This window comes from Aythya marila, assembly GCF_965140915.1.
Source record: "Aythya marila genome assembly, chromosome: Z".
Lineage (NCBI taxonomy): Eukaryota > Metazoa > Chordata > Aves > Anseriformes > Anatidae > Aythya > Aythya marila.
The window spans coordinates 11,850,867-12,427,582 of NC_139080.1; the positions used below are offsets into that span (position 1 = coordinate 11,850,867).

The following is a 576,716-nucleotide window of genomic DNA, read 5'->3' on the forward strand; positions in this document are numbered from 1 at the left end:
TGTCTCCTCATTTCCAACCTGAACCTCCCCTGGTGCTACTTGAGGCCATTCCGTCTAATCCTATCGCTAGTTATCTGCAAGAAGAGACCGACCCAAAGCTCCCCACACCTTCCTTTCAGGCAGAATCACAGAATCATCTGGGTTGGAAGAGAACTCCAAGATCACCGAGTCCAACCTCTGACCTAACACTAACCAGTCCTCCACTAAACCATATCACTAAGCTCTACATCTAAATATCTTTTAAAGACCTCCAGGGATGGTGACTCAACCACTTCCCTGGGTAGCCTATTCCAATACCTCACAACCCTTTCAGTAAAGAAGTTCTTCCTAATACCCAAACTAAACCTCCCCTGGTGCAACTTTAGCCCATTCCCCCTTGTCCTGTCATGAGACACATGGGAGAACAGACCAACCCCCACCTCGCTACAGCCTCCTTTAATGTACCTGTAGAGAGCGATAAGGTCACCCCTGAGCCTCCTTTTCTGCAGGCTGAACAATCCCAGCTCCCTCAGCTGCTCCTTCTAAGATTTGTTCTCCAGGCCCCTCACCAGCTTTGCTGTCCTTCTTTGGACTTGCTCGAGTGCCTCCATGTCCTTCTTGTAGCAAGGGGCCCAAAACTGAACACAGTACTCGAGGTGCAGCCTCACCAGAGCTGAGTACAGATCACCTCCCTAGCCCTGCTGGTCACACTGTTTCTGATACAAGTCAGGATGCCGTTGGCCTTCTTGGCCACCTGAGCACACTGCTGGCTCATATTCAGCCAACTAACAACCAATACTCCCAGGTCCTTCTCTGCCAGGCAGCTTTCCAACCACTCATCTCCCAGCCTGTAGCTCTGCTTGGGGTTGTTGTGCCCCAGGTGCAGGACCCGGCACTTGGCCTTGTTGAACTTCATGCAGTTGACCTCAGCCCATCGGTGCAGCCTATCCAGATCCTCCTGCAGAGCCTTCCTACCCTCGAGCAGATCGACACACGCATGCACCTAACTTGGTGTCATCTACAAACTTACTGAGGGTGTATTCACAATCCCCTCATGCAGATCATCGATAAAGATACTAAAGAGAGGGTTCCTAAGTAGTCCCCTGCTTAAAACTGGCTGTTCCATGGGTTTCTGTGATCATTTTATGGCAATCCAGGTTTCATGATGGACATTCTTCTAGATTTTCCAAAGGGGAAGATTCTTGCCTTCACTGAGGAGAACTCTGAAACTCCAGAGAATGAAAATGCATGAAAGAGTTAAAAATCCAAAGATTTCTAGACGGGTTAGAAACGTGGCTTCTCCCAGTCTTGGGACATGATAGCTCCAGAAATAAACATATTTATAAAAGAGTAGTGATATTTGATTCATGAGTCATAATGTGCTCTCATCTAGCTAATGGAATGACACAAACTATGAAGAAGAGGGTGATTTTGTGTAATATTGATATCCAACAATACTTGCCAAAAGAAGATTTGTTCATTGCAATGTGTTTATTTTGATACAGCTGTCCATATATTTTGCATATGAGTAATGTTATCTTGCACTTTACAGTGACAAGTTTCCTGGTGTTCTTACTGTTAGGATTCTTTCAATAATCTAGTCACATATTGTGCGATAGACACTTCTGTGACACTGGAAGATGTAGTTTGTTTAGATCTTTATCAGTACATCCCTAACATTAATTTAAAGCCAAATGTGACCTGAAGTTGGTATAATGTCTTTAATACTTCAAGATTAAAATTTTAAATAAAATATTTTAAATACACTTGAGATTTAAATAAATTTGAGGTATCTATGGTAAGCAGAATAAAAAGGAAACCGTTAAAATGAACAGAACAGACTAGGAGCACTGGAAAGGAGGGATGAAAGTTCAAGGAATGGGCATATGTGTACAAACTGCTGGTTTGGAAAATTTCTTGAAATCAGAAAAACAGTCCTTCTGTGCGAGGCATGTAACTATTTATTTGATTCAGCTTCCCATCATCTTTTGGGTTCACTGTGTATGCAGTGAGAAAACTAGGATTTTATGTAGGATCCTATCTTGGCTTCCTTCTCAGCAGGAAAAGTTAATTCCCATTGCCCATAATTCTCTTGAAGCATGAGGTGTTTCTCCTTCTGCCTTTTTTCTGAAACTACAAAGTTTCTCACTCTAGACAAACTCTCTCAGCCTACTCTTTCCTCCTCTCTTCCCTGATACCTCTTTTCCAGACAGCATCACATGAGAGAAAGAAAAAAAAAAAAAAGAAAAAAAAAGAAAAAAAAAAAAAAACAAACAGGAAATGTTGAAGAAATGATGGCTTAAGGAACTCTAGAGAGATGGTGGAAATGTGGGTGTTTTGTTCTGTTTTGATTTTGTTGTTGTTGTTAATGACCAAAAATTGTAGATGTAAAAGCCATACAGAATGAAGAAAAAAACTGTGGGAATCTGAATCGAAATCACTATAATTCCCTGGGCTTTCTGCCAGCTTCCACACACACACACACACACACAAAATGGTTCACTGGGTGTAGTGTCAGAAAATATGCTGGGGTCAGTAGGATTCCTGCTTAAGAGCTGAAGTGGTGCTAGCCGACACAATTCCCTACACTTAAAATGTGAAGCAGTGGCACAACTAGAAAGCACTATTGTGCTCTGCAGACATACTGAGACCAGCTACTTAAATGCACAGACTTTATGGCACTCTGTCTTCCCAGTACAGGCCTGATTTAGGAGAGCATTTGTGGGCTATGAAAATAAAAAACCTATATTTTAAACCATGTAGTCATTCACAAGAAATAGTTAAAATCTAATGATAAGGGATTAATTAGTTGTCTCCTGTTCCAAAAGAGGCATAACCTGAGTTTTCGGAACCTTTTGTGAATGTAAGGGTTGTTTTTATTTTTATAATTCGACTTCAGTTACAAAAAGGAAAAGAATACACCACATCAGCACTGTTCTTGTGGCAGCAAAGGTATTGCAGTTCAGTAACTGCAGCTCAACACCGAAAAGCCTCTATGTTTATTGAATGGAGATTGGGGGAAAAAACAAAACAAAACAAAACAAAACAAAACAAAACAAACAAACAAACAAAAAGATTTGTGATTAAGAGATACTGCCAAACCACCCATATCTGAAACTTTTTAAATTTCCTTAAGTAGACCTGCAGACCAGAGGTAAAAGAAAAGCGTGTAATTTGTACACAATAATGTGTATACAAGTGTAATTTGTACACAAAAATGTGTATACAAGTACACAATAGTTTGTCTACTTGTATAAATATGTGCAGAGGGACAGAAATGCAGTTGTTATGATTGGTGAGGAACAACATAAATTACATGATTTGATATTAAAGAGTTGCAAAAAAATTAAGCCCACCTGAAGACAGTAAGGGAAATTCTGCTTCACTGGGAATGAAAGTCTCCTGCCCCAAATTTAAAGATCTAAAAGGCGTCTAATACGCTTGGTTGTCGCTCCTCCATCCAGTAGATAAGAGAAGATGCACCTGGATAAAGAGGAATCACTTTCTGCCACATGCAAGGTGAAGCACCATTTGGACCTGGCTGTCTGTTAACTGTGCAGGCAGTTTAACAATTTGCTTGGACAGGAAACATTAAGGAGATAAATCACATGTGATATGGTGGACCGTGTTAAAACTATGAAGTATTAGCAGAGAAAAAAACTGAAAGGGAATGACACTGAATCCCAAACTTTTTCTGGTGGAAAGTTTGCTGAGTAATTATTGTGCACCTGTTCCTTTTTTTTTTTTTTTCGGAGACATATTTAGAAGGAAGTTTGTGAGTATATTTAAAAAAAAATATTTTCCCGCTTCTTCATTTAGAGACACAGTCTCTTACACCCAGCTAACTTCTGGTAATTGAGACAAAACCAATGTTGGATCTCTCACTTTCCATTTCAGTTCTAGCCTTTAAAGATTTTTGGAATTCAGTAAGTTACTCATGCAAAAAATATCTGCTTACATTCCACTTATGGCATGTGTGTGGATAGGTTCCAACAACAGAGTGAAGCAAACTCTAAAGTACTATGTGGTTCCACTACATGAGATTTTTGGGATGCTTACGTTCAGAATCCTGATGAGTGTTCAGACTTGGGTTGTTATTTGTAATTGGTCAGATAATTCACAAAAATGATCCCTTTCATGTAAACTTTAAGCTCATTTGATCTTCCTATCCATATTAACAATTTTGAAGCAAGTTTGTGGAGCAACAGGTCACTTTGAAATTAAATTTCTATGAAAATCAGTGTCAGGAAATTATGTTCTCAGTGATGTACATAGAAAACAGATGACAAGAAGGTGTTAACATGATTTTGTTTTTTAATTAAAATTTCTGTCTAGATTTAAATAATGCTTTCCAGAGAACATGTCTGTATTCTGTGAAGTTTATTGATGATGTTTTCCTCTGGTCACGATGACTGTGTTATCTAACCAAGGTTTTGTAATGAAAATCTGCTTACATTTCCTTCTACACTTTTAAGAAAAGAATTACTGTGAAAGCCTTCCCATGCTGTATACGCACCAAATTGCACCAAATCTTCACTGTCAGGATGTAGAAAGTAGAGCTGTAAAACCCTTTTCAAACTGTAACAGTTCACTATCTGAATATAGTCAAAATCATGAGATCATATCCACAAGTTCATAAAAAGCCAATACGAGACCATATGAGCTCTGAAAATTAGCACTGAGAAAATAAATAAATATGAAGTGTCCTTTCATTTTTCCTATTTCCCTTTCTGCCTCCTGCTCAAAGAAAAAAAAAAAAAAAAAAAGTGTTTTAATGAGAAGAAAATGCCATAAAAAGAATTATTCATAAAACGGAATCCTATTGCAAGAAGGTAACATTTAAGAATAATGTCAAGCCCATCTAAATAACACATTAATAACTCTTTATAATGAAATCCATTCAAGACCTTTACCATTACCAGTCTTTTTTTTTTCAGTATGTCAAATAGAAAAAAAAAATCTTTGCCCTAAGAAATAGTCCCATTTGGAATGTTTCTTTGTTTGAAATAATCATACAATATTTCAAAATATTCAGTGTATTAAATAGATTGAACATTTCAAAATATTTCAGTATTTCAATATTTCAAAAATGTGCTTTAAGCTAAAAAATAAAAATAAAATAGAGGCCATCATACTGAAAACAAAACCCCATCTCCCTTGCTGAAAAAGTTTCAGAACAGCATACAGCTGCTTCAGTCACTGCTGTAATCATAATCAGTCCTTTGTTTTTGTAAGAGCTTTGTAAAGGAAGCAAAAAATGACATGGCATCCAGGGCAGGGTGAACTGTATGAAAATTGTCATTTTCAGCAAATGTGTATTTGGCAAGTTTATCTGAAACACTATTAATGCAATTCAGGAAATGCATGCAGGGGCACATTTATCGCTGATACAAGGGAGTGGTTGCTGTTGGGATGAGCTGGTGCAAGCTTTCCAAGTTTCCTCTGTAGATAGACGCTATCTAAGTCGAGCGAGCCAAGCTAGCACCATGGATTCTTTTAGCACAGTATTAAATAAACACCAAAATGCCTCTCCCAAAACTCTTAAGGATCCACCTGAGGTTTCATAAGCAAGCAAACCAGACCTTATTTCTGTTATCACCAGAACACTCCTTTAAAGCCTCTGCCCATCAAGTATTTTTAGGGTTGTCAAAAAGATTGAGCCAGTAACAGTAATTGCACTGACACTTTTATGAAGGGAAGTCTCCAGAAAGTTTCACATTAGCGACAAGTCTTTTGCAGCATTGCTGCACTGACATGGAACAAGCAGAAAATAATATTTCCCAGAATAATAATCATTAGGTAATGTATCCGATGAATTTTGCAATAGTTTTTCAAAAAATCTGGTGACTTTTTTAAACATTTTTCCAGCTATGGAAATGTACAAATAATATGATGAGTAAATTATTCAGTGAATATTTCTTTTATTATTCATCTAGCTTTAGTGAGTTCCTTTACCTACCTCTAAAACTTCTTCTCTGAGGTGAAGAATGACAAAAGAAAAAGACAAACCACTGGAGACTGGAAAAATCTGTCTGGTGGCTGTAGCAAAAAACATGGACAAGCATCTCATGCCTGCAGCCCTGATTTCAAAACCCACTGCCAGTATTCCCACCAGTTCCTCAGTTCACATTTGGTGGCTTTTTCTGGGTGGCTAATGAAAAGTAGTGTATGTGCAGGTACATTTCCCCCCTCTCCTCCTGATGCATCTTTATTACTGTGCAGCCTACAGCGTACCAACGGAATACACCGGGTGGGGGAAGATTCATATGGCAAAAAAATAAAAATAAAAATAAATAAATATTTTGTGCAATACTCAGTTTCTGCAGTTTTCCCAGTAAAATACTTCAAACTGGGTGTGCAGGCAGCAATGTGGTCAGAATGGGGCAGTAGTCAATCTGGAAACACCCATTTCTGCACTGTCTGTCCCATCACTGTGCTGGTGTCTATATGTTATGGTTGTTGCACTGCTGGTGCAGAAAGATCCTCGACCTTCTGTCCTGCCAGCACTATTATGGGCTGCTGTGCAGCACCGGTGGGGCTTTTGTGTTTCACTACAACCATGGCATAGTCAGGGGGAGAGAATGTCAGAAACTGATGCCATTCAACAGGCTAAGGGATGCAGGTTAATGCCCTAGTATTGAAAATACTACCCAAATGCAACCCTGGTCAGTAATTAAGAGGTATGCAAGACTAGAAAGAAATCCATAACTTGGAGGAAAGTGGGGAGGAACTGTCAGAGCTCTGTCTTGCAAGGCCCTCTGTGTCCAGCCTTTTGAAAGCACTTTATTTCAAAACTTTGTTTCATTCTGGTACCAATGTATTTAGCAGAGCAAATCATCTGAATGCTAAGCCTTCCCGGGGCATTACATTGCTGGCTTCAGGAAGTTATTCCTTTGTTATGTGCCATACAAATGATGCATAAAACTTCCTGATTACTCCCATTCCCCATTAGCGCTGCTGCTGGCTGGTACTTCCACAGGGTCACCGCATCTGGAAAGCAGAGGGACGAGTGGGGCACTGGCAACAAATGGCACAAAGCCGTGTCCGTGCAGGAACTTCCATCAAACAAATCATCTTGGAGGCTACGGAGAAACAAGCCACCTGTTAAACCTTCCCCTAATCCCCTCCCAGGATCCATTTCTCCCTCGAAACCTGCCCTCACTTCGGTCTATCTAAAGCCGGAGCGGAGGATAGGAAAGCCCCGGTTCCTCTCTCCACCTCCTGCCTCCTTTTCCTCGGGGGTCTCGCAGGGATCGCGGCTGGGGGGCGAGGCACGGGCGGCTCCCGGCGGCTGCCGGTGCTGCGGAGCCCCCTGCGGGCGGGCGGCGGCCGGAGCCGCTCCGGGACCCTTCGCTGCCCTCCCCGGGGCTGGGGGCAGCCGCACGGCCCCGTGCACCTGCAAGACGAGGACAGACACCCCCGGGGGTGGAAAGGGGATCGGCAGGACGCCCAGCTCCAGATATTTTGGGGCTCCGCGGTTTGCCCGTCGCCATCCCGCAGGCGGATCTTTTGGGGACGGAGGAGGGCGCCGCGGGACGTCTGCGAAAGAGAGGGGACCGGGGGGCTTCTTCACGACCTGAAACACCGTGCAGACTTTTTTTTTTTTTTGGGGGGGGGGGGGTGTAGGAGGGTGTTGGTGAGCATCCTCCCGTCTCGGGGGCGCGCATCCCTCTCCCATCCCGCCCGCTTTTCCCAGGCGAGGACTCCAAGCGGGACGCGTAAAGCCGGGGCGGGAGGAGACGGGGGACGAGGGGTTGGGTTTTTTGTGTTTGTTTTTTTTTTGGGGGGGGGGGGGAGGTGGGAGCCGCTCTCAGCACCCGGGAGAGCTCCGGCGCTGCCGCTGCGCATGCCCCGGCCCCGCGGGGCGGATATAACAGCGGCGGCCGCCCCCGGCCCGCCCTGCACAGCCCCTGCTGCCCGCTCGGTGCTGCTCCCGGGGACGAGGAGCGCTGCCGCGGAGCCGTCCCTCTGCCTTCTCTTCCCTCTTTTCTCCCCTCCGTCCCTCCCCTAGCATGGGATGGGAGAGCCCTGTGAGCGCGGCCCCTGCTCGGCAGCCGCCGGCATGAAGGAGGGAGCGGATGGGGAGCCCTGGGACGCGGCGCTGGGCTGGTTGGAGGGAGCCCCGATGGGCAACAGGAGCAACGCGTCGGCTTTCCTGCAGCTCCTCAAGAACATCAACCTGGAGAGAGCCGATGGGATGCAGGGGGACAGCTCCGACGTGCTGCGGATCGTCATCTCCCTGGTGTACTCGGTGGTGTGTGCCCTGGGGCTGGTGGGCAACCTGCTGGTGCTCTACCTGATGAAGAGCAAGCAAGGCTGGAGGAAGTCCTCCATCAACCTCTTCGTGACCAGCCTGGCGGTGACTGACTTCCAGTTTGTGCTGACCTTACCCTTCTGGGCCGTGGAGAACGCGCTGGACTTCAACTGGCTCTTCGGCAAGGCAATGTGTAAGATCGTCTCCTACGTGACGGCCATGAACATGTATGCCAGCGTCTTCTTCCTCACTGCCATGAGTGTGGCTCGGTACCGCTCCGTGGCTTCAGCCTTGAAGAACCAGCGGCGAGGTGACCCGCTGGGTGGCTGCTGCTCTGCCAAGTGGCTTTGCGCGCTCATTTGGTTGTCGGCCATCCTGGCTTCTCTGCCCCAAGCCATTTTTTCCACCACTGCCACTGTCTTCGATGATGTGCTCTGCCTTGTCAAGTTCCCCGAGGGTCGAGGCAGCAATGCCCAGTTCTGGCTGGGTCTGTACCAAATCCAGAAGGTGCTGCTGGGCTTTGTGCTGCCGCTGGCCATCATCAGCCTCTGCTACTTGCTCCTGGTGCGCTTCATCAGCGACAAGCACGTTGGCAGCACCTGCAGTGGCCCCAGCACCAAGCGCCGCTCCAAAGTGACTAAGTCGGTGTCCATCGTGGTGCTCTCTTTCTTCTTGTGCTGGCTCCCCAACCAAGCGCTGACAACGTGGGGCATCCTCATCAAGCTCAACGTGGTGCGCTTCAGCGCTGAGTACTTTCTCTCCCAGGTGTACCTCTTCCCCATCAGCGTGTGCCTGGCGCACTCCAACAGCTGCCTCAACCCCATCCTCTACTGCCTCATGCGCAGGGAGTTTCGCAAGGCACTCAAGAGCCTCCTCTGGAGGATCACCTCGCCTTCTCTCACCACCATGCGCCCTTTCACCGACACCACCAAGCCCGAGCAGGAGGAGCAGGCCCTGCACACCTTGGTGCCCGTACACCCCATCACAGCTTCCTCTGCGGCTGCAGCGGTGCAGCCGGAGCTGGCTTACTACCCGCCCGGGGTGGTGGTGTACAGCAGCCGCTGCGACGTGCTGCCTGCTGCCTCCACAGAGCAACGCTGCTGAGATGGCTGGGGAGGGGTCCGGGGGTGGGATGGGGCCTGGGGATCTGTGCAGGATGTGGCCCTGGGACAATGAATGCCTGGTAGGAACGAGGGGAGGAGGGATGGGTGGATAAACCCTTCTGGGGTTGTCTGCTCTTGGAGGCTTGTTGGTGGAAATGGTCTTGCCAAGTGTGTTCCACTCCTCCTCCCCCCCCCCCCAGCTTGGAGAACAGGAGTAGGAGAAGGTGCCTGTGGTGCACTGGGGATCAGAGTGTCTCTAGGAGATGCTTTTTAGTGCTTGCACCTGTCCTAGCTCCTGTTGGAGCCACAGCTGGGGGCACACACAGCAGGATACTGGGTGTGCAGGGCTGGCTGGGGTGAAGCAAGGCTGGGGAGCCCCGGCTGTGCTCCCACAGCCCAGCAGCGCAGCCAGCAAGGGGCCAGCATCTCTCCTGCCCCTCTGTGCTTCTGTGGCAGAGGGGTGGGGGAGTGGAGGTGCTTTCTTGCTGCTGTGTGGCATCACACATAATGCCAGCCTGGCACTGGTTGCCCCTCACCAGGCTCCGGTTAGGGCACAGGCATCAGGCAGCCATGTGGGTACAAGGCTTCTGCTTGTTCAGGCTTGGATCCTTTCCCTTCTCTTAAGCACCCAGGAAAGAAGGGACAAGGAGCATTGTGCTCCCCTACAGATCCTTGCAGCATCTGCTTTTTCAGCTCCCTCATCCCCTCTGCTACCACTGGGATACAGAGCAACCCGAACAGCCAAGGAGAAACCCCAGGGCAGGACTTGCAGCTTCATGGTGAGCTTTGCCTGGGTTCGGAGGGGAGGGAGTGACACCCCCATTCCCTCTGACATTGTGTTCTCCAGCCTCACAGCTGGGGGGAACCCACAGCCCCAAACTTTGTGGCAAGGCAGGTGTCCCTCCAGGGGCACAGAGGCTGCAGGCTCTGCCCTTGCACATCAGACTGTTTGGTAACTCGCTCCAGGAGACCAGCATGACTGTAAATAAAGAGGAAAAAACAGATTGTAGCTACTTCAAACTGTTTGCTCCAGGATCCTTCTTGGTTCAGCTAAAGCCAAGCACAAAGGTTTGTGTTCTGCTAAAGTGTTCATTAAGGGTCTGCATTGATGCTTGTCAGTGTTTTGATTAATTCAAGTTCAAATCCTCTGGTGTGAGGAGCCCTAGAGGCTGCAGTTTGGAGCTCTCACCCCGGAGAAGGGCAGGGAGAGTGCCTGTCCCATCCGGTGTTACAGAGAAACAGCCGGGAAATAATTCAAGATCGGTCTGAAGTGAACTTTTAAGGGCATGAAAAAGTGTAATTTCAAGCTGTGAAACTTTTTATGGTAAGGCTATAGGTTTCCTTTTCCTTTATAAAATATTTTTAATATGAGGAAAATGATTTTAAATGGGAAGGTCAAAGCATTTCCTTTAGAAGATGGAAAAATGCAACAGTTCTGGCTTTGTTGTCAAAACAAGCTTATTAATACCCAAAACTGCAACTGGGATGAATATATCGATACAATATTCAAAAGCCCTCTCTATTTCCACCTCCCTCCCCTGCAGCTTGACTCTGCTAAGGAAAAAGAAGCACTTCTGCAGAGGGTTGTTTGTCACCTCTAAGCACAGATACAGAACAAACTTGCTATTTCTGTCCAGAGAAAATTGCAGTGCCATTAGTGGCAATTATGCTTTGCAGACTCCTTTAGGTTTACTGTACATGCCAATAACTCCTGTTGTAAAATTCCAGTTTGATCTGGAAGCAGCTGGTTCTGCTACTTGTAACAAGAAGCTGTTCCTTTTTCCAAGTCAGCAGAGACTTCTACTACAGCCTTGGGTGCTTCCTAACTGGGAAGATACTGAGATCTGCAAGGTGCCTGGAGAAGAACAGCAGAAGTGAGCTGGCAGCTGATGGACTTCTTTGGAAAGATGCAAAGACTCTGGGGGAGGGGGGGAAAAATCAGATATATCCACAGAAGAAATTGAGCATTTAAGTACTGTACAACTGTCCCTCTAAGTTCCTAAATGCTGAGTTGGCTGCCAGTTGAAGTGTGTAGGTACTCAAAGTTTTTCAGTAAAATTTTTTGTGCCTAGAAGTCTGCTCCTGAGCATGCCTAAATCTGCTTATGTCTGTAGCACCTCTCTGCGTTTCATGGGGATCCTGCAGCCAGGACTGGCTGCTGTTTGTACCCTAAGGGGTACTCTGGCACAGGACACCCTGTGCCAGGCCACACCACGTTAGGAGGGGCTGCAAACTTGACTCACTCTCCCTGTCCCTCTGCGTCTATCTCTAAATATGCTTCTCCTGTCCTGCCTTCAAATGCATGTGCAGATTGTACTCTTTCCTCTTCCCTTTTGAAGTATTGCTTCAGTGGGCAGAACTCTTGCCCACAGTCTGGGAGATGCTCCTTTCCACCTTCCATATCCCTGGGGAATCTCTGGGCTTCTCTGTGGATGTGCTTGAATCCTCTGGCTTGAAACAGTTTCCAGATGCATCAGGTGCTCACTGTTGCGGGTTCAGAAAGTGAACTGAATGCTACTTTGCAGCATAACTGCAGCATAACAATTCAGGCATGAGCCCTAGAGAAGAATCAAGATTTCTTCTTTGTATGAATAAATACAGAAGAGAAATTGGATCCAGGTCTGGCTCCCAGGTTTTACCTCCCAGAGGAAAATGATTAACCTGGCTGTATAATCACAAGCTTATTCTTGCTCCCAGGTTCTGGTTCAATTAATGTTTCAGTATGCCATGCGTGATGAGATGGCTTTCACAGCCTGTGAGCTTTCTGTCTGTATAAATCTACCAGCCTAATGTGTCAAAGGATTTGTAAGAAATGCATTTGGGTGTTAACGTGTTCTGGGAGAAAGCCCTAATACCTGTGCTAGCAGGTGAAGAAAAACACGCTGTTGTGTGAGAAAAAGTGTGCCGTGAACATCTAACTCCAGGGCTCAGACAGACCTGAGCATATCACCATGGAACAGGAAAAAGCACCTAAATTAAGAAGAGAGGATGGATCTTGAAGCCAGATACTTTTCTTGTTTGCTATCGAGCAGCAGAGCTTCTTGTGTGGCTTGCTGTGATTGTAATTCCTATTCTCAAATGCTTTAATGCTCTCGTGCATTACGTAGAAAACTATCCAGGTATCTGAAACACAGCTTTGAATTTCAGTAGATAGTGAATTGTCTAAAAGACTTCCTCTGTGGTGCTCAGCATGACAAAACCCATGTGCTTTTGTGGATGTCGATGTACACATTATTTTGTGGCAGAAAAACAACCCATAGTTCAGAACAACTCAGATAGTCATGATGCCTCAGATATCTGATCACGAAAGACATAAAAACCTTATGTGTGGCAAATCGCCCGAATAAGAAAATATCCTAGTAGTGCAGGGAGGGACTGGACTCTCTCTTAAGCCACTGATCCACCAGGTCTAGGTCACAGATGTGGTGTTTGAAAGAGGTGCAACTCATCCACAATTGGTCAAAAGTTGGTTTATGTCTGACCTGCAGCTCAGGCTGTGTAGCCGGTCAGTGTGTGTCCAGTGTGGCCCAAGAGCACTGCTCTGGCTGTGCACAGAGAGAAATTTTACTTCATGTGTGCTGTGAGTCCCAACTACCCATGCATGAAATCTGGGCTCTGCGTTGCATGGGCAGCGGCACCAGCCTGGGCACTGGGAGCACTGGGAGCACTGGCTGTGCACACAGCATCAGGCATGGGGCCGGAGCAGAGGGTCTTTCCAGCTCCAGTTTTGAGATTATGTGTTCGCAGCAACAACAGGGTATGGTGGGTTTTCCTAAGTAACCTGTAAGTTACAACACTCTTCAGAAGCTCCTGTTTCCTCCAAATGTTGGTGTGTTCGTTTGTAACAATCACCTTTTCGTGGACTGAAATAAACACAGCTGAAGGATACAAAGCGATACTCACAGAGTTCTCTAAGAGATTGTATTTTTCTTTCTGGGTCTCGTCCTGCTGGAGATTGCTCTTCGGGTGCTGCTCGAAGTGCGCATTGCTGAGGAGCGATAGGAACCCGAAGGTGCAGACTGACATCTAGTGACAGTCTGAGAGAACCTGCGAAGCCCAGATACTCACGAGGCACCGACACTGTCTGCTCCCGGACTTTTAAATATCTACCCCTCTCAAGTAACTAACCAAGCTCTTGATATGTTAACAACCTCCTATCGCATTTCCAGGCTTCCCTTTGAAATGCCTCTTCGGTAGAAAAAAATACTCCACTTTCTGTGTGAATCATTCTGGCGCTCATTTCAGCAGTGAAGCAATGCAATCCTATTCATCCCTTTTCGGTACCATCCGCCTTACAAGCTGGATATTCAGTCGGGTGCCTGCACAGAAAGCTGATGTAACAGATATCTCTCAGCTGAGCAGGCATCGGCAGGGTGCAGCGCAACTCGAGGGCATTAGTGTGGGAGCCTGGCCTGTAGTTTTTAGTGAGGGTTATTTTTCTCTTGCTTCAAAAGAGAATTCTGATTAAGCCGTCCAGAGGGGGCTATTGGAAATACATTTTTGTCATGATTGCTCAGTTATAAGAGCTCCCTCCAGGTGCACTTTCAGCAGCAGTGATCGAAACAGAGTCTGCAAGAGAAGGCTGGGCAGTGAGTTAACAGACTTGTTCTCCAGTTGCAGGGAATAGTTTTCCTTAAAGTGCTTTCAAATCCATGTGGACTTGCACATATGGGCAGGTTTCTCAGCCTATGTTTGTCCGTAGCCTCAGAATCATTCCCTAAACCTTATGTGTAAGATACAGACTCACAGGATACCAGAATAAATAGGCGGAAAAACAAACAAGCAAACAAAAACCAACACCCCAAACCCAACAAAACAGCTGGAGACAGAAAACATTTATTTCATCAAGCAAGATTTTTGAAACCCTGACCTACCTCCTTATGGCATGCTAAAAGAAAGTTAAGGTGAGTCGCTTTAGACTAACCAGTTTGGGGAAAGAAAAAAAAAAAAAAAAAGTAAAGGTAGCTCGTTTTCTTGGGCTAGTGAGTTAATATTCCGTGCTGTTCCTTGCTTAGGCCACCTGAATGAGGGCAGTCATTGCAGAATGACCAAATTAAGTATTCAGCACTGACTTGTAGTGTCAATGTTCATTGAAACTTTCCACTTTGATTCAGAAGTCACATTTAGCCTCCTGCTGGATAAAACTGAAATCTTGTAGGAAAAAAAGAAAAAATATATATTCCTGCTGTTTTTGTGGAAAAGTCTCTGATCAGCTTAGATGAGAAATATGAAAATCAAATTCCTTTCTATTTTTCTTTTCAGGCCAAATCCTAAAGCTCAGATAATAAATTTGTTATCAATTTATAGCTACTAACAGTTAGTCCTGGGTCAAAATGATGGGGAAATCACATCTGACCAACTTGATAATCCCCTATGATGAAACAACTAGCTTGGTGGATAGGGGTGTTGTTTATCTCAACTTAAATAAGGGTTTTGATGCTTTCCCATGACATTCCCACAGACGAACTGTTAACGTTGGTCAGATAAGTGGAAGGTGAGCTGGACTGAAACTGGCTGAACTGCTGGTTTTAGGGGGTTGTGACCAGAAACACAAAGTCCACCTGGAGTCTGGTGACCAGCAGGGTACCTGATGTCAATACTGAAATCAATTCTGATAAATATCTTCACTAATGATCTGAACTGTGGGACAGAATGTTTCCTATCCTGTTTACAGATGATAAAAAGGTGTGGGTGTTTGTGGGGGTGGTTCCACCATTCAGAGGAACTTCAGCAGGCTGGAGAAGTGGACTGACAGGAACCTCAAGCAAGGGAAATGCAATGTCTTACACCTGGGGACAGATATATCTATGATATGGGACACCAGTACAGGCAGGGGGAAGACTGACTGAGAAGCAAGGACCTATGGATCCTGGTGGGTGGACAAATGGAGTATGAGCCAGCAAGTTGCTTTGGTAGCAAAAAAGACCAAGAGCATTCTAGGCTGCATGAGGCAGGGCACCAACAGCAGGTCAAGGGAGAAGATGTTTCCCCTTTGCTCAGCACTGGTGAGGCCACATCTGAAGTGCTGGGTCCAGGTCTGGGCTCCCAGTGCAAGAGATACAGGGACTCACTGGAGGGATGCCAGTGAAGGACCATCAAGGTGATGAAGGGCTTGGACCATCTGACATGCAAGGAGAGGCTAAGAGATCTGGGGTTGCCTGGAGAATTTTAATGTGTGCAAATTCCTGCCGGGGTGGAGGATTAGGTCAAAGAAGACAGAACTAGACATTTCTCAGTGGTCTCCATGGAACAGACAAGAGGAAACAGGCAAAAGCTGAAATTCAGTAAATTTCATTTAAACACAGAAAGAGCTTATTTTGTGGTGTGGCCAAGCACCAGGACAGGTGCCCAGAAGCTGTGGAGTCTCTGTCTTTGGACATGTTCAGAACTGGACCAGACACAGTCCTGACCAACCTGCTTTAGCTGACTCTGCACTCAGCAGTGTCATTGGACCAAGTGATCTCCAGAGGCAACCCCAACTATTCTGTGATTCTGTCTGATTCTACAATGGCAAATGAATTGCTGTGAATGCATCTTTGTTCTGATACAATGGAATCAATGTATGTCTGTATTGCTTGATGTTTATTCTGTAAAACCTCTAAAAAATTCAGTTAATGTCCTCAAATCACCTCCTGTTACATATTTAAAATCTTCACCTATTCTATATCTATGGTAATAAACACTTAAACTTCAAAGCTGTTTTTATTGTTCTTTTTATTTCTACTGAAAGAGCTCTGAGGGTTCAAAGGAAATACAACTTACATTTTGTTTCATTAAAAGGCATTTCCTACTGAGCTCCAGATCAAATCCATTGACGCAGCTATATGGGCAGAGAGCTACCTATGAGCTCCTGAACCAAAGATAGCAGGGATTCTGCAGCTCTCAGGACATACTAACAATATTAAATAATAGCTGAACCTGTACCATCAATCCTAAATAATGAAAAGATGAATCTACTCTGCATTTCAGATTTGGGGTTACATTTTCAGAGATGTGGACTGACGCCCTGGTTTCAGCTGAGATAGTTAATTTTCTTTATAGTGGCTAGTATGCTGCCATGATTTAGGTTTAGGATAAGACTAATGCTGATAACACACTGATGTTCTGGTTGTTGAAGAGTAGTGCTTTCACTAAGACAAGGATGTTTCAGACTCTGGTGTTACCCTGCCAGCAAGGAGGCTGGGGGTGCACCAGGAGCTGGGAGGGGACAGAGCCAGGACAGCTGGCCCCAGCTGGACAAAGGGATGTCCTGTACCAGGTGGCATCATGCTGAACAGTAAAATCTGGGGAGGTGGGGGGTGGCCAGGGGTGCATGGCTGTGAGAAACCCTCCATAGCCAATAACTTAGGCTCAGGCGAGGATCTCAGTGAAATAGTAATTTATTTGCGATTGCAATGGCGGGCGCCCCACAAGCAGGAGAGAGCGCATCTAGTAGTTCCAAAACACAGTTTATATACCTTTTGATGGCAGGACCCTCCCCTGTTTCCCCACTGAGTGGGTAATCCAGGTTCACAATCTATCTGATGCTTCACAAACAATGCATGGCCTTCAGTCGCCGGCCTGTTAAATTTCAAATTTCTTTTGACATTTTTACTGCTTGAAGTGGTAATGTTTCTTCACTTATCTGACTTGACTTGACACCATGATTTTCACCTAATTGTCCTAAGGAGTCTGATTGTCTGCATTTTACAAGGTTGCCTGCTAAACTTTCTTATCACTGTAAACATATCTCAGGACCACATTCCCTCCTTCTAAACAATGTAACTCTGCAAAAACAACATTTCTATTCCCACAATGGCCACCGCTTGGGGATAGGCTGGGCATCAGTCAGCAGGTGCTGAGCAGTTGTACATCACTTGTTTTGTTGGTTATGGTTATTATCCCTTCCTATTCTGTCCTTTAAACTGTCTTTATCTCAACCTACAAATTTCACCTTTTGTCCCAAATTTCTCCCCCATCCCACTGGGGGGCAGTGAGTGAACGGCTGTGCGGTGCTGTGCTGCCTGCCGGGTTAACAACAGCTCCTTTGGTGCCCAACGTGGGGCACGAAGGTCTGGGATAGTGACAGATCTGACCAGAGCATGTTAAAACAAATTGGTTGTAGGCATGATATTAGTTTAATAGCTTCTGGTCACAATGTTGATTTATTCATTCACCGTGTTACTTTATTTATCTCAGGGTTGTTAGTCTTAATTCCTTTTTTGCTGTTTATCAGCTCTGAGGTCTGGCTTAATGGCTTTGCCAGTCTGTACAGCACACATTTTTGTTACACCCACCGTGAACTTATGCTGGTATTTGTACTCCGTATTGCCATCATCCTTACACTGCAGGAACCTTCTCATGACAACTGTTAATAAGCACGCTGTTTATCTTTTCTCCTCCAAGCAAGTTACAATAGTTCATGAGATTTTTGAATGGGATGTTTAAACTAGCATGACCCTGCTGCTATGTCTCCTATGTGTGTTTCCAGATTTGTCTAAGCTCAAACTACTGCTTAAGAATTCCACCCAGAGACGTGCCCTGAAGCAGAGTGGTTATGGTGGCAGGGTGTATCTGAGGATGTGGGCAGGTATCTACTGTGGTTGTCACCTCTGATGGGTTTGGAGTTCATCCCTGAACTTAACCCTAAAACCTGATAGCATGTTTTAAAAAGGTATGCCCCTGTCCTAGCAATGCCAGAGACTTACAGCTCACTGCACTGTGTTGGGGTCTGCACCTATCAAAGTGCACTATTCAGTGGTACTCAGCACCCTCAAGAGGAAGAAAATGCCTCTGGATCTGATCCAGCTGGATCTGAACCTTAGTACCAACTTGTGCTGGTATCAACCACCCCTACAGTCAAAAAGAAACACTGGATGTGGAAAATTATCTTATCTAGTAAGGAAAAAAACTTCCTCCAAGAAGGGAAAGGAGAAAGAAGTGGGACTGGGAGGAAGAGGCAGAAGTGATGGACAAGGCAGAACCCACCTCATCCCTGTCACTGACTGACCTGTGACAAATATTTCAGTCATCATCCAGGTGGGCACGTTGTCACCTGGCTGTTCCCATGCTGGGATAATGGGGCCAGTATCCTGGAATTAGCTGGGGAGGAAGGCAAGTAGCTGGAATCCTTCTCTAGGAAGGGGGTATTGACAAAACGATGGGAAAAGGGGCAAGCCTTCAGCCTCTGGCGGTGACTTCTGTGAGATATAGAGGAAAGGTACCCCTTCAGGGAAGATGCTGCATGTCACCCAGGCAAGTGGACTACCATGGAGGGGGGTATCCAGTACCTGAGGAAATTAGCTGTGCTGGAGGTGATTTATGATGACCTGGACACGACCAGTTATCCAAAGATCCAGGTGAAGTCAAGTGCACATAACTTGTGGCGGAGCCGAGGACTCTCAGCCACAGCAGGTGCTGCCCTGCCAGCAAGGGGCTGGGGTTGCACCAGGAGCTGAGAAGGGACAGAGCCAGGACAGCTGGCCTAGGATGGCCAAAGGGGTGTCCCACACTGTGTGGTGCTGTGCTGAACAATAAAACTGGGGGGAGTGGGCTGGGGGCTGCTGCTGCTCAGGAACTGGCTGGGCATTTCTTGGTGAGCAGTTGTGCTGTACATCACTTGTTTTGTGTGTGTGTGTATATATATATATATATAATTATAAAAATTGTTCTTTTTATTTTCCATTCCTTTTCTGTTCTATTAAACCACGTTTATCTCAACCCATGAGTTTTCCCTTTTATTTCCAAATCTCTCTCCATCCCATGGTGGGAGAGGGGAGGAGTGAACAAATGTCTGTGTAGTGCTGAGCTGCCTGCTGGGTTTAACCACAACAACTGAAATATTGGATTTTGAGTACACTTGATATAGTGTAATTGCAAATTAAACACTACAAAAGGAATTTATAGGCATGCTATTCAGAAAAGAAAAACACTTTCTGATAAGATACCATCTCTCTCTCCCTCTCTCAGAGATAACCATAGTTTTAACAACTGTTTTGTTGCCAAATTTTACAGTGTTATGTCAATCTAACAATATTTGGGATATGTTTCTTAAAGGCTTGGCAAATGGGATGTTAGAATTTCAGCACTTAGTTAAGAAAAAATTACTTCAGCCCTTAAAGTCTCTGGAATCTGAGAACTTGAAAATTTATTGCAAAACTATTTTTTTCACTGTCGTGGTTCCGCTCGAGTGGGCAGCCGAGCTCCACCACAGCCGCTCTCTCACTCCCCCTCCTCAAAGAGGAATGGGGAGAAAATATGTGAAAAGGGGCTCAAGGGTTGAGATAAGGACGAGAAAATCACGCAATAATTATTGTAACGGGCAAAACAGACTCGGCATAAGGAGATAGTAAGATTTATTGCCTATTACTAACAAGCGAGAGAAGTGAGAAAACAAAAGAAAAAGCAAACCAAAAGCACCTTCCCCCCCATCCACCCTCTTCCACCTCCTCCCCCCGAGCGGTGCAGGGGAACGGGGGAATGGGGGTTATGGTCAGTCTACAGCACTTCTTCTCTGCTGCTCCTTCTTGGTCACTCTCGTCCCCTGTGCTGTGGGGTCCCACCCACGGGATGCAGTCCTTGATGAACTGATCCGGCGTGGGCTTCCCACAGGCAGCAGCTCTTCCAGAACTGCTCCAGATATGGGTCTGTACCACGGGGTCCATCCCTCAGGAGAAAACTGCTCCAACCTGGCTCCCCTACAGGCAGCAGCTCCTGCCAGGTCACCTGCTCCTGCGTGGGCTCCTCTCCACGGGCTACAGGTCCGGCCCGGAATCTGCTCCGGCAGGGGTCTTCCACAGGCGGCAGCCTCTGTCAGTGCAGGGCCACCTGCTCCACCGTGGTCTCCTCCACGGGCTGCAGCGTGGAACCCTGCTCCACCGTGGTACTCCATGGGCTGCAGGGGGACATCCTGCTTCACCATGGGCCTCACCACAGGCCGCAGGTGGCCTCCAATCACCAGGTGTCTGTATGGATGTGTCTTCATCAGTGTTATGCAGTGTTACAGCTCGTAGCAAGCAAACGTTCGTTTGTTCCAGACACATGAGGGAGAAATGAGCTGCAGCAGGGCATCTCTGTAAGGAAACTTCAGAGTAAGACAAAATTGAGAGGGGCAGGCTTTGGGTTAGAAAGCAATAGGGAAAGGCAGGTCCCATGCCCTAGGGAAGTGCTATAATGCCATTGAACACCGGGGGGCAAACAAGCACACTGCCTTTGGGAAGGAAAGAAGTGCTGGGCTCTTAGGAAGGCACCAGACCCATTCCCTTTTCCTTGGAGCATTCTTGATCTCCGGTAATTTTCTCCCAGCCTACTGCACCCTCCATAGTGGAGAGCACGAAATTTTGTTTTCCAGCTACTGCAAGTAGTTACTTAAAGCAACACGAGGCAGTATTCTCTGGTTTGATGGACCTGCATGATATGAAGCCGTTACTTTTAATACACAGGTAAAATAGTAATACAAGGAGAGGTAAGTTCATTTTCAAGCAGAAATACTTCAGGTGATACAACAAATTAATACAACATGAGTAAACCAAACAAGCATGTATGAAATCGAATACAGCATAGAAGGCAACAGAATTAAGAAACCTTTTTCAGAGTTTAGTTTTGCACAACTGGTCCCAAACATTTGCTGTTTAAATAAACAAAGTAGAGCAGCTAGGGAATGAGAAATGAATGCTGGAGACTTAAATGGAAAAGTTCTGTTTTGTAGGTAATTTTTGTACAGCTTTATCATGTCAAAAATAATGTGAAAACATTTTACTGCAGATACTTCCACCCTTTTCCTTCATGAAGCAACTCCGTTACAGTCCAAAAATATCAAATGTCAGCATCAACACGTCTCCTATTTACATCACTATCTCCCTGTATTTTGGCACATTGCAGGGACTGGTGATTTGCAGGCACCAATGCTAAAACTGAGTTGTACCAAGGCAAAGGCTTTTGTGATTCATCCTGAGATATCTAATTTATTTTGAAGAAAAGTGTCTCCCACAAACCACCTTGTTTGCTTGTTTGGAAGTCAAAGAAATCTTTTGAAATCGCTGAGAAAGAATGAAAATTGTGCGCGTGTGGGAGCATCTGTGACATTACTAATACTGCAAGTACTCTAAACAAGAGAATCAAAGCTTCTTAAAACATTTTACTTACATGACAGGCCAGTTTATTAAATGGAAGGAAATGACAGGCACTTGTCAGAGAAAGAAAAAGGAAAGCATCAGGAAGATAAGGCAGCAGGTTTGTTTCCTGCCTCCTTTCATTCTGCCATGATTAGCTCTGTTAAAGTGGGAGAGCTGGAAGGCTGGTTATTGCAAAATATCTGCGTCTTCATCTAGACATATCATTTGCCGAGACACAACATAGATATTTATTTGATTTTATGTATACGGAAGCAAAATTAGATGAGAAAGATCAGACCCAGGGTCCTTCTAACTTTCAAACTCACATAATTGCAATAGAAGCTGATATTAAATATAGAAACTGATCATACTGATAACTCAAATTAAGTCCTGAACTAATGTAGAAAGACAGAAAAGGTGGAACTTCTTAAATTAGTAGCACTAATGTGGTTCTTCAGTGCCTGTAACATAACTCAGTAACTGAAAAAAATACTTTTTTTTCTCTCTTGTCATGAATCAACATTTTTGACTGTTTCCGGAGACACCTGAAATATATATATTTTTTGCTTCAGAATAAGCACAACCATACTTCTGTTTTAAAGAGTTTTCCAAATTGTACTTATTTTTTTGCTTGCTTGTGACAAAGACACATTGAGTTGGACATTACTTTTAAGCATTAGAAGCAAATATAGGATGTTTTTATGGGAAGATTGTCAAAGAAAAGCTGAATCTATTCTGTTGTGTGCTCTGTAGCACACAACTCATCTGAAAAAAGGAAAGATAATGAGAAAGATGATGTGAGTGCCTGAAACATTTTTCTCTGAACAGACTTGTAAATTAAAGCTTTGATGTTTAAGATAGTCACATCTCCCTTCTCTTTTCAGGTTCACAATTCTTACGTTGCTACAGACCTACCGTCACTCCGTGGGCCTGAATCAATGCCAGCTTTCCCTTTGTGTGAGAGAGCAGAGATAGCACTGACTGTTCAAATTTTAATGTTCTGATGGTATTAAACCTCAGAGAAAATGTTACCAAAAAAAAAAAAAAAGAAGTAAATGTTGCAAATTTCCTTTCCCATCCTCACACTGGAATTAGAGCTTTACGTAGTTAACCCATTCTCAGCTCCTGAAGCACAGGTCTACATGGTGCTTTGAGTCTTCTCATCCTACAAAAGTAAATCACCTCCCCCTTTCCTTATTTTTATGGCTCCACAGAAGTCTTGCTCTTCCCTTAAAAATTCCTCCTCCTGCAAGATGCTGCATCAATGCAAGTTAATGATGGCAATAAGTGAACTGATCCTTCATTTTCTGGCCTTCTCCTCTTTGTCCTGGGTGAGGCCCTTGTGCTCCAGCCATCCCAGCACCTACAAAGTGTTTCAAGCACAGTCCAGGGTGTTAATTCTTACAAGCTCTTCTCTTTCTTGAGTATAACAGAAGGATTAATGAAGAGACACAAAATGGAAGAAACCATAACACTTGTATTTTTCACAAGGCAGGATGAAGGAGCTGTGGAGAAAGGTACAGTCTGCCAGGAACTGAGCCCCATTTGGGGCCTCCAGAGGTGACAGACACAAAAAGGCAGCTGAGGCTTTCACAGGCTTGGTATAATTAATGGGTTTATATAAGGTAAATTTTTATTTATTTTTTTTCCCATGAGAATAAATGACTTGCCACACTCTTAAAAACAAAGCTGAAGCTGGTGTACCTGTGCAGGGGCTTCTCATGCTCAAATCCAATGATTTGCATGCATTGGTGTCAGTTCACACTGTGTGGAGCTACTCCAAGAGATGATGAGCTCAACAGCTAGCTTGCTGAACAGTCAAGACTGCTCATGTGCAACATGTATATAAAAACATACTTGGCAGCAGTCTTTCTCTGTATCCCCATACATTAAAAATATTGCATTAGTGGATAGCTTCATGGTGCTTAGCACGTAACATAACAAATGACAATCTCCAGAATAGAGGAAGCACAGCATAAATACAGTATATCACTTTCACAAAGGGCCTTTGAAACTCTGGCAATATAATAAAAATAGGAATCAAACTCCATACTCAATTAAACACAAATAACTGGACTGTAGAGTTTAGAGTTACATATGTACAATAATTCATGACAACCTTTGCAGAACTGAATTGACTTAGAGCATTCTGTAAAGAACAAAAAACATTTCACGCAAGGCTAGACATATGCAGGTAAACAGAGAAAACAGATACTACATTAAGGTAAATACTGTTATTTCCAATGCCAAGGTTTGACTGGCTTACCACCATAAATACAATTCTTATTTTCACCAAGTTTATTTTTTTCAATTATAGTATCAAAGTCAAGACGACAGACTTTTAAGAATTAAGAAATTGCACTTTTCCTGTAGATCAATTGTTTAGGTGCCTAAAAATGGATTTGCAGAGCAGCCTTAGCCAAACTTTCAAAACTGGCAAAGCCAGCCAGTACTTTCATTTCATTTGTACACAAGCAGCAGGATCCAGTATAAAATAATTGCTTTAGTATTATGCTTTTAAACAATAAGCTTCAACGTTTTTTACATTCTAATCACCTTCCATACCCAAATCTCTTTTTATGATAGCCAGGAGGTTAATATACCATTTAATGATCCTGCTAATCATGGCATAATAGCACCATGGCTTATGACACCTGTTTGATGCTCCTGCAGCTTTTGACTGCCAAAGAAAATAGCCCCACACTTAAGATACTTTTAAAACAAGATAAATAACAACTTTCATCCCAACTCTGTCCATTTTTATCACTTCTTCAATTTATCATACACTTCATCTACTTCCACAAACTGACAGTAAGTTTCATGGCTTCTTAAACAGGGCATCAAGACACCACAGGCAGACATGTCTTCACATACAATACAGTGTGTTAATACACTGAGGTCAGCAGGAAGGAAGTAGTAAAGCACCCAAAAAAGAGAAACGTTCGATCTGAGGCTTGAGGCAACCAGTTTTACCAGGTCTTCACTTTGCAGATAAGTGATGCTCTGGAATTGCAACTGCTCCGAGCAGGTAAGAGAGGAGGGTGTACCAGTAGCATCAGCATGGCAAGAGCACCAGTGCTACTGACCCAAAAAGAAAACATTCCCCTAGGGGAATTTCTTCCAATTGCTTCACGCAGTCCTACCCCACATATCGAACACAAAAAGCAACAAAGCAGCAGCCGATCAGTGACACCATCGATGCAGAAATCACAGTGACCACACTGCCAGCTACACTAACCAAGAGCCCTAGGCCCACACCAAGAATGATCTGGGCCAGCTGGACCATGCAGGTGAGAGCAGCGCAGTCGATGCCCTTCCCTCGCCTGTGATCTGTGTCTTGTTCATCTTCTCGCAGACTCTGTACCTGCAAATAAGCAAAAAACAAGATTCAAGGAAGGGAACTTAAACACTGCTGGTAACTTGCACCTCTCAGCTGATGATGCACTGTCATGACATTCAAGTGCAGCAAAACAAGCCAATAGCTCTCTTTTTCCTTTCCATTTTCTCCTGCCTGTCCCACAGAGGTTACAAAGTTCAAACAGATTTTACAAGTGATAGTAAGTTTTCCAAATTGTCCCTTTTCTCCCACCTCCAACTTTTCCCTCTAACCCTTCTTTCAAGGAAGGAATCGAAGAATGATCAGCAAAACCAATCCTTTCCTTGAAGTTCAGGTCTACTTGAGCTCTGGCAAACTAATATAAGGAGAAAAATTCACTGTACAGGACACCCTGTCAAGGATATTTTCACTCCAGCTCTCACATGGCTGCATCATACAATCATCTAGCAATGACAGAATGGAAAAGGAATGGAAGAGACCTTCAAGATCATCAGGTCCAACTGTAAGGAGGGCCTCAGGGGGTATTGAGACATAGTATGTCCCACACACATACAGATCATAATTTGTTGTAATGGAGCTCTTGTGCTCTGAAGTTATGCCTCAAAGCACATAAAGGAGTTCACTATTAAAATCTAACTGTAATGCTTTTATTTCTGAAAAAAAAGTCTGAGAATGAATGTACAGACTAGGATTCTTCTACATTACAGAAGGCCATTATCAGCTATGACATTCAAATGACATACATAGCAGAGGAAAAGGTTTTATTCTATATGAGCATCTCATATACAAGCACCATGTGAGGTTGGCTTAACACTGGAACAGGCTGTCCAGAGAGGTTGTAGAGCTTCCACCCACGGAGACCTTCAAAACTGAACTGGACATGATCACAGGCAATGTGCCAACTGCTCTGTTTCATTGGAAAATTACATAAAAGTTTACGTATTTATTGTTCTTGCAGTTGAATGGAGACAGTTGCTTTGTAACACACAGAGGGTTTCTGTGCTGTGTGCTAGCTGAGCTGGTCTCTATCCATCCAATATCTCTATCTATTGTGATTAGGATGCTTTTTTTCAAGACCTGTTATATTGTTTTTGAGCTGTTACCACCCAAAGCTCAAAACTACTGGAGGCAGTGTCTTCCTAATCCCGTAGATGAAACTGAATTTGGATCCCAGGGAACAGCAGCATGGAACAGGAATTGAAAGGGCAGCATTTTAAAAACCAGCACATGATTTTGGTAGACTGCATACTGAGGGAAAAAGTCTGTTCTTTGTTTTGGAATAATGCAGACCTTTCCTCTGAAGTATTTTCAATTTTAGACACAATTTCTTTGGAATTACAACTGTTTTGCTGTGCTCTGCCCAGGGTTCCTATGTGCCAGTAGTTCTGACCACAATAATATGAATGTGTGAATGAACACGATCTTGCACTTGATGTTTCCTCTTTACTTATTTTTTTTTCCTATTATAGAGGGTTTGGGACAAACCTAATTCTGTTAATGTCAGATGTCAGATCTCATGTAGAATTATCATTTAACATCTGGCATAGCAAGTACCATACACCAAACAAGAAACAATCAGTTCTCTCACAAGTCACATTTGAAGCCTATTAAGTACAAGGTCCATTCACACTCAGCATATTCTATTTCACTTCTATCTTGAAACAAGTCTGAGTCAGAGATGGGCTATAATTTACTTATAACTACTTTACTCCCTTTCTCTGAGCTGGCTGGCCTAAGATTAGGGTTGTGATCCTACCCCAAACTGGATTCAGACCCTGTCTTTTGTTAAATCCCTCTGAAATTCTGCATTGTAATTGTTTTCTGTTGGAAGAAACAGGGAAATTAACTGAAAAAATTGTGAATCGGATCTATGAAATATTTATTCACCTTGAAACATCCTCCTAGGATTCAACAGAGTAATTTAGGGTTTTCTTGTACTCATCATTCAGGTGATGATGCTTAGAAGTCATATAGAACAGTAGGATATGTTCTCATGGACTTAATCTAGTCCTGTGCTGGTCTCAAGTATATATATATTTTTTTGCTTTTCAACTGTTCAACACTTTCTATATTAATTTCTTTGAATGTCACTGGACATAATGAGAACTTTTCCTAAGTCCTCCCAATTCTCCTTAATCCTTCTTGTTTCCAGCTCTCTTACTAATTTGAGAGAACTTTTCCATTAAAGAGCTAAACTCTTTACAAGACTTTAAGATCTTGCTGTGTCCAGTAACATGATAGAAGGAATGCAGGCTTTTCCAGATTTCCTTTGGAAACAGGATTTCATGCTGTGGAAGACCAAAAACAACCCCAGACATTTAGAGGGAGAACAAGAATGTGGAGTATAATTTATTACTGAGCTACATAAAGCTGTTCGTACTTGAATTGCACATCTTTATCAGCTAACAGTTTTTTGTAACACTTTGCAGTTAACTGAAACTTCTGACAGCTTTTACAGCCTGATTATTAACTTTAGGGCCTCAGAAGTCAGTTCCTCAGCTAATATGAACAGGCTATGATTCTCTGAAGTAATTTGAGTTTGGCAGCTGCTCAGCCTGAGCCCCTTGCATTTAGAAACAAGGGCACACACACACAGCTGAGAGATCAATGGTGCACAAAGCGGTGGTTTAGATTTGATTCTTAGGAAGGCAGTCCTTGAAAGCAACACAAATTGGAGCCCTGTTATCCTCTTCCTGCCTGAACATGTATTGTGACTGGCGTTGTTTCAGCTGGGATGATAAATAATTATTTGTCTCAATGCAGGACTCTGTTTGGAGAGCCTGGAGCTGGGACCTTAGCTGCGAGGTGTCATGTAGCTATATGACAACTAATAATATTAGTGTTGTTTAATAAAGTCTTGAACATCTTTATGTCAGAAACTTTCTGTTCATAACGTGTCACTGTAAATAGTTTGAAATTACAATTAAAACCTGTTTGCCAGTTCTATCCAATGTTCTGCCAAAACAGACTAAACAGACTTACCCTTCTTTAGACATTGAACTTACCTCTTCTTCTCTGTGATACTCTGCAATGAGTTGGAATGGCACTGTGTACAGTGTGCTGGACATGACACCAAAGAGGGAACACAGAGCCAGAGTGGAATAGACATTGGGAAACAAGCCAATTAATCCAGTACCCAATCCAAAAAGTAGGTATCCAATGAAATAAAGTCCCTTTAATCCTATGTATTGCAGAAGGATTTTCTGCAGGTCTGGGGAAAGAAAGAAAAAATGCTGCTGAGACTAGAACAGAATAAGTCACATTTCATTGGGGAATTCCTTTAAGGAGTTTTATTTCGTAAGATGAAATGAAGGAGAAAATTATTGATTTTTGAAGTTGCCTTAAATTACTGCGGTTATAAACTTGCTGCAGAATGCTTCTTTCTGCTAACTGTCTCTGGAGATACATTTATTCAGACATAACCAAGCTCTGAGAAGAAGTAGTTAACAGCCATTCTGGAAGAACTGCCCCATTGACAACCTCAGACATTTCCGCTGTTTGATTACAATGGGAACATTTGGCATCAGCCCTTGTCTGAGCTGAAAGAGGTGCTACATAAATGCCTATAGTTAAGCTCCAAATGAGAAAGCTTCTTTTAGGTGCTCACTTCAACTCCCAAAATGCTCCTCATTTGAGTTTTTGGAAAGCAAGAAATTTTTAAATCCTGGGTAAGAGCTATGGTGAGATTTATTTGAGAAGCTGTACTAGAGTATTTACACATAATTTTTGAGTGCAAGGTTCACTTTTTTGGCAAGAACTTCTACTGTACTGTGAAAAGGTCATTTTGTGAGAAATGCAGAGGGGGAGAGACCATCAGACCTTTGAAAACCTAATGCTACAGGTCTGCTAGGTGAAAGAGCATCTCAGAATGATAACCATGGCTTGATTTTACTCTGACATTTAACTTTAGGATAATACTCAGTGTTTAGGGTCAGTTCATATGCAGCACAATGCCTTACTCTTAAAGTGACCCCTCATCACATGGTCCAGACGGGAACTGCTCATGTCAAGATACAGATTTATAACGCTGCTGAGAATGTAATATTTCTTAAGGTTTTCGTGAATAAAAAAATATTTGGCATCACTTTATTTTTTTAAACAATGGCAAACTGAAAGCAGTATAAACACTGATTTAAAACAGTGCTGGAGTACATTCCTGGATACTTACAAGAATAGACTGAGGATGAAATTGCATTGATGCACAGCCCCCAGCATCCAACCTCTACACCTCTTCTGTAGGTAAGGTAAACCGTGGAGTTATGAGGTGCATAAGGACTACCTTGGTATACAACCTGAAAGAGACCATAGAGATCACAAAAGACAAGGATGCATTGCATGTATACAATACCTCCTGCTTACCAGAACATGGGACTCAAGACAGGGCCTCATCCCTGGCAGGGGTAATGATCAGCACCCAAGAAATCTTTCAAGCGGCGCCCCCATCAGCCATTTGCAGTTCTTCAGATTTCACACTCATTTCTCCCAGACTCTCACGTACCAGATTTGTCCTCATTTCTTACCCTCAATTTTTTTCTGGACTGTCCACTCATTTGCCTGTTTTCCTTTGAGTGTCCCATCTCCCACCCTCCTTCTCTCTCTGCTTCTGCTTTCCTGCTTTAGCATTTATTTTCTAATTTATCTATAACTACTTTTTTTTCTTTCATGCTGCACATACGTTTTTCCAATCAGTCATTCTCTTATTCAGTCCCCTATCCAGCCAAGTAAAATTTTTCTTTTAGGTGTTCATATACATTGCAGGAAACTAAAACTCCCTCTCACTTAAAGAGACCAAAAAAAGGCAAGGAAACATGGCATACTGGATGGGAGTCACTGACATTCCTTCAGATTTGTAACAATATATTGTTTCTTTTTGGTGGAGGAGGAGATGCTACAAGGGAAGAAAAGCAAGAGGATTTTACACCTTTACCTGTCCCATGAAATCCGTGAAGAAGAGCATGTTGGACAGGAAAGCCATCCATCCAAAGAGGTGGCTCACACACAGATAGCGATAGTGGGATGGCATGCTGAAAAGCGTCTTCAAGAGTGATTTAAGGGTCATCCGCCTTTGAGTCTAAAAGCAAGTATTTAACAATAATACTGTATTATTGCCCTGAAAGCTAATAAAATAGCTGATGGCAAATGGAGAAGGCCTCAGTATCTTTTCATTGCTAAACTTCCAAAGTGTTTTATTTGTTATTGCTAGGATGGGTTGCTTGAGTACTGAATGTCCTTCACTGTATATTTGACTTGTAAAGCCATTGCATAGTAAAGTCATCTGAAAGATCACAGAGACTTGAGGGGCTGGGGTGCACCAGCAGAGATGTAGCAACACCGCTTGTTGTTACAGGCAGTAGAATTATTGATTACCACTGGAACCAAGTGAAAATTTTCTGCCAAAACACATTCAGCAGGGGCTCAAAAAACAAAAGAAAATAAACATGAAAAGAATTATTTCCTGGAGACAATTAGCTTTCCATCACAGATTTAAAGCTGCCATGGAAAATAATGAAACCCAAAAATATGTCCTCAGAATTAAAGTATATCAGTTGCGGAGTATTGCAGTTCTGAGACTTTGTTCTCATTCCTCTTTCTATGTCCTATGTTCCCTAAGAAACTTAACCTCTTCTGGTGTATAATCACTATGGAATTTCCACTACATCTTCCCCCTCAAGAAGCAAGAAGAGGTGATATGACAGGAGATGCAGCACCACCCAAAACCCTATTGTCCAGATAATGTAAGCTCCAGCACCTGAACACCCCCACCTCATGGGTAAAACAACTGAATACAACATCAAAAACATTATAGGTATGGGTTAACAAATCTCACTGACATGGAAAAACAAATTGTCTTGCCACCTTCAATGCCCCACCTTATCTCCCTCTTCCTTGTCTGAACCCTGTGCCAAAAACTTTTTTTTTTTTGATTTTATTTTGTTTTGTTTTCAGTCACAGACATCAAATCAGATCACCTCTTTCGCTTGATTTCTTCAGTGCTTCAGGTGTGCTTGATGTCAGGCATTTGCAACATACACGTAGAGTCCTTACTACTTAAAAGCTCCTGCATGGTTCTTTACTTTCAGAGAAAGACAAATGTTATTTTTTAATACTATTCTGTGCATGATGGAACACTTCCAGTTTTCTCTAGCAATATTTGGTGGCAACAGTGGAGAGGTGGTGAGGAAAGCTGTATGGCCACTAAATGTGGACGAACTTTAATGTTATGTTCATTGCTGGAAAGCTGAATTGTGTCTTCAATTTCACAGAATCACAGAATTACAGAATTTTCTAGGTTGGAAGAGACCTCAAGGTCATCGAGTCCAACCTCCAACCTAACGCTAACAGCCCTCCACTAAACCATATCCCTAAGCTCTACATCTAAACGTCTTTTGAAGACTTCCAAGGATGGTGACTCCACCACTTCCCTGGGCAGCCTGTTCCAATGCCTCACAACCCTTTCAGTGAAGAAGTTCTTCCTAACATCCAGCCTAAAACTCCCCTGGCTCAACTTAAACCCATTCCCCCTCGTCCTGTCACCAGGCACGTGGGAGAACAGGCCAACCCCCACCTCGCTACAGCCTCCCTTGAGGTACCTAAAAAGAGCGATAAGGTCACCCCTGAGCCTCCTCTTCTCCAGGCTGAACAAGCCCAGCTCCCTCAGCCGCTCCTCGTAGGACTTGTTCTCCAGGCCCCTCACCAGCTTCGTCGCCCTTCTCTGCACCCGCTCAAGCACCTCGATGTCCTTCTTGTAGCGAGGGGCCCAAAACTGAACACAGTACTCGAGGTGCGGCCTCACCAGAGCTGAGTACAGGGGGACGATCACCTCCCTAGCCCTGCTGGTCATGCTGTTCCTAATACAAGCCAGGATGCCGTTGGCCTTCTTGGCCACCTGAGCACACTGCTGGCTCATATTCAGCCGACTGTCCACCATCACTCCCAGGTCCTTCTCTGCCTGGCAGCTCTCCAACCATTCCTCTCCCAGCCTGTAGCTCTGCTTGGGGTTATTGCGCCCCAGGTGCAGGACCCGGCACTTGGCCTTGTTAAACTTCATGCAGTTGACCTCAGCCCATCGGTGCAGCCTATCCAGATCCTCCTGCAGAGCTTTCCTACCCTCAAGCAGATCGACACACGCACCTAACTTGGTGTCATCTGCGAACTTACTGAGGGTGCACTCGATGAGTTCGCACTAATTTGCTGTTAGCTGATAACTTTTCTCCTTCCTTTAGTGCTCTAGCTACTTTTCACAATTCTGCTTTCCTTTGAGCTAGGTTATCCTGCAAGCTGATCTTTGAACAATCACCACATATAAAGTTGGAAAACACATTGCTCCAGTGTGAGGTTTTTAATCCTCATAGGAATGCCAGAATTCAAGTAACTGACTTTTACCTTGAACTGCATATTGTCTAAATCCCTTGGAATTTCTCTCAGTATCACTGTCTCTTTTAACTGTATTTTAAACAGAGTAATCATTCTATTCAACTACAATTATACAAACAAAACAAAACAAAACAAAACAAGACAGTTCCACATTAACTCATTAGCGTTATTTCAAGGATAATTGCTATTGTTTGACTTAGCTTATATAATTTGTTCAACTCTTCCACAAAGTTCTTCAAAATAGGCTTTCTAAGGTATTTTTAAGGTATTAGGATACGGTCAGGGAAATTAAAGGGGCAGTAATTCTAAATAATAATTTGACAGTTAGACAAGCTTTCTTTCTATTTAGATATTTTAAAGAGTAGAAATGGAAACAGAAATGTTTAATACATATGTTTAGTGCCCTCCAATGCACAATCATTTAAAATCTCACAATACCTAATCATTTTTTCTACAAAATCGGTACAACTCAAGGCTGATTCATAAGGATTCATATTACAGGATTTATGGCCATAGATCCGGAGTAATTTGGCATCAAAATAAAGAAAAAGAGTAGAATATTTTTGGATTTCTGTTAATACTGTAACAGGTCAAATCTCATTAATAACCATGGACGCTATTAGTATGTAAGAGCATAGCCCTTAATTTAGAAGAAATAGGGCCGTGATGCCTGCTGTGAAAAAAGAGGCACAGAAAAACAGGAAGCCAAATCATTTATTCAAGGAAGTAATTACAGTAATGAATGAACTCAGAAAACATGTGCCACAGGAGGCAGACCACTGCGGTAGTGAGAGTGTCCAGAATTTGCACAAGCCCAGGCACATCAAACAAACATGAGACAGATCAAAGCACAATGAGCATCTGATGGGCTGTCCAGCTAAAATCCTAGAAAGAAAGGCAACAGCAGAAGCTGGCCTGCAGTGCATGACAGAACTTTTCTTCGGGTGTCACATGCTACTGATTCACTGGTATTAGTTCTTGCCAAGCAACAGGCTAGCCCAGCCCCCTCTCTTCTTCATTGCCCTTCCTTTCTTTTGGAGCTTGCATTGCCCAGTCAATGACACAGAGTGTCTCTGACAATTTAGAGGATGCTCAGAGATAACTATGCTAGTGAAGGATGCTGTCTGCTCAGGTTGGCCTGTGGTAGGGAAACGGGGAAAACACTGCAGTGTTCTAGCCATATTCTCCTGACACACTGCTGCTTTGCTGCCAGTCCCTCACCATGTCTGGCATCCTCACCAGGCAGTGTACATCTTTTATTCTGGCTTTGTGTGGTGTCTGCTATAATAATATTCTTATCTGGGTTGTGAGTACCTGCTAGAATACAAGTGTTAAATAGTAAAAGATAATAAATCCATTATATTGGTACTTTAAACATGAATTTGGGTTTCTAACTTAAAATCATCTGTGTGTTCTCATTAATTTTTAGCTTATTTCCTAAGAATTGTGTCAGGGATATATACACATAAGGCCAAGAGATAAGAAGTGAAATGAATGAACAGCCAACTGTTTCATTACTTACTGCCATACTAGGAACCAAACATATATATTAACTTTTGCATACCGAGGATACCATGAAAGGGTGGTAAGGATTCCCACATTAAAAGTCATCAACAAAACAGTGAAAACCACTACCTGTTCCTAAGACTATTCTATAAATTTGTTCCCCAGATATTTTTCAGGTAGGTTCACCTTTTCTTTGCTGCCTTAGATTGAAGCTATCTCTCATAAGAATTCAGCAGGAACAAAATACCAGTGATTACTTGCAAATATAGGCTATTCTCTCTCACCTTGAATTCTGCCAAAGGCACAGCTACATCATCACTTCAGAATAAAACTAAAACCCTGGAAGTGACGTTGCTCTGTTGCTTAAGTAGCAATTTCAAACAAATCAACACCATCAATAAATCCTCAATGAAATACTGAGCAGTAGCATAACTGCTACTACTATAAGTTTATCAGACCAGGGAACTAACTCTTCATATGTACTAAATATGGAAGCATGTTGACATCAATGGGAGCTGCACATTTATATCAAAAATTAATGGTCTGTAGCTCCTGTCCACAATGTGTTGTGAATTCTGCCAGGACTGAAGGACAAATTATATCCTCTTGACAAATTTCAGATGAGGAGGATACAAGAAACTGACGAAGGGTGGAAACTTGAATCTGGTTCTCCCTCATCCCTGCCAACTGTTCAAAGCATCAGGACTAGTCTGTCTCTGTCTTGCTGGAAATACTTTACAAATAACAAAAGAAGAAAAGAAAGAAGACTTTCTACTGATATTGCATCCTGGTGGAGGATTCTTTTACTGAGCGTGTGTGTGAAAGGGGTACATTTTAAATTGTCAGCATTAGCTAATTAAAAGGCTGTTGGTCTCCAAGGATGGAATGATATGGGCTACAAAATCATCTCTGCACTTACCTCTGTACGTGATATAGCAGCATGTTTCTTTGGTTTTGCTGCAGCGTTTATTTCAGTACATGCTATGTATCCATTCCTGATTTCCTCTATGGAGCTATACTTCCTGGGGTCAGTCACTTCCAACAATAACTTTGTCTCTTCTTTGTTATATCTGAGCGGGACTTCAGGAATACTGCGCAGATGTACAGTAAGGCAGATTAGGAAAACCAAGGCTGACAAGAGGAAAATCACCTGGAATTCTGATGTTAAGGAATATCCTAGTATGGTTTGACCCCAATCCACAGCACCTGTCAGGTAACCCAGGGCTCCTCCTAAGCCTACACGGGGAAAAAAAAAAAAAAAAAAAGGGGGAAAAAATCTACTGGTATTCATAAAATAAACAAACAGCACACAATACCCTCAGCATATGATTCCCTCTAGTAATGATTGAATAAACACCCTTCAGATACCATTATATGTGGAAAGAATCACAAGGAAGTGGAACACTGAGCTGTTCCCACATATGAGCAGTTACCAAAATGTCTCTTGGAAAATATCCTTGGTTCTGGTGGATGAAGCTCTCAAAAAAAGACCCAAATATTTAGCAACATGGACTTACATCTCTTTGCCAGCCAATATTCTGTATGATTCAGAAACATTTCTTTGAAGCTGTCTTTTCTTTGAAACAGTGAGTAACACAAAATAAAACTTTTCTAAAAAAAAAAGGTTTTTTTCTAAAACTTTGTAGAACAAACAATTTTCCTATTACATCAAGACTATCTGTAGTTCAGACTTTGTAAAATGTACTTTATACAGCAGAATCTGAACAGAAATACTGCTTCCATGTTGTTTTTTGTTTGTTTGTTTGTGTTTTTTTTTTTTTTAGGAAAGGAATGAAATAAAAACCGTTGTTTTGTAATCACCAAAATCCAAGTACCTCTCCACTAGGAAAGGAAAACAAAAAGGAACGAATATAAATGAGAAATTCCTCTTATTGAGCTTCCCCATCTCAGAAAATTTAGCATGCTCATTTTACTGTTTACTCTATCTTGTGTCTCAAAGTTAATAAAAGAAGAATTCAGTCTATTGTTTTACAATTCCTTCTTTCTGATGAGAGTGCAAGCTGTTTCAGAAGCACAAGGTACAAGTGTACACTGTTACATCCAGCACGTAGCTTTGGCAGGGGAAGCAGCTTTGCACAGTCCTGCCACCTCGTTAACCAGGTGGTTCTGCAGGACGTGGAAGTGACCCAGCACAGAAGCATCTGAAGGACTTGGATGTATTTCTGCTCCTCTGCTTAGGAGAACTGGAGACAATGCACAGCAGAACCATTCTGTCCAACAAAAAGTAACAGAGGTAACAAGAACCACGTATGCTTTGCCTAAACACCACAACATTATCATTCCATTCTGGGCTTTCTGTACTTATTTCCCTCTTGGGTCTGATCACAGCCCTCCTTCCTTGTGCCCTACTGGATGGGGACTGTATCATTGCTTTTCTAATGAAAAACAATTAAGCTGTTAATATCTTTTGGAAGAAAACTTACACTAAATGTTTGCACAGCAGTTAATGCTTGATGCTCGAGGTCTTTTTTGCATACTGTTTTGACAAAAAGTAATCATGATATTGGAATGCACAGTCTGTGTGTTGTGTGTTGGGTATGTGCAGTCTTTCTTCTACTTGTCTCAGTTTTATATCTGTGAGCTATCCAGTTTCATGTTTGAACTTTAAAAATGGCAAAGACAAATTGGAGAGCAGTCTTGGGGATAGTTAATGTAAAAAGAAGGAACTGAATAGGGGAAAGATAATAATGCATAAAACAGAAGCAATTAAAAAGGGGAAGGAAGGATGCTTTCTGTATGTAATAGAGACAGAGAAAAGGAGTATTATATTTTAACTATAGGAAATGTATATTAAGATTAGATTTTAGGGAAAAACACTTAACAGTAAGGCCAGTGAAATGCTGGAGCAGGCTCCCTTGGGAGGGCTGCAGAATCTCCAGCTGGGCAACCACCCATCCAAATGGGTTTAGGTACAGACGATCTTGATACAGTGACAAGGTGTTGGACCAAATAATATGGAGAAATCTGTTCTGCTCGCATTTGATGTGATTTATCTTACATCCCTTTTCACCACGCAAATGAATCAGTTCAATAGCTCTGAATATAGAAATCAAAACTTTTCAGTAGGAAAAATAGTAAAGAGTTCTGCTGGAGGCAGGAGACTTAGAGACTCACTCCTCATTCTGTCCAAATGAGTGATTGATTAAAATGTTGTCTGTGGGTTTCTAATGGCTCATACTGACTTCATTCCCATGTGGCTTCAGGGTTCTCTTAGAATCTGTGCCCAGGTTCCAGGACGCAGCTATTTCGTATATCCAAAATCTGTCTGTTGCCAATAGCTACTACACCTCCCTCTCAAATGGGGTAACCACCACCGAATCCATGTGCTTCTGCTCTTGGTATGGTTCAGATGCCACAAAAATCTGCATCAATACAGACTGCATGACTTCTCATCTAGCCTGTTTTTTGTCTAGACCTTTCACAGTGACTGCTCTCAGACACAGCTGGAAGCTCCTCCAAAGTCACACTACAGGTGCACAGCCTTATGTGCATTGCCTGTGTGTTTCCTCAACACAGGGCAAAAGCCTTCTGGACTAAGTGAACTCTTTCCTTCTATAACTCAGCAACTTTTCAAATGTCTAAAGGCAATCACATGAAGCAAGTTTTTGGACTGAACCCCTTGGTCTTATTTTCTGGAAGATAGTGATTTTACATAAGCTTCTATTTCTAAAGTGGAGGGCAGCATATGTTGGGTTGGAGCACTGTCAAAGAACAGAAACCAGGTGTACTGCTGGTTACGTGCTCTGTCATGTGTAAGTGCTACAGCAAGGAAACAAGATCCTTCTCTTAATTTTTCCTTCACCAAAAACTTGAAGAAAATCAGAACAAAATGACTAAACGCTACTTCATAGTTTTTTTAAATAGTTAATTACCCTTAATTGAACCATGGCTGTACTACTGTAAATGTTTATGCCTGCAGCCTTCTGCAGCAGAATTCTTGTAGCAGCAATCACAAGTTGCTGTGCTCTGAAGTAGCGAAAACCCAGCAACAAAAGACCCGTGACTGAAGCACAGAATCAGATGATCGGTTCATTCAAGATTAGCACAGAGTGAATATAAAATCCATGCAACTGCCTTCCCCTCCATCAAAGTAGGAAGAAAAATAAAGGATCTGAGTACCTGTGAAGAGGGCATGGTAATGCAGACCCTTCTCTTTATCCTGATGAGAGCAGACATCAAATAAATATGCTTTGATAGGGCCATCAATAAAGTCAGCTGCAAAATCAAAAAGCACTACTCCCAGCATGGTAACAACTATCGCCCACGTCTGCTGCTTGTCTCTCCCATCGATGAAAGCTACAAAAAGAAGAAGAAGAAAAAAAAAGCCTCATTCTGACAGCAATAGTGTCATGTTTTGCAAAACCCCATTTTTCTTTCCAGAAACCTCCAAATCTAAGCAATGCTGTTACGCATGAGAGCTCAGTCATAACAGAATGACATCTAAGAAGCAGGATAACAATATTTTGAATTTGCGTAGCTCTGAGATGTGCTAGGTTGACTTTTATACATAAGCAGGAACTTGTCAGCTCAAGGCTCTGCAATCGAGAGCATCACTAGCCTTTCTCTACTCTATGCACTTCCATTGCATGTTCTGGTAGTCTAAAATACTTGCATTTTGGAGTATTTATTTGTTTTACTCCTTTTGTTCCACCCTTGCACTGTTATAGACAGTCAAGAGTTGGCTAACATCTCTTTCTGGGTAAATGAATACAGATACATACAACAGCAGCAATATCCAGAAACAGAGAATAAATCTGTGAAAACACGCTCCTTCCCACAGGAAGGAGACACAAGCCACGATGATAGTGACAACTTTCTAGCAAATCTTTGAGAAGTTAGATCTCAAGCTAAAATAAAACAGCATCTGGGGACATCACTCCTATCTGATTTTGCACACTCCAGGTGCAACAGGGTTTCCAAGGAGTTGTGATTTGTATTATTCACCAGCATAACACATTCCTGAGCCAAGCAAGTGCTGCAATAATTAAAGCTACATTAAAAGATGAATTACAGATAAATTTGAATGCTGACCCATCTAAAATATGGACTAATAGACATTCTCTTAAGATTTGTACTACATCATACAAACAACATAAACGATTTAACTTAATAAGGTAGATTTTAGTTCTTAAAAACTTCTCTAGGCCCAAGCAGAGTATGAACCGACCAGGCAAGCAGATCAACATACAAAATGCCATAATCACATGCACAAACTACAGAACAGTACATACAGGGCACATAACATGCAGCATTAGGACTGAACATAGATTGCAGTGCTCCTCAGCTGCTTCAGTGCTGCTGAGTAACGTGCTACCTAATGTTAACACCCAAGTTTTACAGGGAAATAAAGGAACCCCTCCTTTCTTTCCAATTCAAAACACCAGCATGAGTTTTGTCTGTCAGCACAGCGCATTCCCCTCACTCACCTGAGATCATCTCGTCCCCATTGAGGTACAAAGCCATGCCTACCAGCATTATGATGCCCAGACCCAGAATGAACGGTCGCCTCCTGCCCCAGCTACAGGTGCAGTGATCACTGGCTGAACCTACCACGGGCTGCAGCATGAAGCCCAGGATCGGGCTGATGAGCCACACCAGACTGTAGAGGCTCTTGGGCAGCCCTACACTGAGCAGCACCGGCGTGACAAAGGCAGCCTCCACAGCATAGCAGAACTCCCTGCCAAACATCGCCATGCTGTGCATGACCAGCCTTCCCGTCAGTCGCTTCTTCGGTACCACCATCCCAGTCCTGGTCACGGATTGCTGCATAGCCTTCTCTTTCCCTCTGGTGTGGTCCAGGTTGGTCATGGCCACCTCAGAAGGGGGTGGAAGGGCCCTGTGGAAGCTCTGTTTGGTTAAGGTCATGGCTCTGGTTACTCGCCCCGGCCCAGCAAGTCAATGCTGCCTGCTCTGGCTGACATGGAGCGCAGGTCATATGCCGGGTGGATTTGGTCTGCAGTGGGGGAGGGACTCACATACTTTTATGGCTCTGCGATCACAAGTTATGAAAGGAAGGGGGCGGGGATGAGCGCTAACATTAGCAGATCTGCCCTCCTGGATGTCTGCAAAGCTGCCAGCCATCCAGGACTAAAGCGTTACTGTTGAAGCGCGAAACATGCCTACAACAGGAGTATACATCACATGGGCACGGTGCAGGATCAGCCCGGCACAAAGCTGCCCCTCTTGCTGCTGCAAGACAGCAGTGACACTGGGAATAGAGAGCCCTCATCTCTCTGCTCAGCAAACAACCCGCGTGCCGGAGGGCTGAATTCCTGTAGGAGGGGGAAAAATACAAATAAAAATCTATAATCGCATGTCCAGAAAAGGATTTCGAGGCACTTGATGAAGATAAGCGAGCCTACCTATTGTTCTAGTGCTGGTGACAGACACACAGCTTGACAGAAGTCTGTCAAACAGCAACTGCTGAATATTTTTTTGCATCTGCTCTGTGCCACCCTCGATAAACTGATTATTTTCTTGGTTTCTAAAAAACAAAGGGGTATCAGGATCACTTAGTTTTTGTTTTGTTTTGAAACAGTCTCACCTGCCACATAAACTTTTGGCAAGAAAACAGAAGGTTTTAGAAGAAATCTATAGTGACACACCAAACCCCATTGTGTCCCCTATAGTGACCACCAAAACCACTGACCTTTTAGGTCAGCCACCTGACACAGGCAGCTGAGCCAACCTATGCTGAACTTAGCAGTAGTTTTTATATTGACCTCAGCAAATATTGGGTCAAAACCTGGGTGTGCTGTAAAGTAAGTTTGACAACGTTGGTTCTCCACCAACACAAGCAGATGCATTTGGGACTAAGCAAGCTGTCAGATCTTAGTGTGGAGCCGGGAGCTGGACTCGATAATCTTGGCGGGTCCCCTCCAACATAGGATATTCTCTGATATATGGCAAAGGTGCATAATACTCAGCAATTCATCAGAGTGATTATCTGCTGAAAACTTAAAATACTTTTGTTTAATTGTATATCTAACTTGTCAATACCTACTAAATAATTCCTCCTTCTATGCAGGTGTTTGTGTAGTAAGATATAAAAGGATTTTTGGTAGTAGCAATGCTGACATTTTGGCAAGACATCTCTAAAATAAGCTTTGGAAGTCTTTGCAAGCAATGAGCTAATCTTCAGCAATGTAAACACTGAAAATATCACTCTCCCACACCCCCTAAAACAAACAAACCCTAACCCCCCCTTAATTCCTGACACATTGTATTAATGATTGTATTGAGACCATATAGCTAATTACTTTTAAAAACATAATTATATTTGTGTTGAAAGAGCAAAGACTGCTTCAAATGACTAATTTGAAGGAAATGACAACCACCATAGAACAACCATTGTTTAAAACCAATGCAGCTAAGTTGCCTACCATTTTTCCAAAAAGAAAGAAAAGGATTAATACTTGGCAGATATTTTGTAATAACAAATTTATTTCTGAAATTACTTTTCAGGCAAACTAAAATGTTAACTCTAATATAATCAGGCAACTGCATAAAGAAAATGTAGACAGAATTTTAAATACAATTACTTTATCATTGTAACTCTACAGCAATACACAAGAAAACAGCGTTATTTGTATAATTGTTTTGGCATGGTAAAGCAAATGAATCAACACAGAAAAATAAAAATCCCCTTTAATCTATGAGTAAACAGTCATATGTTTAGGAAGTATATGACTATATTTTATGAAAAGGTAAGGCCTTCAGGTAATTACAACACAACAAAGCAATGGATCAACTATGAGTCAAAAGAACCAACCATTTCACAGGATATGGTATTTTTAAAATATTTTGAGGATTTACATCTGCTTGCTAAGGCAAATAGTGTAGAACTTGAGAACACAATTTCATTACCATCCTAGACTGCAAACCATCCCAGCACACAAATATATAACTCCCATTAAATCTAAAACTTCAATCATTTAAAAGTAGTAGCACACAAACTTTTATTTGTCATGTAATTAAATTTAATACATAAAATCTTACTACATCAGCCTGAAGTTTGTCTGATTTGCATAGTCAGAGATTATAAATTAGCTTTAGGTTTGTTGAATTCTATTACTTTGTCAGAATAAAGTTGAGCAATCTCGTTCTTAGTAAATCCATATTCCAGGAGTATCTCTTCTGTGTGCTCGCCTATAAAAGGATCTCTTTTAAGCGATGGAACAGCAGGGGTCCTTGAAAGTAGAGGAGCAGGTCTAGGACTTATCTCTTCCTGATCATTTTTGATAAAAGAACTTCTTTGTTTGTTATGCTGATGTGAGGCAGCATCATCAAAGGACAAAACAGGGGTCACACAGGCATCAGTTCCATCAAATATGCGGCACCATTCAGTTTGTGTCTTCTTTGCAAATATGGATGCAAACATTTTCTTCATTTCAGGCCAGTCAGAGAAACTCAACTGATCAGGAAGTTTGTCTGAATCGAGCCCGAGACCTGAAAGAAGAAGATCAAAGCTAAGCATGTCTCTCTGGAAGCTTTCGTTCTGCAGGCAGTCCAACACAGCAGAGCACAGTAACCAAAAAAACTTAATTGGGATATCTATGACTGGGGGAGTAGGGATCAGGAAAATAAAGTGTTATATTATTTGCATTACACTAAATTGTATCAGCTACCACCTCCTAACAACACCAAGGTGCTGGAGCGTGTCCAAAGAAGGGCAACAAAGCTGGTGAAGGGCATAGAGAACAAGTCTTACCAGGAGCAGCTGAGGGAGCTGGGGTTGTTTAGCTTGGAGAAAAGAAGGTTCAGGGGAGACCTTATTGTACTTCACAATTACTTTAAAGGAGGTTGTAGTGAGGTTGGGATCGGGCTCTTCTTCCAAGCACTAACTAGTAAGACGAAGGGAAATAGCCTCAAGCTGCGCCAGGGGAGGTTTAGGTTAGATACTTGGAGCAGTTTCTTCACTGAAAGGGTTATGCAGCATTGGAATAGGCTGCCCAGGTATGTGGTTGAGTCACCATCCCTGGAGGTTTTCAAGAAATGTGTAAACGTAGCATGGTTTAGTGGTGGCCTTGTCAGTACTAGGTTAAAGGTTGGACTAGATGATCTTAGAGGTCTTTTCCAACCTGAATGACTCTATGGTTCTGTGAACTAAGTTCACATAAATGCTCATTTCAGCAATTTATAATATCAGAGGAGCAGCAGCTGCCTCAAGATCACATTTTGTCCTGACAACAATTTCTATCGCAGAAGCTATGTCACAGAAGCTGCCTGGAGTCCAACATGACCAAGTATTTCCATGCTGGAGATGAGAAGACGGTGTGGATGGATAAGCTTGGGTTTGATGTGAACAAGGCAGCTTGGCAGCAGGTGCCTGCAGGCTGACATGCTTCTTGGACTGCCTCAGTCCAAACAGATTACAGCAACATCTACTGCCCTCGCCTCCTCGGCATGGTCCCCACGTTCAAACTCTCCTGCTGCTTCTCTTCTGGACGAGTGAAACCCGCAGCCCTCACACTCACGCTTAAGAACCCAGCTTCCCAGAAGGACACTCACATGGACCACCAGGTATGCAGTACACACACCCCTTCTGAGACACAACAGCATGAGATCGACATGCAGGCTTCTGCTCTTCAATATCTTCCTTTTTCCTTACTATCTCTACTATGTTACCTCGTTGGGTCTCAGTCTCTTCTGAATTATATAGGTATGTTAATACAAAATGAGTTTCACTGTTGCTGACAAGATTCTTAAATAGTAACTTTGAAAAGAAACACATGCTTTGAAATTTAATTTTGGTGTTGCAAAAAGTATGATGCAGAGAGACTGCTAATCTCCAGATCCAGAAATACTGCCTTGAAATAGTTCAAAATTAGAACAAATCAACACAGTCAAAGGCAGAATAAGAATCCTCACATCTTATCAGAGATTCCCCAAAGACATCAGGTTAAGTATCACTACAAGGCAAACATTTGTCAGCAAGTTACCATGTCACATGCACCTTAAATCTCTAAACTTGGAATCTACTATTTATAACCATTCATATCATCTTCAAAAATAGATCAACTAAAGATTACTCATAATGGTTAAGTATCCAGAATTAAATTGAACCTAATGATGCTTACAAAATCTTCAAAGTATAGTACTGAAGATGAACAGTGCTGGACAGCTTACCTAAGAACCAGGAAATGAGGGAAATTTATCTTCCACAACAGTTAAAGCTAAGCAACAGCATATATTTGAGACTCTGTCTTGGTGCATGAAATCTTGTCTATTGGAAACACTGTCTGATAAACACTGATTTGCTTATTAATTATATTTGGGTTCCACTAGTCAGCTCAGTATGAATAGAGCTCTACTATTATCCCATTACACAATTATATTTGAAGACCATGCCAGATGGAAAGTTGGCTGAATCTAGCCATACATGCTCTAGTAAAATAGAACAATATGTAGAACCTGGAATTTAGTATTACATGCTCATTTTCCACTGACCACTGAAGAGCTCAACTTTAAATAGTATGAACTGACAGCATTTAAGCACTAAAGCTTCTAATTTTCCAGCTTGTGCTAACCATTTGTGGTGCAGATGAACAGAATCACAGCAGGAGTGACTGAGTCAACAAGGAAACAATTACACAGCACAGAATTGTTTGGGATACCACAGAATGACATATTTCACCCAATATAATCAAAAACAAAATATCCTTTACAAGGAATATCTGGTAGAGCAATCAAAACTTGTTTCCAAGTCTTTCTTGCTCAGATTTCCATCTAGCGATTTTTGTTTAAAAAAGCCCAATAACCTACTCTAGTACAGCCTTGACGTAATGTTTTTGAAAAAGAAAATGTAAGTCTCCTTGTAATGCTATAGTTGTACGTCTCCCTTAAATCATAAAATCACAGAATGGTTTGGGTTTGAAGGAACCTTAAAGAAGGAACCTTAATGACCACCTAATTCCAACCCGCTGCCATGGGCAGGGACACCTCCCACCAGCCCAGGCTGCCCAAAGCCCCATCCAGCCTGGCCTTGAGCACTGCCAGGGATGGAGCAGCCACAGCTTTTCTGGGCAGCCTGTGCCAGGGCCTCACCACCCTCGGAGCGAAGAATTTCTTCCCTGTATCTAATCTAAATCTCCCCTCTTTTAGTTTAAAACCATTACTCCCTGCCCTGTCACTCCACTCCCTAACACAGAGTCCCTCCCCAGCTGTCCTGTAGCCCCCTTTAGGCACTGGCAGGCTGCTGTGAGGTCTCCCCGGAGCCTTCTCTTCTCCAGGCTGAACACCCCCAACTCCCTCAGCCTGTCTCCATAGGATAGGTGCTCCAGCCCTCTGAGCATCCTCGTGGCCTCCTCTGGACTTGCTCCAACAGGTCAATGTCCTTATGCTGGGAACCCTGAAAGCAGTACTCTAGAGTGTGACACACCTTTATTGAGAGATACATCTACAAATTATTTATTAAAGCAACTCTATTTCTGCAGAACTTCATGAACAAACTGTAATAAAATTAGGCACCTATTTTCTCTGCTTAAAGCTTCTGAAATAATATTTTTAGAAAGTGACAGTTTATATAGACTACCAGACTAACACCATAGTGCCACTAAAAGCACCCACAGCTGTTCTCCAGGTTTGCATGGATGATAGTAACAATTGTCAATGTTTTGGTGCAGCAAGAAACTGGCCCTGCTACATTCCTGTACAAAATGTAAGGCATATCGTGATAAACAAATTCAAGTAAAACTTAACATAATGTGTGACAAGAGTGTTTAAAACATAAGAAGGAAACTGTTTGTCCACCTTACACATCTTAATAATGACATTGTAACAAATTCAGTACATTAATGGATTTTTAATACAGTACACAATCACTAAATCACTGAATGGAAAGCTCCATGGAAATCCTTCATAATCACATAAACTGTATTTTTCAAGTGCTTTCTACATTTTTCCATCCTTTTAAATAGAAGACATACAATGTAGTGAAAAGATTATTAAATACTTGTTCAGAACTTCAGTGGCTATTTCTGCTTTTCACATAACTGTAAATTTACACCAAGTTCATCTGATATAGCAGAACTTATGCCACATGATAATGCAGAAGCAACCTTTGCTTTTACTTGATATATGAAATTTACTGTGTTGTGCATGCTTCCCCTAGACTGGCTACAACAATACTAAGCACGTACTGCTGAAAATTAAGAGAAACTTGCAGAAGCAATTTACAGGTCTGCTGGAAGACATTCTGTCTCTTTTTATCAAAATATTGAGACTTAACCTTAGTAGCACATGTTCCCTACATCTGACTTCTTGTAAGATGCAAAGGTATTTTCATTATTCATTGGCTGACTTTAGTAGTAATAAAATTAATATAAGCAAAAGGATTACAGCATGTTTGTGAACAGGAAACAGTCTGTAATGTAATCAGAATACAACTCCTGATACTGCAGCTATTACAGCAATTATTTACCGTATCTATTTTATATAGCTTCAGTTTCTCATATAACCAATTTTCTTTAACTTCATAAACCTGTGGTAAGAAGAAATTTAATTTTCTCTGCCGAGCACAATCCACAAAGCCAACAGTTATCTCAAACTAAGATACTGTATTTTCTTAAACTTAGTAAATTTCCCTCTGCAGATCCTTAAGAAGAAACTTTCCTCACTATTTCATTAACTGCACTCAGATCCACTGAGCTCCTCACTCTGCAGGAAAACAATGACGTAAACTCAAAGCAAAAGAAAGATAGTTTCACTTCTGCTCAATTAAATTCTGTGGGCACTGACAGCTGGTTCAGAAATCATGTTCCCTTCTCACTTATGCACTCTTTAAATCTCTGACCATTACTTCTCCAACACCTAAATCCTTGTGTTCTCATTATATAGGAGTGGGAAAAGTAACCTGTTCTCCCAGTATGGACAGAGAGACAAAGTGGCTTTTGAATTTATTTTATCTGGAACAGCATCAAATTGTTTACTAGAAAAATGACCAGAATTAAGGGAGGAGAGGGAGAACATGAAATAAAATTATGGAAACTGTAACTGGAACATACCATTTAAATCTACTTCAAAGCATGGAGTTAATGCCTTAAACAGACGACTCAAGTCTAAGCTCCTTGGGTTTGTGAAATAGCAATACAGATCTCACGAGCAGCTTTCTCTTCCCTATAACATTCACAGGCTTAAATTCTGAACTGAATTTCTGCAACAGATACCCCAGAAAGGGAAAAAAAAAAATCCCTAAGCCACAAGAACCAGCTGTTTGAATTTAATACACTGTTGCTTCAGAAAGGCTGCAAGAAGAGCTACTGAAGGGGGTAATTATTTTCAATATGGAAATCAGAACAAGTCACACAAATATAATGAAGACCCCTTATTTTAAGCTCGTTGTTGTGCAAACATCTGATACTTTAAACAACACACTTCTACAGAATAAACAAAGAAAATTAGTGAATGGAAATAAGCAAAAGTTGAAAACAAAAAAAAAAAAAAGGCAAAAAGCAGCACTTCCATGAAGACTGCAGTCTGTATGCTGAATTTTTGACAGAAGCACACTGAAACACAGGTGCATCTGTGAGTACACATCATCTACCTACTTACATCTAAGTACATGGGTTCTTTATTGGTGGAGTAACTGTTTTTGAAATTTCAGCCGTTAAAAAACAAGCCATTTATGTACATTTTAAGCAGACGGAAAACTTTTAGGCATGAAATTAATGTTGCTGAATGATTGAATGATGTCCCAATACAGGCAGATGAATTTATAGTTTCTGCTCTAAATTTCTGAAAAACCACATAGAGAAAAACAGAATTTCAGCATTTTCCTCAAGAAATAGTTATCTAGATAAGACAGAAACTGGTCAGTGGTCATGTTATATTGCCTTAACACTGGATTCATTCATTACAGGGATCTTCTCATATAACATGGCTGGCTGGCTAGCTGACAGAGAAAAGGCTTAGTCCTCACCCTGTGGCAACAATCAACACAGGATGCCAGAGTGTCCGGCAAAGGCTTTCTGAGGAATAGTAACAAACCAACATCTGACTTCATTGCAGAATTTGTTGTTTTAAGAACAAGGATAGACTCTTTCCCATTCCTGCAGCTTAGAAGTAAGTACTATTCAGAGAATAATAAAATACAGCAGCCATAAATGCTTCAGGCCAGTGTTTGATCACTTCAAGCCAAACATATGGGTGTTTGAGTAATCAGCTTTATTCTTTTTTTTTTTTTCCATTGTATTTAATATGGGCATTCTCCCTAAGGACATGTACTGGAATTCCAATTCCCTAACTTCCATAACAAGGGTTTCAATTTTACTTTGATACAGTTTTATATTTATTTTTGTTCTCCAACTACTTCTTGCAATCAAAAAGAAAATATATATCCAAAAATCCCAAGGGATTGGATGAGAATAACATTTCAAAGAGCTGCTAAGCGTGGAATAAGCAACCGTATTTTCTCTTTCAAGAAAAGGTAGCTTGTATCTGGAGCTCAAAAACAGAAAAATTATTCTCAAGGCAATGAGGAGAGGAATACCACCATCTTCAGCCAGGAAGATGGCTTACATTTCCAAACGTGGCATCTGATCTCGGTGCCACACGTAATGCTGGATATATCACTCTGTGAGTCTGCCTTATGAATTTCATATACCAATATGTAACAATTCTGATCCTCTCTGCAAATGAACAGCCCTTTTTAGCCACACAGAGGAACAGCCATTTACAGCCACTGATGTTCAAGAACTTTCTTTGGAAAGGCACATCCCATCTCACAACTCCATACCTTCATTTCATGCTGTCTTAACCATGCTCCTGAATTTCAAAAGCTCCTGGAAGTGCAGGTCCTGGCATTGGCTACGCTTGTTAGCACAATGAAGCTGATTGGGGCTGAGCTGACAGTAACTGCCCATGAGAAGGTATACCCCCTACAATTGAAGAAACAACCAGTGGGGACAAACTGAGCATCAATAAGGAGCTGCTCCACTGCCACCCTCACTCAGCAAAGATTTACCGTATTTAAGCAATTCATACTAAGAAGCAGTATACATAACGCCGTCTGGGAACATCCAATTCATGTATATTCTGTGTTGGTACTCCTACTCATTAAGCACAACTAAAATTAGACTGAGAACTTTAGATATATTTCACACTCAGAACACTGGAAACAGAAGATATATCCCAAATTATTTTGTGAATTTTCAAAATTTTTACAAATTCTGTATGAAAAGCATAATAACATACCAAAGGAGCACAGTAGAAGAAATCTTTTTGTAAATGAAACAACCAATAGGAAGCTAAAAGCACATCTGATCAAAAACACAAAGTACACAGAAAGTTCAAAGGTAAAGAGGCACTGGCGTGTGTCTGTTTTGACTACATGCATTAATGATTTTGCATAGAACATCCCAAGTTGCAAGTGACCCACAGGGATCATTGAGCCCATCTCCTGGCTCCACACAGGACAACTCAGGCTCTATGTCTGAGGGTGCTTGAAACACTTGAACTCTGGCAGCTCGGTGCTGTGCCCACTGCCCTGGGGAGCCTGTCCCAGTGCCCGAACACCCTCTGGGTGCAGACCCTTTCCCTAACCCCCAGCCTGACCCTCCCCTGTCCCAGCTCCATGCCATTCCCTCGGGTCCTGTCGCTGTCCCCAGAGAGCAGAGCTCAGCGCCTGCCCCTCCGCTCCCCTCGTGAGGGAGCTGCAGGCCGCCATGAGGCCTCCCCTCAGCCTGCTCTGCTCTGGCTGAACAAACCAAGGGGCCTCAGCCGCTCCTCATACGTCTTGTCCTCCAGACCCTTCACCTTCTCCATAGCCCTCCTTTGGACACTCTCTAATGGTTTTATATCCTTCTTACATATTAGAAGTACCATGACCAATTCTAATTTTTCAAACAGGTAAGTAATATTTTAAAAGTCTTTAGTCAAATATAAAAATCATATCCATAGCTGGACAGAAAAAACACTCAATTCTGTGATGGAAAATAATTTATAAAGCTTTGATATTATAAAAAGTTCTCATTTATTAGGAAATACTATAAAATATCCCAATTAGCATTCATTTCTAAAATAGTTTATTTAAAAATTTAATAGCAGAAATAAATGAAATTGCTTGCACTTTTATTTGCAGTAACAAAGGCATATTTACTTGCCTCTGAATAAAGTAGTATCAAAAAATAGTTGATTAGTTCTTAAGCCTGACCACAGACTACCACTGCTGTAATTTCAGAAGAAAATTTTTAATTTAAGTGTAGTGTCTGGGGATAAGGTCAAGAAGGGATGAAAAAAAAAGAAAATCAACTGCTAGAAGAAAATCTGTTAAACTGCTACCACACTACCCAATTGTTTTTGAAAAGTGTTTGGCTTTTACAAAGAAATCAACATAACTGATGTCATGAATCAAAACAAAGTATTAAAGCACTCATTCAATCATGCTTTGCTGATGTGAAACAACTACTCCAAGCTACTTACCTTTTAGTAACTGCTCATAGAATTGGGGCTCAAGAGCACCAACAGCCATGAATTTTCCATCAGAGGTCCTGTAGGTTTCATAAAATGGTGCACCACTGTCTAGTAAGTTCTCACCTCGAGGTCTGTTCCAGAATCCTAAACTTTGCGTTTTCCACAGAAAAGAACTTATGTATGCTATTCCTTCTACCTGAAAGATACACAAAACAAAACCAAAACCACAATAGCTTCAGTAAATTCGCTGGCACATTACCTTAATTCTACATAAAACAAGACAACAAAAACTTACGGTAAGGTCTGTCCTTTGTCAGGATTTATGTCAAAATTTCTGGTAAGCAGTTTAGTTTCTTATAATTTAGAAGTACTACTTGTATTGCATATGTAAAATTGTCTAGAGTTAAAGAATAAGGAGTATAAATGTAATAATGCAGCTTCAGATGCATCACACACTTTCAACACATTTTCCTAGTTTCTCGAACCACAGAATGGGTTGGGTTGGAAGGAAAGCTTAAACTGCATCCAGTTCCAACCCCCTGCCATGGGCAGGGACACCTCCCATCAGCCCAGGCTGCCCAAAGTCCCATCCATCTTGGTCTGGAGCACTGCCAGGGACGGGGCAGCCAAAGCCAGTGCCTCACTGCCCTCTGAGTAAAGCATTTCTTCCTGATGTCTAATCTGAATCTCCTCTCTTTTAGTTTAAAGCCATTCCCCCTCATCCTATCACTCCGGGCCCTGACAAAGAATCCCTCCCCAGCTTTCCTGCAGCTCCGTTTAGTCACTGGAAGGCCACTATAAGGTCTCCCCAAAGCCTTCTCTTCTCCAGGCTGTACAACCCCAGCTCACTCAGCATGTCTTAGTAGGAAAGGTACTCCAGCCCTCTGATCATCTTTGTGGCCTCCTCTGGAGTCATCCTAATTTTAACAGTCCATGTATGAAAATAAAAAGCTACTGATTTTTCATGTGGAAATATCTATTCATTTCTACCTTTCTAAGTGAGAATTTAAAATATGCAAATCTTTGAAGCACTATGGCTTCTTTGTTTAATACGTATTGCTTGGCCTCTTTCCCAAGTTCCTGCCACAAATGCTGGAACAATTTTGCCCTAAGTTTCTATAAGAAAACACTATGTACCTTCCTCTGCATGTTTGCAAAATAATTGCAGATGTGTCTGCTTTATTGATGATCTTATCCTTCACTGCTCCTAATAACAAAAAAATGCAAGTAAGGATATTAACAAACTAGAACAATATTAGAATAAGCTCTAAATAGAAATTAGATTTTAGTGCCAAAATTTGACAGAACCACCAACAATCTACCATGCTACCAACCCTGTAGACACTTTAAATAGAATAGCTCCTTAATTTTGGACTGGGATATGCACTTCAGAAATACCCCCAGCTGGGCAAATGGCAGCTAGATTCTGCCTGAGGGCTGCTGCATTTCAAAGATGAAAGGCGCCAAGCATCTGCCCCAAATCCCTAAAGGCATGTCTCCAAATGGCACCACACACACTGATGTGGTCTTTCTTTTAAACTTTCTTTTAAAACATGAAAAGTGTAACACTGGAAGGTTCCCCTTTAGCCAACTGCACAGCGATTACAGTTATAGTTAGACATTTCATTTAATGACTCCCTAAAAGCATAAGCTGCCTCTGAAGTAGGGACAAGAATCCAGAGGCACTGTCCCACTGGGTGACCTCTATTAGCTCTATGAGTCTTCTGGTACTTCTGTAGAGTGAAACATTTCAAACAAAGCGGAGAATAAATGCACACCAACCTAATCTATCCTCATGATTGAGGAACTCTTTTTAGGATGTGGGAGTTTTGGATTTGAATACCTCCAGGCTGAGAAAAACATGGAACCCCAGCCTTCTGTCAGACAGCGGACATCTCTCACCATGAGACTATTATGCAAGTGATGATCATCATGATCTTCCCGTGGCTGTCTTTTCACAAAGAGTGAGTCATTCTGGGTCAGATGCCTACCGTCAGCAGAAGATCGCGTCTAAATTCTGAGTGAACCTCAAGTGCTGCCCTGTCTCGCATCCCTCTGTTCCAGAAGAGTGTGAGAGTGCAGTTGCATCGTTGTGCCTACTGTATTGTATCGCAGCATCCGTCCCGTGTCCCATGCAGCGTGTGGGAACTACCAGGGTCACGGCACAGAAACCTATAACTCTTGCAGAGTCAATGAGAAGAGACAGCAAATAACACGAAGCAGTTCAGACCAGGTTCTGAGCTATGCAGCTGAAATGCAGGACCCAGTGTCTGCTTTTCTATGCAGCACAACAGTAACACAGGACACTGAACAAATTCTGCAAAAACATCCCTTGGCATGATCATTTATACTCTCCTTTCCTATCAGTTTACCTTCACTAACTAGAGGAGTTTATTTTATGTATATTACATTTCATTAGAGTGCTTCCAAGATAACTTTTTAGCTTTCAGCACATTGATTAGAAATAAAAGATATACAACAAATTCTTGCATCAGGAAAATTCTGTCAAACTAGCCTCAAAGACAAAAAAAAAAATGTAATTTTAGATGAGAATAATTTACAGTGCAATAAAAAGACAAAACTAACACAGTCAGTTTAACAATCCATGAAGTAAGATAAAAACTGAAGTAATTCTGAGGACACAAAGCTGCTAAAAATAATAACTTCATTTTCCCTCTTCTACCTTCGAAAATTCCACCATGTGTCAGACTCATTAACACATCCAGACTAACAAAACTGTACAGCAACTTAATATGCCTATTAAATAAAAAAGAATGTTAAAATGAAATGACAGCTCCAATAGCGCAGTATTGTGATTTTAAAAATCTCTGTTTCCAGGAAACAAAGTTAGAAATAAAAACAGATTCATCAAAACAGTTAAATAAACTGTCTGCTATTTATGATGCACATATATTTTTCATCAACTGTCTCATTGGAAGTCTGTTCAAATAAAAGTCAAGCCTTTCATAACAACTTTCCAGAAAAAAATACATCCAGCAACACTTCCATCCATTTTGCAGGACACCAGGAAAATCAGCAGGGAACTGTATATTCCACAGTTAACAATGAAACAAGAAAAAAATGAAGGAGAGAAGGTTTGCAGGCTTTAAAATCAAAGAAACAACTAAAAAAACAAACACACGACCAAAGATGTCCTAATGAGAACTCTGGAACGTGGGATATTACCAGACTCAGAGTGATTCTTCTTGCAGGAAATTCTTTTAATGACTAAAAGCGCCAATAGTGAAGATAAACTAATACTCCAAACAGTTGGACTAGATGATCTTTGAAGGTCCTGTCCAACTGAACTATTCTGTTCTACTCTAAAACAGAAGAAGCATCTTTTTAAGTATTTGAAACTCATCATTTCTTTTCATAAAGACACAAACCCTCTCAACCTTCCTTTCTAGGTCATGTTTTCAGACTTGCAATCATTTTTGTTGTGTTCCTTGGACCCCCACAAATTGGTGATTTTCTGGGGGGAAGGATGATGGCCAGTGCCAGAAACTGTACTTTCCTGTGGCCTTAAAATGCCAATGAGATGACAAGAATTAGTTAAGAAACCTTGCTGGTACTATTTCCTGTTTATGCACCCTAATACAGTATGTATGTGTTTCACAACAGCATTATATTGTTGACTCATGTTCAGCTTGTGACTATTACAAACCCCCAGGACCATACTTCAGCCAATTGTTCTCACACTATATTTGTGCGGCTAATTGTTTCTGCCTAAGAAAATTACAGAGCAGCAGAATTGATAAATTTCAGCCATGTTTTTCAGGTCATTTTATAATTTGTAAAGGTCATTTTCAATTCTAATCCTGTCATCCAACATGCTTGTAGTTTTTCCCACATCCACATTATCTGTGAATTTACTAAACACAATCCCTTACCCATCTTTCATCATACTGTAAAAAAAAACACACACAAAAAAAATAAACAAGATACCCATGGAGCTTCTCTTGGTAAGATTCTCATTTTGGCAATCAACTACTAATAACTACTGCCAGGGTAAAAACACTAAACCAGTTTTGCACAGATTTTCATCAGGACAATACTGCTATGGCCTACTTCTAAGGAATGTCACCTGAACCTGTCAAAAACTTAAGCAAAATAAGTCAAAGTAGCTAGCACCTCTTGCTATTCTTTTCCTTCAAGACCTCTTCAATGAAAGAATTTTTTTCCAATTTACATAATTCTTTTTTCAAATAATATTTACAATCTAAATGATAGCCTACACTGTATTACAACACCTCAAATGCAGGTCAAATTTTGTATTACAACATCTCAAAGGCAGGTCAAATTTTAATTGCACAGAGACAGAGAGAGAGAGAGAGAAAGGAGGGGGGCAGGGGAGAGAGCACATTTGAAGATAATATAGTTTTCAAAGATAAATGTACATACATACTTTTCCCCTATATGTAAGTGGGTGGCCTTGCACTGAAAAAATCTCTAGTATTAATTATTAAGCAAGCACAAAATTTAGCCTTTATTTTACAGCATATTACTTCGAAGTGTTTGAAATTGCTCTCCCTGGCAATTATCCATGGCCATTAATTTTTCTTGGGAACTGTGATTCTCATAAGCACATTCATTTATCTTCAATAAAGCTACCACAATTCTTTATTTTATTAGGATCAACATTTTGGCTGTTATATTATTATATTTCCATACCCCAAAGTTAGTTTTGAAATATATAGAGCTAACATTTTTTGAAGAAGATAGACTGGTAAAATGAAACACAGGGAACGGCACAGGGGAAGAGCTGCACTATGTCACCCATGTTGTAAGGATGTCATGGCAACAGTGACCTGTGAAAACTGCTTTCAATAAAGATATAGCCAGTTTATGTGATGACTTACTTTCCCATTCCAACCTCTCAGTTTTAAACCTTACCGTTAGCTCCAACCTCCTTCCTTTTACAGGCTTAGTGTTGGAAAACAAAAAACAAAAACAAAACAAAACAAAACAAATCCAGTCACCCCCCCCACACTTCCCCAAGAGAAAACTTACCATGCTTGCATCAATGATCTGTCCTTTGCCAGATTTGGTACGTTCATAAAGGGCGATGAGAATGCCCATTGCACAGAGCACACCTCCACCAGCAAAATCAGCCAGAAGATTGACTGGTGCATAAGGATTTTCAGATTTTCTACCTAACTTTGACAGCACACCTGGTAGTAGAGGAAACAAAGCAAACTTAAGTATAAAGTTAATTGTAGAAATGTAGAAAGCAATGTTTATGGTTAAATTTTTGTTCTTTTCAATCTATGTGAGTAAATAAAAGCTGAAGTAAACTTCTACCAACAGTTTCTCATTCAGCTCCATCTCTGTCTTACCAAATAGTTACTCCTTCATTCACAAAATTATTAATAGAGTATCTCAAATCATATTAGTGAATATGCATTTAATTAAATAAATTAATAAAATAGATAGTATCTTATAGATAATCCGTTGATCATTTGGCTCTATGAGGACAAAATTTCATACAAAAACTTGAATGAATGCAATAATTCTGTGTTAGTACTTTGTACATGCATAGAACCTACCATAAAGGAATTCAATAGGCAATATGAATGTGCTTCAAGCAACTTCAGTAAATTTTTAAATCAGATTTACAGTCTTCTGTGCACATAACCCATGAATTAACAATCATAACAAAAGATTTCATGCTGACAACTGCACTTCTGTCCTTTCTTCCCACTGTAGCTTTGAAAAACAGGTTGTATATCAGAAGTATGGATGAATATAACATACAAAGGTTGCCTCTGACTGCATGCAACATAGACACAGGGAAACTATGTTTATGCCAGAAATTATGCTGAAATGAAAGAGGATAGAGCAAAGGCAGTTTTGCCTCTGAATTTGTTGGCATTTCTCTGCCATTCTGAGGAGCTTCTTTACTGTCACTTCACTCTTTGTACTTCCCTCATAGGTAAGAAAGTCCTATTTGCCTCATAGGCAAATACGAAACTCCGCATATGGTCATGTCTCTTCTAAGTCTATAGCCTAAGGTCTGAGATTCACAACACACATGGTCAAAATTTCTCAAGAACTGCATGATGGTAAAGCATTGTTTAGTTAGCTACAGTCTAATGCACTTCCTAAGTGCAAACAACACTCACACAAACAAGTTCACAGTGTAAAGAAGTTTGTAGAGCATATAGGACAAGCATAAAGCCCTGTCACTGACTAAAATCTCTCTTTTAACAGTCTAAAGGTTGTCAAGGGCACCATCCAGTTAACACAGTAACTTGTATCTGGAGTTTCTAAGGCAAGCCAGTTTTATTTGAAAAAAGCCAACACTCATTAAGAAATTACGATGTTAGATCTCATTTTTCAGGACTGATACATCCCAAATACCTTGTCCTATTTCTTTAGAATTTCATACAGAATGACTTAAGTTTTAGTGACGTAAGATAGCGCCAACTAAAATACTGATTACATCAGCTCCAGAGACAGAAACATCACTTTTTGTAAACAGGAAGTACGACAGCCTAAGACAGCAATAGACAATAATGTTTGACTCTCTACCTATGTTAATAACAAATTATCATAATACTTTGAAATCATCTCAGCATGAAGTCACAACTGTACCAAGCCAGGTGTCTTTCACTCTTTTTGACTTCCTGACAATCTCACATAATGAGGGAAGACCGAGCCTATCCCAGACAAAACTTCACAACACTGTAGACCCTCACAGGTGGTGATTCCATATCACATCTGCAGCACCTCTGCTTTGGCCCTTTTCTGGGGCTAAAAGAAATGTACCCTGCAGTGGGAAGCTGAGAAGTTTTGGCCCACTTTCTCTCCTCCCTCGCGGGCAGTGACAGAAGCAGCATGAACAGCAGTAAACAGGACCATGCATGACAGCACTGATGACACAGTGATTGCTACCATCAGATTTGGGTAATTTTGTTATTGTTTCTTTTTGCATACCTGTGGAATCATGATACTTAATATCAGCATTCTGTAAACAGTAATTTAAGGAAACATAACGCTGCAGTCCAAACTGCTTCGTTTTAAACTTCCTTTCCCTTCAGTTGGTATCGTTAGAGATATTTATAGCAGAAAAGAAAAGAACATGAGAATGTTCAAATGGCTTAGGTTGCCTAGTTTTTCTTTACTTTAAAGGAGCTGCTCACAAAGGCACACAAAATAGTCTACAGCCCTTTAGGGACTGTAAAAAGATTTCCTAGGACAGAAGCCCAGTAGAAAGACAAAAACACATTAAAACTTCAGTCCTTTCAGTCCTTTCTTTAAAGAGGAAAAAAACCTTATTCAGATAAAATGGCACATAAAGGAAGGAAAATACTGTACAGTCTGAGATGTCATGCTGATCCAGCCTAACAGCTCACTGCTGCTGCCAAAAAGAACAGCCCGGTCCAGCCTGCATTTCTTCCTTTCTTGTACCAATATTTTGTGTTTGTTAGATCTCCTAATGAACTGCTTCCCCTCAATAACCTCGCAGAAAAACATACTCTTTTTTCCTACTTAGTTGTTGACTCATTAGGGAGCTGAGACAGCTCACACAGGGGTTAAGCAAGCTCCAGATTTGAGTGGAGAGAAACAAGCAGGGAGAAGCACAGTAAAGGAGAAGGAAACCTTCCTTTCACTGACAGGGACGTTTCAGATCTGCTCAGTTGTTTCATCAGACTAAACCAGTGGTAATAAAAGACGTTTAGATGTAGAGCTTAGGGATATGGTTTAGTGGGGACTGTTAGGGTTAGGTCAGAGGTTGGACTCGATGATCTTGAGGTCTCTTCCAACCTAGAAATTCTGTGATTCTGTAATTGTAACTATCTGCAAAGAATCTTTCAATAAATTCTTGAGTCTTGACATAAGGGGAAAAAAATTATTCAACAGAAAAATTTACAGCTTACCTGATAAAGCCACATAATTTATGTCATGTCCTGCAGACTTGGCATATTTTCCTGTCTGACCAAATCCAGTAAGTCTAGCATAAATGAGTCTGGGATTCTCATGCATAAGGACCTCTGGACCAAGACCGAGTTTTTCCATGACACCTTAACAAGACAAAGCACAAAATCCTCATTTGCATTTATTTTTAATAAGACACAAAATATAGATGGTTCCAAGTTTAATTATAAAACAACAGAAATGAATTGAAATTTCTGAAGTAATACATTCTAATTCAGTATTTATAGTAAAATAGTAACAGTCAGAATGTTACAAATTACCAACAAACTGTATACATTTTGTATGCAAGCCAATTAAGAGGAAATTAAAGTTTAGGGTCTTTTCTTATTTTTCAGCCTCTTTTCTGTTTTTACTTCCCCAAAAGCCTGCCGTTTAGCTTGCTATCCTCTATGTACCACTGAACGAGCAAGAAAGCTACCAAAGGCAGGCATTACTTTACAACAAACAAACAAAAAAAATAGCAGACTTTATGTTTTCCACATTAAAATGACCTGAAATTGCTTCCACCTTTCACTGGAATATACTTTCCTCATCACGTTAGCCTCTCAGTACACTGTGTGTTCCTGTATCTTTTACCTCACCGAGGCAAATGGGCCATGCCACCATATATTCCAAAGCCTATTTGCAGTGATTACATTAAAGAAAATGTTTTTTTTTTCTAATGCAGACACTAAGGAACTTTTAGAAATCAATGAAATATAGGTTTGGTCAGCTTGGGTCTACAGTAATCAAGCATAAAGTTTTGATCTTGCATGCCAAAGTAGTGGCTTTAAAAGAAGCAGATACAAGTTGCAAATAAATCACAGATTTTTGTTGGCTCAGTGTCTGTTGGTCAGACTGTATCTTATGATCCGTAACAGGACTGCAGAGAGACATGGTTTGGAGGGGAACAAATCTACTCTCCTGACATAACTTCAATGCCCATTCTGCCCCAGGACCAATTACTACAGACTGTAAAATCTTCAAATTCCTTAAGATCTCCTTCTGTTCTATTGCTTACTGGGCAGTGGCAAGTGATAATGCTAGGGAGAAAAGTGGTGAAATTTGTAACACATTTCTAACAATTAGAACCTATTTTGAGAAGCCAGATCCATCAAATTGCCAAGAGAAAATTGTAAAAATTAAATTAAAGGAAAAAACATTCTCCCTACAGGCAAGAGCAGAGTTTTTAGGATTCATAGTTTAAAATGGGAACTAGGGACATGAAGCTTCAAGCAGACTTCAGGACTGGCTTTTATAAAACTACAACAGCTTAGTGCAACAGTCTGAGTGCTTTATTATTTTAAACTTTCAATGAAAAAGAGTTATTTACAGAACCAAATACATTCAGTTCATAAATCTGCTTACATGACAGCAAAGACACAGAAAAAAAATATATACAAATTCAAAAGCTAGTTTCTGGTGACTGCCTCGTTAATGTGTGAGCAAAATTCCCAAAAGCACAAGTGAGAACTGAGTGTCCCATAACCACTGGTGCCACAAAATCACTGTTTAAAGGTCGATGGTATGTGTGTGTTTAAAAAAACCTCTCCTGCTGCTTGGGCCCTCATTGTCTCATTGCTTCCACCAGCTCCATGCTGGAGGATCACGGATTTGGCTAGTTTGGTCACAGACCTGTAAACTTTAATGTCTTGTTACAAAATTATCTGCATTACCAGATAATAAAAGCGAGTGTTTATAAAGCCAAAGAGCATGGAAATTTCCACTATATGCAAAAATTAAATAATAACAATAAAAATGTTAGAAAACAGGAGGCAATTTACAACAAAAAGCTGAATTTAATTTCTTACTTTCTCTGCGCTACTTCAGAGAGAAAAAAAACACCACCAACAACAACAAAATATACACATAAACCCGTTTTCTGAATGAAAAGCCCGTGTCGTTGAACTCCTAAACCACACAGAGGCACACCCTATGCATGAGCATCAGCTGAATGCCCGCACAGGGCTTATGAGGGCAGAGAGCTGCTGTGTGCAGAGAAATAGTAAGACTTGATGCCTGCTGCGTCTTCCCAAGGCACTAACCCTACAAATGGGACTTGAACTACACCAACAGGCCCGCACACAGCGCTGCCCAGGCTCACACACCCCCCCCTGCTCTGTGGCACACAACTATCTGCCACACAATCCTCGGCCAGCCTGACTTCACCTCGGTGCTGCTCACCACCCTTTCACCAATCCCAGCCGTTTTCCACCCAAACACGGGAAACCGACTCCCATCACGCCTACTCCCTCCCCGTGACACCCCAAAAGCCCACAAACTAACCCCAAACCCCCCCAGCCCTGTACCCTACGACCCTCTCGGTGCCCCCCCCCCCCCCCCCGCTGTGGTGTGGGGGGGCGCCCATCACCGGCCCCGCCTCACCGTGGCGGAAGGGCTCGATGAGGACGTCCGCCCCTCCGCACAGCCGCCGCAGAGTCGCCGCGCCCGGCGGCCGCTTGAGGTCGAGCGCCAAGGAGCGCTTGCCGCGGCCCTGCACGTCGACCGCCACGGCGGAGCGGGGCGCTCGGTCGACCCGCACCACGCAAGCCCCGAAGTCGGCCAGGATCATGCCGCAGAGCGGGGCCGGAGCCAGCCCGGCCAGCTCCAGCACCCGCAGCCCGCTCAGCGCCATGGCGGGGATGGCGGCTGCCGAGCGCCGAGACATCGATCCTCGGCGCCGCGCCCAGCGGCCACAACGGGTCGACGACTCCCGGGGCGGCGCCCTGAGGCGCTTCGGCGGGGCAGGGCGGGGAGCCGAGACCCCTGTACTTTGTCCCCGGCTTGTGGGGACGGGTCGTGCTCCTCTGCCCCTTTGCCTCTGCCTCTTCTTAGCGGCAGGTTTCCCCGCCTCGCCTTCAGGTTTCCACGCCTGCTGTAGGATTTCAGTCAGGTTAAGGCGTGCGGGGGTGCCATCCCTCGCGGCTCAAGAGTTGGGCGGATAGTAAGGAATGTGAAAATCAACACCCAGTTTACACACACACACAAAATAAATCCCTGTGGTTTACAGGGCAGCTAGCTCCACACCGGTTGTCTGTCCTGGCCTTGTGAAGTTGCTGCAGAGGGTCCCTGACAGCTCAAACCCACACTCCAGGACATTAGTGGATGAGATGATAAAAACTCTTGTTCATTTTCCTTTGTGTTTGTTTTTGTTTTTGTTTTCTTTTCTCCCTCCAGATCTGCCGTTCAGCTGGCCTGTCTGGTCCTGCTACAGCAGCTGTAACCTCTGCTAGAGGAGCAGTGCCCAAAGCTAGGATAGCAACATCTCAAACACTTCATAATAGCTGGTCAGGACCAGATTATCTGGTTGAGACAGGGCTGGCACAGCTGTTCGTGGCAAATTTGCTGCTGAGATTTTAAATACAGATCTTAACCAAGGTTTTACTGCTCACATCTTGCCCACGTGGAGCCATTATTAGCTCAGTGGTGCCGTAAAGGGAAGGTCATGCATGTGAGGGCCATCAGCCCAGCCTTTGCACATCAGGAGCACCGTGGAGCTTGAGCCAGAAATATCTCCTGTCTCATCATCGAATCACAGAAAGGTTTGAGTTGGAAGGGACCTTAAAGACCACCTAATTCCAACCCCCTGCCATGTGCAGGGACACCTCCCACCGGACCAGGTTGCTCAAAGCCCCGTGCAGCCTGGCCTTGAGCACTGCGGCATCCACAGCTTGTCTGGGCAGCCTGTGCCAGGGCCTCACTGCCCTCAGAGTAAAGAACTTCTTCCTAATGTCTAATCTAAATCTGCCATCCTTTAGTTTAAAGTCATTTCCCCTTGTCCTATCACTACACTCTAGAGTCCCTACCTAGATTTCTTGCAGGCCTCGTTTATATACTAGAAGGAAGTTTTCCTGAAGTTTTCACTGTTCGCCACACACAAAGCCACAAAGCACAGGTACTTCTGTTTGGTTAAATCACACCAGATTTAATACAGCCTGTATTCATGTACATTTGCTCTTTTAATTCTGCCTGTCTGAAAAGCAGACACATTTGACTAGAGGCAATGGTCTTTTTTTTTTTTTTTTTGTATAGGCTGCTGACAGAAATGGACATCCATTCAGGAAAAGTGATGGAACAGGCATCAGATTAACAGGGCTTTTCACAATTATGTCCTGCTCCCAGTATCTCAGGTTATGGGAGCAAAGAGGCCCTTACAATCAATTTCATGTTTGTTTCATTTATTTATTTAAATTAGTTGGACTACAAAAATGTGTAAAGGCTGCAAATACACATACAGAATTTGTTTTAACTGCTATGGTTAGCAAACAGAAGAGGTCTATTTCTAGAACACTCTTTATTTTTCAAGTAGACACCTGGTCCTACAATGCAGGCACTGATTGTATCCAATATATGCTGTCATCCACAAGAAATGGTGGAGAGAAAAAATAATAATATGCATTTTTATTCAAATGAAGCTAGCTTGTTTCATTTATTATCCATTTCCCTTAGAGACACTGTTCCCTACACAGGTTTGTTTCCACAGTTACCATGATATTACTGGGACACTGCATTTCTCTAAGTGATTTTCAGTTTCATTTGTCTCCTCTCAGCTTAGGGTCTTGGAGTGTGTGTTGAATAGGAACAGGCAATTTCACCTTTTTTCATTTCACCTGACATTGTTTAGGTTAGCACATCCAAATAACATGATAAGCACAACCTATGTAACCTCTGGATTTTGCTATGGTTTAAGTGAGCAATGCATTTATTCTGGCTGTATACCTGCATTTTTGCTGCCATCAATCATTCCAATAGATACTCTGTGGCAGAAACATTCAAGTCAGGACCTTATTAAATTACCTTAGTTTCAGGGAAGCAAGGGCACCACTTCAAGAGCATTAATTTCACTTTGAAAAATTGGCTTTTAACAAATTAAGAAAGACATGGTGTGGGAGAGAAAGAGAGATCCTAATTCACCAGGGGATGAGGCTGATGATCTGAATCCAACAATCTCCCCCAAAGCAGTAAGTTGCCCAGCAGAAACCATGTGCTGAACACAAAGAGCTATCTCTTGACACAGGCTTGCAGTAAGAACAGTGCAATGCTGATATATGCAATACCATTTAATATGTTTCATTAATAAGCAGCAGCAAGGGAGTGGCTATATAAATTCAGCACTGCAGAGGTGTGGGAAGAGAGGTTGTTACGAGGTTAAAACCCCTATCTGGGTGGCAGGGCAGGCAGTTCTGTTTCAGGTCTTGCCAGGCTGCTTTTTTGGGCTTGATTAAATTACTTCAGTAAGTCACTATCCATGTTATCCTTTGGAAAGTGTACACGTCCTATACTGAAGCTAGGGTATTCCACAGTCAGTGTTGAAAAAAATGAAATAATGTATTATATGTTACATCAACTTTCCTGACACAAGTACAGGCACTTGTGTGATGCAAGCTGGCTGCACTGCATGCCAGTTTTTTACAGTTCGTATCAGAGTTATTGTTTACAATTACCCTCATTTTTCAGTCCATTGGAAAACCACCAAGGCAGAAATGTGAATTACAGCTCTGCCCAAAACCTCTCCTGATTCTTTCTTTTTGCAACTGTATTATTTAAATTTCATCTACTCCACTGTATGGTTAAGAGACACTACTAACAGTTCGATTTGTACTGGTTTCACTAAAATGAAAAAGCAAGAAGTGCGAAAGAATTGCTCACTTCTGTTGCAATATTTCAAACCTTACGTGATAATTATCATTGCCTAAAAATTCACAACATAGAGTGACACTTCCTTCATACATTCAAACATATCTGCATTAATCTGAAGTTGAGAACTTTAAAGATTCACATGAAGTTTGTGGTGGTATTTTTGTGTCCCAGATTTATCAAAGCTTTTGAGTATGGGTGCTTTATCCCCAAACCTGTGTTTATCCTTTGCCTGAATAGCAGCTGTTCTCCATTCATAATACTTCTCAATATTTGCAGAGTAAATTTACTCCACACTTCTGACCTCATATCACATGTTGTTATGGCACACTCTCCCTCATACAGCATGCTTCTCAAATGCAGCAGCCTAATCTCTGCAATTTCAATAGGTTATTCATCTAGGAGACAGAGCATCTTTTTTGCCTGTCTGTGGTTGCTTCCCTGTGAGTGTGAACTGACACTTCCTTACTCTCTGTTTTAAGAGTGCATCCCAACACACACACAAGCCCAAAAGCGGATCTATCTTGAGGTCAGTACATCCCTCTAAAGTAGCTGTGAATTCATACTGCCTGAAATTCTGTCTCTGTCTGTCTGAGAATATGACTTACAGACTTATTTCATTCTCATCCACAGGAAGTAGTTGCATAAACTGCCTTGTGCTACTTCATTAAAATCAACATCTCCTAGAAAATTTACTGTTTGTGAGTTGTCTAGTCCAGGCAGTCACTGAGGTGCAGACCTGGCTTTGCCACAATAAACAAGCTTTGCCATTAACTTTCACAGTGTAAGAAATTTGCCTCCTGTTACTCTTTTGAAATAGGAGAACAAATTACTGATGTCTGTGACAATGACTCCTGTACTTTGGACATTTACCCTTGTACCTGGAATAAAGTATTCATCTTTGAGTTGTACCTTATGATATTGCTGTGCTTTCTTGATTTAGATGAAGAAACTGGCAAACAGCTTTATATAACTAACCTTTATATTGGCTAAGCTGTAGAAAATAAATATTTTCCTGCAAGTTTATTATTAACCACAGCTGAGGGGGCTAGAAACTAAACCAGGGTTATTCTCAGGTTTTGATTGCCTGGATACTGAGCTTCAGCTCTCTGCTGGGCACCACTGCTTGGCAATCTTACCCTCACTTCTTTCCAATGGGCCATTTCTGCTGAATAACATTGTCCACAACAATCATTACAGACATTTTTTCCAGCATTGCTAGTGTGATTGGGCTGATAAACCTTCATTTTTATGAACTGTTTCTAGCACAGAGCCACACTGTTGCCCATAAGCCACTAATTTGTGCCTTAGCTATGGCCATGATTTACTTACAACTTTTATTTATTTATAACTCTATAACTAAATCACATTCCTCTTCATTTTTTGTCCCTTTGATGGTTTGAGAAAGCTAATCTGGACTTTTCTGAGGAGCATGTACATGTATTCTCAGAGGGAAGAGAGCAGTGATCTGCATTGATGTACTACGTGAAAGATTTCATTTGAAACAATGGTACACTCTTTTGTAGTTTACAAGATGAAATGCAGACAAATTAACTCTCCTCTGGAGTCCAGGGCTTTTCACAAGACAGGATAACAAAAACTCAGAATTCCCATCTTCTGGCCTGAAGTTCCAGTCCTTAATGACATCCTTGACTCTCTTAGTACATTGAGGGAGCCTGGAGCATTTTTCTTTCAAATATTTGTTAAGATTGTTAAATGAAGACCTCAGAAATGAAAAAGAAAGAAAAAAAAAAGTTAAAGGTTGCTGCTGTGAATTAAATTACATTGTTCTTTCTAACGTATTAGTATGATCTGTATTGTATAATAACAGTGCTTCATTAAGTATACGTGGGATGGAATTACTGAATGAAGTTCTATATTCATCTTTGGCTATCACATTCTAGTATATAGCCCTCAGCTTATTTAGCAAGCACTATATAATTGCTGCTGGAGAAGGCCAAGAAGTAGCATATGGCTATGTGAAGGGAAGAATGCATTGTAAGGCACATTCAGAAGAAACAGGAGCTAAGACGTCAAATATGATTTTAATGTGGGTATTACTATTCTTGCTGTTGTAACAATAAACTTCACACTGTTTTTTGTTTGTTTGTTTGTTTGTTTGTTAATTATTGGTGGAATTTCTCAGGTCTGCTGGATTGTCTTCAGAAAAGCAGGATAAAACCCCATTTGTGCAATTTTTCAGCAGCTAATGCAAGAAATCTCTTTCCTGCACCACATGGGTTTTATTATTCTGTGAATGTGTTCATGGAGTATGCCCTGCCATGTTTCAAATGCAGCTGCACAATGTTGATCCTGTTCCACTGTCATCTTTACAGTTTTCATGCCAGTTTTCTGTCAACCCAGTGGTAGAGGAGAGCGACGAGGCCAGTTAAAATTTCCCCCCAGTTTCACAAATCCAGCGTAGTCTCTTCTCACCCTTTTTACCACTCCTTTGTCAGCCTGCAAAGTGCTTGAGGACCATGTACACACTAGTGATTCAATCAGCAACAAGAATTTCCAAATGTGGGAATGGGTGCATTGTAGTGCTGTGTTTACAAAACTGATGGGCTGTATAATTATGTTAGCAAGATATTCCCAAGAATGTCATTAGCCCCTGACAAGTCCTATCTTCCAAACTTTCATAAGTTCTACGTGGAAGTTAGTGCCACCAACTGCAAAACAGAAACATTTTGCTACTGATTCTCAAAGTTAAGATCTCTGTACATTTCACAATTAATTAGAGACTTATCTCCTTTGTGCCTCCCTGCATGTTTTGTTCTTGTGTAATTTTTTTTTGGCCCTGAGCAAAAACATCATTTTAATCAGGCCTGTTAGTTATGAGGGAAATGTTTTTTAACCAAAACAAAACAACAACAACAAACAAACAAACAAACAAACAAAAAAACAGTTAAAACATTTCTTCAGAAAGCAGTTGAGTTGCATTTAGAAATTTCATAGGGAAGATGGAAGATCTGAGTGTCACTGTAATTAAATACCTACTCACTTTGCTTAAACCCACAAATTTTTCAAGTATATTTTCACTACGGAATCAGCGGTAAATTTAACAGAGCTTTTTATGCAAAATAGGCGTTTTCAATTGAAGTGTATTCAATTGTTGGTCCTTTATCAAACACAAGTAAATATTCTGAGTGCTTTACTCTTTTGATGTCAATGTTTTCCAACTAATTCCTCTGGACATGCACTTCCTTTGCGCTGCCAGGCCATACCAGAGACCACAACAACAAGTTTTTTGCCTTTCTCTTGCACTCATCTACATTCTGCTCACTTGAAGTCTAAACTCCCCGTTGCTCCTGCCTTACGCTTTTCCCTGCAAACTGCTTCCTACCAAATTCTCTTTCTTGGCAAGTTCTGCTTTCTTAAAACACCAGTCGTGAAACTGGGACTCAGACCTAAGACATTTTCCTTCAGTTAGGTTTCTTCTCATGCCGCATCATCTCTCAAGTGACACGCAGCCCTTTGCAAAATGCAGCCTTAATGCTCCTAATACAGCTGGAGCTGAGAGGTGCCACATTGCAAGGCTGCTGCTGAGAGGCAGGGTAGTGTCACAGGGAAGGACAGTGGTCCTTGGTGGAAAGGAGAACCAGGAGTAGGGGCTGGCGATTCATACCGAGCAGGGCACAAACTGTGTATGGGGCAGTGTTTTTGAGTTTCCAAGAGTTTTTTTCACTTGTAACACAACTTACAAGAAATCAAAATCAGTTATTTTAAAACAAAGAAGAAAAGTCTTTGTTAACAAGACAATATATACATATATATATATATATATACATATATATATATATATTATTTTTTTTTTGGAGGGGGGAGGGTATCTCTTAAAGGCTTTCAATTATTGACAGCAATGGAAAGGTGACTAATTTTCATAAACATTTCTGAGACAAACACATATTCCACAAAACTTACTGAATAACTGAAATTATTATTATTAATAATTATTAATAATTATTATTATTGAAAACTTGATAATATTTTGAGGGATGGGAACACACACATAGATTTCTACATCAGCTGTTATATTTTGAAGAATCTTTGAAACTAATATGTAAGTTAGCAATTAAAATGTAAGTATCACAGCAATCAGTCAGCAGAGATTACATGCAGTAACTTTGCAGAGAAAAGTATGTAGAGATTTCTTATAAATGCCAGGAAGTTTCAATTTTGATTAAAAAAAAAAACAACTGTTAATATTGACATCGGAACTAAGACCATATTGCTGTCATCAGAAAGCTTTCATGGTTATTCTCACTTGCCTTTCACCCTGTTTTAGCAGTCCAAGTTGTACTAAACTCATGAAAATGACATAAAATGAGAATGGTACAACTTGGCTTTCTTTTATGTCATGGCCATTACAAGAAATAATGTAAAGAACCTTAAAATGAATGTATGTATCATCATTTGTAAGCAGTTTATTCTGACCAAAATGAATTAAAGTAGTCATGCCACAAAGGAAAATTAAGTCGTCAAAGGAAATCTTAGTTATTTAAATTCTTATGTATGCATATGTATATATAAATGAATGTATTTTTGATCTGTAGTACTGTCTTTCTCCAGTTTAGATTAATTAAATTAATGCTTGAGAAATACATATTATGAATGTATCTCTGTAACCTCCAAATGGTAGCTGTCTTTGGCTGATCTCAGAAATATTGTAGTAAATACAGATATGAAAAAAACATTACAGTTTTATGTCTATTAATCTTTATTGGGTAAATATATGTTTTACAAAGTAAGCAAACATTCAAAAAAAAAAAAAAAAAAAACAAGAAATATTTTTTTTCAAGATTTTTCTGACTGTGAACCTTAGTTCATGGTGCCATATATCTCATACACCTTGTGCACTTACTCCAGAAGAATAAAATTTTCTGATTACCTGGTGAGTGAGTTTTAAATTGAAGGCATGCCAGAATGTTACTAAAATACTAATTAAAATAACATGGTCTCAGGTTTTTAAAACCTACGTGGCGCAAACCCAACCCAAAATCATGTAAAAAAAAAATAAAAGTCATCAGAGGACAGTTCATTAAAGCTAATATTTTCAGTGGTTGATGCATAAAACTAAAAAATCACAAGTCATATTCATCAAGTATCAACATGCATTCTTCATCATAAGACATGGTTTCCATACACTAGGAAAGCACACAAGAACACAGACACTGATAGGGCAGATTTTGATTCACTTTCTCTATTGGAAAGATAATAGTATCTTTAGCCAATAGAAGAGAATTTCAGATAAATATTGCCCTAACCTCACCTGCTTGTTACACAATAATGACAGGTAGTGTCTGTGTGATCCCCTTTTAAAATGTAATTTGTATTTCATTAGCTTGTGTGTGGAGAGACAGAATGTGCAGAAAATATATACAAACTTCAATATTGTTTTAGTATATTCGGTGCTGATTCTGATGAAAAGAAAATAGCAAGACAGGATTTCAGGTAGCCACATTTTGAAAAACTGGTGGCAAATATTAGTGAAATATTAATGCTGAAGAATGACCTGATTTACTGTGGTCAGAACTACTGAGCCAGCCAGTGTTTGCTTTCACCAGTTAAATATGAACTGGATCTCTGCTGCTTTGCCAGGCTGCAATGTCTTTTCCTGAAGTACTGGCTCTTCGAAGGTTGGTAAGAAAACTGTATCAACAACTTCGCTGCTAAGTAAATATGCCATACTAAAATATACATCCTTCTAAAAGAGCTCCAAACTTCACAGTCTGTTTCTCTGTTTGTGCTGTTGACATATCCCAACTTCTCCAGCATATATACCTCTGCTTTGACAGCTTGCATTCAGTTACATCAGGTTTCAACAACTGAAAAGCTTGGAAGAAACATTATAGTTCCCCTGTCCAGTCTCCTGCACCCTGCAGACTAAATTACCTTAGCTTTGAGCTCCTACTAAGGCAACAATTATTACTTTATTTTTTTATTTTTTTTTTATTTTTTTGAGAGCAAGCATAAATATGTACTAAAAATCTAGAAATCTATCAAAAATTATCTTCAGAGGTTTGAGATGGGGATGCAATAAACCTGAATCCTTGACATCTTAATTTTCACATTTTTTTTTCCTTCTATTTGTAAAGTTCATTCTAGTCCAAGCTTCCTTTAAATCTGGTCTCAGCAGAGCCTACTTACAATTCATTCAGGCCTGTTTCCATGATGCAAATTTAATGAACATGTCATAAGAACTGAATAAAAGAACATGAATCAATTGTTCACTTCCTGGTGTGTATTTAACTAGAGTATATTTAAAGACAAAATTAGCTTTACTGTGCAAACTGCTCTCTAAATTATTAAAACTCCTTCCCCTTTGTTTTTCAGTCGCTTTGGAGAAGACAGCAATCACAACATTGAATAGCTGCAGCCTAGATGGCAATACATCCTCCATGCGTCTGTAATTGTGTCAACTACCTGGTGTATTCGGCTCATCTCTGATACAGAAATAGCAACACATTGCATCAAAACAAGCCTTCTTGATCTTTACATGTCATAATGCAATTCCACAGTCCAAGAAAAATGCCAGTTCCCAATAAGAAGCTTCCTCAGGTAAACATCTACTTGGTTGTTTCTCTCTTTACTTGGTTTCAAAGAGAAGAAACCCAGCAAAGGTGGAGAAGCGTTGATGGTCCCCATGGAGAGCTCCATTTCCCATTCGCAGCCAGACTTCATCTCCCTTGGCAAGTTTTAGCACCGCACTGTTTCCTGAAGTGTCTGCTTTCCCTTTCGATTCATAGCTAAAGATGAATATTTTAACAAATCAGTTTTTTCTTTTTCAGCAATGATCATGCAAACAACTTTAAAAAAGAACATGAGAAAGCATGTTGTTATCCTGAGCAAAACTTCCTGGAAAGGCTTGCCAACATTTTTTCAGCTTTATGTGGAAACTTTGGCATTTCTGTCCATTTGATCTGTTAGACAACCTCTGCACCTTATATAATTAATTGTATAATTCCTTCTGAAAATCTGGAATTCTAGAAGTTTAAATTATGTGTTTTTGTTTTTGTTTTCCCCATGACACAGGTATGAATTTATGCTTTAAAATAAACTTCTGCTCATTCTTCACAACACTCCAGGCTTCCTGTGATGCTCTCTCTTTCCCTGTAATTCATGCCAGTCAATTTTAAATGCCTCTAGGTCGGGATTCTCCTGTAGGCTGAGTCCCTGAGCTCCCTGCACGGGCAAAAGATGGAGACAGGCATCATCCTGATGGTCATCTGTTGGAACCTAGGCATGTATCATGTGGGCTAACCCTCCAATTTGTTTGAGTGTTAGTTCCCTTTTCTCCTCCATTTGTTGCCTTTTCTGACATTAATACATTAGGGGAAAAGATCTGGGTGCTTTTTGTTTTGAAGGAAAGATCTATTGGGAATGAAGCACCCTTCGGTGGTGCTTCTGTTACTGGCTGTTGAAGAAGCAGCTTCAACAAGGCAGCTTAAATGAAGCCACTGTTGTCTAAGCGTCTAAAATCCAGTGTGTTGAATCTAAGATTTCATATCTGTTTAGTCAGACTTTGGAGGAAAACTTGATTTTGGCACCAGACCCTATGTTGGTATCAAAAAAATAACTTTTTTCCAAACACTTTTTTCAGACGTCCACTTGGCTACAAGCTTCTCAGCGTGGTCTTTATAGGAGTAGCTAAGCTAGAAGTGGATCCTATTCTTGATGATTCTTCAAGTAACATTAACTTCATAAAAGTTCAGAAACTTTTTTATTCAAAGTGTGTTGAAGATAACAAAGCTAGCAAGTGGAACACCTTCACTTCTCACCCATCTTCACTATTGCAGTTTAAATGCTCTCCACCTTTAAAGAAAATAGTCTTTCACAAGACTATTATTAGCTGCTGAACACTTCATTACACCCTTTCTCTGGCAGCCAAAGTGAGGATGAAGATATGTATTAGCAGAATTACATCATGCTACCAGTGAATTCCAACCCTAATTCCATTCCCCTCAGCACTGAGGAACTTCTGATCAAGGCAGAATTTGTGGTCCAGCATCTGTGGCAGGTAGGATCCAAATTTGAAAGTTGAGGAGAGCAAAATATAGTACTTTTTCTTATTCTTTTTCACTCTACAGAATTTCTTAAAAGAAAGAACAACTTAATATTTTTTGAAACGTGAGCAACCAATCACACCTATGCAAACATGTCTTTTGCAGTAAAAATGGCCTGACCCTTTACTTACCTATATAAGCTGAATACTGTGTTACCATTATGCATCAGGTACACATACACTTCCTCCACATCTTCATGTTTCATCATATTGAAGGTGAAGAAATACACCCCTGAAAAGATTGCAAAATGTAGTATGTTTTGTTTGTCGAAGAAGGTAGTCACACTGCAGGCTTGTGCTTCTTGCTTAGAAAGCTAAACAACTGAGACCAAAAATCGCTTATAGTTATCAGTGAGTATTTTTCTTCTGCTTGTAGTGAGACCAAAATCTGTTTCACTTTTATTCTGCCTATGGCAGGGATTAAGCCACATCCTGTTCCAGACTTTACTTGAACATGACAGGACTGCCCATCCCTTCCATCACACCAAAAGAGAAATTTCCCAGAGGCTGAGTCCTGTGAGCTCTCTTTCACATTTTTTTTTTGTTTGTTTGTTTTTGTTTTTTTACCAGCATGCTGGTACTTGCTGCTGCTCTCCTGGCCATGCCACATCCCAAAAAATGCAGGCATAGCCACCACTTCTTCTGTTTGTACAACGCATCCCTTGCCATCGCCCTTTTTCCTTCTAGCTCTTTCACTGTCTGAAAGGTGCCAACAATGCTGTCTGTCCAACAGTGTCATGTATCATGAGATATACAAGACACCCACAGGAGAGAGGACAAGCTCCTGCTCTTTGAAGAGTAATTCTGTAGCACTGACCCTACAGTGGGAGCTTGGAGAATGCAGCAAAGTCACTGAATCATTGTGGGTCAAAATTTAACATACACATATATAGTAAGCTCCAAAGAGAGCAGCTGTGAGCTGTGATCGGTAGCTCTAGCCACCAGTAAGAAAAGTGCCATGGCAAGCTTGGAGGGCCTAGCTTCCATTTAATCTAACATCACTTCTCATAGCTCTGGGTAAATGAATGGAAAGGTGAGAAAGGCCAAGTGAAGGAAGATGGTCTTAGGCTTTGCTTACACGTGTGTTTGGTTATGGCCCTCTCTCCCCCATCTTATATCGTTCCTCCTGTGCCACAGCTGTGAGGGGGGATTGATGTAGCAGAAAAATAACTCAGGAAAAACTGTAATGCCTTGGTTCCAGCCACATCTGCTGTTGGCCATCTCACAGATGGACAGATTCAAGGGAAGACAAGGATGGAGTGAATGACTGGAGGCAGGAGGTGGATGAGAAGCTGCTGCAACATGTGGCCATGGTTATACCATCACACTGGCGGAAGGGCTAAAGGTCTCAAAGCAGACCATCTTGCTCCTTCCCCAGATCTGGTAAGGCCTCTTTCTTCTGTCTTTATTCTAGCACTAGTCACGCTGGCTAGCAAGCCTTCTCTTGGCTTGCTCAGCTTCCAGTATAATTTCCCTGAAAGCAAGTGGCAATCGTGATATTTCATCAGTTCCTTGTTATAACACAGCTCTGTTTTCTCACCATTACTTATCACGCTTCTCCCCAGAGCTCCAGAACTGCATTATTTTGTTTCACAAGCACTTACCATTCACTGGAGCACCAAATCTCCCAGTCATAACATCAAAGAAATTTCCAACATTGGTTTCGACACTACTGAAGATGATCCCACTGTTCTGGTTGCTGAAGTGAGTAGCCATGGAAGCCATGAAAGCAACCTGGAAAAATGCAGTTCTCAGTCAGTTGTCCATTACATGTACATGTATAGAGGAATCAGCTACAATTTTATTCCTGTATTTGCAGTCTGTTTATTTTCCTGACAGAGATGTTCTTCTAGGGCCTGATCCAAGGCCATTAAACACCAGTAACAACACTCCCATTGAAGGAAACTGGAAGAGTGCTAGCTTTCTTACATTCAATTGCCCTATTCATGACTGTAAAGGTAAGTGTATGGGCAAGAATTTGCAGAGCAGAACCTTAGTTTGGGATTTTATTTACCTTTGACTCTCTCTAGAATGATGCAATAGACAACTGTTATGGAAATGTATGGTGTTTTTGATATATGTGATGTAGTTAATTTTTATATGTTCCCCAATGCAGTTAGGCTGGACATTGCCTAACTGAATGTGTGAAAAGGTAATCTTGGTAAAATCCATACATATTGGCGTTTCTTGCTAACTACCTACAGAGATGCATCAAGCATTTTTATCAGAGGTCTTCTAAAAGTTCAGTGAGTGAGATTCAGCAATCAGCACTTTTTCTTTCTTGCCCTGTACCCCTGAGTCATGATAACAAAGGGTGGTGGAGATAAAAAGAGGAAACTAAGAAAGTGAGAACTGTGCTTGAACTTCTTGCAGTGGGACATACTGGCCATGGAAAAATTTTTCACAAGGAGCAGTGCAAAACCTCCCACACTAGACAATTTTGATTATTCCCAGTAGGATACCGGGGAATGACCTGTATAGAACTCTTTTGCATGGGTAGGGAAGATTATCTCTCCTTTAAGTCTGTGATACCCCCATCTGATTGTCAGTGGGTGGGGTAGAGGCAGAATTACAATGCCTGGATGTGAGAAAGTCACACAGTGATTTGACAGACACTTTATTATTGTCTCTTAATTTCTTAGAAGGAGAGTGTTCAATTACAGCTGTTAATGATCTCCACAAAAACAATACTTTTAATGAAATTCCAGCTACAATGGTATTAAAGAACAAACAAACAAACAAATAAAACCACCCCAAACTTCTTTTGATTTCAGATACAAATGAGAACAAAACTGAAAAAGGCAAAATCAGATGCCAGGTTAGATCCAACAATGGAAATCATTAGCCATCTGCTCAGAAATCTGAGGCACTCCAGATGTGAGCTGAGAGTTTGGGCTGATTTTCTTTATCCATGCTTGATACATTTTCTCTGACAGCAAACTGTTAACTTCTTGTTTCTCAGCCAGGATCACATCAAAATTCATCATGTGTTAAAGCAAAGCATCTGTAATGGCCACTTGATGGAATTTATAATATTTTTTTAGATTCCATTTCACATTTTTTGACCCCAAGCTATTTTCTTGGGCTGACCAAAAGAGCTGAAAAAGATGTCCTTTTTTCCTCTGTCTCGTTTATGGATTAGCAGATAAACATAGAAATGCAAGTCTTTCAAAATAATTGTGTGCTTAAACCAGGATTGTATTTAAAAGTTTTTTGCCACTCTATCCCCTCTCTAAAGTTCTTAAGCATGATGTGAATAAGAAATGATATGCTCTACAATACAGGGAATTTTTAAATGTAACTATTAAAAATAGTTCCTACCACTATGTGTAAGAAGAAATACTGATCACTCATTTTAAAACTGCAAAAATGCCTATGCCAAATGTAATTACAACCAATATGTTTTTCAAGATATTCAGCTATAATGTTAATTCTGGCTAATTCTTAAAGAGTGCTAATATAATTCTGCTATATCACAAAAGTCCATTAGTTTTGGAAGCTATTTTCATCGTGTTTTTTATTCTGTGCAACTATTGCATCTTTGTGTAACCTAAGGCTGAGAATTCAAGCATACACAATGTTGAGAAATCTACAGTCATTTCCCCACATTACACAGGTTGTCTCTACTGGTGATTTTGCTGTTAATTTGCATACTTTTATGAGGATATAAACCATGTAAATGAGTATTACTTGGAGTAATACCTTTCAGTTAAAAGATATAGATTTGTAAATAGATCAGAAATTCAGTTTTGCTTATAGTTGGAGGGTTTAGAAGTGGGATTCTTTTTCCTGCATGTTTACTACATCCCATTTTGTACCTTTGGTGGTAAACTGAGTTTAGGGATAGGAATCGGCTCAAGACTAAGATACTTCCATTTAAGGGTATACATGCGAGTGAGGATGTAAACTCCCTTATAGTTACTGGAGATCAAGACAGTATATTCCACAGAATGTGAAGACACATCTGCCCAAAAGCAGCAATGACTGTCATTTTAAGCTGAGTTGTTCTTCTAGATCCCAAATGAGTATAAACAGGAGTACATAATGAGTATATAATGTGTATGTAATGGGAGTTCAGATGCTTTCCTCGTAAGTAGGCTCCTTAACTATGTTAATTTGGAGCTAAATATGACTCCAATAAGGTGCCCACACAAATGTATCTAGCACTATCTGAAGTGCTTTAGGATTCCCCTATATGCGACTGGCTGATCGTACAATACCTACAGAAGCCCATTCCACAGTGGCAGCTGGATACCAGTGGGGATACATCCAAAGGCTTACCATGCATCTATATCTTGCTTTTAGCACCTATGCTGCACTGTATCATAGACATACCCAAGTCTGCTCCTGCTACTGCTGATGAACTGCTCACATATACTCACAATGCAGTGTATAGTGTGGGCAACTCTTAAATCCTGTTTTCAGCAGCAGTCAAATGTCCTAGTTATTCAAGTCCTATTTGCTTTTGGTTGCTTTAAGAACAAGACTACACCATGCCTCTGCCATACTGCAGGTTTATATATGTAAGATCTTCACCATCTGCTGAATTCCTGGGACATGAATAAATTCTAATCCAAAAGCTAGGGGATTAGGTCAACAAAATATTGGGCCCAAACAAACACATCCATTCCTCAGCAGAGCTTATCAGCTCAGGCTCAAACCCATATTTTTATGCTTTCCTGGCTTTCAGCTTGCTCATTCCTAGGCAGACCCTGCATGCTTCTCAACATATTTCAGATATTGAGACTTCTAAAACCACAGATCGCTAACTGAAGGGTATTTTTCAAAACCAGAGGGTTATGGTCTGCACTCAAAGGTTTTGACCCAATACTTTAAGTATTTGGTTACATGTACTTATGAGAATCTCACAAGGCCTGACTGACTTGAGAAACATGAGGCTGAGTAAATCCTTTACTCTATTCACATGCCCTAGGAAGCACAGAGTTATGTGTATAGTACAGCTTAATAGAAAAATTATAATCCCTATTATTCACCTTTAATGACCCAGGTACTGTCTTTCTGTCATAAAAAGGAGCCATTTGTTTCTTCCTCCCCATTTCTTAGCTGGAACCTTACTCTAAAAAAGGCTAAGCCCTGATGCCTTTCCTTTCCAGAAAGATCATGCAGAGCATATTTGTCAGTCATGACAAACACTATATAGATCTTTCACTGTATTCATTTACAGGTGGATTTGGTTAAGTATCCTGCATTAGTTACTGCTGGAGCTGACACAAGCAGTTTTGTACCTGTAGCTCTGGAGGAATCCCAGGGTAACCCTTCTCGCCTTTGGGTCCATGATGGCCACGCTCACCCCTTGGTCCCATATCTCCTTTGTCTCCCTTCTCACCTTTGGCTCCTTCCTGGCCAGTTGCTCCATTGTTTCCATTGTTTCCATGATTTCCTTGAAAGAAACAAAGTTTTCTGTTTAACTTCAATTATTTCAAATAATACATTTTAACAGCTACCTGTGACAGGGTCCTTTTCTACAAGTTTTCAGCACATGTACTTTTCATAATAAAACCCATATTGAGTTGTGATGGATAAGAAACAGTTTTGTGTTTAGGATGAAGGTAAGGGTTTTGATGAGCATGTTTCCAGAAGGACATACATTGGTACTTAAGAGTTAATCCTCATGCTATCTTGGTGCTGTATAAACAGCAGGTGTCTTGGGTCACTGTGCTACTGGGGAAGTATGCAAGGAAGAGACCTCAGTGGACATGACGCTTAGGGAAAGTGAAGGCCACTGCCAGCTGACACGTACCTGGTGACTACATATATAGTCTTGCTTTTTCTTTTGTGTAAAAACATATTTCCTGTTGATTCAAGTTAACTAGTATAAGATGAGATAATTTTGAAGAACAGTTTGCTGTCTTTAGAAATTGTCTACACAAATGGAGAGTGGATGTAATCTTAAACTAGTTAAATCACCCATCTGTGTGAAAAATTGGAGGAGCTACATTCTTAGGGTGCTGGTTAGCTCAAAGAGGTTGATTGATTTAAAGACAAAAGCCTTATAATGGAACTTTTCTGAGACGGCTTCTTATAAAAAGGGTCATTATAAAAATGTGTTTCTGCATCTGCAGTATTACTTACTTCCCAGTGTTTACTGAGGAAATTACTGAGCAAACATGTGTGACTATGCGACTGACAAAATATTAAAGTTGGCCAGAATAACTGAGTAGTTATTATGCCTGACTGAAGCAAGAGCCTGACCTTTCAATTAAGTACTCAGAGGATTAATTGGTGTCATCATTGTTCTAATTCAATGTGAATTTGAATTAGATTCTTTGTCACTCTGCTTGTTCTCTGATTAGTCACTTTAGTTATGAATTTATAAGAGTTATGTTGTCCATCATCAAATATGAATACGTGATTCTTCAAAGTTTTTGTACTAAGAAAAAATTGACTTCAAACTAACAAGCTAGATAATAGAAGAAATGAACCAATTTTTGTTTGTCTGAATGAAGAAATCAATAATTCCTAAAAATAACAAGAATGATCTTTCCTAAAAGAACAGCTCTACTTTTCTAACAGCTCAGAACGGAAATGTACAAGTGGTATTTGTTTCAATCAAAGGAAGAACAGTTGTTGTCATTCCCCTCAAGCGCACAATGATAGGAAATGCAGCAGTTGAATGAAACAGAGGTTCTAGGCTGTGTAAGGTTGCCACTTGCCACACATTTGTGGCATCCTTTGGTAACACAAGAGTGTGACAGAGTTACATCCTGGCATGAGGAAAGGGCAAAGCTGGGACTGGGCTGCGTCCCGCTTTATTGACCTGCAGCCTTAAAAGAGAGGGTGTAATAAAAATTTTGTGCAACTTCTAAGAAGTCGACTATGTATTAGTACACAATGCAGTTACTTCTGTACAAGAAGCCTCACCATTAGATCTATTTACATTATACATCTGCTTTAGGAATGATCATTTTCAAATCCCTGAAGGTAGCTGCTGTGGCAAACAGACAAACATACAACTAGCTTTTTCCGTTCTGTAGGCTCGTCTTTTTCTAGTTTTGTGTATCCTGTTCTTCCGTGTGCATTTTTAATTTAAAGAAAAACTACTTTTTATTGTGGAAGACAGCAAGAAAGAAGAAAAAGAAGAAGTTTCCATAAGAAAATAGTAGAATGTGTGTCTCTTTGTAAAAATTTGGCTAGCAGTGTGCCAGATGAAAAAAACTCCTGCATACAGTACACAATAGCATTGCTATCCAGCAATCCATTATTGCTTCACTATTCAGAGGTGAAAGCAATAATCAACTCCAGGAAACAAGTTCCTCCAAGTTTAATGGAAGCTTCATGCTGCTCTAAGAAGACAGAACAATTTGGCCTAGAAACATAAGGAGATTACTTTCAATATGAATTCTTGAAGCTGATTTTTATTAACAATTGGTTCTACACTGGGAAAGTCTTTAGAATCTAACTGAAAACCTCTGTCTTCCCAAGAAATGATAGAAAAAACTTGCTTCCGAATCTGTTCCCAGATTCTGATTTGGACCATTCTCTGATACTTCAAGAATAGCCTGTAATATGTAGTCTCTAATTAGACTGTTCAAAAATCGAGTACAGTGCATTCTTTACCTGGCATCCCAGGAGGGCCGGGAGGTCCTGGGGGTCCTTGGTATAGCCGAACTCCGAAGTCACCACGGCAGCAGGAACTACAGTCTGGATTCTGCGGTCCAGTTTGTGGGGGCTAAGTGCACAAAAATAAATTTTAAATAACTTGTTCATGGACTGCATTGATCATATACATGTCACTTACAGGGTCTTCATTGCATAGCCTCTGTTTATATATTTGCTAAGTTTTCAAAACATTTCTTATCTAGAATGAAATCTCCCATACTTGGGTTTTCCCTAAAGATGTAATTTCTGGAAGATTTAAGGCAAAAGCACTTCAAGTGTTCTAAGACCTATATGAGTATTAAATAAATATAAATATACAAAAGAAAAATGTTGTCAACAAATGTAGTGGGGGTTTTGAAAATAAAATAATACCAAATAATAAAGTTAGCTGAATATTTCAGTTAGGTTTCTATCTTGCTTTTCAGTGATCCCACATTTCAGCCGGCCTTTTGTTGGCAAGCAAGGCTAGGAGCAACGAATGGCAGGAAAAAAAGGGATTCCATTTGTCCATCAGCAATGAACAATTCTTCAATTAGCATTAAGAAAACTGGGTCAGACTGCCAGAAGGAGATACTCAAAAATGCAGCATAGTCCTGTTAAAGCTCTCAGATTTGCATATTTACAGGCTATTAAAGCAGGGAAAACCTAAAAAAGTGCCAAGGTGCAACACGAATAAATTAATACATTTACTACAAACAGCTCAGTTTCTGTAATAGTAGTTTGATAATAGCTTCATTTCAGTGCTTTTCTTTCCCAAATTATTGTATTTATACTAGTGGAGTCGTATCCAATCCTGGTTAGATTTTGTAACTAGGCACTGTGGTGATTCAGTGGTCACAAAACTTCTGATGGGTCAGCTGAGGAAGAAGTGCTAGGTTTGATTTTATTTCTCTACTTCTTCATTTTTTCTACTTTTTTTTTTTTTTTTTTTTTTTTTTTTTTTTTCCCCTCACAATTTTTTGCTATTATCCAGAGGCACAAATCTGCAGTTCTTATATTCTGCAGGGGGATAGTTCCAACTACATCTTCTATTTCAATTTTCTCATAGGTCTTCCTTTCCTTTATTTCCATCATCTTTATCATCCTTAAATTACTCACTTAATGCAGACCTGTTGGTTTAACAGCAGCAAATGATCCTCTGGTGAGATGGGAACTGCCAAATGAACGTGCAGATGTGCTGTATTCCTGCCCTCAAGGTCAACAGATGGATTTGAAACACTGGTTTTCTGCCCACATTTTGAACACTTCGAAGCATGTCCCTAGAATTCATACCCTCAGAATTCATTCATTTCAAAAGGCTTGGGAATTTATGTCATAAATACAGAAAACACCTTTCATGCCAACAAAACACTGCTACTCCTCCAATGCCACAGACATGTTCCTCTGCATCTGGAACCAATGACAGTGAGGCTACCATGGGAGGAAAGGTTGACCTGACAGCTCAACAAACCTGCTCCATATTCAAAGACTTGTGGAAATGTTAAGACTTGTCAGTGGGCAGAAGAGCTTTGGATTTATGGTATTTTGGTCAATGAGATGTTTTTCATCTTCCTTTTGGATAAGGTCTATGTTGAAAAAGAAAAATGAGTTCTACCTGTTGGACTATCTCTTCCTGGAGAACCTGTTTGTATCTTTCTTGCTGTTTTGTCTCTCCCTGTTTTTACAAAGAATTTATCTGATAATCACCAGACACACTGTTCAAGTGTTTCCTAGTATGACAAAAGAAGTAATCCTACTTTCAGCTCATTTTCAGTTCTTGAAGGGGAGCCAAACACAAGAGGACTGGAACTGTGCAAACATTTTGCATCATCAGAAATGCTAATGTCAAGTATGGGCTAAGAATAAAATCTTCAGCTTTTTCTTTGATAGAGCTTGATATTCATATTAAACAAGAGGGCCAACTATATACACTTCTGCCAAGAGCAAATAAGTACTATCAGCCTGGAAATACCTAAATACTTAGAACTCTGGGTAATTGGTAAAGGAAAGCATGAGTCCAGCAAAATGAACTGCAAGTGTCAGAAAACCTTACCTCAGGCATGTGAAAGTCTCTGCACAGGTAAGATTTATTTTCTTACAAAGTGCACTGAAATCCTGGCCAACATTATTAGATAAACAGTAGTTTTATTGCAAAACAGATACCAGTGCTGGTCATAGCCAAAAGCTATTTGACACAATCTCTCCAAAAACTCAACAGATTATGTGTGAAAGAGGGCAAGTCCTGCCAGCCTGGTTGTACTACAGCAGTTCCACTGACTTGAAAATAGCTACTTATGGAAGTCATAAAGTAGTATTGACTTATTATCTTTACTAATCCTTTGACGAGGAAAAAAAAATGTTCATAGCTGGCTGCCAAGAACAATGAATATTGAAGATTCTTTTTTAATCTCTGAAAACAGAGAACTTCATGAAAAGTACATTTAAAAGAAAAAGCTGTGGCTAATGTAAAATTACACCCAAATGGGACATAGAGATTAATTACAGCCTACTTGCCAAAGGTGTCCTATGCAGCCATTTGCACATAAATTTTATTGCACAATGAATCTTTGGCATTGCTTTTGGAACACGAGTATGATTTAGGGGCTTTTGAAATATATCTACCACACTGATATCCTAATAAAGTTAGAAAACTGGAAACAATGACATTGCGGATATTTGTTGAATTTCCTAGGATTTAGTATATAGGAGGCAGTTCTAGGCAGCAGATGGTCTATAAAATTCCCTTAATTTAAAGACTTGAAACTAATCATTATAAGCAATGCAATCCTTTTTCAATTCCTGAATAATTTTATAGGTTTCCATTGTGCTATCTAAGACAATGCAGGAGACAATTAATGTACAGCCACCATCCTTGGCTCCTGTTCTGGATGTAAAATAGCATTTCTTTGTGGACACTAATGTCCTCCATGCCCCTTTTCTAGCAATGAAATAAACAACCCACCAGATTTCAAGGCAAAACACCGGTAGTTTGACTAGTACCTGAAGGTTTTAAAGGAGCAAGCTATAAAGGACAAATGTGTCTGGCATGGCTCTCTCCATTTATTAAGAAACCATGTGCTTGAGAAATATGCATTATATTTTTCGTAAGTTACTGGGGGTGTGGAAACTGACCTCTTACCCAGTGCAGTAAAGACAAATGCTATAGTCTCAGTGCCACAACAGGGAATAGGATCTTTAAAACTCTTTAACTAGATGGTTATATTCTCCACTCACAGTTAGGATAAGCAGCAAAGTAGGATTTAGGGGTGAAACATTTCCATTCACAGACTGGTTGTCTTCAGCAGCTGCAAAACAGCTTTTAGATAGCTCAGGGGGAGGGGAGAAGTTTGACATAAATTAAAACAAGTCTTTACCATCTCTTTTCTTTCTCTGCCTGGAAATCCCTGGAGTTTGGAGATGGAAAATACCTATTGCGTCAGCCACTCTGTGATGGATTGGCCCTGTCACGCATCTGCTAGCGCTCCATTTCATTTCGGTAAGCCAAAACTTGCATCATTTCCCCAGAAAAAGATCGCTTCCCAGAGAGGGGACTGGCAGGTAAATGACTGCCATCAGCTGTACTCAGGCTTGCTGGGCTCATTTTTAATGTCACAGCCTCTTCTCCCAGCAGGCAACTCTGCACATGTACTAAACTCTCTGATGAGAGACACATGCACCCTAAAAACAGTGGCACTTTCTGTAATGGAGAGCTTTAACCTTAAAAAAATCATTATGCTGCGTTAAATACTGCATTATATGATATTTTGTTAGTAGTTGTCTTTAACTACCAATAACATATGGTCTATAGTATGCAGCTGTACAGTTTTCTATGCAGTAAAGAGGAACACACGTGGTAACTGACTCATTGGAATATATACATGTATATATGTTTGCTTACACTGTTTGTATACTGCAAGTGTAATTTAGCATACCTACAGTTAAACATCTATCTTGCTCAATGTACTATAGAAACATGTAATTCCTGCTCAAGAAATACGAAATGCAATGCACTACAAAAAATAAATGATATATTTACATTTATATATACATTTATATATACATTTATACATTTAGGGCATATAGTGGTGTATTAAATTCATTCCCTTACTCAGATGTGTTTCAGTTCTTTAAGCCTAAAACAGGATTAAAATCAAATCTCTCCTCTGCTTATCATGAAGTAAATTGTTATTCTACACTTGTCTATATGTCCATGATTTTTGGGGATTCAAAATGTCATGGTTCAAACTGAAAATTTGTTTTACATCACAAAGGATAAATTGTAGACTGCATAAGACTCAAACATTTCTATCAGAAATAAGAGCAAAACACTCATGTTCTTGTTTCTAAGAAATATCAATCAACAAAAATTTCATTTGAGCATCATTTTGTTGTGCTGGGAAAAGCTTTGTCTTCTGCCCTACAGTTTTCCTTTTAAATTTGGATTGCAATATTTTTTGTATAATCAAATTATGCGATTATTTCTTTGTTGTGAGCTAATGATTTTAACATATAAAATGCCATGTAAGAGGCATAAAAAGATCCTCTGTTTAAAAAGCAGATACTATAGATGATTTTTAGTTTCATTCCAAATCTTTTTTCCACTGACACTAAGCTGATATATATCATTATTAAATCTATTCAGATCTCGAACACTTCAATACTTTATTGTTTGTTTTTTTCAAGCTATCCCTTAGAATAATAATTTTGAATACTCAGTTCATTATGTTTGTCTCAAGCCCAAGAGAATATACTTTATATACATAGTTTTCAATGAAATTCATTCTCTTCTAACTGAATCTTTCCAAATATCTCTATAAATTCTCTAATTTTCCTTCACATCCAAATGAGTTAACTGAATCTAAAACTTAATATATTAATTAAGTAGTACCTTGAAATAGTTAAGAGACTGTATATCACAATATATGATTGCATTGTATCATAGTTTCAGCTAAAGAGGACTTCTGTCTATGTTGTTACCAGTGTCCCAAAAACACTGCTGGCTCTGCCAGCTCATTTAAAGATCCTATAAAGAAACCCAGCAGGATACAGACCAATATACAGCTATAATAAAATTAATTTCATAAACATATTGTTAATAATCTTAGAAGAAAAAAAAAAAATAAATATTCCCATTAGCTTTAAAGTTATCTTTAGAAGATTAATTCAGAGTACCTGGACTCTATCTGAGGTAGTCAGTTCTACATCATCTACCTCTGGTCTCAGGACATTTTGGTCTGTAGAAGAGCTATTAGCAACAGTCCACTCTATAAGTTGACTCCGCTGTTTCAAAATTTCCCTGCTTCTGGAACCTTTATGGCCAGTCTGGTGGTGACTTTGCAATACTTTGGCCACTGGTTTATAAGATCTTCTGCTCACCTCCATGTATTCATCTTGACACAGGCAAAATGGAAGAAAAAATAAAGCCAGCAGATGCCAACTGATGAAATCCTTCTCTGCCATGTTATTCAAAATAATTTCTTAGGAGTCCAGAGAATGCCTTGCAGAAGGAGAACCTCTTTGCTGCACCAGGAGTTATGTGGTCCTTTCAGCTTTTCCACTAGTAAGCCTGGCACTGAGACCAGTACCAAGTTTTATACGGTTGTGTGCAATAAATAAAACTAAAAATGCCAAAGTGACAGGATCCTTCATCCAAAATCAGTCATGCTCCTTTAAACAAACCAGGCATTATTCACCACTTCACCACCACAAGGAAAATTGATTTGTATGCTGGAAATGGCCACAGCATTTAACGGACTCCCGTGGTTCCTATTTGGGGGCATTAAGAATGTAGCACCTTTTCTTTGGCATGTTTCTGTTTAAGTGTGAAAAAATGTGATGGAAATGGAGAACATGTGGCTAATGGTTTACGTTCCCTGATTAGACATGGAAAAGCTGTGAATTCACACTCTAAAATGTCTTTTGGACACAGTCACCTTCCTTATTTGCCAGGAAATTCACACACACAACTGCGTCAGCCCAGTCCGAAAAATCCTTCCAAGAGCAATTAGGAAACAAAAGCACAAGAGGAGCTTTTGCATATGATTCTGACCCAATGGCTGTTTCTGACTATGCTTTTCATTCACTAAAAGAAAAATATTGAATTTCTGTCAGTTGGCCAATGGTGGAAGTAGACTGGGTAAGTAGCTCTGAAAAACTGGGTTGAATTCAGATTCACAGAGCCCCGTTCCCTAGTTTTAGTTCAACCTACTCAGCCAGGCAATATTTTTTCCCTTGAGTTCCCAGTGTTTTGCTAAACACAACTGCCAAACCAAGTTTCATGTCTTCTTTGCCAAGTAAATATAAATTTACTGGGGGCTTATTTCAGACTAAAGGAATCAAATTATATATCTATAATAATATCCTTACTATATTTTTAACCACCCACTAGTATCCTCTAGAATGCCACATCTGCAGAATGCAGTCCTGCAAATGCACACACACAGGGGCTTACACGTGTGTGCACTCCTGAGAGCAAGGAGCATTCTGGCCCATGAGAAACACTTCCCCAGTACATGACAATATCACTACTGATAGCATCGGTCCCAGGGAATGATCCCTGACCCTGCAACATGATGGACCACTCTGAAGTTGCTCAAAGTTGACTGCTCTGATTAACATTTGACTGGGACTCCAGGGCGCTCCAAGAGAGATTCTGTGAACAAACCAGGATGCGAACAACCAGAAGTCTAGGACCCACAAGTGAAATTTAAGTGCTAAATTATCTGTGAATGTAGAAAGCCTTAGGTGTTCTACAGCAGCAAAGCCTAACAACAGAGATTCTGCAAGACAAGGAAAATGAGTTAGAGTTGCTAAAATGCCCCAGCTTCACTGACTGCAGCTGTAAGGGGCAGCCATCACAGGTCTTCACTGCCTGACAGAGTGCTGAGATATATGGAGAATTTTAAGAAATAAAGCCTCATCTTCATCCCTGAGAAATCTTAGGAAACCCTCTTTTTTACCCCAAATAAGGAAAAGAAGTCTCAAGCAGCAAGGATTTTGAAAGGGGATGTAGCTGTCCTGTCTAAGTGGAAGACAAGCCCAGCAGGGAGATTGGTGATTTGAGGGTTGTTCAGCCCCTTTCAGGTGCTGGGAGTGTTGAGTAATTGATGGTTGCTGAATGATGGTGAGGAACTGTGATCTGTTTATATTCTTATCCCTTCTGTGTCACATTGTGGGAGGAGAAACTGTCTGGAAATGTGATGGAAAGGGGTGAGCAATGCTCTGTTGGGTTACATCTACTGCTGGTGCAACCACTGGGAAAGATGTCAGCATAGATGTGTACCTGGCCCCTCTCTTCCATGACCTGCAATTTTGCAGCCCACAGCGAGGAGTATGGGGCTGTGCTGGTACCCCAGAAAGGCAGTGCCAGACTCCACAGATGCCCAAAGTACAAGCTGAGCCAGTCCAGGGGCAGTGCTTGGGCCTGCCAGCAGCAGAAGTCACCAAGAGCAGCTCTTCCCCATTTTATCCTACTCCATTGGCCAGGTGTGGCATACGAGCAGAGACCTCAGCTTTCCCCACAAGGATAAACTTGACCACTGTCTGCAGCATCCTGGATATCTCAGCAACAACCTCAGGAAAAGGGGCAGCTTGTGGTTATTCCACCCCACAGGCTTGGAAGGTAGAATTGTGTCTCCCGGCCTTGTGTTTTTGTTGCCTTTATCTCCCTTATTTTGAAGCTCTAATCACAGGAATCTTAATTCAATTTCAGTGAAATCCTGGATTCTCAAGCCAGATGTTCAGGATCATTAAATATACTTCATAGACTAGCCCTTGAGCTTTGTTTCATTGTATAAATGTTAATCAACCAGATAGTTTCACAGAAAAGGCTCATTAGCCTATGCTTTATGACAACTGAAAACCCTGATTTGAAAAAAAAAAAAAAAATAAATGCAAATATTCCAGTTATTTCACTGGGCAAGGAGAAATGGAAAGGAATTTACTGGAGAACGAAGCAAGTCTTCTCTAAACACCATTCCAGATTTTGGAAGCTGCTGCCACCAAAATGGGATTTCTTTTTCAAGGAGAGAGGATTTTCTTGGTAGGAAAGGAGCTTGCAAACCCTGGACTCCGTAAAATTGGGAATGACTCAGAGACAAACATTAATTTATCTTGGCACTCAATAATTTGATTCAGCAAGTGCTGGGACAGCACTGATGTTTTCAACTGCTGTTAAGGCTTTCATGGCTTTCCAAACTCTGTTCCAGGAGCTTCCTGTGGCAAATGTTTCCAATATGAGTAATGAATATCCCCAGCACCCATGTCCCAAAGTGAGAAGGAATAAAACCAGAAAGATTTGGGCTTCAAAGGACCCATCTATCATTTCATGCAAAAGCTGAAACAAGCATGTTTCTTGGCAGCTATGAGAAAGAAGAAATGTTCCCTTCCTCGCTTTCTAATAGAGTCCACCTGGTTCCTGCCCATCATGTCCTGGTGGTTTGACGCTACACACATTTTTTGGTTCAAATTAATGATAGAGTTTAGCCTCTGCTCTTTTATTTTCAATCTTTTGATCAAATTCCTGTACGCAGAAGTCTTTGCTGCACATCATTCTCCTCTGTCCCTTCCACAAGGAATAGCTGGCCCACAAAGTCACTGTCTATAGGCATAAATTTTGGACTTGAAAGTAAAAAGCAGTGGAGGTACTGATTCTCCATTCTTGATCTCCAAATGGTGAAATACACTTGTCCAAAAGTGTGAAGTGAATCTAAAATAATACAGCATCAAAACAGCAATACTTTGAATTTGTTTTGTGCTGGAATAAAATACCAAGAATGCTTCACAAAGAGAAGCATAGATCCTACTGATCTGGAGACAAGAAGGGACCACAAGGTTGATTTCTGCTTCTAGTTGTGGGGCCAGTGAACAGTGCAAGAGAGATGAAAAAGAGAATAAAATCTGACACACTCACACACACACATACCGCCCCTTAGCTGCGTGCCCACCCAGCATCGTCCTTCCAGCCTTTGCTACATAAGCTCCAGCACACCATAATTGCCTTTCTTCTGTCGACAAGGTTCTCTAGCAGCAGGATACATCTCTGCCTCATTATCAACAGTTTAAGATGAAGGGAAGCACATGGGTATATTTATGTCAGATAATTAGATATCAGCTAAAATGCAATAACTATTAGGTAAAAACTGTTTCCCACCTTCTGTGCAAGCAAAAATGCTACTCTGTGAGAAAGGTGACTCTTATTACTATCATGTTAGTACTGACATTGGGAAAGCAGGTTATTAACGAGGTTGTTATATAAAACTGCAGGACATAATTTCAATAGGCAACAAAGCAAAATGATTATTTATAAATAAAAATGTTCTGGCTGAGGCAGAGTTTTATCTGTAATTAAACATTCGTAGTTCCTTCACTTGGAAAAAATTCTGTTTGCAGTGTTAACTGCTTCATACCAAACACAGAGGTAACCTGCACCTGCTCTTTCACAAGTCATCTCCACTGAGCCACACTGAGAGCGCCAGACCACAGCTGAATTACCAAAGGCCACACCCAGCACTATGCCACCACCATGCACCGACTGTCACCGAATTCCTGACCCCACTGTGACTCTCTGGGCTCCTTCATTCCCAGGCGTGCTACCAGCTCTGCTCCTGCTGGGCTACCAACTCCCCCCACGAGGCTGGCACTTAACGCTGCTCCTGCAGCAACGCGAGGATGAAGCCTCCCCTCTCCAGCAACAATGCAAAATGCCCAGCACTGTGCCATCCTCTGTCTAGCTTCTGCAACAGCCACGTGCTGCGGCTGGGCAGAGCCCTCAGACCTCAGCGTGGCTGCGGGGAGAACACAGACGGCCCTTTCAGGTGGGATTTGCAAGTGTTGTCCCCAAGGAGCCAGGAAGGAAGACGAAGAGCCAACGAGTTGTGCAGCTGCTTTTCATACGATGGCTTTGAAGCCTTTTCCCACCTCTGTGCTGACCACTGCAATCCCACAGGACCAAGCAAGGGAGGTATTTTTTCTGAAAGCTTCTGAGATCTGCTCTTTATTTCTTCAGCAGTTTTGGTCAGTAACTGGAATTCAGGCAAACTCCACCACCCTCCTCCCTGAGGGAGCCTCCACAGACATGGACTATCAAGGGGAAAGCAGATTCATGGGGATTTGCAAGCATTGTGCACCCAAGAATGGCCTTTGGGCTCCCATGGCAGGTGGGCCACATGCCCCAAGCACACCACAAATGCCTGGGAAATGCCTTGTGGAAAAAGTCACTCCTCACCATGCCGCCAGTATGGCCAGGTCTCTTCCTCTGGGGCCTGTCACTATCCCTGCAGTGGCCCATGAAGGGCTTGCTCCCCTGCTCAGTGCCAGTCAAAGCCTCTCTGAGAGGCTGCCAGTGGGGATCAGCAAAGGAAGGCTGGCTTTAAATGCCAGACAAGGCATCATTAAGCACCCTCTGCATGGTGCCACAGAGTTAGGTACCCAAAAGACTTCATGCACTCTTGGCCAGTGGCCTGAGGATGTGCTGCTGCCTCACTGCAGCCTGGCAATGCAGGGATGTGGCAGCTGCTGACAAGTTTGTCCAAACCACAAAGCATAGCAGAATTTGTAGGGCTCAGGTTGGCTTTAAGCTGGGATGAGGTGGGGAAATTTGGTGTGAACAGCAATGGGCAGAGACTTGGTCCTGAGCTCCTGGCTCTGAACAGAGCCTCAGTCTGGGTTATCCTCTAATAAGCAGCACAGCCTCCATCAGTTTGTCTGCACCAACCCTCTCTCCAAAATATGCACTGGTGAAACAGACCCCTTCCCTCTGTCAATGCCATTTTTAAGAGTCCGTGAAAAACTGCCTGGATCAGACTGTCGACAGTCCCAGACAGGATCGCCAGGTGGTTTATCCAAGTCTCTTTCAAGCTTGCAGAAATAGATTTCACAGTGGTGATAGGGCTCCAGTGGTGGAACAAATAATGCAGTGTGATAAGCTTTTTCCAGTCTGCAACGCATCAATTATCCATCTGTAATTGAAGAGCCAGAGCACAGTGACTTCCAAGAAACCAGGGTGGGGAGAGAACAAACACCGTGCCAAAAAATAGCCGTGGTCAACATTTTTGTCAGGGATGGATATCCTGGTTTGGATTAAACAAGATCTAACCTGAATCTTTGGCTTTCTCTTAATTCACCTTTTTCTCAAGTTTCAAAATGTTTAAATTTATTACTTGAAACGTGTTCCTCTGCAATTCTCTATTCTGGCCAGGACCAAGAGTGTAATGGATGAAATGCCACAGGAACAACTGCTCATTATTTTAACCACCCAACAAGAGATAAAGAACATCTTGTGAGAAATCCTCCTCTGAGTACATCCTGAACTCAAGTTTTGCATGTACAGGAGGTGTGGATAGTTCAGATAAGGTACGTTATTTTTAGATTGGAAGCTAAGACACAGTTTCAGGCACACTATTACCCAAGGCTAATCTTCTGGCCTGGAATGAAAAGCATAAAGACAAAATGCTCTCAGTGTGCCTCAGTATCCATGAGAGGTCAAAAATAAATTACACATTTGTCCAGGGTCTGTAAGCAGAATTGCTTTGGTGACCTGATCTCACATAAATTGTTTTTAAAGGTCCAGATTTATCAGAGTTTCTCAGATTCCCAAGACATATCAAAGATTTTAAGTCTTCAGAAAAGTGTGATATCAAGTGAAAAATGGGGCTTGTATAAGTAATCAAACTCCTCCAGAAGTGCCCTACTTGGGCACAGGGTGAACTGTGACTGACCTGTGATCTGTTCACCCAGTAAGATCACTGGACTCGTTCTTGACAATTCATATCAGATTATCAGTCTTTGCTTTATACTTGTATTATGACACTGTAATTCAAGAGCTGGGCTGTTAGGCAAAAGGAAGGCAGCACCAAAGCTCTGGATTATATCCTTCTGGTGAGCTCTTCTTCTGGAGAGAAGTCCAAATGTTTGCTTTGTGAACACACTATGTCCAGGCTCCAAAATGAGAAAACCTCTGCCACCACACTTGGGATCCAAAGATCACAAAACAGTTTAAATAAATCACGTTATGGAAAGGGAATGGTGTCCATCACCAAGTGATCTGATTTTGTTCCTACCTGCATTTCCTACCAACACTACACACTCTGAATGGGCTGGCTTTCAAGGAGTTAGAAGCCAGCCCTAGAAAGAGAGAAAAAGTTTGGGCTTATCAGAACAACCCAGGACAGATGCCAAGATAGCGTATAAACCCAGCAACTACAGTGTGCTGCAGGACTAGCTCTTTCCTTCTTTTCATCCCCTTGTAAATAGTTTCTGATAAATGCCCAATCCATGGACATCTCTTTACCCCAGAAGAGTCAGAAAATGGTGCTGCCATGAATCAAGAGGGACATCTGCCACAGCATGAGATAGAATTTGTTAATTTTCATTCATTGCCTGCCTGTTTGGGCTAAAAATATATTTAAAAATATATGCTATAATAATAACAACTGGGAAAGAGCCACATGGACTGGAGAGAAGAGTAACCTCTCTTACAGAACTGGCAGCCCTTGCTAGGTAAAAGCCCAGCCAAGCTGCACCATTCATAACAGAAAAGAATGAGTTTCCTACAGTAAAAAAAAAAAAAAAGCTGTGTTTGTCTTCCTAATTTGGTTTCTAGGTATTCGCTTTCATGGAGAGAAGAAAAGAAGATAGTTTGAAAAGGAAATTATATCACTGTGGTGGTTTTTTAACGGCATTTGTGGAAGATTATGGCCTTATACACTTGAGGAATTCCTTTTGCATCTATAGGAAAGGGTGGGGAGTAGCAGAGAAAGCTTCTATAATGTTCCAAACATTTACAGACCTTCTCTAGATCTCTAACCGACCATGTCCAGGTCTTTAGTCTCAAGACTGTCAGTAATGACTCCCTCTGGTTGAGGTGATGGCTTTTGCAAGACTTCTAGGAGTTTGTCCAGTTTTTAGAAGCAACAGCTGTTACCAAATATTCCTCCACTTATGACATCTTCTAGGCTGATTTGGAGTGACTGAAGTGGAAATAAAAGCCCAAAACTATGAAAGGCTGTCTGTATCTGTGGCAAGCTAGACCTAAATATTTTTTTGGCTAGACACCTCTGTTCTCTAGCAGTGCCATAGTTCTCCTCTGTCTCAGGTGTCCGTTTTAATTGAATTTTTCACTGTATTAAGGAGAGTAGTATGCTAGCTCCTGGGCTATTTGCTGTACTTTGCCTTCATGTCTGACTTGTCTGACATGTCTGACATGTCTGACACTTGAGTATCCACACATTGTCTTCTCTAAGTGCTCTTTACATAAAGGAGGAGTTTACATCTCATAGCAAATGCTACATATTGTCCAGGTGTTTGTAATTAGGGACCCAAATTACTGGGGCATCAAAATAAGGACCCGAACAGCTTATTTATGGCAATGTATCAAGGCTGTGATCTTGTAACCTGCCAAATACTTCAATATAGTCTCTTCAGAAGATATTGATGATAGGAATAGGTGCTGTACAGAGCTGAAGGTACTTCTGAGAGCTGTGATAACTTCTGAGTGTTATAAAATATTTTGGTGTTAGCCAGGTGATGTGGGGGGTGTCCTTCAACTCTGGGGTAGTCCCTTCTCCTGCTAGCATGGGGAGGTCAGGCACAGTATGTCCAGCCTGTGGTGTGCTGCTCTGGAGGGAACAGCAAGCATCATGTGAGCTGATTTCCATGAGCACAGCCGAGCACATTTACAAAATGAATAGTATGTTCTGTCACAGTATAAATCAAATACAGACTGCAAACAGTGTAAAAGTAATCTGAAAAGCAATGTTACCTAAGGTTTTTGCCCTTTATGCCTGCAAGTGCGGTATGATTTCCCCAGATTCTTTCTGCTGGCAGCACTGTTTTAGGTCCTACCACTTTCTTGGTAAGGCTGATGGGATATTCCATAAACAGTTTAGAACAGCCTTTTTGACAGTGGTCCGGGTGCTGACAGTGATGTTTCCATCTGAGATGGATGTAGGATTGTACAATCACAGCTAATTCCTTCACAGAGAAGTTCTGGTTCTCCCTGAGCTTTCTGAAGTGCAGCTTCAGAAAAGCTGTAAACTCCCTTCAGATGGGCAATTTCTTGTACGATTTCTTGTACAATTTCTTCTCTTCCCAATTTCTGTGTCTTATTCATTGCTTCTAACAAGGGTTAATTGTTTCTCAAGTCTACAGTGACGTGATCTGTGCAATGTCAGTTAATCCTCTAATTGCTCTGTACCTTGGTACTCAGGACAGCAGGGTCCTTACTTTGCTCTTACCATGTATGATGTACTGATCATGCAGGACTTTTGTCAACAATAGAATGGACAAAAAGGTTATTTTTCTGTAGCATAAAAATAAAAGTCATTCCAGTGACCGAGGACATTGTTTAAAACTATTCCTCTCCTCACATAAGGTGTAAACCACACATGAATAAGAGGCAGGTCAGTGAAAGACTGTCAAAGCTGTCCCAGTTGCCTCTTGCAGGTGATGCTGACCCTGCCAAAGGTACAGATTCAACTACACATCCCAAAGTTTTATTTTTAAAGCCCTACTCCAAAAAAAAACAAACAAATATAATATTAAAAAAATATTTGACTCATTTAAGAAGTGCATGAATTGAGCTGATATCTTCGCTATCATCTTGTGCCAGAATGTTCACTTCCAAAAACGCTTTCCCTATCAGTCTGTAATTAATTTGTTATGGCCACCCACAGTACTGCTATGTCTACTTACTTTGTTAGAATCATGTTATGGAAAGATATTGCTTTCCATTTTTAATATGCTTTCTGGAAAGAAAACATTTCTTTCTACAAGCCTTACTGTGGAAAACCAGACAGAGATAAAAATTGTTTCCTGAACCAATTACCCTTAAGGTATATAAATTAATCTGCTTTCTTGTTGACTCACTGCTGTTTCTATTTAGGAGAGAAAAATGTCTTTAATAAATATTTTTAGAGAAGTCAATTGTCTTGGCACCTTTTTCAATTTAAAGGTGACAAGTGCAGGAAGGATATAATAGAATCACAAAATGCTTTGAGTTTAAAAGAACCTTAAAGACCATCCAATTCCACCCCCCCTGCCATGGCCAGGGACACCTCCCACCAGGCCAGGTTGCCCAAAGCCCCACCCAGACCAGTCTTGAGTACTTCCATAGAAATGCTCCAGCCCTCTGAGCATCCCTGTAGTCTCTAGGTCTTCTCCAACAGCTCTGTGTCCTTCTTGTGCTGGGGGCCCTGGAGTTGGGTGCAGGGCTTCAGCTGGGGTCTCGTGAAAGCAGACCAGAGGGGGTCAATACCCTCCCTCTCCCAGCTGGCCACACTGCTTCTGATGCAACCCAGGACATGTTGGCTTTCTGGGCTGCAAGAGCACTTTGCTGGCTCATGCTGATCTCATCAATCATTACCCCTATCCCCTCCTCCTCAGGACTGCTCTCAATCAGTTCTCCTCCCAGCCTGTGTTTATGCTTGGGATAGCCCTGACCCAGATGCAGGGCCTTGCCCTTGGCATCCCTTCCCTTCCCTCCAGTGTGTCAGCTGCATGATGCAGCTTGGTGTCATTGTCAAAACTGCTGAGGGTGCACTCAGTCCCACTGTCCATGTCACCCAGAAAAATGTTAAACAGCTCTGGTCCCAGTGCTGACCCCTGAGGAACATCACTCATTGTTGATCTCCACTTGGACATTTTGCTGTCGACCATAGCTCTTTGAGTGCAATGATCCAGACAGTTGCTTACCAGTGATCCATCCATCAAATCCATGTCTCTCCAATTTAGGGACAAAGAGACCATAGGGAACAGTGTCAAATGCTTTGCACAAGTACAGGTAGAAGACATCAGTTGTTCTCCCCCTATCCACCAATACTGTAAACCCATTGTAGAAGGCCACCAGATGTGTCAGGCACAATCTGCCCTTAGTGAAGCCATATTAGCTGTCACTAATCATAAAATCATAGGATATCCTGAGTTGGAAGGGACCCATAAGCATCATAAAGTCCAACTCCTGGCACCGCACAGGTCTACCCAAAAGTTTAGACCATGTGACTAAGTGCACAGTCCAAGCGCTTCTTAAATGCACTGCTGTTATTGTGTTGGTTAACAAAAGTGACCAGGAATTCAGTCCCCGGATCTCCTTATTTTCCATGTGTCTTGGAATAGTTTCCAGGAGGATTTGCTCTATTACCTTGCCGGACACAGAGATGAGACTGACTGGCCTGTAGTCTTCCATTTTCCCTTTTTAAAAATGGGAGTTGTATTTCCCCTCATCCCATCAGTGGGAAGTTCACTGGCCTGCCATGCCTTCTCAGATGTGATGGATAGTGGCTTATCAGCTTCACCAACCAGTTCCCTCAGGACCCTCAGATACATCTCATCAGGTCCCATGGATCTGTGCACCTTCAAGTTCCTTAGCTGGTCTTGAACCTGATTTTCTCCAACAGTGGGAGGTTCTTCATTCTCCCAGTCCCTGCCTTTGCCTTCTGGAGCTTGAGCTATGGGGTAGGTGTAATTTTCTTTTTTGTATAGATTCATTTAGCCAACATGGGCCTTGGAGAGAAATAAGGAGACATTATTCCTGCAACACATCTTTAGAAATGCCTCAAAAACCTCAAGACACAGAAGCTGCTAAAGCAGACATTAAATTTACTGATCTGATTTTAATTTTCCTCATTGGTTCATAAGAAAAACAGATGGGATGCTGGATTATGGCCAAAAGATCTTCTGCAGTGGGACACTTTGGCTCAACAAGTCTCGCCCCATGTCTGTAACTTCTATTAACTTCATCAGTAATGTCGGATTCAGTTTCTGGCAGGAAAGAAACCTGAGTATTGTTAAGAAAGGCTCTGCCACGGGACTGCTAGCCAGCTTCTGAGCAAAGAAACTCCCAACACAGAAGGCAGCAAGCCCAGCCTCTACCTTTAGGCTAAGCTGCATGGATGGTATGTGGGAAAAGCAACACCATCATTGTGGTCAGTGCCTGTGGCCAGCTGTAGGCATGGGTAAAGTTAGCTGCCACCAAAAGCAGCCTGAAGGATGGAAATGGCATCCCAGAGATGTGCCAGAGAGAGAAACTGCAGCACTGAGCGGCCCCTGGGGACGAGGCAGAAGTTTGCCCTCCCTCGGGCGGCCATGTCAGGGAGGGGGGGCATGGAAGGAGGTAGGCCTCGGGGATGTGGGGACATGCTGGGCAACAACAGAGCTTGGGGCTGAGGCAGATGGAAGGACTCGACATGGCAGGAGGCTGGACAGGGCAGGGCCACCTCACACAGCCTAAGCAGTGCTCCTGGACTGGAAGGTCTTCATCTTCCCCCTTCTCCCCAGAGCAGCAGCTTTCACCTCCTCTTGGAGACTTTGTTTCCCCCATCTGCTGATAAAACGGCTACAGGACACTAGCCACAGGCACTCCTTTTAATATATTTATATATTTATATATTATTTTTTCTTTCCAGAGAAAACCTGTGCTTCTCAGGGTGACTTTGGAAAGCAAATTGTATCCTTTCAAGTAACTTCTGCAAATCCTCAGGTTGATATCTTTATCATGTGCTCCAGCTGATGGGATTTTCCGCCGTTAGTCCTCACCCCGATTTTCCCCTGAAATATACCACATTGCACAGATTAGCAGTGTCCTAGGCAACAGGTAAGCACATGTTTTCCTGAAAACCAAGAAAAACCAATCCCCACCAGCAGAAGTGTGCCAGGAGGTTAAGCCAACAAGGCAAGGATGAGCAGCAGAGACAGGAGATAAAGGTGTTCACCTAGCCTGGTGGGCAAGAAGCATTTCTGCAATTCAGAAGTGCAGATTTACCAGCACAGTGAAGTGTATGTGTCTGGAACTGGAGGGGATTCAAAGCAACCTGCTGAAGCTTTACATCTATCAGACAACAAACAGTTTGCTAGACTCAAACAGAGGTTGCATAATTGTCCCAGCACCCCCTAACACAGCAACCATCACTGAGAGAGACTTACCTGCCTCCTTTCAAGCAGTGAACCTAAGCAGAGGCTCGAGTCTGCACAATATCCATCAGAGGCTGCCCATCACATATCTGAATGTCCTTTATGAAATACTCTTCTGCATGCTGTGGTCTGGGGTCTTGCTATAGATTCATTTCTGCATCCAAACTGAGGTTCATGTTGTGCAGGAACCTGCAGTGAAACATGGGGTCCTGCTAACATGGGCAGCAGACAGAGTAAAAATTTGCTTTCAGGTGGGGTGAAAACCCTGAAAGGACAATAATTTTTAGTGGTCTGGGTTTACTTCACTCTGAAAGCTGACAGGACCCCAATGTGCTATGCATGCAATGAGCAGAGCAGCAGGAGCTGCCATGAGATCGGTGTTCCAGGGCGCTGTGCAGTGCAGACCCCCTAAAGTGCATTGGGGAATGAAGGATGAACCACAGGAAGAGAAATCCACATCAAAATTATTTGTATTTGGTGTAAACTCCATCAGCAGAGAGAGATAGGCCATGTTAGGAGACAGCTCATCACATCTCCACACCCAGAGCGCGTAGCGTGCCGGCAGCTTGCTGACAAAGGAGATGGATCCTGCCAAATGAGACCACACATCTCCTTTAACTGAGAGAAAACTGGAACTGGACCCAGCATCAGACATGGCAAACAAATCTATATGAGGACTGTGGCCAGGGAGTGGTCAGCCACATCCATCAGCGGGAGGATGTTGCTGGCAAGCACTGCAGACAGCTGTGGGGCAGCTGCTGTCCCTGTGCTGGTTCTGCTTGGAGTCGTAGGGGTGGGATAAGGGTGAGTTACCAAACACATTCTTCTGTGCTAACTGAAAAGAATGACCTGACCACAGCAAAAGGTACACGACCATAAGCTTCTTCTTGATAGTAGGAAGAGCAGGGGGAGAAAAAAATATTGAAGTAACTGAACCTAATTTTGATTGTATGGGAACAGAGTGTTGCTTCTTTACAAAACACATTATACTGTGGAAATACCTTCCAAACATCAGACTGCATGTGTTCAAAGGACTGAGTTCAGTGAAGGAATACACTTACCTACCAAATAACTCCCATTCCAACATGGAGGGCAGAAAACTGGCATTCAGATTCAGGGACATTAACTGAACCATACCACACCCATAGGATCTACTTACTTAGTAGCCTGTACATGTGGTAAGAGCAGTTCTTACGGTATATCCATTCATCCATCCACACACCTATCCACCCATGGCTTTAATAACCTTACTTCAGAAATCCTTGCTGAAAGCTGTAGGCAAGTTGTCTTGCTTGTGGCTCTCATGCACTTGGTTCAGGAATTTTGTCTCTTCTTCATGTATTTAACTGAAGAACAGAATTGTATTCAGAACAGTGTAGGTTTTATAGGACTCCCTCTATTGCTCTGTGCTACAGCTCACTGCCCTCTCTGTGGCAACTGAACAATCTTTGAACATTTACGTACCATTGCTGACATTTGCATGGGTCTGAGCCTTAGCGTGTAATAGGGCAGCAAAAATCACTGCAAGTCTGCAAGTCTTACTTGTATTTTAATTATTCATTTATTTACTGTTACAAGCCACAAGATCATAATTTAATGCAAGTTCACAGACCTGAACACTGAGTTTTTGTCAAAACTTGATTGACTTATACATGGTTTTGTGAAAAAACACATGCAAAGCTTAAGCAGACTAAAGTGCTTAGTCTCTCATACACACAGACCTCAGGGATTTTGGATAAGAACAATGTAAATGCCAAAAAACAAACAAACAAACAAACAAACAAACAAAAAAACACCTCACAGCAAAGTTAGCTTTCTTCAGCTTTTTTATTTTTATATATATATATATATATATATATATATATATATATTTTTTTTTTTTTTTTTTTTTTTTTTAAGATATATGCTTACAAAACATATCTGGCAAAAATATTAACTAAACTCTCTAATGTACTGTATGTCCCCACAACTCAGAGGTAGCACCAAAGTTTCTGGTCCCAATTAATGAAAGTCCTTAAACCTGTGTTTACATCTCCCTCAACTCAGCAAAGCCTTTGTGCTGCTCTCCTGGTCTGGCTAAGCATCAGCAGCACTGCAACTGACATTTGCTCCAGTGGTGACCTTTTTGACTTGACAAGCAGTCAAACAGTGTAAAGTGTATCCACATGACAGCCCTGAGGTAATGCCTTGTCCATCCCATGTCCTACAAGAGACTGCTTTGTAACTTACACTGTGATGTGGAAAGCTAGAAAGCAATTGATTCAGAGAGGGAAAGATAAAGTTTAGAAAATGCAGTAGTGTTGAATAGAAATTTCTAGTCTAGACACTCAAAAACATACAGAAGCCTGCATGAAAATAGCAGGAAAGATAAATGAGCAGCTTGAAATTCTCCTTTGCATGGAAAATTTCCTTAGCGTCAGGATTACTGGAGCTTTACTTGCCAGCCCTGCTGTGTTGTGACTGCACAGAAAAAAAAAATAAAAAATAAATAAGAAGGCCTTCTCTGAGAAATCCAAGGTACAAACTTACTGTGCACTTTTTATCTAAATTACCCAGACAAGGTATTCCCACTTATGCCAATACATTTCAAAGCAATATCCACAATTACTCTGGATATACACTCAAGCAACCAACTTACTCTGCTCTTGTTCTTGTGAAATTTGCAATGATTTTTAGCCTCCCATATGTCCTACATGGTACAACATAATGAGTAGTACCAGCCTTGAGCGATCACCTTGGAATTTTGCACCATGAATATATTGCTCTGCACCCCAGCACCCTTACTGATGCTTGTATGAGAAACATCCTGCATTTAAAATTGTGAGAAGTATTAGTAAAGATTGCAAGACTATAAATGTTTTTGTTTTTATTTTTAATTTAAAGTTCATGTTTATTTGAGTGCTTGATTTAAAATGCATTAACAGAGCTCATCACACACACACCAAAAAAAATGAGATAAAATGAAGAGGTAAATCTATAGTAGTCAGTCTGTAATGCCAGTGAATAGGCTTATTTCTCTAGCTCTCAACGGAACAGAAACAGCACCATCTGTTGCTCTCTATGCTGTCAATCACAGCAACTTTTTTGCTGCCCAGAAGATGATTACAAGAACTGAATCATATGCAACAGAAATTAAATGAGGAGGAAAATGTTTATTTTCAAGGTGTGCTTGGACAGGAATAATTTAACCTGACCTACTGCATGTGTATGGAAGAATCACAGTTGCTTTTTCTTTTTACAAAAACAATGAACAATCCATGAGATTTTTTTTTAAAAAAAAAAGGGTAAAAGCAGTTTCATGTTTCTCCAGAAGTCTTGCAATGTAGGAATGACCCTCATAAAATTATAACCACTAGGGATGGAAAATATTTTCTTGGTCTAGCCTGATCCCTAAATGTCAGCTTGAGTATATGTCTAGTGGAGCATCTTATCCAAATAGCACCATCCATTATTTGGCTGGTTGAGACAAGACATTTCTCCAGACTGCTTTCCTGACACTTTCTCCCAGAAGGGTTAGATGACACTGCTGAAAACCCTGCTGCCAGCTGGAAGCTGTTTTACAGAAGGGCTCTCATGTTGCTGGGGCTGAGCCCTGATAAAAATGGCGGAAAATTTCTCTCCATTCAGTGCAGCGTGAGCCAATATATTAAAAAGCATCTTGGATGAGCACAGACATGGGAAAACCATGGCAGAAATTTTAACAGGATGCTCTTGCACTGTTGCACTTGTGCCATTCACCATTTCACAGTTCCTTCTTGGAGGTAAAGATGCTTGCCCACAGTTTAGCAGACAAACACTGCTGTTTGTCTAGGTTTTGCATCTCTCTCAGGTGTGAGATCCTACTCTGGGAACTCAGACGGTGCAGCTGGTGTAGGAGTCCAGTGAGCTTGGCAATCTCTGCCCTGTCACATAACCAGATTTGGGGCAGAGGACCTTCTATTTCAGCTGATCTGCTGCAAAGAGGGTCTTATAGTCTAAGTTATTAAGAAAAACCTATGGCAGTTATAATCTTCAGTTTTGACTGTTATTAGGAAAGCAATGAAGGTGCTTTTTTTGTCCACATATCGCATGGCGTGTTTGCATGGGGCCTTCAGCGATGCCCAGGAGCTCACTCGGGGCAAAAGCGCTGTTCAGTCCTGTGCTCCCCAGTTACGCAACCTGAGCATCTTTTGACATAAAAAATCCACACAACCTCCAGAGCCCTCTCACAGACCAGAAGAGAGCATCCCACAACTGCAGCCCTCACCTATTCTCTTCCACAGACCTAGCGCCAATAATTTTCTTCCTATGAATTTTGGAAATGAAGTGAGAAAAACAAATTACTTTGTTCTGAGTGATCAAAGGAGAGTGCTGAAAGGCTCAGCAGAGACTGGCAGCTGCTGTTCTCCTTCACTTCAAAATTGAGTTTGGAATATTGGACATTGGAGTTATGGTCAAGATACCTTAAGGGTGCCTGGTAGAAAACGAGATTTCTTCCCCTCCTTTTTCCCCAGTCAGGTGTTTGGTTTCTTTACATAAAATGCCAAACTAAAACTGACATTTGTTTCACATCAAGCCCCAGTTTTGACTTCAAATTTTAACATGTGCAAAAAACAGCAACAACAACAACAATAATAATAATAAAGTGGTTTTCTTTTCACTTTTGTGGAATGGCTTCTCTTCTTACCCCATGGAAAAAAAGTGGGGAGATATTAAAAAAGGGGGGGGGGGGGAGAAATGGAGTTTGAAAAGGCAGAAACAGAGAAAACTAAAGAGTGCAGTGAAACTAAAAGTCACATTTTTTGCTCTTCAACTGTTTTGCAGAACAACACTAGGTTATTTAATCTTTTCATGCTGAGGTCTTTGTCATAAATCAAAGATACTTAAAAAAAAAATGTTTCAACGTTAATTACATTGCAGACTTTGATGGAAAATTATTTGGCCAAAATGTTTGAAGAGCCTTTCCTATGTATACAGAACATGTGGGGATGGCTGAAGTTGGCAATAATCATTTTAAATGTCATGTGATACTTGCTAATCACAAGTTGCCCAGGTTAGCACGAGAAGTTGGATGTGGATATATCTTTTAGCAACTTGCCTTAAACTTTATGATGGAAGTTGAGGAATTTATCAGTTCCTCCAACGATACACTCATTCCTTTATCTGACTTGTCAGCTCAAGATTAAATTTCTGCAGAAAAGCCAGATGCAGCTGGGGCTTCTCCTTCATTCACATTGACCACTGCAGCACACAGATCAGCACAAGGCACAACCATAGCAGAATATCACCCTCCTAACTTATCTGCATCCAGGTTAGGGAAGCAACTGTTGCTAGAAGAAGTAAGATAACACTGCACTTCAGTCAAAAGTGCGTAGTCTGGGTGCGCTGGTGTTTCCTCTATCAAATCTAGAAAACTGAAGAAATTAGATACATACATCAGTGCTTGGCTTTAGTCTATTCTGTTTATTGCTGTCAGATAAAACAAAAGGAATAGCTCAGAGAAAGCATTCTCCCCTGTACCCCCGTCATCCCCCCCCCCCAAAAAAAAATATGTACAGAGAAACATTTTTATCTCTAGTGGTGTGGCATCAGCTCCACAGTATGGGAAGAACATCTAAAGATGATCTACCATAGCAGGAAACAACAACAAAAAATAAAAAATTGAAAGCTGAAAAGGCAAACTGAAGTCAGACTGACCCACAGAAAGGGTCACCAGACCAGAGGCAGTGAAGAGCATAGCATGAAGCTCTGTGCAGCAGTCCTGGGTCCAACAGGGTAGAGTTGAAACCTGAATAATTTCTCGCCAGCAAACCAGCAAGGCTGAATCTTACATGCTGAATAAAGCAGAGATCCCATTGCTGCTGGGGAGAGCACTTCTGAGTGTGTATGCTTGCAAAGACATCCAGAAAATATGTGCCATAGCAGTGGAAAAAAAAAAAAAAGGCTGAGTGTAACACTGCTGTCACACAGTCATCTTTTGTCTTTGGGTCTCTGGGACTGCATGGTATTGTAAAACCATCCCCCTAAGAAAAGACCATTTAAACTAGCTGTGGTAACAGCTGAACCCATCCTTGTTTCTGCCTGAACACAAAAACTTCAAGAGAGGCCGCAGGATGGCATCAACAGTTTTGTCCTGCTTTGGCACAGCCAAGGCTTCCTGGCAGGCATGGCACACCTCAGGGGCCTGTCCCTGTTTACTCAGGGTCTTCTGAGCTAAGGGTGAGGAGTGGGAGAAAGAAAGGTTCAAAGGAAGCTTCCAACCCTGTCTCTTTGCCTTCTTTCTTTGGATACTTTTTGCAGTTTGGCTGGTGGTGTTCATATGAGCCTTTCCTCTCCCTTGCACTTTCCCCATCCCTGTGAAAAATGTTGATCAGTTCCCAAAGAAGACATATCTTTTTCAGTATAACATTCAAAGTGAAGAAACAGAGGTAGGTGGCACGTTTTTTGATTGCTTGTAGCTGTCAGGAATACCAGAATCGTCAAATGTTTCCAAGCCTTTTCCTCCATGTCATGAGCCAACACCTTTCCCTCTCCAGCTACTCGGTGCTGTTCACCTCCACTCAGGATTTCAGTATCACTGTGGGAAAAGAAAACTGCAACCTGGCTTGGAGCAGTCCCACAGAGATCAACCACATCTGGAGGTAGCCCTGAGCCAGCTTTGTTCTTTTTGTTGGCAAGGGCAGCTCCAATCGTCCATCTCAGGCTCCAGCACCATCCCAGACGTGGGATTTCTTAAAACATCCAGGATGGGTGCTTATAGAGAGACATCCACCACACTAGTCCAAGAACAATCCTTTCAGTACTTAAATTCTGATGCATTTTCTCATGTGTATCCAGGGCTAGCATGTTCTTTATGACCTGAAAAGAAATATAAAAGTAATCCCACAAAGCATTAGCAATGCAGACTTAAGAGGAAAAAATCTATTATTGATTTTCTGTTCAAGTGTTTTCTTGTACGCTGTTTTCTAAGGCAGTGGCTATTGAGTTTCTTACAAGTACATTCTGTGTCCTGGGGTGATGAGACCTACAGTTTGATACCAGTGTCAAAGACCTTCATGCAAACAAACAAACAAAAGCAATAGTGTTCAAACTGATGGCACCATGGTGCCTGAAGTAGGTTAGGAAGGAAATGGGAGCAAAATCTGTCTGAAAGGGGAGATCTCTGTAGTTTCACATCTGCTATATTTTTTTTTGTCCTTTGGCTTCATATCCTTTCTATACTGCAGCATTCTTTTATCCATGCTCCTGAGGGAAAGATTAATGGCTAAGAAGGGCTGTTCTTCCCCTTGGGTGTCCCCGTGTGGGTGATAAAAAGGAACCTCCCCTGCAGCTTTCACACATGGTCACACAGAAAATCGGTGTCTGAAGATTTTGTCAAAACAGTCCTGAGAAATTTGGATAGTGTTGAAAACCAGCTGGTTTTTCAAGTTAACTGGTATCAGTTGAGTGAATTAATAAGTATGATGTATAAAAGAAACCATCTCCCTACCTGCAGTAGTCTGGGCAGTGCAAAGCAGCACTGCGGGCACCTCCTTCCCACTAGTTCAAACTCACCTTCGTGCCCCTGCAAGATCTATTTCCACTATCAGCACTCAAACTCACAGCAGCTGCCCAGCTCCCCCTTTCCAGGCAGTGCACTGGGCTCTCATGCTGACATCAAAACTCCCAGCTCCTTCCTCCTGACATCTTGTGCACCCATTTGTGCTCTTGCCAGAAGAGGAGAGCTCAGAAGGAGGGGTCCAGCTCTGTGAGGGAGTATTCTAAACATCTTAGCGCCATGGTCAAGAAATTCACAGTACAGCACAGCAGACTTTGATGCTAACTTCAAAGTGCAATATAGACAGGGACTGGGATTCACATGGCAGGCTGTGAGCAGCACCAAGGTCTATACTGTACATCATGCACAAACTCTTTTTGTGTATACATACAGCCCAGCTTTTTAGATCAAGTGGTTACCTCTGGGCTCATCACTGGGCTTCCATGTTGAGTGCATAGCCCCTCACAGCTATCAAGAGAAGCTGGCATGCATGAACTCAGTATAAGCAAGACTTCTCAATAGAACTGAACTAGTATCTTCAGGACATGTCTACCATTAACATTACCACAGACGCACCCACCTGAACAGAGGAGCAGTGGGGTGGCAAGCTTGCCAGCTTTAAATGTCCTCATTTATTGTTACTAATTGCAAGCCTAATTGCAGCTCCCTCACAATTAGGAGTCCCAGTGCACCTGCTGATGTCCTGACAAACAGGGTCTAAGAAAGAACCACGGCTGCGAGGTTAATTTTTTCTTTTAGAAAATCACAATTGTTCATATCTTCACCTCTGCTACAAACCCTTCCACTCTCCCCCGTGTCTCTCATGATCCCACCGTACACCCTGCTCTGCCCAACCTCAGCACAGGCTGCTGCCTCCATGTGAGTAAACGCATTTGTGCTGTCTGCTCTGTGGTGGTTATCCATATGCTACCTCCCACCCAATTGGACAGGCAAAGTGGCTTAAAACAGGGAGAAATCCTGACAGCTGGAAGAAGTATTTGTCCCATCTTTGTAGTGGACAGAGGGGACTGTGCTGGTGTGTCTGCCTGTGTTGCGTAAGAGGTGTCTGCACCACTCCCCAGTCTGAGTGAAGCCATAGGGGAGCCCCAAGCTGCTGTAGCTGGGACTGAAAGCAGTGCTCAGCCTGGGTCCTTCCACTCTGGAGCTTGCTCCTACAGCATAAATGAAAACAGAGCAACTACTTCACATGGCTGAGCCATGCGTTGTGAAAGGCTTCTGCTGGCAGAGAGGACAACTGCGAGCACGCTCACGTGGGAAGAGCAAGCTCTGGGGGAGAAGGCCACAAGGCTGGCTTAGTCAGAGCTGTACATGGCTCAGATTAGTGAAACCTACTTCTGAAGTATCAGGTAAGTGAAGTAAGTAGTCTGGTGTATAAAGTGAAGTATAATTTATACAAGGATTATAGGTCTGTTATGAAAATGATTCTGATGGAAGACAAGGTTTATTCTTGCCTAAATTAAAGTGGCCACTTTGCAGGTTCAACGGGAAATGGATTGACCTCAGCAGTGCTTATTCATGTGCCTTAAAACTTCCAGAAAAAATATACATGATTTTCTTTTAAATGAAGGTATGTTCGTCAGGCACTGCACACACAGATGCGTGCAGCAAGGAGCAAGCGTCTCAGCAGACAGTGAGATGCACTGTTCCCAAAAAGCCATGTCAGAGCGCCGAGGCACAGGGCCAGAAATTCCAGCATGCGGTAGGATAGAGAAGGAAACACAAGAAGAGGCCGGGGGGGGGATCTGGGGAAGGAGCTGTGTCTCCAGGGAATATGTGGGAGTTCATGTAGCAGAGGAGTCTATTGTGTAGATAAGTATGCAGACAATTTCCAAATGCATGGTGTTTGCTTGATAAATTATAACAGATTCCTTGGAGTTACGCCAGGCTATGTGTAAATAATGTATATTTCTGATGAGATGAGAAATACAGGCAAGGACAGAGGAGTTTAGAGCTGCCACTTTGAAACGTGGTGACAGTTGGGAATTTGGAGCCATCCAATAAGAGGAATCTTCTGGATATTCCGGTTGGGTTTTGGAGCAGACTCATGTTACGAAAATATTGTAAAATAATGTGCTGTTCATACACAATAATGTTGAATAATACTCCATTGCTGTTTCTCCCTTGCTGTGGTAAGGACTGTGATATAATGACTCCCTAGATCAGAGATATGTAGATAGGACTTACAACTATTGCATTAATACAGTTACATTAGTTTAGAAACGTTTCGCTGTAGTCAATTAATGCATCACAAGATGCAGTGTTCAAGACAAGGGTCATTTCAATATGGTAAGAATGCAGCACAAGCTTAATTTAAAATGAAGGTTATAAAGGAGCTTTTGTACCCTGGAATTTTGATATTTCAAAGTTTGTTCACAGAGATCTACTAAATCTAATGACAGTGAAGCATAAGGCCTCCTTAATTAGAAGAGATGGAGCCAAGACTGGACATTTGCATCTGAGTTCAAAATAATAGAATCATATCCATGCAAACATGGAGCACGTAGTGTCCTTCATACAGGTTAACTGCTAGCAGAAGACATCATTCTACACACCACAGCTAAACTGTATACTCAGTGCACATATGCATCTTACCTTACAAGTTATTAACCTATGGATTAATCTGCTGGTTAATAGGATGGGCTCCAGAAAAGACATCTGGAGAAGCTCCTGGTCTGGAGCTTAGTGTAATCCAAAGAGAACCACCCACAGCTCTCACACGTAACTGCAAGCCATCCACCCAACCTCCCCATCCTCGAGCAAGGATTTGAAGCAGCTCAGCTGGTTATTGCTGAAGGCAGGCAGGTTCAGAAAGGAACACAATGACCTTCAGTTATGCTGCCCCCCACTTAGTTCCTCTCAAAGGCTGAGCAAACTTCACCCCCATGGGACGAAATTACTCTGTGACAGATGTGAACAGGCTGATGGCAGATTGTTATTGCAGGTGATGGGAGTGCACACACTGGTTAATGCTATCTGTAATGTATGTATCGATCCTGGAAATGTGGGACCAGATGAGTCCCATATCCTCCTGTTGCCATGGAGATTCCTTCTGGGAAATCGGCATTTATTTCTTCTTCTTGAATCAGTCACATTGCTGCCTGCAATTAAGATGATTAGTGATATGTGGGCCCTTGTTTCCGTTAAGAGGAAAAAGCTGACTACATGATCCAGCTATCTTTCTAGTGCACTACAGTTTATGAACATGTAACACCCTCAGTGCTGTGGCCTGGAAACAAGTGGAACAAGCAGAAAGAGAAAGAGTTTTGATTGTCTCAACCCTGTCCAAAGGCAGGGGTATTTAATGGCCCCCTTGTTTCAAGCTGAAGAGGTGCAGTGCCACAGCTCCCCCCACAGCAGAGAAGCGTTTGCCTGGGGTCAGTGACTCTTCCTGGCATCTGTTGGAGGATCCCAGCATGACTGCATACTCATACAGCTATTCCTTAAGGGTCTTAATTCAAGACATGCATGAGCAAAAATAAGAAAATGTCTGAATGCCCGACATGCCTGAAATTATGAATAGTATCTCCGTTTCAGAAATGTGCTGTATATTTGGCTGACAGATCCCTGGGTATGATCAACTTTGAATTTCATCCCCTTTTAATCCATGAACCAGACAGGATTTTGATGGCATGCAGTTTTGAAAGGCGAGGAGTTAAAGGTGGAGAAAGGCCTGAAGGCTATGTGACAGCCCTTGTGCAGAGAGCAGGGGGTAAAGGTAAATGCAGCAGGGCACTCTGTGAGAGGTGAGAAAGGGAGAACTGGAGTTGTAGGAAAACAAATCGAGGGCCATGAAGAGCCCCTAGCATGGTGCAGAGACAGGAATGGGGGCGCACACAGAGGAGACCAGTGTCACCATCAGGGCATAACAGGGTGCACCCACACTATCCCTGGCACGATGTGGGCAGTGAAGGGGTCACAGATGTCCAGAAAAGGCAAGAGAAGAACTCACAGTGGATGTGTAGGAAGGACAGAAAGGAGCTACAGGAACAGGTAACCTGCACATAGGAGCACACAAAGCTCACTGGTTTTTAGGGGTTTTGAGCTGTTGAGGTGGAGTTTGAATGTACAAGCTTCAGAGGGCCACATCTGTAAAATACAATACCGGTGTTACAAGGGGTGTTATCTGAGGACTTTTAACAGGAGAATTCCCACATGTCAGATTTTAAATGTTTTATGGTGTTCCAAATATCACGGTTCTGTCACAGGCAATCACAGAAGATGCAAGACCTGTAGCTCTGATCTGTAGCATGGATCCCATATTAACTAGACTATTTTTCTTGGGAGTTTTTTATCAGCAGTTGAAGAGTGCTTTTCAAAAGCCACTGGGACACGGTCCTGGGCAACCTGCTGTAGGTGTCCCTGCTTAAACAGGGGGTTGGACCAGATGATCTCCAGAAGTCCTGTAAACCTCATACATTCTGTGATTCTCAGAAAAATAAATGAAATGTGATGGTTGTGTAAATTTGCTCATCTTCATTTTCTTCTTTAAAAAAAGGCAGGGAATTGGAGCATTTTCTGAGGGTCTCACTGCACCACTAACATTCTGGAAATCCACACTGGAACAGATTGTATTCTCTATTCCCCTTCCTCCCTTTCTATTCTCCCCAAAGTTTACTCATGCTTCTTGATACCACAAACAAAGGCACAGTTTGCTACTACAGGTATGTGAAATATAACTCTAGTCAGCCTCTGCTTAGCTGTTTCTGTTGATGGAGCACAGCCACATCAAAGCATAGAGCTCACCCCTTGCTTTCCATTCCTTCAGACCAAGAAATAATGCTGGAGTTTTCTCCTTCCTTGCTCCCTACCTTCCTCCTTTCCTTCCCTTCTTTCTCTTTCCCTCTCTTTTCCTGGCTAGTATACCACCCTGGAGACTCCATAGATGAACATTTCTTTAAAGATATAATGAAGATGGTGATCAGGCTGGCTCAGGAAAGAGGAGATAGATACAAGATAGCATGCAGAGTAAAAGAAGTTAATGGGCAGAGAGCTCTGGGAGCCTGCGGTACCCTGTGCAGCGCTTGCACTCGGCAGGAAATGATGAAGGGCTCTGTTTAGCCAGGAAGGTTGCCCGGAGGTGGAAAAAGGCAGTCTTGTAGTGCCTTAGCATTTCTAATGGTCTCTGAGAAAGCTGAGAGGTGGTTTGTTGGGTCTCCAGGGAGGCAATGATTTCTGATGATGAAAAGCTTGGTTTGACAGCATGAAAGGCAGCTGCCAGCCTCACTGAGAGCTCACACAGCCAGGCAGGGCAGGCGGCCAAACCCCACTGAAGGGGGCATTTGTGAAAAGCTTTGTGGACCCAAAGGGTCAGAAGTGATACTCTGAGAGGAGAGCACAAGTCTCCTCTGGCCAGACCAAACAGCCCTGCAGCTCAAGGAAGGTTGCTCCTTCCCACTGCCGACAGGTCTAGAGCATCCCCGGTTGGTGTGGTCCTTGGAGCAGAGCCGGCTGTTTCCCAGACACCAGCATTCCTCCTCTTCATTCACCACAGCTGTGCTGCAGTAAGGGAGTTTTTATTTACTCAGGACTGTGATGACAATACGAGTAGGACAGCGTACTTTTGCCAACCTCCTTTATATGCACTTTGATAGATGATGCTATGCAGATTGTTTCTTTCTAATCTTAAACCTCTATTTATAAACATTCTTTCTGTCAATAGGTCTCATATCACTTTGTGAGCTATTGCAGTATGGCACTATAGTTGTTGTTATCTGACAAATGCATAAATCAAATAGAATAAAAAGAGATTTGTTTCACCACTGGTCAAAGCCAGTGCTATAATTCAGTCCCCAGTTCCCAAGTATCTCCCACTTCCACTTCTGTCACTGGCATTTCTTCCTTTCTCTAGAAAAAAAGTCTGAAGAAAACAGAAGATCTTCTCAAGAACAAAATTTGTAGTGATATTATACATATGATAGTGTTACACCAGCAGTGACATAAATCTAAAAGTATAATGTACCAGAGAAAAATAACTGCTGAGAGCAGCATGATAGCTGGATTTCATGCTGTTTGCTTTAATCTTCCCATATAATGTGGCATACATATTTCAGAATGCAAACACTGACTTGCTTCTCCTTAGGTTTTGAATTGGTAATATAATCCACATGACAAAGACTAGAAAACAAATGTTTGAGAGATGCATATTCATCCGTATCTGCAAGTCTGTCTTGAGGCAAGGCAGAAAAGGCGTAAATACAGGACATAGAATTAGCCTTTTCTAAAAACATTTATTTCTCCAACTAGGAAAAAATCCAGGGGCAAAATTTCTAATACTACAGTATTTATCTTGCAAGTGTCTTGTAAAATGTATTTCTAATACAACCAAAGCAAATTTACAAAGTTGTAGACAAAAATATCAGGCATATGCTATGGAGCTTATCCTGGGAACCCCTGGCAGTGAAACAATACAACAGCCATTGTGGTCCAACAGCTTAACCTTAGCTCCTATTGTGATGCAACAAAACTGAGTTTGTACCTAAGGGACAAACATACATGATCAGGGAGTTAATTTTGATCCTGTATGTAGTCTTGATGAGCTCAGCTCTGGAACCGTGCAAACTGTTCTGCTGGTAGTGTTTTTAAAGATTTCAAAAAAAATGAAGAAGGTAAGGAGAGCGTCATGAAATTATTCAAAGTGCCTTTAAAGACTATCTTCATCTCTTTATCAAAAATAAATTTGCGAGAACATTTGTATATAGTGTCTAAATAAATGGGAAGAAAACGCCAATGGAGTCATTGCAAGAACTTGTGACTAGACCCTAAAACCAGGTGAATTTAAATCAGAAATCAGAAAAACTGTTAAAGTAGTGCATTGTCCAGTCTTTGATATGTTTGGCAGGTATCCTGCTGGAAGATATGTTTGTTTTTGCTTGATGGAGGAGAAACAGGGTGTTTTGGTATGGGCTAAGACAGATACACCACGGATCAGATTAAAGGTTACACTCAGTCCAGCCAGCACAATCTAACAGCGAGGCAGCTCTTGCAGGTGAGGTGTCAAGGCTGTTCTGTTGTCAATAGGGAAGGTAAGCCAAGAGAATGAATCACACCATTTATCTCAAACACCGATCTCAGGAGGAGATGAATTGCCTTTTTGGGTTGTCTTTCTCTGTTATTTGGATTGGGAAATGACACAGCTTCATCTGTACTCTGGGACAAAGTTATGTGAGGTGAATCCCAGCTCTGCCCGATGGTCCCTTTGGATCTGGAGTGACCAAGCAGGCCAGCTGCAGATGTTACTCAGTCTTTGCTCAGCTCCCAGTCACTCACTGCTTTAACCCAAGTTTTGGGTTATCTTCTGTGCATGCAAAGAGCAGTCTCTTCTGGCTGTATTTTTGTGGGCATTTCTCAGTAAGAACAGATTTATTTCTTCAGAACATGCATTTTTCTGCAGCTTGGCCATTCTCAGCTACTCACATCCCCCAGCTGCCACTTACACTCCTGCTCAGTGGAACCAGCAGGCAACTTCATGCTGCTTTTACTTTACATCAGCCCAAACCCTCCACAGCTGGCTCTTCTTTCTTATATTCTCTTACATGTTTGCTATAAACCTTAATGTATGCACAGCTTCTTAGCTGCTTTACAGACAGGAGGTGTGCATGTTGGTGCCATCTGGCATCACAGGGCTTCGTGTCCCTGGTGTTTGCAGGGTCGCAGTAGGAAGGGCCCCATGAGTCCATCATACTCCACTGTGCAGCACTTCTGGGAATAACCTCAAACTGCAAGAAAAGGCATAGAGAATTGGGGCTTAAGGAGCTGCTTCTGGGCAGTGCCACAAGGCAGTGCTCCGTCTCCCTCTAGTGATGCCTGGGAGCAGGAAGGAGAGTGGCACAGCTCAGGTTTGACCATGGCTCGCATTCAAGTTTGGCTTGTGCCTTATGGCCTAGTCCTGTGAGGGCTGCTCATACCTCTACGTGGCTTCCCTTAGTGGCTTCTTACTCTCCTGTCCTCCCCTGAAGGGAAGATTTCATCCATCAAGTCTATGGGAAGGACAAGCCGGCCCAATTAATTGCACAAGTCAGACAAATAAAGCAGTTTCATCGTCAGGCCACAGGCATATCACACAAGGCCATGTGTGGTCACAGGTGAACCCAGTCCCTGCCCAGACAGGCTTCTCCCTCTCCTGGCACATGGTGGGAGGCCCAAGTCTCCATACCTGACTAGTGGTTCCCGTCTCTGTCTCCTGGACAGAGCTCTGGTTAAGGCTAAATACATCATCCAGGTGAGGGGCCTGGAGAACAAGTCCTATGAGGAGCGGCTGAGGGAGCTGGGCTTGTTCAGCCTGGAGAAGAGGAGGCTCAGGGGCGACCTTATCGCTCTCTATGGGTACCTCAAGGGAGGCTGTAGCGAGGTGGGGGTTGGTCTGTTCTCCCACGTGCCTGGTGACAGGACGAGGGGGAATGGGCTTAAGTTGAGCCAGGGGAGTTTTAGGTTAGATGTTAGGAAGAACTTCTTCACTGAAAGGGTTGTGAGGCATTGGAACAGGCTGCCCAGGGAAGTGGTGGAGTCACCATCCCTGGAAGTCTTCAAAAGATGTTTAGATGTAGAGCTTAGGGAAATGGTTTAGTGGGGACTGTTATCGTTAGGTCAGAGGTTGGACTCGATGATCTTGAGGTCTCTTCCAACCTAGAAATTCTGTGATTCTGTGATCCCGTACTGTGGGAAAACATTCTGTGGATGAACTGCAATCCCTTAGGCAGCCTAATCTAGCAGAGGCCATGTCAGAGCTCACGCCACCTTCTTATGCCAGAGAAGAGGGGCCTTGTATCGCTTGAGAAGACCGTCTCTGCAGGCAGTTTGCAAAGCAAGAAAGCAGAAGATGGAAAATGGTCTCATGCTCCAGGATATTATATCTGGCCTGCTTGGTGTTGCGCATTGTCACTGCTCAGAAAACACCATGGGTTACCTTCTTTGAGCAAGAGACCTCCCAAACTTGCTCTCTCTGGACAGAGTCATGTAGCTGGGTATCAATATGGTGTCTTGGGTCTTTTAGAGGACACCTTGGTCACTCATCTTTGCACAAGGGGTGAACATGTATCCTCCCGGTCTCCTCTGTACGTGCCTTGTCCCCTGCAATGGGGACTCAGCTGGGTATCAGCCACGGGGCTGGGCAGCGTGGGGTCAGCGAGAGCCCTGGCTGAAAATGCCTGTGGGACAGAGCAAGGGGGGACACACAGCACTGGAGAAGAGGCAGGCCAGGCCAATCTAACAGCCAGCCAAGGCAGAAGGCATGCAGGGCACAGCCGCTTCCAGCAGGCTGCTCCGGGAGGCAACTTTTCTCTCGAGTTTGCATGAAAAGTAGAGCCCACTAGATGGCAATCACAGGTCTAGGATGGCCAAGATCCCTGCAAAGCTCCCCAGGTTTAGTTCTCCGGAAGCGTAAAACAGACAGTACGTAGTGACTGTATCATGAGCACACTGGTATTCAGATTTCCTAATATTTCCTGAGAGCTGTTTAGGGGTAATTGTCCAATAAATCTGAGGTTTCTTTGCCATATGCTGAATTGGAAGTGCTGTGCTTTTTCAAACTGTCTCCTTCACGGATGCTTCAACAGGGTGCAGTTACGCAGATTGACTTGAGCTAATCGAGTAGGTTACCAAGGCCAGAAGGAAGGAGGAAGGCTCCTTCTCTGCCACGTCCCTCCCATCCCAAACACGGTGAACACCCTCGCTCTGCCAGGTCTGACTTTCCCTGGAACTGTGCCACTCCGACAGTGCTCTGCCAGGCTGGGGATCCAGGTGGATCTGTAAAAGGCCCAGCAAGTGCCAGAACAAACACAAGGAAAGGGCAAAACATGTCTGGGATCAGAGAAGTGAGCAAGAGGGGCAGGACTTACCATTCTTGGTGGTTGGGAGCTGTTAGATGTTACTTGTAACTTCAGCTTTAGAAACTTTTTCTTAACAAACCTGCTTTTCTTTGAGGAATACATAGGGTTTTCAGCCATGGATATAAAGAACTTAATTTTATTTTGGGAGGGACACCAAAGTAGAGGTCTCCCAGTCCAACACACACAGCTCAACACAGGTGAGATCAGGTTGCTCAGGTACTTTTCTGAGTGTTGAAGATCTCCAGGTACAGAAATTCCCTACATCTCTGGTCTCTGTTTGAAGATTTGTTCCCCTACACAGAGAAAAAGGTTTTATTTTCATCTAATGAAGATTTCTCATGCTCTAGCTCGTGTATCTATTACCTCTTGTCTTAGCACTGCACACCTTTTGTGAAGAGTTGACTGGATCAGCCTTACCTAGTTACTGCTTACCTAGTTACTACTAGTTACCTAGATAAATGTAGACAGTATTAAATCACCTTCACCTTCCAAGGAATATACTCCCAGAGAAGTTTTACACCAACAGAGTTTTGCTATCAAGTATCATCATTATTTCATTTAGTTTAAAATGACTTTTTCCATTTTCTGATCAAAACAAAAACAAAAAAGAAAAGAGCAATAACAACAACAACAAACACGTTGCAAAGCATTGGGCAGTTACGTACATAAACCTGTCTGATACAATGGTCCTGAAGCAAAGCTCTTTATGTTTCTTAAAAAAATAAAATGAAAAATCAGTGTATGTGGTTCCCCCTATGTGGTTCACTACACCCATTCAAGGAAGTCTGGTTTGCAACACTAGCAGCTGACACCCACACATAAAGCTTTAATGACTTCAGCTGGGGTGAGGGCTCTGACTCACTAAGAGGGGCTTATTACCAGTCTGGGAGAGCTGCCTTAACCACTAGATCCCCCTTTACCCCACCGTCTTTTGGAGGTTCCTACCCCAATTGCAGGCATAGCTAAAGGTCTCCTTAAGCGCCACTGCCATAAACTACAATCCAGCTGTGAAGGTAAACCTGCACCAATTTTGGTTTTCTTCTGTGCATGAGGGCTGTGATTTATAATTCATGAACTGCTTTGCTCAGAGATTATCTGGAAATTGATGGACTGATGGAATTGAAGCTTCATTTCCAGACTCAGGGAGCTCTGGTAATCAGAGCTGAATCATTTAGTCTGTATTGTGCTCATGATGTGAGCAACAAGGAAAAGGAGAGGTTATCTCTGCACTCACAGACAATGAATCAACAAAAAGACATCATTAAAGAACTAAAACTGAGGGAGGAGTACAACAGGAGTTCAAAGTCACATGAACTCACTGTTTATGTTCAAAACAAGTCACCTGGAAAGTGGGAACTTCTGGGTTACTTTGAATTAACCTTGACACTGTAATGTTCCTTCAAAAAACAGAGCACAAGATGAACGTTGTCATGCTAAAACCCAGTATTGTTGCCAAGTATTCCATTTAGTGAAAATGAAATTCTCGATTCTATACGCAAGTAGAGTGGATACTCCATATACTCAAGTCTCTGTCCTCGATACTCATTCAAGTCTTGATAGGCAAGGAGTAGAGTGGATCTGCAAAAGTGACAGTCTATCTTTCAGATCCTTTATTCATGATTAATGCAAAACTCCCACTGAAATGTAAGGGTTTGACTGACCATAACTAGTGATTAAATATTGCCACAGCCAGTTTGCAACATAAGTATTCTCCACAACAGGAAAGGGATATGAAAGTTTCCCTGAACTCCTATGATTTTCTGTAATTCATACAATGACATCATGATTCCAGGCACTAACTTTTGCACTCACTATCACATGCTGGATGAATGTTACACCGTCTCACTGCCCCTTCCGGGTCCCTTTGATCCAGGCAGACACACCAGCTGTGGCAGCTGCTGAGCTTTGTCTGGAGGAAGAAAATTGTCTTCTATGGAAGATTTAAAGATTTTTTTGGTTGATTCATTTGAAGCTGAAATAAACTTTCTGAATTTATCTCACAAAAACGAAGCACTACCTTTTCTCAAGCCTATGCAAATTTCATTTTCACAAAATAGAATTGTTTGTATTTTTTATTTCATTATATAATATATGACTTAAAGATGTTTATATACACAAAAACATTGAAGCAAATGCAGTTTAGCATACAAACTAGAAACATATGTTGAAACAGGACTTTTTTTTTTTTCTTCTGTCTTTTGAGTTGAAACCTCAGCAAATTCAATTCCACTTCTGAGAACATTTCAAATTCCACAGGCGGGCAGATCCCAGCAGCCTCTTCCACCGCAGCGTGTTTCACCCCTTCCACTGCTGGTGCCTTACTCTATTTTCTGAGCTGCTTTGCAGCAATACTGGAGTTACAGGAGTCCTATCACTCAACTCTTTTATACATGGGATCACATTTTTGGGAGAATTGTTTTTAACAAAGCTGTGCAAATCTGCTTGAAAGGACGACCTAGCACAGGTCTGCTCAGGACATGGGCCAGCTCTGCCGGGCATGCAGCGGAACACAAATGGAGGCTTTTCTCAGCTCCAATAATTGCAGCCAGACCTGGTGCTGCTTAATTTAACAGCAAGGCTCTGAGGCCAAGATTTTCTGTTAGCAGAATCACGTGGGAATTGTAAAATGCTCAGAATGTCTGAAAATCGGTTGGCTTATTCAGATGGCTGAACAGTGGACTTTGGAGACACAGCTTCAGGCAGACATTTTCAAATGTCTTGGCTCTATCTACTGTAGCAAGCAAGGTGATAGCACAGTTCCTTTATATTGCTTAGAGAAATGCAGGTATTCAGACAACTGAGTCACATTTCTAGCTTTAGAAATCTGGCCTCTAATTCAGTGATTGCCCCTCTTCCACTTGGGTGCTCATAATTTTATTATGCAAAAGTCAGTCTTTGTTAGGGAATGGAAAAGAGATCAAGCTTAGCCTTTTAATTGTCTTTTCTTTAAAAATGGGGAAAATGTTTTCACTGCTACTTTTTTTTTTTTTTTTTTTTTTTTTTGCTTAACAGAAACTAGAAATGATATCATGGGGATGTGCTGGCATGGCAAGCCAGGGGTAGGAGAGGTAAGGATGACTTCTCAGGGTAAATATAGGGAAGCAGATGCCAACATAAACAGCAAGAGTGCCCTCCTTTGCCCACATCAATGGGAAGTCCCAGAAAGATTTGTGCCCTGATCAGCTCTTCTACCATCTTTTTTTTAGGATCTGTCTGAACTGCTGCACCCATTCCTCAGTCCCCAAGATGTGCAACCATGTGGCCACAGGCACAAGACCCTCATCCTCCAGTCACCCATCGGGATGCTGATGTGACACTCAGTCCTGTGACCCAGACGGGATGTGATGGACACACATCCAGCTGGGGACACCCAACAGGGTCTGGTCATAGATGAGATGATAGTCCTTCTCTGGAGCACATCTGATAAGATGCTGGAGGAGAAGGCAGGGTGTGTTTCCCTCAAACACCTGCAGTGGATGTGTAGAGGTTGCTTGCTGTGTCCTCTGAATCCCACACTTTCATTTGATCCCCATTCTCTTCAGCAAGGAAACAATGGCATCCTGAGAGCTACAAGCACATAAATGTTAATATTCACAGCTATTCTCCCTCAAAAAGAGGGTGGACCCACCCCTGCCCTAGCAAAACCAGCCCCTGGTTCATGCTTCCCAGTAACCTTGGTGTTGTTTGGGATAGCGTGAGATGCGAGCTCATGATTAAGCAGCAGGGAAAGGCTGTGTGAACCCTTGCCCCTAACTCTAGCTGGCCCATGCAAATGTGACTTGGATTTAGTTCCCCTGCACAAAGCCCTCTCCTGACCCAAGGTGAGTCCCAAATTGGCCAGGGGCTGCATGTGATGCCCTCCATACCCTTTGCCAGTGTTGGAACGGATGCTCTAAGGTCACCACAAGCTGTTTTTATTGCAAGTTCCTTCTCCTTTCCTGCCAGGCACATTTTCCCTTGAACCATATCCAGGTCTCCACCTGAGCAATACTCACCCGCCACTTCACCACATGTCAAATGCCTGTTCAAGCACTAAACCAACAATGTCCCTGCAGAGTTTTCATTTATCTGATAGCAAGCAGATTGAAATTACTGGTTACATGCTTACCTCTGCTATGTAAAGCCAAGGAGCTTTAACTCTTTGCTCACGGCTGACAAAGACTGGCAGGAAGTTTGCCTCCAACACCTCTGCTCTCTCTTATTTCTGCCATATGAAATTACCATTTGGGAGCACGAAGTAGCTTTTCACTGGCAGAGAAGTTGAACCTAGAAATATCCTCCTTCAACTCCAGAAGCCGTCATTCCCACTACCCATGTTAGCCTGCTACATAAGGTTTTCAAAGCTCTGCTCTTGAAAGGGAAGGCTCCCTTGGTAATGTACACAGGCTAGCACTACACAATGCATTCTCATTTCATTCACTCTATTTTGGAGAATTAATATGTTATCTGGGAGCTCTGGCAGATTGCAACCTGCCATGTGCCAACAGTGCTATCCTGGTGCAAAAATAAAAGCTCTATACCAAGATGACAAACAAGACACAAAAAATAGTAATTCACCACAAATCAGCACTGGTAGAGCTGCACCTACAGAACCCGTCTGTTTTGGGAAAATGTTCTTCATAAAAGGGGTAGACCAAGTGGTGCAAGGATGCCAAGAAGAATGAACAGCTGTCTGGAAACTGTTTTCTTTCCAGAGAAATTGAAATAATGGAGCAGGTTACCTTGGGAGTCTGATGAGGTTTCTAAGAACAAATTAGAGAAATTCTTTTGGAAAAGGTTAAATTATATCTGATCCTATCTTCTAACAGGGGAAGTGACTAGCTGGCCCTTCAACATCCCTTCTAGAGCTATTTTTGTGTTTCCATGACAACTCTTTTTCAGATAAAATTTTTCATTGTATCACCGGGGTATTCTAAGGTGACTCATGGAAGGCAGTTTATGGGGGTTGATACTTAACACCCACATGTGAATAGCTAATAACGTTTTTGTTTTTGTTTTTTTTTTCCCCTAGACTGATCCTCTTATTAATTATTTGAGGACACTTTCATATAAATCTGTCGTTAAACCATTTTCATCATATTTCCATCCCCCCACTGAAATTCAGCCAAAGATCGGATGACAGCAACAAGATCACACCCACTTTCAGTAGGACAGAGAGGGAAGAATAACGTTTCCTGTAGTCGCTACCAAAGGAAGTTCATTTAAGCAAGATTTTCCAGCTGGAATTTGCCCAGGTATGCCAGGGTTCACATCATTGCTCTTTAAAAAATAACAAATGGCCAGAGAGAATTTGACTTCTTATTGCCTTGCAGAGCTCCAGCTGAGCAGCATCCTTTCCTCTCTGGGGAAGGGACCTGAGGTGGGACTAGACACTGTGCAGAACCAGTGCCGACGACGTTGCCAGCTTGGACATACTGGAAAAGAAGCTAAAGAAGAAGCTGCAATCCACAGGAACACACATCAGCCAGGACTGATAAAGAAATACTCAGTCAGCAAGTATTCTTGGCCAGAGAGTGAGCTCTTACAAGAGGTTTCCACAATAGCAGTAGCATAAAGGGTGAAAACAGCTATCGAGTGACTGAGAGCTGGTGGTACAAGCGTAGAGGGTGAGGTCAGATATTGCAGGTGAGATGGGAGAAATTCACTTTGTCTTTTAGGGACAAGCTGGAATTTTCCTCCTAATGGGTATTCTACACCCTCCTTATGTAACTGTAGGAAAATGCTGGTTAAACAGATGCTGGGCTGCTACCCTGAGCGATCTCTTAACTGGCCTGGCAGGCGGCTTGGCAATGGCCTAGGATCCAAAGGCCTGGATGGAAAACTCTGAAACAGAAGCTGCTCGCCACGTAGCACATTGGCATCCTGCGGAAAAGACCTTGGCCTGGGACCAGGTACTTCTGAGTAACAAAACCAGCCGCAGGACGAGCTAGCATGGACACTTTGTAACTGTAATTTACAGACAGCTTAAGCACTTTTCGTTGGTGACAAAAGTACAGGAGTAACGAGACTGTCCTAGCACCTACACAGATGTTAAGACAGAGATTACAGAGTGATGTTACACACCCGTTAAAAAAACAACCATTTGCCTCTCCCTCCAAATTGTTTTTCTTTATTTTTTTTCCTTTTGCTGCACACCACCTCACTTTAGTCTCACAGGAGCTTCCCACAGGGCCAAGCCAGGCGATGTGTCCACATGGTGCATCTGCTGGTCCCCCAGCACATTCCCAGTGATATTTTGCAGACCTCCTTGGGTGGAGGTGCGGCAGCTATGGTGAAAGCTGGGCCACCTGGGCCAGGCAAGGAGTTTTCCCCTGCAGCTGCTCTTGTTGAATCAGCATACAGCAGCAATTGCTTGAGGAGCTGGGCCTGATTCACATCTCGCTTGGACTAATATTTCAGTTGGGAATGTATCGGTGTGCAGCTGCTGTAAGCAAGGTCAAAGTGAGCTCTTACGCACAAAAGGAAATAGAGAACGGAGGCAGCTCTGGGTCAAAGTCATAGGAAAGGCACGGTGGTGCTTAATTGCACGTATAGTTACTCTATACATTATGTCATATGTTATGCTCTTCCTGCTCCTGCAGCCAGCCAGCAATCTGGAACTAAGCTGTGGAGGAAATTGACTTTAGTTCCTCCACCTGTCTGCTGTGTGGCTTGGGGAGACTCTCCATCACCTCATGCTTCTGGGAGCATGAGGACACAGGCTGGGACAGCTCCAGTGCTGTCTTCTTCTTTAACTAAAATAACACAGTCATCTTCTTTAACTGTTAAAATGCCACTGGCACCCAAGGAACACACAGAAAGTGAAAATGCTGTAGATTAAAAGGCACCGCTGTGTCCTTCATAGCAGCGTGTAGAAATGAGATGAAGATGCTGGATGAGACAATACGTAGGCAGCAGAAGGTGTTCTTGGGCTGTGCTTATCAGTATTACCAAGAGTGAGGGATTCTAGCTGTAATTCTAGCTCCTTCAGATTAGGTATCTCTGGTCTGAGGGATTTGTTTTGATTCCTCGTGTAGTGAACAGATAGAGAATGGCAGCTGCAAAGGGGGTGATTCAGCCCACCCTAAAATAGATGGAGTGAGTCATCCCCAGACAGGCTTATCGCCTGCCACCTATTATAGAGAGAGACCAGACAAATTGCTTAGGTGAGATGCCATGGCTTTTAGATGGCTAAAATTAAACGAGTGGTATTCCAGTCTGTAGTCACAAAGGTCTTTAGGTCTTCTGCCCAGTGATTCTGGTAAAAGATAGCAGCTTTTCCATCTTTCACTTGCAGTGAAATGACATCAAGTGTTCTTGCATATTTGGAAAAGCACGATCCAAGCAGGGTTTCAGCTCTCAGTGCAATTAGAAGAATTCCAGAGGAGGACAAATAGGGCCCCAGGCGGCTGAGCCCAAAGAAAATCCAGGATAAATTATCTGGGGTCCACAGACACTTAACAGAATGCTGAACATTTATTTTTAGAAAAAAGCATTTTCTTGGAACATTTTCCTTCAACCAACATGCAGGGTGAAAACATGAGAGGCAAGGATTGGAGTGAGGGAGATTTTCCTGGGGTCTGGGCCTCAGCAGCACATCCAACAGACCAGGAGATGGGCAGCAGCACCACAACACAGAGCTGGGTGCTACAGCGGTGGAGCCTTGGGTGTCATGGGCATGTCTGCTGCCCCTGCATATGCCCAGAGTCACCAGCACCACTTGCCATCATGGCTAAACAAATACACTATGAGGGAGTCTGCACTCTGACCCCTATTTTCGCCTTCTCCTCTCCTGATGGCTTTCTACGGCAGCTGTACAGAAACGGTGTGAGTTTCAAGCAGTCTCAGACCTCCTGACGGAGGAGCAAGGCTTGCCAGAGAAGAGTAGAAATGTAGCCGTGTCCCTTCCTAAAGCTTCAGCATGTTTTACAGAATTATAAATAATAGACCATTGCATAGCTCAGGGCAAAGCTGTTAAAAACAAGTCGGGTTGGTTCTGCTGGATAAGGTACAGAGCAGGAAGGTTACGCAGCAAAATGTCACAGCCCAGAAAATAAGCTGGCAGCAGGATGCAAGGAGCGAGCTGAGTTCCCATGCTGAGGCAGGGAGCAGAACGAAGCCTTCGCACCACCAAGCACATTTCCTGCAGCATCAATATGTGCTTTGGTTGCATTTTCCAAGCGACACACGCTAAGGCAGCAGAGTTGCAGAAGGACAAAGCCAAGGGTCAGTGGTATTTTCTCTGCGGAGCCTGTGGTGGAAGCTGAGAAGTCCCAGAGTAAGCAAAAGTTTTAGTGCTGCAAGGGACGCAGCGTGGGCACAGACTTAGCACCTACAGGATGAGGGTGAGCTGCTGCTTGGAAGTGTCTGGAGCACAAAACAAAAGCAAAAAAAAAAAAAAATCAGCACAGCTATGTTGAAACCAGGGTGGTTCATACAGCAAAAATCTCTGACAGCTTTCAGGGTAAAATCATTTCTGGAACAGCTGTGGTGGTTTAAAGTGTTAAATCCTGTGATGAGGGAGGTCTCCATCACTTCCGAGGACAGGAAGAATTAAAAAAAGCATCCCACAATCCCAGGACTCTCTGACTTGGGAGGCTCAGACCACCTGGTAGGTAGCTACACGAGGGAGCAATCCACTGAATAGTTGCACCAGCAAGGAGTTAAAATTGTTGCTTCCTCTTCATTTAGACAAACCAGTCTGCTTGTGGTTGCCTCGAAGAAAAAGCAGGCTGTGGTATGTGGGCTTCTGGGCCAGAATCAGGCCACGTTCGTGCTGTGGTGAGAGACCAGCGTGGCCAGGCTGCTGCGAGCATCCTCCCTGAGCTCTTTGCTTGAGGCTGGCGGCAGCCCTCCGGCCGCCTGCTCCTGTCACGGATGGACACGCTGGGATACGATGTCCCCAGCATCCCTCTGCACTGTGAGCCAGGCTTGTCCAACCAAGACTATTCTGCATTTGTTTTCCCATTCCTGGAGTCTGTGGCAAACAGAAAAAAAATATATATATGAAAGCAGTGAGTTAACAGCTCTTGGAGCAACCCTTCCAGCAGTGCTGGGTGTGCCTTCCTATTTATGCTTGACAAGTGTTTTTCTGGCACCAGAGGGAGGACAAGGGCAGTGGCACACTCTTTGCAGCAATGTGCAGAGGCAGTGAGGAGCCCGGTGGGCTCACAACCTGCACAGACCATGCTTCTGTGGAGAGGTCCCCATCTGAATGGCCTTCTCGGACCGAAACCCTGGGGCAAAGCAACAGGAAAAAATGCTCTGTGTAAACACTGCCCTGCAGAAAGTTGTTTCGGAAACTGTCATCCTTGCCAAGTGTAAAAACAGGCATTTTACCTACAGGAAATGAGTCCTGCCAGACAACGAGCTATCACAACCCTTCCAGACGGAGTCCGCGCTCTGAAGGAACTGCGTGGCAGGAGGAAGCAGGTTACAGAGCAGGCAGCACTGGCCTCAGAGGGAGCGGAAGGAGTCAGGCAGCTCCTGAGGATGAAAAGAGGCATAGGGAAGGCATGACAGGGCTCCTACATGTTTTGGTTTCTTCCCTGATGTAACAGGGGTAGTTAAATAAGCTACAGGCACTGGCGGGAGTCCCAGGTGCAAAAGTGTGCTGAGTAACAATGTGCAATGGGGCAGCGACTGCGGCTTCAAACGCAATGAAACACAGGAATAGTAAAACAAATATTAAAACTCCTTCTCCCCTCTGCTCCCTGGACTGACAACACTCATCCCTCTTCTCTGGCAAGATCTGGAGTGGAGCAGAGCTGTCTGCATGCTGTCTGAGCCTCAGAGTGAGTTTATGCCCCGTTTCCGAGAGGGACAGAGGTGAGTTGCACCATGGAGCAGTAGTGCCAGGGATGTGACTCGATTTCCCAGGTAAATCAGGTCACGAGGGAAGCAGGCAGCTTGTGACTGTCCAAGAGACACAGCTGCACAGTCAGTCCTGAGCCTCACTGCCCCTTTGTCCGAGACTGGTGGTGTCACACTACGAGGTGAATCATTACACTGTTTTTCCTTGGTTTTATGAAAGATGCAAGTGGTATTGCCCATGGCTGTTACATGATCTGCTTCCTCTTTAAAACATTCTTCCAAGAACAACATTCCTACCCTATTATCTTCTCTTTTCTCTCCTCTCCCCTTCTTCCTAATCCCTTCTCCACAGACCAGTCATTTGTCACTGTTTTCTCAGACTAAATTCCCCACCAAACCCTCCTCCACCACCGGGGGTGGAGGAAGGGGGCCTGCAAGCTTCCTGCATAGCTCTCCTCGAGGCTTCATGAAGCCTTGCACAGCCAGTGCTGCCCTCTCCAAAATGGCACCCTTCCTCTCTCAAAATGTATCTCAGGGTACTAGGAGGGCAGCAGAGTGACTTGCGGGTGCCAGGAAGGCTTAGCATGGGATGCTGCAGAAATAGAGGGTGAGTTTGTTCTGCTCCTCTCCGCCTGCAGCTTGCCCAGGCTTTCTGCACGCTGGGCAGCTGTGGCTTTTTAATCAAAACAACCACCCTGCAGCCTCTATTTGGTTTTGATTTGCAGGAGGGAAATTACCAGCAGCTAATAAGCTAATGTAACTTTTACTGGGAGGTCAGGTATGTAGCCTGCTAACCTTGACAGACTTAATCACGCACATTTAACTGGAGCACTTTGCTGCAGGATTTTGTACAGATGTTTCCAAAGGGCTGAAGGAAGAGGGGTCAGGGGACTCACATCCACACGAGATTCAGGTAGGTCTCAGGCTAGGGTTGCTTGTCAAGGAAAAGAGGGCAGGGAGAAGAGGTAAAACAGACTATACATAGTCTATCACTGCTGTGGTTTTGGTCTCTCAGGATTAATTAACTTCACTGGGAGCACGCAGAAAGCAGCTCTAACTTGCACTATAATTGCAAGCAGTGCAGCCACAGCATGAGGAACAAGGAGGTGCCACTACTCCTTGGAAGTCACAAGCCTGAAACCAGTTGCCATTGCTCACAGCTGAGGTCTAAGAGCATGCTTTCACTTGTGTCCCTCTCAACAACAACCGCCAGCAGCTAGGAAAAGTCCTTGGCCAGGGCATGGAGGGAAAAAGCCAAAGGCTCTTGTTTAAACCAGTTCTGTGCTTGTGTTGCTTCAGAGGAGCCACCCCAACCACCATGGACAAACCAGAGAAAATGTTAGACCCTCAGGACTTGATCCCATTTCCTGGGAAGCCAGTGACTAACCTGCCAGGAATGGCAGTGGTGGGAGATTGCTGCTGCTCAGTCCTGCTGCCCCATAGCCCGCCTCTGAGGAGCAATGGAGGAGCTCCCCAGTGAGCACACTTCTTTGCATTGCCCAATAACAGTGCAAATATCACTGATCTTTCCCATCTGTCCATCCCAGACTGAGCACCTTGCCTCTGGCTGCACGGATCAGCATTAATGAGATGCTGGGTGGAGACTGGACATGGAGAGGACATGGAAGGGATGGGGTGAACTCCCCTGGCAATGAAATTTGAAATTTCCCCTCCAGCAGAGCCCCAGCTCTCTCTGTGCAGAGAAAGAAGTGGCCAAGGAGCCGCACGCTTTCTTTAGTGGGGAGAGATGAAACCTTGAACTGACCTGCCTTCGTGTATGAAAAATGAGAGCAGAAACATGGGAAGAAAAAACTTGTTTCATACCAGCTTTCGAACCCTTCATACCGGAGGATCTCAGTTCATCTAAACGTGGGGATTTGAAGCTCACATTTCATCCCTGAGAGAGGCTAAAACACACACCCCTCCTTGCCTTCTTTCTGAGTCAGTGTCAGAAAGCAGAGTCTGCACACTGGAAAGCCCCCTGTGCTCCGGCAGTGACGGCAAATTTCCATTCCTGGAAATCCCCCGCCGGCTCCAGCAGCCCTGGCTGGGGAGGAGAGCCAGGGCTGACCACTGTCGCCTTCCCGGAAAGCCCAAGCAGGGGGCAGGGGTTGCAAGGAGCATTGCTGGCAGCGGGGCATAGCAGTGAACGCTGCAAAACAGCAGGACCAGGGGCTGCAGGGGAATTTTCCTTTTCCTTCCTCTCCCAGCCTCCTTTTTGGGACAGAAATTACCAGGGGTCAGCTGAGACGCAGCAGTTTGTTGAGGGGGACCAGCATCTGCTTCCTCCACCTTTTCACTTTGTTTATATATGTATATTTCTGTCTGGAAGAAATGTCTTGTACATTCCAGACAGCAATAACAAAATCTATTCAGTGTGGAGGGAACTGGGATGGTGGGTAAGGCAACACAGGCAGCCCAAGCTAAGCCTTTGGCTGTGCAAACATGACAGGATAGTGGTTCTGCACTGCTCCTTCCCTTCCCTTCCCTTCCCTTCCCTTCCCTTCCCTTCCCTTCCCTTCCCTTCCCTTCCCTTCCCTTCCCTTCCCTTCCCTTCCCTTCCCTTCCCTTCCCTTCCCTTCCCTTCCCTTCCCTTCCCTTCCCTTCCCTTCCCTTCCCTTCCCTTCCCTTCCCTTCCCTTCCCTTCCCTCCAATTCCCAAGGGAACTTAGGGAGACACAACTCATCAGTCTGGGACTTGCTCAGAATATTCAGAATCCCCTTCTCATTAGGGTTTTTCACATCAAATTGGTTTGATAAACGTTTTGACCTCTGCATACCACTGATAAACTCTGAAAGCTGTTCCCCTCCTCCCTCTACCCTTACTGTAAATATCTTGCAGATGCTCTGCTCATTTTTCTTCTACTATAGCCAGCTGGCAACTCTGTTGGCACGCCAAAGAATTCCAGTCATCATAGCAAAGCAACCTTTTAGTTTTCATCTCTGGATATTTTCTCACCAATATGCCAATCAGTTGATATTTTAAGATTTCTATTTAATTTTGCCATTAGACCAGTGGACAGAAAGTGTAATCTAGACTATGAATCTTCAGCATAAACATCTTCAGGAAACCCTGTCCATCAGAATGAGAATATTAAGCAGATGGAGTTGAAAAAGGTTATGGAAAAGTCCAAGAGAATTTCACAGAAGGTTAGTGCCTTTGAACAAAATATTTAAACCAATCTATAGCATTTTATAATAGGGATAGAATTTTCTATTAAATTCCTTGGATGGGGCTAAAAGTTCGCCTGGAAGGATCACATTCAGTATTGAATTTTCATTTGCTGGGTATATCCCAGAGGCTTCCAGCTTTGTTTCAATATATTACTATTATTTTCATCCCTAGTAAATGCTAAATGCTTTTCCATTTAAAAGAAAGAAAAAGAAAAAAAGAAGCAGCAAGCCAGAGCTGCTAGGTAGTACCACTGTTATGCACAGAGACTGTGTGAAGTCCGTGAGACTGACATCCAAGGAATGCACACAAAATCACAGGAAAAATGTGCTGGACAAGGCTGATGTGGAGCCCCTGTGGTGCTGTGCTCTGCGAGAGGAAGGGAGCTGGCAAGAGAGGAATTTGTCTCTGTCCATGTCAGTGGTGGGACGAGCACACGAGGCAGAGGGGAGGGTGGCATGAGGCTGATGCAGCACGCCTTGTCTTTAATGAAGCTTGTTAATTCGGACCCTGGGCTGCACGGTCCCTGTCGCACAGCTCTCAGGCAGCACAGAGAGTGGGCAAGGTTAGGCTCTTTCTGCTCACTGTGGTGCAGAAAACTGCCCAGAGCAATGCATTTGTCTGGAGGAAGCCAAGTGAAGCCTGTGGTTTTCGAGCACGCCCAGCACTCGTTTGTCTCCCAGCACTGCCCCCGTGTTATTCCCAAGGAGCTCAGAGGCAAATTGCAACAGGCAAAGCCTTTTTCTCCATATCCACATGAGTTTCTAGCACACAGGAGTTGACTGATCCGCTCCAACATGTAACACCACATGTGACACTATTAATGCTTGTTTTAGCATGAAGGAGAGGGAGGCGTGAGGATGACACAACCAGGAGTGTGGGTGGGAACTGGTTAGGCAGGTGTAGCTGTTGGGAAAAGCATCTACCAAGTTTGGCTCAGAAATGGAGAGGCTGAGCCACAGGTAAGTAGGGGAAAGAGAGAAGGGGTAATAACACAAAGACCAGCCTGATACACTGGAGAGAGCAATGATGAACCCACAGAGCGAGTGTGGAAAATCAGTGGGGTCTGAGGAGTGCCGGGAGAGGATGGAGCAGGGAAAACAAGGGAGAAAAATATTTTGAGGAGTGTCAGTGGAGCGAAAGGAACAGGAGCTAGATTGATGGTATGTCAGACAGGTCTGGAAGAGACAGATTTGAGATTAAGTTATGGATTCTCCTCCCGATTCTACTCTTGAGGTGGAAGAGATGATGGATTTATGCATCACTGTTACTTTTATACAGCCTACTGAATGAAAGGTTGTTTGCTGTCACAGCGTGATTCACACGTTTCCAAGGACCAGGCCTGGAAGACACACTGTGTCTGTACATTGAGCAGTTGTGCCTACTTTACTTCTCACTTGAATGGACATCCTGGTTAAAAATCTAACACTGGCTCAAAATCTTTAGGCATGTTCAAGAAAAAACTAACTGCTTACATCTCTCCTTCTCTGCTCCCTACATGCACTATTTCTACTTTCCCATTTCTCCAAATCCTCTTTTATTTATTTATTTTATTTTAACTTGAGGGGGTGGATAAAGAGGCAATCACAGCCAGCCAGGAGACCAAGAGATACAGGAAATCTGACTAGCCAGCTGGCTACTCACTCCTGGCAAACAGGAAGGTTAAACAAACGGGCTCATGGGCCACGTGTGCACAGCCAGCCCCAATCTGAAATATAGCTGTTAGTTGCTTCCCCTAGCTCAGCACCACCTCTGAACCACAGCCCAATTCGTCAACTCCTGACAACCGAAATACAATCTCTGAGCTCTCCTGAGATTAATGTGAGCCCTGCTGCATGGTCAGCATAGAGCTGCCCTGCCTGTCCCTGCTAGCTTCAGCCTGAACCCTTTGCGGTCCCTTGGGGTAAGTCCTATCCCAACCTAATCAGCTTCTGTTGACCAGACTTTTCCCCTTCCCTTCACAACTAGTGTCAAATCCAATCCAGATGTGAGCACTTGAATTTCCCAGCTCTGCCAATGAACTAATGACCATGGGTGGGTACCTGGGTGGGTATCTTTGTTCATTAGTCCATCTCGACCTTAATGCAGAGATGCCTTTCCCCTAGGTCTAATCATGCAGCTCCTACTTTGTTCTTTTCCTATTTTCTCCTTCCAAACCCAGTGCTAACTGGGCAATGAACCTGCATTTTGTACAGTGATCACTCCCAGAAAGCTGGAGCAGGGGCTGCCTTGTCAACACACCCATGTGAGATCTTTGGTGGCAAACTTCAACCACCTAACACGATAGAACTGTTTTACAGAGAGTACATAACAGCATGCAAACCTGGCAGAGCTGAAAAGGATTTTCCTATGTTTATTTTGCTGCTTGGAGAAGGAGAGGTTGGAGAAAAATGTAAGACGGTGGCCTTCCTAATCACAAAGGACAGGCAGGAAGGGAAGCACTCAAACAGTACTTGAATATGATAGCCCTTCCATGGGCATGAAAGGGCCAGTCGAGCTGGGGAGCTGTGACTGGGGGAGCAGAAGGGAAGCCTGACTCTCATGGGAACCCCTGGCTGCTGAGGCAGTGGGTGCCAGGCATGTGTGCCCCAGCCTATGCAGTACAGAGCAGGCTGGAGGAATTACAGGCAAAGGACAGCCGGGTGAAGAAAGAGATTTTATTTTTTGTTTACTCATTGTAGCCTTGTTTCCAGCCTTGTAATGCAAAGACAGATTGTGTTTCTTCCTGAGTAAACTCTTACTCTGTCTTTATCCTTACATTCCTTTGCAGCTGGAGGTGGTCCAAGTGGGACTCTCAGATTCAGTGACTTTTTTTTTTTTTCTTTTCCAATAACTAATGCAAATACAGTGCTGTGTACCATGCCTCTCCGGGGTGTTTGCACTGTGACATCTGTTCAGCTTCATAAAATACAAGGACCCTCCCTTGACTCCTTCAGTCTGAGCAAAATGGGAAGTAGACATCACGGCAAACCAGTTGGAGAAAACTGTGACTGGATATACACACACGTATTTTTACAGGCCTCATACATTGGGAACTGGTCCTCAGCAGTCTGCAGGCACACAACCAAGCAGTTTAGAAAGTTCCTAGGACATTGACACACAACCACACTACCCGCAAAAGTCATTTAGTGATTACATGACTGTGAAATTGCACCTGCAGTTATACTGAAACCTGACTAGTAAGCGTGATGGTCAGTGTGACACAGACCTACAGTACGTGTATAAAAAGGCCAACAACTTCCTAATTGCATGCATAGAGGTAAATCAGGCTCTCAGGCCATGTATTTGAGACTGTAACACATTTTACCACAGTCAGCTTTAACTTTTGTTGCTTTGTTTCTCTATGTTGGGCCCAACAGAGTTCTTTAATTCCCAAAAGAAGGACCACTGTGGGGAGTAAAAGTGATGTGAATCACTTTGGGAATTGAGGGCTTGCTTCTCTCCATTCTTCCTCTGTGTCCTACCCCATCAGGTCCCTAGAAAGCTACAGTGGTTTTAACTTGCATCAGCCAGCAACAATCCCATAAAGATGCTGAGATAGCTGTGGGCTGCTGCTGCATCTACCATCCAGATGTTCCAATTTCTCCCCAGTAAAGCAAAGTGTAGCATAAGTCCTGTAAAAGTTACTCTGCTCTGATTTAGACAACATTCTTCAGAAAGAAATCTGTATCTCTTCCATAACCCTATAACTTATGAGGCGAAAAAGGAAACATAAATCAAACATATTTAAATGACCTGGATATGGGCCTCACTGGAAAAATCTTAAATGCTTCTGTGGCCACAGGAATAATTTTCACTTCATGTTTTTGGACTCCATAACACACCACCAAAAGCACTCAACATTGGGAAAGTAAGATCTCTTAATGGAAATATTATAGACTTGTAATTTGCTTAGGCGGCAGTTTCTGTAAAAAGATTTCTTGCTATTCTAAGGAAATGAAAAACGTATGTTTTGTTTTCATACAAAAAGCACAGCCATTGACAGAGGAAGGGCAGTAAACAGTGAGTGTTACAGCAAAAGTCTTGGTGCAGTGCTATTTTAAGGAAGAAAGTATGAACTGCTCTGCTGAAAGGCAATCACAGACCTTTATGGACTTGAAGTTTAGCTTGAAGTGTAATGGACAACATAATAAATGTTAAATAAATAATAAAACTGGTTTAACTTTAGGATGGACTTCACTTTGGGCTTCACTTCTGTTGCCATTTTCACAAGGGTAAAATTTCAGTGGACATCTCTGATTGAACAATACAGATTGTATTGCTGGTAAAGCTGTAAAGCAGAAAGCATAGAGCTATACACATTGAATTAGATGTTAAAATACATTAGAATGTGTCAGATGAGTTAATATATATGGAATCAAACATTTTTCTGTTATTAAATCCTTTATTCTCTGTGAAACAATGAGTTGCAAGTAGGTCTGCCCACAATTAAAGAGTTCTGAGACTTTTAAACAGTAATAAATGATTTGAGGTGTAAATCTCTCTAAAACAACAGGATATTCAAAATGTTTCAAGCACCTGCATTCAAAAAATCACGATCTTTGATCCTTAATTTTATCTCATTTCCAACACCCCAAAATGGAGCCACACAAAGTGGTTATTTCGTACCAACAAACTTGGGTTTCAGTTCTTTGCAAGCTCTAACTGTGTTATTTAGATCTGAAACTAAATCCCTTTGCAAAGTTTCAGCAGGTCCAGATCAAGGGTTTGGGTTTGGTCTAGAGTATAGAAGGTGGCCCAGCTGAAAGGCTCGGAAAATAACTGAAACACGCCCGAGGTCAGAGTGCTGGTGAGGATCCAGGTCTTTGATTCTGGCTCCTCTCTAATTTAAGCCCTGTATTTGATGAATTTTCTCAGAATAACAAAGGCTGAAGGCATAATGGCCCTGTGGTCAAGCCTGGAAAGCAATATATATATATATTTTTAACCATGAAGAACTTATGTTCATCATATTAGGAATTTAGACTGACTTCTGTCATTTTTAAGTAGCTGCAGAGAATGCTGCTGTGTCAGGGAAATGGGCCAAGGAAAGATCTGCACTGTATCTCCAATAAAGTTTACCTGGCAGCTAAAAATCAGCTCAAGTGGGGATTACCTAACTGTAATATTCTCAGTTAACAGTGAGTACACTCATTTTAGACAGCTAATGGTTTTAAACACCACCTCGCTCATACGCCCGCACAGCCCTAAGCGGTGTTTTGGCACACTTGCTGGTGTGCCTGCCCTCCTGCCAGGGCTGCGCTGATGATGACTCTCTCAGTTCACACACGCATGGTGCCTGGCTGAAGACATGTGGGACGAGCTGAGCGGCCGTGTGAACTTTTCACGGTGGTTTCTGTGATGTCTGGACCCTCTGGAATGCAAAAGATTCCTATTTCACCAGTGTACCATGACTTGCATTTTGGGCAGAAAAACATGTAAATATAATTAGGGAGCTGGCAGCTAAAATTCCCTTTAAAAACACAGTCAAGCTCTGTGGCTTTCATTTCTATTTTATTTGGGACAGATTAATCTGATACTGCTCGAGACAAACTTGCCTATTGCCTTAAGAATTTGGGAGTTCTCCAGCAGACTGTCTATGGGTTGTGTGTGCCTGTCTGTCCAGAGTAAAGGTGAAGCAAGAACTGTATGATTTTCACTTGGTTGTGAGCAATTGCGAGAGGCTGTGTGTTCTTTATCTTTCTTCTCTTTTCCCTTCCAAGTATCAGGATACGCAGTTTTTAAATACCTACCACCAGCAGGGTCAAGGCTTTCATAACTCAAAAAATGTGTGTTTCTCCCTGCCGAGGTTATGGGCTGAGGAGAGTAGCCCTGCTCTGGCAGCCTCCTCCATCTCCATCGATGTTGCTGTTGTCTATGGCCGGGCTGCAGGGAAGCAATATAAGGCCAACAAGGTATTGACCACCTTTTGGGTAGGCATGACAAGATGCAGAGCCTCAAGAAGTCTTAAGGGAAGGAAAAGCGGACTGACAAAGAACCAGGTCTGTGGCTGAAAGACACTGATTCCCTCCTGTAATTAGACAGACATAGCTATCTAATTTTGCTAGAAACTACAGACAGGGAATTCCGTTTCCCCCATGGTCAGGCAGGAAATGCAAAGTCCTGGAGTCACTGACTTTTATGTAATACGAATACACTGGAACTTGTAAGGACCCTAAAAGCAGTTCTCCAAGGCCAGCTTCTGGAACCAAATAGGGATTTACTGCTCTGTCTGTGATGGGGGAGGAGTAACACAGACAGATTGATTTCAATGCGTGAGGAATTTCTGTTTATGGAGCCTGTGATTGCATTGAAAGGACAGAGAGGCTTTTCTAAATTGCTTTTCCAGAACATCAAGGAAAGGCTTTAATGTGCACAATGGGGGTATACTAATTTATCTTCAGTCTCTTGCAAAGCACTTCTCCCTGGGCTCTGGAAACCAGCCTGCAAGAACCTCTTTATGGCTGGTGCCAGCAATGTGCATTGACACCCCCAAAACACAGAAGAATGACATTTCCTTATTTCTTCTGCTTTGTTGCTTAATACTTTCCCTTTTTGTGGCACTATGTATAGAAATGCCATGCCTACTCTGTTTTATTTAATCTTTAAAATCCATTTTCCCTTTCCATTTGTAAATTCTGCACACGTCTTATGTCTGCATCCCTAGGTCTTAATGCTGACTGTAGGTGATGGATCAGCTCCCACTTGCTAGTTCATTTGGGAGTCTGTACAGCTACTGACTATGGCCAAGGTTAGTTTCTCAAGTAATTGGACCACAACCTTTTGTTCTGCTTCAGTGTTTGTGTGGCTTCAGCTAGCAAAGGTCTATGGCAGACCATGCTTACCCATACACAGGCATCGGCTCATAGCAGCAGCCCACAGGCTTTTTTTCAGGGCAACATGTGCCGTGATTACACAGTCACAGACAGGCTATGGGAAGAAAGCAAAAGATCTATAAAAATGGTAAACATGTATGGTTATGTGATCTATTTTTGTCTCTATAGTAGTAGAAACATTTTTAAAAGAATACCTCCAGCAACGGGTAATGAAAGAAATCAGAGGAGGAAAAGGAGGAAATTGGACAGAGTAGAAAAAATAAAGAGAAAGAAGAGACAAGGAGCAACAAAGAAAAGCCATGAATAGGTGGAAAAAGGAGAAGAAAATTTTTGAAAGGGCCCATTTGGAAAGCAGAACAACAACAACAAAAAGAATAAATAATAAATGCTGAAGCTGTGTTCAGTGCACACTTTTGAACTGAGATGTCATTTATATTTTGGTGAGTATTATTTGTTCCTTCACACCCAGAAAACAAACTCCCACACCCATTTCATAATATATTCTCAGTGTTAGCTGGATACAGCTATACTCACAAACAGGCAGCAATAAATTTCTGTTCATGCATGTACATAAAAGAAAAAAAAAATGTATGTTTTATGCTTTTGCTGAGATGCTTAAATGTAAATGAGGTTATAAATAAAAACACAAACATTTTCAACTTTCCCTCTCAAAATCTCATTTGAAGTTCAGGTTGAGTATGGTGTGTTCTTAAACCAAACATACACACAGCTCAAAAGCACATGAGCAGCCCAATTTTTAGGATAGAATTCTACATATTTCCTCTTTTTTTCTTGGTGGTATGGCCAGCATAAAGAGTTTCTATTGTGCACTCCACCCTAAGACTTGGGCTTATGGCTCACAATTTCCAAAGCTGAGCTGATACAATTGCTTGGGAGGTTATTCTGTACATATTTTTGTGGTATTTGTGGAAATTATATGGTAAAACTCTCCTTGGTTTTCAAAGACGGAATGTTCTTTCACTCCAACATGGAGGTTTTACAGGAGTATGACCTTTGTGTTTTTTTAACTGATCTAGATCAGGGTTATCATTAGCTTAAGGGTTTCAAAACACTCTCTCCCCACCTCTTCTCCTCCTCTCCAGCCACCAGCAGTCTGCAAAACCTTGCATCAGCCACAGAAGAATCTTTTATTTGAGGCTGTGCTGTTGCATTTACTCAACAGTAAAATTTTGTCATGCTGCCCTAGCCAATATTCCACCCATTCTGAATATCTTGCTGGGATTACAAATTTAGGAAATCCTGATCTAGACCTAAACTCCTGAGAAATGTCTTTTTGTTGACAGAAAAAGAAAACACATTTCAGTGAAGTTTAAAATGTAATAAGAGAGGTTTTCCAAGGTTATTTGGTTGTGCTCACACATTTTTATTATTGCTTAAAAAAACATTTACAGAGCATTCAGAGCATAATCGCAGTGTTATCATGTATTCCTGTCTCCCAGATTGTTAATCCTCAAAGACAGAGGAGGCTGTGGTGGAGAGATAGGGGCAGATTCCAGCCAAATGGGAAGGACACAGAGTAAAGTTAATCACAGTACCAGAATAGCAATGATTTCATCAATGACCTCGGTATGAGGTTTCCATTCAAAATCTGCTTCAGAAACATCAGAGTTTATAAATACAAAGTTAGCTATCATGTTCACATTGACAGCCCCTCACATGGCTTTTCCTTCTATTGAAAATTGATTCATGATTTTTTTACATTAATCCTGTTTAAGGGTAACAACATTACTGTATCTATTCACCTACTACTGCAAAAAATGCTGTACCTATTATTTGCAAGGAATAAAAAAGAGATAAATATCTTTAAAAAAAAGTAATGATGAATGGATGTTTACTGTTATAAGCATCTACCATGAGTATTCCATCTCATCATAGGTGTAGCCTGTGTCACAGAATTCCTTCAGTTAATCTTTCACTCAGCCCCACACCGCTCACCTGAAAGGCACCCATCTGCTCCTGGCAACTCCTTCCGAGCTGGTGCTGAATTCTGGGGGCCAGCAACCACTGTGCTCTAACAACCCACCACACTGGCCTGATATATGAATGTAATTTACAGCCACTCCAAGCTCCACTTTCATCACATAAAGAAGGCTTTATATAACTGAAACTGAGTTCCAAATGCATTAATAACTAAAATTGCACAGGTACATGAGGTCAGCTATAGCTACCTGGTGAGCTGGATGGGAAAGCTCAGCAGCAAACTGTTCTGTCCACCCCTGGATATCCTGCCCACTTTAGCCTGGTAGATAGTGGGAATTTATTACCAGCTTTGGGATTTTGCTCACATTTTTCTGACCTTCAGGGCATGCTCAAGAGTCTGCTTCTGCTTTCTTAGGTAATTAATGGAGGAAGTGATGAGGTCTGGGCTCCGGGAATGCAGTGTGTCTTGAGCAGTGATGGCTTGTATAAATAGATTAAGTGACAGACAGAAGCTTGCTTTTTTTCTGTTTGTCTACAATATAACAATTCTCATTTTGTTCATTTTGTAAATACACAGGCTTGTGTATTTATCTAGATATACTCATTAAAACATAGTCTTTAAAAAGACCAGTATATGATCAAAAACCTTAGAAAAACTGAATCACTTGGCTGTGGCAGTCCTTTCTGACACAGCACCTGGGAAGAAATCATGGGCTGGGAGAGAAAGAGTGAGGGAGAGAGGCAGAATGTTAAATCAACAGTGGGAGACACAGAAGCAAACAGAGAAAAGAAAACACAGGCCATGGAAGAGGGCACAGAGGTGAAGGGGAGCTGTAAAGGAAAAAAATCCAGACAAAGAGAGAGCAAATGAGATGGAGACTGTGAGACAAAAGGTGCGGGGGAGCAATATGGGAGAGAAGGAATGGGAGAAACCTATTCCATCAATTTTTGTCATTTACTAATGGAAATGTCTTAAAAAAACTGATGGATGCATGGTCCTCTCAAAAACGTACACGTGTTCCATGGGAAGATTTGAACGCAGGGCATTTCTTTGCATGCCTGGCTATGAAGCCCAAATTGTCCTCTGATCAGTGAAGGGAACCGTCAGCGTAAATGATGTTTAATGGCTGCTCTTGACATTAGAAAAGATTGCCCTCACTTCTGATTTATAGCCCCAAGGGGATAGTCTATGAAAGAATCTTACACACTGAATTTCCAGTTTAATAGACACTGCCCCAATATTCAGTAGAAATATTTCACGTTCTTCATGTATTCTTTCTTTTTATGGATTTCATCTCATCTCAGAGCAATAAAATCTTAGGATATGCTCCTACTGATTAAAATTTAGATTAGACAAAATTGATCTTATTGATTATCTGAACCTCAATGTGCCACTACTTAGAGATTTGATGAGAAACATTTGCTCCCTTTTGCACATCTTTAGATCACTTTAGTAGCAGAGAAAATAAAATCTTAGATTAGTACATGTGCATAAAGTAAAAAGATTGAGGAGTATGACTGTATTGTGATACTTCAAATTAGACATAATATGCATATACATGTAGCTACAGGTTTTAGCTACTTGTCTGATATTTATGCACTTCAGTCCATTCTCATATCTGTAATCCCTTTTGTTTTACTAGAGCTATTTGCGTGAGAATAAGCTATCTGAGTAAGTAAATGTTTCCAGGATTGGCCCCTAACTGCTTTTAGTATGGTTATCAACACTGGCCATCTGTGTTTTTTCATTTTAATTCCATAATTGAATGCTTGCCCTTTGAGAATTTCAAGGACCAGGAAGCAGCAATAAACCTCTTTTGCAGCTTCAAACCAAATACTCCAACAATTATAAGTTGATGGGAAATGCAGTAAAAAGATTTTTTTTTTTTGACAGAGCAATTTATAAATATAATTTAATTTTGCTAACAAGAATCATAACATTTCTGTGCAAAGATGTGGCTTGCTTGGCTGTGTGCTTGACTATTTTTGAGCTAGTCTTTTGAGATGCAACCTAGACAAACAGCAAGTACATAATCAGATAAGTAGGTCTGCATCAATGGTACATTCTGATTTAAGATTATTAGGGTTTTTACTCACTTTTATTTTGTTTTACAGACTGTAAATCCAAGCCTGTATTTTCTAGTTGGTAAGTAAGGAGAATTAAAAACCCGCAACCAATGAAAAGCAGCAGTCCAATCTTCCATCTATACTGGTATGGCTGGAATGTTGGTAAGGATACAGTCACCATCTTATGATTCAGCGCTTACTCAGCTTTTGTTAACTCTCCCATGATTAGTTTTAATAATGAGATAAAACCTAAGGATCCAATCACCATACTGGTTTTAAAGTGTGACTGGGAGCTGTAACCGTGCAAATGAAAGCAGATATGGCTACAAGACCAGATACCTACTTAACATTAGCTGAAGGAAAGAATAAAATATACGGATAGATTCTTACTTACAAGGCAAATAAAACAGTGAAAATGTAATTGGACCTGCTTTAAAGGAACTTTATACACAATAAACAGCATAAATCACCCTTATAAATGTAAACGAAAATACAATTATTATATTAGATCCAATTGGCACAAAATTAAGATTTGTAATTTTTCTCAGAGTTCTTGACTAATAATATTCCTCATGAAATAAAAAAGTTGAGGTTAATAAAAACAATTCCCATGCACAGCAAAGTAAATCTCTATGCTAATGTTTTTACCTTCAGACCAAGCACAAATTTATAATGTAGACTGTTCCCTAACTCTCCAGGAGAGGAAAAAGCCAAAAAGTATAAAGAATGATAAGTCGTATCTTTATTATATATTTATTTATTTATTTCAGGTATTAACTGCAACATAGTTATTAAAAATAAAAAAATAAACAAATTAATAAATTATTCAGTCATTACATTTATAAAGAACATCACAGTCTTTGCTAGCCTTCTGGTCCAGTGAAGCATGAAGCCATTCCTAGTAGACCAAAGCTTCTTTGAATACTGGCTGTTTAGAACAATATATGCTACTTTGCAGATTCAATTCTCCTAAATACTGATGGCAATCTCACTCCATCATGAACTGAGGTTTTAAAACCTGTTGGCATGGCAAGTATTCAATTTAGTTCGACACAGCTTTCATGCACGGATACATATCATGTAATCTCACCTCCTTGGAGGCAGAGAAGGAATTTGGACAGGCATTTTCTAGTAGGTAGACAGACAAAGGGGCTGTCCAGATTCCTAAATCAAGTTAAAGTAAACAAATTGAAAACACATCAGGAAGGTTTGTCTGTGCTTATGTTAACATTTTGTTTTGGTGTGGTTGGGAGTGAACCTCCCATCATGTTGGCTTGATTTGCATGCAGAGCAGCTCTGGTCCACATGAATTAGATGTAGAAGAATCTCCATTACAAATTCTCATTAAACATGCTCCACGTCCTTGTGGGATTACATGGGTCTAAGTCAACAATTTGTACTTTGGATGTCTTTGAAACACCTGTGTTGGGGATGCTTTGCTCAGGGGAACAGACTGAATGATATCTGAAGGAAAAACGCACAGCTGCATGCAGTGTAAATACAGGGGCCTTAGCTCCAGCTGCTCCCTCAAGCACCAAATGGTTCAGTGAAGTAGACACAGGTTGTTATCATCCTCATTTAGAAGATGTCTCTCACTGAGACCTTCAATTCACTTGTATAATATGCATTTTTTACAGAAGATGAAAAGGGATGGCTTGATATACTCTGAAGGACATCTGGGGAAGGTCAGGTTCCTGGAAGTCAGCAAAGTCTTGGGAGGGAATGATGATGAAAACAGAGGTTGAGGGAAGTTCAAAAGCTGCATGAAAGTCATGTCAGAAGCAAAAGTAAAAAAATAAAAATAAAATTAAGAGACAAGACTGCCTTTCGCAAGGGAATTGCTGATTCAATTATTTACATTAACAGAGATTTTCAAAGCAAAGAGACCTATTTGCTTTCTTCAATAAGTGCAGTGCTGCAAAAAAATCTCTCAAAGCACAGGACATGTTGAAGGATGAATTCAGTAGCAGAGGCTGTAGTCTTCCCCAGTAGGCATCTCATTGCAACCAGCTACCATTTCTCTGCAACCTTTGAAGAACCGATTTTCCAGATAAAGTCACTGTGTGGCCCCCAGCACAAGAAGGACATGGATGTATTAGAACGAGTCCAGAGGAGGCCACGAGGCCATGAGGATGCTCAGAGGTCTGGAGCATCTCTCCTATGAAGACAGGCTGAGGGAGCTGAGGGTGTTCAGCCCAGAGGAAAGAAGACTGGGTAGACCTTACAGCTGCCTGCCAGTGCCTAAAGGGGGTTACAGGACAGCTGGGGAGGGACTCTGTGACAGGGGGTGGGGTGATAGGACAAGGTGGTCTGAGCTGAAACTTAGAGTTTCAATGAGACAAAAAGAGTATATGAAACTTATTCCCAAAGTCAGAATAGCAGATGCTGAGACTTCCTGGCAGGAATAAAATTCTGGATAATGAACAGATGCAGTTCCAGCTAATGATAGAAAATAAAAATCTCCATCTAAAATATTTACAATGAATACATTTAATATATCACTTAACAATCAGGTTCAATTATGGGGCTACTCTAAGGGCAACTCTATAGAGAAAATTATGCTGTTGCAGAGTATGGAAGGCAGAAAGTAGTTCATGATAAAACTGGAAAGGGCACCTAGTTCTTTTTGATGCCACGACAGAAAATGATGGTTTACAAGACATTCTGTGAACTCTCATATGCATAAATGTTCTTAAAACCCTTCCTTTCTTTGAATTTTCAAAACAAAAGCCTCTTACTTTCATGAATGATTTCAGAAACAAATGCTGAGAAAATCCAGTCAGATTATTTTAAGGTACTTGGTATTTACTCAGTTCCAACAAGTACCAGCCTATCTAATGCTCATAGAAAAAGTGTTTGGTGTATCCATCTGTCTCCACTCTTCAGTATCCAATTGCAGACACACTTCTGTTATTCAACTACTAAAAAGGGAATTAACAACATCCTTACTGCTGATATCTACACATTTTTTTTGTTTTTGTTTTTGTTTTTTGTTTGTTTTTGTGTTTTTTTTTTAAATATATTTTGTTGCTTTAAAATTACAAAATATAATGGCAGGCAAGTACCCAAGTAAACAATTCTATCTTAATTATTGTCTGTGCTTTATTATTACATTTTATTGTAAATAGTTCCATTCCTTACAGTAAAAATTTCAACCCGAGGCTGCAGTTTCTTGGCTTTTATTTTTAAATGCACTTAAAAGTTAATTAATAAAGTGTATCCATATCTCTCAGTAGTTGCATTTTTCCTTCCAGGGCAGCAGAAGGAAATAACTAGCAACTGACTAGAAACAAATGTTGACTTTTTATATTTAATGATGTTTATTCAACCTGAAAGCTAGAGGAAATGGAAGCAGCACCAGATTGTCAGCTGGGCTCTCACAGTCATGGCCTGCAAGAATTGAACTCTATGCCCAGGGCAAAAGCTATCCGGATATGGTGTCAGGCTCTGTATTTTCTCAGAGTTTGGTGCCGCCAGACCAGATCCGACCTTCCTGCATAAACTGGAACACTTTCTAAGAAGGCATTCTATTCTCATTTCTTATACAGCAGTTCAGATCCAGGCAAAGTTTGAAACTGAAAGAGCTGGTATGGGTGAATCCAAATCCAGACCTCCTGTATATTGAAAGACATCAGTAAGACACTCCAAGATATTGCTGGACTTCTAGGATCTCTGTACACCATCCGCTATAACAACCCCTAGTGTCAATGTGATTGTTAGTGGATTTTTGAATGGTTTGTCACCTCTCAGCACAAATTCGATCTGCCTGAAATCTGAGCACATCTAACCTGGTGACAACAGCACAGCCGCCTCATGGTGTTAGCATGGTTGTTCACAAAGGAGTTCATTGCTGGGTATCCCTTGCATTCTGCTTTCCCCTTAACTACTAATGCACTCTGGAAGGGCTCCAAGCCTGTAGTGGACTGATGTCCCCCTCCCACAATCATGACCATTCATTTTGTTTAGTCTGTTTGCATTCTTTCAGCGCCTACGTTCTCAGCAACTTTAAAGAAAATGACTGCTCCTTGAGTGTCTTCATTCCCAGATGCCAGGTCTCTGAGCAAGAGAATAAAAGATATTCACACAGCAATTACTGGGAGATCAAGCTCCCCTCTCCTCCATACCACAGTCTGGTGAATGAGACATTGCGGTTGATACCAGACCTATCTGTCTGCCCCAGATCTCCACCTGGAAGGGAAGCACAGGCAGAGGAACAAGTCTCAATGGCTCTTAGGAAAGAAAGACTCATGTTATGATTGGTGTAATGGGAAAGCAGAAGATGGGTTTGTGGTGAGAGCATGCTGGGACTTCTGTTATCTGTTCCTCTGATTGGGAAAGGAGGGTGAGATTTGGCCTGGACTCAGTAGTGGACACATGAATCCACAATGGGTCATGAAAGATGGATGAGCAGGAAGAGGGGGATAGCCCAGCTGGTGACCACCATTACATTTTGATATTACCCTCGCACAGGATGTGATCCTGTGAGTTGTTCCAGGCCAGCAAAACTATTTCTTCACTCTAGGCTAAAGGAATCTGCTGAACAGACTGATTGAGTCTTCTCTGGTGGTAGGTAATGAAATGTCTGAGACTGAGCATTCAAGTGACAGAGCATGCACATAACGTAGAACTGTGAGAGTGTAGGACGTTTCAGCCTTAGCATTGTAGAGGTATGCAATATTGGTTCAGCTCTGCAGAACGTGGCTTTGGGTTTTGATGTGCCAAACCCATATCTCATCAGCTCATAGAACTGTGTCCTTGGATCCATATCCGTAATCTTTGATATAAAACTGCATTCCTCTGTGATGTTTTGGCTTGTCATGATCTCTAAAAACTGGTACAATATATCAAAGGCTTACTCTCACTCCTTTGTTTGCTACATATTTGGTGGTAATTAGCTGCTTCATTTGTAGAAGTCCTTTCACAAAGCCTCTCTGCTGGAGCAGGATTACATAAGATTTATATCTGTCCTTGTGCAAAGTGCAGAAATCTCCAAGGTCTGCACACTAAATCGCAGAGTCTTAACCTTGGATCCCATCCCAATTTCCAACCCTTTGATTTTTTTTCTTATGATCGAGGATGTACACTATAGCCATCTCTGAGAAATAAAATGGAAGGTCTGATGCTCATTTACTACAGCTCCAGCAGAGGCAGGGGACTTTCAGTACAAATGTGAATCAGTTCCAAACAAGCTGTTAGTTTCTTCTTTTGTTAAGAAGTTATGATTTATACATACAAAAGAAAGATCTTAATGCCTCAAAATAAATGAAGAATCATAGAACAACATTATGATATGAAAGTCTCTGTATCAAAGGAAGCATTTTTGAAAACAAAACAGATGACTGACATAGTGATTTTTTTTTTTTTTTTTTCTGGAGATGTAAGTGAAACTTCTGTTTCAAAAGCTTGAAGAGCAACAACAAAGATAGAATTTATATGGGATATTGCACCACTGCCACAAAATCAACAGCAGAAATTGTGTCACAGGAATACAGCATGGGACAGAGCTGAAGTTTTAGCTTAAAAAAAAAAAAAAAAAAAAAAAAAAAAAAAAAAAAAGGAGTAAAGCAGTTAGGAAATGCCATTTGCAAGGTGCTTGGTTTCTCTGTAATGCAAATAGTCATATAAAATATGCAGGAATGTGGATTTCTTCGTTTTGAATGGGAAGAGGAAATTGATTTACAAGTCCTGAATGGAAGAGAAACCTTACAGCAAGAGCAGAGACAAAGCAACTCCTGGCATGGCGTGGAGTATATATGACACATAACTGCCTCTGCCTGTGGGAACTGCTTTGACTTTTGTGCTATTACAACATAATCAAGGTGCTCTCCAGCGTAATTGAATACTAGGGTTTTACTCTTTAGTGATCTGCAGATTAGTATAATCTTCGTGGTTATTCTCGGGCAACTGGCCTTTCAGGACTTTCCGTGGTGGGCTTTCAAAGAGACCTTTATATTTGCAGAAGGGTTGGAGTCAGCTCTCTGCAGTGTGTGCTCTGCCTGGCCTCTGGCAGTCGGTTAGCTTCACGCAGACGTTGCCATCAGGATTTAGAGATGTCTCAAATCCTCAAGCTTGCAAGGAGGTCTCTGGGTTGTGCAGAGGCTGGGAAACAAGGGATTTCCTCACGGGTGATCTTGGTCCCCAGCTGTTCCTGGAGCATCTATTGGGCCAAGCAGTGAGAAAATCTTCCTTTTGCTTGTGAAAGAAAGGGGAAAATTTGAATGAGCCAAAACTCAGAATTTTCATAGCTCCATGCAGGAATAGCTGTGAAGGTGAGACACTATCTTAGAAAATAAAAATAAAATAAAATAAAATAAAATAAAATAAAATAAAATAAAATAAAATAAAATAAAATAAAATAAAATAAAATAAAATAAAATAAATAGCAGGGAATGCTCCAGAAAAATAGTTCATTTATGGTAATCTGAAATACACCCTTTTGATTCTGAGGTAGGTTTTTAACAAAGCTTTACTTTTTACCTATAAAAATCTTCTCGCCTATTTGGACTGTTGCCATTCTGCTTGCAGAGCTTTTCTATAAGAAGAAAATAAGCATTTTTTCCTTTTTAAATTATTCACATAGAAGCACTGACATTTTAGGCACAATTTGTTTTTGTGGGGAGCGTGTAATCTTCTTTTGTTGTTTCCATGGACTTGTGCTTTGAAAATAATTTTAAAATGAAATACGTTATGGGATAATTCCGCGAATGAGTCTCTGTGGGAAAGCTGCATTAGATCATCAAGCTCACTGCCTTACAGCTCCAAGCTGTGGTCCCCACAGCAAAGATGTATAAGATAGTGAACTTACACTGCACTGGATGTTAGTGAAAGGGCCAAGAAATTATTTTTCTCCTAGTTAAACCTACAGAAAGCACATTCATATCAAAGCAAGCACAGATTTCCATAATAATGTGAGAAAGTGAAAGGAAAAAAGAGGATTTTTACTCTTTGTAGTTAAGAAGGATTGCATTAATTCCTTTTGTATATCCCAGTGGCTAAAGCTAAACTGAAAAAAAAACATATCCAGAGGCAGATAATGTCCTTCGTCTCATAGGGACAGAAGAGTAAACTACATTTCTGGAGGGTTGTTCGCCCTCCTAACCAGACACATGCTCAAGCTCTGATCCTTTCAGTCGCACCCAGGTAAGGCTGCTCTTTAAGGGTGGCTCCCCAAGGTCCAGGTGATCTTCGCTGCAAAACTCCTGAAGCATGTAACTACAGTGACACAAACAGCTTATTTCTGCTCCTATGGGAGAGGAGGAATATAGAGATTTATGAGGCCCGGCTGATGGCAGCCCAGCCTCACAGTATTTGCCATGGCAAAGCAGGGCTCAGTGGTGCAGAAAGAAGCTGACAAAACAAGTGAATTGCCATGCAATTTTTCTAGAAATATTACCTGGGACCATAAAGAGGTCCCGTAAATGTCAAAGACTCTGTGGGACTGGGACTGGGACTGGGACTGGGACTCCATGCAGAAAGGTGTGAAGAGGATAATGTCATGTGAAAGCCATGAGGGAGAAGGAAGATTGATGGAGGCAAAGGAAATACCCATCTAACAAGTGAAAATTGAAATAATCTAGAAAATTCCCTGCAACTATTTCTGGACTTATCTTCTCTAGCCTTTAAAAGATCACTTCAGAGGAAAACAAGTCCCTAGACAGATTGTCCTCTCTCTCAAGGTGTCACCTCAGTTAAAAGCTTTGCCTGAGCATCTCCAGTTGTGACTTTTTTCAGTCTTCATTATTTTCCTCTGCTGTCCCTGTTTCTCTTACGTATCAGAAGGCCCATTGCTGGTGCTACACAAGTGGTACCGGAACAGGAAAGGAGAAAAAGTCCCCACTGGGTGAAACATGTCATGCTGTGAACTGAGACAGAAGAGAGGCATCAAGTAACTCTGTACTGTGATAACATTTTTTTTAAAAAAGAAAGTGCTCTGGCGGAAGCAGATACAAAACACACTTTTTAACTATCTCTCATTTGTTACCACAGAGATTCCTGCATTCTGGGGGGACATCTCTCAAAAAGTGTGAAAAAAATATTTTCCTGTAAGCGAAGAACTGTTCAGGGAAAAAAAAAAAGCCTCAAAATCTAAAAATAAACTTTATTTAAATTGTTCTTCAGTAAAAATATCAGCCAGGATTAGTGAAACAAACTATATTCAGGCTGGAAGCAATCAGACCAAAACAAGTTCAATGAGGGAAGACAATATGCGGAACTTGGGGCTCACAGAACAAGTTTACATGGCTTGCAAGATGGCAGGAAAGTGATGAACCTGTTCAGGAGCATGATTTCCTTTGCAAATGATTTCTAAGCGGAGATGTGACTGGCACTTTGTGTTCTACAGAAGGCAGTAGCCAGAAGCAGCAAAAAAAATTAACAATGCCAAGTAAGATAATTAGCAGATGCTATCAAGGCAGTAGAGTGATAAGGTGTGATTGAAGACATCTTTAAGCCACTTCCAGGCCTTTCCCTTCTGGAGAAGCAGCAAGGAAAGCACAGGTGGTTTCATTACACCCTCACTGTGGTGGGCAGCAGCGCCAAGTCACAACTGGCAGCAAGCACCCCAGCTTTTCCAGGAGAGGCTGAGCAGAAGACAATATTCTCTTCCTCTCCCACCCTCTTTGCATGCCTGTGGTACAAAGGGTTGGAGGGAGATGGGACAGGCATGTCACACAGCTGACATGCTAATACTTTCATTTTGACTTTGTTTTTGTGTGTTGGATATGCTCCACCTTCCGCCTCTTGCAGATTAGATTATCTCCATTTTACTAACAACTTTTGTTAGCTCACAGGTAGCATTTGTTAACTACAGGTTTCAAAGAATGGTTCTCACCCAGTAGATAGATAGTAGTGGCACAGGTGGCTACCCCAGAGCTTTATGCATGAGATCTCCTGACTCCCAGTCTTGCGCTCTGCCTGAAGAGGCACAAAATTACACAGGAGTGTTTTGAACCAGAGGCAGTGCCCTGCCCTTGGAGAGGAACCCAAAAGGGAGCTCAGAGAAGAAAAGATGAAAGCACAGTCTTCCATTAAAGGAGACTAACCTAGAGGGCAGTCAGGACCTGTAAGGCATCAGTCTGGTTTAACAAATTTAAGCTAGCTGCCACTACAAAGCCCAAAGCCTTTATCCTGGACCACAGTTTATGAGACGGTGAAAAACACTTCTCTGGGAACTAGTAAATACTGTATTTCCCAATCCTCAAGAAATGAATGTTTTATCACAACATAGCCAAAATATATTACCTGTTATTAAGGTGTTGTATGTGACCATCCTATGCAAACATACTGAAAAACCATCTTCATGATATTCTGGCATTATGAAAGCAGGTAAAACTTCATAATGGTCAAACTACTCAGAATGTAAGAGATTATACTTGCATATTACATCACTTTCATATTGGTCACACACAATTACATGTAATTTTGCTGGTGTTTGAAGAAGCAGGCAGGGTATTTTCTAACCATATTGTACACGTGTATTTTGCTTTTAAAAATAACCGGAATTAAAAACAATTGCACAATAATCACAGCAAGTTTTGTAGCTGCTGAGATGGTATTGTTGGAGAAGTTTAATTTTCCTATTTACTTTTTTTTTTCTGTGCAAATTAAATTTTCAGCATTAACTATATTAGATTAACATTGGTGTTTCTTTACAAGAAAAAGAAGAGGTAACCGGGCCGGCACGATTACGTCTGCTCTCAAAGGTAAAACACATGCAGAATAAATTGGCTGAGGTAAGGACTGCGTGTTAAGAGAGGAAAGTATGCTTCTGGCGATAACCGAGTGTATTTATTCAATAATACTTGCCACTATTACAATAATGACCTAAAGTTTTCAAGTGCTTACTTCCTCCCCTTTACTGTTTGCCACTTCATGTGTGGATATGGCTGGGAACAGAAAAGATTAAGAGATTATAGGGGGCCTTCTGAGGTGGGGAGCGTGGTTGTGGCGAGTGGGACCAGCTGACGTTCTCCAGTTCTCCAACCCCGTGAGGTGGGAAGTTGGCTAAGAGCGGTGGACTCCTGTGGTGGAGGCTCACCAATGTTAAGAGGTAAATTTGTTGACAAAGTGTCCAGACTTCACTCCACGGGGTCTGGAAGGCAACTGCGGCGTTTGCGGTGAGGTGCGGAGGTGGGACAGCGGCTTGCCATCGGACGAGGCGCAGCCGTGAGAGGAGGAAAGCTACTTTTTGGACCGCGTCCAGTGAATCACTACCTCGGCTCAGACTTGTCATTTTCTAAGCCCAGAGAAAGGTTAATTCGAGGGACGGGAGCAGAGGGGGCGGCGGTGGGCACGGCAGCGCGCCGCCCCCCGCTCCTCAGCCCCCTCCTCAGCGCTAACGGTCGCGGGGGCGCTGCCGCGCAACGGCCGGGCGGGCTCCGCGCGCCGCCGCCACGTGACGCGCGCGCGGGTGTCCCGGGGCGCGCGGCGGCGCCGCTCCGCCCTTCGCAGTGCCGGGAACCGGAGCGGGACCGGAGCGGAGCCGGAGCGGGACCGGGACCGGGACCGGAGCGGAGCGGGAGGCGGCTGCTGCTGCTGCGGCTCCATGCGGTGAGCTGAGGCTCGGAGGAGGAGGAGGGGGAGGTTGTGCACGCCCGCACGGCGTGAATCGGGGCTTTGTGTGCGGCTCCCACCTGCCCCCGCCGCCCCGGGCTGCTGCTGCTGGCGGAGGAGGAGGAGGAGGAGGAAGGACGCAGGGAAGGAGCTGCTCCGGAGCTGCTCCGGAGGGGAGAAGCCGCCAGCTCGGCGCAACAGGAGGAAACTTCTCCCTTCTCGCCCCCGGAGAGCCCCGTTTGCACGGTGCGGGGAGCGAGCAGCCCGTGAGTCGCCGCCGCGGGGCTGCTCCGTTTTTGTCTTTTTCTTTTCTTTTTTTTTTTTTTTTATATATATAGATAAAATACATCCTTTTGGGTATTTCTGCGTTTCCCCGGGGGCTGGCGGGGGTGACAGCTGCTTGCCAGCGCCGTCTGCGCGGGTCCCCTCGGTGGAACAAAGCGGTGGCCCCGGGGACGGGCTTGTGGCGGCTCCTGCGCCGGGTGGTTTCCCCCTGGGGCTTTAGTTTTATTTATTATTATTATTTTAATATTACTGGAGCCCCTTTGGTCCCCTGTTATCGCCTTGCTCCCCACCGGGATCCGCGCTCGGGTGGTGGCGTGGGGCTCAAGGAGGGCGGGGGGAGGGTCCCTGTGTCTGCTCCGAAACGACGGTAATTAAATTAAAATAAATGTAATTAAAACGCAGGCAGGCTGCGCGAGGGGTCGCGTCAAGTTTAAGCAAGAGCCCTGCGCTGCTAAGTCTCAGCAGCACAGGAGGGATCTGCTTTTCTCCTGCACGGCGCTTGGCAGCCAAAGCCTTCCACAGGCTGCCATGGCTCCTTGTGACAGCCTCAAGTTTCCCTGAGACCGTGAAAAGTGCGGCGACATCCCGCTGTATCAGCGCTGCGGGATCTCAGCAAAGTCCCCTGTTTGTTTCTGGAGGGAGCGTGAGCGCACTCCTTACAGATCCGGTGCGAAACGCAGCCGAGCTGGAGTGAGTGCTACTTCTGCAGAAGCTGATTTTTTTTTTTTTTTTGTTTCCGTGTATGCCAGCAAGTTTAAGATTAGCTTGTTTTATTTCAAGTTAAAAAAAAAAAAAAGGAATGCCAAAAAATATGCATATGTCATCTTTAGAAGGGCCGTCTGATGTCCCAGATTAACTAGGAGTACATGAAGCTAGTAAATATCTGTCAATGACCTGCTTGGCTCTTTTCGCGGGACACTCATGGAAAGCTGTCAATGAGATTTTATTTACTAATAGCAGAATTGCATAAGAGCCGTATGAACCGGAGTAAAAGAGCATTTGAGTAGAAAGAGGCTGGATATGAGATCAGGGTTCTCTTGAGTTCAGGCCAAGCTCAGTGCCAATAAGTCACTATGCAGTAGCAGATGTCCATCCCTCCAATCTCTAAAAATATTGGCTCTGTGCTATTCTCTTCCCCCTTCCAAGAGCACATCTGCTAGCGAAGCAGTAAAGCGCTATCTCCTCCCCTCTCCTTCCCTGAACCAAGAAATGGATCGCATCAAGTGGAGAAGAGACGAGGCAGGAGGCTGCCAGTCTCTCAGAGGGATGTAAGCATTTTGCAGGAGGGTTTACTCACTTGCCTCATCTTTATTTTTATTTTGTACTCTTCCCCATTACGTTGCTTTTCTTTCACTCCCTCTCTAATAGGGAGTTTATGCCTTTCTTAATGGAGAAGCAGTGCCAGGAGACCACAAAAGCTAACTTCTTGTGTGAGACGTTGGCAATTTGTAAATCCTACTGCAACAATACCCTAATCACATGCCTTTTGAGAGCTGCTTGTGGGCTGGTCCTTTTTGCGTAGGGATAATACTTGAAATAGCTATAGAGGAAAAACAAGCAAAATTAGAACAAATCAATTCAAGGCTCGGTGCCTTGCTTAGTGGCAGAAATAGTAGACTACTGAAAATCCCAGGCAGCTTCCATTAGCTGAGTGGTAGGTGGGAGCAGAGCAGTCCATTATATCTTTTGGGGTTGGGGATTTGCATACCTGTACTTCCCGCATATCTGGGAAGCCTAGTCCCTCTAACTTGTTCCTTGGGGCTGCTGTCTAAGTGCCTGTGAATGCATGGGTGCAGGTGATAGCTCTGCATGCAAGGTAGCTTGGGGATTGCTTTGGGAGTTGTTGGTCTTGCTGCTCCTTATGTCTTGAGGGTCACCTAGTAATGCAGTTTCAGGGTGTAGAAGAGAGAGTGTAAATAGCTGTGATTCAGGTAATATGTTATAGCAAAGCTTGACACTGTCGCACTGACAGATGTGAGGCTGGTAAGGCATGGAAGCAACTGAAGATCTCCACAGGTATTTAAGGAAAAAAGCTAGTCTAGGCACCTTCAGAGGACTGCTGAATCAGAAGACCATAGCAATGAGAGAAAGCATCTTTCCCTCATCTTGAGATCCAGACCAGGATTGTCAGTAATGCCTGGAGGTGATGGTGGCGGTCACAGAATCACAGAGTGGTTGAGGTTGGAGGGTGCCTCTGGGTCCATCTGGTCCAACCTCCTGCTCAAGCAGGGACACACCAGAATAGGATGCCCAGGACTGTGTCCAGGCAGCTTCTGAAGATCTCCAGGGAGAGATACCCCACAGCCTCTTTGGGCCACACATCCCAGTGCTCCATCACCTGCACTGCACAGAAGTGCTTCCTCGTGCTCAGAGGGAACCTCCTGTGCTCCAGTTTGTGCCCATTGCCTCTTGTCCTGACACTGGGCACCACTGAAAAGAGACTGGCTCTATCCCCTTTGCACCCTCATCTCAGGTATTTGTAGACATTGATGAGATCCCACCTGAGCGTCCTCTTCTCCAGGCTGAGCAACTCTCTCAGCCTCTCCTCAGAGGTGCTGCAGTCCCTTCGTCATCTTGGTGGCCTTGTGCTAGTTGGTGTGATCTCTTCTGGAGGGGAGAGCCAGCAGCCTGATGGTTAGTGCATTTGCCTGGGCAGTGTTAGATCTTCACTCACGTCTTTCCTCTGTAGAGCAGGTCTTGCATTTTAGGTGAATGCGCTCATAACTTGCCCAAACTTCCTAAAGCTGCCATAGTGTGTTTTTTTTTTTTTTTTTTTTTTTTTTTTTTTTTAAGCCTTTGTTCATATTCAAAATTCTGTAAAAGAAAATGTGTGGAGGGTTTTTGTGTTTATTTTCCACTTGAGTCTATAGGGAATTGGGTAAAGGGGAGAGCAAAGTTTATCCAGTCACTACAAAGAAAAAGAACTTCGATGTAGGTCAGTCTGTGACTCTGTAGGACTCTAGAAGGAGATGAGGCCTTCCCACTTCTTTCCTTATAACTGCTGAGTGTCAGCAAGTGGCTGTGGGCTATTGCAGATGGGCATGCAGAAACAATGGCCTACATCCGATTCCCAGCAGCACTGGGGCAGCCTGAAAAGTCTCTGGGCAGTTTGGTGCCTGAGTGATTTTTGAGAACCTTGTTTGCAAGGACTTGAGTTCCCACCAGGGTAACTCTGAGGACGTTCTAGAGATTCACAGATCTCTGAAACATGGGAGAGTATCACGAACACTGCATCTCCTCCACTATTTGTCTAGCAGTGTGGCTACTATTGAATGTAGGTTTTACCAGCCAAAATGAAATCAGATAAAACTCATTTGATTATCACTAAGATGCAGGCGCTGATCTTCTGCTTGTTTATAGCATTGGTACTCTTCCATAATAGAAAAAATCTGAATTCCTAATACATTTTGTGCGGTGTGGATGTACTTAATTTTTGATTTCTAAACACACCCAATTCTCTTTTTCAGGTAACGTTTAAAAATACTCTGCACTTTCATCAGCTAAAATATTTTTCCCACCCAAAAACTTGGAAGCAGAATAGGAGAGTTGTTATTAGCACCGTCTCTGAACATTTCTGCATTAGGGAAGTTTTCAGCAGGATACTCTTCCAAGGCCCTTCAAAAGTATAAGGGCAGAACTTATGGGGAGTGGGGCTTGGCAGGTGTTAAATTGATGTTCCAGTTCTTCTGTATCCTGCCCAGTAGGAGTCTGCTCTGCCTTGATGCTATTTCAGAATATTCATCTATACATTGATGAATCTGTCTCTTTTTAGATTTAAGGTTGCATCTGTGCAGATTCTCATTGTTTGCTGGTTCTGAGCAGCACTTAGTTGTTTATTGATGCAGAATGCTAGGAAGTGAGTAAGTACAAACAAGTACTAGCTGTTGTTATCCATGTGGGTTTCTCATTTAAATAACTGGCATTGAGCAAGTGGAACTCTGCATCATTTTTCTCTATTTCTGTTTGTAGCCATGTGTTTCGGTTCCAATCTAGCCTTGTTGGACTAAGCATTGAACATGGGAAAAGTTGTCAGGACTGCGATGTATCTTGTGTATGATGAACCCAGAGAATGTGGTCTTAAAATAGAGGGGCACACAAGGTAGAGGGGGACTTTTTGTTTTAGAGGTGGGGAAAATGAAAGCGGAGAAGGACAGCAGTATGTGCCAGCTCATGCAGCAAATCTTGTCTCTTACTGTGAGCTGCATGTGTGTTGACAGATACTTCAAGACAAAAGAATTGGAGTAAGTACAGAGTAAAGTTGTAGTGTAATGAGTGAATGACAAATTTGCTTGGACTTCTCTTGAGCTAGGATTTTGCCTGGAGTGCTGTCTTATATGCCAAGTAAACAAATCAGAGCAATGTCACATTTTGATGATTTTTCTCTAATCTTCTCCTGTGTAACTCACTGTGTCTAAGGCCTTATTGATTTGAACTTTCTCCTAGTCATCTAGAACTAGGAGAAAGCACTGTTTAACAAATTGCACACATCCCCACATTGACAGTTGTGCATTGGTTTTTATTCATGGAATCGTAGAATAGTTTGGGTTGGGAGGGTTCTCAAAGATCATTAATTCCAACCCTCCTGCCACGGGTAGGGACACCACCCACTAGCTCAGGTTGCTCAGGGCTTGATCCTGAGCACCTAGCCTGGTCTTGAACACCCCCAGGGGTGGGGCATTCACAACCTCTCTGGACAACCTGTTCCAGTGCCTCACCACCCTCTGAGTGAAGAATTTCCTCCTTGCCTCTAGTCTACATCTCCCCTCTTTTAGTTTAAAACCATTCCCCCTATTCCTGTCATTATCTGATTGAGCAAAGAGTCGCTCTCCATCTTTTTTGTAAGTCCCCTTCAAGTACTGAAGGGTAGCAATGGGATCACCCCGGAGCCTTGTCTTGGGTAGGCTGAATGTCCCCATCTCTCTCAGCCTCTCTTCGTAGAAGAGGTTCTCCAGCCCCATGATTATCTTTGTGACCCCCCTCTGGACACACTCTAACAATTGTATTTCTTGTACTACGTCCCCGAAGGCTGATATTGCTTTAGCTGAAAACATTAGAAATGAAGTAAAATATTTGCAAATTTTGAGTATCAGAAGGACATGTAAGAGTAGAAAGCTGATTCAAAGCATTCTGGAGGGAGGAGCAATAACTGCATTTGTTAGTGATGCAATATCTATGGAGCGATAACTTCTGGGCTCAAATGCTTAAATTTGTACAGTTCAGCACATCTTTGCCAGTGATTTGTGAACAGATAGAGGGATAGTACTAAGTTACTCAAGGCCCTTCCTATCTCTGATGTCTGATTCTGTTTGGAGTGGGATTAACTGTATATAAATCACTCCCAATCTTGTGTAGTACTTGGGCTTCTCAGTGCATTTTTCAGTGTGTTTTCATTGGTAAGTAATAATAGATTAACCAAGCCAAGAATTATTTGTCTTTATAGGTGACATTAAGTTCCATTTGACTTTTCTTATGATAGGAGGAGGAAGAGGAGGACGGATTACTCCAGATGGAAAAACTGAGTTGTGCTGATAAAGAGTGGGGAAATGTTCCCATTGCTTTTGGTCAGATTGTACATGCTTCCCTGCTTTGGCCTGAGAAGTGGAGAGAGAAATACTCTCAGCTGGATGGAAACGAGAAGGTGGTCCAAGATGAAGTGCTGGGTGGATATTTGTAGCACAATATGGACTTGCCTGTAGTCATGTGCAAACTGAAGAGGCTGGGTAGTGGCTAATGCCTCCAGGTTGTGCAGAGGGCTTTGCCAGTGCTAAGGAGAAGCTTGTTTTTGGGCACGTTCTTGGTATTGGTTTGTAGGTCAGGGTAGCTGAAGCATGTGAAGCACTTGATGGGTTGGGTACTGAAGGTGGGCAGCACAAGAAAAGCTAGTGCTGTGGATGCTTCTGGTGGCCATGCAGACCTGGCTGCTACCAAGGCTTGTTCTCCTGGGGCAGAGCAGGGCTTGTGTTTTGGAAAAATGATGGCCATCCAGAGAATAAATGAAGTTGAGGTGCTGGAGTACAAGGCAGAAGTGATTGCTGGGACCTCTTACTTTCTCCTGAGAGAGGAGGTGTATTCACACAAAGGAGATGTGAATGTGCGATAGCAATGGTACTCTCTGAGACCATTTTTTTCATATATATATTGGTTTCTCCTTATGTTACCAAACCTTGTATGGAGTCTCTAGTTCTTTTCTGTAGCCTAATAATGGTAGGGGAAAAATACATATTTTTGGGAGTGGAACGGGAAATTAGTTGACATTATAAACGATGCTTTGCTGCAGAAGAGCATTGCCAGACACGGAGGCTTGTCATTGTGTTCTGAAAGAGATGCAGGACTTTTGACACCTAAAATTAATTAAATTCAGCATGTTCTAATTATTAAAGGGTAGCAGTCATTGCCATGAACAGTAAGCATTGAATATCCTAAGGCTGTTTTACTGTTGCTTCAGTGGATCTTTGGCCATTCAAGGAGTTAATAGTAACATCACAGGAAGGGCCCTGCTCTGGTTTTGCTGTGAACTAGTGAAAGGGGGAAAAAAATGTCAGTATGGTTGTTTACTGTGGTTTGCCCAAATCTTACTGTGAATCAGTAGGGGAGATTATCTTAATCTGCTTCCTACATTTAAACCCGATGAGTCTATTGTCTTTTAAAACACAGTTTCAATGAAATTATTGAGGCTGAAGATCACTGCCACTTCAATGTCTCTTGTTTTTAACTAGATAGGTTTACCACCAACCTAAAGATGTTTTCTGTGGCTTGTCTTCCTGAAAGCTATTAATATTAAGCTAAAGGAAGATGAGATAGAGGACCAGATATTTAATTTTGGAGATAGTGTTTAAAAACATGTGATCAGCATTAGCTGTTGAGAATCTCTGGAGTTAAGCAATTCTCTACTGCAAAACTTTCTGCAGCTTCAAAATGACAGCCCTGAGGATTTATTACCACATTTGTTTTGAAAAGGGAGAAATGCCGCCATAGGTAGAACTTGCTTCTTGTTAATACCTGTGATTCATTGCAGAAATTGTTTTGAAATGTCTTGATTCTCCATAGTGAATTTCTAGTTGTCATTTCCTGTCTTGTAAAACAGGAGTTTATTAACGGTGCTTCCTTTATCCCCCCTCTGGCAAACGAGCAGTTGTCATAAAGCTCTGCTGAATCAGAATGTTGACCTCTTTTTGCATCAGTTCCAATAATTACACCCTTTGAGAGGTGACTTCCTCCTTTAAACTGCGCCAAGAAAAGACAGCCCTCACTGTTTCATGGGTTTTTATCTCTACAGCTGAGGGATTATGGGCATTATGATACATGAGCTGTAATCTTAATGTTTGTGTTTAACTATCTTTTATGGAAAAAATACAGATGTGACACACACTAAACTTAGGAATGCTGTTTTTGTGTGCTTGTGCATGCTTTTTTAATTATGCTGTGGATATAAGTTTCAAATTTAATGTATAAAATGCACTTACGCAAGAAGTGAAGTATCCTGTGGGAAAAAATAAGTTGGCTTCTAGCAGAAACACAGCTCACCTCCCTTCTTCCTTCCTGAAACTGGGAAAAGTAGCATACTGGGAGTGCTTGCAAAGCTTGTTAGACTGCTACAGGTTCCTCGCAGAAGAGAGTTCAGCTTTGCAGCTCTTCCATGTGTATACCTACAAGGATTTGCCATCTTTCCCATAGCCCTGTACTTTAGTACTTCATTTCCATGGGAGCTATAACAAATATTTCGTTCGTGGGAGCCAAAAATGCTGTCGGGGGTGGGAAGGGGAAAGATGACCTATAGCAGGCAATTCTTTGGCAATCTGTCTGTGAGGAAAGACTTCATGATTTTAATTCCCCATGCAAAAACTTTGTTTTTACCTTAATAAATAGGCTATTTAAACTGGATACCTTTTTGTTTACCTTCTAATTCTAAAAAGATGTGTTAAATTTGGATTATGTAGGATACTGTGTGATGTTTCTCAGCTTAAAGTTCTTTTAAATCTTTTTTCCCCAAAAAACTTTTGCTGGTGTGGTATATAAAGAAAGCTAGATAAATGTAATGGCATTTGTCTTGTCCATACTGTGGCATTTCTGGTCTTTGCAAGTCTCATTATCCTTGGTGTTGCTAGAGGATGAGTTAGGAGATTATTGGGCTCTTGCTGAGGTTCAGGCTCATTTCCACTGCAGGTTATGACAGCTGGTCTGCAGTTTCACACTTTCTTCAAAGTTTGAATAGGTGTAGCAGAAATACAGCGTTCTGCTTCTATCAGAGCAATCTAAAATAATTCTTTCTTTTTGCTTTTTCAGAGCTTCCAATTTTTTAGTTCATTCAGCCCAGGAGAAAGCAAAGAAATTGTCACTTAAGGCAGGGAGTGAAAAGCTTCTGCAGTTGTTTTCCCCCTTGCACGATAAGGATTTAAACACAATGCCACAATCTCATTCTCTGAGGTCCTGTACCTTGAGATGAACAGCAAGAACTTAGAGTAAAACCCAACGTTTGTATTACGTGGAAGCAGTCAGGAATCTGACATGACTTTAGGATGATTATTTAATTAGACTTAGAGTCATATAATTAGAGTTAATGATATTTTAACAGCCTACAGAATTATCCCATCCAAATTACCTGTTGGAGGTCTGTGGGAAATGTATTTGTGTATCTGCAGTGTATGGGATTTTGTTTGTTTTGTTTATTCTTTTTTTAAGAAATGTACTTGTGTGTGTCTTAAATGGCTGCCAATTAAATATGGGTTTGAACAAAGTGACATGTTTACTTAGTGCTAATTCCTCTTCCTGGATGGTGTTCTGCGTTCTGTTCTGTGGGAGCATTTTTATATACTCTATAAAGATCTTACTGCATAGTTACATTTTGAAACTCTCTCATAGTAGAGGAGTCATATAGAATGTAGCAACTTTCTTCATAATAAGGGACTTTCTCTTATGGAATAATTGAATCTCTCTTTGCCAATCAAACTGTAATCTGCTGTTTCTGAAGAGTAATGCAAAACATTAGTGACCCACCATGACCTGTTTGGATTTATGTTCCAGTCTTCTTTTCAGTTATTTATTTGGCTAGACTAGTAATATTTTTCTCCTTTTTTTCTTTTCCAGGGTGGAGGGAGGAAGTTTATACAGCTGAACACCCTTCACTTTAAACTTTTCTTTCAGCAGGAATTTGTAGAGCAGCTAAAATATGTAGATGAGTACTATTCCAGTGAGCATACTGTAGAACAAGAAAGCTGGAATATTTTTTGTACAGGTGGCTTTGTCCAGTCCACAAGTATGGTGCTGTTTCATTAAGCTTTTCTACTGTCATCTATGAATAAACACGTTGCCATGCTGCTGTATTATGTTTTCCCCATTTACATTTATCTTTGATTATTGTATATTGTAGCTTGCTGTAGGAAACTTTGCTATAGATGCTATTTCCCCATTTCCCTGTAAAAGCTCGCAGCTTGTCTGTAATGCTGGATGTAGATGTTGTGTTACTGCTGCTTTTCTTCATTTGAAAGAGAGGAAGGAGGAATATGACTGTTTGTAATCGATAGTGCATTGTCAAATTAAAATAGCTATGATTGCAAGAATAAACTTACAGTTTCTTTTGGGGAAAAGTATGAAACAGTTCTTCCAGTGATGACCCCTCTTGCTTAGATGGTTCTACCTGCTACATTGCATTGACCTAACTAATACGTGTCATGCATGGTTTTGGTGTACTTCTGAATTGGTTAGTGGTGAAATTTGTGCATGTACTGCCTTGGCAATATGCGTAGTACTTTGTACAATACAGATGCACAGTTGTAGGATAGTGAGGTTTTAATTGAATGGCTGTACATATAACTTTCTGCTTTTTCTTCTTTAAAAATGGCTGCTTTGACATTAATGTTAAAATTGGATGTGGGCAGAGAGAGATGCTACGTGTATGAATGTGTGAGTGATGTACTTATAGTGATAGGTAGGAAGTAATAATGTGATACACATTTGTGTTTTTGGCAAAGGCCTCCTATGTTCTTCTGTGATCAGACTTAGGCTTGCTTTTAAGTTTGGAAATACAGAACACTTCTCTTAGCTGGCTGTTAATCTTTTTTAGAGCTTGAGGGCTAAACCCTCAAAGGGTGATATACGTATGCAAATTCAATTCAGACTTGGCTGCCAATGAACTGAAAGGTATCAAGTTGGAATCTTATTTCTCTCTTTTTTGTTGTTGTTTGTTTAGATATTGAAGAAGGATAAAAAGCTTCTCAAAGATTTGGAAGGTTGAATGTGATCAGCATGAAGAGCTTAAAAGCAAAGTTCAGGAAGAGTGACGTAAGTATTTCTGCTCGGTTTGATTGCTGGTTTCCATGCTGGAAACAAGTTCTTCACTCCCACCTTGATAAGGTTGTAGGTTAATGAATTACAGAGAATAACAGCTTTTTTTCCAAGCACAAAGGCAACAGCTGAGTACAGCATGTAGTAGGCTGTTTCTATTTCGGAGTGCAAGTCTCTGTTATGCAAAGTAATGGTATTTCACTACCTTTCTCCCTTTTTGGAATAATTGAATCAAGCATGTACAGATAGGGTCTGCAGAACTTCTGTTAGATTGTGCTGATGCCTGGACTGAAACTTGGTTCCAGGTACAGGATTACGCCTAGTAAGGACTTTACTGCCCAATCATATTTCTGTCTAAACATATCATCATTCTTATCAGTGTGGTGTTTCAGCACTTAACAAAAGGTCTCCTCAGCCTGTGTCGGGGTTTCTTTGTCAGCAAGAATACGGGAACCAGCTGTACAATTAGGGCGAGATGTGGCTTATCAGTTCCAGTGTGACAGGAGAGGTCGATACAAGGCTTGATCAGTGAGGGCAGCAGGCATAAATACGGAGGTTCTACAGAACACTCTTCACAGCTGCATTTAGAGAGACATTATCCTGCATGTTACATATTGTCTCTTGCTAAGGGTAGTATCAGGTGGACCCAAGCTTGAAATTGTACAGCAAGTGTACTTCCCTTGGAGCAGTGGGAGTGCTGCAGTCTGGCCCTGTCCTTCGCTTTCTTTTATTGCTGCTACTCATTCTAGCTTCTTGCTATGCACTAATGTTGATGCTCACACGATAGTGCAGTGAGCAGTCAGTGATGTGGGTGACTTTGGATTTAATTGACTTTCCTGATATTGTGTGGAATTTAAAAAAACAACCAAATAAAAAAACCCACAACCAAACAACAACAACAAAAAAACACCTCCATGATCCACAAAGAATGTTATGTTTCATCCTTCTGCAACTTGCGTGCTGCTTTGAGAGAAATGATGTGGTGCTTGTTGTTGCCAGATTCCCACAGGATCTTAGAGCAGCCAAGTTTGATGAATATACATTAGATTTGAAAGTGTAGCTTCTTTAGAAGTTTTGATATTCATCACACACTGCACTTGGGAGCAGTACAAGCAGTACTTTGATGTAAAGATGGTCTTGTGGCACAGTGTTAGAGTGGTCTCTCTAGTCTAGTGGTCTCAGCTTGTAATGAGCTTCAGTAGCTGGGAAGAAGGAAGAAATGTTGTGCCATGATCTGTAGATGTGCTGATTACAGCTTACAAAGTCTCTGAGCTGCTGGTTAGCATCTAGTGCAGGCAGCTGCTGTGCTGGCACTGTAGCAACGGTTCTGGTGGTTGTTCTACTCCTTCATTTTAGCAAGAGGCCTTTATAAGAAAGCCAGCTCCTATAACCAAGCTAAATATGTCAACCAACCTTTGGGAGCAGAGTGAAACACTAAACTGTTTAAGAGATACTTGGCTTTTGCTGTTCACCAGGACATTTTGGCCAGTGGCACAGTTATCTAACCCCAGATGCCTCTTGGTCTTCAGTTGCTTACTTGGTGGTCAGAAGTTGCCACCACTGATGGAAAGAGTAGCAGCAGTTGCAGTTTGAGTTGACCTATGCCAGTAAAACTTCCTTTAGGCATCTGCTTGAGTAATGAGAGGAGTCCCTTGGCTAACGCATGAGCGCACTTGGTATTATGGAAGTTAGGTGTGCCTGTGTGTTAGGATGACTTCATTCACACTTTTATGCTTGTTGGCTGGGCTGCTGCTCTAGAGCAAAGGCTAAGTGACATGCATGATGCAACTAGATCTTGCTGAAGCTAGTCCACCCACTGTTATAAATTCCACTGGTTCACTTCTTACTCGCCTGGCCTTGACAGCTCACTCATACCTCTCCCCAAAACCAAGGGAGGTCTGAAAGTAATTGCTGTTTTGATACTACTGCTGTCTACTGGCTGGAAAAAAAACTTGCAAAGTTGACCACAAAGGATTTTTAAGATACCTAATGTTTAGATATGTAGCTCTACGAGCACAGCAGTCTAAACTCAAGACAGTCTTATTTCCTCAGTGTTGAAGCCAAACCTTAAGGGCATAATTCAAAACAGCCAACAGGAGCTGTTCTGTATTTCGTGCATGATAAGCAAGGAAAATTATCTTTCTCTTCTTTAGTTTCCAGAAGCTGCCCTTAGCTATAATATGGGAGGAGGGAGGAGGTGGTTTTAATTGGAATTAAGTCTTATTTGTATCTCAATTTATATAAAATGTGGTAACTGCTTTCAGGATGGGGATAAGAGGAAAGTCAGCAGGGATAGAGGGACTTTTTTTTTTTTTGTTAACCCCCCTCTTTGTTTGTTTGTTTTTTTTTTTTTTTTTCCTTTCATTCTGCCTCCCCTGTATGGCATTCTGGAGGAAATCTTTAATGTCTTATTCTGTAGAGCTGGAGGTGTCTTGGGGTAAGGAATGGTACCTCTTTTTTTAGCCTCATTGTTAACATAAAAAAACATAGGAAGAGGGGAGGAGTAGGAATAAGTCTTTAAGGTGTGCGTGGGAGACAGGAATTACTCAAACACTTCTCTAGCAGTAAGTCTGATAACAAAACTGTATGCTAAAGCAAAGACCGGGTAGGCAACTTCAATGGTATATTAAAGCTCTCTGGAATGGCTGAATTGAAAGTGGGCATAACTGCTGATACTTAGCCATAGGTATAAGTCTCTCTGCTGTGTGGCTTTGCTTTAGTGCCATGTCTGTACCACTCTTGCAGCTTCAAAAAAGATGGTCCTGTTCCCTCTTCTATCTCTGCCCTTCTGTTTTTAAGGATGTTTGACCCTTGTTGAGGGTAACAGTGAGTCAGTTCAGGAACCTAAAGTGATGGAAAATTACATTGTGGGGTTAGTTTTAGCTGGATTAGTTGGTTAACTCCCTGCTTTGTCTCTCTGTGTGGTCAGCCCCAAGAGGAATGGTGAAATGAGGAGGAGCAGCAGGACTTCCCTTTCTTTGCTTGTTTTAGCTGTGTTGTCAGATCATGCTTTCAGATTATTGGCCTAAAAAGCACTGGGCTGAGAATGACAGCAAAGGAGTTGCAGGAACACACAAGTAAAAGGCTGCTAATTCTGATATTTAGCAGAATTGATGTAGTCCACAGCTGAGAGACGAGAGCATTAGTCCTCTGGTGGCTTTGCATTTCTTGCTTTTGCTACTCAGCTCCCCTCTCCTTTGCCTGATTCACTGTCTGTGTGCACAGGCAGCTCCATTAACTGGAGAATCTTTTTTCCCTTGACACATTTAATTGCTGTGAAATCCTTCCTTAGGGTGACTGTTGCCATGTGAACGTGTGTATTTGGTGTGGAGGAGTGAGATTTATAGCCCTGTCACAAACAAGCATTGTCAAAGTGTGATGTACAGTTACAGCAGGATGTATGTAGTCTAGAAATCTGAAGGGGATGCATAGGTGGGAGGAAACACTGAGACTAGAAGGTAGGTAGTGGTTGTGCATACTTCAACTATCTGTAGACAAAATGACAGAAATTGCACATATGTCTTGACAAAGGAACTAGGCTCTTTTTCTGCCTGAGGAGCTATATTTTCTCAGCTCTTTCCTTACTTCTTTGCTCCTTGTTATCAAACTCAAAATCTACTGTTGGTAGTAACACCTAAAAGCAGACCAATGGATGGCCATTTTAATTGTTGCAAGTCACCTGTTACATATGATACTTAAAGAAGTTGTGTTGATATCAAGAGCTATTGTTTCAGAGCCTGAATTTATTTATGGACTGCCTGTAGGAATTTTATCTGCAGGAATAGACTGTAGGAATATGGTGGAGAATAGATGTCTTCAACCACAAATTCAGAAGTTCTTCAGTGTTTCTGTCTGCAGAAGTAGAATGTGAAATAATCCAATTAAAACCAGTACTACAGGTGTTTAAATGAGCCTCTTAATTGATGTTAATATTTGAGATTTGAATGTTTTCTGTAGTAATTAGTCAGTTTGTGGCCTGACTTCAAAAGAGTCTAGAATCTGAAACAGGCAGATCAGGGCCGGGTGGATTTTCAAATGTACACAGATATCAAACCTGTCTAAACATGTTTTGTCTGCTTCTTAAATATGACAAGATGCTCATCCAAATTTGTGGGCACCTGCATTTACATATCTTGCTTTTTGATACTAAGATATTGTAGGAACCTAGATGACCTTGTTAGGTGATTTTGTTTTTAACAGTATTTACAATTCTTCTAGAAAAAGGATGTGTGAAGGTTGTGATGGATTGGATTTTTTTCACACTGACTTATGTCAGTGGGGAAAATAACCGAAATTTTTTAGGGCTGTTTGCTGTGAGTATTGAAGATCAGCTGAAAAACATTTCTTGTGATTTGACAACATAGCTATTTTCTTCTTTTTGCTAGCCTGTTGACTGGGCAAGTGGAAGATCAGAATTGGGATTTGTTTCTGCATACCTTCAATATTGAATAATTAAAATATTAGAGTGTCTTTAAAATTTAGAATTGACTGTGCAGTTAAGCAGAAAAAGTAACTATTGTCAGAAGCAGAGCCAAGACAGGCTGGGATTTCCCAATGCTAATTGCCAGCTCAAACTTCTGGTATTTCTGGAAGTGCCTATTTGTTTTGCTATCAAATGAGGGAGGAAAAGTTTTCAGTTTGTATGGAAATTTCTTCGTTTTGGCCTGTGGTGTAGTCATTGTTCCATAAATCTTGAAGTAATGAGGCAGTTAGGTACGCTGTAGTATAAAATATCTCAGTCTTAACCTAGAGGCTATGCTAATTAAGGCTTGGCACTTCTTTTTAATGCCCAGCGTTCTAACTAGTAGGTTCCTATTCAACAGTTTTTATAGTATAAAATGCTATGTGGGGGTCTGGAACTGAAAGATTGCTGGGATACATTCCACTGAAATTGCTGTGTTCCCATGTGCTCTGGAGTGAGTGAGTGTGTGGGAGAACAAAATTCGGGTGGGGCAACTTTAAAAATAATGAAGCAGAATCTCTTTTAAATAGCCTTTTTTTTTTTTTTTTTTGGTCCACTGAAAACTGCAATTGACCTAAAAAGGAACATGGGATTGTTGAAAATTGCTCTATCTGCCCTGTGTACACATACTATTTTCTTTCAGGGTAATTGTTACAAAAAAAGGCATACAAAATTCATGCTGGCTATAAAATGGAATAGCAATGTTTTCTGATCACTCTCCCCAGTTATTCAGAAAATGAACTACTGAAACTTGTGTGTAAGTGTCTTTGGATCTTCGGATTCCACTATACAGTGTGTAGGAGGAGACTTACTTTCTGGAATGCTCTGGACGTTCTCCTCCACCTCCTCTTGGAAAAGCAGGATTTATCCTCTCTCTTGAAACAAATGTGGTGGCTCCTGCTTCTGCCTCCTTCTGTCTGGAGTTGAGGATTTTACCTTCCACCGCATTTTCAGCATGGGAGCTGTTTGGCGTCATGCCTCCAGTTCTGGACAGAGTACAACTGCTCTAGTCAGCCTGCTCTTCTAGGCAAAACTTACATGTTTGTGCAGAAAATAAGTTAAATGCATTCAGAGGCTTATGGTACGTAGAGTAAGACCTGCTGCCTGTTGCAGTCAGTTCAGTATGAACATCTTGACATCACATAGCGTCTCTTTGACATTACTGACAACAGGAATGTACTTAGAGTAAAAAAATTACTTTATTCATGTGAACAGTAATTCTTGTGCATTTCAGCCATCTATGAGGGGGCTAAAGTGACATGTAAGTGATGTAGCATCTCTTTTAGTGATGGAAGGAAAACGTAATGGAGAAAAGAAGTGAGCAAGGACTTAGAGATAAGGATAGGGAAGAACAGAAGGGGAAAAGGAAAGATCTGAAAGGGATGGGAGGGACAGTTGAAGCTGTTGGGTAAGAGTTACCGTTTTGGTATTTGTTCTGTATGGAGAAATAACTGGGCTCTTGTGGGATGCCTGCTGATCAGCTAGCTGTGTAAGGGAAAGCACCTAGCTGTGGCAGAATGCACGAAGTCGCGTGTGGCTTCTCATCACATCGCATTCTGGCAACAGCCTGCAGCATCTCCAAATGGTTGTGACAGAAAAAAAGGGAAATAGATCAAAAGAGAACTGTATTGTGGTGGTTGAAATTATGGCAGGGGAGCCTGAGCTGGAGTTGGATTACTCTGAACAAACATGTAGTTATTTCCTAAAACAGGATTATAGACAGGAGTGTAGTAGAGAACATCCTGGTTGGGCTCCCAGCTGTGCCTTGTCAGTCTGTAACAAAATGTCATTGTGAGCTACAAATTCATTATTGCTATGGTGCTGGTTCCTTGTCTGTTAAGTATGCATTGTTCATCCACAGGCTGGGTCAATCACGGACAGCTGCAGCCCTGATTAGGTAGCCCCACAATGTCATTGCATGTCAAGTGGAACTCTATTAAATCTGGCGATTGAAGTCGAAAGAAGCGCTGGGGCTGAAGGACTGTCAGATCAAACCGGCAGGGCTGGCTAAGGACACGATACACAGCTTCTGCACTTCTTTTGATTTCTACCTCCACCCATGTTTGTGCCCCAAGTTACATGAGGAACAGTATGTCCCATTATTACTGGCCATAGAGTCATATTCTTAGCAGCACAGAGTGACACAAAAATGATGACTCTTGTGCAAATTTAGCTTGGGGAAAGGGAAAGGTGTCATCTTTTCCCAAGTGCCTGCTCAGGCCTCTCAACTTTGTTATCCCAGATGCCTCCTCACTTGTTCTTCCATTTGGAGCTGGAGGAATATTGTAGGCTGTGTGAACAGAAACATTGGTTAGTCGCTGGCTGGCCTCAAACACTGCTCTGCCCTGCTATCCTGAGCAGCACTTGGCCAGCTAAACACATTGCATCTGTGTTCTGCATGTGCCATTCTCATGTGCTTCCTCATTAAAAAGAACATGTAAAGCCTTTGCAGAAATGGACACAACCCCCCGCCTCCCCCCCTCGGTTACAAAGCTGTTTTAGAGTTAAACCCTGTAGTGGTTGGGACATTGATCTACAAAACTCTATTAGATCAATGCAGAAGAATTAGAATGTGAAACTAGCCAGTTTGTTGACAGTTCAAGACTAGATCAAGTACCAAAACTAGGCAGCATGAAGTGGGGGTGGGTAGGAAAAAGAAAGGCAAATTGGCATATACACACTGGGAAAAAAAAGATAGTATTTTTAAATATATTGGTAACAAGAAAGGAATTTTTGTTGTGTAGAAACATGTCTTTTGTGTCCCTTTAAACAAAGCACAAAAGTTCAAAGGCCTGTGTTTGGAAAAGTTGCAAAAAAGCAATTGTAATTTTTTTTCATTTATTTGCTTATCTTTAGTAAGATTTAAATGTAAAGTAAAATAAATAAAAAATATGATAAATTAGCTGTCTGTGCGTTCTTACTGTGGTACACTATATCCTTGCTCTTCCTTTTTGGCACTATTTGTGCCTAGTCTGATTTTTTTTAACAACAACAAAAAAATCTGTCCAGCTGTCAGTTAAAACTCTTTTAAAGGGATTTAATGAGTGGTCTAGTCTTCATCTGAAGTGTTGTCTCTTGTCTTTACTAAGTATAAAAACATTTGCTGAGAATAGGCACTGTAGTATTAACTAAACAATAAAACACACATACATCTTATTCTGTTGGAGACGAGACTTGAGCCTTTTCATTCCATGCTTATCTTTTGAGAGCCTATGAATGGTACAAGCAGACAGCAAATGTTAAAAATAAATAAATAAATAAATAAAAAGTTTATCAAACTGAAACACATGTATTGTTCGCCTTATTCAGCAACCCTTTCTGGTCCTGTTCTTCAAGGAGCTGTTCTGCTTGCTTGTAGTCAAATGTGAGCTGTGTCTAGCATTAGAGACATGTTAAGTCCTTTTCTGTTCCCTGGCTTGCCACACTTTTGCATCTCCTTGAGTTTCAAGCCATGAATGTTCTGAAGGATCCATGAAGCTTAAGTGTAGAGGAGAATAGCATTCTTCCCAGGAAATACCATGTAGTAATTAAGGACAGTTCAGACAGTTGGACTGCCAGCACCTCATTGAAGATGCCTTCTTTGCTCCAAGGTTTGGGCAGACAGGTAGAGGGAATAGTGATGAAGAGGACTTCCTGTATCGTAGTTCATTGTGGTTGTTATAAGGAAGTTGCTTTTTTTTTTTTTTTTTTTTTAGCACAGCTGTGAGGAGGACTTCTGTGGGCTGAAGATTTTTTGTGTCAGGTGAGACTGATGGCTGATGTTTGTGTTTCACCACTCTGTGTTAGCTATAGTGATTAAGGGAGTGTTTAAAAACTGTAGACCTATGTAGAAGGAAAACACAAAATTGGGATGAATATAAGGTTGAAAGCTAAAAGGAAGTTGTCTTTTGGCTTGTGAGAAAATGCTGTAGTACCACAGTGTCTGTCTTACAGCGTACGTATGCTATAGCTCAGCGTCAAAGGTGTTCTATAAACAACTGCTCTTTTTTTTCTTTTACAGATGATATTTCTTTAATGAACTTTTGAAATAATACAGACTTAAATTTATCACTTAATTGTGAATTGATGCAAAGCTAATAATTTGTGGTCATTCTTACATACTTGGCTCCAACTTGGTCGTATAACTAGCCAAAACCTGACTGGGCAAGGCTGTTGGGGTTCTTCATTCTGGAGAAGAGTAGGCTCCAGGAAGACCTTGGGCCTTCTAGTAGCTAAAGAGGGCCTACAGAAAAGCTGGGAAGGGACTCTATCATGGAATGTAGTGATAGGACAAGGAGTAATGGTTTTGAACTAAAAGAAGGTAGATATAGATTGGTTATTAGGAATAAATTCTTCACTCATAGGTTGGTGAGGCATTGGAACAGGCTGCCCAGAGTAACTGTGGCTGCCCCATCCCTGGAAGTGTTCCAAGGCCAGGCTGGATGGGGCTTTGGGCAACCTGGTCTGGTGGGAGGTGTTGCTGCCTGTGGCAGGTGTTTGGAGGTGGGTGATTTTGAAGGTTCCTTCCAACCCAAGCCGTTCCATGATTCTATAAAGTTCTGAGCAACCTACTCTAGTTGAACCTTCTTTTAGCAGGGAAGATTATCTCCCAAACTTGGCCGCTTTGTGATTCTGTATAAGGACTTGTATCTTGGCACACCATGTAGGAAGCTTGCACTTATGCTGATCCTTACAGAAGATACAAAATGCTCTTAAGTCTAGAAAAAGATACCTCTACTTTTTTTTCTTTTTTTTTCACAGCTGCTGAAAAAAAGCTTAAGGGTTAGCTTCAGGAAAAGCTATGGTATCCTTGTCCAACTGTTAGTAGTGAAGCTGCCTGGAGTGGTGTAGTTATTCTGACACATGGAAAGCTATTTAAGGAGCTATCTTTGTTGTGTTTCTAGATCTAGACCATCTAGAGTTATGTAGACTTAAGCTTTTAAAAGCACTGTAGACAGTGTTGGTGAAAGCTATTGTGGTTGAATGTCAAATTTTAACTACAGCTGCAGGATGTCTTCATCTTTTTGATTCATAGCTTGTATTCATATTTTGTATTCAGGCTGATTATTAGGAAAAAAACTCTTCAGTGAGAGGCTGGTCAGGCACTGGAACAGGCTTCCCAGGGCCATGGTCACAGCACCGAGCCTGCCAGAGTTCAAGAAGCATTTGGACAACACTCTCAGACATATGGTCTGTTTTTTTTGGGTGGTCCTTTGTGGAGCCAGGAGTTGGACATGATCCTTGTGGGCCCCTTCCAACTTGGGATATTCTGTGTATTCTTAAAACAGTATTATTCTCTTCCTATATTTTGCTTGTTACATGGACTTTATACTTTACCCTCAAGTATTTTGAGGTAGGAACCTCTTTCAGTGCTGCTCATGTGTAGCACCTAACACTAGTGCTACTTGATGCTATTTGGATTTGGGTGGGTGATAAAACTTGCAAAACATAATCTGGAACTCGAGCTAAATTTACTGCTGCATAGCTGTCTGAGGAGTCTCATTCCCCAGATAGGCTGCCTGCACATACCTCAGATGGAATATACGGTTAACTATTCAGAACACTGGAATGGTACAGATGATGACAGAAGCCAGGGTGTTTTCATAACTTTGCAAATAATGTGGTTACCAGTACTTACATATGTGTCTGACATGCTCATTCTGCTCTGCTCGCAGGTGCATGCTTTTCTTTCATCTTAGCTTCCTTTGCTGTGTGTGGTGGAAACCTCCTAGGAATCTCATAAACTTTGGGAACCTGTCTGCTTATCCAGAGACTGAAACAGTGCCCTTTGAAGTTAGACGAAAGACTTCAGTCTGTTTGACTGAGCTTTGAATCAAGAACCAAAACTAGAATGCTGACTGCATGGAAGCAAATGGCAGGGCTTCCATGAGGCTTGGGTTTCCTCTGAGTCTAGGATAGAAATAAACGCAGATAATTGTTGAGGATACTTAGTTTGACGGGTTATCCAATAGTGTCTTCTTTGTAGGGTCTGGGTGTCTTTTTTAAATTATTTTTTTAGTTTGCTTTAGGGGGTGATTGCTTGTGATCTGAAATAATTTCATTCAATAGGAACAATGGCAACCCCTCATTGACTTTGCACTTTCAATGTAAATCTCAGATCTATAATTAATAGATCTGTCAGAAGTCTAAGTGAAGCACACCACTTGAGACTTGGGTAAACAAAGGGATATAAGTAAGCAACCGTGTGAGCTTATGGAGTGCTAATCAATGCACTGCTTGCAGGAATTCACATGCACCAGTTGCAAACAAGTTGCTACGTATTCAAATTAGAGTAAACTGCATCATGTATGGGCACCTAGTTAACCAGTAAGCCATACAGTAGGTCAGTGAGGAGAAGCAAGTGCATCTCTTCTGTTGTTTTGCCTTAGTTGCTTCTTGTCAACATGCAGTTAACAACAGGGAAAAACATTGTATAGCAATGCAGTCCGATTTGAAATTATAATTCTGAATACAACCCATTTAATGAGAGAAGAGACGATTTGGTTGAAGACAGTGATTTGTGAATACGTACATAGAAGATGTTGAATCTGTAAATGTATACTTGATTTGGAGGCTGATTTTTAAATCAGCCTTTGTAGTATGATGGATTGACCGAACTATTTTCTGTGTATTTACCAGGTGAGGAAGCTGGATATTTTTCTGTAACCCTTCTGTCTGGGACTAAGGGCATCTGAACACTGTGTACAACATAGCTGTTTGAGCAGGCTGCAAGTTTCAGCTATCTTGGAGCATGTGTTAACTGCACTTACTGGCACAGTAGAAGCATACTTAGGGGTGGCATTTTTGTGAATTTCTTTTTGCCCACCCAGTTATGTCCCTGTTTTGGTACAAACAGCCAGTTGCTCTTTGTTTTTTGCTGGACTTGTCACAGCTGTCTCCCATCGTGTGTCAGTGTCTGATGACAATTACAACAAGCAGCAGGTGTGCACCCTGGCAGTTATGTTGGAATAGGTGTTGCAAACAGGACTCTGCGTGCAAAGTGCTGTACAGCAACAAAGCTGCCCTAGGCTTGGTGTTGGGCAGCTCTCTTTTTGCAGTAGCAAATACCACTTCTTAATGCATATGTTGTTTGCTGGTAAACTTGAAGTTGCTCAGGGTGTTTTGGTTTTGTTGTTCTTAATGTAGGTTCCTTGTTTGCAAGCCAGGTCTCGCTTCAGCTGGATTGCTGTGCTGGTTATTTAGCATGTTGTGCTCTCAAGAAGGAGGTTGTGTTATCCATGTGTTTGTGAGGACCGCCAGCTCAGATTAATGTCACAGCAAAGATTTCTTGACCGTTTGCTGTAGTGGTGCACGTCAGCTATCTCCATTTACTCAGATGATGGTAAGATGCATAAAATTAGATGAAGGCTGGATTTTGTTTCGTTTATGAGTGGAGTTGCTTTTTTTAGAGGATTGTTTGAGTTGGAAGTCATTTATGTAATGCTGGGTGAACTGTGACATAACGAATGAGATGTGGCAAACATAAGCATCGTTTGGGGAAAGTGGCTACAGGTAAGTTTCTTCATGCCTGTTGAAGGGTGATCATCAGATTCTGTTGTATTGTCTAGGACTTTGGGATAGTGTGTGGTATAATTTTCCTCATTTTTTTAAAAGTATGGATGCTTGCTCAGTTGTTACGCACTAGGTATAACCACCAAATGCACCATATCTACTTTGGGTAGCTGTTCTGTGTTTTTGAAGGGAAGGCATCAAGTCCAGTCTGGGATTTACTTATGAGATGAAATGGAAGAACATTAGGTAGCTGTTTGTTAGGGTGCAGGAAGGCAAGTTCAGTAAGTTAAGATGTAGCTGAAACGTACTTGGCAGTCACTGATGTTTTTCTTCTGGTAGCATAAGAATGTCATCATTCTGCCATGGTGTATTTTTCCCAATCCATACAAGGGATTTTCCATACCTGTAATATAGATTTATAATCTGCCCCCTTCCCCTCCTGCTTTAGGTTGAGGTCAAGTCACTTTACAATTTATCCTTGAAATGCTAAGTTACCTGTTTCCTGCAAAGTGAGATTCAGGTTGTGTCTGTCTATAAGCTGGGGGGGATGACACAACTAACCCTCTGCTACCTAGAAATTGTATATAGATATTATTTAATGACATATCTCTTCCTGCTCTTTTGCAGTAGTAATTCTTGCACTCGTTCACCTCTTCTGGCGAACTCTCATAAGCTTAATGGCTGTGTTCAAGACAGTGTTTTTATTCTCTTAGATTTATGTTTCTATTTTAACAGGGATAGCTGTTGTTTTCTTGTTTTGTCAGGCTAGCATCTTTCGTCTGTAAATTACTTATATAGTGCTTAGTAGGTCCAGTTTTATGAATGTAGTATTGTTTCAGCTCTCTGTACATGCAGTAAACACAACTATGAAATTATGTTCTTTGACATAAGGAAAACAAACCAATTCTAAGTAGCTTGTGAATTCACTGAAGGTGGCTATAAAACAGTATACAGCCTCCTTTAGAAAAGGGGAACGGGCACTGTAAATCTCACCATCAGGACTGACTTAAGATCATAGGTTATCAGCATGAGAACTGCCCAGCTAGTGCAGTAAAGGAAGGAAAAGCTAGAAGATTGGAAGAAGGACTCAACTGCTCATTTTTCAGTGCAGGTTTCTGTAATCTTGTGCAGGTACTTGTTACTCCACATTTCATATATTTAAGATGAGGGAGTGGTGTGTAAGAATATTTATATGGGGTAATTGTGGTGGATAAAAAAAAAGTGACTCTGCAGTGCTAGAATACTGTAGAAACATGGGGGCTGCATAAATTCTGTTAAGGAGAGACAACCAGCTTTTGCCTTGCCCAGCTTTATTTTTGGCTCTACGTAGCTTGAGACTGCTCAGCCTGTTCTGACTTTTGTATGTCTGCTGGCTGTTGTAAACTGTCTCTTGAATTTCCTGCTATTAAAAATCTGTGGGGAGTTAGGTGAGGTGTTGCTGTTGATTCTTCTGAAGATTTGACATTCCTTGCATGCCGCACTGAGTTTGTCCCAAATATGTGATAGGACTCCATGAGGTTTGCATGGACGCTTCCATCAGCACGATTCAGAGGGCTGATTTTAAATATGGAAACCATAAATGGCCATAATCATGAAGTCTCCTTTAATATTTTTTTCTGAACAATAGGGACCTATGTTCTTAGTGACAAGGTGCTCAGGACCTTGTAGAATCAGATATTTTATGTTTTAGTATCTCAAATGCTTTCAGTATGTTTGCTCCAAGTTTCCGTCAATGCATGACCTGATACATGCCTCCTCTGATTTCAGTGTGTGTGGGATTTTCGATGAATTCTTTGTTTTCACACACACAACTGAAATGCATCTTCTTTTCAAGTATGCTTGAGTAATCCATGTGATTAAGCAAAACAAATAGGAAAGAATGTGATCTTGCTATATTCCATGATTGTAATGACCCGCCTCTTTGAAATACATCAGTTGTTTGTCAGAAGACTCATGTCTGCATATGCACAGGGCATTGCTGCAGACAGGAAATGCCCTAGTCTGTTGACCTCGTCTCCAAGGGAAAATCAAAGCTCTCATTAAATTTACAAAAAAAAAAAAAGGGAAACCAACTTGTCTTAGTTGGAGACAAAGGCAATAGTACATATAACCTCTTCTTATTTTTTTTTAGTTTATGAATGTGCAATCTGATATTTAAATTGCTTTCCAAACTTTTTTTAAATGCAGCTGAAAAGAGTGAGGTCAGATGTATTTTCTTAGGGCTATGTTATACTCCACAAGGGTGAACGGGAAATGGTTTAAAGGAATGCCAAGAAGCCCTTATTCCCTAACCAATTCCCTTGTCGTCTTTTAACCAGTTTTATTTCACATTGCATGCTTCAGCTGCTGTGAGCATTTCTGGGTTGAGAAGAGGGGAAGATTTCACCGTGTTCTTAAGTTACATCACCCAGGTTCCTTTGCCAGTGGTTTAAAAGAAAACTGGCTGACTGGATTTTAAATGCATCTGTATACAGACCAGGTGTGGGGAAATTGAAATGGTGCTGTAATCATCTCTGATCTGTTAGAAGTGTTGGGAGCAATACCTTATTAATACCAAGAAATGGTGATAGTTTGATGTAACAAGAATATTCATCTCAGTTCCCAGTTATTACTACTGTTTTCAGGAATTTACTGTTCGAATTTATGCAGTACAAACCCCATTCTTTCATTTTATTCCATGAATTTTATTTTTCTGTTTCTTGCTAGGTTTTTCTTCAAAGTAGTCTTGATTTTTTTCCAAATCTCCTGCTGCAAAAGTCTAGAAATTAATTGAAAACAAACAAAAAAACAAAACCAAGGCAACTTAAATATTTTCAAATCCACACCTTTCCAAACTATTAAAAATGAACAAAAACAAAGCTGGATTTCTTTGTGTTTCTCTACTATGCTTATATTTCCTTGCTGTCTTTGCTTTTCAACTTGAATATCCAGTTTAGATGCACAAATGAACATCTCCCTTTAGAAAAGAGAAAATGGAAGTAAATAATTCAAACTGCTCCAGGGGGAATAAGTTGCTTTCTGGAGGCGCAGTGCCCTGTACACAGTGTGATCATGGACTTGCTCATACTCATAGGTAAGGCAAGTCCCTTCTTCTCTTGGGAAGGTTACTTGTTAGAGCAAGTCTTCTCTTTCTGAGGCTTTGAACAGGTGTAATGAACGCTGTTTTAAAGTCTGGCTCCTGATCTAAAAAGTCCATAAATTTCTTCATACCCAGTGTGGCTGTTACCAGTGGTGTAAGTGATGGTTAGTTGTATCTGTTGTCCTGCTAATAGGGCAAATCTTGCAAAAATATTCATTGCCCTTGCCAGAATGTTGCCACACAGAATATTCAAGGCTAAAACAGAAATTTACTGAATTCCTTCACTGTGTGTGTGTATTTTTTTTACAGTACTGTCTCTTCATGAGTCATTTCAAACACATGCATAAGTGTAAGTTTCAAAACTAACCTACTGCTTATCTTAAAATATCCTTAAATAGTCACATTGGAGATTATCCTGTGCTCTTTCCAACTTGGATATGAACCCAAGATGTCTGAAGTATGACAAAACTAGATAAGCTGGCTAGTAGTATTGGTACAAATTCAGGAGTTTAAACGTAGTAATGTTTTCCTCCCTTGTTATTCAGAAGACACAGTTGTAACTTTTTTTTTGTAGCTTATGGACACCTAGATTTGGCTTTCCACAACTCAGCAGCTTTACTGACTGCCTGGCTTAGAAGTTCTCTCTTAACAGTGTTTACAGAAGTCAGAAATATTTGCACAACAGTAATTATTAAAGAGAACTAGGAGCTCTGGTTATGAAATCCAACACCTATAACAATAATTAACATTGAATGGTTGGGTGGAAGGCATGTAATATGCTAAGAATCTACAACTAGGATTGAGTGCCTGCTACATTGCATGAAAACCTTGGTTGCTAAAAATTGTAACTCGTTAGGCATGTGGCAGTACCTTATGAAATAAGAAGTTTTTTTCCAGTCTTCATGATATTCATTTTAATTCTAAACTTACTCAGTTTTCCATACAATTAGTCATTATCAAAGCTGTGATTTGTTGCAGTTTGAGTTGTATGGGGAGGCTCGAAATTATAGAACACTTGGTGTTACATGCCTCCCTCCCCCACATTTCTGTTCACTTTTCTGTTTGTTTCTGGGCGATTCTAGTGTAGGAGAAGACATTTAGAGAGGAGGAAAACAGCCATTTTTTTTCTGCTTCAGGAGCGCTATAACAAAGTCTGCTTGAGACCTCAGCTACATCTCTAACACTGTTTGTCTCCTACAGAGGTTGGAAGGTCACTTCAGTCTTCTCGAAGGTGGGGACGTTGAGATCACCTTCAGTAGCGGAGCTCTGGAGAACAGTTCTTGTTTGGAAGCAATACAAACAAAAACCAAAGGAAAATACATCTATTGTCACACAGCTTGAGTAATATTTAAAAAAGAAAGAAAAGAGCTTGCACAGGCATGAATATCATCCACATTCTGTTTCTTGTTTTCTCTTTAGATGATTGTGGGTGGAGTTCTGAAGTATTTCAAGCTAAACTAACTTCAGAAGGCAGTAACTTGGGAGAGAGCTACCATCAGCCTGGGCCTCCATTGTCCTACTGTAACTTTGAGGATGTTTTTGGCACTTCTTCATGTGGCTTTTTCATTCTGCCCTTGAGGCATTGTGCTTACCAATAGATCTTAGTTGTTGCTGTAATGAAAAGCATCACTGCTAAGCCGTGCCTTCTTTCCTGTTTCCATATCCCTTTGCTGTTCCCCACACACTTATTATGTATCTGTACCACAGAAAGCTAGTACTGGCCCTGGATCTTGCTCTGCTTAGTGCTGTTATTTTTATTCTCCCTTCTTGCAATTGCAGTTTGAGTTGTGCTCTTGTAGAGTTTCATTCTAAAATGACAGCTATGTCTCTCTCTTATAAAATATCAAATATTGTTGATCGTACCTAAAAAGACACATCGTGCTTTTTTTGCGGAGCAACGGGTAAACATAATTTGCGTTATGCAGACTTGCCGAGAACATTAATAAATTCCAATCACCCGAGTTGATGAAAGACGCACATTATCTGTTTCTGGCAAGAATTGTATTGCATCTAATTAGGCCCAACTTTAGAACATAGCATTTCATGAGCAAAGTTAATTACAATGTTTTTAGTCTTTGTTACAGGAAAGCCCAGTGGTGGGGAAAATCAGCAGTTGACGTTAATTTGTGTTCTCTTACTTAATGCTTAACTGTCTCAGTCTTTTAGTATGTAAGCTTGCCAGACCTGCCATGTACTGCAGTTGGTGGGGAGAACATAATTTCAGCTGATGAGAATGACAGGGAGAGGATCTTATTTCCAGTAGCTAAAGGCAGCGTGGTTAACTGTCTAGTGGTCGTGGAGTTGTCTATCTTCAGTGATTCAATAGAGGCAGAGATTTTACCAATTCATAAAAATCAGTTTATCAACTGATCACTGATACTATATGTAAGATGATGGCGTTGGAGTTGCTGCTATTGGTGTTTAGTCCAGAACACAGTCCTTCAGAGATTTCCCATAGCTTCCTCTTCAATCCCACTATTTTAAACCTTCTTTCCTGGTACAGTCTACCTGATTTATGTTATGAACATGACTACATATTCTGTAAAAGCTGTAAGAAAATAAAGCAACCCTTTCAAAAAACATCATTTGAACATTTTCTCAATATTTCTTGAGACTGGGCAGTCAGTCTTTAGATATCTTCTATTTCACAAAGTCCTTTGGAAGCAGCACAACTGTTGAAGCCTGATTGGTTTGTATTCCATCTTCACTGCATCACAGTACTTGTTTACCCGCACTGGCCTTCAATGTCTGCCTTTTCTGCTCTTTCTCTGACATACGTGTAGAGACAGCTCTCAGCAGTGTCCCCCATGTGCCTGCTGGGCATCAGGCAGTGCCTGTTGGGGCTGTTCTGAATTGCTAAAAGAGGTAGTGCAGTTAAATGTTTAGCATTTGACAGATCAAACAAAACAGCTAAGCTTAAACTGCAGCCTTTGGTGGCAGCACTGCATTATTCTCATCTACATAATCTCTGTTTCTCATGAAACTTGCGTGAGCTTATTTATCTTGGAGACTGCTTCCTAGCTTTAAGTAATCTTGGAGTAGGTGTACTGGTATAGAATGATTGCATAAACCTCTTTCTGTGGTGAGGAAGGAAACTGCATCAAATTAAAAACTATTTAAAAATAAATAATTTTGGAACAAGAACAGGACCTTCAGACCTGTATTGCTGAGTTTGCTGAAACTAGCCATACTAAGGACTGTAAGTTTCTCTGACACTTGGTAATGAATACCATCAGTGCTAACAGAAAGCTACCAGCTGGGTCCGGTTTTTGAAACTGACAATTCATATCGAGGAATAGGGATGTGGTTTCTGTCTATGCTAAATAAACTTGTAAGGAGATCTGATTCCACTCTGTAAAATAGATGGAACACTAAAAGTAGTGTCACACTGAACTTGTTTAAGAAAGCTACTTAACATAGCTGTTCTGGAGACTATCTGTTTGGGTGAGGATCTGGCTACACTTGCAATTTGAGAATAATCGAGGGTAGATTGTTTTCTCTAGTGCTTTGTGCAATAGCGCTTTCAACCATGACTGGGGCCCTGAAATGTTAGGATAATTTGAACTCTGACATGCATCTAGCTGCACAGTTTCTTGTAAAATAAATAGATCTCAATCTTTTGCTACATGACAGTATTTTTTTCTGCCTGACATTTTGCATGTTATGTTTATGGGTGTACCTTCCACCCAAAGGGTAAAATTGTACTCTGTTACTGTCACTGTTTTGTGAACTTAAATGCCACATCTTACATCCTGTTTTTTGGTGCTCTTACACTGTTGATTGAGGCAAGAAATAAAAGAGTTAAAATAGGATATTTTGTCATTAACTTAACCCTGCTTCATTGTATGATGTGAATTTTTCCATTTCACCCTTCAGGGATGGAGGCTGCTGACTCTTATGTCTGAAGGTCAGATCTCTCACATACACATCAGTGAGATGATCTCAGGAATGGTGGCTGGCTGCTATCTGCTCTGTCCAGGTTTCTGCCTCCTCCAACCTGTCTGAGCAGCAAAGGTTTTAGGTGAAAAATGTGCTGGACAAGGCAAGTTTCAGGAGACTGTAGCTAAAAACAGGTAGTGACTAGATGGCTCACATGTAAAATCTGCATGCTCTGTGCAGGGAAATAGGTATGGCTTTCTTGTTGGTTTCCTGAAGAACTTCTCCTGCTAACCTGTTACTTGTTCAAGATGCTGCAATCTAGTGAACAGCCAAGATATGATGCTCTTTTAGCAAGTCTGTTAGGCAGAAGTGCAAAGAAAGATTGTTTACATAGAATAAAACAGTTACAGGACTGGGTGCAAAGGTATTTTGTACTCTTCTCTGGGGAGGTGCTGGGACTTGTAGTGCATCAAACTCCAGTTTGCACATCTTTGAGGAACAGAGCACTGTTGTGATGCCATCTCATTTGAGCTGTACTCCTTCTACTTGTGTTTCAATAGTGCAGTTGTTTTGTGAGCCTGCGATGCTCTCTGGAATAATATAGAGCATGTGATTGTCCATTGAGTCATCTGCGGCAGTGCAAACATTATAGCAGGAGAGTATGCTCTAAAGCAAATGCTGAAAACTTGCATTCAGTGTTAAAAATAGGAATTTGCAATGCTACAGTTTGTAGAACGCAAACAGTTGGTGATCTCTTCTCTATTGCACTTAAAGGTCTGATGCAGAGTGCTACAAAGACCTTACTGCACAGACTTCTGTACTGGAAAGTTGAGTTGGGTTTGCAAGAAAAAGCTGTTTCCCATTTTCATCTGAAATATGAACTCTGCTTTACATTCCTGACCCGTAACAGAGCTATTCCAAAAACATGCTTTTTTCCACCAAAGCAGCATGTGTTGAATTATAATGGCCCATCTTGCAATGCAGACTTTTTAATTTTTGACAGGCATGAACTTCTGCAAGGGGGTGAAAGTTCGGGGGGAGAGGGGGACTTAACTCAGAAAATATGAACAGAAATATGCTCCTTTCCCAACCCTCTGTTCTTCCTGACATTCTTACCAAAAGAAATTAAAACCAGAAAGAATTTTAAGAGTTTTTATCTTGAGAAGAAAACTTGATGCCTTTTTGAATTTCTGGAATGTAAGTCATGAATTAAAAGCCATCTTATGTTTGTTTACAACTTTACAGTATTTTATGTGATGGTGAAAAATACACCTTTGAGGGCTGAAAATAGATTTGTAATTATGTATAATAGGCCAAGATAACTGACTGTCTTAGCCTTGGCATGTCAGCTGAGAAGAAGGGGAACCTTCTGCAATCAGTGCTTTCCATTGAAAACACTGAAATTCTTCACGCCTTGTAAAGCATGTTGTCTGCAAGTTGTGTGGATGTTGAACTGGTTAAGTTGGGCTTCTGCTGTATCTGTTGCTCACTACTTGGCTGGCTCTGTTCCAAGCAGAAGCTGAGCTGTTTGCATAATGGGATTTGAAGTTCGTGCTGGTGCCTTCTAGTTGCAGCTTTTTGTAGCCCAGGGACCGAACAGCCTAAGAGGTAGCTTTTGTATTAATAAAGGTACAAATTGTGCTGTGCTTTTGAAAGTCTGAAGGGTGCAGAGTCTGATGGGCAAGTCTCATGCAAGTAGCTAAAGACTAAAGACCTGTGGTGATGGATTGAATGTGGTAGAGTGCTGGAAAACTATACTTGGCTTCTTCAAAGAAAAGGAGCATCTATTTTTTTGCAAAAGCACCTCTGCAGTGATATATGTGTTAACAGTAATAATGCCATGTGTCATCAAGGCAGAAGAGATGCCACATATCCCACTGTACACCCTCAGGCAGACTTGTGAAGCAGGAGGGTGTTGTGTGAGATACTATTAATAGGGGACACATCTCTGGTGAAAGAGAAGTTCTCTTTGACAATTCTGTAAACAGGATTAAAGCAATTTTCCTGATTTATGTTGGGATTGAATTCTGACAGCAAGAGAACTTGCTGACAGAGATTCCTTCAGTTAAAAAACAACAAAAAGTATTATTGAATTGTGTAAATCACTGTAGCTGTGTTGTTCTGCTCTTTTGTAGCTCTTCCTAGTTCTCACCTGACTGTTGCAGGGCTCCACAGAGTATTTCCCAGATACAAATTATTTTAGGCTTGGTTTAGAAGGGACAATGTCAAGATGAGCCTGCTGTACTATTCTTCTTAAAAATAAAGATGTGTTCATTCCAGCATGTGTTCCTAAACACCAGCTCTCTTTCTGTCTCAGGGACTGTAAGTATTAAAGTAATTGGTATATTTTCTACATTTGGGGTGAAAGATTTCTCTGGATGAAAGTTTTCAGTATCCACTTGTTATTTGTGCAATCCCTACCAAACCAAACAAAACAAAACGCCTTTTTGTCTAGCAGGCTCCTACTGCACCACAGTTTTAATACTTCCATATATGCTAGGATCTGGATGCAATTATTTTATCCTTTTATCCTATGCTTATATTCTAGCTATGCTGGGATACATTGGTCATTTTCCTTTGTGTCATTGTATTCTGCTCAAGCACATGGAAGTTGTCTGTACCCAGCGGAGAGATGCCTTTTGGTGAGATGTATCACGAGAGGTCTGCTGGAGCTGGCTGGGAGATGTCTCCAAGGTAACCAGGCTTTTCCTGGCATAACTCAATAACTCTGTCTAAAATAAGTGCTGGTAGGGGCTGCGTTGGTGCAGTAGCAAGAAATGCATCAGTTTTGTTTTAGACACAAGTAACTCGCTCTCTGCTGATGGACTAGTGTTTTATTCAGACATGATCCATGCGAGGCATGCTCTGTCACCTCTCTTGAAAGGGTTCACAGTTTAGTCCCAAGCTCCCAGGGCTGGAGGAAACCAAGTGTTAAAGCATGCTCAGCTTCTAGACTTGAGAATAAATCTGTTTGTGTTTGTCTCCCAGTGATTTTTTCTTCAGCCAAATAAAAAAAAAAAAAAAAAGCAATACTGACTTGCTCTGGTGGAAGATGTATATGCAGACAGTGAAATATATAATGAAGTCTGAAGTCTTCTTTCTTTCTTTCTTTCTCTCTCTCTCTCTCTCTCTCTCTCTCTATATATATATATATATATATATATATTTCTTCAACAGTCATTTGATGGTTTAAAATCATTACAGTGTTGCCCTACAGCACCTAATTTTTCTAGGTCTACAGATGTGCATGGGTTCTTTTATTGCTCTTTTATTGCATGTTACAGTCTCATGCAAACAACATACGGATCATAAACAACACAGTATGTTATTTTTTACTTTATTGAAATTCTATCGTTTCTATTTGCAAAATATGACTTCTCTTAAAATAGCACTGGCATGACTGGTTATAGTACTTGCGGTAATTCAGAGTGTGTATAGTGTGTCAGGATGTATGGAGTGTGTTGATAAAGTTCAGTTAAACTGGCTGTCATCCACTTTCCACTTCAGTTTTCCTGTTCGACATTAAATGTTTGGAAAACTTTTTGCATGGGCATAGAAATAAATGAATGACGCATTTGAAAATAAAACAAAGCTCAGGAAATGGTTAGCTACCCATGAAGCTCAATACTCATCTAAAACTTACAATTTATTTTCAAATAACATAATTCTCAGAAATTTATTCTTTTGCCAAAATGTTTGTTGCCTGAATTTTAAACAAATCTGAGCCTGAACGGTGGAATTTTCCTTTCACTCTGTCACTTATGTCTGATGTTGATTGCTTCTGTGATTCTGTAATTTCCAGTGTAAAAAGCTGATGCGTGGAACTCTCCCAGCTCTTTGTAACACACCGTGGAGGCTGCAGGTAACCTTCCAGCAGTCATGAAGCCTTGCACCAGGATTTGATGTCTGGTACCATCTAGAGCATTTGTGCTGAAATGAAGTGGTAGAGGTGGTGGCCAGCCCATAGTGAGCATAACAGCCCAGTTTTGCAAAGGGGAACATAGTAAAACCAGTTCAGTGGCTAGGCAGGCATGTAGCAAGCAGCCTGAGGCAACGTGTTGTGTGAGGGACTGAGTACAAAGCCTTGGACAGCTGCAGCACAGAGGTTTAATTTATAGTGACGTTGCAGTGTGTGTGCCAAAACTTTCTTCACTCCTAAGGAAACACTTTCCAGCACATAGTCACTCAGCATTGTAGAGTTCTTTGGAGATGCTGAAGAGCTCTTTGTTTTTTGGTTTTGGTTTTTTTTTTTTTTTTCAAGCAGATAGCAATGCTTTGTGGTGGGTTTATGGAAGACTTGTCTGTTCACACTTCACTAAAATTTCTGTAGTCACTATAGTAATATTGCTTCCATATTTTGCTAATAGCAATATCTTCACTGTAACCTTTTCTGGAAAAGTAACAAGACAATTTATCTTAGCTTAGTCAGTCTCTTCCCATTCAAACAGCATGCCAAGCCAAAATGTTTAAAATTTGATTTCTTGGAGGTAGTTGAAGGGCAGTTGTGAAATACTATAGTGTAGTAAAAGGATAAAATAGAACTGATATGTTGTAATTGACACTTCAACTGTTAAAAGAATAAATTTGCTAACATCCATCTCAAGTTCTTGAGAGCTTCCTTTTCAAATCCATATTTAGATGCAAAAACTAGATACCTAGTTTTCAAAAGGGCCACATGTTGAACAAGTAATTCAGCATTTCTATAGCTGGACTGGCATGATATAAAATATGCTTGATATAAAAGATGATAGTGCATTGAACTTGTATCCTTTCGTAGTGTGGATGTGACCTCAGCCTATGCGACAGAGATCATTTTATACATCTTTAGGTTTTTATTAAAATCCCTGATTTACGAGCATGGCTGCAGCCTGTCCTTGGTTTGTACTCCAGCCCTTGACTCAAGTTCCACTAAAAGCTCTTGCCAGAAGGTTATAGGAATGGGTGGCTGCAGTACGAGAAGACCATACAATCAGAAGCATTCAAGGCTTCTGCATGGGTAATGCTCTGTGGTTGAGGCATCATGGACAAAAATGATGGCTTTAAGCCACTTTTGTTCTGCAGTTTTCTTATGAGTGTTGGGTTGGTGATACAGAGTTGGCCTGCAGAATTCAAGGTTACCGGTTTATTTTCCTTAATCAGCTTTGGATGCTTGAAGTGGTTAAAGGATTGCTAGCAATCTACAGCACACAGCTTGCTTCAGCACAGAGGTTTGAGTCAGAAGCATGATTGTTGGTAAAGGGAAGCTCAGACAAGGGGTAGCAGTGCTGTTTTTTTTTTTTTCCTCTTTCTTTATGCTTTCTTTCTTTATGCTTTTCTTCTCACTAGAGGAAAAGCAGTGTCATCATGTGTGACTAGCTTCTTCTCTAGGGCCATGTTCCTAGCACGGCCTTGTTCTGGTCCCAGTCAAGGCCCTGGGGAGGCTGGTGTATCTATTGGCTGTTGGAGGGAGCAGGAGGATGATTAGGAGATGTGATGCAAACAGTGACAGGGCTGAATCAGATTTGTGCTAGCAACATAACAATACTGTTTCAGATTAAGGGTTCCAGATTAAGGGCCTAATACCTCTACTGAATCTTTCTAGCTAATATGTGACCAGTTCCTTCTTGAAACCACATAAACGTCTTGCAACTGCAACATCCTTTGAGAGGAGTTCCACAAGTCTGCTGTTGACTTTCTTTTCTTTATGACCTCGTCCCACTTTTGTTTGATGTTCCCTCATTGTGCCAAAAAAGACAACAGTTGATCCCCACCCATCTTGTCCATGTTACCGATGAGTTTGTTGATTTCCTGTCTCTCTTAACTCGTCTACCTTAGAGACTGAGGCATCGTGGCCAATTTGTTCTTGATACAGATGCCATTTTGGATCATATTTGCACGTTTGAACCTCTTCCAGCTCTAATGGCATTTTAGAGATGTATGATTGGTATACAGTCGATATTGATTGTTGTTTTCTTTATGCCTTACCTGTTGATTTCTAACACTTCTTGATTTGATAGGGCTTGGGTGGAGAGTCAGGAAGCTTGGAACTCTTTCATGGGTCACTTGTGTAACCACTTGGCCTATCAGTTTCTGCTCTTTCTCTACAGTTTAAGTGTGCGTGCTCATAGGAAAAAGGATGCTCAGCATAATGGCTGCTTGGGCCCTGTTTCTGCTGGGGGGTATTGTAGCACAGTGGTTTCAGACAGGTTTTGGAATGATTGTCGCTATATTCCAGCCCCCAGTAATTTTCCGTTGCCAATTTTGTCACCATTGAGAAAGGAAACTACTGCTGCTTGTCACTTTTTCCTTATTTTTCTTTCTGGAATTGGTCTTTTTCTAGTAGCCTGGACTCAAATCCTAGATAAATTTGAACTGCCCACAATAAAAAGTGGAGTTTTTATAGAGCTGTTAGAAATTACATGCTAAGACATCTGTGCATACCTGCTAAAGTGGAGTCCTAAATATAATGAGGGCCAGAGTTAGAACCATGTACCGAGTGGTCACTGTTAATACCAGGTGATTGTAGAACACTTGAATTACAATGGTATCGATGACTTCTGTTGTGTATAGTTGGGTGATTAATGATTTGGAAATTATTATTTTTTAACTATTTTAATGATTTGGAAATTATTATATTTAATGATTATTTTACCTGTCAGAGCTGATGGCTCTGATTTTTCTTAGCATTATTAAATTCAACCTTTACGTAATGCAGAAGATAATATTCTTTGCCACTCAGTGTGTATGTATTCTTAGCTGATGTGTATTCTTTCCCCTTCCCTAGATATTTTTAAAAGGGAAGTTTCTTTTGATTTGCAAATAGTCCTTTAAACTCTTCATACTCATTAAGACTGAGGTAGTAATCCAGCACAGATTGATTTCAGAGTTTATAATGGCAAACCTTCTAAAAGATGCATTGTTGTGGAAAGGTATAGCAACTACTTCACTGTACATGTTTAGATGAGCACTGTTTGTAACAATAATGTCTGATGCATTGATTTAGATTTGAAGAGCAATACTTATTCATTTTCCAAGAAAAGATTTGAGAATATTTATCTTGGAGACTTCTAAAAAGCCCTAATTATTTGTGTATTACCTTTTTAAACTAGCTAGCCAGATGGATATAGGGAATGCTTGTGCATGTCACACATGTCTAACGCCTTTCCTTCTCCTGGGACCAAGCTACATTACATCATGTTTTATGATTACGAGACAGAATTTTAGTGGAACTTAGCCATATGGTTGAGTCATCTGTTCTCTTCAGTTTTGGAAGGATTATACTAACATCTTCAAAAGACTGTTAAATTTATTGGCTTTTTTTAACCCATAAAATTTGGAAACTTTCTGCTGTTTCTGGCAATGAAAACTACCCCGTTTTCAGCTTATTTATACAATTCTTTGCAATTATCACTGAATCTCTTGAAGATGCTGTTAGAGGATACAAAAAGGACGCTTGTATTGTTTGTCAACTTGGTTTTCATGTCTCTTGAAGTAGAAAGGTATGTAATGCAAATTCTTAACAAATACACTTTCTTTGCACTTTGCTCATGACATACAAAGCTCTTAGGTGTTATCTCTTCTTCTTTGAAGACTTGAAATCTGTTAAACATCCTTGATCTCCTTTTCTCTCTCCTTCCACCTTCTCACATAAATTTTCAAAAAGCATGTTTTGAAGAGGATAAGAATTAACTTACTGATGACTGGCCATTTGCTCTTGGGAGCAGTCTGAATTTAGCATCTATTCATTCACAGTTGTTGCATTAGATATTCTGTACAGAATCCAGCATAGCCATGGTGTGCATTTGCAACCTGAAAAGTTTGTAGAGTAAACAAAATGTAGTGCAGAGTGGGTACATCTCGGGTTGTTTGTCTGAGTGCTCTACTTGTAAGCATCAAAGGGGAACGGTGGCTTAGCAAAATCTTTTATAAGATTGGTATTATTACCAGACACTCTTCTTCCTCATGTCAGTACCTCTGTGTGCTCTGATGAAGAAGTTCTAACTGTAACAGTGATGTTTTTGATGATGGAAAATGGGCTTGTAGCACAGCAGAACCACTGTACATGGGATTGTGTGATCTTTCTTCTCAGACCCTGGGACTGTGCTGCCCTTAAGGATTTTTTGCTTTGTGTGTCTTTTCATTGTAGCAATTTAATTCACTGTGACTTTGTACTGGAAAGGTGAAAACCTCTGGGTAGTTAAGCTGCTGATCTCTGTTAATATAGGAACTGTGTGTGAAGCTTTTGAAGAAAATCACAGTAAAAGCTAGACAGCCCTGGAAGGGTTTCTAAATGTAACAACAACAGTATTCCTTACAGAGCACGATCAAGGCTACGTGGTAGAACCATTGGCAGCACTTACCTCTGATAAGAGTAAATAGACTGTGGCATGCCAATATAATCCAGCGTAGGACTAATTAATAGGAGATGAGTGAATCTTTTTTAACGACAACAAAAAAGGCGCAGATTGTGATTTCTGTCATTTTGCGTGATTAATCCTAGTGTGTTCACTGAGATGCAGATTATCCAAATGAGCAAGAGCTTGGTAGAGATAGCACTTAGTGCTTGAGTAAATTTCACATGGATATGAGTATTTAGATAAGAACAAAGGATTCTTTGCATATAGACTGGCCCATTAGTACTGATCCGGGCAGTTGTGTCAGGCAGCAGGTGGCTCAATTGCTGTTTGAACAGGCAAGTGCTAAACTCCACCACTAGCGTGGGGCAAATAGCTCAATTTCTACAGGGTGCCTGATAGATGGGGTGCTAGCTGCGGCCCTGATCAGATGAAAGGTGAGGCCATCTGTGCCTGGCAAACAGAAGATCTGCATAAGAAGGATGAGTGTTATTATTCAACTCTGCACAGAAGGGAGCTCCTTCTGCAGATGAGGACCACGGGAAGGAAACAGGGTGAGTGCCCGCCTGCTCTTTCCCTCCTTTTTCTTGAGGCCTGCCATGCGTGGGCAGTTGATGTTCTGTGCACAGAGGATCTGACGCATAAAAGCCTTGTCTGATTATCAGTGCACGTGATGTGGAGGATAAACAACGTGGGAAGATGTGGTGGTGTGAAATCTCACATACTTTTCTCTGGCTGTTGAACTGGATCTTGTTTTCATGCAAAAACAATTGCTTACATTCCCAGTAGGACTTGAGGAATTTGGAAAGAATCGTAGGTGTAACTTCCCTGTGACTCTCAGATTATCCTTCATTGCACCCATAGAAGTTAAAGCAGCAAGTAAAGCTAAGCTGCTTTATTATTTGATTTTGGAGACCTGACAAGTATTAGACCTAGAGGTCAATCCATGACACAAGTATCCGTCAGTGGCCTATTGAAGATCAGACAGACAGTGAAACATTTTTGCCTTCTTTTGTAGCCATGAAGTGCTTTTAGAGATTGAGTTGAGCCCTTAAAGACTCCAAACAAAATAACTTCTTGGCATAGGGATTTGTTTCTATGTGTGTACTGTGTTTTCTTTGGCCCTGTCTTGGGTTTCAGAATAGAAGGCTATAACCCAGTAACAGTAGATATGTCCATTACAAGCAGGGCAAATTCAGCTATAAATAGACTGCTTTTCTATGCTGAATAATGTTGAGATTTTTAATATCAATTTTGTTATGAATTTTGAAATTGTATTGCTTCCTACAATGGCAGTTTAAAAGATATCAAAAATAGTGTGAGCTGTTTTTTAAAGCAACCATTTATGATGTTTGGATGATATTAAGATTGGTAGAGTTTCGTCAAGTAATCTACTGCAGTCTTGCTAGCAGAAAAACAGAATGAAAACAATGGAAACAGCTTCACTGCAAGCTGTTGGTATCATGTAGACAGTTCATGTGACTCTTGACTGTGTGATTCTGTTTAGTATTGAAGATTTTTTTTTCCTTGTCTGCAGACTTCACAATTAGCCTTTGTGTCTCTGTTCCCCTTTACAGAATAACAGAGAGAAAAAAGGGCAACAGCGCTAAAACTTGTAAAAAAAAAAAAAAAAAAAAAAAAATCATCTCTATGTAGAAGTGGCAAGAAGAACAATGGTTGGAGAGGTTCAGCAGTAGGCAGGAGGAAACACGGAGTCATGGGTCTACAAAGTGCCAGTCCTAGCAAATGAGGTAATGTTGCAGTTGAGCATGTTCCAGCATGATAGATGTCCTTTTGCTCATCTGGAAGCAGGAATATGCGTCAAGCACCGGTTGCCTCTGCTAAATTCAGTCATCAACAGAAACTGAAAGATGTTACTAAAGATCTGAGTAGATGTAGTCAGCTCAGATACTAACCAAAATATAGGTGGTGCTGAATGTAAAAACAAATCCATTAAGGAAGTGGTATGTGTACAGCATTGGATGTTGAAAGCTGGCAGGTTGTTCTGATCACTGTCTCAACTCCAGAAAGTTTAGAACTATGTCTTGCTCATGAGGCACACTCTGGTCCTCAGAGACCATTGTGTCCAGCACAGTATTGCAGAATGCAAGATAGTCAACACAATAGCTGAACAAACAAAACAAGCTTTGCTTGCAGATAGTTGGCAGTGTCCCTGTATCCTGTAGCCTGTTTATCACTGAAAAATACTTAGCAGATAAAAAGTGAGATTAGATTGCCTAACCAATTTCACATTAAATCTCATGTTTTCTTTTTCCCAACTGAGTGTGAAGCAGTTGTGCAACAGAAATCCTGAAGACTTGAAAGACTGAATGTCCTTAGTGTGAGTTGCAATTTGACCTTGATATTTAGCTAAAATCTGTTGATTCTGTAGTTCTTCGGTCTTAAAACTGCTAGAAAGTAGTCTTCACCAGGCCTGTAATGATGAAAATCAGTTTTATTTATAGATTTTATTATTATTATTTTTAAAGCAGAAGGAAGACCTGAGGATTCTCTGTGGTCTTTGAGTAACAATTGGAGAGAATTTTTTTTCTTTTGAGTGTGTGTTCTGACACCCCATGGATTTTTTTTGAGGGACTGCCATGTGCTTGGCAGTAAACAGCAGTCTACTAGTTGTAGTTTGGTTTTAGTAACATTTACTGAATGACTTCAAGATGAGAACAACAATAATCTGAGTTCATGTTCACTGTAGCTCAAATCTTTAAAGCTATGGGAAAAGGCAGAACAGTGGGAGATGATCACTTCAAAGAGGATTGATTTGACTTTTTTTTTTTTTTAAGATCCCCTGTGTTATTTTACTGTGTAAAGATAAACATTGTTTTATTTATTAGAATATCCACAATTAATTCTTGGCTTTACTTTCTTCTGTGCTACAGAGAATGATCAGTTGCATGTGGTGTGGTTACTGCTACATCCTTCCCTATCTGAAAGTAAAGATAAATCTCCAGTTGCTGTATTGGTGATGTGAGGTGATAAATAATGGACCGTAGTTCCACACATTGCCAATGTTCTGGCTACATGTTACTGATGATTTCAATGTAGTTTTTCTTACCACATGCTAGACATTAGAACAAAGTGAGCTTTTTGCACATCACTTGTCCTTTATCTCCGCTGGAAAGTAATTGGTTACGTGAAAACAGTAATTGCTTAAAAGAAAATAAAAGACCTGATATGCCTAGATGTAACATTAACAGGAAATCTTGCTGTTTCTCAAATGCAGAGATTGATTTCCTTTATGTTGTTAAAAGGTATTTAAGTGGTATTGGAAGGAAAAATATATCGTGGCCTTTACTAGGAAGTGAAATGAGCAGCACTTGAGACTTTGTGTGCCTCCCAGCTTGCTTAGAATTCCACCATGTGTTGCTAGGTTTGCTAGATGTGGGCCAGCCATTTCCCTGATCTGGCTTTGCTGGACTATGTCACTCTCTTGGCCACCCTTGCAGAGTTTCTAGGCTCAACCTCTTCACTGTTTTACTGTTACAGAAATGAAATCTCACAGTTAAGCTATGAAGAGCCACTGATTTCTGCATTACTAGTTGTGCACATACTGATTTCTGCCCTATTAATTGTACACATTCCCTACACTGACCTTATGGCTACTCTGCATATAAATTTGTCAAAAATAACAAGAAATTAACAATAGTATGTGCAATTATCTCAGCTAAACAGCAAACTCTTCAATGCTTTTTTTTTTTTTTTTTTTTTTTCCAATTTCATTACCCTCTTGAGCATTCTTGGAGCACAGCTCACAGCCAGCTGCAAATTGCAAGTCATGATTTAAGCAAAGACCACACTAACTTTTTCTCAACAACATCTTTGTTTCTTAGTCGTTCCCCTCCACAAACTTGCAGTTTCAGATGGCCATTTCAGTCGGGTCATCTTTCCCGTCCTCTGCTGGTAAAAGACCCTTTCATTTCACAGCTTGTAGTCCCCCTTTGCCTGGAGACTTTCCAGGCAGTCCTACTGGCTGATAAAAGTGCCCTGCTGAGTGACTTGTGGTTCTGTTGTATTATTCTGGGTTTCAGCAAGAAAAAATGGTTTGCTTGGATAATAATCACTTCTTTATTCACAGAAGCTACCCAATGAATGCATAATTATCAAGGTTTACTGACAAGCTACCATTAGTCCTTTTTTAACATTGGTGGTTCATGCACTCCAACTGCTTCCTGCATTCTCCATGGTGGTTTTTATCTACTTTTCAAATTGAATTTATGCTCTGACACAAATACAGTCTCCAGTATTAAACAGGCCTTGTGCATGTTGTATAGGCAGTCATTCCAACGAATCAGAGTAGCACAAGGAGCAAGAGAGCAATGGAGTAACACTTTTTATTGTAGAAGGTTCACAGGTTACTTGCATTGCTGCTGCTGTTTCCACCTTTAAAGAAATGCTTTATCTGCTTATATAAATATAATTAATGGTACCAGCTGTCAGTCATCTCAAGTAGGGAACACAGATGGACAAGCAAAGCTGAAAAAGACTTTCTGGTGTAGCAATTAGTAACATATAGATAATATCGCTATGAATTACTTTCAAAGCCATTGTCACACTTTACTTTTTTGACAACTTAATTGGACGTCAGGACCTTGTTTATGGTAAAGTTAATGAACATAGCATCTTTTGGCAGAGTTGTTCAGGGTGCTACCTCAGTGGAGTGCAGTGCAGCAGAGGTCAGTTTGCGGTGGCACTGCTGACACGCGCGGCCCCTGGGCAGGTTTTGAAAGGTTCAGGAAAGAGCTGGAGCCACAGCAATTGAAAGAGGCCTTGTAGGCAGCAGCTTCTGGCATCTGGTAAGCTCCAGATGTCCTGGGAGCTGCTGCAACAGACTTGGACAAGCAGTTGCTGGTAAGTTGAACAACATCTTGCCACTCTGTGAAGGAGACTTCCACTGCACCATATAAGTTTGCTAGTGACCAATTATTCGGTCTTGGGGATGGAAGGCTGGGAAAGGTATAAGCTACTTACTCGCTTATCAGATTCCTGGGTTAAATGTTTTCAGATAAGCCATTCTTTTGAGAAAAAGCCATCATCTGGTGTTTTAACGTTGAGGGATGTTTTGTCTAGCAAATGCATTCCCTACAATAGGATTGTTCTTGTTTTTAAGACTCTCTTGGGAAGTCTAGCACACACGCTTCTGTGGGTGACCTTGTGATGCAGTGGTGTTCAGCGTCTTTGGCTTCGCAAACAATTGCATGGCAGTCCTTAAGTATTCCTTTCCTTTTCAAACAGCAAGTTGCTGAGTTTGAAGTTATCAGGAATTTCAATTTGCTACTCCTGGCTTCCCTGCAGTTCTGATTTCAGCGGAGATAACATAACTTTGCCTCCAGTAGGTTTGCAACAATGCAAGGTCATTTAAACCATCTCCTGTAGGCTGGATGCCAAAGATAAAGAAGCAGTTGTTGTCCAGTTAATGTTTGCTCTGGTCTTTGCAAATAGGAAACACTGTGTACAAGTGCTAAGTGGAACTATCACCTCTTGTTATATGTTGTCATTTCTTGCACGACATTTACTGCTAATCTCAAGACAATTGAGGTTTAATATCCTGATGTGGTCATGAAGGAAATTAAGAAAGTATCTTTCTTAAACATTTTTTAAATTCTTGAGCTTTTCTTCTGGAAAGGAAAATGTTCACTTTGCGTCAGAGGAACAAAACAATGCTTAAAGCTTGCATTAGCTATTTTAACTAGGAAAACATAGGCTTCGACATGAAGGTTTATCTTCAGACTCAAAACAAATTGCCAGCTAAATATACTCCATGTGATCCCAATAGCAAAGGATTTATAATGGGCAGCTCCTGCCCCATGTAGTAACTCCTTGCTTCAATGGCTGCAAGTACTGATAATCTCTAGGTTTGCAGAAAAAAAAAAGTGTGTGTCTGTGGCTGATAAACCTGTGGTTTGGACAGCTATACCTGTCCTGAAGATTATCATTGAAGGTACTGCCCTCACTCTGCTTTTGGCTTCAGTACTATGCCCTTTTTAATAAGTAATCATAAACTGATAGTATAAATCAAGTCAATCAGTTGTCTTCTGCCTTCTGCCGCACTCAGTTAACCTTGATCTGACAGTGCTGTGTGCAGGAGTGGCTTTCCCTCCTGAGCTTGGCTAGCTGTGTCCTGCCAACTTCTTTGTAAGGTTCCTAAAAATGTTCCTAAGCTGAACAGTGTGTTGATACTAAAAAATTCATCTGGGGGAAAAAGCAGCTGAAGAAGTACAATGTGGAATACTGATTCTGTTTATATGAAGCTGAAATGTGTGTTTCATCAGCTGAGTTTTGCATGTGTTTACAAACCATTGTTATTGCAGAATGTTAATTGTTTGGGGGGACTTGAGCTTGCTGAGGAAGGGATAAAGAAACCCCACATGTGCAGTCTTTTCTGTGCTGATTCTGCCAACTTAATTACATGCATGTGTTTGCCTTCATGCTGAGCTCAGTTTTTTATTTGCATGTAGCACCATGTGTCATGCTGTACAGGTTACTCAATTGGCTAATTTGCATATCTGCAACACTTTTCAAACAAACAAAAAAAAATCCCCTTTGGCTCTAATGCTGATGAAAAGTATCTGCTTAACTGCTCCAGTCTTACATTTTTGTTGCTCTGATGCTATGCTCAAGAGACACTGCTGTTATTCTGTGGTAACCTTGAGCTGGTGCCCTACATGGGCTTGCTCAGAACAATGCATGTCTAGGCATCTCTGACAGAACAGGAAACGTCCATTTATGCTACCTGAAAGAGTGGCGGTGACAGGACTGAAACTTCCCAGGGGCTGTTTGCTGCATGGTGCTGTCAGTGCTGCCTGGCTGAAATGTGGAAGCTGTGTCTGTGGATAAAAGCAAGGAGTTGGTGCTGAGCAAGTCCTGCGATAGAGCAGGCAGGATGTGTGGCAGCTGAACAAAAGAGCCTTACAGAAACATTTGGGCTGCCTGGATAAGTGGGACGGGATGGTTTGTGGGGTTGCTGTGGCCTAAGCTTGATGCAGAGGGTTTAAGAAGTTAAGGTCTCTAGTTATGCTGGCTGCATTGGTCCTTCCAGTGATCTTGGTCAAAGAGCATCTGTCTCCCATGTGCACGTTGTCCTGGACTAACAAATGCTGGTGCTACACAATAAATGGCAGCTCAAGGTGGCTTTTAGAAACATTTAGTGAACAGTAGTAGCTGTGTTTGGGGCTACCCGTATTTTTTATTGTACTGGCAGAAGTTACCTTCCAAGTCTTTGGTGGTTATTTGTGTGACTTGTGGGGTCAAAACCAGGCTAATATTATAAGAGAACCAGAAATTGTGTGTAATGCAGCAGTCACTGCCTCTGTTGAGTGTTCTGTGTTTTCCGGTCTGCTCTGTACACCAGTGGCAGTGTAGCTGTTGATTACGTGAGGTACCACTGTGAAAGTCTCACCAACTTAAATACCTCCAACTTGCTTCCAACCCTGGGGAGGGGACACTATTTCTGGGTACGTATTCTCATATTCTCTTTCCTTCTAGTGCATGGGTTCCTTCTTCTGTGCCTTTTTTTTTTTTTTTTTTTTGTGTGTGTGTGTGTTCCTTTTTTTCCTTTTTCTCTCTCTCTTTTTTTTTTTTTTTTTTTTTTTTTTTTTTGATAGTACGGCTACAATTTCCTACAGGAACAGCTGTTTTTGAAAGCCTGCTGTAAGCCTTTATTAGCTCTACCTTTAACTTCTGGAATGCATTCATTGTACAAAGCTGCTGATTTGAGCATACAAAAGAAGAAAAAACAGTTGAATCATATCAGAGGAATACTTAAGCAACAGTTGATGTCTGCATAGTTGTTTGTTTATGTGGACAGATGTATCCCTGATTTTATTTTGCAGGAAAAAAATTAGGTCTATAAATAGATTTATGTAACTCACATTATAGTTAAATGTATATAATTCTGTTAAATGTGTATAAGAGAGCTTGAATAGAAAATGGTCTTTTCATTTACAATAGTGACATGTTTATTGACACCCTCAAATGGAATCCTTATTGCTTTAATAGAAAGATACAGAACTTTTATATGGGCAATACAGCATGATGACTTTAAGCATCTTGCAAAGAACACAACTATTTTTAATACAACTAATTTTTAAATGAGCATAACTCTGCTGCACAGTGGTGAAGAGAAACTACATGTATCCTTTTGTATTCCAGGAGAAAAACAAAAGAGCCAATATGGTAATATTAAAGATGTTATAGAATCACTAAGGAAATCTGAAAACATGCAATTGGAAAAACGAATGTAAGCTGATTTGGTATATGGCAGTCTCTAAAATTATTCATTCCTTTAACAATTCTGAGCCATAGTGCTTAGAAGATGGGGTACTAATTAAATACAGAATTAGTACCCTGAAAAAAGGGGTGTCTAAAATGATTACCAAATACAGAACTTCCTGTTCTAGCCTCCAGCCTCTGCAATTGTCCTCTGAACAGGAAAAAGAATTACTATCTTTGCATGAAAAACACGGAAATGTACGCTGATAGCCTTTCCTTGACACTGAGATGGATCTGATATAAATGACTGTTTTCAGGCTCCTCGTGAGAGACCGCTTTACCTAACAGATTGTCCAAGTTTGGGTCTGTTTAATTCATAGAGACAAGGGATTCTGTTTAGTGGTACAGATAAATAGGAAGCATTTGTTGAAATGAGGCACTGTTAAATCTTTCTCTAGCTGTGTGAGTGTGTTTGTTTTTTTTTTAATCAAAACAAGTATGGTTGGAAACTACAGTAAAAATGAAATAAAGATTCTGTTCTTTTAAGAGACTAATACCATATGTCATAAAATGTTTTGCTTTTGGCATGAACGTGGCATCATTGCGCAACATTAGAATTGCTTTCAGAATGCTCCAGGCTTCGCCATTCAATGTTAAATCTCCCAGGTGCTGCTTCCACGCTATATAAATACTGAGGCATAATTTGGGACCTGGCTGTGTTGGTTTCTCTTGGCTCTGGAATGTTAATGACAGTGTAACTACAGACAGGGATATGGTTATCAAAGCCTGTCCAGAGGGAAATAGACTTATATCTTAAACCTGGGGCTTGGCATTAGCGTGCTTGCATGCTGATACCAGAATACTGGATATAGGATTATATGTCATTTTTTTTCAGTTTAAAAGATGAATATTAAAGAAGTACCCATGCAACTACTTGTGGAATACGTGGTCATTTTTGCACTAAAAAAGTGAATGCCCTGCTGAAAGCTGTTTTGCTATGGATTTTCTGCAAGCATTACTCAGTTTCATGTTTTGGTAGTAAACTGGTTATTTCAGGTCATGAGAAAATCTTAAATTAGGTACTGTATTTCTTTTTCAAAGTAGAGGTGAGTATTAGGTTAGACGTGTGTGTAGATCATCATGTTACCTGCTATCTCCTCTTTTCCAGGATTAAATAAATAAATAATTTATGTAGGAGTTAGCTGCTACTAATGCTTTGCAGTCATTGTGGTGATTTGTGGGTGACTGGTCAAATAACTTGTATTTAAGTATCTCATATGACTACATAATAACAATAAAACAAACAAACCTAGAAACAGGATAAAGTCCAAAACAAAAGGCATAATATGCTGACAAACAAAGCATGTTAATTTTAAAGCATTTTATTTAACAGTAATATACTTCTTTTTAACATCTGTTTTTAATAGTAGGCTCCCTTTAAAAGCATGAAAATCCCCAAATGAAGAATATGCAATGAGTTTCATTTTAGGTGGAGCTTGCTGCTTGGAAGGGCACTCATTGCCATGGAGTATAAATATTGCTAGAGGAAACATCATTTTTTGCAGATGTAACTAATGCTCTGGAAACTACAGAGGTTTATTCCAGTGGTGTAAGAGTGAAGAACACAACCTCCTTGATGTGCATCTACCCACCAGTCAAAACACTGCCATCAAACTGCATTTGCTCTTTGTCTTCTGCATGCCACCTCCTTTGTTAGAGCGGCCATTCATACTCTTGGTTTCAGGTGTTGTTCTTTCAACTACTACTTTCCTGATTGGACTGCATTGTCATCCTAATATGTGTTTGTTTTATTTTTTAATCTGTTTTTTTTTTTTAAACAACTAGCAAGGTGGAATACTTTCTTCCCCTTCTGCTATTCAGGGTGTGCAGAGCCTGCAGAGTTGGTTTGTACCAATGTGCACTTCATACATATTTTCTCACGAGTCCAGACGAAAAAGTATCAAACATTTTGTTCAGCTAACAGGAAAAAAAAGTCTGTGCAAAGTGTCAGAACAAAGTGCTCTTCAAGCTGAATATTTCTCAAGGAGCATATTAATAGGAATTCAGTCTTTGCCAAAATTGTTTGTGTAGAAATCCAGTGCTGTTGAATAGACAGCTATGCCGGAGATGAGCTGACTGATGTCAAAGAGAAAGCCATAATCTGTTGAAGATGCTCTCTTGAGTGTAGCAGGGTTTCAAGCTAATCTAAAAGCAGCTTTTAATTGCATGTGAACTAGATGCTCTTACTGAAAACTGTACCTTGTTGTGAGTCCAAGCTAGAAAGCATGGGTGCAACTTTTCACTCATTTTCAGAGCTTTTTTTGCTGTAATTACATGGGATACAAAAGGTTACTCTGTTTTCTTAGTAATTTGCTAGATCCTGGTTGGTAATCTGGTAGAGGAAATAGGCCCTGCCTTGAGAACTGGGAGTGGGAGGGGGAATCATCACATTAGGAAATAGTGTCCTTTCATTAATTCAGCTGATGAGAATGATTAAAAAGACGCAGTGGATTTGGAAAGGTTTAAATACAGGGTGGTCATCTTTTGCTTTCAGCACTGATATAGATGTACTGTCTATCTTGGGTTAATTCCTTTGTTTTTAAGGCAAACATGGCAGGTTAAAAGCTCATGAAAACTAATTACAGCCAGCAAGGGGAAGACTCTTAACCTGTTAATCTCTCCTGTTAAACTGTGAGCTGGGGAAAACCTTGTATATGGAAAGTTTGATTGAGCTGGGTTGATAAGGTGAGGTGTGAATCAGATGAGACAGCTCATTGCTTATCCACATGATGTACGTGATGAAGGTTTCATGGGGCCAGTGCATCTCCAAAAGAGAAACTACGACTCTCCTGCTTCTAGGGAAGTGAAGGAGAACTCTTTAAGAGAAAGTAAGAACAAATGGGTTTGTATCTGCACAGTTCTTCTATAGAGTTTCTATGTCAGAGGTCATCTTCAGTGGTTACTTAGTTCCTGGCTTGAGCCATTGAGTTTTAGGGAGCCTGTGCAACATGTATTGCAACTTTATTTTATGTAGCTTTCTCCGTGTCTTTTCTTTGGTTTGGGCTTTTGTTTCAGCTTCCAAATGTGCCAAGTATGTATAGGATCATTCAGGGAAGCCTGGGCACTAGTACTAATAATGTTTCTCCCTTCTTCTTTTACTCTAGACCAATGAGTGGAATAAGAATGATGATCGGCTACTGCAAGCGGTGGAGAATGGTGATCCTGAAAAAGTGGCTTCATTGTTGGGTAAAAAGGGAGCCAGTGCCACCAAACAAGATAGCGAGGGCAAAACTGCGTAAGTCGAACTTAAACTTGTGACTTAAATATAATAGAGGAGAAAAAAAACAGCTTGGATGTCCATGACACAGTAATTAAGCACCAGGGACTGTACTGTAAATGAAGGTATTTTCACCTGAAGCACAATATATTTTGGAAAGCTTCTTTCTGATGGTCTATATTTATCATTTTACTTTTAAAATTCCATTTCATAATCAGAAACCTATTGAGGTAACTTGAAGCTAGTCTGCTGGGCAGACTGGTGCCATTTTAGGACAGGATATTTTGGGACTCAGGAATTTAATGACACTCTGCAGATTGCACACTCCAAAAGGCATTAATCTGTGAGGCTATTTTTTCCCATGAACATTAATTTAACAATACAGAACTGAAATTATCTTCAGTCCTAAATAATCCATTAGAAACAAAAAATACAGTGATGGGGATTTTAAAATCTTGCAGATGATAATGGCTTGTGCAACTGCTCCTTGTTGTGATTAAAACCGGACAGTGAAAGTTTTGAGTGAACAAGATTCCTTTCATAGTCTCAGTATATTTTATTGAGAATCAGTGTAATATTTTCCTCTTCTATTCTTCTTATTCTCCTGTGAACGTTCTGAATTGTGGAAGATAAAAGATTCCAGTAAGAAAGTTATAACATGAGATTGCTATCCTTAAACTTTTTTTCTTAAGGCATTGGAAGATGATTAAGTGGATAAATGAAAAAAAAACATCCCATGAGAAAATCAAAGCCTTTGTAAAATTGTGGATAGCTGGGGAGAAAGGAAAACAGTTTCTAGTCTTGGGACAGACAGAAAAAGGCTGTTTATACCAAATAATGAGTTTCAATGAATTACCTTCTGGATTATTTATTGAGTCATGATCTGCTTCTTGCTTGGTCTGTCTCAGTTTTCTACATCTGCTATATTTCTGTTCTGCATCTGAGGAAACTGGCAATGACTCATAATGAATGACCTGCAGCTTCTTATTGCAGAAGTCCATGCCCCCTAATCACTTCAGATGGGCTTTCTCCACACTTCAATATGATTTTAATTTTTAAAAGTTGCATGCGCATATTTTTTCTTTTGAAATGGAGAATCAGACGTAATCAAAGCATGACTTCTATTGAAGCCTTTAAATTAAAGATATGTCTAGCATCTTGCATTTTTCTAGTCAACATAACCACAGAGCTAGATTCTTAAGCTGGATTGTTTCCAGTGTAACACCAATATTTTGCAAGTTTCACATACAATATGATACTTTGAATTTTTCTAGGGAACTAAGCAAGACTAAATTTATTAAATACACAGGCCTCATGACTCTAGGAAGTTGGATTGTAACTTTAAGGATCTGGTGCAATGATTTTCATTGTCACATGGAGACATTTCAAAACTTACCTTCTTTCATTAATTGCAACTGCAAAGTTCATGATCTTATATTTATAGTAATGATGCAGCTACAACTGATGCAGATGCAACTACTTTTAATTGCTTGGGATGTGTGAATTAGTGCTGTGAAGATCTGTTTTTGCTAGTTCATTATGCTAATTTAATTATTGTTTAGTGTACTGGTTTAAAAGAAAACTCAAGAGAAAATGAAGGAAAATACGACTGGTATGCTCCAGAAGTACAGTGTGTCAACTCTCATTCTGTTTCAGGTGCTTTGGGAAACTTAGCAATCTACTCAAGTTATTTCTGCTTCAGTTTTGAAAGATAGATACCGACAGTTGTAGAAGCTATGACACTGATCTGGAGAGATGTAGCTACCAGAGTATTGTGACCCAGAAGTATACCCTATTATGGCTTATTAATAATGGGCAATCTCTTGTTTGTGTTTTCCCCACTACAGTCTTTTTTTTGTTTGTTTTTTGTGTGTGCCTCTGTGTGTACGTGTATGCATGCAGGCTCTAAAACCAAAATACTGTTGCCTAAGCAATGTTATCAAATACAAAATGAAACACAGCTATTTGTTCCATACTGGTACGCTTGTTTCTCCTATGTTTGCAGTGCAATGTCATGGCTTCATGCCTGTGCAGTGAATCGGGGGTGTCTATCATAGCTGTTTTTCAAACTCTGCTTAGAAGCATAGACCCAGCAGCCACCCAGCATTGAGGTCTGGTAGTGTTTCTCAAGAGCATGGTAGTAATTTGGCAGCTGCCTCACCTGGAGCATGGGAGACTCATGCTGGGAAAGACTGATTTGGGATCTGGAGAGGTCTTATCGGGACAACTGGCTACTATCAAATGCAAATGCCACTAGTTAGTTAGAAAGCGGTCTGCAGTGCTATGTGGGGAGGATGATTTTTGGATGAGTGGTCTATTGATCCTTGTGAGTATGTATCGATGCATTTGTTTGCATAATTAAGCTGAAGGTGACAAGAAAAACATGATGGATTCAATTACATAACAACTTGCATAATGCGATTAAAGCTTCAGAATGTGCTTGAAAGCACAAAAGGAGAAACAATTACACATTGCAGTACAGGTTTGTTAGGCCTGTTGTCTGTTCTCTTAAGGTGTGACTGCTTCTATTAAGGTCTTTTATTATTCAGTCCTTTTCTTAATAACTCTTCAAACAAAATTCTCGATATTGCTTGTGTTTTATTTGAAGCACACCTTTAAATAATTATCTTAAACAAAAGGTGGAAAAGACTTAAGTTTTCATACTTAAGGGGGTTCTTCCAAATTTTTGTTTTATAATCAAATGGCTTCTTAATATAAAATCCTTGAACTGAGAGGCACAGAGACAAGAGCACAGGGTTTTCTGCATCTGTTCTGTGGAGTACTGCACAGGTCATTCTACTGAGTCCTGCTCAAGTGTGCTCCACTTCTGGCTCGGGTTTGGACATAACTGTCTAAATATGGCCTGTGTCCTTTTTTGCCACTGTCATATAGATTCTTTTCTCTGTGGCTTGCCCATGTGCAACAAAATACAAAAGTTTAAGTTAATTAGGTCTAGGTATCAATAAATTGCCTTGAGCTAGTATTTATAGATTTTCATCAGGAGTTTTTAACTCTCCAGCAGTACCTCTTAAAAAAAAAAAAAAAAAAAGGTGTCAAACTAACAAAACATAGTTTTTTTTAAGACTTGCTTGACTTTCCTTGCCACCACACAGCCTCTGACTCAGTCCTTTCAACAATAAATATTAACAATAAACAATAAATCAGTTTTAAGGCCATGGAGCAAATCCACCTTTGGCGTAAGTTGACACAGCCCCATTGTTGTTCCCACTTACAGTGCACAGACTATTGCCAAGCACATTTGTAATAGAACCTATCTGGAAATCTGACTCTGCCATTGTAGTCTTATTCTGCCAGATGGTGGTTTTTTTCTTTTCTTTTTTTTTTTTTTTTGGTCCAGCTTCCTTAAACAACGAAACAGTGCTTTCCAATTTGGAAGTTGATCGTTTAAATCCCACTTAAACTAACAAAAAGGCTCTTTAAAGAGGACCTTTTCAGGAGGGGATAGGATTCATTTATGTACTACTCTTTCCACAAGAGCAAGTGTTCAAACGGGCTGGTATTTAAAGAAGCGGCTGTTGTTATTGAAGGAAAAAAAAGTTTGGAAATGATTCACAATGTATAAATGGCAGCACTTCCGTGTCCTGAAGGTATTTTGTCTGTGTGCCAGTGCATCACTGCCATGTTTGCGTGTTTTTGCAAGGTACTGAACTAGAATTAAATGCTTATGGCTATTAAATGAAACAATAGGTCTCTGTAATTTTTTTTACTGCAATTGAATCAGCTGTTGCTTAATAAAATGAGTCTGACAATGGTACAAAAAAGCTTTAGAAACCTCTACAAATGCACTTTCTAAGGACTCTTTCACAAAACTATTGTCAATAGCAGTCAGTAGAAATGATATGTTTTCATTTGAACCAGAATGTTCATGCCTCAGAGGCTGAGCTGAAAATAAATTTGAACATATTCCATCCCCAAATACTTTATCCTGCATATAGGATTCATTTTTCCTTTCTCACTTTTTGATCTTGTATTCGGAGGTGGGGTGAGTGGCATAAAGGAAATAACTGTTCAAAGAATAAGTTAGATATTAAATGCTTTTTGAGAGGGACTGTTTCCCTGTTTCCTTGTATGTAATAGTATTTATCTTAAAGGAAGCTTATTTATTTATTATATATAGTTATAATACAGTTCTGGTTGAGAAAGAAAATCATAGAAATGATTTAATTTACCTCCAAAATCAGAGTACTTTGTCAGGTGAGTCTAGTGCTTGTGAATTGAAGAAGAATCACAGCATCCTTTCTTTGTTGATTCAGAATAATACAAATCCTCCACAAAACCTTTGAAATTGAGGCAGTCTCCACATTTTTTTCTTGTGTACATACTGGGCATCATCAGTCTAACATCACACACTAGGAGATGTTTCTTTTGCACCGACTGTGTTATCTCCAGAAATTGACCAAACACTTACAGGATGCTAATATGCTTTCCTACTTATTTTGAAAATTGTACCAGAATGGGAGCTGCTACTAGAAATGCAGTGCCTGAGGATCCTAACCTCTCTAGGAATATATAGAATCGTAGAATCATTAAGGTTGGAAAAGACCTCCAAGATCATCTAGTCCAACCATCAAACCATGTAGTTCATTGATGTTCCAATAACCAGATAAGATCCCTGACACAAAGTAGTATTTGTCTTGCATTTATCATAGTTTTCAATTTATGGGAGTCCAGATGGTAACAACCTCTAGGTTTCAGATTAGGGATGAAATAAAGAAAACCGCAGAGATATCTACCTGTGTTTTATTGCTAGCCAAAAGATAGCTAGAGTCTGGTTCTTATTTCAAAATTTCTTGTAAAGTTTGTTTCCATTGGAGATTGGATGTAAAAACTTTTGTTTTTCCAGAGCTTCCTTGAAGATCTTTTCGGGTTAAAATCGTGATTGCTCCTTTTAGTTCCCCTTATCCCCTGCAGCATTGTTATGAATATAATTCAATTGAGATGTTGATATTAAATTTCCTGAAAAATTACTTTCCACTTTCGTCTAACTCTTAGAAATGCTAATGAAACATCTGGGCATGGTTAGGCAAAACCATGCTCTGCCAGGATAGTAAATTGGGCTAATTAACTTTCCATTATATTCAGTATGAGCCAATTGTTAATGTATAGTGAGAGGAATTGCTTGTATCTCCACAATGGAGCAGCAATACTTAACTTTGATTTTAGAGTTTGGCAATACATGAAAAAAATCTATATTTCATACAAACATTACTGTACTGACAGTCATACCTTATGCAAGCTTTTAAACGAGATCCATGGAGTGCATTTCATGCCAGTGGTTTGTTTCTGGCTCTTGACTGAAAGAATTTCTGATGGTTTGAGTATACGACCTGTCACTTAGACTTTGAGATGTACCATGATTCAGTTTTTAGTTCTTAGCTATATTTTTCACAGGACTTTAAACTAACACCATTCATGTTCTCTTATGTGCATTTTTGAAACATTTTTTTGAAAGACATTTTAGTATTTTTTACCTTCATGTTTAAAAATAAAAAGACTAGGTGATCTTCTAAAGAGACAGAAATTAATGCTCCTTGTTTGATTTCAATTATGAAGATCCTAAACTTTGCATCTGAGAAAGTGAAACTTCTTACTTTCTCTTTACTAATTTCATATATGGTAAAACCAAGCAAATTTCACTTAATTTGAAAAAGCAAATTCTCTATTTGATATACATTTCTTTGAATGTTGAGAAACATCCCATGACTTCAGTATCTTGCATGCACAGTGCTTCCTGCAGATGATAGTTGGAGTTCAAGGATGAAACAGTACCTTTTTTCTAGGAACCAGCTTATGTCTTCTGTTTTATACTAGCTTTTCCAATAGACCAATAGGATGGCTGTTACTAATAAGCTGTTGCATTTCATTGTCGATGAGTAGGCCTATCATCTCAGGAGAAAGCAAGATGCCTTTTGAAGGGCCTCCGTGCATGTGTTTAGGTACCTCGTGAGCTGCTCGCCCCACTCCTGTAGGGTTGGCCAAAACTACAGTGGAGCACCAGGCAGCTGGCAGAGTTCCCTGTAAAGCAGCTCCATTTGCAGAGTTGCCAAATACCCAGATTTTACCAGACCTGGCCAGTTTTCAAGAAGCTTCTGAGATGCTTGAATGGGAGCATAGCCTAGATGGTTGAGAGTTTTTGTGTGCCTGGCTTGAAACAGCTGCAGCTTGTCTCACGTGGAGGCAGAGCATGGTGCCCTGCTTCTGCGTTATGAGTGCCGTGGCAGCTCCTTGCACTCCTCTTATCCAAGCTGGCAAGGGAGCAGAGGGGAAGCGTGCCTCCCGTGGGCTGGGCCAGAACCAGGCCCGCCAAGGCTGGAGGGGATGGGGCTAAGGCTGCAGTTGTTTTTCAGATTTGTATCTGCATAATGGGCTGCAGTTGTTTTACGTGTTTTTCAAAGACTTATGCAACCAAATGAGCTGTATGTGTAGATTTTAATTACACCAACTGGCTGCTGCTAGTTTAAAGTGCTCTAATCTAGGAAGAGAAAGGGAACAGAAAGCCAAAACTGAGCAACATGTAAAAACTGGATTTTTTTTCTCCAAAATGCTTCTTTATATGGCTTGTATACCACTCTGCATCTTCTGCTACCTTCTTTACAGGTTCATGCTGTGTTAGGAAAAAGTGCAGAAATTGGTTATTCCTTCACATGTCTCTATTCCATTCCTTTCTCTTCTCCAAAAGTGTGGAGTCTTTGTTAAATGCTTTACTAGTATAGTTATTCTGAAATGCTAAATAAAAATGTTACCATAACAGACATAATAGTTTATAGAATAAATGTTAACAGGTCATATTAACCAGTAGTCTCCAAGGAGCATGTTGTTAGTGGATTTAGTACTATGAGTATGTATTAATGCACTTGGGTTATAATTCCCCGATGAAAAGAAATTCACTGTATACAGTTAAAAAATAATAATAATAATAAAAAAGAGTAGTTCTGTTCTTTCAAATCTGAATAGGTCCAAACTGTTAGAAGTTTAAAAATCACAGAAACTTCAAGCAGCACATACCCTGAGCTCTCCTTTGTCAACATCCCTGATGTTGAACAGGGATATCTATGCTCTTTGGTTCTTGGAGTACTGTATGCAGTTTAAGCCTTGCTGGATTTTCATGCAACAAAAATATTTTCTTTAGATTAACTTTTACCCAGTTGTTCTCAGCCTTTTCCAGTCTTTTCCTGGCTTCTTGTTATGCTAACATGTTTCGGGATTTCCTGGCTCTAATTTCATGACTTTTCATGTAGTAGGGTGGTTATTAGCTTTTGCTGGCCTATAGACAATAATACCAAGCACGTTGTATTGTAGGATGGAGGCTGAGGGAGGTGCTAGTCATTGCTTTCATTGTTGGACATAAAATGAAGTTTGAACCCTCTTCTGGCCTTGCAAGCAAGGGCAGCAGATGGGTAGCTGGTTTTACCTAGCCCTAGGGAGAAAGTTGAACTGATATGGATACATCTATGACATCCTCAGAGACTTCGCTCTGCTGAAAAGATGCTTTGCCAGAGGGCATATATATCAAGAAGCTAACTGTGCACCACTTTGGACTCAAGATGTGGGATGTGCTTTTAAAGAAACAATCAGAAGGAAGCTTTCCTGGAAGCTGGCCAATGTTACACTGATCTAAAAGAAGGGCTTGAGAGAAGACCCAGGAAATGATAGACCTGTTCAGTCTGTTTAGTGTAACATTAGTGCCTGGAAAACTTAGAGATTGTCCTGGATGTTATTGAAAAGCATTTAAAGAGCAAAGCTATTGTCAGGCATAGTTAAACATGGGTTCATGAAGGGAAAGTCCTGCCTTAATAATTTGATCTGAAATGATAAGGTGGCACACATGGTAGATGAAGGGAAGGTGGCGGATGTAATCTTCCTGCATCTCAGTCGATACCGTCCCTCACAGCATCCTTCTGGACAGACTGTCCAACTGTGAGGTGAACAGGCTCATGCTGTGCTGGGTGATGAACTGGCTCAACAGCAGAGCTCAAAGGGTTGCAGGGAATGGGGCTGGTGGCTGGACACTGGCGGTGTTCCACAGGGCTCAGTTGTATGGCCAGTCCTGTTCCACAATTTTATCAGTGATCTGGATGCAGGAGTGGAATGCATCCTCAGCAGGTTTGCTGATGATATTAAACTGGGTGGTGCTGCTGACAGCAGCAGCAGGGAGGGATGAGAGGCCTTGCAGGGGGATCTACGTAGACGGAAGCATTGGGCAATCATCAACGGCATGATGTTCAACCAAGGAAAATGCTGGGTGCTGCGCTGGGTCCAGAGCACAATATAAGAATTTAAGAAAGAATTCAGAGGAGGGCACCAAAGCTGGTAAAAGGGCTGGAAGGCATGTCCTGCAAGAAGAGGCTGAGGACACTTGGGTTGTCTGCTTTGAAGAGGTTCTCTGCAGCTCTCTGTATCTTCCTGAGCAGGGGAAGAGGAGAGGGAGGTGGCGGTCGACATGTATGCTCAGTGGGAACCGATCACAGGGTGTGTGGGAACAGCACAAAGCTGCACCAGGGGAGGTTCATTAGGAGCAATTTCTTTACCACGAGGGTGGCCAACCACTGGAAGAGGCTTCCTAGAGAGGTGGTTGCTGTCCCATGCCTGTCAGTGTTCAAGTGATGTTTGGACACTTCCCTCAGTAATGTGCTTTAACTTTTGGTTAGCTCTGAAGTGGTCAAGCAGTTGTACTCTTTGTAGGTCCCTTGCAACTGAACTACTCTATTCTCTTCCCTGCTCTGATTTCTTCCTCTGACCTTCGCTTTAGAGGCACATGCAACACTGCTCTCATTTCTAGGCTTTTCTTTTTCATACCCTGAAACATCAACAATAAAAGCAGCATTTCAAATCTTTAGACTTTCTGTCAACACCTAGGAGTACCCTAAGGCTTGACCTTGGCAGAATCTCTGTTTCAATTTGCTGATGTTAGTTATTGAGGGCCTTTAAAAATGGACAGTCTGCAGGAAACTTCGTATGACAAATTGAAACTGTGAGCACTTAGATTTACAATTAATGGTACATGGAAGAAAAATCTATATGTTTCAGACTTGAAGGGGGGAGTTTGTGGTAATGTGGTAATAGAGTTTGCCAAAGAAAACTGTGCATGAAAATGGAACTGCTGGAACACAACCTAAGAATGAAAAATATAAAGCTTCTGGGGATCTCAGAAATCTCTCTGAAGAGCAGCTGGTTAGATATTTTTGCTGAGTTTGAAGGCTAAAATCAGGAGTCTGTGGCTTGCCAGCTTCTGTAGTGCATGATGCAATTGCTTCTTTCCTATTAAGAAAACAGCCGTTCAGCAGGCTTGCCTTTTTTTCATGTCCTATACCTTGAGGTGTGTATGATTGAAACAAGACTTTTTATGCTGTGAGGCAAAGCTGGAAACTGTAAATGAAAACTGTGTTTTTTGAAAGCTGTTTCAGAATATATGCTAACAGTGAAGACCTATATATTTTATGCCAGAGGGCTTTGTGTGTATTAGGGAAAGCAGATACCATCTCATGTTTAAACAGAGGATAGGAGAACAGAAGCTGGGTGTCCTGCTTTACACTGTAGTGGCTGGTACTAAGAAGGAGAGATGGGAAGAAACACTCACAGCTCCTAAATCCAGTACTGCTTATGTCACCTTTCTTGAAATCTTCATCTGTCTACACTCCAGAAGGCAGTAGCAACTCATTGATTGAATTTCTTTTTAAAAGCCACAATATTTTGTTTTCTGAGTTTTTAATAGTGCCAACTCTGGCTTGAAAATGAAATGTATTTCCTATAACTGTTTTTCCTATAATTTTTGCACTTGTGGTTACATGTGTGCATGACAGGAGCATGACATGGACAGCCTGCACTTATGGAAAAGCCACATTAACAACATTCACTCTTAAGAGGAGTGAAATGGATGCAGTGTAAAGCTGTGGGTTTTAATTGTTTAAAAATAATTTAAAAAAAAAGTAAAACAAACAAAAAAACCCCTAGTAAATATTGATATTTGTGCCTGTAGATGTATGATATGCCCTTAAAACAGCCTGTGATTTGCTGAATATTTGAATGGGCTTATAATGGTATTCATGGGCTCTCTCTCTGTAGTAGTGTCTATCATAACTGAAATGTATCTTTATGAGGATTTATCTGGTGATATCCAATATTTGTCTTTCTCTCTTGATTTTAATTTGGTTCTCATCTTGAAGCTATTTCTGTCAAGACCTTTCAGTGTGGGATTGCCAGTGTGGGTAGGTCCTGTTCCCAGATCTTTATTCTGGCTTGGGGTGGGGGGCAAGCCTCAAGAACTCAGTAACCTGACACACTTTAGGGCAGGAGGACAAGGGAGCAAGAGCAGCTGTAGGGTGGGGATAATCTAAATTACTAATTCTGCTGCAGTCTGCTACTGCCATTTTCACACTCAGCTAATAAGTATGAAAAGAAACTCCAGTAGAGAGGAGGCAAGACTGCTTTTATTCCCAAATTAAGGATTGGTAACATACATCCAGATGGTTAGTATTGACAGGTTTGCCAATAGCGAGCTTCAGTTCACTATTTCCTTTGTAGTTGAATCACTGGCTGCTTCTAAGGTGAGTGATTGTCACTTGATTATGAAAGATAAAGGAAAGATAAGGATACAGCAGCTTTCACAGGGAAATGTTCAGAGTCTCATTTTAGTTTTTAGTTTTAATGTGAAATTCTACATCTTCTCAAACTTCACTGTGTTGAGGCTGGTCCTGTTCCTTCATTTGCAGATGGCATGCACGTACATGTGACTGTGATGAAACAGTGGAAAGCAGTTTTGTTATTTTTTTTCAGTGGGTTTTGTTCCCTCTTTCAGCTCATGTGGGTACCTACCTACCTGTGCAGATAGATGCAAGAAAGAAGCAGAACCAGCAGCTGGATCAGCAGATGCTGGCCATGGAAGCATAATCCTTGCTGGAACAGAGTTACTGCTTTGCTAAGAGCTCTCTATGGGTCAGCAGAGGAAGGCAGAAAACACCTTCTAAGTCAGGACCATTCTTGGCTTTTCCTATTCTTTAAATCTGAAAGTGATTATTTTTCTATGAATTAGGTTCAGGATGTGTCAGAAGTTTTTTTATTGGGTATAGGAAGGCTTACTTCCTTCACTGTTCTTTATGTTGATAAAATCCCAAACTATTCACAGAAAAGTAAACAGTACTCTTCTCTAATTACTCGTCGTCATATTACATGCCAGAGGACACCACATTGGACGTTAGTCACTCGGGAATACAGTCACTGCAAGCACATCTGTGCACTGAATATGCTGCTTTTGTTGTACTTGCAGACCTTTCCCATCCAGCTCAGGTCTCTGCCACACTCTAGCACTTCTGCCACTTAGCCTATGGTGGAAAGCAATCAAAAGCCAGGTAGCATCTAGTCAATGTATTTTTGCTGTTATAATTGAAGGGGGAAATTGAGGCTGTGAGGGGTAATACTGATTGTGAAAATCACCGTAGACATTTATACACTAGATGCTGCCTCTAAAATGTTTAGAAGTTTAAATCAGTGCAGAAAATTTTCCAGATTATCAATGAGTCTCTTCACGACTGAGATACCTGGCAAAATCACTTCTCTTATCTGGTAGCAGCAAGAGTTGAATGTTTTCCACTTCTCTCTCTCTTATCAGCATTGCAAAGACTCCAAGCAGCTCTGTATCTTATTTTATCAATCTTGTTTGTTTGTGTGAAGGTATTGGTCAGTTTGAAAACTGTAAATCATCAAACCATTGGCAGACAAGTCAGATTTTTTGAAAGTAAACAAAGATTTGACGTACACTAGAAAATGAAGAAGAATGATATGCTTTGGGGAGGAATGTTTTTACTCAAAATAAACCTTGACAATGAGTATATGTGAGTTCATAGCATATTTCAAACATTCTTGCACTTAAAATATTTTCAGAGCACTCAGATTAAAATGGCAGAGAACAATAGTATTGTACTCTTGCATATACATTTGACTTTGTTCTGTGTTTGTCGAAATGCTGTATTTGCTATTTTCTGTTCAGTTAGCATCCATAATTCAACCATGTTCTTTATTTGCTTTGGATTTTGGTAAATACCATGTCAGACTACTTTCAGGCCCTGGAGAAATTCTGTGCTACAAAGAATGCTGATTCTGCCCTGAAAGAACTCTGGAGCATGACCCTGCCATACAGAAATGGAGCCTGTAACAGGATGTAATTTTTCTGCTCTTTTAATTTTGTTTTTCTTTTCACAAATAAAAATTTCCTAGTGTTAGAAGGTTATTGTCTCAAATTAAGACTTAATATTTATTTTTTCTTATTTCATCATGTTCCACTGTAATTTTGTGGTATTTTCTCTAGTTATATGGACCACCCAGTTGTTTTAAGCCAGCTGTCAAAATATCATTCAGTAAGAGGATTGTGCTCAGTTCGCAGGATCTAGCTGTGTAAATGGTTCAGCAGAGAACCTGGATTCAGCATACACAGGTCTCGTTACTAACACCACCTCAGCAAGCTCAGTTAACTCAATTTTTACAAGTCTAAGCTCTAAATGTGGATTAATTCTGATATTTTACCTGTGGTGAAATTATTTGTAAAAAAAAAAAAAAAAAAAAAAAAAAAAAGTAGTAAAATTTACTGCACTTTTCTGTTTGAGTTACTCTCTGGCATTTAAATAATTTCTGGAAATACTCATTCTTGACTTCTTAGCAAAGACTAGGTGTATCTAAACTCTTGTGTTCTCTGTCGGACACCCACTGAAGAAATCTCCATTCTCTTGCTACTTTGACTTCATAACTGAAACACAGAAAATAAAAAATCCTTAGCACTGAGTAAACGACTGGCTTACTTAGGACAGTCATGTTTCACTAACATCTATCTGTAAGAAATCTGCTGTTCTCAACTAATTCAGGGATGTCATATGCAGCTGTCCACACCATTCAGTCAGCAAGCATTCATAAAAAGAATCTATCAATGCATTTGAAAATGTTACTTGAGTAACCTTTTTTGGTCAGGAAAAAATTACACCTTACAGGACTTGGAGATGATAGCCTTGCAGCTGTTTTCCAGTTGACTCCAAATCTAATGAAATTTTGCTGTGTTCCCGCTTACTGTCAAGGCTGTTTGCTCCAAACAGGTTTTGTGTTTTTCCTGAAGAATGTCATTTATCATTTTATCCTGTTCATAACTGAGTAGTTGCGGGACCTGTACATTCCTGGTGGAAAAAAGCAGTGTCAAACAACTGATCTTTATCAGCTGCTGCAGAGGTGGGTCTGATTTCTGACATGCCTCATTTCTGGATCCAGTGGGAAGGGTGGCTGCTACTCTGCTGCACCGAAAGGTCTGGAGATGATAGTAGAAGACCATCCTGTGCCACAGGCATGGTAGAAATGTTTGATAGCAATAAAAGAAATCTGTCTCAAATCAATTCAGTCTGAGGTACCAATATTTAGCTGGGAGTATCAGCAACAGGCTTCTCTTTTGTGAAAGAAAAATGAACTATGTTGGAATGGGGATTTAGACTGAGTGAGAATGTAACCCTCAGTGTGGCCCTTGCTCCAAATCAAAACTTAGATGTTTGTTTTTATTTGCCTAAATCATTGCAAAACCAGGAAGTGGGAGGAAAAGTTGTTTGCTTTCATATAAAGGGAAGTTTATTCATGAAGGATGCAAGTAAAAGGCACCACTGCTCAAGGCTTCCAGATGGTGAGAACTCCAGTGTTTGGAAACCTGCAGCTTTTGCTTCAAGTATTTTAGAAAAGTTTATGTAGCTTGTAAAGAATTATTCTGTACTGAAATCAGTTTCTCCAGGCTTTGTTTCAAGAGCTTCCCTTGCAACACACCAGCCCTCAGTGTCTACATCTGAAGTTTTTTTCATTTTTGGTGGGGGAGGGTGAAGGAGGGACTCATAATTTTAAAATCAGATAGAATTACTCCCCAGGGTGAAGTCTGTGTCCAGTCCTCTGCAAATAACTCTGACTTAAATATGAATGTAATAGGTTCATCCTAGTCCGGAACCATTCTCCTCTCTTTTGTAAGCAGGTCTGATTTCCCAGTGAACCAGTTCAATTTACTAACCTGTAGTAAACTGAACTAGCTGTGTCCCCCACCCCAATTGCTTATGGAATATTAAGAAAAAAAAAAGTCTTACTATAGGGTTATGTTAGGGATGATAGCATTAAGGAGCAGACAGATAGACAGTAAACATCTGAGAGTGAGCAGTAGCAGCCCCAACCGTGTTTGACTCAGGTAACTGTGTAAATGAATGCGAGTTAAACCTTACCACCCTCTCTTTTCCCAGGACTCTCCAGATTGCTTCTATGTTTTTGCTTTAGTTAGATCCTTACATCTTTCACGCGTGTTCTCTCATCTTTCTCACCACCTGCACTGCTTACAGATGTTTCTTTGATCCTATCAATTTGGGAGAAGCAATACTTTTGATCAGGGTTTCCTTAATTTGTAAATTTTTGATAGCATGAAACTAAGCACATGCATGTGTGATGACTCGTTGAGTACTGCCACAGGAATTGTTTGCATTGGTGGGACTGATTGTTCATAAGTACATAGCCTGAAAGGAGCTAAGTTTTTCTTCTCTGTTTTCTTTGCAGTCTGATTTTACCTAAATCAAACTTCTTTTGCTCTTGCATATTCTTGTGGCATTTAGCATTATCCTCTACAGTCTGTCTCTATAACCTTAATGTTCTTGATTTAGCCAAGTTATTATTATTCAAGTATTTATTATTCATATGAATATAGTCAAGTGTAAGAGAGCCAAGTGTGCGCTTCACAGCCTTCCTGATATTTAAGTGACTTTGATTGTATTGCTTGTCTACACAAATGCATCTGAATCTGTTTCAGTATTTACCAGTATGTTGTGCTGGCCAAATTAGGGGTAATGGAATTTATCAGACTCCCTTTGCCTTCCTCTCCTAGCCATTTTCCCAGAGCCTGAGAAACCTTTTCTTCTGAAGAAGAATGTTTACACAACTTCGCATTGGTCACCAAGTACATGAAGTTTTGATATCTGAATGACTAGAGAACAGCCAGCAGCAGGGCTTCTTATGTTTTTAGAAGTGTTAACTCTTCAGTTTGTTTATGGCAGTAGTGAGCAAGTGGACAAGCATACAGGATATTTTTATACTTGCAGAGAACAGTTCAAAGCTCAAGCACTGCCTGTCTACCATTTGGAGTCAGCAGCAGGCAGTGGGGAAGGACTCCGTGTAGGAAGGGAGATAGTTGCTGTACTTGGTACTTTGTTCCAGGAGTGCTCCTGCTTTGATTAATTCTCAGCCTTTTGCCAGATCTTGTCTGTAGGTCTTTTTCCTCTGCTTGGTTTTCAGGAAGGCTGCAAAGAGTCTGCAGCTTAGAGAACCACAGTGTTGCAGTTCACATACTCTGTGCCAGAAATGTCTGTTTCTTTCTTGCCTGCTATTCCTGGTTGCTCTGCCTAGCATGCTGAATTTTCAGTGCTAGCTTTAACATTTAAAGGAAGCAGTTGTCCGAAATGCAAACTCTTAAATACAGCGGAAATGTGTCTACATGATTAATTAGGCTCCCTTTAGATGCTGGGGGAAAAGGCCTTTAACATACGGGTGTGGTGTGTTAAAAATAAACTTCTGTTTCATAAGATATTAGAAAACATCCCAGGATTACTGGCTTTTTCAGTCTGGGGCATGCTTATGTATGTACCAACTTTTCATACACAATTTAATAGTAATTGAAAGTGTTTTGTCTCTAACTTGCTTTTTTACATTGCATCAGTTGGAAAACAGCTCTCTATATTAAGCTGATATTAGTAAGACCATGGGGAAGTAGTATGTCTGCTTGTACTCCCTCCATATTGTGAGACTCACCTGTGTTGGCACAATATGTATCAGGATGTTATAAACTTCTCCATTTTCAAACGATTTTCCTTTGTCTTTGCTTCTTATCTTAATTAAGTTAGCAGCATGTGTATATGCTTCTGTGAATCAAATTCTGTGAATCCTTGAAATGTCAAGAACGTCAAAGATGAGCTTTCAGTGTAAAAGTCTTGAATTCAGCATAACTTCTTCGGTTTATTCTGCAATCATATCTTTAGTAATTTATGCTGTTCAGTGTGTCCTGCCATGGTGTGGTTGGCAAACTCTTCAAATTTTCCAATGTTCAAACAAGCAGATGCTTGAGATGGGAAAACAAAACCAAAAGTTGGAAAATATATCCCTAGCATAGTCTCAAAAATATCCAGTAGCTGTCATTCCTCCATGTTACATTCACATACACTGATTTATTGATTTATTTATTTTACACACATGCACGCACACACACACACACTTCTCCCCTGTGAAGAAATGTTGGCTCTGTGGAGGACAGTTCAGAAACAGAGTTTGATTAAATTTAATTCGAGAACCAAATTACCTTTTAGAGGAACTAAATTTTGTCTGCTGAAAGAGGACAATTATGATTGTCCTGAGTGTCTAGAGCAAAGCCATTTTTTGAGAGTATTTTCTTCAGTAATTTCCTAAATCCAGGAATTCTATGGGGATATATTGCATCACTAGGAACATTAGTTTACAAATCCTGTTGGACTAGATAGATGCACATAAGGTATATGGCTTGGGTTAATGAAACATCACCCTTTGTAAATGTATGAATACAAAAGTTTTTGATGTGCTTTCTCACTTTCAGAGCAATTATCTTCTTGGGAGGTAGTGGAGGTTTGCCAAAAGATCTAAGGACAGGGAGGGCAGAACTTGCCGGTACTTGATTTATGAATGAAGGAGAAAGGAGGTCTGTAACAGAACAATGACATGTAAATGCTCTCTTCCAGCTTTCACCTGGCAGCTACAAAAGGCCATGTAGAATGCCTGAGGATTATGGTGACACATGGTGCAGACGTGACAGCCCAAGATGGTGCAGGTATGCCTCTAAGAACATAAACATGTAGCATAATATGCTTCATTTGCCTATAGTTCTGTATGTGCAGATTGCAACGAAAATTTGACAGTACTGCTCCCCCTCCCTTGCATACCATGTATGAAAAGCACTTCTAACCTGTGAGGGTTTGGATATGCTTGCTTTTTTGCATATAGAATTCAGATTCTATGCCTTTGAAAATTTTTGCCCTAATACTATAAATGCCAGAATTTATAGTGGACCCCAGTTGCAAAATAATAGTTTGATTTTATTAATTATTGCAGTTATTACACCCCTCCCTCACCCCCCAAACAAACAAACAAACAAACAACTTTCTGTTAACTTCATGTGAGGTTTTGCATAGATTAAATCAAGGTCTTGTGTGTTGCTTTTACGTGTATCCAAGCTATTAACTCCATTAACTGCACAGAAGTTGCAGTAGGACATTTACTCAGGATTATGACATATGGAAAAAAGCTGATACGGGCTAAAACAGAGAGAGAACAGTTAAATATGCTGTTTCAGCCCTTGAAAGTCTATGTCTTTATTATTATTCCACTAGAACAATAATGAGAGCTGAATCTGAAACTGGCAAACACTTCTTAGTATATTTTAGTTGACGTATCTGGGGAATCTGTGACCAGCATTCTGTCAGGCTAGCAGAACCACCTAAATGAAGTGTCAGTATTCTGCCCATGGAATAATGATCTGTAAATGCTGGGTTCAGTTTTAGCCACCAATTACAGCCCTAGTGAATTTGTCATACACTGAAATGATTTGCCTCCATGAGGAAGTGTCTGTGATACTACAAGAAGTATTCAGATTATACATAATGATAAGAGAATATATACACCCAATAGTATTACTCAGAATTCATACTTCATCTTGTCTCAGGTTTTATTAGTCATTTGGATAAATAACAGGTTGCCTGCTCTTGCTTGAAAGTGTCAACCCTGTGTCTCTTAGGAAACGTCTTTTCTGTAAAAGTCTCATTATTTGCTGTGAGGCTCTACTGTCTGGAGTGGCTCTAGTGTCTGTTATTGAGTACTAAATCTTAGCCCCTTCTTTCTTGCACAGATAATTTATTCTTCTGTTGTCTTTGGCCTATGTAATTTTTCAGGGGCTCTGTAAGATAAAACTAGAGGAGAGACTGTGAAATCTTTCATCGCTAATACATAGTCAGTAAATCACTGTATTGCATAGCTAAATATGACCTCACAGATGCTAAGTAAATTAAGAGAAAGGGATGTCTACAAGATGTAAACTGAAGTAGTCATGTGTTCTGAGTCCTCATATATTTGCGTTTCATGGATGATAAAAATTTGTTGTAGTGATGAGTTTAGCTGTTTTTGCTCTTGGTGCTAGTTTTCCTTTTTCATTGCAAAAAAATAAATAAACCATGCAGACACCTTGGCCGACATCTATCTACAAGGGAGGCTGTGTAATTTAGGAAAATTATTTTTTATGAAACAAAACATATCTGCATAAAATTAGACTTCCACTAAGGCGGACTCTGACACAATGTTTGTGTCATTCCTGTATGTAAAGCTAGACATTAAGATTGTTGTTCAGGTAGATAATGGAATAGTCTGCTGTATCTGAAGAAACTGGTAACTTGTAACAAGTAAACTTGTGAACTTGTAACTTGATGCAGGATTTTATTTTTATTTTCTCTTGCTAATTCCAATGCTTTGGAGTGATTGAATGTTTAATTTGCTTTGCTTTTGTTGATCTAGGGCACAGTGCTTTACATCTTGCAGCAAAGAACAGCCACCCTGATTGCATTAAGAGGTTACTTCAGGTAAAGAAAAAAATAATATATTTTTTTTGAGATTTCACATTGGTGTTTCTTCATTAGATACTGACACATTTCCTGTTAATAATCTGCATCATACTCCTATACTGTTGTCCCGTTGCCTTGCAATCAAGAGACGTGCTTGAGTTTAAGACTTTTTAGGCACTGTGAACAGATGATAGAAACATCTCCCCTGAGTTGTCTACAAATTCAGTTTTCCCTGTGCAGCTGATCTGACATAGCGGAGCTGGGTCTCAAGCAGACTAATTTCCCAATTTTAGTCTGTGGTTGGATGGCTTGGAAGTAGATGGTACAGAATAGGTATAGGGAAAGAGGATTCTTAATGTTTGGTGGGACTTTGATAGTGATCTACTGGAATGTTTTCTGTCTGTGCAGTATAAAAGAATCCATTGTTGACCTGTGTCAACAATGGCTGTCAGGTTTACAGTCAAAGGTAAAAGAAAACAAAGTAGTTTGGTACTAATCCTCAACAACATGACATGAAGCACAGTGAGGGATTAGAAAAAGTAGAAAGAAAGGAGTGGAAGTAGGGGGGTAAGAAAAACAAAAAAGAAGATAAAGAGAAGGTTCTTAGGACACTGAGGGAGGATGAAGATGTGTGTTAGTAAGCAAGGAGGCGCATTGTTCATCTCAGCTCCATTGCAGAAAGCCACATAAGTTTTGTTGATGGAGGTGATCAGATATTTAGAAGGAGTGTAGAATTACCAATAAGATTGTGGCTAAGACAACAGATGAAATAATGAACCTACAAAATAACACCGCCTGAGTGCAGTAACAGAGAAAGGAATTGGATCCCACATCTCAACCTCCAAATTCCTTTCCACTGGTTCCTTCAGGGTTACTCTAGACTCTGTTGTGACTGATGCCTGTCAATGTCTCTGACCATATTGAGTCAAATTTAATCGATTCCCAATCATTGCAAGCTGAACCTCCCACCCCCTTCTCCCCTGCCATTCTTGCACAGTTGGAAGGGGTTATGATTAAGCAGCAAGACTCTTCTCTTTGTGATTTGGTTAGCAAAGTCCACTAGATTCTAGAGCAAACCCATTTAGAGCATAAACAGTGACATCAAGCTGTCACTAATTGTATCGCATGCAAGAGCATGATCAACTCAGCAACTAGACGTGTTTAAATATCTGCTGCCTATTCACATGCCCGCTGTAACCACAAACTGTTTTTGTTGATGTCTTGCTAATTTTATTACAACATATGTATTTTCAAACAAGTTTATAAGTCCAAATTTAGTAATATTCTCCAATAATTCATGCTCTTTGGATTGCTTTCTTGCATCTGTAGACCAACTTTGTGATATAAGGTGTTTGTACGTGTGCGAAATGTCTAATCTTAACATAATTATTTTACCCAGGCTGAATCTTGATGTTTTTTGTTATATAATTTAGTAGCCGGCACAAAATTGTTTTATTGGGAAACCATGGAAGAATTGGAGGCAGTGCTACATTTGAAAGTTACAATATCTAATGTTTGACTTCTAGAAACTAAAAATTTCAGTGTGATATCTTTATTTGCCATAAACTAGAAGTAAAATCTTCTGTACCAAAACAAGTCTTTATAAATATTTGCAATTTGGTATTTTTATATTTATTACTTCAAAGCCTAGCTTAATCAGTAAGCAGGTGGCTTAAAATATTACAAAATATAACTGGCTTTTAGATGCTTTAGTTCTTACAAGTGGAAGTGAGGCATTATGTCCTTCAAGAGAAACAATATAATGCTAATGCACTAGAATGTGTTTGCTTTAGCTCCTTGTGTAATGTAAAATATGAGCTTTTGCTTTTCTAAGGCAAGGGGTGGGGAGAAGAGATTCTTTTTGGTTTCCAGATAGAAACTGTTCCAAAACTGTAACTTTTTTTCTAGGGATATCTCTCTTACCATGTGTGTTTCCCATGACTTCAGAAAAGCTCTTACCAAGAAAGGATAGACAAGATTGGTAGAGAGGAAAGCTGTGCTTTTCATCAGTATTCTTGTTCACTTTTATTGTATGGGCTGAACTTCATGGAATAGCTCATAAAACTATTCTCAGAGATGTTCAGCTCTCTGTCCTTAACATCAAACATATGTGTTATTTTCTTGGTGTTTCACTATTTTTTTTTCTCCTTTCTGAACTATACAGTGTAAATGTTCGGTAGACAGCACTGACAATTCTGGGAAAACAGCTTTACACTATGCAGGTAACTTCTTTGTTAAAAGTGTGTACTATGTATTTTGTCATGCTTGATGTTTCTAGCTCATGAGCTTGATGAAGCTTTGTAGGTTCTAAATGCATAAATATAGTGACTCCCTTTCTGCTGATTGAAAAAACAGTGGGCAGAATGGTGAGCTGTATTAAAGTTGGCTTCTTTCTGCTCTGTCATTCCATTTTTTTCTAGCTTTCTTTGACTAATCTTTTGATTTTATTTCCAACTTGAAATATCAGATTTATTGAAATGCCTGCATTTTTAATCTGACAATGGAAGTTTACTTTTCTAAAATTAACATATTATTGACTAATTGAAGATTCGAGTAGCCGAGGGATACGTGTTCGTTCTCATGGCTTATAAATTTGGGGTATTTTTTAATACTGTGAATAGCAAATTTCAGTTAATTATAGTTAGCAAATTCACTCTTACATGTGGAGAGCCATTTAAATACTTAAATATTAAAATAAGGTTGATTCTGACTCAAGCGCTTAAAGATAACATGTTAATTTGGACTATAAATAATAGTTTTATTTCTGCTTACAGCTTGCTGTTCATTCTCTGTCTGTTTCAATCTTCCTTAAAAACAGATATGATTTAATTGTTTTTCTTGAACACCATTGTAATGATGCAATATTGCAAATGGGAAGTGGGGAACACAGGTTTCAAAAAAAGTGTTTCATGGACTTTCATGCTAGTTTTTTTATTTCTTTTAGCTGCGTGTGGTTGTCTTCAGGCAGTTCAACTTCTCTGTGAACACAAATGTCCAATTAACGTCAAAGATTTGGTACGTACCTCTTCTCCCATTGTTCACTTCAAAGCTTTTACCTCCTGCTTCAGTCAATCTCAGGTATCATAGTTCAAAGCAATACTACTGTTGTATTTCATTTTGGATTTCTCTGGCAGAGAATATTCCTTTTGCAGCTTGCCATAGTAGATGTGGGAAACCACTATCATACACTAGTGGTAGGATTTGCTGTTTGTTAAATTGAGGGTTTGATACAAGTGTCTAGAATCCATTCTGATATATTCAAAACACTATTAAAAGTCTTCCCACTCACTCCAGTAGACTGCGGGAAACACATGTTATGTGGCAAGTGCTGCAAAAAAAAAAAAAAAAAAAACACAACACAATTTGGTATAATGTAAAGGCTAAGGGACAGTACATTCTCTATTATGAAGTGACTACGAACAACCAGATCTATCTGTGAGAATGATGCAGTTGCCTGATAGAAAACCCTGATGATAAAGATAGTGGATGTGACAGAAATTAGACCAAAAAAAGAGGGGAGAGTAGGGCATTTAACTTTTTTTTTTCTTTCTTCCATCTTATCTTCCTATCTGGTCTTTTTGATGAGTTTAAAAAAAAACAAACAACAAAATGCTCATGAAAATTAGATCTAAAATTTCAGCAGATGCATTTTAAAGGCAGAAACATTTGTCTTTTTTTGTTTAATCCTAAGAATTAGGAAGGCTATGGGAGAATCTTAAGATGCCCTCAACTGCATCATGGGTGATCATGAGGAAGACATAGCTAAACCCACCTCAGGTGCACAACAAAATGATGTCAAGCAATGGTCACAGTTTGGGCAGTAGAACTGATTGGGAAATTCCAATTATGCGTTAAGGAAAAAAAGAATTATTACCATGTAGGTGGTGAAACATTGGAAATGGGACCAAAAGACACCATGGTGTCTCTGTCCGTGGACATGCTTAAAACCTGACTGGACAAGTCTCTGAGCAATGTACTGTGAAGTTTGCCTTTCTTTGGAATGAGGGCAAAGGAGAAAAAAAAATCTCTGAAGTTGTCTTCCAATTGAAGTCACTCTGTTATTGTAAGAAATGTTGTATTTTTGCCTTGTACTTAAAATTTGCCTTGTACTTAAAATTAACCTTTTTGTTGTGGACTTATTTATAGGCATTGTATAGTTGCAAAATCACCGTGTTATAGCATTAAGCAAACAGAAAAGGGAGTACAGACAGCAAAAAGCATTCCTGTTCCTAATGCTTTGTTGAGTGATTCCATTCCCAGTACTAAAGGGAGAAATTAAATAAACCCAGCTACATTTATGGTACATGAGAAAAATGTACAGATAGTGCCTTGTTTGTGCTGTGTAGAAGGAAGGTGCATAGCTGACCTTTAAATCTCAGGGTGGTATTTGTAAGTTGTTGAATTATTGTTTATAGTTTCTTTAAATGCATTCCTAGGATGGGAACATACCTCTGCTGCTTGCAGTACAAAATGGTCATACAGAAGTCTGCAAATACCTTCTGGATCACGGAGCAGACGTCAACACCAGGGATAAAAATGGAAGGTACAGCAGGTTAACCATCACCATGTTAATTCTTTCTCAGGGCTGACTGTCAAATGATGCTCTCTTCCCAAAACCATTGTTATGTGAAATAATGCTTTCAATACCAGAGAGAATATCCCAATTGTCAAGAAAGCTTACAGAATTCTGCCTAAAGGGAAAGAAACTAAATAACTCTAAAACTAGATCATGCCTGTAAGATTTTTGTTGGGTTACCAGAGCAGGAAATCCCATTTTAAAATCATTCCTACAAAAGTTTGAATGATAACATTTGCCCACATGTCACTTTGTATGTGTCCCAGTTTTCAGTGCTGCTCTGTTCTTGGCGTGAGTTAGTTTCTCCAATTTTAATCTGAAAACTGTTACTTGGGAGTGACATCCATGGGGAGCTCTCTTTTCTAACGTAACACAGCCACAGCACCAAGAGAAAATACAATAAAACTGTTGTATCATGGAGATTCTGTCGTCTTAGAAAGTGCCGTTTAGCGACTTGTTGCATTAATAGACGTCTAGTGTGTCAGAAAAATGTGTTTAAACCAGAGCATCCTTGTGGAAAAAAATGTACTCAATGTACTCATTTTGATGATACTGATTAAGTTCAAGAGTTTTTGAAAATTATGGACTGTTTTATAAATGATGAAATGGCAAAGGTAAGGCCAGATGCTGAGAAGACTTGGCACTTAATAATTATCTTGATTATTATGTGATACAATGCCCATATTGTTCTTTGGGAACACCTGGAAGGATGAGACTGGGCCCTAGCTTGATTTATGAGAGTTCAAAGTTCTATTAGTCTGCTTTTTGTTTTAAGTTGCCTAAAGAAAACCCCTTTGTTAGTTCTCAGTTGGTTCGTTTGTTTGAATGGCCTCCACAGTGCTTTGAACTCAAGGTGCTACCATTCTGGGACCTCTGCCTTTCTCTCACTAGCTTACTTTTAATCAAGAGGTAGTGCTAACAGGTTGTAATTTAATTGGATGGAGGTATTTCTGTTATAAATAAGACAGTACTTGCAAGTTTGGTATTCCTTATTATTTTTTTTTTTTTTTTAAAGAAAGTACAGTGTGTAAAAGCAAGAAAAACTATGTAACATGGAATGTACCATTTTAATTCTAACTTTCCTTATGGTAAGGAGAATAACTGCTCTGGCATCTCTTGTTCACAGAATCGATTGCATATTTAATGAAAAAGCAGAAGCCTTAACAGGAGGAGAAAGAGAGAGAGCCTTTGAAAATGGCTTGTCCAATTCCGTCTGTTGTCCAGACTAAGCTAGTCATTTTGGCAGTCTAAAACCATCCCTGTGAAACTGCTATCCAAGTTACCACTCAACATTTGACTTTTTAGCACAGTACTGCAACAGCCATCACTTCCTGAGGGCTCACCTGTTACAGGGAGTGTGTTTAATTCATCAGTGAAATGGTTGCCTTACTATCTAGCAAATACCTAAACAACTGGGGTTGTTCAGCCTAGAGAAAAGGAATCTCAGGAGAGACCTTATCACACTCTACAGTTACCTTAAGGGAGGCTATACGGAGGTGGGGACTTGACTTTTCTCCCAAGCACCAAGTGATAAGACGAGGGGAAATGGCCTCAAATTACACCAAGGAAGGCTTAGGTTGAATATTGGGAGAAATTTCTGTAGTAACTTCTCAGTTTCATACCTGCACTGAGAAACGTAGTTGCGTGTGAACTTGGTCAGCCTATTAGGAATGATTTCGTATTTAAAAGGGAGAATTCTGTTGTGTCAGGAAAGCAATATTAGAGCATGCTCGAGAGGTGGGGTTTTCTGTGTTTTTGTAATTATCCTATGTGTGGTTTCTGATCCCTAAAAGTCACTGAGGAAAAACAGACACAACCTGTTAGGAAAATGCTCCTTCTGTATGTTACCCTTACTGTAGGAGGCACTGTCAAGCTGCCGTGTGTTGGAGAGGGAATTGATTGTGATATAAGACACTTCTTTATCTTTTTTATTTGAGAATGGCTCAGTATTTGAGGTCAAACCACCCTTCAGTCTCACTGAAGAGTTTTGAGAAATATATTTAGCTTTGTGGGTGATACCTGCTTAAAAACAACATGAAATAAAGGCTTTCGTGTTGTAATTGAAGTGTGACAGTGAGATCTGATAGTCTGACTTTATCCTTCATCCACTTCTCTCTCTCCTTTTAGCTTCACGAACCCATTTTTAGAAATGTTTGGAGATATGTGCAAAGTATAACAGGCCTTTGCAGAAGGTCCAGCTGGGGTGTATGGGGAAGAGGAGGAAGGGCAGGCAGGTGTCTGTGCATAGAAAAGACAGTTGCACATATGTGTTGATACATATGTTGATAAAATTTTGTTCTTCGTTACACAATACCTGTCACTCTTTCTTTCTTACAAAATGAGCTGCCGCTTCAAAGGCTATTCTTGATAATTTTATCTTGTTTCTTTTGTCCAGAACTGCTTTGATGATGGCTTGTGAAGCTGGTAACCTTAACATGGTGGAAGCGTTCCTTAAGAAAGGTGCAGATGTCAGTTTAGTAGACGTCTTTGGGCAGAATGCCATGCATTACTCCAAAATCTCTGAGAATGCAGGGATCCAGAATCTCCTATCATCAAAGTTATCTCAGGATGTGGGTACGTAAGAGATGCTGTTATACTGTTTGTCCCTTTTCATTTTGGCTATGTTTATGTTTATTAATGAACAAATTTACTTTGTAAAGTAACCTGAAAATTTTCAAAAGCTACCTTCAAGATGGTCTGTCTGAAGCTTTTCAAAACAGGAAAATGTGGTACTTGCTGTATATGGTAATATGCAATGGGAGACAAAATATTCAGCAGGGCAAACAGGTGGTCTCGAGAAAGACAAGGTAAGCGGATATAACAGCATAATGAACTCTTGCATAGAATTTGAACTAGATCTTCTCTTTATTATGTGAAAGACTATGTTTAGCTCCTCAGTAGAAGGATTCAGAAGGAACTAATGCAGACGGGACTTTATGGTCAAGCTAAAACAGATTTTTGAACTAGTAAGTTAATGTGAACGAATGGTGAGAGGCTACAGTAGAAGCAGAGTTGTCACAATCCTTCGAATTTTTTATCACTGTGAAACAAACAAAAAAAAGCAGCGGAGAAGATGTATTTAAATGGAATTTTTAATTTTAAGTATATTGCTCAGATTTCAAACAGGAGTTCAAAAAACAAACAGCATTTATGATGCAGGAAGTAGAGCTGAGAGAAGGGTTAGGCAAATAACATATTCCTTGATCGTTGTTCTTAATTCTGCTTTTTTCTTGCTTCACAGATACAAAATCACCAACTAAATCAAAGCAGGTATTTATCCTTTTGATTTTAAAAATACTTGGGCTTTAAAGGCTTGTAGCTCATGGAAAAAATAGTAACTGCCATGACTAGTAGCAGTAGATGTGACTAGTAGCTAGTAGTCATTGTAAGACGCACATCTAATAACTGCTCTGTAATGTGAAAAGTTTTTGTTGCTTATTTAAAGAATGTCTTTCAGGAACATCAGTTTGGGGTTTACCTTCTCTCTGACATAGCTGCCAGATTCCTCAGTGAGAAAAGGAAGGGAGGTTGCATGTGCATGCGCACATGTGTGCCAGGAGGATACTCCGCCATTTTCATGTATTGCAGGAGCTTTGCTGGACTCCGGTCTCTTAAAACTGTATAAAAAATCACCCATAAAAGTTTTCTGTTTCCAAAACATCTATCTGAAGGTTTTCCGTGGTTGCACCTTACTGGTGACCCCCATCTGTTGAGACTCTTACCAGATTTAGGCAATTAAATAAGTTTCTTACATTCTGTATTTAGTATCATGCTATCTTGGAGTGCAAATATCTTGCAGACTTACTTGCTGGTGGCTGGAAATTAGACGAGGGTGCTATGTATTAGTTCATTCTTTCTCTGAGTGGAGAAGTTGGGTTTTTCAGGGAGTTCAGGCAGAAGCTGATGGAGGGGAAACGTGGTAGCTGTTAAGAGTGGCATGGCTGGAATATGAATGAATGGAAGTTGATGGAGAGGAAAGATGGTAGCTATTAAGAATGGCATGACTGGACTATGAATGAATTTCTGAAAATATTCAAAATCACTAGTGCTAAACTTGTTGTCAGCTTCTGCTTTTTCACTAAATCTTGTTTGTTTTCACTGAAGCATGGATTACAAAGGAACATATTCTTATTGTTAGGCATGTTTAATATCTTTGTGTTATTAGTGATGTAGTCTTTACATAGAAAAAAAGGAGCTGCATGAGCTGCTAAAGTTGATATTAATGTGGGAAAATATATATGTATATATATATTTGTGAAACAACTTGCTCGGACTTTACTAACCAAACTAACAAACCTACCTTCTCTGGCTGGTGAAACTTTCAGCATGATCAAGGCTCTAAATTAAGTTCAGAAAGAAGTGGAACTCCAAAAAAACGCAAAGCCCCACCTCCTCCTATCAGTCCTATTCAGGTAAAGAAAAGACCAATCTTGAGATACTTTTAGGGGATGAAGAGCATTTTGACCATTATGTGAATGATGTGGGCTGAATTTGAGCTGTCTCTCCTACTTTATATGCCTGTCATATTATGAGTGCTTTTCCTGACATGAAGATGACACCATGAAAATACACATTGATGAGTTTAACTAAGAAAATTGCTTGAAATACAGCATGGTTTAAGATGCAGTAGTACAAACTTTACTGTACAGGTGCTTTTTCTATCTAAAATTGAAGGTTTGCTTGTTTTGCAGACTTCCTTAAGTAAATTACATGTATTTTAAATCCACATATGTATGTACACGTTATTATATGCACATATACATATGATAGTAAAACACTTAAATTGATTTGTATAGTATACCAAAATACAGTTTAACAGGTTTTATGTTAAACAGAAAAGCTATCCGTACAACAAACGCATTGCAAGTGTGATACTGGCTCAAAAGAGTACTGAATAATTAAATTTGCTCTTTGAAATTAACTGAGTTGTTACTTATGTTAGTGCAAGGAAAAGTGCTCGCATGTGTTTGTGTCTATATATGGCACATGTTGGAGGATTAGTTGTATGGACGCATACGTATGTATACATATACTTATTTCTATATAATCTTTTACAGCTTAGTGATTTGTCCTCTCCACGCTCATCAACTTCAACTCCCATGACAGGAAAAGGACAGGCTTTCTTTGCTGACCAGGTATGTGAGATGTCAAAGTTTTCTTTCTTTCTCAAAGTTTTCTTACTAAGTATGGGGGAAGAATGTGTAATACCATAGCAATTTATTTTGCTGACTGCAGAATGTCCTGTGAATTAATTAGCAGCATTTTAAGAATAAAAAGGAATCTAAATCTATTTCAATGTAATTTACAAAGCAAATGTGGATTGCTTTAATGTTTAACGAACATCTAAATAGAATTAGTCATAAACTAGTCAGTATATAGGAATATGGTTGTGAAAGTTTATTAATGGTGTGAGAACTCATTAGCTAATAGCAGTGAAATATATGGGATTGTGTTGCAAAAAGTAGCGACCCTGTCACCAAAAGACATCAGGCAAATACTTGAGCGTGTTCTGTCTCATATTTGTCTTATGGTTTTGAAGTTTATCTTAGGGTATTGAAGATTTCTTTTTAAGTACACCACAATATATTGCAGCAATTTATCACAGGGGCTGCAGCTTTTCCAAACTATCTGTGGGATAGTAGCCCCAATTACATTCTCATTTAATGAGACCTAGGCAATTTAATTTCTGTCCTGGCCACATGCTACAATTGAAATTAAAAAAAAAAAAAAAAAAAAAAGTTTTGCCAGGTTTCACCCAACAAGGTCTATGCTATTTATATTTATCTTCTGTGAATTGTCCAACTTTACATCTGCTTTCTGTGAAAGTGTTTTTTAAATTTTTTTCTCATGTCTCAGCAAGAAGAATTCAGCTCCTTGCTTCGAGATAATAAAGACAGACTGAGTGACAGCACAACAGGTATACAATAAAGCTTAATCCTTATTTTCTCACTTGGTTAGGTTTTTTAGGTGTTGTGAAAAGTCTGTCTGTTCAGATGTGCTCTGTGTCATTCTACTTAGAATGTGAGTCACAGTAAATGTTGGGAATAATGTTATGTAATGTCACTACCAGCTGCCACCTGCTTCTATTGGGTGACATAACACGTTTTTGGGGAAACAGCTCTAGGAATTGTTCACGTGTTCACTGCACTTAATAGTCATGAAAACAAAGTGTTTAATTTGGAAAGCAAAATAACTAGCTAGCTGTGGGATCGGTTCAAGTTCTGAAAGCTTTTGAATCTTTTTTCCTCCAAAGGTGCTGATAGTTTATTGGACGTGAGTTCTGAAACTGAACAGCAAGATCTACTTATGCTGATGCAAGCAAAAATTGCTTCTTTGACATTACACAATAAGGAGCTACAGGACAAATTACAGGTGGTGTATTTTGTGCTGTTCTAGTGCTCTGTTAACCTCTTAGTGGAACAAAGAGCTGCTAACCGATTTAAAGAGATGTTCTGTAAATATAAAGAGCTTGTGGTGCTCATCATTGAAACACTCTGCATCCAGAGGATTAAAATTAGTGTTTTGATCCTTTTCCCATGAATTACTGAATATCTTTGCTTACTATGATAGTTGTATTCTAAAATATGCTGTTAACAGTTGTGTTAGCAGATCTGATTTTAATTTGCTTAGCTTTGATTATTAGCATACGGAGATCAACACAGACTATCAGAGGAGCTTGGCACTTGCTGCCTTCTGTCACTGTAGATGATTAAATGGGACCAGCTGGGTTCTGAGTTGAAACCCAAAGGTTTCTTCCATGGTGCTTTAATTGCCCATCTTTGTAGGATGTGGCAAGGATTGTTTCCTTTTTCGTCTGTATTTTGTTTTAAATAAATGTATTTGCTTTTATCATGCATTTGTTTGGGTTTCTTTTTGCACAGGAAAGAACACCTAAAGAAGTGGATTCTGCGATTGATTCTTATCATTCAACCCAAACAGAGTTTGATCAAGCAGTAGATAGACAAAATGAGTGCTTAGCTCAGGAGCTGAAGCCTACATTAAAAGCCACCCAAATTCAAGAAAACTTGGCAAGCCCTAGTGAAGTAAAAATAAAGTACCTCCAGGAAGACTTAATGGATGTGCAGAGGAAATTAGAAAATTCTGAAGCCAAAAGAAAGCACTTAGAAGCTCAGTTCCAGTCCAGAGTTCCAGAAGCAGATCGCTTAAATAACACAGACATTTCAGAAAATGGCTCTGATCTTAACGTGAAGTTCCAAGAAACTCAAAACAGGTATGAGGAAACTGTGAAAGATGTTTTGAATGTACAGAGGCAGGTGAAACTGGGTCTCATTTCTTCTGAAAGTGAAGAAACCAGTTCCGAGCTCAGTAGGTTGAAGGTGACCTGTGAAGAAGTTGAAGTGCTTAAGCAAGAATTGAAGAAAGCATTGGAGGAAAGTGAAAGACAAAAAGAGAAAGTGAGAGAGCTCCAGAAAAAGTTTGAAGAAAGAGAGCAGAATGTGGCAGGCAAATTGTCTGTGGAAGAATGTGAAGAAATAAGGAATTCATATTGTTCAGTTATTGATAATATTAATCAGGAGAAGGCACTGTTGATTGAGAGGTACAAAGAAGGGCAAGAGGAAATTAAGAGGCTACAGGACAAGCTGACAAATCAGACACAGTTACAGTCTAGTGCTGAGTCTGGAGAAGTGAAAGATGCAATGCACAGAATGATAGATGAGCTCAACAGGCAACTTAGTGAATTGTCACAATTGTACAAGGAGGCACAAGTAGAGCTTGAAGATTATAGGAAGAGAAAAACTCTGGATGATATCGCTGTGGACTACATTCCTAGAGATGAACATGAGAAACTGATGCAGGTAACAAATTCTTTGAAATACAAAGCAGAGAGTGAATTATCAGAGATGAAATCACAGTACACAAAAGTATTAGATGAAGCAGAAGAACTAAAGCAACTGTTAGACAGTCAGAAACAAAACTCTTTGCCAATTACTGAACACCATCAGGTGATGAATGTGCTCCGAAGTACTGTAAAGGAAATGGAGGAGGAAATAAATGAGCTCAAAGGACTGCTTACCAACAAGGAAAGTGAAGTAAGAAACCTGCAGAAGGAATTACTGGAAGAAAAAGCTGCAATTAATGAAGCAATGGTACCCAAGGCTACGTATGAAAAACTCCAGTCTTCATTAGAGGGTGAAGTTAGTGCTTTGTCATCCAAATTGAAGGATGTAATCAAAGAGAAGGAAAATGTGTCCTTGGATGTTATGCAACTGAGAAATGAAATTTTGCATTTGAAAGAAGAGAAAGAAGGCATGCATACTCTGCTTGAAGCAAAGGAACAGGAGGTGACTGGTCTTCACCAAAAGTACCATCAAGCTCAAGAAGATTTACTTGAAATGAAAAGATACTCTGAAAGCACATCAAAACTAGAAGAGGACAAAGATAAAAAGGTTAGTAATTCACTGCTGTGGAGGGAGTAGTACACGAATTCAGACTACAAAACATATTGGAAGGTGCATGAGTGACCTTAAGCCCCAGTTGGTGTAAGGTGTCACAGAGCGGAGTAACATTGGAGTTCATGTGACCATCTGAAAATTCAGATGCCAAAGTACTGTCTCACAGATCTTAATGTCAAAGGAGTTTTTATTCAGCATTTTTGACTTCAGTTACCTTCCTCTCTGGTGGAGATAAGCATCTTTCTGTTCACCTCCTAAGTTCTGTTCAGGTAAGGTTCAGAGAATTCAGTGAACCTAACCTGAATTGAGCAAATTCAAAGTTGAATTTAGAGCAGGAAGAGGTTCGTGAGGAGACAAAGAAACATCAGGATCAGGAAGCAGCAGACATTCACTATTCTGAGTTTACTGTATCATCTCAACCTCAGTGTGACAGCTGTTTTTCCTGTGCAACCATGTCACAATTTCTTGATAAAAAGCTATGCATTTTGCTTAGTATGAATAGCTGGCCTGTTTGGTATGTTTCGGTCTTCTGTTAAGACACAGCATTTGCAAAGGTGGTAAATACCATCTTTGTAAATATTACCTTTTCAGAGCCAGGAATGCATTCTGAAGGACTGCTAGGATTGTGGTAGAGAAGCATTGTTTACATGACATCTCTGTCCGTTGAGTTTTCATCTAGTTTTCTGCCACTTTTTAAATATAAGTCACAAATACTTATTTGTATAGGATGAGACCCGTGGGAATATAGTATGCCTTGCAGCTTTTCATGAAAACCTATTTTTCACCTTCATAGATCAATGAAATGTCCAAGGAGGTCAGCAAATTAAAAGAAGCATTGAACAGCCTTTCTCAGCTTTCCTACTCAACCAGTGCCCCCAAAAGACAAAGCCAACAGCTGGAGGCGTTACAACAACAAGTGAAGCAGTTGCAAAACCAACTGACCGTAAGTAGATAATAATAAATAATAGTTCATAAACCCACCATTATTGCCAGTTCTCCAAAAGCGTGCGTGGCATTCTTAACTCTGCCTTATTTAAAATGAGGTACAGTCAATAAGTACGAGAGTTTTCATACAGAAATTTTGTAATGCTCTGAAACATGTAGGAATCCTCAAGTCACTTCAGATGTCTTTTTTCCAGAAATAGTCTAACTAAAGAAAACTATTTTTCTGTATATATTTCTTCAGATCGATAATGGATCAAAGTTTCTGCACTTGTAGTGGAATGTAGTGACCAGACCTGCTGCTGAGACCCTGATTTGTGAAAAATCTGGCCAGTGTGCAGTGGACTAAAGTTGTGTTTTCTCAGGAATGTGTATTAAAAGATTAAATCTTTTTGTTATTTTAAGCCAAAAGAAACATGACTTTTTGGAAGAAAATAGTCACTGAAAGCGTGAAGTTTCAAATCAAGCAAGTCCATCTGTTTACAGGAATCGCAGTTCATTTTCTGAAATTCTGAACAGCTTAAAGACTTTTTAAAATTGTACTTGCTTGTATATGAGAGGCTCAGTCTTCTAAGTCAGGTTGAGCCATAATTGCTATTTCCAAATGTTTGCCTGTCCAAAGAAGCATTTTCACTCACTTTAGAGAGGGTGAAGAGAAGGTACTTCCCACCAGAGACTCATTTGTAGAGAGCTCTGGAATAACATTTGAAAGGAAAATTCTCAGCCCGATGGACTAAATGCCTTAACTGTTATGTGCTGTCCTGTCATCCCCAGCAGACAGATGCAGGAGTTAATATGCACATGAGCCAGAAAAATTCCCTTGCAGTGAGGAGAAATAAATAGGTAGATAGTTAAACACCGTGTCCTGTCAGTGTGTAGGCTTGTATTTCCTATCCCAGTCCACCAAATTAATAAGGAGCCTTCATCTCTCATAGCTCAAGGATCAGCAAATTAGTGCAAAGATACACAACAAATTAGGAGATGCATACGACTTAAAACAGGAAACATTCTTTCCTTCTCTTACACTGGCTTTCCTGGCAGCTTCATGTTTGTTTGGAAAGATGGCTTCTGGGATGTGGCAGTCTGATCACAAAAAAGGTGTTTGACTTTCCTTGTTTGAATGTATAGTAATTAACTGAGAATTTCATAGATTAAGACCTTTGTAAGCATCTCCTTCACCAGAAGAGTCAAGGGTTGATTTGTCAGAATATTGTTGGCTTTCCTTGGTTACTTCTGGTTTCTGATAAACTGAGAAGCAGAGTATGTGCTTGTTCCACATCTTTGCAGCTCAGGACTTCTTGCAACTAATATCATCTCACCATTTATTTATTTATTTGTTTGTTTGTTTGTTTGTTTATTACAAAGTTGGCTAGAATTACAGCATTTCTGTGGACTATGTTTCCCAGCAAATTATGTTTTAGATAGCTAGCAGCACAGTCCTGTGTTTGAGCTAGTTTTCCACCCATACATTAGATTATCACTTTCACAGAGCTCCATACGTCTAGGTGAGGAGTTCTGAATTCCACAGTTCTGAATACTCTGTGACTTTCTGCTTAACTATTTTCTAGGAAACAAAGAAACAACATCAGGAAATCGTGTCGGTTTACCGGATGCATCTTCTCTACGCTGTGCAGGTATGGTTAGATATTACTCATTACACGGTGTTTTAATGGAATATGTTTTTGCTGCAGATCTATTCAGAACATTGCAGGTTGTATTGAACACATAGTACCTGAAAGAATTGACTGTTTAAGCACAAATTTAACACTGTTTTCTTTTGGAAAATTGGTGTAATTCTTATATCTTAAAAACAGTTTGTAAACCTTTTCAATGAGTTGGGAAATGTTTGAATTCAGTCACCTTTTCTTCTTTCTCCCCTTGTCTAGGGTCAAATGGATGAAGATGTCCAGAAGGTGCTTAAACAAATTTTATCGATGTGCAAAAGCCAATCACAGAAAAAGTAAACAAACAAACAAACAAACAAAACTCCCTATTTTCATTAATCCTGTTGTGGGTGTTTATCTAGATTTGCCTTAAAGTAAGATTTTAAACAGGCAATTTGCTGCTTTTTTGTTGTTGTTGTGCTGTTTGTGAGGTGGATTAATTTGTTTGTCTCTACCACTTTCCATGTGCATAGACATGTGCAGTAACTAAACACATGCCTGCTTTTCATAGCCAAAATGCAAGTATGTTCTTCAGACTTTTTACTTAGGCCACTACATGTCGTGTTTACCCTGAAACTGCTTTCTAGCTTCCTCCCAGAGGGAGATTAATATGGAGGCAAGCACTCATGCCACCTGGGTAAAGGAGAAATTCTCCATGTCTCCTTTACCTGTGTATAAGCTGCATATTGTTATTGGGGATAGGCATAATTGCTTGATGTTGTAGCACTCAGATTCAAGACATTTTGCCATACGCACTCTTTGGCAGAGCAGAAGCAAGCCTTGCAGCAGTGAGCAGAAGTAGGTATTTATGGTAAGCCAGAACATCAAACAGCTATACTTCTTAACTTAGTTTTGTTTTAGATTAGCACACCATACTGTAGCTGTCCCAACCCATCCAATGCACTGAGTACACAAAAATCATACCATGCTTCATAGTTTCCTTGAACTGCCTGCTAGTGGAATGAAACTATTTCAAAAGGTAAAGTAATTAGTCTATTGAAGTTCTGTACAAAGCAGTACAGAAAGGCTTGTAGAAACAACTCATGATAGGTTTAGCTATCTATGCAAGTGTTGGCCATGAAGCTCAGGAACAAAACCAGAACATATACTTTAGACAAGGGATTCTAGTGAACACAGGATGTTTACAGGGAATGTCAATGCCTCATATTTCCTAACCTCACTTTTGTAAAGATCTTCTCTTCAGTATATTTTTATTGGCCCTCTAATGAATTTTTTTTTGTAACTAAACCGTTTTTCTACGTAATGTTTGCATTAAGCTTATTAACAAATATTTTTAGGTAACCGTGTTTTAGAGAGTTCCTTTCTATACCCCCAAATATTCAGTAATAGTGAAGCATAGAGAAGTGTTCTCAGTTTGAAAAAGATCTGTATGGAATAATAGACCTGTCCATTGGTGTGGTCCAGAGCAGTGAAGTGTAAAATACAATTTAGCCTGCTGTTTCAACAAATGTAGAAATGAAGGTAGAGAAGAGCAAAATGCGTCAAAAATTTCTACATGTTGTTTCTAGAGGCCAGAGGCATTAAGAAAGCCTTTGTCAGCACTTTTAAATTTCGAAGTCAAATAAAAATGCCTGATGAATGATGTATGGCTTATTATGAAGCTATGGAAGAATTCTTCTAAGCACACACTGCACTCGAGGGTACAACCATTTGAACTAGCTTGCAGCTTCACTATATTTGTCTTATTTCTGGTAGTAGATATGTCTCTAATAGAGAAATCTCCAGAGCTATATAATCTGAAGTTTATATAGAGTCATAATATGACAAGAGTCAGCAGTGCCTGAGGCTGACTGGACTCATAGTGCACTTATATCAGATAATTCCTAACCCTGGCAAAGCAAAAATGGATTTTAAAAACAAACAAATAAAACATTCTTTTGCATCAGTTAGACCTTGGTGTTACTTTTCTTGGGTGGTTTAACTAATGCCTGCTAATTTTGGACAGTATTTTATAGTTAGATGATTTTGAAAATGCTCCAAAGAAATGTGAAAAGAATTTTGCTGCAGCACTTCAGAATGAACAACAAGATTTTAAGCATGCCAATGCTGCGAAGTATAAAACTTGATGAACCATTTTGTAAGTTGCCTATGGATTTAGTCTTCTACTTTGTTTTGGTTTGTATATTTATTACAATTATCTTTGTGGAATATTGAAAATTATACACTACAGCATAGCAAGTTTCTTTATATGTAATTTACCAGAAGTTTCCTTATGCAGCAAAATAAACTATTTCCAATTTTTCATCTTGGTTCTCCTTGTGCCTTCAGTTACTTTTTATCTCAAGGGTAATCTCACCACACTCACTGCTTTAATGTAGTACAAATGTGTTCTGTACTCCATGTTCAGATACCTGTCAGATGTATGGCTTGTACTGAATCTACACCAAACCCAGCGCAACCACTTTGGCAGATTATGCCTTGTGTTGGATTGATAGGTTGAGATATTTCTACCATGGGTGTCCTGCTAGAAGTAATATGGGTCTTCTATCACCACTGGATGCATTCCAACTAAGTTTAAAATGACCTTAGACCAGTATTGGAGGTGGCCTAAGTCCCACAGTTTCTCAAAACTCTGGTTCTTTATCACTTAGCACTTCACTCCATGTACAGAACTACAGTGAAAGTATATTTGTATGTGTGTGTACTCGTGCATATTTCATAGAATCATAGAATATCCCAAGTTGGAAGGGACCCATAAGGATCATCAAGTCCAACTCCTGGCACCACACAGGTCTACCCAAACATTTAGACCATGTGACTAAGTGCACAGTCCAAGCGCTTTCTAAATTCAGACAGGCTTGGTGCAGTGACTGGTTCCCTGGGGAGCCTGTTCCAGTGTGCAACCACCTTCTTGGTGAAGAACCTCTTCCTAATGTCCAGCCTAAACTTCCCCTGCCTCAGCTTAACACCATTCCCGTAGGTCCTATCGCTGGTGTTTACAGAGAATAGGTCACCTGCCTCCCCACTCTCCCTCACGAGGAAGTTGTAGACCGCAATGAGGTCCCCCTTCAGCTTCCTCTTCTCCAGGATGAACAGGCCCAGTGACCTCAGCCGCTCCTCATACATCTTCCCCTCTAGGCCCTTCACCATCTTCGTCGCCCTCCTCTGGACACTCTCCAACAGTTTAATGTCCTTCTTGTACTGTGGTGCCCAGAACTGCACGCACTACTTGCATTTGAGTATGTATACATACACATATACAGTACTCATGTACATATACATATACAATATTCATATTTGAGTATGTATACATCTTTTAACAGCGTTGACTATATAAGCATTGTATATTTATCATCTTTCTCTCAATTTTTATTTGATAATCTAGCTTTTCAGTACCTGATTTACTAATTACATCTTTTGGTCTCAGTGCAATCCACATACATGACAGGAATTGCACCTCTTTTGGTTATGTTCTGTGGGTCAAGTAGCTCTCTAGACTTCTGCAGAAAATTTCCGTAACCTATTCAGTACTGGGCTTCCTTTGAACAAGGGTGCTAACAGACTGGTATGTGGAGTCTGTGTGAGTTCAGATCATCTGGCAGGGCAAATTTGAATCGTTTCACAGTGTGGATTAATGATTTTGTTGCTAATAGTTGCTGCTGGATTAGTAAGGTCACAGGATAGCTCTTTTGTGCCATCCATTGCAAGCAGTGGGCCTCCTGACTGGGAACTCCCATCTGAATTGCCATGTGTTTTCCTTGTGGATGGCTGGATGCCAGATCTGTTGCATAACAATTTCTTTTAGGGTCAGACCCATGGTGTGGCAGTCCAGCCTTTTGCCTTCTAGATCGGTTGCTGCCACACTTGCATGAAAATGCCTCTTGGGCATCACTGGTCTGGTTGTTAATTATTTGTCCTCTTCTACCTGGACAGTCATGACAGCAGGGGTCCCCTCCTGGGCACCACTTTAATAGCTCATTTCTTCATCTCTGAGGCTTTCTCCACTCCGATGCCAGCCTCCTGAGCAGATGGCAGACATGAAAGACTGAAGCAATCTGCCCCTCTTAAACGTGGCAGTGACCCATGTGCTGTGGGGAAGAAGCTCCGACTCGAGCTGTGTGGTCAGGCCTCGCGGCACAGGGCCGGTCCTGGTGGTTTTGGCCTTGTGGTTTTGGCCCTCTGTGGAGCCAGGGCCCGGGCCTGTTGTTGGATGTTTCAGGGATCTAGGCTTCAAAGCAGCAGCTGTGCTGTAGGTCATGGTGCTTTGTGATGAGGAAACTCATGGAAAAGCTCCTGGAGTTTGTGTTAGGTCTTAAGGGGAGGGTTGCAAAGTAGTGGCAGAGATGGATGTGATGTAACCCAGCAAAAATTCTGCAGGCACAAGCGTTTAACCCAGCACATTTTTCCAAACAAATAGGAACTGGTGCAAGACTTTTAGGCCAGATCAGTGGCTTAAATCCTCTATGCGCTGTGGTTTTGATCTGCCACAGGGAGCACTAAAAGTGCTCTCAATTTAATGTCAAGCCACAGTTCAAGAGTTTGAGTACCTTGAAACCTTTGCTGATTGTAACACTGTTCTCCAAACATAGGTCATCGGCTGTACTTGTGGGTACAAGCCAACTCTCAGCCAAATGTTTCTTAGAAATGAATTATCCGAGTGGATTTTTTATCGCTGCTTCCCTGTTTGGGTCCTTCACTGGTCCTTTTGAAAACAAGTAAGGGGTACTAATTACAGACTAGAACCATACTTTTTCTACTCAGGGCAGTAACAAATTAATTCTTGTTGTATTAACAGCCATTTTCATTATCTTAGAATTACATACAGAAGTAAACTGCAGGTGAAGTTAATTTAAAGCTGTGATTTAAGAAGTTTCTCCTTATCTGAGGAGGCCCAAGATACAATTTTTGTTAACTGCAGAAAACTACTGCAGGCAGACCCTGTTGCTGGCAAAAAGGGCTGTTTTGCTCAATACCTGTAAATGCTGAATTCTCTCTTCCAAGGTATGATAGCATGTCACAAAAGGTTTTCTAAGAGAAATAGCCTTTGTCTTGTGATGGATCCAGTGATGGGATCCTGGGGTAGCATGTCACCAATGTAAGGTTTTGCCACTTTGCACAAGCTGTACAGACTTGTGCTTTTAGTCCTGAATATGCCACATCCAGAATCCCAGTGGTAGCTTCAGTATGGTCTGTTCGTGATGCAGCTTGTATTTCCTGAGCCATTTTAAGGCAACACATCTACCCTGTTCACAAGCCTTTGGCTGCTCTCAGGTTTAACACAGGTATTTACATAATCATCACTTTTTCAGTGTTTGATTTTAAAAGCCTGCTTGAACACTGCTCTGTCCAGATTCACAGTGCTGGCCCTCCTCGTGCATTTTCCAACAGCCTGAAATGCTCAGACGGTTGGTAATGGGGCCTCCTACCAGCAGCTGGAGATTGGAAACAGGCACAGCCCGCTGACATCATCCCCGACAGGAGCTCGGGGCCGGCGCCTGGCTGCTCAGAGCGGGGCCCTGGGCTGGTACCCTGTGCTCGGCAGCCCTCAGACGCGAGCATCGCCGGAGTCTGTAGGCAAATGAGCTCCTCTGCAAGGCTGCTTGCTCCATTCTGGCCTCTCTGCGCTTTGAAGGTAACCAAAGTGCTCCCTGGTGGTGGTTGGGCTTGCAGCTGGAGCACTCTTCATGCACTTCCTGTCCTAAAGCAGAGAATGCCTTGCACCCGGTTGCATGCACCAAAGCCCTGTCCAAAAATGTTTGGATGCCTTTGCTTCTCCGTAAGCACTTTGCTGCCCACCAGGAGGTATCCCTGAAAGAAGAGGCTGGGGAGCAAGGGTAGGGCTGGATTAAGCTGTTTTTTTTTCCAGACAGGAAAAGAGTTGGGGAGGGACAGAAAACTAAAAGCAGCCATCTTCTCTCAGGTGAAAAAGCTGTAGGGATTGAGGGCACAGAGCAGAAAGATCTGGGCTGCCCTTGTTCCTAGAAGTAGCTCCTCTAGGTTTTCACACTCAGCAGTGCAGCTCCCAGAGGAGCAATGCTGTGCTCAGCACAGCTGGGTGGGGGCAACATCTGGCCAGATGTCGCAGAGCTGGGCCCAGCGCAGCCATGCAGATGCTGTGGAGCCAGGTGCCAGTTGGAAGGTCACGGTGTGGGGCAGTTAGCAGGGCTGCTGCCTCCGTGGGGAGGGCAGCGTGTGCTCCTGCTTTGTCCCCTGCACCGCATGCGAGGTGGCTTCAGGAGCAAGCCGTGAAAGCCCTGCACTGCGTGGCATCTGCAGTGGTTTTAAGCTTGGTGCTGTTCTGCTGGCAAGGGTCAGCACTTCCTCTGCAGATGCTTTGGCTAATGTGTCTCTGGCAGCATGTTCCCTTGCAAATACGAGTGTAATTAAAGCCCTGCGTGATTGCCTGGTCTGGGCTATGACATTAAAGGGGATGGTGCACAGCTGCCATCTGGGTCCCTCCCCAGCAGCTCTCCTTGGTGGCTCAGCGCCACTGCCCAGGACTGCAGCTGCAGAGTGCCCTGGTGCTAAGTCACAGCCCGGGTGCCCCTGGGGACCGCAGCTGTGATGCAGCCCTGGCTTTCCCACTGCCACAGCTTCATTGAGGATCTTCCCACAGGCACCTTGCCCAGGCTGTACAGTAGCTGAGGCTGCAGCCTGGCACAGTGCATCTCATCCCTGCAGCACCAGAAATTTGGTCACAAATCCTACCCCAAGGGGGAAGGGGCCTCCAACCACCCCAGGGCAGCTGGCCAGGGTCCAGCCTTCCCCAGAGGCTGTGCTGCTCTGTTGGGGACACCGGGGCATCTCCAGAGTGCAGCTGCTTGCAGGGGACCTGGGTGTTCCTCAGTGCTGCGAGCAGGTGATAACATGGGGGTACCCCCAACTCCTCCAGGACCCATTTTATGCCTCATGCCTCCAACTACCTGCAGGCAGCATTTGAAAGAGAGAGAGAGATCCCTGCATTGAGGCAAACAGCTGCAAAACCACAGGGAGAAGAAATGTGTTCTTGGTGGTTGATCAGGCTGCACCTACACAAATGGTTGGGAATATTCTTTCATGCTGTAAGGAGACCATCCCTACCATTAGATTATTTGGGATGGTTCGTGGCATGGTTTTGGCCCAGGCCAAACTGTGATTCCTGCAGGTAACTGCCAAGCACAGCTCTGTATCAGCCTGTTCCCTTCTGAAGGTGGCCCAGTGTTTTGCAAAGTGAGCTTCCAGCAGTGCAAACCCCAACTGTCCATGCCTGGGAGCATCTGCATGGGCAGGCATAGCCTGGACCAGGGCCTTCAGCATGTCCCTGTGGGGTTCAAGGGAACATCTTTGAACCTAAATGCTCACTCCTCTGATTTTGGGACTGTACAGAGGTGTGTACAAATCTTAGAAGTCTGTCTCCTCGGCCATCGGTCTGCTTTCCAAGCAGGCAGAGGCTTTGCAATTTGGTGCTGCTGCAAAAACCCCACTGTTACTGTCTTATCAAATTAATCACTGCACTGTATTTACAGGGTAAAATCTCCACATGTACAAATCTATGTTATCTAATTATGTAAATACAGGGTTGATTTCAGTGCCTTCAGTTTTCTGCTGGCTTGCTCATTTTTGGCCAAGCCCAAAGTTCCATCTGAGCTGAAAAAAGTAGGAGGCTGCAAAATTCTCCAGCGAAAGCTTTACTGTTCCCCTTTCACCAGCCTCAAAGCAGGAAACCATAAAGCCCAGCTCCCCCTCCAGGCCTGTCAGTAAAAGACAGCCTCCAACAAAGCTGGAGCCACTCGGGAGCTGATCCTCTGCAGGGCTTTTCTCAGGATCATCTGTAGGGATGGCTCTGGAAGCTAGCACAGGGCTCACCTGCAGCTCTCTGGTTACTTTCATGTGTGTCATGGACCTGTTGAACTGCACGGAAAACACCTGAAAAATCCCTAAACTGGCTTTGTTAATGGGGTCCTGCAAAAAAGTGTTGTAGGATGAGGAGGTGAGTACAAGTGACTTGCAGGTGTCTGTTCACAGATCCCTCGAAGTGGGAGACTGGCAGACATCACCGCAGGGTGGCCGCTCTTCCTGGGGTCAAGAGAGCTTTAGTCTGAGGAATTGCTAGCTGATACCAGATCTTGTCGTACAGTAGGTCTTTGAGAGAAGATGTAGACACTAAAACTTGGCTATGACCTCAGTTTCTACATCTGAGGAAAATTTTGAAGGAAGTGTAATCTGGGACCCAGCCACAGGTGTGCTGGCTGAGTCATCTGGGAGAGGAGGTTGCGTGCATGCTGCCTTTCTCCCAGGGCTGTACATTCATACAAATGAGCAAACTATAATTAGGCTGAGCTAGGACCCCATATCTCTTTTGGGAGAGACGGCTTGCGAGGCATTGCATTTCCCTGAGTTAGTCAGAGGGATGGTGAGGAAATGCAGTGCTGATAAGGAAGGAGCAGCAGAAAAATCCTGTTGTCAGCACGCACTGTGTCTCCAATTTTTTGTTGTAAGCATTTCAGTGTTAACAGGGGATGGTGCCAAAGTGGGACCAGATTGAGACTAAAACAAATTCAAATTGTACCCTCATGCATGCTGTAGGGTTATACGGCAGCAAACCATGTGGTGGGTACCTGGGTGGATTTTTATGCTTTGTGACCGTATGAATCCTCCCCATCTGACTCAGCCAAATGCATCCTTATGGGGAGGGAGTCACTGCCAACATCTGGGGAGGAAAAGGGAGAAAAATCTGGGCCCTTGGTAACTCCTTGCTTTGCTGGGGATGCAGCACGTCTCACACAGAGCAAATACACAGAGCAAAAAGTGTTCGAAAGCAATTTTCCCCTAATGTACCTATTACAGAAGGTTTCATAAGCACACATTAATGGTGCATAACTTCATTTCACATTTCCTCCATCCAAGCTGTGACATCCTTTTGCAGTGAGCAGGACAGCCTTGTGACAGCAAATGTAGAAAAAACCCAGGCTAGGTGGGGGGCAGCCTCAGCTGAGATCAGAGCTAAAACTAAGAGGAGGCATTTTAGGAGGTGGTGACCAACGTTTTGGGACAAAAAGCTGGGAGCTGGAGGACAGCAACCACCTGGTTCAGCCAGGGAGGTGCTTTCAGAGTGTTTCTCACCCAAGCACGAGTGCTGAGCCTCCTGCACGAGCAAGGTGAGGAGCAGCCCGTGGGACGCAGGAGAGCAGGCAGGGTCAGCTCATGCCCTCTGCTGGCCAAAAACCTCCTGCAAAACCTCCTCTTTTTCCATTTCCAGAAAGTTAGGACCAAGCTATAGGTGCCACAAGATGGACAGGTCAGCGCCAAAGCCGTGCCTTTGTTTCCCCAGCCCCTCGGAGCTCTGTGCAGGCTCCGGCCCCAGAATGCCCTCACCCATGAAGCCCACACCGTGCTCAGCCCAAAAGCTCTGACCTGGATGTTTGCACCTTGTGGAGTCAGGAACAGCAGCGACATGTGAGAGAAATGATCTCGTTTAACCAAAAACTGATCATGATGAACAGCTGAAGTAAGTGTTCAAAAAAATGATGCTGGCATGGGGAAGAGCAGCCAATGTGGTCATTTCACCCATAGGAAAGGTGTCACCTGAACTCAAACATCTATGTGGGACCTTGCCCAAACTGAAGAGCATAAGGAAAACCATGTGAGTGCTCCAAGTTGCCTGTTTCAGGTAAGAAAGATTCCATTAATCACATCAACTCAGACTGTGTTAAAGTAACTTGCACAGATACATCATTGCATAGGAAGACTTAGGTCACTCTGAGTTGAGGACCTTGGGACCTTTGTGTTCCAAATCTGAGTCCAGGAGGAGAAAAGGGGAAGCCTCTGTCTGTAGGGAAAAAATGATGGAATGCTGAAAAAATGCTGAAAAATTAAAAAAGCAGTGATGATACAGGTAAACTCGGAGACTAAATGCAGAGAATATAAGGATGTGCATGGGTGTAAATCTGAGCTGGCCTTGAGACTCTTGAATGCCCAAAGTTTTTTATTTTGTCACTGAAGAAGCACTTCACACTGCCCACGGTGGACAATTTTGGCCCTGCCATAAAACAAACAAACAAACAAACAAACAAAAAAAACCACTCCCAAGACAACAGAGGCAGCAAAATCTTTGACTTGATTTCCTGGGAGATGAAACCCCATCTCTTCACGTCCACAAAGCACCAAGGTTCATCCTGGCATCCTTTTGTTCTCGCACAGCTGCTCCTGATTCCTGAGGTCAGTGCTGGTGAGGTGAAGGCTTGTTCTGGGGGAAATGGGATCAGATGGGAGTCACCAGTGCACACTTCTACTGGAGGTCACTGAACGTGCTTTACAGAGAGCCTCAGTGCCTTACAAGTGACACTGGGTGCAGATAATTCACAGGCTCTTAGCACTGCTGAGGGATTCAGCAACAGTCCGGTCTGGCTGGGGAAAAATCAGGTAAGGACAGATATTTGCTTAGAGGTTTTTCTGCAAATCTGAATCTGGCATGAGCTGCTCACTGGCTGCGAGTGACTCCAGCCCAGTAAGGGATGAGGGAGAGACACGCAATGCAGTGGTAGCATTTTTGGTTGTCCCAATTAATGGTGCTGAACTGATGCCAAATATATTTTTAGGAAAGGGCAACATCCCCATGGGGTTTTTGAATTTATATTCCAAACAGCAATTACAATATAAGAACATATGTAAATATATACTTATTTATATGCATATGTTGATTTTTTTTAATAGCTTTACGTTTGTGCTTCAAAATCCTTGACGTGCTTGCCCAAGTGCCAGACATGTCCTGTATACAGATGACTTGGCATTTGGATGTCTGATGTCAAGCGAGGCATTTCCTAAGAGGTGACCTGCCTCACAGACGTTCCGATTTCTGACGGTATAGGAAAAGGGGAACTTTTCCTGGAATTGTTTGTTGTATGAATTGTTTGTTGTGAGAAAAGTTCCTCACGCCTGGGAATGATGATGTGTACTGGAGTGCATTAGGCACGCACCAGGAAAGCCTCCAAAAAATCATTCTAAAAATTGATATTTTTTTATAAATTTAGCATATTTGCAGATAATCTGAGTTGCAGCTTTTTCTGTCTAGCAGGTCTGCACTCTGCTGAAAGACTTCCTGAAAGGCAAGGCAGCTGTCGTAAGGACATCAGTGGGCAAGTGGTTCAGTGTGACCATACAATGGGCAGTACCTGTCTAGCAGATGGAAAAATTGGAGAAATTTTTAACCTATTCAGTAGGGTAGCTGTAATACCACACTTTGCCTTTTCTGTTTTTTTTTTTTTTTTTGTTTGTTTGTTTGTTTGTTTGTTTGTTTTTGTTTTTGTTTTGTTTTGTTTTGTTTTAATTACCTCTCTGAAGTGTAAAGGAATGCACACAGTGCTCTGGGCTGTTGCATCAAAGCTGGCTGTGTTAAAGGTACTTCAGCTTTTGCTATGCTCCTGTCAGGTGTATTTCTCCCTGGAGGCTTGAACAGAATGACATTCACCTCTCTTGGATATTCATGCATCCTTCTCACGGTGTATTAACTCCACAGATCAGAGCTTAGTGGCACTTGATTACATTTCCCTACAACGCTCACTCCTTTGCAGAGCCCTTACAATTTGATCTAGCTGTGCTAATACACTGCCACATTAGTTGTTGGAGCCTGAAAAGAGTGAAAAGTACAGTAGAAAGATGCTGCAGCAGTCTGTAATGGACCCTTGCTTCCATTTCTACCTAAGCAGCCCTGCTTCCCCTCAAAGATTAATTCTTATAAAAATGGGTTTCTGTCTCCAGAAGGTAATATCAAGCTTCTAGTTTGTAATGACTTTTTTTTTTTTTTTTTTTAAATAGTTCCATATTTATTCAGTTTAATGTTAGTGTTCCATCAGCAAAAGTACAACTCAGTGCTACTATTACTCTTTATGCACACTCTACATACTTAGTAACGCCCACCTACTGGATTCCTGGGGCTTCATAAGCTGCTACAAGATGTTCAAAATAGCCACCTACAGGAATCAGCTCGTGCCTCGTATCAACTTTTCCAGCTACTCCACTAATGTCATCAAAGACCCTTCTAGTCAATAAGGCATTTCCTGATATATCCACACATAATTAAATAATAGATTACTTACCATGGCTAACAGAGGTGTAGAACTCAGTTCCTTTCTGGTGATTTTGTGTTCAGCAGTCCTTACAGAACCAAATGATGGTGGATGAGCACCAACCTTTTTATTTTACTGTAGCTGAAGACAGAGATGTAACAGATGCCATCATATGTGCTGCTTAAAACCCTCCCTTACCTTACTTGCACAGTAATTTCATTTCCTTACCCAGACTTCTTGTTTTTCCCTACCTAGAAGTACATGTATATCCACGAAAGCATTTGTGTACAAGTATCTCCCCACCTCTGTGAATCTAGGGCCTGAGCTGGTACTGAGGGCTACAAACTTAAGTTTTGCAAAGATCTTGCATGTCTGTAATAGCAGTTATTTATGAAATGGAACAGCTAGTTTTTGGTATTTTGAAGTGTTCTAACTTCTCAAGATATTATTTCCATGATCACTGTTGGTAATTACAGAATAAATTCTTAAAAGTACTATTTTGAGAAGTAATATAGTACATCTGTAGTCAATTATGTAAAAGTACAGATGTTAAGCCACAGCAATGTCCTTGAGCACAATACAAGGAACTTCAATACTCTAAAATAAATCACACTGAGAAAAATCATATGTTCAGTTTCATTTTTATCCTGTCATTATAGAGATCATTCTTAACACTCAGTAGTCAGGCATCATATAAATAAGTCCCAATGAGGCCATAATACTAATTCTTTTCATTGAAGAAATTGTGATCCTAGGTCAGAATGAAGTTTACCTATACTGAATACTTCAGCTTGAAAAACAAACAGTAAATAAAAGGAATTTAGAACATTGTTAGTTATGTTTATCAGTCTTCTAGTTTAAAGATTCGTAGTTATTTTTAAAATATAAATGCATTTCACTAAATGGATGATTGGCACAGAAGACCAGGAAAGTATACAGCTAAATGGATTGTTGACATGAGCAAGAGGTGAAGAATGGTCTACAAAAACATTATTATTAATAACATGAAATAAACCCAAAGGATTTGGATCCTGTTGAGTTGTGGAGCAACCTACTTGGTGACATAGGAATATATTGATTTCCAAGTGTGCAAGGAAGGACCTCATCTTCTGACAAACACCAAAACTTGACCAACGCCACAGAAACCATCCACTGATCAGACTCTCTGGATCCCATGCTGCAGCAGCAAACCTTCAGGATCTTACAGCATGATTTGCAGTGTCTGCATCTGGTTCGAGACCCAACTGGTTCAGTGGGCCACGTTTGGAGGAGACTTTGCAAAGGAGAAATGTGAAAGGAGAAGTGCAACTTTTGATCGAAGTACAGCCCATCTCATTGCTTTGCAGAGCTTGGCACTGCAGAAAACTCTCCAGAAACTGCACTGTCCTTTTGGCAACCAAGAGATCAGGCTCATTTTTAGCAGTGGTATGACTTCATCCCACAGACATTCCTTTAATGCGGTTCAGGAGTCCATCCTGTTTCTGACAAAGGCTACTAAGGAGGTAAATTCATTTCAGAGGCAATTTCAAATACAAAGTGATTCTTAACAGATTTATATAGGATTAGTCTAGCACTCTTTGTGACCCAATACAGGCCCCATATAACAGAACTTAGAAAGAATAACAGAATAAAGAAAGCTGTCAAAGTCTGTGCAACTGACTGACCTAAACACTGAAAGAGAGCATGCAAGTCATTTAATTCCAGCTAGTCATGACTAGAAGGCAAAGACCCTTTAATGAAGTCTTTTACAAAATTATATAAACAAGTCTACAGGACTTTTATCTCCCAAACAAGTACTCCAAAACATTCTCCTTATATTAAAAGCTGGTAGAAGCTTTTGAGTTGCAGCATAGCAGTGTGGGAATGGGAACATGTATGTAAGGAAACATTTCAGTAGCAGTGTTTCTTGAGGATGTGTAATAAATTACTTAAACACAAACTAATAACATTGCCAGAACATTTATGAGTAATGAATAAGTACACCCTGGACTTTATCTTGATTTAACAATTCAATTTACCCATACTGCAAAGGGGTAAACTGATCTGAGGTGAAATTCTAAGGAATTGAGTTAGACTAGGAATTAATCACGTTGATGAAAAGCCCAATGGTTTCACAAAAAAAAAAAAAAAAAAAAAAAGTCAGCATTTGCCAAAAAGAAACCACCTGCTGCTGTTAAGAAAACAGACTGAAAATGCCATCCTCTTTCCAGACAAATTCAGTTTTACTTTTAAGTCACTGAAGTTAACTGGCTGTCTAACGTACAGCTAGTACTCAGACTTTCCCTAGTAATTTCTTGGAACACAAAAAATGACAAAAAACAAAACACAAACCAAAATACTTGGAGAGCACCATAAGTGAAGCAGTGTATTACAAGAACACCACTTTTAACACCAATAACTACTAGGGACTAATTCCCCTTTCTGTTCTTTGAGCTGAAGCTTTTTGGGTCAAGGCTAAGAAATGTTGGCAGGGGAATATGAAAGAAGTCTTCATATTTCCAGTTCCACAGTTTAAAAAATAGAAGACAGTTACCAAGACTATCAATCTTTATAGCTTTTGTTCATTTTTATTAAAAAAAAAATATAGCATTTTATATATTCATAAATATAATACAGATACCAGAACGTACATCTACAGCTCTGCTTCAGCAATATCTTCATCAGGGCAACAGTAGTATTCCACAAAACAGATCTGTCCATCTTCATTCCTAATCATATACTGCAGTGAAAGAAATCCTCGATTATCTGTTCGAATGGAGACTTTACAAGATAAAGCCAGTGCCTTTGTAGATGGTTTAATCAAAGAAATCTTGTACCTGTAGGGGAGAAAAATACCATTTGAAAAAAATGTTATGCAGAGTTTAGCTGAAACACTACTCCGAATTAAAGACATTATAATGACTAAAAATCAATTAGCAACATGTTAATTTGATCTTTTCCTGGCAATGTCATCAGACAGATGTTGTTATGGCTTAGCTTTTGATCAGACGGAAATTATTTTTTTTCACCTGTACTAATGAAGTAAATGTCATGACAGCATAAAAGCAGTTTCTTACACTTTCCATCCAGAATTGATGGCCTGCCACAGAGTGCTCTGGTTACAGATTTACTCACCTGTTTGTCTGGGTTTGGTTGCAGTGGAATGCTTCCACCAAATCGGAGTCCTTGGGATAGTCCAGATGTGCACTTCCTGCATTTCCAAAAGTGGATAACCTGGAAGAAAAAAGGCACCATCTCAAAACACCTGACAGAAGCTCTACAGAAAATTTGTCAGAAGCAGTAGGCCTGTACATCTCTATGGCTATTTCACAAAACACTATTGTTTGTTCTGCTTTATTTATCTATACATGCTAAACTGTGTGCACTAGAGTCACATTTATCAGGTAGTCCATATATTAATTTCTACGTTAATGAAATTACATACTGTGATTTGCTATATTCATTGCAATTGTCCTTGAAATAAACCAATATTCTAAAACAGTTCCCCCTCTTCACCCTGGAAAATTCCAGTCTTTACCTGCTGAAAAGCAAAAAGGCAAGGCATGAACATTTGAGTTGAAAGTCTCATTTCCAGTACCTGAAATATGGTTTATCTGGAGACATGGTGATCTGCAGAACTTCACTTGTCATATCTAGTTCAGCAAATGCTTCTCGTAGTCCCTCTGACTGCAGGATAATTTTGTTGACAACATTGGTACTGCAGAAATCAAAGTCTAACAAGTCCTCAGGTTCCTGAGTGTTAATTCTGCACACTGTCACTACTCCTCCTTCTTCTAAGAACAGCATCAAGGGATAGCCATAGCCACGATAACACATCTTGAGAGCTGTCGGTGTTCCTGAAAAAGAGAACAAAATACACATTCTTCAAAAAAACAATTAGTGTATTTGATCACTAGGAAATTCAGATTTTACTGTCAAATGGGGCACAAATCATTTTAATTTAGCATGTTTAGTCCATCCTCCAGTATGCTAACATTGCGTGTTTAGTGTAGCCTCCTATACACCCTTTCAAGTGTTATCTTATGCAGTAAAATGAAATGATGTGTACACATAAAACAGTTCACATGCAACTTGTGCCATGTACCAAATGGGTAACGGTAGCTGTGGTAATGAAGCTGGATGTGCTATAAATAGTTCAGCGTTAATAGCTCTGCCAGCTGTGCATAAGTTTTTTACTCTTCAGTGAAGTTAGCATCTGTATGATGTTGCTGATCTGGCTCTGGACTGAAAACAAAAAGGTGCTCGTGGTGTTTATCAGTCCTGGGGGACAGTATGGGCTTTAGCATTAGAACTGCAGTCTGAGTTCTAATCAAGCAAGTCACACGACTTTCTTGTCCAAATTACTTGACATGTCTTCTTATCGAGATTACAAAGCCTTTTGAGATTTTCAGCCCCAAACCACAGCAAGCATGTGAACTGGGGTTGTTCACTGCACCTCGTGCCACAGAAGGGTTCTCTCCCAAAACAAGTGGCTGTTTTGTGTTTTACATAGATGCAAGAAACATTATCTTCACAAGAAGACCCTTCTGTTTCTCAGTTACCCCAAACATGTCACACACACATGCATTTTTAATTCCATCTTCCAAGCTGAGTCAGCCTCTTTTACCATCTCATTCTGTAACAGTCCCTGACACACACCCATCATCCCCTTTTCACACAGAATCACAGAATCACAGAATTTCTAGGTTGGAAGAGACCTCAAGATCATCGAGTCCAACCTCTGACCTAACGCTAACAGTCCTCCACTAAACCATATCCCTAAGCTCTACATCTAAACGTCTTTTAAAAAGACTTCCAGGGATGGTGACTCCACCACTTCCCTGGGCAGCCTGTTCCAATGCCTCACAACCCTTTCGGTAAAGAAGTTCTTCCTAACATCTAACCTAAAACTCCCCTGGCTCAACTTAAGCCCATTCCCCCTCGTCCTGTCACCAGGCACGTGGGAGAACAGACCAACCCCCACCTCGCTACAGCCTCCCTTGAGGTACCTAGTCGCTCTCTGAGCCTCCTTTTCTCCAGGCTGAACAATCCCAGCTCCCTCAGCTGCTCCTCGTAAGACTTGTTCTCCAGACCCCTCACCAGCTTCGTCACCCTTCTCTGCACCCGCTCAAGCACCTCCATGTCCTTCTTGTAGCGAGGGGCCCAAAACTGAACACAGTACTCGAGGTGCGGCCTTACCAGAGCCGAGTACAGGGGGACGATCACCTCCCTAGCCCTGCTGGTCACACTGTTCCTGATACAAGCCAGGATGCCGTTGGCCTTCTTGGCCACCTGAGCACACTGCTGGCTCATATTCAGCTGACTATCCACCATCACTCCCAGGTCCTTCTCTGCCTGGCAGCTCTCCAACCATTCCTCTCCCAGCCTGTAGCTCTGCTTGGGGTTATTGCGCCCCAGGTGCAGAACCCAGCACTTGGCCTTGTTGAACTTCATGCAGTTGGCCTCAGCCCATCGGTGCAGCCTATCCACCTCCGCATTGACTGTTGTGACTGCATACACTTGCACTAGGTTAGGCAAATGGAGTGGACTCTGCTTAGCAGTGAGAGCTGCCATCCTCAGATGGACTTCAGGTGAGGAAGTCAGAAGTTTTGCCAAGATTGAAAAGCTCCCTATGGTTGTGCACAGATTTCACTACGTAATTACAGGTGATACAGGTTAAGGTAAATATGCACCATACCTGGAGTAGAACTGGCACCAAAAATAGTCAAGCAGTCCAGAAGAACAGCCAAATTGATCCGGAATGTCACTGATTCCTCCTGAACAGAAAATTCCTGAAAAATGTCTGCCTATGAGAGAAAAAGTAGAGAGATGAAAAGAGGGAAGCTTTTGTAATTATTTTACATTTTAATCTTATCTTCTTAAATTGAATGCTTTTGCTTTCAGAGACCAGTGTAATACAAAGCAATTGCTACATGTAACACAATATCCATTAAAGAAAAATAGGTCATCATCCTCAAAAACTAATAAAATAAATCAGGTCACGGTTGAAACAAAATAGTACAGCATATGCATGGAAACCTACACAGTTTTCTTTTATAGCTTAATACAAGCTACAAATGTTAAAGCCTACAGTTGCCTAGTTCTGGGGCTGGAAACATTCAGGAAACTATGCAATGTAAATGCCCCACTTCTCCAAAAAAAAGACTTGATTTTCAGCAAGAAGAATGAAGAAACATTTCAAAAAATAGGAATGTGTAACTGCTTTTTCAAAAGCAGCCCCAATCACCCTGCTTTTTATCTGAGATATTCTGTTCCGGTGGCTGCCACAAAGTAGCTGATGCCCAGTGACTAACAAGAGGTAGTTAGGAGTTTACCCAGTACCAAGCCTAGTCACAGGCATGCTTCAGCACATGTGGTGAACTCACCTGACAGCTCAACATTCTCACAGGAACCTGCTCACAAATCTAGGCATGGTACTGCCAGAAGGAGCCATAGGCTTAGCAGGTGCCAGCCCATGAAAGATACAAGGATACAAGCAGGCATGCATGAATGAACTACGTGCTGAGTTCAGCCTATCAGTACTGTGTCATCTTGAGCCTGTGCAGAGAAGACCAACAAAGTTGGTGAAGGGTGTAGAAAACAAGACGTATGAGCATCACCTGAGGGAGCTGGGGCTGTTTAGTTTGGAGGAGGCTGAGGGGAGACCTCGTTGTTCTCTACAACTTCCTGAAAAGAGGCTGTAGCAAGGAGGACTGTCAGTCTCTTTTCTCAAATAAACAAGTGACTGGACATGAGGAAACAGCCTCAAGTTGCACCAAAGTAAATTTAGACTGTATATCAGGAAGAATTTCTTCATGGAGAGGGTGGTCAAGCATTGGAATGGGCTGCCCAGGGAAGTAGTGGAATTTTCATCCCTGGAGGTATGTAAAAGACGTGTGGCTGTGGCAGCAAGGGGCATGGCTTAGGGACAGGGCTCAGGCTTAGGGATGGGACTCAACAGGTCAGTCTGATGGTTGGGCTTGATGACTTGCAAGGTTGTTTCCAACCTAAACGATTCTACTACCTTGTAAAATAGATTTATCTATACACATGTGGCCTATTCATAGACAGCCTATCCAGTGTACCTCCCTCACATCAGCTTCTGACACTATTCCATGGTTTTCCCAAAGATTCCCCTTCCCCCACAGGTAAAATCCCGTACACCCCCACCACGCACTCTGGGCTTTCCTAGGGTCTCTGTCACCGCCACCAGCCCCTTCCTCACCCCTTAACGGGGGTCCCACCGTTAGCAGCTCGTCCCCTACCTGGATGAAGGCGTTGGCCTGGATGCATTTGGCATCCTCCACCGTCACCCGCAGCCCGTTGGCCGTGGCGAAGCAGGTGGCGTGGTCCTGGAACTGCACGGCCCTCAGGAGGCTGGACAGGTTGCGGGCATTGTCCAAGCTGGCCGTCAGCACGTACGGCTCCCCGCTGCCGAGCGGCTGCGTGGAGAGCGGCATGGCGAGGCCCGGCAGGGCTCACCGGGCTCTATCGCGATCTATCGGGATCTATCGCGATCTACCGGGGCGGGGCGACCGCGGCATGAGGCAGCGGGAGCGGTTCCGGGGCTGGCGGAAGGGCGGGCGGGCAGCGCCGTGGTGGCTCCTAAGATGGCGGCGGCCAAGAGGAAAGGTGGCGCGGCGGCGGGCGCCCGGCCCAAGAAGCGAGCCAAGGGGAGCCCCGGCGAGCCTGAGGCGGCTGCCGACGCCAAGCCCGGCCCGCAGGAGTACAGCATCCCGGCCCCGGTGTCTCAGGTGTGGTGGTTGGGGTTGGGGTTGGGGTTGGGGTTGGGGTTGGGGTTGGAGTCGGGGTCGGCGTGGCACACGGCTGGGAGGAGGCGGCTCCGCGCTCTGTGGAGCAACGTGGTGCTGGAGACCGAGTGGTGTGGTGGTTGGGGTCGGGGGGGTTGGGGGGACGGGGACCCGGCTGGTGTGTGAGGGGGGAAAGGCGTGTTCCTGGCTTTATAATCCTTGCACGCACAAAAGCAAGGATTTCAAATTATATATGTAGCATATATCTTCTGTAATTCTGTTATATACGAAGGGCCAGATGAATACTGTGTGTGTTCCGTGTCGGGATCATCCCGAGCAGGCTTCAAAAACAGCCTTGTAGTTGGCTTAAAAGAAAGCCAAGAAGCATGTGGGTGCCCGAGACCTCCTCTCGTCCTCGTGGCTGAGCTTTCCTGTGCCCAGGCTGTAGCTCAGCTCATTTCCTAGAGGAGGAGGTGCTTCAAATCAATGCTTTCAGACTAAGTATTGCACAGGGCTTTGTTAATACTTACATGATTTGTAGTAAAAGATCTTACCATAGGGACTTTGTGAAGTGTTAAAGATAGCAGTTGTTCATGTGAAAACATGTTTCAGCACTCTTGCAGAGCGAGAGGTTCTGTGCATGAGTCAAGATGGTAACATATGCTCTTACTCTGCTTTTCTCTTACTACAGTTCAAACATTTGCTCTGTGGTTGTAGCTTTAAGAAGCTCACTTCTTGTGATTAATATTTTTTTTTCTTCCATAGGGCAAATGGAAGAACAAGGAACGGGTGCTTATTTTCTCCTCTCGCGGAATTAATTTCAGAACAAGGCACCTAATGCAAGACTTGAGAACGCTGATGCCTCACTCTAAAGCAGGTAGGGCTAGGCATCATTCCTAGTGCATATTCAGAGTCGTTTTAAACCAAGCACTTCCAATATCCTGTTCTTTTTAAGATGTTGTATGCAGCTATTCTGATGGAACTGTGGCCTCTTATTCTAAAAAAAAAAAAAAAAAAACAACCAAAAAAAAAAAAACCACACAAATTTGAGCAAACAAATACAGCAAATGTTGTATCATAGTACTCTGGGAAACAACACCTATGGTTTCTGTCTTGTAAGGATACTTTTTTGCTTTACCAATCTATTGTAGAACATGGCTGGAAAAACTTGATAGTTCTGCGTTTTTCATTTACAGCTAGTAAAAAGTCATGCAGACTGATAAAGAAAATTACTTGTGTTAAATCAGTGTACAAGCCTTCTCATTGTTGTTTTTGTCTTCCAGATACTAAAATGGATCGCAAAGACAAGTTGTTTGTAATTAATGAGGTAATTCAGGATTTAAGTAGTGCTTCCTTTTAATTTTCTGTAGAAATTTAACACACGAGAAAAAGGCAGCCAAGATCAAAGGATCTTGTACTAGTTAAGGGAGTTGTGTAACTGCAAAAGTGAAAACTGTTTATACTGAAAAAGTGCTACTGATAAAATGGGAAGTTGACTTGTGATTAATAAAACATTTAAACGCAGTCTTTTTGCCATGGAGATATAAAACAGAATATGCCGTTCTATATAGGTGATGGATGTATTACAGTTTATATTTCAAGAAATCAAGGAACAAATACCCAAGCAGGCCAAATGGCTTAGTAAGATACTGGTAATGCTGAAACTAGAACTTAATGTTACAACTCCTGCTCTAATGTTCATGTGCTGGAGAGCATATCAGGTTGCTTTTAGCTGTAGGAGAGTTATTACTTCTGGTAATAAGGATTTTATATTTTTTAACAAAACAAGTGCTTGAAACTTGATTTGGGGGTCAGTAAGTGTAATTTGTTAAAATGAGACAAATAATGAGCTTTTTAACTTTTATTTTGGGAGGAGGAAAGATATTGGAAATGGATATGGAAACCTAGAAAGCTTTTGAAAATGTCTTCACTGCATTGTAAATAACTGATTTGATGTATCTTGTCTAGGTGTGTGAAATGAAAAACTGCAATAAGTGCATCTTCTTTGAAGCCAAAAAGAAACAAGATCTCTATGTGTGGTAAGTAATTCTATGTTTTCCTCATGTTTCTATATATAATTGGTGATGTTTCTGTCTGTAGTTTGTTACCGTAATAGTGTGGATACATGAAATAGTGTTGCTTAGTTAAATTTGAAATAATCTTATGTTTCTGCTGTAGGTAGTGCAAGTTTAAAACACATGACTGGTTTTCGTACTGCTTATGGAAGCATTTTTACAAAATTGTTCAGAAAGCAAGTATGCACAAATATCTTGAAGGAACTTGCGACTGCTATAAAAGTGATTGAAATTACTTCAATGCAGAAATAATTTGTTGGAGTGTACTGTAGAAATCCAGTGTATCTTTCTGTCTCCTACTAACATCTTGCTTTTTTCTTTCCCACCGCCTTTCCTGTGCAGGCTTTCAAATACACCACAGGGACCATCAGCTAAATTCTTAGTGCAGAACAGTAAGTTGGTTGCTATTACTGTTTTTAGACTCTTACTTTCTTGCCTGCACGGCTTTCTTTAAGTACTAAAATGATCTTTTTAAAAAAATCACTGTAGTTCACACACTGGCTGAATTGAAGATGACAGGAAACTGCTTGAGAGGCTCACGGCCCCTTTTGTCTTTTGATCCGGTAAGTACAAGTTTTATATTTAATTGGTTGTGTTCATTTTCTTTACATGACTGTTGTATTTAATTATGTACATAAAATTACTCTTTTCCTTTTTAGACATTTGACAAGGAGCCACACTATGCCCTGCTAAAAGAATTGTTTATTCAGGTCAGTCTTTAGCTTAGAAATCTTTGTTAGCTTTGGCAACTTACTTTAAAATCTTTTTTTTTTTTTCCACGTTAATTTTACACTTCTGAATTTGCAGAAAATCTTAAGAGTCACTCTCAGTCCTTGGCATTCTTTTTCTTAAGTTTCTTTTATGTAACCTGGGATTGGAATCTTAAAAATGTAAAATGAAATAAAGCTATTTATGTTTGGCCTCTTACAATTAGATATTTAGAAGTACTGTCTTTTATTACAGATATTTAGTACGCCACAGTATCACCCGAAAAGCCAGCCTTTTGTAGATCATGTTTTCACATTCACCATTACAGACAATAGGATCTGGTTTCGGAATTACCAGGTTAGTGGTCTCTGAGCTCTTTCACTGGTGCTTAGTGGATTAACTTCATGTCAATTACAGTAATTAATTATAATTAATTATTTACATTAATTGTGCAAGCAATGGGCATTGGCATATTTTGATAAAATAACTTCAAACCTTCTGTACATGTGGAGATAATTTCAGTTTTGTCAAGTTAAGCTTATGTTCTCTTAGTTGTGTTTTTTTGACGGGTGTTTTGGTAAGAGGAGGTAGTAGGTAGCCAAAGCCATGGCTTCGCTTGTCTTTTAACTTGAATTCACACTTCGGCCTAAAGTATGCTGGCACTTCTTTTCTAAAGGAAGAATTCACAAATGCGTAGTATTCTGAAGTGCTTGCTTGAACGTGTAAGAACTTCTGCATGTAAAGAACTTTGCTTGTAGAAGTCTAGCTTATCAAATTCAGTGGCATCATATCTTGGATTTAAATTGTTACGCATCACCATGTGTGAAGTGCGTATATGTTGTTTGTATACATTGACTTAATCTATGAGAAATAAAGAGAATATTCTTTTACTGCAGATAATTGAAGAGGATGCATCTCTAGTAGAAATTGGGCCTCGTTTTGTCCTGAACCTCATAAAAATCTTCCAGGGTAGCTTTGGAGGACCAACTTTATATGAAAATCCCTATTATCAGTCCCCAAATATGGTAAGCAGCCTTGTCTTTTTCTCTTTACAGTTAATTTGAAGATTGCAATCCCTCTATCTCAAGCCACATATGCCCTGGACCTCTTTGTAGGAAAGAGTGCCCTAACTAATCATAGTTTGAGAACAGAGTAATTGTGCAAAAATTGAATGCAAAATTTTTGTCAGTGGAAAGATGACATATTGTGGATTTTTGCAATTAAGCAGAGAAATCCCCACCTGTTGTTATAATACCTTATGATTTCTTCCATCTTGCTTGTTTGACACCTGTTTTAATTAAAATTCTCATTTTTAATAGCATCGACGGTTGATAAGGTTGTCAATGGCTGCTAAATTTAGAGAGAAAAATCAAGTGAAGGAAGTACAAAAGCTTAAGAAAAAGGAGAGTAAGATGCTTATTGAAGAAGATCCCACTGAAATGGTCTTTGAAACTCCAGCTGAAGAAAAACCAGTGGAAATACAGCATGTGAAACCGGAGTCGAAGGCAATTGTAAAAGATAAGAGGAAACCACGCAAAATTGAGAGGAAGAGGCAAAAAAAGCTTTTCAGAACCGAAGCAAAAGCCTAAAAGTTACAAATAAAGAAACTAAACAGACTTAAGTCATCTTTTAGTCTGGTATAGCTATATTATGTATATTTCTTAGCTATATTGACATAATATTGTAAATACTTGTTTTTTTTTTTACAAGTAAAGCTAATTAGACTTCAGTTTTAATTAAACGAAATACCAGTTTCTTTATTGGGGTTCAGTTTTCTCTTTTTTTTTTTTTGTCTTTGAGCTGACTCTGGATTTTGAAAAACATGGCAATGGGCAAGGGGAAATAAGGAACTCCAAATATTTCTGCTTTTGGTAATTGGTCTTACATTCAAATACCTCTGGGAAACAACTTGTAACACATACAAGGAATAAAAGTAACCGGGTTGTCACTTCTGGTTATCCGTAATGGGAATTTGAAAGATAGCTTTGCTAGTCCTTCACAGCAGCAGATAATCCTTTTGTAAAGTTTTAATTCTACAGGAATCATCTCATTGGAGAATGAAAAAAAATAAACCTGAACAAAAGCCAAATGAAAACAAAACAAAAACCTTACTTCTTGTGCCTGTGGTAACTCCTGTATAACATTCTTATGACCTGAACTATCCTGCTGGGGAGAAACAGGCAAACATAAGATTCTAGTTTTTTATGCCAAATTAATTGCAAGTTCCCTATAGGTAAGAGGGAGTAGCTGGACTGAGTACCAAAAACATGTGCCTACATTAGCCTGAAATATATCTAACTACCTGTTATTATTACAGGAACAGTGCTTTTAAGCACTGATTATGCATAAGAATGCACAATTCTGTTACACAGTTGTACACAGAGACAAGTTTTTTGGTACAAAAATTGCTGTTCACTTGGTTCAGTTGTATACCCTACTTAGGTTTTGTTTCTCAAAGTTAGCCATAGAGATTTTTCCATATAGAAGCTTTAAATACGTTTCCAGTAGTGCTTAAAAGTTGTTAACCTCACACTGCAGCTTTGAAGCACCTTTTGATTTGGGGTTGTACTTCCCTAAAGCTTTCGGGGAGCTATCAGTGAGCCTGCCTGTTTGGCAGGGAGCTCCTCGTGAGGGAGCTGCGGGCTGCCATGAGGCCTCCCCTCAGCCTGCTCTGCTCGGGGCTGACCAAACCCAGCCACCTCAGCCTCTCTCCGCAGCCTCCCACCCCTTCCGCGCCCATCTCGCACCGCCCCGCAGCACGGCTGGGCAGGGCGATGCGAGGAGCTCTGCGGGGCTCCTCCTCCTCCTCGCTGCTCGGGCTCCTTATGGCTCCACCGGCTCCTCCTCCTCCTGCTCCGCCCGTTCTGCCGGCCGGCCGGCTCTCCCCGCAGCCATCCCCTGCCCGCCCCGCGTCCCCTCCGCCATGCGGTGCCACTACGAGGTGCTGGGTGTCCGGCGCGACGCCGCCGAGGAGGAGCTGAAGCGGGCGTACCGGCGGCTGGCGCTCCGCTGGCACCCGGGTACGGACGCCGGGCTCAGGCGAGGCGCGGCCCGGCCGCAGGCCCCAGCCAGGCGGCCCCGGCCCCGGTCTCGGCCTCCCCGGCCGTGTGGGGTGTGCGGTGGGGCGAGAAGGGGCAAAGGGAGGGGAAGGGAGGCTCCGGGGAAGCCTCCGAGGTGCCTCCGGGGCCGGGTGGAGGCGCGGGGGAGGGTGGGCACCGCACCTGTGGCGCCCAGCGCTCGGCCCTGGTTCCTTCAGCTCTTGTGATGGGGGCTGCTGATAGGCTCTGTGTAAAACTCAATAAATTACTTCACAGATAAGAACCTAGAGAACGCCGAGGAAGCCGCAGAACAGTTCAAGTTAATCCAGGCGGCGTATGATGTGCTCAGTGACCCGCAGGAGAGAGCCTGGTGAGTCGTATTTACCTGCTGGCAGACTGCAAAATGTGCGTTTTTCACCCCCCCGTGTGCGTTTTTTCCCCCCTCTTCTTTGAATTCACCTCCTGGCCTTGCTGGTGGTGAGAGTGGGGCCTCTGTAGCAGCTGGAGTCAGCCTTCGTGGTGCTTTGCTCCAGCAAACCAGTAGTTGAGAGGCCTGAAGCTTCCTGAGGAGGCGTAGCTGCAGACCCACACCTTTCTCGCTGTGTTTTTGCGAGGTGGTGTAGGGCTTGGACACTGAGGACGTTCCCTGGGGACGTGTTAGTGCTGGCCTCAGTTTCCTCCTCCTAGGGTGGGAAGCAGTTTGCATGTTAATGTAGGTATCCCTCTGCTCACGTGGTATAACCCTAGTCTTTCCTACCTATGTTTCTATAACAGCCCTAATTTGAGATATGCACATGCGTCTCCTTTTAAGAGGTTGCTAAGTTAAATGCTCCGCATAACATTTTTCAAATGGGCTGAAGCATCGGTCCATCTATCTTATGCAGTCAAGAACACATAGGTACTAAGTTTGTCCTTCCTTAAAGTAGTGTTTTTCACTTGAAATATGCTAATTTATGGTGTTTTTTTGTGTGTGTGTGTGTGCGTGCGATTTTTGGGTGGTTTAGATGTTCTCCTCGTTTCTGAAAGCTCACTGAAACAGCTTGCTCAAATGCTAGTGCTAGGTTTCTGTTGGGAAATTGTTACTATAGTTATTGCAGGTAAAGTCGTAGTAGGTAAACTAAAGGTCAAGAGATATTTAAGAGATATATCAAGAGGTAGGACCCAGGGTTTTTTCTCTCTAAAAAGAGGGAAAAAAGTGCCCTCTTGGCTGCCAGGGCACACTGCTGGTTCACATTGAGCCTGCTGTGGACCAGCACCCCCAGATCCCATCCTGCTGGCCTGCTCCCCAGCCACTTATCTCCCAGGTTGTAGCTGTGTCCCATTGCTCTGTCCCAGGTGCAGCATTCATCATTTTCCTTTGTTGAACTTCATGTCGTTGATGATCACCCAATATTTTAAGGTATCTAGACCCCTCTGCAAGGCCTCTCATCCTTCCAGGCTGTCAGCAGCACCTCCCAGTTTACTATCACTGGCAGACCTGCTGGATGTGTTTCGCTCCTGCATGCAGATCATTGATAAATATGTGGAACAGGACTGGCCCTAGAATTTAGCCCTGGAGAGAACTGCTAGTGACCAGCCACCACCCAGACACAGCCCCACGCACTACACAACCCTCTGAGCTCTGCCACTGAGCACCCAGCATAGTGTGAACCTGTTCATGTCACGGTTGGACAATTTGTCTAGAATGATGCTGTGAGGGACAGTATCAAATGCCTCCTAAAATCCAAAAAGATTAAGTCTTCCACCTTCCCTTCGTCCACCAAGTGGGTGACCTTATCACAGAAGGAGATCAAAGTAGTAAGGCTGGACTTCACCTTCTTGAACCCGTGATTGACTATGCCTGATAATTTCTTTGTTCGTTAACTGACTTTCAGTAGCATCCAGGACAACCTTCTCCATAACTCTTCAAGGGTTTGAGGCTAATCTAAGGTCAACAGTTTTCTGGGTTCTCTCTCAAGCTTTTTTTGTAGAAAAGTAGAGTATCGGCTAGCTTCCAGCCAGCAGGGATCTTCCCAGACTCCCACAACCTCTGGTAAATTGTTGGGAAGGGTCCAGCTGTAACATCTCTAACTCTTTCAGCACTCAGGGTGAATCCTGTCAGGCCCCATGGACTTATGAATGTTTTGATGGTAGAGCTGTTTCAATTTTGGTGACCTCATCTGGAAAGCCAATGCTCCCACAGTCATGGTCCTCTAATTCAGAGGATCAGGCAGCCTGAGATTTGTCATTACTCTTAAAAACTGAGGCAAAAAAGGCCTTAAAAGGCTCTGCCACCTTTGCCAAGTATTAGTGTTTTCCTTAGACCTCCTCTTGCTGTTGACATAATTGAAAAAGCCTTTTTGTTGTCTGACACCACGGTGACCGGTGTCAACTCAGGGTGGGCTTTGGCTGTTCTTGTTTTCTTCCCACGCTTGCAAACCACAGCTCTCTCATCTGCTTGTGAAGCCTGACCTGGCTTCCAGAGGTCATAAATTTTCTCCATCTGCCTTCGTCCCAGGAGGAGCTCCCTGTTCAGCCAGTCCAGGCTTCTTTTCCACTTGCTTGACTTGTGGCACAGTGGGACTTCCTGCTGATGGACTTTTAAAAGGTGGTTCTTGAACAGTGACCAGCTCTCATGGACCCTAAACCCTCTAGAGTAGATTCCCAGGGGACGCTGCTAGCTAGCTGCCTGAGAAGTTTAAAGTTTGCTCTCTCAGGTCTAGGTTGGTAACTCCACTGACCTTTTTTCTCCCCACATCAAAAATAACTCCGTTATTTCATCATGGTCACTATGGCCAAGACACCTGCCATCACCTCTCCTTCAAGGCCTTCCCTGCTCTCAAACAACAGATCCAGGAGAGCACCCTTCCTGGCTGGCTCACTCGGTGTGTGTGACAAAAAGTTAATCTTCAGCATGCTGTAGGAGTTTCCCAGGCTTGCTTGTTCTGTCAGTATGATATTCCCAGTGTGTGCCTGGGAAGCTGAAGTTTCCCATAAAGAGAAGGGTTACTGATCGAGAGATTGTGCTGTTACCTGTCTCATACTGGGATCTGTTTCCTTACGTTACTGATGCTATGAATTTTTGTTAGGTATGATAACCACAGGGAGGCCCTGCTGAAAGGAGGGGTTGATGGAGACTATCAAGATGATAGTCTGGATCTGCTGCGCTACTTTACTGTCAGCTGTTACTCTGGATACGGAGATGACGAAAAGGTGATGAATTAGTTCATCTTCAATGAATCAATTTAATTTTCAAGAAAAATGTCAGCATTTGCTTAGTGTTGACAAGCTATGCATGGAGTTATTGAGCACAGGTGGTATAACAAGTGTTTGTATTAATCCACACTGGTTATCTAGGCGAGCTTTGATTCCTGCTTATTAAAAATTACTTAGTCAGGATTCCTAACTGAACTGTACAACTACAGGGTTTGTCTATGTTACTTACATACACTGTATAGTGAGGCATTCCATAGCATCAGTTTGTTCAGTAATGTCTTTAACAAACTAGAATGCTTCAAGCTAAGGAAAGATAATATGATAAGAGTGCTTAGGTGAAGTGTTCTTCCAATAATTGAATTCCCTGTTGGATTTTAAGATAATCATAATTTAACAAGCTCTAGGTGATTAGAATAACTCCTCTCAGAGAAAGTCCTTATGTCTTTGCATTACTACAGTAGGAGTGAGTTAGCAACATCTTAATTTAAAAAAATAAAGATACAATTGGGATACATTCTTAGCAAATTTTGTATTTGGAACTTCCTCAAAGCTTGGTCCTGTGTACCTAGAAACTTATCAACATCTGCATGATGTATCTTTTTTGTTCGTTTGTTTGTTCAAAGTTTAATACAGGTGTTTGAAGTTTGAGAGAGACAGACGCTGAGGAATGAGAGGATGGGAACTTTGTTAAACAGAAGGGTCTTGCTGAGAAAATGCTTACAAGGCCTTTACTTGATTGCAAGTTGCTCTTGGAAACTGTAATTTTCTCTGAATTGTAATTTTTTCTGAAATATGCTACTTAATGTAGCTGAACATCTGTGCATTTATTATTGAGTAACATAGAATGAATCATAGACTTTTTTTTTTAATTAATTTCAGGGATTCTTTACAGTCTATCGACGAGTTTTTGAACAGATTGTAAGAGAAGAAATGGAGTATATGACCCAGGAAGATATTGAAGAATTCCCTACATTTGGATATTCCCAAAGTGACTATGATACGGTAAGAACAACTGTAAAAATAAACTAAAAGTAACACAGTTGTAATTACTTTGTGCCACACTGAAATCAAAGGAAAGGCTCCTGATCTCTGAGGTGAATATTAAAAACAAATATCTACTGTCTCTTAGACCATTACTATAAAGGAAGTGCTTGCAATATGATTCATAATACTTAGGTGAATCAAAAGTGTCATTTCCTGTTGGACTGTATTAGTAGTCAGGCTTTTAGTGGTAGTGGTAGGTTGGCAAACAAACATGTCACAGGGCTAACCATCAATTATGCCAATGAAAATTAAGTGCAATGTTAAGCTTTGCTGGAACAAGGCCTTAAAAAAAAACACAAAAGGATTTTCTCTTTACATCTTGATGAGAGTAGTTCACCAGTATTCTATTGCAATATACAATACAAATAAATATACATTATAGCAAGAGATAGAGAAATAGAGAAATGTATTACTTCTTATTAGCATACAGTATTGTGCCTTATTTAGGAAAAATAAAACTCATTCACTGCATAACATAGCCTGTAGGCAATGAGATATTTGGTTGACCTGCCGTGCGAGCTCCAGCTATGATATTCCTGTCATCTACAATTATTCTATAGTAGGATTCAACTTGCAGAATATTGCATGCCTGCCTTATCTGGAGAAAATAATGCGTAGAGGACACTTGAATTCTTCCCATCTGGTTTATCAAGCATTTGTTGTATTCTATCAGACTTCTGTTTTTTAAAGGTTGCTAGTTCTTCTGCATTGAAATAGTAAAGTAATATTTGTTTTCCTTGTACTCACAAATATTCCTCCTAATTTGCTACTTCTCTCTGTCTCTTTTAGTAGCATTGTACTGTGTGCTGAATTATTTATGAAATATAAAATGATACATACCTTAAAAAAGAGAAACTCTGACATTACAAAACTAGGCTGGAGTTAGAAACACTGTTACAAATCAGACTAAGAAGTGTCAGAATGGGTGTTTGAATTTGAGGAAACATTACAAGATGGCTTAAAAATTGAAATATTTCCTTGGGAGAGCATATTAGGTGTCTATGAAATTGTTGAAATCTATCTGTTGCTAGAAAAATCTTGAAACATCATTTGGGAGCTCCTTGTGTTGAAACCATGGAATAAATATGATTATAGACCAAAAATTGTTTTTAATGCTATCAACTAGTAACTGCCAAAATGGCTGTAGTTCTAGAAGCAGCATCATTATACATGTGCCTTGTCCACTCTGTTCTGGAAGCTGAATGCTTGCTTTTTTTTTTTTTTTTTTTTTTTTTTTTAATGGGATCTAGTGATTTTTGGAATTATTTAAGGGAAGGTAAACTTATTTAAACAGAAACTTATTAATCCTTCTTTGCTTATATTCAAAGAGACAGTCAGAAGAATTGCTGTGGCCAAATTTCTGCTCAGTGGGAGTATGGTGGGAAAAGACATTTAGAAGGGAGATACAAAAACTGTACAGAGGCTTTAAAATTTTTGGTGTGAATGTTCTCTGATTCAGCCTACAGAGTTAACTCCCAGAAAGTTTGAGAGGTGACTCAAAAAACATGAGGCAGTCAGGGAAGATATTCTTATGTCTGTGACTTAACAAGACTTCATGAGAAGAGAATAATTTTAGGTCAGTTAGATGCAGAAACAGAAGCAATCAGCTCCAATTATATGTAGTAAGCAAAGCAAAATCCACCTGAGAGTTCAGCAAGAGCTGGTTTGTAGTCTTTTGGAGTGAGGACTGAGGTGGACTTGTATTTCAGGTAGCCGCAGAGGAGGAGGAAAATCTCACAGCTCATACAGCTGGTGAAGGGACAGGTGGTTCCTGTCATCAGCTGATGGCCTTGCATCTTTCTACACAGAAAATTCCTCCTTCTAGAGCACAAATTTGAGCTAATAGTCTATCATCACTTAGATTATTGGACAAAATGTCCAATATGTATATATGTCATAGATATATATAGCTGGATTTTAGTGGCAGCAGAGAAAAACTTAATAGCTACTTACCTGCCAGAGCCCACAGCCATGAACATTCACATGTAGATAAGCTGTTAGAAATTAGTGTTGAGGAGATAATAGCTGTAGCCCAATGAATACCAGTGACATAAGGAGAAGAAGAAATACTGGCAGAAGAGATGTGAAACTGTTAAATTGAAGAACAGGACTTAATGCTGTGAAGTGCTCCAAAATACAGAACAGTAGTGAGCAGGAATAAGTAGTAAAAAGTCAGTTTAATGGGCAAATAGTTTTTTAAAAAATTCAGACATATTTTGTTTCCCAAATGTACAAAATGCAGAAGGTTAGTAATTATTTGGAGAGGAATATAGAGAATAAAACAAAAAATTGTTATGCAACCTTAGTAATTCAGTCTTTGCTCGTGAGTAGTAGAAGAAAGGAGAATAAGGAAAGATGATTTGCTGTTTCTTCTAATGTGAGAGCTGGAGGGCATCATTTTAACCTGCAGTTATATAACACAACAAAACAGGAGTAAGTGCATCTTCACATAAATCCTCGTTGAACTGCACAAGTCACAGCTCTGTGTTACTCTATATTGCCAAAAATTTACATAAATTAGGAAAATAAATATTAAACATTCACAAAAGAAAAATGGATTGAGGGCTATTAAACAGTTTCTCTCTCGTTCTGGAAGCAGAGAGAATATAGTGGGGAGAATCAATATTTTGTGTTTGCCATATGTTTTTTTGGTCTTTTTGTGCTGGTTGTTGGCCGCTGATAGAAATGTACGGATGACCTTTGGTGTAATGTGATACAGTGGCTGTTACACAATACACGTGTCTGCTTATGTACAGAATGTCTGATTCTGGTTTTGCTTTCCCGTTTGAAAGGAAAAATACAGCAAAGATAAGTGACTGAGCACTAGCGTTAGCATGGTCCATTCCTAAAAGGGGATAATTCTAGAAACTGGAGTTTAGAATAGTTTAATAGACAGGTTGTTGGCTTGCTGCGTTGTGAAATTTTAAAGATTTCTCTACAGGTTTCTCTAAACCTTCCTGTGATTTATTTATATTATACTCTGGGGAAGAAACAGTGGCCTGTATAGAAATCTCTATGCAAAACTGCTACAAAAGACCTTGGTGAGTTCTTAGCCCCCTCCCTAATAAAGTGCTTTGTTCTTTTTTAATTTTAACAGGTAGTCCACCCTTTCTATGCATACTGGCAGAGCTTCTGTACTCAGAAAACCTTTGCATGGAAAGAAGAATATGACACACGACAAGCATCAAACCGCTGGGAGAAACGAGCAATGGAAAAAGAGAACAAGAAAACTAGAGATAAAGCAAGGAAAGAGAGGAATGAACTGGTCCGTCAGCTGGTAGCCTTTATTCGTAAAAGGGATAAAAGAGTACAGGCTCATAGAAAACTTGTAGAAGAGCAGAATGCAGAAAAACTTAGGAAAGCAGAGGAATTGCGGAGGCAGCAGAAACTCAAACAAGCCAAGTATGTAAATGTGGAACAAATTGTTTATTTTAAACCTGGACAACTATCCATGTGGGTGCCATGTAGAGTTAGTTTCTAATGATAGCTGCAGTTGTTCTTTCAAAAATCCTTGAAAATTCTTTATTAGTCTTGGTCTCAAGTGTAACCTTTTAAAAAATTGTATTGTAGTATACCAAGCACGCTTTTGTAGCACAGAGTCAAGTAGCAATGTGCTAGTGGGCTTTGCATTGCTGTAATGTACATGGGATCGTGTAGCAGGTAAAAGCAGCTGTACTTCTTTTAGGATCGAGCAGACTTTTCCTGCTGTGAGCTTGATATTTACCATGCTGCAGTACTTTTCCTGCCTGACATTCGAGCAGGATCTGCTTATGCTGATACCTCCTTACTTGCAGTGTCAGTATGCCCACTGACATAACCAAGTACTTGCTTAGATTTCCAGGCCCTCCTGAAATACTGGAGAAGAGCAACTTATCTTTTAAATAATACAGTTTCTGTATTTCCCAGCTCATAAATGTGAAGTAGAAGTTACTGTATTACTCTACTTACAGGCTTGCTGAGCAGTATAAAGAGCAGAGCTGGATAACTATGTCAGATCTGGAGAGGGAACTGCAAGAGATGGAGGCACAATATGAAAAGGAATTTGGAGATGGATCAGATGATGATGAACTAGAAGAACAGGAGACAAAAGAAGGCATCGAAGGTATGGGGTGTGGTGGTATGAGCTGTGGCAGGTTGTTGCTGTGTCAATATTGGCTCACTGCACCTCAAGCCACAGCTTCGCAGCTCTGGTGCAAGTCCTGTGCTGTGCCTCCAACTGAGGTGTGCCAGGTTAGAGGCTGGCTTTCTGATGTTTTCCATGGAACATGAGAAGACATCAAGCTACAGCTGTTCATTTATGCTAATGTATGATTTGCTGATATGGTCTTGATTTCTCTGCACATCAGCAATACTGAAGAAGCTGAATGTTAGTATTGTGACTTTCTTGGGGTTTTAAGAGTAACTTACTCAAAAATTGGTCCTCTGACTTTGTCTCTCCAATCCCCATTTGTTTCTTCAGACAAACTGAGTGACGAGGCTGAAGAAAGTGAATTTGCTGATGATCTCTACTGCCCTGCTTGTGACAAATCATTCAAAACTGAGAAAGCGTAAGTGTGTGTGTGTATGGTTGGGAATTTCTTCATGCTGGGGGCAGGGGTTGTTGCTTTTTAACTTTTAAAAAAGCCTTTTTAGGACTCGAACTTCACATCATGGTCATTGTCTTCTTTCCAGTAGAGACATTGTCAGGGTGTAATTTTCCATTCTTAGCAGGATGGATAATGGGCCAGTTATTAATTTATTTGCAAATGCAACAATATCTGCTCAGCTACCTGTAGTAACTATTTGCTGGCCTTCACAGCATGAAGAACCATGAAAAATCAAAGAAACATCGAGAGATGGTAGCACTGTTACGACAGCAACTGGAAGAAGAAGAAGGGAAATTTCCTGCATCTTTGGATGATGCAAATGGAATAGATACTAAAGAGGATGAAGAAACAGAAGAGATGCCCAAACAAAAGTACTTAAAATTATTTTTAGTTATGTTATGATTAATGATTTAATTAAAACTTGAAGGGCTAAAGAGAGCTTCTGACTTAATTTATTATCATGTTGGAACTCATATCGTGAAATTCAAAATATTTCTTTGTGTAAGAGTATCAATAGAATGCATGCATTAGTATGGCTGAGTTCAGCTGTCAGATTTTTCAGATGGGAACATCCTACAGGCCCAGTGTTTTTTGATGTAGTTATGGGACTCTTTGTCAGTTGGGTGCTGGCACACGCAGAAAATGAGTGTACTTGAAATTAAATTGAATTTATTTAATAAGTTGTACAACTTCATTTTTTGACTGGAAAAACATAAAACCAACTAGCTCATTACTACCTTTCTGTTCAGTCTGAACAGAATAAGTGTTTTTCTAAATTCAATGAATAGTTAGGAGAACTGTTATTTTCACTACAGATATGAATCGTTTCCTAGTTGTGGCCATTATTCTAATACCATGTTATGATGTTAAACAAAAATATAACTTCATAACTTTCTAGAAATTGTATTCATTTTCACTTTCTTTCAAAGAGTTCATTTTGCATTCTTATCTTTACAGGCTCTCCAAGAAGCAGAAGAAGAAACAGAAAACAATGACGGTAGGGAGTCAGACTTAATGAAATTCAGGGAACTTTACAATCCTTTTTATCACATCATATGATAATATGTTTCATAAACATAACTTTATTCTGTTTGTACAGGTCCTACTAAATGTAGTGCTGGTTCCAAAAAGCTTGTGGGCTGAAGTGTAAGGAAAAGAGATAGAAAAAGTTTCAAGAAAAAAGATACAGGAAATACAGGGAAACACGCAGATAAAGAGTGAACACAAGGAATTGATAAGAAAGACGAGCAGTGGCCCTAGTGCAGTAGCAATTTAATTGTTTGGTAATAGTTTTCTGCTTTGGCTGCTAGACCTGGTAAAATGTACTGTTGGTAAATTATTTTTTTTGGCATCTTACTGACACTGTGTGGTTGTTGGAGTGAACACATCCATTCCACCTTTTGCTTGCATTGCAAACAACCAGTAATGCCACCCACCAGAACATGGGTGGCACTCTTGCATAGGTGAGCTAGAACCTTCTTGTGCAGAGAGATTCTTCTGGAAATGTAACTTCCATCCTCTGTGAAGTTTTACTGAGTGCAGGAGTCACTATGGTTTTTGTTTTGTTTTCCTAGAGGTAAATAAATAGCTTAGCCAAGTTTTTTTCAGGTAGTTTTAAGTCCACAAGTTAAGTTTTATATTGCATACTAGAGGTGGTATATGCAATAACATAGTGTTAGGTCAAACCTAATTATCTTGCTTTTGTGACTTTAGCAATTTTGTTTCAGACATGCTCAGACATAGACCTTTGCCAAACTTAGTCTTGACTCAAACTTTGTGTTCTGGTACTTGGAGAAGTTTAGCAGTGTTTTCAAAAGTTAAGGGGGGGAAATAGTGTGTTTAGCTTCTATCAGTAGAGTAATTTTGGCCCAAGTGTCCTAATGCACACATCTGGCACAAAAAACTTTAGCCTAAACAATTACCATTTGGCAAAGTTGTAAACAAAACCACTATCTTATAATGTGAAATGGGAGCCTTGTGATTAACTCTGTAAGTAATTAAAAGCTACCTTTGTTCTTATGTTCTGTAGCTTTTGAGGCTGTTTTATTGGTGTTTCTTCCCTTCGTCACAGGTGGTCTCATCTTTCGAAAAGGGAACTAAGATTTTAGCTGTTACAGTCTCACTGAAAACACAGTGTAAAATTCAGAGGGTTGATGGCTTTGTGTGTTACACCCATGTTTTGAGGTAAATGAGTATAACAGTATAAACATAATCACTAATGAACTTAAAGATGCTTACTTGCATTTATTCTCTTTGGACAGATTTATGAGGACTCTTTTGATAAAAGTGCTGATGAGGAAACAGCTGAGCAAAAGGAGGTGCCATGTGTGGACAAGGACACAGCAGAGGAATTGGTAAATGATGGCCAAAGATGTGCTGTGTCAGAGGAAAGAAGTGCTACAGAAGATAGCAGCCAAGTAAATGAAGCACAAAGTGAAGTGAAAAGGTGTGCTGCCTTGCTATATAGCAGTGATTGACATTCTATGTCATGTCTGATACTGTTAAACAAGTCTAGATTTAAGTCTAGATTTTTCACGCCAAGTAAATTGGGAGGTCTACTCCACTAAATCAGAGTTGAATAAAAATGGTACAAACCAAGGAGTGTTAGGATTTACTCTGGAAAAGGTATTAGACTGCAAATCAGTGCCACACATTTACCAGCATCTGATCCATCATCTAGCTGAATCTTCAGACTGACAGTTGATCATATAAATGACAGTTCTTTTCTTCTGAACACACTTGTGTTGTGCGAAGGAAGAACTGGGGAAATTAGGAGAAACTTTGCTTTGAAAGACTACTCTTTAGTGTTAATTTGAATATCTTGTGCACTGATCTTGCTTTCTCTTTGTCTATCAGCAGTGCTAAGCCTAAAAGTAAAAAAGCCAAGGATGCAAAAAAGTCTGCCAAGGCATCTTCAGAACACCCAACAACGGTATGTCAAATTAGTAATGCTACTAATCATGTAATTTAATTACAAACATGTAATTGCAAACAGGATTGTTGGTTTGAATTCTAGACAAATATTCTATTCCAATTTACTGCTTGTTTTTTTGGTAATTTAAACAGGTGACATCTCTTCCTGTAATTTTTATTAGAATCTGGGATATTGGAACATCGGATCTTGTCTTTGCAGAGAAAAGTAGGACTAAATTTCACTTCTAAGAGAGTGGCAAGATCTCAGTATTCAAAGCAGTTTAAACAAACAAAAAGTAGACAAGACAGCTGTTGTCATTAGTCAGTACCGTTTGCATCTTTCCCAATATTGATGATTCCCAGTAAGAGTGAACTCTTATATTGACTAGAGCTAAGACATACTGAATTCAGTAAATTTCAGAAATGAAAGTAGTATGTGTATAGTCTTCTTTAGTCAGGTGAGATCAAATGTAATCTAATGTATCATAAATGGGATTTGAAAAGCTTTTGTTTTGTTCTAGGCTTTACTTAGCACTCCTTAAAATTCTAAGAGGCCATATTTGTAATGTTTGTTTTTTTATTGTTAATCAGTAATTGGATTTTAATTATAGAAACAAACAACTTAATCACATTTCATTGTTTAAGACAAGCTACGTGTAACCAGTTGGTGCATTCTATTTATTATGCATTCTGTAAAAAAGTTAATCTTTCTTTTTTTCCCATGTAGAATGAAGTTCCCATTCACTGTGTAACCTGCAACTGTGCATTTCCATCCCGAAATAAACTGTTTGAACATCTAAAATTGACAGGACATGCAAAAGCAACACAAGCACCAACTGTAAATGGAGCTGTACACACCAGAAGCAAAAAAGAGAAACGTAAAAACAGATAGAACTTAGATACAGTGACAGTCTCTGGAAACATACATAAAAAATCTCCCAAAATGGAGAAGTGTGTATTGCCTGTATTTTGAGGTAAACAGAGCAGGCAACTCCAACTTTGGAAGGAGGAAGGAAAAAAATGTAACAAAAGGAACGTTACCTTGTGAAGCAACCTGTGCTTTCGTTTGTTTTTACAAGCCGTTCTTTACTGACTGAATTTGGCTTACCCTTCCAGCAGATTTCATGCTGAAGGGGAAAAAATAGTGATTTAAAGCTAGTTGCCTTGCATTCTTGTTGAAACTTGCATGGATGCAACCTATGCAGAAGGAATAAATTATTTTAACACGTTGCTATTTTTTTTGAGAGAAAACTGATTTAAGAATGGACTCTGCTGCTTAGATCATCTGTTAAAGATGAAATATGATCCAGGACAAGGGGAAAAAACAGGCTTTTCTGCCATCCTCAGTGGCCTTTTCAAACTAATTAGCAGACAAAAGAGAAAAGAGTAAGATGACAAAGCTGGTTAATCACAGCTTTGGCCGTCCCTATTAGTTCTGTATGTGCACCTGCATGCCAGGTGTGTGTGAGAGGGACAAAAAACCTTGTTGGAATAAGTAGGGAGGAGGGGGATGAAAACTGAGAAGTTGGTGTTAATGTATGTGAGGTGAGCTGCATGTGGGAAGTCTGTCCCTCAGCACGTTTAACTTACATATTCCCATTTGACTGGGGAATGGTGTGAATTAGAGACACCTGTCTACATTTATTCCTTTGATTTCTAATGAAAAACAAAATGGGAGCTGGTATTATGCCTCTGTTTAAATGCATAATCTGCTTCAACTTGAATAGCACTTAAAAAAAAAAAAAAAAAGTGAGACAAACACCTGATTTTGGAGTGTAAGTGTAGGAAAGAACTTTACAAATCAAATTGTGAATGCAGTTAGAGAATGCAATACTCAGGGAGGGTTGGGGCTCTAGTCTGATAGTAAACCCTGAGAGCTGATAAAAGCAATGATCTTGCCTTATCCAAGTTGCTGTAACATTTCAGCTCATCAGACAAAATTGCAGAACACAGTACCATTGTTGGGGTAAGAAATTATTCAAATGTTACAATTTGAACCAAAGTAAAATGACTAATGTACAGTTCTTGCTAACAGCCAGCAATTACATATATATATATATTTTTTTTTTTGAGAGTGAGGGAGGTAATGAACTTCTTTTTTTTCCCCAAAAGTGGTTATGTAAGAAATGCTGCACCTTATTTCCCCAGCCAGATTTTGCATCTTGCTAAATGACTAATTGGTGTGCTGTGCAATCCTAAAAGCAGCAGGAGGAAAATAAAAGCATTTTTGGAGAGGATGATGACTGGATTAGAGCCCCATATAAAAAATGAGTGTAATTAGAACCTTTACAATTAGTGTGCACAGATTTTATTTTTTTTTGTGCTTTTAGTGTGCACAAATTACAGTGCTTCCTTGTAGTAAGGGTAAACACCTTTAGCACTGTTTGAAACCTGCACTTATGTTCTCCTCAGAGTGGTTCCTAGCCCAAATAACTGTGTGAAATCTCACATCGTGGGACTGAGGGTGAGACATAAACCCTGCATTGTTACCTTTGAGTTAATTATTTTTCTTATTTAAATAAAGTCAAATACTTCATCACTGTCTGTCTTTACAAATGTTCCTGAGTATTGAGTGTAAGAGGGAAGGTTGTGGTGGCTGTGGGTGTGACCACAGTGGAAGGTGGTCAGGGACTACCCTGCACTGGTCACAGCTGGCTCTGCAACAGTCCCACCACATGCCAAAGCTCAGTTAAGAAGGCGTTTGTGTTGTCTCTGTGAAAACAGCAAATGCTGTGAGACACAGGAACAAGGCCATAGGAGCAAGAGGCACTCCATGGTGGTACCTGTAACACCTCCAGAGTGACAGTAGCCTGGTGGAGGACGTGTGCTGGTGCATAGGAAACAAGTGAGATAGAAAGAACAGCAGAAGAAAAGAGTAAGGAACAAAGAGCAGCAGAATGAAACCACTCTGTCCTAGTGTCACCTGTTGCATTGTTAAAGACAACTGTAGTACTGAACAGTATTTTTACAAAACAGATTAGAGGCATTATTTGAAGTCTGGCTCTTTAAGAGTAGTCTTATGATGCTGACACATTTTATCTTCAAACTATGATTCTTCTTGTCCTGTGTAGATTAGTGCAGAGTCTGGATGGCAAGTATCATGGATTCATTCAATTGCATCTCATGTACAGAAACAAGTTGAGTCTACTTTGCAGCTACTCTTTCCATGTGTCTCTCTAATGCAGTATGAATTACTTCAACAGCGAAGTCAGCATCCTTTTTAGTGATGCACATAGGAGGTTTAATTCTAAATGTCTGAGAAGGAAAAAGAAAAAAAAAAAGACATCATTATACTTGTAGGGAAAGAACACAGGTTATAGCAGCCCTTCTAGGTCAGTGCTTACACTTTGCCACACTATCTAACCATAGGTATGGAAAAATAATAGAACTGCAGAGCTGGGACCAAGGCCTCTTTGATAAGTGTGCCCCGAACTAGTTGAGCACTAGTTTCTAACTAGTTCTAGCACTAGTTTCAGAAAAGAATCAAATAGCTCCTGCTTGGTTTGTAAACCAGGCAAAATCAGTATAGTTAATTTAACCAGAAGTTCTATACCTGATTGTAGAGTCCTCCTCTTCCAATCAGAACACCCATATCTTTACAATCTTCCCAGATCTCACTGATTTCTTCAGTTGGAAGAGGGTGGCGAGTGTCCTATGGAAAGTGAACATTAAACTTAGATAAATTTATAAAATTCTAGATTTATAAATTCTAAGAAAAAGATGCATATTCCAGTTATTCCAATATATCCCACTCCTATCCCTGTCTGAAAACATCAGTTGCATAATTTAATCTGCTTTCTAAAATGGCTTTATGCAATTAAAGTGCACAAGTCACTGTTTACATAAAGCTTGTGAGATATTTGAAATGCTGGTATGTTCTGGCTCATTTTTAGCCAGAGCAATGCTTTCTCACTCCACTTTTTTAAGTAAAACACTCAGTGGTATTGAAAGGAATTAAGGAAAAAAGTAAACGATCAACCTTATCTGTCACCATCTCTATCCCAATCATAAGTCCCTTGCCACGGACATCTCCAACAATCTCAAATTTATCCCGTAGTTTAGCAAGCTCCAGTAGCATATATGTTCCCACATCCTCGCTGTTTTTTTGTAGATGATCTTCTTCAATAGCCTGGGTAAAATGATGCACAATGACAATGTTGCAGGACAAGCTTCTAACACATCTGTTTGTTTAATACCCTGTAAGATCAATGACACATCATCCTCTCATGCTCACAGATACTATGTTCCTTCACTACTGTGGTATTTAAAAACCTTCACTACTGTGGTATTTCATTTTTTCCAATCCACTAATAGCATCAGATTAAAACCGAACATAATATTTTGATGCTGCTCCATCCTTTTGCACATTTTACTTGTTATTCCATAATCATATTGCAGTAATTCATGCTCACACACAGTCATAGATGAAAAATACCTGACCATCAGGATTATTTTCAAAATCTTACCCAAAATATTTTAAAACTTTCTCCAGCACCGTAAGTATATAACTTGACAAGGCATACCTATTGGTACTAGGTAGCCTTTTAGGAAACAGCTTGAGTGCTTTAATTAGATTCATCAACACTCATCAATGCTTTTTAAATGCAATTTTTCATACTCTGCTCTATTCATCAAAGTTCTGACATGCAACCCGCTATCAGCACTGATGTGCACAACTTAATTTACAAACTTAAAGTGTACTTTAATAAAATGCACATAAGAAAAAGAATTACAAAAGTTAAAGTGATACTTTTCCTTTTTTTTTCCTTAACTCATTTTCTTTCAACTCCATTTGATTTTTTTCCTAACTGACAACCGCTTCAGACTTGCTTCAGATAGGTTCAAAGTAATGTCCAAGATGAAGACTACAAATGACTCCTACTCCTGCTAAAGGGATGAAAATTTTGCAGTAGAACTAATCAGGAACTTGTATTTTTTCCTACACATAAAGTGCCCTGCCTATATATAAATAATACTTTATGTGTTTATACAGTTACAAAATTGTCCACACATAACTTTATAATAAGAACAAATGCAAGCAGTTTTTATCCAGAAAAAGCTTGGAATGCATCAATTCATAACGTTCTCCCTACATCAAGAACTGCAGCTCCAACTACGCAGGCTAAAGGGTTTCCTCCAAATGTATTGAAATGAAGGTTTTGAGCCAAAGAATTTGCAATCTCTAGAAGAGAAAAACAAAACCAAAAACCATTAATTAGTCTTACAGTTGTTTTACATTTGGTAACGGTACTTACCTGTGTTAACTTAAAATATTGCTGTGCTTCTACCCTGATTCTCCAAAGTGACAGACCATAATATTGCCAAAACTACAGTTTAACAGATGCTAAAGACAGACTTTAAAATGGTCACACCTTAAAATAATCTAGTCAGTTGTCTCCTTGGGCCAACATCTACAAATTTTCTTAACCAGACTCAGTGAGTCATTCATACGAATCAAGTAGCTGGCTAACATATTGTCTTCTCTTAGTGCACTGGTTATTAAAACAGAAAATTCAAAGATTTTCAGGATTTCTTACAAGGTATTTCTTTTCAGGATTTCTGTGACAAGGTCATCTCTGTTTCAGTTATGCAATTACCCCATCTAAATAAAGCTTTGCACTGGTACAAGCAGAGCTCTAAGTAAAACCAGTCAGTAATGAGAAACCAATTCATTTACCTCAAAAGACAGCTTGAAACCAAGATCATTAATAAAGCTCAGCTGTTTGAATACACATCTCTCCAGTAAGTAACTATGGTATAGTACATTTTGTATTTGCTCTACTTTAATTCTTATCAGGACAGAACACTTATACCTTTTGTTGTAACAACAGCTGCCATGGGAAAGCCATTACCAATTCCTTTTGCCAAAGTAACAATGTCAGGGACTACACCATGCGTTTGAAATCCCCAGAAATGGCTGCCTGTTCGTCCAAATCCTGTCTGTACCTTTCAAAGGAAAAATCCAGAAAAACCCCCATCACTTTCTCACATTTTACAATATGGCTTCTTTCTCTTTTCATTCAATTTTTGCTGATTTTCATTACACTGCAACCATACCTTGAATCAACTATTGTAGAAAGATCCTTACTCAAGTGGCTTTGTACAAAATATTATTTATTATAATTGGGTTCTTCTTTTGCATGTTACACAGCCAACATCACACCATGTCTTAGGCATGGTGAAATGCACAAATATGCTGCAGCTTCCATTTCAAAATGGAGAGGAAATGCAGCTGCTTACCACATTTCAAAATTGCAGTCCTAGAATTGCTGATTTCTACCACTACAATGCTTGACAGTCGCAGTCACTTTGAAGAGTTCATTAATATTTCAAAATGGCCTTAGGCAAGCAAATTTTATTTATGAAATGTATTTGCAGAGGGACAGCAAAAGAACCCCGTTCTAGAGTTGCCAATGTATGCAAACAACACTTGTAACCGTAAGTGTTATTGTGACAATACCACATCACAGCTGGCATTTATTAGTTGCGTATTTTTGTAAATTTACTCTAGACTTCTTCCAAAACTGGAGGACTCAAGCCTCGTACAAGCCTTACCTATGTCTAAAATTAGTATACCATGCTGCAGAATAAAGGCAGTAAAAACTATGAGGCACCTAAGCTTGGAAAGAGGCACCATGTTAGCCTTAAGTGAAATGCTATGTATTTCACAGCTTATTTTATTTCCAGGGCTTCAAGTTTGCCTTCATGTGGATTCTTTCAAAAAGATTTTCAGAGGTACCCCAAATTCTAGAGTTTTTTGTGAAAAAGCTTACTTCATCTGAAATACAAACACCTCCTCTTTCCCGTACTAGCCCGTATGCTTCCTTTAAGAAACCTTTTGGATACTGAACAGCTCCATTAACACCCTGCCAAGACAAATAAACAAACAAACAAATAAATAATAAAATAAAAATAAAATTTCTTTAGGAACAGAAAATGAAAGAGTGGTTTTACTGGGTGACTATCTTTCTACAGTAAGAAAAAAATACCAGCAGCTCTCAGGTAATAGCAAAACAGTAGTCTTAAATTTCAGTCTTCAGCAGTGAAACTGCTTCTGATAGTTTCTGCTCAGGTCACACGTTCCCATCCCACAGGGCAGTTTGCTGTTCCATTAGCTGTGTTCATACAAATGTCTGTGAGGCCATACTGTAAACTGGACCACTGTGAGATAGAGTGGATTAAAGATAAACTGCCAAAACAAGTACCTTGAAAACCTGCACACTCAGAAATCCATAAACTGTGTTTCATGATAAACGTAAACAGAGAATTCACATCCCTCCTTTAGTAAATTTGGTTTGAATACCATTTCCTCAGTTTCTGTTCATGTTTCCAGAAATTCTACTCTATACCTTGATTGCAATGGCTTCTTAGACTAAAACATGTGAAGGCTTAGGAAAAAGCAAAAACAGAGCAGCTCCAGTTTTCTCTGGTCACAGTTCTCACATTTTTTTTCTTGCCTTTCCTGGTCTTGAGATATATTCTCCATTCCTCCTATTTAACAACCACATACATATACAGCAGTTCTGTAACTGGGGTGAAACACCAAGAGAATGAATACTGTGGCCAGCTAGAGAGCTCCTAAAAACACAGTGGAGAACATGTCTGGGAAGAGGTGGAAAGGAAATTGTGCTAAAGTTTACAGAAATAGTAAATAGAAAAGCACTATGAGATTTGGAAGAAGGTACTGAGATACAAAACAATAGTGCATGCCATACATGCTATCTAAATACAGAAAAAGCAGGTACACTTAATTATGATTCTTTGTTTATCTTTATGAGTAACATTCTAGCTCTGCCAAAATCAGTGACAAAAGCTGAACCTTTAAGAGAGCGCATTCATTCTTCCAAATGTTTAAGGTGTTTAAGTCATAAAATCAATGGACATCCATATTTAGGGTGCAGCTAAAGAGCACCAGATTTGAATATTTCATAATATTTGTGATATCACAACTGAGAAATGCGAAACTACCTACCTGAATTGGTTCACTGATAAATCCAGCTATTGTCTTTGGCACACAAGTGTTCAGAGTATCTTTGAACTGTTCAATGTACTGGTCATTTGCATGACATACACCTGTTTACAGGGAAAATACTTTAAATACAATTTAATTAAAATGACAATAGCAACTTCAAAATATGATAGTGCACATCTACAAGTATTATCCGACTATATGGTAAATATCACCTCTCAAATACATAAAAGTGTCTAAATATCATGAGAGAGTCCCTTATTTTCTCGTAAACCATTTATACCATAAAGACTAACAGTTCTAAAACAGCAAGGCAAAGCTGCCAGACAATGAGATGTTACAAATTATACAGGCTGCAATTGTACAGGATGTAACAATAAGCTGTAGGTTAGAGAGTGTGAAACACCTACATCAACAAAAGGAATAAGCAGATAACTTTTTCAGGGTTCAATTAACATCAGAATAAGACATAAGGAACATTATGTTAGTGCAGATACAAGGCTTCTGGAGGATACAGCTGCATATAAGTGTATACAAATAAAGAACAGAGAAGTTAGTATAGCTAATCCATTCAATGAGGAGGGCAAAGATAAGAAGGAAGTATTTTTTTATGCATGTGAATTAAAACAACAGAGTGCCTCTTGAAACAGTGGGGAAAAATACCATCACTTTTGTTAACTGGAGAGCAGTAGAGGAGCTTTCACACTGTATGTGAATGGATGTTCTGCCTCATAAAGACTTTTTCATATCACTGGCTTCACTTTGTCCTTACTATTTATATTACTCCAAAACAGCGGAAAATATCAATCAACAAATAGTACTTCCAGATGCACTAAGGTTTGAGAACCACAGCTTTTTGAATACCAGAGCTGATCTTGACAAATGCTTGAAATGAAGGCTAGGATTTTCAGGGAAAAAAGAAAAAAAAAAGAAAAAAAAAAAAGAATATGGCATGTTGCCTGCCCATATTTTTTTCTGTGAGAAGCAGATACCCATGATTTCTGCAATATTTTCATTAGTTGCCCTTGCAAACCCTAACTAGAGGTCTACTGAGGAATGCTTACCTTTCTTGAGGAGGTAGAAATAACCTGAGCACATACTTTGCCTTCTACAGCCTCCTATTACTCTCTAATCTAAAAACCAAATAACTTTTCTCATTGACCAACCTTCAGAACAGCTGCATTTTCGAACAGTTTGTACTGGAGAATCTCTACAATTGCTGCCTCCCCATGGACCACGAAAAACATCTGGTAACATTGTCTGTCAAGCATAAGAGAAATAGCTACAGATTTGGTAACATCGTTCTAGGAGATGTGTTAATCATACCCAGTAATGACTCTAATTAAAAAAAAAAAAAAAAAAAAAAAAAAAAGAGAGAGAAAGGCGGTTAGAGACAAAGGGCAAATCTAGTTCCAGTGACTTTTCCAAAGAACACTTGTGGAATAATAGCAGGCTTCTCCCACAAGGATATCCCTGTAGTAGCGACTCAACTGATGACTTCCTTTCTTCTGATATTTAAGTTTTGAAGTTAGTCAGCAGTTAAGGTTATCTAAGATTAATGGCAACATTTTCAGAGTTGCTGGTAGTGCTTCAATAATCCAAAGCATGTTAAAACCTGCAAAATACAGGAAGGCAGGCAGATATCACAGCAGAGTAGTAGCTACACTGCAGGAATAGCTACACTGCAGTTTGGTTAGTAACTATAAAGAACTTTGAAGATAGAAATTTGCTAACCATCCAAATGTTCAAATAAAGTGCTAGTTCATTAGATTGTTAAAAAAATAAATTAAAATCTCACTGTTGAACAGCCAAAGCCATTGGCAACACCATGCTTATAAGGACCAATAGATGTCAATCCCAGTGCATAAGGGCTTCCTCCATGGTATGCTCCTCTGTGCAAACAGACAAAGCACAAGCACATCACTCATTTCCAAAAAGAGACTGTGGCAGTATTAGTTCTGAGAAGGCATGCCTCTGAGATATAAATTATTGGGAAAAGCGTGTGCTGCTACGCTCAAAACAATATTCCTACTGCCTTTTTTTTTTTTTTGCTTTGGTCTTGGAAGGTCCATGACTGTCCATCTGCATTGGTTTCCTGTGATTTCATATGCTGTAATTGTTCACAAGGAGAAGCGAATGAGGACTGGAATTGACAGCAATTCAGACAGGTTTTATGCAAGTGCTTCACAAAGTTCTGCTGCAGCACCTGAGCCCCACAGAACGAACATCTCTCTTCTTTGAATCATGGGAACTGCTGCTCTCTCAAACAGATGCTGCCAATCATTAAACTACGTGGTGGTTTGTTGATAGTTTTATAAGCAAACCAGAAGTTCGTTAAGAAGAATATACAAGCTAGGTGGATGCCCAATGTTCCATTGAACAGAACGGCAGAAAAATACAGCTCCATATAACAAGGTCTTTTATTCTAATATCTGTGGCTGCCTTGGATGCAAAGTAAAGAGAAGAATTGCTTACACTGGTTCTTACATAGCTCTCACCCCTGCACCACCTCTGTAGTTAAGCCAGAAGAGCTGTTAGTGTAGCTGTGCAGTGAACTGTGGTTCAGGGATCTGGCAGAAAAATAAGGCAGCAAAACAAACAAAACCAAAAAACCTTTACTCCGGATAATTTTCAGCCAGACCAGTTCCCTGCTGTGGTTCACTGCACCGCTGTTCCGGAGGTGCCCCCATGAAGTGGAGCACTGCAGGGGTGGAACAAAGGAAGAGAGCAGTAGTTGCTGAAGCCTGCTCTGACCCTGAACGAAGGTCCACTGAAGCACAGCCTGAACATAAAGACTAGATCTTTTCACAAAGTCAGAAAAGCAGAAATTACAGATTGTGCCTTCTCTGCAGAAAAGTCCTAGTACACTGCATCAAATTTTGAACTCCTGTTTTAATTTTCTTTGTTCGACAGGGTGTCCTCAGCAGGTCTGCAGTTACTTCTTGTTTTAGGCATATAGAGACTCATCACACACACAGTGGGTTTGATATCGACCATACCACCATTACCTGAAAGAGATGATGTCGAAGTTACGAGTATATAGCCTTGCCATGAACATCGCCAAGTCATTGGCTTCTGACCCACTGTTGGTTAGATAAACCACCTGTGGAAGAACACTTAGGATTAGTACAGTGCACGGCCACCACCTATTTATATGTCACTTTATAACAGTATGAGGAATCACTTTTCACTGCCACTAAGTGACCTTTCTGCAGTAAATTTAGTGGTATCCATAGACTACGGATGGGAACAAAGATCATGATGACACCAGATAGTACAGAAGATTTTTAAGACATGCAGTCTTCAGGTTTTCCGTCTCACTTCTAAGATGGAACAATGATTCAAAGAAAAATAGAAGTGTTTGGGTCAAACTGAGCATGACTAACTGAATAACCTTCAGACCAGTAAAATTGGCTGCAAAATACCCTTCTGTGTTAGTTACAAGGAGCGCAACACAGAGAAATAACAGTGGAAAACAAGACGTTGCTTATTGGGTTCCACTGAGAATTAAGGGGGATATTCAGCAATCTAAGATTTGAAAACAGCTCAAATCCTACCGTCACTGCTTTTAAATTTAATTTTCAGAAGTGACTGAGACAGTCACTCCCCTGCTTAAGCTATGCAGATGCCTTACATTTACATTTATTTTTGCAATTTCTTCCATTTTTTTAAGACTGCAATAGCTTCACACACTTCTGGTAACCACGTCTCTTTTTATGACCACTTTCTTTTACCTGAAGAAACACAGTACTTTTCTTACTGTTTCTGTGCATACGGCACATGACATTTTGACATTTATATGGTTTACTTACTTAAATGTCAGTAAAGCTCACTACATAAAATACTGTCAAATACTTTTCACTCTTAATTTTTGTGAGATCAAGAAAGTTAGGGCTGACTACATATAAGAGTAGTTAAAAACGTCTCAGTTCCTTCAGTCATTTTTCTCCAGTCAACACTCCTTAACAGTGTTGACTGAAGAGAGAGAGCCAAGCAGAAGAGGAGCCTGTGTCATTATGCTTGTCTGTACCTAAATCAAAGAAAAGGCCTTGAGGGTCATCACGCTCTCTTTAGCTGACAGTCTCTGGAGAGGTTTTTCTTGCTGCAGATGTTGTGGCTCTCATTTATGTATGTAATAAATATTTTCATTCAATAAACAGACACAAGCTTTCCCCATCCCTGCTCCTGTCAGAAGTGAAGTACCTTAAGTGGATCTGGAAGAAGCAAAGTTAGCTTCTCAGCATATTCCTGGATTGATGGGTGCATGTAAATATTAGTAGTATGCCAAAGGCGAGCAAGCTGTTTCTGGATAGCCATAGTAACCTTCCTGCAGGTAGAACAAGGAGAGACACAGGGACTTCATTCAGTGTATGCGTATAAATCCACGCAACCCCCCGCCTCTGTTACTAATGCTGAAAATACAGACACTGCTCCATTTGCCCAATGGATGAGCAAATAGATCAAATGAATGAATTCTTCAAAACATAGTGGGAAATGACCTTAATATATAAGGCATGAAAATCCAGTGAATTACGTTCTGTTTTTTTGGCTAACTGTGTCACAGATTAAGAAAGAACAAAACTATCAGCAGCATCTCTTCTTGTATTTTGTAGTGTAAATCAAACACACTTACGGATGACAGTGACCAACACTGACAGTAACGATTCCAGCAAAGAGGTCAAGATATCTTCGTCCTTCATAATCAAACAACCACTGCATATATCCTTGATGCAGCAACAAAGGCTTCTTGTAAAATGTTCTCAGTGCCGGAGAAACATTTTGTTCACGAATCTTCAACATACGTTCATATGAATAGGACTGGCGGGAATAAAAAAGTCAGTATCTGTTCATGCTTTCTAAAGATCCAGACTAATGGAACAGCTCTAGTTCACAGAACACAGGTTTTAACAAATTCTGGCACATAGAGCGCTCTGCAAAACAACGTTTTGAAACAAGACTGCTGTTCTGCATTTATTTTTTCCCGGAAGTCTTCCAAATCAACAATTTAGCCTTAATTACAGAAATGCCACACAAATGCATCTATAGGTTATACTGTGGTTCTAACAAACAAGCAAATAGCAGAAGTCCTATTCAATGGACAAACTTCACAGCAGATGAGCCGATGAGCCTATCACTCAGATCTCATAGTGGAGTCTTACTTAAATTCAGGTGGAGGATATATTACTTACTTGGTATTTTTCAGGTACAAAGTTGCAAGGAGGCATTTTTGCTTGTACAGAGACAGTGCTTTTCCATTTCTGCTGCCTAAAGGCAACTACAAAATAGAAACAGAACTATCAAACGTGTACCAAAGTGCACATCTGAAAGCATTTCGCAATAAGCTTGTTCACAGGAAATAAAAGCTACAGACGAGGAAAATACTTTGAGGGCTTTCCTTTGGGGAAAACAAAATACTTAAGAACTGTTTGCAGAAAGGCAAAACACATGTTGCTTTGTTTTGACAGAGAAAAACTTAGAAAAATCATTTTCTGACACAAGACCAGAGACAAGGCTGGAGACAAGGCAATGACACAGGTCCAAGGTCCATGCAGGAGATGGGGACATGGACAGGACTGGTGGCGAGGCTGCACACCCCCGTGGCATGGCTGAGGCAGGGACATGGACATGGGTGGAGGTCCTGGGGGGCTCGGGGCTGCTCAGGGGTGCTCAGGGCCCCTACAGCTCTCGTCCCCACCTTCCACCCTCACTTCAAAATCCTGAAGTCACCGTGCCCTCCTATCTTCAGCTTAACTCAAAGTATAATTAAGCTGGCATCAGAGAACGTTATCATTCTTCCACATCCCTAACAATCGTTCTCCTTCTGCATCACTAATGTCATCAGAGGAGAACTATGTCCTTTATTTTTCAGTGCTTTAGGTTTCACACGCTTCCTAAAACACATCAGATGAATGAAAAATCAAGTTTCCCAAAACGGACCAGACACAATGCCACTGCCTTGAACGAATTAAAGACCCACGAGTGTCCAGACTCAACAAACGTGAATTAAAGCCCTAGGGTCTTGGACCCAGCTCTGCCTGTCGATCTCCTCCAGGGGGATCTGTCCACATCTCCCACCCGCAAACACGGCTCTACGAGGATAAATCCGGGCGTTTCGGGGAGAATCGCTGCCCCCAGCCCCTAAGTGTCCCGGCCGGCCCAGGGCTTGCAGGGCTCCGCTGCAAAAACGCCTTTCTGCGGGCAGCCCCCGGCGAGGCGACCCCTAGGGCAGGGGAAGAACCGCCTCAGCCCTTCGCTGCCCCGGCTTAATGCCGCCACCCTGTCCCTGTCCCTGTCCCTGTCCCTGTCCCTGTCCCTGTCCCTGTCCCTGTCCCTGTCCCTGTCCCTGTCCCTGTCCCTGTCCCTGAGGGGCTCGCTCCGCTCTGCCTCGGCTCCCGGCGCTGCCCTTACCGCTGCCGAGCCGGTGGCCGCCCCCCTGCCTCAGCGCCGCCATGCCGCCCGCCATGCACCGGCCTGAGGGGCCCCGGGCAGTGGGGCCGCTGCCCTCGCCCCGCCCCGGCCCCCGAGGGCTCGTCCCGCAGCTGTGGGGAGGGACAGCGGGGCCAGGCGGCTCGCGAGGGACAATAAAGGTGTTTTTTTGTTTGTTTGTGTGGTGGTTTGGGGCAGCTGAGCGCCACCACAAGCGCTCTCTCGCTCCCCATCCTCAAAGGGAAAGGGGGGAGGAAATACAATGAATGGAAAGGGCTCAAGGGTTGAGATTAGAACAGGGAAATCACTCAACAGTGATCATCACAGGCAAAAGAGACTCAGCATAGGAATATTAATGTAATTTATTGCCTATCACTAACAAGGTAGAGCAGTGAGAAACTAAAAACACAACAAAAACACCTTCCCTCATTCATTGTCTTCCACCTTCCTCCCTCCCCCCCGAGTGGCACAGAGGAATGGGGAATGGGGGCTGCAGTCAGTCCCTGACGCTTCGTCTCCGCCGCTCCTTCACGCTCACTCTCTGCCCCTGCTCCACGTGGGGTCCCTCAGCCAGCAGCTCTCCAAGACCTGCTCCCACACAGCTCCATCCCACGGGGTCCATCCCCCAGGAGCAAGCTGCTCCACCACAGGTCCCCCACAGGTGGGCAGCAGCTCCCCCCAGACCCTTGCTCCTGTGTGGGCTCCTCTCCACGGGCTGCAGCGTGGAGATCTGCTCCATGTGGGACCCATGGGCTGCAGGGGGACAGCCTGCTCCACCAGGGGCCTCTCCACAGGCCGCAGGGGATCTGCTGCTGTGTGCCTGGAGCACCTCCTGCGCTCCCGCTGCACTCACCTGGGGGGGCTGCAGGGCTGAGTCTCACGCCTCTCTTCCCGCTGCTGCTGTGCAGTGGGTCTTCCCTTCCCTTCCCTTCCCTTCCCTTCCCTTCCCTTCCCTTCCCTTCCCTTCCCTTCCCTTCCCTTCCCTTCCCTTCCCTTCCCTTCCCTTCCCTTCCCTTCCCTTCCCTTCCCTTCCCTTCCCTTCCCTTCCCTTCCCTCCCCTCCCCTCCCCTCCCCTCCCCTCCCCTCCCCTCCCCTCCCTTCCCCTCCCCTCCCCTCCCCTCCCATCCCATGTCAAATTGCACTTGACCTAGGCAAAAATGAGTATGGGGAAAAATCAGAACAGGTGTAATTAGGGAAAAATATGAACCAGAATGAGATATTATCTGTAATCTGGGTGATAAAGAGAATTTATCTGTAAAATATTATCTGGGTAATAAAGAGATATTGAAATATATTGTTGGAAGGAGAGGGATAACTGACTGAAGACCAATTTCTTTGCTCTCTACAACTCCATTAAAGGAAGTTGTGAGGAGCTGGGGTTCAGCCTCTTCTCACAGGTGACTATGGCCTCTAGTTGAGCCAGGGGAGGTTCAGGTTGGAAATTAGGAGAACTTTCTTCTCAGAATGAGTGGTCAGGCATTGGAATGGGTTGCCCAGAGAGGTGGTGGCATCACCATCCCTGGGGTGTTCAGGGAAAGGTTGGGTGTGGTGCTTAGGGACAGGGTTTAGTGGGTGACATTGGTGGTTGGGGGATGGTTGGACAAGATGATCTTGGAGGTCTTTTCAACCTTAATGGTTCTATGATTATTCCTCCTCCTCCCTTCCCCCCTTTTTTTAACTTCTTCCTTAAAGAATACTGTCATGACCAGCAAGGATGGTGAATCTTCTGAGGGAAAATAAGAAGTGTAAGATTCTAAAATACTTAGTCTTCTTCAATGAAACTTTACATTCAAAAACTCGCAATGCCTGAATTTCAGTGATAATGACAATTTTCAAGAAAGGAAGGAAGGAAGGAAGGAAGGAAGGAAGGAAGGAAGGAAGGAAGGAAGGAAGGAAGGAAGGAAGGAAGGAAAAGAAAGAAAGAAAGAAAGAAAGAAAGAAAGAAAGAAAGAAAGAAAGAAAGAAAGAAAGAAAGAAAGAAAGAAAGAAAGAAAGAAAGAAAGAAAGAAAGAAAGAAAGAAAGAAAGAAAAAGTAGCAAGAGTCTAAAAGTTGTGACCTTGAAAAGGAGCCATTTGTGTTAACACTGTGGTTTCCATGAAACCTAGAAGATGGATTGTAGGTGGTACTAAACATCACACTTCTCTCCAGTTCTGCCTTGTGTTCCCCAGTTTGGAGCAGGTGAATATATTGCTAGTTTTGTGCTCCAAAAAGCATGTTATAGGAATGAAAATAAGCATGAGTAAACCAACCTTTCTAAACAGCTTCTCCAAGAAGTCAGAAGTCCTTCTTCACACAGGAGTTTCTCTTATACCCAAGATTTTATGAATTGATGGCTGTATATTGCATTTTCACTACATGCAGGATGGAGCTTCCTGAATGCTAAATCAGCTGTCCAGTGCACACAAAGTGGGTTAAACACATTTATCAGTGGGCCTTCCACTTGCAGAACAGTGGGAGCCCATCCCACAAACTGTCCTGGATGTCTGACTTTTCTTTTTCATTATTATATATAATGGAATTGCTCAATTTTATGAGGAAAGCTAGAAGATTCTGAGAATATTATTCAAGAACTTTTATTAAATTGAAATGTGAACATCATTGCAGAGAGATTTTACAATGACAAAATATAGAAAAGTCCACCAGAAAGCTACAGACTTCAGTAACAATATTGATCTTACAAGTGAAATTGCTAACAGATTTTATTAAAGCCAGCAGTTTCAATATTAAGAACTTAAAAAATACATACCTTTAAAGCATTTTCCTTCAAATACACTTAGAAACAATGAAGAATTCCTGAGCAACTATTTTTGTACCAGTACGCTCCAACCAATGTACATATTAATATGAAATCTACTTTCTATAATTTCTTAAATTTTAGAAATTTACAAAACATTTGGATCTGGTTCATAGAATAATTGTGCTTCAAGTCATTCTGTTGCTAAAGTAATGACACTACAATAACTTGGATGTTCCAGATTGCATACAAATTCTGAAAATGTAATGGAAATGCCTAGCTTTTATTGCAAAGCTAGCAATGAATTGGTTTATGCAAATGGAAAAAAAATGCTTTAAATATGGATGGTCTCTTTCTTGATTGGGAATTATCTTGTTTGTTGTGCATACTATTCAGAACGTGCAATTCAAATTATAAATAAGTTTCTTTGAGAGATCTGCTGGCATTATCAAAGGCAAGGAAATTCTAGAGACTCTCTCCTGTGTTTAACAGCCTGCCAGAAATTTGAACAAATACAAATTATTAGTGGCTTTTTAGTTCTTTTTTTTTTTTTTTTTTTTTTTTTCTTCCCTTGGCAGTACTTTTTCAGAGCAGCATCCCCAGTATTTCTGTTATACACAGACTAAAAAAATAAAACATGTGGAGCACAATATAAAGATTTGAGAAGGTCAAATGTTGCTGAGTATCTATGAGCAATATAAATGAATATAGCATATGTGAAACTGATGGTTGTGTTATTCCAGATGAAGAATGGTATTTGATGTCAGAATAAAAAATTACTTTCTGAGATGAAAAATGAGCAACAGTATAGCAGCCCAGGAGGTCCCTTCTCAGTATATCTGAGCAGTAGTTTCCTCTTCTTTTTGGAATGAAGGACATGGGGATGAGAATTCAGAGTACTCTATCTACAGCATTATGAATATTAAAACGTGGTTTGATATCATTATACTTCCACCTGTATTCTATAGAAAAATCTGCATATTCTTAGACATGTATAGTTTTCTGTTCTACTCAAGGGATATTTTCTGCTACTGACATCTATAAAGATTTCCAGCATCCACTAAAAATTCTATTCAGTGCTATATCTATAAAACTGACCATTACAATCTTTGTAGGAAGTAAAGTAAAATCTGTACATTTTTACTGATGTCAAAATGAGGTGAATGTACTCAGCAGCTCACTAAAATAGAAGTGGTGTTGTCCAAAAATAAGATTGTCAAATAAAGTCCAAGACCAGCACCATCACAGAACAGAACAGAACAGAATGTTAACTCTTCTGAAAATAAAAGAGGAAGATGTGAAAAAAGACTTCCTTATTTCTAACTTCTCTGTGTACTGATGTCTTGAGTATAAATCCAGCTAAAAGACTATCAGCACTGCAAGACAGCACAAATAACCGAGTTATTTCTTGAATTACTTTTGATAGATGCAGTAGTTTCTCTTAAAAACTTAGCTTAAATGGGAGAAATGTATTTTAAGTCTGTATTGGAAATTCTAGAATTTATCACCAAGACATGGACTTTGTAATTAAGGAAAATGTCAACTGGTATATTGTCATGCATTGTCATATCTGTTAATATTGTCACAGGTACGAACTATACAATGCCCAGAAATGTCAAGAGACCATTTACTACTATCCACAAAACATTGTCTCTTGGGGTTTCTAGGTCATTGCATTGCCTTTAATAAATAGAAGATAGAAGAATGCTTAAGAATGACAGATGTATGTGTGAGACAATGTAAAAGGATAAAAAAATCTCATTCATAAATCTGTCTGAAAAAAAATGAATTGAATGTAGCTTTTAAAAACCATGTGGTACGTGTGGTATTTTTGTTGATTTTTTCCTTAGGGCTGTAGGAAATGCAACAGCAGATTAGATGAGGGGTCTAGCTGCTCAAGCATTGTTTGCCAGGGGCCAATATCAGATACTTGTAAGAAAATCCTGTAATTAATATAAATGGAATGAACTCTCATGTATAAGTATTTTTCAGCTTTTATCTAACAGCTGATCTGTAGTAGCCAATTTCAGCATCTTGACGACCGGTTAGTACTTAATAAGGCATTACATTTTTTGTGGACTATCTCAAGCAACTGTACGTATTCCCACTTTTGATATAAATATATATATGTATATATATATTTTTTTTCTTAAAAACTCATTTATTACTCTACCATTTCTGATTTTTTCCTATCTACTCTTACATTTGATTCTTTTGCTTTCATTTTCTGTTCTCCCTCCTTTTTTTCTCAACCACGGTCAATATGCATGTTTGCCCACTCTGATTTCTCAACTACCTGTGCACCTTCCTGTAGGGTTCACTGTGACTGTGCTCCTCTTCCATTCTGCCACATGCAGTTTATCTTTAATCTCCTGCTTGACGTACACTGGAAAGATGAAAATAATTTTTCATTTATTTCAAAAGGGTTTTCAAGGCAGAGACAAAAGATTGTTCCAGCTCAGTGTAATTCAGTCCATCTGTCCACACCCATAGGCACTAGAGTCTGAAGGAAGTCAGTGACACTGTATGAGGGTTTGAGATAGTTGAGAATAGGGGTATTTCTCCATTTTCTCTGTGTATCTCCATTTTCACTCATTTAGGAGCAGCGTTTGAAGATTAATTTCTCAGAAGCAACTGAAAACAGGTCTTTCTAAGTAGTAAGTACCGATAAATGCTTAGTTCCCTCTGGTGAGATCCAAAATCAGACCACCTCTGAGAACTCAGCTCATTCAGTCCTAGCAAGCTGGGCATGCAGGCAGTAGCAAAAAGCAGAAAAGGGACTGATGCTTTAGGAAAATAGCAACTGCCAAGCTGGTCAGTATGGCTTTCCCTAAAAGATGGAAACTTCTTTGTTATTTTTTCACATAAAAACATATTTGGATACAAATGTCTAATATCCCATCCTAGTACTACTAGAGCAATACAAGTGATGATTCCATGACAAGCTGTTAGTTAAGAGAAACAATTTGAAAATTACAAATACATTTTTAGAAAAGAATCTGCATTTTGACACCCAAAGTAAAATGCTTTTTTTCTGCCTTTTTAAAGGGAGCAAAAATAAACAACATCTGAGGTAGCGATTCTTTAAGAATATGGTGCCTGATCTCATGACGCTTTCATTTCATTTGTCTTTATGGCTTTTAGAAGATGTCTAATATTCATTAACTGGCTTACATGACTTTGGTTTCCTTGCACAACACTTTCAAATTGTTTACGGTTAATGAGAAATTATCAAACACATTTACAGGCTTGTATGTGAGCTGCACATATACAGTGCTCCATAGATCACAAATAAAATGGTTCTTACTCATTTTTAACATCTACTGTTACTACACTTTAAATACTTAAATGACATTTAAAGCAACTATAGATTTTCCAGCCATCTAAACATATACACATAAACAGATATACCACAGAGTTCACTGCTTTAACATAAACCACTTATCACTACATATTTGTGTTTCAGTTTGTTCCATAAACATGTACATCCTCTTATTAGTATTCTATAAGGTCTGTTTACTGCATTTTTTTTTTAAATAATCCTTTGTAGTTACATAGTGTCATTAAGACCATTCTTCAAACCTGTATTTTATGTGAAAGTAAGTTTTGGCAGCACATGCCCCACCTCAGTAAATCATATTTCTTTAAGAGTCAGGAACATTATATTGAAATACTAAAAATATACATTAAATATGTCTTTGCTAAAGGAAAAAGTTTAATTAGAAAATTTAAAATAATGAGTTCTATTTCTAAAAACTGAAGAAAAACTGTACATAAAATAATTCTGAGTCCAAAGGAAAGGTATTTAATTGAAATATATATATATTAAATTTTATGAATTTATAAAATGAATTACTTCTGAAGAGCCTTTTAGGACTTTTATGTTACTAATAGGTAGTTCACGCTGTAAGAGACACATATATAGATCTAACTTTGAAAGCATCATTCAAACATAAATCCATGTGAGAAGTTTAACTAATGGTATGAGACCTAGCGAGACAATCCCTGTTCCTGGGGTAAATTATGTTACATACTTCATCACTGTATATCAAAAGAGGTGTCATGTGCTTGTTATCCCCACTGATGTATCATAATAACTTTACAAGAATCCACTGAGTACAATTGCTACAAAATCTCATCTATTTCCTACTTAAAAGCTAAGAGCTGTAATAAAAACTAAAGTTGCAAACAAGACAATGAAGTATTTGAACATCCAAAGGCCCTCAAACTTAGCTGATGGTTATCCTGATTTCACAAGATACTAGTTTATTCTCTTTTGATGTGCAAAAGTACAGTTTAGATGTTAAAGGCCACTTTCAGAAGGTATCACTCCCACCTAGGAAGTAACAGGGTGTTTTGGAAAATAAAAGTGCATAAAAATGGAAAATAATCAAACTGCACATTTGTTCAGCTTAAAGGATGAAACACATTTATGAAAAATGTTTTAAAATTCTATTTAGCTAGCAAATCCCTCAAAAAGATAAGCTACATCCAAGCAACCAAAAAATACACCTTTTCTACTTGGGCTGAATTTCTGTTTTCACAGAAAGCCATGATGATTTGGCATCATGAGACTGTCATTGGCAAAGTTGGGAAAGAATCTATGCCTCATAATATAATTTATGCCTGCAGGTATTTTGCAGTTTCAGTACCAGTTTATGGCTAGGCATATAGAAACGCTTTCACTCCGTTCTCTTTCTGAGGGAGAATTTGTGGATTTACCTTCTTTTTGATTTCTTGCAATCCTGTTTTTTCATGCAATAATACTGATTTTTTCTTATTTCTTTCTTTCTGGCAACTTGCAGTTTGCATGTGCATATAAATTAAAGGTCCTCTGAAAAGCTGATCTTTTGGGTTTTATGAACTCAAGGTGTTAAAGTTACTGATGTTCCTGGGACCTATCAGCTGCCACAGAATTGGACATAACCCACAACATTAATACAGCCCATATTTTTCAATTTAAGCAATGTCAACATAGGAAATATTTGAATAAACATTATTTAAATTCTCATTTTTGGACTAGAGGGTCATACTTCTCTATTAGAGCAAGCTAGGATAGACAAACTTAGTAACAGTCAATGGAGTTTAGAGTATGAGTCATCTCTTTCTAAAGCACACACTTGTATTCTGACAGGCAAATCATGCTCTAGACTCCATGATCTACAATAAAAACTTAGCAACCAGGTACATGTATAGATACTTCCATTTAGTTGGGATCAATAATACACTTAAAATCTGCTCAAAGTTGTGCCTGTCTTCCTCTGGTCCAAAATAAACTGTGACAGCAACAGTCTGCTGCTGACACGTTATCCCACCCTTGCTTTGGTTTGTAGCATCTCTGTAGCCACTTGTAAGTTACCATAAGTAATCCACTCTGTAAAGAAAATCTTTAGGATGTAGCTTGATAAGATTCTATAGCCTCTATACAACACCAGAGGGATGCTAAAGGCCGGCAGCAGCATGTCCTTATGCATGCTGTTAGGAGTAGAAAACAACTGCTTGGCTCAGATATGTCTGTCTGTGTAAAGAAAGAACGTGTCTGATTCAGATTGGTCTTGTCTGATTCAGTCAGAAAAGTGAAGCATTCAGTCAGAAGAATTAAGCATTGTCAGACAGTATACTATCAGCTTACATACATGGACACACAGATTGCTGTCCTGTAAAACATTCCAGTTTTGACTGATAACTTAATAGTTTCTTTGCAGTACTTTTAGTATCTAGAAAATCTGTAAGATATACCACAAATGCTACAGTAAAATTGTCCTGTTACCTGTAATTAAACAAAATTTTATGCTTGGCTGCTCTCTGAAGTAGCCACTTCATGTCTTCAAGCAATGAACTGAGTGGCTGAATTAAGAATCTAAGATCCCTCTCTGTGCATTCAGCAGAGCATCCAGACTGCTCCAATCAGCCTCTAGAAAGGGGAAGTAAATTGCAGGTATAGAGGTCACAGACTTCAAATTTGATGCCTAAAGTAAATGTTACAGTATCCACTAGCATACATGTTCATATACACACAGATAGTTAAATTCTAAAGTCCAGCCAGTGAACGGGCTAGACAGCTTGACCAATCTGTACTTGAGCAGTTCCATTGCATGGAAGTATCGTATGAGAATTTGATTTGCCAACTAAGATGTTTTTGTTTTTTTTTTTTGCGGACCTTCAAAATCAGAGGGTCTGTTTTGGCTGGCTCTGCAGCTGCTTACCTGATACTGCAGGAAGGCTGGCTCAGTGCATAAAATCAGAAAAAGCTGAGAAATATGACACTGTTCAGAAAGGACAAAAGAAGAGAGCTCATCTATGGTAAATATACTTTCCATCACATGTGCAGTACAATTTCCCTTACCTTATGCTTCCAATTCCCACTGAAGCTAGTGGTGTTGGCTAAATACTTGACCTAGCTTTAATTAGCCATGACTTACTTGTTCATACTTCGATGGAGTAAATTAAACTTTTGCTTCAGGACGGAAGGGCCATAAGTACACAGCCATTCCACTATCATTTTGATTTTGCCTTCAGTTACATGTGGTAAGAGGAATCCTGACTCTTTCCACAGTTGCTTTCCAACTACATGGACCCCTTTTCTCACTCCTGTTGCTATTTCAGCAGAGCACTAACTGACTTTATGCTGCGTATCCCTGGCTGTTGAGGCTGGATTCCAAAACTAATTTTGATAAGTTCATTATGAAATATCTGAAAATTTTCAAACTTTCTTTCCAGGCTAAGAGAAAAGTGTACATGATGGCTAAGGATGCAGGCAACCATCATTCCATTCATGAGTGGCATGAGAGTACGAATTAAGTGGGAAAGAAGCTTGCTCTCAAAACCTAGATTCTATTTTAATTTTATAATAACAGCTGGTAAAAAACATCAGAAATAAATAATTTACAATTCAAATAGTAATACATTTGCAATATATTAGAAATATAGTTTAAAAATGACTTCATATCCTTACTTAGTATAAAGTTTAATTTTATGCTTTGTATAGAAATAGCAGCTTTACTTGTTACCTCTGTTTCAGCAGAAGGAAACAGAAAAGTTGCTAAATAGCTAAACAACATTGGGAAATTAAAAAATATTTTATTTTGCTTTTTTTTTGGTAATAGAAAAATAGCCTTTAAAAATACATTGTTAAATGTATGGGACTGTACTAAAGTAGAATTGTATATTATGTACAGTAAGGCAGTATATCAAATAGTGTCCTGCTATTTTTTTTCATGTTTGATTTGACTGGAATAGGCTATGAATGGGATGCAGAGTTTTCTGTCATATTGAAACAAAGCAAGATATATTTAGAGGATTTTTTTTACTGTAATTAGTTGAATATATTCTCTTTTATATATGTTTTTTCCATATATAAGAGCTTCAATTTTCTTAAGGGTTGAGAAAAAGTATAGGGAAATCTTAATCTACTGTCACAATACACTCAGAAAAAAAATATGTTGTAGATCAGAATGTCATTGTGTAATGATTTATCTGATTTAGAAACTGCTCAGACAATTGTGGTGTACTGACCCATAACATTCTTAGTCTTTGTTGAAACTGCAGTATTCCCTTAGGTTGAATCAAATAACAGAAGATCTGCAGAATTGAAGAATTAGTTTGCAATGTATTTTTCATGGCACATAGTATCCATTTCCTCATTTCGCTCTCTGAGAAATGTGTTAACGATCCAGGGTTTATTTCTATGATTGTTATATCAAACCACAGTTTATTTTATTCTCTGTATAATACACAAATGAGGCTATTTTTTGTTGTTGTTGTTAGTTTTTTTTTTTGTTTGTATTTAGGGAACTATTTGCTGTGTGGTTTTATTTTACTGCACATAACTATTAACAAAATTGATATGTAAATCACAGACTTGTCAGCTAGAAAATGGTGTAAGCTACAATTGTGACATAGTAGCATAATCTTAAACCACAGCATTATTATACTGATTGTATTTGACTCATTCTGTAGCATTACCTGATGAAGAGTGATCAAACTTTTAGTTATTTAAAAGAGGGCATAAAGGAGGATGGGTCCATATACTCTGATCCACTAGTCTCCCTTTTGCAGTCACTTGGAGCTGTCAGACAGTAGCTCATGTTTTTCTCAGCTTGACCTTGCTGAAGGTTCTGAGATGCTTCCTTTGCAGGTTCTTGAGACATAGGTGTGTGCTGGACTCGTGAATCTGGCATTAATACTAGAATATTATGGTCCACAACAGTTGAGACCTTTGTATATTCTTTGCTGGTTCCTGGAATAGTGTAATTTTCAGTCTTCCCACTATTTTCTTTATGTTTCAGTAATACTGCTGGCTCCTCATCCTGCTTGACTTTGTGGACTTCTACGTAGTCCATTAGTGTACCATTCAAAAAAGGTGACTTTTCATTAGGTCTGTTTTGTTTGACCTGCACTGCAGTTTCCTCAGTTTTGGAATGCAAATTCTCCATCTCTCCTTGTTCTTCCATGTCTCCAGGGACTGTTTCAGTAACAGAATATCGTGACTGATGCTTTTCTTCATTTTCCACTAAAACTGGGGCAACATTCACATTTGTGGTAATCAGTGTTATTTTACGTGCATCTACAGTGCTGTGGTAGGCAAACATAGGAGGTTGATTATCAGGTAATTGAGCTGCAGGCCACGTGGATGATTTTGTGCTCTCACTGTTAGAAAGGAGTGTTTTCCGTTCTGAGGCTACACACTCAGTTTCCCAGCTCCTTTTCACAGCTTTATTTTCTTGAACATCTCTTACATCTTGTGTTTGAAGCGTTGATGGAAGGGCACGGGACTCCCTGCACTTTTCAGAAAGCAGTGAAGGGCTATCGCAGCTTCCTCGTCCTGAATCACTGTCTGTTTCCTTGGGTGTTGTTTTTCCCTTTTTACTTGGGTTACCATTGCTGTGACTTGGCATGAGTTGCTGATCCTCGCTGTCCTCTACCTCTAGGTATTCTATCAGTAGTTCCTCACAGTCTGATGTTGGAGGAAAACCATGGCAACCAAGAGCACTCAATAATTCTTCAGATTTCCCTGTCTGAAGGCATAACAAATAAGATATTGATATTTTTCCACTGTTAACATTAGGGCTTATATAACTAGAACAATTGTGAACAGTCTACATATTTATTAGGCAAATACTATAATAGCTACATCTCTAGATGTAACCTGGATTTCTACTACTGCAAAAAATAGTGTAATAACAGTAGAACTTCCTCTGAGTTCCATTAGTGGGGAGATCCCACAGTTCATGTTTCTAAAATGGAAGGGCTAGAGAGCTTCTGGCAGATAACAGTCTCAAGGGTTTGGCAAGAACGTAATGGAGGAGAATTGACAGAACAGCCATGTCCTTGTCTCCTCAACACGACAAGAAACTGTGGAGAGTGACTTATCTAAGAACAACTTAGAATACCTAGGAATTAAGCTCTTACTGTGTCCCAGCTAGCAACTGAAGTTACAAACCTTGTAGATATATGCCCTCCTATTAGTGCCAGTCAAAACTGTGTCTCATACATACGTTACACATGATCAACCTGAAAGTTTTGCTTATTTTTAACATTGATTACATTAATTAAATATGCTTTATACTTAATTATGGTAGTTGTTTTTGATAGTACTGAATTTAAAAAAGTAAGTAATGGCAAATTCTTATGCTGTTATCAGCAGTACTCACCTCTAACAGATGTGTATCAATGCCTTTTATTTTCGGTCCCGGAACTGGTGGTAGGATAAAGGCTATCATTCTAAAACAAACAAACAAACAGAAATTAACAAAACAAACAGAAAGCAAAGAAAACAAACAAATGGACAAAAAACCAACAGAACAAATACAAATGATATAAATATGGGCCCTCTCTTACCCCCTCCCACTCTTTCATGTGGGTGCCAATGGTGTAGCAACAGGAAGTTTGAGTGCTATCAAAAGAGGTTTCTGGGCCCTAGGAAGACAAGTAAAGGAAGAAGATGACTGAAGAAAAGTTGAAGTCTCCAATCCATCTGGGAGACTTAAACTTCCCAGGCACACACTGGGAATATCATATTGACAGGACAAGCAAGCCTGGGAAATCCCTACAGCATGTTGAAGATAACTTTCTGTCACATGCACCGAGTGAGCCAGCCAGCTCTCCTGGATCTGTTGTTTGAGAGTAGGGAAGGCCTTCAGGGAGAGGTGATGGCAGGTGGCTGTCTTGGCCACAGTGATACTGATGAAATAGTGGAACATTTTGTGGAAATAGTTCAACATTTTTGGTGTAGGGAGCAAAAAGGTCAGCGGAGTTGCCAATCTGGACCTGAGAGAGCAAATTTTAAGCTTCTCAGGCCGTTAGCTAGCAGCATCCCCTGGGAATTGACTCTAGAGGGTTTAGGGTACATGAGAGCCAGTCACTGTTCAAGAACCACCTTTTAAAAGACCAGCAGCAGGCAAGAACGGTATCAGGGGGTGCTGGTCCAGAGCAGGCTCAATGTGATCCAGCAGTGTTCCCTGGCAGCCAAGAGGACAAAGAATATTTTGGGGTGCATTAAACACAGCATGGGTAGCCAGCCAAAAGAGGTGAGTCTACCACCAATACATATAAATAATAATAATAATAATAATAATAATAATAATAATAATAATAATAATAATAATAATAATAAAAAGAAGCCAGAGGATCACACCAAAGTTGGTAAATGGCTGGAAGGCATGTCCTATGAGGAGAGGCTGAGGACACTTGGCTTGTCTACTTGGAGTAAAGGAGGCTCAGAGGTGGCCTCATTGCTGTCTGCATCTTCCTGAGCAGGGGAAAAGGAGAGGTGGGTGCTGGTCTCTGTTCCCTGGGAGCTGATGAGAGGCTGTGTGGGAATGGCACAAAGCTGCACCAGGGGAGGTTCAGACTGGACATTAGGAGCAATTTCTTTACCGTGGGGGTAGCCAACCACTAGAAGAGGCTTCCTAGCAGGGTGGTTGATGCACCATTTCTGTCAGTGTTGAAGAGGCATTTGGATAATGCCCTCAATAATGTGCTTTAATGTTTGGTTAGCCCTGAAGTGGTCAGGCAGTTGGACTCAACAGCCTTTGTAAGACCCTTGAAACTGGGCTATTCTAAATTCTGTGTTCTCTCTCTGTATTTGTTCTCCCATTTCCTCCAAAAGTTACTGAAATTTTAAATACTCCTCCCCTATCTTTTGCCTCCCTGTTGGATGTCTGTTTCCTGCCTGCCTTCTGTAGCCAGGTAGTTTACTAAGCCAGGTATAGTTCATAAATTGTCCTTAGATATATTCATAAGAAACAGAACAGCATAAAAGTTATTGAATTGGAAATGTAATATTACTAATGTCCTTTCATTATTCTTTGTCCCTTAAACTCCAGCTCTCTCAAACCACTGTAACTTCATCACTGACCAGGACACAGTGATGTAGGGCACAGTCCTGGAGGACTAGTGGGCCTCTGTGTGCATACTTGACTGTTATTTGACTGGTACTAAACAGGATTTACGATGAATGACTTCTGAATGCTTTTCCATCAGCAGTTTCTCTGTTTCCTCTACTCATACACTATTTTTTGCAATACTTCCACAGAAGAGATAAACTTTGCAACACCTTCATCTTTGAGTGAAATCAGACAAAAATTTAATAAATTATTTGGGAAATTGACTGACAAGTATGTAGAAAGATAACTTCATAACATAACCTTGTTTCATTTAGAAAATTAGTCCAAACCCAAAACATGTGTCTTCAATAGCAGCAGGGATACTCCAAATGATATTTGCTGAATACTTAATGGCTAACCAAGATTGCCAGATATAATAGAGACATGTCTTTACCAATTAAGAATTTAGTTTTTCGTTTTTAGTCTGTTTTCTCTAAAGAACAGAAGTACCTCTTTATCATTTGTGAATTTAAAATCAAATACCTGCAATTTATACTACATAACACTTTTACAAGAAAACACAAAACCTAATTGAAATTAAATCAAATGTTAATAACATAGTTTTGGAAAAGTCTACTGAGATTTTTAACTCCATAGGATTGTGAAATTTGTGACTTACCTGTACCCTTTTAAAATCATTGTCCAGCTCATGATTAAACATATAAGAGATGACAAGACACCCACGATGATCCACACAATCATATCTTTTACTCTGAAATCTATGAAAGAAATGTAATTATTTGAGGATTCACCTAGCATATATACAATCAGAATGATAAAAAAAAAAAGAAAAGAAAAAAAATCTCAAATGACTTTTATTTGAAAAACTGTTCTAAGCTGCCAAATTTAGTACTGAATCTGGAGGCCTCTACTAGCACACACAGATCTCAATATTCATTGCAATATGTGGTAATTAATATACTTAGTATTAATAGCACTATGCAGGAAAAAAATACAGAAAAATGTATGAAGAAGGAAATTTTTGCCAATGTCTGTTATAGTAACATTTCAAATCCACTTATACCAACATAGTTATTTCATTATCAAATGGATATCATATAATTAATTAAATGGTGGGTAAAATAATTTAGGATGATGATTTCTGATGATTTCAATTGTAACATGACACTTTTTACATTGAGATGTTTATTTTGAATTCATTCGAGATAATGTGTAATGAAGAGATGTTACTGTCTGAAGGCAGTGATCCTTTGTTGTTCTGATAGCAGTTCTAATGTAGCTACCAGAACTCTCCTAATTAGAAACTACCATCATGAGAACAGATGAGGCAATAAACAGAAAGGATGTTGTTTAAATAAGTAAGGAAATTCATTCACTTGCTTAACTCCTAAAAGTAACTAATGAAATAGCTGTCAGTATAGTGCAGAGAAGCTGAGAAATAAGTTACCTTAGCAATGATGTTGCTACCCATCCTAGGGAAACAATGGGGTGTCAATCTGCACGAGTGCAACTGACAGCTAACAGAAATATTACACAAACTTGCACTTAATAACAATTACTGAAAGGATGCCTGGCCACTCACCATTAGGGATCTGAATATAGTTTTCTGAGCTCCATTCACTCCATGATCCATGGTGATCTGGTTTGCAGTGAATCTGTACAATGTACTTCTTTCCTGGATTTAAACTAAACATTTTATATTGTGTTTGCTGTCCAACAAAAATAGTCTGGAAATGAATTAAAAATCATAAAATCCATATATAATTAAGACTTTTTTTTTTTCCCCCTAGGAAAATCATAGCTAGTTTAGTCTTGATAACCAAGTTGGGAATATAGAAATAACCTGGATCGCTTCCTAATAATCGTTATGCAAGTCATTGAAGTAATAGTACATTTATTTTATTTTTAAATTCATCTAACAGTGCAGTAGGAATGATATCTGGCCCTGCTATACTGTGCAAATTAAACTACTGCAAGGACACATAATGTGGCAGGTATGGCAGGTATGAAGGAACTGTAGTAATGGTAGGAACTGCAGTGGTGAGAAGAGAAGACTGATGCAAGAAATAGTGACTGGGGAAGAAAAATGCTAAGAGGAAAGAAGGAATGTGGAGCTGGTAGAACTGCATAGTTCTAGTAAAGTAAAGAGTAAAGTAGTAAAGAGTGGATCATGCAATGACCAGGGAGCTGGAAAGTACAGTGGTGAGGGAAGGCAGAAAGCAATACAGAGAATACTGTAATACTGGGAAGTATTACAGAAGACAAGGAGGTAATGCAACTATATACTGATAGCTAAAGTCTTTATTTGTCCCCCAGTTGTTTGAGTTGCACATCCTGGATATGGACAATAATTACTAGGTGACCATGACAACTATTATCTAATGGTCATTTGTACAAATTTAAATGATTTTACATAATGCCATTGAGCTTTCTGTTACCTAAGAAGTGCTTGTGGTTGAGAACAAATTATCAGAAAAGAAACCCGACTAAATGAGAACTAACAATTTAAACTAAAATGCCAATACGGTTAATATACGGTCACAATTAGAAATAAGTACTTCATCACCTGCTATCACACAGCAGCATCTGAGATACTAATTTGTCAGTAGGAATCTGTAGATCACACAAGCACTACTTTTGAAAAAAGGATATATTTAATCCTGTGTGCCTGCTTCATTACAGTCAGGCATGGGACCTGACTGACAAACAGTAATTGATCATCTAGCAAAAATTTGTGACATTCTTACCTCCCATTCCTCTCCTTCTTCAGGCTTTAGTCGCAACTCGTATTCAAGGGTAAGCCATCCAGATCTGACATCAGCCAGTGGGGGTGGAGACCATGTCAAGACCAGATATGGTTTTCTATTCATTGGCTTTTTTAATTCTAGAGTTACATTCACAGGAGGATCAGGCTGGACTGGTAAAATAAAAGAACTGACAGTAAGAGTCTGAATGATTTTTCTTTGCATCTTAGAAGAAGATATGAAACGTTGTGAGTGGTGAGTTGCCATCTCCATTATATCATTAAATTGGAATGGGTGCTGAAATACAGGGACCAAGATTTCCTGATAAAGTAAGCATAGATTTATGAATTTGGAGAAACTGGAGAACATCAGATATGTGGAGTTCATATTGAGATTTGCCTTAATCATTTATTACCTGAAATATTTTTTTCTTACATTACTATTTATTGTTGCTGTTCCCCACAGCTATGTTTCAAAGTTAACAGAACCAGTTAACATCTTTAACGCTGCGTTATAGAAGTTGTGGTATATCATAAACTTATCAAAGTTGGCATATACCATTAGAAATGCTGTACAAACAGATTTAACTGATAAAAATTGCCCCCTTCAATCTTTAACATTCAGAAAACACAGCAGTATAATCCCAACATGCATAGATAGAAATACTTAACAGCAAAGCAAAACAGATATTTATAGACAGACATGTCTATAACAAAAATAAAACAAAATGGAATGTAGGTTTCTGCCATAGTCAGGCTTGCAGCTACCTCAGTTCAAAGGTAGAACTCCCACATATAGTGCATGATTTTTACCACTGTATGATGCAAAGCTTCATCAGGTAAGTAGTCAGGGCATAGAGGTAAAATGTAAAGCCTTTTCTCCATGAGCCCTTTTCCAGATATCAAGCTCCCGGCAGCCACATCCTTGATAGCAAAGTAATTATTGGTGATAATGTTCCTTTCCCTTAGAAAATAACCTACATACTTGTGCACAGTTACTCTGTGTAAAAAGTCTGAGAGAAGAGAGTATCAGCACATTGCCATAAAAAGCACTGATTCAACTTCTCTTGAATCTGAGAAAAAAGCAAATTTCAGACTTATAGGTAGTCAAATTCAAGTATTTTTAGTTAAAAGATCAATCTGAATTCAGCTGGTGGTAGAGTAGAAAAGGATTTTAGCTGGCTGGTGTTTCTTAGGGCTTGACTGAAGGAAATACGTAAAGTCAATAAATGATTTTCTGAATACAGTTTTAAAGCTTTCAGCATTTTAATGATTCCTTTAAAAATAAAATGCTAAAAGGATGAATATTGACTTATTATTATACCAGAGAAGATCTTTTTTGTTCTCACATATTTTTAACTTGGATATACTACTATATATGAGAAGAGCTGCAATGAAAATTATTGTGTCAAAACCCATAATTTTGAATTATTTGTTTCCACAGAAAACACTTATTATCTCTTACCTATGTAAGTCACATCCACATAATGAGGATCAGAGCTGTTACTTCCTATTTCATTAGTTGCCCTGACAGTAATATTGTATATGGTCCAGAAAGAGGTGTGTTTTTTATCAAAGTAGCAGGAATTAGGGCCTGCAGTTCTGTAATCTGGACATTCATAAACTTGTTCTTCTCTGAAATGAAAGAATCATAGTGATTACACAGACTGAAACACCTGACTTTGATAACTAGTAGTTGCATTTGGATCCAGCACGTTTAGAGCTGGATCAGAATCTTTATGCCTGGCAATGTGAGGAAAATCAGAATATTGCTTTCAGACTAAAGAGTAATTGAACAATTTCAGGGACTGTATTAAGCTTTTCCCTTGCAAAACAAAGACTAAAAAGCCTGAAGAGTTTAGGCTGTGGTACATGTTGTTGTGGCTAGTAGAGTACAAATATTTTCTGAACACCCTTGTCTACTACCTAGCCTCCACAGGTTTCAGAGCACCAGTAGACATAATTGCTACAGTCTTCTAACCTATCTGTTAAAAAATGAGTATTTTCAATGTTCATTTCACATTTACATGAATTTTTGCCCACATCATATGCTTTCAGAATCTATTTGGTCTTTTACCAAATGTTCCTACAAAAAAAAAAAAAAATAAATAAATCAAATTTGTACATGTCCTCCAAATCCATTCACTAACTTCCCAAAGTGAGCAGGTATAGAAGACAAAGTTGATGAAGAATATGTAGCACTTGTTTTCAGGATCCTCTGAGACACAGTATGACTAAAGTAAGGCCTTTGATACCGTCCCTCATGGCACCCTTCTGGACAGACCGTCCAACTGTGAGATGAACAGGTTGATGCTATGCTGGCTAATGGACTGGCTCAACAGCAGAGCTCAATGAGTTGCAGGGAAAAAAGGGAATGGGGCTACGTCTGGCTGGTGGCTGATCACTAGTGGTGTTCACCAGGGCTCAGTTCCAGGGCCAGTCCTGTTCCACATTTTTATCAGTGATTGGATGCCCAGGTGGAACGCATTTACAGCAAGTTTGCCAGTGGTACTAAACTGGGAGCTGCTGCTGATGGCCTGGAGGGATGTGAGGCCTTGCAGAGGGATCTGCATAGACTGAAACATTGGGAGATCAATGGCATGAAGTTCAGCCAAGGAAAATGCCAGCTGACTGGAAATGGAGCAATGCCAAACACAAGTACAACCTGGGAGATGAGTGGCTGGGGAGCCGCAGGATGGGGTCTGGGGGTGCTGCTCCACAGCAGGCTCAACGTGAGCCAGCAGCATGCCCTGGCAGCCAAGAGGGCAAAGAGCATTTTGGGGTGCATTAAACACAGCATGGGTAGCCAGACAAAAGAGGTGATTCTCCCACTGTACTTCGCACTGGTGCGGTCTCACCTTGAATATCAGGTGCAGTTCTGGGCTCCACAATATAAAGAGAATGTTAAGGTCCAATTTATATATACATATATATATATATATATATATATATGTATATATAAAGCATTTAAGAAAGAATCCAGAGGAGGGCACCAAAGCTGGTGAAAGGGTTGGAAAGCTTGTCCTGTGAGTGAGGAAAGGCTGAGGACACTTGGGTTGTCTAATTGGAGTAAAGGAGGCTCAGAGGTGGCCTCATTGCTGTCTGCATCTTCCTGAGCAGGGGAAAAGGAGATGGAAGTGCTGGTCTCTGCTTCCTTGAAACCGATCACAGGGTGTGTGGGAATGGCACAAAGCTGCACCAGGGGAGGTTCAGACTGCACATTAGGAGCAATTTCTTTACCATGTGGGTGGTCAACCACTGGAATGGGCTTCCTAGTGAGGTGGTTGATGCCCCGTGCCTGTCATTGTTGAAAATGCATTTGGATAATGCCCTCAATAATGTGCTTTAACTTTTAGTTACCCCTCAAGTGGATAATTCTGGTCATTTGGGAAAGCTTCTGTCTGTGGTGCCAAGGAGCTACAGGAGTTACAGGACCATGCCTTTTTATTGTGAACACTATTATGCTGTTGCAGCACCATGGCAACTATCAAGGCAATCTATCCATGCCAGTAGAATTCACAGTAATTTTAAAAACCCAACATTATAAAAAGATCCTTTTTTAACCTTAAATATGTCATTACTAGTGCTATTCCAGAATATGTCACTTGCACAAAACCCTATAGTAAACTATAGAAAAAAATCTCCTACATGCAAAACTTAATCTTGATTTTCCATTTCCTTCTGATACAATACTGAATAATTGTATACAACTTATTACCCTTCTTTGCTGTAAAGTAAAGTGTAGTTGGTAGGACGTCCTCCATCTGAACCAGGTTTCCACCAACAGGTAAATGTTTCCTTTTCTGGAGAACGGCATTTTATTATTGTAGGCTTTTCAGGAGGTAACTCTTCTGCAAGAGTTCATAAATGAACTAATTAGTAAGTTTAATGCATCAGATCAACTCTGAATTTATAAAACAAATTTAAGTGGAGGAGGGAAAATATATTTTTTTCTTTTTCTACAAAGAAAGAAAATGTTTTGCTTCATTATTTACACAGGAAAGAAAGGGCATTCAGTGATCAGAGCAGCAGCCTTTTACTTTGACTTGGATTCAAAATCCTTTTCCACTGCAGCTACACTGAAGAACTACATTTTATTTCCCTGGCTGTAACTTTTTTCAGCTTCCCAAATCTGACAAAGATTTGCTCAAATTTGCTCAAATGCTGTCAGCAGGTTCTGTAAGATTATTTAAAATACACGCTGCTATTTGATCTATTACCTACGTACACAGTTGTTTTTTTTTCTTCAAAAATGTGTTTTAAGATGCAGTTGATTATTCAAAATAAATAAATAAATAAATATGCTGCCAGTTGCTTTGGCTTTTACAAGAAAAAAATGAATAAGAACATGTTTGCCCATGTCTTTATGTCCCTGCCAGTAATTCTCTCCTGAAGTGCCTATGCTGGGCTGACTCAAAAGATACAAAGAAGTAGTTTTTGTATTTCCTCCTACAGTGATATGCCCAGTACTCACTCTATTTGCCTAATTGCTGCCAAGCAATTTATAATTATCTGGATTCCTGATGGTTGTTACAGACTCAAGCAAAGCAATTAGAATTGGGGTGAAGAAGATGCTTAAATTCTGAATATTTTGATGGTTGTCAAAACCACGATGTGCTTGAAACCTTTGCAGTTATGTATTTGTGGCAAAATATGTTCTCATTATATTAATAATATATATTTTTTACTATTTAGAATGGTGCCATTGATTTTCCAAATTTATAATTGCCTCAGGCAGGTCTGAAAATGGGACATTTACAAAATATTTTTTCTATTATCAGTAATTCAGCAATCTCCATGTCAAATAATGAATAATGCAGTTAGTGACAGAAAAAGAAGACTTGAGACAACCTGGCTAAAGTGTCTGATAACAAGATATGAAGTCATACATATTTAATGTCCCAGCAGAACATGGATAATTATTCCCATGTGATAGCAGCTGCAGTGCTATGCTCTGTTATGCTCCTGGCAGTGATTTCAGTCCAGTTGCTAACGAACAGATGAGTGACTGTTACACTAGTACTTCTACCTGATATCTTTAGTTAGGTGAAATCAACATGATTTTAAATGGCAGGACAAGACCAAAAATTATGCAAACACATTTGTATCCAAAGTGACTTCCTAGTAAATCCCAGTCTGTTTGTCATAGCCAGTTTTGGCAGAGGCCAAGTACTAAGTGGGTCAGCAAGACTAAACATATAATTACACACAAAATATGGCAGGATGTGCTAAGTTGTTCCTCTGACACTATGAAGCATCTGTGTAAGGAATCAGGTTTTCAGGGCTGCCCTTTAGGTACCTTTCACAACACTGAACTGGCTAGAGCATAAACACAATTAACAGAACAGTAATCATCAACTCACCACTGGGGATCTGAATGTGTTTTTCAGCGCTCCATTCACTCCATTCTCCAAGGTCTAACATGCAACGGACCTGAACAACGTACCTTATCCCAGGATTTAACCTGCTCACTTTATATTGTGTCTGCATTCCAACAGGTATTGTCTGGAAAATAACATAGAATTGGTCCATTTTAACGAATAAGACATAAAGAAGTATGCTTGTGTCACTGACTTTTGAAAGGTAAGGATTTCAATCAGATAGTTTTTAAGATGTTAATTACAAAGTAGTAAAGGTAGTGGTTGAATGAACAGAAAAACCCACTTCAGTGACATTGAGGTTCTGATGCTCAAGTGTTGTAGACTTTCTAATAAGTACTTCATCAGATCAACACTGAAAGGAACATTATAGGTAGTTTGACTCAGACAATCTGTTTAATGCCTCTTAGTGGTTAGTTTTAGGTCTTACTATTAAGTCCTTTACTTAGGCCCTTTAAACATCTCTTCAGAAGTCTTTCAAGATACATAGCTTTCTCCATTTGTAAGGCATCAGCAATTTAGGTAGCATTGAGGCCATCTGAATATAACTTTAAGAAAGATATTTTATCCTGGTATCCCAGCTGTGGGAGTACTGTGGCCCACTCCTAGCAAAATGACAACAATTGGGAATTTCAATGTAAATAGTGTGAGTAGAACACCCCAAGCTTTCAGACAATGGAGGTTTGCTCCAATTAATCATGTTGAGGATGACAACTCTCAGCCCAATTAAATAGTAACTAGGGAATTACTGACATCTGAAACACAGTCAGCTTGAAAAACAGCACTAAAGAAGCATGGAAATTTGGTGAGGGGAAACTGGAAACAGCAGCTGTAGTTGAAATTCAGTGTGACGCTATCAGAAGCTGCTCTGCTAGTATCATGACCTCTGCCTGAGCCAGACAAGAGCAGCACAGCCTCTCTCTCTGGTGCTGTGGGTATCTGCACTCCAGGCAGTGTGGATATTATGATTTATCTGTTGTATTGCTGACACTGATTTTTGACTGCATAGTTAACTGATTGCTCATTAATTATATTTTAATGAATCATTAAACTGCTTTGATCATGATTTGGCTTGAACTATGCAAACTTAGCAGTGTCTTACTGTGATGGCAACAGACACTTTGATGAAAATGTACAATTAAATATTCCATCAGTGGGCTAAATAGATCTATTTATCTTACTTCTTAGTATATTACATATCAAGGACCATTATACAAATACCATGAATTTCACTGTCTCTGTAAGTTCTGACAGTAATTCTTTTTTTTAATCAGTTTGGTTACAGTATTTTTGTATCCCTATAGAAACTAAAATTTTTATAGTACCAAACAAATTCTGATAAGAGAACTTATTGAAAAGCATTTATACAACATTTTTCTTCCCTTACCTCTTGCCACTCTTCCTTTTCCTCAGGTTTCAGTCGTAGTTCATAGTGATACACGTGTGAATTAGAGCTGGCATCAGCTAATGGAGGTGGAGACCATTTTGCCCAAAGGTACGTTATACTAGCAGATGTTTTTGCTTCTAGAGTGAGATTCACAGGAGAACCTGGCTGAACTGTATAAATAAAAAGTTTGTCATTAATTATTTAATTTTCTGTCAGAAAAGCTACCTTCTTTAAACAGTAGCCCTGTGAAGGAATGACAAACAAGGCTGCTGAGCAAAGGGCATGAGGTGATGTGATAGGGAGGGATCACAAAATCACAAAAGATCACAAAATGAGGATTAAGCAGGGTCGCCCCCAGTGCTTGCAGGTTAGCAAAGAAATGTGTCAATGATCAGCTGGAGTGCCTGGGGATGGATGAGGAGCTGACAGCGAGTTTATGGGAAGACATGGCTAGGTGATCTACAGTGAACGTACGCAAGGACAGGTAACCTGGGTGGAATACAGAGAGATTGTCAGAGCATCCAGGGATGGAGTTAGGAAAACTAAAACCCAAATGGAATTTAATCTGGACAGGGACAACAAAGACAACAAGAAGGGCTTCTACCAATAAATCAGTGAAAAAAGGAAGACTAGCGAAAATGTGTGCCCTTAAAGGCCTAGCTACACAGGACAGTGAAAAGCCTGAAGTACTGAATGCTTCTTTAAGTCAGTCTTTACCAAAAAGACCAGCATTCAGGAATCCAAGGTCCCAGGGTGCAGGCTGAAAGACTAGAGCAAGGAAGAGGTATCCTTAGCGGAAGAGGATCATGTCAGGGAACTTCTGAGCAAAGTGGACATGCGCAAGTTCATGGCCCTGATGGGATGCACCCACAAGTGCTGAGGGAGGTAGCAGATACGACTGCGAGGCTACCCTCTATCATCTTTGGTCAATCCCAGAAATTCAAGAGAACTGCCCAAATACTGGAGGAAAGCAAGCACTCTTAACTCTAAGAAGGGCAAGAAGCCCAGGGAACTCCAGGCTGGTCAGCCTCACCTTGATCCCTGAGAAGGTGATAGAACAGCTAATTCTGGAAACCATTTCCAAGCACATAAAGGAGAAGAAAATCATCCGAGGTAGTCAGCATGGATTCACCAAGGGGAAGTCACACCTCACCAACCTGATAAATATCTATAATGAAATGACCAGCCTGATGGATGAGGGGAGAGCAGTGAGTATTGTCTTCCTTGAATTCAGTAAGGCCTTTGACTCTGTCCCCAATAAGATTCTCACAGAGAAGCTGTTGAAGTGTAGGCTGAACAGGTGGGCCCAGAGCGGGTCAATGGTGCAAAGTCAGATTAAAGTCCAGTAGCAAGTGGAGTATCCTAAGTGTCAGTACTGGCTCCAGTTCAGTTTAACTTCTTCATTAACTATCTGAACAATGGGGTAGAGTGCACTCACAGTAAATTTGCAGGTGACACAGAACTGGGGGATTGGCTAACTCACCAGAGGATCACGCAGCCATCCAGAGGGACCTCAACAGGCTGGAGAGGTGGGCTGACAAGAATCTCATGGAGTTATCAAGGAGAAGCACAAAGTCCTGCACCTGGGGAGGAACAGCCCCAGGCACCAGTATGTGCTGGGGGCCACCCGGCTGTAGAGCAGCTTGGTAGAAAAAGACCTAGGGGTCCTAATGGACACCAAGTTGAATATTAGTCAGCAATGTGCCCTTGTCACTAAAAAGGCTAGTGGTATTCTTGGCTATATTAGTCAAAGCATCACCAGCAGGTCAAGAGGGACGATATACTTGGTGCTGGTGTGGCTGCACCTTGAGTTCTGAGTCTACTTCTGCGTCTCCCAGTACAAGAGAGACATGGACATACTGGGAAGAGTCCAATGGAGGGCCACCAAGATGACAAAGAGACTGGAGAACCTTTCCTGTGAGGAGAGGCTGAGGGAGCTGGGACTGTTCAGCCTGGAGAAGAGGAAGCTCGGGGGGGGATCTCATCAGTGTGTATAAATACCTGCAGGGAAGGTGCAAAGAGGATGGAGCCAGACTGTTTTCACTGTTTCCTACTGCCAGGACAAGAGGCAATGGGCACAAACTGGAACACAGCAGGTTTTGTCTGAACATTGGGAAGCACTTCTGTGCTGTGTGGGTGATGGAGTACTGGACAGATTACCCAGAGAGGTTGTGGTGTTCTCCCTCCCTGGCGAAGTTAAAAATCTGCCTGGATGTGGTCATGAGCAACTTGCTCTAGATGTACCTGCTTGAGCAGGATAGTCCAGATGACCTCCGGAGGCCCCTTCCAACCTCAATCAATATGTTATTTCTGTGATTTGTTTTGTATTTCATTATATTAATGTCAGATAAATATCCCCTTCTCTGAGAGCACAGTACAATAACATTTTTTTTTTTTCTTTCTCCCTAATGTTTAAGTGGATACCAATTTACCACAGTATCAGCAGATCTTACACATCATTCTGAATTTGTCAGGCTAAGGAAATACGTATCATAATTTCATCAGGTTACTCTTGTAAAATGAAAAAGTCAGATATTTCATAGGTAAAAAACGGAGTACATTCTAGAATATATGTATGCAAAAAAAAAAAAAATGGAATTAAGAACATGAAATATTTGGAAACAAACAAAAAAAGAAGTGAAGTGCTTGGGCAGTTATTTTTACCCTCCCAAGATTGCAATGCCAGCAGCCAGAAAGATGTTTATATTTGGAAAATTTAGTCTGGAACATTTCAGGTAGTTTGACCTAATTTGAAAGTTTTATAATCTGCTCTGCAAGGAACCTACAAAACTGTCTAAACTCAATTAGGACTAATTGACATACTGGAGTTTACTAGAAACTGGTGACAATTTTTCAGACAAGATAAAAATGACAATAGAATATGCAGTTACTTAATTTGTAAGTAAAATACATTTTCCACATAAATTACAGGCACATATTTTAGATCATCTGTAGATAAACACTTCTCCATTGCAAGCTTCACATCATGAGAAAAGAAAACTTTCACCACTACTTGTCCTGAAATTAAAAAACAGATACATCTCCAACTAGTTTTTTTCCATTTCATTCTTTCCTTTTTACCTATTGAGGTCACATCCACATACTGAGGATCCGAGCTGTTACTTCCAATCTCATTCGTTGCTGTTACAGTGATATTATATGTTGTCCACGGATTAGTGTGGTTTTTATTGAAGTAGCAGGAATTGGGACCAGACGTTCTGTAGTCTGGACATTCATAAATTTTTTCTTCACTGAAATAAAATGATTTAAAAAGTTCAAAAGTTTAGAAAATGAATCAAAGTAGATAATTTTCTAGTAATGGCCTAGGTTCAGTGAAGAAGTTTAAAATGTCTAACATTAAGTCTATATATAATCCCACCCTCTGGGAAACATTTCAGTGAGTGTCAAATGCTATTACCATAAATGTTCCTTTGAATCATAAGCTATTTTTACTTCAGTTGTTCAGGATAAAAGCGTTTGTCTGCTTTTTTATACATAGGAATATGTTGACAAAAGAATGGAAAGTGAAATTTCCAGAGACAGCACAAGGCAATTTTCAAAATGTTTAAAAGCAAGTTAAAAGGCAAATTAAACACATTCACTTTGACTAAAGAAGAAAAGTTGCTAAATACCTCCTTTACATTCTCTGGAAAGTAACCTGGTGGGCCCTAAGGCCAAGGACTGTTTTATTGATTATTTTGCTTTCAGCAATGTATTCTTCTATCTGCTTTTGAATGTGATGATCATCATGTCTCTTACCTATTACATTTGAGTCTTCAGATTTTTTAGCAGAGGGATTGTTTTGTACTCAATTAAAGCTGAACTAGGTGAGGTACTCAGCATTTTCTAGGTGTGAAGAACTGTACAAACCCAAAGTACTAGTTGAAATGGCTCCAAGGTAGGTCTTAGTCCCATTGTTATGCTCTATGCATCACTAATAACAAAGCCTTTCAGTATCCAGGTAGTTTTGTCTGGGTTCACAAAGCAAAGATGTAAGTATATCTGAGAGACAATAAAGGTAACTACGGCTCAGATCTGGAGTGCATGGCAATGCCTAGTTTTCAGCAGATCTAACAAAACTGACAAGCATCTATCACTATCTCCAGGTGGGGCAGTTCTGGGCTGTGACGTGTGACTTAAGAGGCTCAAAATAAGTTCTGTTCTGATTGAAACTGAAACATATGGATTTTCATAAAATAAAAGCTCCACAGATATGCTCACTACAGATGACGGGAGCATCATCTCTTTCTGGTTACTGTTGATTGTGGTAACTTTATTAAAAATTGTAACTTTCTTGATCAATTAATACATATGATCTGGAGCTGGTTTAATTTAAGCAGGGAAGTCTGAGGCTTTACCTTATCTATTCTGAACCTCACTGGATTTATTCAAAAAGATTTAATATCTGAGCCTCCATGCTTGCTTGGATGTGTTCTTAGACCTCTTTTTTTTCAGGAAGAATGGGCATTTATACAAAGAAGCACAGGCTAAGCAAAGTAGATAAACACGTACACATTTTATTTGTAAACAGTATGAGGGAGTCACAGATTTACCAAAACAGCAAGTTTTGAGATGCAATACCCACACCTGGTTTTATTCCATTTTGTGAACAACCAGGCTGGCTACGAATACAGAAGGGGATGTAAAGTCTCTCAGATTTTGTCCAGATGTGGATTTGCTGTGCATATTAATGGGAAAGTTCCATGACAGGGCCCTGAGGGCACCACCAGCCCTTACTGTCACTGTCCAGCCTCCCCTGCGGCCTCCCCTGACCCTGCCTGTGGCCAAGACCCCACTTCGTCCCACCCCACTAGGGCCGGTCTCCATCTCCCCCCCACCATGCCATGGGTCCCACCAAGACAGCCTTGGCCTGCAGGCTGACACCTCGGCCCAGCCCCACCTTGTCCTGTCCCTGTCCCCATGGTGGTGACCTGTGCCTGGGTCTGCCCCTGGGCTACCCTGCTCAGGGGTGGGATGGGCCCTAGCTGGTGGCCTTGCTTTTTCTGCCCCAGGGAAGCCCCTGCAACCCCCAGGTGGCCTTTGGCCCTCATGGTGCCCTGATACTCCCCTCCTCAGAGAAGGATGCTGTTCAGATAAAAGCTGTGTGCCTTCTGAAAAAGGGACAGATTACGTCTTTCCCAGTATGTGTTTAGAGCAGGGAAATTAGCTCAGATGAGTTTCAGTAGGGACAGGCTGAAAGTCTGGTATTGGTTGTAGCCATGTTCTTTTCCACCAAGGGAAAGCCATTCAACTGTATAGCCCTTGTTGGCTATTTGAGGTGTAACATGGATTCATAAAACTGGCTTTCACAAATTACTGTTATCATTCCCTCATTCTGTCATAATCATGACTTGACAACTTACTTATTCATCGCTTTTTACCTGTCCTTGCTGTAGAACAGGGTGTAATTGGTAGGAAGTCCTCCATCTGAACCAGGCTTCCACCAACAAGAAAAGGTTTCCTTTTCTAGAGAACGACATCTTATTATCTTAGGTTTTCCAGGATATGATTGACCTAGAGAAGTGCAGAAATCCAGCTAGTTACATTAGGGTTGGACAATGTTTTTTGTTGTAGTTGCTGCTGAATGGCAAATTCAACAAGAAATGCTTGAAAAAAAAAAATATTGTTTGAACCTATGAACTGAATTTGGTAAATAAATCTGCCTGGGAAAAGGGCTGAAACTTTCAGAAAAGTAAATATATATTATCTCAAATTTCTGAAACAGCTTCTAATACTTTGTTACTTCTCTTTGAAAATAAAAATGTCATTTTAACCTAAACTTTGAAAATGTTCAGTAATCTCCAAAATGAATTAAAAAGTATGGAGTCAAATGCATGACTTTTTTTTTTTTTTTCCTAAAATATCCCAAATCTTTACCTTTGGGTTATCTTAGAATTAAATTTCACCTCCAACTTTGCAATAGAACCAAAATTCCATTATTTGCACAACTCTAAAATTATCACATATTTGGGGTAGATTATAGATATGACAAATTAGAGAAAGAAGGAATCAATGGGATGGATGGAATATTTTGTGTGCTGGTGACCTGTATGTATTCATTAATTATTTGAATATTCCATTATAATCTAGATACATTTTAAAATACCTGTTAAAATTACTTGTCATTAACTTCCAACAAGAAAATAGACCATAAATTTACATATTTTTTGACATGAAGAGCATGTGGCTTTTCAACCTAAGCTTACCTTTACTTCATTAAAGTTCCATACCATATCTCTAATTGTGTTACTATTCAAATGATGCTAATTCCCAAGAAGGTGACAAGGACGGAGTGAGTGCAGGGACGGAGTGAATGCCTTTCATCATCACCACCACTTTATCATTAAATTAATACTATAAAAAGAAAAGAGGACTCAAGCCATTTTCAAAATCTCCATACAAAACTTTAAAAGAATTCAATTTAAATATGTACAGGTTCCAGTGATGGTCAGGATAGATCAGGTAAAGCCTCAGACTTCTAAAGAAAGTGTTTTAAGAAAAACAAGTGTTTCAGGAAGTTTTGTACTTACCAGTCAGTTCCATTGCAGTAAGAGGAAGTAACAATATAATTTGAATTGATGACATAAATTTCTGCTTCATGGTGTCCACTTCCCCCAAGGTGGGAGTATCAGATCAAGGGATCACTGAAAAATATACCATCATGCAATAGTCAATAAAAATATGTAACGTAATATGTATCCATTGGCTTGATCAAAGTTCTTTTTGACTTGCAGCTAACTGATTCTTGTTATTTCTCAAAGAGGTGCAGCATGAGTTACATTTCCACTTCAGAAGAAGAAAACCTGAACTGAAGAGTAGTAAGTAGATCTTGTTTAAGGTTTTTGAATGGTTAGCAGTGCTGGGATTAGGCTTTCACAGCATTAACTAATCTTGCATATTTATTTGGCATCTTGGGACACAGGATGCTTTTCTTTAAGTTTTAACATCTGACTTATTAATTTACCTGAGAAATAAGGCTCTTAATAATGAAAAATATATGTTTATCTCTGTTAAGATAAAGAAGATCTCAACATTTTTGAACTCTGGAGGTCCTGAAAACAGAAGATAACTAGAAAATATCCACAATTTATACATATGATTAGGATTTTTGAGCCAATTTCATGACTTCTGAATATTTGGGACTGGCAATGTTGAATTCAGATCACCTGAGCTTAAGAGTGCTACTCATTCTGTATATTCAGCTCATTGTTCTTACTGCATTTAATTTTGCAGGAAAGCGAAAATGCCAAGAACAGAGAAAAGAAACCAAGGGAAAAGTAGTGTAACTTCACAGTTAATTTACCAGGTGGAAACCCAGTACAAGATGCAATTATCCCTCTTTCTTCAGCCTGTAAAGGCCCGAGGCAGTGTTGCAGAACTCCGCTGAAGTACAGTGGGAGGGCACCAGCTGCGGAGCCCCAGTGCCTGCAGAGGGCTGACACCACTAGGTGTCCTCAGCATTCAGGTTACAGCTCAGGGTAATCGGGAGCCCCTGCTGCTGCTGAATCTTAGCCTGAAGAAAAGGCAGAGTATGACTTGAAGCAAACCTCCTGCTTGTCCCACCAACAAACTTCCTGCGTGGAGCCGGTGACTGGAGTCTGCTATCAGATTCTCTGTAGCCAACCTTACTCTATGAAACTAAAGAATAACGATTTACTGTCTGAAAAGGAAACTCCTTACCTCATCTTTCCACTCCTACCAAGCACATCCAACAGGTATTTTGTGCTTGAAACCTGTTCAGTGTAGAACAGCGTGAGAACAAGCTGTCTCTTTGCAGAGGAAAAATTCTTTGTGGTTTATCAGATGACTCAATTTTCATTATGCAATTCATTTTCTGTATCAAGAAACTACAACCCATCAGCACATAAATGTTTCTCAAGCGCACAGCCAAATGAAGTATCAGTCAATTTAACTGATTCTAAAATGTGTTTATTGTGGATGAAGTGCTAAAGAACCACAGTCAGCTACACTTTCATAGGCTTTGTCTGAGTATCCAGGCACACTTCATTTACGCAACTGAGCTACACTGCAGAATTGCATCTGTGTTAATTTTAAACTTCCTTACAGCAATTTGTGCATAGAGTGTCAATGTGGAGCACACCATTTAAATATAAATGCCAGTATTGTGTAATCACATGCAAATTTTATGTCTGTAAACAAACTGCAGGCCCAACTGTTAGTGTTTAACTTCTGAAATGAGCTGAAAACTTGGTGTTATGTAATGCAGAATGCTGACCACTGAGTTCACGCAAGGAAGAAGCATGTTCTTCTCAAGGTGAAATACTGAACTATAAACAATAACCATTTCATGTACATATGATAACACAATATTTCATCATTGTAAAAACAAACAAACAAACAAGAGTTGAATCTTTGCAAAATACAGCACTTTCAAACTGAGACTAATACTATGCTTCCCTATAGGTAAATTATACCTGCTTTTTATTTTATTTTATTTTATTTTATTTTATTTTATTTTATTTTATTTTATTTTATTTTATTTTATTTTATTTTATTTTATTTTATTTTATTTTATTTTATTTTATTTTTAATTTTCTTTTAGAGACACATCTTTTCTGTGTTATGAAAGATAGAGAGGCATCACCAAGAAAGAGCTGAAGCAGAGCACACTACAAGGAAAGCGGGATCATTTTGGAAACTGAATACCCAAAGAATCAAATTAACAGAAATAGGGTGAAATTAATTAATTTGTAAACAAGTGGTTTTTTCCTAGGATCATTTGTTGTTTAAAAATGAGATGATCATGATCCACTTCTGTGTTGTGGCTGTGAAAAAGAACAGGAGAGATACAGTGGAGGGTTATGGACTTGTTACTGCCCCATACTAAATATATGGGACATAAAAACTCCATATGCAGGGAAAACAACAACAACAACAACAACAACAACCATAAACACAACTAATAAACAGGTTAACATAGTTAGAATGGATATAGAAAACTACTGATATGAGAAGGGAACACAGAGGCTGTCTCATGATTGAGATTTAAATAACTGGCTTCTTACTCCTTTCAAGGATATGGTTGTCTTCCATAGGCATACCAGGGGATTAGAATCAAAAGAGGGAACGTAAGAATGTATGAACTCTACAAAATGTTGAAGCAAGAATAAATGGATGTAATTAGTTCCAAAAATTAGGGGAAAAAAATGACAGCAATCAATTTCTGGAATAGTCTTCCAGAAGCAAAAATCCCATTTAGTTTTCCCAGGAAGTCAGATGTATTATGAAATATATATGCCATGGTTGTTTGTGATAGCTGGGAAGTGGGCTTTATGATCCAATATGTGCTTTCTTGGCTATTTCAATGCAATTTATATACCTTGAATTATTAGTAGATAGAAAACAGTGCACAAGCATGAGATGGTTGGATATCCTACTTTACATTCAGAATTTAATGCTTTCAAAATATTTTCTATTAAAGAATTATGAAAACCTCTGGTTATTTGATCATAAATATGTCCTTAAAAGCATCTAAGAAAAGCATCATTCTATTTGACATTTGTATTGCTTTATAAAGGAACGTCAGCAGCAGCAGAGCTGTAGCCAGGAGGCTCCAGGCATATTAGCCATATTCCATTTGTTCCAGTGCCTGTGTTTCCATGGTTGCTTGGTATTTGGTATTTTTGGTGCAGATATTTCTTATAAGGCCTCTGAAGAGATCTCTTGTTTTTAAAAATACTTGCCTTAATAGAAAAAAATAATGTCCACTTTGTTGTAACTATATCAAAAGGGTACCTTCCCTATATCTGACTTGAAAATCTTTTCATAAAAGGATAACTAGTACTAACGAATATGCTGTAGGGAATGACTCTCTTTTTGGACTGAATACTTTCTTTTGTAAGGGCTACAGCGGACACTGATTTGCTAGAACATCATGCAAAACCAAGGCTAAAGTAACTGATAACTAAAAATCATATGCCTCCTTTTTGAAGGTTTTGATTTAGTTCCAACAAAGTTATTACATTCCGAAATTGTAGTTGAAATTCTTCCTTTTAACACAGCTGTTATGCAGCCTTCAATAGCTGCATATTGAACACCCCAAAATTGTGCACCTGGATGCGGACAGAAATCATTACCAAAGTATTAGAAATCACAGAAAAAAGTAGTGTTATATATTACTGTAAAATAACCCTACTGTGTAATTAATAATAATATGAAATTTTAGCATTGAAAACAGTGCTTACATTGCAGCTAGATGAAGCTGGAAGTTAAATACCATTACTGAATCTGGTGGTGCTGTGAAGCAGGGTTGAGAGATTGTCCTTGTCCTACTTTATTTGTAGCTCTTGTTGTGTGCTGATAGATACATTTCTTGAGACTGACAGAGAAGTCTTTACCTAGTTCTGCACAAATGGAAATATTTCTATCTGTGCTATTTTCAGGCTTGCAGGAAGGGGAAACAATTGCACAGCATCCACTGTCAATGGTATTCTGTCCATCACAGGCTTTGTTTGTGCTGCCAAAGGGATCTAAAGCCCGAAGTGCTCTACCAATCCATACTGAACAAGATTCACATTCTGACTCGTTAGGATGATAAATAATGCTCGTCTCTCAGGCCTAGGGGAAGGCAATTTAAGGAGTCTCAAAACACCACAGTTCATTATCATTTGAAAGAGTGAAGTACAGCTGTGTGAAACCAAATACCGATAAAGAACGGAATAAAGCAAGAAATGTGGCAGTTTGCTATACCATCCAGAATCCTACTGGCCTGTAGCTGAATGCTGAATATTCATTCCACTATTCTGTGGACATTGCACGAGTCTCCCTTCCTATGCTGAGTTCTTATGCCAACACTGATGACTTATGTCCCTAACAGTGATTTAGGCAGGTGTGTTTCTGAATGATGGTGGTTGGGATCATACTGAAAACTAAAGGTGTGCATGTGCAGTGTGTTCTGGGCTCTGCTCTCCCACCCTGCATGAGACCTAACTGGAAGTCTCCAACTTCTAAGTCCCTCAGGCAACCTTCATGGAGGTATATGAGCTCTCGAGAAGGCAGGCAGTTCAGACATGCCTCTGATCTACATTTCTTGAGACTAATTCCAGGTGGCTACTTCTAGCATGTAGGTTTTGTTGGCTGCTTTGCAGAGACACATCAAGTTAATTTCTTGGGACCATGCACTTCATATTTTTGTGTTGTGTAACCTGAAGGCACCTATACCTTCCTTTAGATTTCACCTGAAAAGCCTGTATCAGGTTTTCTAATATGTTTTTTCCTAAGTTCCTCTCAAATAAATCTTGTCCTAAGGACCCTTTGTAGTCCTTTTGTAGTCCAGCATGATGAGTAGAGTAACTTTGTTCACTGATGCGGAAAAGACAAAATCATGAAAGCCCACACTCCTGAAAATATTTTATACACACAAGTCACTCTCAAAGTATTTATGCACCTAACCTGATCTATGCCTATTGATTTTACAGAACTGAGCCTGGAGTTCTTTTTAAGTCTCAACATCTAAACTGACATGACAGGCCCAGACAACTGGAAGAAAGCACCACTATCCCTCCTTTACAGAGTGGGAACCAATACAGAAAAAGATTAAGTGCTTTGCTCAAAATCATACTAGACATGGACAAGCTAAAAACTGATCCTTTCTCACTATCTTTTTCCCCCCAGAACATCACCAATTCCACCTTTGTAAAACCATAAAACTGTTAAACATGATCTATCTAACAATGGTAATTTTCCTCCACCAGTCTCATGGCTCTCAAAGATTCTGTTTTCTTCTGGTGGTCTGTGTGGTTAATCATATTTCATGATTTTTATCTGTACAGAATTCTTTTCAGACCAGAAAAGCATAAGCTGTAAGGAGAAAAATTTTAGAGACTGAAAATTAGAATTGAAGTTAGAACTTGAAAATTGTTCTTTAAATATGGTGGAAATGCATCCCAACCAACTGCTAAGTCCTACTCCACAGTCATTATTCTACTGTGACACTTTTAATTATTATTTATACATTGCATATTCATGAAATATAAATTCTAATTTCCTACCTAAAGGATTCATGTATGCAAGGAAGATTTTTGTTCGTGTCTTTGGTGAATGTCAGATCACTTGATAATCTGCAAGAAAAAAAAAAAGAGTAGTTCCAGGATTAGTATATTACTGGAAGTATTGCTACTTTATTCATAAAACACAAAGAGGAAAAAAAAAGAAACAAGAAACCCTGCTCATTAGCTGATTAAGATACTGACAGTCCAAGTCAATACATTTAAACATTGAGAGCAGTAGCAACTATTGTAAAATACCGTGTTACTGTACAGTCTTTCCATTATCTGTTTCAGGAAGAGCATAATTTTCGGTTTTAGCAATTTAGGATGCAGCCCAGCTTTACTAGTAGATTGTGCTAAGTTATATGATTAAAAGCTAATCACCATATACACAAAAGCCGGGACAGGATCAGATGAAAAATGACGGGGTGGGGGGAGGAACCCTGGCAATCTAATCAGTGAAAATGGGGCACAGGGAATCGGCTACGCCTAAGACTACCAAAGAAAACAATCAGCCCATTGTCCCTTGTGCAGAACCCACCAGGAGGAGTCAACCAAACAAATTCCCTTCCCAGTACATGTTGCTGAGGGATGGTGGTATAGCACTCATTAAGGGATGCAGCGAGAAAAGAATTTGGGGAATGTGGCAGTCTTATTATGGGATAGTGGAAGGACAAACAGCAGGGAAAGGAAGGGATCAGAGTGGACTGGGGGGAAAAAAGCATGGGAAAACAAGGAGAAGAGGGGAATAAAGGGGCCAGTCAAGTGTAAGCTTGCCTGACTGGGATGTGTGCCTGATCACCATAGCCTACCCTATACCCTCATTAAGTTCTATTTCTGTTGTCTGGGTGTGCTCTGTGCTGGGTGGGTGCATTTGTGTGCTGGTGAACTTCCAGCTAGATTAGTTGGTGAGGAGGGTAAGAGCTCTGAGTGGGATTGCAAACCTCTGGGCTCATGTGCAACTCCCCAGCAACTGGGGACATCAGCGGACGTGGTGCCAGCTACTGGGTGTACAGCCAACCTAACACCAGCCACTGGAGTGGTCCACGTTTTGTGCAAATACACGCACATACAAATCTCTAGCACATTGGGAGCAGATGCTCTGTTTTGTTACTGGCAGGCCCTGAGGACATGGATGCGCAGCAGTCTCAAATCTATTGAGCTACCTGACTCAGCTACCTCTAATGGACTGAAATTCAGTGGTTTATTAAAAGAGCCACTGTGTGCAGTTAACTCTTCTTTGTCATCCCATTTGACTACACTCTGCTGTTAAGAAATAGTCTAGATCAGCTTCACTGGGCAATTTATCTGCCACGGCAAGAAAACCTATACATTAAATTACTAACTCCATCATCCTATTTCTTATGAAATTGTCTCTCTCCAAACAGTTTGAAACAATAGAGTATTTTTACAACTAACATTGAGAATGGTCTGGATTTGCCCAGAGACCAGGTGGGAAGCTGTATTACTCAGTTACCAGGGTATTCTTTTGTTTGGCTTCATTTCAGTAAAGCTAATAAGAACAATAAAAATACCATGAAATCATCTGGCAGCTAGACACTATGCCGTTACAGAGGAACAGATTTAATTGAGGGCAATAAACAATTTATTTTTTATGTGCATATATAAAATGTCATAGATAACATACAACTGAATATGGCAAAAATATGTTTGCACTGAAGTTACTCAACTGTGGCATAAGGTGAAAAGTAGTTCAAAGATGGAGCTCAGTGAAATTTTTCCTGTTTTAAGGAGGACAGGAATCTGATCATCAGTTTCAGAGCTGGGAATAGAGTTTGACTCAAGGTTGGCTAAATAAAGGATTTCTCCCAAAATACAAGATGCCTTGTAGATCTTGATCATGTCATAAAGACTTTTTAAAAATGGAGCAATTATTCCGCATTTAAAAGAGAGTCTAGTTCTAACAGAAAACATGTAGTTACGATTGCTAAATTAAAAATTGTGAAAATCACTTTTTCCTGCAGTCTGCTATGTTTGGAAATAAACCTTCCTCCACTTTTTCAGATTTCTGTAACTTATAATTACAAAAAAAAAAAAAAAAAAAAAGTTCAACCCTGTCACCAAATTTTATTCTTCTGTCGCGACTGCTTTCATCAGAAAGTGATACCACGAACTAGTGACAGATCCCTGTGTAATATGACTGACTTAAAAAGGTCATTTTTACTACAACTACGCTACTAGCTGTATAGTAGCTACTGGATTGTTTGTATCTCAGTGATCAGAAAGGTTAATGATAGAATTGGTCATATCACTGGCATAACCCAGAACAAAGACACTCAACCAAGGTATTTCTGTATCAACTTTCTAAAATCTTATTTATTATGATAGCCCTGAGAAGAAAGACAGAATCCGACCGTGTTAAATATAGTACAAAGAAGAATTCGTGCTCCTGAATAACTGAAAAATAACAAAAAATACAGAGTAGAAGAAAGGGATGTAACAAACAGGTCAAAACAAGAATATTTGAAACTAAAGATTATTTTCATTACCAAAAGATATATATATATATATATATCCCATAAAATGGAAACTACTTACGAAGAACAAGTTTTGGAAAATCTTCACTTTAGATTGTCAAAAAATCTTTTTTGACTAAAAGCAATGCATGCAGATTTTCAAAATTCTAAAAGTAATAAATATCACCAAATAACTTCCAACAGAAAACATTTTGTTTTGAAATTTTCTAATAGGACATTTTTTTGAAATCTAAGTGGAGTATGCAAATAATTTTAGCTCATTAATAACTTTTTTTTTTTTTTCCCATGAAAACATGTGATGTTAAATTTCTGATAATCTTCAATTATACACAGAATTTCAACAACTAATGCAATGGCATGAATTCTTTTACTATCCTCATATTTTTGGTGACATGCTAGAATGAGTAAAACTTTTCAGGAAGCAAAGGAACAAGACTTTGGAAGTAGTAAAGGAAACATAGTAACAAAGAAAATTGTGAAAGATTTGTGGAGTGAATATGAGGGAAAATAGTAATACAGAAGGACAGAGAAGTGGGAAATAACAAATAAAAAGTTGGCAGTGGGCAGTAAAAGGTTAGATAAAAGTGTAGTTTTAAATATATTCTAGTACCCCCTTTGATTTTCAAAGCTTCTTCCACTGGATTCTACCCTAGATAACATCTTTTTGGTGAACATGTGATGGGGTTGAGCAGAGGAGAAAAAAATCTCTAGATCTTAGTGCCTGCAAGCATCAGTATGGTAATGCTGAAGAAAGCTGTGACCTTAGCTCTAGCACAGACTCTTTTAGTCTCTATCACTGAAACAGCCCCTTTTGGCTGAAGTCTCTCTTCAAAGCCTTATGATTGTGGTAAGGCTGTAATAGAAGGAACCTGGCTGCAGGGGAAAAAAATCTTTTTCTTCAATCACAAATATACTCAATAATTAACAATAGCAGCGGGAGCAGAGAAAACTATTGAACAAATAATTGTTTTGCTGTTACAATGTTCTCTTTTTCAGGAGGTCCTCAGTACGAGGTCATAAAAGCAGCTGTTTCTTTGTCTTTTTCCAAGTATATGCTGTACACTTAAAGATGTACTGCTTAAGTGACTGTAGAGTTGCTCCATAAAAGAACGCAACTACCAAAAAGTACTACTCCAACCAAACTGGTATAAACTGTCAATGTACTATGATCTGTGAACAAGAACATTTCCGAAGCATATTCCCCAAGCTTCAAACTTGATAGAAGAGCCTCATAGTTGCATGCTGAAGGCTGCTAATGACACATACGGATGAAATGGCACACTGGTTAGCTAAGGTAATGAAATCCCTTATCCCATTAATCTAAAATGGAGATAATTTTTTCTTACAATTATTTGAGAGAAAGAACTGACAATAATGTGAATAAAACAATATTTAACCTTCAACCTTCATTTTACCAAGCTTAAAACTATTAATCTTTTTGCACTGCTGACTTAAAGCATTATATTCTCTTTAATATCAGAACTATGTGGATATGCAGGGAGGTATCTTTATCCCACCTAACTCTAGTCTTGTTGGAATTTTGTAGATATTCTTCGGCACCTAAATCCTAAATAGACTAGAGTTTAACTCATTTTATACAATTATTTTCTGCAGGTGTTTAGATAGCTGGTGTTAATCCCTAATGTGAGTAGAAACCACATAGTTTCTTATTATAGAAAATCAAATGCTCATATTACTCTGACCTCCTAGAGAGCCAAACTGGTAAAGTATCAATACTGCTGTATCACAACCCTGTTGAATTCCACATAGATGCTCATCTTGTAGCAAAACTGTTTTTATTTAATTACACGTTTGCAGGGAAGAAAATACCAAATTCCTAAAAGCTAAGATATGCATCTCTGAGGGAACTGAATTCACCCTTTAGTCAGCAGTATGATTTTCCCTTCTTATTTCTGCATGATAAACTGCATGAAGTATAGTACTGACCTGATCTACCCCCCATCTTCATCCCAGGCTGTTACTCCTTGGAGATTCTCAGACATGGTGAAATGTATTTTGGATTCTTCGTTTGTTTTGTAAGAATAAGGAAATGACCCTGAGGTTGTAGGCTGTGAGACTTTTATGTACTTGTTTACGGAATTAAAACTTACACTGCAATCTCCAGAGGTTAAAGGTAAATTTATTAATGTATTCATTCATTAACCCGTTCATACATTAACTCACTCGTTCTGTTCCTTTGAAGATAAAAGGACAGTGCTGGGTTGCCTACTGATGAATGCACTTCCAGCAGGTGATACTTGCACCCCTGACAGTGAAAAATGAAACATGCCAAGAAACTACTTGAAGAAATCCATTTTGCAAAGACAGAGGCATCGTCACTGTGAAGCAAATGCAAACAGATGGCTTCATGAATAAAGAATAATTAAAAACATAATATTGGGTTTCAGGCTATGGATAGTGTTTAGTTTTAACAGACTAAGGACATAAGCCTCTTCCTTACCTCTGCTGTAATAACAAATATGTCAAATTATATTTAACATGAATGTTTCAGTTGGCCTGACTCCTCTGTGGAGTTAGTACATTCCTTTATTAAATAATGAAGAAATAGCTACTAAGAAGAATTTGGAGAAGAAAAGCTTTCATGGAATAAAAAATACACAACCTACTGAAGTAAAATTGATTTTAACACTTTTCTTCTGTATGTTTGTTTTATTTGGTGATTAAAAAAAAACACAACTGCAACTGAAATGAAGGGCATTTTGCTATAGCATGTATCAATGCATCAGGCTACATCTGATTTTTAAGCAAATGTTCTTGATTCACTCTTTACTGTGACTTGATTCAGCAACTGTGAATTTTTTCTTTGCACTCAGTCTCAGAATGGAACCATGGTGTGTATTGTAATTATCTACTTTTATACACTGATATACACGGTCATGACTTCATCTTGGAACAAGGGAGTCAGCTCTGGAGTTCTGTCCCTTTAAAGTGGCACACTTATTCAACGTGATATAACCCTCATTCACGTTAGGGCTAAGGGGGAAGGTATGAAGGTAGAGTACTGAAGGGGTCACTTCAGAGCTGTTTGCAAGCAAAATGATCTGATTTTCATGTAAAAGAAAACTGACTGAAATGCAAAAGTCTTGTGAACTGCAGGTGGACAAAGACAACTTTTTATACCAAAGCGTCTGAAATGTCAGATGCACATGCTTTATTTGGATAAAAGATATCTCACAAAAATGTCAAAAAAAAAAGAAGAAAAGAGAGAGAGAGAGAGAAAGTATGAAGGTCATAAACCTGAAACATCAATGACTTCATCAATACTTTTAGAAGTATTTGTTATTTACATGGAATCCAAGAGAGGGCATAAGCAGTAGGAACCTTCATGCCTGGCCTTGGTATAGTGGATTTCATGGTAAATTGCAGCAAACTAGTAAATGTTACTAACAGCTGAAATAATTTTAAGCATGGTAATTTAGACCACTGGAAATCAGCCATTAGCCTCTGTAATTAACATCAGTCCACTTTGTTTTATATCCCATTACAATCAACATTTATTACCCAACCATAGTTACCCAATCATATTTCAGATGGTAATAAAATTCATTTTGTGTTTAATCCACAACATTGCTTCCATAATCCCTGAAATAAAAACCTTATGCTGACATTTAAGCACATAGAAATGGCAGGAGGAAAAAAAGCTGTAACTGTCAGTTTTACTTTACGTAATAACACAGCACAGGCTTTTAAGTCCTTGCTTACACAAAGACTGACCTTTTCACTTGATATAAAAGTCATATTTATTGAAACTTGGATCCACACCTTCAATCATTATTGTTACCTGCATCTTTTCATGTTGCATTTCCAGTGGTGCCTTTTACAGTCTTATGCCTGCATCTTGGCTGCACACCCTACTTAGAAACATATTTTATATAATGCCAATGGAAAAAATGTTGAAGAATAACACAGCCATGTTTTAAACTGCTCTTTTTATTTAATCCTTGATTTGCCTCACTGAAACTATGTCTGATATATATTTGACACTGTTTGGTAGACACTCACTGGTACCAGACTTGCAAATCCGATGCACACATTTTAAAGGGACATGACAAAATCCTTGAGCCTGAACAGTCAGGCCTCTGTCTCCCTTAAGATCTTCTTCCATTTGAAAACTTTGGGCCTCTCAGAGTGAAGAGGGGCCCCTCCAGAAGAAAAGGATAGGTACAACCCAACAAGTCTGCCCATATAACACTCTTGGGTGGCTACCATCAGCACTCCGAACAAACCATCTCAAGTACACACAAACTATTAATGCTCTAAGACCTAGCCAGGAGAGCAGGTAAAAGAGGCCCCTGGTGCCTTTCCTTCCTCCCCCCTCAAGTTTTGTCCCAAGTGCAGCTCAGAGAGCACAGGAGAGTCAACTTGTAAAGCTGCTATCTGGATGAAGAACGGGTTTTTTGATTGCCTCAAGGTAGTCTTTCAAGATGGTGCAAATAGCAATAGGACCTTAAAAGGGCAAATTAGTTGCAGACAGTATGGATTGGTGAATAACACACTTAGAAATCTTTAGATGTAAACACATATTTTAGAAATAAATCCACCAAGTGACTCACAGAAGTCCATTGGATTATATGGAGCTTTTCAGTGTACTGCTTTTCTGCTTTTCTTGCTCAGATTTATCAAACTGATATTTACCTCATTTTCAGAGCCCTAGCTGCCTGTAAACATTTGCTATCCTACTTTTCATTTACACAGCTATCTTTTCTGAAGCATGCTGATTGGTAGAAAAATTACCAGCTGTTCAGTACCACAGATCTATTCTTTTTCATAGTTAAATGCTGCTGATTAAAATACACTAAAAATATACTTAGTTCAACAGCTACCTCTGCCATGTTCCTAAACTGCTTCAGACATTTACTGTTAATGAAGTAACATGCTGCTGCACATCTTATTTGTCCTTTCCAGACTATGTTCTGAGCTACTCAGGACAGGTACCAAGAATTACAGATTGAGAGCCACGGGCATACAGATCTGAACACAACCATTAACCTCATGTTATCATCCTTCTACAGAAGCTGTAAGTACATTATGAGTGTTGTAGCATCCTATACAGACAAGAGATAAGCAATGTCCCAGTGATGGAAGGTTAAACAAGCACAGTACCATTTAGCCACATCTCAAACCTCTGTTTTATCTTTGATATGAAAACCAAATTGACTGGATGCGTTTTTTAAGAGATTGCTGGTACACTCCTCCTCCAGCGATGCAAAAGCACACAGGTTCTGCAAGTTGTTGATGGGCACCGCTTTTCAAAGACTACTCCTTCTCTTTTGTTCCCAACTCTAGTATAATTGCCCAATTCTTTTATTGCTCAAACAAAATTAATTCTTTGATGGGTGAAACTGGTACTTGAAAGTTTTTAAGTATGCAAAGATGCAGCTGAAAAGAAAAGGTCACTGGCTCTTTTTCAGTCCTCAAAAGCTCTGATATGAGAAAGACTGTTTACTTTATCCCTGAGTATGCCTAGAACAGTTTCACAATTGTGTGTGGAGTAGCATACACAAGCAGAGCATCTCCAAATAAACATATACACAGTAACAACCGTGTTGCTATACAAAGTGTGAACATTTATCCTTAGGATGAACACTTGTTTATGAACCTAAGCTCACTCCTTTTCATTTCAATACTCAATCACAAATCACCTTCTTGGTTTCAAATCATTTGCAACATTCAAAATCGTAAACAAATGATGTGATTCATTTTACAGAATCACAATCTGAGCACATACTTTATAAGACTTGATAAGTATGTAGATTTCCTTTTAGCATAGTATTAAAGCTCTATTGTATGTCAATTATGTATTCATGGGAAAATTGCAAATAGGCAGATGCAAGAAGAAAGCAGTCTTAAGATCTTATGTGTGGTAAAGGCAAGACTCTCCTACTGAGGCACATGATATTAGGGCCACCTGTTTTTCAGGAATCTTTTGTTATCCTATTTGTCCCTGTGATGAATTTATATGCACAAGATACCATTAATACTGTATTTTCTTTACACACAAATCTATATGTGACAATTTCACCTGTTAAAACTATCTCACGCTAATGAGAATTTCACAGGCTGGTCAGATTTGTATTTCAGTGTTATTGTCAAGCATTAGTTCTAAGAATGATATGTTTGTAATTCACATGGCTCAGCAAAAAAGCACATGTCCTCAGTACTTTACTAAGCTATCTGTATGAACCTCTTTACTCTTTTGAGTCCTATTGATCTGAAGTTCTTTTCCAATATATCTCAATCTCCTCTGTGAAGAATTTAATGGGAAATGCACATTGCTCTGTTTATTTTTATTTCTGTAATGCTAAGTATTATGGCATCTCAGGATTTTTTTCATACAGTACCTACAAAATATGAACTGCTGCATGTGAAATATTCTATATTAGGTGGAGTCTTAAAGCAGTAGCAACTAACTAGAGGCAAATTACTGCAAAAAAAAATTACATATTAATTCCTTCTTTGACACAATCTTTGCTCAAATTCTTGAAGAAGCAAGCATCCCCCTGCAGGAATTGGAATGTATAGTAGCAGCCTCTCAAGGTCAGTTTTGCTATGGGGCTGAATTCGCCCGTACACACTCTGATATTAAATCAGTGTTATTACACTGAATGCATACATTTTTGCCCACAGTGTATTTAGTAATTAGGTATAACCAGTCCTTTACTAGAAATTAAAGTGGTAGGAAGTTATTTATGCTTTTGGTACCATGACAGGAGAAATACTCTAGATTGTGGGCTACATGCATCAGTTGTATAAGCAAACAATCAGCAGGAAGTACAGCTAGCACTGCTAATATCATTATCTTAAAAAAAAATTACTCAGTAATACAGGTCATAACTGTTAAAATCAGAGTAATTTCTGCAAGCTGTCTGTCAGCTTGGAGACCTGCTGCTGCTACTTAAGACCTAAATCTATATTTAGTTTACTTAGTGAAAGCATAGGTTGCAAAGTACAAATCTGTGGATAGGAGAAGGAAATAAATTTCAAGGGTGGAAAATCATGGAGGAGACGAAGCCTTCCAGGTAGTGTTCCAGAGGCAGAAAAGACAGAAGTGTTGGGAAACAAGTGCATGTTCTGCTGGTGAAGGTAAACTAGAACTCAGCTCCAGAGTTCTGTTCCTGTCCCTGCTGACAGTTTAGTCTCTGGTATTGGACACCTCTTTTACACCTGCAAAATTCAGACACCAAATCTCACAGAGATGTGAATCTTTTAAATCACATTTATAATATATGTGTTGATAAAATGAATTCCCAAGATACTCTGAGGTCTTTAGATTGAAAGCAGAAATAATTGTAGTAGCAATTTTGTTATAAGTAATCGTAAAAAAATATATAATAAATAAATAAATAAATAATCCAAGTAATTGTAAAAAAAAATAAAAAATCCAGGAATTTTCAAAAAAATGCAAATAACCACAGCATGGATGAGGCTGGGAGGAACCTTTGGAGGTTTTCTAGTCCAACATCACTGCTTGAAGCAGGATCAACTAAAGCAGGCTGCCCAGCGTCATGTCCAGTTGGGTTTTGAGTATCTCCAAGACAGAGGCTCTACAACCTCTCTGTTGTATAGTCCTAACTTCTCAACCCATTCAACCATTTTACTGCCCTTGTAAAAAAAGTTTTTTCTTACATTTAAGGGGCATTTCCTGTATTTTAAGTTGTGCCCATTGCTGCTTGCCCTCTCATTGGATACCACTGAGAAGAGCCTGGCTCCAACTTCTTTACTTCCCCCCCATCAGGTAGTTACACATATCAGTAAGATCCCCCTGGGCCTGCTGTTCTCCAGGCTGAACACTGCCAGCACTCTCAGACCTTCCTTATACAAGAAATATGCCGGTACCTTAATTATCTTGGTGCTCCTTTGCTAGATTCACTCCAGTATGTCCATGTGTTTCTTGTACCAGGGAGCCCAGAAGTGGACACAACACTCTGGATACTTTTACCCTTAAGACCCTTCAGGACAACATTCCAAAAACAAAGCTAAAATATATTACTAATTCCATTTATTAGGGAGAGATTATGAGGCCAGTTCTGAAATAAACTGTGCTAGAGCTCCGCTATGCTCATTTTCCACTGGTGAACATGTATAAGAACTGGCACTGAAGTTCAGGAAATTCTGGTTCTAATCCTGAATCTCTTTTTATTTTCTTTTATATGATATTTTTCCATTAGTCAAATTCTGACTCCTTTTTTAGAGGAGCTGTGCTCATAACAAGAGCAGCAGCCAATGACCGAATTCCTTTACAAACCACTTTATTTTTGACTTTACAGCCAAACCATTAAATAAACCATATAAATTCTCAACCTGGGAACACACTGTCATTCTTCAGAAAGTTCATTTGCTTGTGTTTGGCTAACTGCATGGAAAATAAATGCTTTGTCATTATTTATTTATTTATTTATTTATTCCTATCCCCCCATTAGCATGCAGGTTGGTAATCCCCAGCAATGTTAATATGTCTGGTATTTCTCTTTGAGTGATTGCACTGAAATTACATCCTAAAACACTTCATTAATTATCACTTTACAAAAAACTCAGAGTGACAGCACACTTCACATTACTGAGGAACATGATTCTTTGTCCCTTCTAGCACCTATATAATATGAATGCTTATGTTTTTTCCTCCAGCTTTAATTATATGTTTGACAGTGTTTGACATTAAAACCCAGCAAAACCTCTGACTTATATGATGAAAGTAGTACAAGCTTATAAAGTCTGGGTGGAGTATCTGACTAAGGACATTGTGAATTGGGGAGATGGGCTCTGTGCCAGCTATGATAATAGCAGAATGGAATAAGACAACTCTTATCCTGGATTTTGTAATGATTTTTTTTTCCATCCTTCTCAAGACAGGAGATGAGGTTTGAGTCATAGACAGCTGGTAAGAAACAAAATTATTTTCAAGTAGTTCCATTTTACACCTTTGCTGAGTAGTGCCAGGATGTGATGAGTGCCTTAGAGATATTGCTTCTCCTTTATCCCCTGAGTTGCACCAAATATTTCTTGCCCATTTCTTGCTGACACTTTGTTCCCTTGAATAAAATAAGTCTGTAATTCTAAGAGAACAAAAGCTCTTTCAGAAACAGTTTTGCAATAGTGAGTCAACAGGAGTTAAGTTCTAAAACATGGCAATAACACATGATTAAAGCAGAGACCAGCATGGAAAAAAAACATGTTATTCTTTGAGCAGTGGAATTAATAAAACCTGATTCTCTTTTGTTTCACCTTTCCACTGTAATACCAGCTTCCTCCCTCCTGACATCCTCCATGGTACTCCACTGGCTAACAGACAGAAAGGATGGAGCTCATGTGGTGGCTTCTATATGAGACATGCTGACTGTCTAACTGACTTTTGCCTATTGGAATGTAACGTTAATGAAATTCTGCACAATGTTCCTACAACACAAGGAGGGGCACTAATTAGGGTCTCTCTCTTTTCCATTCATTTGGCAATTTTCATTAAAAAACTGTACATTTCCATTCTTTCTGTAAGAATGTTCCATTCTGTAAATTCTTTGGTAATTCTATCCTCTTTTAAATGTGATTTAAACTGGGCAACAGGATAATATGCTATTGGAGGGAACAGAGACTATAGATTATGAGATCAGTCAGCCTCACTTCCTTAGTAAACCAAACAAAAAGCAGTTTCATCCAGCAGAATCTCCAATGATTATTTTGTAATTTTAGAATGGTTTTGATTTTATTTTTCTGAGGCTGTTTAGTGTAACACACAAGAAGAGATCTAGTCAGCAGAAAGCACAGTATTTTACAGCAGCAACCCAGAAGAATCTGCAAGACAGCCTGGATGTGAAGTCATATCTGAAAAGTGATTTGCTGCTTAAGATGCAGGGTGGTTCTGTACTTCTACAGTAGCTAAGAAAGAGAGTGAGAAACAAAGGATTTGGGTGACTAATCAAGAACTGTCCTTGAGCCATGTCCAGCTTGATCTGCTGATGATAAATTCACAAAGAAACATCAGAGAGGCTGGCCAATATTTTTATTTGGTTAAAAGGCAAAGGGAAAGGTTTGCAGATGTAGATTCATGGGTAATCAACACAAAGAGGATAGATAAAGTTATCTTTTCAGATGAGATTATGCAGTATAAGGTGTGGAGGGAGAGCAAAAGATCAAGAGTAGACCTCTGTAAAGGAAGAAGAGAGAAGTAGCTGAAGTAGTCAGAAGAAGTACAGTAGACAGAGATAAAAGGAAAATATTCCAACACCTGTTATGTGTATGTGTGTGTGTGCACACATCCAGAAGGCAGGGGAGGCTGAGGAAGAAGAGAAGTTGTGGGAGAAAAGGGAGAAAGCAACATCTCTTTTGCAATTCTTTTTATAGAGAAATCAATTACTCAGCAATTTAATTGGTATTTCATAAGCTTTGTATTAAACCATGAAAGCTTGCATAGGAGAGCTTGTGGAGTCACCATCCTTGGAGACTGAAATCCGCCAAATATCCATGTTTCTCAAATTAGACATGCAGAAGCATATCTTTGTTTAACTTTCCACTCAAAAGAAACGTTCAAAAATCAGTCTGGAAGAACAAATAAGTGGTATTTGCTTGAACACAAGTAAGAAAGCCAAGTTAGTTGACCTTAACTCTAGACATACAACAGCTGTTTAAGTTAGGAAAGTGGAAAACCAAATACAGCATGTTTATTTACAATTCCATGAAGTTATGCGAACATTTGGAGCTACATAGTATGTAGTAAACACATCTGCAAGGTTTATTTTTAGGAAGCGCTTGTATCCACCTATTCTCCCCTATGTGTTGACTACACTAAGCTAGATGCAGCTAGACTACAATAAGCTAGGTGGCAGTTAAATCTTATTGGCAGGACTGATAAGACCAGGCAGGTCCAAGCTACTGAAGTTTTACTTTTAACTGGGGGCACTGCCAGTGAAGAACTCCAAAAGAGGAGGTAACTCAAACCAGTCACCTATGAGACCTGACGAGGCTGTGTACCGTTTATCCATTCATAGCTGAAAATTTGTCAAAATCTGACACTGCACAGCTTTCCTGGGACAACATGTTTCATTGCTTGACTGTTCTCAGGTGAACAAATGCTCCTTTATATTCAGTTGAAACCTCTCTCATTACAATACCAGTCAATTTTTGTCCTACCATATACTGAGGCAAGAGCCTGGCTTCATCTTCTTGATAAACTCCTTACAGATACCGGAAGGCTGCCATCAGGAAAATGTGGAACCATATTTTCCTTTCTGTCCACTGCTCTACTGTGCTGTCATTACTCTTCAGTTGCTATCCAAAAATTTTACTCTCCTGGAGCACATATCTGAATTTCAGGCTGACCTCCTTATACTGTAACTGCACAGTCATTTAGGTTACTATGATGTCTGTTGCCCTTTCACACTCTCAGAAGCAAGTGAAAATTGCACAAACTAAAAACTGCAGTTCCTTCACTCAAATTGGCTAAGTACCAGCAATCAGGGAAAAATGAAAAATGCACTTAACTTACTTAAAAAAACAGAAGGTCAGCAGCAAGTTAATACGAACTTGTATATTTCTGCAAAAGGAAACAAAATTCTCATCAATCATAGAGAGGAACTCAAGTAAGCTACTGCTGTTTCTTCACAGCAGTCTTAACTTGAAACAATTTTGATTAATTTTTCTGGAATGAGTTATATAAATGAGATCAACTTTCATTAGCTCCAAAAAAAAAACAACTGTCAACTGCAACATTAAACAGATCTAAAAAATGACCAAAATTTTGAAAACGGGTATGTGGGAGATAATTGGCATGTTGTATTTTGACACAACTGTTAAAATGGAATTAGAATCGGAATGGTTCAGTTTGAAGGGACCTACAAAGATCATTGGATCCAATTGCCTGAGAACATCAGGGCTGAATAAAAGTTAGAGCACATTATTGAGTGTATTGTCCAAATGTCCCTCGAACGCTGACAGGCATGGGGCATCAAGCATCTTTCTAGGAAGCCCATTCCAGTGCTTGACCACCCTCACGGAGATCTGAACCTACTCCCCTGGTGCAGCTTTGTGCTGTTCCCACACACCCTGAGCAGAGACCAGCACCTCCCTCTTCACTTCACCTGCTCAGGAAGGTTGTAGACAGCAATGAGGCTACCTCTGAGCCTCCTTTTCTCCATATGGGACAACCCAAGTGTCCTCAGCCTCTCTTCACAGGACATGCCTTCCAGCCCTGATACCAGCTTTTTTGTCCTCCTCTGGACACTTTCAAGGACCTTAACATCCTCTTTATATTGTGAAGCCCAGAACGGCACCGGATATTCAAGGTGAGGCTGCACCAATGCTAAGTATAGGGGGAGAATCACCTCTTTTGGCTGGCTACCCATGCTGTGTTTAATGCACCCCAAAATGTTCTTTGCCCTCTTGGCTGCCCGGGCATGCTGCTGGCTCACGTTGAGCCTGCTGTGGAGCAGCATCCCGAGATCCCGTCCTGCTGAGCTGCTCCCCAGCCACTTGTGTCTCAGGCTGTACCTGTGTCCCATTGCTCTGTCTCTAGTCCAGAACCCAGCATTTTCCTTGGCTGAACTTGTTGTTGATGATTGCCCAATGCTCCAATCTACCTAGATCGCTCTGCAAGGTCTTCTACATCGTGCATTTTGATCAGCTCTCTCTTCATGCATTGTATGGACACAATTAGAAACCAATCTTGCTGCAAATAAACTAGGTGGTCTTGGGAGTCTGGGGGGCTAAACAGTACCAGGAGTTCAGCAAAGAAGCAGATCACTTTCTTGGCTCTCATGGTCGCAGGAAAAATAGCTTGTAATGAAACAGTCTGAAAATTAAGGATTTCACTATGGGCTCAGAAAAGAAGGACTTTATATTTTGATTGATACAAGGACTTTATATTTTGATTTATACAATATTAACAGCCTTCCCCAGCTAGTTTGGAATGAACACGCAAAAAATTACATGAGAATAAGTGGGCAGAAAAAAAAAAAAAAAAAGCCAACTCACTGCTAAAACAGAACCTCTCAAACTTTGCACACAAAACAAATTGTTCAAGACCATATCATACGTATGGCAAAAGTACTTTTTGAAAGTTTGCAAGATTAGAAAGACCTTAGCTGAATGCAGCTGCTGGTTGTTTTAGATGAAAGAGATCAATATAGGTGGGAATTAATTTTTCATTGTCATTTTGGTAAAAGCTGTGTGTTCCCAGGTCCAGTCCATTCCTGTGAACATCACTGTCCTGTTCCCTACGATGCAGATATTCTTGAAGTGCTCATTTATCCCTACAGCTGCAGAATAGGAGACAATTTACTGCGTAGCATTAGCGTTCCACTAAACAGGGCAGCATTGGAAGAATGAAGCCTATTACAGCAAGATTGCTTGCCTGTCAAATAAGATCACTAGGCAAAAAATGTTTAGGTTTAAAACTGCTGAAGTGAATAGAGTTACATCAATAATTAATTATTAATCAATTGCCCTCAGTCGCTAAGATCATGAAGTTTAAGTTATTGTGGCCCTGGGATTATGTACACTATTCTGTTTACTATGGCAAGAGACTGAAGCCACTTCCTCAAGGAGGGATACAATAAAGTTTTATGTGTAAAGAAAAGGCAGCACCTTTACTCACCGCAGAAAATCTAATATGCTTTTGTGATTCTCATATGTTTTTCCCAATTTTCTTTTGCCTGTAGCATGTGCTTATGTGCTGTAAGCTTTGCAGTTTTTGCTGATGTTGATCAATTTTTACTTGCAAGGGGAATGCACTGCCATTTTTCTCATGCAACATATCTGCACAATATAAGTAGCTTGTGAACACTTGAGAAAAACAAAAAAAGTTTCACAGTGACTCAGAAGAATTTCTATATCACAGGGAATATAACATGTTTATTTTAAACAAACCCATGCTGAGTATGTGAAAACAATCTGGAAATATCTAGAATGATAATGCACCAGCACACCAGTAGCACTTTCAGTTATTAAACTGATTTGAAGATAAAATCATCATCTCCTTTTTGTGTATATACAGTGGAAATGAAAATCCAAATGCAAATTCTTAGTCTTTCTCCATTGGTCTAATAAGTAAACCAGTAAGAGCCCAGATCCAAATCTAATGAAACTTAAAATTGACCTGAAGCTAAAAACAGTGAGATTAGAATCTCACTTGAATGACAAAGCCCTCTAAATTTGACTTTGTCTTTTCTGATTTCTGAGACTGCTCAACTCTTCCCTTCACCTGACTGCTGAGCTGGGATTCAGTATATTGGGCTGTGGTGTTCTTCAAGTCTGTCCAGCCTGAAGTGATACAGCTTCGCTTGTTCTGTGACTGGTACCTGCTTATGGGCCGCTGGTGGGACACTCACAAAATGGAGGCTCCAGCTTCTTGTTCCTGTGAACACTGTTGACCTCCAAGCCATCTCAACAGATTGAATAAAGCCTCTCTTTGGAAAGACCAACATGCAAAACCAACTTCACTTGGGGCATCTAAACACATCTGTACTCAGATGGCATGAGAATAATAGAAATAAAAGAAAATATCATACTATTTAATATAATTCACAGCTTTCTGTCCTAGGACAGTTCCATCTAAGCTAGGTTTGTCCAACTACTTAACATTCAAGTAGTGTAAAACATTCCTTTTATTCCATGTAGGTCCTTGGGATTCCTCTCTCGAAGCATCTACCTTCTGCATTTTTGAATGCCAGTATCTACATATTTGTTCTTTGTTTTGTTGGTTGGATTTCTCTCTGTTTTCTGCAAAGATTATAGAAGAACCTGTAGCATCAGCCAGTATAATTTTTCAGATGCTTCCTGTTATTCAGGTAAATAAGCCACTATTTTCCTAAGTACAGAGAGACATTAAACATCCCTTATAGTAAGCAGCTGAGTTCAACTTCACTGAAGTAATTCCAATATATAAAAATAGTAAGAACAACTGATAAACTCTCACCCCAAGTTTCATAACTTCAGAATTTCTCTCAGATATCATAAAATGTATAGAAGTTTCTGTTATTTTAATTTTCTATGAAGATGTAGTAAGTGGAATGCATTGAACATGGCAAAAAAAAAAAAAAAAAAAAAACACAAAAAAACAGCTGGAATGTTCTTTCATCATCAAAGTTTGCAAAGCAAATATTATGTTGCTTCCTACATTAAAACAAAACACAACAAAAGAAAACGAAAACCAAACAGGGTGAAATGAAAACCTTTAGTTTGAAAATATTTGCTTTACTGTCTTTCTTCCATTCTATTTTTAAGCTGGTGTACAGTTACATGATTCTGGAGGATGAAAATGAAGTAATGCAAACTATTTTAAACTTTTTTTTTTTTTTTTTTTTTTTTTTTTTTTTTTCCTTTTTGGCTGCATAATATTCTTAAACAGGCTTCCAATAAAAACAATTTTATAACATTACATTTTTACCTTCTATTTTTCACATTTCAGGTTAAGATGCATTCTTATGACTTATGCCTTACAAACTAAGAAGGCTCAAGCAGACAATCATAAATTAGTAAGGAGTTTGGAAGAACTTCCAGGAGAAGTTGCTGTAGATAAAACCACTTTTGGAAATTAACTTGGAGCCTCCTCCATAAAAATCTCTGTGAAAGAAGTAAACCTGAGTATCACAAAAATCAAGATGTAATTTCAAGCCTTCACAGCTAGATCAAGTGCTAACTTGTCCCTCAAATGTCTTTTATACTAAGGAAGTGAAGAGAAAAAAAAAAAGTTTACATTGACCTTAACACATTTGATAGAAATAGGCACAGAACAATAACCTTGACTAATGATAGTACAAAAAAAGGCAGAGAATGGAGCCACAGGTTAGGGAGGGGTTGTATGAGTAACTGGAGCACGATTGTATCACCTCAAGGCTGAGGACAAAGCAGTTTAAATTTTCTTTAAGAAAATACAGGGCTTGGGTAGACTGACTCCAGGAAGAGGGAGTGAAGCAGGAAAAGACGATAGGTTTAAGCAGATTCTATGCATGAGCTGCTTTTCAGTAGCTAGATTTGTCTATAAGGAAAAATGTATTTTTTGAGCAATTATTGTACATATAAAATAGAAAATTCCAGATGCCATTTTTGCAGCTACATATGAGGTATTGATGAATTTGAACCTTTACCAGTTTTATGTTTTTCTGTAACCACATGCCCTAGATAAAAGTAAGAACTACTTACTTAAAATGTAAGCTGACTACTGACCACACATACTGTTCTGTTAATGATTTACACATCCAGGAAAAGAAGCCCTCAGATTTATGTACACCACCACTATAAAGCACATTTACAAGAAATTCTGCAGCCTTGAGGTAACAAAGAGACTTTTCTTTTACTGCTGTGACTACAAAAGCACTGAAACCCTCTTCTTGCCAGTCACAAGCCGTCCTGCTGTCTGCTATTGCTAATCCAAGCTCTTTTAGACCTACCTGCAAGTCTACCTGCTCTGTAACAGGGTCATGCAAACAAACAAGGTCAGAATGAGAAGAAAATACTGTGATGTCTTGGTATTCTAATGCCTGATTGGCAAAGAAAGACTATGTAGACAAACACAAAGGTGAAAGAAAAACAGCAGATCAAATTAAGGAAGCTATGAGGAAAACTGTGGAGAAAAAAAAGTTAGGAAGGACTTCTTGAAGAAGAGGGTGCAGATAAAAGCATACTTGAAACTCAGAACCAAAACTGATTATACCATAAAATGTCCATGAAAAAGTGTATCCAAACATCAAAGAGTTCAGTGCTGTTAAGTGCAAATCTTCAGCCCTTCCCACAATGGAAAATTGCATTACTACATTGAAAAATGTTATATCTAAAAAGTGGAATGTATTATTGCAAGTAGTACTTTTTTTTTATTTCAAAGATATTTCTGGGAAATTTTTCACTACAGTTTGTGACTCAGTCACAAAAGCATTGACCCATTCAGCTATTATTATTTATTTTTATTTTTTTTTTCAAAAAAGTCACTACAAATTATTTTAATGCAGAAAAATACTGTTGTAATGCAGGAACTCTTTCAGCTCTAAATCTAGATAAAAGGGTGAATACAATGCCATGTAAAAATACTTATGAATGAACCATCTTGGGATAACAGTTTCTAGTTTTATTATCATGAAATACCGACTTTCAGCCATTTTCTTTGCTATATGGGTACTGGCACAGAATATAAAAAAAAGCAAACAATATGGGCAAGCTGCCAAGAGAAAAAAGGTTACTTAAAAATAAAGGAGGCATCATTAGAGACAAAATAACCATGCCTTATCTTTTTAAAAACCTTGGAAAAATGTCTATCGGTATCCTTTTAACCTTGGTTTTATTTGAACAAGATTATAAATATGAGATGAACCCTAGTTCATTTACTGATACAGAATATGTAACTGAGCTTCAATTAAAATAACAACCTCTTCTTTCAGAGCAATGAGACAAAGAGCTTTTGTTGGCTGACAAAGCAGATCTCACTCACTCTTGAAGAAAACGAGATATTAATTACGTTTGAGCCTGGATAAGAAATTCCAGGTTCTATTTCTCCAAAAGATTTTTTGAATTTAGTTCCCAAGTTTTTATTTTGTTCTATTGTAGTAGTAGAAGAAGAGTTGCAAGAGCAGAGCAACAAAGAGACTCAACAGGTTGATAACACTGATATGGATTAAGCTCCTTTTGCGGGTCTTGCTGTTAATGCTGCTAAGAAAGAAGAGATCTCCAGCAAGGAACTAGAAAGGCAGCTGGGTTACCATAGGAAGAGCCTAAGTATTCTAGTACATGAGGGAGAAGACTTGTGACCTAATTATCAAAATGTCTCTTTATACTTCTTCGTATAAGACCCAAATTATGAACTTCAGACTTCAGGGAAAGGACAACAACTTCCTTTGGGGCATGCCAGGAGCACTTGTAAATAAAGAATGCATTTCATAGCTGGGAAAATAAGGGATGAAGATGAGTTGGTATGAATAAGGCATGTTTTCAAGATGCTGAATAGAACCACTCTTTCTAGCTATACCAGTGACATAAATGCAGAAGCCTAAGCTTAAACACCTATGGAACTTTCAAAATCAAAATGTAAGAATCTGACAGATTTTGCAAATGCTGGATTTATATGCTTTGATTTTGTGTGACTGCCATGCTAGGCACCTACAGAACATGTGAAATCTTACATGAGATAGGTCAGAAGATTACTCCTATCTGGAGGTAACATACCCTACTGGACATAATCACTGCTTTCCAACTTAACTTCTATCTGCTTCTTCCTGGCAGCATTCACAAGCTTGCAATAATCCCCTACTTGCTGGATGTTATTTTTAAATTCAGTAGTGTATTAATTATTAAAACTAGTAGAAATTCTTTATTATCTTGCCTAAAGCCAATTAATTGGTCCCTGGTAACACGAATGTTCCAAATTTTAATTTATATAAGTATCCTGTTCTATTCTGCTTGATTATACTGATACCTAATAATGAGATTACCAGGATAAATACAGATCCTGACTAAAATATTTATAATTAAAGTTGGTGTGATGTAAGATCAGGATATCTGATCTTAAGATCTGAAGGATGAAAAGCTTAATTATTATACTACTTGGCTGAAATGTACACGTCTTCAAAATGTCTTAAGACAATTTAAGACTTACTCAACATCATTTTGTCCAAGAAAGCAACTGTTATTAATAGTAGTTTATTCGAACAGTAAAAAATATCTAATTTCTAGTTCTATATTAAGAATATAGATTCTCTTCTTGCCCACTGTCTTTCCAATTAAGCTAGCTATTACATCTACTTCTGACACAAGAAGAGTTGGCTTTGAGGTATTTTTAGAACAAAATAGAAACTGCATGAAGTGGAGCTTGGACATACCGTACCAATGAGACTAACAAGCCTAAGATGCCTATAAGACTACTTAAGTCTTACAAAACTATCTGGAGTTACTACTTCTGTCAAAATCTGTCTTACTGTGAGTAAAAAATGTCAACTCAATATTAAAGAGGAAAAAAAATACTTGCAATATATATGGTGAACATGCATATTCAATTTCTTCAGACTCAAAATGAAACCTTGTTAATTACATTGTAACTTACATTGTCAGTATCCACTCTTAATGCAAAACACCACATTAAATACTAAAATATTCTATGAATCCTGAAAATGTCTCCACCTTGAATCAGAAAAATAAAAGGAATTCCAAAACAAAAGAGTTTTGTTCCCACTTTTCCCTTTTAATTATAAAGCATTCATTTAAATTATTTTAAAATTTTAGTTCAATATTTTCAGTGTCTGTGAATGCCAGCTCACAATTTTTCCACTAGTAGAAGTGGGGAACAGAAATAAAAAAAACAGTTGGTAAGCACAGACAACTAAGTCGATTAAACCTTATAATTAACTTGTAAAGAAAGTATATTTTTGCCTGACAAATCTGGTGGCCTTCTATGATGGAGTCACAGCACTGGTGGATAGGGGAAGAGCAACTGACACCATCTATCTAGACTTGTACAAAGAATTTGACACTGTCCCCCATGATATCCTTGTCTCTAAATTGGAGAGACATGGATGTGACAGATGGACAGTGGGTAAGGAACTGGCTGGATGGTTGGACGTAAAAAGTGGTGGTTAACGGTCAATGTCCAAGTGGAGATCACTAACCAGCAGTGTTCCTCAGGGGTCAGGACAGGGATAGAGCTGTTTAACATCTTTGTTGGTGGCATGGACAGTGGGATTGAGCTGATGACATCAAGCTGTGTGGTGTGGTCAACACAGTGGAGGGAAGGGATGCCATCCAGAGGGACCTGGGCAGGCTTGAAAGGTGGGCCTGTGCAAACCTCATGAGCTTCAACAAGACCAAGGGCAAGGTCCTGCATCTGAGCTGGGGCAATCCCGAGCACAAATACAGTCTGGGCAGACAATGGCAGCCTACAGGAAACCTGGGGAGGGACTCTGTCAGGGGGTGTAGTGATAGGACAAGGGGTAATGGCTTTAAACTAAAAGAGGTTTAGACTAGGCAATAAGAATAAATTCTTCACACAGAGGGTGGTGAGGCACTGGAACAGGTTGCCCAGAGTAGCTGTGGATGCCCCATCCCTGGCAGTGCTCAAGGCCAGGCTGGATGGGGCTTTGAGCAACCTGGTGTGGTGGGAGGTGTCCCTGCCCATGGCAGGGCATTGGAACTACATATATACAGTTATATGTATATATATATATAGAATGTCTTTAATTTCCCCCTTTCAACCCAAACCATTTTATGATTCTTTATCTGCAATAATGAACTTTAGTTTTGATCAGTCACTTAGAATACTATATGGAAAAAAAATCAAGTAAGATATTCACATAAATTTTTCTTTTGCAAATCTATGGACTTTTTCTAACTAGTTAGACAGAATTTCATCTAGGTCATTATCTTATCTCTAATATTGACCAGTAATAAAAATATAGAAAGCAGTCCTCTAAGTTAAATACTGAGTTATTTGACCTGCAATACCAATCCCATGTACACTTTAATCTCTTCTTTTGCTCTGCATTGTCCATGCAGAAAAGTCTCACTGAATGTAGAGACAGCTGAAGATGCACACAGTAGATCTCACTTTGAGTCAGTACCTTTCTGTTTCATTGGGCAAAATATCAAAAATGCACAAAGATCTAATTAGCAGGTTTTCCATGGAATGGCATTTATGGAAAACCTGCATGATTAAAGAAAAAGTTTGACAGGAGACCAGAAATATCCCTCTGATCTCACTACAACTTGTGCCAAATTTAATGGGAATAATTCTCACATAGTAAGTAAGGATATGGCCTCAAACAGGAAGAAAAACGTGATGCAACAAAAGGGAACTATTAGTCAGAAATTAACGAACAGAAGATCTGAAGATTGTGGCCACATCTACACATTCAGTATCATTCCTGAAAGTAAGACTGGAAGTATTTGCTAATTACAGTGTAATTTCAAGCAACTTTTTAGATTAACCATGTTTGCTTTCATTTTATGGTCAAATCATACACCTTTTTCTCACTCAGATGAACCATAATTCGGAAAAGTTAACTATGGAAGGATTACTTATGTAAAAATTTACCACATGAGCAACAGATTTGAATCTTTTCTTTCAAGACTAGCAACACTGAATATTTGCCATAGCTATCTTGCATTTACTTGACAAGCAAAATGAAAAATTCATGTTAGTTCATAGTAACAGTATTTGGATTTCCAAATATTGATTTAATGTAAGACTTCCCACTTTGTTTTTTTCCTTACACAATTCACCATATTTTAAATCCCAGAACTTGTCATACTGTGGGCAAGGACCAAACTATTTAAAATTAAATATCTTTTTTTCTCTAAACACGTAGCTTTCTTCTACTGTAGTCCTGTTGCTCTGTGAACTGTTACTGCAATTGCTAATAAGGGGCTGTGTACTTCACTGACTTTGCAAGTCCTCACAACTGAAGCTTGTCACTCTTGCTTTGGACTTGTCTTGGTTTGCCTGCATTTATTTATTTATTTATTTATTTATGGTTTAGCTGAGTAACATTTTTTTCTAATTTATTTTACTTTTACTTATTTTAGTATAACTATATTTTTTATATATGGCAGTAGTAAGTAATTATTCTGGTAAAATGAAATATTTAATAAAAACATAAGGGTGCAGTGTGGAGGAGTACAGGCATGGGTTGGTCAGAAAATGGCAGAGAACAAGCTGACACTTGAGATCCCAGGGGCTATAGACAACTCAGCGATAACCAGTTAAAGAATGCCTACACTGAGCTGAAATGAAGAGAATGAACAACAGTATTCAAAATATGTAAAAATGTACCATGTGTTTGGATGTAACGTAAACTTGCAGATTGATGAATAAATAGCAAGTTGCAGAGAATCAGCAAACACGTAACCGTGGCTCAGAGTGTATCCTAGAGAAGGGGAAGAAAAAAACCCATGAACATCAATATCATATGTCTCCTACCAAAGAAGAAAAGTAATTCCACCATCAACATTTCACTCTTGTCAGTGAAAGACTCAAAACATTTCTGATCTGCTCCAGTGCTCCCCAGTTCCTTTCTGCTTGAGATAGAATAGCACTGATGACCTTATCAGCCAGGGATGCAGCAAAGGTACGAGTATAACAGCAAAGAAAAGGAGGCATGTACTAAGAATTGTGTGCAAAACAACATTAATTGTACTAATATTATTGAAACTTCAATTGCATTCTGTATTTTCTTTTTCTTCTTCTTTTTTTTTTTTTTTTTTTTTTTTTTTTTTTTTTTTTTTTTTTTTTTCTGTAAAAATTAGATAAGGACAAATAAGAATTCTTTGAGATTTGGATTTCTACTAAAATAAAAATAAATTCACAGCTTTCTATGTAAGGAGTGTTTCCTTTTTGACCATAACAAGATTTTAAAGACAACGTTGTCCCTACTATCTAGAACTTTTTTAAGCATTCAAATTTTATTTTCTATTTCCTGACTACTGCTCCTTAATATCTCATGTTATTTCTGACAGAAGGGAGATTTTGATAGATGTTTTCAACGTATAACCCCTCTCTTCGATTTCCCTAAAATCTGTATTATGTTATATATAGAAACAAAAGGACCATAACAAATTCAGCATCATATGACTATCTCTGATACAGAACAGACACATAAGTAATAATAAAGAACTAATGGTCTGCTTTTACCTACCCTTGAAGCATTTTTTTTCCCTCATATAAAAATGTCATGTGTAACTGCCTGGACAAACAGGAAGTGAGGAAAATTTGAAAATTTTATGCATGGAGCTTAATCTACAGGCTCAGCTCTACAACCAATCAGTGTAAGGCCTTCTCATGTACATTCTTCAGCTGGAACTGCTTATGCAGTCAATTATCTGTTTCAGCATTTGTTTTTAATTGTGTTCATAATGTGTAAACCATGCTTCAGAAACAAGACAGTTGCTGGACTGGACTACTGACTAATGCATAGTTTAGTGTGATGTTGCTACAGCAACCAAAAAGATGGACTAGCATGTCATATACTATTTACACATTGCTTGGAGCATACAGCTTTCTAAAACCCATTAACAAAGCAGAGGTGCTGTTATGGAGGAGACAAGAATGTCTTAGAACATTCTGAAATAGTTTCCATTGTTCTGAAGGTGCAGGGAAGTAAATCAAACAGACTAAGCTCTTGAAAAATAAATAAGCCTTACTTCTTGAGTATTTGACACCAGGGTATTTCTCAGGGTCTAGTTGCCAGATCTGTGAGCAGACTTCTAGATTATGGATAAAAACTAAAATTTTTACTTGAGTTTCTAAGAAATGAACATTTATGTGCCACATAAAGGCATACAGAAATCTTGCAGACTCCATGATAGACACAGCAAAACAGCTACTGCCTGTCTGAAAGCTTGAGGAGTTTTCAAAATGGGCGCCGTGGCCTTGCTCCAAAGAGGCCTCCTCAGTAAATACATGTGCCCTCACTAAAAGTAGTTCTTGTCCTCCAGTACAAGTTAATTGCCTCTCCTACTCACTGACAAATTAATATGAAATAAAAAGCAGTGTGGTGGTGGTGGTGGTGAGGGAGAATAAATTTAGCAAACATACTGGGAAATTCAGATTGGTAAATTTTACAAAGAAAGCCATTTATGCATTGTTTGCACGTATTGGAAAATATGCAGTTTATAATAGTATCATGAAGAATAGTACCCATGATTGGGTTAAAATTTTAGATTCACCAACAAAGTGCACATTTTGGATAAGACAGTGAACGAAACATCTGGAAAGGAGTCTGGAGATGTTTTCCAGACCACAGCAGAAAGATTAATGGCCTAGAGTCTGTCAAACTAAATGGAAGCTTACAGAGGGACTGGATAAGGTTTTGATTTAAGAAAAAAAAAAAAAAAAAAAAAAAAAAAAGAAAAAGAAGAGCAGTAAAACAATCTATAGAGTGGATAGGCCTGCTGTTCATTGTCAGAAATGGATATAATTCTTCGCTTATGTATAAACATAAGAGAGTTTCATAATTATGTAAAAAGGGAACATTTTGTGCTGCCAGCAGAAGAAATTCTGTAAGCAATGGATAATGCCCAGTCCTTTTCTACATCTGAAGTACCAGAGGGATTCTGGCAGTCGTATTCAGAAGAGAGACAAGTTTCTGCACATTCAAGACACTCCCTGACAGCAGCAAAACAGTGAAACGTCATGAGTGCCCAGTGCTTACTATACTTTCCATAGCATCCTCCTGTACAATGGAGAACATGGTGCAACACATCATTTCTGGGTTGGAGGCAAAGGCAGCGTAAATCCATGTGGAGTATGGTACCTTCCTTACTTTATTTAAAAAGTTTGTACCAGATCATGTTTTCGAAAGTGCTACCTACTACATGGACATCACTGCCTATATGCCACAAATGGACTGGATACCAATGCAAGACAAAAGTAAAGAAACAATAGCTGTCACAATCTGAGGATAGGGACAACTGGAAGAGGAGTGGGGGGGAAGAATTCTTGTTAGAGGTCCTCACTCTGGAGAGAACTACAGAACCTCTAACCGTGCCTAAACTTGTTGTTATAACATGATGGAGAAGCGGAGAAAAGGCCTTACATCCTGTAGATAACTCCTTTGAGGGCAGTGGCAAAACTTCTATTCACATAACTGTTGTAACCCTTTATCATGGTACACCAGTATTCCAACAACATCTCCCCTAGCCATGAGCCCATCTAGGTTTATATCTCAGAAACAGCAAGACAAAATTAAAAATTACATCAATTCATCTGGGACTCCTTCCCCATCATGGGAGTATCTACACTACTGAGCTCACTGGCTTCCACTCTGCCTATTAGTTGGACCACACACAAAGAGACCCCCTTCTCTCTGAAGGATCTGTCTGAAAAAAATGATCCAACCAGGAAAAGGAACAGAGCTACAGTCTCTAATAATGTTTAATTATCACCTAATACAGGGGACAAGAATCCCAAGACAGTACAGTAGATCATGGCTTATGAGGAATTCTTATGGACTTCACAAAGGTTGGGGCAGAACCCTGATCAGGACAGAAACTCAGTGTCATGCCTAGTCATGCTCTTACAGAGAAATCTCCATTGTAATGTTTGCTGAAAGTGCTTTGAGCCATTAAGGAAAACCACGTGTGCTAGCAAGTACATACACGCAAGGCTGTCAAGAAACGCTCCAGCCAAGTGGAGGAGACTGATTAGAACAACAAGGACTGGCAGCCTTGCCCAGTGCTTTTCTTCCAAAGAATCCTCCCAGATGGGGGCCAGGGACCTTGTCATATCATGCCATCTCTTCTTAAAAGGCATTCCAGGCTGCATGTGTAATCTCTTCACTCAAACACTAATATCACATTGCCCAGCAAAGGGAGTTCTGGTGTTGGGTGAGTGCATCATGACCTGAATGAAAGACAGATCTGCAGTGTCCTCTAGAAGATAGGGCAGCTCCAGTTCTGCCCTCTAGAAATACCAGAATCAGCAGGTACGAGGCAACAGAACTGGGTTACAGAACACAAGGATTGGAAAGGGGCAAACATGTATCATTCCTGGGTCCCTGCTGATTGCCAGCTTTTGTGGAAGCTGCTCGTTTTCCCTTGACAGAGAAGCAACACAGCAAGCACAAGAAGTCTGGGCAGCAATGAAAATGTATGAAAAGTCCTGCTGATACAAGTAATTGGAGGCAAAAATCCATTCAGATACAGCCAAATGTTCTGTATGCCCCATCACACTGCTCCTTCGGCACAGCATTTTCTGAGCTCTGACAAAAATTAAGGCTATATGAGTGTGGTTTAATCCAACAGGCAACTAAGCACCACACAGCCATTTGCTCACTTCCCAGCACGGTGGGAAAGGGGAGAGAACTGAAAAAGGGTAAAAGTGCAAGATCTCGTGGGTTGAGATAACGACAGTTCAGTAAGAAAGAAAACAAACAAGAAAAACAAACAAACAAACAAAAACAGAACAACAACAACAAAACACAGCAAATGCAAGAACAAAAGAAAACAAGAAAACAAACAAACAAATGATGCACAACACAGTTGCTCACCACCAGCTGATGAATGCTGAGACAATCCTCAGGCAACAGCCATCCCCCCAGCCAACCACCCCAGTTTTATCGTTCAGTACGATGCCATAAGGTATGGGATATCTTTTCAGCCAGTTGGGGTCACCTATCATGGTTCTGTCACCTCCCAGCTCTTGGGTCACCCCCAGCCTCCTCGATGGCAGCACAAGATGCAGAGAAGTCCTTGACTCAGTGCAAGCACTGCTCAGCAACTAGAATGCTGATGTGTTATCAGCATTATTTTCAACCTAAATCCAAAACACAGTATCATACCAGCTATTATGAAGAAAATTAGCCCTATCCCAGGTGAAATGAGGAACTAAGCGTGAATGTAAACATTTCAAATCTAAGCAAGTCCACAAGATACAGGTTACAAAGTATTGTAAAAATACTTTAAAAAATATTCTATATAAAGCAGTTATATTAAATATAAATACTTTTTTTAAGATATAAAAAAAGATATAAACCTAAAACAAAATTTCCTGTGGTGAGCTGACTGTGGCCAGCTGCCAAATGCCCACCCAGCAACTCTCGGCATCCCCCAGCAGGACAGGAGGAGAAAATTAGATGAAAAATGCTCCTGGGTTAAGAAGAGAGAAAGAAAAAGAAGGTAAGGACTGTGCTATAAATCCCAAGCAAGATCTTTTCCTCATAGACTATTGTCTTGGTAACCAAAGACAGTCTCAGACTAGACAACAGCTTAACAGTGGACCTGGAGATGCAAGTGGAAAGGGCCATTGACTTTTAATGTTCTCTCATGGGCTGCAAACTATCCAGTTGCCTTCTGATAATTTTACCCAGGCTTGTATTCAGTTGATTTTCTGGACAATACTACTAGGCCCTAAATCACCTGATAGTCTACTCAGTAAATATCTGATAAGATGTTGTCATCAGAGTAGGTGGAACATATCATATGGCAGCAGAGCTAAGCATAACTAGTAATAATTTAAGTCATAGCATTCACGTCTTGATGTAAATCTCTGCATGGGAGTAAGTTAACATCACAACCTACCACGAAACCCTGAAATCCTGAAATATCTGTATCACAGTGTTTCACAAAATATATTATCAAGCTGAGCATGAATTGCTTAGAGTAGCTTATAATAGACCAGGGTATCATGCAATGGTGTCAGCAGAACCATAGCTTCAGAGAAAAGCTATGGTTATATATTTCTCACCAAAAGTCTGGCCCAGCTGGTCATTTTATCTCCGTGAAAAGCAGCAATGATGTCAGGACAGCAATGACCAAAACACTGAACAGTTAGTTCAATGGCCTTGATCAAAGTCATAGGATCATGAAGTGGTTTGGGTTGAATAGGACAGTCTAGACCTAGGCTGGATAGGATCATCTAGTCCAATTCCCCTGCCGTGGGCAAGGATATCTTTCACTAGATGAGGTTACTCAAAGCCCTGTCCAACCTGGCTTTAAACACTTCCAGTGACGGAGCATCCATAACTTCTCTGTTCCAGTGTTTCACCCTCTCATTGTCTCACTAAAAAACAAACAAACAAAGAAAAACAAATAACAAACAACAACAACAAAAAGACCTTCCTTATATCCAATCTAAATCTACCTTCTTTCAGTTTAAGAAGGTTGACCCTTGTCCTGTCACCACAGGCCCTGGTAAATGGTCTTTCTACATCTTTCTAACAAGTTCCCTTCATATATTGAAAGGCTGCAATAAGGTCTGAAGGGAACCTTCTCTTCTGACTAAATGACCCCAACTCTCTCAGCCTTTCTTCAGAGGAGAGGTGCTCTATCTTTCTGACCATCTTTGTGGCCCTCCTTTGAACCAGCTTTCACAGGTCCACTTCTTTCTGGTACTGGAGACCCCAGAGCTGGGTGCAGGACTCTCATGAGAGTGGAGTAGAGAGGGAGGATCACCTCCCTCAACCTGCTGGCCATGTTGCTTTTAATGCAGCCCAGGATACAACTTTCAGGGCTGTAAATGGACATTACAGCCCAGGCCTTCTGGGCTCTAAGTGGACTTTTTCAGCTCATGTTCTTTTTTTTTTTTTTTTTTTTTTTTTTTTTTTCTTCTCTGTGGGGCTTCTGTCAATGAATTCATTCCCCAGTCTCTACTGATATTGAGAACTGCCCTAACCCAAGTGCAAGACCTCACACTTGTCCTTGTTGAACTTCATGAGGTTCACATAAGCATGTTTGCTACAGGAATGGTTAGACTAACAGAGCTTGCCAACCATAAGATAGCCCCAAATCTCTAAGAATTATGTTGTGGTCAAATTCTGGAAGATGTTGCCTACCCACTTCTGAATCAGTATGGATGCGCAGGAACAGCTCTGAAAAGGCAGAATAGCTAATTTGGAATTTGTGGAATAAGGTCCAGAGGTGCCTTCAACATGCTGAAATTAGTATCCCCTTATTAATTGTCCAGTGCCTGAAGAATGATGTGTCTACCAGCAGATGCTAGTGAGATCTCAGTGCTGTCATCATTTTACAGTTCAGTTGTGTTCTCAGTGAAATGGGTAGCAAGCAATCTTGTATTGCCAAGTCATACTGTTTCACAGCTACAGAAATATGGAAAATTGCTGACCTTGCAGTCAGCCAGACTTCTTCTTGTCCCTCTCCAGTTTCATATGTATCAGCTTGTTGACAGCAAGCTGGCACAACAAAATCAAATGTGGACATATAAGTAATTAGGGCAACCTATACAGATTTACATGCTGAGATTATGAAGTAATACTGTACAAATGAGGCCAGTGCTAGGTGGATATTACTAGCAGTGACACATGATTTCTGGGACAGCTGTTCTGCCCAAAGGTCTTCTAGCGAGGTTGGATAGAGCTGAAGGACTCTGGAGGTGCCTAAGTAACTCTAAACAGCTTAGATTCCAAATGACGAAACAGTTGTCTCAATAAGCAGTGACCTCCAGCATCAGCACAGGGAGGTCAGGCAGCAGAGAGAGGCATACATAAGCCCTTGGCCTGGGGAATTTGGAACCAACAAATTTGTTTCCAGATAGTGGAAAGAAGCAGATTCTACAGCCTGTGGAATGACGATCTCCTTAGGAAAATCTGTGCCTGATTTTCCTTTTAAAGTACACGAGCTAGGCACAACATTTTGTAAAATTGTACAGCAGGGATTACCAAGGAGATTTTGAAAGACGAGGACTTAATCAACAAGTCCTAAGCTTCTGGGATAGTAAACAGTAAATGTAATTACCAGAAGATTCCTTTGAAATGAATATGTACCAAAACAAAGCAAATATATCTTAACTGTTAAATAGCAACTTAGGTTTTATGGGTGAACAAAAGTGAAAGTGGTGTACCCTAGTATAGGAGGGCACTTTGATTTCAAGGAAGAAGCATATAAGCCTTTCCATAGTTTTAGCTTTTCCTCCTGTGCATTGAGTCAGCATTTGCATCCCACAAAAGCAATGGTTTTGGTGAGCAGTGACTATACAGCTTCCTTTCAGCAATGCGTTGTATTTTGGATTGCTCTATCCTAAAAAGCCTATTTACATACTTTTTTGACTAAGCCCCAGCACCCTCTTAGAGACAGGGCAAGCCTCAACTATCTTAAGATACCTCCCTGTGCTCCAGTGAGGAGCTCACAAGTATAACCTCCCTATTTTTAATCCAAAAAAATTGTTGTTATTGTTTTTTATTATCATTATTTTTTTTTCTCAGTGTTGACTATACAACTACGTCACTCTGGCCACAATCCTGGAAGTGCATTACTATTCAGTAGACATAATCCTCAAGTATTTGGTTGGAAGATGATCTTACTTACTTGGCTTCAGGTTTATCCTTCTCACAGTTCCTGTAAAGCTTGATGAATGCACACTCACAATACATTCTTAAAACCAAATCTATAATAATTGCATTGTATGGGCTAAAGGTTTATGAAGTACTCATAAAATTATGTCATTACTAGATCATTATTTAGCAGTCTTCTATGCACCCTCTTTTCCCAACAGAATAAAACTAAAAACCTGGTCCTTATACACAGAAAAGAGAAAGAGTTGCAGAAGTTTCAAGGGCTGCTTTCAAGTGCAAGGACTGCTGCTGAAACCCAGCTTTGAATTTAGAGGGCAGCAGCAATTGGTAGGTGTTTGCAGTTGCTTGAATTGTAAATACTTTTTAGAAAGGGCGCTTGCTACTATTGTAATACAGAATAAATCTTATCTTGATCATGCTGTTCAAGCTTTATCTGAAAGAGTTTATAAAGATTATGAAAGATGTTTCACACTTGGAAATTTTCTTTCCTGACAAAAGCAAAATTAAACCCACTGTACTTCAAAGTGAAAAGCAGTTACTTCATCCCTACAGACTGGAGTGAACTGAGTTGGACAATGATAGACAATGAAAAAAAACACCAGACCCTTGACTGTCACACAAGAAGAAATGGGAATAAAGAAAAGACTGCAGACAAACACTTACGGGTTATCATAGGTCTAATTAGAGGCATACCTACGGAAATCAGGGCAGACATCTTCACCACACTCAAGGCTTCACACATACCACACCACACTCAACTTGTGTCTTTAAGTTCTGCATAAACGAGTCTGAAAAACTCAGAATATCACAAGCCACCCTTGCCCGTACATTCAAATGTTATGTAGAGGGACTGAATTTGAAGGGATAAAAAAGTTTTAAGCTTTGGAAGTATAACTCCCTGATCAAGTTAAAGCAGTCACAACTAAACTAGTTTCATTGTTCTACCTCTAACAATTGACATAATCTTAAAACATAATTATGTTACTAAAGTAACAAAATCACAGATTATAAAGCAATTACAAAGAGAAGGGAATTCATTTGAACTACATATACTTGCATATAATTTCTACTTAAAATAGCTACAAAAGAGACACACATTTTATAGACTATTAAAAAACACGAAACCTCCAGAATATTTCTTCCTTATGGATGTATTTTAATTTTATTCTCTTGTAACAGAAATATAAGGTGTTTTCTAGCTATAGTGAAAATAAAATTAAATGCCTACTAATTAAATGTAGACTGTTAAGAATGACTTAAGTACAATCTTTTTTTTCCCCATCCATCATGGTAATCTAGCCTTAACTGAAATAGAACATTGTTCTAGAAACAATCTTGATCTCAGGATAGCAGGCAGCACAAAGGAAGAACTACACCAGTGACAATCTCCCAGACTAGGTCAAGACTGCACTCAGATGGACAGCCACATAATTAGTTACAGGTAAAAACAGCAGGATTTAAAAATTTTGTCTTTTCCATTGCAGACCAAATAACAGTTTTAATATGTTAAAACAATAGTTTAAATATAAGAAATTCTTCCCTAAAGTTAAGTCAGCAGAGAGCTCTGATTACCCAAAGACGTTTCAAGAGACCATGCATATTATTTCAATTTGCTTAAGAACTCTGCTGCATTATGACTATGACAAGTACTTTCTTCCTTTAAGGACAGAATGTTTGAAATATAGCACATTTTTCTTTAAATTTTGTCATGAACTATTCACCAATCATTAGCCATGTCATTGTCCTGCACATGCTAATTGAGTGCAGGACAGCCTATTGAAAATATGTATTTCCTTGTTCTATGTATTTCATTTTCTAAATGGCTTTAGGAGTCTGAATTACAACCACAATCCCATGTGACCTGCTGTCAGTTCTGTTGTTATTGTATATTTCTGCTTAATGTATACGTGAAAGGAAAGCCCCAGGATCCTATAGCCTATCTTTCCCATTCAGAACTGATAGCATAAGCCTAACTAGACTGCATGCACAGGGTAGCTCATCTGTAGGCATACCTTATATCATGTGTGAAAGGAGACACCATAGATGTTGCTGTGGTTCTTACACATTGGGTAAACCTGACTGTTAGGAAATGTCAGTCTTTCTCCAAACACACAAACTTATTTCTGGGTAACGCAAATGATATTTAAAGTTATTGTAATACTATTTGATTCTCTGTGTACTCTATGGAGAACATAAAAACCAGATATTGTAGCCACTTCCCCTACCCCTGCAAAAAGTTAAAACATTTATTACTTCCATTGCAGTTCTAGCTTTACAAAAAGTATATGGATGGAACAATGCCCTCCTAATACAGCTGATTCCTATTCATTGCTCCTGCAGTTTCTCCTAAGCTAATGTCTATCTCTCATTAGTTCACTATTTAAATTTTCCATAGAATCCAATAAATATACAATTCTATTATGAACAAATCATGATCATATATACCTTGCACACCTTACATTCCTATGTCTCTTCCTATTTCTTGCTGGGCAGCATATCATGTGTTTGAGATTGGAGCTGGGGCATTCTGACAACAAGCTGATCACAGACGTGGGGACATTTCCCTTCCTTCACCCTTCTTGCTTCTGTACTCATGCTCCTGGAGGCCAGCTCAACTCCCAAATGACAAGGAACTACCTTGGTAGAAAAAAAAGTATGAAAAATCCCATTGGGTTAGCAAGTTAAATCAGCTTCATTAAAGGTCCTGTGAGCACCAATGACACAGCAAAGGAGGTGGCGCTCGATCATAGGCAGTAACAAAAGAGAGGAGGGAGTGAAAAAGATATTCCCTTTTATTTGTATTTGTATTTGTATTTGTATTTGTATTTATTTGTATTTGTATTTATATATTGGTAGAAGTATTTGTTGGTTTACTGCAGTGTCAAACCCAGTACTCAGAAGTTATAGCCAGTTGAATGACTGCTTGTTGTAAAATCAAATTGTTCTACACTAAATTTTTCTAAGAGTTTGTAAAAGGAGACAAGAGAGAGTACATAAAATAGTTCAGATCTTGGAACAGCAAGCATACATTGTCTCACCAGGCTTCCTAAATAGTTAAATAAGCCTGCAGCTTTGGTAGTGCTAATCTCACCTAACCCAACCCTTCCTGAACTTGCCAATGCCAAGAAGTGTTGAACGGCACTCTGCAGAGCTCAGGCAAGCTGCCTGATTCCCACTCCCCGCTTTCCCACTAGAGGATCTTGCTACATTTTGATGATTAATGCTTATACAGTTCTCTTTACTGAAGAAAATTACTGCATTAAGGCTCCAAGAGGTCTGTGGGAAGCCCATAAACACCAGAAGTGTTTATGTAATTACTACTCCCACACGAATGTACATTGCAGGATTCCAGTACGTTGGACAAGGCCAGGAACGCTACTGAATTCCTGATAAAAACCGGGGTGGCAAACAAAGAGAACAATGTTAAAAGCTTATCTCCATTATACAGAGCTACAGAAGCACATATAGCACTTCTCTTTCATATTCCCCTATTTAGTTTGGCAGTTAAACATGCAAGTTCCCTAAGTAAACATCCCCAAAACCTTAACACACACATATATATATATATATATATACACACACATATATATACATATATATATATATATACACACATATATATATATACATATATACATGTATATACGGAAGAAAAGTAATAGAGCACAGAAGGAAAAGCACAAGTACATGACAACTGTGAACATACCAGTTTAATAACCTGTACTAATCTAAGCAAGAGGCAAACAACAGGGGCTTTATAAACTCTGTAACTGTTCACCACGAAAATGGATAACAGCAACTCTGAAGAGGTATCTGAAAGAAGGGATTGTACCTTTCCATCTTCCTCCTTTCCTCCCATTTTTTCCAAGGAACTCCCTTTGCTCACTGGAAGGACAGTTAGGAAAGCTGAGGCAACATCAGCCAGACCTGTTCTACAGGTGCCGACTGAATTTCTTACCCACAGAGCTGGAGGGGAACACAGCCTCCTCAGCCGGCATAAAGCACTTCCTTCCCACCACAGGCAGAACCTCAGCTTCATGACGGCGCAATTAAGCCCTTTGCATTCTTCACTTAAGCTCAAAAGTGAGAAAAACATACTCCTGCATATATCAGCCAGCTCCGATCACTGCCTGGGCCTGCCATGAAAATATGTGCCTCAGGCAAATGAAATAATAGCTGAACCGTAGAATTCCTAAGGGCTGATACCAGCGTAACGGCTCGGTCTTCAGGAAATCATTTTTCAGTTAAGGTAGATCTGTAATACATCAGAAATCCATCAGAGTAATGCCCCAGACCTCTCTGCAGATCCACCCTCACAGATGCAGCTATTAGAAGCATAGGCTGGAAGAAACCACCCAATTCAGCCAAGCCACTTGCTATTATAAACAAACATATTGCATAATTTTGTTAATTAACCAATCAAGATACATCTAAAAGTAGCTACTTCTGTGGTGTTCACTGTTCCTACTGGGAGGTGATCCAGCCCTTGATTGCTTTAATTCAGAAGAATCATCTTCCAATTTCCCACTTAATTTTATTCTTTGCCTTACATCCACTTGTCCTTGTGGCTCAGACAGTTCAAAGAGCTTTGCATCTTCTTTTCCTCTGTGTCCGTAGTGTTCCAGCCTCCCCTTGGCATTCTTCCTCTGCTGTATGGCATGTTATAAAGCAATACAATCCCCTCTCAGACAGCAGCCATATATTCCTTCCCAGACTTTTTACTAGGTTAAACAAATCATTTTTTTTAGGTATCTTCCTGTAAGAAAGGCTACTAGAAGAGTAGTGCCTGTCTTTGCATCTGCTGTTGTTTAATTCATGTTTCCTGAACATGAATGAGTACACAAATTATTTTGATGTGTCCACTAGAATTTTACGTAACATCATTAACACTTTGCTAATTCTGCTAGAAATAACTCAGCTAAAGCAACCCAAAGCTTCTAGGACTGTATTTGCCAAAGTAATTTGCTTGTGTTTCCAGCTAATGAGTTTCTGGCTGAAACAGTAATCTTTGTTACTAGTTCACTCTCAGTCCTTGCATTCCTTTCCATTCGGATTTGCATTTTGTAGCACTGAATTTCATCTTGTTTACACTACTGTAGTTCTCAAGGTCACTTAGCTCTTCCCATTTAGCACCTTGGTATTGACAGCACACTTCACATAACTGGGAAATGTCATAAACATATTCCTACCTTCTGTATTCAAGTGATTAAAATATTTTTACCTTCTGTACTGAAGTGATCAAAACAAGTATTAAAGATTTATCCTGAGGAATTCCAACCCTAACTCTCTTCCATATATTTTTCTTCCCTTTCATTAGAGAGTCATAGAATTACAGAATGGTTTAGGTTGGAAAGGACTCTGGAGGTCATTCGGTCCAGTTCTCTGCTCAACATGGGCCACCTACAGCAGGTTGCCCAGGACCATGTCCAGGTAGATTTTGAAGATCTCCAAGGAGGGAGATCCAGCACTCCAGCACTGCTCTATGCAACCTGTGCCAGTGCTCTGTGTCACTTGCTCAGTACAGAATTGCTTCCTGGTGAACTGAGTACAGGGGAAGGATCACTTCTCTTGACCTGCTGGTGATGCTTTGCCTAATGCAGCCAAGAATACCACTAGCCTTCTTAGTGGCAAGGGCACACTGCTGACTAGTTTTCAACTTGGTGTCCACCAGGACCCCTAGGTCCTTTTCTGCCAAGCTGCTTTACACCCAGGTGGCCCCCAGCATGTATTGGTGCCTGGGGCTGTTCCTCCCCAGGTGCAGGACTTTGTGCTTCTCCTAGTTAACTCCATGAAATCTTTGTCAACCCACTTCTCCAGCCTTTTGAGATCCCTCTACATGGCTGCGTGATCCTCTGGTGAGTCAGCCAGTCCCCCAGTTTTGTATCACCTGCAAATTTACTGTGGGTGCACTCTACCCATTGTCCAAATTGTTAAGAAGTTAAACTGAACTGGACCCAATATTGACACCTGGGGCACCCCGCTCATTACCGGACTCCAACTAGATGCTGCATCACTGACCACTAACATCTGGGTCAGGCTGTTCAGCCAGTTTTTGATCCACCTCACTATCTGCTCCTCCAGCCCATACAACAACAGCTTCTCTGTGACTGTCTTATGGGGGACAGAGTCAAAGGCCTTATGGAAGTCCAGAAAGACAACACCCAGTGCTTTCCCTCATCCATTCTACTCTACCTTGATTCCTGTATATTATATTCTTTAAAACAAACAAACAAATGAAAACCCTGTTCTAAAGTTCTGCGTATTTTTTAAATTACTCTAACCAGAGTATAGCAGCCTGCATCTCTTTCTCCCAACCTCCCCTTTAGTATAGATTCTATATACACAACATTCTTGAGTCATCTCATAACGTCCCAGAAGAGCAGACTTTGTAATTACATGCTCTGCTTTCTTGTACCACTTCCATAAAGCTAAGTGATGGAGATTGCCCATCCCTCAACTTAAGTAGATGACTTGGGAACTTAACAAATCATTTGTAAAAGGAAATCTTATGCAAAACCTTTAGAGGAAAAAACAACAACAACAACAAAAAAAAAAAAAACCACAAAAATAAACACAAAAATAAAACACCAAAAACCAAAAACAAAAACAAACTTAGATGATTTATGACCGTACAAATCAATGCTGGGGAAAAGTTAAACCTCTACTTTAAATCTGTACAAGTTTATTAAATAAAGAACAATGTTGAAATCAGTCTCTGTGTGTTGCTGTGTGTTAGCAACTTAGGGCACTGTTTCCAGATCCTCATGCAGTATGTTTTGTATTAGCATAGACTGGCTTTCCGTCACTGTGTCCACAATACCCTTGTTTTTGTGGCTAAGAGATAGTTATTTAAAATGGTTTTCTGGCATTGTTTTACGAAGAGTGGTTTTAGCCCAGATGTTTGTCCATTCATCATTTCAGCTACTTCTAAAGTGCCCTGCAATTTTAAAAGCAAAGGTTTTTATTTTTTACTAAAATATCCTAATTTCTCACATATAGTTTCAAGCTATAAACTCAAGTAGTTTCCTTCCATTCTAGGGATAAAATTCTCACAAAAAAATACATAATTATACACATTCACATCAAAATGAAAATGCCAAGCAAACACAAAGAGTCTTTTTGGGAGCAAATTGTTGTCATCAGAATTTGTTTTTTTTTTTTTCAGGTGATACTAGTTTCTAAAGAAATACAATTTTTTTCATATATCTTTTGCAGGTTTGCTTGTCCAGAGTCATTCCATAAACCTGGAAAAAATACTTTAAAAAAATTCCATACCGACATACATAAATGTAGCACTATCTCTTGCTGTAAGAAAAAAAAAATAATAAAATAAAGTGAAACAATACATTTATTCCAAAGCCACGGGGGTATTTCATTATATTAATTACAATGGACTTGAAAATATTGTACGTGGATTTGATTCTAAATCTGCTTCTTAACAACATCTCAAATGGTTTTCATTTTTTTTCCTCTGAAGTCTTTCATTTCAATTCTGTGTTTCTGTCTTTAAAAACAAAACCTGGTGGATATTTTCTAAGATGTATGCTGTTTATTTCAATAATTAAACTATTGATCAGCTATATTACTTAATTTAAAATATTGGAAATTCCTTTTCATGGAGGAAATTGTTCAAAAATTACACATGCACTTTTGGTAATAACATGATACCAAAATATTCTATAAGGTGAATAGGAATTTTATGTCAGCAGTAATTTTTCCACAGCTTAAGTTTCTAATGAAATACTAGTAGCAGGACACTACCCCAGAACTACATATACTCTACTTATTATTTAAGTAATTCCCAAGTTATCCACAAAGAGTTAAAGGACAAAATAAAAAAAAAAGGAACATCCAGTACCATTTGCACATTCGACACTAATACATTTCTTTCATTTAACCAAGTAATTTGAGATAATATGTATCATCCAGAAAGAAAAACAAATAATGGTGTGATCTGAACAGGCTCTGTTCTCAAGTAGTCTTCACTGAATTCAGAGAGCCTCTTTGACTCCTAAGCTCCTGGCTGAAGCATTATGGCTTCTCCTTTGTCAGTTGACACAAAGCATATGCTGTGTCAATTTTCAGCTCATGCATCACTTCTCCTTATTGATACCTATCACAAAGTCCTCATTTAAAGATTATCCCTGACACCTTATCTGCGGGGAGAGTCATGCTCAGAATGGAGAGTGAATTGTTAATGTCTAAGTTTTTTGGTGATCAGCTTCTAGTGATCAGTTCCTACAACTTTCTCCCCCTGGCTGCCCAGGCTTTTAATATATTTCTATATTTTATTCAGTTACTTAAAATCAAGTCATCTATTCTTTGTGAATAAATAGACTGAGCCCCTGGTTCCCTCCAAATTAAGACACTGACTTCATCTCCCCTGCAAATGATGTGAACTCTTCTATTTCTTCAGCATTCATGAAATGTAGGAGGATACCAAATACATTAGAATATATTTTGTAATGTTATAATTACAAAGATTGTACAAAATTACCTTGTTATGGAGGCAACCTTGTTGAGATCTCGTGTTAGCCTACAGTACCAAACCAACAGCACCTGAGTTGCTCATCCTCTCTGAAGACTCGGTGATTTTCAGAATCAGTTTCCACTCTGTAAAAATGGCCTTCTTTGCTACTTCCTTGCTATCTATTCTTTTGTACCTGTTTGAATACACTGTATGAATAGCTCTGTACTATCATGTAAGCCAAACTGCTGAATATAAATACTTTTTTTCTCTTCCATATTTACCTTCATGAAAATCTTTGGCCATTTTACTTGGGAGTGATTTCATTGCTTCTTTCATGATAGAGAATTAAAATAAACAAGTCTTCTAGAAATATCTCTAAAGAGACACCATTGGATATTTAGTCTGTATTTGAATATATTATTGAAGCATTTAATGTTTTAAACAAAACTCTGAAGACCAAATTAAGGTGGTTCTCAAAGATAATCTTATTTCCTGAACATTACATCATTAATATAACTCCGAAATTCAGGAACCCTTATAAAGAAGTCTTGTTTTTGGATTTAAACTGGTTTCTGTAGGTCAAGAAGAGGTTCTCTTTCATTTTATGTATGCTATGGTTAACAAAATCAAATTCAGTGTCAACTGATGTAACCTAAACTTCAGCTCTTCTGTGTTCTGATCCAGCAAAGCCTAATTCTCCAAAAATTCACATTTTTGTCTGTGTTGTTGCATGCTCAACAGAACCAGTTCTACACCTGCTGCATTCTGCTTGCTAGATCGTGCCCATTTTCTGTGGGAGCTGATAGGATTAGACAATAAAATTCTCATACACAAATATCCATGTATATTTGAAACAAAGGATAAAAAAAAAAAAAACAAAACAACACCTAAGAATGTGTAAAAGATGAAACTGTACTAGTATTGGACGCATTTAAACATTAAAGCTTATGAAAAGCTTTAACATCTTTGTCTATTAAAAAATAAAAATAAAAATCTGAACTACATGTATGTCCTGTATGTAGATACAGGAGAAAACAAACTTTATCTTCTGAGAATATTTGGTGAAAACTTACAAAACCAAACAAAAATCTTCAGGCTAGAATGATTTCTGATTTTGTTTTTCAAAAGAACTAGCACAACAAAATCAATCTTCAGAGTTGGTCTTTAAGAGTAGCCATTGTATATTTTTAAAGGAACAATATACTGGTTTAAACATATATTCTTCTGACAGGTTGGTAAACCAAATTTATCCTTGTTGACTTCTGGTCAGCTGTAACAGGGTCAGGTTATTTTTAAGTTTTAGAGATCAGCTGAAGATTGCATTAGTTAATCGTTTCCTAGCAGAAAGCATACCTGTAAATCAGTATTATTTTGGTATGTCTCCAGGGAAACTGTATGTTCAGCTTTAACTGGACTTTTGAACAAACTGCACTTTCCATGTACCTGTAATCCTCATTGTTTGGTGCCATGTCATGGTTTACTCTATCATGTGCCTTGCCTGGGGAATTCTCCAACTAACTAATCAAAGAACAGAGTCTTGGCTTGATTGTAAGACTAACACAGAGCCTTGCCTATGTATTTTTTATTTCAAGGGTTTATTTCAGGCAAAGGGGAAGACAGCTTCAGTACACGTAATTTAATTTGTACATTTGATTTCAGTTTATGTTTTCTATAGGAATATATTTTCTCTGTAGAATGCAGCAGAATGTTTGCATTAGAGGTTTTCTAAGGGAAAACGTCAGACTTCTTGAGGCAAAACACTTCAGCACAGCTGGGGACAAAAGCAGCAGAAAACAAAAGAGTGTGAGGGGCATGCACATAAAATACCACACATGCAGCACTGCATTTGGCAGTCCAGAGGCCACAGTGACACTCATTAAGCACTCTGCATTGAGTTTCTGTCCCAAGTACTGGGAAACGCTTATGCAGCCTTTGGGCTAGGACAGTGGCCAAGAGGCAACTCTTGAGCTACTTGGTAGCTAAGTAGGTTTGCACTTTGTGATAAACAACCCATTCAGTGGACAAGGACACCCAGACCTGAGTTTCAGGCCAGACAGAAGAGTAGCCTTCCACCAAGCTAAGCACAGGAGGTTCCCTACGGAGAAAGCAGAACCAGGGAGCCAAGGAGACCAGAGGCAATTTTTCATCTACCAGTACCGTATCAAACCCAACTCAACTGTTTTTAGGCTGGTACTGATTTACAAAAAGTTTCTTTTTGCTTCAGCTTAACCCTGTCACAACTGTCTACACTTCCAGGTTGTGAACTGCATTAATAAATGAAAGCAAATAAGTTTAACTAACTCTGTTATACTTATGTAGCTGAAATTAAAAATGAAAAAAATGGTAACAAACTTATTCATTAAGTTAATCTCTTTAATTTGTTTGTATGAGAATTAAAGAGCTGCCACTTAACAGTCATAGGACAGTCACTGCTGAACATTTGAGTTGCAGACCAAACAACTTAGGTGCTTGTTTCATTCTTGCAGCACAACAAGACTGAAGTTAATAGTTAGGAAACTGATGAGATTTTAAACATTTTGAGCAAGGGAGAGGCAATCATTCTAGTTATACCAGTCTGAAGTTATTCTCATAAAACTCACTCTAATATTAGCTTATTCCTTTTATGGATTAGAATGGAGAAAAATAACTAAAACACTGGACGTGGTATGATATATGAGCCAAAACAGGGCATAAGATTTTAACATGCAGAGTTACTCCAACTGTAAAACAGAAAAGGGGTCAGCATAGTTAAGGACATCTTCTATTTTCAAAAGAGATTTCTATATAGAGAGAAATCATTAGAACAACCACCAACCTACTTATAAATAACAGTTCTTAAATTACAAAAAAGAAAATAAAATATCATTTCATAGCAGAGGGTAGTTTTAGTCTGGTCTTCTTTGGTGATGCTGTGCTGTTAAGTCAGTTTACATGGAATACTCTATAACTAATTTCAGCAGTCCTCCTCAACAAACTCCGGATACTCCTGCCTTCTCTGAAGCATCAGTTCCAGTACTCACCTGAACCTGCAATGTGTCAGTTCAAGGAGCTAAAGCTCTGTGAACAAATTGATGAAGAACAGTTGAAGAACAAGAGAGGAAGGGGACATGTTTTGAACTCTTACACAGTCACACTTAAGGCCAATCTGTTTATTTGGGGCAAACATTAGGAATAATCTCTAGAGTTTTGAATCAAGTATGGGGATGTAGCTAGAAGTTAACACCAATATGACAATGTAAAAGCCAATGAAAAACTGGTATTTTGCTGACTTCTACTGAAGGATTATTATAATATTTCTAGCCATTCTTTCTAGTCATCAAAGCTGTTTGGACAGAGTCACTGAGCTGTTGAACCTAGTAAGCAGTCTGTTAGCAGCAATTAGCTGAAAAAACAAATACATAAGTGGAATTTCAGTAAAGACATTTTTCAGGTACTCATGGGTATTGTTTATTACTTGCAACAAGATTACCTCATGCCTATTTGAATGAAGACATCTCAAGATACAAATCCAAGTACAGCTGTGATGACATACCCAGACTTTCACTGAGTTACTAGTGGAGAATTTGAAAAAAAGCCAAGCACACAACTAACGAGCTTCCAAGCCCATGTTACCTGCAGCTCAGACATTTGTCTTCACAATCACAGAAAACAGCAACACACACCCCTGTAAGCTGGGAAAAGTTACCTGTTATTTGTGGGAACCAAGAAGAGATTTTCCTGAGAGGATTAAAATCAGCCACTCCTACAGTTCATAATGACACCAGTAAGTGAAACACATGAACAGCAACCTTCCTTAAGTATGTTACAATCAAGTAGCAGTAAGATCCGCATGCAATAGGATACCATGAGCAAAGTCTGAGAAATGAAAAGATCTGGGGACATGATGTTTTTCCATAAGCTGCGGCTACAGTTAGAAAAAGAAAGCCCTAAGTCTGGTGGAAAAAATGGTAATGGCATGTGGGGGGACACAAAGTCCTACAGATTCAGTGAAAATGATCTCTTATTTAAGGAATTTATGTATATAAATACTTGAAGGGAGGGTGTTGAGAGAATGGAGCCAGTCTCTTTTCATTTGTGCCCAGCCACAGGACAAGAGGCAGCAGGCACAAACTGAAGCACAGGAGGTTCTGGCTGAATATGAGAGGGCACTTCTTTACTGTGAGGGTGACAGCGCATTAGGACGGGTTGCCCAGAGAAGTTGTGGAGTCTCCTTCTCTGGAGATATTCAAAACGTGTCTGGATGCCATCCTGCGCAATGTGCTCTAGATAATCCTGCTCGGCATGGGTGTTGGACTGGATGATCTTCAGAGGACCCTTCCAACCTCGGCCATTCTGTGATTCTGTGAATCTAGTCCCATATGTTCTAGACCACATCTACCTTGTATAGAGAATGCTGTCAATTCAAGTTTGTGTCAAGGACATTCTGTTGTCAGTGGTCAGAATGAAAATGGCTGCTCCCCAGCTAATGGGGTCGCAGTACTTAACTCAGACACAGTTTATCCAGGGAGTGTGGACTGTGCTGATCTCTCTGTCTAATGCTGGGGGTGTAACTACAATACACCAATGTACAGTAATACAGGTATCTTAGCAAGCTTTCCTAACTAAACTTACTGCCCTTTCCATACTGCAATTTGCTCCTCATTCAGTTGGGTTGACATACACGTAGCTGCTTCTGGGTCTGTGAGATCATCACGGAAAGGGCTCGTACTATAAAATAACCTTCAATTTTTGTTAAAGCCTGATTCATCTCACTGATTCAGTTTATACTATCACTAAACAAAGAGCTGTATTTGCACGGTGATAGTAAACTACAGGACAATGGTAGGAACTAAAAGCTTAAGTATGGAATTCCCTTTGCTTGCTGTTCAATGTCACAGAAATACTCCTTAGTTAACACCTATTTGAGATAAATATTCCTTCTTACTTGACTTTAAGTATTAAACCAAGCAACAGTAAGCAAAGTTGTGGGTACACTAGAGTCATATATTCTAAAGCCATTATGCTTTTGGTTATACTGTGTCTTCTATCTTATATCCACAATATTGTGCATTAATTTTGAATCAACTCAGCACAACCTGTTGCATCCACAAGAAACTACAGTTTTCAGCTGAAAGAGGACTGTCAACACTTCCACCTGAGACTGGTGCCTAATTGCAGAATAATTTTTTCCCCCACTGTTCCTATTTTCTGGCATTAGTCTGTAAAATCATTTCACAGTACTGCTGCTCAGCTGACCCTGTCCTGTGGGAACAGAAAAAGGGGGAAGGAAAGCTATTTCTTTCCTCATTCTGCAGCATTCCTGAGTTCTGGTCTGAACCTGCTGGTTAACTGTTAGTGGAGTCAGGAAACATCAATCTGCTCAGCAGCCCCAGCTAACAGGGTATATTTCATTGCATATTGACCTGCCAGTTTTATGCCTTGGAAATGACCAGGGTTGAATACTGGGATACTGGGAATGGAAAGCTAAGTGCTGACACAGGATTGCAGATGTTAGAAGGTGTAGTGAAATGAGATTCTTTCAGGGCTGCAGCTTGAAATAGAGCTTTCATTGCTCTTTGACAGATTCAGCTTTGAGATACCAATGAAAAGTTAGCCCTTCGGTTTAGCTGTAGTTCCAGCCTTTTACTCAACCAAGTGGAAGATTACTTGTTATATCTCCACACTGCCTCTCATAGGATGTACCTGCAAAAATGAAGTCAGACACAGCTGTGTCCAGGACATTCTCACTGCCTCCATCAGGAGTATGCATGATTAGATTAGGATTGTTCCTTAAAAAGTCATATAATCTCTCAAACTGCAATCTATGCCATTATTAACGAGTTATGGGCACATCTCAACTTCTGTATCTCAAATCAACCTGCCTGAAGTGTTCCCTTTTATATAGCAATTAAATATTAAATAAACCAAAGAGCAAAAGGCAAAACATAATCCAGCAGCATTTAGGATACTGGATTAACAGGATCCCTGCTCCACTTCATACTGTATTATTTATGCAAGGTGGGACTACTGAGAAAAGAAGTTAATCTAATTTTTCATAAATATTAAACATGAGTCCCAGGAATATATACTACTATGTGTGGTGAAACAAATCTGTAGTAGCTATTCAGGCTTCTTTCAAACAGTGAAAAAAAAAAAAAAAAAGCATCATAGTACTTTTAGCACTAGTGGGAAAGATAGTCAGCTAGGGCATAGAATATTACATTTAAAAGCTGTACACAAGTTCACAGAACTTTGCATACAACTGGAGATGATTCTCTAAAATCCTATAAGAATGAATGCCCTAGCCTCTCAACCATTTTAATTAGAATTTTGGTTAACAATGGTAATGAGAAACATCTCCCTTCAAAATACAATACCGATTACTATTTTTTTAAATATTCCCATAGAACATTTGTGTCTCAGCAAATAAACCTTCCCAATATTTTACATTAAACTTCTTCATATCTGCCATGAATTAATATGTTCTATTAAGCATCAGAAAGTTGGAAAGGAGGACTGTAATACTGAAATAAACTAGTTAAAATTGCAGAAGAGATGAAGAAAGGTATACGTTCAAGTTTGATTTAGTAAGAAAGCAGTTTAAAGTGAAATTAGTTTTCAAGGAATTATAAAATCATTTAAAGAAGTGACTATAGCTTTTCTTATGTAATTCAACAGCAACTGAGTTCAGAAACTGTTTCAAAAACAGATACTAAAAAACACTATTCAACATCTGCACAACTTCCTCACATGTTTTACGGAGTCAGGTGATGCACTACATCAAGTATGTCTCTCTAAAGACTTGTTTTAGAACTCACCCTACTTTAAACCATAAAGTACCTCTTTACCTCAACAAGTTCATCTTGATTTATACTGTTATTGTGAAATCATAATCATCTGGAATATAAAATGAAGGGTTTATCTAAATGTCAGTATCAGTATCATACACAGATAATCAAGCTACTTCTGAGCAAATTATCCTATTTCAGTTAGCATCACTGCATTAAAGCAACTCTCTACATAAATGTTCTACTGTTAGTCTTGTATAATGTCAATATCTTTATATTTGATAACCTTTTTTCTTTCATAGAATAAATGGTGCCCCACTGTTAGGCTCAAATTCCTATTTGAGAAAATATATTTTTAAGCAACTAATTCCGTTTAGAGTTTTAGTTAAGGAAAGATTCTCTTCCATGTTTTCTTCTGAAAACTATTGTGAAACATCACTGTGTGCTCCTCACTTCCATCTGCTGCCTGAAATGATTTCCTTAATCTGCTTCAGTTTGTAAAGCATTTGGTTTGTAGTTCTTCAGGGTAAAGCATTCATTCGTATAGCCACAAGTATCATTTCTTCTAGAATACAGATGCAAATAAACACCAGGCAGTGGCATGTAAATGACACCATGTTAATACAAATGCCTTCTTACAAGTTAGAGTCTAAAAGAATACATGAAAGAGCTCATTTTAATTAAGGCATTTCACAACATATTGGACATTATTCAAAGGGCTGAACAGCACTGCTGTACTGATATCTGCTACCCTTTTTTGATTGAATGGCAATTGATAAATATAGAAAAACGGTTAAGAAAATCAAGAGCCCCGTGGGTTCAGTGGCATACGGTATTATTAATCATGTGATCTGAGTAACGCTTGCTCAGTGCTCTGATAGAAGACAAATACTAAAGGTCCTGCAAAAACGATACTGATGGCAATCATTCTTGAGTAGATTCTGCTTCAATTATGTTATTGCAGGTTTAGCATCATAAAACCCTAACACCCAGATGTTGTCAGTAAATAAAGAATATCTCATCTGTCCTTGAAAAGAAGCATACATATTCATGCAGATAATTCAGCAAATGGATTCCACCTCCTCACCTCATCCCATTACACGCCAGCCTGGGAAAGGACTTCCATCAGAAGACAGAGGCACTGTCACCACCAAGAGCATTTTCAGGCATTAGATAAACTTGATTTCAAAATTAAAGTCAGATGGTCTACACAATTTTGAGCACACGCAACATTACATTGGGTATCTTGTATCACTGCTTTTGTGCCTAAGAGAAAGACTGATTACTAAATAGGACAAATGGCAGTCAAAATGTGGAAGGGGTAAAGCCTGAGCAGTTAATGTATGGAAGGTATAAATGTAATGAACTAAAAAAACTAGTTTGTCACCTGAATTTTTTATCCTGTAAAATACTTAAATTGTTTTTGTGACTATATTGACAAAAACGTATTAAAATGTTTGTCATGGCTGATTTCTATTACAAATCATATCACAACATGATATTTACCTATGAGAGTTGCTGACAGAGTTTCCAATAAAGTTCAAATTAGCCAAGACTATTTGAATGATGACAGCTAATTCTGAAACATGGCACTCACTGACAGCAGAGTGACTCACAGTTTTACATTAATGTTCCAACATTACAAAACATAGTGTGATGATTAGATACCATTATTACTATATAGTTTCTATAATGACTACAGTCTCTAGCCTGGATTGCTTTGTTGTGTGCTGTACAAATACAGAAGATATGTTTCCTGTTTCAAAGAATATACAACCTAGTAATTTCATGCATGAAACATACTCAGTAAATCACAGACTAGAAGAGGTCTCAGGAAGCCATCTAGACCATCTAAGTGCCCCAAGGAGGGATCCCAGAATGGATACCCTCTAATCCCAAAGAGGGATTAACAATGCCAATTTCATTCCTGAGATTTGCTTAACTTGTTCATAAAAAGTCCCAGTTATGGGAATTTCACAATCTCCTTAGGCAATGTAGGCTACTGCTTTTTTATCTGTACTGTTATAATGTTCTTAATATCTGATCTGTATCTTCCTTGCTGCAACTTAATCCAATTATTTCTTTAGCAGTCTAAAATCAACAAAAACAGACTACTAACTTTCTGCAGAGCCAAGAAACACCACTTCTAGCAGTTCATATATATCACCCTTCTGTTCTCTCATTTAGATTTACCAGTCTTGATTCATTTTTTCATATGCCATGTTTTCCTGATTTCTAAAAATTCTTTCTGCTCTCCTGCAGACTCTGCCTATCTTCTGTGAAGTACAGTGACTCCAAATGACGAAGTATTTCAGTTGAGAATGAAGAGAATAAAAGAATTACTCTGTACACTACCAAACAGACTGCTGTTTATAAATCCTGACATGGTATTTACTTTTTGCACAGCAGGATGGCAGTACTGACTCCTCTTCCTCTTGTGTATCATCACAGCCCCTATTTATACAAAGCTACTTCTTACCTTGTTCCTTTATTAGTGTGATTGAGTCTTCATGTCCAAGCACAGCCCCTTGCTCCTCACTTGTTCTTCAGAAACAGTACTGTCAAAATTATTTTGCTTTCCCTTCCTGTTTTCCAGTTAAAAAACCCTCTCCTTTCACTGTTGTTTTACTAATGCATTTACTAATACCTTTGGTATGACATTATCCAAGTGACTAATGAACAATTGATTAGTTCCTACACCAACCAGATAACAGTGTGCAGCTTGTTTTGAACTGTCCTTTCATTCTGACAGTGACCCACTGATAACCACTTCTACATGTTGTTCTAAGGACCAGTGCATCCAGCACCATAGCTTCATCCAGACTACGCCTTTCTACCTAATTTACAAAAATTTCATGAAACTCTATGCAAAGCCTCACAATACCCAAAATGCTGCTGCTGTTCTTCTGTCCTCAAGACATGTCCAGAAAGAAACTGGACTATGAAAAGACTGTTTCTTTTCTTCAGGAACCTATATCACTGTTACTTATCTCTAGGTTTTCTTATATTAATTTTAGTTTCTTCCAGCATATTAATTTCAGCCTCTTCCAGCAGTTTATAACCAAGTAACCAACACACAGATTGTGTCTCTCTGTTTTCCTCGTTTAGGAATGGATGATGCCTCCCCTGCCTGCCAGGCCAGTGTGCACTTCCCTGTGCCCCCAGGAGGAGTCAGGGGACAACCACCCCCAGCAGGACATGGCAAGCACCTTGCCCTCTCGCTCCTGCTGCAGTCCAGCCCCTCATGGGCATACAACTGATTTGCCCCAAAGCCCCTCCTGTCTTCCAGTCAGGACCCCCAAATGACACCATCTGACCTCACGTGAGGCTGTCATTTTGGTACAGCCATAACCCATGTGGTAATGAAGCTTTCTGGGACTGGCTGGCTGCTGAAGCCGTGTTGTGGTCACTCAGCAGCAGAAATTCATCATGTTGCCCAACACAGGGCTACCATTTTGTCACAGCTACCGTTTTGTCAGTGGCACAAACCTTGAGATCCCAGTGTACCTGGTGATTAGTTGGCAGCTGAAACCCTGCCTTCCTGCTCGCCTGCAAGCTTCTCAAGGGAACTCATATATTCTTGGTATATCTGATATAAAGACATGTAAATATTGCTATAAATATATACAGAAAGGACTGTAGAGATACATATAAATGCATTCATACGCTTCTTTATATATATGTCTAAACAAGTTTTATATTTGCAGAAGTTTACATATAAAAGTTTGCTTAATAAGAGGTATTGAAATTAATAAAGTTTATACATAACAACCACCTATTACTGGGGACAGCGACAGGACCAAAGGGAATAGCATGAAGCAGCACCAGGGGAGGGTCAGGCTGGGTGTTAGGGAAAGGTTCTGCACCCAGAGGGTGGTTGGGCACTGGGACAGGCTCCCCAGGGCAGTGGTCACGGCACTGAGCGGGACAACACTCTCAGACATAGGGTCTGGTTTTTGGGTGGTCCTGTGTAGAGCCAGGAGTTAGACTCCATGGTCCTTGTGGGTCCCTTCCAACTTGGGATTTTTTATGAATCTATAATAAACAAATTAAATAAAAAGAAAATAGAGTTGCAGGATCACCAGTTAAAAAGACTGCTGAAAAACTCCTAATATGTCTGGGGTGGGGTAAATTGAAAGGGATTGGGAGTGTACCACAGAGAGGGTGGGGGCATTAAAAATTTGCAGGTCTGAAGGCAGAGGGCTAATCTTGTCAGTATAACCAAAAGGCCCGTTTCCCAAATTTCAAACCAACCAGATCACCATACAGTCTTACTGGTAGTGCAATCTTTGGACTTTGCATCATGCTACACATTACTGGCAACACTGCCTAGTGAAATGGAAAGCCAAAAGAAAAAATCAGCTTTAAAGAAACACCAGGGGACACCAAGAAAAATTTGCAAAGGGTTTTCTCCAAAAGACAGCATCATTTAGATAAATGATAGTTGGGCTTGAATTGCTGAAATAAAAGCAAATTATGCAAATTATGACAAGGGCAGAGGGTTACATTTATCAAAAGGTCTCTTTAATGTGAATGGCTCTTCTGAACCTGATGCTGCAGTAACCATGCCTCATGTGAAGACAGAAAATGAAAGCTCAAAGTGAAACTCCAGGTCATCTCCTCCCTACATAGCAGAGTGTGCCTTACAAACTCAGAATGAAGATGTCTTCTACTGTAACACCCAAGTGGCTGAAAATAGGTGCCAACAGGTACCCATCAAACCCACTCTTTTCTTTCCCAATTTTGCTGCAAAGATACAGCACCATTGTTCAGAGTCTTCCCCATTACCAGTTGTGAAAAAAAATCCTGGGGGGCAAACTCTGCTCAGCTGAAAGTAATGGCATCTCAATGGACAAGCTCTTCTTGATGCTTGTCTGTACTGGGACCACTTCAAACAAATCTAGTTTGGATTTGGTACACTCTTCTGAGCAGCTGTGAACAAAAGTCAGCCCCACTAAAATATATCAGCATTTCTAGTGGTAGAACAGACCATCTTTCTCTGGATTTCTTGTTTCTATTCCATTGTTCAGTAGGGTTTGTTATTCTTTTACTTCTTGCTGTGGATGGAATGCAGCCTGGCTCTACCCATCCTTTCCCATTTAAGGGTTCGAGGAAGGCCTTCTCTTCAGAGATGTGACGTGTCTCTTTTTAAAAGCTGTCTCTGAATATAAACAAGCCCAGAGACCTCCTGCTTTGCCAATGTTTGCAACTTGGCCACAACAGCCTAGAAGATGCATCTGATCATATCTTTGGCCATGTTTTCAGAGCACTTTTAACATGTGACTTAATAATTTCCAATCTCTTCTGGAAAAATGATACTGCTTTTGAACAGAGGCTTTTACTCCACAGTAATGCCCTGAAAATCAGGGATACCATTGCAAATCTGGGCTCTGTAATAATTCATATAAAAGCATGTGTCCTCATTTCTTTTACTATTCCCTTTACTACTTATCTTCACTACATAATGGTGTGTGCTCTTAAAATACCAGAACCTTCTATGGTGGCAGATGCACCTTCACCATCTCCTTGCCTGATGTGAAGTAAGGTATGCTTGTTTCCATTTGTATTTGGTTCAGTGCTGTCTGTACTGATATGGTGTTATACACTGGAATATAATGCAGCTTGTACTTTGTTGCTGCAATGATTTAACTGCTATTACAATTTGCCAGAACACAGGCTGATAGTGGAACCAATAAATCTGTAAGCACCTGGTGCTCGACAAGTTTTGTGTAGAGGTAGATTGAGATAAAGCTTCCAGTGATGTCAGCTGAAAAGAGAAACTGTCACTGGCAATTCCAGGAGAAGCTTCCAGAAAAATGTGTTAATTCTCCAGCCGTACAAAAAGTGTAAGAATTTTCATCTGTTAAATCTCTGTTTTTCTGATTACAGGACTGTGTACCAAGACTATAGCTGGTCAACAGTTAAAGCTCTGTTGTTGAAGCAATAAATGTTCATACACTCCAGCAGTATGGATGGGTAATGGACTCACCCCAAAGAGTATTGTCATGTCTTACCCAGCAGTGCTATTTCCAGCACTATGAATATTATTCCAGCTGCTTGGGCAGTGTATTTCTGCAAGCCCCACCTATTGCTTGCCTGACAGCTCCTGTGAACTTTTACACCTGTTTGGTAATGTTCAAACTGTTGTTTTGTGGGAAAATCCTTGTGCAGACATCACTGGGGAGCACAATGTAAAAAACACAGTCTGCCATCCTTCTTTTTCTCGCACTGTGGCTCCAACTGCTAAACATCATGGACTTGAGAGGCTTTTATCCAGCTGTTAAACTTCTAGGGCTAGCCACACCACAAACAGCTGTTTATTTCTTCTTTTCCTTTTTACTGCTAGGAAGTTTTCAATTTTGCAGATCCTGTCCTCATCAGGGTTCAGCTCTTGAAGTTCTTTGGAGAAAAACACAGTTTTGATAGCTTGCTGACTGTAGTCTACTAAGCAGTACATGGGTATCTGCCCCTTGCTCACAGTTTCATCTACTGTGATGAACATCTGCTCATAACCATCGTCAAAACTCTCCTTTGTTACAGATAGCCTCATGCAGTCTTCCTTTCTGATTGGAGACATATTTTCTCTAATTTTAAACTTATTCCCAGACATTGTTTTCCAAATCTTGCAGAGCTTGGAGGTTTCACATCAATAGCTTAGACTGGAAGCTGTTTATAAACTACAATAATACGCCAAATGAGCAAAAGGGATTGCATGCTGTAAAACATCCCCACATCTTGGTTTTTAATATCCTGTTAAAGCAATCTGCAAAAGGCTTCTACCCCATTACTAGCAACAGAATGGTGAAAATTACACTACTTTAACAGCTTGTCTTAAGGCTAGTTCAAAAGAAAAAATAAATCCATTCCCTGCTTGGGTTGTAATTTGCAAGGCAGCAAAAATTGTTTTAAAGACCATAGCTATTTAAGAACCCATTTTGCTTTTCAGACATGCAGTCCAGGCACATTTTGTAATATATTCATCACTATTAAGATACGCTTACACTGTTATGGTGTCCAGAATATGCCACAAATACCTGTTACTTATAAAGTGCTTTCTCAGTCTTCCATGTGTTGTAACTTTACTGTATTTCCGTAACTGTAGTCACGTGTGTATGTATGTATATGTATATATATATTTGTATACAATATACATATGTGTATATGCATATGAATGAAGACCTTTGACATACTTCTGGGGTAAAGAAAAAGGATTTCAGCTGTTACAGGGAGCTCTGAGATCCCATGCCACAGCACGTGTGACATGGTCATGTCAAAATGGCAGCTCTCATGGACAAAGGGAGGACTTCTTGGTCCAAAGAAATGTGACACACTTCTGGGCTAAATGGATCACACAACTGGAAAAGGGTGAGAGGCTTGTGGAAAAAGAGGAGAGGTTTCTGGGGACAGTGATCATCAGGTTTAAGGGGCAGGACTTCCTGCAGAAGTTAAGGAGAATCACAGCTGCATCATCTTGTACGAAAGTTGTTCTTTAACTGATACTAACTATATTTCTCTTGATGGCAGCCTTTCTTCATCCTCTCCTCCATCTTTCTAAGCCACATTAGAGAACCATGTTGCTACCACTCAAACCAGGAATAAAGATATTTGAAATAAAATAATCTATGAAACAGTATATAAGAATCACTAGAGAGAGGATTTACTTATTAATATTTTAACATATATTACTAACTACTACTACCAGTTTGGGTTAATTTATCATTACGCAGGCTAAGCAGATACATGATGGTTATGGTATAGTGATGATAGAAGACACATGAGGCTGGGCTTTTCCTGGAGAGAAGACTGAAAGAAGTGTCTTGAATTGAAGTAGCCAACAATTTCTATCTTCCTTATATTAAGACACAATACTATCATACCCAATTACCTTAGATAGACTAAGATGCTTTATGTTGCTGTTTAAAACAATAAAGGGGCCACATAAAGGTCCTGTCTTCAGATGCTTAGGCCTTGACATTGAACCTGGCAGTTCAGTAGTTCAGTTAAACCTGGCAGTTTAGTTAAAACTTCCACCGCAATACGTAATTTCTCTATTGATGTTTCAAAAACTAATCTTTACTCTCCACTTAAATTCTGTACCTTTTCTTTTTCTATTTTAAAATATTTTTTCTATGTTTACTTTGTATTCACACAATCTTCACTTACCTGCCTTTCATATTACCAGAACATGTGGCTTTGCCCTACCGTAACATTAAGTGCAGTGTTCTTTAATTTCTCTTTGTATCACATGATAAATAAAACATCTTCTAAAGAAAAAGCCTACATTCTTTGGATCGGCTTTCTTGAACTCATGATTTCCCAGCTAATATTTCGGGGTCAAGAAGTAGCGACAGCAGTGATCCATTCTTTTGGATCAAGCTCGGAGCAGATGTAAGAGATCTGGCTACAAGTCATGTTTGCTTTTCCAAAGACCATCTCTTGTTTCCTTCAAGGAAGAAGTGTGACACCACATGGAAGCACATCTAGCACATGTTATTCATCAAACAGATCATTCTGTCCTAAATTATAAAACTTCTGGCTTTATACTGTGATTGTTCCTATTTGTTCTTCCCTAGTTAGAGGCCTGAAGGTTTTTTGAAATTATCAGTGCAAAGTTTATTGACTGTTTTTATGAACCAGTACATACTTGTTCACAGCAATTGTTATGTATCACGTGTTCACTGGAAGTGGAAATGCAACGAATTTAAAATACTATTAATATGGAATGACTTTACCCCAGGGGAACAATGAACACACTAAGAGATTTGCTTTGCTAAACAACTGGCTACCTCAGGTTGTCAGGGGGTTGAAAATCAGGAGATCAGAAGATTCCTCAAGGCAAAGAAAACAAATGATATCAGACATAACAAATGTACTGAGATATTTTCAGAGCTTACTAACTGTGAAGCTAGGGGGATCATAGTGATGATCTAACTTACATACAAAGCTGACATGACTTCCCCAAATGCAATCCTGAACAGTTGAGATCTTTCAGAAAAACGTATTTTTATCATCAATTTTACACTTTCTTTCTTTCACATTCTTAATTCAACAAGCTGGAGAGAGGCAGGAAGAGAAAACAATGAAGATAAAGCAGAGTGTCCTTGGGTCTTCAAAGGACAGATACAAAATACAGTGTTCTCTTAGCAATGTAAAATAATCCTCTAGTTCTTTTTTGGTTCATTTTATCAGCTTACTGTTGCAAGGTATGCAGGTATATGCAGTACAGGAAAGGTCACCAGGCAGAGCCACAGCTGCACTTGGCAGATAGGGGAATAATGGTTCCTATGCTAAATCCAGATTCAACCTGCCCCACAGAGCATGTAGCAGAGCTCTTCCAAATGCACCAGACCTATCATGTATTCTCCATGTGTGCGCATGTGACTGCATGTATTTAGTAAGCTTCTGAATACTCTTCTGTAATGCTTATGTGTTGCAAATACTTCTGGCATATTCAGTCCCTCATAATGCCTATGATGTAAGACAAGAGGCCTGGACTATGGAAATGAATAGGTGCTTTGAGATTTACACTTGTATCTTTGAGTTAATTCTTTAAAATATTTTTTCTTATCTCTCAGTTTCACAATTCTCAATGAAATATGGAAAAAACATACACATAATAAAGCACTCACAGTCAAGAGTCTGAAACGCTTTCGAACACTGCACTGTACAGACTTCTCAATCTTTTTGTCTGTCAGATGGTCTTGTTTGGAAACTCCGTAATTATCTGAATGGCTGAGTCTCATTTGCTGTGGATTTGTATCTTCTAGCTAGTTGGAATATTTAATTTAAAAATGAAGTTTATATACATGTGTAATAAAAACAGACATATATAATTGCCTTCCACCAAATAATTTGGCTGTGACATGTAGACTGCCACACTGAATTGCAGAAATAATCTGACAGAATCAAGTGACTGCAAATGCTCCAACTGTTCTTTCTATTTTACACATATTTCTATATAATTTGAAGGAAGCATTGTTTGAAATCTTACCCTTACTGCCAGAGTAATTTGCAATTAGATAGCAAATAAAAAAGTGTAAAAAGATAGTGTGACTATATAAATCTTATTTCTATAGGGAAATATGTTTTTGCTTCTGAAGGACAAGTATATTAGGACATAATTAATTAATTAATAGATAATTAATTATTGCCCCAAACTAAGTACAAATATGCTCTCTGTTACGCGTTGCATAGTTTGTCAAATAAATAAGCTCATATAAAAACATGACTTTAAATTTCAGGAAAATGATACTATAAATGCAAATGAATTTGCAATCCTGAAGAGGATTTTCAAGGCTTGACCTACAGCAGATCTCAAGTGGAACTGTTCCATAAGAGTAACCTGTATTCATGAATATTATAATTTGAGACAGAATTGATTGTTTTGCCTCTCAACTGCCTCTCTTTTCTCCCCTTTCTAATCATTTTAATGTACATCCTAAGGTATGCTCTTACAATAAATCAATTTTGAATTACGTGTTGGATGGCAAAAGGGTTATTTGTGTTTAAGTAAAAGTAAGCTTACTGTATGCTTGCCCAGATTTAACCTCCAGATACATTTCACAGATGAATCATTATAGTTACAACTAGATTACAACCTTAGTCATGCAGTCAGAAACTGATACAAATTTCGTCATGTTTCAGTGCTTCCTGATTTCTTATTTTAAGAATTTCAATCCAAACTTTACTCTGTCTTCAGTCCAAACATCCTACATAGCTAGTCTATTTTGAAATACATTTTAAACAAAACTTTTGCAAGGTTACTGGCTATCCTGTAAATCAAAATATGAAACTTTTTTTATTGCAAGAAAAAATTCCAAAAGACTGTAGTTTGTATAAAAAAATTACTATTAGTGCAGAATTCTACTACATGTATATTTCTTCTGTGAATATGAAATTACCTGCAATACACTATAAAAACTTTTGTTGATCAGCTGCAGAGAACTGCCATGCAATTACACTGAATTTCAGAAGACAGCAAATTTGTAATTCCTAAAGAAAAGGTAAGTAAGGTGCAATGTTCCAATTAAGATGAGATGACTAGATCATTTTGGTATTTATCAAGATTCACACTTAACAAGTGGGAGAACCATTTTGATGGAGGATGCAATAGCTGCAAGTCTCATAAAGTCCTTTTACTTCTGTGATTTGAAAATATTCCTTTTTACTCACTGATAACAAACAAGCAACAATTTGAAATGGTCACAAGATTCTCAGAAGAAAGTTTGTACTAGTCTAGACCATACCAAAAATGACGGATAGTTGTAGAATAGGAAAAGTAGAGGTTTAAATTACATTGAGCAAAATTTTTGGCTGGAACTTTTATCCAGCCACACAGGCTAGAGTCATCTGAAACAGCAAAGTAAGCTGTACCAGTTTTAAGAAGTTGTTTCAAAAGAGAAAGAAAATGTAAATAGTCTGAAATACTCAAATAACTCATCACAGCTTTTTATGAAGAAAACTTCTACATTTTACATACATAGGACACTATCATAACTCACTTAATTTTCTTTCTAAAGAAATCTTTAAAATGAAATGGTTTTCTTTCTGATTAGGCAGCATTAACTTAGTTCAGCCTTGTTTTGTCTTTTCAATTTGCCAAAACACAATTAAGAAAACCTGCTAATTTCAATTACACTGTCTTTAAAAATAGTTTTCAGAACTGCCAATGAACTGAAAAATCTGTTATATAAAAGTCCAATTATATTTTCTGCAAAAAATATTTTTTTTTTTCAGAAAAACAGAGTTACATAAAGGCAAGTTGTAGGGCTAAAAATTGATTGTAAAAAGAGTCAACTTCATATGAAAGTTTCTTAGCAAGTAAATTTTTATAGGGATTAAAGGTCAAGTGAAATAGAACCATTACCAACCAGTATCTACCAGAACTGTGAGATACTATTCTATCAGAGCTAAGTCATTACCTCTTCAATAGAGCTGGGCAATAAAAAAGATAGCAAGGCGGAAGGCCAAGAAAGTGAGATACCATCCTTCTGTCATTATTTAGTTCATGGAAAAATCTGAATCCTTGATTTCATAATGGTTTATTAAATTGCTCCACATTATAACTTGGGGTGGGGGAGGACTGCAGAATAGGTATAGCCAGAGCTGACTAATCAATATAAAATATTGCAGTACCATGAGCTGGTTCTTCAAAAGGATTAAGACCAGCCGGAAAGAGGGTAAATGTGAAAGCTATGCAAGGGTAAATGTCAAAGCTATACAAGAATGGAGACCTAACCAGGGAATGAAGGCATCTCCCCAAAAAGCGTAATCAGGAAAAGGTAAACAAGGAAGTCTTTGTGAATTATGTAATCAGAGCATTCTATTAGCCCAATTAATTAGTCCAACCAGCAAGTTTTGGTACAGGCTGAGTTGTGCTTCGATTCTACCTTCTGAAGTCATCCAGCCTCTCTAAGGGCAATTGTACTGAAGGAATAAATGAGAACCAGAAGGGGCACTGATGCTGAAGCCACAGAAGATTAAGATTTTCTTGACAGAATAGATCTTTGCAAGAAGGGTATTAGAATAAGGGTATTAGGAATTTCGTGCAAAACCCAAACAAAATCCTGCCTGAAGGATAAGAAGTGTATTGATACATATGTATGTACATGTAGGTACACAAACACCATTAAAGTCTGTAAATTTAACTGTCTGCAAGTACCTGAATATTAGCTTTAAACAAGACAAAACCAAGAGGTAATAGGAACAAAGTGTTTTTGTAGTTTTATGAGTCTCTAATTAACCTGTGTCTAATTCTGATGAGGAATACATGCCTGGGAGACTAAAAGTTTGGACTGAAATCCTGATGCAGCTGAGGGAAGTGGCTGAAATCCATTTGCTGCACTTCAGTAAGGAATGTGCAAAAGTGAAACTTCCACAAGCTCTAAATGAGGGCCAGAGGTTTCAAAAGCCAGCTTTGTTTGCAAGGGCTGTTTCTGATAACGGAGCTTCATTTGCAACGGGTGTTAATTCATCCAGAGCCATGAAAGCTGAACAAATTTAAAAGAGATCTTTAGCTGGGCAACAAAAAAGATCACAATCCAATGGAAATAGCTTAAAAGCATATAAAGCCCTTTTCAGATTTAAAGATGAAAAATCAGAAACCTGAAATATCCTTATAAGCTCAGTCCATTGGATAATGTTGCCCTGTCAAAGCATCACATCTTTCACGGGAAAATTTAGTCTGAAAGATTTCCAGACCAATTTTAAGAACTCAAAAAATACTAGGATTACCTATCAGCTTTTGCTCTTCATTGCCTTTATACTATCAGCATTTGTCTACATTATGTTTTCCTTAAAGATTGCAAGCTGCATGCCAGATGAGGGCAGACATTATTCTTTGTGCCAGACTCTTTCACTAGGCTGTACTTCATCAAAGAAGACCGATGTGCTCTCGTGCCAAAGACTTTCTGTAGGTATTTGGTGCCACTGAAAGTGTATATAGCAAATGACTGCATTCATTATACAGATATTCAAGCATTACTTGTTGCTTAAATCCTGTTCACTCCACAGGCAATCCACCCACCTGCCTTGGGGAAGGGAGTGCCTATTTCAGCCCAATAATAGCAAACCCTCTCTCAAAAGAAGAAAAGACTGATAGCTGCAGAATAACATTTCTGCAGCTTATGCTGGCAATACGGAAACAATCTATACGCTGTCTTGCAGGCTGCTGCGCTCTCTAGAGGGAACTGATAGCAAAGGAAACTGTGCATATTCTTCAATTCCCCTCCCCTTCCCAGACCATTAATGAATTCTCAGGTGCTGTTGGAATAGTGAAAATATTACTGATGACGACAATGCAGTGTTTCAAAAAGATGCAGAGAAAAATGGCTAAAAAGATGCTTTCAAAATCAAATCACACTGTTTTCTTTATTTCTCACCAGCTCAGTTAGCAGCTTTTCTCTTCTTCCCCTTCTTTCTGATATCTGTTTCCCTTCTACCTTCGACTTCCAGTCTATGCCAATAGCAAAGAAATCTGAGGATAATAACATAGAAGAAGATCTGGTAACTAGTGAGCATATATATATGAACACAGAAGAGAGTGATGCAGGAAGAATAAAATAATAGCTAGGGAACAGTAGATACTGGAAGACACGACCGGCAGCAGTTACGGGAGCTCCGGGAAGCTTATTTCTTCAACCAGCATATCTTCATTAACGAATTACATAAATAAGGAGTACTTAGTGAACATACATAATATAAAGGGGTAATAGCATGAGATCAGTATTACTAACTGCATTAAAATATTTCCCCAAAATAAATGCAATTCTGAAATGTCATTTTAAAAAGCTGTGTACGAGAAGTGGCATCTCTGCGTCTGGTTTCTTTCAGCATTTTAAAAGAGCAACTGCTGACTGTCAACTTAAAGTGGTCTTTTTACAGAATGTGAACTGTACAATATTTAGCATTACATATTAATTTTATCTGATTTTACTTTTTTAAAGTTTTTCAATTCTGCTAATAGTCTACTCCGTTCTTTATACAATGACACTAAATGCTTTATAGTCAGATAAACATACAGTAGGAACAGGTTTAACTGCAGTACTTACTTTTGCCTCGTAACGAGAAGTATGTTGACCCATGTCAATTCACGAATACTTCCTGAACAAGGACGTGAAAATCCAGCATTTCAGAGTTTCACAAATACTAAAAGAAAAGAAAATAATAAAGAAAAAAATCCAGAAAGAAAGAGTGAAAAAAAAAAAAAAAAAACAAACACAAAACACCTCAAAGTAAAAAGATAAAGAAAAAGCCTGTAAGGTTTACAGCTCTGACTGCAAAATATTCAGCCTGGCAGCTCCAGGAGAAATACAACTCTGTGTACTTGTACATGCTCTCCCCATTAGAGGAGGAGTCAGTTTTGCAACACTTATGTTCCTTGCTTGAGGCAAGACAGTGATTCTCTTCAGTACAAGCAATGTTTGGAGTGTGACAGCTTTAAAGGTGAGAGGTGTACTCTGAAGCATAGGAATGCATCAGCAGAAAAAGGATATTTTTAAGCATCAGCTACATATGCTACAGGTTGTTGTGGCTTCTTTTAAATGCTTATTGCCTACGGGTGTTTTTTTTTTTTTTTTAAACTAATGCCCCTTACTATAAACCACATCTATAATAACCTTTGTGCATCAGTAGACCATGTTTTGTCATCTAGAATTGCAGAAAAACACATTCTTTTTACAACAGAATGAAAGTTGATGGTACAACAAAAAGCTGACTAAACAGAATAAAGTCTTTTTTTGGTAATTTTGTTAGCTTTTTCCTGTGATTTGAAAGGAATTTCAGATTATGCAAGGGGATTTTGAATTTAACTTACATAGTAAATTATTCACTAGTCATCCACCTCTATTCAATTGAAAGCATTTTTACATGTTCTTATTAATGCTTTCATTGACTCACATTTTTAGCTTTTCTGTATTTATGCCAGTGAAGTGAAAATAAAATGCATGCATATGTAGTGATTTTTTTTTTTTTTTAAGGAAGAAGACTGAGCAAGAACATTCTTTTTCATAATGAAGTGAGTTTTATGTGGTGTGGTTGTTTAGTTGTTATTACAGTCAAGTCTTTCTAGTCAAGGTCACAATTGTTCGTATCTTGTGACCAAATGGACATTCTGCAGAATATTACAAACAATCAGCAATCATATGAACAGTTTCTTGGCAAGACAGGCAAACATTTGCGAGTAAGGAACACATACCTTGTGATCTATTCACACAGAGATTATAAAACTTCAGGTGTGTTTTTTCAGTGTGGTTGGACTAAGCTAACTGCCAGTTGCTGCCAAGAGGAACAGTTTCACTCTGTACCTCCACTTGCTTACTCCTGTCCATCCATCATGTGTGTTGTGTTACTGTGTTACCCATTTGAGACCTGGTTAGGGAAGGGTTAGGGAGCTAAAATGGTAAAAGAGGATTCCTTTTTTTTTTTTTTTTTTTTCCCCCTTCCTATTGTAAATATCTGAACAGCCGCACTCTGAGGTCCAACAAATGCTAGCGATAGGGGAATGGAATGCATAGCTGGCAGTAAAGACTCAGTCGATGGTATCATAAAACTATGCCCTAAAATATCAGTGTGTTCAGCTAGCTGTAAGCAAATTCCACCAGGGACGGTGTAAAAAAGGGATGAAACTGCTCTTAGAAAATTGGTAACATGTTTGAAAGGATGCTATCACCACAGAAATGAGAAAAGGAATAGAGCTAACAGGTATTTAACTGGCCAGAAAAGATGTAGCAGGTTGTGGCTGTTTGCTTTATGTCTGTATCTGCTTGCTGCTGCTGGAAACAGGGAGGGCAAACTGGGGGAAGGGGGTAAGTGGGGAGGGGAGGGGGAGGAGGAGGAGAGAGAGAGAGAAATAAGATCTGGCCTAGAGAAGAGATTTTCAAAATGAAGGTGAATCAAGGAAGTACTGTTCCACCTCATCGCTATCTTAATTTCCGTAAGAGGATGGTAATAACATTAAAGTCTGCATATGCATTTTTTCATAGTGAAAGCAGGCTTTATAGAATCTGGATGAAGGGAAGAAGACAGAACAGAAACTAAATCGCTAATGATCTAGTGAAAGACAAGATGAAAGATGTGAGCTAAGAACTAACATTGAGATCTGTAACAAGGGTAACTTTCGACATTTATACCTGTGCTATTTAGTTTATAGCTAGCTGATGTAATGCAACCTTAGTTATGGTGGCAGCAGGCAGTACAGTGTGAGAGGGTTCTTAAATATTTCCCCAGAATTTTGAGCTATTTGTTCAGCTTTTAATGAGTACTGTATGCCTGTGGCTGTACTAGTAGCAACACTCAAGCCAGTCAGGCAAGTCTGTACAAGCATACACAGCTTCTGGTGGAATACTGCCAAGAAAAGACAACTGTGATCCTAGGAGCACTGGATTAAGGAGATTATTTTAAGGTAGTGGCAAGATCTCACAACACAGGTCAGCCATGCTCAAGAAAGACTCTTTCAAATTAGGCCAGGTGAAAAATAAGGTATCCAAGATGAGATAAAGGCTCTAAGACCCATCTATTAAAAAGTGACTAATATGATTTGACCTCACAAAGTAAAGGTTGAGGTGAAAAATGGAACAGGCACTTACATGTCTCTATAAAGATAGTGTATGGCTAGCAATACAAAAAGGTGTAAATACTGGACCAGTCCAATAGCTGCTTAAGCTAAAGATAAATGCTGGAGCATAAAGAAGAGAGAGAAAATGAACACAAATAACATCAGGCAGTTAACTAAAAGGATACTAGCCACCAGAGTACAAAAAATTGAAGCAGACTTCCAACAGGGTAAAAAAAGCATAGCTCTTCTAGAATAGAACTTGGCAGGTCTGTGAAAGGGATTATGGACTTGACTCATCCCATGTCATGTAACTGGTGTATCCACTTTAGAAATCTGGTTTAGGTCAGGATCTTAAGCTGCCTCTATAGTCAGTGGAGAAAGATTATTCTGTGGCTGGTCTAGAAGCATAATAATTTCATTTCCGGAGATTAATTTTCTTAGAAAAGTTAGTAGGTTTGGAAAATGTTAAAATAAGCTGTTAAATTCCAGACAGCAGTCCTTACAGACACATCAGTGAATCATTTCCAGAAAGGAAGGCTTAGAAAACTAGGAGAGTAAGGGCCTAACCTTATTTTCAATGTAATGACTTTTGTATCACTATAACCGCGCCAACCTTGCTGAAGTTATTCTTCACCACAGCTACATCAGTCTTCTCAAACATTTAGGCAGCACACAATTTCATTGCAAAAACGAGCAAAATGGTGTCAGAACAGTAAGCACACAAGGTTGGGAGGAAGGTGGGAAATAAGATACAAGATGGAAGAAACAATCAAAGATAAGTGAGAAGGTTTCAGGAAGGGACTTTAAAGGTGAGAAAAATGCTAAAAGGAGTGTTGCAGACAGTACAATCGAAACAGTATTTAAAAGGAGGCAGCAACCTGTCTTTCCCTTTCCCACAGTCCTTATCTACAAAAAACCTCAAGCCTTCCTCAGAGAGCAACAGCTTTTATAGGGGTTATGGCTGTTTGTCCCTGCCCTTCCTCTCTCCATCCCTGCCTCCCTCCAAACAGCACAAGCCTCTGGTTTTTAAATGTAGAGGAAAGAATAAAAGAAATAAAATAGGAATAAGAATTCTGAGAACTTCAGAGAGAATGATATTTTCTTTTGCTGCTGCCTTCTTTCCTTACCACAACTTCCTCTGAAGAATCAGCAGCCAAAACCCACTGATGTGTCCGTTTAGAGACAGACAAAATGTACTTACAGGGCAATTTTCACACAAAGACATGGCAAGTACCATTCTCACATGATCCACACACCTCACATGTCCTGCCCCTTTTCTAGTCACACATGAGCTTCCAACAGTAGTACAGCAATGATGGACCAGGATGTCCTTAGCCCACATTGACTACCATTTTGGCAGAGAAGTATCCCATGCTATTTCACAATGGCCTATGATAGTCTGCCATGTCTTCTAATTTACTCCAAGGCCAGCAGGTCAAGGGCATTCTGTACATGCCCCATGTCATCAAAAATGTCACTCTTCCATGTTTCTGTATTTTTGGTTATGGATAAAAAGCACTGGTGCTTATTTATTTTCAGGATTGCTCACAATACATACCACATTTTCAGCCTTTACATTTGTGAGTCTTTTCTGCATATCCTTTTAATCTCAAACAAAAACACAATTACTTTAATTGCTATGGCCTTGTGCTGCTGCCACTATTCCCTGCACAGTGGTCTACTGTTAGGGCACCCTACTCTTCTTATGTTATCTGCAGTGCTACAGAGTACCCAGAGCCAGCACTAGGATTTACTGCAATGAAGACCTGCTCTGATTCTGCAGCACCTGTGGTTCTACAGTGTCTGACAAAGCGCACAGAAGTTTCTTGTCCCGTATGCTTTCCTGATATCCTTAGCGCCATAATAATGACGCTTGTTATCCTCAGACATGGTGATGATCTTTATGTCGACATGTAGCAGATGCTCAGACAACAGGCTCTCACTCAGCATGACCGTCATGTACACAGGCCACACTGGCAGGCAGACAGGGCTTCAGGTGCCAGGCAGCCATGTGGAACCCTGGGATGGCAGGGGATGTGCCGGACTGTGGCAAAGTGACAGCTCAGGTGGGCCAGGAGAGGGAGTACTTCCTGGTCCTAAGAGCACAACATATTTCTGGGGTAAATTTGTCATGTGACTGTGATGGGCAGGACTTTTGCCAGAAGTGAGGTCGCTTCTAATCTTGTATGGAAGTTGTCCTTTAACTACTAACAAAGTATTCAGTCTACCACACTTGCTCATGCCTTCAGCGAGTGCGACTCCTTATCTATATTGGTGTATTAGGTTTAAGTGGCTTTTTTTTTTGGGAGGGGGGTGAGGGGGGATGGGAGAGAGCGGAGAGGGGGAAGGGGGCTGCATGGCTGGCCTATGAGCAGAACCCAGCAGCAGCCCCAGATCAGGTAAGAGCCAGCTCCAGCCGGCTCCAAAAGGGACCTGCCACTGGCCAGAGCCGAGCCAGGGAGTGACACTGGTTGGGCCTTTGGGAGAGCAGACTGAAGAAAGAGGAAAAACAAAAAACAACAAACAAACAAACAAAAACAACAAAAAAAAACCCTGCTGTGCTATAGCAGCTGGGAGAAAGAGGAATGAGAACCATCTCTGCAGCCCCCCAGGTGAGTGCAGCAGGAGCGCAGGAGGTGCTCCAGGCACACAGCAGCAGTTCCCCTGTGGCCTGTGGAGAGGCCCCTGGTGGAGCAGGCTGTCCCCCTGCAGCCCATGGGTCCCACATGGAGCAGATCTCCACGCTGCAGCCCCCCCATGGGTGGAGGAGCCCCCGGTGGAGCAGGTGGATGTGGCCTGGAGGAGGCTGCAGCCCATGGAGAGCCCCTGCAGGAGCAGGCCCCGGGCCGGAGCTGCAGCCCGTGGAGAGGAACCCACGCAGGAGCAGGGGGTCCGGGGGGAGCTGCCGCCCACCCGTGGGGGACCTGTGCTGGAGCAGTTTGCTCCTGGGGGATGGACCCCGTGGGACAGAGCCTTGTGGGAGCAGTGCTTGAAGAGCTGCTGGCTGAGGGACCCCAAGTGGAGCAGGGGCAGAGAGTGACCATGAAGGAGTGGTGGAGACAAAGCATCAAGGACTGATCACAGCCTCCATTCCCTGTTCCCCTGCGCTGCTCAGGGGGGAGGAGGTAGAAGAGGGTGGATAGAGGGATGATACTTTTAGTTTGCGTTTAGTTTCTCAATGTTCTAGGCTAACAGGCAATAAATTACATTAATCTCCCTATGCTGAGTCTGTTTTACCCATGACAGTAATTGGTGACTGACTTCAACCCGTGAGCCTTTTTTCATCATAGTCTCTCACTGTATTCATTTGAGGAGGGGGAATGAAAGAGCAGTGTGGTGGAGCTCAGCTGCTCATCAGCTGCCCATCAGCGTGAAACCACCACAGTTTGTCCAATAGAGGAAACTGTGCTCCTATTGAGTTAGGTACAATGAGAAGGCTTTATTAGATCTAACTGAGCTGAGGAAAGTGAAAAATTTTATAAGGCCTGAGTAAATCCATAAACAAATGAATTAGCCAGTTCTCATTTTAAAGAAGTTGTTTCCATATGTGGTTTTTTGTTGTTTTGAAATGGTAAGCACATCTTTGGTATTTATATAAATGTAAGAATATGCCTATCATCACTGACAGCTGGTACTTAAGAATCAGTCTTGTCTCATGATATTGAGTACACATATGAAATACTATGGCATATTTTAAATACAGACCAAATATTGACTGTAGCATTATCTAATGCAGCCATTTATCACTTGCTCTATAAGCCCCTCTAAATTCATATTCAGCTATACATGGCTGGCACATTCAGATGAGATTACCTATTGGTACAGGTAAAATAGTGATTTTTTCTCTGATGGGATTACTATACAATGTGGCAGTTTCCTACTTCATTAAGCTATTCTTGATCACTTTATTATTTCCTAAATACATTCTTTAAATTTTGCTGCCTCTTTTAATTATGGACTTTTAATGAACCCATAGCTCTCTCATGGATGCCTTCACTATCTCATTCTATGATTGAGACTTGCTGCTCAGAGACCTGCTATCACAGAGACCTGCTGGTCCACCTAGATTGTCACAAGTCCATGGGGCCAGGTGGGATCCACTCAAGGGTGGATGTGATTAGCTGGGCTGCTTTCCATCATCTGTCAGTGGTCATGGTCATCTGGAGAGGTCCTGAATGACTGGAGACTTGCTTATGTGATGCCCATCTATAAGAAAGGTCATAAGGAGGACCCAGGGTTCAGACTAAACATGAGGATCAATTTCTTTACCATGAGGGCAGTCAACCACTGGAACAGGCTTCCTAGCAAAGTGGTTGATGCCCCATGTCTGTCAGTGTCTTGACTGCCCGTGCAAAGGGATCTGGGGGTTTTGCTTGACAGCAAGTTAAACATAAGCCAGCAGTGTGCTCTGGCAGACAAAAAGGGCGAACCATACACTAGGGTGCATTGGGCACAGCATTGGTAGCCAGCTGAGGGAAGGCATTGACCCACTCTATTCTGTGTTGTTGCAGCCTCGCCTCAAGTACTGTATGCAGTTTGGGGCACTGCAATATAAGAAGGACATAAAACCATTAGAGAGTGTCCAAAGAAGGGCTACAGGGATGGTGAAGGGTTTAGAGGACAAGATGTATGAGGAGAGGCTGAGGTCACTTGGTTTGTTCAGCCCAGAGCAGAGCAGGCTGAGGCGAGGCCTCATGGCGGCCTGCAGCTCCCTCACGAGAGGAGCGGAGGGGCAGGCGCTGAGCTCTGCTCTATGGGGACAGCGACAGGACCCGAGGGAACGGCATGGAGCTGGGACAGGGGAGGGTCAGTCTGGGGGTTAGGGAAAGGCTCTGCACCCAGAAGGTGGTCGGGCACTGGGAAAAGGCTCCCCAAGGCAGTGGTCATGGCACCAAGCTGCTGGAGTTCAAGTGTTTGGATAACACTCTCAGACACATGGTTTGATTTTTGGGTGGTCCTGTGTGGAGCCAGGATATGGACTTGATGATTCTTGTGGGTCCCTTCCAGCTTGGGATATTCTATGGTTCTATCTTTGAAGGTCACTTCCAACTGCACTATTCTATTCTAATTTAATCCTGCAGAGAAAGGGAAAAACAGTAATCTCTATTGTCTACAAATATGTTTTCTTTTCATGGGAACATTCATGAAATAGAGATGAAATTCATCCCGACTGATATTTTTTGGTTTCAACTATAAACAAAAATATTTCTGTAGTACAACAGCTTGGTTGATATGAGAGGCACATGTTCAAGTACTGGTTTAACACCAAAAGATCTAAACGATGAACTATGATGCTATGAACACAAAGTAGCACTTTACACAACTACATGGTCTTTCTGTAGTGGTAGTAGACCCCTTTAGGGTCTAACTCATTTCATCTCTTTGATCTATAACCGGAGTTATCCTGTCATACATGGAGTCATTTCTTGTTTGATATTTTTACTGCTACAAAAAATCTACTTATATTTCTTAAACCAGCATGCATTTTCACAAAACTGTACATTTAATTAACAAAGGATGTCCAACTGAATCTCGTGTTGTCTGAAAAGCTGAATAGGAAAAGAGGCAGTAATAAAAAACAGGCTCTCAAAGGATGTGTCTCATTATTTATGATTTCTCCTAAATTCATTCAGTCTCTTAAAATATTTTATAAAATGGTCGCATCCTGTATTCTGGGACAGATACAGCCTTTTACAAGACAACAAACACAAAGGATACTTAATTTCTAACTTATGTGATTCTCTTAATAACACTACCTGAAAAGCTCTTCCACCCTCCTTCTGTTCTTAATTTTTAGCCTCCATCTTCAAATGCAGAAGCATTAGAACTCTGAGTCAGAGTCTTTGCTCCCTAAATCAATCACAAAATGTTGAAATAGATGGGGAAAATGTGTGAAATCAATGAAGTATGTAATATGTAGGAAGCAGAGCTATGATGATAAGATTACTCTGTAATCTGTTGGATTATGAATTTGGCCTAATATACATGTCAATGCCATGCTACTGATGGCCATCAATGTAGGACCTATGGCCAAGAGCAGTGCCTCCTGAGTGATGTTTAAATTTAATCCTGACTACAGAAGAATGGCTGTCAAGAGTCTTTTCTGAAGTGTATTTTTGTTCCTTGCTCCAGAATGATCTCGGGTCTCTGCTTCAAGGCCTGACAGTTGTGTTATCCAAAGAAGACTTGAAAAATCTTTTCCTTTTTTGTATTAGGAGTTTCAGAAATCTAGTTATGTATCATATGAGATATATTTTTAAATTAGAAAACTCTTCCTTAAGTGTTGTATCCAATAAATGTATTAAATTCATTTAAAATACAAACCAATATTAACTTCCAAAATATATTTTGCAATTCAGTGTTAAATGAACATCAAGAGTCATACTGCTGTCTTACTTACTATCTGAATAATTACTCTACAGAAAAGTATAGATGAGTGGTATTTCGGTGCCTTTTGAGCATTCTTTATCTTTACAAATAAACTGCTATTATTTTTGCCTTAGGTTGAATGATTAATGTGCTACTTTACAAAGCAGAAATATATGCTTTCTTGTGCTTATTATCTTTCCAAAGTAACTGTTATCAGTCATGGCTGGAGAAGAGATAGTGAACTAGGAGGACCTTTCATCTGAGCCGGTATCACATGTTCTTCTAACAGAGTTTAAATCAATAAATGACAACAAATGAAGGTATAATGCATCTTTTCCTCCCATTCATGGACTCTCTCAAACCTCTTCCAGGCAGTGAGTCTGAAGTAAGTGGTATCTGTCATGTGAACTACCCAATCTTTCAGAATCTAGTGAAAAAAAATAGCTAGGTCCCAAGAAGGAAATTTGGAAATAGTTCCTTCCTCACAAGGCTATCCGATTTTCCACATAATTATTTTAAACCAAAATAATTTGTTGTTTAGGATTATGTGGGGGCACGGACTCATCTTTTGAGCAGAATCATACTTTATAGTTAGAAGCAATCTCATAAAGAATATCAGCATACTAAAAGCATTCTATCCAATCAGTTATATACCGATAGTCATTAATATTTAAACATTACTTAAGAATCGTAGAATGGTTGAGGTTGGAAGGAAACTCTGGATGTCATCTGGTCCAATCCCCCTACTTATCTATTGTGTTTTGGTTTTAATTCTGTCTTTTTTCACTTTGTGTAGTATGAGTAATGAGTATAGCTGCAAGAAAAATCAACTTGTCAATAATAATGATAATCGTCTCTCTCCTTGTTAACTATTAACTTTTATTGCAAAGATTAAATCAATTTTTGTATGTAGTAGTTTGTTACGAAGAAACAAATAGTTACAATGCCCAGTTCTTGTTCTTAACTGATGCTGTTCTACTGTAGTAGTTCAAAACTGGAAAAATGTTTTATTAGGAGGGTATCCCTACTTTAATTTTCAGCTTTTCTATGAATGTTAATATGAAGAACTAAAGAGGCAGTGACAACAGAAAACTAGCAATGAAAATGGCTATGACAATTTATTATAAATTACAGACTGAAAAGAAGGAATTAAGACAGTGAACTTCACAAGAATACAACCTGAAGACACAGATTCTAGAGGCTGGTAAGAGTTATTTCATTTAACCTGCTCAAGCCATTTATGTGACACAACACACTAATCAGAAAAACTTCAATGGGAAGCAAAATGAAAAATAAAATTCATGTTGAATAAACAATATGATGTACACTATAAGCACTCTGACAAGTGCTTCCAAGTGCAATATGAATTATGTTTGTTTCTTGGTACTTAAGCTTTAAAATCCCAGTAATACTGCCTATTTGGAGGGACATCCGTTTTTATTTATTTATTTATTTTATTATTTTCTTTAATCTAAAGATTTTTTGTTGAATGTACATGATTCCCTCTTTGTGTATAACAATTAAAATTAAATAGCTTTTTCAATAGAACTACATATTTGAAGATACTTAAAAATTCTGTGCAAAATCACTTAAAATACAATGCCGTGCAAGATTATTTATGAATCTCTCTCAAGCAAATACAATAAATAATGCTAATTTTCTCTACTTCCACTTTCTCTCACATCTACCATCACAAAATTACAGGAAATGTACTGCAAAGAAAATATAAATCAACAAATGAAATCAAATTACTGCTGTGTTCCCCTGCTCTGCCAAATTTAAGCATCCATCTGAGGTACCACTCCTCTAACATGTAAAATCTAAAATCAACTTTCTGACATTAGGTAGGGAATTATAGAGAAGTCTCTAAATTTCTCATGAGTCAGTGGAAACAGACTCTTTTCAGAACTGCAAAGACAGATTTCAACAGCCCCTTTAGATAATCTCATCCAGTGTCTAGCCACTCTCATTGTGAATACTTTTTTCCTGATGTCCACTCCAAATTTCCCTTGTTGCAACTTTTGACCACTGTCTTCTCCAACTACACGCTTTTTAGAAGAACATAGCTTTTAGATAGTTGAAGAATATAACTAGATCCCCCATTAGTCTCTTTTCTAGGGTAAACAAATCCTATTCCTTCAACCTCTTCCTGTACAGCATATACCTCGGTTCACTAACCATCCCAGGGCCCCTCTGCTGCAGGTTGTTGATAACCCTCTTGTACTGGAGAATGCAGCAGTACAGATGCAGTAACAAAACAGCATAATATATAGTTGCCTGTTTCACAGTCAGAGTGCACTGTTGGCTCACATTCAGCCTGGCATCCATTGTAAATCCCAGGGCCTTTTCAACAGAGCTGCTGCCCTGCCAGCTGGTTCCCAGCCTGTACTGATGCAGGAGGATATTGCATCTTAGATGCAGAACTACACAAGGCTCTTTTGCCCCTCCCCAAGTATATTAGCAGTCCTCCTTGTTGAACCTCTGCCACTTGTCCTCTCAGTCTGACCTCACCCCCAACTTAATAACTTTTGTCTATTTGCTAATGCTGATGGGTCATCATCTGGGAAAATATATTACATCACACCACCACTACATAGTCTGGAAGTAAAAATAGCTCTGAAAAAAAGGGTCCTCTACACTGTCTACCAATGCCATCTGAGCTGTAGATATTAGATGTTCATAACAAAAGAAAAATGCACCTCTGTAAAACAAATATTCCTAAATACGTTTGGGTAGGCTGATGGAGTAGGTGGTCACGATTACTGTCTGGATTCAGATAAATTTCAGGAGCTAGTGTCCTAGTTTAGAAAAGAATCCTGCTGACTGTATTTCACTCAATGTCTTCGACAAGCAGAGAAATAATTCCCAATTGCTCAGGGACAGTACATGGCAGCATGTAAGACCAATTTAGATGACCTGAAGAGACCTTAGGTGCCCAATACCTGACAGAACATCCACAGAAACGTCATGGAATTTCTGTGGTAATAGTTCAAATCAGTGCCTTATAGATACCCCAGAAACTGTAGGTTATTCCTACAATAAATAAATAAATAGATAAATATTTAAAGTAATGGTTCTTCGCTGCAGAGTATTTCTTGTTTTAAAACTCTTTTTATAGCTTCTCATTTCAGAATGGTAAAGCAGGCTGTCTAATACCATGACCTCCATTTCAACAGGTCCATTGCAGAGAAGAAATTTTCATCTTGTATATGTCAAAATGGCAGAAGAAAATGATTTATAATTATGTAATGACACACTTATTTTCAAATATAGTTTGGCAACTCAAGCTTCACTTTTCAATGCTTGTCTATGGTAGATTATAGTGCTTTTCCAGTTCTACATAATCTTTCATTATTGTGGACTGTCAGAAGCTTTCTTACATAGATGAGCGAGATCCCTTGTGAAAAGCTTATTTGCTGCAGAAGGTGCTTTAGTTCTGCAGACTTAAAATACTGGTTTCTTAGCAAAACACTATTATTAGTTTGCTATTATGAACAAATAATTAAATGGAGACTAATATATGATTATGGTTTTGTGACAGTTGTGCTCCTTTGTTACAAACTACAGTTTTATGTTTGTAGCCTTCCAGTACATTTGAAAGACTGTGCAACACATTCTGTTCTCAGCACGCCTTACAACAGACGTGCAGTATTTGACATACACACACCACTTCATTAGCAGAGCGATGATTGAAAGGAGTTATTGAGAGGGAACAGCTGTATAAGCTGGATGTTTGCAAGCCCGTGGAACCTGATAACATTCACTCGAGTGCTGAAGGAATTAGTGGATATTACAGCTTGACCCTTCTGAACAATTTAGCGAAGGCTGTGGGAGTCTGGGAAGGTTCCTGCTGACTGAAGGGCATGAAGAAAAGACCCAGAAAACTGCAGAACCATTAGTCCAACCTCACACAGGTACAGCCTGGGAGACAAGTGGCTGAGGAGCAGCTCAGCAGAACGGGATCTGGGGGTGCTGCTCCAACACCAGCGGGCTCAGCAGGCTCAACGTGAGCCAGCAACGTGCCCAGGCAGTTAAGAGAGAAAACGGCATTTTGGGGTGCATGGAACACAGCATGGTATTTAATTACCTCAAAAGAGATGATTCCCCCACTATACTCAATTGGTGTGGCCTCACCTTGAATATCAGGAGCAGTTCTGAGATGTTGAAAGACAATGATAAAAATTATATTAAGGTCCTTGAAAGCATACAGAGTAGGGCAAGAAAGCTGTTACCAGGGCTGGAAGACATGTCCTGTGATGAGGGGTTGAGGACACTTGGATTGCCCAGTCAGGAGGAAAGGAGGCTCAGAGGTGACCCCATTACTCTCTGCAACTTTCTGAGCAGGATAGGTGTTGGTCTCTGGTTCCTGGGAACTGATGGCAGGATGTGTGAGAATGGCACAAAGCTGCACCAGGGGAGGTTCGGACTGGACATTAGGAGCAATTCATTTTCTGTGAGGGTGGTTAACCACTGGAACAGACTTCCTAGAGAGGTAGTTGATGCCCCATGACTGTCAGTGTTGAAGAGGCATTTGGACAATGCCCTCTAGGATAACATGCTTTAACTTTTGGTTAGCCCTGAAGTGGTCAGGCAGTTGGACTTGATCTTTGTAGGTCCTTCCCAACTGAACTATTCTATTCTGTTCTGTTCTGTTCTGTTCTACTGGTGTATGCAATAATTGTCTGCCTTCTCCTTTTAGCCATATATACAAGAAACAGTAAATGCTTTTGAAATGAAAGATCTAAGGTATAGTCCAAATCATCTTGTCAACTTATGGGAGGAATTCAGGAGGTACCAAACTCTTGGAGAAAGCTTAGTGGTTTTTTGTTTGTTTGTTTGTTTTGTTTTGTTTTTATTTTTATTTTTTAATACAAAGCCAACCCTTGGAATGGCGTAAAGTGGTGAAGTTTTGACTTGATGCAATTATGAACACAGCAAAGGCAATATTCTGAGGTCCTTCTGAGGTCCATTTAAACCACTTTTTGATTCTACGACAGAATCAAATATACCTAATTCATTTATAACAAATATTTCCTTAACCTGTTTTCAAAGACATCTGATAACTGAAATTCTACATTTCCAAACAATGTTGAAGCTAGTCTTTCCCACTGCTCTTGAAAAGTCTTCATTTTACCATGATTTTAAGACACCTAATGTAGATAGCTACAGTTGCAATTGTTTATACTTAGAGTCTATATATCTGTGTATCTGATTCATAGGTATTGCAAAGGATGTAAATATCTACGTCAATTTGTAAGTTTGCTTTTACAAGTGTGCTATGCAAATAAAAAGCAATTCACAGAAAATCTGTGCATTTTAAGTAAACAGAGGAAATGCTCCCCTTCCTTGTTTGTGGTTTAAATATATGAGTTAATTCTCTAGAATCATCTAGTTAAAATGCTTCACAGAAATAGTGGAAAAAAAAAACTTTTTATTGCTTTTCCTGCCAACAGACTAATAAATTAAGTATTGCAGTATATTTCAAGCAAAGTACTAGAAGATAAATTGTTCTAGATGTTTAAAAAATGGACAAACACATACTGATTTTCACTCCTCAGTCTCCTCTCTTCTGCATTTTTATATTTAACAGGAATGCAGAGTGTCTACTGGAAAAATTGATAAAAGTAGTAATAAATTGTGCTCATTGTTTTTTCACTTCCTACAAAGGTTACCTAAAGTGACTATATAATATGTTTATGTCAAAACTTATCTTTGTTCTACACTGATTCTGGATAGAACTGCCTAATTTTTATTAGGATAAAAATACATACTCATGAAACATATCGAGTCATACTAAATGGGAGATATTAAAAAAAAAAGAAGAAAAATTTTCTACCTTAGTCTGTCTTAGTTTGACTGTCTTTGACTTACACTAACTGAGAATTATTTTATGCATCTAATGCATCCCATACAGTTTTCGAGAAAAACAAACAGAAAACAAACAAACAAACAAACAACAACAACAAAAAAAAACAACAAAAAAACAAACTACAAAACTCCTTATTAAAAGAGAATCCATGTTAACAGAAATAACTAGGTGAAATAGCATTGCTTCTTTAGACAACTAAGCAGAGAAAATAATGGCTAGTGGTATATCTTTCTACACCATAATATGTTGGATTTGATCTCTATGTGCATATGCTATTAATTTTCTATTCAGTCTTTGTAACCCAGCCTAGTTCCCACCTTCTGTGTGACACATGGTTTAGCCAGACTGGTCTTTTACTTGATCTTCTCTTGCTTTTTATAGAGAGTAATTTGTGTTGGTGTCTTTCATGTTGTTCCTTTAAGAAACTGTCAAATTTATTTATCTCCAGTTATGATGGCATGCTTCTGTCTAAATGTGAAAACAAAGTAATAGCCTGTCTGGTCCTTCAGCTCTTTGAAAGGAGGAAAAATTGGTGGGAGCTCTCATTCAAATACTGTTAATATTTAGCTATAATACTCCTTTGCCATGCTTAACAGTATATTGAGTGGGGTCTGAGATGATCTGCTTGTTTTTATATAACTGTTTGTGTGCTGCTAGTATTGTGGGATGAATTTCAGAGTGCACACTGATACACGTTAGTGGCACATTGTTGGTATTACCCATGTCTTTGACACACTCCTGATTCTAGGGTTCTGTTTTATTAAGCAATTCTTGTACCATTTTATCTTTTATACATGCTCGGTTCCTTGCATAATCCTAGCATATTTAATAGCAAACCCTGTTTTTAACAGTGATCCACTGTTCACCTCCTTGCTTGGATCAGTATGAAGTAGTTTACAACTTCTGCACAGCCAGCCACCAGTGAAAAAAACGACGAAACATGTTCTTGGTAAAACTTTGAGTAAAATAGCCTGAACACCGGATACACAAAGACATGCAAGGCTAAAGAGTACTGAAATTAAAACAAATACTAGACAATATGGCACAAAATAAAGACAGAAGATCTGTGCCATTTTGTACATATTCTAAGGTAACCAAAAATGTTCAAAATATTGCAAATGTTATACATAGCATTTGTGTGGACAATACCACCTTTTGCTGTATTTAATGCAGGTTTCCTTAATTTTCTGCTTCAACTGAAGACATTTCACATAGTTTATAGGAAATTTTACTCCGTAGTTTTACTGTAGGAGGAAAGGCTCATGTATGAATGTCCATAAATCTAGTGTGGATACTGGAGAGACCAGAGGGGTCTGAGAGGAGAGGCCAGAGTCTGGCTAATGGCAAGGTCATAAGTCTGGACCAGGTACTGGAGAGACCTGTTTGCAGGTTTGTGTCAGTGTGCAAGGTAATTGGGAGACAAGGGTATCCAGTAGCAGCTATAGGGTAGACTAGTTTTTTAATGCCAGTTACTGGAGGAATCTGTAACATAGATCTGTTACCAAAGAATATCCCAAGCTGGAAGGGACCCACAAGAATCATCGAGTCCATATCCTGGCTCCACACAGGACCACACAGAACTAGACCATATGACTGAGAGTTGTCCAGATGTTTCATGAACTCTAGCAGGCTTGGCACTGTCCCATCACACTGCCTTGAGGAGCCTGTCAAAGTGCCCGAAAACTGAACACAGTACATGAGGTGATGCTGCAACAGCACTGAGCAGAGTGGGTCAATCCCTTCCCTCAGCTGGCTGCCACTGCTGTGCCAATGCACCTGAGAGTATGGTTGGCCCTTTTTGTCTGCCAGAGCACACTGATGACTCAAATTCAAATCGCTGTTTACCAAAACTTCCAGACCCCTTTCTCGGGGGCTGCTCTCCAGCCTCTCATCCCCTGGTCTGTACATATAGCCAAGGTTGCTCTCGTTGAACTTCATGTAATTAGTGATTGCCCAGCTCTCTAATTTGTCAACATCTCTCTGTGAGGCTTCTCTTCCCTAGAGGGACTCAGTGTCTCTTCCCAGTTTGGTGTCATCCACAAACTTAGTATGCATTTGCATCCAAATCATTTATGAAAACATTAATGAGAACTACCCCTAAAATGGAGCCCTGGGGAACCCCACTGGTGACTGCCTGCCAGCCCCATGCCAGACCTCCAAGATCACCGAGTCCAACCTTTGACCTAACACTAACAACTCCTCCACTAAACCATATCACTAAGCTCTACATCTAAACGTCTTTTAAAGACCTCCAGGGATGGTGACTCCACCACTTCCCTGGGCAGCCCATTCCAATGCCGAACAACCCTTTCAGTTAAGAAGTTCCTCCTAATCTCCAAACTAAACCTCTCCTTGTGCAACTTTAGCCCATTCCCCCTTGTCCTGTCACCAGGTACATGGGAGAAAAGACCAACTCTCACCTCGCTACATCCTCCTTTAAGGTACCTGTAGAGATTAATAATGTCGTCCCTGAGCCTCCTTTTCTCCAGGCTGAACAAGCCCAGCTCCCTCAGCCGCTCCTTGTAAGACTTGTTCTCCAGGCCCCTCACCAGCTTTGTTGCCCTTCTCTGGACTCTCTTGAGCACCTCGATGTCCTTCTTGTAGCGAAGGGCCCAAAACTGAACAGAGTACTCAAGGTGCGGCCTCACCAGAGCTGAGTACAGGGGGACAATCACTTCCCTAGCCCTGCTGGCCACACTGCTTCTTATACAAGCCAGCATGCTGTTGGCCTTCTTGGCCACCTGAGCACACTGCTGGCTCATATTCAGCCGACTATCAACCAATACTCCCAGGTCCTTCTCTGCCATGCAGCTTTCCAACTACTCATCTCCCAGCCTGTAGCTCTGCTTGGGGTTGTTCTGCCCCAGGTGCAGGACCCAGCACTTGGCCTTGTTGAACTTCATACAGTTGGCCTCAGCCCATCAGTGGAGCCTATCCAGATTCTCCTGCAGAGCCTTCCTACCCTCGAGCAGATCAATACACATACTTAACTTGGTGTCGTCTGCGAACTTACTCAGGGTGCACTCGATCCCCTCATCCAGATCATCGATAAAGATATTAAAGAGAACTGGCCCTAGTACTGAACCCTCCACTAGTTACCGGCCTCCAACTGGATTTGACTCCATTCACCACGACTCTTTGGGCCTGGCTACCCAGCCAGTTTTTAACCCAATGAAGCGTATGCCAGTCCAAGCCATGAGCAGCCAGTTTCTTTAGTAGAATGCTGTGGGAAACAGTGTCAAAAGCCTTACTGAAGTCAAGGCAGACCACATCCACAGCTTTTCCCTCATCCACTAAGCGTGTCACTTTATCATAGAAGGAGATCAGGTTCGTCAAGCAGGACCTGCCTTTCATAAACCCATGCTGACTGGGCCTGATGGCCTGCTTGCCCTGCAAATGCCACACGATAACACTCAAGATAATCTGCTCCATGAGCTTCCCTGGCTCTGAGGCCAAAGTAACAGGCCTATAGCTTCCCAAGTCTACCTTCTTGTAGATGGGCATCACGTTTGCTAGCTACCACTCGATGGGAACCTCCCCTGATAGCCAGGACTGCTGGTAAGTGATGGTAAGCGGCTTGGCCAGTTCTTCCACCAGTCCTCTCAGCACCCTCGGGTGGATCCCATCAAGCCCCATCGACTTGCATACATTTAAGTGCCATAGCAGGTCACTAACCATTTCCTGATGGATTGTGAGGGCTATCCCCTATCCCCTTCCACCAGCTCAGGGTACTGGGTATCTAGAGAACAACTGGTCTTGCCTCTAAAGACTGAGGTGAAGAAGGCATTAAGCACCTCAGCCTTTTCCTCATTTCTTGTCACTAAGTTTCTGCCTGCATCCAGCAAAGGATGGGGATTCTCCTCAGTCCTCCTTTTCGTGCTAATGTATTTACAAAAACATTTTCTGTTGTCTTTAACAGCAGTAGCCAGATTGAGCTCCGGATGAGCTTTGGCCTTCTTAATTTTGTCCCTACACATCCTTACAACATCCTTATAATCCTTATGAGTGGCCTGCTCTCTTAAAGATCATAAACTCTTAAACCCTCCTTTTTTTTTTTTTTCCTAAGCTCTAGCCACAGCTCTCTGTTCAGCCACGCCGGTCTTCTGTACCAGCTCGTATTTGGGCACATGGGGACAGACCGCTCCTGAGCCATTAAGATTTCCTTCTTGAAGAGTGCCCAGCGTTCCTGGACTCCTCTGCCCTTCAGAACTGCCTCCCAAGGGACTCTGCCAACCAGTGTCCTGAACAGCTCAAAGTCAGCCCTCTGGAAGTCCAAGACAGCAGTTTTACTGGTCCCCCTCCTGACTTCACCAAGAATAGAAAACTCTACCATTTTGTGGTCACTCTGCCCAATAGAGCTCCCGACCACCACATCTCCCACCAGTCCTTCTCTGTTTGTGAAGAGAAGGTCTAGCGGGGCACCTCCCCTGGTAGGCTCACTAACCAGCTGCATCAGGAACTATCTTCCACGCTCTCCAGAAACCTCCTAGACTGCTTTCCCTGAGCTGTATTGCATGTCCAGGATATGTCTGGGAAGTTGAAGTCCCCCACAAAGGTAAGAGCTGATGATTTCACAACTTTTGCTAGCTGCCTTCAGCTGTCTCCTCATCCTGGTTTGGCGATCTGTAACAGACCCCCACCAGGATGCCTGCCTTGTTGGCTTTCCCACCGATCCTAACCCATAGGGACTCAACCTTACCATTCCCAGTCTCAGCCTTGAGCTCTACAACATCAAAACACTCTCTAATATAGAGAGCCACACCACCACCCTTCTGTGTTGCCTGTCCCTTGGTGGGAGTGGTGGGAGTGGTCCCACCACGTTTCAGTCCAGAAGGATACTGTGAGAAACAGTATTGAAAGCTTTGCTTAAATCCAGAAGGATTTGATTGACTGGCTTCCCTTGGTCAACTAGGTGGGTGACCTTGTCATAAAAGGAAATTAAGTTCATTAAACAGGACTTTCCCCTCATGAACCCATGTCAGCTGTGACCACTGACTGCATTGTCTTTTGGAAGTTTTTAATAACTCCCAGAGTAACCTTTTACCAGGCACTGAAATTAGACTGATAGACCTGTAATTACAAGGGTCTTCCTTCTTGCCCTTCTTGAAAAGTGAGACAATGTTTACCAGCTTCCAGTCAACTGGGATCTCTCCAGATTCCCATGACCGCTGAAAAATAATTGAGAGAGGCCTCATGATGACGTCAACAAGCTCTCTGAGTACCCTGAGATGAATCCCATCAGGCCCCATAGAACCATATGCATCCAGCTCAAACAGAAAATCCTGCACAAGTTTGTAGTTGAATGTGAGTTTATCATTCCTGCAGTCACAGTTCTCCAACTCAGGGCTCTGGGATGCCAGGGCCCATCACCTGTGTTGAAGACGGAGGTAAAGAAGGCATTCAGACAGAAGAAGGAAGTTTACAGCATGTGAAAAAAGGCCACATGGGAGGAACACAGAGACACTATTCAGGGATGTGACAAGGAAAGCCAAGGCCCATTTGGAATTAGATCTGGCAAGAAATATCAAGGACAACAAGAAGGGCTTCTTCAAATTCATCAGTAGAAAAAGGAAGACTGGGGAAAATGTCGACCTGCTGCTGAATGGGGCGGGTGCCATGGTGACAAAGGATACAGAGCAGACAGAGTTGCTGAATGCCTTTTTTGCTAAGATCAGCCCCCAGGAATCTCAGGCTCTGGAAACAAGAGAGGAAGTCCAGAGAAAGGAGGACTGTCCCTTGGTCAAAGAGGATCAGGTCAGAGATCATCTAAACAAACTTAACATCCACAAATCCATGGGCCCTGAAGGAATGCACCCACAGGTGCTGAGGGAGCTGGCCGATGTTTTTGCTAGGCCACTCTCCATCATCTTTGAAAGGTCATGGAGAACAGGAGAGGTGCCTGAGGACTGGAAGGAAGCCAATGTCACTCCAGTCTTCAAGAAGGGCAAGAAGGAGGACCCAGGCAACAACAAGCCACTCAGCCTGGTGATGGAGCAGCTTATCCTGAAGGTCATCTCCAAACATGTGGCAGGTAAGAAGGTAATCAGGAAAAGTCAGCATGGATTCACCAAGGGGAAATCATGTTTAACCAATCTGATAGTCTTCTATGATGAAATGACTAGCCTGGTAGATGAGAGGAGAGAGGTGGATGTGGTCTACCTTGACTTCAGCTAGGCTTTTGACACTCTTTCCTATAACGTCCTCATAGACAAGCTCAGGAAATGTGACCTTGATGAGTGAACAGTGAGGTGGATTGATAATTGGCTTGATGAGTGAACGATGAGGTGGATTGATAATTGGCTTGATGGCAGAGCTCAGAGGGTTGTGCTCAGTGGTGAGGTGTCTAGCTGGGGGCCTGTAGCCAGTGGTGTTCCTCAGGTGTCAGTACTGGGTCCAGTGTTGTTCAACTTATCCATCAGTGACTTGGACCATACAACGGAGTGCACCCTCAGCAAGCTCGCTGACGACACAGAGTGGCTGATACCCCAGTGCTGCCATTCAGAGGGACCTCGACAGGCTGGAGGGTAGGACTGAGAGGAACCTCATGAAGATCAACACGGGCAAGTGCAGGGTCCTGCACCTAGGGAGGAATAACCCCATGCACCAGTACAGGCTGGGGGCTGACCTGCTGGAGAGCAGCTCTGCAGAGAGACCTGGGAGTCCTGGTGGACAGCAGGCTGACCATGAGCCAGCAATGTGGCCAACAATGAGCCTTCCTGTGGCCAAGAAGGCCAATGGTATCCAGGGCTGCATTCGAAAGAGTGTTGCCAGCAGCTTAAGGGAGATGATCCTGCTCCTCTACTCAGCCATGGTGAGGCCATACCTGGAGTACTGTGTCCAGTTCTGGGCTCCCCAGTACAAGAGAGACATGGAGCTCCTGGACTGAGTCCAGAGGAGGGCTATGAAGATGATAAGAGGACTGGAGCACCAGTCGTACAAGGACAGGCTGAGAGAGCTGGGGCCGTTTAGCCTGGAAAAGAGAAGAGTGAGGGGAGACCTCACCAATGTGTGTAAATATCTGAGGGGAGGGTGTTGAGAGGATGGAGCTGGTCTATTTTTAGTTGTGCCCAGCAACAGGATGAGAGGCAATGGGCACAAATTGAAGCACAGGAGGTTCCAGCTCAATATGAGGGGGTACTTCTATACTCTGAGGGTGTCAGAGCACTGGAACAGGTTGCCCAGCGAGGCTGTGGAACGTGCCTGGATGCCATCCTGCACAATGTGCTCTAGATGATCCTGCTCAGCAGGAGGGTTGGATTAGATGTCCCTTCCAACCTTGGCCATTCTGTGACTCTGTGGTTAAATGCCTCTGCTTTGTCTACATCCCTGTTTGTGAGGTCACCATCCTCATCAAGTAACAGACCAATGTTTTCTCTGGTTCTCCTTTTGTTCTTAACATATTTTTAAAAAGGCCTTTTTATTGTCCCCCACAGTACTGACTAGCTTCAACTCTAAGTGATTGTTGTTTGCATGAATTTTCTCCCTACAATGGTGAACAGCATATCTGCAGTGCTCCCATATCGCCTGACCTCGCCTCCAGTGGCCATACACTTCCTTCCTTTTTCTGTTCCAGCTCAAGAAGATCCCTGCACAGCCAAGTTGTCTTTCTGCCCTGCCTGCTGGACTTCCAACATTGTGGAATTGTCTGTTCCTTTCTCCAATTGCCACTTTACCCACGAGATCCTCTTGGTTTACAAGCAACAAATACAGGAAGGTACCTTTTCTGGTCAGCTCCCTTAGTACCTTTACCAAGGTATCATCAAGGTGTTTTAGGAATCTCCTGGACCTGTTTTATCATCTGCGTGGTATTTCCAGTTAACATCTTGCAAGTTGAAGTCATCCATAAGGACATGGGCAGCTAATCTAGAATAATTTGGTGGTATATATAATGTATATTTTTGACTAATGGGCATTCATTCTGATCAGCCACAAGGAGGAACAGGATGAGACCATTGGTGTTGCTTGTGTTTGCATGACTGCCATGTTTTCTGTCTGCACTGATCTGTGCTTAGCCATATATATATATATTTATATATGTACTGTATCAGTTTATTTATATGTGTATGGGAACACAGACTCACTACTGGCTGGATCTGGTGACATGGAACCACAGCGACCTCAGTGCTGTTGGGCTACCAGATTCAGCAACTCCTAACAGAACACAAGACTTCTTGAGAGCGTAACAGAATGGACAAAAAATGCATGAGAAATAGTACCTCATGAAGAACACTCTATTAAGCATATATTGACCCTTAAACAGATGAAAGAACCTGTACTGTACAGTACCCCTATTGCTGCTGTGGCATGACTCTCTTTCTACTGACACAAGAAAGGAATCAGATCCCCCCCCCCCCCTTAACCTTTGCTTCAAACTGAACAAACCCTGATCCTTGGTCTCTCCCTGTATATCACATGCTCCAGCTTCTATCTTGGAGGCATGCCACCAGACTTATTCTAGTTTCCCAGCGTCTTTTCTGAGAAAAGATTCCGTGCTCCAGATGTGATCTCAGAAGTGCTGAAAAGAGAATAATCACTTCCCTCAGTCTACCGACTTTGCTGTTTTTAATGCAGACCTCTTTTCCATTAGCTTTCTCTGTTGCAAGTGCACGCTATTCCATTAGCTGTCTCTGCTGGAAGTGCATGCTACTGACTCATGTTCAATTCATGGTCCACCAGGATCCTCAAGTCCTTTTGTGCAAAGCTGCCTTCTGACAAGAGAGCTACAGTCTGTACTGTGGCACGATTATTTTGTTCCATCTGCAGAACTTTGCATTTGCATTTGGTGGACTTCATGTTTCAAAGATACAGATCTAGTCAATCTACACAAGCATGTTATTTTCTTATCTACTATCAATATAATGTAGCACAGTTCTGTTTTTCTACGCATAGTTTCATGCCAACTAAAACTTCAGTATCATTGATCATGCTTGATCTATGCTACATATTTATGTTGTGTTTACAGGCTGTGGCTTTGAAATGGTGAAAAATGGTCAGCCTTTTCAATCCTGTTCGGAGTGTTTTATCTCAAATATTTCAACAAAAATTATGTTTCTATAATAAAAACATATTTTATATTCAGTAAGTAGAGGCTGTTTTTTTTCCCCACCCCTAATATGCATATCACTCTTAGCAGAGATGCAAAATTTATCTGAGTTAGACAGATGATCATTTCTTGCCTGGTCTTTTAACAAAGTGATGACTACTTACAATAATTCTCTAATGCTTAAGGTGAGCATATAAACATATTCTTTCTATTCTCTTCATATATAAAAAATATATGAACTTCATATTCATCCACAGGAAGGACAATTGAACAAAAATGGTATTGAAGCAGTTAAGAAGCAGAGTGCCTTTCTTTATAAGAGAGAAATATTAGTAGCCAATTCTACAAAGTGGCCCATAGCTTCAATTTCAGTCCTCTTATTACGGAGTGGCTCAAAGGTATTAAGGTTTGCATTGTCCTTAGGACAAAAATTTAACTTATACCTTCTGAGAATAACTGTAACAGATGTTTGATAACTAGTATATGGAAATGTATAGACAGAAATTTGTAATGGCTTGGGGGGGAAGGAAATGTGACCCTGACCCCACAGATCCATGTGCATTTTCATACTGATAGTGTTTATTTAAGTGTCTTTAATCAAAGATGTTCCTGTTTCCTCTCCTTTGATACATCTTTAGTTACAACTGTTAGTTTTGCAGGATCTGTTGTGAACTTGATCTAGGAACTGACCCACCTGAAAACAACTGTCCACCTGAAAACAACCTGCAAATTTGATCAGATCTTCCACAAAGTAAGAGTCTGTCAATTGCTTGATTCAGTTCACAGTCTAGCTTCACAGTCAATTGTGTCAGAACAGAAGAAAGGCAGTGCACTATGACTTGAAATGAGCAGGGAAACTCAGGGGCTTTTCATTATCTATGAAGGAAAGAGAAACTTAAGAAAGTGTCATTTAATGTAAGGAGATGAAGACTGAATAAAAACATTACATATCTTCAAATACTGAAAAGGTTGACAGAAATGCAAAGACCTTACATCAATGCTGCTCTTTGTAGAACTTTATCCTAAGAATCATTGCAAAATAGGGTCAGAAATAGCCTTAAAACAGCATCTGTTTTATCTCCAAAGCACATTCTCATTTTTGATATTGTTTTAACCTGCTGTTAATGATCTGGTGAAGGATTTCCACAATCTGCCAAGAAATCTAGAAATCTTAAAAAATAATTCTGCCCTCTCCATAAACTCTCATAAACTGTCAGATGAAAGATGTCTTTCTAATCTCTATCCTAAATCACCCGTTCTGTAATTTGGAAATATTACTGTTTGCTCTGTGCACCACAGACAGAGAACAGATTGCCCTGTTCCTTTTTTGCAGTAGCTTTTAAGTATTTGAAAATTGTTGTAATATCCCTCTACTTCTCCCTCACCCCCCATACGATTTTCTAAAGATCAAATATTTCAAGTTTTTCCATTGTCATAGATGTCTCTGGATTTCTGACAGAACTTGTTGCTTTTTCCCAGACTCTCTAAAATTATTCTGCCTCTTCTAGAAGCAAAAATCTCCCCAAATGAATGAAATACTTCAATTCAGTCATTACCATTGCTGAAGAACACATGGGCAAACACACATCTTGCAAATAGTACACCTTTTTATATGCAACATTAAGACTTGCCCTTCTAACATCAGAATGATAGTTTTTCTTATCAAATCAGGAAGTAGCCATATGTCTAACTCAGATAAAGGATGTTTATCTGCAAAGAGTAACTCAAACATATGGCAAAACAGAAAGTCTTCCTTTTGAAAACAAAGCATGGTTTCAGTTTGGAAATAAATTTCATATTCAAATAATTGAAGTGAAACCCTGCAAACAGTATTCATCAAGCTTAAATCTCATTAAGCTTTTGATGTACTATAGTCTCTGGATCCTGTTATTTTTACAGAGTTAGTATTTAACTAGTTGTATGCCATCCTGCCACTCTGCGGTTATTTCTTCCTACCTACATTTATAATTTTCTTTACTTTCTTGTTGTATCGGATCCTATCTTTTTCAGAACATGACTTTAATTTTTAAAGGCTATTTTGGACTATATGCCAATGCAGTTTGACCACACTAAACTTCTTTCACTTGTTTACTTATAAAGCATACCTTTATAGACGTACATAAAAATCCTGAATATTACAGACAGACATGTCTAGAACTCCACCACTGATAACTACTTTTGGTTGTGGTTTTCCAACTACTTTTATTTTCACCCTACCATAAGTTCATCTTTATCATGTTTCATTATTAGTTTATAAGAATACCATGTGATACAGCATTGAAAGTTTTATTAAAGTCATGATAGCTAATATTTATGTATTTATATCTTAATATTATCAATGTTTATCCATCTATATAGCCTGCTGCCATCTCAGAGAAATAAATTAAACTGGTTTGACATTATTCATTCCTGAAAAAGCTCATGTTCTTGATCCCTTCTCAATGTTTGCAGGTAAGTAATTTTATTATATTGTTCTACTTCTCTCCTTCAACATAAAACAGATTCCATTAGCTCTCATTTCTGGTATTAACTATATTCAGCAGCTCATTGAGGCTGACTATTCAGTCAAAACTAATTAAAAACTTTGGCCTTTCCACTTTTTAGAGAACTGTAATTCTTTGGCCTTCCTCCTACAACTAGAGAGGTATTTTGCATTTTCCAAATTGTCTCATTAGTTACATCTCATTCCATGTATTGTGGTAGAGAAACCTTGTAATCCTGCTTTATAAGAAAGCCAAGAACATATGCTGTTAGAAGAGTTAAGGAAGATTCATTCCTACTGAAAGGCTTTAAACAAGGACTAAACCAAGGAAGACAAATCTGCTGTAAAACAGTCCCCCAAGTGAAAGGATAGGCAGGTTATGTAAGGACCTCCCTAAGGAAAATAAACATATTCTCTGGTAAAATGTGAAAAGGACTCACTTGCAATATTTACTCTGTTAAACAAACTAAGGTCACGGCACAAGCTCGAGCTCAATTATGTGTCTGTCCATCCTATTTAACAGTTAGAGTGTTCTTAGAACAGTTAGTTTTAGCATCAAATCAGTACTCTTTCAGAGGGAACAGAGGAGTGTTTGGTAAGTAACATGGACCTGTTACTGCCTACAGGCTGCATGGGACAAGGCCACACTGTTTGGAGGACAGAGAATTTAGTTATATGGGTGCAGTATGTGTTGTGCCACATGTTCTTGGGGCAACAGAATTGTCCCTGGCTCATTTTATATACCTTTTGTCTAATTAACCAGTGGTTTCTTTTATTTTGATTGCCCCAAGTGTTCTCCATTTGTCTGAGTTTGTCCCCACTTTTATACTATTCCCTTCTACTCATCTTTTGACCTTTCTTCTGTTTTCTTTGTGCTTAGTCTTATATTTGAGGTCAAAAGAGAACTTATGATTTATTTGGGCTGTTGCTTTCTACAACCTTGTCCTGGTTTCTGCTGGGATAATTTTCTTCCTAGTAACTGGCACGGTGCTGTGTTTTGGATTTAGGATGAGAATAATGCTGGTAACACTCTGATGCTTTAGTTGCTGCAGAGCAGTGCTCACACAGAGCCAAGGATGTTTCAGCTTCTGGTGTGGCCTTGCCATCAAGGAGGCTAGGGTGCACCAGGAGCTGGGAGGGGACAGAGCCAGGACAGCTGGCCTGGGCTGGACAAAGGGATACATAATGCTGAACAATGAAATTAGGGAAGTTGGCTCAGGTGGTACCACTGCTCAGGGTTTGTCTGGGCACTGAGCTCAGGGTCAGCTCAGGGTGAACAGTTGCACTGTGCATCACTTGATTTGTATATAGTTTTCCTTCATTTTCTGCTCTATTGAACTTTCTCTATCTCAACCCACAAATTTTACTTTTTTTTTTTTTTCTTTTTTTCCCCATTCCTTTTCTTTTTCTGATTCTCTCCCCCATCCTACTGTGGGGAGGGAGGGAGGAAGTGAGCAGCTGTGTGGTGCTCAAGCTGCCTGCCAGGTTAAACCACAACAGCCATACATCCTCTGCACTGGAGGAGTGTGTACTCAAAATCTTTTTATAGTGTATTTGAGGTAATACACATTTTCCTCAATTCTTTTCTTAGACTTACTTCCTATGAAAATATTACATATCGAATTTCAGAGCTTAAGTCTGCTAATTGGGAATCTGGTGGATTTATTTCTCAAGATTCCTTTCATCAAAAGATATCTTACTATTCAAAATCCTTCACTATCACTAGTAGTGGTAGATCATTCTGCTAGTTGCTTACTGGAAACCTTGGAATCTTAGTCTTTTGAGGCTAGCCTGGTTAGTAGGCCCTTACCATGATGATTATCTATGTTTTCGTCCCCTTCAAAAACTACCCAGAATTTTCAGCATGTTTATGTGTCACTGTATTATAGACTTCAGACCAAGTGTTCAAGCAGACACCACTGAGCCTCTTCTATATCAATTCACATAGTCAGTTCAGAAAGTAAAATCAGCCTGTTATGACTCGATAAAGGAGACAATCAGTAGGATAATTAATGTATATAATAACATATATATACATAATAAAATGATATACATATAATTTATATATATATAAAACAGTGTAGCTTTTTTGCGAGGAGCAAAGATGGGAAAAACAGATGCTGTTTGCTTGGACATTAGAAGCAATGCAAATATCTGCTATATGTATTTGGAGGAAATGATCTGAAGCATGAGTTGGGGGAGCATTTTTAGGAAACATGAATTTTACACATGAACAACAGTGAAACAGGAGCACTTAAGTTTGGAATGCACCAACAGATATAAACATGCTTTCTGAAGAGACAAAAAGGAAGGCAGCCTCAGCATGCAAGAACAAATGAATTCTGTTCATCCAACATCCAATTTACTGAAAACTTCTAGCAGCTTATAACAGAACATTATAATGCCCTGAAGCTCAGGGTAACAGAAAGCTATGAGACAGAGGTTGTATCTCCAGATTAAAGTAAAATAAATACAAGTTAAAATGCAGTGGTATGGGTACTAAAGAGAAGTTGTCTAAATATAAAAGACTCCAGAAGATAAGGATCAGAGACAACTCAAGAAATCTCCATTATGGTAGAAACAGCAGGTCTAGCTGAGTAGTGCAGCAAAATACAGGATGTGTAAAATATTTTCAGTATAAAAGAAGCATAAAAACACACATATATATAAGGTATGAAGTTATAGGAAAATTTCCCTAAATAAAAAAGACAGTTTCAAAACCATAAGCAAGAAACATCTAGAATAGAAGAAACAAAAATCAAAGAAACAATCAAAAAACATGAAAAGGAAGGGACTTTGATCTGTATCATCAGTTAACCTCTCAATTAACTGTACGTTGCCTGCTTATAGCACAAGCTCTTCAGCACAGAGGTCTCTGTCTCTACATGTCTAAAAATTTCATAAACTACATCAGTCAATTACTCTTTCATGTGATTAAAGTGATTGTCAGTGCTATGATGGAATCCTGCAGCACCTGAACTGGAAAAATTACTGTTCTTAAAGTTGCAGTTATTTTCCATTACAGATCTGCCAAAACGACTGGCCTAGAATTGAATTATTTTACAGTAGCTTCATATTCCATGTAAGTTGATAGATATCTATTCTTTACTACAGGTATTAATTAGAGCATTGCTTAATATTCACGTTTTTTAAAGTACAAATCTTCCAAAACAATAACTGCCAACACTCTGAGGTCTTATTTCTCTGTCAAGACTCTGAAGAGATTGCAATACTCATCTACTGAGATGATGACAAAACCAAACCATTTACAAACATTTACTAACATTACGAAGTATCATAGGTAACGTCATTCCCACCCATTAAAATGTAAAATACCCCCCAAAATTTAGGGGTTGTATTTTTTTTTTCTAGATGTGCCAGTAAAAGTTGTCAGTGTAATTCATGTTGAAGGCAACAGACTGATTATATGATTTTTTTTTTTTTCTCTTAGAACATGAAGTTATTGCAGAATTTGATAGAGGCGGCAACAGTATTCAGAAAGTGCCTATTAGTGTGATTTAAAACACATTACACATTACTCATACATTAACAAGGTCAAATTGAATTTTACAGGCTGAAACTGCTACATATTAGCTAAAATGGATACATCCATCTTTGTAAATCAAACTGCCTACCAGCATTCCTGGGTATTGGATCCTGGTTACCCATACTGATAAACTGCTGGAGTGGTCCCTGGCACAGATTTGGTCCAAATCAACCAGAACTAACCCAAACAACTGCTGGGTACAGATCTGGAGCTGCACAAGCACCAGTCCCGGTAGGTGGTCTGCATGCAGCCACAGTGTTTTGGAGGGCAAGACAATTTAAAAGTACGGACATGGAGTTATTTAATATTAGTTGGTTCCCACGCCAATATTCCTGGCACATTTAATTTGCTAAGATCATGAAACCATAATGACTGATAGAAAAGCATGCTGAAACTCTTCAATATGCATTGGCATCCTACTGATATTGTAAGTATGTTTAATAAAGAATAAGCAAGTATTTTATTTTTAAAGTATGCATTATTACTAGTAAACTGTAAGAGGGGTGTTTTATGCAACATCAAAGTGTTATATGCTAATAAAGTATGATAACCTACAAGACATGATACTTTACTTCCTTCTATTTTACAAGTTTCAGCAATATAATATATCCAGCTGATAAAATGGTTGTTTGGTAAAATTAGGCTAAGTGATTAGAAGGCAGCAGATAAAAGTGTGTGAGTTTTAGGGGTGTTAGCATTTGCTTTTGTTTTCCCCCCACCCACCCCTATAGGCTCAGGCAAAGTCTCTTGATTCTGAAGCTGCAGAGGTGGGGTGATGAGGAAGCAACAGTTATTTGAGCCTAATGTTCATTACTGCTTTTGCCACATTTACTGCATGCTAAAGAAATGGGATTAAGGGAATACCCTCAGAGCAGATAGTACTCTAATAAGATTGAACTAATAATCTGATTACAGAATGAGCTGCGCACAAGATGCACAGAGTGAATACAGTATGCATGCAAACATGCATATACATGCATACCATAAGACAAACTTCACATCCAAATACTTTTGGTATCATTTACAATTTAAGGAACATTGACAGCCTAATCTATTACTACCACATCCATATAAACATATACTTTTCAAACGTATAGTGTGAAAATGTTAAACAGAGGTGACCTATCCTCAGCTTCCTTCTAAATCATTCCAACCACTAAAACAATTCCCCAGGAAAGACTTGATAATACTTATACATATCATTTGCATTTATTTAATTAAAATCTGATGAATTTCTCTCAGAAGAAAAGCATGCTTTCCCAAATAGCCTACTTATTAACAATGTACTCTATTGGGCTATTCAATAAAATACCAGGAAAGTCTGTGGCAAATGCTAAATGCATAATAGATGTAAAGTTGTCAGTCAGCATATTAACAGCTACAGTGCTGAGCTAATTGGTATCTGGACTTTATCTGCATCATCTCTAAGAGATGAATTTTACCATATGTTGTATGATATTTACGAACTTTATGATTTATTATAGAATTCAGAAGTTCTTTTGTTCCAGTTTAACTTTAAAGGTAAAATGGCAAGCATTTGTCAAATGACACTTGGAAATGATGATACTACGTAAGATAAGACAACAAAAGTCAAGGAATTGAAAGAAATTTCATTTGCTTTTTGACATTAGCAGAGCTGGTGACTTTTATAGAATTCTAGCCCCACGTATTAGCTGATGTGTGCTAGACAACGTGCCATTTAACATGTATTAACTAATTAGGATGAACACCAGGGAGATTTGGCTTCACTAAGATTGCTTAAAAGGTTAAAGATACATACTCCTTTAGATGTCTGTCTCAGCAGAGCAAAAACTTTCCAAAAAGCTATCTTTATATGGATAAAAAAATAAATTCAGACTCTTACAAAATATAAATATTTGGCTGAGAGTAACATACAGTTTTAGTCATTTCTTATTTCAGCCAGAAAACATGGAGATATAAAAGTACCTTTAAAATTACAAAAGCAGAGTATGATCCAGATTGTGTATTAGAGATCCAAACTGTTTTACCATGTTGAAATAGAAAAGCAGCCAGAAAGATTATAAATCCAAGATCTTGAGAGACATTCAACCCAAATGCCAAATAAAGAAATAAAAATGGAAGTTTTGATTTTGGTTATTCGTTGCACCTTCCTCATTCATAGTCTTTAATTTTATATTTTTATTTTATTTATTTATTTTTTCAACTGTCCATAAACTTGCAGTGTCTCAATACATACAGCATTAGAATAATCATTCACAATATATGTACAGGACTGTTGAAATAAAAAGAACAATAAACACAAGAAATTAGTTTTATGAAAATACGGGAATTGGAAGGAAGTTAGATTACAGTTTCTACCTTAGTGAGCAACTGTCAGTAAGGGACAACTAATTATAGATAAATTAGTCCAAAGCAAAAGCTGATTTTGCCATCTGGTCCAGTGTAGGCCAAGCAGCTGGCAGTTAGTTCAGTAACCTAGACTGAACCCAAAAGGTCACAAGACAATGAGAAGAGTAACTGCCACAGCAATTTGTGACTTCTTAAATAAGACAGAAGGAGAAAAAAAATAGCTGAGAGACGTAAAACAATTCCTGAATTAATTGAGAACACCAAGAAACAAGTAGTTGGGAGAATTAAAGGTGACCAGAACAACTTGTGAATACTCAGAACAAAGAAAAGCTGGGCCTACTTCTGAATTGTCTCCTTGCAAAAGTCTCAGGGTTTCCAGACATTTAGAGAAAAGATCTCATTAAAAGGGTTTATATCTCATTGGTTAGTTTTGCATAGTCATATATGTAGCCAGTGACTCTTGTCCATTATATTATGGACCACTCTTACTTACAGCATTCAACTACTCAACACTGAGAGCGACACTGTGGACAAAGGATTTGACATCCATGGGTAGGTTCAAAGGTTGAATGAACCAAAATAAACCTTTTAGGTTGAAGAACTGCAACCTTCCAGCGCTCAATAATCTCAAAAACCCTGTTTAATTGGGCTTATAAAGCCATTCTGTATGTCTAACATCCTGCTTCCTTCAAAAATAGCTCACTTTGTCTAGGATGGAATGATCAAAAAACAGAACGCCAATTAACATGAGTTCTTACTTCAGAACTTTCGGTACGTAACAGCTTTCATTTACATTTGATTCTTAGGATTAGAAGAAATTTATTTTCAAAAAGAAACTTGAGTTATGATCTTGACACTTAAAAAAAATAAACAGCTTCAATCATCCAACCTTTCCCAGACATTAATAAGCCACTAGCAGTTATTGATAATATCTCAAGAGTGTTTACATGCAATCATCTTCTCATCAACATACACAGCAGTTTAGATTTTAATTCCAATCAATCATGAAATGATTTAATTAAAAGTTGAACTCTACAGTTTTACTTAAACTCAGTGTCCTTTCCTATCTTTTAATTTTCCACTTGACGAGCTCACCTCTCTGAGCAGAACTTTGCTTATGAAAATACATACACCTTGTATGTGCCAGACAGCACACTACAGACTTTTCATTGTTGCTTCCTTACCGCTCCTGCTTCCATTTGCCCTCCCTTACATCTTCCATTATTTGAGTCCACTGGACCATTTCACTCACTGCAAGCAGTATAAGTGGGTCCAAATCACAGCAATTCCCACACAGCATAGCTGCTATACATGAGAGACATTCAGCATCTCTAACAGGGTAAGCTCTTATGGCATTTCCATTTTCCTTGCATGCCAGAAAGAAGAGGCAGGCACATTAATGTTTTCTGTAAAGCCTGTTTTGCAGAGAATGTTCTTTTGCAGATGAAAGCTTGTGGCAGAGGCCCTTGGGCAATTATATATCAATTTCATTTTAAATCGTGTCATATTTTTTTTTCTATTTCAGATTTCCAGTGCAGACAGGTAAGATGCAGCTTGGTCAGATTTTCTAAAATGTCTATCAAAGCAGGAACTTTTGCTGAGCTCTTTTCAAGTTCTGAGCAGGCAGGCTCAAATGACTTGTACACCTACTAAGAGTATAATATACAGTGTGTGTGTATACATGTATATATACACACACAATATACAAACACAGTACGTCCTAGTAATGTCAGGACCACGAATATGTAAGCGACCATCAAAAGTATTGGTATAAAAGAAAGAACTAGGACCTAAAAATCAGACCCTGGGATTGAAAAATCTCAGGGAAAGAAGAATCTTGGATAACGTGACCCATAGGCTGCAAAGACTTTAGAGCTCTGAGCCATAATTAAGAGGGTTTGTTTGTTGCTGTTGGGATCAACCCCTGACATTGTTCCCCCACCCCTGACACTTTGTCACCATCCAGGCATTTCTAACTGGGACTGATTCAGAATTGAGAACTCACATATACTAAATTATCTACCCCTAACCTCCAACACTCCCAGTAGGTCTGTGGCCTTATCTTCCCCTTCATTCCCACACAGAATTTCCTGATATTCAAATACCTGCTGCCATCAGTCCTTGTTTTAATGGTTGGGAATGAGGTAGCTCTGCAACAAAAGATGAGAGAAAGAGAGGAAAATCTCTTCTCTGCATTCATAACTACAGTCTCTGCACAACAAAGACATGAAACCAGAAAGGTTTCTCAGCAGGAATACATCTTGCTGCAGAAGATTTCAACCAACTCTTTAATACTCTTCATATACTTTTGATTATGCAAAGAAATTAACACTGTATCCATGTATCTCTTTAAATGCTTCATTACAATATGATGTTTAATTGCAAAAACAATAAAAAATTGTACTTATTTTGAGGAAAAAAAAACACTAATCAAAAGAGTTTAAAAGAAGCAGAAAGCAAAAACATACCTTGGAGTTTCTCTTCAGCCCTAGAAAAGGACTATTCTCCTTTCTTTCATGTTTCTCCTTATTTTTTGGTTCTGGTTAACCAATCTACCATGTTTCTCTCAGAACTGACTATAATAAAGATGTTTTTCATGAATTAGATAATATGGATGTGGTGTCTGGATAGATAATAAGTGGAATCAGTTTGAACTAGCTCCAGCTCACTGGTATCATTGCAACCAAATTTCCTGTTTAAGTTACAGAGCAAGACCACTGCTGAATCCAGAAAATACAGTAAAAAAGGCTACTGCAAAATGAACAAGACAATATATATATATGTATGTATGTATATATATATATTAAGATCAAAGCCTCATCTAGTCTAAAAATTTATTACAGTAAAAAACATGTTGCTTCTGCATAGTCTTTATGATCCTCAATTGGGCCCAGAGATAGTACCAGAAATGCAAGACGTATGTCATCTTTGATGCCTGAAGAAAATTTTGTAGGACTACAACACTATGCATAGCCACTACTACTTAACTTTATTATTTTGATAACAGAGTGGTTAAGCTTGTATTAAAAATTACAAATGTACAACGTAAAGCAAATTAGATGCACAAAAAAACCTTGTTCAACCAAAAGGCTATGCATAGACCTTGCACTGAATGTAAATCCTACATTCTCCACCAAATGCAGAAAAAAAGTATTTCTTTGCAATAGGAGCAAACATTTCGAACCTACTGTTAACCTACCAAAGAAATGCAAAACAAACAACAGTGATAAGAGGCAGATGGGATGGGCTAGTATGCAAAAGAATACATTCACATTTAATGATTCCATAGATGAATCCTCCAGTAGAGGACACTAATAGAAGGTAAGTGGGAAAAAAAGAAATATAAAATATAAAAGGAATTTTCCACGTCAACTGGGCAGTCTGTGGGAAAGAACTGTTTTTATTTTTCCATGGCTGTGATCAGAAATATTTATTTCTTTGCTGACATTTACAGAGTTTAATATGCAAACATAAAAATCCTCCAAGTAATGGAAACAGTTTTACAATCATATCCTTTCAGAAATAAAATATACTGTAAGTCATCATAATCACAGAAAAAATATTTCCATTAAATTTAGTGATCCTTTACAGTTTTCGTAATTTTTGTGATCTTGGAGTCTGAAATCTCCTACTTACCTACATAATATATAAAAAGCTGACTTCACTGAGTTAAAGTTTTCTACCTCAGCTTCTTGAGAGGACCAAGTCATTTCAAAGGAAATACCCAATAATAAATTAAAATAATGTACTCAGCAGAATATTGTAAGCCTATGTGGATGATAACTAAGCATTGTGTGTCTCTTTATTCTTATTTTCTCTCAGTTCTTTCCTTAATCTTTGCATTTTTATATTTCGTTAAGAATTATTAAAAATATTTGAGGAAGAGATTAAGAAGACCTTGTAACTGCAGCAACTTTGACATGGTAATTTTATCTTAGAGCTAAATATTCCATATTTAGAATATCACCATATATTATGTTTTTTTTGTTTGTTTGTTTTGTTTTATTTTATATATGTATTTTTTTTTAATAGAAAAATATTATATTTTCCTTGAACTCTTTTAAAACTTACTACAGGTAGTTATTTTTGTATGTAGTTCCACATGCATTCATTCATACCTCAAAGCACAGTTAGACAGTTTAAACCAAAATTTACTAAGAGGTAATCAAAAGCAAATGCACAAATTAATTCCTAATTACAGTTAATTTAACTCTAAAGTCACATAATTTAAAACTACTGAAATAAATTTACGCTATTGAAAAAGCTTAATATTAATATAAAGATTATTATACCAGTTGCACCTTGTCAGTGACCTTTATTCAGAAGACCTAATTAGAAGATCCATCCATTTAAATTACCTAAAAACAGGAGATGCAAATATAGGCATTTAGAATCACACTTGAAATAATAATTCAGGTGAGCTAAGACAAGGTATGCATCCTAGCAGCATCAGCAATTGCAAATTACACCAAAATGAACTGCAATTATTCTACTTAGTGAAGGGCAGCTGTGTTAAATCTGGAGATGACAGTTCATTTTACATGTGGACCAAATGAACGGTCTGATAGTGCTGGAAGGGTGAGATCTTGCTTCCTCACTTTTTCCTTTTCCTCTTGTTTTTGATTCAGTTCCTTCCCTCCCACCCTCACTAATAGCTTCCGTACCCTGCCTCACTGTTCAGCAGATACAGCATCCATGTGATCTCAAGATTAAACATTTAATGAGTTAAACAGCTTCTGTTTTTCCCAAGTTACTTTCCTGACGTTTCAGTGAGTTGGTTCATGTGATCAAATAAATGCCAGCTGGTGCAAGGTCAGCAACAGGCTTATGTGACCAGAACTGGGGAAAGAAAAACAGGATAGGGGAGTTCCTGCTCTGCACTGGAGAGTTGTTAAAGTGCCTACACCTACTTCATATAACCAGATCTTGTATAGCGTGTTTCCAAGAGGAAGTACACTGTTCATTCATGTAACTTCTAGTCTATATCAAAATTTCAGGAACTATAAAGATCTACAGAGAAAGAGAAAAGAAGGCAAAATAATTTCTGCTTGATAAGCATAAAAAACATAGTTTAGCATACCCTATATATTTTTTTCCTATAGTTGGAAGAAATCCTTAAAGTACTACAGGCAACTGGAGGTCAGCAAAATGCAATCAACTTGATGAAGTTAAAAACAAGCTAGAAAGGTCACTGTAACTTGCCCATCTTGGAACAAGGAAGTAATGTTCCCTCTTTAATGAGTTTGACTGAGTTGAACTTTGAGTAGATTGTGTGCTCTCTAAGAGATAATGTTTTCAGAATGACAAATCAGGACTCACCTTGTTTTAACCAGATGCCTATAGCTGAGCTGTATAGGTGTCCCTATACTGTCAATAAAGGGAAATGGGCTGTTACCGAATGTGACTCATCTTACCTGTTTTAGATATATATTGAAGGGCGAGACAAATTTGTCTGAGAAGTACCTATTTCTTCGCTATGACAAGGGAGACTACACAGGCTATTGCAAGGAACCACATTTAGAAGAACAGCAGCCACGGTAACAAGCAGGAAGGAGTTGAAAGACAAACAGAGAACAAAACAAAACAAAGAAATCACCACCACCACCAACAAACCAAAAATCACACATACACACACACAACCCACCAAATAAGAAAAAAAAAAATAAAAAAAATACAGAGAGATAGTAGCTAAGCCTCATCATCACAGACAACTGTAAACACACTCTAAGGGCCAGTTTTCAGATACTTAAGATATCGCTTGTGTCCAGGTATGATACTTAGCCTTTTTAATGAGATCCCAATCTGCCCCCCAACCAGCACAAAAATAAAGGGAAAATTCTATTGATCTTGATGAACTCAGAACTTGGACCTAAAGTCTGAACGAGACATGGGGTTAGACTTTCTTTTAATAAAACAAAAACAAGAGATAGAGGATGGATGAGAAGAGTACAAAAGACCAATGAACGTTTCATGGCTTTTGTGAAAATCCTAAAAGAACACAGAACACAGAAAGGGAAGTTCAAATGAAAACTGAAGAAAACACTGCTAGGATATATTGCCTTATAAAATCATTTAACTATCCTTCAGTCTCCCTCTTACATCATATTTAATTGCTGTTTATGCTCACTGGTATCTTAATAGGATCATTATGGTCTCTAAGAAAACAAAAACATATGAGTACCTACAGAACATCTACCCTACGAGCTCAGTTGAAAGCAACCTTATTTTTAGTGTCAACTTTTATTAAATTTTTTTGACAACTTTCATGTTTTGTTGAATTTTACTTCTCTAATCAAACTCATAATCTGGTATATAGAATGCACATTTCTGAGGGTAGAAGAGCATTCCCCTTATCTATGATTTGAAAGCTGGGAAAATTTGAGATGAACTAAAATGGGTTTAGAAGGAGAAGGTGCTCAGTGAGTATGGACAGCAGAACCAGCCAGAAAGTTCATGTCTACCCATATTTACTAATTTTAACCAAATGAAACAAATTCTTACAGCAGGCATACAATATACTGATGTATGCTTTTATAATCTGTAAAAACAATCAATATTTTTCCCCTCTAGTCATAGTATCTAAGATTATTACTGACAAAAGATTATTTCATGTTAACAATCAATCTGTTTATGGTAAAATGATATCCATGATACCTTTTATAAATTAAATATTACTTCAGCAATTAATTCATGTAATATTCTTAAAATCATCTCACTGATGTGTAAAAAAATACTCACGGCTTGCAGTTTTAACTTGCTATGTCAATCAGGCAAAGTTGGGTGATACACATATCTATGAAAAGAAAAAAATTCACGGATGAAGGGAGCAGAGAGGAGAGAAACATTTACATTTGTAATTCCAATGAATGACTGGAATAATGTTCTTGTTTTCAAGAATTTCTGATAATTATTTTGGTTTAGACAAGAACACTAATTTCCACTTCCTATTATGACATCTACATGTAAAAACTTAAAAAAAACAACAACACAAAACCCACAAAAAAAAATAAAACTTACAACAACAACAACAAAAAAAAAAACACAACACAATTTGCTTACTAAACTTAGGCTACAATTTTCTGTGAAAGATAGACAAATTGAAGATGCTGGCAGACCCTTAATTTTGCTTCCTGAAGTGCTTTAGAAAAGAAATGATGGCTTTTTAATTATGATAATGACACACAGACTTTTTGAATATGTGTAATTACATAAATTCTGTTTTTCACATAAGCAAGGGCTACTGCATTGTAATTGGACACATTTATAATAAAAATTTGAGTCAATTTTTCAGACTTCACTTTCCTTCTGTTAAGATTTACGACCTTATACATGTGTTTTTTTTCATTATGAAACAGATTAAACAAAACCAAAAATCCTTCTCTTGTTGCCCTTACTTTCCACTCAAACAAAGAAACCAAAGCAAAATAATTTGCAAAAAGCTGTAATCAAGCCAAAGAGTGCTATATAAAAGCAAAACTTTCTTCATGAATACAATGGAAATGGGGACTTTAATTCTTCCAGCACCAGGCTAAAATCTAAGTGGTCTTTCCCAGATGCTTTGAGTTTAAAATAACAATTTAGGGACTGTGTGGTTATCATTATTTCAGATTTAAAGTATTGTTAAGCATGCTAAATAAGACTGAACCTGAAAATTACTGTACCATTTCATACAAACAGTCTGAAACTCTCAGAACTATGATAAAATATGGAAATCTGAGGATGATATGAGTAGGAAATTAATAAATATTTAGGAAAAAAGTCCTGCATTTGCCTCCAAGTTTTTATGAAAATGAAGTCATTATTTAATATCGGCAAAACGATTCTTTCATAGTCTCTTCAGTTTCTTGACAGTGTAAAACTGTGACTCAAGATGCCAGGAAAAAAATGTAGAAACATCTATAGCATAATTACATTTCTTAGTGCACCTACAATAACAAATTCATTTTACCCTATTCTGCATGATGAAAATTGCAACCTCCTCCTACAAAACATACATAATCCATAAACATTTCATACTTTACACCAATGTTGTTCTTCACTCCAACTTTGTAATTCAGATATTATTGCTTCCCTTCAATTTCTGTGTTTATTCTTCTTTTTAATCTTACAGCAGACAAATATGGCGTGATTTTTTCTCAGGCATACTCTTCAATTTTAAGACTTTAATATCATACAGCTTATACTGCACTGTTGGATGTGAATTACAAGTAAAGCAGCTAAAATTAAAAGAAAATATTTACCTGAACTGTTTTGTAGGTATGTAAGAATCCGGTTACTGGTTAGTTAACAATAAAGTCCTATTTACACAGGATATAGAAAATCAAAAAATACTACCAAATGTATGAAAATACTCAAAAAAAAAAAAAAAAAAAACACAAAAAAAAAGGAAAAACAGAATGGTTTTAAATTAGGTTAATAACCTACTACAAATCAGAACATGGAGAAAATATAATAGTAAGTGAAATGCTGTAGTTCACTGTACAAAACAGGAAAAAATGATTGTTCACTCCAACATAGGAGTAGTGTTAAATACTGAAATAGCTGAGTTAAATCAGATAAACCAGTTTGTTGAATTAATAAGGAAAATAGGATCAGGACTAGGATTCTATACCTAAACAGGAAAGCACAGGATTTTAAAGACTGTAATACTGAGGGTGGGACTAGGATGATGACAGTGACTGTGACATACTCTGGGAGACCAGGAAATCTGAGAACAAGAAGCAAATAACGTAAACCTGTTAAATTCCACAAGGGTATATTGCTGAGGCAAAATTTTTAATGGATTATTTCAGTGAATCCAGTCGGGTAAGCCACAAGAGAAGAAACAATTCTTGAGATAGTCCTCCACCGTATACAGGATGTGATTAAAAATTACTAAGGAGGTAAGCTGTAAACATGTTCATCACATTCTTCATTTCATGGGCACCATAGGCAAAATCAAAAATATCACCACCAATAACAAAACAAACCAACCCAACCCGACAAAAAACAATCTAGGGCTGAATTTCAAACAAGGCAATTACATTTCAATGTGGGGGATTATTAAAATAAATCAGAAGAGAAATTCTAGATATTATCTGCTTGTAAGTGCCATGAAGACTTCAGTGGCACAACAAGAGTTGTTCAGTAAACACAGGAGCTCTCTTATAGGGAATACACTGGAAAATCTGAATATACTGGAATATTCTGTTGCAAAGGTCTGTGACAGTGGGAGGTGTGGAACAGAGTGGCAAAACGAACTGTAACAAATTGCCAAAACTAAAAGAAAAATACTAAATAGCTTTGAAGGAAGACACCTCCAAAGTAACTGAATTGTTAGTGTAGAAATGCAACCTCAATTCTAGTGTTTTCCAAAGCAACTCGTTAGCGTATGTGCTTGAGTTCCCCTTCTTTTGCCCTGAATGTAAGCTAAGTACTAGTTCTGTTTCCCACTCATTTGCAGTCTGACAACATTGCAAATGAATTCAGTTCACTGTGGGAAAAACTGCAGAATACAACAGCCACAGTAACAAAAGAAAAGTGCACATCAATACCAACAAACCAGACAATTTTATGAAAATAATGACTCCTGCAGTATCTTAGAAAAATAACAAATCATATAACAAAAGAAACACACAGAATCCAAGGCATTCTGAGATTTAGTTATCCCACTCCTTCACAGCTATTGCTTTTGCTATTGCTTCACAGTAAATAAATATTGTGCCTACATATTGGGTGTATATTAAAATCAATTTAATAGTATTGCATTTCCTTTTTGCATCCATATCAAGATTTAAATTGTAGCATTTATCACTATTGCCAGGAGAAAGCTCAGACAACTCCACAAGTACCCTATAGGTAATCTATAGAATGGAACACAGTGAACCAAACAGACATAAGGAAAAACAAGAATGAAAGAAAGAAAAATTCAGCTGAGATACAGGCAGGAAATGAAATTAACTGTCACTAAGAAAATCATGTATATGGTTACTGGATGCTTGAGAAAAGATAAAAAAAAAATGCCGTGCCACCTTTTTTCACAAACTCAAAATCTGTAAAGTGGACACTATTCTAGGGCATAGAAATTGAAAAGTTGAAAATACAAATATTTTGTCATTGAACAAAAGAATGGAATAAACGTGACAAGTGTATTTGTACAAAGAATATAGAATTATTCTTGAAAGAAGCCAACACAAAGTAACAATAATGAATACTAAATTTGTAACTAAAGGTTAATTTATTAAATATCCCTGGTTTTCATACCTGAGAAAGAAAAAATGTTTTTCATTTAAATATCTTTCTTGAATAGGCATGTTTTTGTAAGTCTGTTGTTAAGCCTAAGAACAATTTAGCTTCACTGACTAAAAGTGATTTATGCTGACTCAAAACAGTTCAAAAGTCCAGAGCAATAAATTAAAAATATCCTATAAATTATCTTGTCAATCAGCTAATGTTTGAAGTTGCATAGCAATATGATGCTTAACTGGGTGTAAGTAGTCTATTAACTTTGGAACTTAGGAAGAAAGGTAGTGTCTGAGTCCCAGAAAGTAATTAAGAAAGTAGTCTGTATTTTCAGCAGCTAGGTTATTTTCTAAAAATTTATGTCTCTCTCTGAAGACTACAAGGTTGATTCCTAATTGTAGCATATTAGAGCAAATACTTTCAGGGTGGAGTTCCCCACATATAGAAGAGCTGGAGGAAACTGCCTGAGGACCACCTAGCCCCAGCTTCCTCTGGCAGGTGCAAACTCAGTACCACTGGAGAGATATACCACTAGAGGAATTATGACATGTGGGGCCACTCACTAAGATTGTTCTCAAATGACAGAAAAATCTCAGGTATCTCAAGTGTCATCAGAGAATTCTTACTGTATGGCTTGTATGACACTGCAAAGCACTACAGGTGGTTACATATCTCCATCTGATATTCAGACATATCTCAAATGTAGAGCATTATTCTCTTACAAGGCAGGCCTCTGACAGTTATAAAACTTACCATGAATACCACCCTTACACCAAACACATAGTGCAAAAGTGCTTTCCAACTTCTTTCCTGAACAACAGCATACCTCCTCAGCAACATCTGATGATAGTCTAGAACTATCAGTTCAGAACTATCAGTCTAGAACTATCAGTAAAAATGCTGATGGATCAAATAATCCTGATGAAATACCACAGTAGCAATAACACTCCCAGTTAGGAAAAAGCAATGAAAGTTCAAACACCAAAGGGACAACTAAGGACAACTGCAAATTCTACTCAATGATCCTGGTACACTCATTCTTCCTTTAATAGCAGAGGTTTTAATCATATCTTCTCAAAACCCAAGGAGGTATGACATTCAGAACTACTAACCAGAAAAGTTCTTCCAATTCCATTTCTTCAGATAAAATATAAATTCACTCTGATTTTAAATAATATTCAGTTAAAATTGGAGCTGTATTTATTAGAGTCCATATGAACTGTGAATTATCACCAAAGAATCCAATTATAAAGGGTAAATGGACCAACAGATGGTTTATGCTTAAAGTAAAAATCACCAAAACCCAATGAAGAGATTTCACAGGGACAGAGGTACAAAGAATTATAAGAACAGGAATCAGTCTGGAATACCAAAGAATTAAAAATATTGTTAACATTTCTGTCCATTGACAGATTTGCAGTCCAACATAGCATTCGTATCTTTTCCAATTCCATTTCTTTAAGTATTGTACAAGACAAAGTTATTGGAAACATGCCAATAAAAAGACAATTTGCAGATTAACCAAGGAGAATGAAATAATCATAGACGTTAACACTCCTGTATGGGCAAGCAGAGCTGAACACTTTGTCATTCCTGCAGACTTAATACCTGTCTTAATCAGTGTTAGTTACTGTCTTAGTCAATATTGGAGTATCTTATGTAAAAGGATTTTTAAGAAAAGCACATATTAAAGTTGTGAAAGTAAGATAAGAATTGCTTGTATCTAGCACAGTGAAAAATATGTAAGTAATGAATTTTCCTCTGTTGCGTTCTGCTGAAGCTTGCATATAACTATATTTTTGGAATACTTAAAAGATAAGTAAGTTGAAAACAATGTCAACCCTGTTGACATTGAAAGAAAGAAAATAAAATCACTTGTGCATATACTGGATATGTAGTCAAATAAGCCTATTAAGAAAACAAACCTTCTCCATATTCAAAGTTGCTCAAATGGTTAGGCTAAAGCAATGCATAAGAATTAGAGTGGAAGAGTTTTCACATAAACTACAGAAATCAAAGACATACCTATATTGTCAATACTGATTTCAGTTTTGAGAAACACAAATCAAAAAAGAAGACAGGATCAAAAAAGAAGACAGGATTCAAGAGGAATGTTTAACTTGCAGTCATTGAATATACCATATTAAACTGTGGGACCCATAAAAAAAAGACCTAATACCACAGGGTAAGAAAGAACTCTACAATCCTTAAAAATCAAGAATAGGACAGCCATCTGACGAAAGGGACAACTGGGTGAGAGAATAACTGTTTGCCTAATCGTGATTCTGGTTGTCCAGATATCATATTGCTTCATTAAATACACTATCTACCTTGACAGATAGGGAGTTTGCAACCTAGTCATTTAATTAAAAGCTGAAAGACAGACTCTGAAAAAAAAAAAAAAAAGAAAAGTGTGGAGGTGGCGTGGGAGAAAGAAAGGAAACAGCACTTTCTATCTTGTTATCTCAAGCAGTGAGGAATATACTGAGAGCAACAAATGACTAAGTGAGCTAACAGCAAGAACCTCTATTTCCATGAGCTCCTGTGCAGGAGATATGCAAGTTGTCTCTGAGCTCTGCTCTGCTCCCCAAAACATGGACAGCTTTCATTTCCACTTGGAAAATCACATTAGCAAACACAATTTTATTGATAACTACAAAGCCTGTTGACATTGAAAGAAAGAAAATAAATCACTTGTGCATATACTGGATATGTAGCCAAATAAGCCTATTAAAAAAAAACAAAAAAAAACAAAAAAACAAACACAAACCTTCTCCATATCCTAAGTTGCTCAAATACTTAAGCAAAAGCAATGCATAAGAATTACAGTGGAAGAGTTTTCATATGAACTACAGAAATCAAAGACTATACTATCAATACCGATTTCAGTTTTAAGAACCACATAACAAAAAAGAAGGCAAGAAGAATACAAACACAAGGAAGTTCAAATAGGAATTCAAAGCATAATGTTGAAAGTACAAGGAGAGGTATTGAAAAAAATATGATACAAAAGGGAAAGAATTCCTGGACTCAAATTTAGAAAGGAGATGATTATCAGGGCATAAAAAAACAACAAACCATACAATGAAAATAAATTTGTCTGCTATTACTCAAACTGAAAACCAGAAAATTTTAAATTGACAAAAAGGCATGCTTAGATAAGCCTTTTTCTCAACCTTGTGGTTCATGTCTTGTTTACTATCAGGGCTGAATATACAGCCCTTCAGATACCACATACATCTCTTATTAGTGTTACCTAATAAGCTGTATATTAGGAAATATAATTAACATCAGTCAATAAGCCAAGAGCCTCTTCCTCCAAGGTTCTCATCACATTCATGATAGACATAATCATATGCTCTCCCTCAAACTGTATCCTGAATTTTACCCTGTTTCTCTTGTTCAGGTAGTATCCATCAGATATTGACTGTTCAGAAGATATCTTCTGACTGTGCCATTAATGTGCCACCGGAATTCTCTGGATCTATGTCTTTCCTATTCCTTCTATTAGTCTTCCTTACTGTTCCCCATTACCCAGCAGCATTACAAAGTAATTTTTACCTTTCCTTCCTTTTCTCAAGAGCAGAGTCTTCACATATAAAGCAAGCCTCACAAGCAGTGACTGGGAGAAGCTAGCATTAAATTTTCTTTAATATGATTAATCTGTAAATGTAATGGATTCTTGCCTTATTCTATGAAGAACAGGTAATCAATTCCGATCATAGGCTGAATAAATGAACCAAAGCTTTGATTCAGTACAGCAATTTCTATGTTCTTGTGTCTGAAAAGACTTAAATACCTAAGGAAGCAAAGCGGTTTTGTGTTAGCAACCACGTGCCTGAGTATAAATCCTAAGCAACAAGCACTGAAGTAATCATCTTCTTGGATGTGGGCCTGTTAATACTTTTAAAAAACAGAGCTGGCAATCAAAAAGATCCTCTGTGTGTTTTTCTCAGCAAAGCTGAAGGTCTGTTAACAAGATGAACATTACTGCCAGTGTATCTCTCAGTGGAGGTATGACCAATATTTACTTGGGTTTTATCAAGACTGCAGACTGGAATTGCAGGCACCAACGAACATTAGCAAAACAACTGAACTCACTTTCTCAATTTTTCTGTTTGTAATTTGGATTTTATTCCAACACTTCTCAAATATTAAACTGAAAAATGGTACTTTAAATAAAAGTAGAAATGGAAAATATGCATCATTTGCATTTGTTCCAATTAACATTCTGGAGAAGTACACAACATTCTTCATAAGATCAAAAAAACAAGTGCTGGGGCTTCCCTAAACACTCTCTTTCCTAAGGTGACTGACAATGAAGAGATACAATGAAGTAGTAAGTTATGCATTGCCTGCAATTGTGAGTTTATTTCAGTGACACATGATTATATATTGCTACCTATTACTGCAGAGATACAAAGATACATACTAAAATGTGTTCATATATCTTCCACACAGATATTTACTCTGGCTGACAGCCTTTGACTTAGAATTCATGGGTAACAACATATATATAGAGGTATACTTTTTTTTTTTTTTTTCTTTCAAGAAATCATATACTTTTTGATTAATATACCCACCAAATAATCTGGATTTCACAACCTGAAAGTGTGCTTAAATTTGAATGTTTCATTCATCAAAACCTGTTCAGAAAGCAATTATAGCTACTATGTTACCTTCCTGAGAAACTTACTTTTAAATTTGTAAACCAGGTCAGAATTCTAAAAGGTAAATTGAAGAAAAAAAAAAAAGAAATACAGTTTTGAAAATATGTTTTATGAGCAGTGCACCAAATTAAAGATATTACAATACAATACAAGAATAATACAATACATTTTATTCCTATTAGTGCATAATCTCAGAACAAAATGGAATTAAATCACTGTAATCCAAGGAACATAATTCCCATGCAAAAGAGCCAAAGAACATAGGAATAAATTAATTTGACATTCATATATTATACTCATTTATTCATTGTTGTTAAAACTACAGTTTAGCCCTTTGGCAATAGCAGCCACAATACTCAACGTCTTCCACAGCCTCATTTTTCTGGGGTTTTATGTCAATACTAAATATATGCCAAATGTGAGTATTTTGATTTAGTAAAACTACTCTTGCATTTTACACTACCACAAATACCTAAAAAGTATTAAAGATGAAGAAAAATTAGACCTAAGTAGACTATCTAGGTCTTGTTTTGATTTCCTTCATGGTGATATTATGTAATTTACCAGATTTCACCACATGTTTCCAATGACTACTCCTCAATTCATGTCTGAATTTAATCAAGCAAATTAAATCTTAATACCAGGCATTTAGAATAGATGAACCAAAGTTACACAAATGACTAAAAATGGAGTGAGAAAATCATACTTGCTAGCATTTCACATGGAAGAAAAGAGATCTACTCTACAAGTTGGAACACCAAGACACATGGGTTTGGGACATATACTGATGGCCTGCTGTAAATCTGCCGCATCAGGTATATCTCAGATTTGTTATGCACAAACAGATCAGTTGTTCACCATGCGCACAGGACAGATGATGACATGTCCTGAATGCTTCTAACTCACTCCATAAACACAGAAAGCTTGATCTGCCTATTTGAACACAAATAATACGACTGGAGAGACTGCTGTTGCTTTGTCTATTCTTCAGGATTGCAAGTGGCAGGATAGTACATTACATGTACTAAATTACTGGCACACTGTTAAAGGAGTTAGTTGGTTTAAAAAAGTGGCTAACACTTGTTGCTCCCTAAATTGGTAATACTTGGTCAATGTCATTTATACTAGTAAAATCTAGAATAAAAAATCAAATTAATTCACATCAAACTACTTAAAGAAGACAGGCTATTTAACCAATGCATGGATTCAAGTGGTTGAGAAGCAAAGAAAAATGACCATAAGGATAGAAAACAGACCAAGAGAGAATATAAATAGAAGTGTTTGTATAAAATTGGAAAAAATGCAAGGAGGAGAAAAGGTCAAGAAGACAAAAAAGTAGGAAAAGTATCCCGCTCTGTACCCAACATTCAAAATAACTATTAAACACATCAGTAATAAACAGAAGCACAAGAGGAGGAAATCAAACATGATACAAAACCACTTGAAAACTGAAAGTAAAAAATGAGTGAAAAAAAGAAGAAATGGGAATGAGTAACTTTTTGGGAAGTACAACACATTTCCTAATCCTCTTGTTTTCAATGTTAAGGTACATGTTTCTCTGAACATTTCTGGATCATAGTGCCTTTTCTTCAAGGACTTAATCCACAATTTCTACAGCTAACTGTTGCATGTATTCTAACAACTCTGATGTTAGAATGGCTCAGCATTAAGTATGCTCTTGACTCTAACTTTCCTGTTGTACATTTTAAATAGTTAATAAGAATGACATCATTTTTAGCTCACAAAAGTAGCCAAGTCTTCCCTGTCCTCTTTGTTTCATTTCTTCCCTTGAAGTGCTGGCATAAATTCTCATCAGGTCAGTGGCAACTACCTTAGAAATGAAGCAATAAAATAAGGTCAATTTCAAGTTTTCTATAACTGCCTTAAACATGCAGCAAAATGTCTGAAACCCTCTGGTTAGCTGGCTATATCTTATACATAGGATTCTTCTGTAAATTAAATGAAATAGTAAAAACAACAATTCTGGGGAAAATAAGTCAGATATTTGAAAAAAGAAGAAATACAGAAGCTCTGCCTTTACTGAAAACAGGAGTGGGATGCAAGAAAAGAAGCATCAAAACCTGACAAAACCCATGGTCTTGGGTAGGTTTAGATTAAATGCACTGTGAAAAAAAGACACCATGAAAGAAAATAAAATATAAAATAATGTTAAAAGCAAAATCACTATGATAATCAGATATATCTCATTTCACAGTTTGCTTCAGCCCCTTCTTTTCTGTACAAGACACTTGGCAGTATTACTAATGAAAAAGGCTCATCTGGTGTTATCTGCAGATAAATTAACACTGATTTTTTTGGGGAAAAGACAGTCATGCAACACTGAAAGAGATACTGAAACAAGAAAAATACAATAGTTAAAATGAGTAAATCCAGATAAACAGTTTAAACATAGGGTTAATTAAAAGAGACATTTAATCACATTCGATGTTATGTGACAATTTAAAACAGATAAGCACAATGAACTCCAGAGATTCTGCCAAACCAAGTAAAATTTAGTTGCTTGTTCATTCATTCTTATTTATTATGAAGCTTCAACTCAAGTGGAACAGTCTATTTTGCTTCTGAAAAAAAAACAAATAATATTTTATAGTTCAAGCAAAACCCAACAACTTCTGAGAGCAATTTAAGCAACTTTTCTATTTAAACTTCCTTTCCAACAAGCCAAAAAATACTATTTTTCTCTTGCATTTATTTATCTCAGTTCCACTTGGATTTTGATTCTTTTAGATATAAAATGCTGGGATGAAATAACATGTATGTTGGAGTGTGAGTTTACTTAAGTGACCCATGCATTAATTAATTCTTAGTAGTAAAGAAGACTTCTTGAAACTGTTGACAACTATTCTGCATCTCAGTGTCCTGTCTACAATATTCCTTATCACTGGGAAATTAACATATTTTTAATAGTGGTACACTTGTATGTAATTTTAGCCTGTCTACAGAGCTATGACAAAAATTAAAAAAAAAAATCCAAAGTCCATCATACTTTAATTATTTCTTCCTCGTTTCATAGCTAACTAAAACATGTCACATTACTTTCTTTTATAATATCTAATTTTATTTTATATCAATGTTTTACTTACACAAGTGGAGTCTTTTAATCCATCTAACTGGGAAATGCATTCACTTGTTTGAATAATCCAGGTCTGACATTTAAATCAGATATACTGCATGTATGTTTTTGCCTGTGCATATCTCCCTCACTCCTGAGGGACACCTGCACAGTGAAGAACAGACAGATCTTGTTGCTCCCTGATAAGGTCACAGAGGCTTAGCTATAATATAGCCTTGCTTAATCCTCATTGGTTTTGCCTACTGAGCACAAGGCTGTTTCCTTGACAACACAGCTGCAGTTGCCACAGCATCCGGAGCCACATGTGATGTCCAGGTTTAGGGTATGGCCCAGCTGAAAATCTATTATTCAATGCTATTTTCTACAAATCATTGTAGGCTAAAAATAAAATCAGTGAAAATCTTCCTTACGTTATATTTCTTCTGTTCATATTAAACCATTTGCTATTAATTACTTACAAAGCCATCCCCCATATGGGATGAACACTTCTGAAACTCAGGAGCCATGGCAATTCTAGTCGTGTTGAGCACACAGTCTAAGGGCATTTTTTATTCAAGGCATGTCATTTACATGCTATATGGAGGTAAGAATTAATTGTCAGTGTGAAATGTAATAAGGCAGACAGAATTTGGAAATGAATATTAAAAAAAAAAAAAAGCAGCAATGATCTTGAAAGTGGAAATATGACCAATGATATTACGAACAGTGAGAGGATTACACATAGTATGAAAAACTGACATACATTATCTCCAGTTAACCAGTTATGAAGCTGAGAATCATGCAAGAGCATGCAAAGCCTATTACATTTTTAAAGCCTCACCTCACATTTTAACTGAAATAGTCAACTATCCTTCGTAAGAGATTTGTCATTCAACAATATCAGTATAATGACACGGTATTAAAATCATTCATAGGGTTTCTCTGCTGAAATAGCTAATGCATTAGGAAAAGTGATCCCGTGAATTACCTTTCCGTTCTATTATCACTTAACTAGAGAGAGGTTATATGATTTAAAAATGCTCACAGTGTGTTTGTTGGTTACATGACACAGTAACCTTGCCTAACCTGTGTTTCTGCCTAACGAAATACCAAATCTTCCTGGAGCTCTTACCCATGACTGGAATTCTTCCAGATTTAAATTGTCCTGGAAATGTCAGGGATAAGTTGAAACTGCCAGGTGTATATGCACATGACTGCTGAAAAACATCTTGCCTATCACATGGGCAGTGAATACTTGCCAATAGATGAAGATTTCAAAGGTATAAGTATGACTAAATCCTCTGGTTAGAGGTTGATGGTAGACGAATTCATGACAGAAGCAAAGTACAGAGTTTCAATTAACTGCTGGAGGGTTGTACAACTTTTGGATTATATTCTAGGTGATACGTTCTACTTTAAAGAACAATAGATGCATGGGAATTCTACAGATGTTAGAGTGGTAGTCATAAATTAGCTGTGAGAAATACCACTCTCTGGGACTAACTGCCACTGAGCAGAAGCCCAATTTTTTAAATTATATTATCTTCCAAACCAGGCTGTCTGCAAGCAAACTGCCAGCTGAGAATAACCCACAGCCTGTATAAACTCCCAAACTTTGAAAATGTTTAGCAATGTCCTTGACAAAACTCTTCTCACTTGTACTAATAAGGAAACAGCATGAACAACTTACTTCCAGTGAGGAGGGTGAAAATTCCCTAGCAAAGTGACATTTACTAATGCAAGCACAAGAAAAGTGGTGAGCCCTCATGTGCCAAAACCTTCCTGATCTTGGAGCAGTCTGACCATAATCCAGACCTGACTCTCAATAAAGCAGTGTCTTATAACGGTGAATGATAGTATCAACCAACCTCTAATAGTGAATTTAGGACTAATATAAAGTCTAGCCTCTTTCAAGCAAAATAACACTAACAGTGGACTCCATCTAGAAACCCCAGAACAAAAGGAGTCTAATGGAATTCAAAATTGAGAAATAAAACAAAAATTTATAGCCAGAAATGCATTTGCAGAAGTAGAAGCCAGAAATCCTCCATTATTTCATTAGCCAGATGTCCAAATCAGTGCTTTAAGACATAACCGATCAGTTTAATCACCTCTTGAAAAACAGCTAAGAATTCTGAATTAGCCTGGAATATGAAGATTTCAAAATATTTCTTTTTTCTTCTTCTGGGAAGGAGCATTACTGCTACTATAAATCACTACCGCTACTCAGCCTATGTTATTTGTCCTAAAAGCATTACAGAGTAAGCATGTACTAAGCATCAAGAAAAAAGTAGATGAGATTGTGTGACTGCTGATCTATAAAGCTATTTGTACTACCTGAAAATATATGGCTGGGGATAATAAATGAAATATATCCAATTAAGAACAGGATGGAAAGGTAGAAATAATGGTCAATGTGTGATGATTAACAGCCATAAACACTAACTCATAAGCTCAAGATATTGCAAACTGGAATTTCTAATGTTCTATCAGTTTTGGCTGACTTAAATTTCAGAGCTTCTCTGGGTACATGATTTCTTCGCAATGGTTAGATTTAGAAACTGAAATTAAAGTTCTAGTTTCACATACATCAAGAGAGGGAGGGAGAAGCTAGGAGGCTTAAAGTGAAAAGTTTCAATACCAGTTTAGAGATGGATATAAAAATGAAATAGTGACAAACTACACAGAACACCAATATTTTAGATAAATATACACAGAACATTTTTCTAACTACAGAAGATGGATTTTACAATAATTAAACAGTAAAGCAAGAGAAAACATATCAGCTCTGTAGCTGAGTAAGTAAGTTACTATTTTAGAAACACTCTTCAAAAAGTATAGGAAAAAATGATACAATAAATATAGACAGATTATCCCTACTCTAGATAAAAGTTATGCAGTGCCCCCAATGCACAGAATAGGTAATTTATAAAATGACTTTGTTGGTTTAAATTAGTTCACACAATGCTGACGTGTTAACTCTGTATTGGCTTACTTTATATCTGATCGTGTATCAACCAACTATCCTTCCACAACTAATATAAAAATAAACAAGCTTTTACAAATCTTTTGTTGTGGGCACTGCCAAATTTCACAGAAAGGCACTATGTGGCCACATGCTGTAACCTGCCCTGCACTGGGCAAATTCAGTACTAGCAAGTGGAACAAGAGTGGGCTGAAGATGATATCCACGCTACAGTTCTGTGTGACAAATGCAGTTGGCAGTGATCCTCTACCAGGATCAAGAAAAGAAACAGGATACGGAGATAGGTCTGGAGAAATAGGAAGAGTTTTTCTTTGTCCCCTGTTGCACTGGAACTTTATACTAGATATTCACTGAGAGGTGTCTAAGTGATTTTAGTTTAGATGGAACAAGATTGAAGGAAGTAAAGAAGCAGATAATAGCTTGACCTCATAGTTAATGGATTCGAAACGTCCAAGCCTGAATAAGGCATTGCAATGTACTTTGTGGTAAAAACACTTAGAAGAGAAGGACTTAATCAATTGAGAACGCAGCAGTTTGTTTCTTAGCAACGCAGGTCACCAAGAATACATCACTCCACTCATAGAATTGTTTTCCTATTGAATACAGTTAAATTTAAGTTTTCAATTTTTCCTTTCAAATGCCTCAAGTGCGCGAGCTTACATGACAGAAAAAAGCAGTTTAGCACAATCACGAACATAGCCTCCCATGACAATGACCTTCCACCTTCAAGAACAACAGAGCTGAACATTTTAAGAAAGTTGGTTTTGTCTTTTTTGGGGGGTGGGTAGGGGTGTTTCTTTAAACACCTAACACACAATAAACAGTGTTTTCAAGCTGGATGGTCCATATTTATCAGTTTAGTCCTGGGAAATCAGAAGAACTACAAATGTCATTGATTTCAGAAAAAAGTATAAAATGTATAATCAGATTTATTTTCTACATACTATTTGCTACATAAATAACAAAGAAAATTTGGATCTTTGAAGGAATGCAGTAAGAGAGAAAATATCTATTTGATACTAAGACAGTTCAGTGATTGGCAGGATATAACAGACCTAGTAAAATAATTGAAGTTAATTAACAGCATCTGGTGAGCGAATACTTTTTATGCTTCAGTCTGCTAATGATTTATAAGTTAGAAGTCTTTGATTTAAAGAAAACTTTCTTTAAACTTGTGAAAACTTGTTTTGGATATAATATTGCCTAAGCAAAATTATTAGAAATCAAATATTTGCTCATTCCAATTCTGAGAAAGCTGTTATTTACAAAGGTGATTGAACCACATAAAATTCATATATTGCAGATGTAACACACTGAAGAGAGATTAAATAGCTTCTGGAAAGTGACAGGTCATCTAAAGTACCTTTATAAAGAGTGTTCAGGCTGTAAAGATTAAGCACCTTGCGTTATTGTTTCTCTGCGAAAACACTGATATAAAATATTCTACGCATTGCTAGAATAATACATAATCAAAAATAATTAATTACTGATTTCAAACCTTAATGATGAACAAGCAGAAGAGAAAGTTCATGAGATCTAGGAGTGACTTTTACACAAAACACAACTACATTCATACAGGCAGCTCATGTGATTATACAAAAGCTTATCTATAGAGAGCTCCAGAGTTAATTATTAGAAATTCTGAAACAGGTGACAATTGCAAACACAAATTTATTTGCATCATATATTTTGTATCTGCATCAGATAAAAAATCTATAGTTATGAAACAAACTTAATTTTCATAATCATCTTAATGACATCAGAAGAAAAACACAGTAAATAGGAAGTACAAATGCTCAGAAGAGAATAACAACATTACAAATTTCATTTTAATAATTCTTTAAAAAGAATGAATAATGACTAAACAACAAAAGTTTCAAGCTCAGTCCTTCTGGAGATCAGCACGTTGGGCAGGACAAGAGCAATTGCAAAGCTAAGCAAATACAAGCCTTTCTGCAATGGAAGAAGAAAGAAGAAAGAAGAAAAGAGAAGAAAAGACACTAGTTAACAGAAAAGAATGCAGGTGTACTCAGTAGTTCATGTTTAACAAGATGTACAGAACAAAGAAGTTCATGTTTACACCCACTCTAGAAGAACCTAGATATAAAATAATAAAAGCAAGTTACAAACAAAATAATGTACTGATCACAATAGTTATTTCACATTCATGGTGTTGTGCATCTTATAAGCTAACTGAAGGAGTCGTGGGAGCCGTGAACACCCCTTTTAAATATGAGCTACTCAGAAGTCCCAATTCATTCCCATTGTCTCATCTTTAAACTAGGTAATTATGTCCTGTTTACTGCAGATTGAGTTCTACCATCCTAGCTCACCAAGAAACTCCTCAGAAAATTCCGTTATCTATTTCCTTGATTTTTTATTGAAGGTAATGTTCATTAGATTATAACACAGATCTGTGAAAAATATCTTCTTTGGTCAGTTGAAAGATGCTGATATTATACTTAAAAGGTAGATTCTCTACTAATACCATATTAATGTGATCAATAAACTGAAACTTGTCAGTCATTCCTGATTCACACAGAGGGAATTCTCTCTGTATTTCTTCTTCCTAAAACATCCCTATTTGATATTTCCCTATATTCCCTATATCTTTTTTTTCTTGAAACTTTTTAGTTTCTTTCCTTTGAGATCACTTATTTTCTGGATCCACTAGTGAATAGCTCAGATAATTGGGACTTAAATAATTCATAACTCTAAAAAAAATTCAAAGTCATAATTCACCAGCTTCAAAATGAATTAAATTTAAAACACAATCAAGCACACAGGAAGAAAATGAAACTGCAGCTAAGATTATAAAGTTGTAGCCAACAACAACATATACTTGTTAAACAAGTATATACATTAATTGCTCAAAACATTCTAAAACTAATACGTAACAGTGTAAGAAGGATAAGCAGCTGTAAGCAGTCTCACATATTTTAGGTCAGATGAAATTGTTTGTGAAAGTATCACAAATCTAATGAATACTTTCAGATGAAAAAGTAGAAACATAAGGTTTCAATTTAGATTTTTTTTTTTTCAAAATAAGTTTCCTTTACTAAATTAATCTCAATTTTAAAATAAGATGAAAATTTGCATCATGGTTGGCAGGGCATCTCGTATAAACATTTCTGATCGACTTCATCAAAGTATAGAAATCAGAAAATTTTCATCATCTACAATGAAAAAGCAGATGAAATGGTTACATGACTTACATCATGTCACACAATCAGCAGCTCGGGCAGGAGCAGGTATTTATACTTGTTTCAAAAACCCAATGGATTCTTTCAGCTTGCAGTATCTGAAAGGAGAGCTAAGCACAGGTTAAAAAGGGAGCAGTAATACAGGTGCTAAAATCAGAAAAAAACATTTTTTATTTCCTAAAAACAACGTAGTTTCCAGCATTACAGAATGTATTTTTAAAGTGGTGTTGATAGATTTTTCTTACTGTTGCACTCAATGACAACTTGTCATGTGTTCAGGTAATTACCAAAAACCTAACAGCAAAATGAAACAACCCAAACTGCCAACAACTTCAAGTATCTGTCATATATGTTTTAAATCACTGCAACTCCAATTTCAAGTTCCATATCATAATTATCCTTCATTACAATAATAATGTTAAGACATGAAAGTAATTTCTGCTAATCTTAATTGTCCTACAGTAGTAATTTGTTTGACTACCTGCTTGTCTCTATATTCCTTGCTTAAAATTTTCCAGTATGACAATATTTTTTTGTATTGCATAATTATAAAGATGTTACATAATTGATCTCTTTTCATTAAATAATGAAATTTTAAGATGTGGACGGCGCATCTTACAAGAAAACACAGACATCTGATATCTTATGCTCTCACCTTTCTCCCAGTCTTCTAAAACCAGTGCTAGCATAGTCTCAAACCCCTTCATCATTCAGTGTTGGAATGTGCCCTTTAAAATTTGTAATATTTCAGCAAACTTCTAGATGCAAATGTAGAAATAAAGCCTACATGAAATCTCACGTAATCTTTACAGTATGACAGAAGTAGTTACTGTCTCTAGTTTTGGTAAAATTGAATCACTATAGAAAACATCACTAAAAGAATAAAGTAATTAAAACGATTTTAAACAAAACATTCTTTAAACAATGAACACATTTCAACATAATGCAGCAAACCTATTTAAACTTCCTATTAAGAAATGAGAAAAAATCTACAGTATTAAACATCTTACTGTATCTTTATTCTTTCTCAGATTTGATCGTATTAATAAACTACAAAGACATTTCATATCAGGAAATTTCACAAAAGAAGTTGCAGCAAGGCGGTTGTCAGTCTCTTTTCTCAAATGATAAGTGACAGGACATAGGGAACTGTCACCAAGTTGTGCCGGGGAGGCTTAGATTGGATATCAGGAATAATTTATTAATGGAAAGGGTGGTTAGGCACTGGAACTGGCTGCCCAGGGAAGTGGTGGAGTTGCCATCCCTGCAGGTATTTAAGAAACATGGTGCTTATGGACAGAATAGTTATGTGGATGGCTGGACTTGATGATCAGAAGGGTCTTTTTCCAAACTAAGTGATTCTACAATCCTCTCTGTAAGAAGTTAGAATCATAGTATTGTATAATGGCCAGGGTTGAAAAGAACCTCAAAGATACACCTAGTTTCAACCCCCCTCCTCTGGGCAGGGTTGCCAGCCCCCACAGCAGGCTGCCCAGAGATGCTTCCAGCCTGGCCTTGAATGCCTCCAGGGATGGAGCATCCGCAACCTCTCTGGGCAACCTGTTCCAGTGCCTAACCTCCCTCTGAGTGAAAAACTTTCTTCTAATTTCTAACCTAAATCTCCCTTGTCTTAGTTTAAAACCATTCCCCCTTGTCCTACCACTACCAACACTTATAAACAAGTGTTTCCCCTCCTGTTGATATGCTCCCTTCAAGTACTGGAAGGCCGCAATGAGGTCTCCATAGAGCCTTCTCTTCTCCAAGCTAAAAAAGCCCAGTTCCCTCAACCTTTCTGCATGGGAGAGGTACTCCAGCCCTCTGATCATCTTAGTGGCCCTCCTCTGGACCCATTCCAAGAACTCACATCCTTCTTGTGCTGGGGGCCCCAGGCCTGCACACAGTATTCTAGGTGGTGTCTCACAAGAGCAGAGTAGAGGGAGACAATAATTTCCCTCTCCCTGCTGGCCACCCGTTTTTTTTTGATGCAGCCCAGGGCATAGTTGGCCTTCCAAGCTGAAGTTGGCCTTCCTGTGCTTATGGACACAGTTTAGCTGTAGACTTGGTAGTTATGTGGATGGCTGGACTTGATGATCATAAGGGTCTTTCTCCAACCTAAGTGATTCAACAATCCTCTCTGTAAGAAGTTAGATGGGCCTAAAGGCAAGACACACAACATATACAACACAAAAAATTACAATATTCTCAAGATGAGGAAAGGTTAATTTTTGAGGACATTTAACCTAATAGAAAAAATAAATGATATTACACCTCTAGGCTAATCACAACAGACATACGCAAACACATTATTTTCATGGTGTGAAAATATTCTATCTCCAAAACCAATACAAAGCTGGTTCTTACTCCCTTTCCTGCATTCTTTCACTTCAGTCTACATTTTAACAGGCTAGCAAACTCTAGCTTCTCCACCCTTCCTACTTATTTTAAGACTGCCACTCTCCTAAACTAAGTGACTGTACTGTCCTTTGACTTAGATGTTTCCTGTCTCCTTCACAGTCTTACTGCATTCTCATTCACTGCATTCTTGACTGTAAGATTATTTTATCTTCCTAGTTGCAAGGAGGTTTTTTTGCTTGTTTGTTTGCTTTTTAAATAATGCTACTCTTTTCTCAGAATGTAGCTTCACATTTAGGAGGCAGAATACCTCCTGCTTTGAACATTAAATTTGGTATGTGAAACACATAAATTCTGCTGTCTCAGTACAGGTCCTTTTCAGTTTTTTAATTATTATGTTGTTCAATAGTAAGAAGTGAAGAAATTCAGATTTTAGCAGACCTGAATTTTGGAAATGTGTTCAGCTATGATGAAAGTCAACAACAAAACTGTACTTCCAGAAGAATGCAAAGAGGTGGCATCCCTGTCATAGGGATCTTTTTTATGGAGTTATTGATGACTCTCCTGGAGGAGGAATGGATAACTTTATCAGCAAAGAATGCACTAATGAAAAATCTCAAGGAAGGGAAAAAAAAAAAAAAAAGAGTAAGCTGCTCCTAAGATACCTCCTTCATTAAGGGTACAAAATAGCATATTTACCATTCTTGGTTGCTGCAAAGAGTACTTAATAATTTATTCTATCAACTGAAGACTTGCCAGAACACGTTCTGGGGTTTCTATTCCCCGTAGGAAATAAATTTTTTACTCAATCAGTCTGCTTGAAGATTGGTCATGTTAGTTAAGCAATGTTATTTTGATGGATATCAGCCAAACTGCTATCCCAATCATGCACTTGGAAATCTAACGATGACCTATATGCTGTGTAATTCACCCACAAACTGGCACGATTTGGTTTATCTTTTGTGACCTAATCCTGAATGCACATAGTTCCATCTGCAAAGACAAAATACGCTTTTTCTTATTCCCGTCTCCAAGACAGTAAAAGCTTAAGTAATGCAGAATTCAATGGACAACAGCTATTTGAAGATTTTGTGATTACATGTGAAAAACTTTTAGTTACAGTCCAGTATCATCAGTCCTCTGAAGAATGATACAGGGATTTGAAGCATATTCACTCAACCATACTTCATAGTAACTGTGCTTTTCATACATACGATACCAGCTTCCAAACAACTGTGTTCAGTAATTCGGTATATGAGGAAACTTTTTTTTGTTCACGGCCAAAGAACAACAAAAGTTTAAACAACTCTATCACCTCACAATTCTGTCCTCCTCAACTATTACACACACACACACAAAAACAGAGAGAGAGAAGAGATGTTCATGAAAAACATATCTCGTTCATGCTTCCTTTTTAGCTCCCTATATTGGGCCCATGCTTACAGTCAATTTCATAAGCCCTCAAAAGCTAATGTTGAATATTCTCAATAAATATTCTTGTAAAATGATGTTGCCCAGACTGCATCTATCAGCAATTGGTTAGAGAACTTTCAAGTGCACTCAACTTCATTTAACTCATTTGTTGCAACATTTTTAAGAATGCTGCTTGCAGATTATACATGTTGTTTTGATTGAGATGTTACAATGAAACTGCACCATCCTGAGCCAAGACAGGAAAGCCAAATGGATTGTTGCAAAAAGTAATGAAAAAAAGTAATGAAAAAAGTAATGTCATTAATGTGGCTAGATGAAAAGCTTCACTAGATTAACAAGGAGCTCTAGAAAATTCAGGCCAGGTGCAATGTAAAATATAAAATAGAGCCAAGACAAGGTAAATTAAAAAACACTTCATGGAGATGCATCAAGCTTAATCCTTTCAAATGGCAGAGTAAAATAGATTATGGAAAAGGAGCAGCTGTTTGGTTCATAAGCAAATCTACAATTACATGCAATTAAGGATTTTAAACTAATACAGATCAGTTCTAACATTGGCTGCCACAGAACTTTAACCCAATTAATATCTGAAGAACAACTGTATATTATTTTAGTGATCTATAGATCACTACTGATATGATTAGCATATCAATAATTTCTACTAAAATTGTTGGAGAAGGTTAGTTAAATAATACAATTGCTCCATGTTCTCCTTTTGGTTCTGCTGTTACTCCAAGTAGACTTAAAAGAGCAAAAAAAGAAAGGCATAGCTTACAGAAGGAAAGGAAGGAGTTGAATTTAGACAGAAAGCTATGTTTATACAAAGTAAACTATGTTACACAAAATGTGCATTATATATAACAAAACCAATGTTGGTTTTACACACACTTATTCAGTCTTTCATTGTTTATAAAATGACTCTTGATACATTAAGTTCATAATTTACATAATATACACACTGCTTTGCAAATCTTCAGAGGCAGCTGCTGGACAGATAATGTACCCATACTTTGACATGTCTCTTTAAAATCCAGATCAAATCCTTCAGGGACTGTGATCTTCATTATGATGTTTTTATATTTTCAACTTTGTCTTTGACTCCCAGTTGCAAAGATACCTTCTTCAGCTGACTCTATCATCACACACAGTAAACACATTGAAGTGCAGGAACAAAACACTCTTACCAGTCCATACTTTATTCACATACCCAGACTTGGCTATTGATGCTCACTCTGCATCAGTTATTAAAAATTCAGTGTTAATTGTGACCGGAATTTGCACCTCATTACCAGCTGCCAAGTGTTCCATAAACAAAATGTCCTAAAGGGAATGTAGACCTACCCATATATTATCAGCATCACCATCTACTTTGTTCACATGGTTAAGGAGTGAGGGGAGTCAGTACAAATTACTTGCTTTCACTTACATTTCTGTATCTGCTTGTTTATTTTTACATTTGGAGACTCCAAGGGTTTGTATGTGTAACTAGGAATATAACTTCCAGTGACTGTGGGAAGGTTGATGTGGGAAATGCTTTACTTAGTGTGCAAGAAGTAGTAATTCTGCTGTTCAGAGCCATAGAAGGGTAACCTAATACTCTTACATGTATATTACAGGTATATTACTCCTTATGATTTTGGAAAAGGCTCATTTTCTGTGGCTGCATCTACAACAAGGTTTACCTTGATTTGAAAGTCTTCAGAAAAAAAAAAAAAAAAAAAAGAAAAATCAACAAACAACATCAGCTACGACAAAGTTTACATTTTACATCAGCCCTTATACCAAGCTAGTGCTGCTCACACACACAGTTAAATTACACAGTACCGAGACATTTATCATTCCAGCTTACTAAATTAAAATACTGAAAAGACAGTGGAGAAAACATTTATTTCCCAGTATGAATACAGTATTTTTAAAAAACGAGGTTGAAAAGTAAACAAGCGTACTTTTATGCCAGTTCATAATGAATTTTCCCTCTACATGATTTTTGCACTTTTCTCCTTTGACAATGAATGTTAAAGTGAAGATAAAGTGAATATTTTTTTCCAGTGCCGAAAAAAGTAAGTAATGCAAGCTATACCATGTCAATCCTTTTTTCTTTTTTTGAAATGCATCACATTCTTAAGCCCTAAGATAAAGCCATTAAATAAGCTGCTACTGATTAATATTTTCTCACAAAATAGGGTACAGATTTATGAAGGGTTAGCCTCATATAGGAGTAACACATGAATTATATATGCTTACATAGATATACATATATATGCATGTATATGAAAATAGATGTACTCACTAAACTTTATTCTGAAATATAACAAAAATGTATGTGATCTATCAATGTTCCAAAACAAACAAACAAACAAAAAACAACACTAAATGCAGGTACACATTTACTTTTATAATCATATCACCTGCTTCTAAATTTTCACAGAATCTCAGAACTGCAGGGGTTGGGAGGGACATCAAGAGATCCAATTTTGAAGTTATGCATGCAAAAAAAAGCACATACTCTTGAAGAGACCCAATAGTACATGTACAGGACAGAAAAGGAAAAAAAAATGTCAAAAAACATATAAAGAATACAGAAAGCCGTAACCAATCAGAATATCATTTAATTTAGCACTTTGGGCAAAATGGTCAATAGAAACATATACATTTAAGGTCTATATTATAACTATTTTAGGAGTAAAAATTCAGGTAATATGTTAAGGGTTGTACAGTGAAACAAAAAAACTCACCTCCTTGATACTGACTGCTCCGGGATAAATCAAAGAGAGAAACATAATACAGAAAAAGGGACAGTGGAGGAGAGCAATATACTGATGATTTCTCTGATAGCTTTATTCCTTGTAAGAAAAACATCTTATAGTCTTACACAGAAATACAGAATATTGCTTTAGAAGATTGTAACACCAGATCCATTGTCAATGCTGTAGGGCAATTTAGTATCAAGTATTCAGAATATATGCCTGAATTAGGAAGAACTTGGCATAGACTGTCACCTACCAGAAAAGACAAAGAATTTTGATGACACTGTAACAAACACTAAAGTTGAAACAAAAAAAGATGGTTGAGCAACATTAAGATAGGCAAAGCAGCATAGTCCATTAGCAAGAAATACGATCTACACGTGTCAATTTAAGCTGTGGTGATTTCCATGGGTTATCTGTCAATTAAATGATAGGCTGCAATATATTTTGATAGGGACATTAAAGAAAGTGGACAGCTTAGCATTCAGCTGTGGATAGCACACTAAGAATTAGCCTCCACTTATGATTTAACTGATTTAAATCCCAGTTAAATTTAAACCCATTGAAATGATGGGTTTCTGCAAACAGAATATTTAAAGTTCTAAAGAGGGTACATTTAGATTAGACAAATGGAAGAAATTCTCTACTATGAGGGTAGTGAGGCACTGGCACATGTTGCCCAGAGAAGCTGTGGATGCCCCATCCCTGGAAGTGTTCAAGGCCAGGCTGGACGGGGCTTTGAGTGACCTGGTCTGGTGGGAGGTGTCCCTGCCCATGGCGGGAGGGTGGAATTAGGTGGTCTTTAAGGTTCCATTCAACCCAAAGCATTCTGTGATTCTATGAAAGTCAAACACTAAACTACTAAAAAAATCCCAAACTAGAAAATAGACTTTTTATCTTCTTCTGATACATTTTTTTTCTTAGGCAACACAGGCTCTCCTAGCATAATCCTAACATAAGTGAAATTCTGAGTCATGGGTAGAAATTAAATAGTAATTATTGACAATAACTAGAAATTAAATTGTATCTTTTACTCCACTTAAACATACACATTGCCTATAGAAACCATCAAAATACCACACCTACCACAAATGAGAGCTAGTACATTGATAATGGCAAGTCAGACTGACTCCTAATGATTTAGCAGGCTGGCATTTCATTGTGAATAATAGTATCCTCTGTTGTTGAATTTGATTTTATTTTTCCCTTTAAAGATAAGAATAAAATGGATCCACTATAAGATGGAATAAATAGGACACGCATCCCCAAATTAAAAAATAAAAATAAAAAATCATACTATAAATATACTGCATTTGTAAATAAAAAATCATAAATTATGTACAAGAATAAAACTGTTCACATATATGAAGGAAATCCAAGTTGATAACTTGATTGAAATTAAATCTTCAAACTGAAAAATCTGTGTAACTACAGTACTCACACCAAAAGATTAAAGGAAAACAGTATACTTTCCTAAATCCCTTAAGTAGTTAGTATTGAATCTCTGCAGTAAATTACTATATACCTGTTCTGAACAGGAGCTAGAACACCACACATACAGATCTCCCTGTGGCTTGAAAAATACAGCCAAGTTAGGCTTCAGAGTGTGTGTATGTGTTTAAATGTGACTGGGACATATAAAAGGTACCTTGCCATCTTTCCATCAAAAATTACCATCATCAAAACCTTTCTTACAGTTTTAGACGACCTAAAGCTAAGGACTGAACAAGGAAATAAACATCCTTCAGTTGCGCAAACAGTCCCCACTTTCTTTGCTTCTGTTTTCTATTTCAAAACACTTATTACTTATGAACGGACTCTGATTTAAAAGGTGTTTCATCTGTTTTATAGGTCTACTGATTTGCTTGTTACACAGCTTCACACGTAAGAATCTAGTCAAACTGGTGGTTTTTATTTTTATTTTTTTTTCCTTAACAACTGATCAGAACCTTTTCCTCTAATTTTTTGGAGATAAAGGTTTATTAGTTGCTATTTTCCTAATCAAAGCAAGTAGTATTCTTTTTCTATAAAGCATGCCATACCCAGAAAAATGCTTTAATGAGAATTGTTTCAATAATGATTGTGTCATCTCTATCTAGAACTTGCTTTTTAATGATTTTATCTTACTGCTTTACATATTTACTAGCTTGAAGGTGTTAAATATTTCCAGGCTTTCAGTATGTCAGCAATATAGCATACGTTTCATACAGTTCAATGAAAAGAAGCGTTTAATCATACAACAGCCAATTAAATTAGTGAGAACACTGATAAATCCAAGTATAGTAAACTCAGTGTTTTCTAGTAAAATTCTGTGTATCTTAATAAATTCATATATACCGAAGATATTCAGACATATATTGTCCACTGTTATTTACTGTGATATGTCTGCTTTTTTAAGCTTTAGATTATCTTTCTCAGTGATATTTTAGAATATCACCTATGATATTTTAGGGCCTTCGTCTCAATGTCTTTGATCACAAAGTTGCAAATCTTACACTCTTTTTTATAACGTAAATATGTTATTTTCTTCTGGCTGCTCTGAATTAGTATATTGCAAAGGGACTACTGACATTGGACTTGCTAGACTTCATAACATGAGGGCAAAATCACTTGCATAAATTCACACATTCAATTCTTATTACTGTGGAGGTATCCTATATAATTAGATAGTGAGTTTTACTTGCATTGACAAGATCTATATAATTCTCTTTCTAATAGGAAAAAATTGTGAAAAAAGGATGTGGTTATAGACTGGTTAAAGAAAAGTGTAGAAGAATTTTAGGCCTTCTAGCATTTCTGAAATAAGAAACAAATAATAAAATAAACGGAATCAACTGAGTAAAGCAGAAGAAAACGCTCTCTTCAGTGAGGAAATAATGACAGCATAGAAAGAAAAGAGGTAGCCCAGGGAAGACCAGACAGCAAGCTGGTCTTGCATTCAAGAAAATAAAAGTTGATAGAAGAACAGTATGCTTCCTGAGTAGTCACAAATTCACACAAAACTTACAGGCTTTAGTAAAGCTTAAAGCTTGAGTCTCCTCTAGAGATATTCAAGGCCTGTCTGGATGCCTACCTGGGCAGCCTGCTCTGAGGAACCTGCTTTGGCAGGGGGGTTGGACCCGATGATCTTTCGAGGTCCCTTCCAACCCCTATAGTTCTGTGATTCTGTGATTCTTACAGTAATATCAGTTGAAGGAGGAGGAGGAAGTAAGGAACATAGCAGAAAGCAGAGGTTGGAGAAATCTGGATAAAATTCAGCTCAGGTCTGAAATGGAACTTCTCATAGAATTACAAGTGCATTTATAAAAATATTTTTTATTTTGAGAAATTTTGCCAGTACACACAAAAGGGTTGAACTGCTACTACTTCCCCCTTCCCCCCCCCCCCAAACACTACTCCAGAGAATGACAGTTACAGCATTAAGAATGTACACAGAACATATATGTAAAACATACTACACCTGAATATATAGATTAGGGTAAATAAGATTTTAAATAGGCACATTATGGCACGGTATTTCTTAAGAACTTCTTGGTGCTGACAAGGACAATACACAAAAAAGAAGAAATGAAATAATTTAGAATTTTATGTTTCAACACTGAATATAACCTTAGATTGTTTCACCTACATGAAACTAGTGAGGAGACAATTATTTGACATGACACCAGTAAGACAGGTTCAGCATATGAATGTAACTGTAAATTTCCCATCAGGAAAAGTGGTAAGCAATGCCTTGTGATAATTCTTAGAAAAAGATCAAAGCTGGATCACTGTGAGAAGTCAGAATAAATTACCAAACAGAATGCGTAGAAGTTGTGGATAGTACTGCTAACCCAGGAGTCTAAATGTCTAAAATGTCTCCTGATCCTGGCTGTTATCTAGGCAGCAGGTAAGTGAACTCCTGACAGATTTACAGATGAAAAAGAATTCTGAGAATTTCTGTCAAGCACTATCACTGTCTCTAATTATTTCCCAAACAACTTTCTTGCTAAAATAACTCATAGAACTTTGCCACAAATTTTACTCCTTATGATTGAAGAAACATTTAAGTTAGAATTATTATTTCCATTTTTTCTTTTTTTTTAAAGTAACATTTATACTATCAAATATATCTTGCTAAAGCCAATTGTTATACCAAACTTATTTATATATTTAATAAATCTTCAAATAGATTTTATATCTCCATTATTTAGTAATTACATAATTTATGCTTCCATTATTTTTCCTGAATTTCTTACAGCCCACCATCTTGCAAAACACACATTTTATTTTCTGCTTGTTAAATTACCACACTACAGACATGTCTCATAACCTGTGGCTTGATCCACACCTGGACATTATAAGGGATCCTCCCAGAAACATTGAATACTTACACTCTCTTCACTTGCAAGGATAACTTCATCACAAACAAATCAAAAGATAAAAATGAATTGCCATATTCAGCTCAAAGATGAAGGGAAAAAACTAATATATGTGAAAGTTTCTGTTGTGTAATATGGACACAGTGAATAATAAATCACAAAAAACAAATTGTACATGTCATAATTATCAAAAAAATAGTGGCTGATGTTCTATATGCTGACATAGGACAGAAATACCTACTTTTAATCTTTCAAAAGGTTATCAATAGTAGCTCTTAAATACAGATGTGATTGGGACAATAGAAACAAATCACCTAATTTCAAAAAACAGGCAAGCAATGTTACCGAACCTACTTCACAAAAAGAAAACAATGAGCAAGACATTGATAAAAAAACACTTTCCATATTCATTACCTACTGTTGCACCAGCCAGCTGATGAATGATAAATTCAAAAGGCAAACATTGTGTTTGTATAACTAATCAAATTTGAAAAAAATGTATACTTATATCATGAAGGAAGAAAATATTAAGTGAATTACATTTAAAAGTCAGAAAAAAATATACAATGATTTTATTTTCATTCAGGAGCTATATGAAAGGAACAACATTGTTGCAGCAAAGACGACATTTTTTGTTTGTTTATTAATGATTTGAAATAATGAATTTAGTGCTTGCAAAAGTCCTTCCAAAACCATAGGATGTTCTTATAAAATATCTATAAACACAGACATAGATACTTGCGTACTCACACATAGGCTACAAATATTTTTTCTTATCTTACAGGTTTCTGCAAATCTCGGTGTCATAAAACCGAGGAGGTTTGACTGCTCAAAGCGTCCTTTATTTTTCCTCTAGAGGTGGTTTGGAATTGCTATGACTACCAAGATCCATTTACATTTGTAGACCTGTTTCCATATTAAAATACCCAAAGCAAATCAAACTAATTCCATAGTTTTAGACACAGATGGTAAGATGAACAGTTTTTGAAAGACTTCAGTTAAAATTTCTATCAATTTAACTGCTACACCATCTGATTTTGTATGAATGTCTGGATCTGTATAAAAGTAATTACAATGCCTCTACATAATTTATTTGCTTTTTGGTGATTTTTGCCATTCCTGGGCTTTTAGTATTTGTCTTCTTTCTCCTTGTGGATCAGCAACTTTTAAAGGCATAAAAAGAATTGCTGAAGAGAGTTACCCTAGGCAGTTAATCATAGGAAGCAGTTGCAGAATCCCAGAAATAAATGAATATTAAGTTCCACATATTATATTATGCAGTAAATTATTAAATTTTATCGGCACAGTCTATATATATAAATGAGACGAAGTTGGAGCTGTGTAAGCCATAACGTCTGTCAGACACACTTATTTCTTGTTTCAAAATTAAAACTATTTTTCCACTTTTCACCTGGCCCATAGAAGTAATATCACACATTAATATATAAATTAACATTTCAAAGCAAATAGTAAAATATAGAGGAAGAGGAGGAGAAGGAGGAGGAACTGCACCCTCAGAAATACCAAAATCACATACCTAGAAGAAGGACTACTCTGTTTCTACAAGTTCCTTTTGATGCATGCAGAATATATGGATTATGAACTTTAGTGAAAGAATTTTCTGTTGCTTCTCCACATGCTTTTCTACCATGCAGGAGAAAAACTGTCACAGAAAATTTGATTATTTTCATTTTAAAATGGAAATGAAAGGATATATTAAATAGAATTACAAAGCAATAATTATATTCGATATTATACTAAATCTTCAAATCCTATACTGAATATAACTTCAAAAAATAATAAATTCTACCAGCAACCTACCATTGAGCTACTACTTAAACTTCTACTGTGTAAGCATACATTTAATATCAATGACTAACCACCTTTAAATGTAGAGTTGAAAGAGCTGTTTTGAATGGTGCTGCCTGAGCATCTATGTTCAGTACTGTAGAACACAAATAACAGTGTGATGAGAGGTAAAACAAGAGAATGGGCACAACAAGCTTTATTACCAGAAGTCACCAGTGAGAAGAAACCGTAATGTGGAATACCACCTCTTTACTGACACTTAAGTCAGGTCTACCTGAGTATATGTTTAGATTATTGCTACTTCAAACTCAGTGAGGGTTTTATAAGATATAGAAATACAATGGTGCCTTCTTGATATTGTTAATGATTCAGTGTCACAAATGTTGCTACTGTGATGCTAAAAAGGGACTTGTGATTGATCACATCTTTGGAGCATTCATTCTACATAAACTAAACACACTGACAACTAGCTGATCCTAAAGGGATGAAGAAACCCAAGGACGGATAAAACAGACTTGAAATATAAGCTAAATAAGTTGGTTATATCTTAGAATTTATATCATAGGTTCAGACTAAGACACAATACACAACATAAGCGCAGACATAATTTTGGGGATACACATTGGAGATACAAAATCAGTTTTTCTCAAGATGAAGGGGAACGAGGTACTCTGTCTAGCCTTAGCCTTTTTAAAGCTGGCATATTCACCATCTGGTTTTGTGCATACCTAACACTCCATTTTCATTGTTTTTAATTTTAAATCTCATTGTGAAAATATTTCTCTGGGATGGAGTAAGTCACCTATCATCTCTTTGGGAAAGGAACTAAATTCTTACTTCTGGTTTAGAACATTCTATGCTGTTATCCAATTTGAACTGATCAATCAGTAATAATAAGGGAATTCTTGCTCCACAACCCAAGTCCCTAAGTTATAATTTCTGCCATTTCTTTAAAATGCTAGTTTGTGCCACTATTCAAGGTAAAGAATAAGTAGAATATCTTGACAGAAAAACTTGAATAAATTTAAAGAACTAAGGTATGCACAGCTGTATGGCTTTTCTGCATCTTTCACTCTCATCTCTGTTCAGTCATTCTATATTAAACTTCTTTTCAAAATTTCAATTATTTTAAGGCTGAATATTTATTCCCATTCAAGTCTTCTAGTCAGGTTGTAAGTAGTCAAAAGTAAAATGTTTACAAATATGACAAAGAAATGGTTAAACAAGGCTGCATTGCAGTAGCCATTGAACACAGGCATACCACTATCCCTTCCATTTCCAGCAACTCTGATGTCTAAGGGAAAACGAAAAACACAAATCTATTGGAATCAGCCCGAGTAAAAATTTATCTGCCTCAAGAACAAAGAAATAAATAATTTGTAAAAAGAAAAAATAAATCATTATTGTAGAAAATAAAGTCCACACATCTTTTCCTTATAAAATTTAATTTTGTACATTAGCATTATGATGTTATAACTCATCATTCATTATTAAAAGGCGCAGCTGGGCACTTTAGCCCATGATCTCTCCTTTGTCTAGCTACATCAACATCACTCCAATTTTATTTTATTTTTTGACTATTTACATCATCAGTTTTACTCTAATTTGCTAACAATTGTGGATTAAAGAACAATTGTGAAAACCTAATGTTCTACCAAGAACATTTCCAACATACAGTATGCTTGACCAATGTTCTCGTTCAACATAATGAGAAAGAATGAGCATCTAAGGCTTTTAAGTATTGGCATTAGGTACAAAGATGCTAGCCAAATTCCAGATTACTTAGTTATATTTGCTTACTTGCATTCCCTCTCCACTTCAGATCAGACACGCTATTCTTCATTTTATACCTTAAAAATAGAATCAAACAGAATTGTTAGTGCACAGTAGATGTCCTATTTCTAAGCAAAAAAGTAGTTGTGTTTCAGTAGCAGCCAAAAGGATCCTAGTTATATTACAACTATTCCCTAGTAATTCTAGACAAAAGCTACAGACAAATGGTGCCCAATTCATGAGCATTTATTAAATGATGAAGATTAAACACTAAGTGACTAGACTTCACGAGTACTTCAAATAAACTCAAAATTTCTAACTGGATGGAAAAGCCTGGCTTCATTAACTTGATTTGTATCTTACAGAGAATCACTATACCAGAGAATAAATTCAACTATGCACAGCAAAAATGAACTATCTGAATTTTACTTGCTACTTAGCTGCCTGCTGTGTAGGAAAAATGAACAACTACAAGAAAACCATTCACATAATGTAAGTTGTAACCATATTATAAAATAGATGTTTGTGTGTGTGGATATGGATAATGATGGAGAATTACCAAAAACATCCTTTGCCAGTACATTCTCTATTTCCTATGGCAGAGAAATTATGGTTCTTAATTTGAAGATTCTACCTCAGCCATAGAATTAAAGCACCTTCTATCCTCTTGATCCCTTTTTTTTCCCATCCATAATGAAACCCACTTCTTGGCTAGCTATCTGTACCAGCTACTTTCTTTTACGAATCTTTATCCAGTTCCAATCTCTAATGCTCAATTTGTTTTAACCCTTGCTCACTGCCTTTCCCAACTACACCTAACGTCCCACTAAGGGCTAACAGCCTGCATAATCTGCCTTCTTTGTGGAAGAAAAAAAAAAAAAAAAAGCACAACTTAACATGGAGTTATAAAAGAAATTAAATTGGTAGTAAAAGGCAAATAAATTATTAAGAATTAAATGCTCAGAAATCAGTAACCAATTCAGTGGCATCACAGCAGCCTCAAAAATAAATAGGCCCTTAATTGCCCACTCCTGTATGTATTTGCTTAAAGCTGTATCTACACATTAATCTCTAATTTTCTCATATCCTACCAGCTCCTTAAGACATATACTCATTATTCAGACAGGTTTTAATAAGCTTTCTACTTTCTTTTGTTTTGCTTTCATGAATTTTCAATCTGTCAGACAGTGTGGTTCTTTTCTTCTATCACTTATGCCTCAGATTTTACTGTTTTGATGCTTTATAACACAGTATTCCTTTCCTCTGGAAACAGTTGAGCAACACTTCCTACCTTGAGGTCAAAGAACCTCTTTGAGATCTTTCAATGGAATTCAGTACACTTCAAAAACAACAACAACAAAAATGCTTTACCAAGTCTGTAAGTCTTCTAACAAACAAAACAAAACAATATAAATATTTCACACATTACTCAATATTATATACCACTATTTACTGTAGACAGTTCCTGACAAACATGCCACACTGGAGAGAATTTTCCCTTGAAGCTGAAAAATTTATCAGACCTCAGTTTAAAAATGGAAGTCCTATAACTGAAGTAACATGAAACATGTCTTTGGATGCAACTGGTGAGTTCAGTTTTGCACAACAGGCTAAATTATCTTTTTCTTCACTTGGTTACCAGTTAAGAAAATAAATCAAACATCAGCCAGACATAATACTGTTCCTCATATGGGAAGCATTTCACCATGTTTCCTCTTCATAATGTCAGAACATGTCTGCAGTTCTCTTGCCTTAATCTTGCCCAGTCATTTATTGACATTCAAGTTGAACCTACACACTGACAATTTACTTTGCAGTACAGAAAACAATGCACTCAGTTACAATATTTTCTTGAACACAGTGTACCTGGCATCTTTCAGACTGCATCATACATTCTTGTCTCTATTTGAACAAAGGTGACACACTTGATTAAAATACAAAGAGGTAACTTAACAAGTAACTGCAATTCTTTAATACACATTGTATGCAGCCACATTAGCATTGCCAGTGTTTATTTTACATGTACTTAAAAGGGGGAGTTGTGCTTGTTTTTTTTTACTGTACTTATACAGTACACTCACATTTTAGCTTTCTTCATGCAGAAAATAGAAAGAGCTAAATATGCAAGAGAAACCTCAGTTTCTCTCCAGAGACAGAAGTCCCCAACCCCAATACAGTGAAAGAGAGAGAATAAAGCTTGACACCAAATGTACATATAGACCGTATCTATTACTTATTAGTTTTTGGTGACACAGCTATTAGAAGCAAGATAGCACTTGAAACATCAGGTCAGCCTGCAACTCAGATGCACAATGCTCTTGTTTAAAAATAACAGAAAAACCACAGCGCTGAAAGTAAAATGTAGAGAACACAACTCCAAAATACACAAAACAATGTACTTCACATAATGAATTGTAACAACGTGTTCATATAAAGCCTGGTTAAGGAATGGAACACCTTACCACAGATCACTGTCAATGCTAAACATTTACACAGATTCAAAACCAGTCTGCATGTATTCATGGAAGTAATTAACTGTACAAGCTTATGTGGGTTCAGAAAAGTCCTTCAGCCACAGTCAGTGGGTGAGAATGTTGTGGAGGGAGTAACTACAGGTTTCAGGATATGATTTCCCCTAATCTCTTCCCCAGAATTTGTTATTGATTAATGTCAGCAACTGGACTAGGCAGACATCTGGTCTGAATTAGTATAACTGTTGCCTTGTGGCAACAAGGAAAACCAGGGTAGGAGTCAGGACAGGGTTCCAGAATTATGACTTCAAAATGGCAGTATGGGGAACGGAGTTCACTGATTTAGTAGCAAACAGCTGTGGTAACACGCTGTAGCACAAACTTCAAGATCATGGAAATTTCTAAACCTTTCTTTAGCACTTGATCCTCTTCTGTCCTCAGTACAGACGCTTATGAGGATCCAGAGGTGACAGGAGGAAAGCATCTGTGCAGGACAAATATAGTCGAAACTAGGATTCAAAGAGGATGTGGTCATTTGATCACGCTAGAGGGAATAAATGACATGCAAAGTAAAATGAATAATCAAACCAGAGAAGGAAAAGTGGGAAAAAAAAACACTGTCAAACATGCATGTTATTTAGCCTTTTTGCAACTTACCAAGAGACATGGCAAGCAATAAAAAACAAAGTTACAAAAAATAGGAAATTAGCATGTTTATAAAAATTTTAGCGATGCAGCAACAAATTCCAGTGCAAAAAATGAAACTCCTGAAACCACACATTGTTTAATTACACAGTATGTTAGGCTGATACTGTCATTCACAGCTTCAACCTAAATGCAATTTAAGAATTCCAAATGTCTCCATTTGCTTTTTTTTAATCTTCATTGTATTCAGAAGATCATTCCTCCTAACTCCCCCTTCAGAGTAGGATCTTCAACTTTTAAAAGTTCTTCAATTGTCATTTTGTGATAAAAGTCCAAGCTTTTGTTCATAATTTTAAAAACTGGATTCTTGTCCTTTTATTCCATATACATACTACTATTACATCCATGTGATTAAAAACTAATACTGACAACATCTGTAGGCTTGAATAACTAAGAGTGAGTGACATAATCTTCATATTTGCAGTTTCTTTTAGGAGGCCAGAAGGAATGAAAAGCAGCATACAGTCCCTGACACTTCATTTCTGTCTATGTTCAGCAGGTTCCTGTTTGAGATCTTCTGCTCCTTTGGCCATTATAGATATAACCTACAAGCAATTCTCTCTCAAAGCAAGTCCATAAGAGGATGTATGAAGTTTAAAATAAATTTGTATGTATACATTTAAATAAACTTAAAATAAAATCACAGGTTTGTTGGTGAAAACAGCAGATGCATTCTACAGTCTAGTATTAGTGTCTTAAAGTTACATTATCCAATGTACAGTATGCCACAGGAAATCAATTTGTAATTTCCAAGTCAGTCCCACTGGCATTCTTAGCAGAGAATTAAGAAATTAAAAAAACAAAAAACACACCTTATTAAAAAAAAAAAAAAAAAAGCAATTTCAGGAAAGGCAGAAGTAGGGAAAAAGTTACCTTACTTGTTGTCTGCAAGTATTTTCCTTTAAACACTCTGCAGACTCAGCTTTCACCATGCAGAATGCAGACATGTTCTTTAAATCAGGAAGACACTGAAGTAAAAAAATTGATTACTACAACATCCTATCACTACTCAGAATTCTGTTAGAAAGCTACATTAATTTATTAAGAGCTAAGACAGGCTTAGATGAAACAAGAAACCACTATAGAATTTAATTATATGAAGGATTTCACGTTTCTCACAAATCTCGCTTATCTGAGTAGGATTTTATCATGTCCACCAGAGCAGATCAAACCAATGTTAATCCACTGCTTATGATAGATTTGAAAATACGTATCAGCTTTTCAAAGTCAGAGGCTATATGGAAAGTAGTTCTAAACTTAATATAAATGACTATTTACAGTAACATTTAAATATATTTAAATATATATATGTATTATATACATTATATATATATATATATGTAATTACTTGAGCTGAGGAAAGAATTCCACAAAAAAACTAAAACAAATTTCTTCTTTGTTCTTTGACATATCAAAGACACACCCACATGGTAGATACTCTCACTAAGAACGTTATATTAGAAAAAAAAAAAAAATCAAGGTTTCTACTTCCTCTGAAGTGTGGGTATTTTTATAGTTTACCACATGCACAAAACTTTGTAACTTCAAAAGGATACAAAATATGCCCTGAATGTACTTCCCCTCTCTTGAAGTTTGTTACTTTATTCATTCATGCCACTAATTTTACAATCTTAAGACATAAACTGTTCAGTTATACCTTTCTTCTAAGAAAACTCAGTAATTTATTTTGATTAAAAGCACACCTTCTGTAAAAGCATAGAGATTAAATGAAAGACTTCTAAAGGTACAGAATCTATAGTATTCAAAGTCATGTCAAGTCATTGTCACTTTTGAAAAATGTTTAATTTGTTGTCTGCCCATCATTAACCACTAGATCCTCCTGCTCTTCTCTAGATTAAGTCATCCTTTAGGATTCAGTGAAAGACACTTGAAGACTTCAATCTACTTTAGATATTCCTGGAAAGAAAGGATTTAAATTCCTATGGGGTACAATGCTTTTTCCAGATGTAGATCTCTTCTCTATTTCCACATTTTTGCAGCACGCTGTTTAAAACGAGGGCACCAAAACTCCTCAAAGTATTTATTTCAACGTGATACTAAACCAAAGACGACCCAGTAAAAAAGAGAAGTAATGCAGTAAGAGCCGATGATTTCAGAGCAATCCTGAAACGCCCCAAACTGGCGGCGCTCAGAGCCCCGCGAGCAGCTGCACTGGCACTCGGATGCCTCACTCAGACTCCTTACACAAGGAGCACTGTTGAAAAACAGCCTTGCAAACGTGTAGCACTGCCAGTTTGAAGCGTGTGCTTTATTTATTTATTTTTTTTATTTTTTTGTTATTTCCCCCTCAGCAGCGTTTTCACTTTTCGCGCTCCCTCCCTCCCCCCCCCCCCCTTCCCCACCCAGCCAACGCGACCATCGGTGCGGTTTGGCGTTCTCCACCGCGAACAATTTATCCCGGGCTCGTTCTCCCCCTCCTGACAGGGCGCTTTCTCAGCCCGAGTCCCCCCTCCGCAAAGCGCCAACACGGCAGGCAGCGCAGCCACCGGCGGCCGAGGCGGAGCTGGGGATGGGGGGGGGGGGAGCAGCGACACTTTATTAAACACCAGCGGGGAGGACAGGAGGGCAGAGGGGCGCCCAGCAGGACCGCAGCCCCCTGCAGCTGGAGCAGCCCCCCCCCCGCCTCAGACCCACGGGGCTCCCCTCAGCCCGCTCCCGCCCAACGAGGCGTTAACGGCTGGCCAACGGCCGTGCGCGCGCGCGCGCCGCTGGCGGCGGGGGCGGGCACGCGCATCCTCCCCCCCCCCTCCTCTCCTCTCCTCCCCCCCCCCGCGGCGCGCTCACCTTCCTCCTCGCCTCCCCGCCCCGGCCACACCCGCCCCACCTGCGGCGCATGCGCGGCCCTCGGCGGGGCAAGAGAGAGAGCGGGCGGGGTGAGGTGGGGGGGGGGGCTGTCGCCCCTTCCCTCCGCGCATGCGCCGGGCTCGGGTCGCCGTGGCAACGGGACGCGGTGCCAGGCAGGGCGGGGGCGGCGGCGGCGGCGCTGATGGCGGGGGTGCTGTGCGGGTGGCTCAACGGGGAGGTGCGGCTCTCCCGCAGCCTCGGTGAGTGCAGCCGGGCCATAAAGCCTGCGGCCGGGGAGGGGAGCCCCCGGGACGAGTCCCGCTGCTGTGCCCCGGAGCCCGGCGGTTTGATGAGGAGAGCCCTCAGGAGGGGGGGGTGGCCTTCGGGTGTGTGTGGGGGGGGTGCCAGGCGACACAGACCCTCAGGAGGTGTGAGGAGAGGGTGGATATATATACATATATACACATATATATACATATATGTACATAAATATGTTTATCTGTGTCTCCAGGGGACACAGTTCCTTTAATCACTGCCCCGTTTTGGGATGCTGGCTTTGGAGAAGCAGCTGTTCCACAAGAGCCCACAACTCTCCGTGGAAGCGCAGCTCTAAAAACTCTGTGTTTAACACTTTCCAGCAGAAAACTTCACGGTTATCCTTTATCGCCGCTGTCCCAATGACAGCCGCGACAAAGTTTGCAGAAAGCTTAGCGATCGTTGTTCGTAGCTCTAGCCATTGTCTGGGTGACAACCACGACAAAGTTTTAATTTTCAGCACCGAAAAGGAGAATTAATTGATTGTGCGAAGCTGATGTTGCAAAATAACCGCACTGAAAGAAAACCTATTACTGGCTTAAAAAGGCAGCTCCTAAAATTCTTTTGAAATATTTAATAAGGTTTGTACTTGATTTTGTCATAAAAACAATAGTGAGTAATATTAAAATTAAAGTATGAATTATTTTAATTATGTTATTCTTTCTGGGAAAAATAAACAACTTAGTTCCAGGATCGTTTGCTGAAGAATTTTCTAATGGCTACCTCTTTGGAGAACTTCTACACAAATATGGCCTTCAGGATGACTTTAATAAATTTTCACAGAGCAGGTCAGTACATACGGATAACAAGTCTGTTGCAGGAATCAGACAAAATATTTATTTTTCAGTTGGAATTTGCTAGTGCAAAGGGGAGAAGACGTGGAATTGACCAAAATTTAATGCAACCATCAGTATAAGTCAAAAACTACTTCTATTTGATGCGCAGCCAAGCTTCCTATTTCCAAAGTTGATCATACTACTTTACAAACATTACACATTTTGAATGTAACTATGGTAGCAACAGGTTAGATCAAAGGTTCTAGAAGTCATAGAATCACAGAAGTCCTTCAGAATGTCTTTAATGCTGGAGATTCTGACATTGTCCCCATAAGTTGAATGAAGACTGGGATACTCAAGTTTTTTTCCTATTCAAGTCCTACCAACTTGTAGGAGAGAAGCTTGAGTGCAGCTAATAGGCAGACAGCAGTTTCTGGTTTCTCTTTCTCAAAATTCTAGATAATTTGGGAACATTTCAGAATACTGAAGCACTCCTGGGGGCTCTTGGAAGAACATTAGGGTACCCACTGATAGCTTAAGGAGGCTTTTACTTCTACAAGCACTAGCAACATCTAAAAAGCTCTATCAACTACCAAGCTGTAGGATAGATAGGGTACAACTATAAGGTAAAAGGATACTCCGAGCTTTTGTTCCCAGATGACTTCTCATTAGGGAAGATCAAGCACCCTTTCAACAGATGCAAGGAGAGGTTAGAAACTCTGCTGAGACAGTGAATGCATTCTCAGCAGATGTGGTGATGCACAATAGGGTGTGATCTGGAGAAACAAGTTGATATCTGCTGGAAAGGACAGACACAAGCAATCCATTAGGATACTGAAGTGCATTGATGATAACTTTCTGAGACAGGTGGTTGAGGGGCTGAAGAAGGGACATGTTCTGCTAGACCTAATACGTACAAACAAGGGAGGTCAGGGGCAGCACTGACTGCAGTGACCGTGAGATGGTGACCTCAGGATTCTGAGAGGAGGGAACAAGCTGAAAACAGTATCACAACTATAGGTTTCAGGAGAGAAGCTTGTTAAGGGACCTGCTTGGAAGAATCCTATACAAATCAGTCCTGGAGAGTAGAAGTGTCCAGGACAAGTGGCTGAATTTTTATTCAAAGGTCACCACCTTCAAGTATGAGAATAGTCCATCTCATTGTGAAGAAAATCAATGAAGGCAGCAGGAGGCATGAATGGATGAACAAGCATCTCTTGACTAAACTGAACCACAAAAAGAAAGCATACATGTACAAGATGTGGAAGCAGTGTTGGGTGGACAAGGACTTGACAAACAGTCTCTGAGTGTGCATGGGAGGCTTTAGGGAAGCCAAATCCCATCTGGAGTTAAAACTGGTGAGGGGCATGAAGGGCAAACAAAAGGATTTTTACAGGTATTTCCACAGCAAAATGAAGACTAGGGAAAACATTACTGCTGAATGGGGCACAGGATCTAGTGGGAAAAAAAAAAAAGAAAAAAGAAAAAAGTTTGAGGTACTTAATGTCTTCTCTCTCTGTCTCTGCTGGTAAAACTTGCCTTCAGGAATCCCAGTCCCTTAAGACTAGCAGGAAGACTTCTGGTGGAAGAGGATTAGCTTAAGGAACATTAAAAATGGTATAAATACACAAGTCTGTGGGATGCACCCACAAATGCTGAGGGACCTGGCTGATGTCACTGCTAGGTCACTCTCAATTATCTTTGAAAGGTGATGGTGACTGGGGGTGATTTCTTAGGACTGGAAATGTCACTCCTCTCTTCAAGGAAAGCAAGGAGGAATTGGTCAAGAACAAGAACTGAGGCCTTGCCTCAGTTCCTGAAAACTGATGGAACTAATGAGTATGGGAACATTTTCCAACCATATTAAGGACAAGAAGATGACTGGGAGTTATCACTGTGGCTTTATGAAGGGGAAATCATGCATAACTAACCTGATAACAGCTTTCTGCAATGAGGTGATGGGCTCAGTGGAAGAGGGAAGATCAATATGTGCTGCTTATTTTGACTTTTGACATCCTCCAACAAAGTTTGAATTTTGAGTTATTGATCGTGAGGAATATGGGCCTGGCAAAGAGCAAAGTCAGTACCCTGAACTTCCAAAGAACAGAATTCCAGCCATGTAAATACCTAGTGGATGGGATCACTTGGGACACTGCTCCTTGGGACAAAGAAGCAGAATGGAGCTAGCCACTCTTTAAGGATGTTTTCCTTACAGCACAAGAACTCTCTATTCCCCATGTAGGAAAGCAAGCAGGGAAGGCAGGATGGAATGGCTGAGCAAGGACTTGCTGGTCAGGCTGAGGTGCAAGAAAGAAATGCACAGGCAGTGGAAGCAGAGACATGAAGCATGGGAAGAGTACAGGGTTGCTGTCTGGGTGTGCAGGGGTGGGATCAGGAAAGCCAAGGCACAGATGGAACTGAGCTTGCCAAGGGATGCAAAGAACAACAAGAAGGGATTCTGTAGGTACATGGGCCAGAAAAGAAAGGCTAAGGAGAGTGTGTCCCCTCTGAGGGATGAGAAGGAAGAATTGGTAATGACAGACCTGGAGAAGGCTGAGGTGCTCAACTTCTTTACCTCAGTCTTCACAGCCAGTCAGGCTTCCCATGTCTCTCATTCCCCTGAACCTGTATGTGAGGGTGGGGGAGCAAAGTCCTTCCCAGCTTAAGTGAAGAGCAGGTTTGAGATGACCTGATGAAACTGAACAGGTACGAGTCTATGGGCCCTGCTGAGAAGCATCTCAGGGTTCTGAGGGCACTGGCTGATGGAGTTGCCAAGCCTCTCTCCATCATATTTGAAAAGTCCTGGCAGTCAGGTGAAGTCACTGGTGCAGTGTCAAGGCACATGCAGGACAAGGAGGTGATCCGAGACAGCCAGCATGGCTTCACCAAGGGCAAGTCATTCCTGACCAATCTGGTGGCCTTCTATGGCAGGGTGACTGCATCAATTGTTTGATGTCATCTACCTAGACTTCTTTAAGGCCTTTAACATGGCCCAACGTGACATCCTGATCTCCAAATTGAAGAGAGATGGATTTGAAGGGTAAACCATTCTGTGGATAAGGAATTGGCTTGATGGCCACACACAGAGAGTGGTGGTCAATGTCTCTATGTCCAGGCAGAGGCCAGTGATGAGTGGTGTCCCTCAGGGACACCAAGATGGGTGCAGTTTAGTATCTTTAACAGATATTAAAGATAAAATTATCTTTATCTTTTATCTTGTCTTGGGACCGATGCTGTTTAATATCTTTATCAACAACATAGACGGTGGGATTGAGTGCACCCTCAGCAAGCTTGCGGATGACACCAAACTGAGATGTACAGTCAGTGCAACAGAAGGAAGGGTGCCATCCAAAGGGACCTGGACAAACTTGAGAAGTGGGCACATGTAAAACTAATGAGGTTCAAGTCAAAGAATGAGGTGCTGCACCTGGGTTGGGGCAAGCACAGACATGAGGACAGAGAAAAACTGATCGGGAGAAAAACTCAGTGAGAGCAGCCCTGCTGCTCTTGGGGGCTCTTGTGGACAAAAAGCTCGACACGAGCCAGGAGTGTGTGCCTGCAGCCCAGAAGGCCAACTGCGTCCTGGGCTGCAGCAACAGAGGGGTGGGCAGCAGGTGGAGGGAGGGGATTGTGCCCCTCTGCTCTGCCCTGGTGAGGCCCCACCTGGGGGCATCCAGGGCTGGGGCCCCCAGCACAAGAGGGACATGGGGCTGTTAGAGCAGGTCCAGAGGAGGGCCATGAAAACGATTAGATGGCTGGAGCTGCTCTCCAGTGAAGAAGGGCTGAGAGAGCTGGGTGTGTTCAGCCTGGAGAAGAGAAAGCTCTGGGGAGACCTCGTTGCAGCTTTTCAGTACTTAAATGGTGCTTATAAAAAGATGGAGTGTGAATTTTTACTTGGGTAGATAATGACAGGACAAGGTGGAATGGTTTTAATCTGAAGGAGGGGAGATTTAGATTAGATGTTAGGAGGAAATTCTTCACTGTAGAAGTGTGGTGAGGCACTGGCACAGGCTGCCCAGAGAAACTGTGGCTGCCTCATCCCTGGAGGTGTTCCAGACCAGGTTGGATTGGGCCCTGGGCAACCTGATCTAGTGGGTGGCATCCCTGCCTATGGCAGTGGGGTTGGAACTAGATGGTCTTTAATGTCCCTTGGACCCCTTCCAACTCATGCCATTCTATGATTCTATGATGAAACAGATGAGTTGTGGTCGAGGGAGGTGAAACGAATGAAGTATGGACTAGGGAAGTGGCCAGTGAGGTGGACTGAAAACTGGCTGAACTTCCAGGTTGTTACCAGAACCACAAAGTGCAGCTGAGAAGTAGTGATTAGTAATGTACCCAGGGGTCAATTCTGAGACCAAAACTGTTTAACATCTTTATTATCAACTTGCATGATGAGATAGAGTGTAACCTCAGTCAGTCTGCAGACCACAAAACTGGAAGGAGTGTTTGATAGAGCAGATGGTTGTGGTTGCCATTCAGAGGGACCTTGATGGGCTGGAGAAAAGGGCTGTCAACACTCTCATGAAGTTCAGCAAAGGGAAATGCAAAGTGCTGTATCTGGGAAGGAAAGTTCCATGCATCAGTTTAAACTGGTGGCCAACTGTCTTGAAACCAGTCGTGCAGAAAAGAGGCCTTGGAGGGCAACAAGCTGACTGTGAGTCAGCCATGTACACTTACTGCGAAGAAGGCTATTTAGCATCCTGGATTATGTCAAGAAGAATTTTGCCATCAGTTTGAAGACAAAGATTGCCATATGAGGAAGAACTTCTTTACTGTGAGGGTGACAGAACACTAGAGCATACTGCCAAGAGATGTTGTGGAGTCTCCTTTGGAGATATTCAGAACATGCCTGGATATGATCCTGTGTAACATTCTCTAGGTGATCCTACAGAGGGGTTGGACTAGATCTCTGGAGGTCTCTTCCAACCTCAACCATTCCCTTCTTCTGTGAAGGAGGCTCTACTCAGCCCTGGTGAGACCTTATCCGAAATGCTGTGTCCAGTTTGGGGTTCCCAAGTACAAGAATGACCTGGATATATTGGAGGAGGTCAAGGAAAATGCCATAACAATTATTAAGGTCCTGAAATAACCAACATGAGAGGAAGGAAGGTTGTATTCTTTACCATGATATTCCATGACCTCATCAGGATATTTTGATACTTTCTGCCTTCTCTTCCTTTTACATTTGCTAGTGACATAGATCCTTTAACAGCTATTAACTGATACAATAATACAATAACTGAACTGATACAATATTTCCTCAGTTCCAAGATACTCCTCCTGCACATTAAAGGCAATTATTTCTGTGTAATAGTCATTATATAGTCCTGGAATCTTGGAAGAACCCATGCTTGACAAATCTTACTAGTTATCTATAAAGTAATACTTTTAATTTTTGAGAGTACTATATAATTCAAGGGTCATTTGGTAAACTGTCATCACTCTAATATGTTTTAGTACAGACCAAGGGAAGATCGTAACTACTGGTGTGGCAGTGGAGGAAGTATGGGCAACTGTAATCTAGAGAGTAATAACTGAAAAGAATGGGTGGTCATTTTGATGACCTTCTCAAGCTTAACTATATTAGTTATTAGTTATAACTAATTAGTTATTGCTTAACTATATTAGCTGCTTGTGTTGTGCAGTTCTTTATATAGAACATAGGCATATATATAGTCATAAGAGGAAGAGAATAATAATTGAGAAAGTGGTACTACCTTTTTGAAAGAAACACTGCTGGAAAACATCTTCTAGTTAGTCTGTCCGTATTTGAAAAATTAAATACTATAGTTTTGTCTTATCTCTGAAAATGATCTTGAGATAAGGTTTAGAACATCTTTGTATTATCAAGCATGTTTAAGAATTTCCATCTGATCTGTTTACGCAATAAAAAATTAAGAGGTCATGTCACCACAGTTTTTCAATGCATCCAAGATTTCTGACAGTGGGTGTCACCTTAATCTTGAATCAATTGCAGAAAGATTTTCAATAGCTGTAAGCTAAATTTATATATAATTGTATAAGAAATAAGGCATGGATTGTTATAGTGAGATTGATTAACTCCAGGACTGTTTCATTTAGGAGTATTGTGAATTCTGAGAGACCAGGAGGTCTTCAAGTTAAAATTCAACATTTTTGTAGAATTATGGTGTTGCTCTACTGACCTCAAAACCTTTTTGGTTCATGTAAATGAACTATTACGAAATTAAGTGATAGAGCAGCATAGAAATGTTCTGACTCAGCCAGTAGTTATGGATTCGCTGAACGAAATCTGATAGCATGTTAATTGTGAGATATTGATAATTTCTTTTTCTTCTTTTTGGCCTATCTACTGATCTCAAGTGTTTCCACAGGAGAATCTATACATCAAGAAAAATAATTTATCTGGAATCCACCATTTCTTTTTTGAATGTAAATTTTGCTTACTGGGACCACAGTCTTTATTTTTCAACACTACACCAAGCCATGTGTCTATTTCTTTTTATTGAGGAAAAAAAATGACAAGGTGTGAGGGTTAATAGATTACATAGGTTTTTTTTTTGTTCGTTTGTTTGTTTTGTTTTTAATTTCCTGTATTTTGGCTGGTTAGAGCTCACATGGATTGATACAGTTTAATAAACTTCATTCTAGTTCCTTTTACCTTTTGTGGATGGTATACTTTTAGCTGCAATTTGGAGTAAGCTTTTGCTGTCAGTTGTACTTCTTGTGTGCATGTATCAATATTTATATAACCCAATGTGTCTTCTATTTTTCCCCCAAAGTTATTCCTAGTAGGCCAATCTATTAGCATGTACTACAGGATAAAATTGAAAACAAAGTGTGTATCACATCACTCTAAGAAAGTCCACTGTGTTTTTTTTCCCCCTCCTATCTTGATATGAGATAAATGTGATGACGATGCTTATTGCAGCAAGTTGGAATTGAAAGTACATTTATGTTTTGTTTTTTTCTTTGTTTTTAATCACATAGGGTTGCAAGTGCAAAACTTAACAATTTTTCTCTCCTGGAACCCACGCTTCACCTCCTTGGTGTACAGTTTAATGAGAATGTGGCCCAAGACATCATGACAGGGCAGCATGGGGCTGCAACAAAGCTTTTGTATGAATTGTACATTGCTTTAGAAAAAAAGAGAAAAACAAAGCTCACTGCAGTAGCCATGGAAGCAATGAGACCTACAGCACCTGCAAAGCTCAAGTCTATCGGAAGTGTTTTGTATCAAGAGGTAGCTAACTATACCAATTTTGTATAAATGTATAGGAAAATAAGGTAGCTTATTTACATGTATCTCTCAAGCATATTTCATGCTTCCCCTCCCTGCTTTTTAGATTTCTTGTTCAAAACCAGTATGCTTCTATGGAAAAGATGAAATCCTTTGCCATGTCCTATACATAGACACTGGGATTGCCTGGTTAATCTGTGATTCATGAGGATAATGACCATCTGTGTTCCTTTTCGTTCTTTTGTTTTGTGTTCCTTTGTTTTGGCTTATTCCATCTTACCTGCTCTCCCACCTTAAAATATGTATAACAACAAAGACTAGAAGTTGTTCAGTGGCTGCTGTCATACTTATTTGATCAGTACAGATTGCAGACAGCTTTGTAGTCGAGGTATGAAATTAGGTATAAATGTTTCCTGAAGGGGAAATTAGTTTGTGTTGGTTGTCCATGGTGATTTGATTCCTTCTGTTACATGTCTCCCCATATATTTATACTAGACTCCAGCTGGCCAAGTAACCGAATGCTGAATAATGCAAAGAGGAAAATAAAAAGGCAAAGAGAGTATCTAAGAGGAAGGCATTATTTGTGTAGTACATTCTGTTAAGGACATTCTTCTCATCTTCAACAGTAATGTTCAGCATGTGCAGACCGTAATTTGTTACCAGGATGAGCAATCTTTAAGAAGCTATTCATCACGAATCAAATTCAGCTCGGTGAAACTTCACATTTTTTCTAGCACAAATCCTAACAAAACATAAAGTGTACCAACAAATGTAGAGATAGCACCAAACAGCCATGACATCCCTTCACATATATGAATAGCTTAAAGAAGATAAAGCAACTGAGATTGCTCCTGTGAATAGATACATTCATCATAAAATCGTTAAGGTTGGAAGGGAGCTCTGAAGGTCACATAATCCAGCCACCCTACTCCTCTAACCAGAGTTAACTGTGTCAGGGTGCTCAGGACCTTGTCCAGTTGGTTCTTGAATGTCTTCAAAGATGGAGACTTCATAAAATATCTGGGCAAATTATTGAGCAACATTTCCATGAAAAAAAAAATTTCTTATGTTTAAGTTGAATGTCTTAGATTTCCATTTGGCATTGTTCAAGTTCAATTCTGCAAGTTCTTTTCAACAGAGCTGGTCCTTTATTTAAAACAAACAAACAAACAAACAAACAAAACACAACTCCACCATGTTTAGATACCGTTCTGTGGATATTAACACCAGAAAACATAGTTTTAAATAACTATCGTAAAATTGTCACATTTAAGTACAATTTCTCTTACTGTTTCTGACTTGACTATCTTGAAATGTAATTTCAGCGTTTGAAATCTTTAACACCACGTCAGGCAGATTTGCAGCTACAGCAGGTTTCAGAGCATTTTGAAATGAAGTCTAAAGCAATGGAAGATAAAATAGCTCGTATACATATTTCAGAACAACAGAAAGTTCAGAAGCTTCGAGAGGAACAAAGAGCCCAAGACATTGAAAAGGTGACTAATTACATTTAATAGAGACTTCTGAAGAAGTATTTTCTTAAGATCACATACATAGTTTTGCTGCCCCATCATGTTTACAGAAAAGCAAAGAAAGAGGGCGCTCTTAGAAAGCATTGAGGTGGAGATACAAAGCCAATACAGTCTTGTAAGACCATTAAAAAACATTAATATTTCAAAATGACATTCTGTTAAGAGTACTTGTATTTGCATGTTTTTATGCAAGAAAAATCTTAAGAAATTTGAAGATAAAGTGTCAATTTCACAACTCTAAGTGTTTAAAGTGTTCTTATAAAGGAGGTTTGTGAAAGTTTTCATTTTAAAGAAAAAGTTGGAGCATTGTTCAGAAGCAGGATAAAGATATAAGGAATCGGACCTACATGTATAGTGGATATGGCCTCAGTGCATCTTTTAGCTCTGTGTGGATGTTTTCATTAAATCAAAAAGATGAACTATTTTTTTTCAGCATATGGGAACACTCTTCCAAAGTACAGGCTGTAGTTTATATAGAAGAATTGGCAGTCAAGGAATTCCTAGTCAAGGAATATTAAGCCACGATGAATTAGAAATTGACTAATTGGAGATGAGTTTTGTATGGCTAGAATCAAAGAACAAAAGAATGTCCCGTGTTGGAAGGGATGTACATGGGTCATTGAGTCCAACTCCTGGCTCCACATAGAACCACCCAAAAATCAACCCATTTGTCTGAGAGCGTTGTCCAAACACTTCTGGAACTCTGGTAGGCTTTGGGCTGTGACCACTGCCCTGAGGAGCCTGTCCCAGTGCCCAGCCACCCTCTCAGTCAAGAACCTTTTCCTAATAATCAGTTTGAACATCCCCTGTCCCAGCTCCATGCCGTTCCCTTGGGTCCTGTCACTGTCCCCAGAGAGCAGAGCTCAGCACCTGCTCCTCCGCTCCCTTTGCGAGGGAGCTGCAGGCCACCATGAAGCCTCCCCTCAGCCTGCTCTCCTTGGGCCTCTGGCAAGGGACCTCAGCTGCTCTTCACATGTCTTCCCCTCCACCCCCTTCACCATCTCTGTAGTTCTCCTTTGAACACTCAAAATTTGTTTTATGTCCTTCTTATATTGTGTCACTCAAAGCTGTAGGTAGTACCTGAGGTGAGGCTGCAGCAGCACAGTGCAACACCTGATGCATCCCAGTGTACAGTTGGCCCTTTTGGCTGTCAGGGTTCACTGTTGACTCACTTTCAACTTTCTGTTGACCAAAACCCTTAGATCCCTTTCTGTGGAGCTGCTAATTAAAAGCATCTTTCAGTGGTTATTTACATGTAGTTCTTCTGTTGCCACTGCAAGAACAAGAATGGAAATAAATGACTAAGTGACTCTTCAAGTATCTACAAAAGAAAATATGAACAATATCCCAAAGATTTTCAAGACTTTTTTTTTAAAGAATTTTTTAAAATTCTATTTGATTTTATACATATTTATTTTTTAGATTTCTTTGAATCTTTGTAGAAAAATGTTTTTTTTTCCCACACAACTCTTCTTTTAACTGCATGTATCTGTAGTGCACTTTAATGGTGTCAATTTAATTTTTGCTAATGCTTAATCATCTGAGACTCAGTATTGAGTGGTAGCATTGCCTCACAGTATGTGTGTTTTTCAGTTTCTGTTCTGAATTCTAACTAGAAACAGGTGCTAGACTAGAACTAACATTTAATACAACCCTTTAAATGCCTCTCAGGCATTGAGTACAAACTGTTTTTTTTTTGTTTGTTTTGTTTTGTTTTTTACAGACATGCTTCTATTGCACCTCATCCCTTGTTAATGCAGGCATAGCTGGGATGGGATGGGATGGGATGGGATGGGACGGGACGGGACGGGACGGGACGGGACGGGACGGGACGGGACAGGAGAGGATAGGATAGGATAGGATGGGATAGGATAGGATAGGATAGGATAGGATAGGATAGGATAGGATAGGATAGGATAGGATAGGATAGGATAGGATAGGTAAGTTCGGTTGGAAGGGACCTTCAAAGATCTTCCAGTCCAACTGCATGGATCTGATTTTCTGATACTGGTACTTAAAATATTTTTTCATTCTCAACTATTGAGAATATGTACTAGCATATTGAAAAGCTGTCAAATGACTCTGTATGTGGAGTGATGCTTTAATTTAAAATGCATCTGTTTCATCATAGAAACATAGAAGGGTTGGAAGGGATCTTAAAGATCATCTAGTTCCAACCTTGCCATAAGCAGGGATGCCACCCACTAGATCAGGTTGCCTAGGGCTTTGTCCAACCTGATCTTGAACACCTCCAGGGAGGTGTTCATCCACAACTTTCATGGTATTTTAATGAATCTTTTTTTTTTTTTTTTTAATAATCATTTGCTATTCTCTCTGTCACTCTTTTTTTATTATTATTATTTTTATTTTTCTTCCTAAAAGATATTTTTTTCCTTATGGGTTAATCACATTTCCTTCATGGGTAAATATATCGTGTATTAGGTCTACATAGTATATTTTGTTTCAACTCAAGTATCTGAACACATTATGTTAAATATTCAGCATCGCATGGGAAGAAGGAGACAAAATGAAATAATGGCCAGGATTCAAGCAGCCATTATACAGGTTCCAAAGCCACGACCAAACCACACAATAAAAGCTATTGAAGCCCAAAAATTGCTAAAGAAGAAAAGAGAAGCAGAGGTAACTATCATCTATATTTCATTAATGGCAATTATATGAACTGGGAAAACATTATTTTCTGGAAGCATTTACACTTAGGAATACTGTACTTGTGCCATCTAAAGCTGATGATACAACTTGTGAAATTATATAGAAGACTCAATGTGAACTGGGCAAAATATGTGTGATTCAACATTTGTTACACAGGAAAAATTGTTTTGAAGGAAGAGAAAGTTCTTATTGCATAAATAAATAGATAGATAGATACTTTTAAATGTAGAGTATCCAAACAGAGTTGCTTGAATAAATATTAGGGATAAATTTAAGCTAGTAAAAGCAGAACATAGACCACAATACCTTATTGCAAAATCCCTGAATAGTGGGAATTATACGAGCTAGTAGAGTCCTATGCAAACTGTATCTTGCAGGATGGAAAGCTGCAAAAATTTAGGATTTTATCTGGTGAACATAGGTGTAGATAAGAAAAAGGGAAGAAGTAAATAGAAATGAAAAGAAGAAGGAAATCGTCTTGCCTTTCATCTTGATGTAGTTGACGCTCAATGTATTTTCAGTGTAAACTTTTTTGTGGTACTAACACGAAGCATAAATCATTCCCTAGTATTTACTCTGTGAAAAAATAGTTGAAGCTTCCTTACGACACTTTGTGAAGATAAAAACATTAAATTTTATGTTATTTCTTTAGGACACTTACAAGGAGATTAACAAGTTTGAGAAGTCTATTGCAGGAAGGCTCTCTGCAGTACACAGCCAAGTCTCTGATAGGTAATATCTGGATATTAGATTGTTAAGCTTAGACAGTACCTTAGGCACCTTAGGTGCCTACTATCTGTGGAGACAGCTATTTGAAGGAAATGTAATGTCTTGCTTAGTTTAAACTGTGATTCTCCTTAGAGTGATTGTCTATATGTCTGTTAGCATTACAAGTATTCCAGCTCCAGCTGTTAGCGTTTTTACCTAGTTTTTATATAATTGTGTTAGGGATGGCTCAAACTTCCCTCTCTCCTTTTTGCAATATATGCAGCACAGAGGGCACAAAGTGTATCTCTTTTTCTATGTTTATTTCAGTCATTGAGTCTGTATTGTTGGTTAGACTTGCAGAAAGAAGAGAGAGGTGGTGGATGTATATACATGGTACCACATTTCAAAGAAAAGTAACCTTTCTCCTTAATTATGCTTTATAGGCAATTCACATAGAGGGAGATGTTGGTTAATTTGTGAATAAGCGATAGGCATTCTGTCACCTTTAATGATATGTATACAAAATTTAGAAGAGGTGGCAGTCATGCATGCTGCTCTGGATACTTCTGTGTGAAAGCAACATCTGATTAATAACTGCAAAATTGTGCTCAGACTGGTTATATATAAAGAGTAAACTAAGTTTAATATTCTGCAATCCTAATTTATTGTTTCTGCAGAATTCTTTCTGCAGAAAGGTTTCTGTATTAAATATTGGCAAATGAGCTATTTGGCAGTTGGCTTATGTAAAGTCTGGAGCTCTCTGGACTCAGTGGTGATTGTGGGGTATAAGGGTGTCAAGAAGTAGCCACAATGCTCATGAACATTGCTGTCCAAGATAATTCTGTGCACTTGTCAGACTTGCATACAACTTCACAGGGATCTATATGAAAACACCTCTAAAAAACGTAAGTCCCGTAAAGTCGATAAACTTTTTATATTTTGATCTTTTTAATCAGTGATATACAAGAATCGTTGCAAACACAGAAGTTGCAAGTACCAACCCCAGAAACCACAGCACAAACAGCACCTGAACTATTAAATGTTTATTCAGATGATGAATATATAAGAAAAATTCAAAAACGTTTGGAGGAAGATACATTTGCTAGAGAACAACGAGAAAAAAGACGACGAAAAATGCTGGTGGAACAGTTAATAGCACATGAAGCACAGGAGGTAAGAGAAGTACATAACCCATGCACAATTAGTAACCTAAATATATACTTACAAAGTAACACTATTTTTGAGGGCTGAATGAAATTTGAAGGGGAGAAAGGGAAGTATATACATTTTATCTCTGAAAATAACTTTTATGCATTGTAATTCTGTATTTCTGTGTGATTCTGTGTTATTCCTTGAAAATTATGGAAGGTTTTGCATTCTTTCTCACCACTTTTATGTCATACTTCATCCTTATAAATCATAAAGGCTGAAATGAAAGCAGCAGGGCTTAGGTGATTAAAAACCAGTTGAAGGCCTGCCTGCTATTTTCCCCAAAAAGAATGAAAAAAAAGGTGACCTTTAAACTATCAAAATGCATTCTGGGTCTGAAGATGGTAGTACTTAAAAATCAGCAAATGTGACAGTTGAAAACCTGTATTTGCAACTATATTTAGACTGGATTAATTTTAAAATGGTTGTGCAGGGTAGTATGAAGAAGCAAAATACTTATTTTGCAGAGCTTTGATTTTTGAAGTGTTATGAAAGTGTGTCTTGGGAGGATGTCTCTTTTGTCCAAAAATGGTTGTTGCAGGTTATTCTATTTGACTTTTGTCTAGAAAGCATAAGGCTTTTCAGGTTCCTCCTCAGACACTTTTTTTAAAAAGCAGCTCTTAGATTGTTGACTTCACACATCTTCTCTGTAAAAAATGATGGTATCAAACACACCTTTGTGGCGTTTTTCTGTAATTTCTAGTTATCTTATATTTTAGTATTATTGCATTTAGAGTTCTTAGCTTAGATCAAGTAGATTGAACCCACTGTAGCTGAGCCTGTCTCCCCAGGTATTTCATAATAACAGCACTGAATATGCATGGCTCCTCTTAAAAGAAAAAGTATTAATTATATATATTTTTTAAAGCACTGGCATATATTGTCTGGAGAGATTTTTGAAGTTGTTAAGGAAAATGTAAATTTATTGGGGTAGACATTTAGAAATTAGATGACTTCTCAATATTTCTCCCAGATCAGTATTCTGTGGGGAAGTAAGGATATCTCTCGTGGCTTAGACTAAGAGTCTGTACATCCACGCATGCTGTATTTGAGCTCTCACTCAAAGTGATTCTTTATAATGTTCTTGTTGATATGCATAGATTGTGAAGAAGTTTTGCTATCCAGCTGTCTTAAATCTCTGTAATTAAAAAACTTCCATCAGCAGTTACAGCCCCAGTATACTCCAGTAGCCTGGACCAATGGTTCCAATAGCCATGGCTATCAGCTGATGGCTGTATGGTATCAGCAGCCATTACTGGGGCGTTTGGTAGAGACAGCAGCCCTAAGCCAACAAAGCCAGCCAGGGCTATCCAGGTCAGATGGCTGGTCCACCTGCAGTCACAGAACAAACCTTGCCAGTTTGAGATGGAGGAATTGCCGATAATGTTCTTCTAATCAGACTGTCTCCAGTGGGGCTCCAAAGCAAGGCAAAAGTAACAATAATATCTCTAACTTCCCAGGAAATAAATAATCTTCGGTGTAGGGACAATAAAGGGACTACAAGGATTAGAAGGAAAGACAAATGATCAGTTGACCAAAACAACAGCCTGACCAGATAAAAGAATCTATTTAGTGCCACTTCTGTTTTGAATTATCAGGGGAAGAAGTTATTGGTTGGAATTCTATGAGAGTTGAGAAATTACATATTGCTTGATTTAAGGAACTATGAAATAAGTATATATAAATATATATTTAGGATTGAAAACATTATATAAAGTAGTTGAAAATTAGTATCTCTCTGCATTAGATATGGAACTAAAAAGGATTTGCAAGCAGAAATCATGGCTTTCCTGTAGTCATTAGGCTTTATGCTTGTACTACATAAAACTTGAAGACAGGCCATAGGATCATCTAGAATCAAATTAATTTTATGTTTTCAGAATGCATTAATGTGTTTCATGACCATATCTATAAATGTCTACTAAAAGAACCTTGTTCCAATTTTTGAATCTTGGCACACTGCAAACTGTAGTACAAGTCTGAGTCTGGGAGTAAAAGTACTTTAAAATTACATGGCACTCCTTTGTGCGGAGCATGTGGTGATGCCAGTCAGATTTTCACAGGCAGAAAATAAAAGTGTTTGACAGTAACATAGTTTCATCCCAATTGAATCTTTGATCTGTACTGTTTCAACAAATTATTTGTTCTAAGTACTCATTATTTTTAAACGGTGTTTAGATTTTCTCTCTGTGGAATTTAAAAAGCTATCAGAAAGTTACATGCCTTCTTTTATTGCATTGTTTTAATAAATACAGAAGACATCTGAACAGATTTGCTCTTCAAAAGGCAGCGCTATTGGATAATTTTATTACCCAAAGTGTATCAAATGACATGTAGGATGAATATGAAAATACAAAGTGCATCTAAAATTGTTAATATTGCATCGTTTTCCATTTTAGAGTTGCATGTGTGATGATAATTCTGCACAGAGAAACATAATGTACAAAGAGTACACTACAAATCAGATCCTCATTTAGTGATAAGCTTTGAAGGGAGATGATCTTGCGTGCGGGTAAAGCCCTCTGGGATTAAAGCCTGAGATGACCACATGATAGTTTCTTTGCTGTTAAAACTATAATACACTGTGATGAGATACTGTGCCAGGAAAAAGCACATTTTGGCTGAAATAAACAAAACTTTGAGGGACTTTTGTATCAGCTTGGTCTTTTCAAGTCACCAGTATTTAATTGGAATGTAGTTTTTCTACCAGTTGCAAAGAAAACAGAACCTAAAAATATGGAATGAGCTTTTGTTGAAAAATACTGGCTTCTCTGTAATATCACCATCAAAGATTTCAATTTATTTGAAGGTTATTGTTATTGTTATTGAAATTCAAATAGTTAAATAAGTTATTTAAATAGCTAAATAGTTATTAGTCTCCTCAGGGCTCTCCAATGCGTTCTCTGCCCAGCCTGTATTTGTGCTTGGGATTGCCCCAGCCCAAACGCAGGACCTTACACTTGGCCTTGCTGAACTTCATGGGGTTCACACAGGCCCACCTCTCCAGCTTGTCCAGGTCCCTGTGGATGGTATCCCTTCCCTCCAGGTATTTGTAGACTGCTAATCTATGATCTAGACTTCTTTGTAGAATCTGGTATTTCTTTCATAATGGCATGATTATACTTAATAAAGTTTGAATTTTCATTTAGAGGTGAATTTATATAGTGTGTTCTGCCCTCTCTCTGTCACAGAAAGCTGATGAAAAATAAACCACATTAAAAGAAAATAGAAGAGGTGATACTTTTTTTTTTTTTTTTTTTTTTTTTTTTTTTATTATGCTATTAACTGGTTTTACCCTATTTCTCTGTTCTTAGGAAAATTAATTTGAACTCTTCAGATCAATTCCAAATTTATGTCCTTAAATCTGAACCTATATTTTATAGCAGTTTTTCTGCATCTGAATCAAAAGTCCAGGGAATCTGAAATTTCCTCTAATATTCTTATTTAGGAGTGATATTTGGCAATAGGGCTTGAAAGGCAAGTTGATGCGTTTGATTAGAACTCAGAAATAGTTCTGGACTGTGAAGGCTGTGGGATAAAACTTTAGGTTAGGTTAAGCTTTAGATACAAAGCACAGAAAAGAAGTACAGTAGTGGGAAGATATTAGTATGTTCTGTCAAGAACTTTGAGAAGTACCGGTCCACAGCCTGCAAACTGTCAGTATGCTCTCACCATGCTTCAAGCAATGGTTCAGAATGATTTTTTTATAATATTGAGTAAAGTATTTTTTGCATGATGCTTTGTCATAGTGAGAATGCTGAAACTGTTACCTAGAAGTCTTGTATTTCCCTCTGGTTGGAATGCTTTCCTCTATTCCCAGTCTCCTAAATGGAGGTGTTATTTACCTGAATCCTGAGAAAAAAGGATGAAGTTCAAAACTGTAGAAAAATAGACTTATTCAAAGGGTTCAGTGGAGCATGGCTGAGAATGGGGACTGGTAGAGAACAAGGACAGATAAGGGAAATAACGACCAATGTAATTCAAAGAAGGGATATATCTTTACATTCAGAAGCAATTATTTGAAATATGCATTGCACACAGGCTTTATCCAAGTTAAAATCGAGTTATTCTGAACAAATGTATTTTTTACTCAGTATCTCTGTTAAGACATATTTAGAATTAATTTATATAGTTCTACAGTTCTTGTATGTTTAACAAAGGTAGTATTCATGAATAGAAGTGTTCTGGACGTGTGTATCAAATTAGCAAGTAAATGTTATATAACTCCACTCATATTTCCCATATAAGACACTGATGTGTTGTCTATGAAATAATTTATAAGCTGTTCTTAATGCTAATTTTTATATGTACATACATTTTAGGAGGCTTACCGAGAGGAGCAACTTATTTACAGACTAATGAGACAATCTCAGCAGGAGCGGAGGATTGCTGTTCAACTCATGCATGTTCGACATGAGAAAGAAGTGTTAAGGCAAAACAGAATTTACAGGGAAAAACAGTATGAAGATAGACGACTGAAAGAGTTCCAGAAAGCTCTTGATAGTGAGGCAGTAAGTGATTATTTACTCCCCGAGTCATTGTAGCAGTTCTAGTACTTATCTGTGGAATTTGTATTGTCAACTGTTAGAATTTAGGCTTTTTCTAGGGTGATCCAATGATGAATATATCATTTTTAAATACCTTTAAAGTTGCAGCTCAGTTAATAATGGACATAACTGAGCAACTTAAAGTCTCATTTTGTTCTTTTCTTACAAAATAATTTTCACTTTTTAAGGAAACCTCTCTATGCTGAGGTCAAAAGACAGTCTTGTAGAGACAAAATGACAGAAGAGTTACAGAAAAACTTGCCTTAAGAATTCTGTTTTTCATGTCCTTTAGGTGTAATAAGCTAACACCCATTTTTGAAAAATGCCATAATAAGGAATTTCAGTCATGCATGCATTATTTCTACCTTGAATCTTGGAGGAGATTAATAAATTAAAAGAATTCATAATCCTGTGAGAAATTGCCAAGTGTTACACCCACAGCAGTCTGTAATGTAACAGTAGGAATGTTACTTTGCTCCTGCCAAAAATAGTTAACAGCTCTAAATCTGAACTCCTATATAATCAGCAGCCATAGCTATTGATTGCTGTGCTTCTGTAAGAGCACTCTTGGCAAAAAGGAGCACACGGTCACAGGAACTGCTGATACATCTCTACAATGACCAGAAATCCTTTGCAAAGGTCAAACAGCATCAATAATCTCAAATTATTTGTATATCAGAATCTGATGAATTAAATCGCTAGTCACATACTGTAAATGAGTATTCCATCATAGTTTTCAGTGAAACTAAGCATCTGCATTGTTCCTTAGGAAGAACAGACAACATCATTTCATGTTTCCCTGCCCTCCAAGCACTGAGTACATTCTTAATTTGTTTTTCATGAAAGAAGTGATATATTTCTCCTTTTTTTTTTTTTTTTTTTTTTTTTGTTATATTTTAGCAGTTAAAAAGCAAACAAACTGGACTTATAGAATGAATAGAAGTTTTTAGATTTTTGTATGTGTCTGTGTTCAATGTCTTTCCAGCTCTGGTGTGACTGTTTTCATTTATTGGTTTAAATGAGTAAGTTAATTTTCTTAGTCCAGGATAGTGCACTTCTGCAGTTTAATTTGGTTTGCAATCTCAGATGTACTTTTCAAAACAAAATTCTAGGCTCTTGCAAAACAAGAAAAAATTGATTGTGAAGAACAAACTATCAAAGAAAGAGAACGTCATGAGAAAAATGCTGTTGGAAGAGCCCAGGCTCGTTATAAAAAGCATTATTCTATATGTTGGGAAGTGATCGACCAAATCATTGACTTGTCAACAAAAGTAGGAGAGTATCGAATACTGACAAACAAGTGAGTATGTTAGCTGTCAGGCAAAACTAACAGGTGTTAGGTAGTTGTTAGGCTTAATGATTTGTTCTGCTTTAAGCACCAGTAATGTCTTATGTGGATCCTCAGGTATCTTACAGGACAGCTTGAATTACTTTACATAAGAAAATTATGATATTCCTTTCATGTGAGTATTCACTGATATGTAACACAAGGTGAAATAGTGCTAAAGCCTTAGTGTAATTCCTTGAAAACTCAACCAACTTGAATCCTTAGAAAACAAGGATTCACTAGTTCTACAGCTTGTAGAAATACTGACTTCTGTTTTATATGAAGAAATTCCTTCATTTAAAAGTTAAAAACTGAATGCTACTCATCTCACAGTAGGTTGCTCCACTAGCTGAATGTTTCCCAACAGTAATATAGAGAGGATGAATTTCCTAATATATATCAACCTGCCTGGACAGTTCTGAAAATTGCAACTTGGTCCAAAGTCTGGGTCCTACATGCTGTGATTCCCTAATCTGACACGCCACAATTCCACTGGGCTTCTGAGAATGTCCTAAAAAGGCAGCAATCTCCACATGCCTGTGATGTAGTAGTGTTTCCAAAACCACAGAGCAGGGCTTTGGATTCTCTGTTGTTCTCTCATTAGTATTCAGTGATTACACTGGGGGGGGGGGCTTGCATGATTAGAAAGTATGCCAAAAACTTCCTTACCTTTTTATGTAGTTGTAGGCTAAATAATTAAGCCATATACATATGAAATATGTATGTCTATATTTCAGGGAAATCATATAGATTTTGGCCCAGTGGGTACTGGATAAAATAGTCATTCTCGACACAGTTTAGTTATGATTTCCTTGTCTAATACAGTTTATTCCACAGTAAGACAGTGTCATGTTTGCTTTTACTGAGTAATGAACAATATGTACAGATATCTGAAATACCTTTGCAAAATATGCATATTAAGAATTTATCTTCATTACTGCCACTACCTATAGGTTTTGTCAGTGTTTCTGTGCACTTCATTGAAAAGGGTGCATACAGTATGTATTCAATTATTTTTGAATCATGCATGTAGTTTCCTTAATGTTATAGCCCTCATCTACAAGCATTAATAAACAAATAATAACAAAAAAAAGCTCCAGATGGATGTAATCCTAGAACATTTTGAGTATATGCCAAATTTAAGCTGTTTTTATACAGTTTGTTTAGCACCCATGCATGTCAGAGTTCTATTTATATTTTAGCAATAACTATAATTGCTTAATAACTTGGTACTTATATGCAGTTTATCTTGTTCTGTAAGAATATTGTTCCTTTCTGAATGAAAGGGGAAAAAAAAACAAAAAAACCAAGAGTTTAATTACTTATAAAATTCTGAATGAATTTTAGATTCCAGGAAAATCTGGAAAAATTGTATTGATTTTTGGTGAGGGGAGGCCATATGCCACAAATGAGAAGAGTATTTTGAAGCAGGGAAATAGAGTTGCAGCAAAACTGTTACCACACATCTCTGCCAGACAAATACTGTATGATGAATCACTTACAAAGATACTGAAACCTACAAGGACCTACTGATGTCATACATGTACAAGTAACCACACACAGTGACTATTTTTATGGTTTCTTCCTAACAAGCTATAGTAATTACAGAAAACATTATAAACCATACCAAGTCTAGCATATCCCTATTTCATGATTGTAATTCTTGTAAATTTGGGTCCACTATTTTCAAACATCTAACTCTTAATTTTTGGCTTGGAACTCATTCCATTTTTTTTGTTTGTTTGTTTGTTTTCTACTGCAGCAAAATTCCATTGAAACTGATGCGTGATTGGAAGGAATTTTTTTTTAATGGAAAACCAATATATGAACAAGCCTCAATTCACCCTTTGCCAAATGAACCGAGCCCAGAACAACTTGTAGAACTGAATAAAATGAATCTGTTAGATGAAAAAGATTATGGTGAATATAAGGTATATCAAACTGATAAGACGTAATGGAATATAATACATCCTGATTGTACATAATCATAAACATCTTGTTGTGATGTTACATTTTGTTCTTTCAGTAGTTTCTGATATCAGAATTTGATATGCATTTTCTTTGTGTTACATCAGATTCTGTATGAAATACATGGCTATATTTTATGTTTGTAGCATTGGGCAGCTGATACAATTTGAAAACACAGTTATAATTTCATGCTTATTATAACATTGATTATATTTCTCTCCTGAGTTCATAGAACCAACAAGTAAATTGGAATGCAATGAATTTTAGTTAACTGGAATGTGAAAGTATGGTTAATGCTACCTTATTTAAAAATTCAAGAGGAAGTAGACAGCAAAAGCAAGTGAAAAGAAGTAGGGTCTGTTACAAAAGAGCAATTCTAGCAATTTTGAATGAAAGCTTTCTAACAAGATTTATTGGTTTGGGTGATCTATTTATTTTCATATGGGAACATTTTAAAACATTGTTATAAATGGCTGATGTTTTTGTTAACCTTCTGTTAGGATACAAGGTACCTTAAAACTTCTCCTCAACTTTAGGATGCAATATGTAATTTCAGAAGTGAAAGGTGAAGAATGAATGTCGCCCTGTTATAATTAAAAAGTATTGTACAATATTTTCCAAATTAAAATGTAACTGATGCTTTTCTTTGGGGGTAAAAACACATCAGTATTTTCAAATATTCTGTTTAACTATAATATGTCAAAATCATTATAAGTAGCCTGTCTTTGACTGGCTGGGAAATTATAACCATAATATACATGTGCTTTTACCCACCTCCTGAACAAATTGGTACAACGAGTCTAAATGCTTTTTAGGAGTTTGTGGGGAAGGTCTTGCAGTTCAGTTTATTTTGTTTTCAATCTTAATATGTGCTTTTCTGATTAATTTATTTGTAAGTTCCTTGTTCAGGCCATATCCACCCATGTAATGAAATTCACGATCATTCTCTTTAGGTGGAAAAAAAAAAAGCAAATACTGAAGATCAAAAGGGAGGACATACAGGACAGATAGGGAGGAAAAAGTTACTGGGGAACATTAATGAAAAATGAACTTTTTTAGTCAATATTTTTTGTATTACAGAGTCTCAGTAGTCTTCTTTCGATATAGGGGCACTGAAGAAAGTGAACATTTAAACATTTAATTTAAAGCATTTTTCTCACTACCAACCTGTTTCAAATGCACATTCACATTTTTTTTCCAGTCTTATGCCTTACTGAATGAGTGTTCATCAAAAGCTGATACAACATAACTTGTGTAAAATTGTTGACACCAATACATACTTATGTCACCTGAAAACCTAAGTGAACAGTTAATTCCTTCAGAGTATTTCATCTAAACAAAAGTGTATTGGCAGGGCATTCTGGTAAAATTTATGCTGATTTTCTTCATCACAGAGGAAAAAGCGTGGCACAGGCAACTTGGCATCTCTCAAAAACAATAAGTTTATATTAAGAATGCTGACTAAAAGAAACATATGATAAAATAAAAGAACAAAATAAAGCACTATCAGTATGTTGTACATTCTATATTAGACTGAGCTTGAAAATATTTGGAAACTATCACATGATCAGTTGTGGGTAATCACTTCATAAGTTAATAAAATCCCCCAAACTAAACATAACAGTAGGCACTGTCCAAAATATCAAATAATTTGCAGTTATCATTGAGGGTGTTGACTGGCAGTCATATAACTCTGGCCTGATACCTGAAGCCTTGTTTCTAACATGTAAGCTACTTTAACAAAGACAAATTCAATCTAGCAATCTTTTAGATTGGAAAGAAAAAGACAAGAAATTTGAAAGGTGATTACTTCAAATAAGAAACCCATTCCATTTGGAATTCATTTTTTCTACAGGTTTGATAGAATTTAAAATAGTTGATAACATCTTTTCTCACAATTTTAAAGGAGAATGATTCAGATAGAACAAGGATTTTATTTTTTTAAGCATATCTTTTCCACTACATATTAAAAAATACATTCTCTGGGATAGGTCAGAGAGTGGATATTTTGCAACTCAAAAATATTTTTTGTTGTTTTTACTGGTTAAAAAGTCACATTTTCATTTATAGTAATAATAAATTATATGGTGTTATTTTATCTAATGCATATATGTTCAAAGTCAACGCTGATCTAGTTCTGTTACTAGAAAGTATGCTATGGCAATATATAATTTATAATAGAATCATAAATCATAGAATGGCATGGGTTGGAAGGATCCTTAGAGATCATGTAACTCCAACCCCCCTGCCATAGGCAGGGATGCCACCCAGTAAATCAGGTTGCCCAGGGCCCCATCCAACATGGTCTTTAGCACCTCCAGGGATGGGCATCCACAGCTTCTCTGGGCAATCCATTCCAGTGCCTCACTACCCTTACAGTGAAGATCTGCTTCCTAATGTCTAATCTAAATCTATCCTCTTTTAAGACTTCTCTTGTCCTATATTTATGTACCTGAGTAAAGAGCCCTTCTCCTTCCTTTTGATAAGACCCCTTTGAGTACTGAAAGGCCTCAGTAAGGAGTCTCCAGAGCCTTCTCTTGTCCAGGCTGAACATTCCCAGCTCTCTCAGCCTTCCTTCATAGGAGAGGTACTCCAGCCCTAAAGTAAATAGTAAAGTCAGGAAAAACAAAACAAAACAAAAACAAAACCAACCTAGAACATGAATTTAAAACATTGTATTTCAGTAGAACTTTGAATGAAACTAGGTGATGTAATTAAATATTTAATTTATAGAATGATACAATAGTTTACATTGGAAGGGATATGGTCATCATTTAGTTTAACCTCTTTGCTCAAAGCAGGTTCAACTTCTAAATCAGATAAGGTTGCTCAGTGCCTTGGCTGGTCAGCTTTCAAATATTTCCAAGGATGGAAATTCCACAGGCTCTCTGTGCAACCTACTCTTGTGCTTAACCACCCTCATTGTGAACATTATTTTCCCTCATTTTTTTCTGTGTTGAAATTTCCTTACTGAAACTTTTGACTGTGCCTTACAGCCCTTTAGTGTGAACCCCAAATAAGATGACAAGCCAAAATCTAATTGGAAATATTACTAGTCCACATATCTTCCAGACAGCTGTTTATTACCCTCCAGTTAAATAATAAGTGAAATAAGACTAGTATTATGCTGCATACGAGAATGTCCTCTTTTAGCTTATTATAGCATAAACTTCACATGTACTTCATTGTTACTTTCCTAGCCTTATAAGATGCAATAATACAGCAGCAAAAAATATATTCAGTTCTTCTGACTATATCTTTCCATTCTCATCTTTCTCCCAGTGCAATTGTCAGTAAGAGACAGCCTCATTAAGCTGTATGCTTGTAACTCATACCACTGATAAATTTATATTAATCTCAGTGCAGATTAAATGGAATTTTCTACTCAGTATTTCCTTTCTTTTCTGATTAATGTAATTCATCGGGGGTGTGGGAGTGGGGAGTATTAGGGTTTGGCAGGTGTTTTTTTGTCTATTGACTGCATATTAGGCAGATAACTGTATTTGAAATCTTTTTCTGAATTTTCAAAGATCTCATTGTGATACTGGGCAATAATGTTGCCCATTTTTTAGAACGCTGAATGGTAGGATAATATTTCACAAATATGCTACTGATTCATTCTGTCATATTGGTGAAATGACTTTTCATGTTTTTGGGATTTAAAAAATGAATCTAGCAATCTGTAAAAATGATTGTAGGAGTACTTGTCTCTCAACTAATTATTAGTGAATATTAATAAATGGTTAGAGATAATGACAGTTATTGATTTTAACAAGGCTCTATTCTAAAAATATTTTATTTTTAAGTACTGTTCAGATTTGGTTATTGTATATTTGTTTATGTAATGGCATATATAGAAAGATGAAAGACAAGGCATATTGACAAATTGTCTCATAATTTGTCATTTATACAGAGTATGACAGGGGAATGGTGTCCAACTGAAGATAACAGTGAAAACAAACCTCCTCATAATAATAACATATTGGGTCATGTGCTTCGTAGACTGATGGAGATCTTCTATCCTCCAAAACCCAAATCTTCATTACCTGTATTTCCTTCTTTTCCTATTAAGGGATGCATTTTGGGAAAACTTTTTAGTGGAAAAACTACCTGTGTAAAGTTTCTTGAAAAAGGTAGATTTTTTTTTTTTTTAGCTTAAATTTCTTTAAAATACTTAATTGTTTTTAAATCCAACTCTTAGAATGACATTTGTTTGGGCAAATCCTTGCGTTACTTATCCTTGAAACACACGTGCATCCATATTTTCTAGGAGATCCTTGCAAGTCATTCATTCATTATCTTCCAAAATAAGATAAAAACACATGAACTTTCATAAAGTAGTATTACTTCTGCATTTCTTGAGAATTTAAAAATGATTTTAAATTCTCTGAGGATTTTTTCCATGGAAGAGACTAGCAGACATCTGTATGATTGTGGTTATATGCTGTATAGTGGTCACAGAGCAAAGACAGTGGTAACAACTTACATCAAAAGCCCAAACAAAAGGAACTATACGTTGCTTTGCATGTACTAGGCTTTTGCATGTCTTCTCAGAATTAATTTAATTTCAATAGTGGTCTGTGTCTATGTGTGATCAGCTCAAACTGTAAAACTATCTTATTTTTTCTTATATTAGTTTGCAATATTCAGGTACTATCTATTGATACTCTGGTTCAGGAGGCCATCCAAGCTTTTCTTAAAAATGAAATGAAAAGTGAACACAGCTTAATTTCACAGGAAGCAGAGAGTTCCGTGAAACAAAATGAAGTAAGCATTTTTATTAATTTTCATGTTGGGTATGACAGGGAAAAGAGAGTGACACGTATAAGGAAAAAAAGCATATTGTTTCAATTTCTTACTTAGTTTTAAGTTTTGACTTAGAAGACTTCAAGACATATTCAATTCACAAGTTTGGTTTTCTGTAATGTGTAGTTTCCTTTCTCATAATTTCTTTTCTTAATTGATACAAGGTCCAGATGAACATGTCAAAATCATCACTACTGGAAGTTCTAACAGAAACATTTATCAATGAAACCGAAGGTGTGTATGTGTGTATATATATTATTTAATTATAATTTATTGTAATTTAACTCTTATCTTATTAGATTTAAATGCAGTTAGCCTTTCTGTTATCCATGTCTGAGTTTTCACCATAGTTTCTATTACGAAGTTACTGTTTCCACACATTTGTAGTGTCTGAAAGCAGCAAGTGCAGGCTGCTCCACAAGGGAGGGTGAGCTAGGAGATTAAGACAATAATAAGTTAGGCAGGGCCAACACTTTGCCAACAAAAAGTGAGGATATTGACTATAGTCAGGGTCAGGACCAGGTCCAGAGACAGTGTGAACCTTAGTCTGGTGATAAGTCTGCTGATGAAAATAAGTCTTGAGTCAAATCAGACACTCAAGACCACAGATGTGTATCAGGGTCAGAATCAGAGATAGAATACAGAGTGCTGATGTGGTTGTTACACAACTGTGATGTACCACAGACAAAGTCCAGGATGAGAGCTTCGTCTTAAAAACAACTTCCAAAGGAAGGTGTTGAGGGTGGAAGGGACCTCTGGAAGTCACATAGTCCAGTGTTTCTCCTTAAAGCAGGGTCACTATTGCAGGTTGTCCATGACCGTGTCCAGTTGGGTTTTGAACATCTCTAAGGAAGTAAACTCCACAACCTCACTGAGCAACATGTTCCTATGTTCCATAACCTTTAGTGTTAAGATTTTATTGTTTAAATGGAATTTCTTGTGTTTCAGTTTGTGTTCTTTTATTTGGCATCACTGAGAAGTTTCTGACTTGGTCTTTACTTCCCCTCATCAGGTGTTTATGAGCATTGACAAGATTCTCCTCAGGCCTTCTCTCCCCAGGCTGAACAATCCCAGCTTTCTCAGACTCTCCTTGTACGTCAGATATTCTGGGACCTTAATAATTCTTATGGCATTTTGCTTGACCTCCTCCAGTATATCCAGGTCATTCTTGTACTGGACACAGCATTCCAGATACAGCCTAACCAGGGCTGAGTAGAGCTCAAGTACCACTGCCTTTGACCTGATGGCAACATTTTTAACACAGTCTAGGATGCTGTCAGCCTTCTTTGCTGCAAGTGTACATGGCTGACTCACAGTCAGCTTGTTGCCTTCCAAGGCTTCTTCTCTGCACAGCTGCTTTCAAGACAGTTGACCCCCAGTTTAAACTGATGCACAAGACTTTTCTTCCCATATACATGTACAGGACTTTGCATTTCCCTTTTCTGAACTTCATGAGAGTGTTGACAGCCCTTTTCTCCAGCCCATCAAGGTCCCTCTGAATGGCAACCTCGACCACTTGAGATACAGAATCATAGAGCGGTTTAGTTTGGAAAGGACCTTAAAGATCATCTAGTTCCAACTACCCTGGCATGGGCAGGAATACTTTTCACTAGATCAAGTTCCCAAAGCCCTGGTCAACCTGGCTTTGAATGCTTACAGGGATAGGGCATCCCCAGCTTCACTGGGCAACCTGTTCCAGTACCTCACCACCCTCAGGAAAGGATTGCTTCCTTCTATCTAATCTAAACAAAACATCTTTTAGTTTAAAACAATTACCCCTTGTCCTATCACTCCACTCCCTGACAAAGAACCCCTCTCCAGCTTTCCTGTAGGTCCCCTTTAAGTACTGGAAGGCCACTGTAATGTCTCCCTGAGCCTTCTTCTCTCTAGGCTAAATAACCCTATCTCTCTCAGCCTGTCTTTGTACAAGAGGTTCTCCAGCCCTTTGATCATCTTCATGGCCTTCCTCTGGACTTGTACGAATACATCCGTGTCCTTCTTGTGTAGGGGATCTGAAAGTAGCACTCTAGGTGGGGTCTCACAAAAGGAGAATAGAGGGGGAGAATCACCTCCCTCAACCACCTCCCTCAATGTGCTGGCCATGTTTCTTTTGATGCAGCCTGGGATATGGTTGGCTTTCTAGACTGCAAGTGCACATTGGCATCTCATGTTGAGCTTCTCATCAACCAGTACCCCCAGGTCCTTCTCCTTGGACCTGCTCTCCATGCATTCTCCTCCCAGCCTGCGTTTGTGCTTTGGATTGCTCCAGTCCAGATGCAGGACTTTGCACTTGGCCTTGCTGAACTCCATGAGGTCTGTGCAGGCTCACCTCTCCAGCCTGTCCAGGTCCCTCTGGATGGTATCTCTTCCCTCCAGCGTGTTGACTGCACCACAAAGATTTGTGTCATCTGAAGACCTGATGAGAGTGCACTCAATCACTCTGACAAAGATGTTAAATAATACTAGTCCCAATACTGACCCCTCAGGAACACCACTCATCACTGGTCTTCACATGGACATTGAGACATTGACCACAACTCTTTTAGTGCAGCCAACTAGCCAATTCCTTATCCAACAAGTGGCCCATATATAAAATTAGCATCTTTGTCCTCCAGTTTCGTCAGGACCCCTGGATTCATTTCATCAGGTCCTATGGACTTACACACACATTCGTGTTCCTTAAACGGTCTTGCACCTGACCTTCTACACTGGGCAGTACTCCTTGCTGCAGACGTTCCTGCTAATCTCAGGGGACTGGGATTCCTGAAAACAAGTTTTACTGTTAAAGGCTGAGAGAGAGAAGGTTTTAAGTACCTCAGCATTTTGAAAGTCTCTTTCAGCAGGTGGATCATGTTTTCCGTAGTCTTCATTTTGCTGTGGAGATATCTGTAAAAATCCTTCTTCTTTCCCTTTTCCACCAGACAGAAGAAAATATCTTTTCTCCATGAATATATTGAAACAGATTGTATGGAGAGGTAGTCTCCATCATTGGATGTTTTCGAGACAAAGTAAAAACCTGAGCAACCTGGTCTGACCTTTCAGCTGATGATGCTTTAACCATAAAGTTGAACGATGTGACCTCTGGAGGTTGCTTCCAACCTGAATTATGCAATGATTCTATGTTTCTGATGATTTCACATACCTTTTATTATTTATCTGCAGTAAGAAATATTATAGAAGTAAAACTGTCAAACTTTATAATGTACCTATTTTAGGTAATTGTCCTATCAAAAATGATTCATCTAGTCAAGAAACTGAACCAGACAACAGCCAGAGTGACCTGTCCAAGGTTTGTAGTTTGATTTTATCTGCTACTATATAAAGATACCTTAGTTAAAATCTTATTAAACTACAGAATGGTGACACCATTTCATCATCCTGCATTTATTTGTTCACCTTACTGCAAGCATTTTCTGTATGAAATTTAGAAAGACATCTTATAAAAATCTATTCCTGTGTATGTTGCGTAGAGTTGTACATGCAGCTAGAATTTTACAGAAATGTTTAATTTCACATTTATGTAAGATATGGTACTTCCTCTTCATTTCTGAGTTAGCAGAAATGTATTCCTTATCTTGATGGTGCTAAGCAGATAATTCATCCCATGATAAGGTTTCTTTTCTTTATTTTCATAAATACTTAATTCTCCAGTGATCTATTTGACTTTACTGGTTGAGCTGAAGAGTACTTCAAAAACTAGGAAGGTTCCTATAGAACTAAAAAAATTAAATGCTGCTATAGGAAACTTCAGTTTGAGGCTACTTTCAGGCTATCAGAAATTAAATCATCAATGGATTTAGAGTAGAGAAAACCAGAGTGACCTTGGACACGAGTCAGAATTATTGCACAGTTAAATCAGAATAACTTGTACACTTGATTTTTTAATCTTTTGGCTTTCATTATCCTTTATTTCTCAACCTCATTTCTGTCTGGCATTTTCATGGATGTAATGTTGTTCAGTGATATTTCAGTTATATTAGGTCTTTTTACATAATTTTAAACTATTTCTCCTAAATAGATAATAAACATAGATAATAAACATTAAATATAAATAAATAGCACAATAAAGATTAATAAATAACACAATAAATGTAAATAAATATATGGAGAACATAGAAGTAAAGTATGTAAAGTAGAATCTATGTAAAGTAGAATAGTTCTTTTTAACTGTCAGTGTCATGGGCATTCTGAGCACTTGAATCTTACATGTTCTTCTAACTGCACTCTTCCACAGCTATCTGTACGTGCCCAGCTTGGTGCTGCATCACAGAAATTGTTGAAGAAAGGAAAAAGTATTCCTGATGAATTACTAGTTGCCATCCTGTTGGAAGCTATTAAGTATGAAATTGTGTAGCTTTTTTCCTCAGTTATAGAGAGTGTAATTATCCAGTTTGTAGAGCCATAGTCAGCCATTTCTCTTTATTCCGTGCATTACTGGAACGTTAGAGTATTCTGCTGGGAAAGTGGAGCTAATTAGTGCAGTTAGTTAATCCTCATTTTAAAGCAGTAGAATCTAGCCCTAAATTACACAGACATTATTGTGCACCACTGACAGCAAGTAAAAAAATAATCATCTATCACATAGACATTAAATATAACTAATGTCTGTATTTTGTTTATCAGTTGGAAATTATTCACAATGTTCTAGTGTTTTTTCTTCTAGCTTTTATGTGAAATACATAATCCAAACATTCATACTTTGGCAGTTAAGTTACTTATTTTTTTATATTCTTACATGACAGAAAATTGTCTACTCTCCTGATAAGCAATTAGCACTTCAGTTCTCATATGAATATCATGTAAGTTGTATTACTCCCATTGGAACTTTATGTTATGAAACAGATTTTACTATTTATTTCTTTAGTGCAAAAGTTAGCACCTCAAGAAAACAGTGAAATTACATCTCTGATAATAGTTTGTATAGAAGTTGTTCTTGAAAACTTCAAGACAGATCACAGAATCACAAAACCATCTATTTTGGAAGAGACCCCCAAGATCACCGAGTCCAACCTCTGACCTAACACTAACCAGTCCTCCACTAAACCATATCACTGAGCTCTACATCTAAACGTCTTTTAAAGACCTCCAGGGATGGTGACTGAACCACTTCCCTGGGCAGCCCATTCCAATGCCTAATAACCCTTTCCGCAAAGACGTTCTTCCTAAAATCCAACCTAAACCTCCCCAGGAGCAACTCTGGACTATTCTCCCTCATCCTGTCACCAGGCACGTGGGAGAACAGACCAACCCCCACCTCACTACAGCCTTCTTTAAGCTACCTGTAGAGAGCAATACGGTTGCCCCTGAGCCTCCTTTTCTCCAGGCTGAACAATCCCAGCTCCCTCGTAAGACTTGTTCTCCAGACCCCTCAGCAGCTTCGTTGCCCTTCTCTGGACTCTCTCAAGCACCTCGATGTCCTTCTTGTAGTGAAGGGCCCAAAACTGAACACAGTACTCAAGGTGTGGCCTCACCAGAGCTGAGTACAGGGGGACAATCACTTCCCTAGCCCTGCTGGCCACACTGCTTCTTATACAAGCCAGGATGCTGTTGGCCTTCTTGGCCACCTGAGCACACTGCTGGCTCATATTCAGCCAACTATCAACCAATACTCCCAGGTCCTTCTCTGCCAGGCAGCTTTCCAACCACTCCTCTCCCAGCCTGTAGCTCTGCTTGGGGTTGTTCTGCCCCAGGTGCAGGACCCGGCACTTGGCCTTGTTGAACTTCATGCAGTTGACCTCAGCCCATCGGTGCAGCCTATCCAGATCCTCCTGCAGAGCCTTCCTACCCTCGAGCAGATTGACACACGCACCTAACTTGGTGTCGTCTGCAAACTTCCTGAGGGTGCACTCGATCCCCTCATCCAGATCATTGATAAAGATATTAAAGAGAACTGGCCCTAGTACTGAGCCTTGTGGGACTCTGCTCAGACGTTGTTTTGTTTATCACTTTTAGCTATACTTGACCTAATTTCCTGGTATAAAATCCGTTGTTTCACAAATATAGTAGTCATATTCTGTGTTCATGAGGGTATTGCATACACTGAATTCGGAATGAAAGACTGCTAGGACAAGCTGTTCTTTAGGTGTTAATATTATGCTGTCAATTCACTGTATAATCCTGATTCTTTATTTGCCCATAGCCAAACACCGCCGGAGATGGGATGGATTCTGGATGGATTTCCAATGACAATTAATCAGGCAAAGCTTTTTGAAAAAGCATATATAGGGGTTGATCCAGATGAAGCAGAAGCAGAAGATATGAACCCTGGAAAGCTCTCCCTTGTTACAGATCCCAGAGCCCCTAACAAGCCTCCTGTTTCCTTACCTGCATTTGATGTTTCAGTATTATTGGATATTTCAGATACGACAGTACTGAAACGTATGGCTAGCTTGAAGTGTAAGTTTCCAACCACCCTTTACAAAGTTAAATGACAAGCAGATTCTGATTTAAGGGGAATATAAAGGTTGTTATAATATTGAAACTACTAAATTTTGAATACTTTGCAATGTAATGGCAATTTGATTAGTGCAATTAGGATACAAAATTATATATTATTTTTAATTTTTCAGATAATTATGAAATTACATTTTTTATCATTTCCTGTCAGTTTTCCTCTCCATATGTAAGTCCTTTTCTAACTTTGGCTGTTCTCTGTTTATTTGTCTAGAAGTACATGACTTTATAAATTTAGCTTATATTTATCAGGTTTACCCTTACATCGTGTTCATTGGAGCGAAATAGCATTATTGCACAATTTCTTTATATCTCACAGTATCACTTATATGTGTTTCAGTCAAAAGCACATTAGAAGTGTGCAAGTACATGTATATATCCTTGGTTTTATTTGTTCTGAAATCTCACTAGAGCTGATGTAGTGCAGTGGCTAGTGTTAGCTATCACATAAAACAGCAGTTGAGAAAAACACAACTTACGTCAAATGCAGAAATATGCCTCATTCTAAATGAGTATGTGTAAATAGTATTTTTCTCCAAGAGACACATTTGGAAAGAGACAAAGGGATGAGCTAACTTTCTTTCTCTGGGATGTGCCAACATTCGTTCCCTATTGAACACTGCATTTGTCATATGTTAGTTAGTCAGTGAACACCTGCAAGTAGGTGATTTTGACAAAGGCATCAAAGGCCTTTTGAGGGCTGTTTCAATTCCAAGCCACATACTTTTCATTGCTCTTATTCATCTTGGCAAAACATGAGTTCTTTTCACAAGTACATCCTGTATTGTCCAAATTGTAGGGAGATTCTTTATTGTTTTTACTGCAGCAGTTTCATAGCACTTGGCTTGAATTTAACAGCATTTAACTTTTGTTAAAGAAAAGAAAGGAGAGGTGGGATGAGAATGAGGCAAAATTGTTAGAGGTTTTGCTAACAATGCAGTCAAGATAAATGTATAGGCACTTAACATTTGTGTTAATTTTAAGACCTTGTGTGCCAAAACACTTTGAAAATTTGATAATACATGATATAGTCTCAATAATCCCAAAATAATTTATTTCTTAAGATGTCATGTGTAGATAGAAAGAGTCCTAGGAACAATAAAAAACATCATAAAGTTTTTTTTAAAAGTGTCAAATTAGTTGATTAAAGTGTTTTTTAATCTCGAGAAGACTTGGAGAAAGAGGATACCTTGTCCTCAGGTGCAATAGTTTATCTGTCTATTGCTGTTGTGGAAAGGAGTAGTTACTTCAAGGAAGATTCAGATTAGACTGGGAAAACAGCTTCTAACTGTAAGAATAGTTAAGCCTGAAGTAGTCTGTCCATGAGACTATCCCATCTCTACAACTGGAGATTTCTATGACTGCAAAGTATCCATCAGGAAATATTAGCATTATCATGGACTGCATTTAAACAGAAAAGGAGGGAAGGCACTGACTCCAGGTCCTTACTCAGATCTGACCCTTCTTTTCTTTTAGGAAGCTGGCACCCAGTTTTTAGATGAAGAACTGTAAAATGAAGGAAAGCTAAAATCTTTCTTTTAATAATTATCTTATTTGAGGCCAACCACTACTTGTATAATTACCTTTTTCAACATATGTTCATATATGCTGTTTTCCACACAGCACATAAATCAAAGTCATCTCAAATGGAACAGAAGGACAACAATCAAAATTCAGATGCTGAAATCCTTGAAGAGAAGATTGACTTAGTAAGGGACCAGGTGCTACATAGGTATGTTGCTTGAAGTACAAAAAAGTTACTTGAACCATATTTTTAGGCATGTAATTAATCTGAACTTCATATGTGATCCATGATTGTACTGATATGCCTCATGTTAGGATTTTACTTATGAGTTTATCTGATGTGGAGCTTAAAGAGCTAGTGGATTCTTGGCATGACACAAATAATCCTAAAAGATAAGAATTCATATGTTTTGCTTTTCCAAGGTATTTTTATAAGGAGAATTTCCTTTCCAGATATATATTGACTGAACCATACATACATATACTTACATATCTATGTATGCATACATACATCAGAGAAATGTCATATATAATGTGATTGCCCTTGAGTGAAATGGCTTGAGTTACAGAATTTTTGAAATGGTATCTTCTGCTTTTACAGTAATAAAGAATAAATTAGTTTTGTGTGTTTTATACAATTACTATTTGTTTTATTTTGCATAGAGAGCAAAATCAAGAACACCAAGTTTTTTGTCTAAATGTATGATACTTCTATTTTAGACTACTAGATTATTGATTATTATTGTTTTTTGTTGTGATAGAAGAAAACATATGCTTACATTGTGACAAGAAAGAGTAACAAATATATAAAACTAGATAACTTGAAAATTTTCTGATGCTGAAAATGAAGGGTTGATGTGGATGGACATTTAAATATTTTCAAAAAGTATTTGCTGAATTTCCTTTAGTATTGGATTAGATGTTGTGATCTTTCTTTTGTTTATTAGTTTTGGGAAAATGTTTTCTTTTCCTGCAGTTATTTCAGTAGTTAGATTTAAAAAAATTTAATATCATTTTTGTAGAATTTCAGGCTTTCTAGACACATGGCCAAAATTAGAGAACTGGTTTTCAGTCCATCAGAATATTCTAGTGAAAGTCAATGCAGAGACAGAAGAAAGTCTTGTGTGCAAAGCAGTAAAGGAAATTCTAATGGGAGAAATTGCCAAAAACCAGAATAGAAGTAAGTTATTTTGTTCCTACTTTTTACATTTAATTAAAAAGACTTTGTTCTTTATAATTAATACTAATGATTAATATATACAAATATATGGAAACACTACCAATTTTCACTGTCCCTGCAAGACTTTGGAGATTTATGAGTTAGTGATAACTGCCCTGGAACTCTGAATTTTTCTGCTACCCTGTTTCAGAGAGACTGATTTTACATAGTTGCAAAGGTAATTTGAGAAAAGGTTTTAATATGTTTAAAATAAACTGTCAATTGGGTATATTTAAATTCACTGAGGTAACGGATTACTAAAGTCAGTCCTTTCTTCTGAGTTAAAGTATTACGGCTAGCATCTTTACCATGTGGCATAATATCATCAGCAGCTTAAAAATATGAATAACTTGCAGTGTTATTAACATTTCTTTTGGTGCATCTTATTGCATGTTTCCTCTTAATCACCCCAAAGGACAGAATCATTTAAAAATAAAAAGGGAAAAAAAAATACCCAAGGGAAAATATGTATCAAATAAAACAGAATTGGCAGACTTTTGAATAACCACTTTCATATCTTGAGGATTTTTAGAAGATAGTCTATATGTGTCTTGCACCACATTATTCTTTCCCAAGTCTCACATGGAAACCATAACTGCTTACAACTGTGCTTTAATTAAGCAGGGAATCCTTGAAATAATGATAGTTATAACGAACCTCAGAATTATATCAACACCCACTGACCTTGGTTTACCTGGTAAAGAATATTTTGTAAAATCACACAAAATCTTTATCTTCTTGTTTCTCTCACAGTGATGGTTTTAGAAAAGTATCAATCCTGCAAAACGCAACCTAACTGGAAGGAGATGTTATAACAACTATGGAATCACTGGTTTGATCAGTATATATGTTGATGAAAAATGCCTAACAATGAAACATTGAATCTGTTTCATTATTTTCAGCATAGACGTAGCGTAGATATCTTTGTTTACTTAAAATACATTTGAATGTACTAATTCTATGTTCTTATACAAGGTTCTGCTCAAGAAAAATTACCAGGAAAAAAGCCTTTACCAGTTACATCTCAAGATTTGGTTCCTTCTATTCCTGTGACAGCACCACCAATTGAACCAGGATCAGATGAATGGATTTATGTAGATGAACCACTTCCCAAGGTACATTAATTCATAGAACCATAGAATCATTTAGGTTGGAAAAAACAGTGAATAAAACAGTGAACAAATACAGCTGGTGTTGGCCCATCAATCCAGACTATCAAGGTCCCTCTGTAGACCCTTCCTATCCTCAAGTACATCAGCACTCCCACCAAACTTCGTGTCATCTGCAAACTTACTGAGGGTGCACTTGATCCCCTTGTCCAGATCATAGATAAAAGTAGTGAAGAGAATTGGCCCCAGTACTAAGCACTGGGGGACACCACTTGTGACCCCCAGATGGATTTAGCTGCATTCACCACTACTCCTTGGGCCTGGCCACCCAGACAATTTTTTACCTAGCAAAGCATACAGACATCTAAGCCATGAGCAGCCAGTTTCTCCAGGACAATGCTGTGTAAAACAGTGTCAAAAGCTTTACTAAAGTCTCAACAGACAAAATCCACAGCCTTTCCCTCATTCACTGAGTGCATCACCTTGTCATAGAAGGAGGCCAAGGCTGTTGAGCAAGACTTGCTTTTCACAAAAAGCTGACTGGGCTTAATCCTGTGCTGGTTGTCCTGTGTGTGCCGTGAGATGGCGCTCAAGATGATCTGCTCTGTATCCTTCCCCAGCACCAAGGTGTCCTGGTTTCAGTTAGCACAGAATTAATTTTCTTCCTAGTAGCTGGTGGAATGCTGTGTTTTGGCTTAGAATGAGAAGAGTGCTGATAACACCCCGATGCTTTAATTGTTGCAGAGCAGTGCTTATACGAAGCCAAGGACATCTCAGCCTTTGCTCTGTCCTGCCAACGGGCAGGCTGGGGGGTGCAGTAAGAGCTGGGAGGGGACAGACCCAGGACAGGTGACCCAAACTAGCCAAAGGGGTATTCCATACCATCTGACGTCATGCTAAACAATATATAGGGGTGGCTAGCCGGGGGGAGGGGGCCGGACTGCTCGGGGTTAGGCTGGGCATCGGTCAGCGGGTGGTGAGCAATTGCATTGTGCATCACTTGTTTGTACATACTATTATTACTTTCGTATTATCACCATTGTATCATCATTATTATTATTATTATTATTATTTTCCTGTCTTATTAAACTGTCTTTATCTCAACTCACGGGCTTCACTTTCCATTTCTCTCCCCCGTCCCAGAGAGGGAGGGGGGAGGGTGAGCGAACGGCTGCGTGGTGTTTAGCTGCCAGCCGGGTTAAACCACGACAGTCTTTTTGGCGCCCAACGTGGGGCACGAAAGGTTGAGATAACGGCAGATCTGACCAGAGTGTGTTAAACTAAAATTGGTATAAGTATTAGACCTGCTTAATAGTCACTTGTCATAATGCTGATTGCTTTAATCTCAACTGTGCTGCGCCTGTTTTCCAAATTGAGTATTATAGCACGTTATTTTCCGTATGTGCTCTCTGTCATGTTGTTTATCCTCTCCGGGCCCTGGTTTCAGACCATTATGGTACTGTGTGTTGTATCAGTGGCTTATGAGATGATGAAATATCTGGCCATGACTCTAACCTGGTATTTGTACTCAGTAACATCTTCGATTCTATACTTTGGAAACTGTATTTTGGAAACTATTAGCAATTGTATCTGTTGCCTTTTTTCATTAGGGAGTCAATCTGTGGAGGGGAAAGGGGAAGATAATTTTTCTTACTTGATCACTCTCCCTTTCTCCTTCACCACCCCTGTACCCTCCTTGATCACTCTCCCTTCCTCCTTCACCACCCTCTTATCCTCCGAGTTTATTACAATAGCTCTCCAAGATATTGAATATCCTTGGGATACTCAGACCAGCATAGTCCTGTTGTTCTGCCTCCTGAATGCACTTCAGGTTCTGCTTAAAGTTAAACAACTACTTAGGAAGCTCATCCGGAGATCTGCCCGGAGGCAGTATAGTTGTGGGTGGCAGGGAGTATGGGAGGATATGGGCAGGCATCTAGACCAGTTGGCACCCCCAGTGTTTTGGAAATTCACCCCTGAACAAGTGCAAAATCCTCAAAAACTGGCAGAATGCTTGAATAAAAGGTGTCGCGATTCGGGAAGTTCCAAAGTAACACAAATCATTGTAACATGCTGGGGCCTGGCTTACGCCTATCGAGCTGCCATGGATACTGCTATCAACTTAGTGACAGACCCTGCGGCCACTCCAAGTCCCGTGACAGATCCAATGGCCACTGTGACCCCTACGGTGGACTCTGCAGCCGCTCCAGTCCCAGCTTCTGCAGCTGCTCCAGCTCCAGCTCCTGAAGCCGCTCCAGCTCCAGCTCCTGCAGCTGCTCCAGTCCCAGTTCCTGCAGTCGCTCCAGTTCCAGCTCCGGCCGCTACTCCAGTCCCAGTTCCTGCAACTGCTCCAGTCCCAGCTCCTGAAGTCGCTCCAGCTCCAGCTCCTGAAGCCGCTCCAGCTCCAGCTCCTACTGCTGCTCCAGTCCCAGCTCCTGCAACTGCTCCAGCTCCAGCTCCAGCTCCTGTAGCCGCTACAGCTCCGGTTCCTGCAACTGCTCCAGCTCCTGTAGCCGCTCCAGCTCCTGTGGCCGTGTCAGAGAAACGAGCTGTAGCAGTGCAAGTTGACCCTGCAGAGGGCATTCCAACCCCTGTGGCAGACCCTGTAACAAAGTCAGAGAAACGAGCAGTAGCAGTGCAAGCTGCCCCTGTAGAGAAGGTGAAAATATGGTATAGAAATTCAAGTCGTTTAGAACGCAGAGAGTCTTCTGCCAATCCAGGTAAGGCTTCTGCCAAAACTAAGTATAGAGATGACGAAGATGATGACGACGCTGGGCCGTCAAGGATTCAGGAGGAGGAAGATGAGGATGCCGAAAGAGCAACAGTAACTACCCGAAGCCTAAACGAGCGCGAGCTACGAGATGTGCGAAAAGATTTTGGTCGCTGTATAGGTGAGCAGCTTGTCACCTGGCTGCTCCGGTGCTGGGACTCTGGAGCCAATTGTGTGGAATTAGACGGCAGGGAAGCCAAGCGGCTGGGATCCCTTGCTCGAGACGCCGGCATTGACAAAGCAATTGCAGATGGAGCACGACCCACCAGCCTCTGGAGGCGTCTCCTCTCAGCTGTGAGGGAAAGGTATCCCTTCAAGGAAGATATTTTATGTCTACCAGGCAAGTGGACCACTATGGAGAAGGGAATCCAGTACCTGAGGGAATTAGCCGTACGGGAAGTGATTTATGAGGATCCAGACCTCAAACAAACATCCACAGATCCAGATGAAGTCAAGTGTACACGACCCATGTGGCGGAAGTTTGTACGGAGTGCACCATCATCATATGCCAGCTCATTGGCAATAATGGCCTGGAAAGAGGATGAGGAACCCACAGTGGGTGAAGCGGCTAAACAACTCCGGCAGTACGAAGAAAGTCTCTCCTCTTCCTTACAGGCCTGCGTCTCAGCTGTGGAGAAACTTTCTGAAAAGGTTCACCAACTTGAAGAGAATCTATTGTCCTCCCCACCTGAACCAACCAGTGCCCACCGACCAAAGGAGAACACTTGGGAGAAACTTTCTGAAAAGGTTCACCAACTTGAAGAGAGATTATTCTCCTTCGCACCTGTACAAAGCAGTGTCTCAGCTGTCAGGGGTAGGCGTTCACCCACACAAGGAAGACGATATGGTGGGTACTCACCCCGTGCCACCCTGTGGTTTTACTTACGAGACCATGGAGAGGACATGAGAAAGTGGGATGGAAAATCTACCGCGACCCTAGAGGCACGGGTACGTGAGTTGCAAAAGAAAACAATCAGGAAAAAGGGATTCTCCGAAAAGTTTGCTGCTCCAACTTCCAGCAGACAGTCCTTCAAACACAGAAACGAGGAAGATTCTGACCAGGATTAGGGGGGCCCTGCCTCCAGCCAGGGGGAGGAAAGGGACAATCGAGTTTATTGGACTGTGTGGATTCGATGGCCTGGCACATCACGCGCACAGAAGTATAAGGCTTTAGTAGACACCGGTGCACAATGTACTATAATGCCATCGAGCTATAAAGGACCAGAGCCCATCTATATTTGTGGAGTGACAGGGGGATCTCAGCAGTTGACTGTATTGGAGGCTGAAGTGAGTCTGACTGGGAATGAGTGGGAAAAGCACCGCATTGTGACTGGTCCGGATGCTCCATGTATCCTTGGCATAGACTATCTTAGAAGAGGATACTGCAAGGACCCAAAAGGGTTCCGGTGGGCTTTTGGTATTGCTGCCTTAGAGACAGAGGGCATTAAACAATTATCTACCTTGCCTGGTCTCTCAGAGGACCCTTCTGTTGTGGGGTTGCTGAGGGTCGAAGAACAGCAAGTGCCAATTGCTACCACAACTGTGCACCGGCGGCAATATCGCACCAACCGAGACTCCCTGATTCCCATCCATAAGCTAATTCGTCAATTGGAGAGCCAAGGAGTGATCAGCAAGACTCATTCACCTTTCAATAGTCCCATATGGCCAGTGCGAAAGTCTAATGGCGAGTGGAGACTAACAGTGGACTATCGCGGCCTGAACGAAGTCACGCCACCACTGAGTGCTGCAGTGCCGGACATGCTGGAACTTCAGTATGAACTTGAATCGAAGGCAGCCAAGTGGTACGCCACAATTGATATCGCTAATGCATTTTTCTCCATCCCTCTAGCAGCAGAGTGCAGGCCACAATTTGCCTTCACTTGGAGGGGAGTCCAATATACCTGGAATAGGCTGCCCCAGGGGTGGAAACACAGCCCTACCATTTGCCATGGGCTGATCCAGTCTGCACTAGAGCAGGGGGAAGCTCCTGAACACCTGCAGTACATCGATGACATTATTGTGTGGGGTGACACAGCAGAGGAAGTTTTCGAGAAAGGGAAGAAAATAGTCCAAATCCTTCTGAAAGCCGGTTTTGCCATAAAACAAAATAAAGTCAAAGGACCTGCACGGGAGATCCAGTTTTTAGGAATAAAATGGCAAGATGGACGTCGTCAAATCCCAATGGATGTGATCAACAAAATAACAGCTATGTCTCCACCAACTAACAAAAAAGAAACACAGACTTTCCTAGGTGTTGTGGGGTTTTGGAGAATGCACATCCCAAATTACAGTCTGATTGTAAACCCACTCTACCAAGTAACTCGTAAGAAGAATGAGTTTGAATGGGGCCCTGAACAACGACAAGCCTTTGAACAAATCAAGCAGGAAATAGTCCATGCAGTAGCCCTTGGGCCAGTTCGAACAGGACCAGATGTAATGAATGTGCTCTACACTGCAGCCGGGGAGAACGGCCCCACCTGGAGCCTCTGGCAGAAAGAACCTGGGGAAACTCGAGGTCGGCCTCTGGGGTTTTGGAGTCGGGGATACAGAGGATCTGAGGCCCGCTATACTCCAACTGAAAAGGAGATATTGGCAGCATATGAAGGAGTTCGATCTGCTTCGGAGGTGGTCGGTACTGAAGCGCAGCTCCTCCTAGCACCCCGATTACCGGTACTAGGCTGGATGTTCAAGGGAAGGGTCCCCTCTACGCATCATGCAACTGATGCTACATGGAGCAAGTGGGTTGCACTGATTACTCAGCGGGCTCGAATAGGAAACCCCAGTCGCCCAGGAATATTGGAAGTGATCATGGACTGGCCAGAAGGCAAATACTTTGGGATATCATCAGAGGAGGAGGTGGGTCGTGCTGAAGAAGCCCCACTGTACAACCAGTTGCCAGAGAATGAAAAGAAATATGCCCTGTTCACTGATGGGTCCTGTCGTATTGTGGGGAAGCATCGGAGATGGAAGGCTGCTGTATGGAGTCCTACGCGACGAGTTGCAGAAGCTGCTGAGGGAGAAGGTGAATCGAGTCAGTTTGCAGAAGTGAAAGCCATTCAGCTGGCTTTAGACATTGCTGAACGAGAAAAATGGCCAGTTCTCTATCTCTACACCGATTCATGGATGGTAGCAAATGCCCTGTGGGGATGGTTACAGCAATGGAAGCAAAACAACTGGCAGCGTAGGGGCAAACCTATCTGGGCTGCTGCATTGTGGCAAGATATTGCTGCTCGGGTAGAGAACCTGGCTGTGAAAGTACGCCACGTAGATGCTCATGTGCCCAAGAATCGGGCTACTGAAGAACATCAAAACAACCAGCAGGTGGATCAGGCTGCTAAGATTGAAGTAGCTCAGGTGGACCTGGATTGGCAGCATAAAGGTGAATTATTTATAGCCCGATGGGCCCATGACACCTCAGGCCATCAAGGTAGAGATGCAACATACAGATGGGCTCGTGATCGAGGGGTGGACTTGACCATGGACGCTATAGCACAGGTTATTCATGACTGTGAAACATGTGCTGCAATCAAGCAAGCCAAACGGTCAAAGCCTCTTTGGTATGGAGGACGATGGCTGAAATATAAATATGGAGAGGCCTGGCAGATTGATTACATCACACTCCCTCAAACTCGCAATGGCAAGCGCCACGTACTTACAATGGTGGAAGCAACCACCGGATGGCTGGAAACATATCCTGTGCCTCATGCTACCGCCCGGAACACCATCCTGGGCCTTGAAAAGCAAGTCCTATGGCGACATGGCACCCCAGAAAGAATAGAATCAGACAATGGGACTCACTTCCGAAACAACCTTATAGACACTTGGGCCAAAGAACATGGTATTGAATGGGTGTATCACATCCCCTATCATGCACCAGCCTCCGGGAAAGTTGAACGATACAATGGCCTGTTAAAGACTACCTTGAAAGCAATGGGCGCTGGGACGTTCAAAAACTGGGATACGCATTTGGCAAAGGCCACCTGGTTAGTCAATACTAGGGGATCTACCAACCGAGCTGGACCTGCCCAATCAAACCTGTTACGTACTGTAGATGGGGATAAAGTTCCTGTAGTGCATGTAAAAAATATGCTGGGTAAAACAGTCTGGGCTACTCCTGCCTCAGGAAAAGGCAAACCTATTCGTGGAATTGTTTTCGCTCAGGGACCTGGATATACTTGGTGGGTAATGCAAAAGAACGGAGAGGTCCGGTGTGTACCTCAAGGAGATTTAATACTGGGTGAGAATAGCCCATGAACTGAATTGCACCATGTTAAATAGTATATTATACTGTATATTATCACTACCATGATTACTATAGGTGACTAATTAGAATGTATGGAAAAGAGTGTAACCTGAGCATGACATAAATGGTATGGAATAAGGGGTGGATAGATGTCCTGGTTTCAGTTAGCACAGAATTAATTTTCTTCCTAGTAGCTGGTGGAATGCTGTGTTTTGGCTTAGAATGAGAAGAGTGCTGATAACACCCCGATGCTTTAATTGTTGCAGAGCAGTGCTTATACGAAGCCAAGGACATCTCAGCCTTTGCTCTGTCCTGCCAACGGGCAGGCTGGGGGGTGCAGTAAGAGCTGGGAGGGGACAGACCCAGGACAGGTGACCCAAACTAGCCAAAGGGGTATTCCATACCATCTGACGTCATGCTAAACAATATATAGGGGTGGCTAGCCGGGGGGAGGGGGCCGGACTGCTCGGGGTTAGGCTGGGCATCGGTCAGCGGGTGGTGAGCAATTGCATTGTGCATCACTTGTTTGTACATACTATTATTACTTTCGTATTATCACCATTGTATCATCATTATTATTATTATTATTATTATTTTCCTGTCTTATTAAACTGTCTTTATCTCAACTCACGGGCTTCACTTTCCATTTCTCTCCCCCGTCCCAGAGAGGGAGGGGGGAGGGTGAGCGAACGGCTGCGTGGTGTTTAGCTGCCAGCCGGGTTAAACCACGACACAAGGACAGACTCACAGGCCTGTAGTTCCCTAGGTCCTCCTTCTGGCCATTCTTGTCAATGGGCATCATATTTGCTAGACTTCAGTCAGCTGGGATCTCGCTGAATAGCCAGGACTGCTGATAAATGATGGAAAGTGGCTTGGTGAGCACTTCTGCTGGCTCACTCAGTACCCATGCGTATCTAAGTGGTGTAACAGGTCACTAACCATTTCCTCTTGGATTATGGAGGCTTCATTCTGCTCCCCATCCTTATCTTCCAGCTCAAGGGGCTGGTTACCAGGAGAACAACTGGTCTTACTACTAAAGGCTGAGGCAAAGAAAACATTAAGTACTGAAATTAAGATCTGAAATTTAGGGATTTCCTGAGATAACTTTATATCTGCATCTTTGTTTTCAGTAGCCCTCAGCAGGTTTTTCTTCTGTCGTTATGTCTAGTTGTTTATTTGGAAGCAATTTACTTTTTGTTCTCTGTAATATGGCCTGCATAATTCTGCTTTTTAGGAAAAAAAAAGTTAATTCTGTCACTTTGCTTTAAACTTGCTGTCTGCTTGGGTTATTGGATGAGTCTATGTTCTTGTATTGTGAGATACAATGAAAATAATTCTGTATTCACCCTCTGAAGGTACTTATGTATTACAGGCATCTATCCTATCTCCCTTCTTCATTTTGCCTCAGGTACTGTTTTTCCAATACAGTCATAATGTTTAATTCTCCTCATGAAGAATCAGTACAGTATGTTCAATCATGATCATTGCCCTTCTTTCTGTCTACCTGTTGTAGTTCCAATGAAAATTTTTTGAGGCAGGGAGGTGGGACTGCTTGCAGTATTCAGGATGTGGATTTGAGGGGTGCATAATGATGCTTTGTATTTTGTTCTGTAATTCCATTCCTAATGTTTACCAGTTTTGACTTTATAACTGCAATTAGCTTGCATATGCTGTAAATCTCTTTCTGAGTAGCTACAGCCCATAGGTTAGTATGTTGTGTTTCCTCTGGTCATGGCCTTCATTTGTCATTTTTTGACAGTCGGTCAGTCAAATGTCACTTTTGCAACACTTGACAGTCACCTTTAATTTTTACTAGTTTGAACAGTTTTGTACCACCTAACTACTCATCCTTCTTTACTGAATTTATGAATATACCAAAAAGCACGTATCAGCAGTATTTTGCTGGTAATTCCCAGTCTTGTTGAGTATGGCCACTTTTTTCCAAAGAATGCATAGGATAACCTATATGTTGGTACAATGTTTATAAGTAGCTGTAAATAGTTGTAAATCAAGAGAAATACGTAGTGAAAGAAATCAGTAATATGATTTGATGAAATCTTTCTTATATTTGCTAATGATATAGATAAGAGGATTACCAATAAATGTGTCAATGAATTTTAATGTTTTTAAAAATGCAGGAGATACCTGATTTTTTAGTACCTTACTGGGAAAACATAGAAAATGCATATGTCAGCACCATCAAAGCTATACTTAGATGCCTAAGGGATGAACAGCACTCTATAATTTATTACTTAGCAGACATTAGGTGAGTAGAAAAAGTACCCTACCACTTTAGTATTCATATTTTATATTTTTCATCTGGCATTCTATTTGTATTTTAACATTACAATTTTTTTTTGCCATAATTTACAGAAAAAATTTCCAAGATTATTTAAAGCGCCCAGATCTTAAGCAGGAGTTTGTATCTCAGTGGCAATCAGATTTTAATTCAATTGCTGATGACCTGCGAGAAGACGAGGAAACAAAAGCAGAACTACATCAAAGAGTTACTGTAAGTTAATGACAAAAGTTATAATATACCCTATCGCTTGTTTGTATACAATCTTAGTGTAACATGAATGATATTATTATTTACATTTTTTTTGGCTCCTTACCACTCTTCTTAAACTAATTAACTTCTTGTTGTACATAAAGTGATATGTCACAATTGGTATGGCTTGTGGCCATGCCTTTCTTATGTCTTGCTTCTTTGTTTAAGTTAGACTGTCATATTCTGGTACATTTTAGAGTAAGAAGTCTGCTTTCTTTTTCTTTACATTGTATGGTTTTCAGAGATGTTACTTATAGTTTTGGTCATTTCCATAACATTCTGGCAAATCTTGTCAGCCATTTAGTTTTTCCGTAAATGAGATATGGTAATATATGTGTTCTAAAGCTGATTCATACAAAGTACAGAGAATTTCTGTGAAATGTTTTGATGCAGGTAAGTGTTTGCTCTCATACCTCCCCTGAGAGCTCTTCACAGAAATACATAGCTGTAAAGGTCCTAACAAGTTCGGAGCCAATTTAAACATAGGCAGGAAATGGAGCTATCTTTGAATTTACTGGATTCCCACTTCAGAACAGACATAAACAGAATTCTACACTATCCTATATTGCTTTCAGAAGAAAACATACTTCTGCATGATTTTTCATTGAAATCAAGTCAGGAAATGCTCCCAGAAAAGAGAAGAAAACGACAGACACATTTTTAGTTGTAGGAAACATTGGTAGAATTATAGATTGATTCACAAAAATGGAAAAAAAAAACAGTACCTCCTTTTATATAACATTATTTCAATAGGATGCAATAGAAGACTTAACAATCATCATTCATATTCCTAATTTCCAGTAAATGGAATTACAAAAAAAAACTGGAATCCCTCTGTCTTATATTTTAGAAAGCTAAAATTTTAAGTATTTGACCTTTCGCTCATAACAGAGATCCTTGTTTGACATTCTCCATTTCAAATTAGGCTAAGAGGATGAGATAGTGCTATATTTTCTTGACATTTAGGCAATGAGTCTCAGGCACTGTGATAATGCTAAGCACCATAAGTAAGACTGTTTGTAGTCAAGGCATGACTACCAGGAATTCTGTTTCCAAATTCCCCATTCTAGTCCTTGTGGATTCCAAACCTGTGGGTGAATGTGAGGATGATGCTTCCTCTGTGCGTTTAGGCCCATCAGTTGTACCTCCGCAAATGTGAGAATTCTGTCATTCATCCTTCTGTGTTACTAGAAAAGAAGAGAGAGGAAATGAAAAGGGCTGGAATCTGTGGAATATATTTCCTTAAACATTTCTGCTTTCCCAGACTGTTGAACTCTGTCATCTCAGCTGGACCCTTTCTGAAACACCATCCACACTGGAAGCTGCCATGTTGTGAAACCCATAAACCACATTTCTCTGATACCAACTGGAAAATGGAAAAATACATCCCATCTTACCATGTGTGAAAAATCCCTCAAAGGCTTTTACATCGAAGGCTCTGACATCCAAGGCTTTGGCAACCAAACTCATAACAGAATCACCACACATAAGATCTCTGTTACGCTGTCTTTTATCTATTTCTCCCACTTCCCACTCATGACTTTGCTATCATCTGATGTGTTCAGTCACTTGATCCTACTACATCTCTTGCCCCGTATAGGAGACAACTTAGCACATGCATCCATTTTTCTTTCTTCCTCTACCTGAGTACAAAGAAAGAAGGGGAGAGAAGCTGTTTCATTTTGAAATAAGATAGAGTGGTGAGAGAGAAAAAGAAGAGACACATAAAACATGTTTTTGGCTTCTCCCTGAAAAAGATAGCTCACCATCTACTTTTCCAGCTGTAGCCACTATTTACAGTAAATCAAAACTGTGACCTGCATAAGATGAGAACCAAGAAGAAAATGCTGCTTGTTACTTGTCGCAGGAAGATACTCTAAAGAACTGTACATCAGTACATGTAGATATTCCACATGTACATGTGGAAATGGTAGTGGGGAACAGAAGGTTTTCATGCATGTTTTATGCTTACTAGGTTCTCAGTGTTGACAGTGATCTACATAGCTGCTGTTAGATGTAGTAAATTGGAATGGGCTAAAGTTGTGCCAGGGGAGTTTTAGGTTGGATGTTAGGAAGAACTTCTTTACCGAAAGGGTTGATAGGCATTGGAATGGGCTGCCCAGGGAAGTGGTGGAGTCAGCATCCCTGGAGGTCTTTAAAAGACATTTAGATGTAGAGCTTAGGGATATGGTTTAGTGGAGGACTGTTAGTGTTAGGTCAGAGGTTGGACTCGACGATCTTGAGGTCTCTTCCAACCTAGAAATTCTGTGATTCTGTGAAATTAGTGAAGAGCACTTAGTTACTTAGTTATATAACACCATCCATGTTAAAGCAAGAATAGAATGGAGCTATGCAAATAGCAGAATGTTTGAATAGTGAGATGATTTTCTCAGGATCACTCATATTGCACATCCCCTTAGAGTTCTCCTTATACTTATATTGCAAACCCTTCAAGTGGAAAGTTGCTGGTACTGTTAGGAGCTTAGCTACTCTTGTTCTGAAGTCTTTGTCTGGCTTAGATAGGGCTTTGCTTGGTGAAAGCAAGGCAGCCTAGTACTGTCCTATGCATTAATCTTATACCTCTGGAGTCTTCTCTTTGGCATGCTTGTAAAACTACTTTCTGTCAGCTGTCTATAAGCACATAACTCTTGGACCAGGCTTAGACTTTAATAACAATTTAAAAAAAAAGAAAAAAAAAGAGGAAGATGCCTTGCACACAGGCAAAAATATAGTTTTTAATAATAAATAAAAATGTATGTGTGTTTTATTTCATAGTTATTTCTCATATTTTATTTTGTGTTTCAGGACTTAAGAGATCTTCTCTGGGATATCTGTGATAAAAGAAGGGAAGAAGCAGAGCAGGAATGTACTGATATCATGAGTGATGGCTGGTTACTGGATCATAAGGGGATCGCAATAAACCATTTTTTTTCACTTATGCAGGTATGATATAGACTCTACTATAGAGTTTGCAATGGAAGTAGACAACGAATTAGATTTGGAAGACAGTAAGCCTCAGAGGAATTTCATGTTTGGCTTTGAATAAATGAGGGATCAAGAATTAGATAAGCAAATGTTCATGCCTCTTCTGATTTTATCTAGAATGTTAGAGATGTGTGATTTTATCTAGAATGTTAGAGAAGTGGATGACAATCCATATATTTACCCATTTTGCAGGCAGAAAAATTTAAGAAAGACACCATTGTTATTGTCCAACACCATGAACTTTCAATCTGTAATGCATAGTGCTACTTTTGAAGTTTTATCAGTCCATTGAATTATCTGAGTTTTGTAACAGAAATGTTAAAACTGATTATACTTTTGTGATCACGTTAATATCAGTTTTTTATGTACAAATTACATAATTGACCATGGTTGTAGACACACTTACGGCTAAGATTGTCTTGTGTTTCCCATATCAAGAAATTATTTCAGTTGTAACTTCACCAGTGTGGCTTGAAATTTTACCTAGTCTTAAAAAAACATATATAGTTGTGAGCAATGTTTTTGAGAAAGTGATGTTATTTGTTATTCTTGAGAAAATCCATTGAAATGTGGTGCAGCTTTCACACATCTAACTTCACAGTTTTCACAAGTCCATCTTCACTTAGGTGGCTCTTCCCTTCCCAACAGTATGCCTTCTCATTCAGCCAGACTGTGAATTACTTCAGTTCCTGAAGTAAAGTAAGATTTATTTTCCTGTGACTGCCATTTTTAGGTAGATAAATTGGGTTTAGGGCTGGAATGGAATGGAATGGAATGGAATGGAATGGAATGGACAGGCATTTCTGTAAACTGAGTGATCTTGCTTTCAAAGTTTTGGCAGCATTAAAGAAGGTGGTGAAATCAGTGCTTTAAACACATGCCATGTTATGCTAATTTAGTTGAAAAGTCAGGATGAAAAAGTACCTTTGGTTGGGCTCCCTGACCTCTAACTCTGTGTTATTTTTATAGGCTTATTAAACAAGGGAACCACTCTCTTATCTTACATGAATGTTGTGGCAATCTAACTAAATTATAGTAGGGAAATTATTAACTCTATTTTCAACGAGCCTAAATAATGCCACAAATAAAAACTAAGGTCATTGACTAAACTAAGAGATCTAAATATCAAATACCTGCTGACTAACTGAACAACATTCATTAGGTTATTTATATGATTGTGTATTTAAATTCTGTATCTTAAATAATATGTGCAAAGAAGCCAAATTAAAATAATATCGCTGAGCTTAAATCTTGTCTTTTTCTATTTTTATATTCATGTATAAGTTTGCAAGCTTAATTCTCTTTGGCAGAGTTTCATTGACATGTATAATGCAGTCCAGAAGAGATTCACTATGAATCTAGTTTGATCTGTCTTCTGTGGATATGCAGAATAGACTCTTAAGATGAAAAATATATTAACAATATGTAATATTTATGTTTTTCCTTAAGAAAAAAATCATTTATTCTTTCCTTATTTATTATCCTTATTTATTTTCCTTACTTAGTATATACTCCCCAAATTAAATGAATTATTGTTACAACTACAAAAATAAAAATATAATAGCTAAATCATTAAGTTATGGCTTTGTTTGAGAAACAACCAAAAATAGACTTTGTTGGTCTTGAGTTCTCCTTTTGCGGGTTTTTCTGTGGGAAGCTACATATATTCTCCAGGTGGTTTTGTTACTGTATAAACATATAGATTTGTAAAAAATCCGTTTAACAAAGTCTTAACCTTAGGAAGGTTATATCAGATTTCTTTCCGCCCTTCTTTGTGTGCACTGTCATAATATAAGATATTTTTTCCTTAACTTATGGATAAGTGCTTTTTTACACCACAAAGGTTTTATTCTTTGTTTTGTGAATGTGGTTTTGTGCATTTTCCCATGAATTTTGTCAGTTAGAAACTAACACTGTTCTGTATCAATAAATCAAAACATGACAGGTGTTAAATGTTTTTTGAATCTTGATTTCTCCTGAGGAGATTCACAGAAAAAACCTTCAAGGTATTTAGGTGTGTAAAGTCTGTTGATTTCATTGTCTAGGATAAACTGTGTGGCTTTTAAATTGTTTTGTCCATCACTTAACTCTTTTTATTTTATGTTATTAAGGATTTTATTTATTTTGACCAAAGTGATCATTGTAGTTTGTTGGTGCTGGTATACTTACTAGCACAGGAATACACACACATGAAAATATATTATAATTAAATTTAATGTATCAAACATTGCTTATTGGAAATATTTTTCCTATTCTAACAACTAAGATTTTTATCATTGTTAGAAATTCTTGCGTGAAAATTAAGAATGTAAATTTCAAAGACATTGTTGATGCCAGTGGAAATTGTGTTAAATACAGTATAAATATTCAAACAAATATGGTTATGTTTGTCATTTTCCCTAAAACTTTTATGTTTTAGAATTGCTTTTGTTAGTGTCTATTTAAAAATGTAACAGAATTTTGTTCTGTCCTGTTTTGAATTTCAATCTTTCTGTTCTTTCTTCTTGAGGTTGAAGTGGATCGTTTCCAAGATACAAAGAGACTTCTTCATGATTATTACAAGGCAATGGAAGGAAAAATCCCAACAGATGACAGTCAAAATTTTACTAGACTCCCATTGCTAGATATTATTGATATAGAGCAGAAAGAAGATCAGAGCAAATCAAGAAGGTAGAAATACATTATTAAATCATACAAATATCAAAAATTATAAGGCATTCATTGCTTTATGGGTGAATGTGGAAATAAATGTGGGTGTATTTCAAAGGATTGGGAAATAAGAATTTTTAACTACTGACAATAGTTAAAAGATGAATCTTACATCATTTTGTACATTTAAGTTATTCCTGATTTTTGACTGATCATTTCATTTTCACATCATTTTCACTAATACAACTCTGAATTGTAAAATGTTTCAAAAGCTGCCTTAGAAAGAAATCTGTTCTAGGAATATTTCCTACTTCCCTCTGCATTGCTGACAGTTTTCAGCACAATCCTCATGTAACTAACTTAAATACTATTAGAGAGCATTAACAGTTTTAATATGTGCACAGACAAACGTAATGAAATGGGTCATGTAATGACAAATATAAATCAAAGCAGCCTAGAAAAACTCACAGAATTGAATGCAATATTAAAGGTAACGGATACCATCAAATAATTTGACAATATCAAAAACGCTGTCAACACCTATATTTTTTAATACTTACAGTTCATTTAGAAAACATCTGAATAATGAGGCTGTGCTTCTAGCCCACATCATTAGATCACACAGACATGTGACATAGTTTTATCCCTCTATTATTATTCCTTAGTTTCTATAGTTAAACTAGCCAATTTTCTTGTCATGCACACATTTTACCACTAATGGTCATAAGGAAAGTTCATCCTTTTTCTGTTGCTGTGATAAATTTTAAAAATAACATTTCATTCTCTTTACATATTCTCCAAAATAGTTATAAATTATCTCATTACAAAGGGAAAGTGATTTATGCCTTATATTTTATTTTTCAGGATTCCTCTAGTTTCTGTAAAACTGCATTTACCAGAAACAAATATTACCAAGTCAAAAAACAGGGGAATTCTACTGAAGAGTATTAAGGATGAAAATTCTTCTGAAAATGTAGCAGCCACTTTTGGCAAAGATGAAAATCTTATTTCTGATACATGGCAAACAGCAGTAACAGCAGTATCAGATATGGTGAGGAATGTTTTGTTTACTTAAAGATTTCTGGAAAGGACTGTCAAGGCTTCTCATTCAGTATGTAGCCTGGACACACAGCCTTCGCACTGTGTATCACAGTTTCATGTGTGTTACTCCCCTACTGATATTTCCATTGAATACATCTTCATTTCTATGAGGTAATTGTTGGATCTGTGTATTATCAGATCTGCAGAATCTCCATATTTGGAACTGACCCTTTCATTCCAGTACAGAGAGAAATACTTTGAATGTTGGCTCTATATATCTACTTCTTCCATGATAAACTCTCCCCTAATTCTTCTATAGAACCATGAGAAGGATGTCTAATCTTGGGATACAAGTTTTGTTCAAAACTTCAAAAACCATGGATACATCCTTTTTTATATATAGCTAAAAGTAAATGAGATTGTTCTCTTTTTTTGTTTCTTTGTTTTGTTTTTTGCTTTTTTTTTTTTCATAATGATCATTTAAAAACAATTGAAATTCTGCAGCCTTACAGTGTAACTGTAGTGTTGCTTGTGTACAGTCTTACATTTCACATCTGACTCTTACTTTTCACACCTTTTCCCAGAGTAGGTAGATAGTGGATTACAAGAATTAAAACTACCATCTTTGTCTTAAACTTTTGCTGTACAATTTTATTTTTGATACAATGATTACATTCTGATTATTTATTACTTTAAATATCTCTTATATTTAAGTGTGTATGTCTTAGCTAGTACTTGCAGTAAGTATAGGCTATTTAAAACAATAATTGGATAGTACTGATGCCATTTACTTGACTGTGAATATGATGTGAAGGTAACAGCTGAAATGAAGTCATGGGAGGAAGAAAAAGAACAGCAGCTAGATCTGAAAGAAGATCTGAAGTCTTCTCAGACCACGTCAGGCAAAGATACAGGGAAGAATGCCAAAGATACCAAAAAGCTTTCTCCCAAATCACCTACTAAAAAGAAAGGTATTTGAAATGCAGACTTTGTTTTAGAAGTGCTTGAAATTACTGAAATGTAAATGTGACAGTAATATGGGAAGGGGTAACCCAAGGTATTTAGTTTATATTTAATTTCTCTTTTGAAATGTCAAATATGTGAAAAGCTGATGATGATAAAGGAATGCAGAGGCTGTTGAATGACAGTTGGGTATATTTAATCTTATGTGTTATCGTTATTATTATATATGGATTGATATTCAAAATAAAAAGTAAATATTAATTTTTATCCATGTGCTGTTGTGGAATGAGAGAGTTAGAATTATGAACTTTAACGAACTCCCATTGAATTCCTCCTACTTTCCAGTCAAGCTAAAATGTTTCAAACATAAAAAAAAAAAGAACAAAATCAAGACATTAGCCAATATCTGAAGATATTTCTGAATGAATTCATTAGTAATTATAGTAGTTTAGATCTACAAAGGTCCATCATTTTAAAATGTAACTTAAAGATGGTGTAAAGAAAATAAAATCTAATAGCATTTATAGTCCTAAAAAAGAGTAGGTTCCTGTTGAGGTAGATCTTGCAAATAGGCCTGGCAAGAGTCTGTCCTACCCTCTTATTTTTCACTGTGCATGTAAGAATACAAACTTTACTTACACAAGACAAAAAGACCTAGAAGACTCTCTGTCTTTAGCTTAGTAATAATCTAACAGTCTGCTGGGAAGACTCCTGTCATTCAATGCTGTTTACACATTTTTTCATAAACACTACCTTGAGCAGGTAGTGGTTTAAGTAACTGCCATAACTTTCTGCAAAAGTCATAGCTTATGCAAGAAGTTAGTTTAATGGTATGAACCTTGTGTCTTTTGTTAAGACATTCTGCAAATCAAGAGAGGGGCTTGAGCCCTCCATGTGTGGGGGTAACCTGAAGTGCAGGTGTTCCATTTCTTGTGAGAAAGCTGTAACTGCAGAGTTATTTTGCATAAGGCAGGTAGCATTTTTTCTTTGGCAGACATTTTATTTGCAATGTACTCAGTCCTGCCTCTCTGGTTGAGTTGTGCTCATACTACAGTGAACAAGTATGGCCTTGCAAATACTAAGCTGCGTGGATACTGAACCTGCGAGCTCCAGGGAGATTTAGCTATGTACTTAGCTCCTCAATTCAGCCAAGAAATTCATAGATGTTTAGTTTTCTAAAAAAGATTTGTGATAAAAAATCAGCAGCTATCAGCTCTTGTATGCTAAGTGGCTATGTTAGGCTTTTGTGGATTGCTTCTTGGAAGTAATTTTTTTTCAGATCTGGTACTAGATTACTTACCTGAAGTCACAAAAATGGGAAGTGACAGAAGTGTGACTAGAACTCAGCTGTGAACTCCTTATGATACAAAATCAAATATCAATTGATGCTTGTTTTATTGTTTATTATGAAAACTGTTACTGTAGTGCTCCTGTAACATAAGACTTCCCTTACTTAGAACTACAGGCTAGTAACTGAGCATTGCAATATATCACATGTAATTTCATCACTTCAAGATTTAACTGTTTGCTTTATGTTTACATGTTTACCTTAGATATCGTGCAGATGCTATTGTAATTTTCTCTAACTGCTTCATCTGCTTTTCTTCTAGGATAAAGCAGTTACAAAGATTAATATTTTTGAATAACAGTCAAGGTGTTATGTATGCAGAAATAATTTTATGCATGATGAAATACTATGTTTACAATATGTGTTCATGGCTGTGTAAGCTAAAACAAGATGCAAAGGTAGCTCACGGAATGCTAAACTTGATTTTGCTGCAGAAGGAACAGTTATCATTTAAAAGAGGTGTATTTATATACAGACTGTTATGAATTGGTAGATTTTAAGGTCAAAGAGGCCATTTTGACTTTCCAGGATCACAGTGAAGGTGTATATGTTCAATCATGATTTTCCAGTCAGAAATACATTTTGGGATGTTGTTTAACCAATTTTAATACAGATGTATACATTGGACTATTTTTATGCAGCATTAATGTTAGCATGTCATGCAGATGTAAATCATCTTTGAAGAAAACTAGCTGTTTTGTTGACATAAGACAACTGTGTAAACACATTTGCGTCCTCATAAATGGTCATACCAAGTGAGGTGGAAAGTGCCATTTTTCATTTCAAAAATGAAAAATGTGAAATGAAAATGTCTTGTGAGTGCCTGTGTGCAGACACACAATTACCATCAAAGTCCAAAGACTGTGAGTGGGACTATTTCTCTGCAGGACTTCCTTCTACTGTACCTGTGGTTGAAGTCAGTCCAGTTCCTTTAACCTCTGAAGAATTAAAGAAGCAAGAACTGACACTTAAAATACAGCAAGAATATTTTGCTGCCCTGAAACATGAGGGTATGTTACTGTTTGGCTACTTACATTTGGTGGTGATCATTATTCCTAATTTAGGTAATTAACAGTCAAAACTAACCAGAAACTCTTTGGGGGAAGAAGGATGGGTAAGTAAAGTAAGGTAGAGAAAATAGTGTCTGAAGAAATTAGGACATTTTCTAGACTGGTAGTCATCAGGGAATTTTGTGATAGATATAGCAAAATAGAAATGTTTTTATTTCATGTCATGTCATGTCATTTCCACAACTAAGCAAGTATTCTTCATGAAAGAATACGTTTGAGATGGGCCACTCTTCAGTATTCAATTGAATTGAGTTCAGTATTTTAATTGTTTTGATCTGTGGAAGAATTTTTTGGCAATTACATATTTCATTGATGCTCTTCTCTCAAGTTTCATCTTCCTCAAGCTGTGCAGGATTTAAGCAGAGAGACACAAGTTTGCTTTTTCTTCCAAACCCCCTACTAGACAGACCCTTCCAAAAAAACTTGTATGACTCAGCTTTCTGTCTCTTTGTCCTGCCCAATAACTTCCAAGCCAATTGGTCACTATCAGCAAAAAGTAGATGTCTGAAAAACAGAAATTCCAAACTGAAAATTAATTGATTTTTTTTTTTAAGATTTTTTTAGTAGAATAAAAGAACTCATTCTCACTAAAGAATAGATAGAGTTTAACTGTTACATATTCTATACAGGAGCAGTTGGCAGTTAGCCTTGGATGGGCTAACTTTTATGTAGTACTTATGAAAACTAGAGGGCAAACAGCAGTTAATAAACAAAACACAGACTCACAGAATCACAGAATCATCTAGGTTGGAAGAGACTTCCAAGATCACCTAGTCCAACCTCTGACCTAACATTAACCAGTCCTCCACTAAAACATATCACTAAGCTCTACATCTAAACATCTTTTAAAGACCTCCAGGGATGGTGACTCAACCACTTCCCTGGGCAGCCCATTCCAATGCCTAACAACCCTTTCTGTAAAGATGTTCTTCCTAATATCCAACCTAAATGTTCCATGGCACAACTTTAGACCATTCTCCCTCGTCTTGTCACCAGGCATGTGGGAGAACAGACCAACCCCTACCTCTCTACAGCCTCCTTTAAGCTTCCAGCTCCTTCAGCCGCTCCTTGTAAGACTTGTTCTCCAGACCCCTCACCAGCTGCGTTGCCCTTCTCTGGACTCTCTCAAGCACCTCGATGTCCTTCTTGTAGTGAAGGGCCCAAAACTGAACACAGTACTCAAGGTGCGGCCTCACCAGAGCCGAGTACAGGGGGACAATCACTTCCCTAGCCCTGCTGGCCACACTGCTTCTTATGCAAGCCTGGATGCTGTTGGCCTTCTTGGCCACCTGAGCACACTGCTGGCTCATATTCAGCCAACTATCAACCAATACTCCCAGGTCCTTCTCTGCCAGGCAGCTTTCCAACCACTCCTCTCCCAGCCTGTAGCTCTGCTTGGGGTTGTTGTGCCCCAGGTGCAGGACCCAGCACTTGGCCTTGTTGAACTTCATGCAGTTGGCCTCAGCCCATCGGTGCAGCCTATCCAGATCCTCCTGCAGAGCCTTCCTACCCTCGAGCAGATCGACACACGCACCTAACTTGATGTCATCTGCAAACTTCCTGAGGGTGCTCTCGATCCCCTCATCCAGATCATCAATAAAGATATTAAAGAGAACTAGCCCCAGTACTGAGCCGTGGGGGGTTCACAGGGCTTCTCTAGCACCACACCAGACCAAATGTCTGTATATCTACCACTTTCCTTTAAGATACTCTCAGTTGCTTAGAACTTCTATGTCTTTGCCCTCAAATCAAATAACCTTTCTATGAGACCCAAATCAATGCTAGGTGTAAAATTTTGATCAACTATTTCTTTCTTAATGGAGGAAGTGCTCAGTATTGCATTCTACTGTGACTGAGAAATAACATTAAAATGACCTGTCTCATACTTTTCACAGTTCATCTTTCTACACTAGCTGCCTAAAGAAAGTTTTAGCCCCAAAGTATTTTGAAAGCTTCGTAGTAAGAATTGTAATATAAATAATTTTACATTCTTTAACTTTGAAGCCACTATGCCAATTACTATATAAGATTACTTATTTGAAAGATTCTGTCACAGAGAAGGTTAAATACAAAGAAAAAATCAAGTTGAACACTGAATTGGCTTATGTTTAAGATTGAGAATAATATCCAGCTACTCTTCTCTCATTCTTCTTTTCTAAGGCTTTAAAAAACTGTCAGTGTCTGTTTCATGTCTCTATCAATACCTGTCTCTTCATCCAGTTCGCATCCATTTCACCTTGGATATTGTTCCCATATCTTGTCTTTTCATCTTCTTTCTTCTCTATTAGTCTCTTAGTGAAAAACTCTCTCCGTTCTTTCTATTCGGAAATCTAACAAATTCTGAATTCTGAAATTCCCAACGTTTTTAAAAGTTTAAATTGAATATTCTAAGCATAATTTTTGTAGCGATTAATTACTTTCCTAGTGGTCACTAAGCAAATGAAAACTGAGTTTTAGGGTATAAAATAGTCATATGTAGAAAGGTTGGAGCAAAACCAAGGAAGTTAATTTTGAAGAGCTGGAAGTTAGGAAAAGAAAAACTAACTTTTATCATGATTAACACAGATAACATGTTACACTTCCATTGTTACACTGCTAGGTGTGTTTGCTATATAATGTTAATTAGTTTGATGTCACTGTGTACTTAAACATCTCCTGCACCTCTGCATTAGCTTTATTAAGATATTTGTTACCTTGTGAATTCTGATACTTATAGAATACACAGTTTTGTAAAATAAATGGTACAATAAGGGTAATTCTGAAAAATTAATAATTTAAGAACATGAGAAATAAATATTTTGCTGCCTAAGTACAGATTAATGTGTTAAACATCAGGAGCTTAAGGGTGAAAATTCATGCAATTTTATAAGTATTAATTATTATTATTATTAAAAATATTTTAACAGAAGAAGCCACCAAATCTCGTCTAGATCTTATAAAAGAAAAAGCATTAGCATATATTGAAGAACTAACAGTGAAATCAGAAGAAGCTTATAAAGATATGGAAAAGTGGCTTGGAGCCAGGTTCCTAGCAGAAATGTCCAGGTAATGTATATCCAATTTTGAGCAGGATTCATTTATTTTGTATTTTTAATTGACTAAGCTGGTAAGGGTGTTTGTTTATATAGAACAAATAATTTGCAAAATGTATTAGAAAATAATCATTTCATTTCATGAGCTAAAATTTAATTTTATCTTAAATAACTGAATGGTAATAACACGTTTCTTCAATAATTAGAAGGTTCCGCTGGCAATGGTAGAGGTAATTAATTATCAGTTTTACTGTTTTGCTAGGCTACAGATTTAGCAATTTATAAGCATCATCAGACAATCAGATATTAAATTTCCTAAAAGTCTGTATATCATTTTAGTGGTTTTTGTCACTTTGATTGTAGGTGTGTTTATTTACTTTTATTTATTTTTATTTTTCTTTCTGTACTATACAAATGCTGGAAAGCTCCACCTACTGTTATGAACACTATGTACATGTATAGCATTAATCAAAAAAATAATTCAATGTCTTTTTTTTTCTTGGCCATTTTTCTCTTCTACCAAAATGTGCTTGGAACCACTATGTGACACTTAGGGCACCAGGCACAGAGTGGCCTATGTCTATATCATTAAAGTGTTTTACTTTCCAGAAGAAAAATGTCACATTGCCTTTTGGAAAATATTTCTGGCCTGTGTTAAATTTCAAAGCATACTTGGGGCAGTGCTGGTTGGTTCATGTCAGTGCACGCTCAAGGATGTAATACGTGAAGGTTCTAGCAGGCAATAGCCCAAAGAGGCTGAGCTCTACTTGCTAGCCAGCTTTGTTGGCCCTCCTGACAACCTCTTCCAAAATACATTATTTACAGAATATCATGTCCTTTGGATGGATGCAAGCATAATCCTGAAACCTCAGGCCAATCCCGTGCCTATACCTGTTAAAAAGTGTAAGTCATGCTCACCAGACTTGGAACAGCAGGTCACGTATCTCTGCAGAATGCTACTCTAGAAAGTGTTTTGTAGACCTACAGTCTAAGGGCAGACTAGGGGATGAGGCATCGAGAATAACCAAAAGGATGATTACAAATGGAATATATATGTCTCCTATGAAATTTATGGAATAAATAAAGTTTCATCATTTCATACTTTTCTGTCAGGTCTCTTATGTGGCTTAGATCTGCCTATATTTCTTACCACAGTAATAAAATGTGTTGCTGCCAGAGTAGGAGTACACTTCGTAATGATTTTGCTGAGTACAGAATTTACATGAGGATTTGTGATTCTTTCTTCAGGAAAGCTCCCAGAGTGTAAACACATTAACATTTGAACTTGATATTAACATTCTCTGTTAAAAAGTACTTACTGTTTCCTGCATTTACATTTTCACAGTGTTGAAAAGCTGATTGAGATAGGACGACACCACATTGAGTGTTCTAGCAAAATCCAGTATGAAATGACTTTAGAAGAAACAGATTTCTTCCTCAGCAGTGATGTGAAAGTGATTCCTGATCCTGTTCCTCCGCCACATGTTCCACAAGTAGAGACCTCTGACAGTGGTACTCTAACTATTTCACAGCTTAATACATTTCATAAGCAGTTTCTACAAGTCGCACCTAAAGGTAAGAAAAAAAAATTCTACTTCGTTCCAGAGAGGCAGTTAGATAGCTAATTAAAAAAAGTAACTGCAAAGAGTTACTAAATATTAGTCACCTATATTGTTAAAGATCATACTACAGTTAAAGATGGTGCAAAATATAGAAGCAAAGTTAGTAAAATATTAGTGTAAAATATTAGAAATGTGAAATACCAGACCACTTGGAAGCTTTTAGTGTCTCTGTTATGGGCTTCGTATCTTCAAGACAATGTGCTTAATATTATTCTATCTCTCCGTGTAGTATGTTTTTTAAAGAGCTACGTATCATACTTTGCTTAGAAATCATTTCAAATGCAAGTCTTTAACTCATTTACTAATTCAGAACTCAGTGAACACGAAAGCTGTACTATTTTAAAACATATTGTTGAAAAACCACTATTTTTATGATAGGGTCTATTAAACTGTTAATGATTATATTCTTTAAGTAAATGTATGCCAGTTGTTTTGGGTGATTTGAAAGTATTAACTCATATTTTTTCTTTCCTTTGTTAGTATATTTATTGTGTACCTACCCTCTAGTTATGGGAACTTTAAGTTTAGGACATTTAAAAATACCTTCTGTCAAAACTTAATACTGCTGTATTTTTAAACTGAGATGGCAAATAGTTACATGCATTTGCAGTGGATTGTACTACTACCGGTGTTCCAGATTATAACTGTGACTTTAGTACAAGTGCCACTAAGACTGTGAAGCAGAGTCCATAAATCCGTACTTACAATTTTGGATCCAACTCTTCCAATATAACAAGGCCACCAAGGCACAATAATGTTGAATATAATCCTGTATTCAGAAATTATTTTCATGCATAGTGGTGGAGAAAATCCATTTACCTTTTGAACATGAACGCATTTTAAGAAGAAAGATGTTAGGAGTTTTCTTTTAGAGAGATGTTTATCATTCTATCTATAATGCAGAGATTACTTGTGTGTGTGTAAGCATTCCATACTCCTCTACAGAGACTAAAGAAGGACATATTATTGTATATATATTGCCATATGAAACTAAAAATCTGTACACTTGTAATTAATTATTAGTGGCATAGAGGTAAACATACATGTACTACACAAATACCAGTTCTGACTGGTCATTCCTATTACAAGGTTTTATTTTGTTTTTTAAAAAAATATTCATTAATTAAAATACTTAAAACTAAAAACATTGTCTAATACAAACTCAAATATTCTTGAAATTTTAAAGATAGAGATAAAGTGTTTTCATTGTGCCTTTGTAATAGATAGCAAAAATAGAAATGAAATCTTTAACTTTCTACAACATTGTCTTTTTGATATTATGTTCACTAAAATGACCCAACAAAGCAAACTTTTTCTTTGTGCTTTTTCTTTCTTTGTGCTTTTTCTTTCTTTTCTTTAGCTTGGAAGATAAGACTCAGTCTTTTTAAGATTAAGTACATAGTAAGTTCCAAACTCTGGAAGCTTACATCATAATTTTAGTCTTGGTAGACCATATAATTCATACCAGGAAGGCTCCTATCCAACATTCTTCATTCACTTAATGACAGAATGATCTAGGACTGATCTCACAATTAGGCAGGACCCAAGTTATATAAAATAATTTTTATTTGTATTGTGGTGATGGTGCCTGCTAGGATCCCATAGGATTGAAACAATTCTTTAGACTCCTTCCAGCAAACCACAGGGCAGTCAGCAGAGGTAACATTGCAAATGACAGAACAATTGCTACAGTAAGTATCTTGCACAGCAGGGCATCTACTTTATCCTGAACCTTCATTGTTTCATTATTTCAAATTCTTTGTCAGGTGCAGATAGAAGAAACTCATTTTGATTCGTGCTGAAACATTATTTTCTCCAAGTATACAGGAATTCATCTAAACTTTCAAATTGGAAGCATATAGGTAATGTAGGAGACAAATATCCTCCAGGATAAGATCTTCATAACTACTTCCATTGGGATGCCCTAGCTCCTACAAAGATATCCAGCTGTCACAGCATGACAATATTTCTTTGTAGTTTCTTCCTCTCTTGTCCCTTCCTGCACTCTGGAACAATGAAAAGAAATTATTTAAAGTACGGTTCTCAAGAACATGCAACAGCATTCTTCTACCATCTGGTGACTATTAAGTCAAAATAATTTACCTTTTTAGACAGCTGATTTAGGATGTGATTTGTGCAAGGCATCTTTAAAATATTTTTTTTTTCATTCTCTTATGCATTGTAAAAGCATCCCAGATTTCCTAAGACAACCACTACCCTTCACCACAAGCACTAGACTCTACAGGGAGAGTTAAATCCTTCCTCTCATAAAATCAGGAAAAATTCTTTACATCCCTCTGTCTCCCCTTGTTTAATAGAATGCTCAACAGAAAATATATGCCTCCTCCATGATTACTCTTGTATTGAATAAAACAAGGAAATACACTAAAGCACCCATCACATCGGCAGTGAAGTTGTTGGATAGCAGCTAGCTCCAAAGGAGATATAAAAAAGTAGCCAGCTAATAATCTTTCTATTGCATAATCTCCAAACATCTAGATTTTTTTGCCAAACATCTTAATCTTTTAATTCCTACTTGCCTGGGCAGTCCCCTGAGCATTTGTAATAGTAATACATCGGAGAACATAAGGCATAGACTGTAGGGCAAGTCTACAAATTTTAATAAAATAAATCCACGAATCCTCTATACTATGTAAATAGCAAAATTCCTAAAGTTGTTCTGAAAATGGAATATTAGGCTGATTTTGTATAGCATTATGAAGATTTCATAAAGAAGAATTTTGAATTAATTGAAATAATAGAATCATAGATTCATTACGGTTGGAATAGACCTTCAAGATTATCAGGTCAAGGTCAGCTTTCAATTTACCTAGAAAACCTAGCAAAACAAAGAGTAAAAAGGAGAGACTGTGAGGTTGGAAGTAAACAGTTTTCTCACAGGACATTTGGCAGATGTCAAAAGGATGTGTTTTCAAATATGTCTAACAAATTGACAAAACGAAAGCAAAAAATGGGACTACCAATATACTTTAAAATTATTAGGTATTTACAAATTAAATCTTATAAAATTATAAACAGTTTTGTGTTCCCTAGGAATTTAAAGTGTTAAAGAACTGCGGATTCATCATAGACAACTTGTTCTGTCCTGCATGCTTGGTTCTCCATGGAGACACATTACTGACCATTCTAAGCACCGATGGACAAAAACTGTGACCTCTGCTGGACCTTCCTACATACTGATCCAGTCTTTCATTTGATAAGAAAATATTTAAATGTTTTATTTTATTAATTCAAGTGCCATTGCCCCAACTCAGGGTGGCTCTGCAGTATTTGTTAATTTCACTAACTCCTTTGATCTTTTTGTTAACAGTGGTTTAATATATTGCCTCAGGATTGTGCTTCTTTTTCATAGAAAGAACCGTGCCAGATATGAAATGGAGCTGATAACACATCTTTCTGTTTATATGAACAAAATTAAACTAACCATGGATCTCATCTCCTCCGATTACATTTACTGTCAATTCAATTAGCATGCATCTGGAATTTCTCAAGTTTAAAGGTGCTTCAGAGAATGCAGTTTTGGTAATGTTTCACATTATCAAACTGATCAAAATCGATTCCATCCTTGATTTTTATTCTCCAGTTTATGACTGGAGTGAATTTTATTTTATTTTTTTCTGTTTCTTTTCCACAGCAATGATCATCATGAGCAATCCCAGTTTGAATTATAGAACTGATTATTCATCTGAAATAATTTTCAGTCAGGCTTTAAGCACTTCTACATCCAATATCCAAAATTTAAAATGACTCTTTTAAAAAACTTTGATGCAGTCTGCTAAGATGTGAGCAGTCCTCAGTAATTTTGCCAAATATGATTCCAGATTTGTCAACCATAGGAGCCAATCAATAACCAAACTGTATGGCTATTTCTTTTTTCTATCTAATTATAGATTTCTCAGTTGAGTTTTGCTGCGCTGCCAGATTCGGAACAGATAAGTGTATCAGTGTACATAGTAGTGGTCAACAGTAGTCCTGTTGACTTTTTTTTTTCCTTTTTCATAAAAGGTTTTGCTTAGTGTCAGAGTCCAAATTGCACACAGATCATGAATAATGTGTACAGGTTATGCTATCTCTTCTGAAGTACTTTTGTAGAAAAAGCTCATGAACTTATGATGGTAGCCCTCATGATCTGACTTTGGTGTGCATAGGGGCTGAAATTTATATGCAAATATGGAAATAAGTTCTTCATCTATAGCTTTTATCTTTCTAAGACTAGATTTCAATGTGTTTTTTTCTTCAGAACTTGAAAATAAGAAAGTCTAAGTTTGTAGGCAGAGGAACTATCTTTTACTAGACCAGAAATATAGATAGAAAATGTGTAAACTTTTGAGAAATAAAGCCCTTCATCAGAAGGGCTTTGTACCCAGGACAGGTACAATACCTCTCCTTACAGATATTGGAAAATTTGTTAATTCTGATTACTTTTACTTTCATTTCCCCACACACACACCCTGTTAGTCTTCTCTTGTATAAATATCATGTATATTATTTAATTTCAGTAGCTGTTACTGTTTGCCTATGTTGTTTAAAAATCCGTGTATCCAATTACTTTTATGAAACATTTAACATCTTTGTATGTCTGTGCACTTGAATACATATATCCCAGTATCAAGATCCCTATGAGTATAACAGAGGAAGTTTCCTTTCCCCTCATTTCACCCATGTAGCAATTAGAATAACTTACTCTGAGATTCTACATTTAAAATCCTAATTATTGATAATTAGTAAAGATTAGGCATGTAACACATCAATAATAATTAGTGAATAAATAGAGTAAATATTTCAGTGAGAAGCACTTGCAGGGGTGATGAGTATTTGATGAGTATCTCAATTTCTTGTTGGGAATGAATCATATTCTTGAGATTCCTGTCTTTTTCACTGAATGACAGTATCCCCTATTAATACCTTTTAGTGGTGCAAATGCTAAATTTGGATGAATATAATTCAGCCTAAAGATTTAGTTCATTCATTTATCCATTGCAGTATTGCTACAGTCTGGTGTGTAACATGCATAGATCTCTGTCATCCAAACATCTAGCCAAAAATATAATATAATAGGATAGGGTAGAATAAACTTGAAAAAGGGAATGAAATGTGAAAATAATTCTTGTCTGTAGTATAGATTTACTATTTCTTCATGTTTAGTTGCTTGTATAAATTTCTAATCTCTATCTTTCCTACAGTGTTCTTCAGTTTAGAGAGAAGAACCCTATTTTCATACAGTGCCAAACTGGAATTTATAATCAAAATATTGTACTGCTGTCTTGTGTGTCATTAGAAAACAGTCTCTTTGTATCTACCTGTGTTTTATAACTGAGGTATTGTGATTGCTCTTTATGCTCTTTATGACACTTCAAAATGCCTCAGCCCTGTTTGCAGGGTATATATCTAGTAACTTATGTTACCATTTTTAATGCTCAGTTTTGAAGGATTACTTTTCTGTTTTCAGTTTCAGTTGTGGTCATAATCTTAATTACTTTTTTTTTCATTTGTTTATTATATTTCTGCATTGGTTATTAAAGTAGATGTAAATGCATGTCCATGCCAGCTGGTATATCACTGAATGATATGAACTTTCCAACAGATTTTTAAACTTTTTAATGGATTTTAATGAAGGACTAACTTATGTAGATTTTTCTACGTATGCTTTCCCTTTCATTTCATTGATGACAAAGATTTTTGTCAAAAAGAAATAGCTCCATAAGTAGAGAAGGTGAAGTTTTGTTTTTTTTTTTCAAATTTATTTTCAGTAGTGAAGTTTTCCTTTTGTATCCTGTGTTCTTTCCATAGTACCACTGCAATAAATCCAGCCCTTTTCCCATATTCCTGGTTTCTTCCCAATAACACACCTCCTGCTTCATTCCATGTCTTTTAGCCCTATTTGAAAAAAGTGTTGTCTTCTTCATGTCCTCTTATCTATGTTTTTTGCTTGCACAGCAATGGCCAAATACACTGGATGTCGTGTGTGGTCTGGAATTGAGTGTAGGCTGACATATGAGTCTTGACCACAGAGCGGCTAAAAGCCTGGAATCTCCCTGCTTTTTCCTCAGTAGGAATGATATGAGGATCATTGTCCTGTTCCTCAGAGCAGATCTGAAAGAAAATTTTGGAAACTTCATATCTCCACGCTACTGATAAACTTGGTTCAAAATGGCCATATAGAAATTAACAGTGAGGAAGAATTGGCAGGCAGATAAATTTATGTAGAGTTGCAGAGACAGCACAGATGCATAACCTTCACTTCCTTAAGTACGTGTGGTAAGAATATACTAGAGAGAGGACCTGTAATGAATATAATCTGGTTTATAGGGGTCGTCATAATTTAGAAGGGTTAGGGATCTGATCTGATGATTTATGCCTCTTAGCATTTACTGTTCTCACATTCTGTAGAATATACTGTCTTTCTAAAGACACATACAGCTGATCACTTATAAATACAAGATGTACAAAACAGAATTTTCCAAGAGATTAAAACCCTTGTGTTTTGAAATAAAAATAAATAAATCAAAACTTGAAAAATGTTAGTGACATTGAAAGTCCATCTTATAGGGAGTCCTATCTCAAACAGTGGCTCAGAGAACCTACTCTGATCCTTATTTTTTTGTAATCAGCACCAAATTTCCACAGGTTCCCATACACCTCAAGAAGCAGTAGGCACTGCAGAGGTGTTCTCATAACACATTATCATATTAGAACCATTTTTCCTCTTCCATCCTCTGACCTCTGCAGTTGCAGACCCTTTAATCCTGCCTCGTATCTTCTTTTTAACCTATTCTTGTGTTTTTGTGACTGCCTACAGCTAGGGAAGGTTTTCAATCTTTACTGTTGGTGAAGAATTGTTCTCCTCCTCTCTTTTTGGTCCTGGGTGTCCTTGGGCACGCTTCAGAAAAAGAAAACTTCTGTGGAAGTCCATTTGTTTTTGCTATCCACATGGACTACAGCTGTTAACATGGATTTAAAGTTTTCTGTTAGATATAAACAGCTCTTTCAAATAATTACTCATAATAGAAATATATTTAAACTGCATGTTCCTAACATTTTTTTTTCACTGTTATGGCCTTTCAGGATGCTTATAATAAAATGGGAACAAACTGTTCTCAGAAATTCTGTAAAGCATATATAAAAGTTTGCCCCTTCTTGTAAAATAGACAAGAATGCAGTACCAGGAGTCTTTCTCATAAGACCTTTGAAAACACTCAAAATAACAGTTCTTTCTATGATTGTCTTAATGTAATTATTAATTTTGCTTCTTGAGGTACAAATTACAGCAAGGATGGTGGGAGTCAAATTGGTTGTAAGTCAGTTCCTCAGTGCTTTACTTCTATTATTTTCCAATGAATAGACTTCGAATTTTATTGCCTCAGTTCTCCTTGGAATTTGTTGTAGTTATTTGGCTGCTTTCTTTTCCAAGTCATGACCTTATGGCAACTGCATGCTAAAAGAATCATTAAATCAACTGCCAAAGGTAGGAGATTTGTGAACTCTAGAGGGAAACATTTCAAAAATGTCAGCTTATGGCACTTCCTAGTACAAAATATAAGAATGACCACCTTGAAAACAATTTGGAAGAACAATGTTGAGAACAATCTCAATGCTTTGAGAATGTCTCAGTTTTGAAAACAAAATGTGAAGCTTATGCAGTTACTCTCTCTCAAAACAGTAATAATTTTTTTCTGCAGATAAACATACTTAAAGATGACCAGGTCAGTTAATTGTGCTTTAGAACATCTTATTCATTCTGGGACAGATATTTGATTATGTATTTATGGACTTGGTCCAAGTAAAATTTTCTGTTAATATCAGGTGGAATTGTGATCATAATAGACTTGTGACATCAGCAGTATCTTCTGGAGACATTTTTCCTCAAAGACAATACTGAATTCCATTCCCCGACTCTGTTTTACTCTGTTTCAAAAATGGCATCTATGTTGCTGCATTTTACTGGTTGCAGATTCTGACAAACCTATGTTAGTCAAAAGGAAACTATAGCCAAAACTGACCATTTTTTACAACAGTCCTGAGTAATATGAAAGTGATGTAAGAGGAGATCTCAGTTTTATTTACTCCCTTTTATGGCTGTTTATTTTAAATCACAGTCCAGTTGCAATGTAACAAACTAAATGTGGAAGAAAAAATAATAAAAAAATGCAATTGATAAAGTATTAAATAAAAACTATTTTATATTTAGTTGTTTCTTTCTAAATTGTAGCCATAAGAGCACTGAAGCAATTTAAAGGCAAGAGTAATTCTTCTAGCAAGAGAGAAGTTGGTGACAAAGGGAAGGAGAAGAAAGATTTGGAATATCAAAGAACAAAGAGGAATCGCCAGTTTCCAAAAATATGGCTCACAAAGTACTCCTGGTTAAAATATGATGATGAAAGGGGAATAATGTTCTGTGCATTGTGTCGCAAGCATAATGTGGATTTGGGGGAAAACATTCATAATTTTTGTTCTGGCACTGATGACTTCAAACTTGAATTTATAAATACACACCAGAGTAGTGAAGCTCATGCCTGGGCTACCTGCATGGAAGCTGCCAGTACTGCCTCACCAAATAGAGCTTCTGCTGAGCAAATGTTGAAGAGTATGAACTCCATAACATTAGGAAGAGTAGAAAATATTTTTAGAACATGCCATGCTATTGCTAAGTCTGGTCGTCCTTTTACAGACCTTGACTGGATGTGTAAACTAGATGATATGAAAGGAGTGGATATTGGTTCTGTATTTAGAAATGACAAGTCAGCAAGAATATTTATACATTTTATTGCTGAAGTAGAAAGAAGGGCTCTAAAAGAGAAACTGGAGAAATGTAAATTCTTTTCTCTCATTAATGGTGAAGTCACACATAGCATATTCAAAGCAGCTGCAGTTGTCTACGTGCGCTTTGCAAATGAAGGAAAAGTCCATTGCCAAATTGTTGGAGTTCAACCTGTTCAAAAAAATGATGCTTCAAGTATAAAAAATGCAATTGAGGAAATTTTAGAAATAAATCTTCAGCTCAATCTGGGAAACCAAGACTGGTCAAGAAAATTAGTTGGGTTTGGAAGTGACGGGACAGATGTCATGACAGGAGAAAACAATGGGGTAGCTGAGCTTCTGAGGGAAATTCAGCCTTGTGTACAGTCTGTGCATTGTTTTGCTCACCGCCTAAAGCTGGCTTACAAAGGAGCACTGAAAAATATTCAGCTATACAACATCTTAACCAATGGCTTGAGAAATATGTATTATTTTTATCATAACTCACCTCTAAATAAGAATAATCTCAAAGCCACATATGAAGCCATCAAGATACGCCCAGCAATTCCTTCTCGCATTGGAGGCTCGCAGTGGCTTCCTCGTCTACAAACAGCTCTACAAATTCTCCTTAAAGGTTATCCTGCAATTGTTCTACATCTGAGTAAGGTAACTGATTTAAAAATTGGATGTAAAGTTTGAAAAAATTAATTGCTATGGTTAATTTTGGTCCACCTACCTAATACATCTTATTTCCATATTGATTTACAGATTGAAAAGGATTCAAGAGCCTCAAACAGGCAGAAAGTCAAAGGACTTTTACACTTCCTTCTGAAAATGGAGATAGTCAAGTTTTCCCATTTCTTGTTGGATGTCATCAATGTCCTCAACATTCTGTCACGTGTTACTTTGGATCACAACTCCTCTATTGCAGATATATTTGCAAGCATGCAGTCAACAGTGGAAACACTCCACATGTATCAAACAAGGTCTGACATTTGTAACGACTGAGTCCTGATCTACTACAATCTAGCAAAACATTATTATATACCTTTTTGTATTTCGAATCTTTTAGAGCTGGTCCAAAGGAACGCATAATGGAGACCATTCAGCACTTTCATGGTCACCAGCTTGTTGGGAATGGAAATATTTCATCAGTACGAACCAAAGTATTAAGTAATTTGGTGAAGAGGCTACGTAATTGTTTCTGTGATGCAAGTCAAGATGTCTTAAGAGCAACTACTATTGGAAGTTTTAAACTATGGCCTGACAAAATGAGAGAAGGTATAGAACTATGATAGCGGCTAGTTGAAGAAATGCACATTCTAAGTTTTTTTTTTTTTAAGTACAAAAATATATTTCTGTTGCCTCTGTTATAGAATTTGGTGAAAAGGAAGTGTCTGTCTTGACGAAACATTATGAAGTTGTACTAGAAGCTGCTAGTGTGAAAATCAATGAAGTTGAAACTGAATGGAGCATGTTGAAATTAGAGCTATATAACAGGTAATAAGAATACTGCATTTGCTTGTGTTTATTGATTAATTTAAAAGGATTATGGACGTATATTTAGGAATAAGTATAATTATACTTTTTACTATTTTTTAGATTTCAGAACATCCAGACCTTGACATGGGATTTGGTGAACTCAGATTATTCAAAGAAGTATCCCAACATCCTGACATTGGTAGATTTGATCCTAACTCTGCCAGCAAGTTCAGCTGAGACAGAGCGAGGCTTCAGTCAAATGAAATTCATAATGATGCATCTGCACTCTAAACTAGTGTCTGAAAGTGTGACAGATCTCATGATAATTCAGATGAACTCCCCAGATATCAAAAAGTTTGACCCCAAGAAAGCTATTCATTTGTGGAATAGTAGTTGGCAGAGAAATAGAAGACTGCAGGAAGGTGATGTGATGACAAATGAAAGATCAGATTGCTCCTCTGAGTTTGATATGGAGAGTCACTGTGGAAGTGATTAGATGAAAATTCCTACTTTCTACTTTGCAGTCACTCTTTTAACATACATGGACACTTTAGTAATGTATCTTGCAAGATGAAGGAATGTGAAATTTATATTTTTTCATAACTTTACAATTTGAAAATTTTGCTCTTCTTTCTGTATTCACTGCTGAATCAACATCATATTTGCCAGTCATTACCTGATTCCTACAAATCTGAAAAGAATGAACAAAAAATGTCGAGTGCATTGTGGCTGTTGTGACACCTGGACAGAGTAACTGGACTGGTAACTACCTGGTTGTTGCATTTAATCTGAGTCATTGACACATTTATATCCACTGGAGTTAACTGTTATCTTGTTCTTTAATGGTTCAAGAAATTTTATTGATTCTGAAAATCCTGTTTTTCTTTTGATAAATATATGGAAAATTGGTGTATTATTGCTGTCTAATGATTGCTTGGCCTATGTGGCCTATGAATTTTTGTCACGCCTTCTCTCTATATGTGTTGCTACTCTTTAATCTCTTGTGGATAATGTTTAACATGACCTTTCAGAGATATTTCTCAGACTTGTCCTTCAGAAGATTCCTGCAGAGGCAAAGCAGATCCATATTCCATTGCTGTTTATTTATTGCATAAATCAGTCTTCCCATAATACATAATATGATAGCGAGGATATGACCAATATACTTCACAGATTAAACTGCTGCTTTTTCCTGTAAAAATGTTTCAATGAAGGATGTTATAAGAACTCTATATGTTGATTTTTAACCTACGAGTTGAGAATGAGAATTGTTCAGAAAAGTTTCAAATTTCATTATTTGCCACTACCCACATGTTTTAAATGCAATTTCCTGCTTGCTAAGTTCCAATCAAGGCAAAGAATACCAAAAGAATATATTTTGAGAAAGCTAAAGTGAAATCATTAAAGACTTTTCAAACAGTGATGAAGATGAACTAGAAATAATTCAGGAGAAACAAATTTGAGGTCATTCACCTTTAAATCAACCATTTTCTAAGTTGAGATCCAACATTCTACTTTCAATATAAGACATTTCTAGTAATTGCAGAAGGTATGTTATTTATATAGTCATTCTGAGTATTTTGCATATGTATTCATGCTACTTGTAGGTCTAAATATTTGCCTACAACAGAAATAGAGTACATTTTGAATGCATAGCTCATTAAAGTATGATAATCCACACAAGCTGAGCTAAGCTGTAGGGATCAGAGCAAGAAATCAGTACTGTGCTTTATATGGTATATTATAAAAGATGCATCATTGAAGTATGTGCATTTGTGATTTCTCAGGTAACAGAAATGTGTAGTTATATTTTACCTAATAAGCAAGAAGATAGATATTACAGAGGGTACTTTCTTAGATATATGGCATAACTAATTCTAAGGATTTTCTCATAAGTCTCATAATACCATGGTTTTTCCCTTGAAGTTTCAAGTGAGGAAGTTCTAGCAATGATGAAGTTAAAATTTTTTTGTAATGTACAAGAGCAGAAGACAAAACAAACAAACAAACAAAACAAACAAACAAACAAACAAAAAAAACACCATAACAAATAAAACTATATTTTGAATCTATCTATCTGAATCTATTTATTCGAAGTCACTTCCATGATGCCTGAGGGCAGCATCTCATATTTGTAGCCAGTATTTGCCCATGCTTCTGTTTCGATAAGTTTTTAAAATAGTTCACTCTATATTTTTACTAACATCTGAAATGTTTTTGCGGAAAAGAAATTTGATTTCCTCTCATACTTCTCAGTTTTAACTGGAGAGGAGTTTATCACTATCTTCTTTGTAATACTTGATTTTAACTGGAAAACTACTCCTGTTTACTTATAATGTTCCTTTTGTAGATGAAATTAACAGAACTGCTTCAATATTTTTTCTCATGTTTTCCAACTCTGTAATTATTCTTGCGGCTTTCTTCTGAGTGCTTTTCAATTTCCATGCACCCTTCTAGATCTTCAAATTCCAAGATTGCATGCCAGCAGAAAACTTAAAAAACAAATAGAATGCAAAGTTCGTTTCCAGTATCTTTACCTGTACTTTTTGGCAATATTGTAATCGACTATGATCCCTAGAACCTTTTCTACAGAACTGGTACTTTGGTAGTAATATTCTGTCTGTGACATTTATGCAGTGCATTATTTCAGCACAGTATAGCACTTACTATTTATTTGTATTGGATAGTGTTCTTTTTATCCCAGTCTATACCTCCAATTTGTAAAGTTCACTTTGAATTGTAATTCCGTTCTTCAAAGTGCTTTAAATCTTTTCCACATTGTTTTTATCTGCAATGTAATAAACACAGTTTTTGCAGACTCTTTCCTCAATGCACTTTGACTTGTTTTCAGTGAAAAGACTTACTGGTCTTGACTATCTCTCCACTTTTCAAAAACTCTTTGAATTCTGATTCTTTTTCCAAAATGATTGTTATCCCTTCTAATTAAGACAGTATCTACACATTTAATACATTTATTTTCTATTCAGTCATTTATGTCACTCAAGAAATATGTTTTTTCTTTCTTTTTTTTAAATTTTTTTATTTGGACTTACTGAATGAAAAGATTTTGTAAAGAGCGTATGTGTTTTGAAACCATTCCTGTTAGATGGACAAAGCAGATTCTGGGAATTGTTTTCTCATTCTATCCCAGAGGACACTATTTCCTCCTACCACTTGCAGAGCCCCATTTGGGAGCACCAGTCTTCTTTTCTCAGCACCATCTGTGTGGCTGCCCACTCAGCATCTCACCCTGACTGTTGAGCAGTTCTGTGGCATTGGCAACCCCTGAAGAAAACTGACTAATCTGACATTTAAAAATAGTTCCATGCTCTATAATATAAAAATAAATACATTGATTCTAGACTAAATATCAAAAAATACATTGAAGACATTTATTTGATATCTCTTTATATCAAATAAAGATATTAGGCATTTTCTCTCTCCCTCTGAACCTCCCTTGTTCCACCTAGGTATGTGACAAGGAGGAATTAGGTTGTGCTACATTTAAAATTTTTGAACTATTATACTATTTTAAAAATATTTCAGAATTGTGCCACATCAGAGATTTCATGAGGAGCTAATTTAAGAAATTATCCCACAGCACATCATCAATTATATAACTAGCAGATAGAAAGTAGCTTAACTCTGAATAAAAGAGAAGAGCTTCCTTAGCTCTACCATAGAGAAGGAAAAATGGGTAGATGCTACAAACCACCTGAGAGTGCTTAAACTTAATCCCACAATAATTTATTAGTTTGTTTCAGTTTACATCAGCTAAAGTCAAATTTACCTATAAACTATGTTCTAGCATATTCTATGATCCAATCAGATTCCTATAAGTAGTGATTAATGGTTTAGTTGCCAGTCCTTTAATCCCATTTCAGGAATTATCTCTTGATTCAAGTTCTTTAATTTCCTTGCCCCTGAAATAGTTTTTAGGTATGTTTCTGAAGTCAAATAGTCTCACAGAAAGTGACGTGAGGATATTTGTATCTTTCTGGAATTGTATGCAGAAGCACATAGGAAATCCAGGAGCTGCATTTTTGATTGTTACATAGGGAAATCATAGTAGGAATTCAACAGTTTAAACCATAAGATACAGTGAGAGAAAGAAGTTTGCAAATTTCCAGAGTAGAAGGGATGAGATGTGAAAAGGGAAACAATTAGTAAAATAAGAAATAAAAATGATGATAGCTGGACTTCACATAGTAAAGCACTGGACATCTTGGGACTTCAAGTAAGATGTAAAAACTTACATTTATTTTCATACTATTTTATGAAATTATTTTCATAAAAACTTTTTTTTTTTAAACTCTTATTTTCATATAAACTTTTTACTGCCTCCTTTGTGGACCATAGCCTCTTCTCCCCATGAACCAGTAAAGAGTTTCCTAGAATAGAGGTAACTAGTACTTAATCTTCTATGGAGTCTCCCAATAATGATACGTTTGTGATGTAGGCTTTATTGTACCTTATGGAAATGATCTGATTCTTGTGGCTTGAAGTACACATACAAGTTTCTGATCACCTTAAAGTAATTAAATCAACAATTCACTGTGTTTCAGTAAACAGCCTAACACACAGGACTTTAAAAATATGTTATTTCTCAAAACATATAAGTCAAAAACCTTCAGGAGGTGATGTTATTGCTGTTAGCACTCATCTGTTTGACAATGTTTCCCTAGCTTTTGCTTTCATGCTGAAATTTATGGTAGAATTTATGGCTTTAAATCCAGATGTTTCTTCCTTCTTCTTTTCCCAACAGACTTTAAGCTAGCCAAATCTACTTCTCCTTTTCTCTCCAAGCTTATGTTTTTTTTTTTTCCCGATGTATTAAGAAGTGCTGAGGGCTTAACTCCTGATTTCAGGATTGGAGGCAAACAGCAGAGAGTGCAGACTACTAAATCAAATTGGCAACTGGACTTTGAATGCTCACACTATGAAATTAATATTCTAATACATTCCATATATTTCTACCACTTAAATCTTTTTCATAAACTTAACAATTTTCACTTCACTGTTCCACTTCAGAGATCATAGAATGGTTTGGACTGGAAAGGACATTAAAGACAAAAGCTTTTAGCTGTAGAGCATAATGGCTCCTTTCAAAAAGGATATAGTTTGGCTGCATTACGGAAAAAACTGTTAGACTTTTTTTCCTTCTTGTTTTTCATTGTTTGTGTTTGCTTTATAATCTGAAAACTTACTGTCTTGACCTTCCAGAAGTGATCATAGACTGACCAAATCAGTCTTGTCTCTTAAAATTTCATTTGAAACTTTCTTTACATTTTTTTTTGTCTTTACCGCAGAGATTTTACACTGAATCCTCACTGAGCAAAAAAAAGTCTGTTTCTGAATGGACAGACTCATATTTATCCATTGTATTTCAGTATACTTCATTCTGTGTTTTAATAATATACATGAAGTTCAAAGTTACTGTTTGCTTATAAGCAAATCCATGCCTATTTTACAAAATTAAGTTTTGTTATCAATATATACACGTGCCATATATGCATGTACTTATTTAACTTTTGATTGCTTTAAATTAAAATTGACAGAGCTATTTATCTCTAACTCCCAACAGCTAATCCTATGAAACTTTTTAAGCAATTAAATTTCATTTCAGAGTTTAACAGACAATATTCTGTGTTTACCATCCTATTCTCTAGCGCATTTACCAAGGGTAGATGTAGATTTATGATTAACTAAAATAGAGCACAGTGAAAGAAAAGGTTGGTAGGTGTTCAATATACAAAATATGTATGTGATTGTGATTGGTATTTTTAAAATGCTTATTAACTGTCAGTGTGATATGGGAGGATAGATTAGTGATCACAATGGAGATCAAGACAAGTATCAAAATAGCTGTAGTTTATTGGAATATTTGACATTTTGCTATTAAATAGGCCCTACATTATTTATTTTAAATGAGAATGTATTATGCTTGGGTTCAAAGATAAAGCCAATATGAATACTATAGAATAGCAAAACAAGTATTTTCCCACATGGCCATTAATATAAAAAAAATAGATCCCCTTTAACAAAAGAAGTCTATTTGAATATATTTTTTATTGATTTTTATTTTATTTCATTAGGTTTTATATATAAGAAAGTATTTATTGACATTTTTATTGACGTGATTAATTTGAACCTTGGAACAAATTACCTTCCTGATGCATGGATGAACTTAACACTTCCAGATGTAAGTTAACAACTATTTTCTTTCCTGAGGTATTTCTTTGTATAGAAGATGAAGCATTGCCTTTCTGTGACAAAGTCAAGAGAATAACTATTATAGGGCATTATCAGTTTTTCCTTAAATTTTTCCCTTTCACTAGAGAAGACAAAGAAACGACAGTGTCAGGAGTTAAATGCTTGTGTTAGCACTATACTTACTTACAAATTTCAAATTACACCAGTTCCTTAGAAACCATGGAAAATTCACTTCCAGGTGTTAAATTAAGACTGTTTTTGTTCTTTGTTATGAGATAGGAGAATGAAATCTGGAGCTGTATGACCTTAATCTTATTTATCCATGATTTTCAGATTTAGAAACATGAAAAAATTTAGTCTTTCCAAATCTTTCATCACAGAATTCATTGATTATTTTGAGATGCGGTTGGTAAATTGTATGGGATAAAAATATCTAGTGTATGCTATTTTTAGTATATTTTGATAATTATTTCTGGGATTTAGTCACAAATCACATTAAGATTTTAATTGGACTACACATGATGGAAGCAGCTTTATTCAAATATTCTTCACACAGATGAATTGCACGAGTAAACCATTTTAAAATCGCTGAGTGATGGATTTCCATTGAGTTTAGTGAAAACTAGTCACAGCTGTCATCAGTATGTAAAAAATCTAATCTTAGCACAGGAAATTAATTATATGGGGAAAAGTATTAGCAAACTGAATATTTGACTCATAGAGCACATGTGCATGTATCCCATGTTCTTTATTCTGTAAGAGCTCTTAGTGCTTGTAAGTTCTATTTTTATTTTAAGAACAGGATTTCCTTTAAAAGAGTTTCCTTAATAGCATGACTTTAAAATGAGACTTTTAAATTTATTGTGAAAGCAAGAATTGCCATGCTAAAGGAAATGAATGAAGCATGACCTAAAGTGTAAGTTTATTCTGCACAAGCTATTCTGAACAGAAGTCGCTATTTCATCTTTACAGTTTGTGAATTAATGTAATTTCAAATACGTTTTGAAATTAAAGTAAGCAGTGCTATACTTGCCAATTTTAGGGCAGGTGGCATCTATAACATTATTGAATTGACTCACTCTGTATTGCCTAAGGCCCTAAGCCCTCTAAATACATTTCTTCCATCTGAAAATCCAGTCTGCAACCAACCAGATGCTTGACAATGAAATCAGTATTTGGAGAAGAACATAGTGTAGAGGAACATAATAAGTTCTCATCACACCAGTAGTGCAGAAATGAACTGTGCCAGACTCGTTACCTCCATCACAATGCTCTATCAGGAGATCTTACATGTTTCCCTGTTTGTGATCAGGACCCCACCCTACTATCCACATACTGCATCCTCAGCTGTAAAAGAATACATGGCAAGATGCAAAGCAGCTTTTCTATTGATAGTTTTTGATACCTGGAAACACTACTGGAACAAAGAAAATCCATGTTGTGAATACCTGAAAGAGTAAGCAAAATAAGGCCAAGGCACAGGCCCTATACTAAATTTTGTACTCATGCCACTAAATTGTCAGTTCAGTTCCCCACTAACACACACTAAGAACCATTATCTTGTAGGCAGCTTAAGTATAACCCCTGATTTAGGAAGTAGGAGTACTTATTTAGATGTATACCAGCTGCACATGCCAGTTAGCCTCAGTGACAAACAATGATCTCTGGTCTGTTTTATTTAGTGATAATGTGATGGTGCACCTCCAACTCCCCACAACCTTCACAGCTTTATTTTCCATAACCCTGCTTAAGAAGATAACCACCAGCAGCAGTCATGGTGGGTGCCATCTGGTCACAGTGGATTCATGAGGGACAGTTAACAATACAACAGCCAAGAGGCTAGCTGAGCAAAGTGCTCACCTGACCACAATGCTGGTCAATGTCAGACTCAAGCCAAATTTGGAAGAAACTAACATCTATAGTGACACAACACCTATAGTATGCCGATATGATTGTTAGTAAATCATCTTTTATCAGGAATAGTGTAGCCAGGAAGACCAGGGAGGTGATTGTCCCCACTGTACTCAGCTCTGGTGAGGCCACATCTCAAGTACTGTGTTCAGTTTTGGGCCCCTCACTACAGGAAAGACATCAAGGGTCTGGAGTATGTCCAGAGAAGGGCTATGAAGCTGGTGAAGAGTCTGGACTAAAGTTCTATGAGGAGCATCTGAGGGAACTGGGGTAGTTTAGTCTGGAGAAGAGAAGGCTCAGGGGAGACCTTATTGCTCTTTACAACTACCTGAAAGGAAGGTATGAGGAGCTGGGGGTCGGCCTCTTCTCACAGATAACTAGCAATAGGACTAGAGGGAATGGCAACAAGTTGTGCCAGGAGAGGTTTCGATTGGAAATTAGGAGATGTTTCTTCTCAGAAAGAGTAGTCAGGCATTGGAACGGGTTGCCCAGGGAGGTGGTGAACTCACCGTCCCTGGGTGTATTCAAGGACAGGTTGAACATGGTGCTTAGGGACGTGGTTTAGTGGGTGTCTATTGGTGGTAGGGTTATGGTTAGACCAAATGATCGTGAAAGTATTTTCCAACATTAATGATTCTATGGTTCTTTGTAACCCTATAAAGAGTGAGCCAAGAGCCCTTTGATTTCTCCTGCATGGCAGTGGGCTGCAGGCCAGGATCTCTCCTTGAGTAGGAATGCCTCACAAGGTCTGCCACTCAAGGATGAGAGATTCCTTACTGTTGATTCCTTATCCACAGCAGATACTCAGTAAGTGGCTGATAGCTTGCTAAATTTTGTAAGCTTTGCTAAGATTAAATTTTAGATTGGTTGTGCACATGTAATCCTTTAGACATAAATCATTGACCAACTGTGGGACTAAGTTTGGATCTAGCCACACCTAGGCACCTCTGAGAAGGAGTTTAGAAGGCAAGGGGATCCACTCTGAACCGCATGACTGCCAAGATCATTTGTTTGACCCTTTCCTCTATACAGTAAATATCCAAGCGTACCTCACTGTCTCAAATCTTATTGTTGTCTTATTTATGATTAAGCTTTGTTAGATCACTACATTTTATCAGTAAAATACATTGCTTCTTCTCTGTTATGAGTAAAGTGCATGTAATTTCCATTCATGACAGATACAGAGTTAGCCATGCATTCTATAAGAAATCAGAGTCTTGAAACTAATTCATAAGGCTCTTGCTCTCCCTCAAAACTCAGCTGCTCACTATACAGGGAAAAGAGATAGGAGACTGGTCTTTTTATGTGTTTATATTTGAGAGAAGCAGTGCTCCAAGAGTTTGGGGTGAACCACAGATGCCTCTCACGAGGACATGAGGCATAAGCACTTGAGGGCAGGTTTTTTACTGTGTAAAGCCTCTTATTTACTACGTGGAACTATGCTTGTGCGTCCATTGGAGTTACTGTAAAGTCACTATAAGCTGTAAATTTCATAAATGTGTCAGTGTAACTGCACTATGCAGACAAGGAGGAAGTAGAAAGAACTCTGAATCCTTTATACATCTTTGATGTATCTTTGACATATACAAATCTCAATGGATAACCTTGTCCATCCTAAATAGGAAACAGAACTAAGTATGCATAATATATAAAGAATATATGTTTATGCATGCATATTTGACAATATTTATTATTTTATTTCTATAGTTGCAAAATCTGACATCTGCATTCACAGTGAACTCAGAACTGATTGACTGGCGCAGATTCCTTTTAGCAGCAGCACAGCCTTGGCCAGTGCCATCTCTGACACAACTTCTCAAAACTCTCAGTATCTTCAAGTCTGTTGACGTAGCTGGATCAGGCTTAGTTACACAGGAACGCTATATGCAGGTTATAATTCTTTTCTCTTTGAATATTCATTTGTTAATCTCTTTGTATTGAATAATATATTGTCAGGTTTATTCAAACTCAAAAAAATCAGCCTGTGTTTTAAATGTTTTGCTATTTGAGGGTGCTTTCTAGTGAAAATTGTCTTTAGAAAATTGAGGGTCAAATATTTACCTTATCCATATATATTAGTTACAAAAATCAGACTGATTAATCTTACATTTTAATTCCATTTTCTATTTAAGCCATAAATTAATTAAAAAAAAAAATCCTTCCTGTCCTAAAGAAACTATTCTGTGAGCATTTTAACTACAATTAGCTACCATTGCTATTGATTGATACTGTATGTCTCTTAACACACAAAAAAATTGCCCCAAACAGAAACAAATACTTTAATTTAGATAGTCTCACCAGTTCTAATTTAATTAAATATCTTGAGAATTTTTCCAATAAGTATTTTTTTGCAAATGAAAATTGTTTTTCAGACCTTGAATATATAGGAAATTAAACTATTCTTTGATACATTCTTTTGTTTAAAAAAGGTTCTATTTAAACCTTTGCATGGCTTAGAACTGTTTTCAAAGAAGCAAGTTTTGTAAAAAAATATCAAGAATACTTTTTTTTTTTTTTTCCTTTTAATATATTTGACCTACTTCTATACATTTTCAATTTTACTTTGGATTTTTAATCTTAGAATGACTGCTGGTTCAGTCTTTTAATGTGCCCTAGCCAATACATATACGTATATATTGGATATATATATATTATACACAGTATATATGTGTATGTATGTGTATATACATGTATGCATGTATACACAAATATTTCATAGTTCTGTCAGTTTGGATTTGGTGATATTAAAATAATTTCAAAAATGTTTTAACCAAATTTCATAGAACCTTTAAAGTAGTTAGTTTTAAAACTGTCTAACATTAGATTTATTCCAAAATTAAATAAAGGCTGTGTTATTCCAGAAATCTGCCTGTTTTAGAACTTCTCTGATTAATTGAAAACTTGCTGCAGAACCACATCCCATCCAAGACTGGTAAAAATATAAATAAATAAAGCAAAATTCTGCAAAGCCAGAAACCCACAAAATTTGCAGGTCTACATGCTGCATCTATTTGTCTATTATGATAATTTTTACTGAAATTTGAGAGTATACAAATAAACAGATTTAAGACATTCAAGGCTGTGAATTAACATTTTTAACATAGGATCCTAATTATAAAGTAATACTAAGTGATCAAAACATTTACACACTTCAGGATCAGAAATGGTTCCCATTCAGTCAGCTCAAGGTAAACATGCAAGTGTGTACATTCATTTGTTTATTGACCTCCACCCCTGTTAGTTCTTCCAAACTTCCCTGAGAGTACTGAATAAACCTACAGTCTTCTGCAGTTGGTTAAGGACTGAAAAGGACTAGAAGGTTTATAAACACACAGGTAACTCTCAGCTGAAGATCCTTTTTTTCAGAAGAAGCCTATATAAATGTGGGCAGGTTTAGTATGCTGGAGTAGATGTAGCTCTGTAAACATTACAGGACACTTATTTGTTGCTGGAAGTAGGCATGCATGGGAAGAACTATGACTCTCTCCCAGGTTGCACTGAAGTGTTTGGACATTTCCAAAAGAGCAGTTAAGACAAAAGCTACAGGGTAGCAGAGGATACCCTGTAGGTATTCTCTAGATAGAGGATAACTGGTCTGTTCAACAGTTACAGAGCATAAAGACCACTTTTGTTAAAGTGTGAAAATAAATGACTTTTTTTTTTCCTCAGGTTGGCTTATGGTTTACTGGAAATGAAGATCTAAACAGTACAAAAGATTGCACAGAACCTTTGCCTTTTGATAGGCTAGGATGTCTCATAAAGGTAACTTTGAAAACAGCTATTTTGAAGAGACCACTCACTATTCTAACCCAAGAGTTCTCATTTTGAATTTTCTTAGGTATCTTCTTCCATAATTGCTGCAATGTTTTGGTGGCTTTTGAGGTCAGGTGGTACTTCATGATATGGCTTCCATGTATAGAAACCTCAAAGTTGGAAATAATGTGGAAAGTAGGGACAGGAATCTATGAATTCTCTTTCAGTATTCTAAACCGTAGTCTTCTCAGAAAGACTTAATTATTCCTGTTCTCTATTGAACCACATAAATTTTGCTATACAGTGAACAACTCTGTAAAGAATGAGAGACAAATGATGGGAGCATCTATGCTCCCAGACATCACTGTGGAAGAGGGAGATGCAGGTGTAATCTGAATACAGGACAAAGGTTTGGACCTACCTATAATGATATCACATTTGGTGAATTTCTTCTTGTTCTGATAAAATCCTCATTCTAAAAAAATAAAATAGTACAGTTTCTGTTTCCTGGAATGACTCAGACACGACTGATTTATCTCAATTTACACAACCTCAACACATTTTTAAGGATAGTATCACTTTTCAGCTGTCATTACTTATGTTATCCTTTTCTGTACAGTTTTTTATTTGTATTTGTTCAACATCCATTAGTAGAAATTAATGTATGTATTTTTGTCCTTTTATAGTTTTTCTTCAGCTTATTTGCTGATACCAGAAAAGATCCTGCTCTGCTCAACTATATTGAGATGCTACTTTATTTTGCTGCTCATTCTGATCCTGTTGAAGGTGTCTACCGAGCACTTAGCATTGCTGCTGGAACACACATTCATAGAAAAGAAGAATCTTCTCTTGTATGTGGGGTAAAATATTTAAGTAAAATATTAGAGAATAGTAATGATGCTTGCTAAATTATAGGTTAGCTCAATTTCTGTACATATCTATATACTGAGTAGGTCCAGCCCTCACAAACAATCCCACTGACTTCATGGGAACTCTGCAAATAGTCCCAGTAATTTTGGTACTAATACTCAGAAGTATTCTTCCAGAAGTCTGAAATGTTGCTTGTTAAATAACAAAAGTTTAAGACATTTCCTGGTAACTACCCCTTGTACAGTTGAGGAGGTAAAAACTGAGGACATTCTTTGATCTAGTCTTAGTCCAGCTACCAGTCCACGTGAGTAGGACTATAATGTAGTATATGGTAATGTCATTTAAAGATATAAAACCTGTTTTATTGCTGTTCTTTACCTTCTTTCCCACCACGTTTCTTTGAGGTATTTAAAAGTGTATACACTTCTATAAAACTTTGTTACTGTGTTATAGTTAGCCTGTACATCAGAAGGCTTATTACTAATTATTTAATGTGAAATAATTTAAAAATATATATTTTGAGTATGAGTTTTTTTAATACATGTTGAATGTACTGTCAAATCCCATAAAGCTCAGCTTTTGAATTATGTTAGTGTTTGTGAAGTATGTTATTAATTTCCCATTTTTTTTAAAGACTCCTAACTGCCATTAGTAAATGCACTAAATACATCAACTGTGTGTTGCTTAAGTATAAGTCACTTTTTGAGACATACGATTTATATTGGTACACACTTGGAAAGAGCTCACTCTGCTAGATAATAAAATGTTTCAAATGCTGTCACGAACTACAGTGACTTTAGCATTTTTCTAGTACTTGAAATACAGCTATATTCTCCAGAAACAGTAGAGAAAGAACATTATTTTACCACACACTGTTACTTCATACATATTTATAATCACATTTTATCACTTATGACATATATTATTGTACTCCCCTCTGTCTGTTTTTGCTTTGCACAACACAGTTTTGGAAAGGGAACATGTGAAGTGAGTGAAGAATTATTTCGAATTGACTGAAGAGAGAAGGAATAGAAGTTTTTAAAGTGTCAGTGTGAGAGTGTGAATATACCACTTACCTTTTCATATGTCATAGGAAAAAAAAATAAAAATTAAAAAAAAAATAAATAAATAAATAAAAAGGAGAGCACAGAAAGAAGACTGTGTTCCCACTTAGATACAGTAGATCTGAACTTAGTACCCCATATTCCAGTGTAAAATTCTAGCTATCTGGACATTGGATATAAAACAACACAACCTATTCTCCTCAGTGCTTTTTGTTTGGCTTTGTTCTTTTGAGTTGGAACTTCTGTAACTGCACGTTCATTATCACCTAAATGTGGAAGGCTTCGTAAGGCTGTGAGTCACAGGTAGAGGAAAACCTTTCCCTCCAATCTAGAATTAAAAATTTATCTCCGAAGGGCAAGATTTATATGTGCTATGATGCACGTCTCTCAATGTATTATACAGATGGTTTGCCTAATTCTTCTTGGAGAGTCCCTTAGAAATCTAGACATATCTAAGAATTAGATTCTGTTAGAACAGCTTGCATATGTAGATTCTCTTTGACTTTATAGTTGTCTGTTCTAAGCTGGTATCCCAGGGCTGATAGAACATAACCTTTTAACCTTTTCTTTTTTCTTATACCTTGTCTTCTGTATGTGTATCCTTTACAGTCCCATTGAATACTGAGAGAGAGAGAGAATTAATAAAATCCCACTGCTCTGAAATGAATGTGAGTTTAACCATAGGCTTCAGTAGGGCCAGCATTTCATGCAGGATATTCAACAACCACGAGGGGGCAAAATGTAAACTATGAGTGGGTATTGTGTCATCTTTAATTGAGCCATCAAATAGAAAGGCTTAGGTCGCTGAAGACATCCAAAGTGGTATTCAGCTCCAAATTATGAACCTAAACTGTTGTCTACCTGTAGTTTTGCTTACATGTGATCTAAATCTCCAAGTTCTCATTATAGATACTGGAAATCCAATAAATATTATCAGTGGAATATTCATCAGTGGAATATAAAGAGCTACCCAGCTTATTCTGAGCTTATAAACAGACACTTACACAGAGACACCTAATTTCATTCATCTCTTTTCTGTTTCTTGTTTTTAATTTTTTTTTCTGGTATTGTAATGACTCTTGACTGGAAGTTTCGTAAAGAAATAGTTCTGAAAATTTAATTATATTAATGAGAGAAGATCAAACGAACATATTCTAGAGATTTTTGTTGCTTGTACTATCTTCAAATGCTTACCTTTTAGGTCTCAATTATTTTGTTGTTGGTTGTGTAGATCTTTTAGCTAAATGTAAATGGTACAGTGAGCATGCTTATATTTTTATATTCTTCACTGTGGAGTGTTAAAAATAAAATGAAATAAAATAAAATAAAATAAAATAAATTATCAGTGGATCTACTCCTCCTGGACTAAAAATGGAATGTATTAAGGCACAAGATATGTACCACAAATGTTGTCTTAATCTCAGCACTGTGTCCCTCCTAATAAAGAGGAAAATGGTATGTTGAATTAAATGAATTTTCCTATTGTTAAGCTCAACAAAATGTTGTTCAGCTTCATGAGGTCCTTTCTCATCTTTGTGATAACAAATACCTTGAGTGCTTTTTGTTGTTGTTGTTTGTTTTTCTCTTTGGTCATCTGTAGTGTCATCACAAAGACATCTCGTCACTTGTTTATAACAAACAAACAATATACCGAACACCTAATTATTCTGCATAAAGCCTTTCTCACCTTTTACTGTGGAGAGCTGGTGAACTTATGTTAGCTCTTAACCAAAATGAATTTCATAAAGTGACTCTTTGTATTGGACTAGAAAATTCATGCTGCCTTTTTTTTTTTTTTTTTTTTTTAATCTGAAATTTGTGGAAAGCAAATTTCTCCAAACTATGGTTTACTGTATTTGCTTTGATTTATTACTTTCTGGTGCAAATCACTCAGGGAAGAGATTGTCCCCTTGTATTTGACACTGGTGAGCCTGCACTGTGAATACTGTGTTCAGTTTTGGGCCCTCACTACAAGAAGGATATTGAGTTGCTTGAGCAAAGAAACGCAATAAAGCTGGTGAAGGGACAAGTAAACAAAACTTATGAGGACCAACTGAAGGAATTGGGATTGTTTATTCTGAAGAAGAGAAAGCTGCGAGTGACTTCAATGCTCTGCAATTTTCTGAAAGGAATTTGCACTGAGGAGGGTGTTATTCTCTTCTGTCAGGTGATGAGGACACAAAGAAACAGCCTCAAGTTGCACTAGGGAGGTTTAGTTTAGACATTGGGAAAAATTTCTTTGTGGAAAGAGTGGTTAAACATTAGAACTTGCTGCTCAGAAAAGTGGTGGAGTCCAACCCCCACCATCCATTGAGTGAGTATTGAATATTTAAGAGATATGGGGACGTCGCACTGAGGGACATTGCTTAGTGATGGGACTTGGTAGGTCAGGATTATGGTTCAACCTGATGATCTTGAAGTTCTTTTCCAACCTAGATAATTCTATGATTCTATGAATTGCTAAGCTTACTCATGTAAACAAAAAGTTCTTGGTAGTGTATTGTAAATTGTAACTGTTAAGTATTTTTATATTTTGTTGTTCTGAAAAATACTAATTTCTCAGAGGAATATTGGCCAGGTTCCTGGAAAAAGATGATTATTTCATTTCTCCTGTTGTCAACATCATAGATATTTCTGGACTGTCAGGACCCATTCATTCATCTCATAGTTTGGTGGATAATTTTGTATAGGCTGATGACTTTTTTTTTGGTAAGAACTGAAGTTTGAAAGTATAATCCATTGATCCTTAACAAATATCTAGATGAAACAGATGATCTATTGACTAAATTTTATGCCTGTGTTTTATTTTCTTAGGCTTTCCCTTATATTGATGTAGTGACAAATGAGGGACCTTTAATAAAAGATGAAAATGAAGTCTTGAAATACACAGATGAAGGAAAAATTTCACTGGCAACTCTACTCAAAGTGTTTCATGATGGAGCAAGTACAGATGAAGATAATCATAGATTTAGTAGCTTGGAGAAGGAAGGCAGATATGATAAGGTAGTCTGATGATCCAAAGGAGGTTTTGTACCTTACATTATATGTTACAGAAATACCTGCTGTAGTTAACAGTTATTATTTTTTCTTTAAGCATTTCATAAAAATATACAAAGAATTAGGCACTGAAGATCTGACACCTATTCCAGTTGAACTCCTTTTGAAACATCCTTTCATTCAAGACTTGATCAACAGGTATCAAGAGTACAAGCTTATTGTAAGTATTGCTTTCAGGGACCACAAACTTTGCAAGTGTTCATATCAATATTTGCATTATCCCAGAAACATTGTTTATTTAGATACTGTCAATTTGAAGTGTAGATGAAATATACATCATAGAAGATTGTAGATTAGATCAGTTGTTTCATTGTCAATGAAAGCATCCATCAAAGAGTGCACTGCTTTCTGACTGATTTTTTATACCTGTCTAGCTGGCCTGTAGCTGCCTCCAAGTTTTCTACTGCCTTGTCACAGGTGGCAATGCATTTCCCTGTAAGGAGTGAAGTACACAGTATTTGTCATATTGGTCGTACTCCTTATTAGTAAAAGACAAGACATATGAATAAAATAATCTATTTGTTGAAGTTTAGGCTGAAAATTTATTTGTTATAGTAGGAAAAGATACAAAAGGAAAACATAAAACAATGACCACTCAATTAAAGATTATAACTATTAATCGTATCTATTCTGGCTACTTTAATCATATAATCATATAATCACAGAATGCTTTGAGTTGGAAGGGACCTTAAAGACTATATACTTCCAACTGCTGTGCTATGGGTAGGGATACCATCCACGAGACCAGGTTGTTCAAAGCCCCATGCAATGTATGTCTCAGCAAATTTGGGAAGATAGACGTCATGGAATGACAGGTTATTCCTCCCTCCCCTTCCCCTTGCCATCTTTCCTGATCCCTTTTATTTAATCATGTACTGCATTTCCTAATTCAAACATTTTTTCCATCTTCTCTGAGTTTCTTGTAGACCACAGCATTTCTTAAATGAGCTCTTTGTTATATAGATGATCTATCTCAAGAAGTATTCTTAACACACATTCAACATACTGCAAGTTCCCCATGAAAAGCAAGTGTGATGCAATTAAAAGTAACACTTAACTATGCTGTGAAAAGAGTAATGCCATATGTATATATTCCATTATTTACAAGGAAGGGTACTGTTTTTGAAAACCTTTTCTCACAAACTAATAGCTGAATATCAAGAGCAGAATGTTTGTTCTTAATCAAAATTTCCAGCTCTACTTTAAGAAGAAAGTATTTTATACAGCTTGAAGAGTAGTTTGCAGTATATATTTAAAATGCATATTCTGTACTTAGAATGACAGGATGATATTCCATGACTGCACCAGTAAATATTGACTGCTGTTTTATGCATGAAATCAACTAACTTTCAAATTCTGATTAAGCAGGGGAGAGCTAAGACTAGAAGTTCTTGCTCAACTTTACAACAAATTACTATATTCACCAGCAAACATGCATAGAGAACCAGTGGCCATTGTTTTATGTAGAACAGGTCAGAAATCTATGCCCTTCAGGAATGACATTCCTCTGACAATTCATAGAAGTATATTTGGTGAACAGGTAAACTTTTTTCTTCCTAAAGAAAGAATTCCAAAATAAGTAAACAATAATTTTAGCATCAATTATTTGTTCAGAAATTCTCCAGAGACTATAAAAATCTCTATAAAAATGAAATCCAACCACAGTGCTGTTATTTTGAGATCTTTTACAAGATAAATATAGCAAGGTAGGGTGTGGTTTTTAAGGTTAAAATGTTTCTACTGCTGCAGTCACAAACAGTGGAAAATGAAATGTTTTGCTGAAAACCATAAATGAAATATTTAGCTTACAACTTGTAAAATCTGTTTTAGGGCACCATATTCCTTTGGTCTCTTGATGGACTATTCAGTTCTAACCAGTAGTATCTCTGATAAAGAATATCTGCTGGTGAGATATATAGATGTCTTCTGAAGGGAGTTTGTTTTTTCAGTTCATATACCAGTAGGCTGGCAACAACCTGCATGATGACAACCATTCTGTTAGCCACAGTACAAATGCCAATAAGTGAATAAACTTGGAAATTCTATTATTTTGTCATGTGGTCTTTTTCATCCTGATTTCTGGTCCTGAATAGAACTTGCAAGTGGTTTTCCATAATTGACTTTTTTTTTTTTTTTTTCACTTATCAGATGAAATTTGTTTCTTAGGTATAGCCAGACCAATCCTACATGTTTATGTAGACACTTCATTACATTCTGAATGATATCATTTTAAATACATTCAATAGTAACAGAGAATATTTTTCTAGCTGGAAAAAACAAGCAAATTTGCTTTTTCTACTCTATGGGTTGGTCTAAAAATAAAAATTAAGGTCATTTTCAGGGCTGTTATTATTTCATGTTAAAAATGTCATACTTCTTCCATCCTGATACTATCACAGATACAATTACCCAGAACAATAATACATTTTAGTAACTCTGTGTTTTGATTGTGATAAATTTAAATAGTCTGCATTGTATTTTATTTCTACAATTCTTAATACATTCATTTTGAGTGAACTACATTCTTACATTTAGTGAGGATAACAAGGTAGCTTAATAATTACCATTCAGTTATAACCATTATGCATTTGATAATGTTATGTTAAATTTTTTATCCTGCTTTCAAATCCTGAGTGGTATGGTTGCCACTACTTAATTCATTTAAAAATAATAATAATAATTTTGAAGGCTGGGATACCACATTGTATTTTGATATATCTATTTTTTGAATACTTTCAGTATAGGTCCATGCATCAGGCTTGTTCCTTTTAAAGTAATTATCATATTATTACGTCTTTTATTGTTGATTTAGTTAATTATTTCAGTATCATTACCCAGTATTGAACTCAGTATCATTCATTTAAATTGAAGTTCTACTGGGTTAGGATTTCTAATAATGTATAGTAAACGTATCTATCAAAATATTTATTGATAAGTTGAGCAAATATTACAAAAACTGCTTATACTCACAGCAGCCATTTAATATTGCAGAACTCAACAAGCATTCAGAACTCCACATGTCATTTAGCAGAGTAAAAATGCATTCTCTCTCAGGAAAAGTTCATGAAGATTCTATTCAGTAAGGTTTAAGAGGCAGACCGTATAGTTCATAGTCAATACTTAATGGTTTGGAGGAAAGAGCATTGCTGAATCACTGTCTAATTGTAGGCAGTAACTGTAATACTTATGAAACTTGAGAAGACTTTTTCATGTGGTGTTTTAAATGTCCTAGTGTGCAAGAGAAGGAAAATTAAACTCAGTGTTTAAATACCTGGTCTAAATGAGAGACATATGTTATGTTTCTCTTGATCATGTATTCTATATCCCATTAAAAAAAAAAAAAAAAAAAAAAAAAAAAAAAAACAAGAAGTGCAAATATACAAGAAAAATAGCATGTTTCTTATATTAAAAATGATAAACATTTTGTTAATATAACAGAAACATTATGTCTGCTTCTTTAAGTACAGACATACTAAATCTATGGGGGGACTATTTCACCCATGTTTTGAGGTTATTTAGTTTTGCTTTCCTTTGTAAAACTGGTAGCTACATAAATTAAATCTGTCTTGTGGAAACCTTCTTTCATATGCTTAACACATTCTTAAATGCTGTTCTATCACTCTCTCTTTTTCATCCAATTAAAATTTGTGATCATATCATTCTTACTTTTAGACTGATATTTAACATATATTTCTGTCGCATTGCTAGAGCATAAAATTTCCACTTCCCACACACAAGAACACAATGACAGTATTGGAAGTGACTGTGTATCTCATTTGCTCCATGATGATGAGCAGTAGCTTTCTCAAACTTATTTTTTACAAGAACACATACTTAAATTTAAAACACTCATAATTCACATTCTATCATGTCAGAAGCACTACAGTTTACTGAGATCCTCATCTGCTTTGTGTGGTAGTGATAAGTACTGATAATGAGCTTACTGATGGTTCCATTTGCTAACATTTACTTTTGTCGAACCGGAATTGAAACTTCATTTCTGACTCAATGTACTGAAGTAGGCCTCCTTAAACTGAAGTGTTTCTTAAAGTCAAGGTAACTGTTAGCACTACCTTCCAAAACTAAGGACTGGTAAAATTAATCTTTTAACCCAGTTCTGTATTCACTGAAATGCTGCTCACACATTGCAAGTAATATGAGGCATTGTTCAATACAAGCAGTTTATGCTTTTGAAAAAAAAAGGCTCTATCTTCAAAATAGGCACCAAATGCATAGTGGAGTATGTATTTGAATCTAAACTCATTTATTTCATAAAAAATCTGAATATTCACTTACTGTTTATTTTTATAACACAAAATATTTTTATAACACAGTTTGTGTTATAAAAGATGCAGAACTGAAAAAAAAAAAAAGCAAAAAAAAAAAAAAAAAGCATATATATATATGTCTGTAATGTCTAAAAGGGGGTATGTATTATTCCAACTGTTGTAGTTACTTATTTTCTTTTATTTCCTTGATGTGTTAAGTTCAGTCTGAAATGTGAAGACACAAGAAAAGAAACTTCTGAAAAATTTGTCTCTGTATGCTCTTAATGATATTTGCTGGTTTAAACAACAATTTTAAACAAGAATTTTAATGACTTAAATGACATGGTTAAGGAGATGCTTAAGGTTTCTGCTTACTTTGAGAACTGTGTTTTAATACACCATAGTTTCATAAAACCACGGAAAGCAATGAGGTTGTATGGATAACATGAAAACACCATCTCTGTGATAAGAATGAGACATCAGTAACTTCTAGAATTTGCCATGAATACTGTTCTTTCTGCAATTGCCACTATATAGTTATGTTTTCATCAGTGTGCTCAACATAGTGCTAAAGCTGAATGACAGTGCTGTTTTAAGTGTTCTTTTGGGAAACATCTTATGTAACCCAGGGCAAGTGTAATTTATAGTAATGTATCACCATTGAAGTTAATTTTTCATCAGACACTTCTAGTGACTAATCAGAAAGCTCATACCATGGAAAGACAGACTTCATTATTACAAGTTTTGAGATGATCAAGTTGCTATGTGAAATGACCTTTTTTTTTTTTTTTTTAACTTTTCATTTTCTTTTTCATAGGATATTAAAATCTTTCTCCAGAGAGCTGAACAAGCACAGTCAATTGATGAGAAAACCACAACATACAAAGATATCGATGCATGAAAAATTGTGGTTCGTGAAAGCATATATTTTGTTATGCATGTAAGAAATGGGTGCTAGATCTCCACTCCTCCCTTCCACAGGAAAGATTTATTCATTTAACATTGAAAGAAACAGATTTTGTAGTAATTTTACATTTATTTGTTACTTTAAACTAATAATAATAATAATAATAATTTAAAAGCAACATACAAAACCAGAGAAAGAATATTATTAGTTCATTTTAAACAGTCGTGGAATTTCTGAATAAACGAAAGCTGGTTTCTGAACTTGAATAGAGCTGTTTGTGTTCTTTAATAGGTGGTAGAAGAATTGAGTAAATCAAGGTTTTGTAAACAACTTAAGACATCTGGTCAAATTTTGTTAATGTTTATAAGATATTAATTAAATTTGTTTTAATTTAATTATTATTTTTTTTAATGATGCAGTTCATAGCTAATAAAATAAGTAAATGAAAACATGGTCAGTATAAGGTCAGTATAAGCTACCAAAACATCATGATATACATGAAAAAGTAGTGCTTGTTAATAGCAGAGATGATGAATCTTTGTTATCCAACCTTTGTTTTCCTAACTTTCCATCACAGCCGAGCTTTGTTGCCACCCACTAAAACTCCACAGGCTCTTTGTGCAGTGCAGCACCACATGTAGCCCAAGGGGCTGGGTGGCATAGGCTGCTGCCTCCTCCCCCCTGGCCCAGTAACCTCTCCTCCCATCTTCTTGCAGAAGCGGTAAAGTAGGGGCTGTACCATTTGTGGTTCCACTGCTAATTCTGCACATAAGTTTGCTAGTCACTGTAATTTATTTTGGGGATCCACATAATTGTTTCCAGTAATCAGTCATAATTCATTTTTGAATCAGCATAGTGTGGTAAGGGGCACTGCATACACCAGCTACAAATTGCAGGTCTCCTTGTATGATAGGTGCTTGTCTAAAAATGTGTATGGCACTTGATGACACCTATCAGCTGCTGCATTATTTGGCAGATTAAACAGTCTTGGTGAAACTCTCCTTATTTACTTCTGAAGTTGTTGTTTCTTTTTCTACATCCACTGTGACTTTTTTGGCTCTCCTGGAGGTTGTTCTGGAGTTTCTTTCATAGAAATGTGCTTTTTAATAGGAATTTTTTGTTTCCTTGCAGTTTTATTCAACCTTTTCATTCTCTTGTTCCTAATGATGGCTATAAATAAGATATTGGGAACTGTATATTTTCACAAAACTTTTTCATATAAATCTTAGAATACTTTTTGTTTCTAATTAGTTCCTCGGGAATTCAACACTGAAATGTCTAATATCTCCTCGGCTTTCAATAGTACCCATTCTTCTGATCTACGGTTTCAAGTTGTTGGAAGACTGGACATGGCAAGAATGTATTTGTGATTATCAAAGCTCAATAGAACTTCCAATTTGCAATTTGACAACTGCCCAAGCTGTTAGCAAACCTTGTGCGCTCTATAATGTGTTACTAGCTTAGAAACATAATTAATAAGTAAATACTTCCAAGACATCTGCCTACTCATACCTGAACACTGCTCTGTCATTCTGGGGTATTTTTTCTGCATTTTGGTAGTACCCTGGTAACAATCACACAAAGCATTTAAAGCTTCCTTTCTCTGGTTTGATTCAGCAAAGCACTCAAACATATGGTGCTCTCTAAGAATACAAATAGTCCCATTGAAGTCAGCTAGCTCATAGGGAACCACAAACCTTTGTTGAGAAGTGCTCCCTGCACAGAATATTTTTACATTTTTAATGTATCTTTGTAACTTTTTAGTCAAGTTTGCTTGACACAGTATAGCACTTGCACGACATTTTCTGATGTTCCTAATGAGGGTTTTAAATTGCCTGCTTGAGCTATAAAACAATTATGTATCAAAAAAGGAATAGCAGCATGCAAAACAGAAAGGCTGGCATAGTTATAGCTAGTCAATACCTAGCAGACCAAGATGTAAAATAAATTATTTTTTTCTGTGATGATTAAAATTATAAATATTTTGTCAGATTTTTAAAACTTCTTGGTGTCAATAATGGCAGGCTCATTTCTTAGTTGATTTCAGACAGTCGAATATTGAAAGAAAAGTTGGTAGACTAGCACAGCAGATCAAAGCATTTATGCATGATATACAAATTCAAAATAGAACCCAATAAGCTTATCACTTCAGGCAAATAATGTTGTGTCTCTGCAGTCTACATGTTTTGTGCTAACCACACCGGCACATTGTAGCTAAGTACTATCTTAGAAACAGATATAACCCTGTTGTGCCCCCGCAAACCATGCTAAAACCTCAACATCCTCGTTTTACTTATGACAACAGACTATACGATGCATACAAATTAATCTGCTTTGTTACCAGAATAATTTCTTCTTACAGCACGTACAACTCAGTCAGAATTTCATTGTATTTCATCCCCTATATTCTTGAGACATTGCATATGTATACTCATGCAAGACTAAGTCTTTTTCTTACTACAAGGATATTAAAAATTACAGCACAGTTCTCTTTTGGAAACTTTACATTTTTTTCTTTTTTTTTCCATTTTTAGTTTCTTTAGTAAAAGCCACCTTTAATCACTAGGTGTTGAATTCTAACTTTACATACTGACCTTCTCTGTGGGAAATTAGAAAGGTATTCTCAGAAAGGTTCTCCTATGGTTTGTAAACCCCAATGAGGTAAAAGGGAACTTCAGCTACCGAAAATTGTAAATCGCTGTTTTAGATAGGATTCTTAAATTCTTGCTCCTTTTTCATGCAGTATATGTTTTATCAACGTCCTGGAATCGAACAAAATCATTACTGATAAAGTTCGAGAATAAGCATACATTCTGAATTTATGCTGACTAATAAAAAGTGAAATGGATTGTACGGTGAATTATGAAATAGTACATGTGAAAGACAGTACTTATTTCTATATCCCAAGGCAAAGGCATAATTTAAAAAGCAAAGAATATATGTCCTGACAACACCAACTTATTTTTTTATAATTGTTATAACTTGATTATAATTGAGTTTCACGGTGGATATCTAATAGACTTTGATTCCCTGCGTAATGCTGGGGCCCAGAGAACAAAATAGGTCCGATATTTAGGAATGGGGAAAGCTGAGTAGCGATGCATTCAGATTTAGCAGTGGAGTTATAGTCATATCTTGCTCAGTTTGGTATCTAAGCTTCAAGCAGGATGTTGAAAACTGGAAAGTGTTCAGAGAATAACCACGAGAATGATGGGAAATCATGTTTTGTACAAGAAAATTCAAGGAACTTGTTCTTTTTACTTCATCAAAGGAAAAGTTAAGGGGTGGTTGTGTCAGATTTCCATTTACAAGGATCCATATAAAAAGTTTTTTTTTTTTTCCAGTAGACATATAGATATAGCAAGACTCCATGGCTGGAACTTTAAGGCTTCAAAATAACGCAGAGATTTTTAGCAGGGAAGAGGATCAAGTATTGAAACAAAGTAATGTAAAAATTTCTCATCACAGGGTCATAAAATGAAGATGGATAATGCTTCTGCTATTAAATCCAGTTTGTGATGGAAGCTGAGATGAAATATCTGCATTTTTGATATTAAAACATGCACACACCAAAACAAAACAAAACAAAAACAAACAAACAACAACAACAAAAAAAACTTGAAATGTAGTTCAGCTTTCAGTTAACCATTTTCAATGCATTGGGTCCTTTTTTTTCAAAGTTTGCTGTAACTTACTATTTTATTTCCTGTACCATTTGTGTTCAGTTATTCTTTTGTATGCTGCATAGAAAAAGCTTTGGATAGTCTACCTTAGAAAGCATGCAAGAGAGTTTATATTAACAATACTCTTATTATGATTAAAACAACTTACAGTCCATTCCTGCAAAAATGTCCTTGCAAAAATAAATAAATAAATTAATAATAATAATAATAATAATAATAATAATAATAATAATAATAATAAAACACAGAAAATACTGCTGAGTTAGGAAGTCTCTTAACACTTACTGACTGGCATAAAATTTCTCTGCATAAATATGGCTCAACATTTCATTCTGTGAAGAATCCAGGCTGTTACCAATTCCCTATACAAAAAGAAACACTCTGGGCACATCTCTCAGGAAGCAGACCGGCACAGGGAGATTCAAAACACTTTACAATTAACCAGAACATTTTCTAAGGCAGTATTTTTCTCACTTCAGAGTGTGGCTATGTGATGTCACATTGTCACCATGCTAGCAAGAAAAGTTCCTCAATCTGCTCTGTGGTCCATACCTCAAAATTTCCACTGAGCATGAGGTACAGCCATAGTTTCTTTTCACATTCTTTACAAGTGAAGCAAGCCATTTTTTGAAAAGCTTATTAGCTATGCCGAGTTTTCTTAATGCATAAAGACTGCCAAAGAGAAGTTCTCTAAGCCATTCAAAAGACACAGAATGGCAGATACAATCCAAAAATCAAGCATACTTCACAAGCTTGTATGCAATATTGTAGCTATAATTATGAAATTAACGAAACAGCAATCAAAAAAAAATATCAAAAGATATTCACTTTATCAGTACAAATTGCTTTTGTACTGCTTTTGTTACCTCCAACAGATTCTATAACAAATATGCTCCTTCATAAATAAAGTGCAATTTTATTTCATTCCTGATTTTACAAACTTCCCTTGGCACTAGAATATAAAATATTTTGTTTCCTTTAATTTTAGGTAGAATGTATATAATGAATATTCTGTAGTTTGGCATCTTATCATTGGACATGTCTGCAAACTCCAGGACAGATGCAAAGGGCTGCACCTTTGGAAGGAGTAACCTCTTGCAATGATAAACACAGGGGTTTTACTAGCTGGGGAGCAGCTCTGCTGAAAAGGTCCTGTGGATCTTCATGTACAGCAGGCTGAACCTAAGCCAGCAGCATGCCCTGGCACTAAAGGCCAAGAGCATCTTGTCCTGTATTAACTGGAACATACCTAGTAGAATGAGAAAAATAACTATTCTTGAGCAATTTCTCATTTCTTATACAATTGTGTGTCCAGTTTGGGGCCTCCCGATGCCAGAATAACATTAGCAAATAGCAGAAGGCTCAGTGGAGGGCCACCAAGAGGGCTGAGGGATTGACCTCTTTTCTGGAGAGGAGAGGCTAAAGAAACTGGGCTTGTTCAGCCTGGAGAAGAGCAGTCTTTGAGGGAATTTAACAGTAGTTTTACAACACCTGTGATACAGTTATCAGAAAGAAGGAGTCAAACTCTACTGCGGAATATGGCAGGAGGACATGAGAAAATGGGCATAATTTGAAACATGCCTCATTCTGAGCAGACATAGGAAAAAGCTGATGAAAGTCCTACAGTGGAACAGGCTGCCCAGAGAGGCTCTACAGTCTCTGTCCTTGAAGTTTTTCAAGACCTGACTGCATAAATGAGCATGTTATGCTGACTGCATGCTGCTGATGCTTGAGGAGGAGATTGGACTAGATGACCTCTGGATGTTTCTTCTGGATTATTGTCATGTTTATTATTTTCAGGTATACCATGCAAAACCATTGACTTCACTGACATTGCAGAAGCATAACTAATGGGCTCTTAATATGTAGTTCTCCTGGAGATGAAAATTGTTCAGAGTCCTATAGAGTGTTATTTCTTTTCTTATTAGCACCGTAATAAGAGGAGTGAAAAAGTGAATATACATCCTTTCTTTACTTGGATCAACAGGTATGACTTTGGCTATCTCCAGGTAGCACCACATTCATGCAGAAATGTCATCTTCCACTGTCACTTTTAAGTGTCTGCTCAATTTCATCCCTGGCTTTTCTATATATGCATTATGTATTTTATGAATAATTTGTATCTAGAAGTTGATTCAATAAAGTTAGAGTAAATAGAAATAAAACACCACTACCGACATTTAGTTTAGGAGCATTCATTTTGTAAAGGCAAGGGTAGTTTCCTGACCTATGAATATTCTATTCATAATTTTAAAATTCTCTCAAACATTTTGAATTTCATAGAATCATAGAATCATAGAATATCCTGAGTTGAAAGGGAAGCACAAGGATCATCGAGTCCAGCTCCTGGCACCATACAGGTCTACCCGAAAATTCAGACCATGTGACTAAGTGCACAGTCCAAACACTTCTTAAACTCCGACAGGCTTGGTGCAGTGACTACATCCCTGGGGAGCCTGTTTCAGTGTGCGACCACCCTCTCAGTTTCATTTTCTTTGTTTTCTGTAGTCACTTTACATTCAAGATTTCTTACTTTCATTTCTCATGTGCAGCATCTTCAGATGTCCATGTACTTCTGAATAGGTGGTCTTTAACTTAGCAATTTTGTCTGATAGACTTCTGGCTCATGGCCTTGCTCCTTTAGCATAATTCAATGGTTGTCTGTAATTATCTCCCAGTATGAATATCATGCCTGTTAAAAAATAGCAGCAGTACCTGCCAGTAGCAAAAAATGTGCCATGCCCACTTCAAAGTTTAATTTAGGCAAAGCCTTTGGTTTTCCTCTTTTCTTTTTCTCGTAACAATAGTTCATATTTTCTTTGTTTCAAATATGCGTATATATGTGGGCTGAACAAACCAAGGGACCTCAGCCACTCCTCATACATCTTGTCCTCCAGATCCTTCACCATCTTTGTAGCCCTCCTTTCAACATTCTCTAATAGTTTTATGTCCTTCTTATATTGTGGCATCCAAAGTTGCATACAGCACTGGAGGTGAGGCCACACCAGTGCAGAGCAGAGCAGGACAATCCTTTCCCTCAACCAGCTAGCAGTGCCATGCCTGATGCACCCCAGGGTGTGGTTGGCCCTCCTGGCTGTCAGGGCACACTTGTTCAACTCATGTGCAATTTGCTGTTGACCTGAAGCCCCAGATCCCTTTCTGCGGGGCTGCTCGCTGGCCTCTTGACACCCAGTCTGTACTTACAGCCAGGGTTGTCCTGTCCTACACTACATCCAGAATCCAGCACTTGCTCCTGTTAAACTTCATATTGTTGGTGATTGCCCAGCTCTCTCATTTGTCAAGATCTCTCAGCAAGACCTCTCTAACCTTGAGGGAGTCAACCGCTCCTTCCAATGTAGTGTTGTCTGCAGATTTAGCTCCTATGCATTCAAGTCCTGCATGCAGGCCATTTATGAAAGCATTAATGAGAACTGGCCCTAAAATGAAGCCCTGTGGAACCCCACTAGTGACTGCCTGCCAGCCCCATGTAACCCCATTTATTAGAACCTTGTGAGTCTGACTCGTCAGCCAGTTGTTCACCCATTGTATTATGTCTTTGTCTATCTGCATGCTGGACATTTTGTTCAGAAGTGTACTGTGAGAAACATTATCAAAAACTTTGCTGAAATCCAGAATGATTACATTGACTGGCTTCCCTTGGTCAACCAGGTGGGTGACTTTGTCATAAGAGGAAATTAAGTTCATTTAGCAGAATGCACCCCTCATGAACCTGCATTGGCTGTGAGCAACAACTGTTGTCTTTAAGTGTGTTTCAATAACTCCCTTAATAATCTTCTGGGATTTTTATGGGCATTGTAGTGAGACTGACAGGCCCATAATTAGTGGGGTCTTTCTTCTTACCCTTCCTGAAAACTGGAACAACTTTTGCCAGATTCCAGTCAACTAGGACCTCTCTAGTTTCCTAAAACCATTGAAAAATAATTGAGAGAGGTCACAATGATGAGTACATGGGATGAATTGTGAGTACGCTGGGATTAATTGACCACAAAAAAAAAACACTTTGTGGTACCACGACAGCTTAAGTTCAGGTAGTATATGTTGGACTTGATTTAGCATTGTATTTTCATTTTTAGCACCATAATGATTAATAGTGACACAATGAATAACGCCTTTTTTTTTTCTTCTTCTTTTTTTCTTTTTAAACTGGGCATGTCATTCACATTGTTACTGGGAGGAAGCCTGAAAGGGAAAAAGGACGGTCTTGTGGTTAGAGTTCTGCAATAAGGATATGTCTACTTTGTGAAGTGTAATTCAATATAGAGGTGTCAAAGCTGGCTTTAAATAGGTTAATTAGTTAGTTCAGGCACTGGAAGCAATCCTGCTACAACAGAGGCTGGTAATTTACTGTAATGCCATGGCTAAATTTAGAGCACCTGATCTTCGTACTTCATACTACTTTAAGCAGGCATAGATTCTTTGGAGACAAAAATCAGTTTTCTGAAAAATGCTTCTCATCTTTTCATTCTTACTTTAGATAATAGAGGGTATTAGTTTATTTCAGGGTAAATGAGGTTGCCATGAATCCATAGCATTTTTTTTCCTTATTTTTAGATTTACATGTACTTCTTCATGTTTTCTGCCTAACACTTTTAACAACAATTAACTTTTACTTTAAAGGAAATATGTTTTCAGTACCTCAGCCGATTTGGCTTTTTTTTTTTCTCCCTTACCACTTCCTTTAAAATCTGTTGAATTAGATGAGCCCTCTGAGGCTTAGCCTATGGCATATTTTCACCTCTTATTACCTGAATTACCTAGACTACTTGATAGCTTTCTCTTTTCCTCAAGCAAACTATCCTAGTTTGAATTGACCTTTTTTCGGTCTAGAACTAAGGCAAAAGAGAAAAATCTTTCTGTTACTTCATTGTTGCCATGCTCAATAATAAGTCCAAAGGTTAAAATGCAGGACTCCTTAAAAATCCAAAGCTGAGCAAAGGAAGGGCTAGGGTGGCTTCTCAGAAACAGATGAATTAGAAGTAAGAAACAGATTTCCTCTGCTCTACCACTACCCACATCTGAACATACAAACAACAAAAACAATGGTAAGGTAAGGAACAAAATGAGGACAAACTCAAACTCAAACTCAAACTCAAACTCAAACTCAAAAAAAAAAAAAAAAAAAAAAAGCTGGTAGTCAGATAAAATCAAAGAGATTGTTTCCTACCTGCAGTTTGTTTTGGACCATTTATATTCATAGGGTGATTTCTTGTCTCTACTAAAATCAGTGGGCTGTTTGTTATTCATTTCATACTAAGCCAAATTTTCATCTGGATATTTTATTTTTGATTGTGAGAGACCTCATCCTAGAGTACCCCACAAAAAGTATTTACAAAATACTTTTACATATTTATAAAATTTACAAAAAGTAATTGTTCTATTTTTTAGAAAAGTGTCCATGTATGATTGCAAGAGATAAGAGAAAGAGATTTCAGATCACATACCAATTTATTCTAACAGTTAATTACACTCATGTGCAACTTCTTCTTCGGACTAAGTTCTACCTTCAGAGTCCAGTGTTTGGACTTGTTTATGTTTTATGTTCCAAGCTGAAAGACCTTATTTCTTTTGGAAGCTAGATACAATGATGAAGTATTTTCTTTATCCTTCATTTAAAGTGAAAAAATAAACTGAAGTTCTGATGCCTCTCTGTATTTGTTTGTGTGGCATTCTCTTACATTACTAAGCTCACATTCTAGAATCAAGAATCCCAAGTATTTGATCAGACTTTACAATTTCACTTGTGTTAAACTTATCTAGAAACCAGGTATCATTCAGTATTCAAAATTCTCCCATCTTCTATCTTCTATTTAATAAATTGCTAACAAAAATAAATAAATAAATAAATCTGTTGTGTTTTTTTTTACAGTAGAAGAGGCCACATATAAACAAATATGCAATACAGTTATAAAACATAATATCATCTTAAAAAAATCAGTGAGCCCTTACTACTGCAGTACTAATTTTTTCTTTAAAATGTGTTATTGACACCAGCTATGCTGTTTGTGAACCTCAGGAGGATTTGGAGGATGTGCTGTCTTCTAGAAGCTTAAGTAATTATCTGTGAGGTTTAGAGCTGGTCAAGAGCACATCAAAGCTCTTGGGAACTTAGTTATGAAACATAGAGCGCACCTCAGTGTTGGTTTTATACATGCAATGTGAGTGGTCTAAGCACTATCAGAATCAGAGAGCAGGCTTAGCTGTTAAGCGAGCTTAGGTGCTGTAATTTGGGTTTCCAGATCTCCATTATTCATTGTTTCTTTTTAATCTGTAGGCAAGTGCTGATGCCAGAACTGGGTGAAATTACTCACCTGTTCTATATTTAGAACTAAAAACTCATTCTCATGTAACATAGGTTTGCAAATTCTTACATTATATCAAACAGAATTAGGTTTGTTTGACAGGAGTTGCACAATATTTTGAAAAATATGTTACCAGAGGTTTTCAGGATAATGCTGTTACAATGGCAGGTTAATGGAGTTGGCTGAGTTAAGCTATTGTTCACGATTGGGCTTTTATCTCACATGAGTGAAGCATACACAAAACAGAAGTCAGGCAGGGTTTCAGGAAGCTTGGCAAAAAGAATGTTCATTTCTATTACAGGCATAAAAGCTTTTGTGTACTAAATAGCTTGCCTTCGTGTAAGGAATGCCACCTTTAAAAGACGTTTAGATGTAGAGCTTAGTGATATGGTTTAGTGGAGGACTTGTTAGTGTTAGGTCAGAGGTTGGACTCAGTGATCTTGGAGGTCTCTTCCAAGCTAGATGATTCTGTGATTCTGTGATTCTGTTTTCTATAGTGAAGTGTCACGAATATTGACCTTATCGTGTATTCATGTTTTTATAAACTGGAAGATATGTGTCAGCATCAAAAGTATTTATAGGGAATTACTGATGTTAAGCTGCACCTTCAAGATAGTAAATTAATCTTATTTTAGTAGTATTGTATTATTAGAAATGTCAATCCATAATGGAACATGGCATAACATAAATAACCCAAGGAGACCAGCTTACACGTAAATAGTTTAAGGAAACAAAAGCATTATGTTTAAAGGCTTAGTCAGGGGTGAAGCTGTACACCTAAGCAAAAAGTTCCAATGTGTGTTTTCATTTTGCTTTTCCTTAGCCAGAGTGTGTGAACATGAAAAGTAAAGAAATAAAAGACTAGAATATTAAAGTAAAATTAAAGATAAAGCCAGTGCAAATTTTACATTGCTGTTTTTACTATGCAAGCATTGACTATATTGTGGAATATCTTTACTAATTTTCATCTGTCTGGTTAAGTAAATGTATTCAGCCAGATATCCAATAGAAATAAACACGTAAATAATATTGGAGAAGAAGACACGTAATATTGGGCTATGGGATAAGAACAACCTTACACTGTCTAAGGAAAGGTAAGTTGCCAGTATGTTTTCCATTTGTATAGGCCAAGACTAAACATATTTGAGTAACTCCAACTGATCTGAAACTGACGATGGTATATTCCTTGTCATTCTTAATTCCTCGGTTAATATTTCTATAGATCTTGTATCTTCTGTTCTAGAGGGGTATTTTGATAAGCAGGACACTGCGGGCTGACCTAATTTGATTTGAGTAGGTTACACTTCGAACACTCACAAATACAAAGTGACCTAATTTAGATCATGTGTTACTGTGGTGAAAAGGTTCTTGCATTCAATTGACTGTCATGCTTATGTAAAAGTTAAGTGCTTTGGAAACTTTTCAGAGATCTGAAACAATTTCAACAAATATCTCAGTAATTGCTATAGCAGCAATGACTCAGATATAATCATTTACATATTTGAATTTAACCCAACATGCTTTAAACATTGTATTTCTACTTTATGTTTAATCAACATTTGAAATATCCTCAGAAAACTCCATATCAGATCATTTTTTCCCTACTATCTGAAAAGATGGAAAAGACATCTTTTGTCAGACTGTTGCAGTGCTGGAAGACATCTTCAGCCTCTTTTACATAAGCTTCAGTATTTTTCAAATACAAAGTCAATAACATTAATTAGGAACTAATTAATTAATTAGTACAGAATCAAAACTTCTAAAACCCATTCATGCTTCTTCATACATCATTTTGGCATTGTCCCACAGTGCAGCATGGACAGGTTTTGTATGAGAGATGTCATTGCAGAGCCCTTAAAGAGAGCAAGGAGTTATCCAACAAGTCCTGGGGTGCTGTGCTCAATCTCTACTCACTTCCACAAACCAGTGTAAACATACCCTGTATGACTTTGACAGACTCATTTATCATTTTAGCTATGTTCTTTATCTGTGTAGCATTGGGAATATTCATTGGGAGCACTGGTCTTCAAACACCTATCTTCTATTTCAGTCAACTGTCTCCAGGACCAGCAAGTTGAGACATAGGAGCCTGACTTCAGTTTCTTATTTAGGAAAATATTGGTAAAAATTAATGCATTGACAAATGGGATGAATAGTCTGCAGTGCAAAAGTCTGTCAGGTTTTCCAGTTTAGCATACTTGGAAGAAAATTACCTGAGGGAAGGGAAGGGAAGGGAAGGGAAGGGAAGGGAAGGGAAGGGAAGGGAAGGGAAGGGAAGGGAAGGGAAGGGAAGGGAAGGGAAGGGAAGGGAAGGGAAGGGAAGGGAAGGGAAGGGAAGGGAAGGGAAGGGAAGGGAAGGGAAGGGAAGGGAAGGGAAGGGAAGGGAAGGGAAGGGAAGGGAAGGGAAGCTTTGCATCTTGACAAGCATTAGATTTTTCCATTTTCACCTGTCATAAATGAAATTTATTCAAAAGACAGCGATTTCTCCTCTTATGCAATTAAATAACTGTATAGTGCTGATCTTTGAGAAACATGTAGATCACAATCATTCATTCCCAACACGTACAACCAGCAGCAGGTTGTCTGCATGCTAGTAGCTCATTAGATGAAAAAGTTATAACACGTAAACCACAGGCAAAAGTGTCACGTCGCACCCACACCTAAGTGAACCACTCACACATCTTTAGGGTAACTAAAAATCTACATTGGTCAATGTTTTTTCAGACGTACCTTTGTTTATTTTTACCCCCCCAAAAAACAAACAACAAGAAAAAAAAACAGTATCAGATGATGAGTTTAAAAGAAGTGGAACAAAACAGGGTAAAATGAATTTCTGTATCTCTAAAGATGTGAAATTCTGTATAAAAGATGTTAAGTTTTAATTGAGGTAATCAGCTGGAGCTTGTCATCCGAAATAGACTGTCATAGACTATGTTTACAGATGTAGTAAATTCCTGAAGCTGATTTGAAAGCACTAGATTTTTGTGGGTTTACTGAAGATGAAAGGTTTTCAGAATGAACTGCATGACAAACAACATTAGCAGAGCTCTCAAACCCATCACTCTATGTAATTATTTAATTTATTATTTTCAAATAAAATTTCAAAAAGAGCTAGCCCTCTTCATCGTTGTCAGTCCTTCACAAATTGAATCAAAGATGTGGAAATATATTTGTGACTCATGAACCTCCTTATTTCATTTGGACTTTGAACTGACAGTTTTCAGTTTGTGTGTATCAGTCCTACAAATTTTTAGCAATTTGTATGGATAATGCACACAAGCAGATGAATGAAACCATTCCTATTTATATCTGGGGATAAAGTGAGATGGAAATGAGTAACAGGTATTCTGGTTCATACATTAATACATTAATAACAATCCCCTTCACATTCAAATACAGATGTTTGTAGCAACTAAGGTAAAAAACAACTTTCAAATATTTATGTAAAACAAATATTGTTCCTACGACTACTTAATACATAAAGAGAAGAAAGCTAAATGGGACAGCTGCTGAGAGCTGCCTTTGCCTCACAGAAGCCCTTAACAAAATCCCACCAGTGCAAGAAGCCCACATTGGCTGCAGCATTCCACTGATGAAGCATGGGAAAATGCTGTTACAAACAAGTTATCAATCTCCTTCTGTTTCCAAAATCTCTGTTCTGAGGCTTTCTAGCTTAACTATTAAACTAGTTCAAATGAGTTCAAGTGATTTAACTCTCTGTAGTCCCCAGTGCTGCTATCTTCTCTGTTGATAGCTGTTGTTGAACCCTCTGTTTCATCAGCTGGGTATTCTCACCTTGGAACAGAAAATTTCACGTGTTCAGTGCACATTAAGTGTTTGTGATTTTTATATTAGTTAAGAGCATTTAAATATTATTCATGACTATAATAAGTTTTTCAAGCTGTAAGTATTAGCTGTGCTGTGTAAACAGGAAAATGTAATTTTGGTAGCTTCCCACCAACACTGTTTTCTCTTTTGCATGTATGTACAAGTTGATTGTCAGGAAACTTCAAGATTCTGTATGTGTTTACTAAAATACCACTTCTGTGACAGTGTAAACCACTGTTAGATAGCAAAGATGCCTGGGATAGATTCAACATACCTACAGAGGACCAAAAGCTGTGTATTTGTGGCAGAGGCAGAATGATCACGTGTCCTGCTCTGATGCACACTACAGTTCCCACACTACATCCCTTGTTGCTCTGTTCAGCAGCATAGCTAAAATCCAGAGTCCATGCTCCAGTTTTACATGAGTGAACAATTTTAGAGAAAGTTAAAGCAAAGCTGAGATGAAAGTGCAAATTTATTGACAGTAAGAAGTTGCATTTTTGGTAAAGACTTTTTGTGGTTTCAGAAAGGAGCAGAAATGAAAAGTTTTGTTATTATTATTGTTACTACTTACACGGTGTTGTATTATGGTTCATTATGTATCAGTTGTGCTTGGTGAGAAGCCTGGCCTCCTCAAACTCAGTTTGACAGCTGATATTCCTTCACTGGAAAGGCTTATTCATTCATCTATTGCTTTCAGCTACTAATTACTGCTAATGAGGTTGCCTTCATTAAGTTTCCAGTAGGGCAGAAGTATTAAGTACTCCAAAACATGCAGTTCTGGAAAAAATGCTGGCACTTTTTCCAATCTACTTTCCTAACCTACCATGGTCAGTGTCCAATTCCTCTCCTGAACCATTTCAGTTATTTGAATCTGGCAGACAAGTGAACAGAACAAGTGGCTAAGGATCAAGATGCTCTGTGTTCCTGGCAGGACTCATAGTTCACATTGCTGAGTGAGTCTCCTCTGTGAAATGAAGCTAATATTTACTTATCTCAAAAAGTTAAGGTTTGTAGGTTTTGTTATCAATAGTCTCAAATCAGTGTGTTGTAGATAGCACAATTCCATCTACTTTGCTTTTACAAAAAAAGTCTGTGACAGCACCTACATCCTCATTTCTGTGGGGCTGAAGGTAACTGCAATAGACAGAGGGAAACTCTGCAGACAGCCTGTGTTGGGAAAGGGAATGCAGATGTGGGATGACAGCAACCCCCCTTGTACCTTGCATGTCTTTAAACCTGTACTCATAAATGTTAGCACTTAAATGAAATAAGACAGAAATAGTGTATTGCCTACCCCTCTTTGACTACTTTGTTGAAGAAAATCAGCACTCTTCCTACATAGTATAAGTGCTGAAGGAGTCAACATAAAATCACTTCCAATTCTGGGCATTTCTCCAAAATGTTATACATTCAGCTTCCCATAATTCCTGAATGGCAATCCAGAGTGATCAATAAAACTGCCACGTGTAACCTAGTAGTTATGCAAGGGGGCTGTAAAATGGGAGGAATGTTATTTGGAGCAGCAACAGCCTTGTTTGTACTATTCTATGGAAGAAACCCTGTACAGAAATCCATTTTTAGGTACCCAAATATATAGTTAAATAATTAGAGGCAATAACCGTCTTCTAATAGATTTGTGCAGGATGTTGAACAGTTGTGAAAATCAAGCCAAATATTATGTAACAAAAGGGTTATAGCGAGGTTTTCCAAAGCCTTTTGTGTGTGTGTGTGTGTGTGTCTGTGAGAAGCACAAATCCTCATGAAATGAGATTTTTTTTCTCTCCTTATTCACTTCTATACCTTGAAAATCTTTTCCTAGAGTGTGAGCTAAACTGGAAGGTTCCATTTTGAAAAACATTGGTCTACAGTAATCTGAAAGCTGAGAGTTAAAGGTAACAGCTGAGGAAGGAAAAAGTTATGATTCTGGTAGTATTTATAATGCAAGTCCCTTGTCCTTGCAAGGCTTTCTTCACTCCAGATATAAACAGATGCTACAAAATCTTGATCCATTAAGGGGAATAGCTGTGATTGTGGAGGATCTCATGGTGCTCTCTTCCTTTTCAATGGTTATAACATCAGTTACAATTTCTCCTGATGTTTCTTCAAGTGTGGCTGTGTCTTTGAGGGACAGTTTCGTAAATTCTGCTGGGTGTAAGACTTGAAGGGAAATGAAACATTCAGGGAGTGGGAACATCCAGCCGAGGAACTGTAAATGCTTAGGATAGGCTCGGATTGCCCACGTGATGGTCAGACCATACAGCACAGTGTCAGGAATGAGGGATGGCACTGTCATCACAAGAGGAGTGTTTGAAAGATGCAGAAGCCAAGATCCAGGCATCTCCCCTGTCTGTGAGAGTTCACTTCATCTTGCCAGTCACATTGTGGGAAGCGCAGAGCAGATGTCCCAAACCATCAGTCTCACTGCTGTCTTCTTGACAGAAGTAGGAGTTTCATGGCTTCTCCTTTCTGCTTGACTCTGGAGGAAAAACAGTGGGTATTACCTAACAGTACCACCACCCCAGCAGATGTCTATGGTGAGAGCCATCCTTCTGTTTTGTGCACTTATTTTCATACTGAATATTTTCCTGCCTGAATCTCAGATTGCAACAAATGCGCATTTCAGCAGCTGGTGTCTGTTGTGGTTTGTTTTTTTCTTTTTGTCGGTCTGATATTCAAGATTTTGTTTCCCTCCCTGTTTTTGTTTTGTTTTGTTTTGTTTTCCAGGTCGAGGTGATTCAGTTCAGGTTTGCAGCATGTTCTGGCTGTGAACACAAAAGCTTTGAAGCTGATGGCTCCAGTTGCAGTTGTACCTCAGTTGTGCTGAGGTTCAGCTCACAGTGTTTGCCTTGAAAAGTGAAACCAGGGAGGTATTCCTGTTTTCATGTTTTGCTACAAACTCCACCTCAGGCCAAGGTCACTGAAAGGTTGGGCAACCTCCATAGCCTGTGAGCAATCCCATGTTTATTGCTTTTCAGCGGCTTTTCAATACTTTCATATGACACCTTGGCACAGGTTCATTAAATTGTGATAAATTTATGACTTGGCTTTGACCTTTTCCTTCCATTTGGACTTTAAAAAAAGATATACATTGCTCATTGTATTTAAACCAACATGGAGTGAAGCCTGTGGTAAAAATTGTGCCTTACATATAAAACCCTGGGCCACACCCTTACGTCCAGACTGCGGTATGTAATGTTAATCTGCGTGCATGGTAGGCAGTAAAGGCCAGCACACACTCAACTTTCCTGCAGGTATTTTAGTGTAGAGAAACCAGCTTTGTGCACTGACAGAAAACCCTGGCTGATGCTGTGCAGGGCAGAGTGTGGCAGGGAGCTGCTGCAGGGGTCGGGGAGGAAGGGGCTCCACCAGGCCTGGCTGTGCAGCAGCAGGTTTCCAGCTCCCCCCTGCAGTGTGCAGCTCTCCTGGCTGCTCTTTTACAAGTGGAAGTCATATTGCTCACTTAAGAGCAATCAAAAGGCTGCTTCTTGGTCTGTGACGCACCAAGGAAAATTCCTTGCAATACTGCAGCTGTATTCACCCCGAAAATTACAAGAAGATGTCAATTCAAAGCATCGTGTTCTGCACCAGGCCTGAGTGCAGGACCCCATAATGTGGGTTAGCCCTCCCACTGCAGGTTACCCTGCCCTGCTTGTGCTGCCCTGCAGGTGCTGAGATCTCCTCTCCACCTCTCCACTATGATTTCCAGCCCTCCTTTTGCTTTCGGTCTTCTTAGCCCTTCAAATAAATAGACAACATTGTTAATCATAGTGCTGAAATTAGAAACAATGCTTCAGCTGAAATCTTGGAGTTAGACCAGAATAATGACCCTTGCTTGTTCATTGGAACCACTTTAGGTAATGTGTCATGAAATCTGCTTCTTCTTAATTATGATGACATCCGTTGTTTCTACCCAGGTAGAAAGACCAAGCAGCTGGGCTATTAACTATACCATGGACACAAGCCAAGGTATGTAACAGTCCCAATCTAGACCATGTTTGTACTCTCTCATCCCTTTTATCAGATAAAGGTCTGAGCTCAGGGAAGTAATGACTCTAAAACAGAGTCAGGTAAGACCCTGGCTGTATAATTCAGAAGGTCACAGCAGGAGGTGTAGCAGGTAAAATGACTGTTGTGATCCAGGATGTGTAAGCTGTAGAACATGGAGAATCTCAGTGATGATAACAACTCTGCATACAGAGATAAGTGAGATTCCTGTGAGAGTATCGTGAACAGTTTTGAACGCTCATAAAAAGCTGAAGGAAAATTTGGTGTCAGGAAGATCTATCTTACTGAGCAAGAAGTTTAAAGCCCTAGATTTAGTTTACTTGTTCAAAAACGTGATAAAATGATAATTTCTTGGTTGACTACAGTTATCTGCATGGAAAAGAATTTCTGATAATACTTAAATCTTAATTTTTGTAAACAAAAGATTCACTCACTACAGGTTGGGTTTAGACAAATTTACACATACATCTTGAGCAGTCAGGACAGCTGATGTCAGGTGTGCAGTAACTTCTTCAACACGTTCAAGTCTTGAGAAAACCAAATGTAACAGGTCAGAAGTAAACCTGACAAAAAGATGAGTGACATTCTTTAGACTGCAGGGCAGACCAGGTCACCATAACTGCCTGTTCTGCCCTGACAGATCTTATGTTATGTTTACAGTACCCAGTGAAGAACAGGATAGAGACACCTTAGCTTGATCGAAGAGTGAACAACACTGATGATGGAATTGTGTTGACAGCGAGTCTATCTAAGCTCACCACTCATTACGGTAAATTAGGTGGATCAGAACTCTATGATAATAATGCTACATAGCTTCCTGCTTTCCTAACTACAGCTTTACAGTATTTGAAATGGCGCCTGTACCTGTAATCTTTATTGGACTGTGCACTGAGAATATTGCTGTGCCTGAGAAATCAGCTTTCTAATTACATTGAAAGGTCAGCATATTTGAGAGCAATTTTATTAGCTGTAACCGTCAGTCATTTCTTCACTTTAGCTAGGATGAAATATCCACTGAATTAGATTATCTTTTGTCATATATTTTCTAAGTATTTTTATCATTCAACTCCCTTTATTTTTTAGGTCTTTCAGCTGATTTGCCCCAGTGTAAACCAGAAGAGAACTGGACAGGTTTTAGTTCCATGCTGTTACACTTTAGAAGCTGCACTGCTACAGCAATCCTTCAAAAAGATTTGCCATGGGAAGAAACAGCAGGATGTCAAACAGTGTTCTGCTGTGCCCTGTAGTGCTGCTCAACCCTCCCATTAAGCCAACAACACATTCTAGGTTTCAGTACTATGCCACCTTTCTTTTTTTTTTTTTTTTTTTTAACATTTTGACACAGATGAATTTAATCCTCCAGAGGGGAAAAAAAGACTAATCATATTCAGTTTGGGGTTTTAGCCTGCTTTGATCTGCATGGATGACAAGCAATTTAAGAATGAAACAAAAAATATGAAACAGATAAGAACCTTTCCCTTGGGGTGAACTAGGTAGACAGCAGATCTAGCTCAGTAGCTCATCTGTTTTATTTAGTTGCTTGAGGAGTGTTCTTTGTGGTCTCTCCCAGGAAAAAACACTGCATATTTGCCTTGTGGTACTGGTTGTTACACCCTGCTTTTGGGGCAACCAGGAGGGAAAAGCATGATTATTATTTGTCTTTGAATATAGTATGGGGGATAATCTTTCAGCTTAATCACGTATTTTCCTGTGGTTTTCTGGCATGAAGTGTCTCAATGTAATGATACTTCAAAAATTACTCATAGTTAAATTGTTGAGATGACAGCTATAATTCATTTTGAACAGAAAAACACCTCAGTGCACAGAATTCATGCCAAACAGAATCACATCTTGGTTGCCTAAATTGTATATATTTCTGATACCTTTAATAATGTATGTTTGCAGTATGGTTCTTTTGATTGCAATTTTTCTTCCAGTTACGCTGTGTAGGTTTCATGCCAGGATAAAGATTTTAAAATATATTTAAATTTAAATATATTTAAATGATTTTTCTATTTCTGACCTTTTGTTTTCTAATGCCTATCTGCTTACACATTTCAAATGTTATGTGGTGTTTTTTGTTTGTTTGTTTGTTTTTGTCTGTTTTTTGTTTTTGCTTTTGTTTGTTTTTAATACTGTTTAAAAATATGTTGATGAGTTCATCTTTATGGATTAAGCTGCATTTGACAGCAGGTCATTTTAAATGATACATGCAGTTACCCCTATGACTGGCTTGTCAATGCTGCTCAATAATGCACTGCAAGATTGATATGTAATGAAATTTGCAACCAGCTAAAGGAAACTATGCTAATATTTAAGGTTGCCTTCAGCATCCTGATCCACCTGAGTTACCACATCTGTCTAAGCAGCACAAGCCTTGTTTTAGAAACCCATTGTCCTCCTAAAAATTAATATCTGAAATTTTTGCCTCTCACTGAGGGCTCGTCCACTTACCAGGTAAGCAGCCAGGCACTGTGGGGCGAGTGTTTGAGGGCTGCAGCACTAAACCCACATGAAAAATGTGCAAGGGCAAACATCAATGGAGTAGAAATGTGGGTGAAAACAGTGTTTGAGCAAGTCTGTGGCTACCTTCAGGACCTGCCTCCTGACTGGCAGACAAAAGTCCGTGAACCTCCTTCTGTGAAGAAAGCTGAGATGTCTGTATGGGCTGGGCAGGGAGCATCAACTGGGGTAGAAGGATGAGCAATAGAATAATTAAGGTTAGAATAGACCTCCAAGGTCATCTGGTCCAACCATCCCAATACCCAGCCTGACCCTCCCCTGTCCCAGCTCCATGCCATTCCCTTGTGTCCTGTTGCTGTCCCCAGAGAGCAGAGCTCAGCACCTGCCCCTCTATTCCCCTCCTGAGGGAGTTGCAGGCTTCCAAGAGACCTCCCCTCAGCCTGCTCTGCTCTGGGCTGAACAAACCAAGGGACCTCAGCCACTCATACATCTTGTCCTCCAGATCCTTCACCATCTTTGTAGCCCTCCTTTCAACATTCTCTAATAGTTTTATGTCCTTCTTATATTGTGGCATCCAAAGTTGCATACAGCACTGGAGGTGAGGCCACACCAGTGCAGAGCAGAGCAGGACAATCCTTTCCCTCAACCAGCTAGCAGTGCCATGCCTGATGCACCCCAGGGTGTGGTTGGCCCTCCTGGCTGTCAGGGCACACTTGTTCAACTCATGTGCAATTTGCTGTTGACCTGAAGCCCCAGATCCCTTTCTGCGGGGCTGCTCGCTGGCCTCTTGACACCCAGTCTGTACTTACAGCCAGGGTTGTCCTGTCCTACACTACATCCAGAATCCAGCACTTGCTCCTGTTAAACTTCATATTGTTGGTGATTGCCCAGCTCTCTCATTTGTCAAGATCTCTCAGCAAGACCTCTCTAACCTTGAGGGAGTCAACCGCTCCTTCCAATGTAGTGTTGTCTGCAGATTTAGCTCCTATGCATTCAAGTCCTGCATGCAGGCCATTTATGAAAGCATTAATGAGAACTGGCCCTAAAATGAAGCCCTGTGGAACCCCACTAGTGACTGCCTGCCAGCCCCATGTAACCCCATTTATTAGAACCTTGTGAGTCTGACTCGTCAGCCAGTTGTTCACCCATTGTATTATGTCTTTGTCTATCTGCATGCTGGACATTTTGTTCAGAAGTGTACTGTGAGAAACATTATCAAAAACTTTGCTGAAATCCAGAATGATTACATTGACTGGCTTCCCTTGGTCAACCAGGTGGGTGACCTTGTCATAAAAGGAAATAAAGCTTACAGTAGCAATGGACATATTCCTAACGAGTGTACGCAGCCAAAAGCAAGTAATTTTTTAGTGGTTCCGATTATTAAAAGAAAAAAAAATAAATTAAAAAGATGGAAAACATTTATTTTAAAATTTGCAGGGACATTATTAATGTAATTTGCAGAAATAAAATGCATTGACAGAATGCTTCATTTCCACTGAAATGACAGGTTTGTGTCCCAACATTGTGTTAACACCAGATTTTTCTTGCTCTCAACACTAAATGTTGTTGACAAGCACAGTGGTCTTCTGTTTACCTTACTGTCTTGTACTCTCCTGTCAATTCTCGTGACTGAACAATATTCGTGGCAGCAACGTATATGTTTCTTTAAGGCATAGAGAAAATAATGTAAAGATAGTTTAAGTTTTCATTTCTTTAACTATGCTTTAACTTAGGTTGCTCTGGAGAACAGATGAAAATTTGATTCTGAGTGCTCCCTAAAGACTCAGAAACTTGAAGGCAAGCCAAAGAAGCCCAGAAGTATTAATATGACTGTTCTTGTTACTGCTGATACTATTGCTGTAATTGCAACATAAGAAAAAAAAAAAAATCATCTCTTACAGCCAGTCTTGTAGTTTAGGGGGCTGAACTCATATTATGTGAATACCTGAAGTGCACACTCAACCCCCATTTTAGCCTCCACACAGCACACACCAAATTTTTTCTAACTTTTCCTTATTCTTCTCTCAGTGTAACAGGATTCCTTGTTAATGTGCCACCAATTTATAAGTTAGTCCTCAAGTAGTTGGAAATGTAAAGCAGTAATTTCAAGTATCAAAATCTCAAAGACAAAGGAAGTTCAAAGAAGGGGTGAACATATTCTGTTCTCTGTTACACATGGCTCCTTTCTTTGGGACAATGTGTCAATGAACTATATACCTTCCACCCTGCATTGCTCATTGTATTATTCAGCCCAAAGTAACTTGGTGAGGGGGGAAGCAAAATATTCTCCAAAGCAACTACATTCAATTTCAGGATTTTTTTCTTTTTCACTTTTACCATAGATGGTTTCTTACACACACACATATGCACATACATGCTCTCTTTGAGGCTTTAAGTTATGTTTGTCTGTGGTGATGCTGCCTTAAGCAATACCGACTCCTACATGGTCCTGCTCCTGGGCTAGCAAAATAGAATCGTAGGAGCCTGAGGCTAAAGAGAAGTTCCTCAGCTGATGAGCTAATGAGAGATGGCTCCACTGGGAGAAAATACATGGAACCAAGTTCTCATGAGAGTGAGAACTGTCAGAAAGCAACAAAAATATCTGAATTCTTTTTTACGTGGAAAAACAGTTCATGGTTGAAGCCAGATGGAAGATTTCTGCTTCTCAGCATATCTGGGTAATAAATAAATAAATAAATAAATATAAGTATGGATTATGCTTGAGTATATATATATATGTTCTAACAGCATTCTGCTTTCTTACTTGTTTCAGCTTTTTACCAAAGTCTTTCCTAACAACAACAACAAAATAATAATAACCATATGTTTTAGTCTTAGGCACCAGTCTGTATCTGCAACTTACAAATATGGTTATTAACATCTCAAATTCCCATGTATAGAATTTTACAAATTTTGTTTCAGAGCTGAATGAACCAACCAATTTTATTTTGTCAATAATCTAAAGAAACATCCTACAGCAGATTTTTAAAGGGTGTTGAAGCCTTAATTAAGGCAGTTTGGAAGCATGTTAAAATTATGCACAGATGTAAATATTGTATTGAAGGAGGGTGGACCTAAACGGTGTTAAGAATCTGTCTTGAATAAGTACTAGTGGCCTGTAGAAGGGACACAAAATTGTGTCATCCTTTCTTCCAGCCTTTCACCTCTCTGAGGAGCAGGGTAGAGCACGTCAGGTCAGGCAGTAGGACCAGCACCCTTATTTTGTAATATATAGAACCCTCACCCCCTGCCACGCCATGGAGAGAGCCAAGAAGCCCAACAATTTCTGACAGATCTGACCAATGTGAGAAATGTTCCCTCCCAGTCCCAAGCTGATTCACAAATTTACCCATTGATATAACACCAGGAAACACCTACTGAGTTCCTCAAACACAAGGATGCCTGTATCTTCCAACTGTCACTGTCAACATGAACTGTCTACACACTAGGATGTCTGAGAATGTGCTTCACTGGGCTTCCACAAGTGCCACAATCTCCCTGAACTGGCTGTTTGAAGAGGATATATGGTAGAATGATATCTACCATCTTCATCTTACTAAACAGGTAGTGGTGGCAGACTTAATGCTAGAGTATGTACAGAGGCCTTTTCCATTTTTATTTATTTTATTTTATTTTATTTTATTTTATTTTATTTTATTTTATTTTATTTTATTTTATTTTATTTTATTTTATTTTATTTTATTTTATTTTATTTATTTTATTTTTGAGAAAAAACAGAATTGAAACCGACTTTTGTGTCCAAAGGGTAATCAAAAAACAAGTGAACAAACTGTGTAAGAAGTGAACAAAGTGTTAATTTATAAATTACTTTCTTAATCAGTCATAATCAACAGATGAAATGTAAGCAATAACCCAAGAGGGTACCAGGTCATGTGGAGCAGTCAGTGCGAAGTGCTGAGGAGCTAACACACCACATGGATAGCACAAAGCTGTGAACCACAGTGCACTGAAGA

The 576,716-nt window shown here is 39.2% G+C and overlaps 11 protein-coding genes across 31 annotated transcripts; 5 read left to right on the forward strand and 6 right to left on the reverse strand.

Moving 5' to 3' along the window:
* Positions 1-7,917: 7,917 nt before the first annotated feature.
* On the forward strand, positions 7,918-9,337 carry RXFP3 (relaxin family peptide receptor 3; the record flags this gene model as incomplete). Its single annotated transcript, XM_082784315.1, has 1 exon — positions 7,918-9,337. Exon 1 carries the CDS (start codon positions 7,997-7,999, stop codon positions 9,335-9,337), a length of 1,341 nt encoding a protein of 446 aa, XP_082640441.1. The 5' UTR covers positions 7,918-7,996.
* A 15,230-nt stretch (positions 9,338-24,567) lies between these two features.
* SLC45A2 (solute carrier family 45 member 2) lies at positions 24,568-39,531 on the reverse strand (the record flags this gene model as incomplete). The annotated part of the gene is made up of 7 exons (XM_082783296.1): positions 24,568-24,792; positions 27,771-27,976; positions 28,934-29,057; positions 29,693-29,836; positions 34,565-34,881; positions 37,786-37,962; positions 39,093-39,531. The coding sequence occupies 7 exons, from the start codon at positions 39,529-39,531 to the stop codon at positions 24,568-24,570; spliced, it is 1,632 nt and encodes a 543-aa protein (XP_082639422.1).
* A 1,390-nt stretch (positions 39,532-40,921) lies between these two features.
* On the reverse strand, positions 40,922-60,737 carry AMACR (alpha-methylacyl-CoA racemase). Its single transcript, XM_082784339.1, has 5 exons — positions 60,382-60,737; positions 57,960-58,103; positions 55,090-55,250; positions 50,086-50,272; positions 40,922-42,114 (listed from the first exon to the last, which is right to left on the reverse strand). Exons 1-5 carry the CDS (start codon positions 60,662-60,664, stop codon positions 41,705-41,707), a joined length of 1,185 nt encoding a protein of 394 aa, XP_082640465.1. The 5' UTR covers positions 60,665-60,737; the 3' UTR covers positions 40,922-41,704.
* Positions 60,738-70,213: 9,476 nt separating this feature from the next.
* On the reverse strand, positions 70,214-84,760 carry C1QTNF3 (C1q and TNF related 3). Its single transcript, XM_082784134.1, has 6 exons — positions 84,470-84,760; positions 79,277-79,388; positions 76,945-77,099; positions 73,303-73,432; positions 71,831-71,930; positions 70,214-70,382 (listed from the first exon to the last, which is right to left on the reverse strand). The coding sequence occupies exons 1-6, from the start codon at positions 84,755-84,757 to the stop codon at positions 70,223-70,225; spliced, it is 945 nt and encodes a 314-aa protein (XP_082640260.1). The 5' UTR covers positions 84,758-84,760; the 3' UTR covers positions 70,214-70,222.
* A 63,965-nt stretch (positions 84,761-148,725) lies between these two features.
* On the forward strand, positions 148,726-234,704 carry RAI14 (retinoic acid induced 14). 4 transcript variants are annotated; one of them, XM_082782979.1, is made up of 18 exons: positions 148,726-148,896; positions 159,371-159,462; positions 198,097-198,227; positions 214,979-215,067; positions 216,801-216,865; positions 219,012-219,069; positions 219,792-219,862; positions 221,284-221,390; positions 223,819-223,997; positions 224,665-224,693; positions 225,749-225,835; positions 226,481-226,558; positions 227,280-227,340; positions 227,677-227,795; positions 228,305-229,831; positions 230,631-230,780; positions 232,348-232,413; positions 232,666-234,704. In XM_082782979.1, exons 2-18 carry the CDS (start codon positions 159,427-159,429, stop codon positions 232,741-232,743), a joined length of 2,931 nt encoding a protein of 976 aa, XP_082639105.1. In that variant the 5' UTR covers positions 148,726-148,896; positions 159,371-159,426; the 3' UTR covers positions 232,744-234,704. The 4 variants fall into 4 exon arrangements, with proteins under 4 accessions (XP_082639105.1, XP_082639107.1, XP_082639106.1 ...); XM_082782980.1 differs by lacking the exon at positions 148,726-148,896 and adding an exon at positions 149,076-149,145; XM_082782981.1 differs by lacking the exon at positions 225,749-225,835.
* A 7,758-nt stretch (positions 234,705-242,462) lies between these two features.
* On the reverse strand, positions 242,463-252,017 carry RAD1 (RAD1 checkpoint DNA exonuclease). 4 transcript variants are annotated; one of them, XR_014319298.1, is made up of 8 exons: positions 251,693-252,017; positions 250,126-250,234; positions 248,026-248,284; positions 247,563-247,661; positions 247,079-247,264; positions 245,504-245,942; positions 244,479-244,589; positions 242,463-242,790 (listed from the first exon to the last, which is right to left on the reverse strand). XR_014319298.1 is itself a non-coding variant. In XM_082782648.1 (6 exons), exons 1-5 carry the CDS (start codon positions 251,885-251,887, stop codon positions 247,081-247,083), a joined length of 846 nt encoding a protein of 281 aa, XP_082638774.1. In that variant the 5' UTR covers positions 251,888-252,017; the 3' UTR covers positions 244,189-245,942; positions 247,079-247,080. The 4 variants fall into 4 exon arrangements, 2 of the variants coding, with proteins under 2 accessions (XP_082638774.1, XP_082638773.1); XR_014319299.1 differs by having other exon boundaries at positions 244,479-245,942; XM_082782648.1 differs by lacking the exon at positions 242,463-242,790 and having other exon boundaries at positions 244,189-245,942.
* BRIX1 (biogenesis of ribosomes BRX1) lies at positions 252,005-256,690 on the forward strand. Its single transcript, XM_082782646.1, has 10 exons — positions 252,005-252,181; positions 252,944-253,055; positions 253,462-253,505; positions 254,147-254,217; positions 254,596-254,645; positions 254,743-254,816; positions 254,913-254,963; positions 255,217-255,318; positions 255,858-255,986; positions 256,281-256,690. The coding sequence occupies exons 1-10, from the start codon at positions 252,038-252,040 to the stop codon at positions 256,548-256,550; spliced, it is 1,047 nt and encodes a 348-aa protein (XP_082638772.1). The 5' UTR covers positions 252,005-252,037; the 3' UTR covers positions 256,551-256,690.
* A 1,091-nt stretch (positions 256,691-257,781) lies between these two features.
* On the forward strand, positions 257,782-272,273 carry DNAJC21 (DnaJ heat shock protein family (Hsp40) member C21). 2 transcript variants are annotated; one of them, XM_082783414.1, is made up of 12 exons: positions 257,782-257,981; positions 258,276-258,369; positions 261,068-261,191; positions 262,074-262,196; positions 265,336-265,640; positions 266,189-266,340; positions 266,698-266,785; positions 267,037-267,195; positions 267,782-267,821; positions 269,086-269,270; positions 269,681-269,756; positions 270,465-272,273. In XM_082783414.1, exons 1-12 carry the CDS (start codon positions 257,885-257,887, stop codon positions 270,627-270,629), a joined length of 1,608 nt encoding a protein of 535 aa, XP_082639540.1. In that variant the 5' UTR covers positions 257,782-257,884; the 3' UTR covers positions 270,630-272,273. The 2 variants fall into 2 exon arrangements, with proteins under 2 accessions (XP_082639540.1, XP_082639541.1); XM_082783415.1 differs by having other exon boundaries at positions 269,684-269,756.
* Positions 270,637-284,181, reverse strand: AGXT2 (alanine--glyoxylate aminotransferase 2). 2 transcript variants are annotated; one of them, XM_082783416.1, is made up of 14 exons: positions 284,115-284,181; positions 282,896-282,981; positions 282,340-282,524; positions 281,910-282,033; positions 280,715-280,809; positions 279,505-279,598; positions 278,873-278,966; positions 277,710-277,810; positions 276,511-276,603; positions 275,551-275,683; positions 274,831-274,919; positions 273,717-273,866; positions 273,291-273,389; positions 270,638-272,992 (listed from the first exon to the last, which is right to left on the reverse strand). In XM_082783416.1, the coding sequence occupies exons 1-14, from the start codon at positions 284,167-284,169 to the stop codon at positions 272,882-272,884; spliced, it is 1,509 nt and encodes a 502-aa protein (XP_082639542.1). In that variant the 5' UTR covers positions 284,170-284,181; the 3' UTR covers positions 270,638-272,881. The 2 variants fall into 2 exon arrangements, with proteins under 2 accessions (XP_082639543.1, XP_082639542.1); XM_082783417.1 differs by lacking the exon at positions 276,511-276,603 and having other exon boundaries at positions 270,637-272,992.
* A 2,515-nt stretch (positions 284,182-286,696) lies between these two features.
* PRLR (prolactin receptor) lies at positions 286,697-438,103 on the reverse strand. Of its 13 annotated transcripts, none has more exons than XR_014319328.1 (17): positions 381,742-381,944; positions 381,073-381,167; positions 319,735-319,803; positions 314,254-314,367; positions 313,105-313,237; positions 310,805-310,974; positions 307,724-307,893; positions 306,322-306,463; positions 304,677-304,809; positions 302,424-302,593; positions 300,963-301,132; positions 299,798-299,942; positions 298,874-298,973; positions 296,521-296,590; positions 294,833-295,884; positions 293,074-293,133; positions 286,697-289,253 (listed from the first exon to the last, which is right to left on the reverse strand). XR_014319328.1 is itself a non-coding variant. In XM_082782987.1 (17 exons), exons 6-17 carry the CDS (start codon positions 314,321-314,323, stop codon positions 294,859-294,861), a joined length of 2,499 nt encoding a protein of 832 aa, XP_082639113.1. In that variant the 5' UTR covers positions 314,324-314,367; positions 319,735-319,803; positions 381,073-381,167; positions 381,742-381,838; positions 420,625-420,679; positions 438,052-438,103; the 3' UTR covers positions 286,697-294,858. The 13 variants fall into 13 exon arrangements, 10 of the variants coding, with proteins under 10 accessions (XP_082639113.1, XP_082639114.1, XP_082639111.1 ...); XM_082782987.1 differs by adding exons at positions 420,625-420,679; positions 438,052-438,103 and having other exon boundaries at positions 286,697-295,884; positions 381,742-381,838; XR_014319329.1 differs by having other exon boundaries at positions 293,074-295,884.
* Positions 438,104-458,686: 20,583 nt separating this feature from the next.
* SPEF2 (sperm flagellar 2) lies at positions 458,687-531,217 on the forward strand. Its single transcript, XM_082782832.1, has 31 exons — positions 458,687-458,756; positions 459,497-459,599; positions 466,560-466,812; positions 468,135-468,305; positions 470,844-470,984; positions 471,667-471,746; positions 472,679-472,895; positions 477,254-477,442; positions 478,591-478,778; positions 480,568-480,736; positions 484,687-484,906; positions 485,410-485,540; positions 489,814-489,917; positions 491,719-491,975; positions 493,656-493,764; positions 494,579-494,736; positions 495,751-495,890; positions 505,036-505,163; positions 505,271-505,409; positions 508,254-508,391; positions 510,943-511,103; positions 511,947-512,133; positions 512,938-513,094; positions 515,322-515,444; positions 518,411-518,549; positions 519,882-520,111; positions 528,389-529,581; positions 529,684-529,901; positions 529,988-530,196; positions 530,292-530,415; positions 530,518-531,217. The coding sequence occupies exons 1-31, from the start codon at positions 458,699-458,701 to the stop codon at positions 530,891-530,893; spliced, it is 6,210 nt and encodes a 2,069-aa protein (XP_082638958.1). The 5' UTR covers positions 458,687-458,698; the 3' UTR covers positions 530,894-531,217.
* The last annotated feature ends 45,499 nt before the right edge of the window (positions 531,218-576,716 follow it).

Excerpts from the sequence above, each read along its gene's own strand:
- AMACR (XM_082784339.1), bottom strand. The coding sequence starts at position 60,664 with ATGTCTCGGCGCTCGGCAGCCGCCATCCCCGCCATGGCGCTGAGCGGG. Across the intron at positions 58,104-60,381 it reads CATCGAGCCCTTCCGCCACG|GTGTCATGGAAAAACTCGGT; the intron begins GTGAGGCGGGGC and ends TGTCTTGTTAAG. Across the intron at positions 50,273-55,089 it reads AGATCATTGATGCAAGCATG|GTAGAAGGAATAGCATACAT; the intron begins GTAAGTTTTCTC and ends TGTATCTTTCAG.
- C1QTNF3 (XM_082784134.1), bottom strand. The coding sequence starts at position 84,757 with ATGGCAGAGAAGGATTTCATCAGTTGGCATCTGCTGGCTTTATTTTTT. Across the intron at positions 79,389-84,469 it reads CTACCTCAGATAGAGTCCAG|CCCCCACAAACTGGACCGCA; the intron begins GTACTCTGAATT and ends TTGTGCACTTAG. Across the intron at positions 71,931-73,302 it reads ATTTGGTGCTCCAGTGAATG|GGGTGTATTTCTTCACCTTC; the intron begins GTAAGTGCTTGT and ends CAATCTTTTCAG.
- RAI14 (XM_082782979.1), top strand. The coding sequence starts at position 159,427 with ATGAAGAGCTTAAAAGCAAAGTTCAGGAAGAGTGAC. Across the intron at positions 198,228-214,978 it reads GATAGCGAGGGCAAAACTGC|CTTTCACCTGGCAGCTACAA; the intron begins GTAAGTCGAACT and ends GCTCTCTTCCAG. Across the intron at positions 221,391-223,818 it reads ACCAGGGATAAAAATGGAAG|AACTGCTTTGATGATGGCTT; the intron begins GTACAGCAGGTT and ends TCTTTTGTCCAG.
- RAD1 (XM_082782648.1), bottom strand. The coding sequence starts at position 251,887 with ATGCCGCTCTCCACGCAGCCGCTCGGCAGCGGGGAGCCGTACGTGCTG. Across the intron at positions 250,235-251,692 it reads AGGCCAACGCCTTCATCCAG|GCAGACATTTTTCAGGAATT; the intron begins GTAGGGGACGAG and ends TTTCTCTCATAG. Across the intron at positions 247,265-247,562 it reads AACCAAACCCAGACAAACAG|GTACAAGATTTCTTTGATTA; the intron begins GTGAGTAAATCT and ends TCTCCCCTACAG.
- BRIX1 (XM_082782646.1), top strand. The coding sequence starts at position 252,038 with ATGGCGGCGGCCAAGAGGAAAGGTGGCGCGGCGGCGGGCGCCCGGCCC. Across the intron at positions 253,506-254,146 it reads AGTTGTTTGTAATTAATGAG|GTGTGTGAAATGAAAAACTG; the intron begins GTAATTCAGGAT and ends TATCTTGTCTAG. Across the intron at positions 255,319-255,857 it reads TCTGGTTTCGGAATTACCAG|ATAATTGAAGAGGATGCATC; the intron begins GTTAGTGGTCTC and ends CTTTTACTGCAG.
- DNAJC21 (XM_082783414.1), top strand. The coding sequence starts at position 257,885 with ATGCGGTGCCACTACGAGGTGCTGGGTGTCCGGCGCGACGCCGCCGAG. Across the intron at positions 265,641-266,188 it reads CAGAAACTCAAACAAGCCAA|GCTTGCTGAGCAGTATAAAG; the intron begins GTATGTAAATGT and ends CTCTACTTACAG. Across the intron at positions 269,757-270,464 it reads CTTCAGAACACCCAACAACG|AATGAAGTTCCCATTCACTG; the intron begins GTATGTCAAATT and ends TTTCCCATGTAG.
- AGXT2 (XM_082783416.1), bottom strand. The coding sequence starts at position 284,169 with ATGGCGGGCGGCATGGCGGCGCTGAGGCAGGGGGGCGGCCACCGGCTC. Across the intron at positions 282,034-282,339 it reads AGTGTTGGTCACTGTCATCC|GAAGGTTACTATGGCTATCC; the intron begins GTAAGTGTGTTT and ends TTCTACCTGCAG. Across the intron at positions 279,599-280,714 it reads TTCGACATCATCTCTTTCAG|AGGAGCATACCATGGAGGAA; the intron begins GTAATGGTGGTA and ends CTGTTTGCACAG.
- PRLR (XM_082782987.1), bottom strand. The coding sequence starts at position 314,323 with ATGAAGCAGAAATTTATGTCATCAATTCAAATTATATTGTTACTTCCT. Across the intron at positions 301,133-302,423 it reads TGTGGATGTGACTTACATAG|TCCAGCCTGATCCTCCTGTG; the intron begins GTAAGAGATAAT and ends TTATTTTACCAG. Across the intron at positions 298,974-299,797 it reads CTATATTCAGATCCCTAATG|ATTTCAGAGTAAAAGATATG; the intron begins GTGAGTGGCCAG and ends TTTCTTTCATAG.
- SPEF2 (XM_082782832.1), top strand. The coding sequence starts at position 458,699 with ATGGCGGGGGTGCTGTGCGGGTGGCTCAACGGGGAGGTGCGGCTCTCC. Across the intron at positions 458,757-459,496 it reads GCGGCTCTCCCGCAGCCTCG|TTCCAGGATCGTTTGCTGAA; the intron begins GTGAGTGCAGCC and ends TAAACAACTTAG. Across the intron at positions 511,104-511,946 it reads GATCAGAGCAAATCAAGAAG|GATTCCTCTAGTTTCTGTAA; the intron begins GTAGAAATACAT and ends TTTATTTTTCAG.